Consider the following 576,716-nt stretch of genomic DNA (forward strand, 5'->3'; position numbering starts at 1 on the left):
AAGGACCAACATAACGGGGAGCCAGTTTATTGGAAGGCACATGAAGGTTCAAGTTGTGGGTGGACAGCCAAACTCTCTCACCAACCTGGTAGGAAAGCTTGGGCAGATGCCTACGATCAGCCTGGAACTTTTGCCGCTGGATAGAACGATGAAGGCAATCCTGAATCTGCACCCACGTGGAACGGAGTTGCCGGAGATGCTCCTCTAAAGCCGGAATACCCTGAGACATGAATGAATCAGGCAACAAGGATGGTTGAAATCCATAATTCGCCATGAACGGGGATAAATTGTTGGAAGCATTAATAGCACTATTATGAGCAAACGTTGCCCAAGGTAACAGTTCAGACCAATTATTGTGGTGATCTGAGACATAGCAATGGAGGAACTGTTTCAGAGCTTGATTAGACCGTTCAGCAGCCCCATTGGATTGAGGGTGATATGCTGAAGAGAAGGAAAGCTGGATCCCCATTTGAGCGCAAAAGGAACGCCAAAATCTGGAGACAAACTGGCTACCCCGGTCTGACACTATCTCCTTGGGTAACCCATGTAAATGGAAGATCTACCGGGCAAAAATTGAAGCAAGCTCCTGAGCCGTAGGCAACTTCTTCAAGGGAATACAATGGGACATTTTAGAAAAACGGTCAACCACCATAAGGATAACAGTATTGCCATTAGAAACAGGGAGCTCGACAATGAAGTCCATGGAAAGATGTGTCCAAGGACGCTCACCATTAGCAATAGGTTGAAGAAGACCCACAGGAAAACGTTGAGGAGTCTTATTCTGTGCACAAACTGAGCAGGAGGCAACATACGCAGCAACATCAGAACGAAGACCTGGCCACCAGAATTGTCGAGTGACAGACCAAATCATTTGGTTCTTGCCTGGGTGACCTGTGGCTTTAGGATAGTGGTAAGTGTGCAAAAGTTTAGTTTGAAGATTCTCAGGAACAAAACACTTACCACTAGGTTTCTCAGGAGGTGCATTGGTTTGTGCAGCCAGGATCTCCTCCCCAAGGGAGAAGTCAAATTAGTACGTATAGTAGCCAAAATATGGTCAGGAGGTATAACTGGAGTGGGTACAGACTCCTCCTTGGACAGAGGTGAAAATTGTTGAGAGAGGGCATCAGCCCTAACATTCTTACTACCAGGCAGGTAGGAGACCACATAATTAAACTGAGACAAAAATAGCGCCCATCTGGCCTGTCGGGCAACAAACGTTTTGCTTCAGATAGATAAGTTAAATTCTTGTGGTCAGTAAAAATGATCACTGGCATGCTAGTACCCTCAAGAAGATGCCTCCATTCCTTAAGTGCCAAAATTATGGCCAGTAATTCCCCGTCGCCAATTTCATAATTGCACTCTGCTGAAGACAATTTCTTAGAGAAGAAACCACATGGATGCAAGGAACCGTCAGGCATAGGATGTTGAGACAAGAGGGCACCTACTCCAGTCTCAGATGCATCAACCTCAAGAATGAAAGGCAGGACAGGGTTTGGATGAGCCAGACTGGAGTGGCAGCAAAGGCAGTCTTAAGACTATCAAAGGCCTTAATGGCAGTAGGTGACCAATGGAGTGGATCATTCTCTTTATGGGTCATGTCTGTGATAGGTTTGACCAAGGAAGAAAAGTTTTTAATAAACTTTCTATAGTAATTTGCGAACCCCTAAAAACGTTGAATAGACCGAAGACCAACTGGGCGAGGCCACTGCAGAACTGCAGTTAACTTGTCAGGATCCATGGAGAACCCTGCAACGGAGATAACATAACCTAGGAAGGTTACCTGAGTCTGATGGAACTCGCATTTCTCGAGTTTACAAAACAGGCTGTTCTCACGTAGTCTCTGAAGAACCCATGTAACATCAGAACGATGAGCCTCAAGTGTGGGTGAGTGTATGAGGATGTCGTCTAAGTACACCCCAACACACTGTTGCAACATATCTCTTGGACATCATTAATAAATTCCTGGAAAACAGTAGGAGCATTACATAGGCCAAAGGGCATTTCAAGATACTCAAAATGACCGCTCCTGGTGTTAAATGCTGTTTTCCATTCATGGTCCTCCTTGATCCTAACGCTCCTCTCAAATCAAGTTTAGTAAACACCGTAGCTCCCTTGAGGCGGTCAAAGAGTTCCGTAATGAGCGGAATAGGGTAAGCATTCTTAATAGTAAGACGATTAAGACCCCTATAATCGATGCATGGTCTTAACTCGCCACCCTTTTTCTTCACAAAGAAGAAGCCAGCCCGTGCAGGAGAGAAGGATTTGTGGATGATCCCCCACGACAAATCATCGGAAACATACTCCTCCATAGCACAATTCTCCGCAACAGATAGAGGGTAAACCCGTCCCCGAGAAGGAATGGCTCCAGGTTGCAGGTCTATGGCACAATCATAGGACCAGTGAGGAGGCAACATACAGGCACGCACCTTGTCAAAAACATCTAGGAACTCTCGGTACTCCTCTGGCAAATGAGATACCGAAGAAGTGCACAAGACTTTAACTGGTTTCCGAAAACAAGTGGAAATACATTGTGGAGACAAGACAAAATTTCGGATCTGCGCCAGTCGAGACTGGGATTGTGCTTTTGGAGTCAGGGATAACCCAGAACAACCAGAAAATGCGGAGAGTTTATCACCTTGAACTGGAGGGTTTCAAAATGGAGAGCCCCGACAGCCATGGATAACAGAGCAGTTTCGTGAGTAACGAGTGTGGGCTGAAGGGGCCTGCCATTAATGGCCTCAATAGCAAGCGGAATGGACCGAGGCAAAACAGGAATGAAGTTCTTTGATACAAAATCACTGTCAATGAAATAGCCCCCACACTGGAGTCAACAAAAGCTTGGGTGACTATGGAGGTGTCCACCCAGGAAAGGACAACCGTGACCAAAGGTTTCTCCTTTATTGGTTCCGGGGACGAGGATAAACCACCCAAGGTCTGCCCCCAACAGGACCTTAGGTGTTAGCGTTTCCCGGCCGTGTAGGACAAGATTTCAAAAGGTGGCCCTGTAACCCACAATAGAGGCAGAGCCCCTACCTCCTCCTAAAGGCCCTCTCCACCAGGGAGAGACACGTGAATCCCAACTGCATCAGCTCAGCAGTAACTGGTGACTCAGAACCAGGAGGCATGGGAGGAGAGGGAGGCATGGGTAAGAATGAACACGTAGGAGACAACAGAAAAGGAGGCTTCAGCAAGTGTTCCTTGAAAGAGGGCCTCTCTCTGAGTTTGATGTCAATTAGGAACAAAAAAGACACCAATGCCTCGAGATCCTCTGGCAAATCTCTGGCAGCAACTTCATCTTTAATCGCATCAGAGAGCCTATGAATGATGGCAGCAACAAGGGCTTCATTGTTCCAACCTACCTCTGCAGCAAGCGTATGGAACTCAATGGCATACTGAGCAACAGATCTTGTACCTTGCTGAATGGACATGAGTCGTTTAGCAACAGAGGAGGAGCAAGCCGGAACATCAAATACCCTTCGAAAGGAGGCCACAAATTCAGGGTATTTTAAAATCACAGGTTTATTAGTCTCCCACAAGGGATTAGTACAGGCAAGAGCTGTGTCAGAGAGTAACAAGATGAGAAATCCCACCTTAGCTCTGTCAGAGGAAAACACCTGAGGTAACATCTCAAAGTAAATGCCCACCTGGTTCAAAAACCCTCTGCACTGATTAGGATTGCCTCCATATCGCTGAGGTAGAGGTGCAGAACCAGACATTCTCATGGTAGGACTAGATGCAGCAGCGGAAACAGGACCAGCCATAACTTGCGGGACACTTTGGTCCAAATGTGCAGTGCGAGTCAGCAGGGTTTGCAGGGCTAGTGCAAATTGATCCAAGCAGTGATCCTGTTCATCCATTCTGAAAATTATGGCAGGTAAAGGTGGATTATTAGCACCACCAGGATTCATGGCCCTTGCGTAATGTCAGGATGCCAGGAATCAGACTGAGACGAGAAGTGCAAAAATAATCACACCTTTATTATTAGAAAAAATAATAAAAATTCCACAAGTCAAATAACAAGCCAGGAATCAAAACCAGAGCTGGTAGTCAGACGAGCTGAGTCAGGAGCCAAAGCAAGCAGGTAGGAGAGCCGAAATCAGGAACAAGGAGAACAGCAGAGTCAGGAACAAGCCAGGGATCAGGAACCAGGAAGGACATCAGACAGCCAGGTAATACACAAGAGCTCTCACAAACAGGTCTGAGACAACACAAGGGCAAAGCATACTGAACTGAGGCCCTTTAAATATTAAGGATGACATCACAATTCTGAGACTGCATCCTGTCTCACACGGATGATGTACACCCATCTGGCCATAAAAGGAAGTGCAGGAAATGAGCAGCATTACACAGTATGCACCAGACTCAGCAAGAGAGGTGAGTAAAATGGCTGCCAGCAGCACAAACAAAGCAGGTGGTTGTTTTTTTTAATTATTATCTTTTTTTTTTTAGGGGACACTGCCGCACTAGGGCAGCCAGGTGCAGCAGCACATGCCAGTGATGCCACAATTTTCAGTTTGTTGTTGTCACTTTATTTAATGACTAGTAGTCTCTGGACGGCAGGTGCTGTCTGCTGCGCTGCCGGCTGCCTGCCCCGGTCGGAACTTTACATTTTGGCGCACACTGATCTCTTCTCCCTCCTCCTCCCTCCCTCCTGACTGGCTGCACGCACATGTATCTCAACAATTGTCTCATGACTGCACGTGCGGTGCAGCAGTCAGTAGCAGGAGTCTGTTGACCGAGTCTGGAGAGTGGCACCTGTGGGAACGTCTGAGACCTGTCCTGGGTCCAGTAGGAGTCCCTCCCAGGCTAGCGTGGCAGGCTAGCACAGCAGCAGTGTCACAGCCAGTGACAGACTACTGAGGAGAACGTAGTAGAACTGTGGAAATCTGTTCAATCTGAGGTGAGCACCGACACTGTAAGCTTAAACTGCTCAGACTGAGGGAGGGGGGACCACAGCACAGGGGCATGGTGAGCAGTGTGAGCTCCTCAGAGTCAGACTGAGGGGGGGGTGCGGGGGGGCATGGTCACTCACGGTGAGCTCACTCAGCTCAGACAGAGTCACTGTGACTGTCAGACTGAAGGGGGGCTGGGGGCCGCGGGGTTACGCGGTCGGTGAAGCAAAGTTGGTGTGGTGAATCGGAATGGGGTGGGGGCAGTCACTGTGTGAGACTGTGACTCTATATGTCCTTATGTGTTTATATGTTACAGCACTAATGTAATGATATAAATTTAAGATATTGTACCTTTTGTAATACTGTTTCCAATCTTATAGTCATCATTGTTTTTATGAATTTGTTAAATTACCAGTGTTATCAGAGCATATAAATTGCAATACATTCCAGTGACACATTCTCTATTTCAGATGCTGAGGGATACACATTATTACAGCACTGAGGTGGTTTGTTAATGACACTTCACGTGTGTTGTAAAACTGATGACAGCTTACTTTGTGATATTATGTCACGTGTCTCTGGTATTTAAGGGCTGAGATTACACAGTGACTAACAAATCTTGAAACAGAGGAAGTCAATGGAATATTATATAGATCTCTGATGTAGGCATGAAGCAAAAAAAAAAAAAAAAAAGTGTATCCTAGCAATAGAAGTAGCAGTCAAGACAGTTTCTTCAGTACTGGAAAATGTTCAGGTTTCTATACATGAGCAAATGCACAAAGGAACAGTCTACAAGTTTTGTATGAGTCAGGACTGCTGTAAGGATAAATCTGTATAGCATACACCTATGCACTAATTTCATTTGTATACACTGCCATTCATAAGAACAACTATATGTATCCCCTCCAAAATATAATTATACTACTGTATATACACTGGTACTGATACTAGTTGTGTGGGAAGATAATATGAATGTTGGCATTTTTTAATTATAGAATAGTAATATAAGCTTAGTGATAGTTTAACTGCCAAAGCTTTTTTACATATATGCAAGCAATTAAGATGTTTTTTTTTTAATATCTAATACAAGTTCAAAGTAATTATTATTTATATATGAGTGAGATTAGTCAAAGAATCAAATTTATGTTACCACGGTATATACTCATTTTTATAAGTGCCTGGTTATCATCCTGTATTGTTGTACATATTATCATGGTTTTAACCATTAAACAAGGACTTTAGTCTTTATTTAAATTATGTTTTACTTTCCTATCTATACCATTAAGGATAATGTAAAGGAATTAGCGTGATTTCTATGGTATACTAACTATACTATGGTATACTAACAGTGCCAAATTTTACTCATGGTCTGAAAGGGTATATATATTCTATATATGAAAGTTAAACGTTTATATGGATTAACTTGAACAGATATATTGTTACCACTAATTAGAAAAGGAAACAAAGTAATTATTGCTACAAACTCTTGCAACTCTGTCCTCTCAAGAAAGGCAACTATGTGCCTATATGTAAGAGAGCAGTGTGGAAAATTCAATATAATAGTGAAAAGTCCAACTGGACATTGAATCCCTTCGGTGCTATTGTGTCTAGTCTAAAGATCCATATTGCTTCTTGTTTTAGTAGTTACAGATTTCTATCCCCTCCTCTTCTGGGTGGTGGTATCCTGTCAATTAGCATTGTTCTAATCATGGATTGAAAGGAAAAAAAGTGCCTCTGGACTTGTTGGTTTGCACATCCATCTTTTAGGGCTGCTCGTATTTCACTGTTGTGGTTAGCTAGTCTTTGTCTAAAAGTTGTATTAGAAGTGGATTTCATTCTTATCATATTTCAATTTGAATTTTACATAGGATTCTCTTTTGTTAAGTTGGTTAGCCCACATTTGTAATTCTGTTTCTGTCCGCCCCACTACCAACTGGTCATCAATGTACCTGCGGTACATTAAAATATGGGGAATAGTAACAGCGAAAAATTAAATTTTTCATCAAACCATGACATTAAGAGGCTGGTGTAGGATGTGGCCATATTTGTCCCCTTGCTGTACCTACAAGTTGAAGATAAAATGTTTTCTCAAAGCAGAAATAGCTGTGTATAAGGCAGGTAAATAGTAAATCCAAAGAACTCAACACGGGGGCCCATTTATTCAGGATCATTAGACAAAAAGTGTTGCACAGCCTCTACACCAATGTCATGAGGGATGATGTTGTAGAGGCTCTTGTATAGAAAAAAAAAGGAAATTATAGGTGCTAGAGGATGTGTGAACCCAGCTTAACTAGTGAATTCCTCTTCAAAAAAACAAATGTAGAAACAGCAGATATCAAAAGTAAGTTAAGCACTAAAAGCAAGGGTATAAGTGTATAAAGATATATAGTGTATTGTGTCCAACACTAAAATAATCTCCAAAAATAAAAGATTAATTATCTAGTGATGTTAAATGGATTGATATATTCAATATATAAAGGTAAACTGAGGCATATGAAATGTATCAATGGATAGTTCCAATGTAGCAATTTATTTAAAATACTGTATCAAGATTTGTTACAAGCTAGACGATATCAAATTCTAAAATAATACAACATTTAAAATAAAGGGACGTCTCCCTTAAACAGTAGCAGTTTCACATATATAAATGAACAATAAAAATGAAAATGAAAACTAAAGACATTCACTACTTGCGATTGTAGAAAGTGTTTTAATCTCCAAATAATAAGTAGAGTTTTTTGCTTGCCAATGGCAAGTATAGAAGAAGCAAATGAGCTAATTTAATAGCAGGCCGTGATCACCAAATGTGTATAGCTTGGCGTTACCGACTGGTAGTGAATGCGCCTTTTTGTACAGCTCTTACGTGACCCCTCTGACGTCCCGTTCTGTGGTGATGTTTGATGTTCTCGTAACAACCCCTATTCCTTAGTATGGAAGGAAGTCTTGGGGGATATTGAAAGAATCTTTGCGGTAACAATAATTGACTGATGATATTTCTTTTGTGGTTATTAATAAGTGGTGCAGACCAACAGGATCTATACAGACTTTGTAAGCCTTACTTGTGGACTTTGCGGTTGCTATATGGCGACTGGTGATGCTGGATGATGTTAGTTCTTAGGGTTCTGGTTGCCAGAAGCAACAGGTGGATCCTTCAAGTCTCTGACTTTGCGGTCGCTCGTAACAACTGGAGGATCTATGAATGCTTGAATAAATCTTTGCGGTCGCTAATTGCAACTAGACAATCCTTTGTTGAAAGACTTGGCGGTCGCTAACAGCGACTAGGAATTTCTTAGTGATGATTAGCTGTGTGGTTGCTAGTAGCGACTGGGAGATTCTGTGTTGATATGTTGGTGCCAGCAGGCACAGCAAAAAATAAAGGTTGGTGCCAGCAGGCACAGCAAATAATGATAACTGTTCAAATTAAAGTCCTTCAGAACATGATAATGTTATCAAATAACATCAAAGGTAGGATAAAATAGCAGAAAGCACAGTGTCAAGTCAACGCGTTTCGCCCTTAGGCTTTATCAAGACATGTTAGTCTGTGCTGCTATAAGAATATTTAAATGCCTCCAGTAAATATGATTGGCTATCTTAAACAATCAATTAAAGGTGGAGTACACGGATAAGGTGTTGAAATATTTAAGGTGGAATTCCTTCATTAATTAACACATAGTTCCATAATAGGAAGAAATAAACTGTTTATTCAATATTGGAGATGGTTGTGAACTAAAGTATCGTTTATATTCCCAGAAATATCTATAATATACAGTGATCCCATAACAAAGTCAAAAAAGATGTTGCAAAAAAATCTTATTGAGAACAAGAGATGTGCATATTTTATGAGTGGTACATAATCTAGAGCATGTCGTGACAGCGTGGCAAAGAGGATGTATAATGCATAGACTCTAAAAGGATGATTACATATGTGGGTAGGGACATTTAGTAAAATAAATTGGAAATATGTATGTAAAAATGTATGTAAAAGAAGGGGGTTATGAAAAACATGCCAATAATCTGTTTTACCTATAGAAAAGGGGAAATGTCTAACTCGGAATTCAACCCTGTTGGGTGTAAGGTATCCATATTGTAAATCATTTTAGCTTCTAGTTTCAGGAGTTGCTTTTCCAGGTTACCCCCCCTCCAATTTGATTTTACTTTGGCTAAGCCCCAAAATCTGAAATGCTTGAGATTATTCTGATGACTCTCTCTAAAATGTGAGTAAAGATGTGTGTCAAGGTTCCCTCTATCTATACATGAAAGGTGTTCCCTGATACTCTCACGGAGGGTCCTGGTGGTTTCCCCTATGTAATATTTTTTACAAGAACACTCAGTGATATAGACCACCCCTTTGTCTTGGCACCTTATAGTTTCTCCAATTTTAAACTCGAAGTTATTCACCTCAATTTCTTTCAATTTAGAGCTATGTTTACATGAGCGGCATCCAAAATATGGGAAAAAAACAGATAGTTTATTTCCTTCCAAACTTGCCTCATAGCAATTTCTTTTTATGGGTTTTAATTCACTCTGTGATAGAATACTTTTCAAGTTTTTTGCTCTTCTATAGATTATTTTAGGATATGCAGATACTTTATCTCCTATTATTGGATCCGCTTGTACTAAGTGCCAATGTTTTGTTAAAATTTTTTTGATTAGATTATTATTACAATTATAGTCTGTAATAAATGATACTTCTATGGTGTCTGATTTATCTTTATAATGTGTGGCACGTTTGTCAGTATTATTATATGTCAAAAGGTTCTTTCTATCTATTTTGTCTACCTCTTCCTTTGCTAGATTCGTAATTCTTTCGGCATAACCTCTTTCTCTAAATTTGTTCTCTAGGATTGATATTTGTTTTTCACAGTCTGTGTGTCTAGAGCAATTTCTTTTAATTCTTAAATATTGCCCTTTGAGAATATTGTTCTTCCACCTCTCCAGGTGGCAGCTTTTATAATGTACAAAATTGTTAGCATCTACCTTCTTAAAATGTGTTGAAGTAATGATTTGATCATCTATCACTTCAATTTCTAGATCAACGAAGATTTATTTTTACTATATGTGTATGTGAAATTAATGTTCCTATCATTCCTATTCATGTCATCACACAATTCTTTTAACTCCGATTCCTCCCCTTTCCACACAAATATAACATCATCTATAGATCTTTTATACAGTACAATATTTGCACCCAGCCTATGCTGAGGGAAGAAAGATTCTCCCCAATCTCCCATGAAGAGATTCGCATAGCTGGGTGCAAATCTTGTACCCATAGCTGTCCCAGTCTTTTGTAGATAAATCTTTCCGGCAAATGAAAAATAATTTTGGTTTAAAATGAATTCAATACCCTCTAATATGAAGTATTTCTGTTCTTTCAACAAGGTTACATCTTTTTCTAGATAAGTTCTGACAGATTGAATACCAAATTTGTGGTTTATGATGGTGTATAAAGAAGTGACATCACAGGTTACTAGAGTGTAGTTATGTTCCCATTTCATATCATGCGGTATCTCTTAATTAGGAAGGGAATTTCTTTACATAAACTTGAAGGAATTCGTCTAAGTATTGGGACAAATTAGAAGTTAATGAGTCTATCCCCGCAGAACGTGACGTCAGAGGGGTCACGTAAGAGCCATACAAAAAGGCGCATTCACTACCAGTCGGTAACGCCAAGCTATACACATTTGGTGAACATGGCCTGCTATTAAATTAGCTCATTTGCTTCTTCTATACTTGCCATTGGCAAGCAAAAAACTCTACTTATTATTTGGAGATCAAAACACTTTCTACAATCGCAAGTAGTGAATGTCTTTAGTTTTCATTTTCATTTTTATTGTTCATTTATATATGTGAAACTGCTACTGTTTAAGGGAGACGTCCCTTTATTTTAAATGTTGTATTATGTTAGAATTTTATATCGTCTAGCTTGTAACAAATCTTGATACAGTATTTTAAATAAATTGCTACATTGGAACTATCCATTGATACATTTCATATGCCTCAGTTTACCTTTATATATTGAATATATCAATCCATTTAACATCACTAGATAATTAATCTTTTATTTTTGGAGATTGCATTCACGATATTTACTTAAATTATTTTAGTGTTGGACACAATACACTATATATCTTTATACACTTATACCCTTGCTTTTAGCACTTAGTTTACTTTTGATATCTGCTGTTGTAGAGGCTCTTAACATCCAGTGTAACAAGTAAACAATGTGTTGGACAGATGGTATTGTCCAATAATTTAATCAATTCACTAGAATCTAATAGGAATGCTCTTTTTTCACTGTTTCTTGTAGGAATAAATCCAGATTTAGAGCTAAATTTTGATAAAGAGATCATATGATGAGAGAGAGAGAGAGAGAGAGAGAGAGAGAGAGATGTGAGCTAGCTGGTGAGTGCTGGGTGTTTCTATGTGTTGTATTACTTTTTATTTGTAATCTCCCTTGTTTCTTGCACCCATTCCGGACTGGGGTTAACTGCCTGTGGCTCTGGTGATATCACAGCTTTTTTGGAGTGCTATTTAGCACCCAGGGCTGGATGTTACTGAGTCACAGGATGTGTACCTGATCCGGTCTTGGAGTGCAGTTCCCTTCCATGTTTTGTATTTTCTATGGGTGATTACAGCCACCTGTGCACCCCTTCTTTGTTCTCAGTTTGTTTGGCTTTGCGAGCTCGCATGATGGTGTGCCTGTGTTAGGGACTCAGGCGGGGGAAAGGACCTTGACGTGGTGCCTGAGCTTTCCCATTTGGCCAGATGCGGTGACTAACCTTTCCAGTTGTGATTTTATCTTAGCTGTGAGCTAGCTGGTGAGTGGGTGTTTGTATGTGTTATATATATATATATATATATATATATATATATATATATATATATATATATATATATACATACATATATATATATATATATATTTTAAAATACAAAGACAATATTTCCCTATGTACAGAACAGGTACATTGATGACCTGTTGGTAGTGGGGCGGACAGAAACAGAATTACAAATGTGGGCTAATTAACTTAACCAAAGAGAATCCTATGTAAAATTAAAATTGGAATATGATAAGAACTAAATCCACTTCCAATACAACTTTTAGACAAAGACAAGCTAACCACAACAGTGCAATACAAGCATCCCTAAAAGATGGATGTGCAGACCAACCAGTCACAAGGCACTTTTTTTTCCTTTCAATCCATGATTAGAACAATGCTAATTGACAGGATCCCAACACCCAGAAGAGGAGGGGATAGAAATCTGGAACTACTGAAACAAGAAGCAATGTGGATCTATAGACTAGACACAATAGCACCAAAGGGATTCAATGTCCATTTAGACGTTTCACTATTCTATATATATATATATAAACATATACAGGCAGCACTCAGTTTACGCCTGGGTTAGGTTCCAGAAGGAATGGTTGTAAATTGAAACCATTGTAAATTGAAACCCAGTTTATAATGTAAGTCAATGGGAAGTGAGGCAGATAGGTTCCAGGCCCCTCTCAAAATTGTCATAAGTAAGACCTAATACATTATTTTAAAAGCTTTGAAATGAAGACTTCAAATGCTAAACAGCATTATAAAACTAATAAAATAATCACACAACACAGAATATATAATTAAACTAAGTTAAATGAACAAAAACATTTCCTAAACAGCATTATAAACCTAATAAAATAAGCACACAGCACAGACTTCACTTGCATTTTTCTGCAAACAGTTCTTTCTATGCATTCCAATCTGGACTGATTTATAGACAGGAAGATCTTGTTCCGTTGAAATCTGCTCGATATCTCAGGTCTGGTTAAACTTATTAATTTCAGCTTGCTTGGCTTTGCTGCAACACAAGTGGACAGCTCCACCTACTGGCTATTTTAATAAATGAACTGCTTCTCAATGCTTTTTAATAGCAGTCACATGACTGGAAAAAAAGGTTGTTATTCTGAAACGGTGTAAATTGAACCGTTGTCAAACAAGGGCCACCTGTGTGTGTATATATATATATATATATATATATATATATATATATATATATATATAAAACAAAAGGTAGGTACAGCACTATGAAACCAGCATAGATCCAGATAATATGCTGAGTGCACGGGAATAGGAGGGGTCCTGCAACCCCTGGAATACAAATATAACAATGAAGTTTTCCCAGCACTGTTTCTTTAGGATAACATTCCTTTATTGCAGAGACAAAAGATAAAACAAACAGCTACGTTTTGGGCCTACATATCCCTTATTCATGCTGTAGAATACAGGTAACAACCTTAATTTATAGGACCTGTGGTGAACTGTTTAACCCTTACTTGTCACATATACACCATCTTCTCTAAGGTGTGCTGCCATCTAGTGGATGAAAAGAAAATAGGTTCTCCACCTGTAGACTACAATAAAATGCTTTGATACCTATCCTGAATTCACAAACTCTTAATGATAAGGTATCTAGCTGAGAGATCAAATAACAAATATATAAAAAATCATTACAAAAACACATGTAAATCACAATCATTGTTTAAACCTATGGGATGCAGAGTACCCAGGTGATGTACCCACTATACCTCTTTTTTTTTCAATAGAAGTTTCCTACTACCTCCTCTCCTTAGTTTTGGAATATGGTCTATCACTTGGAACCTCAATTGGCTGACTGTATGTCCTGCCATGGTAAAATGGGCTGACACTGGCAATGTCATAAATTTATTTTTTGGGCTTTTCTTATGTGTATTTAAATAAGTAATTCCTCTAAAAAAAATTCTCCCTACATCTGCACGTACCAATGTATCCTTGATGTTTTTAACCCTTTTGAATGACTGGCATTTGTGGCATTTGAAATTCAGTGACATTGGGCAGTCATTTACTGGGACAATACCAATGTTTTTTAAAGACTCATGTAATTGTGTCACTATATTCATTAAATTCTGTGCAAAAAAAGAATCTATTCTTATTAATTTCCTCATTTAATATTGGTACATTTCTACTAAAGGATTCTTGCTCAAGGGTAAATTTCAAACTGTTAGTTGCAATATTTAAATCCTCAACTTATTTTTGAAGAGACTCCAATGAGCCCCCCCACACTCCAAACACATCATCAATATAGAGCAGCCATATCTTACAGTTCTCTTGATATAGAACATGTGTGTATACATACTTTTTCTCAAACTAGCTCACAAAAATGTTGACGTATGAGGGGGCTACATTGGACCCCATGGCCGTGCCCTTTTTTTGCAAGTAAAATGTGTCCTAAAATATAAAGTAATTAATACAATAACCAAAAGGTCTTCTACCAGTTTAGATTGGGTTGGAGATAATATAGCCTCCTGTTTAATTTACTCCAAGGTTGACAGTATGCTAGCTTCATGGGGGATAGCCTAATATAGACTGACTATGTCAAGGCTAAATAGGATATCAGTATCTTTACATGGCATCCCACAGACTTTTTCTTAAAAGTCGCCAGTGTCTTTCAAAAAGGATAATTCTTTAGAGGCCAGGGGATGCCTCCAGGATCACAGCACTGGCTAAAGTCTCAGGGAATTCTTGAGAGGTACCTCAGGTACTAATGAGTCTAGAATCTGGGAGAGAGCAAAGAAAAAACTCTTATCTTATGAGCTGCACATCTCCACATTAGCTGAATATTTTTGTGTAAGGAGAATACCAAGAGGTCTACGTATTAAACTCAGACCCACAATAATGAGCACTAATGAAAAATACAAAAAGCACTTTTAGTGCATATTAAACAAGTGCTCCTTTGATATAATTGTTTGGACAGTTGAGTGTTTACAGGAAGACATATAGAAGCAGAAGACCTTGAGAGAGTGTGAGGAATCACTCAATACACATTTTTCAGCAGAAGAGCTGCAAAATATTAAAGCTGACATGAATATCTTGATGAAGGATTACCAGAAGGAGTTAAAAGATATCAACGGCAGAAATTCAGTCGTGATGAAGAGGATTATCAATGGCAGAGTATACCAGTGGTCACATGAGGAAAAAGTATGTATACACACATGTTCTATAGCAAAAGAACTGTAAGCTGTGCTATATCGATGATGTGTTTGGAGTGTGGGGGGGCTCATTGGAGTCTCTTCAAAAATATTTTGAGGATTTAAATATTGCAAGTAGCAGTTTGAAATTTACCCTTGAGTATTCAACAGTGAATTTTCTTGACACTACTGTGTACAAGCAAAATCATAAATTAATAACAGATATTTATGGTAAACCGACTAATCTGTTGCATTTCAAAAGCTTTCATCCCCAAAGGGTATTTAATGCTATTTCAAAGAGTCAGTTCTGTAGGACCATACACAATGTAAAAGATAAAGATCTTCAGGGAATAAGATTGGATCAAGTGGTAAAAAAAATTCTGGATAGGGGTTTACCCAAAGGAGATAATCACGCAGTGCAATCAAGAATCCCTTAGTAGAAATGCACCAATAGTAAATGAGGACATGAATAAGAATAGATTATTGTTTGCACAAAATTTAATGAATATAGTGACAGAATTACATCAGTCCTTAAACATTGGTATCTTCTCAGTAAATCACTGCCTAATGTCACTGAATTTCAATTGCCACCTATTCAGTCATTGAAAAGGGTTAAAAACATCAAGGATACATTGGTACGTGCAGATGTAGGGAGTAATAAATTTAGAGGTAATACATATTTAACTACACCTAAGAAAGGCACATACCCATGCCTAGGCTGTGCACAATGTAATTCAATGATTAAAGGGAAGTACATTGCTCAAATCAATGACAACATAAAAAGATAGATTAAGGGATTCTTTACATGTGATACGGAATATGTAGTATGCCTCCTTTAATGCCCATGTGGGCGTGGCTATGTGGGGGAATCTATCCTCCCTGTCAAGGACAGAATTAGTGCACACAAATCCAGTATCAGGAATAAAGATATGACATTGCCAGTGTCAGCTCATTTTACCATGGCAGGACATACAGTCAGCCAATTGAGGTTCAGAGTGATAGACCATATTCCAAAACTAAGGAGAGGAGGTAATAGGGAACAACTATTTAAACAAAGAGAGGTATGGTGGGTACATCACCTGAGTTCTCTGCATCCCATAGGTTTAAACAAGGATTATGATTTACCTTTCTTTTTGTAATGATTTTTTATATATTTGTGATTTATTCTCTCAGCTCTAACAATGGACTGACTCTCCCACTCACAAAGATGGTCACTACCTTGATCTGATTTTCAGTTACCAATGCACTATCTCAAACTTCACAAACTTTCCTTTTCCTCTTTCTGACCACCACCTCCTCACTTGTACCATCACCTCCCTCCCTACAACTCTCCCTCCTTCTACCCCTCACACTAAACTTCACAGAAGAATCAAGTCATTAGATCAGCAACAGCTCGCTAGCTCTCTTGAACCTCTTCTCTCTTCCATCCCCTCTTTTTCCTGTCCTGATGAATACATATGCCACTATAACTCCACCTGTTCTGGTACTGCTGAGTGACACTGGAGGAAATCTACGGAGTTCTGATGACTTTCTTCACTATAAGTTCATCTTGAACTCTTACTATTCTGCCCTTAATCTATATAAGCAACACTACTTCTCCACTCTTATCTCTACTCTTTCTTCAAACCCAAAACGTCTGTTCTCCACATTCAATACTTTTCTCCGCCCACCCCCACCTCTCACCACAACTTTTCTCTCAGCCCATGATTTTGCCAGCTACTTCAACAACAAAATCGACTCCATCAGAAATTAAGTCAGCTCTCAACATACTACCGGTCTCCCACCCCCTCAAAAGTTTACAATCATCCAAAACCAAAATAGCCATAAATTTAGCTATTTTGCCCCTGTTACAGAGGAAGAAGTTTCTGCCCTTATACTATCCTCTCACCTCACTACCTGTCCCCTCGACCCCATCCCCTCACAACTACTCCCCTCTCTCTCTTCTACACTTACCCCTCTACTCACACACATCTTCAACCTCTTCCTCAGCACTGGTATAGTTTCCACATCTCTTAAGCATGCATTAGTCACACCTATCCTCAAAAAACCTTCTCTTGATCCGACCTCCCCATCCAACTACCGCCCTATTTCCCTAGTACCTCTTGCCTCAAAGCTTCTTGAAAAGCTAGTATATGCACGTCTATCCCATTTCCTTATACTAAACTCCCTCCTTGACCCACTGCAATCTGGATTTTGCCCCCTTCACTCAACAGAGACAGCAATTGTTAAGTTTACCAACGACCTACTTACAGCAAAATCAAATGGCCACTTCTCTATACTTATCCTACTTGATCTGTCTGTAGCCTTTGATACTGTCGACCACCCTCTTTTGCTCTATATCCTCCAATCCTTCGGCATCTGTGACACAGCTCTCTCTTGGTTCTCTTCCTATCTGTCTAACCGTACCTTTAGTGTAGCCTTCTCTGGAGCATCCTCTGCCCCGTTACCTCTTTCTGTTGGGGTACCGCAAGGCTGTGTCCTCGGTCCCCTTCTTTTCTCAATCTACACGTCCTCACTAGGTTCCTTAATAAAGTCCCATGGGTTTCATTATCATTTGTATGCCGACGATACCCAAATCTACCTCTCTGCACCAGTACTACCTCCTTCCTTGCTAACCCGTGTCACTAACTGTCTCTCTCATATCTCATCTTGGATGTCCTCTCATTACCTCAAGCTAAATCACTCCAAAACTGAGCTCCTTATTTTCCCCCCTTCTTCCAAAATCTCCACTCCCCCATGTCTCTATAACTGTTGATAACTCCATCATTACTCCAACATCACATGCCCGATGTCTTGGGGTCAGACTAGACTCAGATCTTTCTTTCGCTCCTCACATTTAGTCCTTGGCTAAAGCCTGCCGCGTTCACTTTAAAAATATTGCTAAAATTAGACATTTCCTTACGCAAGACACAACAAAGATTTTAATCCACTGTCTCATCCTTTCCTGCCTCGACTACTGAAACTCTATCCTCTCTGGTCTCCCTAGCTGCCGCCTAGCTCCTTTACAATCCATAATGAATGCCTCTGCCAGGCTCATCTTCTTTGCACATCGCTCTTCATCTGCCGAACCTCTCTGCCAATCTCTTCACTGGCTTCCTCTTGCCTCCAGGATTAAAGACAAAATTCTCACTCTTACACACAAAGCCCTCAATTGCACTGCTCCGCCTTACATCTCAGACCTTGTCTCCAGATACTCTCCCTCCCGTCCCCTTCGCTCATGATCTCCTACTTTTCTCCTCTCTTGTTACCTCCTCACATCCCCGTCTTCAAGATTTCTCCAGATTGTCTCCCATCTTATGGAACTCTCTGCCTTGCTCCATAAGAATCTCCCCTAGTTTTAAAAGCTTCAAGTGCTCCCTGAAGACTCTACTATTCAGGGACGCTTACAACCTACACTAACCATCCTATCTCCACTGTTATCCCCTAAAACCCCATAGCATGTAAGCCTATGAGCCCAGCTGTTTGTAGTTCATCTTCATAAGAGCCGACTACAACAGCCAACTCTAGGCAGGACCCTCTCTCCCCATTTGATACCTGTAATCGCTTTTTATATACCACATATGTTCATAGCCCTGCAGAACCTGTTGGCGCTCTACAAATACCTGATAATAATAATAATAATAATAATAATAATAATACTAATAATAATAAATACCTTATCATTAAGAGATTGTGAATTCAGGATAGGTATCAAAGCATTGTTTTTAAACACATTTTATAGTAATCTACATGTGGAGAACCTATTTTCTTTTCATCTACTAGATGGCAGCACACCTTAGAGAAGATGATGTATATGTGACAAGTAAGGGTTAAACAGTTCACCACATGTGCTATAAATTAAGGTTGTTACCTGTATTCTACAGCATGAATAAGTGCTATGTAGGCCCAACACGTAGCTGTTTGTTTTATCTTTTGTCTCTGCAATAAAGGAATGTTATCCTAAAGAAACAGTGCTGGGAAAATGTCTTTGTTTTTATATATATATATGTATGCATATGAATGTTAAATCCCTTTTTTTTCTTACAATGTTTATTAGACAGTGTTATTATAAGTTTAAGTGTACTTGGTAATATATTTTTTATGTCTTTTGTGACACTTTTTATTTTCACCAAACAGTTAACCACAGCTCTGAATCGCATAAATCACAATTGCCCTAGCGCAATCACGATTGCGCTCAACTTGTAATATCAGCAAAATTTAAATGGTGCTCAAACGATCACAAAAACCCTCCCGCAATTCTTTGTGCACCACTTGTAATCAGTAGCAGCTGATGCCTTAGAAGTGAATATAAGACTGCACAGCTTGATAATTTAAATAATTTTTTTTTTTTTTCAAGTCATGCTCTATATGAATCATGAAAGTTTAATTTTGACTTTATTGTCTATTTAACCCTTTCATGACCATTTGGTGTTATTATATTATCATGTCCAATACAATTACTTGCATTCTGATCTTAATATTTGTTAAATGACTTCATAATTTAAAAGTGTGGTGTGTCATCTATTTTAATATATTAGTTAAACTAGGAAATTAATGGATTTGTCAAAATGTGCAAATAGCACCCCCCAAATAAAGTAAAAAATGTATACAATGAGTGGATGTACAAATAGGCTTTTTTAAAATATAAAGGGCCAGATTACAAGTGGAGCACTAAATATCACTTTTTGTTAAAGCAATATTTACGATCCACTGAGTAATAGCACAGCATTCTAATGTGTGTTGGTATTACAAGTTGAAAGCAATGCTAACGTGAGCTTGCATTTGCATTGCCGGGAAGCATTGAACTCATGAGAGCGCACTTCCATAGGCTTAAGTGGGAGCTTGGTTTTAATGCCATGAGACACAGTACGAGAACCTCGTGCAACGATGACAGCACATTGTAAATATCCCTTAAAAACTGCTTGGTGCAGTTATTTTATTAAAAAAAAAAATTCTACAATTTGTATTTTTTAATAAAATACACACCACTGTATTTTGGGGGCATTTGCGGCACAATTATAAAATTAACTAAAGATCTGATCTCTGGTTAATTTTATAAGCGCTAATTGCTACCACGTGCTCGTAGTAGCAATAACACACGCCCGCAAATGGGCATATTTGTCCATTTGCGGATGCATGAAAAATTAGTGCTCCACTTGTAATCTAGCCTAAAATTGTGAGAAAAATGGTGTAATGTGTTTTCTAACCACCTTATACAATGAAAACAACTACAAAAACAATAATAATGAATACAAAAAAAATTGTTAGTCACTGTGCACTTTTAGAAAGGATACATAAATCTATCCCCTAGTTGGGATATCTTCATTCAATCCTATAAGGTAAATAAAGGTATTGCCCTCAGAGAAGAAGATATAAAACACCAATAGTGAAGTTCTGCATAAATGGTTAAAGTAGAAAGATCAATTGAGTACTCAGATATTATTGATCTATAACTTAGCTCTTAATGTTAGCATATAACCCTCCTGCCCCTCTATCTTGTGGCAAATAGCAAAGAAGCAGATGGATGTTCTGTAATAATATTTATTAAAAAAAAATTAAAAGAAGCAACAAAATAAAAGGGTATAATGAAGACAAAGGGGTCGAATTATCAAGCTCCGAATGGAGCTTAATGCCCCTGTTTCCATGCAAGCCTTCAAGCTTGCTGGAAACAACAGTTACTTGTCCACCTGCTCTGAGACTGTGGACATCAATCTGCCCAATCCTATACGATTAGGCTGATTGACACCCCCTGCTAGCGGCCAATTGGCTGCAAATCTTCAGGGGGCAGCATTGCAAAAGCAGTTCACCAGAACTGCCTGTGTAATAATAAATGCCGACAGCGTATGCTATCTGCATTTTATCGATGTGCGGCGGACAGGATACGCTACATTGTATTATGTCCATCCACACTGTAATAAATTGGCCCCTAAGTGTCTGGAAATGCTATAAGTAACAGTAGAGGAAAATGCCAAACATTTACTTTTCCACTCCACGTGTTGCCGCATTTGTAACACTCTCAAAGTCCCACCCAGGTTGTGATGTAATGTCCAATAGTATCCTACGTACATTTCATCATTGTAGCTTTTTCAAAGAAAATCATCAGGCCCTATGGCTGAATAATAGTTATAGACAGTTACACAGTAAGAGAATATACCTGGGAATGATGCACAGCAGAACATTTACAACAATAAAGCGCATAGCAAGGCATACCTTTTAGCGTTATCCACTTCAGAAGAGAATAATCAGAAGTCAAATCAGGAAGGCCAGGTCATACATAGTATATGCAGAGGTACCAAATCAGAAACAGAAGCACAATCAGGAAGAGGTGAATGCCAAACCAACACTGGATGCAAGGTACCAAGGAGAAAGCCAAAAAGGTAATTATTATACAAGGCATGAGGTCATCGAAATTGGAAATTATTCATAAGGTACCATATCCAGAGCCAAAGAGTAATCAGGAACAAATCAGGAAGCCAGGATACAGCACAAAACAATAACATGCCATTAGGAAACTTATCCAAACAAATGGAAACAGAAAATAATGCAGATGCAAATATATATCATTAATAGCACAACCGTCACAGCCATGTATAATTAATGTGATGTGAAAACTTATGCACATGTGAAAACAAATAAAAGTATGACATTTATGAAAGTAACTCAATATGAGGAAATATCTGATATCCAGAAAATCCTTATGAGCCTAGGCATTAAAACCCACCTACAATAGTAGCACCAAAATAGTTTCTGCTACATTTTGAGGATATGGCAGCACCTGTATTACTGGCCTTCAGTGAAACTTCCTCTGAAATAATCACAGAGTGCCTCTCAGTTACTGACATTGCACTTGTTTCATTTCAACAATTTACACAAAAATTAGAGATAATACATCATATACTTCATCAATCATGGAAATCCACTCTATACTGCACTTACAGCATCATCTTTTCTTGCTGGTGGTTTTAAGCCATGGCAGAACAGTCTACTCATCTGGACTCATTTGAAGAGATGCCCTAATACTAACTGTTATGGTATGGCAAAATGTATTTATATATATGTTTTCAATTAAAATGCTGTTTGTTGATTGAGTCTGATTTTTTTTTAAAGTACTTAAGAAAGAGGTTGGAATATTACTTGGTTTATTTAATATCAAGGGAATGATCTCTGACATCCTTGCAAACCGATTTTCCTCAATTGCATCTTTTTGCTTTCACGTATTTTATTAATTTGAATCTATTAAATTAGGAGGAAAGACAGATGAAAAGTGGGCAAACGGAATAATGTCTCATATGGTCAAACCTTCGGAATGTAGTAAATTGATACTGCAGAAAAAATCATTTATTTTTTATGAATTTATTATTACATTTATTTTTAACTTAATCTTCAACTTTTTTTGGCACTGCGATATGCAGACCTGGTTATCAGTAAGGTTCTTTCAGAATGGTAACTGATATTTCACTGCATGGTTGCTTCCAAAGTACTCCATAATTTATGCTTCTTCTCTGTGGATGAGCATTGCTATATAAATGAAAATAATTACTATTGATTTTGTAAAGATTTTTCATGCTTCACCTCTGTTTCATATTTTGAGACAGTGTTCTTTGCAACAATAACTAATTTACAGGTAATAAATAACTTTTTGTTATATCACTAAGGTCTAATATTTTAATAGCATAACTAAACTAAAACATACTTTAATTGCATTCATTAGAATGTTTATTAATTTTCCCTTTAAAACAATAAACATAAAATTCATGTCTATGTATATTTGTCTTTATTAAAAATATTTTGCTTTGTTATTCAAATGTGCGTGTCCCTTAAATTCTAGTTCAAGCAGATATTTCTGCTTAGATAGGCTTTCTGGCACTACAGGCACACTTGTATGTGGATTTATTGGAACCACATTAAAACATGGCACATTAGACTGCACAGTAACAGGAGTTATGTCATACTTCTACAGTACTTCCTCTAAACTCAGTTGCAACAATTACCATTCAGCTAGATTACGAGTTTTGAATGCTATAGGGAAATTAACGACCGCAACATTTTCAGCATTATTTCACCTCCCTATAGTGCTGCTATTACAAGTTTTAAAAAAGCAGACTTGTGCTGGTGATATGGTTGCGTTGAGCTCCATACCGCACCGAAAACGCGCTGCTTTGATGTGCTTGTGCACGATTTCCCCATAGACATCAATGGGGAGAGCCGGCAAAAAAAAGCCTAACACCTGCAATCGCAGAAACAAATGCTCTGGTTTTATTTTTATTTCAAAGGTAAGTTTGACTTTATTTTAACTAGGTAGCTAGTAAAAAGTTAATAACTATTTACTAACTAGTCTACCTAGTTAAAATAAATACAAACTTAGCTGTGAAATAAAAATAAAACCTAAGATAGCTACAGTATAACTATTAGTTATATTGTAGCTAGCTTAGGTTTTTTTTTTACAGGTAAGTTTGTATTTAGTTTTAAATAGGAATTATTTAGTTAATAAATGTAAGGTTTATTTAGATTTATTTTAATTATATTTAAGTTAGGGGGTGTTAGGCTTAGGGTTAGATTTAGGGTTAGGGTTACGTTAGGGTTAGGATTAGGGGTTAATATATTTATGTAGAGTTAGTGATGTGGGAGGTCAGAGGTTTAGGGGTTAATAATTTATTTTAGTATACTTCATTGCGGGGAGCTTGCGGTTTAGTGGTTAATAGGTTTATTATAGCGGCGGTGTGGGCGCACAGCAGATTAGGGGTTAATAATCTTTAAATAATGTTTGCAATGTGGGAGGGTGGTGGTTTAGGGGTTAATAGGTTTATTATAGTGGCGATGATGATGGGGAGCGGCATTATAGGGGTTAATTTTTTTTAGCGGTGGCGATGCCCGGAGCGGCAGATTAGGGGTTAATAATTTTATTTTAGTGTTTATGTTGCGGGAGGGCCTCAGTTTAGGGGTTAATAGGTAGTTTATGGGTGTTAGTGCACTTTTAACACTTTAGTTATGAGTTTTATGGTGCAGCTTTGTAACTTAAAACTCATAACTACTAACTTTAGATGGCGGTATGGATCTTGTCAGTATAGGCTGTACTGCTCACTTTTTGGCCTCCCAGGCAAACTCGTAATACCGGCGACTTTTTTTAAAAAGCGGTACTGACGTTGCGTGATGGCCAAAAAGGTGTGCGGCACACCTATACCTACAAGACTTGTAATAGCGGCATTAGGGAAAAAGCAGCGTTATGAAGTATAACAATGCTTTTTCACTCATAACGCAAAACTCGTAATCTAACTGACAGTAATTTGTATTAAAATTACTTTAGGGAAATCACAACACAGCCAATATGACATATATTTGCCCCCCAAAAACTAAGCAACATGATGTAAACCTGCTCCCAATAGTAAGGTCTTTTGATAAAAACTTTTAACTATAAATATATATTGGACATGTGAATTCAGAAACAGACAAATGCAAAAAAAATCACCATTAAAGTGACATGAAACCCAAAAAAATATTTTTTTCATGATTCAGATAGATCACCCAATTTTTTTTTTTTGAATAATATTTTTTTATTGAGGTAACAAAAAATTACATCCAGAGATACAGTAAATATGTCGAAATATATATCTTAGTTTGAAAGATACATCTTTACAATTTTCTTAAAGAGAATAAGTTTGGTCCAAACTTCAAAATAATGAAATTACAATGGTAGATGTCTTATCTACAAGATGCATATAGATATATATAGGCTTTAAGCATACAGAGTAACAAGATCACCATAGAGTCGCATTAGGGACCTGTGTGTAAAAGATGTGGAAAACTGGGACATATAATAACACAACCTCTTTTTATAACCTTTGACTAAATGAAAATAATGATGAGCCCCCATTTACTATAGAATTCTTATAACAGCTTGTCTGTTTTAACTCAGTTAAGGTAAAATGGGGGTTAATATAACGGTTTCATTTGGGGGGAGGGAATTTCAGCGGGCCAGAGCCGCTCTAAGTGGGGAAGGTGGAGGGGGGGGGCGGAGCCCGTTAGAATAATGGTCTGGTGGAGCTTTGGAGTCTCTAGGGTTAGCGTCCTGAAGAAATTACATATAGGGGGATGAGTTAATGTAAATTGTATATTACATAGTGTGGCTGCTCAAACAAATATATAACCAATAATGTCTATATAAATAGAGAGGTGTGGGAAACGTGTTACACATTGTGAATATCTAAGCATATACTATCTTGACTTTATTAAGGATATATGGAGAATAGGGCAATATGTACTCCAAATCTATGATATAGTGTGCAAACTTCACTGAGCATTGCCATTACAGCCAATAACCAAGACACAAAGAGACCCACAATGCACAAAATATAGGATAACAATTCTAATAACATATAGAATATAAAAAGTATCTATATTTATGAATAGCACAATGTGATTTCTAAAGTTCGGACATACCCAGAGCACAGTAAGATATAGATAAAGAGCAAAAACACACCCTTATAACAACTTGCAAGTCACCACCTAATAGCATTGTATATTATTATCTCAGAACATTTAGATAGCTACGGGTGAACACAGCACTTGTTAATAACCGAGCAATAGGGTCTGTGTATATGTTCAGGCGAAGCTATAGTAGGTAACCTCAAGATAGCCTATCTCTGCAGGACAATCAATACATAATATGCTAAATCTCTTGTAGGGCAATATTAAGGGCTTGAATTAAATTTGTTGTCAAATATAAGTTGTTTGGATTACCTAGGAAGTGTCTAGCCAAATATAATAAAACCATATTTAGAGTTCAGAGTACATTATTGTGTCAACATTTCTGCAGTAAGGCGTGACCTACCAGTATAATATATAGTGTAGAGACTAGAAATCACACGTATAAAATTTTACAAACAGCTAAAGCTGTAACATATACTGGATTACTAAAAATAAGGTAAACCATAAAACATATTATCATTGCATATCCATGGGACCAACATATTCATTCTAGGTATAGAACTCTAACTAACTTGAGGAACACAAGCAATACCAGTAATCTGGCTGGTAGTTAATCTGCATTTAGGTGGGGTAGTTGTCAGTGTCTAGCTTGACAGTGGAGGCTAATAATTAGAGTAAGACATGCTCAGCTGCCTCAGGGATTGCTTGACTAATAATAAGGGATGGTATAATATAACTCCCCTGACTACTGACTACTCACTATATAGTGAAACAATAATATAAATATCAAATATATACAACTTGGAATAAAATTAATATCATTCTAAAATATATATCTAAGAGCAGAACATCTAGAAAACAAAATGTGTGGAATGTCCCTAGCATATCTAACTGAGAGTTAAGCCATACATAGAATAGATATCTGACTCCAATATAGGCTTGTTAATAAGATCGGATATTGTAGGGAATATATGTAGAGAGTCTGCAGATAGACCTTCTGTGTGCTTATTGTTAGTAGTTAGCTAGATATGCTGTACTCGTATAGTTGCCCTTTCTAAGTGAGATATTCAGGGATATTTCAGAATAGCCAAACATCACAACCGGAGCTTAGGGAACATCACATAAGGCAGTACAAGCACGACAACACTAACGTTATATTGTGGGGATATGGTAACCAGAAAGTCAACAAAAGGTATGTAAAGTTTTTCCCCACATTCAAGCAGTGTAGTACAATGGAACTTAAATATATATACTTGAGATAGGGATCAACCGGAGCTAGCAAAGGTATTCATCGTGTTTGGTTTATCCTAAGCTATTAGACCCTATCTACGTGTCCCATATCCCACATGGACAGAGTTCACTGTTCTACCCCACACCTTGGCGGATCCGTCTTGTATACTGCGTAATAGTCGGGAGGTACAAAGCCCCCGCCAGCAGAGTGGACATTGATCTCATCTCATATGGCAGCTGGACGTCTAACATCATGTCATATGTGCAAATAAGGAGACTGTAGCCAGTTGCGCTGTGAGTATAAACCCAGGTGTCTGAGATGACAAGTGGTAGGTACAGCCATTTAGAAAATATCTTTAACCGGGATTCTGCATCCGGTGGTCCCATAGACGGGGGCTGCGGGCTTAAGGGAGAGCTGCTGGTAAACTCAGAATCAACCTTGTTCATGAGGGCATGGATTGAGGTTTTCAAGTCACCTGTCCGGTGCATTTCCTCGCTCTGCATCTGGGGTGCCTCAGGCTTAACTGTGCTGTGTGGCCCAGACAGGGACCAATCTGTCGCTGCAGGGATGTGAGCTACGGCTGTCGTGCTGTCAGGAAGAAACGGGTCGCTGCAGGTCAACAACATGTCTCCCATGACTTTGGCGCAGATGCTCGGCTGGAAGGGTGGGTAAGGCATCGTAATCATACCATCCTGAGGTAACTCGATCTGCCTGCCTTCAGGCCTGGTGTCATGTAGAGCGTTACTAGGTAGACCTCTCATCACTGATCGCAGCGTGGTAGAGATATCAGAAAAGCAGCTTTCCATCTGCCGTTCCAGGTCACGCAGCAGGGTATGCAAAAGTACATCATCCTCCATTTTACGAGGAGCTTCAGATTACAACTAGAGCAGTCAAAAGAGATAGTATGCCCAGGCAACGTCCTCCGATAAAAATAGGGATGCACCTAATTAGACACATAAACCAGCTTAGGCAGAATATCCGTCACTTAAGGGCTGATTAATAGCAATCCATATATATAATTAAGTCAATCTTTGAATAGAATATAAGCTTTTTTTTCCCGGTTTGGGCCTAGGAGCTCAATCAATGTACGTCTGCTTACTCCAGCCATTGGCTCCGCCCACTAGATCACCCAATTTTAAACAACTTTCCAATTTACTTCTATTATCTAATGTGCTGCAATTGTTTGGTATCCTTTAATGCAGCAAAGTACTACTGGGAGTTAGCTATAAGCCAATGAAAATATGCATATGCTTGCAGCCACCAATCAGCAGCTTCTGAGCCTACCTATGTATACAAAGAGCATAGCAAGAGAATTAAGCAAATTAGATAATAGTAATAAATTGGAAAGTTATTTAAAATAGCATGCACTATCTGAATCATGAAAGATTAAAAAAAAAATTCCTGTCCCTTTAAGTAATAAAAAAAAATGCATGAGGATACAACCAATAATCTAAAAGCTTTTCCACAAAAGGGGAAGTCTTTTCTACAATCGGCTAATTTATTTTTACATGACACTAAAGTAAAAATTAAACTTTGATTCAGACAGGACATGCAATTTTAAATGCATACAATTTTTTTTTTTTTTCTATTTTCTGTTATCTAATTTGTTTTCACTTGGTAACCTTTAAGCAGTAATGCACTTGGTAACCTAGGAGCAGTAATGCACTGTGAGCTAGCTAGAGACAAAATAAGTAAATTAGAAAGTTATTTAAAACCTTATGCAATATCTGAACCAAGAAAGAAAAAATGTTTGATTTCCATTTAATAGCGATTCAGCAATGTCTTTGTCAATTGATTGATTCTTCTGTCAGTCAGTAAGTATGTAAGCTTTACCTTTATTCTTGACATTCCTCACCCTATTAAAAAAACAAACAAAAAAATGATTTTGAGCACCTATCCAGCTGCTGTTCCCCATAAAGAAAAGGTGTTAACAAATTTCAATTAATGAAAAAATAATGCTGTCAAAATCCAAATTAACTGAACGACCCATGAAGCTATCTTGGACAAAACAAAAGAAAATTACAAAATGATGGTAATGTAGCATGTGGCAATAATCCCAATAAAAATGTATTTGATTTGTTAGATATTTAAAGGGACATGAAACCCAAATTTTTTCTTTCATGATTTAGAAAGAGCATACAATTATAAACAACTTTCTAATTTACTTCTATTATCTATTTTGCTTCATTCTCTTGATATTCTTTGCTGAAAAGCATATCTAGATATACTTAGTAGCTGCTGATTGGTAGCTGCACATAGATGCCTCCTGTGATTGGTTCACCGTGTGCATTGCTATTTCTTCATTAAAGTATATCTAAAGAATGAAGCAAATTAGGTAATAGAAGTAAATTGGAATGTTGTTTAAAATTAAATTCTTTACCTTAATCATGAAAGAAAATGTTTGGGTATAGTGTCCCTTTAAGGTCCTTTAACCTGATTTGGTTTAAAATCAACTTTTTTTTGTGTAATTGAGAAGAGTAAAAATGTAATTATAAAGTCATAAACCATTATATAAGATCTTTTTAAAACATAATTTATTGATGTACCTCGGTGGGTATCTCTGATTTTGGTTGTCTTGTGACACCAACCTTCCCATCCTCTGGTTCCAGCCAACTATCAATGGAATTATTCTTAGCCATCCTTAATAAAAGATGATAGAATAATATACTGAGCAATATTAAACACTGCTAACATTATAACCACCAGTAAATTTGTAAAAGTGCAGAGAATGATGCAAAGTACTATGTACACACACAATCACAAACTACTTGTACATTTATGAGATTAAATTAATTACTACAGAGTACTTTTTTTTATCTGGATGGATGTCATAGAGTCAGTTCAATACTCCACCATCCAATACTCTATGGAGTATTAGAACAAGAAATAAATCTCAGGTCAGCCTAGCCCAGCACATTCAAGGTGAATTGAGTCAATTGAGAGCAATTGAAGGGAATTTGAAACCCACATTTTTTTATATTATGATTCACAAAGAGCATGCGATTTTAAACAACTTTCCAATTTAAAATGTTGTTCTTTTGTTATCCTTAGTTAAACAGCATATCTAGGTAGGAGCAGCAAAGCATTAATTAATTAATGGGAACTAGCTACTTATTGGTGGCTGCAGATAAAAAAATGTCATTCACCAGATATGCTCAGCTGGCTCACAGTAATGCACCCTCAACAAAGAATACCAAGAGTATGTAGCACAATTGATAATAGAAGGAAAGAGTCTGGACACTTTCTCACCCTCTTAGCCTTTCAAGTAAGACTAAGATCTCTCAACTTAGTCTAATTAATTTTTATTTAGGAACTTCAGGAGTGTGAAAGGCGCTGGGAAGCTGAGGGTTAATATAGATGAGTCAAAATGACTGTTAATAAAAAGTATCTGTGACTGTTCATGAATTTAGGTAAATTAAAGATTTGTTGTTTAACAAGGTTTAAGTATGGGTGAATTATATCACATATGAAGTAGAAACAGTTATTCATATAGCAAATTCCGTTAGGATAATCAACCCAACAACTAGGTAAAATAAACAAATGAGATTTAATAAAAAAGATTTTTTGCATATAAAAGATACAGTAAAATACGGTTGTGGCCACAACTACAATAAAAAATGATAGTTCGAAGACAGTATCAGAAATATACACAGTGAATGTGTTGTCTGTTAAAATATTCCTTATAGGCTTTAGACTGACATATCGTTTAGAATTTATGATTTTAAACACTTAATAGTGAAAATAAACATTAGTAGCTAAGGGATTTTGCAATCAATAGTGAACTATAGTACTTGGTAGTGAAGATATTAGAAAGTCTTATGAACAGTAATCATAAATTAATTTCTTGGTAATTCCGGTGGTGTTAGTGCTTAGTATCAATGTTCCAAACACTCCTATGCTTATAGCACAAGAGGTTACAGGTGATGTGAGAACAAATTAGCAATTCTTCAGTGTCAGGTTTTTTCTTAAGTGATGCAATTTTTGTATCCAAAATAAATAGTGACTTTTCTCAATACAATTGTTACTTATATCCAAGTGTAACTTTTTTTCTAATGTGCAGTGTTGCTCCGGTTGTATAATATATGCAGCTGTGTGTTACGTGGGAGACGATAGTTGGTTCAGAGTTAGTTGTTAATAGCGTCTCAATCATATCGAGCAACTCAAGGCAAACTTAAACTAAAACACTTCAAAAGGCTCCAAACAATCCACAGTAAAATATCTTGATAAAGGCACCAAGTGTGCTGAAACGCGTAGAAGTATCTGTGGATCTGTTGTTGTTTGCAACTCACTCATCCCAAGATAGTTGCTAGCTGCCAACTACAGGAGGAATATCACGCAGCATAGTACCTTACGAAACCAGCGGAGAATCAACAGGGCTACATCCGACAGTGAAGCGGCTGCGAGTACTTCCGCCGTGCAGGGACAACGCCGGCCAGGGAGCGCAGCCAGGTAAGTCTGTCTCAAGCCATATCCATTACACTTCGTTCATAAGGATAATAACATCTACAGAAACATACCGATAGACAATCGGACTTGAAACACTGTGAATATTAACAACTAACTCTGAACCAACTATCGTCTCCCACGTAACACACAGCTGCATATATTATACAACCGGAGCAACACTGCACATTAGAAAAAAAGTTACACTTGGATATAAGTAACAATTGTATTGAGAAAAGTCACTATTTATTTTGGATACAAAAATTGCATCACTTAAGAAAAAACCTGACACTGAAGAATTGCTAATTTGTTCTCACATCACCTGTAACCTCTTGTGCTATAAGCATAGGAGTGTTTGGAACATTGATACTAAGCACTAACACCACCGGAATTACCAAGAAATTAATTTATGATTACTGTTCATAAGACTTTCTAATATCTTCACTACCAAGTACTATACTTCACTATTGATTGCAAAATCCCTTAGCTACTAATGTTTATTTTCACTATTAAGTGTTTAAAATCATAAATTCTAAACGATATGTCAGCCTATAAGGAATATTTTAACAGACAACACATTCACTGTGTATATTTCTGATACTGTCTTCGAACTATCATTTTTTATTGTAGTTGTGGCCACAACCGTATTTTACTGTATCTTTTATATGCAAAAAATCTTTTTATTAAATCTCATTTGTTTATTTTACCTAGTTGTTGGGTTGATTATCCTAACGGAATTTGCTATATGAATAACTGTTTCTACTTCATATGTGATATAATTCACCCATACTTAAACCTTGTTAAACAACAAATCTTTAATTTACCTAAATTCACGAACAGTCACAGATACTTTTTATTAACAGTCATTTTGACTCATCTATATTAACCCTCAGCTTCCCAGCGCCTTTCACACTCCTGAAGTTCCTAAATAACAATTGATAATAGAAGTATATTGAAATGTTGTTTAAAATGATATTCTTTGGATTCTCTGTGGAGTTCCGGGGGAGGAGCCCAGGTGTGAGGACACACGATGCACCTGTGCTGATTTATCCACCCTGCAAGCTCTTGGCGAGTTACTCTCGCCTAAAACCACTAACCCTGGGCGGCTTGTCTAGCGTGAAAACACACCGCTACTGGAACTCTGCTTGTGCCAAGACATTGCACTATAGCTGCACGTTGCAGCAAATGGAAGCTCCCTTTGTGGCACTAAGTACTTCTTCTAAAGTGACTAAGTAGTCTGACAAACAAATCACTGGAAAGGATCAAAAGTGCCTGTGTACATTTTAATGTATTATAATAAGCTCCCTCACTACTTGCTTGTTATTACCGCCGCTGAGAGACACTTTGCTCCTGACTACCAGGCTCAGTCCTTTTGCACAGACTGAGCCGTTCTCTGGGATTTCTCATAGGTGGATGCAGGTGACCTGGATCGAAGCGGGCGGAGGCTGCTGAAATTTTGCGGGACCGGGCGCTCTTACCTGATAGTGTCCCTGACTCGACTTTACCGCTTCCCGGTTCCTCCTTCCTCATCGTCTTCAGGTGAAGCCCGGGCTGTGCGTTCCCTGGAGGGCTTTGTCTCCACTTCGGTTCCCTCAGCCTGCTTTTTTGAGAAGGGGAGAGCCTATTGATTCTTAGTGCCTGGCAGGCTGTACTTCCCGTCCTTCCTGGTGACCCCTCCCACCGATGCTGCGAGAGGGGTAAGGACTGTTGCTGCCTGCCTGGGCCTCGCTGTGCTTGATGGACGCTCCCCACAATACATTTCACAGAGAGCCTCAGATACCACATCAGCGTGATCATTACCGGTGTTTCGCTGCTTAAAGGACGTTCCCCCCTCCACCGGTGCTGCGCAGGGGGGACAGCTCAATGAGGAAGATCCTGATTTCACCACCACCTATCCAATGCTCAGAGATGGAATCGGTAAAGTAGCTAACTAACCTGCTGCTATTTTTTTTTTTTTTTACTGTTGCCTAAATCTATTGGACACTTTGATCTACCAATATATGGACAAATATCTATTGTGCACAATATCTCTATATAAAAATGGACGTTTTTTCTTTTTTTTCTTTATCTCCTATACTGCTTATACTACTATAAGTTTAAAAGTATTCTTTAAAGCAATTCTAAGTCTGGTAAATACAGAAGGAATGTATAAAATATGAAAGAAACATATTTATAACTATCTCCCACATATTGTTTTATTTTTTGTTGTATTTCTGGAATACAAACTCATGTCTTATCTCACATAGTATAGAGATTATAAAAGGTCTCCAGTACAACCAGGGTTAACTATAAAGGCAAGATACATCTAGCTGTATAAATTGGTTTTGTTTTTGTTTTTTTTGTTTTTTTTGTTCTTTGTTTTTTGTTTTGTTTTCTTCCCCTTAACACACTATTGTCCCAGTGTAACTGGGTAAAAAGTCATGTACCTGCCTGCATGAATAAAATTTAAGTTACTAGGAGGGGAAATAAGAGGTAGAAAGCACAAAGCTAAACCATTTAGAATCAAAGTCTCAAACTAATGCAAGTCATGATATTTATAGAATAACAAATCCTAGGATTGCATTTTGTATTCTTGCAAGGGCAAAGGAAAAATTTCTTCCAATAAGGTGGTTTCAGCCATACTATCAAAAGCATTAATTGTATAAATATTTTTTCCCTTGATTCCTTTTTTCACATGCTAGAGTAAACCCTGATACTAATTGAAGTTATAATTTCCAGGACTGTATTTTGTAGCTCTTAAGGATAAAGAGATAGGTTTTCAAGAAAATCGCTTCAGTGTTATTTCTGAAGCTATTAATGTTGCAAATAATCAAAGATTGTTGAAATAATAGCCCTGTCTACATAAATAATGCTGGAAAGAAATACATTTTGAATATACCATTTTTTATTACAGACAGTGGCTTCTGGTCATCTTTCACTCTTGAAAGGGTCATTAAGATTTAATTTAGCTAAAGAGGTATAGGTTGCAAAGAAAGGATAAAGAATATACAACAGCGGTAATTGCAGATACTGATTCTTACCCCATACTGTTTTCTTCTTTCCCTCCCGCCCATACACTAATTCACCTTCACTTGACTGCAGACGCTTCACACCCCACACACTTCTACACACCACACCTTCCCTCCCTATCCCCCACACAATAGGAGAAAAAGGGAAGAAAAGGGAACTTTTCCTTTTTTGTTTTTTCCTTCTTTGCTCTTCCTTCCTCACTCACTGCCATATTCTACACTGTTTTAGAATTACAATCACATGGATAAATTTTTACATCCTCACTCTAAAAACACACCTCCCCCAATGGCGGCCAAACCAAGAGACAAACGGAACAAGGCTATTGTAGACCCCCCCGCTGAATCACTATCACATATAAGCAACACTCAAACACTACCTGAATCTATAGATATCCAGTCCTTAGTTCTCAGAATATTGGAAGCTCTCTCACCTAAATTTGAAATGTTAAGAAATGAGATTAAATCAGACATAACACATCTAACAGCAGAAGTCAGACAATTCGCAAGCAGGCTTACAGAGGCAGAACAAAGGATATCTGACCTTGAGGACAATATGATAGAATACAATTTCAAAACTGAAACCTCAAGTAACACCCTCTTAAAATTACAAAATAAAATTGAAGACCTAGAGAATCGGGCACGCAGGAACAATCTCAGAATAATAGGTGTCCCTGAGAACAGACAATATGAAGACCTATTTAAATTACTTACGGTAACAATCCCACAGCTCTTAAAGATCTCAGAGAACTTTCCTAAAACATTTATTGAAAGAGTACATAGAATTGGCCCTGCTCATCCTTCTAAAAATACTAGACCCAGGCCAATCATTGTCAAATTCTTAAACTACCAAGATAAGCTTACATTCTTACAATCTTATCATAAATGTCAGCCCGTATTCCTAGCGGAAGTTAAAATCCTGTTATTTCAGGATTACTCAATTGAGACAGTTAAAAGACGGGAAATTACCCCAATGTGCACAAAGTTCATTCAACAGGGAATAAGGGCTAACATCTTGTACCCTGCTAAACTTAAGGTATATGTAGAAAACCAATCAATTGTATTTGATACTCCAGCTGAAGATGGAAAATTCTACGCTGAAAAATTTGCCACAGATCAATAGATCATAACATATAGAGATGCCACAGTGAATTTGATTATTGTTTAACCATAAGTATGGATCCTTCCAAGAAGGGTAATGAGAGACTAGAAGGTTCCAGTTCTCTCAAACACGATCCCTCCCTCCCTCTAATCACCCTTTTTTTTTTTTTTTTCTTTTCTTTTAACAAATAATGAACATGCCTAGTAGAGTTAAGGTCACTTCATGGAATATAGACGGCCGCACCCCCCCCATTAAAAGGAAAACCATATTAACCTACTTGAAGAGAATTAATACCTCCATTGCATTCTTGCAAGAAACACATTTGAAAACTGAAGAGGTTCTCAAGCTCAAATCTACATGGGTTCAAGAGGTTTTTTTCTCTCCAAGTATCAGGAGGAAGGGGGGGGGTCGCTATCCTAGTAAGTAAAAATATTAAGTATCAGGTAATACAAACAGAAAATGATTCCAAAGGGAGATTCATAATTTTAAAAATTAGAATTGATAACACGCTATACACACTCTGTAACATTTATGCCCCAAACATTTTTAATTTACCCTTTTGGGAAGTATTACAAGCTAGGCTCATGACGTGTGCGGAGGGATACCTGATAATGGGCGGAGACTTCAACATGACCCCCAAATGTCCGCTGGATAACTAAGACAGGACCGCGCGTTGAAAAAAACTAAAAGAGATAAATTAGAATCAAAACTTTTCTCTAGATTAATGCTAAACTTAAAAGTCCGTGATATATGGAGACTTCAAAATCCTAATTCCTGTGAGTACACGTGCCTCTCAAAAGCGCATAAGTCTCTCTCAAGGATAGATCTCCTCCTACTGGATGAGAGATTATGTAAGTCACAGGTGCGGGCCCAAATACTTCCCATAGTTATCTCTGATCATGCTCCAATTTGTTTAGATCTTCAACCATATAATCGTGGGCAAACAAATACACGATTCTTTTTCCCAACATTTCTTGCCGCAGATCTTAAATTTAAAAATTGGCTAGTAGCTAAATTTAAAGATTACGCTTTTTTGAACCGTGACTACATCTCACAGCCTCTACTATTTTGGGAGTCGGCTAAGGCAGTACTAAGAGGAGAGATTATAGCATATAATGTAAATAGAACTAAAAAATTTAAGCAAAGAGAGGGAGACTTGGCACAAGCAGTTTCTAATGCATATAATCTCCACTTAATTTTAAATTCTCCACAGAGCTGGGCTAAATATATCTCAGCTTTACAAAATAGAGACTCCTTCTTGCTTTACAAAACAACGCAGAACGATGCTAGGATCCAGTCAAAATTATATCGATTTGGGAACAAAATGGGAAAAATATTAGCAAAACTTCTTAAAATCAAAAGGGGACCTCAATCGATAGATTATATAAATACGGGAGCTCAGATAGTCAGCACGACTGAAGAACTTCTACAACTATTTGCTAACTATTACTCTGAATTATACTCTTTTAGAAAGTCCAATATACAGGCACGTGATAAATTTTGGAATGAAATTACTTTTCCCACTTTACATCCTGAAAACCTACAGGACTTATATGCCCCAATTACTGAAATAGAAGTATCTAAAGCAATTTTAAAATTGCCTCACAATAAAGCCCCAGGCCCAGATGCATTACCAAATGAATTTTACCAAGCTTTAAACATCACCATCACACCATATCTAACCACTTTATTAAATTCTTTATACATAAAAGGAGAGGACCCAACTCGTGATTTTTCTGCGTCTTACACTACCCTAATACTGAAACCAGGGAAGGACCCAACAAAAGAGGAATCATATAGACCCATCGCATTACTCAATACCGACTATAAAATCTTAACTTCAATATTAGCACACAGACTCCAAACTATACTGCCTCCTATTATCCACACAGACCAAGCTGGGTTCATACAGAACAGAAATTCTGCTTCAAAAATTCGTGAACTCTTCCTTCTTATTGATTATTTCAGAGAGCTGGGATCTCGAGGGGAGGGGGGAGGAGAGGACGCCCCTGATAAGGCTATAATATCAATAGATGCCCAAAAAGCCTTTGACTCAGTCCACCATGATCACCTCATCTACACCTTAAATAACTTTGGACTGAAAGAAAACTTTAGTAAGTTCGTTAGTAATCTATATCAAAATGCTACTACAAAGATAATGGTCAACGGCAATATGTCACAGGACATAGAATTACAATGTGGTACTAGACAGGGTTGTCCTCTCTCCCCCCTCCTCTTCGATCTTGCCATAGAGCCTTTTGCCATTTATATAAGACATCAAATTAATGGGATGGGGGTAGGCAGGAAGGAGTCTAAATTGCTTTATATGCGGATGATGTTCTCATTTATATGACTAATACAAAATTAAATATACCTAAACTTTTAAATATAGTACAACAGTTTGGGTCCTTTTCAGGGTATCAGGTCAATAATACAAAATCCGAATTATTCTGGATTACCCAGACAAAAGATTCATTGGTAAAAATTCCTTTTCATATAGCTCACAATTCTTTCCGCTATTTGGGAATTAACATTTCTCATAATTTAGATACCTGGTATTCGCTTAATTTCACTCCAATAATAAATAAAATTAAAGAATCTCTTAAAAATTGGCAAAATTTCCCATTATCCTTATCAGGACGAATAGCTGCCTATAAAATGATGCTCTTACCCAAACTTCTATACATGATACAGAATATCCCTCTTTTTATCAAGCGGAAAGATATTGATCTTCTTAATTCCACTCTTAGATCATTTATATGGCAAAATAGAAAACCCAGGGTCTCTCTTCAAAAATTATCTCTCCCACTGAAATACGGGGGTCTTGCGCGCCCAGATATACGAGCATACAATCAAGCTTTCCTAGCTCGCACAGTTATTGACTGGGTACATTAAAAAAATTATGTAACAGATAATGATCTGGAAAAAAATATAACCTATCCTCTAAACTTAACAGCACCGATACATAATGACCCCAATCAGATTCCGAACCAAATCAAGAAGTTAAAATCTATTTATAATCCTATTCTGGCATGGAAAAAGATTTGTGCTCTATTGGAGGTAAAGCATCATGTTTCCCGGTATATTCCATTTCTGGGTAACCCTCAGTTTGGAGACTGAATACAGGAAGGAATATTCAGGAAATGGAAAATAATAGGCCTCAGCAATATATATCAGATTCTTGATTTTGAAAGAAGATGTGTCAAATCATTTGAAACTTTGAGATTAGAATTTAATATACCATACAAAAAATTTTTTGCTTATCTTCAGGCAAGACACTATGCTTTAGAACTCATTCACAAATATGGATGGAACTGGTCTCTGGAATGTCTTGGAAACTGGCTTGCTGTTGCCAAACTGGGACGTATGTCAATTGCATTTGGATACCACCTGTTGGTATCAGTAAAGGGAGCAAAAAATGTTGAGGCAACTCAGAATAAGTGGAGTGCACTGATCAAACAACCTTTAGATCCTCCATTGCTCCAACTATCAATACAAGAAACTGCCCGTGCCACTCTCTCCGCTTCTTGGAGGGAATCTCATCTGAAACTGTTATACATGACCTACTTTACTCCTGAAAAAGGATATAGATGTGGGAGTAGTGGTTTTAATTCTTGCCCAAAATGCTCATTCCCGATGGCAGACCTCCAGCACATGTTATGGGCCTGCCCAAAAATCAGGAACTTTTGTTTAAAGATTCAATTTTGGCTGAATAAAATAATAGCCCCTTCTCGAATAACATTATCACTAAAAATAATAGTTTTTCTGTTTCATCTAAATGAAGAAAACATTAAGAAAATTATTAACATGACTATCTTGGCAGCAAGACATCTCCTTTTTAGTAAATGGAAACAGACAACAATCCCTAGCATAACAGAAACTAAAAACTATCTAAAAAAGCAATATATATTGGAACAAATAGATACAGACCCAAATAATGATCGAGAGATCAGAAAATTATTCTTGAAATGGTCATTGTTCATTAAAGATTTACCATCCAGTGAAGTTGACTTCTTGATCTATCCCTTTAGGAATTCAGAACTAGTTACTCTAGGCATGTGGTAGTAATAATTAAATATTTCCTTTTTTTTTTTTTTTTTTTCCTCCTTTCAAGATATTAGAGGGTTAGGGTGAAGGATCAGAGGGGGGGGGGGGAATGGAGGGAGGTGGAGGGAAACTAGAAAAGAATCCTAATTCAGAATACGTAAAGTATGTTTTTTCACTGTTATTTTTTTTTTCTCTGTTACGTGTTAAGAATCAAATATGCTGAGAATGTACAGCTTAAATTACCTGATTTGTTATGTATTTCTAAACTTCTCACAATATTTGTATATATTTTAAAGTATTTTTTGTTGAATGAAATTGTATTCTGAAAGGGATTTAAATAAAATACTTAAAAAAAAAAAATGATATTCTTTGTTTGAATCATGAAATAAAAATGTTGGGTTTCATGTCCCTTTAAAGGCATAGAAATGTACAAAATGTAATATCCTGGTTAACCTAATAATTGCTCTATGTGTTAGAATTCCATTTTAGAGTTGTATATAAAGCAAGGAAACCCTTTTCAATGAACAATTATCTACTTTTGCACATTCTTCAAAGACTGGAGAAGATTTTCTTATGGATTATTATAGACACCCTGGGTATTTTTATTTCATAAAGGATTAACATATGTGATCATTTATTTATGAAATTCCTGATAATGCAGAAGAGTTATTTAAAAAAGATGGAATGAATGGATAAAATATGAGGTCTAAAAGGTTTCCACAATGATGGATTGTAATGAATTGTAGTTACACACTGTTAAGAATCTGATATCTTTTCAAATTCTAAAGTGATCCCACAAGTATTGAAAATTCTGTTTGACAGATTGTGAAGGCACAAAATTGTAAAATGTTTTTAAACACACAAAAATCATTTCATTTGGAATCTTGGTCAATGTCTCATGTTGGAGTATGATTATATTTTTCTACAGTGATCATTTGTATTGTGTAAATTTATATTAAATTTTTAAATTGTTTACATACTTTTTCAAATATGATTTTCATATACTGTATGTTGTTACGGATTTGAAAATGATATCTGACTTGGCTCCAATTTCAACACTTTGGTATAAAGTGGATTGGATGTTTGTCCCAGAATTTTCAAATATGAAGCCACTATGGATTGAATAAGACCAATTTTATTGCAGTATCCCAATCCTTCAGAAAAAAAGTTTCTCAGCACCTTTAACGTGACTTTTTGGACTTCATTTATTATACAGTCTTGACTTCTTAAAAACGCTTATTGGGTTGGTTTCAGCAGCATATCTTGGCTATATGCATACCATTTTTTCCAAGGTCAAGTATTGTATGTTTTATAATTTAATAAAAAGTAGAAAATATTGCTCAAAAACACTTTTAAACTAGGCAACTTGGATTCAAATTAAATATGTTAATTTTATTTATATATGTTTGCAAATCCGATAAGCTTAAAGTAAATCAAAAGACTATATTTTACACAAATATCATGAATTGATATTATTTGTTAAAGGGAACTCCCAGCAGAGTTTAAATTAACTTCATTACATTTGTAGTAGCAAAAATGGTTCTAGTAAAAGCTTTTGTGGTTTCAGTAAGAGGTTAATGGTGCATCAGCATGAAGCATATACAATGCCTTCTGCAGCACCATGTTTAACAGTGTGTCTGACCAGAGAGATACCAGTGGTTTGCATAATGTAAAGGGAGTAGTTTCTGATGTAATACAAGGCACCACCGACTCTATCAGCTGATACACAGTGCACAGTAAAAGCTTTCAATGAACACAGTGATATAGTTTAAGAGAATCATTTCTGCTTTTGCATGTATACTTCAAAAATGCTTCTCTTCCAAACTGAAATGCACCAATGTTCATTTGAGTTTTGACTGGAATGGCCCTTTAAAGAAAAAAAAGGTTGTCAATGAAATCTGCCATTAGTATCTACCTGTGTGTCTAAAGCAAGGCAAATAGTTTCATATACTTACTGTATGTCTATCAGAGCTTCATTTTACAGATCTTTGTTTTCTATGTGAGCCCATAATTGTGGCGTAGACTTCATTTAGCATAAAAAATATTAAGATTATCTTTTAAATTGATATAATATTACTACAATGTCATTCTGGTCATACAGAGAACAAATACAGTCTTACAATCTTGTAAATTATGAGACAAAATGTAAAGATCAACACATAATTTTAAGAAGTTGAGGGCAGAAATGGCTGTGATCCTGTCCATCTAGCATCCTCTGGTTGAAGTTAAGGTTGCACAAGAATATACACTCATGTGATTGGCTGTTAATTAATCATTGGTTAATTTTATCTACCACCACTGAGTTGCTTCTTAACTTTCAGTTGCAGTTCCATAGAATTTATCTATCAACCATATCTGCTTTGTAACAGTTTTCTAATTATCATGAGGTGCTCTATTAAAATCAATATAGATACCCATTTTATGTGATTAATCATTTTCTTGTTTTGTATATATCTTCAAAATGACTAGTATAGCCTCTATACTTATTTACATAGAGCATTGATACCTAAGTCTATACATCATTTTGATTAAAAAACTAACGCCTAGATTACGAGTTTTGCATTAGAGGCTGTGTGGTGCTAACGAGCAGTTTATGCTCACTGCTCACTTACAGAAAGCGCTGGTATTATGGGTTTTTACAAACCTGGCGTTAACCGCAAAAAAGTGATCATAGAGCATCACATCTCAACTCAATACCAGCGCTGCTTATGTTAGCGGTGTGCTGGCTGAACGTGCTCGTGCACAATTTCCCCATAGGATTCAATGGGGGAGAGCCGGCTGATAAAAAACCTAACACCTGCAAAAAAGCAGTGTTTAGATCCTAACGCAGCCCCATTGATTCCTATGGGGAAAATACATTTATGTCTACACCTAACACCCTAACATGAACCCCTAGTCTAAACACCCCTAATCTTACACTTATTAACCCCTAATCTGCCGCCCCCAACATCGCCAACACCTACATTATATTGATTAACCCCTAATCTGCCATCCCTAACATCGCCGACACCTACCTACATTTATTAACCCCTAATCTGCCGCCCCCATTGTCACCGCCACTATATTAAAGCTATTAACCCCTAAAACTAAGTCTAACCCTAACATCCCCCTAACTTAAATATAATTTAAATAAATCTAAATAAAATAACTATCATTAACTAAATTATTCCTATTTAAAACTAAATACTTACCTATAAAATAAAGCCTAAGATAGCTACAATATAACTAATAGTTACATAGCTAGCTTAGGGTTTATTTTTATTTTATAGGCAAGCTTGTATTTATTTTAACTAGGTAGAATAGTTATTAAATAGTTATTAACTATTTAATAACTACCTAGCTAAAATAAAGACAAAAGTACCTGTGAAATAAAACCTAACCTAAGTTACAATTACACCTAACACTACACTATAATTAAATTAATTCCCTAAATTAAATAAAATGATCTAAAGTACAAAAAACAAAACACTAAATTACAGAAAATAATAATAAATTACAAGATTTTTAAACTAATTACACCTAATCTAATCCCCCTAACAAAATAAAAAAGCACCCCCAAAATAAAAAAAGCCCTACCCTACACTAAATTACAAATAGCCCTTAAAAGGGCCTTTTGCGGGGCATTGCCCCAAAGTAATCAGCTCTTTTACCTGTAAAAAAATTACAAATCCCCCCAACATTAAAACCCACCACCCACACAACCAACCCTACTCTAAAACCCACCCAATCCCCCCTTAAAAAACCTAACACTAATCCCTTGAAGATCACCTTACCGGGAGACTTCTTCATCCAACCGGGCAGAAGTGGTCCTCCAGATGGGCAGAAGTCTTCATCCAAGCCGGGCAGAAGTGGTCCTCCAGACGGGCAGAAGTCTTCATCCAGATGGCATCTTCTATCTTCATTCAACGCAGAGCATCCGACGCAGAGCATCCTCTTCTTCCGACGGCTACAACTGAATGAAGGTTGCTTTAAATGACGTCATCCAAGATGGCGTCCCTTCAATTACAATTGGCTGGTAGAATTCTATCAGCCAATCGGAATTAAGGTAGAAAAAATCCATGCAATCAGCCAATAGGATTGAGCTTGCATTCTATTGGCTGATTAAAACAGCCAAAATAATGCCAGCTCAAACCTATTGGCTGATAAGATCAGCCAATAGGATTAAACTTCAATCCTATTGGCTGATCCAATCAGCCAATAGGATTTTTTCTACCTTTATTCCGATTGACTGATAGAATTCTATCAGCCAATCTGAATTGAAGGGACACCATCTTGGATGACGTCACTTAAAGGTATATATGTTATATCACAGAATACACACAAACAGTGTACAGCTCTACAGTATCACAGGTGCAGGTGGTGAGAGGGACTGTCAACCTCAATAATATGTAGAAAAATTAGAAAATCCACAGCACCACTGTAAGTTTTCAATGCTTTATTGGAACATCTTTATCCCATGCAGGTACAAAGTAAGTAAGCAGCAACGTTTCGGGATGTTATCCCTTAATCATGCTAATGAGCCTCATCTGTTGAGGTACATTTATAGGCTTACATATTAACCCCATGTATAATGTTACAAAGTGAATTCTATCACTTAACACCACCACCTAGTGGTTACAAAAATTATTACAATGTTAAACACATAAGCAAAGTTAAAAACAATATACAATATACCTATTCATATGTTGTTAAAATACATATAATTTTTACCAATACTTGATTTTTACAATGTAATTCATTATCTATGGACTATTGCAATTTTTTATAATACATAAGTATATTTTACAGGAACACTTTAAAGTCCAGCTCTCTATTTATACCTTTAGGAATAAGAGCATCCAATTTATGTATCCAGTATGACTCCTTTTGTTTTAATATGGTTTCCCTATTGCCCCCTCTTCTTAAATTATCCACTCCATCAATTATTTGCCACCTTAACTGACTTATATTGTGGCCTGCACTCAAGAAGTGACATGATACAGGGGCTTCTTGGTCCCCACATCTGATATTGGATCTGTGTTGACTCATCCTATCTCGTACCCTTCTGGTGGTCTCACCGATATAGATTTTGGAACACGGGCATTTAATGAGGTATACGACATAGGATGAGTCACACGTATAGAAATTCTTAATGCTAAATTTTTTCCCTGTTTGGGGGTGTTGAAATTCTGTCCCTTTAATGACTGCACTACAGCTTGCACAGCCCAAACATGGAAAGGTTCCATAACTCTTTTTAGTTATGTATTTCTGTTTATTCCTAGATCCTAAATCATTTCTAACTAGAATATCTCCCAGGTTTTGGACCCTGCGGTATGCCATCATTGGTGGGTTTTTAAAGGATACAACATCCATATTACAATCTTTCAAAATATGCCAGTGTCTGGATATAATGTTTCTAATTTCTCTATTGATGGGGTTAAACTGTGTAACACACACTACCCTCTCGTCATTCTCTTTCTTAGAAACACTAATTCCTTTCTCTTCTGGCTCCTGAACACTTTTAATCTCACTCTCAATCAATTTCACAGGGTATCCCCTTTGTATGAATTTATCCCCCATTTCTTGTAGTCTATTTTTGACTAGTGATTCTTCATTAACTATCCTTTTCACTCTTTTAAATTAACTACGTGGTAGGGAATTTTTTAAGGGTTCATTATGAAAGCTCTCATACCTTAGTAAAATATTTCTGTCTGTTTCCTTTCAATGTAAATCAATCTTAAAATTACAAGTTTCCTTATCAATATGTATTACTGTGTCCAAGAATACCACCTTTTCTTCACTGAAGGTCAATGTGAATTTTAAGTTATTAACAGCCAAATTTAATTCATCAACAAATGCCAATAGGGTACCAACGTCCCCCCACCACACGCCAAATATATCATCTATGAAGCGCCACCATGACGCTCCATGCTTAAGGAACAACTCATTTTCATATACAAATTTTTCTTCAACACTATTCATGAATATATTGGCGTATGCTGGGGCGACGTTGGACCCCATGGCTGTGCCTCTTATTTGGAGAAACCAATCGTCTTGAAATAGGAAATAGTTGTTATATAATACCATTCTTAACAAACTCTCAAAGAACAGTATTTGAGCCTCATTATATAATGTAGAATTTCTAAGTGCCAAAATGCATGCACCTATGCCACTTTCATGATTAATTACCGTATATAGACTACTTACATCAAGTGTATACAAAATACATTTTGCTTTACCCAATGGTAAAACTTTTAATTTTTCAATGAAATCATTTGTATCTTTAATGTATGATGTTATTTTCTGTACCTCTGGCTGCAAAATTCTATCCAGATAAGTAGCATATTAGTAAAGACTGACTCTATTCCTGCCACAATTGGCCGCCCAGGGGGTTGTGATAGATTTTTATGTACTTTTGGGACTGTATAAAAGATTGGCGTTTTAGGCCAATCCACATATAGATAATCACTTAATTTTTTATCTATAATGCCAATCTTAGATGCCCAGTTTAACACTCTTTTTATTTCTGCCTGTATTTTAATCACTGGGTTACTCTGTAATGGCTTATAAGTATTAGCATCTCCCAATTGTTGTTTAATTTCTGTGACATAATAGTTGGTATCTAAAACTACGGTGGCTCCCCCCTTGTCGGCTCTCCTTATCAATATATCTTTTTCTTTAAGTGTATCTATGGCTTTTTTCTGTAATGCTGTTAAATTAGGTTTATATCTCTTGGTTTTTTTTTTTAATTAATGCTGTTGTAATTAGCCTTTAATTTCATCACATCACATTTAACCAATTCAATGTAAGTTTCCACACTATTATTACCCTGGGTTGGTATGTAAGTACTTTTCTTATATAAACCAGTAGATTTTAAAGTTAGCATATTCCCTCTAGGTGTAACAGTGTTATTAATCATTCGTGGACTCTCATTAAACATGCCTTTTTATCTTAGTGTCCGAAAAAATCTGTATAGGTCTTTCTCTAATTCAAAAAAATTAATGTCTTTTACCGGACAAAATGACAATCCTTTCTCTAATGTCTCGTACTCACTATCTTGTAGAGTCTTACTTGAGATATTAATCACTGTGGGCTCTTCTTTTTCGCCTTGTTGGCTTTCCTCCTCGGCTGGTATCTGCGGTCTTTCTCCATGCCGCTTGTGTTTGCGGCCGCCTCTGTGGCGCTTCCTGATGACGTCAGCGATTTGTCGCTCGACTCTAAAAAACTTTGCCCATCCGACGATTCAGTGCTGCTGGCTCTGTTTCCACCATCTTTGAACTTCTCTTTGCCTTGGTTTCTATTGGCCCTCTGTGTTTTACCGGCCCCCCTTCTCCTCCAATGTGTAGGCTCACATCTCCATCTGTAGACATGCCCCTGGAGGTAATCCATTTCGTCTCGCTGGAATTTTAACCTCTTCTGTTACTGCAGCTCTTTCTTCAAGGTATTAATTTTATCATCAACCTCCTTTATTTTTTTATCAAAATCATCCAATGCCAGCATTTGTTGTAAGTCCTCTTTTTTCTTGTCTACTTCCAGCTGTTGTTTATCAATCTCTTGTTGCAATGACTCCACTGTTAGCACAATAATATCGTAAGAACATTTATTTAATATTGCCTCAAACTTCTCGCAATATTGTGGATTGTCCTTAAGTAGAGTAGGTTGTGTAGACATGCGTAATCCTCTTGGGATCCTTTTCACCCTAAAGTATTCAGCAAGGGTAATCGCATGTAGTTCCCATATCATATTTTTTCTTTTAACCTCTCATATTCTTGTCCGCTTTTTTCTTTTGGGGCTTCTTTGAGAAAATCCCTAGACCCACGAATGAGAGTGGTAATCCTGGCCGCATCAACGTCTGAATAGGTAAAGGTCTTTGTGCCATCCACTTTGGGTATTGCATCCATAATATCCGGACACAACAATTACCTGGAGCAGGTAAACACCATAGACACAGAAATTAAACAACAATTGGGAGATGCTAATACTTATAAGCCATTACAGAGTAACCCAGTGATTAAAATACAGGCAGAAATAAAAAGAGTGTTAAACTGGGCATCTAAGATTGGCATTATAGATAAAAAATTAAGTGATTATCTATATGTGGATTGGCCTAAAACGCCAATCTTTTATACAGTCCCAAAAGTACATAAAAATCTATCACAACCCCCTGAGCGGCCAATTGTGGCAGGAATAGAGTCAGTCTTTACTAATATAGCTACTTATCTGGATAGAATTTTGCAGCCAGAGGTACAGAAAATAACATCATACATTAAAGATACAAATGATTTCATTGAAAAATTAAAAGGTTTACCATTGGGTAAAGCAAAATGTATTTTGTATACACTTGATGTAAGTAGTCTATATAAAGTAATTAATCATGAAAGTGGCATAGGTGCATGCATTTTGGCACTTAGAAATTCTACATTATATAATGAGGCTCAAATACTGTTCTTTGAGAGTTTGTTAAGAATGGTATTATATAACAACTATTTCCTATTTCAAGACGATTGGTTTCTCCAAATAAGAGGCACAGCCATGGGGTCCAACGTCGCCCCAGCATACGCCAATATATTCATGAATAGTGTTGAAGAAAAATTTGTATATGAAAATGAGTTGTTCCTTAAGCATGGAGCGTCATGGTGGCGCTTCATAGATGATATATTTGGCGTGTGGTGGGGGGACGTTGGTACCCTATTGGCATTTGTTGATGAATTAAATTTGGCTGTTAATAACTTAAAATTCACATTGACCTTCAGTGAAGAAAAGGTGGTATTCTTGGACACAGTAATACATATTGATAAGGAAACTTGAAATTTTAAGATTGATTTACATTGAAAGGAAACAGACAGAAATACTTTACTATGGTATGAGAGCTTTCATAATGAACCCTTAAAAAATTCCCTACCACATAGTCAATTTAAAAAGAGTGAAAAGGATAGTTAATGAAGAATCACTAGTCAAAAATAGACTACAAGAAATGGGGGATAAATTCATACAAAGGGGATACCCTGTGAAATTGATTGAGAGTGAGATTAAAAGGGTTCAGGAGCCAGAAGAGAAAGGAATTAGTGTTTCTAAGAAAGAGAATGACGAGAGGGTAGTGTGTGTTACACAGTTTAACCCCATCAATAGAGAAATTAGAAACATTATATCCAGACACTGGCATATTTTGAAAAATTGTAATATGGATGTTGTATCCTTTAAAAACCCACCAATGATGGCATACCGCAGGGTCCAAAACCTGGGAGATATTCTAGTAAGAAATTATTTAGGATCTAGGAAGAAACAGAAATACATAACTAAAAAGAGTTATGGAACCTTTCCATGTTTGGGCTGTGCAAGCTGTAGTGCAGTCATTAAAGGGACAGAATTTCAACACCCCCAAACAGGGAAAGAATTTAGCATTAAGAATTTCTATACGTGTGACTCATCCTATGTCGTATACCTCATTAAATGCCCGTGTTCCAAAATCTATATCGGTGAGACCACCAGAAGGGTACGAGATAGGATGAGTCAACACAGATCCAATATCAGATGTGGGGACCAAGAAGCCCTGTATCATGTCACTTCTTGAGTGCAGGCCACAATATAAGTCAGTTAAGGTGGCAAATAATTGATGGAGTGGATAATTTAAGAAGAGGGGGCAATAGGGAAACCATATTAAAACAAAAGGAGTCATACTGGATACATAAATTGGATGCTCTAATTCCTAAAGGTATTAATAGAGAGCTGGACTTTAAAGTGTTCCTGTAAAATATACTTATGCATTATAAAAAATTGCAATAGTCCATAGATAATGAATTACATTGTAAAAATCAAGTATTGGTAAAAATTATATGTATTTTAACAACATATGAATAGGTATATTGTATATTGTTTTTAACTTTGCTTATGTGTTTAACATTGTAATAATTTTTGTAACCACTAGGTGGTGGTGTTAAGTGATAGAATTCACTTTGTTACATTATACATGGGGTTAATATGTAAGCCTATAAATGTACCTCAACAGATGAGGCTCATTAGCATGATTAAGGGATAACATCCCGAAACGTTGCTGCTTACTTACTTTGTACCTGCATGGGATAAAGATGTTCCAATAAAGCATTGAAAACTTACAGTGGTGCTGTAGATTTTCTAATTTTTCTATATATGTTATATGTGTGAGTGAGTAGAGTGCTGGAAATATAAGATTCCAAACACCTCACTTAGAGAAAAGATCCTTCTATCTTTCCAAATTAGTAATGAATAATGAGTGAGTAGTGAGGGTGCTAAAGAAAGCTAAAGGAGTCTTAAACTAGATGCAATTGTGAAAAATGTTATGATATATCAAAAATGTGAGACTCAGATGGTTTTAATTACCTCAAAGGTACAAATAAAGTACTGACCTGTACTAGGTATACTGTGTACAAATATACTACTTATATAATAAAGTATGAGACCAATAGTCTATGGATAATATAACTGAGGGTTTTTAATTAAGAAACTTTCCTCAAATGTAAATAAAATGCATTTACTACTCAAATTTCAGCAAGTTTTATGTCTCAAACCAATGACCAAGGATTATTCAGTTAAAAAACAGCAAAGTGCTAACAAATAAAGTCCAACTACTATATCTAAACATTCGCTACATGTGAGATTTGTTATACAACATGTGATATTATACTAATAATTTTTAATGTATAGTGAGTATTTGATTAGACAGACGAGATAAATAGTGTACAAACCTAAATGAATGAATATAGTATGTGACCAGACCCTTAATGGATCAGAATATTAGAGTAAATACTGAAATCAATAAATTTAAATAAATGTGGTAAAGACAAGTGAAATAAATCATACATACAATTTATTATAACTAAACCCTCAAAAGGTTAAAAAGATATACATGGATAAAAAGATTTTGTAACTTCTACATAGACTAGGGGACGTCTCCCCAAATTAAATCAACACTTGATAAGGCTAAAATTTAAAATATTATTGCAGATAGCTATCTTAAGCAATCTAAGTTAGGCCAATAAATTGTTGGTTAAACACAGAGCATTATATGTTACGTGTCTATGGGATATCGTATTAATCTCCACATATGAGAATATCGAAATAAAGAAAGTTCAGTCCGTATTATTTACAGATTCTTTGTATGTTCAGGAAAATAAAGTCTCTTGGTGCGAGAAAGAGACTTTTAGTATGAGTTACCTTGTCTTCTTTTTGTAACTGTTACACTTGTGGCTTACTTGTTGCGATGGTGAATCAGCACTGCCGCATGTGTCTTGGCGTCTGACGTCACAGTCCTGTGTCTGTAATCAGGTCCGGGAAATTACCGTATTGATGTTCATGGTTCCTTATTTGAGAAACATTGCATCCAAAAATTCCTGCACTTAGTGCTATGCACGCAGGGAACACAACTTGATAAAGCTCTGTATAGAGCGAAACGCGTTGATCTGTGTGATCTACAAATTTGATCTTTGTGATCTATCTGCAAACTCTAAAGTGTATAATCATTATCTTTTATAGTCTGGAACAAAGATTGAGGCTGAGTAACCCGGGTTATTTTTTAATCTTCATTTGTCATCCTACTGCCACTGCATAACTTTGTTTCCCAAGTTGTGTTCCCTGCGTGCATAGCACTAAGTGCAGGAACTTTTGGATGCACTGTGTCTCAAATAAGGAACCGGAAAATCAATATTATAATTTCCCAGACCTAATTACAGACACAGGACTGTAAGGTCAGATGCCAAGACACATGCGGCAGTGCTGATTCACCATCGCAACAAGTAAGCCACAAGTGTAACAGTTACAAAAAGAAGACAAGGTAACTCATACTAAAAGTCTCTTTCTCGCACCAAAGAGACTTCATGTTCCTGAACATGCAAAGAATCTGTAAATAATACGGACTGAACTTTCTTTATTTCGAGATTAATGGAGATTAATACATGGAGATTAATACGATATCCCATAGACACGTAACATATAATGCTCTGTGTTTAACCAACAATTTATTGGCCAAACTTATGCCTAGAATTAGAGTTCTGCGTTAGCCGTCCAAATCAGTGTTAATGGGTCCTAACGTTGGTTTTGGCCGCCCGCTGGAATTTAGAGTCAGTCAGGAAAGGGTCTAACACTCACTTTCCAGTCGCGACTTTTCCATACCGCAGATCCCCTTACGTCAATTGCGTATCCTATCTTTTCAATGGGATCTTTCTAATAGTGGTATTTAGAGTCTTGGCCAATCAGATTGAGCTCGCATTCTATTGGCTGATCGGAACAGCCAATAGAATGCGAGCTCAATCTGATTGGCTGATTGGATCAGCCAATCGGATTGAACTTGATTCTGATTGGCTGATTCCATCAGCCAATCAGAAAATTCCTACCTTAATTCCGATTGGCTGATAGAATCCTATCAGCCAATCGGAATTCGAGGGACGCCATCTTGGATGACGTCCCTTAAAGGAACAGTCATTCGTCGTTCAGTCGTCGGTCCGGATGGATGTTCCGCGCTGGAGGTCTTCAGGATCCTGCCGCTTCGCTCCGGATGGAAGAAGATCGAAGATGCCGCTTGGAGAAGATGTTTGCCGGTCCGGATGTCCTCTTCTTGCCGGATAGGAGGAAGACTTTGGAGCCTCTTCTGGACCGGATTATGGATCGCCAACCCCCGCTTGGGTTGGATGAAGATCTTGGAGCCAGGACGGATCGGTGATACCTGGATGGTGAAGACAAGGTAGGAAGATCTTCAGGGGCTTAGTGTTAGGTTTATTTAAGGGGGGTTTGGGTTAGATTAGGGGTATGTGGGTGGTGGGTTGTAATGTTGGGGGGGGGGTATTGTATGTTTTTTTTAACAGGCAAAAGAGCTGAAATTCTTGGGGCATGCCCCGCAAAGGGCCCTGTTCAGGGCTGGTAAGGTAAAAGAGCTTGTAACTTTTTTAATTTAGAATAGGGTAGGGAATTTTTTATTTTGGGGGGCTTTGTTATTTTATTAGGGGGCTTAGAGTAGGTGTAATTAGTTTAAAATTGTTGTAATATTTTTCTTATGTTTGTAAATATTTTTTTATTTTCTGTAACTTAGTTCTTTTTTATTTTTTGTACTTTAGCTAGTTTATTTAATTGTATTTATTTGTAGGAATTGTGTTTAATTAATTTATTGATAGTGTAGTGTTAGGTTAATTGTAGGTAATTGTAGGTAGTTTATTTAATTATTTTATTGATAGGGTAGTGTTAGGTATAATTATAACTTAGGTTAGGATTTATTTTACAGGTAAATTTGTTATTATTTTAACTAGGTAACTATTAAATAGTTCTTAACTATTTAATAGCTATTGTACCTGGTTAAAATAATTACAAAGTTGCCTGTAAAATAAATATTAATCCTAAAATAGCTATAATATAATTATAATTTATATTGTAGCTATATTAGGATTTATTTTACAGGTAAGTATTTAGCTTTAAATAGGAATAAGTTATTTAATAAGAGTTAATTTATTTCGTTAGATAAATATTATATTTAACTTAGGTGGGTGTTAGTGTTAGGGTTAGACTTAGCTTTAGGGGTTAATCCATTTATTAGAATAGCGGTGAGCTCCGATCGGAAGATTAGGGGTTAATAATTGAAGTTAGGTGTCGGCGATGTTAGGGAGGGCAGATTAGGGGTTAATACTATTTATGATAGGGTTAGTGAGGCGGATTAGGGGTTAATAACTTTATTATAGTAGCGCTCAGGTCCGCTCGGCAGATTAGGGGTTAATAAGTGTAGGCAGGTGTCGGCGACGTTGTGGGGGGCAGGTTAGGGGTTAATAAATATAATATAGGGGTCGGCGATGTTAGGGCAGCAGATTAGGGGTACATAGGGATAACGTAGGTGGCGGCGGTTTACGGAGCGGCAGATTAGGGGTTTAAAAAAATATGCAGGTGTCAGCGATAGCGGGGGGCGGCAGATTAGGGGTTAATAAGTGTAAGGTTAGGGGTGTTTAGACTCGGGGTACATGTTAGAGTGTTAGGTGCAGACGTAGGAAGTGTTTCCCCATAGCAAACAATGGGGCTGCGTTAGGAGCTGAACGCTGCTTTTTTGCAGGTGTTAGGTTTTTTTTCAGCTCAAACAGCCCCATTGTTTCCTATGGGGGAATCGTGCACGAGCACGTTTTTGAGGCCGGCCGCGTCCGTAAGCAACTCTGGTATCGAGAGTTGCTTTTGCGGTAAAAATGCTCTACGCTCCTTTTTTGGAGCCTAACGCAGCATTTGTTTGAACTCTCGATACCAGAGTTAATTTTATGGTGCGGCCAGAAAAAAGCCCGCGGAGCGTTAACAGCCCTTTTACCGCCGAACTCCAAATCTAGGCCTTAGTTTGTTTTCTAACTTTTAAAAATTGTATTTAAAAAGTCTGTTTTTGTATTTGACTACCCATACCCAGTACTTGCACTCCCAGCAGTACAATATGCATGAGCCGGCCCCCACAATGATGTCACTGGTAGTGTGTGGGTTCAGCAGCATGAACGATTCACTGATGGAGATCGGACATTACTGTGACTGACAAACTAATGGAATGTGGGAGTAAAAAATCACCTCTGTGTAAGCACTATGCAGCCCCTCCCAGCACGTAATCCCCTCCTGCTCCTGTGCTACACTGCCTGTGCGCTCATCCAATTCACTTAGAAAAAAAACAGCTGGCCTGTGATGGTGGAGTTAGAGCTGGTACAGTGCCTGTAAACACTTATGGAGGGATAACATACAGCACGGACAGAAGCACCCAAGCATAGTGATCAGGGCAGAGGGAGGTGTAAAGGATCCATCTGAGCCATTAAAAAAACACTTTTATTACAGGCTGCTAGATGTTTGTAATTAGAAATCTGACCCCTCAGATTAGAAACAACCTAAACTCAGCCACAACAGAGCACCCTCAATTGTATATGTTACAATATGTTGAACTTTTTGCTTTCATGATTTTATATAATTGAGGGTGCTCTGTTTCCTTTTAATATGTTGGAATAAAGTGTGTAATGCTTTTTATCACCCCTGCATAGCTGCTCCTTTGTCTGTAGTGTAAGGAACATTTGGTGTATTACAGATTTGTACCATGATTGCTAACAAAACTATTCTGACCAGTGACTCATTTGCATTGCTATTATTGATTGGCCAGGGGGCGTGTAAAAACTATTAGCTGACCAGCTGTTTCACTAGGGCATTCCAGGAGTGTGAATATCTATGGCTTAGGAGGAATAATTAAAGAAAAAAAACAAAATGTTTTTATTTAAATATATTTATGTTGTTAGAACAATTTTAGTTACTATAACATTATTATTGGCAATACATATTTCCCTCTCCTGAGTGTACTGGTCCTTTAACTACTGTGCTCTAAAGTACACTAACACCCATAAACTACCTATGTACCCCTAAACCGAGGCCCCCCCACTTCGCCGCCACTCTAATAAAAACTTTTAACCCCTAATCTGCCGACCGCACACCGCCGCAACCTACATTATCCCTATGTACCCCTAATCTGCTGCCCCAAACATCGCCGACACCTACATTATATTTATTAACCCCTAATCTGACCCCCCCAATGTCGCTGCTACCTAACTACACTTATTAACCCCTAATCTGCCGACCGGACCTCGCTGCTACTCTAATAAATGTATTAACCCCTAAAGCTAAGTCTAACACCCCCCCTAAATTAAATTTAATTTAAATCTAACGAAATAAAATAAATCTTATTAAATAAATTAATCCTATTTAAAGCTAAATACTTACCTGTAAAATAAACCCTAATATAGCTACAATATAATGAATAATTATATTGTAGCTATTTTAGCATTTATATTTATTTTACAGGCAACTTTGTATTTATTTTAACTAGGTACAATAGCTATTAAATAGTTAATAACTATTTAATAGCTACATAGTTAAAATAAGTACAAAATTACCTGTAAAATAAATCCTAACCTAAGTTACAATTAATAGAAAGTCAGTGTTATCCAGCAAGCACGCCAATGGTATAAGCTCCAGGGAGTAACTACCAAGCTCCCATATATCAATGAGAAAAGTAAAGAATTGAAGCTCACCAATATGCCAAAAAGTGATTCACTTTATTGTAGAGACAGCAGGGTACAAATACCACGACGTTTTGGGGCAGTATGCCCCTTAATCATGTGATAACAACCTATACAGGTACACCTGTTTAAATAGCTTACCTGGGATTAACCCTTACAATCTTTCTAACAATACAAAAATAGAGGGACAATGCCATCTAGCGGCCCCCTAGGTGTATGATCTCCTAGAAAACAGTAAATACAAAATAAAAACAAACAGCTATAAAGGCATGATTACAGATTCTAGTAATGTCAAAATTTTTAATTCAAAAGTTTAACCTATCAAATTATCCACAATATAGTTATATACAACTGTAGAAAATGACAAAATAGATTTTTCATTGTGCACAGACATAATAGAGAAACAGATCAATAGAAAACTGACCAATCTATCTCTCTATTAAGCCCCTTCGGTTCCAAGGTGTCAAGGTGAAAAATCCAGAAGGACTCTCGTTGCTTGAGCAAAACTTCCCTGTTTCCACCCCTTCTAGGGACTTTCACCTGTTCAATCACCTGGAACCGAAGTTGGCTTATTTGATGGCCTGCTGCCAAAAAATGATAGGCCACTGGGGCTGACACTTTACCACACCTGATATTGCTCTTGTGCTCAGTTATTCTATCACATACCCTCCTAGTTGACTCGCCAATATAGGCCTTCCCACATGGACACTTGATCATGTATATGACATAACTACTGTTGCAAGTGAAAAAATCCCTATAATATAATTTATGCCCACTATGTGGATGTGCAAAATAGGGACTAAGTTACAATTAAACCTAACACTACACTATCAATAAATTAATTAACTAAACTATCTACAATTATCTACAATTAAATCAACTGAACTAAATTACAAAAAAAACAAACACTAAATTACAAAAAATAAAAAAGATTACAAGAATTTTAAACTAATTACACCTACTCTAAGCCCCCTAAAAAAATAACAAAGCCCCCCCAAAATAAAAAAAATGCCCTACCCTATTCTAAAATAAAAAGTTAACAGCTCTATTACCTTACCAACCCTTAAAAGGGCCTTTTGCGGGGCATGCCCCAAAGAAAACAGCTCTTTTGCATTTTAAAAAAACATACAATAACCCCCCCCCCAAAATTACAACCCACCACCCACATACCCCTAATCTAACCCAAACACCCCTTAAAAAACCAAACACTAAGCCCCTGAAAATCTCCCTACCTTATCTTCACCACGCCAGGTATCACCGATCCATCCAGAAGAGGGTCCGAAGTCTTTATCCTATCCAGCAAGAAGAGGTCCTGAAGAGGGTCTGAAGTCTTCATCCTATCCGGCAAGAAGAGGACATCCGGACCGGTAGACATGTTCATCCAGGCGGCGTCTTCTCTCTTCATCCATCCGGCGCGGAGCAGGACCATCTTGAAGCAGCCGACGCGGATCCATCCTCTTCTTCCGGCGACTCCCGACGAATGAAGATTGCTTTAAGTGATGTCATCCAAGATGGCGTCCCTTGAATTCCTATTGGCTGATAGGATTCTATCAGCCAATTGGAATTAAGGTAGGAAAAATCTGATTGGCTGATTGAATCAGCCAATCAGATTCAAGTTCAATCCGATTGGCTGATTGAGTTTCCGAAGTCTTCATCCTATCCGGCAAGAAGAGGTCCAGAAGAGGGTCCGAAGTCTTCATCCTATCCGGCAAGAAGAGGACATCCGGACCGGTAGACATGTTCATCCAGGCGGCGTCTTCTATCTTCATCCATCCACCGCGGAGCGGGACCATCTTGAAGCAGCTGACGCGGATCCATCCTCTTCTTCCGCAAAGAGGATGGATCCGCATCGGCTGCTTTAAGATGGTCCCGCTCCCGGCCGGATGGATGAAGGTAGAAGACGCCACCTGGATGAACATGTCTACCGGTCCGGATGTCCTCTTCTTGCCGGATAGGATGAAGACTTCGGACCCTCTTCTGGACCTCTTCTTGCCGGATAGGAAGAAGACTTCAGAAACTCTTCTGGACGGATCGGTGATACCCGGCGTGGTGAAGATAAGGTAGGGAGATCTTCAGGGGCTTAGTGTTATGTTTTTTAAGGGGTGTTTGGGTTAGATTAGGGGTATGTGGGTGGTGGGTTGTAATGTTGGGGGGGAGTATTGTATGTTTTTTTTAAATGCAAAAAAGCTGTTTTCTTTGGGGCATGCCCCGCAAAAGGCCCTTTTAAGGGCTGGTAAGGTAATAGAGCTGTTAACTTTTTCTTTTAGAATAGGGTAGGGCATTTTTTTTATTTTGGGGGGCTTTGTTATTTTTAGGGGGCTTAGAGTAGGTGTGATTAGTTTAAAATTCTTGTAATCTTTTATTATTTTTTGTAATTTAGTGTATTTTTTTGTAATTTAGTTTAGTTCATTTAATTGTAGATAATTGTAGATAGTTTAGTTAATTAATTTATTGATAGTGTAGTGTTAGGTTTAATTGTAACTTAGGTTAGGATTTATTTTACAGGTAATTTTGTACTTATTTTAACTAGGTAGCTATTAAATAGTTATTAACTATTTAATAGCTATTGTACCTAGTTAAAATAAATACAAAGTTGCCTGTAAAATAAATATAAATGCTAAAATAGATACAATATAATTATTCGTTATATTGTAGCTATATTAGGGTTTATTTTACAGGTAAGTATTTAGCTTTAAATAGGATTAATTTATTTAATAAGATTTATTTTATTTTGTTAGGCGGGAGTGAGGCGGTTTAGGGGTTAATACATTTATTATAGGTCCGGTCGGCAGATTAGTGGTTAATAAGTGTAGTTAGGTAGTGGCGACATTGGAGGGGGCAGATTAGGGGTTAATAAAAATAATATAGGGGTCGGCGATGTTAGGGGCAACAGATTAGGGGTACGTAGCTATAATGTAGGTTGCGGCGGTGTACAGAGCGGCAGATTGGGGTTAATAATAAAATGCAGGGGTCAGTGATAGCGGGGGCAGCAGATTAGTGGTTAATAAGTTTAAGATTAGGGGTGTTTAGACTCAAAACTCAAACTGCCCCATTGTTTCCTATGGGGATATCATGCACGAGCACGTTTTTGAAGCTGGCCGCGTCCGTAAGCAACGCTGGTATTTAGAGTTGAAGTGGCGGTAAATTATGCTATACGCTCCCTTTTTGGAGCCTAACGCAGCCCTTCAGACAACGCTAAATACCAGCGTTATTTAAAAGGTGCGGGGGAAAAAAGACACGCTTAGCTAATGCACTCCTTCTAATGCAAAACTCTAAATCTAGGTGTTAGATTGCTTAAGATAGCTATCGCTAATAATATTTTACATTTTAGCCTTATCAAGTGTTGATTTAATTTGGGGAGATGTCCCCTAATCTTTGTAGAACTTATGAAATCTTTTTATCCATGTATATCTTTTTAACTTTTTGAGGGTTTAGTTATAATGAATTGTATGTATGATTTATTTCACTTGTCTTTACCACATTAATTTAAAATGATTGATTTCAGTATTTACTCTAATATTCCGATCCATTAAGGGTTTGTTCACATACTATATTCATTAATTTAGGTTTGTACACTATTTATCTTGTCTGTCTAATCAAATACTCACAATATACATTAAAAATTCTTAGTATAATATCACATGTTGTTTAACAAATCTCACATGTAGCAAATGTTTAGATATAGTAGTTGGACTATATTTGTTAGCATTTTGGACTTTTTTAACTAAATACTCCTTGGTCATTGGTTTGAGACATATAACTGGCTCAAATTTGAGTAGTAAGTGCATTTTATTTCCATTTGAGGACAATTTCTTAATTAAATACCCTCAGTTATATTATCCATAGACTATTGGTCTCATGCTTTATTATATAAGTAGTATATTTGTACACGGTATACCTAGTACAGGTCAGTACTTTATTTGTACCTTTGAGGTAATTAATACTACCTGGGTCTCACATTTTTGTGAGATATATCATAACATTTTTCACAATTGCATCTAGTTTAAGACTCTTTTAGCTTTCTTTAGCGCTCTCACTACTCACTCATTATTCGTCACTTAAAGGTACCTTCATTCAGTCGTAGCCGTCGGAAGAAGAGGATGCTCCACGTCGGATGTCTTGAAGAAGGACCCGCTCCGCGCCGGATGGATGAAGATAGAAGATGCCGTCTGGATGAAGACTTCTGCCCGTCTGGAGGACCACTTCTGCCCAGTTGGATGAAGACGTCTCCCGGTAAGGGGATCTTCAAGTGGTTAGTGTTTGTTTTTTTTAAGGGGTTATTGGGTGGGTTTTAGAGTAGGGTTGGTTGTGTGGGTGGTGGGTTTTAATGTTGGGGGAGATTTGTAATTTTTTTAAAAGGTGAAAGAGCTGATTATTTTGTGGCAATGCCCTGCAAAAGGCCCTTTTAAAGGCTATTTGTAATTTAGTGTAGGGTAGGGCTTTTTTTTTATTTTGGGGGGGCTTTATTATTTTTTAGGGGGATTAGATTAGGTGTAATTAGTTTCAAAATCTTGTGATTTGTTTATTATTTTCTGTAATTTAGTGGGGTTTATTTTTTACTTTAGATAATTTTATTTAATTTAGGTAATTAATTTAATTATAGTGTAGTGTTAGGTGTAATTGTAACTTAGGTTAGGTTTTATTTTACAGGTACTTTTGTCTTTATTTTAGCTAGGTAGTTATTAAATAGTTAATAACTATTTAATAACTATTCTACCTAGTTAAAATAAATACAAACTTGCCTGTTAAATTAAAAATAAACCCTAAGCTAGCCACAATGTAACTATTAGTTATATTGTAGCTATCTTAGGGTTTATTTTATAGGTAAGTATTTAGTTTTAAATAGGAATAATTTAGTTAATGATAGTTATTTTATTTAGATTTATTTAAATTATATTTAAACTAGGGTGGGTTATGGTTAGGGTTAGACTTAGATTTAGGTCTTAATAACTTTAATATAGTGGCGGCGATGTTAGGGCAGCAGATTAGGGGTTAATAAATGTAGGTAGGTGTTGGCGATGTTAGGGATGGCAGATTAAGGGTTAGTAATATTTAACTAATGTTTGCGAGGCGGGATAGCGGCGGTTTAGGGGTTAATATATTTATTATAGTGGCGGCGATGTCCGGTTTGGCAGATTAGGGGTTAAAAATTGTATTTTAGTGTTTGCGATGTAGGAGGGCCTCGGTTTAGGGCAGGGATAGGCACAGACAATGACTGTGGCGGACATTTTCCAAAGTACAGACCTTAGTGAAGTACACCAAGGTACATTTGAAATTAAAAACATTAATTTATAGTGCTTGGTGTTATTATACTGATGCAGACACCATTAACCCTATAACCAGCCCTCCTCTGGCTACACCCATGTGCCAGTGTCACTACTGTGTCATTATATAGTGCTGGGTGTTAATATATAGATGCAGATACCACTGATCCTATAACCATTCCTCCTCTGGCTATACCCATTAGCCAGTGTCACTACTGTGTCATATAGTGCTGGGTGTTATTATACTAATGCAGATAACACTGACCCTATAACCAGCCCTCCTCTGGCTATACCCATAAGCCAGTGTCACTAATGTGTCATTATATAGTGCTGGGTGTTATTATACTGATGCAGATACCACTGATCCTATAACCAGTCCTCCTCTGGCTATACCCATGTGCCAGTGTCACTACTGTGTCATTATATAGTGCTGGGTGTTATACTGATGCAGATTCTAGTGATTCTATAACCAGCCCTCCTCTGGCTATACCAATGTGCCAGTGTCACTACTGTGTTATTATATAGCGCTGGGTGTTATTATACTGATGCAGATACCACTGACCCTATAACCACCCCTTGTCTGGCTATAGGCATGTGTCAGTGTCACTACGTGTCTTTGTATAGAGCTGGGTGTTATACAGATGCAGATACACATCCAGTATTTCACTCAGGCTTTATTTATTCCATTACTTATCACCCAATATTGCTATCAGTCTCTTGACAAGCCACTAACTTTATTCACACTACATGTTTTTTTATTCCTATTATTTAATCAGAAAGAAACGATATACTAAGGTTGTGGTGGACACTGCAAGGGCTAGTCACGGACACCAGTGTCTGTGTACGGACACCTTGCCTATCCCTGGTTTATGGGTTAATAGGTAGTTTATGGGTGTTAGTGTACTTTTTAGCACTTTAGTTAAGAGTTTTATGCTACGGCATTCTAGTGTAAAACTCTTAACTACTGACTTTAAAATGCGGTACCAGGCTTGACAAGAGAGGGTCTACCGCTCATTATTTGGCAGACTTGCAATACCGGTGCTATGCAAGTCCCATTGAATAAAGAGGATACGCAATTGACGTAAGTGGATTTGCGGTATTTCCAAGTCTGGCCAAAAAAGTGAGCGGTACACCTGTACCTGCAAGACTCATAATACCAGCGGGCGTTAAAAAGCAGCATTGGGACCGGCCAACGCTGCTTTTTAAGCCAAACGCACAACTCGTAATCTAGCCGAAAAAAAAATTATTATCCCATTACTATTTAGTATTACTATAATGCAACTTGGACTACAAAAACATATTTTCTTATTGGCCGTAATGTGAAATTGAATTATATTGAAAGAACAGGAAACAGCTGGATGCAAGTGCAAACTGTGTTCTGCACTTCACATCTATACTTATTTACATAATGGGTACAACAACATTAAAACATGCTAATAGAAATCATGGGAGTTGATTAGGTAAAGAAAAAAAAGAAATAATTCAAAATGTGGAATATTTTACTGCACAAGTTTAGCTCTATATTTCACTCAATACTTTGTTAAAGTTTTGATATATTTCAGTTATTTTTACATGGAAACAAATTATCAGGCAATACAAAATAAATGAAACACTATGTTAAGATTCTGTAATTGACTCTCCATGACTGAAATGACTCATTATGCACATCAGGAAACAGGATATTTCTAACCAGCTCAGATGATCTAACAAAGCAACTTTCCAAATGGTGTTCAAGCTGAGACTTTTTTCCTGATTTGAAATAAGAGAAAATAAAGGAAAATCAGCATAATTTAAAGATGGTTTTGTTACTTATGTGCACATTCAGCTATTGAGCTAAACTTATTTCCCGCAAAAAAAATGTGTACACAGTACTATGGCTCCTATAAAGTTTTATATATATAACACTCATTTGGATATTTATGTTAAAACCTTATACTCTAGCCATTTGTATGAAGCTGTATAATAGTACATTTTTATTTAAATTTATTTTAAGCTTTAAGGTTCTGGCCTCTGTTTTTAATAACACATGTTAAAAAAATATATTCAATGTATTTACCAAAAATAATTTATTTAATTTTCCATTAATTTATAATCACATCAGAGCTGATAATCTCTTTTTCAGGAAAACACAGAAAATATGGGTCCCGTGGTTGGTTCTCAGTTTGTTCGAAAGCAGGCATTGTGGCTGCTGGTTAGGGACCCAGGAGGGAGAGATGTTGACGTGGTCCTGGACTTAAACCGTTTGGAACCAGATCCAACTAACTCTTCCATTTTTACTTTAAATATTACAGTGTGTTATCTAGAGAGTTCCAGGTTTTTGTGTGTTGTGTTGATAATTTTGTTTTGTAATTTGCCATATGTGCTTGACACCCATGCCCATGCCAGTTGGGGTTAACTGTCTGAGTTGCTGGACACTCTACAGCTTTCTGGCCTGTAGGTTTTACAGTGACTTAGAATATGTAATAAGTCCGGTCTGAGGGGGCAGTCCATTTCTGTGTAAAAAATAAATAAATATATATATATATATATATATATATATATATATATATATATATATATATATATATATATACATATATATATATAGGTGTGTGTGTGTGTACATCAAATATGATTGGCACCTATGTGATACATTAAAATTAAAATATACAAAATCTAGGACTCACTCCACTTAAAGAAGCAGAAGATAAAGTAAATATATCACAATGTAAATCATTGACATTTTCAATAAGGCTTTTAGCTCTCCTGTTAAGTTTTAAAAAATATATGAAATTATAGTGGTGAAAGAAATATTCCTACATCCTTTTTCCACCTTGGGAAATTATCTGAAAGTCTGTTGACTATTTATTTAGAAGGTTGAAAAACAGATTCTTTTTTGTCTGTAGTAGATGGCTTTTATGCTGTTTGAAAAAATACTCAGTATGAGAGGTATTTTAAAAATAAAGTATTTGTTAAAAGTAGAATTAGTTTTGAAAGTAATCAATTCTAATTAACAAATCTCCCTAATTTATATTATTTGATTTGGTAGTATATAAAAAAATATATGGCAGCTTGAATGATTTCTTTATTTCTTCTTTTTCTAACCCATTCCAAAATATTAGAAGAACAACCATTTACATTTGTAAAACAGCCCAAGTTATATTTACATATAAGATGTAACAGGATCATATAGTTAAAGACAAAAAAGAGAAACTTATGAAATTATGTACACAAATGAAATACAGACATCAGAATGTTGACACTAAGGACACTAACGGCAAACTTAATTATTTAGATAGAGCATGCAATTAAAACAAAAACAAGGAATGATGCATCCGCACAACAAGAGGTATCAGAAGGGCTGATTAAAAGAAAATCTTTATTGTCAATCAATTAAAATCATGGTACAAGGCAGGCAAACACCCTGACTAGTTCCGTGCTCCCTTGAGCACTTAATCATAGGATATGTTTGCTGGGCACAGACTCCTTATTTAAAGGGACAGAACACCCAATGATTGATTAATTAAAAAGACAGTACAAAAGTACTTAAAAAATATACATACAAAGAAGTTCTTAATTACATTCACAATGTTAATAAGAAAAACTGCACAATAGAAAACATAATGATCATAACACAATTGCTTATGTGGTAAGTGGTGTGATTAATATAGTATAAAACAACAATTTCTAATATCCAACCCTCTATTATATTGGTATAACCAATGATATTAAAAGAGGTACATATATACCATTATACACATCCATGTGCAAAATGTATATGCACAAGTTACATCCCATTTAGAAATGTTACAACATGAGAGGACAATTAATTGGATATAAACATACCACGAAACATACAGATATAATGCATAATTAACACATCACCGTGTGTGTCCAAATGGAGACTACCTATGGTAAATGCTGAATAAGGGACAGACATCAACAGACAGTTAATATATTGAAAAAGATGTAATCACAAAAGATAACTCCCCTATTCAATAAAATAGCTCATATCCCACTCACGGTTCAAACCTTGGGGGGTGACAGTCCTTAATCTATATATTCAATATAGTTCTTGTTTGAATAACAACTTATGTCTGTCATCCCCCCTGGCTGGAAACATCACTCGATCAATGACCTGGACTTTCAGATTAAATACATTTTTTATATAGGTTGAATTAAAGTACCTAGCTATTGCAGACTCTTTGATATACTCTCTATTGTCCCTAATGTGTTCCCTGACCCTGGATCTCAATTCTCAGGTAGTTTGGCCCGTATATATTTTTTTTTTAATAATAATTTTTATTGAGGTTGAAGTCACAATACAACACTACTGTGATACATCAAGTTATACATGAATACATCAAGATATGCACATTATTAAACACATAAAGTCTTTTCTGTTTCATCACAGAATTGTCCAACGACATAGGAAATAAACTTAACCTCTCTTTTTCAGTTTTAGAACAGGATGAAATGTAAAAGTACTGACATATGAAAATGGACATATATACAGTCGAAATTATTGAGCACTTTGCTAAAATTGTTTTCTATCATTAAACTTAATAATCTATGCGTCATCATGCAAAATATCTCTTATTCTCCATGCTTTCTTTTTGAACTGTACACACTCTGGGTGGCCAGTGCCTCACCTATGGGTCCACAAAACCAATAACATTTGAAATATACATCTACATAGTTGTACATATCTAGAAAGACCAGCCTCAGAGAAAAAAAAAAAAAGAGAGAAGGGAGGGGGGATGGGGATTTGGGTGAATAAGGGGGGAGGTAGGGGGAGGTGTTAGATGGCACATGGGGCCTGCAGTTACTGCTCCCATTAACTACTCAACATCAGGGTCAGTTCAAATGCCTCCACATTTCTCAGATTCCCGAGTGTAGAAAGATTTATTATGTTGGGTAAAAATCGGACCTTCCATTATCTCCAGATATGACATGGTTTTGACTACTTCTCCCCAAGTAGGTGGTGTTTGCTGTTTCCAAAGTCTCGCTATAGCTAATTTGGCTGAGATGAGTATATAGATGGAGAGTAAGGCCTCTGGAGCCGTGGTTGTGTCTATGTTTAAGTGAAATAGAGCTGTGTGCGGGGAGTTTCTTAGGTCGGGGAGCAGGTTTCTACATTTGTGTGAAACCTCTTGCCAGAAAGGAGCCAATTTCGGGCATTCCCACCAAATGTGGGCTGGCGAACCCACCATCCCACACTGCCTCCAACACAGTGGGGAGTTAATCTGAGAAATTTTGTATAGTCTGAGTGGAGTAAGATGCCACTGCGTACAGACTTTGAGATATAGCTCTAGTAGGGTGACACAATGGAGTGCCTGTTTGGTTAGGGTTACCGCTTGGGCCCAATCGTCTTGCTCGGTTCGGATGTGAAAGGCTTTTTCCCAAGCCAATGTGTATGCTGACCTATAGTAAAGGGGGGGATTCATTAGGTCTTTGTAGGACACCGATAGCGACCTAGGTATCTTCACACTACTGCTCCATCTTTTTTCCCACATAGTGGGCTCTCTGGGGGGATGGTGTAAGAACCCCCAGGATTTTAGTAGGCTTTTAAGCCTCCAGAACTCGAATAGAAGTAGCTGGGGCGGGTTGTAAGTATTGGTAAATTGTGTAGTCGAGAGAAATTGGCCGTTGAGAAACAGATCCACAATACTTCGAATTCCGTGCTCCTGCCACAGAAGGGGATGAGAATCTTTAAGGGCCGCTAGCAGGCCCATAAGAGAATGAGCGGGGGAGGGGTGCGGAGCTATCTGAGGCAACGAGCGCAATCTGTCCCAAAGCCGAAGGGCATGAGAGATTATTGTATTCTGTATTTTGTAGAATGACCTAATATGTTTAGGTAACCAAATGAGGTCACGTAAGGTAAGAGGACTAGGGAGCATTGCTTGTTCTAGCATTTGCCATTTGCTTTTACCATCTGTGATCTTCCATGCCAAGACGTGAGAAAGCCTGGAGGCTTCATGATAGTGGGTTATATTAGGGGCGCCCGCGCCCCCACATAAGAGCGGTTGTTGGAGTACTCTAATAGCCACCCTAGGGTGTTTATTTTTCCAGATGTACTTATTGCAGATTTGCTGAAATTTGCTGATCAAAGACTTGGGAACAGGGATAGGGAGTGAACGGAATAGGTATGTGAGCTTAGGGAGTAGTAGCATCTTGAATGCAGCAATTCGCCCTAACCAAGAGATGCATGGAACACTCCACTTATCAGTACTAGACTGGAACTGCTGAAGGAGAGGGGAGAAATTAGACTCCACTATAGTGGGGATGCTCCAAGAGAGATAGACTCCAAGATGCTTGATCCTTTGCTGTGACCAATTGAATGGGTACCGATGTTGGAGTTCTGTTAGTTCGACTCCTGAAACGTTAATGGTATAAGCCTCCGTCTTATTGATGTTGAGCTTGTAATAGCTAATCTGACCAAACGTGTCTAGCAGCTTAAAAAGAGCAAGGAGGGAATGCAGGGGATCACTCAGAAAAACAGTTAAGTCGTCCGCGAATAGGGCGGTTTTTTGTAGGGTACCCTCTAATTCTACCACCCGAATGTCAGGACAACCCCTGATTGCCTCAGCCAGGGGTTCCATAACCAAGACGAAGAGCAGCGGAGAGAGGGGACACCCTTGGCGCGTCCCATTTGTGATCGGGAAGGTCGGGGAGCGGAATCCCAGACCTCTAACCGAGGCCGAGGGGGCCGCGTACAGGGCTTTGACACAGGAGCAAAATCCCGGAGGGAAGCCGAACTTGCCAAGGACCTCAAATAGGTCCGTCCAGTTGACCCTATCAAAAGCCTTTTCGGCGTCTAAGGCTAGGGTCGTACATGAGAGGTTGCGCTTTTTGGCTTCAAAGTATATATTGAGGATCCGGCGTGTATTATCTGGTCCTTCCCGGCCTGGGGTGAAGCCTACCTGGTCGCCGTCCAACAGCGACGAGAGAACTTTGTTTAATCTATAGGACAGAAGTTTCGCCAGCAACTTCACATCAACATTGATCAGTGAAATGGGGCGGAAGTGTTCACACACGTTAGGGGTTTTACCCGGTTTCGGGATGGTCACTATGGTCGCCTCCAAGAGTTCAGTTGGTAGGGAGCCGGATTGTCTAGCAAGTGAACAAACCCTATTAAGAAGCGGTGATAGCTGGAGCCTGAACGTTTTATAGAACAGAGTTCCAAAACCGTCAGGACCTGGGGCTTTGTGGGATTTTAAGGATTTGATGGCATGTAGGACTTCTTTGATATCGAATGGAGCATCAAGCAGATCTCTCTGGTCTTCTGTCAGGGCCGGCAAAGAGAGGGTGTCTAGGAAGTTCTGAATGTGCTGTGTGGTCGGGGCGTGAAGGGTGGGGGAGCTCGCCAAGTTATATAATGCAGAGTAATAAGAAGCAAAGGCTTTTCCTATGTCCGCTGGAAGCCGGATGGTTCCCTGGGATGTTTTGATATATGGGATACGGGCTTCTGCAGTTCTTTGCTTAAGCTTGTTGGCCAGTAGCCTATCCGCTTTGTTTCCCTTGGCGTAAAATGTCTGTTTGAACTTCTGAACTTGAGTTGGTTGTCTTTCTAATTCTAGGGCAGCAATTTTTGTCTTAATGGTTTCAATTTGGGTGAGAACTTGCGGGTCTAGTGATGCTACATGTAATGTGGTCAGATTCCTCAAGTAGACATGTAGTTGGGCGAGCGAACTGCTCAGCCGCTTCTTGTGTTCCACGGTTAGTTTAATGAATACACCTCTAAGGAAGGCATTGAGGGTGCTCCACAGACAAAAGTCACTAACTGCACCATTGTCATTTATATTTAGAAATTCGGTAATCTCTTTCCGGATCAGTGCAGCCTGGTCCGGGTTGGAAAGGAGATGCTCCGGAAGCGTCCAGGAGGATCTAAAGGGTGTGCTGTTGGGGGTTTTTAGGATAAGCTGGACCGAGGAATGGTCAGACCATGTACACTCAGGCATAAGCACCGATTGGACCAAGTCTAGGAGTCTTGGCTCACAAAAAAGGTAATCAATTCTGGTGTAGGTATTGTGTACTTTAGAGTAATAGGAGTAGTCTCTCGAGGAGGGATGGTGGGAACGCCAGATGTCAATACATTGTGTTGGGCCAATAGGTTATTGAAATGTTTTGCAGTTCTAATGGCTTGTTTGTCGCAGGGTTTAAGCTTAGGAGAACGCCTATCTAGTGTTGTGTCTAGTAGCATATTGAAATCTCCTGCCAGTAGTAGATTTTGAGTTTTATGGGAGGTCAGCAGTCTTAAAAACTTCCTAAATGCTCGAATTTGTCCCGAGTTTGGGCCATAGTAGTTGGCTAGAGTATATGGAGTGTTATCTAGTTTGCAAGTCAGTATCAGGAATCTACCCTTTGGGTCTTTAAAAGTATCAATTTTCTCAAAGAGAATAGACTTATGTACCAGGATGGCTACCCCTCTCGATTTCCCTGAGAATGAGGCAGTCTCCACTACTGGGTATTGTTTACATTGGAAGGGTATAGGGGTTCCATCTGCCCAGTGAGTCTCCTGGAGAAAGGCTATTTTAGTCTTAGTACTAGTTAAGTAACTAACTAATCTGCTTCTCTTGCTAGGGGCATTAAGCCCCCTAGTATTGAGTGAGGTGCAGGTGAGGGCCATGTTGAAGCAGTAGTAAGAAGAGGTGAGAGAAAGAGTAGAGAGAGGGGAAAGAAAAGAAAAAAAAAAAGCAGGAGAGAAGGGAAGATGCGCTAAGAGGCTAGAAGGAGAAAGAAATGAGAAAGAAAGGCAAAATCTAAAAAAAAACAAAGGAGGCTGGTTATTCTTAAGCTTCTAATAGAGTACAAAAAGATGTAAAACTTGTTGAAATTTATGGCAGTACAGGTAAATTGTAAGATGGGTGTTGTGGTATGGGTAAGAGAAACCGCATTAATCGTCTTCCCTGATAAGGGAAGCACATTCAAATGGGGGGGACAGGGGGGCTTGGATTTGTGGAGGGGGGGGGAGGTTGTTAGTAACTTTTGGAAATTTCACTATTAGCAGCGGGCCAAATATTGGGGGGAGACCGGCCGCTCTAGGACTTGTTAACAAATCGTTAGGGGGTGGTTAGGGGGTGGTGGGAGTCAAATAATAGAATAACCGCCTTGTAGCCTGTCAAATGAGAGGGATGTATGGCAGTTAAAGTTACATGACAGTGACAAAAGAAAACTTTCAATGAACATGCAGAAAAAAAACAGAAAAAAAAAAACAATAATTCTATATTAAAAAGTTTCCAAAACATCAAACAGCTTGTAACTACAATATGATAACTAACAGACGGGCATGCATCTCAGTGAAGACCACACAAAATAAATTAAGTTGTTGAGGCAATGTTGCTCTGATACAGGTACTGAACTCAGCTGATGGTTTATTCAGGGTATGTGGCCTAGTGGACTTGCTAATGTGTTTTTGTAATGAGCAGCTGCAATTTTAGAAATGTGGTAGGGTACTATGGTGTGCGTGATGGAGTGTTCTATTAGCAACTATGCGTTCGGAGCTCAGCGTGAATAGGTTTGCCTTAGGGGTTCATTAAGTGTTGTGTTCGCAGGAATTAATTTTGTAATGTGTCCACCACGGTTACGGTGGATATGCGTACAGGAAATGTGCTACAGCTGGGCCCTCACCGAGCACATGATACTTAAAGTATAACGCCACCCTAATTGGTGGTGGTAAATGTTGTGTATTAGGTCTGTGAATGTGTAGCTGTAATTCGTGAAAAAGATCAAGCATAAAATTACCCTAGAACACAACATTAATAGCTATTTAGCAATAAAAAAGTGTCTACCTACAAATGCAAACAGTGGTCACAATGCTATGGGAGTATTGCAAAGGAACAAAACAAAAGAGAGGATACTTATCATCCAGAGTTCATCGAGATCAGCATGCCAGCTGCAGGAGTCCAAAGGTGCAGGATCACCTGCCTTCAATATACTCTAAAAAGGGAAAAAGAACTAACTTCATATAAACAATGTCCAGGGAGAACAAGCTGCATCCCAGGGTTTGAGATGCAATCCTCGGGATACTGGTGATCCAGATCTATGTCTCTGTGGAAGGATCGGCCAGTCCCGACCTTCACGATGCTTCAGCTGGTCGAACCTTCGGGTAGAAGGGGTGTTCCAGTCTCCAGCCCTGGAGACATTCGGTCCGCTTCGCTGTTCCTCAGGATTGGAGGAAGCCTCCCATTCTGCAGCTGTGGCTCTCAGTTGAGTTTGGCTAGTCAGCGGTTTTTCCCTTTGAGAGGGGTACAAGTTCCATAGCTTAAGCAATTCGTACCCTCTGTTAGGGGTCTGTATGGTAAACATCTGGTTGTTCCGAAAGATAAGTAGTTTTATGGGGTAGCCCCACCTGTACCTGATCTCGTTTTTCCTCAGAATGGATGTGACTTCCGTGAATGTTTTCCTCTTTTGTAATGTCCTTGCAGAAAGGTCAGGAAAGATCTGTAATTTTTTTAATTTGTCTGGGAGGGAAGGTTTCTGGAAATGAGCCCTTTGGATTCTCTCTTTGTACGTGAAGTAGTGCAGTCTGACTATTGTGTCTCTAGGTTGGTCGTCTGGAAGACCTTTGGGCTTAAGAGAGCGGTGTGCACGGTCCATCAGGGCTTCAGCCTCTGTAGCTGGGGGCGCCAATACTAGAAACAGTTCTTTTAGGTATGTTTGTAGATCGGTCGTGGAGATAGACTCAGGGATACCTCGGATCCTTAGGTTGTTCCTCCGAGATCTATCTTCCAAGTCCGCTATCTTATCATCAACAACATCTAGGTAGTCCGCAAGACGTTGCGTGTAGGATTGTAGGTTAGAATGCTCCACAGCGGCATCCTCCTGCCTTCTCTCCAGAGAGTCGATTCTTTCATTTGTTGATTAGATCTCTTTTTTGAGCTCAGCGGTAGAGGCCGCCATTTGGGCTGTGAATGAAGCATGATGTTTGTCCAGTAGGGACTTGAGGGAGTCCATGATGAATGAGGGAGTAACTGCTTCAGATGGGGCTTGTTGGATGTTCTGGATAGCCGCCAATGTGAGATCCGAGGTGTCAGATCCAGGGGAGTCCGGGGGTTCTATATCACTCTGTGATAGTCCTCCTGGAGGTCCAAAGTGATCCATCACAGTTTTTTTGGGTAAAAATGTCTGCTTATTCTTTTTCCCTCTGGCTGACTGCGACATATTTGGGGAGAAATAGGTTGGACCCACTGTAGAGGGAGTCTTTTCTAGGCTGGAAATCAGGTATGGCAGGGTGGTCCCACTCAGAGATAGGGAGGTGTCACTGTGTGGGAGACAGGCTTAAATGGCCTAGTTGTGTTTATGCCATGTTAGGCTAAAATATGTTCTAGAAGAAATGAGAATGTCTCTGGAATCAAATAGTCTTGGTGTGTTAGGAGTGGAGTTAGGGCACCCCCCCCAGGGAAATTGCCACCTCTGGGCCAGGCCGGAAAAGGGGTGAGGATATGACCTACTGCGGTAGCATGCAGCAGGAAAGGGGACGGGAGAGTGCACCTCAGTTGTGAGACAAGGGCAAGGTGTACAGCTGCTCTTGAGATTCTAAAGATAGTGCAACACAGTCAAATTTTGTAATAGAACAGGACCTTGTGTGCTGCTGCAGGGGTTACATAGGATATCCACAACAGGCCCAAAAATGTAGTATCAGTGCTGGTTTAGGTGCTTATAGGATGTTGGGAGTTGGCAGCTTGTTTAGCCCTAAGGTCTCAGCCCTCTTTGGGAAAGCTGCTGCTGTTTAAGAGGCTAAAAGTAGTTGCTGCTTAGTGAGTTTACAGGCCCCTGTGTAAGGTTTAAGTCCCACGTGGCTGTTCTCTAATGAATGGGCGACTAGCAGGCTGGTTGTAATATTTTCTGTTTTAGTAATTAGGAGCCCACACACAAGTAAAGCCCTTTATGTTGCTTGTGCTATGGTTTCTGTTGGCCCCCTGAATAATAGTTAGAATGTGTCCACACTGGTAGGTAGCTGTGCTGTGCTTATGTGGAGCTAAAGATGGCGTTTTTCGCGCCACTAGATGGGAAGAAGGGTGCCGTTATTAAATGGCCCCCAGCCAATAAATTTATGCCGGCTAACCCGGTAAGTCCCTGGGCTCCCTTACTTCAGTGTACTACAGGACAGTGATATCCCCTGCAGACCAGGCTGCCATTACTTATGGGGAGATGATCTACTTACAGCTGTGTGGAAACTGCTCAGTCACGGAGCCTTGTGTGGTGCCGCATCCAAGGCGGCCTCTTAGGATGTTGCGGAGAGGTATGCTTCAGTGCGGGGTAGAGACTCCCCAGAGCCAGCGCACAATTTCAGCTTCACTGCCGCAGAAGGTAGATTGGTGCGGGTAATCCCGCTGTGACCCGGCACTTTTTTTATTCAGGAGCGGGGGGGCTCCTCAAACCCCCGGCGCTGCTGTGTCTGGCACTCCTGTCGCTGTGGATGTGTTGCTCGGTTGAGCCTCCAGCTCCTGTAATATTGTTGATGTCAGTGCAGGGTTCAAGGTAGGTGGCCTGGGGTAGAATAAGTCCTCAGTAGGCAGATGCGGTTGTGCTTATACTGTGTCTCACTCCGGTGCCGTGCAGACCTCTCTAATCTTAGTTTCTGTGCACCCGCTGGAGATGTGGGGTGACACTTGGGAAGAAATAGTTCATTTTCAGGGGAGTATATCAAATAAACTTAGTTATCCCACTAGCTATTGCTGGGAGCCCTAGCTAAATGCGACCGGCCAAGATGGTAGTTGGCTCCGCCCTGCCAGTATATTTTTTAAGTACTGCTTCTTTCCTTGTTTTTGATATTTGTTCTATGGCTATTTTGGCCATTTTACAGACTGCACTCCCGCAGCTGATCTTCTTTGGACTAGTCCACCTCCGCTCCAACAGTGACATCATAGCCTATTCCTGGATCTGCAGCAGCATGAATGGTATGTTCTTGGAGTCGCTTTGTTGCCAGCCAGCTCGATCCAATGCTAAGGAACGGAAAAACTCATTAAAAAGTAAGACTGTTTTCAATAATATATGACCTGCTTGCAATGTATCATGGATATATGCATCTATTACTTGGAAAACTATGTGCTCGATTTATGAGTTGTTCTTTTGCCTAATTTAACTTATACACATCGGAAACTATCATTGCTATGGTGGTTTGTTTGTATGCAGTCAGATCTGAGTCTGCTTTGAGCGGAGGGGTGATACGGTAATTAACAGTGGTCATTGTTTGGGAAAGAGGCATCAGTTGTTTGTTTATACACCATTAACGGTACTCTCCTAAATTGCAATCACAGGAGAAATTTTGGTGTTTATATGTGTATCATATATATGGGCTGTATTTTCTAATTAGGTACGTTTGTGGCTATTACATTACATTCACAACGGAAGAAGAAAATGTGAGTCTCAATAGATCCATTTTTAATATGGAGAATAGAAAGAGCTTTTTTGAAAAAATCTTCACTATAGGTGATACTCCAGGAGGGACCAATAATACTCTTAAAAAAAAATTTTATTGGAAAAATTATTGCTTAATGACCTTCGGCTCATATGGGATGTGGTATCATTTGACCACTATATTAATGCTAAAAAATCCCACTGATGAGTGGAATGAGGCTCTTACCATTTGCTCCCTAAAATTAATGGATATTGCCGAGTAAAAATATCAAGAGAGACAAGTTGAAAGACCAAATGATTTCTGTCAAAACAGACTTGAATGCATTTAAATCAGATGAGACGTACAAAGTATTTAAAACTGTGTTAAAAAGTAAAATAAAAAAATCTGATAATGAGTTGGCTACTAGGAAAGGTACTAAGTTTAGCAGGGACCTTGAGGACTTTGCAAATAATAAGGTCTACAATTGGTCAAAATTTCAGAATAAACCAAGAAGAAGATATTTCCAAAAAGGTTCAGGATATAATAATAAGAACACATCCTCTAATAAACAGGATCACACGAATAAGGATACGATGAAGAATCCAATCTATCTGATGGCAGTGTGGCCTTCGCACCCCTTTCTGTTTCCATTTCCTCTTCATCTCCGCTTTCCTCTTCTTCTCTTTCTTCTTACTCTTCTTCGTCATAGCAGGTATCAGATGATGTTAACAAAGATGAAGAAGAAATGGTTGTCCGTACTAAAGTTAAAGAGCAATCTGCAGTCCCTTTAGAAAAAAGACAAGAAGAGTTGGGAGAAGAACAAAGAAAATCGTGGAGAAGGAAAAAAGCAAACAAGAAGGACTAACTGTTTTATACCTTTTTGATACTACTTTAACAGCTGAACAGATGTCTTTGTTGACTAAGGGACTTGGTTTTGCACCCACTAATACTTTTTCAGCATTCAAGACACTCTTGGATGTAAATAAATTTATTAGGAAGTTAACTTTGAAAAGTTTTTTTTCAGTGCAGGATCAGAGTTCATTTGTAGAAAATATACAGAACCCTAGTATTTGTGATAGAATTGTTACAGAAAATATCAAACGTACTGATTTGCAAATGGATTTAAGAGATAATATTACCTTAGAAAATCTTAGAGGTATGGAATGTGATTTTGGTCTACAGGATAGGGCTATTGAAACATTCTTTTATCCAATTCAATTTAGAGGGCCAGCATTAAATTTGTACCTGAAGAGAATGGCGAGATAAATCTTGGCTTTAGGGGACACTACAAAATGTAAGAAGAAAACATTTAATTTGACACATAAAGAGAATAACAAGAATGTTGTTATTAGGAATTCTGATAAGGGTGGAAATGTGGTCGTCCTTAATAAGGATGACTATGTTTTGGAGAGTATAAGACAACTGAGTGATTGCAACACTTACGGAAAATTGAGTTATAATCCTACATTCTTGTTTAAATATAAACTTCAGAAAATACCTGAACAAACTGTTGTGATTGGATTTCTCACCAGGGACCAGGTTGAGTCATTGGTTCCCTAGAACCCTTGGATTCCAATATTTCATTACTTACCAAAAACTCATAAAAACCTGACCCAACCTCCAGGACGTCCCATCATCTCTGGGATTGGGTCATTGTTTGAACCTACATTAGAGTGGATTGACTCAATTTTGCAACCCCTGGTGAGAGGTCTGAAAAGTTATTTGAGGGACTCTACTCATCTTCTACAATTAATTGAAAATTTTAGGGGGGAGCCAGAGTTTAGATGGGTAGTGGTGGACGCCACTGCACTTTAATCTTGTATACCCCACAATTTTGGTATTCAAGCTATGAAATATTTTTTTGATTTGTATACTAGGTTCTCAAATGAAACTAAGTTGGTACTATGTGTAATTATTGAATTTTTATTAAAACATAATTTTTTTATGTTCAATAAGGAATTTTACCTACAGACTTGCAGTAGGCAATGGGGGCAAAATCTATATGTAGGATGGTGGGAGAACCTGCATCTATATACAGAGCAGAATCCCTTTAAAGAACAGATTATGTTTTATATGCAATTAATCGACAATTTGATTTTTGTTGTAAGGGAGCCTTTTTATCATAGCAGTTTTCTAGGATATCTTAGTCTAAATGAACTTAAAGGACCAGTCAACACAGTAGATTTGCATAATCAACAAATGCAAGATAACAAGACAATGCAATAGCACTTAGTCTGAACTTCAAATGAATAGTAGATTTTTTTCTGTCAATTTTAAAAGTTATGTATTTTTCCACTCCTCCTGTACCATGTGACAGCCATCAGCCATTCACAAATGCATACACACTTATTCTTGCACATGCTCAGTAGGAGCTGGTGACTCAAAAGGTTTAAATATAAAAAGACTGTGCACATTTTGTTAATAGAAGTAAATTGGAAAGTTGTTTAAAGTGGAATGCTCTATCTGAATAATAAAAGTTTAAATTTGATTGAGTGTCCCTTTAATCTTAAATTTTTAAGTGAAACCTATGGTACTATAGCACATTTTCTTTATCTGGCCCTAAAAGGGGATGTTGATAAGGGTATTGTCATAAGTGACACGTTTCGTAAGCTGACAGCTGGGATTACCATTTTACATGCTAAGTCATGTCACCCATCGCACATCGATTCCCAGGGGTGAGCGTATGTGCTTACATAGGAAGAGCAAACAATCCAAAGTCCAGCACCCTTAAATGCTCAATGCACGCTGCAGGGTTCCTGCAAACCCCAAAATAGATACAAACAGAGAAAGCAGCAGCATAGGTATTTTACCAATTTTATTCTGGCACAAAGTCCACAACGTTTCGGGTGTTACCCCTTAATCATGTGAATACATAATGGCACTTGAATCTGTCCTTATATACCTATACACAGGTGTAATCAAACAGTAATTGACAACTTGTTAGTAAATTTACAACTTCTCAATAATGTTACACCCTCTAGTGGTTATTTCATGTCATTACAACATTAAATGTACACATTTTCATTATCCTTCAACAAGTGGTATAAAAAGAACAAAGTGCACAAAAAATCACTTAAAAACAGATTAAAAATCATGGAAGGCAGATATTATCACGAATCACATCAAACTTAAAGGTGTACTATCTATTAAGGGGTAACACCCGAAACGTTGTGGACTTTGTCTGTGCCAGAATAAAATTGGTAAAATACCTATGCTGCTGCTTTCTCTGTTTGTATCTATTTTGGGGTTTGCAGGAACCCTGCAGCGTGCATTGAGCATTTAAGGGTGCTGGACTTTGGATTGTTTGCTGTTTACTACCTGCTTTGTCCTTTGCACCTTATTTGCCATGGAAGGAAATATTCCTGATCAAGATGCCAATGTATTTGGCTACAGTGAAATGGAGGCAGCCAGGATCACGACTCTGGTGAAGGGCTCAAGAGACTTTTTAAAAACTACCCCGGCAGAGATTTCCGGTAAAGAATTCACTAATTTGTCAAAAAAACATCTAGCTTATGAGCTACACTCTACAACCTTAGCTGAATATCACAGGGTGAAAAGAATACCCAGAGGGTTGAGGATGACAGCACGTCCAACTTTGATGTTGACAAATAAGGACTATTGCGAGAAGTTCGAACGTATATTAAATAAGTGTTCGCTTGATTTAATAACACTTACTGTGGAATGCCTGCAAAAAGAAATGGAGGAGCAAGAAAATACTCTAAATGAGATGGAGAATAACTTGCGGGCTACATTACCAGTAGATGGAGCTGCCAAAGTTTTCACAGATACCAAGACGGTCGTGGACGAGTTACACAAGCAGCTGGAACAACGCAAGCGCAGTAAGTTCATGCGAGACACTGAAGACTACCAGACAGGTCACGTGTATCGATGGACACGTGACCCGACAGCAAGAGACCGGAGAGAGGGGAGAGGCTCTTGGCGCAGACAAGCGCGTAGAAGTAACACCAAAACCAGCAAGGAGAGCGGTTCCTCTTCCGGGTCATCAGAAAGACCGCCGGGGGACTCAGACAGCGATGCCGCCGTGGCGGCATCAAACATCGCCAGAGCAAACAAAGGAAACAAAGGAAAAATGGGGGTACGCCAGATTCGCCAGACCAGATCCAAGGTAAAGAACTAACCTCTCTGGTGGTGAATACCTCATCTACTACTCTTGATAAAGATGAACTGTTAGTTCTGGAAAAAGGACTCTCTTATGTACCCAAAAAAGAGTGTGATTTCTTTATGTTGTATCAAGATCTGCATAGATTATTTTGTACACTAAAATTAAAAGCATTTTTTGAAAATTACAATGAGAATGTTGGTACAGGTGAATATGATCGACTTAATGTTAAGTATTTGGGTCTTAGGAGTAAAAGTTCCTTTAATCCACCTACACAGAACCACAGTATTGAAACTTTTTCTAAATTTGTAATTCACGATATTGAGGCTTTAAGAGAATCTAGGAAGTGTCACACTGACAGACAAGGTAATAATAATTTTTCTAAATCAGAGTATGCAGCTGTGGGGTCTTTAAAGGATAAGAAAGATATAATTTTGAGACAAGCCGATAAAGGCGGTGCGACTGTAATATTAGATAAGAAATATTATATTGAAGAGATTTTGTTACAACTTAGTGACCAAGATGTTTATGGCAAATTAGATAGGGATCCCATATTTAAAATTAAGAAAGAAATATCTCATGTGGTAATGAAGGCAGTGAAAAATGGTTTGATAGATAATAAAACTATGGAATACCTTTGTGTAGATGAACATATTACACCCATTTTTTATACCTTACCAAAGGTCCATAAGAATGATAGGAGGCCACCTGGTAGACCAATTGTGACCAGTACTAATTCTATCTTTTCCAATATTGCAATATATCTTGATAAGATACTAAGACCTTTTGTCATAACTTCAGAATCTTATATTAGAGACACTGATGATTTTTTGGTTAAATTGGAAAATCTACAATTAGAGGATAATAAATATATCTTGTATTCTCTTGATGTGGTAAGTCTATATACTTCCATCACCCATTCTAGCGGAATGGGGGCAATTTGTAATGTTTTGAAGTCTAGTGGTAATTACTCTGACCAACAATGTGAATTTCTTATGGAATTATTAGATATAGTACTCAGATGCAATTATTTTTTGTTTCAAGATCAATTCTTTATTCAGAAACAGGGTACTGCCATGGGTTCCAATGTCGCCCCCAATTACGCCAACATATATATGAATATGTATGAAGAACATTTTGTTTATGAAAATTTAGCCTTTCAACAATATGGCGCCACCTGGTGGCGCTATATTGATGACATCTTTGGGGTGTGGAGGGGCGACATTGGAACCCTGCTCAATTTTGTTAATGACCTTAACAGCTGCTCTAGATACATAAAATTCACCCTAACTTGGAGTGAGGAGTGTATAGAATTCCTTGATACCTCTATCTATAGGGAAAATAATTCTTTGAAGGCTGACATATATAAGAAAAAGATTGATCGCAATAATTTGTTGCAATATGAGAGTGCCCATCCACCGGCACTGTAGAATTCTCTTCCCTATAGCCAATTCCTACGTGTTAAGAAAATCGTTTCTGATCCTGATTTGTCTAGCCAAAGACTCAAGGAAATGGGTCAGTTATTCAGAGAACGGGGCTATCCTGATACTGTTATTAAATCCAATTTGGAGAAGGTAGATGTTAGGACGAGATATGACATCCTTCATCACAAAAGTGCCAATAAGGATAAGAATAAGGGTGACAGAATTACTTTTGTCACCGAATACAATAAACATAGTAATAAAGTTGTTAGTATCCTTAGGAAACATTGGCATATTTTGTTTGAGTGTAATCCTGACATAAAGGCCTTTAAATAATTTTTTATGCCTGCATTCAGACGGGCACCCTCCCTTAGAGACAAGCTTATTAGCAGTGATGTTGGCACTGCTAAATCAGGGGGCACCAGATATATTACTAGGGCCAATAAGGGTTGTTATCCCTGTCTGGGTTGCTTTAGCTGTAGTAATATGAGTAAAGGAGCTGTCTTTTTTCACCCACATACCGGAAAAAAATTTGACATAAATTGCTTTTGCACTTGCAATAGTGAATATATAATCTATTTGATTAAATGCCCATGTGGGCTCCTTTATGTGGGTGAGACGACACGTAAAGCCCGTGAACGAATGAATGAACACAAATCTAGTATCAGGAGGGGGGATTTAGAGGCCCCAGTTGCCCATCATTTTATTAAGGCTAAACATAACATTTCTCAACTTAGGTTTCAGATCATAGAACAAGTGCATAGACCTAGGAGAGGAGGTAATAGGGAAAAATTATTAAAGAAAAGAGAGGCTTTTTGGATCTTTAAGTTGGGGACTTTGCTGCCAAAAGGGATGAATAGAGATCTAGATTGGACACTTTTTTATTAAGAAACTTTTTAGGATTTGCTAGATTCTGTTAAATAGATAGTGCACCTTTAAGTTTGATGTGATTCGTGATAATATCTGCCTTCCATGATTTTTAATCTGTTTTTAAGTGATTTTTTGTGCACTTTGTTCTTTTTATACCACTTGTTGAAGGATAATGAAAATGTGTAAATTTAATGTTGTAATGACATGAAATAACCACTAGAGGGTGTAACATTATTGAGAAGTTGTAAATTTACTAACAAGTTGTCAATTACTGTTTGATTACACCTGTGTATAGGTATATAAGGACATATTCAAGTGCCATTATGTATTCACATGATTAAGGGGTAACACCCGAAACGTTGTGGACTTTGTCTGTGCCAGAATAAAATTGGTAAAATACCTATGCTGCTGCTTTCTCTGTTTGTACTTACATAGGAAGACTAACTTGAGTGAATTGTTTGAACAGCACGCTAAAGCACGTATAGAACTATTAAAATTAAGAGGTTATGATGATGTGATATCCCTTTAAGTCAGACTCCACCTTCTTGCATCACAACACTAAACCTATCATTGCCTGATTATTGAAGTTTATGACACTGCTGTGGATCTATGAACCTATTCTCAAGCCTTATTGCTTGGCCAGAATCCACTAAGTAATTGTGCTCTTACTTGACACTTATTATCTTTAATATCCTATTTGTGAATATATTCTCTAAGTCTCTATGTTGCCTTTTGACCGCAACTTATAATTATCTCCACCTGCTGAATCTCTCTCCTTTCTGGAACCTGACCTGCTACTGGGAACTTTCACAGTTCATTGAACTTCTATGCAGGATTACAAACTTTCCGATCTTCTTACTCTCAGAACCTCGCTGCTGCTTCACCACACACACCTATTCATCTGGAATTGTTCATTATGTAAAAGTAACATTCGTTGTTCCTCTGAACCGCAAGTATTGTAATCACAAAGCCGTTACTGAGTTGCTGTTCTATTTTCCACACACTGTGTTCTATGCTTATGTTCTCTGTGATTTGGTATATGAATGCTGAGTCTTTACTTACCTCTCTCACTGGGCATCAGTTTGGCCTATTGCATGATACTTTGCAGACGCTAACAGATTTACAGCTGTTATATACTTACCATCTGATATTAAACTATAACCATGTTTACTACTACAAGTTTACATTGAATGATATAGATTAAGCATTGCGGTCACTAATATGTATAACTCTTATAAATCTGCTTTAATGATATACTACAAGATTTATTACCCTTTTATCTAGCAATATATGTTATAGCAACAAAACTTATATTTTAACCAAATATATTTAATGAATCCTAACATAATAATCAGGCCAACATTATTCTGAAAACTGAGTGAAATCCATCCAAACAAATGTAATAATCAGTTTGCCTCACTCAATCAGAAAATTGATTATTTAGCGTGTGGCTTAACTGAAGTACAAGATGATAATTCAGTATTAAAGAGTATGTTAAAAGATGGAATGACTCAAAAGCAAACAGAAGCATCTGAGCCACACATAAACCTGCCTACCCCTTTTTCAGGTAAACATACAGAATTTAGGGAATTCAAAAATGCTTGCAATTATGAGGATACAAATAAACAGATTAATGCTGAAACAAAACTGCGATCTTTAAAACAAGGTAAGAGAACAGTGGAAGAGTATGTAACCGAGTTCCAGATGTGGGCAAGTGATTCACTATGGAATCAGATATCTTTAAGAAATCAGTTTCGACTTGGACTTTCAGAAATTTTAAAAGATGAGATTTCACGTATAGAGATGCCAGAGACACTTGAAGGGCTAATTTGCCAAAGTATTACTTTAGACAGACGTTTGAGAGAAAGAAGGGCAGAGAAATGTACTTCTGATTTAAACACAAAATGCATCTATCCTCTAACCACAAATACAGATAAACTTTCCACAAACCCCACTCCTATGGAGATAGGCTCAATTAAAGGACCACTTTACCAAAAAGAAAAGGCACAAAGTAGATTGGCAAACTTGTGCCTATATTGTGCAAATAAAGACCATCTAGTTTATGCCTGCCCATCTCTTGCAAGACAGAAAAAGGGTAAGGAAAAGTTTATTAACAGTATAAACCCCACTAAACAACAAACTCACTTATCTATACCTTTTACATTACAGTGGGATCAACAACTTATTCAGACTGAAGCCATAATAGAGTATGGAGCATGCGGATTGCTTATAAATTCTGAATTTGTTAAAACAAATAATATACCTACTGTCACAAAACAAACACCAATTTTTGTAAAATTTATTGATGGAACTTTCATACAAAAGGGATCCATAACAAATCACACCATAGCTATGTTACTGTCAACAACTGAAGGACACATAGAGTACATAACTTTTGACATTATTCCATATCTAATCATACCATTATTCTAGGGTTTCCCTGGTTACAAAAACACAACCCATAGATTGACTGGACATACTGTAAAACATTGTTTCAATCTGACTACTGTCAAAAAACTTGTTTCCCACATGTATCACTGTCCAGTCTTGAGGTTGTTGTACCAAAGGTGTATCAGGATCTTTCTGACATATTTGATTTGAAAGAAGCAGAAACTTTACCTCCTCACAGGTCATTTGATTGCCCCATTGACGTCATCCCTGGGTCACAAATACCCCATGGTAAAATGTATCCTTTATCTCAGAATGAATTAACTCATTTATGTCAATATCTTGACGAGAACCTAAAAAAAGGTTTTATATCATCTTCTACTTCTCCAGGTGGAGCCGGTATATTTTTTTTAAGAACAAAGATGATACCTTAAGAACCATTACAGATTATAGAGCCCTCAATGCTGTCACCATTAAAAACCGTTACCCTTAACCACTTAAACCTGAGTTACTCGAACGACTAACAAATGCTACCATTTACACCAAATTAGATTTAATGGGGGCTTACAACTTAATACGTATTAAAAAAGGTGACAAATCGAAAACAGAATTTCGTACTAGATATGGTCTCTATCAGTATAATGTAATGCCATTTGGGCTATGTAATGCCCCAGCCACATTTCAACACTTCATAAATGAAATATTCAGAGATTTAACTGATTTTGCGTAATTATATATCTAGACGATATTCTCATATATTCAAAAAATCTCCATGAACATGAAAAACATGTACGTTGGGTGCTTACATGCATACGAGAACATAATTTTTTGCAAAATTACAGAGGTGTCAATTTCATGTAAATAAAATTAAGTTCTTGTGTTATATCATATCACCCAACCACATCCAAATGGACCCAGAAAAGGTAGCTATAATTACAAATTGGTCTCAACCCACTACTGTGAAAGCTCTGCAGATGTTTTTGGGGTTCTTCAATTTTTATAGAAAATGTATCTCCAATTTCTCAACAATAACAAAACCTTTAACCAAGCTCACTAAAAAGCATCAACAATTTTTATGGATGGATGAAGCACAATAAGCTTTTTACTTTTTTTTAAAAAAAAAAAAAAAAAAAGTTTTACCACCGCTCCCATTCTAATACTCCCAAATCATAAAACTCAATTTGTTTTAGAAGTTGACGCATCAAACTCAGGAATTGGAGCTGTTTTGTCACAATGTAATGAACAAATATTCAAACTTCATCCTATATCCTTCTATTCATGTGCACTTTTACCAGCTGACTGTAACTACTCAATTGGAGATAAAGAACTCTTGGCCATTAAATGTTCACTAGAAAATTGGAGATATTTACTAGAAGGAACAACTCAACCTTTTCTGATATATACAGATCATAAAAATCTATAATATTTGAAAACTAACAAAACTTTGTCTTCACGACAAGTGAGATGTACCCTGTTCATGGATAGATTTAATTTTCGCATCACTTATAGACCTGGTAACAAAAATTGTAAGGCAGATGCCCTATCCAGAATACATGATTTCACCCCACCTAAAGATTCTCTAACTCAAATAATTCCACCAGAATAATTCTTGACAAAATTTACCTCTTTAGAAAATGAGATTTTAGAAACACTGGAATCTAACCCAGAAGTCCCAGAGAACTGTGAACTAGAACCAAACTCTGGGTTGTATTATCATAAAGGTAAAATGTACATACCAACAAAACTCAGAGAAACCATTAATTCTCATTTTCATAATAACCTCATGGCTGGACGCCCTGGTGTTAAAAAGACCATATATTTGATCAGAAGGTACTTTTGGTGGCCACAATTGAACACTTCCATATATAAATATGTCACTACCTGTGAGGGTCTACACTAGAAATAAAATGGATCATAGAAAACCCATTGGATACTTAACTTCCATCCCAATCCCTGATATACCTTGGTCAACAATCTCTATGGATTTCATAGTTGAACTACCAAAGTCACAACAATATGACACAATTTTAGTAGTGGTAGATCACCTCACTAAACTAGCTCACTTTATTCCATTAAAATGTTTACCTACAGCTAAAACAACAGCAACTGTTTTTATAGACTCTATAGTTAAACTACATGGACTTCCTACAACTATAATCACTGAGTGGAGAACACAATTCACCTTATCTTTCTGGAAATCACTTCGTAAAATATTAAAGATCGACTCAAGGCTATCCATAACATTCCATCCACAAACCAGTGGTTTGACTGAAAGGATAAACCAAATATTAGAACAGTACTTAAGATGTTACGTAACTCATCTTCAGGATGATTGGTTATCATTATTATCAATGGCAGAGTTTTCATACAATAACTCTATATCCTCTTCATAAAAATGACACCTTTCTTTGCTACTTATGGATATCCTCCATCAACTATAACAATAAGCAACACTACTGTCAATTCTCCAGCAGCCATCACTTATTCCACATCTTTGCAAGATTGTTTACAAATCCTAAAAACATATCTCTTAGAAGCCAAGACAAGACAAAAATACTGTTATGATTCACATCATAGACCAAGTCCGGAATACCAGATTGGAGATTTAGTTTGGCAATCCACCAAACACCTGAAATTACAAACACCTTGTAAAAATTTATCTAATCAGTTAATCGGACCCTTCCCTGTCAAAAGAATCATAAACTCTAATGCAATAACTCTCAAGCTACCAGACCATTACAGGATATATCCAACTTTTCATGTATCCCTTCTCAAGCCCTACTCCTCAGGAAATCATTCTGTAACAGTAACATTCGTTGTTCCTCTGAATCGCAAGTATTGTAACCACAAAGCCGCTACTGAGTTGCTGTTGTATTTTCCACACACTGTGTTGTATGCTTACGTTCTCTGTTATTTGTTATATGAACACTGAGTCTTTACTTACCTCTCTCACTGGGCATCAGTTTGGCCTATTGCTTGATACTTTGCAGACACTAACAGATATACAGCTGCTATATACTTACCATCTGATATTAAACTATAACCATGTTTATTACTATAAGTTTACATTGGATGATATAGATTAAGCATTGTGGTCACTAATACTTATAACTCTTATAAATCTGCTTTAATGATATACTACCAGATTTATTACCATTTTATCTGGCAATATATATTATAGCAACAAAACTTATATATTAACCAAATATATTTAATGAATCCTAACAGATGAGCAACAGCTTAACCGTACATTTAATGAAGTAAAAAGAAAGCCCCAATCAGAGTTAATTTGAGGATCAAATAGAAAAAATATCCAATAGTCCAGGATGCTGTGGTCTTTTCAACATAATTTTCAAGTCAGTTTTATCAAGTATGCTCTATCTTGAAAAACAATTTACATATGCTTGAGGAGGATACTACTCTAAAATTTTATATTTATGCTTGTAAATTTGTGCCTAGAAGACCCTCTAAATTATCCTCTAGATTATCTCCCAGTCTAGTTTTTTCGGATAATGGGGATAGAAGTAATTGGATTAAGAAGAAAGGGACCTATAGGTGTGGACATAGTCCTTGTGTTAGTTGTGGAGTTCTACATGTAGGAAATGGCTTTAAGAGCACTGTTACAGGTGAAGAATTCTATGCTAATTGTAGAACTACATTTGTAGTCTACCTGCTAGAGTGCAAGCTCTGTTCCTTACAATATGCTGGCCAAACAACCAGAGAATTGAGATCCAGGGTCAGGGAACACATTAGGGACAATAGAGAATATATCAAAGAGTCTGCAATAGCTAGGCAGTTTAATTCAACCTATATAAAAAATGTATTTAATCTGAAAGTCCAGGTCATTGATAGAGTGATGTTTCCAGCCAGGGGGGATGACAGACATAAGTTGTTATTCAAACAAGAACTATATTGGATATATAGATTAAGGACTGTCATCCGCCAAGGTTTGAACCATGAGTGAGATATGAGCTATTTTATTGAATAGGGGAGTTATCTTTTGTGATTACATCTTTTTCAATACATTAACTGTCTGTTGATGTTTGTTGTCAGTATTTTCCATAGGTAGTCTGCATTTGGACACACACAGTGATGTGTTAATTATGTATTATATCTGTATGTTTCGTGGTATGTTTATATCCAATTAATTGTCCTCTCATGTTGTAACATTTCTTAATGGGATGTAACTTGTGCATATACATTTTGCACATGGATGTGTATAATGGTTTATATGTACTTCTTTTAATATCTTTGGTTATACCAACATAATAGAGGGTTGGATATTAGAATTTTTTGTTTTATACTATATTAATCACACCTCTTACCACGTAAGCAATTTTGTTATGATCATTATGTTTTCTATTGTGCAGTTTTTCTTATTAACATTGTGAATGTAATTAAGAACTTCTTTGTATGTATATTTTTTAAGTACTTTTGTACTGTCTTTTAAATTAATCAATCATTGGGTGTTCTGTCCCTTTAAATAAGGAGTCTGTGCCCAGCAAACATATCCTATGATTAAGTGCTCAAGGGAGCACGGAACTAGTCAGGGTGTTTGCCTGCCTTGTACCATGATTTTAATTGATTGACAATAAAGATTTTCTTTTAATCAGCCCTTCTGATACCTCTTGGTTGGTTGGTGTTCTCTCCCTTTAAATAGGGAGTCTGCACCCAGCAAACATAGCCTATGATTAAGTACTCAAGGGAGAAAGAAACTAGTCAGGGTGTTTGCCTGCCTTGTACCATGATAAAATAAAGATTTTCTTTTAATCAGCCCTTCTCATGCCTCTTTCCTTGTTTTTGATATTTGTTCTATGGCTATTTTGGCCATTTTACAGCCTGCACCCCTGCAGCTGATTTCTTTGGACTAGTCCACCGCTGCTCCAAAAGTGATGTCATAGTCTCTTCCTGGATCTGCAGCAGCATGGATGGTGTGTTCATGCAATTAAAACACTTTACCAATTTACTTCCATTATAAAATTGTGCACAGTCTTTTTATTAGCATACACAGAAAAAATGGGGCACCCAAAATCCCGCCCCCCCAAAAAAAACTCCACAAGCAGGTATGTAAATATATAAAAGTAAAACATGTTAAAGAAAATATCAAAGTATCATTAATATATATCCAGAAATAATAGTGCTCGACTGTCCGTCCTCAACTGAGGCAGCTCCTTGTATAAGGTCTTGGTCCACCTTCAAATCAGGATTCTAAATAACAAAAGAGAACAAGGGCTCGCACAGACTGACCTAAGAAAGAAAGGTATCCATGAAATGATGGTACTCACAAAATATTACACTCTCAATTTCTACTGACACAGGCTTGAACCTCCCAGTCATCCAAAAGACTGAATGTGTATATACTCACATCAACGTGCATCAAATCTTCAGAAAATGATCAATCAAAACAGCAAGTGTACTGGCAATAAACTTTTAATAAAAAACATTAAAAAAAGGCAACATGTTTCACAGCCATCCAGAACGGTTTCATCAGGCATCATAGATGTGTAAATAAATCTCAGATAAGAAATGCCATAAGTCTGATTCTGAGATTTATTTACACTTCTATGCTTTGGGGCCTATTTATCAAAGCATTAACTATGTTGCATTTGCCGGCGTCAATAACTTTGCGAGACATTGCTGCCATGGATCTGAATACGATCTCCTTATTTATCAAAAAACCTGTCATAAACACACACGTCAAGTACAGTGCAAAGAGCATTGGACTGGTGTTAACTAGCATTCATTGATGTCGGGGTTATTCGGGTTTTGGCCAACTTTATTTATACATTTTTATTACTGTCCATAAACAAGCACATTTCTCTAAAGCTAATCTTTTATTTTTAATACTAGTCCTAAAGCCATTTTTTGCAGTACATCAATCCCACCCCTTGCTCTCTCTCCCTCTCTTTTGCTCTCTCCCTCCCCCTCTCTTTTGCTCTCTCTCTCCCCTCTCTTTTGCTCTCTCTCCCCCTCTCTTTTGGGCTCTCTCACTCCACCTCTCTTTTGCTCTCTCTCCCCCCTCTCTTTTGCTCTCTCTCTCCCCCCTCTCTTTTGCTTTCTCTCTCCCCCCTCTCTTTTGCTCTCTCTCTCCCCCCGCTCTTTTGCTCTCTCTCCCCTCTCTTTTGCTCTTTCCCCTCTCTTTTGCTCCCTCTCCCCCCTCTCTTTTGCTCTCTCTCCCCTCTATTTTGCGCTCTCTCCCCCTCTCTTTTGTGCTCTCTCTCTCCCCTCTCTTTTGCGCTCTCTCTCCCCCTCTCTTTTGCACTCTCTCCCCCCTCTCTTTTTGCTCTCTCTCCCCCTCTCTTTTGTGCTCTCTCTCCCCCTCTCTTTTGCACTCTCTCTCCCCCTCTCTCTTGTGCTCTCTTTCCTACTCTCTTTTGCGCTCTCTCGCCCCACCTCTCTTTTGCACTCTCTCGCTCCACCTTTCTTTTGCTCTCTCTACCCCCTCTCTTTCGCTCTCTCCCCCCTCTCTTTTGCGCTCTCTCTCCCCCTCTATTTTGCTCTCTCTCTCCCCTCTCTTTTGCTCTCTCTCTCCCCCCTCTCTTTTGTTCTTTCTCCCCTCTCTTTTGCTCTCTCCCCCTCTCTTTTTCACTCTCTCTCTCTCCTCTCTCTTTTACACTCTCTCCCCCTCTCTTTTGCCCTCTCTCTCTCCCCCTCTCTTTTGTGCTCTCTCTCTCTCCCCTCTCTCTTTTGTGCTCTCTCCCCCCTCTCTTTTGCGCTCTCTCTCTCCCCCTGTCTTCTATGCTCTCTCCCCCTCTCTTTTTTGCTCTCTCTCTCCCCCTCTCTTTTGCACTCTCTCCTCCCTCTTTTTTGCACTCTCCCCCCCTCTCTTTTGCGCTCTAACTCTCCCCCTCTCTTTTGCGCTCTCTCTCCTCCTCTCTTTTGTGCTCTCTTCCCCTCTCTTTTGCTCTGTCTCTCGCCCCTCTCTTTAGCTCTCTCTCCCCCCTCTCTCTCCCCTCTCCCCCCTCTTTTGCTCTCTCTCCTCCTCTCTATTGCTCTCTCTCCCCCTTTCTATTGCTCTCTCTCCCCACTCTCTCCCCCCTCTCTCTCCCCCTATCTCTCTCCCCCTCTCTTCTTTTGCTCTCTCTCTTCCCCTTTCTTTTGCTCTCTCTCCCCCTCTTATTTTCTCTCTCCCCCTCTTTTTTGCTCTCTCTTTCTCCCTCTCTCTTCCCTCTATTTTGCTCTCTCCCCCTCTTTTTTGCTCTTTCCCCTCTCTTTTGCTCTCTCTTACCCTCTCTTTAGCTCTTTGCCATCTCTTTTGCTCTCTCCCCCTCTCTTTCTATCTCCTTCCCCTCTCTCTCTCTCCCATGCGACCGCACCCTGCCCTGACCCCACCACACCCGCCACACCCCTGCTCACACCAGGACACACCAACTCACACCCTGACCACACCCGACCACGCCCACTTCCGGCCACCATCACCGTGCCGCAACAGATCAGGTAGACTCTAAGGCCAGGTGTGTTTGTCCTTCTGCTGTCTCTACTGCGCATGACAGCTGCGGACAAACACACTTGGCCTTTTATATTATAGGATGTTAATGTCCAAGAAATTGATTATTTTATACCTCAACAATCAATATCTCATAGAAAGTTGATGTGTTATATGATACTTTCACAGAAATTAATGTGTATTTGTATTTCTAGGAGTCATATTTTTCATTTATTTTTTAAATTATTATTAATGCTAGAATTTGTACATATTGCACATACTTGTGTATATATATTTACAGGGAGTGCAGAATTATTAGGCAAATGAGTATTTTGACCACATCATCCTCTTTATGCATCATCATCCTCTTTATGCATGTTGTCTTACTCCAAGCTGTATAGGCTTGAAAGCCTACTACCAATTAAGCATATTAGGTGATGTGCATCTCTGTAATGAGAAGGGGTGTGGTCTAATGACATCAACACCCTATATCAGGTGTGCATAATTATTAGGCAACTTCCTTTCCTTTGGCAAAATGGGTCAAAAGGAGGACTTGAAAGGCTCAGAAAAGTAAAAAATAGTGAGATATCTTGCAGAGGGATGCAGCACTTAAAATTGCAAAGCTTCTGAAGCGTGATCATCGAACAATCAAGCGTTTCATTCAAAATAGTCAACAGGGTCGCAAGAAGCGTGTGGAAAAACCAAGGCGCAAAATAACTGCCCATGAACTGAGAAAAGTCAAGCGTGCAGCTGCCAAGATGCCACTTGCCACCAGTTTGGCCATATTTAAGAGCTGCAACATCACTGGAGTGCCCAAAAGCACAAGGTGTGCAATACTCAGAGACATGGCCAAGGTAAGAAAGGCTGAAAGACGACCACCACTGAACAAGACACACAAGCTGAAACATCAAGACTGGGCGAAGAAATATCTCAAGACTGATTTTTCTAAGGTTTTATGGACTGATGAAATGAGAGTGAGTCTTGATGGGCCAGATGGATGGGCCCGTGGCTGGATTGGTAAAGGGCAGAGAGCTCCAGTCTGACTCAGACGCCTAGCAAGGTGGAGGTGGAGTACTGGTTTGGGCTGGTATCATCAAAGATGAGCTTGTGGGGTCTTTTCGGGTTGAGGATGGAGTCAAGCTCAACTCCCAGTCCTACTGCCAGTTTCTGGAAGAAACCTTCTTCAAGCAGTGGTACAGGAAGAAGTCTGCATCCTTCAAGAAAAACATGATTTTCATGCAGGACAATGCTCCATCACACGCGTCCAAGTACTCCACAGCGTGGCTGGCAAGAAAGGGTATAAAAGAAGAAAATCTAATGACATGGCCTCCTTGTTCACCTGATCTGAACCCCATTGAGAACCTGTGGTCCATCATCAAATGTGAGATTTACAAGGAGGGAAAACAGTACACCTCTCTGAACAGTGTCTGGGAGGCTGTGGTTGCTGCTGCACGCAATGCTGATGGTGAACAGATCAAAACACTGACAGAATCCATGGATGGCAGGCTTTTGAGTGTCCTTGCAAAGAAAGGTGGCTATATTGGTCACTGATTTGTTTTTGTTTTGTTTTCGAATGTCAGAAATGTATATTTGTGAATGTTGAGATGTTATATTGGTTTCACTGGTAAAAATAAATAATTGAAATGGGTATATATTTGTTTTTTGTTAAGTTGCCTAATAATTATGCACAGTAATAGTCACCTGAACACACAGATATCCCCCTAAAATAGCTATAACTAAAAACAAACTAAAAACTACTTCCAAAACTATTCAGCTTTGATATTAATGAGTTTTTTGGGTTCATTGAGAACATGGTTGTTGTTCAATAATAAAATTAATCCTCAAAAATACAACTTGCCTAATAATTCTGCACTCCCTGTCTATCTATATATATACATGATTTTAAAGTTGTGCATTTTTTTTTGGCTTCATATTGTTTGGAAGCTTTGTTGGAAAACACACTCAGTCATAGACATCCACACAGACACTCGGCACTTGTTTACATTGACCTGACAAGTAATGAGGTAGACTACAGTTTTGTCAAAAAAAGGAGATTTACAAGACAAAATATGGAGTTCTGATTAACTTTTTGTCAAGGAAGATGTCAACTATATGATGATAACAGCATGCAGAGACTGAAAGGAAGGGCCCTGAACTGCCTAAACAATAATTTAAAGGGAAAGTCAACACCTGAATTTGTGTTGTTTAAATAGAAAGATAATCCCTTTATTACCCATTCCCCAGTTTTGCATAACGAACACAGTTATAATAATACACATTTTACCTCTGTAATAACCTTGTATCTAAGCTTTTGCTGATTTCCCCCTTATTTCAGTTCTTTTGATAGACTTGTATTATAGCCAATTAGTGCTTACTCCTAGGTCACTTCACATGCATGTGCTCAAAGTTATCTTTATGAAAAACATTAACTAATGCCCTATAGTGGTCAAAATGCATTAAGATTAGAGGCAGTCTTCAAGGTCTAAAAAAAAGCATATGAACCTCCTAGGTTTTGCTTTCAACTAAGAATACCAACAGAACAAAGCAAAATTAGTGATAAAATTAAATTGTGAAGTTGTTTAACATTGCGTGCCCTATTTAAATCATGAAAGTTTCTTTTGGATTTGACTGTCCCTTTAATTGGTGGATTGGTGACTTCTGAAAAGGTCTCATTAATCTCAAAGTCTGTAGAAAGATGTGAATAATCAGTAGTAAGGTCAAAATGTCCTAAAAAGGAACAGACAATAGAAAAACACACTCAAACTCAAACTTGCACATATACCCAAGGAAACACCCACAGTGACAGCCTCAGAAAACACACAAAGACATACACACTCACAGACACCCACATAAAATGCACAAATACATACACACACAGAGACATCTACAGAAAACACACAAAGGCATACACACAGAGACACCCAGATAAAACACACAAAGTCATACATACACACACACCTTCACTAAGACATCACAAACTAAGACACACACAAACTCTCGCACATAGACACCCAAAGAAAATGCACAAAGACACACACACATACACACACACACACAAACACCCTCACAGAAACACCCACAGAAAACACACAGACATATGCACTCTCACAGAGACATCCATAGAAAATACACAGACTTATGCATACACCATCACAGAGACACCCACAGAAGACATACAGACATATGCACACACCCTCACAGAGACACCAACAAAAAACACATACATACACACACACCCTCACAGAGACACCCACAGAAAATACACAGACATATGCACACACCCTCACAGAGACACCCACAGAAAATACACAGACATATTCACACACTATCATAGAGACACCTACAGAAGACACACAGACATATGTACACACCCTCACAGAGAAACCCACAGAAAACACATAGACAAATGCACACACCCTCACAGAGACATCCACAGAAAACACAGACATAAATACACATAGACCCTCAATGAGACATCCACAGAAAACACACAAAGACATTGGCACACACCCTCACAGAGGCATCCACAGAAAATACACAAAGACATTCATACGCACACACACCCTCACAGAGACACCCACAGAAAATGCACATACACACCCTCACAGAGACACCCACAGAAAATGCACAAAGACATACACACACACCCTCACAGAGACATCCACAGAAAACACACAAAGACATACGCACACACCCTCACAGACACACCCACAGAAAATGCACAAATACATATGCACACACTCAGAGAGACATCCACAGAAAAAAAATATATACACACTCATAGAGACACCAACAAAAGCACAAAGATAATAAACACAGACACCCACAGAAACCTTACAGGAGCTAAAATTTCTGCACATTGCCATCCCCTAAATCAACAGTGTGTGACATGCATGATACAGAAAAATAGCAGACATTAAGAGATCACTGTTTAAAGAATCATATATGTAAATGTGCAAACAAAAATACTTCTGTAAATTCAAAAGTGTACATTAATGATCTGTCAGAATGGGTAAATGAAGAAAAGTACTTTTGAAAGGTATAAGACATATGTTTGTTTCCCCCCATTATCCCCAACCAAGAGCACCACTTCAAATCTGGTGTACAACACCTACAGAAAACACACAGACATATGTACACACCCTCACAGAGAAACCCACAGAAAACACATAGCCAATCAGAATATTCCAACCTTAATTCCGATTTGCTGATAGAATCCTATCAGCCAATTGGAATTCGAGGGACGCCATCTTGGATGACGTCATTTAAAGGAACCGTCATTCATCGTTCAGTCGTCGGCCAGGATGGATGTTCCGCGTCGGAGGTCTTCAGGATGCTGCCGCCCCCTCCAGATGGATGTCGATAGAAGATGCCGCCTGGATGAAGACTTCAATCGGATGGAAGACCTCTTCTGCCCGCTTGGATGAAGACTTCAATCGGATGGAAGACCTCTTCTGCCCCGCTTGGATGAAGACTTCTACCGGATCATGGACATCTTCAGCCCCCCGCTTGGGCTTGGATCAGGACATCGGAGGAGCTCTTCAGGACGGATCGGTGAACCTGGTATGGTGAAGATAAGGTAGGAAGATCTTCAGGGGCTTAGTGTTAGGTTTATTTAAGGGGGGTTTGGGTTAGATTAGGGGTATGTGGGTGGTGGGTTGTAATGTTGGGGGGGGGTATTGTATGTTTTTTTTACAGGCAAAAGAGCTGAACTTCTTGGGGCATGCCCAGCAAAGGGCCCTGTTCAGGGCTGGTAAGGTAAAAGAGCTTTTAACTTTAGTAATTTAGAATAGGGTAGGGCATTTTTTATTTTGGGGGGCTTTGTTGTTTTATTAGGGGGCTTAGAGTAGGTGTAATTAGTTTAAAATTGTTGTAATATTTTTCTTATGTTTGTAGATATTTTTTTATTTTTTGTAACTTAGTTCTTTTTTATTTTTTGTACTTTAGTTAGTTTATTTCATTGTAGTTGTATTTAATTAATTTATTGATAGTGTAGTGTTAGGTTTAATTGTAGGTAATTGTAGGTATTTTATTTAATTAATTTATTGATAGTGTAGTGTTAGGTTTAATTGTAACTTAGGTTAGGATTTATTTTACAGGTAATGTTGTAATTATTTTAACTAGGTAACTATTAAATAGTTCTTAACTATTTAATAGCTATTGTACATGGTTAAAATAATTACAAAGTTGCCTGTAAAATAAATATTAATCCTAAAATAGCTACAATGTAATTATAATTTATATTGTAGTTATATTAGGATTTATTTTACAGGTAAGTATTTAGCTTTAAATAGGAATAATTTATTTAATAAGAGTTAATTAATTTCGTTAGATTAAAATTATATTTAATTTAGGGGGCTGTTAGTGTTAGGGTTAGACTTAGCTTTAGGGGTTAATACATTTATTAGAATAGCGGTGAGCTCCGGTCGGCAGATTAGGGGTTAATAATTGAAGTTAGGTGTCGGCGATGTTAGGGAGGGCAGATTAGGGGTTAATACTATTTATTATAGGGTTAGTGAGGCGGATTAGGGGTTAATAACTTTATTATAGTAGCGCTCAGGTCCTCTCGGCAGATTAGGGGTTAATAAGTGTAGGCAGGTGGAGGCGACGTTGTGGGGGGCAGATTAGGGGTTAATAAATATAATATAGGAGTCGGCGATGTTAGGGCAGCAGATTGGGGTACATAGGGATAATGTAAGTAGCGGCGGTTTACGGAGCGGCAGATTAGGGGTTAATAATAATATGCAGGGGTCAGCGATAGCGGGGGCGGCAGATTAGGGGTTAATAAGTGTAAGGTTAGGGGTGTTTAGACTCGGGGTACATGTTAGAGTGTTAGGTGCAGACGTAGGAAGTGTTTCCGCATAGCAAACAATGGGGCTGCGTTAGGAGCTGAACGCGGCTTTTTTGCAGGTGTTAGTTTTTTTTTTCAGCTCAAACAGCCTTATTGTTTTCTATGGGGGAATCGTGCACGAGCACGTTTTTGAGGCTGGCCGCTTGCGTAAGCAACTCTGGTATTGAGAGTTGAAGCTGCGTTAAAAATGCTCTACGCTCCTTTTTTGGAGCCTAACGCAGCCTTTATGTGGACTCTCAATACCAGAGTTATTTTTATGGTGCGGCCAGAAAAAAGCCGGCGTTAGCTACGTGGGTCCTTACCGACAAAACTCTAAATCTAGCCGTTAGTGTACACAAAAGCACACTAGTGTTTGCTTAATAGTTCCTTGTATCTAAGTGGTGATCATGCATATACTGGTAGTTGCACCCTTTTAATTAGTTGTCTCATATGAAATATTTGCCTTGGTATATACTTAAGAAAAAGAGTGGAGGGGAGCAGGCTGACCTTTCTGACAAACATGGGCATTCAAGACGTCCTAATAAGAAAGTAACGCCTAGATTTAGAGTTTTGCGGCCAAAGGTGTGCGTTAGCTACGCGTGTTTTTTTTTCCCCCCGCACCTTTTAAACAACGCTGGTATTTAGAGTTCTCAGAAGGGCTGCGTTAGGCTCCAAAAAGGGAGCGTACAGGCATATTTACCGCCACTGCAACTCTAAATACCAGCGTTGCTTACGGACGCAGCCAGCATCAAAAATGTGCTCGTGCATGATTCCCCCATAGGAAACAATGGGGCAGTTTGAGCTGAAAAAAAAACCTAACACCTGCAAAAAAGCAGCGTTCAGCTCCTAACGCAGCCCCATTGCTTCCTAAGTCTGCACCTAACACCCTAACATGTACCCCGAGTCTAAACACCCCTAACCTTACACTTATTAAACCCTAATCTGACGACCCTCTATAGCTGACCCCTGCATATTATTTTTAACCCTAATCTGCCGCTCCGTACACCGCCGCAACCTACGTTATCCCTATGTACCCCTAATCTGTTGCCCCTAACACCGCCGACCCCAATATTATATTTATTAACCCCTAATCTGCTTCCCCCAATGTCGCCGCTACCTACCTACAATTATTAACCCCTAATCTGCCGACTGGACCTCACCGCTACTATAATAAATGTATTAACCCCTAATCCGCCTCACTCCCACCTTAAAAACCCTATAATAAATAGTATTAACCCCTAATCTGCCCTCCCAAACATCGCCGACACCTAACTTCAAGTATTAACCCCTAATCTGCCGACCGGACCTTGCCGCTACTCTAATAAATGTATTAACCCCTAAAGCTAAATCTAACCCTAACCCTAACACCCCCCTAAGTTAAATATAATTTATATCTAACGAAATAAAATAAATCTTATTAAATAAATTATTCCTATTTAAAGCTAAATACTTACCTGTAAAATAAAGCCTAATATAGCAACAATATAAATAATAATTATATTGTAGCTATTTTAGGATTAATATTTATTTTACAGGCAACTTTGTATTTATTTTAACCAGGTACAATAGCTATTAAATAGTTAATAAGTATTTAATAGTTACCTAGTTAAAATAATTACAAAATTACCTGTAAAATAAATCCTAACCTAAGTTACAATTAAACCTAACACTACACTCTCAATAAATTAATTAAATAAACTATCTACAATTATCTACAATTAAATCAACTAAACTAAATTACAAAAAACAAACAAACACTAAATTACAAAAACAAACAAACACTAAATTACAAAAAATAAAAAAAGATTACAATAATTTTAAGCTAATTACACCTACTCTAAGCTCCCTAAAAAAGCCCCCCAAAATAAAAAAATGCCCTACCCTATTCTAAAATAAATATTTTACAGCTCTATTAACTTACCAGCCCTTAAAAGGGCCTTTTGCGGGGCATGCCCCAAAGAATTCTGCTCTTTTGCCTGTAAAAAAATACAATACCCCCCAACATTACAACCCACCACCCACATACCCCTAATCTAACCCAAACCCCCCTTAAAAAACCTAACACTAAGCTCCTGAAGATCTTCCTACCTTATCTTCACCACGCCGGGTATCACTGATCCATCTAGAAGAGGGTCCGAAGTCTTTATCCTATCCGGCAAGAAGAGGTCCAGAAGAGGGTCTGAAGTCTTCATCCTATCCGGCAAGAAGAGGGCATCCGGACCGGTAGACATCTTCATTCAGGCGGCATCTTCTATCTTGACCATCTTGAAGCAGCCGACGTGGATCTATCCTCTTCTAACGACGTCCTAAGTCCGAATTAAGGTTCCTTTAAATGACATCATCCAAGATGGCGTCCCATTCTATTGGCTAATCGGAACATCCAAAAGAATGCAAGCTCAATCTGATTGGCTGATTGGATCAGCCAATAGTATTGAACTTGAATCTGATTGGCTGATTCAATCAGCCAATCAGATTTTTCCTACCTTAATTCCGATTGGCTGATAGAATCCTATAAGCCAATCGGAATTTGAGGGACGCCATCTTGGATGACGTCATTTAAAGGAACCTTCATTCGGACTTAGGACGTTGTTAGAAGAGGATGGATCCGCGTCGGCTGCTTCAAGATGGTCCCGCTCCATGCCGGATGGAAGAAGATAAAAGATGCCACCTGGATGAAGATTTCTACCGGTCCGGATGCCCTCTTCTTACCGGATAGGATGAAGACTTCAGACCCTCTTCTAGACCTCTTCTTGCCGGATAGGATGAAGACTTCAGACCCTCTTCTGGACGGATCGGTGATACCCGGCGTGGTGAAGATAAGGTAGGAAGATCTTCAGGGGCTTAGTGTTTTTTTAAGGGGGGTTTGGGTTAGATTAGGGGTATGTGGGTGGTGGGTTTTAATGTTGGGGGGTATTGTATGCTTTTTTACAGGCAAAAGAGCAGAATTCTTTGGGGCATGCCCCGCAAAAGGCTTTTTTAAGGGCTGGTAAGGTAAAAGAGCTGTAAAATATTTATTTTAGAATAGGGTAGGGCATTTTTTTATTTTGGGGGGCTTTGTTATTTTTTTAGGGGGCTTAGAGTAGGTGTAATTAGTTTAAAAAAATTTAATCTATTAAATAGTTATTAAGTATTTAATAGCTATTGTACCTGGTTAAAATAAATACAAAGTTGCCTGTAAAATAAATATTAATCCTAAAATAGCTACAATATAATTATTTTTTATATTATAGCTATATAAGGGTTTATTTTACAGGTAAGTATTTAGCTTTAAATAGGAATAATTTATTTAATAAGATTTATTTTATCTCGTTAGATTTAAATTATATTTAACTTAGGAGGGTGTTAGGGTTAGACTTAGCTTTAGGGTTTAATACATTTATTAGAGTAGCGGCAAGGTCCGGTCAGCAGATTAGGGGTTAATACTTGAAGTTAGGTGTCAGCGATGTTAGGGAGGGCAGATTAGGGGTTAATACTATTTATTATAGGGTTTTTGAGGCGGGAGTGAGGCGGATTAGGGGTTAATACATTTATTATAGTTGCGGTGAGGTCCGGTTGGCAGATTAGGGGTTAATAATTGTAGGTAGGTAGCGGTGACGTTGGGGGGGGCAGATTAGGGGGTAATAAATATTATGTAGGGGTCGGGGATGTTCGGGGCAGCAGATTAGCGGTACATAGGGAAAATGTAGGTTGCGGCGGCGTGCGGTCGGCAGATTAGGGGTTAAAAAATTTTAATAGAGTGGCGGTGATGTGGGGGGCCTTGGTATAGGGGTGCATAGGTAGTTTATGGGTGTTAGTGTACTTTAGAGCACAGTAGTTAAGAGTTTTATGAACCGGCGTTAGCCCAGAAAGCTCTTAACTCCTGGCTTTTTTCTGCAGTTGGAGTCTTGTCTTAACGCTCACTTCAGCCAAGACTCTAAATACCGGTTTTAGAAAGATCCCATTGAAAAGATAGGATACGCAATTGACGTAAGGGGATCTGCGGTATGGAAAAGTCGCGGCTGGAATGTGAGCGTTAGACCCTTTCCTGACTGACTCTAAATACCAGCGGGCGGCCAAAACCAGCGTTAGGACCCCTTAACGCTGGTTTTGATGGCTAACTCAGAACTCTAATTCTAGGCATAAGATAATTATTTTAGGAAATCACCTTGATATCAATTTAGCTATTTAAATTCAAATGTATTTTTCTGTAGTTTTTTTTTTTTTTTTTAAACTTGTTTATAGTTTTTGGATGATTTGAATTATAAAATGTTATTACCAAATTAGAAAGAAGTAAATGAAGTAGCAGTGTCCTTTATATACATGTGTGTCACCTGTTTAGTGTGTGGCCTTGAAATGGAATAAAATGCCAATGACACATTCTCAATTGTTTTTATATATTTAAATGTATTTAATTCTATTTATCTACAATAAAACCTACAGTTGACCTTAAATTATTCCAGCAACCATATCCCTGAATTCTGTTTCTAGACAGAAATGTATCAAAACCATTTTTAAATGGAACTAAGGTATTGGCATTACCTGCCTAGGTCTAGATTACAAGCGGCGCTCTAATGTATCACACTCCCGTAAATGGCAAATTCGCCCATGTAGTTTATTATTTTACCTACTAAAATGGCAACTTGATCTCATACACCCTGCTTGATCAGCATCCCTTTTAAGAAGCTCTGGACCAGGGCTTCATTCTGGTCCGTCGCTCAGTTCCAGGACCCCAGTATGGCAGACAAGGTTTTGCCGGCCCTCCGTGTCTATCACATCACCTATAAATGTCCCTGTGATATTTAAATGATTTAAAGTATCGTAGATATCTTTGATTTATTGTTGCTTGTTTTTTTATTATTTAAAACATACATTTATAATTGAAAATATGTTTATTTTTAAAATAATTGAAAGCAATATTAAATACCTTTTACTCTATAGATATATACAATACTTTAAACATTGACCCCTAAACTGCAATAAACTAATACCAACTGTAAAAGCTAAGGCCCTACACCTAAATATTTAATATTTAAAACAATGCATTGTTATGTAGAATGCATATTTCTTCAATATTTGCATATAAAGTAAAATGTAATTAATGTTGCTTGTTGTGTTTATCATTTGTTATTAATGACAGTATAATTAAAATTATTGTTCTACCTAACTGCATGCCTGTTTTTAAAAAAATATTTTTATGCTACTGACTACTATAACAAATATATATTAACATATATATCTATGTTATCACTAATACACACAACAAGCTAATATAAATGCATTTTAATTTAAAGGAAATACTTCAAATATTATGCAATAAACATGACAATGCATACCATTTTAAATATTGAAAATCAATACAAGACAGACTATATTATATCTACAAGGTTTCAAATAAAATGCATGGCCATGTATAATGCATATTAGTTTAAGAATTGGATATAATTTAAAATATAGATATTCTTGCTTGCTGTTATTATTTTAAATATAAATATATTGTAAAAATATATATTTATGTTATAAAAGACAGTTGCATTATAATTATAGTATTACATAACTGCATACCTGTTATGTGATAATGCAATTGTAATACTAATGTCTTTTGTAACATAAATATAAATTTGAAAAATATAAATTTATGTTTGCAATAATAAACACAATGGAAAGTAAATACATTCTAATTTATATACATTACTTAAAAGAATATGCATCATACATGAGAATCCATAATATTTTAAACACTGTAGCTAAATGCTAAAATACACTATTAACCCCTAAGCTTGCCTAAACAAATCACCTAATCAACCCCCATACAGTTATGGTTGTGGTTAGGTAATTATGGCCTACTAAATGCTGAACATCAATAATAACCTAATCAACAGCAATACAGGTATGTGGGGTGGTTAGGTGATTAAGGCCTACTAAATGCTAAACAACAATTATCACCTAATCAACCCCTATACAGATATGAGAGGTGGTTAGTGATTAAGGCCTACTAAATGATAAACAACAATAATCACCTAATAAACCCCCATACATGTATGGAGGCTGGTTAGGTGATTAAGGCCTAAACTGCCACCTGCCAAAGCAAACTAACCCTACACTACCCCCTCCCCTTCTAAACTAAACCTCCTAAGTTACACGAAAATAAAATAAAATGAAGTTACAAAAAAAATAAAATCTAAATTACAAAAATAATAAACTACAGTATCCAAAATAAAAAAGACACCCTTATACCTAACACTAATCTACATGCCCCCATAAAAAGCCACCCAAAAAAAAACTAACACTAAAAATAAATTACAATAGCCCTTAAAAGGGGCTTGTGTAGGGCATTGCCCTAAAGTCAATACAGCTCTTTTAGAAAATAAAATTACAAGTAATCTCCCACCGCCAAAATAATAAAGTCTAACTAAAAAACGTATCCTAAAAATTAACATTTACAATTAAAAAAACACCCTAAAAAAGCCCTAACTAAACCCAAAGTTTTTACTCACGATGCAAAAATCCAGCTCCTCTTGATACAACATTGGACCAAGGCACCGCTGGGAATCCATCTTCTCAGCAGGGGAGGCGGACCTCTTCCACCTCTACTTTACATCTTCTTTCTTCTAGTCTTCAGTATTCAGCTCTCTTCCTAGAGCCCTCAACTTCATGTGGTTGCTGCCACACACTGAATTTCAGGATGCACAGCACCCCTTATATAGTTGTACTGTTTCATCCATATTGGCTGTTTTCTAATCAACCAATCCATATCAGCCAAAAGCATGAAATTATTTTATTTTAAATTACAATCATCCAACAGAAAATAAATTATTATGTGGCAGTATAGGGGTTAACAGGATAGGTACTTGCGTTGGGCATGGTGGTATAGGGGTTAACAGGATAGGTATTTGCGTTGGGCATGTGGCAGTTTACATATTTATTAGTGTAGTGTTAGTTTGCATTTATGGGGTACTTTGGTTTAGGGGTTTTAGGATTAGTAGTTAGGCAAAGCAGTTATATTCCAAGGAATTGTTTACTTCGTGTTATCTATTGACAGCATCGCCAACCAATGGCATGTATTGTAAATGCCTCTCAGTGATGCCACCTATTAGCAGCTATGTTGGGAGCTTGGACTATTTTGACATTCTCGCTGGACATAGTAGCGGATGCCTTTGAATATTTTGCCAACTAGCAGCACTTTCGAGCATGAGTGTGTGTAAGAGAGAGAGTGCGTGAGTTAGAGAATCAGAGTGTGTGAAAGAGAAAGTGTGTGTGAGAGAGTTTGTTTGAGAGAAAAAAAGAAAAAAGTAGCAGGAGCACCTTGGTTAAAGGTAAAATTCAAATGCTTTATTAATAAATATACAGGGTGTCCTCACCCAGAGGGTAAAATACAGTGTTGTATCAAATGAAAAATAGGCTGACCGGTTTCGGCTACTGCCTTACTCCTAGTCTGCTTAAAACAAAATGTTAATTTGCAAACTTAAAAACCTTCATCTGATTGCCCATTGAGTAGTGGGATACACACTCCTCCCTCCACTAAACCAATCGTGCTGTCCAGTTGCACATAGTCTTAAATGTCAAACAGCTGAATTACTGCCATGTCATCACAACTTTATTATTATGAATATTTTAAATATTTTGAACATCTATGATCAATTCTTTGGACCTAGAATCTAAACTCTAAATACTGCCCCAAAAGCTCATCAGCTCTGAAAGGCTATCCTATTCTGACTTCTCTGTGTTCACATAGCTAAACAGCTAATTTTCAACACTCCTGTGTAACTCTCAAAGGCTTACATGTACTGCTTACAATTAAGCTATACTGTTAACACAGTATCGAAAGTAATTGAAGACTCCTGAATTTCTGATGTGAAACTAATGCCCACAGTGTTATAATTAAAAATGTCCACAAAAGCCTCCAAATCACTCATTGAACCTCTCCAATTGAACAGGAGGTCATCGATAAATCGCCTGTACCACACTATTTCCTGTCTGAAGGGGTTCTGATCTCCAAAGACATGGGAGAGCTCCCACCAACCCTTAACAGAATGCTCTCTTAAATTGATGAGATTGATTTGTGAATTTAAACTAAAAGCACTGGAGGATATAGCCATCAAAATTAAGGAGATACAGGATGAGTTGAACAAAAGAAGCGAAGAACCGAATTACTTGAAGTTTGATGCTACTCTGCAAAATGTGTTAGCAGAAGCAAAAACGCTACTATTGGAGGCTAAAAGCACCAAATATTTAAGAGATCAACAGGACTATGATCTATAATGTGGGCATTAGTTTTACATCAGAAATTCAGGAGTCTTCGATAAAAATTTTTGGACATCACATTGATTGCTACTGCAGGTCATAAGATAATTACGGAAACCTATCGCAAACCCATTTCAAGGAATTCACTACTGCACGCCTCAAATTACCATCCGAGGAGAGTGTTCGGGGGGGTTGCGAGGGGACAGTTTATTCGTCTAAAGAGAAATTGTACCAGTATAGATACTTATGAGAAACAAGCAGACAAACTATCCAATAGGCTGACAGAAAGAGAATATAAAAAGTCCACTATTGCTAAGTCAAGGGACTCTGTTACCAAGGTGCCCAGAGAGAGCCTCTTTACTCAAGGCCACAAGAGAGGGGAGATAAACACTGTTAATAAGGTTACATTCATAACAGAGTACTCCCAACAGATTTGTCAGATAATAAGAAATCACTTTCAACTTCTATTACCTGATGATGATCTGAGAGAAACAGTGATGGGGGGGAGTCCGTTTTACTTACAAGAGAAATAGGACCATAGGGAACAGAGTAGCCCCCACAAGATTAAGGAAGGAACAGACCGTAAATTCCTCATGGTTGAGATTGAATGGCACGTATCGGTGCCACCATCAGGCTTGTAAAGCTTGTGAGAGGGTGACAATAGGTAGTTCTTTTCACTCCATGGTCATGGGGGAGATTTTCCAAAAAAGTCTTTGTTTGAACTGCAGATCCAATTTTGTAGTGTACTTGATTTCTTGCACACATTGTGCCCTTCAGTATTAAGGTCTTACGACTAGGGAAGTGAGGGTGAGAATTAAGGAACACCTGTCTGACATCAGAGTGGGCATCCTAACTACCCCTCTCATTAATCATTTTTCTATCCTTCATCAGAAGGACATGAGATTTTTCATGTGGACAACAATAGAGAGGGTACTCCCACAGACAAGAGGAGAGGACAGGACACCCAAACTTGGCGAAAGGGAGGCCTTCTGGAGCTTTAGGCTGAGGACCAGAGTTCCAGAAGGTCTCAATTCAGAATTTGACCTCATCAAAGTTTGGTAAATCTTCCTTAACTGCAACTGAAAGTGTCATTTGCCCAGAATAAACAATTTATATACACTTATTCAAGCCCTTGTACACTAGTATGAGTTGGTGATGGCTTTATTTAGCACATTTGTGGCTGGTAGTGTCTAAGGTCCAGATTAAACAGAATAACCCACAGACGAAGTCTACCACAATAATCGTATACACATAATAGTAGATAGATTTCCCTTATATGCAACTATAACACACATTTAGAGACTGACTTATGACTGCATTATTACTGCATTTTTTGCATAGACTTCAACCTGATCGATATTGGCTTTTAGATTATGGCCCGACTATGCTTAGCAAATAGTGTCTGCTGTGTATTGTGGGCCATCGTATAGTTTCAATATTCTGTCTGAATCTAGATACTCTAGAGAACATAGTGGAGATATTATGGGGTGGAAACCATATTCATATTGAATCCAAGGTAGATCACAGTTCACATATTTTGTAAAGAGAAATCAATGAGTTACTAATGACTCCTTTGTTGCCATGAAGTCCTGATTGGTCTGCTCTGAGGGGTGTGTAATAAAATAAAATGAAACTAATAGGTGAGTTAGTAAAGACTTCCTAGCGATTAGGTCAGTTTATGTAAAATTGTAAGTACATGCTAGATCACAAACCGTGTTTAAAAGGCAGCATATGTAAGCTTTAGAGAGATAGGATAGGAATGTTGACAATGTTGACAGCTAGCAGAAAGTTACGGGAATCACAAGAGTTCAGAATTGGGTAGTCTTTTGTGATCTGATGTACCTTAGTGCATTAAGTAGTGTTTAACACTTAAAACTCAAATTGTAATCTTCAGGCATATGTATTCATCCTATATGTTCACAACACGCATAATTACAAAAATCAGCGAGTCACCTAGGAAACCTCTGCTTGTCATAAAGACCTGATTTGTCCACTCTGATGTTGGAAAAAAGGCATGTGAGTGTAGTATAAACAAATGGGTGTGTTAGACAAGGCATCATGGCGACCGGGTAAGCTGACGTTATTCTGTATATACAAGCTAGAACATAGACCTGGATCAAAGGTGTTAACAGTATAGCTTAATTGTAAGCAGTACATGTAAGCCTTTGAGGGTTACACAGGTGTGTTGACAATTAGCTGTTTAGCTATGTGAACACAGAGAAGTCAGAATAGGACAGCCTTTCAGAGCCGATGAGCTTTTGGGGCAGTATTCAGAGTTTAGATTCTAGGTCCAAAGAATTGATCATAGATGTTCAAAATATTTTAAATACTCATAATAATAAAGTTGTGATGACATGGCAGTAATTCAGCTGTTTGACATTTAAGACTATGTGCAACTGGACAGCCTGATTGGTTTAGTGGAGGGAGGAGGGTGTATCCCACTACTCAATGTTAAATCAGATGAAGGTTTTTAAGTTTGCAAATTAACATTTTTTTTTAAGCAGGCTAGGAGTAAGGCAGTAGCCAAAACCAGTTAGCCTATTATTCATTTGATACAACACTGTATTTTACCCTCTGGGCGAGGACACCCTGTATATTTACTAATAAAGCATTTGAATTTTACCTTTAAACAAGGTGCTCCTGCTACTTTTTTCTTTGTTTATTTGAATTATTACTGGCCAGCAGTGAACACTTGGTAAAGGGTACAGCTGCGGAGGAGGGGCTGCATTATACGGATGACTGATCCTTAAAGGGACATAATACTCATATGCTAAATCACTTGAAACTGATGCAGTATAACTGTAAAAAGCTGACAGGAAAATATCAACTGAGCATCTCTATGTAAAAAAGGAAGATATTTTACCTCACAATTTCCTCAACTCAGCAGAGTAAGTTCTGTGTAAAAAGTTATGCTCAGCTGCTCCCAGCTGCAGGTAAAAATAAAAAAAAAAAATGAAGAAATGAACAGCAGCCAATCAGCATCAGCAGTGCTGAGGTCATGAACTCTTACTGTGATCTCATGAGATTTGACTTAACTCTCATGAGATTTCATAGTAAGCTTCCTTTACCTGATTGGTGAAATAATATGAGAGTTCACAAGGCTCATCCTTTCAGCTGTCCCAGGACAGACACACTAAAATGCTGCTTAGAAATCCTTTACAATGGGAGGTGGCTACTGAGGAACTTTTGAGGTAAAATATCTTTATTTTTTACATAGAGATGTTCAGGTAATATTTTCTAGTCAGCTTTTTACAGCTATGCTGCATCAGTTTCAAGTGTTTAAACATTTGGGTATTATGGCCCTTTAAATGTATGGGAAAGTGAGGATGCTATAAAGCCCTGAAACAAAGAAGTGAAGTGATCGATAAAGACCGGATCCAGCATTTCAGGCACTCCTGCAAGAAGTTAGCATACCTGTAAGAGGTCTACTCTGCACTGAGAGAGTGAATAGAGGATGCGGAAGGGTCGTCTTTAAAAATACAAGCATACAACCTTGAATGGTGAGTCACTTTGTATCTCTTTGTAACATTTCTAATTGAGTGTTAACAATATCCCTATTATATATAACAAAGGGAGGGCAGGGGACTCTCCCTGAATTTTTACTGGACATTATATCAGATATCTGGCTCCTTTGGGGACCACTTGGAGATTAAATTGTGCATACACCCAACACCTTCCCTAACTGTTGTTTGAGAGAGTCAGTGAGAGTGAAAGAGATAGAGATAGAGAGAGAGAGAGAGAGAGAGAGAGAGAGAGAAAGGGAGAAAGCGTGAGGAGTATGTGTATTAGAGAGAGTTTGTGAAAAAGAAAAGTGCAAGTTAGAGAGATAGTTTAAGTGTGTGTGTGTGAGTGAGAGAGAGAGAGAGAGAGAGAGAGAGAGAGAGAGAATGAGAATAAGTGAGAGAGTGAGTGGGTATGATAGAAAGTGTGTGTGTGTGTGAGTGTGTTTAAACGCATGTATGAGAGTTTGTGAATGCGTTTGTGTATGTGAGAGTGTGTATTTTTGTGTGTGATTGTTTGTGTGTGGGTGGGTGTGTAGGTGTGTGTGTGAGAGAGAGAGAGTGTGTGTGTATATGTGTGAGTGAGAATAAGAGCGAGTGTGTATGTAAATTTGTGAGATTGTGTGTGAGTGAGAGAAAGTAAGAGTATGCAAGAGATTGAGGCCTAGTTATCAACGTGTCTACTTACCTGCCTTCGCCGGCCCAATACCCCCGCCTAAGCTCGCCTACCATCGCCGCCGCGGACCTGAAAAATCTCACCAAAGTTATCAAAAAAGCTGTCAAAAAGCCGTGCACCAAGTACGGGTCGATGAGCAGCGGACTGTGATAGTTATCACTCATATGATCTCGCTGCTCTTCGGCTCTTACAGCTTTATTGACACACTAACTATACTGTTCTACCCCCTATACCGGCACCCCCGGAGCCCCCAACTACTAAATAAAGTTATTAACCCCTAAACCGCCGCTCCTAGACCCCGCCACAACTCTTATAAATGTATTAACCCCTAAACCGCCGCTCCCAGAGCCCACCGCCACTCTAATAAACTGATTAACCCATAAACCAACGCTCCTGGACCCCGCCGCAACCTACATAATACCTATTAACCCCTATCCTGCCCCCCTATACCACCGCCACCTATAATAAATTTATTAACCCCTATCCTGCCGATCCCGTACCCCGTCGCAACTAAATAAATTGTTTAACCCCTAAACCGCCGCTCCTGGACCCCGCCACCACCTATAATAAACGTATTAACCCCGAATCTGCCCCCCCTACACCATCGCCACCTATAATAAATTTATTAACCCTTATTCTGCCCCCCTACACCGCCGCAACTATAATAAAATTATTTACCCCTAAACCTAAGTCTAACTCTAACCCCCCCTACCTTAAAAATTAATTAAATACATCTAAATCTTATAATTCTTATTAACTAAATTAATCCTATTTAAAACTAAATACTTACCTTTAAAATAAACCCTAATATAGCTACAATATAAATATTAATTATATAGTAGCTATTTTAGGATTTATTTTTATTTTACAGGCAAATTTCAATTTATTTTAAATAGGTACAATAGCTATTAAATAGTTATTAACTATTTAATAGCTACCTAGTTAAAATAAAGAGAAATTTACCTGTAAAATAAATCCTAACCTAAGTTACAATTACACTTAACACTACACTATCATTAAATAAATTATTCCTATTTAAAACTAAATAATTACCTGTAAAATAAACCCTAAGATAGCTACAATGTAATTAATAATTACATTGTAGCTATCTTAGGATTTATATTTATTTTACAGGTAACTTTGTATTTAATTTAGCTAGTTAGAATAGTTATTAAATAGTTATGAACTATTTAATAACTACCTAGCTAAAAGAAATACAAAATTACCTGTAAAATAAATCCTAAGCTAAGTTAAAATTAAACCTAACACTACACTATCATTAAATTAATAAAATAAATTACCTACAAATAACTACAATTAAATACAATTAAATAAACTAACTAAAGTACAAAAAATAAAAAACATAAGTTACAAAAAATAAAAAAAATAAGTTTCAAACATTTAAAAAATATTACAGCAATTTTAAGCTACTTACACCTAATCTAACCCCCCTAATAAAATAACAAAGCCCCCCAAAATAAAATAATGCCCTACCCTATTCTACATTAAAAAGTTACAGCTCTATTACCTTACCAGCCCTTAAAAGGGCATTTTGCGGGGCATGCCCCAAAGAATTCTGCTCTTTTGCCTGTAAAAAGAAAATACAACCCCCCCAACATTAAAACCCACCACCCACATACTCCTAATCTAACCCAAACCCCCCTTAAATAAACCTAACACTACCCTCCTGAAGATCATCCTACCTTTAGCCGTCTTCAGCCAGCCGACCACCGATGGAACAGAAGAGGAGATCCGCAGCGGTCGAAGTCTTCATCCAAGGGGCGCTGAAGAAGTCTTCCATCCGATCGAAGTAATCATCCAAGGGGCGCTGAAGAAGTCTTCCATCCGACTGAAGTCATCATCCAAGGGGCGCTGAAGAAGTCTTCCATCCGATTGAAGTCATCATCCAGGCGGCGTCTTCAATCTTCATCCATCCGGAGTGGAGCCATCTTCAGATGAGCCAACGCGGAGCCATCTTCTTCCACCGATTACTGAACGACGAATGACGGTTCCTTTAAGTGATGTCATCCAAGATGGTGTCCCTCGAATTCCGATTGGCTGATAGGATTCTATCAGCCAATCAGAATTAAGGTAGGAAAAATCTGATTGGCTGATTAAATCAGCCAATCAGATTGAAGTTCAATCGGATTGGCTGATCCAATCAGCCAATCAGATTGATCTTGCATTCTATTGGCTGTTCCGATCAGCCAATAGAATGCGAGCTCAATCTGATTGGCTGATTGTATCAGCCAATCCGATTGTACTTCAATCTGATTGGCTGATTTAATTAGCCAATCAGATATTTCCTACCTTAATTCCGATTGGCTGATAGAATCGTATCAGCCAATCGGAATTCGAGGGACACCATCTTGGATGACATCACTTAAAGAAACCATCATTTGTCGTTCAGTCGTCGGTGGAAGAAGATGGCTCCGCTTCGGCTCGTCTGAAGATGGCTCTGCTCCGCTCCATATGGATGAAGATTGAAGACGCCGACTGGATGATGACTTCAATCGGATGGAAGACTTCTTCAGCGCCCCTTGGATGATGACTTCAGTCGGATGGAAGACTTTTTCAGTGCCCCTTGGATGATGACTTCAATCGGATGGAAGACTTCTTCAGCGCCCCTTGGATGAAGACTTCGGCTGCTGCGGATCTCCTCTTCTGTTCCATCAGTGGTCGGCTGGCTGAAGACGGCTAAAGGTAGGATGATCTTCAGGAGGGTAGTGTTAGGTTTATTTAAGGGGGGTTTGGGTTAGATTAGGGGTATGTGGGTGGTGGGTTATAATGTTGGGGGGGGGGTTGTATTTTTTTTTTACAGGCAAAAGAGCTGAATTCTTTGGGGCATGCCCCACAAAAGGCCCATTTAAGGGCTGGTAAGGTAACTTTTTAATGTAGAATAGGGTAGGGCATTTTTTTTATTTTGGGGGGCTTTGTTATTTTATTAGGGGGCTTTGATTAGGTGTAAGTAGCTTAAAATTGTAATATTTTTTAAATGTTTGTAACTTATTTTTTGTACTTTAGTTAGTTTAATTGTATTTAATTGTAGTTATTTGTAGGTAATTTATTTTATTAATTTAATGATAGTGTAGTGTTAGGTTTAATTGTAACTTAGCTTAGGATTTATTTTACAGGTAATTTTGTATTTCATTTAGCTAGGTAGTTATTAAATAGTTAATAACTATTTAATAACTATTCTAACTAGCTAAAATAAATACAAAGTTACCTGTCAAATAAATATAAATCCTAAAATAGCTACAATGTAATTATTAATTACATTGTAGCTATCTTAGGGTTTGTTTTACAGGTAAGTATTTAGTTTTAAATAGGAATAATTTATTTAATGATAGTGTAATTGTAACTTAGGTTATTTTTTATTTTACAGGTAAATGTCTCTTTATTTTAACTAGGTAGCTATTAAATAGTTAATAACTATTTAATATCTATTGTACCTATTTAAAATAAATTGAAATTTGCCTGTAAAATAAAAATAAATCCTAAAATAGCTACAATATAATTATTATTTATATTGTAGCTATATTAGGGTTTATTTTAAAGGTAAGTATTTAGTTTTAAATAGGATTAATTTAGTTAATAAGAGTTATCATATTTAGATGCATTTAATTAATATTTAAGTTAGGGGGGTGTTAGAGTTAGGGTTAGACCAAGGTTTAGGGGTTAATAATTTTATTATAGTTGCGGTGGTGTGGGGGGGCAGGATAGGAGTTAATAAATTTATTATAGGTGGCGACGGTGTAGGGGGGGCAGATTAGGGGTTAATACGTTTAATATAGGTGGCGGCGGGGTCCAGGAGTGGCGGTTTAGGGGTTTATCAGTTTATTAGAGTGGTGGTGGGCTCCAGGAGTGGTGGTTTAGGGGTTAACATATTTATTATTGTGGCGGCGTTGTCCGGGAGTGGCGGTTTAGGGGTTAACATATTTATTATAGTGGCGGCGGGGTCTGGAAGCGGTGGTTTAGGGGTTAATCAGTTTATTAGAGTGGCGGTGGGCTCCGGGAGCGGCGGTTTAGGGGTTAACATATTTATTATAGTGGCGGCGGGGTCCGGGAGCAGCGGTTTAGGGGTTAATCAGTTTATTAGAGTGGCGGTGGGCTCTGGGAATGGCAGTTTAAGGGGTAATACATTTATTTAGTTGTGGCGGTGTAGGGGGGGACAGATTAGGGGTGTTTAGACTCTGGGTACATGTTAGGGTGTTAGGTGTAGACATCTCCCATAGGAATCAATGGGATATCTGGCAGCAGCGAACATGAACTTTCGCTATGGTCAGACTCCCATTGATTCCTATGGGATCCGCCGCCTCCAGGGCGGCGGATTGAAAACCAGGTACGCTGGGCCGGAAAAGTGCCGAGCGTACCTGCTAGTTTTTTGATAACTAGCAAAAGTAGTCAGATTGTGCAGGACTTGTGTGCGGAACATCTGTAGTGACGTAAGAATCAATCTGTGTCGGACTGAGTCCGGCGGATCGAAGCTTAGGTCACTAAATTCTACTTTTGCCGGTGTGTAGGGCTTGATAACTTTGGCGAATCAGCCTCACCGCAAATACGCTGCGGAATTCCAGCGTATTTGAGGTTGACGGCTTGATAACTAGAGGCCTTGGTGACTGTGTGTGTGTAAGAAAGAGAGTGTGTGCATGTGTGTGAAAGTGTGTGTGAATATCTACATGCAAGTTTGTGTATGTGTTTTATTACCCTTACAACATTTGTAAGTCTGACTACACTTAATAAAATGTGCACTCATTTGGCAAATAATTGCAGAGGTAAAAAGTTTTGCACAGAATGATAAAAAAAAGCATTTTGTGTGAAACACATTTACTTAGTAAATGACACTGGCTGATCATGTATATTTCTTCAGGAGCTTGTTTGGAGAACTACCTAATAGTTCTGAACTTTTTTTCTTGACATTTAAAAAAGCTTATGTTGTTTTGTTTTGCACTTTGGTTGGCCTTTTTAGATTTATTGTTTCTTAGCTGGTCCCAGGCTGCAGTAGTTATAAATAAAAAAAAATCTCAGAGAAAAAATGCCAGAAACCAAGGAAAAAGAAACCTGCGACAAAGAGATGATGCTGTAAAGGAAAAAGGTTTTTAGGGAAACATTTCACAGAAAAACTAGAAAATAGAAGAGTGTAGAAAGAACCAGGCCGATTAAAACACAGGGATGTCTATAGCTACAGTGGAAATTACAAAATGAAATGAGATTGGTAGATGAGAGTGAGTACAGAAGATGCTTAACTGAATTGTATTATTTTATCTAATAAAAAGAAAACTATGCAACGGGTATCCATATTGAGAAAGGTACTTTGCCTTACTATTGAACATAAAAAGATTTTACTTTTTTTTATATATTGCAATCTATTTTTTGTAAAGTTGTGTTTAAAAAAAAAATGACTAGTAACTAGAGATCTTACTGTTTTAGTGCCAGGGTAATAGGAGACAATGGTTAAGATTAAAGGGACATTAAACCCCATTTTTTTCTTTCATGATTTAGAAATAGCGTGTCATTTTAAACAACTTTCTAATTTACTTCTATTATCTAATTTGCTTCATTCTCTTGCTATTCTTTGCTGAAAAACATATCTAGATAGGCTCAGAAGTTGCTGATTGGTGGCTGCACATATATGCATCATGTGATTGGCTCACCCAGGTGCATTGCTATTTCTTCAACAAAGGATATCTAAAATATGAAGCAATTTAGATAATAGAAGTAAATTGGATTGTTGTTTTAAATTGTATTCTCTCTCTGAATAATGAAAGAATAAAATTGGGTTTAATGTCCCTTTAAGTCAAAATATATTGCTAATGTCAACTGTCCTTGGATAGACAAATTCGTGAAAGTTGTGATTGATAACTTATTAGCTATGCCTGAGTCTACCTATTGCAATAGAACATTAAAGGGACAGTCAAGTCCAAAAAAAACTTTCATGATTTAAATAGGGTATGCAATTTTTTTTTTTTTATACATTTTTTATTGAGGTTATTGCAAATAAAATACACCGAAAATATAATTCTTCATATTCAGATGTCAGGACAGAAAATTATAAACAGCCAAATAAAAAAAAAAGAAGAACAAGCTCACATATAACATAGTCACACTGGAAATAGATCAATAGAGCCTATAAAGACAAAACCTCATTTTAAAGGGGAAGGGGGATATATCCGTTACCTCTAGAAATAAACATAGATAAACAGAATTAGGAGTTTAACCAGTAAGCGATATGGGGCACGATCCGATATAGATCGTAGTTTGCGGCGCAAGCGAGGGAACCCGCGTCGCCCGCAATTTCAGCTCGCAACTTGAGCTATCCCATATACGGCGCCGTCAGATGCTAACGTGCAGTAAGTCGGATAAACCAACGATGTCCAGAAATCTGCGCAAGTAAAAATTTCTGGCGTCGCCAATGACTTGCGGAATGTTAGAAACTGCCGGCGCCTACAAAACCTGACTAAAGTCTAAATCACCCGCACTGTCTAACACGCCTCCATAACATAGTCCGACACGTCTAACCCTCTATCCGCTATCCCCCCTCACTATCCTAACAATAAAATATGTATTAACCCCTAAACCGCCGCTCCCGGAGCCCGCCGCTACCTAATAAAGTTATTAACCCCTAAACCGCCGCCAGCTATATTAAATCTATAACCCCCTAAAGTGAGCCCCTAACACCGCCGCCATCTACCTTACCTACCCCCTAAAGTGAGCCCCTACCCCGCCGCTATCTATTTTAAAATTATTAACCCCTAATATAATCCCCCTACCCCGCTGCCATCTATATTAAATTATTTAATCCCTAAAATACTAAACTATCCCTACCACTAAACCTAAGTCTAACCCTACAAATAGCCCTGAAAAGGGCTTTTTGCGTGGCATTGCCCCAAAGTAACAGCTCTTTTGCCAGCCCTTAAAAGGGCTTTTTGCGGGGCATGCCCCAAAGAATTCAGCTCTTTTGCCAGCCCTTAAAAGGGCTTTTGGCGGGGCTTTGTCACAAAGTAAACTGCTCTTTTGCCTACAATCTACATCCCCCTACACCGCGGCCACCTATAATAAATGTATTAACCCCTAATCTAATCCCCCTACACCGCCGCCAGCTATATTAACTATATTAACCCTAATTGTATTAGGGTTAATATAGTTAATATAGTTATTATATTATATATATTAACTATATTAACCCTAATTATATTAGGGTTAATATAGTTAATATCATTATTATATATATATATATACATATATATATATATATATATATATATATATATATATATATATATATATATATATATATATATATATATATATATATATATATATATATATATATATATATATATATATATGTTAAGTATAATAACCCTATCTAACTCTAACATCCTAACTAAACTCTTATTAAAATAAATCTAATATTAATATTATTAATTAAAATAATCCTATTTAAATCTAAATACTTACCTATAAAATAAACCCTAAGATAGCTACAATATAATTAATAATTACACTGTAGCTATGTTAGGGTTTATATTTATTTTACAGGTAAATTGTTAATTATTTTAACTAGGTATAATAGCTATTAAATAGTTATTACCTATTTAACAGCTACCTAGTTAAAATAATTACCCAATTACCTGTAAAATAAATCCTAACCTAAGTTATAAATACACCTACACTATCAATAAATTAAATAAACTACAAATATCTATCTAAAAATACAATTAAATAAACTAAACTAAATTACAAAAAAAAACAAACACTAAATTACAAAAAATAAAAAAAAAGGATTACAAGATTTTTAAGCTAATTACACCTATTCTGAGCCCCCTAATAAAATAATAAACCCCCAAAATAAAAAAAATTCCCTACCCTATTCTAAATTAAAAATAGTTCAAAGCTCTTTTACCTTACCAGCCCTTAAAAGGGTCTTTTGTGGGGGCATGCCCCAAAGAAAACTGCTCTTTTGCCTGAAAAAAAGCACAATACCACCCCCCAACATTACAACCCACCACCCAATACCCCTAATCTAACCCAAACCCCCCTTAAATAAACCTAACACTACCCCCCTGAAGATCTCCCTACCTTGTATTCACCCCGCCGGGCAGAACTCTTCATCCGATCTGGGCGATGTCTTTCTCCAAGTGGCAGCAAAGTCTTCTTCCATCGGGCAGCATCTTCCATTAAGCGGCATCTTCAATCTTCATTTTTCGCTCCTCCAACGAGGAGCATCCATCCCGGCCGACGACTGAACGACGAATGAGGTACCTTTAAATGACGTCATCCAAGATGGCGTCCGTCGAATTCTGATTGGCTGATAGGATTCTATCAGCCAATCGGAATTAAGGTAGAAAAATCTGATTGGCTGATTGAATCAGCCAATCAGATTCAAGTTCAATCTGATTGGCTGATTGGTTCAGCCAATTGGATTGAACTTTAATCCATCCTATCAGCCAATTGGAATTCGAAGGATGCCATCTTGGATGACGTCATTTAAAGGTACCGCATTCGTCGTTCAGTCGTCAGCCGGGATGGATGCTCCGTGTTGGAGGAGCGAACAATGAAGATTGAAGATGCCGCTTAATGGAAGATGCTACCCGATGGAAGAAGACTTTGCTGCCGCTTGGAGAAAGACATCACCGGGATGAAGAATTCTTCTTTGCAGCTTGATTGGACATCGCCTGGATCAGATGAAGAGTTCTGCCCGGCGGGATGAATACAAGGTAGGGAGATCTTCAGAGGGGTAGTGTTAGGTTTATTTAAGATTTAAGGGGGGTTTGGGTTAGATTAGGGGTATGTGGGTGGTGGGTTGTAATGTTGGGGGGTGGTATTGTGTTTTATTTTCAGGCAGAAGAGCAGTTTTCTTTGGGGCATGCCCCCACAAAAGGTCCTTTTAAGGGCTGGTAAGGTAAAAGAGCTTTGAACTATTTTTAATTTAGAATAGGGTAGGGAATTTTTTTTTATTTTGGGGGTTTATTATTTTATTAGGGGGCTTAGAATAGGTGTAATTAGCTTAAAAATCTTGTAATCTTTTTTTTATTTTTTGTAATTTAGTGTTTGTTTTTTTTGTAATTTAGTTTAGCTTATTTAATTGTATTTTTAGATAGATATTTGTAGTTTATTTAATTTATTGATAGTGTAGGTGTATTTGTAACTTAGGTTAGGATTTATTTTACAGGTAATTGGGTAATTATTTTAACTATGTAGCTATTAAATAGGTAATAACTATTTAATAGCTATAATACCTAGTTAAAATAATTAACAATTTACCTGTAAAATAAATATAAACCCTAACATAGCTACAATGTAATTATTAATTATATTGCAGCTATCTTAGGGTTTATTTTATAGGTAAGTATTTAGATTTCAATAGGAATATTTTAGTTTATAATATAAATTAGATTTATTTAATAAGAATTTAGTTAGGGGTGTTAGGGTTAGATAGAGTTAATATAGTTAATATAAATACTATAGTAACTATATTAACTATATTAACCCTAATATAATTAGGGTTAATATAGTTAATATATATAATGTAATAACTATATTAACTATAATATACTTAGGGTTAATATAGATAATATAGCTGGCGGCGGGGTAGGTAGATTAAATTAGGGGTTAATAATTTTAATATAGATGGCGGCGGTGTAAGAGGCTTATATTAGAGGTTAATACCATTAATATAGGTGCAGTGGTGTAGGGAGGGCAGGTTATAGGGCAAAAGAGCTGCTAACTTTGGGGCAAAGCCCCGCAAAAGGCCCTTTTAAGAGCTGGTAATAGAGTTCATTACTTTATGGATATTAAATTGGGGTTAATAATATTAATAAAGCTGGCGGCGGTGTAAGGGGTCAGATTAGGGGATAGATCAGTTAGATGGTGGCGGTTTTAGGGGCTCACAGTAGGGGGTTAGTTTATGTAGATGGTGGCGCTTTAGGGGTTAAATACTTTATTAGGGTTTGAGGCGGGGGATCGCGGTTGACAGGTAGATAGACATTGCGCATGCATTAGGTGTTAGGTTTTACAGGGAGTGCAGAATTATTAGGCAAGTTGTATTTTTGAGGATTAATTTTATTATTGAACAACAACCATGTTCTCAATGAACCCAAAAACTCATTAATATCAAAGCTGAATAGTTTTGGAAGTAGTTTTTAGTTTGTTTTTAGTTATAGCTATTTTAGGGGGATATCTGTGTGTGCAAGTAACTATTACTGTGCATAATTATTAGGCAACTTAACAAAAAACAAATATATACCCATTTAAATTATTTATTTTTACCAGTGAAACCAATATAACATCTCAACATTCACAAATAAACATTTCTGACATTCAAAAACAAAACAAAAACAAATCAGTGACCAATATAGCCACCTTTCTTTGCACGGACACTCAAAAGCCTGCCATCCATGGATTATGTCAGTGTTTTGATCTGTTCACCATCAACATTGCGTGCAGCAGCAACCACAGCCTCCCAGACACTGTTCAGAGAGGTGTACTGTTTTCCCTCCTTGTAAATCTCACATTTGATGATGGACCACAGGTTCTCAATGGGGTTCAGATCAGGTGAACAAGGAGGCCATGTCATTAGATTTTCTTCTTTTATACCCTTTCTTGCCAGCCACGCTGTGGAGTACTTGGACGTGTGTGATGGAGCATTGTCCTGCATGAAAATCATGTTTTTCTTGAAGGATGCAGACTTCTTCCTGTACCACTGCTTGAAGAAGGTGTCTTCCAGAAACTGGCAGTAGGACTGGGAGTTGAGCTTGACTCCATCCTCAACCCGAAAAGGCCCCACAAGCTCATCTTTGATGATATCTGCCCAAACCAGTACTCCACCTCCACCTTGCTGGCGTCTGAGTCGGACTGGAGCTCTCTGCCCTTTACCAATCCAGCCACGGGCCCATCCATCTGGCCCATCAAGACTCACTCTCATTTCATCAGTCCATAAAACCTTAGAAAAATCAGTCTTGAGATATTTCTTGGCCCAGTCTTGACGTTTCAGCTTGTGTGTCTTGTTCAGTGGTGGTTGTCTTTCAGCCTTTCTTACCTTGCCCATGTCTCTGAGTATTGCACACCTTGTGCTTTTGGGCACTCCAGTGATGTTGCAGCTCTGAAATATGGCCAAACTGGTGGCAAGTGGCATCTTGGCAGCTGCACGCTTGACTTTTCTCAGTTCATGGGCAGTTATTTTGCGCCTTGGTTTTTCCACACGCTTCTTGCGACCCTGTTGACTATTTTGAATGAAACGCTTGATTGTTCGATGATCACGTTTCAGAATCTTTGCAATTTTAAGAGTGCTGCATCCCTCTGCAAGATATCTCACTATTTTTGACTTTTCTGAGCCTGTCAAGTCCTTCTTTTGACCCATTTTGCCAAAGGAAAGGAAGTTGCCTAATAATTATGCACACCTGATATAGGGTGTTGATGTCATTAGACCACACCCCTTCTCATTACAGAGATGCACATCACCTAATATGCTTAATTGGTAGTAGGCTTTCGAGCCTATACAGCTTGGAGTAAGACAACATGCATAAAGAGGATGATGTGGTCAAAATACTAATTTGCCTAATAATTCTGCACTCCCTGCATTTAGCAGATCGCGGTTGACAGTTAGATAGACATTGCGCATGCGTTAGGTGTTAGGTTTTATTTAGCAGATTGTGGTTGACAGGTAGATAGACATTGCGCATGCGTTAGGTGTTAGGTTTATTTAGCAGCCAGTTTAGGGAGTTACGGGGCTCCAATACTCAGCGTAAGGCTTCTTACGGCTGCTTTTTGTGGCGAGGTGAAAATGGAGTAAGATTTCTCAATTTTCACCACGTAAGTCCTTACGCTGTATATTGGATACCAAACTGCGCAGGTTTGGTATACCTGCCTATGGCCCAAAAAACTACTGGCGATGGCAGAAATATACGCGCGTAACTTCTAGGTTATGCCGTATATAGGATACCAAACCCGCGCAAATATTGGCGTCGCCAGCTTTTGCGGGCGACGATTTTTATCGGATCGACCCCATGATGGGGGGGTGGGAACAGAGCATAATGCAAAAGATTTGTGGCATGCTTACTCCTCAGCACCTACAAGAGAAGTCGTTCTAACTAACTGTGGCTTACCAGCGTATAAAAATATATAGGAATTTTACAACCTCGTCAATATATGGCTCTCTAGAACATATACACTGGTATACCATATATATTTCAGGAAATGATAATATTGAGCTATCAGGCTTCTACTTGAACTGTGGAGGGAGTCCATTATTAGTGAGAATAACATAATTAATTGTAGGATGCTAAGCAGACTATGACCGCCTGCAATACTTTACTAAAATGTAAGGGAACTTCTACTCGTACCTTCACCAGCATTTAAATTCTATATGGTCTGCTTATGTACTTAGAAAATAAAATGTGATACATAGACTACACAATATAAACAATGTAAACCGCGAATCACATTTAGTCTTGAAAATATCGCTCACAAGAGAAAACTAGCTTGAGGTAGCAATGAGACTAGTGGGGTGTGAGTTAATTTAATAGGTGAATTATGCCAAGTACAACTACTATAAAAAAGAGCAGGGGCTACTGGAGCATATGGGCAGTATACGCTTTTTAATAACTTGGATTTCTCCTAACTTGAAGCCCAACCAAAGTAAAAAGATCCCCATAATGAAAACAGTAATGTTTTCCTCTTATATCGAGTACTCATGCGGTGATCTTTTCCATGTAGTAGGCTAGTGAGCTCTAAATATATATGGGGAATTCAGGAAAATGCAAATTAGGTAATTGGATATTGGTGAGAACCTTATAGTGTCATCTTATATGTGAAGTGGCACCTATATACAAAAATCACAGCTAGTCTGTAAAGTAGAGCACTATTATTATGTAAAGATGGTAGGAGAGTCAGTTATCTAGAATAAAAGCACTTTCAGATATGGTTGTCTCATGCGGCAACTACAAGTATAATCCTTGACTTAGCTAAAGAATCACACTGCCCCGGTCGCTGACAGTGTAGTGGAGAGCAGATATAAATTATAAAAGTCAAGGTTTGACTAGATCAACTTGTCTTTGACCCTTAAGAATAGCTTAAATTTGTTAAAGATGATAATACCATCAAATTGATAGCTCACGTTAACAAAGGTTAAACAGATAGCATCCTCTCTGCATATTGTCACTTTAACTAGAGTGTACTTTCTCCTAATATCTGCATATTAAAACATACTTCACTAATCAAAGTTTTCCCAAAGCCTCTTATACAAAATAAAGCAACTCCTATAGTACATAGTGTAGAAATAATATGGTAGTGGAGGGCCCTCTAGTGGGCCTGTAACAAAATTAAGGGTTTACCAACTTGAAGTCTGGAGTAATGCTAAATGTGTTGTTACAATGTTGCAAGTGGGAAGGAGGTGTCTGTTTTCTTACCTTTATAGGGTCCTGCAACAGTGAGATCAGCCTCTTTCGGTTTCCAGACTTCAAGGAGAAGGTTTCTGAAGTTGTCTGAAGGTTCTTGAAGTAAAACATGGAGAGATCCAGGAGAAAATCTGTGCCTCCCAAGCGTTACAGGGAGGTGGTGGAGATGGCTGCAAGAAAGAAAGGACCTGCAAGGCACAGACAGGAGCCGGAGTCAGAAGATGTGGTACCCCCCACACCCCAAAAATCCCCACCTGCTAGGAGTTTTAATAAGGGAAAGGGCAAGGCAGGGGGTAGCTCACGGCCTAAAGGCGCCGGAGGGAAGGCCCAGACCAGTGGGGTAAATAGGGTAGCCCCCAATCAAGGCCCGCAGGCAAGCGGGGAGGTGTCAGCGGTGGGGGGAACAGAGTGTGGCCAGGGGAACTTGCCTGGTCCGGTTGCCCCAGCGGATGCTGGGGCCGGCCTGGCCGGGCAGTTTGCGGCCTTGCCGCCGGCGGCCTTAGCGGCAGTTTTGGCCTTGGCCCAGTCCTTTGTCGGGGGGTTGCCCCATGGGGACCAGGGCCTTGGCGTGGCTGTCGCTGGGGCTGGCGGTGGTACAGGAGCAGGCCCACAGCACAGCCACATGGCAGAGTGCGCAGCGGAGTCTGGCCCTCCGATTGGCGGTTCCCGCGAGATCTCCTCCGAGAGTTCTGAGGAGGAGGAGGATCGCGGTCGCCATTCGGAGGGAGGACGCGGCAGAGTGAGGAGTGCCTCGCGTGACCGGAGCCCCGAAGGTAACTTGGGGGGACTCCGGTTAGCGAGCGGGGTATCAGGAGGACAGGCAGGGAGCAGCGGGGCCCACTTACCTGGCATGGGTATGGCTGGGGGTCCGGGTGCTGGTAGGAGAGCATGTGGCGCAGTTGGGTCCCACGTGGGTATGCATGTTGATGGCGCGCATGCGCGCATGGCGGTTGACCGCGGTCCTCAGAGGGGCTCATCTGGTGTGTCAGGCGGAGCGGTGTGTTCAGTTGGGAGGCCTACAGTGCGGCCTAGCACGAGTGATCAGGCCGTGGCTACGGATAGAGGCAGTGACGGGCAGAGGCCCGTGGTTGTGGTGAATGAGAGGGGTGCATCGGTACGGAGTACAGGTATAGGGGCCACATTGGGACAAGTTTGCATGAGGGGTGGCATGAACCTGAGGTATGCAGGTGCGGATGCAATATCAGAGGCCGAAGGGCCTGAGGGGTCATATGGTAGATTGGAGACTGGACGGAGATATGAACCACACATGGGGTGGGGACATGCGGGGATAACGCATGCCTATGAGGGAGTTTCTCAGTTTAGGGCTGGGGGATTTGTGAGACCGTGTGAGGCGACAAATGATACGCAGTATGAGAGGGCGCAGATGCATAGAGGGGGCCAGTCTCATGGTGGTGTGGATGAGGATATGATCAGGAGAGCTGTTGAGGCAGCGTTGCATGCGAGAGATGCTGCGAGGCCCCTGCCTGGGTTTAGTGGTCACGCCCGGGAGGGGGCGGCGCAGGAGGTGATTATCAGGGATGCTGTGGCTAATGTTCTGGGTATGTCAGCTGGGGGGAGACAGGGGCAGGGGAGAGAGGGTGTTTCAACTGTTGCCCCTCTCACAGACCGGAGTACCCCCCAAGTTGTTTTGTCTCAACAGGTTCCATCAAGCACAGCAGAGATGGCAGCGAGCTCGAGCAGCGCCCTGGCAGTAGCAGGTACTAGTGGCGTCCAGAGCGCTGCGAGTCCAGCGACTCCTTCGCAAGCAGGGATACCAGGCGAGGGTGAGTGCCACGCACCAGACATCATACACACTGACACGGGGTCTTCCACAAGTGGGTCAGGATCCGATAGCGGGGAGGATCTTGGTTTAGTGGGGAAGGGTCAGCGCAGGATGTTTAGGTGGATAAAGAAGATGGCGTCTGCTAGAGCGAAGGACAAGGCGGGCGCTACGTCCCAGACACTTGAGCTACAGGGAACGCAAGCTTTAGGGGGCGCTGTTACGCCAGTGGGACCAGTGCCTCGCAAAGTGGCTGCACAGGGTGACACTTACCCGTGTTTGGTCCACTCGCTATATGGCCATTTGAAAGCGAAGGTCGTTAAAAAGATTCAAGAGGGAAAATACGTTAATGTATTCGAGCTCTCTCTGGATGCGTTTAGAGCCAAAGAAAGGGCGGCGGATGGCTCGGGCCCAAAGAAAGTACGTAGGCCGGAGACGTACGAGGAATGGCTTAAATGCTTCCGTGTACTGGCTGCGTGCTATGTCGACAGGTGGCCGTTGCAGGGGCATAACCTGTTTAAGTACCAAGATACCATAGAGGATATCCGTACGAGATTCAAGGAAGGCGCATGGCGTGAATACGACATGGCCTTTAGGAGAAAGATGGTAGGTAACCCTCTGCTGCATTTTGGAACACAGGATATGCACTTGTGGTCCAAATTAGGATTGGAGGGCAGTTCTCCCTCCCCAGTGGCGTCACGTCAAGCACCGCCGCGCCTAGGGGCGCGGCTGGGCAGGAAAGGGAGGGAGTGCTGGAAATACCAGGATAAGCAGTGTGACAGGGGGAGCAGCTGCTCCTTTCGTCACATCTGCAAGTTCTGTGCAGGGCCTCACCCAGGCGCCGATTGTGGAAAACGAAAGGACCAGGGACAGCCCAGAATTACGCCTAAGGCGGGAGTTGCAGTCAAGGGCACCAACTCCGCTTAGGTTGCGGGCCATGCTGATATGGCTGGCGAACTACCCCGACACAGGGGCAGCTGAGCTGCTGAGGTCGGGGTTGGAAGGGGGTTTCCGGATACCGGTCATGGGTCGTGTTGCGGGTTCTTCAGTGCACAGGAACTTGAAAACGGCCTATGAATTCCCGCACGTAGTTAGGGAAAAGTTGGCAAAGGAGGTGGCGCTGGGCAGGGTGTCGGGGCCATTCTCCACATGCCCGATGGCGGATCTGGTGATCTCCCCATTGGGTGTGGTACCCAAGAAAGAGGAAGGGAAGTTCAGGTTGATACATCACCTTTCTTTCCCAAAAGGGGCGTCAGTCAACGACGCTATTGACCCAGAGTTGAGTTCGGTGCACTATCAATCGTTCGATCGTGCGCTGGACGTGGTCATTGCATGCGGTCCGGGGGCATTGCTGGCGAAGCTAGACATTGAGTCGGCTTTCCGCCTGCTGCCACGGCACCCTTCGGCTTTCAGACTAATGGGCATGAAGTTCGAAGGGGAATATTATGTGGACAGGTGTTTGCCGATGGGCTGCTCATTGTCCTGTTCCCTGTTTGAGTGTTTTAGTTCTTTCCTGCATTGGGTAGTGTACAAGGCGTCAAGTGGGGGAGCGGTGGCCCACTACTTGGACGATTTCTTGTTGGTAGGGAGATCTGGTTCCACGGAGTGTGAACAGCTCATGGAGGTTATGCAGGATATGATGTCGCGTTTTGGAGTGCCGCTCGCGGACGACAAAACGCAGGGGCCGTGTACATGTCTCACATTTCTAGGTATCGAAATAGATACAGTGCAGGCGGAATGTAGGCTGCCCATGGACAAGGTTGTCCGGATGCTTGGTGCGGTCCGAAGGATTAGAGGGTCGAGCAAGGTTGCGATAAAAGAGGTGCAGGCGCTGCTGGGCCTCCTGAATTTTGCGGGTAGGGTCATCCCGATGGGAAGAGCTTTTAACCGTCGATTGGAGGGACTTTTGAAGGGCCCTACCGGTCTAGCAAAATGGACGAGCATTACGGCGGATGTGAGGGAGGACCTGGAGATATGGGAAAAATTCCTAATGAATTTTAATGGTGTGTGCCTATGGAGGGGTAGGAAAGTACCCAACAAGGCAATAAACTTGTACACGGATGCAGCGGGGGGGGTTTCGGGTACGGAGCGTACCTGGACGGAGAATGGAGTGCGGCTCCATGGCCGAGGGGCTGGATAGATGCAGGTTTCACCAAAAACTTGACGCTGTTGGAACTATTCCCGATAGTGGTTGCTGTGGAGATTTGGGGGGATAGACTGGCTAATAAATCGGTGGTGTTCTGGACGGACAACATGAGTGTGGTGTACGCCATTAACAGGCTGTCCGCGTCATCGCCAGCGGTTGTGTGTGGCTTGCGTCACCTGGTGTTGCGATGCCTGCAGTTCAATATACATTTTACCGCCAAACACGTCCCGGGAGTGCAGAACATTATTGCAGATGCACTCTCTCGATTTAAATGGGAGCAGTTTAGGGCAGCGGCACCCATGGCGGCAGAGGAGGGGTTAACATGCCCATCTTCTCTTTGGCAGCTGGTGAAGGTTGGATGAGCATCCTAGCTTTGGTGAAGGCATCCTTGGCGCCAAGGACATGGTCAACATATAAGAGTCACTGGGACTGCTGGGAGGCGTTCTGTCAACGCGGAGGTGTACAGGTACAAAGGGCTTCTAGGGTGCTGGTGTTGGAATGGTTGGCTTTACTACGGAAAGAAGGGGTCAGTAAGGCCGGCGCGAGTAGTAGGCTATCGGCTCTGGCCTTCTTTAACAAGGCGCTTGGCTTTGAGGACCACTCCGGAACCTTCCTAGTAAGGAAGGTGTTGAAGGGGTGGGGCAGGTTGGCCCCCCGTCAGAAAGATCGGAGGGAGCCCATTACACGGGAGAGATTGAAGGCGTTAGCGAATGGTGTTGCAAAGGTTTGCACATCCAAGTATGAGCAGCTTCTTTTCCGAACGGCATTTGCATTGGCGTTTGCGGGAGCCCTCAGGGTGGGGGAGCTTGTGGCGTCTGCAAAGGAGAAAGGTCGAGGAGGAGTGCAGTTGGAGCATGTCCGTTTGACGGACGAGGGGATCCTGTTGTTCGTACCCAGGTCCAAGACGGACCAGGAGGGGGTGGGGGCATGGCTGCCCCTTGAACGTCAAGAGTTTGAGGATTGCTGCCCAGTGGCATGCTTGGAGCAATACCTGAAGGTGAGGCCGGCGGGAGGGCAACTGCTCCTGATACATGAGGACGGTTTGGCCCTCTCGGTTTTTCAATTCCGCCAGGTATTGGCGAAGACGGCAAAGGAGGCCGGGTTGGATCCGTGCAGGATCGCCCCGCACTCGTTTAGAATAGGCGCGGCGACCAGCGCAGCGCAAAAGGGAGTTACGGTGGCGGAGATTAAGCGCTTGGGTAGATGGAAGTCGTCCCAGTACAAGACTTATATTAGACCAGATAAAGGACACTGCTAGAGCACAGACATGTGGGGGGGTCCATACTTCCAAAGGGGGGTTTTGTTGGGGGGGACCCAGGTTGTGCAAGGGCGGTTTTTTCATGGTGGTGTTCTCTGTTTTATCAGGTGTTGTGAATGCGAAAGCACCTCCGGTTCGTGTATGGATGGTAGGCCATTCATACATCCACTGGGCTCATCTCAGGGCGTTGCGATCGCCGGAAGGTCAGCAACTTGGATTCCCAACGTCCAAGGCAAGCTTTCGGTGGTTAGGGCGCAGGGGACTGTCGTGGGCTGATTTGCCTGCACTTTTACAGGAGGCACACAAAAGGTGGGGGCGGCCTAATGTTTTAGTGCTGCACCTCGGGGGAAATGACTTGGGGGCAATGCCCGCGCTGGATTTGATCAGAAGAATGACAGCGGATGTGCAATGGATGCACACTTGGTTGCAGGGTGTGACTTTGGGGTGGTCAAATGTAGTTGCTCGACTGCAATGGCGGCACATTGTCACACAGAGGGCTGCATATAATGTGCGCAAAAAGGTGAATAGGGAGATGGGAAGAGCGGTCACGGGCATTGGGGGTTTCGTGGTCAGGCACGAAAGCATAACGGCCGACAAAAGGGACCTATTTAGGCCTGATGGAGTCCACCTTACGGACGTAGGGTTGGATATGTTCCTAAGGGACATCAGGGGAGCCTTGTTGGGGATTATTCATTAAAGTTTGGGTTAAATTGTTGTATCTGCAATCTGTTGAAATCGTTATGTTGTTATGGTTATGTTAGTTAAAGTGTGGTTTATTACTGGGTTCCTGTTGGTTGGTTTGGCGGCAAGAGTTCGCCTGGCTCTTGTGGCGGGTGGTCAATGCCCTGGGGAGCGGGCACAAGGAGAGAAGAGTGACGGTCCTGGGAAAAGGGAGGGGTTATGCCTGCCAGGCGCCGGCCTGGGGGTCCTCTCCCTCGCAATTGGACCGAAGACCTCTGAACATCACAGCTCTCTCTGAGTGCCATGGGGCGTGACAGCCGGGTGTCACGCTGCAGGTATCGAAAGGGGCCTTGACCATCTGCTAATAGGGGCTAGGTTAGGGTGAGATGCCGCCAAAGTTGAGGATTACGAACTTGTTGCCAAGTTTCGTTGATAGGTTGATCAAGTGCCTAAGGGTAATTGGAATGACTCTTAGGCACAAGTTAAAGCGTTTATTTAATAAACGTGAACCGTGACCGGTTCTTTCTCCCAAACAAATGGTGTTGTGTCTTATTTACTAGATAAGGTATTAGACAGTAAGAAGGACGGAATAGATGGTTTAAACCTTATGGTAGTGGAGGGCCCTCTAGTGGGCCTGTAACAAAATTAAGGGTTTACCAACTTGAAGTCTGGAGTAATGCTAAATGTGTTGTTACAATGTTGCAAGTGGGAAGGAGGTGTCTGTTTTCTTACCTTTATAGGGTCCTGCAACAGTGAGATCAGCCTCTTTCGGTTTCCAGACTTTAAGGAGAAGGTTTCCCCGCCCACCCGTCCCTGGAAGATGAGATTGGCGGCTACGATGCGGCTGTTAGGGTGAGTTGGCTCGGCAGGGGTGGGTTTAATTGAGCTAGCCTTCAGTAAGACCGAGCCTTTAATGTAGCTAGCCACCCCTGACGTTGAGTTGTACGATTCGGCTGGCAGGGGGTGCCTTACTGGGCTGGTTGGATATGCCTCAGCAGGCGGGTGGTCAATGCCCTGGGGAGCGGGCACAAGGAGAGAAGAGTGACGGTCCTGGGAAAAGGGAGGGGTTATGCCTGCCAGGCGCCAGCCTGGGGGTCCTCTCCCTCGCAATTGGACCGAAGACCTCTGAACATCACAGCTCTCTCTGAGTGCCATGGGGCGTGACCGCCGGGTGTCACGCTGCAGGTATCGAAAGGGGCCTTGACCATCTGCTAATAGGGGCTAGGTTAGGGTGAGATGCCGCCAACGTTGAGGATTACGAACTTGTTGCCAAGTTTCGTTGATAGGTTGATCAAGTGCCTAAGGGTAATTGGAATGACTCTTAGGCACAAGTTAAAGCGTTTATTTAATAAACGTGAACCGTGACCGGTTCTTTCTCCCAAACAAATGGTGTTGTGTCTTATTTACTAGATAAGGTATTAGACAGTAAGAAGGACGGAATAGATGGTTTAAACCTTAACATAATGTGTAAAACAGCACTATTGCCCCTCTAGCAGGGGTATAAGATGAGTGTGATAGCATCGCCTAAGTAACAGCAAAGCTCTAATAAAGAAACAGGCACGCAGGGTCTGCATATTCAATAACCTAAACATACAAACAAATCTTAACCAATTCCACATCACATAGCAATATACCTCTATCAAGAGTAGAATGATATAAATACAGTATCCTAGGGTATACATTACAAACTTAACTGATAGGATAAACACTGTGATAAAATATACATATAAAGTGACCCAAAAACTTGCACAGAACAAACACTAGTACATGTATTATGCAAGAAATCCGTGAGGCTAGATATATGACTAGATCAACAAATAAACCTTATAATTATACACTGAATTGTGTGACTATGGTATAGTTCAGAATCACACAATCAAGCACAGATAGGAAGTTACAGGGGTATCTATCCGATCCCAGCCACATACCAAGTAAGGCTGGATTTCAACTGTGTTAAACTGTCCTGTTCTAAGTCCCAAATAATGGAGCCAGTATGTGTCCTGATAGAAATTGTCTCTCTCACCCTGCTATGGTATACCTCGTCCGGTGGGCTTTTGTTGCTACGGTGTAATTTCCACATATAGACATCTGTATTCTGTGGCTGTAGGGAGTCTCTGGGTCAACTGTCCGCCTTCTCAGGGAACCCCATTAAGCTAGTTAGGTCCGCCAAAGTTACACAGGGCCAGATATCTTTTCCTTCTCTGGGCGGCTGCATGGAAATAAGAGGGCTGCTTTCCCTTGTCTAGCTGGATCAATCTGCGTCGGTAATAATGACCACTTGTGCCACTCCATTGCAAACTTCATTGGGCCTTTAGGTGCAGCTCCCGGTCCAATAACAAACGTAGGCATCATGATGGCACATCTAGGGGTGAATAGAGTCTCTGCTATGGTAGCCTGATAGAATGGGTCCAGCTGACAAGCCATATTCTGATATTGGTCACCTCTTGATACGTCACCACAGATCCCTGTAGCCTGTCTCCGAAAAATAGGTAGCACTTTGCTTATCATCACCGGGCTGTATGTGGCTGTTCCATAGTAACCATGTCGTTATGAGGACCATCTTCTGATTCACAGTAATCCTTAACGGCTTCCTGTCGTCGATCGCCATCTTGAAATCCACGTGGTGTATGTAAGGTTTTGAAACTGTGTGTAGCTATTGTTTTAAGCTCAGATATAAAGTCTTCAAATAGGTCGTTTATCACATCTTCTAGCGCATGCATTTTAAAATAGGACTCCTTGCTGTATATGTAGCTGAATTAAATCCGGTTGTCTGTATCTAAGTATATGCGATCCAAACAGTGATCTCAGAGTTAACTGAACATCAAAGGCTAACAACACCCTCTGGGAAGGTTTTTCTGTGATCCTCTAAAGCAATACAAATGCCAACTTGAGTTTTGTAGATATCTAATAAAAACTGCAGAATATTGATAGAATCTATATGATAATCAGGAGCTTCCCTAACATGCATCCTATTGGTTCAGCTCTTCGCTCCACCCCCCCCACCCCCCAGGGAATGTAATTTTAAACAACTTTCCAATTTACTTTTATCATCAATTTTGCTTTGTTCTTTTCATATTCTTAGTTGAAAGCTAATTCTAGGAGATTCATATACTAATTTCTTAGACTTTGAAGACTGCCTCTAATTTGAATGCATTTTGACCACTAGAGGGCATTAGTTCAAGTGTTTCATATAGATAACATTAAGCTCATGCATGTGAAGTTACCCTGGAGTGAGCACTGATTGGCTAAAATGCAAGTCTGTCAAAAGAACTGAAATAAGGGGGCAGTTTGCAGAGGCTTAGATACAAGGTAATCACAGAGGTAAAAAAGTGTATTTCTATAACAGTGTTGGTTATGCAAAACTGGGGAATGGGTAATAAAGGGATTATCTTTCTTTTTAAACAACAAAAATTCTGGTGTTGACTGTCCCTTTAAGAGAGAAAAGTTAATTTAGAACGATTAAGGTATAAAAAGATGTGTTGATTAAACTACCAAGGTGAGAAATGTAGTTATTTAGCTGTTATAAATAACATAGTAACATAGTAGATAAGGTTTAAAAAAGACTGAAGTCCATCGAGTTCAACCTATACAAATCTAAAATACTTACAAAAAGCTCCAGTTAAGCTTAAATAACCCCATTTAAAATGTAACCCATTTAATACTAGCAATCATATCCATTAATTTTGTTTATATACAGAAATTTATCCAGACTATTTTTAAATGTATCTATGGTATTGGCATTCACTACCTCCTTTGGTAATGAGTTCCACAATTGTATTGCTCTTACAGTGAAAAAAACGTTTCCGTTGCAGGAGATTAAATCTCCTTTCCTCCAACCTTAAATTATGACCTCTTGTCAGAAACAATTTTCTTGGAATAAAAAAAGCTTCTGCCATCTCTGTATATGGGCCTTGAATATATTTATATAAAGTAATCATGTCACCTCTCAAACGCCTTTTTTCTAAAGAAAACAGATCCAGTTTGGCTAGCCTCTCCTCATAGGTTAATTTCTCCAACCCCCTTATTAGCTTTGTGGCCCTTCTCTGAACTTTTTCTAGTTCTGCAATATCTTTTTTAGCAATCGGTCCCCAGAACTGCACTCCAAACTCAAGGTGAGGTCTTACCAGGGGTTTATATAATGACCGAATTATGCTTTCCTCCCTTGAATCAATGCCTCTTTTAATACATGCTAGTATCTTATTAGCCTTTGAAGCCGCTGCCCTGCATTGTGCACCCATCTTTAGCTTGTTATCTATTACTACTCCCAAATCCCTTTCCTCCTGTGTTTGGCTAAGTCTTGTCCCATTTAAAAAAATATGTAGCCTGCTTATTTTTACTTCCAAAATGTAGAACCTTTCATTTTTCCGTATTAAATCTCATTTTCCAATCACTTGCCCATAGTTCTAATTTTAGCAAATCCCTTTGTAAAGAAAGTTCATCCTGCTCTGACCTAATGACCTTACTTAACTTAGTATCATCTGCAAAAATAGAGATGTCGCTATTTAATCCTTGCTCCAAGTCATTTATAAAAATATTAAAAAGAACAGGGCCCAGTACTGATCCCTGGGGGACGCCACTGATTACCTTTGTCCAATCTGTGTATGTTCTATTTACTACTACTCGTTGCTCCCTATCTTTTATCCAGTTATTTATCCATGAGCTAACATTTTCAGCTATTCCCAGTCCCTTAATTTTGTGCATTAATCTCTCATGTGGCACTGTCTGTATCAAATGCCTTTGCAAAATCTAAGTATATCACATCAACTGATTCCCCTTTATCTATATATTTACTTACTTCCTCGTAGAATCTAATTAGAATAGTTTGACATGATCTATTTCTCCTAAAGCCATACTGATAAGAACTCAAAATCTTGTTAACACTAATATGCTCATCAATATAATCCCTTATAATCCCTTCAAATATCTTCCCCACTATTGATGTCAGACTAACTGGTCTATAGCTTCCTGGATCATCCCTGCTTCCCTTTTTGAAGAGTGGCACCACATCAGCTTTACGCCAATCCTGGGGTACCATGCCTGAGGATAATGAGTCTTGAAAAATTAAGAGTAAAGGTTTGTCTATAACAGTGCTAAGTTCCCTTAACACCCTTGGGTGTATTCCATCTGGGCCTTTAATATTTTCCAGTTTTTTTCCTGATATCCTCTAAACAAAACCCAGTTAGTGGTATGGACTGGCATGTTCTATTCTGTTCCAAAGTATCATTCAATGGTTCCTCTCTTGTGTATACTGAAGAAAAAAACTGTTTTAGTACCTCAGCCTTCTCCCTGTCATTATTTATCATGCTACCCTCCACGCATTTTAATGTACCTATATTATCCTTCTTAGATTTTTTGCTATTTATGTACTTATAGAACCTTTTAGGGTTAGACTTAGAATCCTTGGCAATTAATTTTTCATTTTCAATGTTGGCTAATTTGATTGATTTTTTGCATGCTTTGTTACGTTCCTTATAAATATTGTATGTTGCGTTTGTACTATTTTCTTTTAATAATTTAAATGCCCTATGTTTTTTCCTAATTTCTATTAACACATTTTTATTTAGCCATAACGGCTTTGTTTTTTTATTTTTATTTTTATAACCATATGGTATGTGTTTATCCTCTGTATTTTTATTAGAAAATACATTATCCCAATTTATATTATTTAATGATTTCCTTAAATCGTTGAATTTCGCTTTCTTGAAATTAAAAGTCTTACGGCTAGATTTAGAGTTTGGCGGCCAAAGGGGTGCATTAGCTACGCATGCTTTTTTTCTCCCGCACCTTTTAAATACCGCTGGTATTTAGAGTTCACAGAAGGGCTGGGTTTTCAGTGCGTTAGGCTCCAAAAAGGGAGCGTAGAGCATAATTTAACGCCACTGCAACTCTAGATAAGGGCGGTGCTTACGGACGCGGCCAGCTTCAAAAACGTGCTCGTGCACGATATCCCCATAGAAAACAATGGGTCAGTTTGAGCTGAAAAAAAACCTAACACCTGCAAAAAAGCAGCGTTCAGCTCCTAACGCAGCCCCATTGTTTCCTATGGGGAAACACTTCCTACGTTTGCACCTAAAACTCTAACATGTACCCCGAGACTAAACACCCCTAATCTTACACTTATTAACCCCTAATCTGCCGCTCCCGCTATCGCTGACACCTGTATATTTTTTTTAACCCCTAATCTGCCGCTCCGTATACCGCCGCTACCTACATTATCCCTATGTACCCCTAATCTGCTGCCCCTAACACCGCCAACCCCTATATTATATTTATTAACCCCTAATCTGCCCCCACATCGTCGCCGCCAGCTACCTACAATAATTAACCCCTAATCTGCCGATCGGAGCTCACCACTCCTATAATAAATGTATTAACCCCTAAAGCTAAGTCTAAGTCTAACCCTAACACTAACACCCCCCTAAGTTAAATATATTTTTTATCTAACGAAATAAATTAACTCTTATTAAATAAAGTATTCCTATTTAAATCTAAATACTTACCTGTAAAATAAACCCTAATATAGCTACAATATAAATTATAATTATATTATAACTATTTTAGGATTAAGATTTATTTTACAGGCAACTTTGTATTTATTTTAACCAGGTACAATAGCTATTAAATAGTTTAGAACTATTTATTAGCTACCTAGTTAAAATAATTACAAAATTACCTGTAAAATAAATCCTAACCTAAGTTACAATTAAACCTAACACTACACTATCAATAAATAAATTAAATAAACTACCTACAATTATCTACAATTAAACCTAAAACTACACTATCAATAAATTAATTAAATACAATACCTACAAATAAATAAACTAACTAAAGTACAAAAAATAAAAAAGAACTAAGTTACAAATAATAAAAAAATATTTACAAATTTAAGAAAAATATTACAACAATTTTAAACTAATTACACCTACTCTAAGCCCCCTAATAAAATAACAAAGACCCCCAAAATAAAAAAATGCCCTACCCTATTCTAAATTACAAAAGTTCAAAGCTCTTTTACCTTACCAGCCCTTAAATGGGCCCTTTGTGGGGCATGCCCCAAAGAATTCAGCTCTTTTGCCTGTAAAAAAAAACATACAATACCCCCCCCCACATTACAACCCACCACCCACATACCCCTAATATAACCCAAACCCCCCTTAAATAAACCTAACACTAAGCCCCTGAAGATCTTCCTACCTTGTCTTCACCATGCCAGGTATCACCGATCGTTCCAGACTCCAAAATCTTCATCAAAGCCCAAGCGGGGGCTGGCGATCCATAATCCGGCGGCTGAAGAGGTCCAGAAGAGGCTCCAAAGTCTTCATTCTATCCAGGAAGAAGAGGCGATCCTGACCGGCAACCATATTGATCCAAGCGGCATCTTCTATCTTCATCCGATGACGACCAGCTCCATCTTGAAGACCTCCACCGCGGACCCATCTTCTTCTTCCGACGACTTCCCGACGAATGACGGTTCCTTTAAGGGATGTCATCCAAGATGGCGTCCCTCAAATTCCGATTGGCTGATAGGATTCTATCAGCCAATCGGAATTAAGGTAGGAAAATTCTGATTGGCTGATGGAATCAGCCAATCAGAATCAAGTTCAATCCGATTGGCTGATTCAATCAGCCAATCAGATTGAGCTCGCATTCTATTGGCTGTTCCGATCAACCAATAGAATGCAAGCTCAATCTGATTGGCTGATCGGATCAGCCAATCGGATTGAACTTGATTCTGATTGGCTGATTCCATCAGCCAATCAGAATTTTCCTACCTTAATTCCGATTGGCTGATAGAATCCTATCAGCCAATCGGAATTCGGGGGACGCCATCTTGGATGACATTCCTTAAAGGAACCGTCATTCGTCGGGAAGTCGTCGGAAGAAGAAGATGGGTCCGCGGTGGAGGTCTTCAAGATGGAGCCGGTCGTCATCGGATGAAGATAGAAGATCCCGCTTGGATCAAGATGGTTGCCGGTCCGGATCGCCTCTTCTTCCCGGATAGGATGAAGACTTTGGAGCCTCTTCTGGACCTCTTCAGCCACTGGATTATGGATCGCCAGCCCCCGCTTGGGCTTGGATGAAGATTTTGGAGCCTGGAACGATCGGTGATACCTGGCATGGTGAAGACAAGGTAGGAAGATCTTCAGGGGCTTAGTGTTAGGTTTATTTAAGGGGGGTTCGGGTTAGATTAGGGGTATGTGGGTGGTGGGTTGTAATGTTGGGGGGGTATTGTATGTGTTTTTTTTACAGGCAAAAGAGCTGAATTCTTTGGGGCATGCCCCGCAAAGGGCCCTTTTAAGGGCTGGTAAGGTAAAAGAGCTTTGAACTTTTGTAATTTAGAATAGGGTAGGGCATTTTTTTATTTTGGGGGTCTTTGTTATTTTATTAGGGGGCTTAGAGTAGGTGTATTTAGTTTGAAATTGTTTATTTTTTGGAACTTAGTTCTTTTTTATTTTTTGTACTTTAGTTAGTTTATTTAATTGTATTTATTTGTAGGAATTTTATTTAATATATTTATTGATAGTGTAGTGTTTAATTGTAGATAATTGTAGGTATTTTATTTAAATAATTTATTGATAGTGTAGTGTTAGGTTTAATTGTAACTTAGGTTAGGATTTATTTTACAGGTAATTTTGTAATTATTTTAACTATTTTAGCTATTAAATAGTTCTTAACTATTTAATAGCTATTGTACCTGGTTAAAATAATTACAAAGTTGCCTGTAAAATAAATATAAATCCTAAAATAGCTATAATATAATTTATATTGTAGCTATATTAGGTTTATTTTACAGGTAAGTATTTAGCTTTAAATAGGAATAATTTATTTAATAAGAGTTAATTTATTTTGTTAGATTTATTACAGTAGCGGCGAGATTCGGTCGGCAGATTAGGGGTTAATAATTGAAGTTAGGTGTCGGCAATGTTAGGGAGGGCAGATTAGGGGTTAATACTATTTATTATAGGGTTATTGAGGCGGGAGTGAGGCGGATTAGGGGTTAATAACTTTATTATAGTAGCGGTGTGGTCCGCTCAGCAGATTAGGGGTTAATAAGTGTAGGCAGGTGGAGGCGATGTTGAGGGGGGCAGATTAGGGGTTAATAAATATAATATATGGGTCGGCGGTGTTAGGCGCAGCAGATTAGGGGTACATAGCTATAATGTAGGTGGCAGCGGTGTACGGAGCGGCAGATTAGGGGTTAATAATAATATGCAGGGGTCAGCGATAGCGGGGGCAGCAGATTAGGGGTTAATAAATATAATATAGGGGTCGGCGGTGTTAGGGGCAGCAGATTAGGGGTTCATAGGGATAATGTAGGTGGCAGCGGTGTGCGGTCGTCAGATTAGGGGTTAAAACTTTTTAATAGAGTGGCGGCGATGTGGGGGGACCTCGGTTTAGGGGTACATAGGTAGTTTATGGGTGTTAGTGTACTTTAGAGCACAGTAGTTAAGAGCTTTATGAACCGGCGTTAGCCCAGAAAGCTCTTAACTACTGACTTTTTTCTGCGGCTGGAGTTTTGTCATTAGAGTTCTAACGTTCACTTCAGCCACGACTCTAAATACCGGCGTTAGGCAGATCCCATTGAAAAGATAGGATACGCAATTGACGTAAGTGGATCTGCGGTATGGAAAAGTTGCGGCTGGAAAGTGAGCGTTAGACCCTTTAATGACGGACTCTAAATACCAGCGGTAGCCCAAAACCAGCATTAGGATCCTCTAACGCTGGTTTTGACGGCTACCGCCAAACTCTAAATCTAGACCTTTAAAACACTGCATATGAAAAGAGATGTCAAATGTGACCATGTTATGATCACTGTTACCCAAATGTTCTTTAACTTCTATGTTTGATATTATATCTGTATTGTTTGATAGCACTAAATCCAATATAGCTTTACTCCTAGTTGGCTCCTCTATTAATTGTAACAAGAAGTTATCCCTGAGAACATTCACAAATCTATCCCCCTTAGCTGAATTACTAGTTTCATTGGCCCAGTTTATATCAGGGTAGTTAAAATCTCCTATAATTACAGCACTGTTATTAGCAGCCTTACCTTTTTGGATAAGTAATTGAGTTTCCTCCGGGTCACTAATGTTGGCTTGTAGCATGTTCCTAGCAATATTTTTTTTAGGATTCCCCCCCCCACTCTTTATTTCAACCCACAGGGTCTCTACATTGTCACTTGTATCATAAATATCTTCCCTTATTGTAGGTTTAAGGTTAAGTTTAATATACATGCAGATTCCTCCACCCCTTTTATTATTCCTGTCCCTCCTAAATAATGTATACCCCTCTAAGTTAACTGCCCAGTCATGTGAATCATCCCACCAAGTTTCAGTTATGCTGATAACATCATAGTCCTCTTCTGCAACTAAGAGCGTCAGCTCCCCCATTTTACCTGTCATGCTTCTTGCATTTGTTGTCATACATTTCATTTTCATGTGCTTTATGCTGCTACTTGGTGTACTTTCCTCTATACTTTCTGATGTGACATTTCTAAAGTCATCCCTTCCTTGAGATATTAAGGGAGTGATATATTCACAGACTGATCTCTCTGTTCTATTGTGTTCTAACTGACCCTGCCCCCCTTTGCCTAGTTTAAAAGGTTCTCTAAACGTGCTAACATCCTTTCCCCCAACACACCAGAACCCATGTCATTCAGGTGCAATCCATCCTTACTGTACAAATTGTACCCTAGACATGTCTAGAGATCTAAAGGATAAAATTAGTAAATTAAACATAAAACATCTTGGGCCAGATTACGAGTAGAGCGCAAAACGTTTGCACGCAAGGGATAAGAGTTTTATTGCGAGTATTTGCGCTCATAGGGATTATCGCTCGTATTATGAGTTGAAAGTAAAAGCTATCCATTCAGCGCAATCACGATTTAAACTACAATGATTACCATGACTTCAGAGCTCTGATTAACTGTTTCGCAAAACTAAAAAAGTGTAACAAAACACATCAAAAATGCATTACAAAGTGTTATAATAACACCATCTAATAAAAACTTATTTTAAAAAAAAGATTGCACACAAAAGTTATAAAGGCTCAAAGAAATGAAATCATGTGTTAGAAAAAAAAGGCAGGCAAATATCTTTAACATAGAGATACATACATATACATGTGTAAAGATGGATATGTATACAGTATATGTATATATATATATATATATATATATATATAGATAGATATAGATATATATATATATATATATATATATAGATATAGATATATATATATATATATATATATATCTGTATATGTATACATTTATATTTATATATGTATATATGTATTTACAGGCATATATACACATAGATATTTATACATATATAGTCATATATTTGCAGTTAAGTAAATGAAAACAGGTAAAAGCATATGTATGCAATATTCATTGTTAATAAAGGTTTTACTATGTGTTTGCTGTAAATATTCCACATTGAAATGCTCTGCACATAAGGGAATATGTTCTAAGTATTTCTAAATAGATACAAAATAAACGTTCAACTCCCTAAGAAGAGGAGAGCCGCAACCAACAACCCACCCCCTCACAGGGCAGTTCAGTATAACCTTGTCTGGCACAAACCTAAAAGGAATATAATAAGTAAAATCAGGCGTACACTACAATATACAACAATATATGCTTTAATATTGCTAATTACACTATGCTAGCAGCAATCAAAATCAACATAAAGTCCACAAGACAGCACTTAATGGGTACTCTTAAATTCTCAGGGAGTTCCCTGTTAGTAACACTCCAGAACCCAAATGATTAATTCACTTTTTCCTGGGACACAATACCAACTTCAGCTTTAACAATCCATTATGTAGAAAACCCTAGCGATCTTCAATGGACACCCCCACGGCTGCAATTCACACGACCAAAGTCAGGATGGGTTAACAGTACACTGTGTTGTTAATAGTCCATATTTAGGTTGAACTGTTTACTGTCCGTAAAAAGCAGCGCCTCTCTCAGCGTGGTTAGTAAAGCAGTACTGTCTGTTTATCTTACCCTCCTTTTGAGTGTCGTTATCATGCTTGATATCCTTCACAGACTTACGTGGGCTCCTTGCTGCCACATAGATCTGCAGGTTAGTATATTCATCCTCCGTTGTAGGAAAAAGCTTGCTAAGGTATTGCAGTGTGTCCTATGGACTAATTGAGTAGCTGTCTGCTACGTGCGTCTCACACCCAAACACAGCACAGGGCTTTAGATGATGTAATAGTCAGTTATCACTATTTAAAGGGGAAAAACTCTCCTCCTTAGACTATAGGGTGAAATGGAAACTTTTATTCATTATTGAGAGTGTTGGTGGCTAAAATTGTGGCTACGTGTATTGATCCTAAAGATATTTATAGAATCGACAATATTTATGTTAATAGTGAAACAGAATATCTAATGTATTTAATATATATTTGAAATAATCCTTAAACATTTTCATTAAAACACAATAAAACATTAAACTCAAAATAGCATTTTATTTAATCAAGACACTTCTAGTGGAATCATACAATTTATCCCAGAAACTCATTCATACTTTTAGGTTTAAGGGATCCCAGATTGAAAATCCATTTACATTCCTTTTGCAGGAGGATTTTATCCAGGTTGCCTTTTCTATCTCCTGTATCTACTTATTCAAGGCCCCTAAATTGTAACTACTCCTCATTACTATCATTTTTTTAAAAATAAATGCCTGGCTACAGTGCTGTACTTAAAGCATTTATTTTGTATGTCCCTTGTATGATCTTTTATTTGTTCCTTAAGCTCACAATAGGTTTTTCCTACATAGAAACTGGAGCAATTACATTGAAGCATATATGCCACTCCTTCCGTTCTACAAGTTTTATGACCTTTGACTTTATGCTGTTTACCTTCTTTGTCATAAAAGTACTACCTCTTAGCATATTTTCACAAACAGAGCACTTGCTGCACCTGATATTGCCCTCTTGCTTTTTATATTTTGATAACTACATTCTTGATCCTTAGACTACTCACTAGTCTGTCTTTGAGATTTCTAGCTGTTGTAATAGGTCTTTTCCCCACATTTTTTGCTATACGTGGATCTAAAGTGAAAACATGCCAATGTTTGTTTAAAATTGAAATTAGCTTGTACCATTGGTAATTGTAAATACTAATAAATCTAATTATTCTCTGATTCATCTAATTTTGGTTTATATAATAAACTGTCCCTATTGCCCTACAATAAGCTTTTTTTAGGGATTTTTGTGGGTAGCTACTCTCCAGAAATCTCTCTTGCAGCTCTTTAGTTTCCTTTTTAAATTTATTTTTGTCTGTGCAATTTTTACGGTGCCTTAGATACTGGCCCTTAGGTATATTTTTAATTAAACTTGGAACATGGTGGCTTTCTGCATGTAACAAAGTATTTCCTGCAGTGCTTTTTCTAAAGGTCTCTGTCATTATTTCTGTGCCTATATTTGCTATTTTCAAACCCAGGAATGATACTTCATTATTGCTTTATGAGTAGGTAAATTTTAAATTAAATTTATTTTGATTTAGTCTTATCATTAAGGTTTCTAATTCTTCCTGACTACCCTTCCAGAACATTACAACATTATCAATAAATCTAAGCCATAATCCAATATGGCATTGATCCTCATTTGACGCATCTAGAACTTGTTCTGTCTCCCATTCTCCAAGGTATAGGTAGGCATATGTTGGGGCACAACACGTGCCCATTGCTGTTCCTCTGATTTGCTCATAATACTTTTTGTGGAACACAAAGTATTTATGATTAAGAACAAATCTCAGAAGGTTTGTTACAAATTTAGTATGTTTGTCATATTGTGTTCCTCTTTCACTGAGATATTTGTTGAAAATCATAATTCCTGTTTCGTTCGGGATCAAGGAATTTATCATTTGGATTCTGGAGTGTTACTGACAGGGAGCTCCCTGAGAATTTAAGGGTACCATTTAAGTGCTGTCTTGTGGACTTAATGTTGATTTTGATTGCTGGTGGCAAAGTGTAATTAGCAATATTAAACATATATTGTTGCATATCATAGTGTTCACCTGATTTTACTAATTATATTTCCTTTTAGGTTTGTGCCAGACAAGGGTATACTGAACTGCCCTGTGAGGGGGTGGGTTGTTGGTTGTGGCTCTTCTCTTTTTAGGGAGTTCTATCTTTTTCTTATATATATATACATATATATTTGTATGGGAAGTAGAATGCAAATGTAACTAGTACAGCTGCAAGCTTCCTGGTGATGGGTGTGCAAAACTTCAGTGCAATCTATAATACAATATTAAATACACAATACTTGTATTAATTCTGAGAGATAAAGTTAATACAAAATTAGGATAATATCTGTCCTCAATATGGATTACGAAATTTCACATATGAATAAATACATACATAAATGTGTACTTGTGAGTGTGTTTTTTCAATCAGTACAATCTACTTTAATATAGAGACTTGTATGAAATCCGAAGATATATCAGAGATTAACAAAAGAGGCTAGTGCTCATATCAAAACACATTTAAATTCATATGTGTATACTTTGGGTGGGAAAAACAAATAATTGGCTGCTATGAATGAACCTTCCAGTAGGCGGAAGAACCCTTTCCAGGTAATCCCTTAAAATAAAATGAGTAAAAAGAAGAGTGCTGGAAGGAATTCAGCACCAGTTAGTGTGCCCACCAAAAATATATTTAGTCAAATTGTGAGTTTTCTAATCAAATAAAAACCTCACAATAATAATAGCAATGGTCTTAAATTACAAGATAACAGTGCTAATAGCTATACTACTTTTTATTTTTTTCAAATAAGAACATAAAACAAAAAATGGTGATAGTTCCAAACTGCAGAAAAGTAATGCTGGTGACAGCAGTAATAATCCAAAATTGCGAGATGAGATGCTTAGTCTTTAACAGTTCAAGGGTTTCAAAACAGTTGATATCCACTAAGGCTTATATATACTACTTACAAGACACCCCCCCAATCATATGAGGTAAGTGTGAGACGTAATCAGGTCGATGCCCAACAGATGCTGTAAATGCTGAATGGTTTAGTTTTGGTACCAAGCTCTGCCCCTGTTGTCTCCAAACCGATATTCACCCAACTTCAATAAGACAGTTGTCTCCAGACAAAAGGAAAGGTTGGCGCACAAATAATCTCCCCAGTAAATTGCTCAATATCATGCAAAAGAGAGAGAATGACAGGACATATTGTAATATTGTTTTTATTTCTAGGAGTACATATAAAAATATGTCAGCCAAATTCAAACTTACATTGATAAACCTCAATTATAATGAGGTAACTTTAAAACATTTAATCAAATGTCAAATAATGGGAAAGTGATCCTATTCCTCCTATGTATATCAAGGAACGTTACCAAAGTGGTTGCACCGGCCGGTTGCAACTTAATTCCAAAGTATAGTCTCAGGGTTTGAGAGTCAAGTCCGACAGAAAAAAGAGAGCTCAGTATATGAGCCCCTTACACATATACTAGTATTGGTATCAGCACCGATACCAAGTATTTGCATGAGCACTTGTACTCATGCAAATGCACCAATACTTAAACCGATACCTCCACTTCCTACCCATACACCATCTTGTGGCGTTTTTCAAACTGCATGTTCCCATTTAATTTTAAGCTGGAGTGAAGACTTAACTAAAAATTGTTCACTTCTGTACTGCCAATACAAATTGCTGTTATTTGTATTATTGTACATTTGAAAGCAGTGCTCCAAAAGCTGCTACTATTCAGCTGGAAGCCTCTCTGGGAGAGATCACTGTACCTCATTCAGACAAACCTCCGAAGTACTGGGCAGTTAATAAACTGAGATTTCCAGCTCTAGCTAAAATGGCCCAAAACTATCTTTCTGCCCCATGCAGTACTGTGAAAGTGTAAGACTGTTCAGCTTAGCGTTGAACGTCCTTACTGATAAAAGAAACAGACATATAGCTGAACATGCAGAGATGTTTCTATTCCTTAATAAGAACTTGCCACTGTTATACTGCTTGTTCTCATCTTGAACAATTGTGCTCAAAACATACTGTACTCTGAGGAACATCCTTAACCAGGGCTGGACTGGGAATAAAAAGCAGCCCTGTAAAACTATGGAGACTAGCCCTATTTTCTGTTGAGTCAGTAGAATGCAAATGCCCCATTTTCCTCAAAGGGGATTACTGGGACACTCCTTCCCCAATGTTGTTTTCAGAATTAAATTATATTACTTTGTATGAAATACAAATGTCAGATTGCATCCAGTAATCACCCCTTTAAATTGTAGCTTTCCAGCCCCAACTGCTGCAGCTGTTATTTATTGTTGTTATTATTAATATATTTTATTGTAATATTTTAATTTTGAAACATGTTATGTGAACTTTGTGACAACAATCAAATAAAACTATTTAATTATTTCAAAATGTCTTTTGAGTTACAGTTCATAATTACAGGTGGCCCGCGTTTTGCTCCGGTTCAATTTGCGCCGGTTCAGAATAACACTCTTTTTTTCAGTCATGTGACTGCCATTGAAAAGCACTGAGAAGCAGTGCATTAATTAAAATAAGGGCAGGCCAGTAGGTGGAGATTTCAGCTTGTGTTGCAGCAAAGATATGCAAGCCAAGCAGGCTGAAATTAATCGGTGTAACCAGACCTGAGCTATCGAGCAGCTTTCAAAGGAACAAGATATAGCAGCAACTTCCCTTTTATCTTCCTGCCCAGCTGCTTGAAGGTCAGGGTGCCTATAAATCAGTCCAGAATGGAATGCATAGAATAGCTACAGAACCGATATTATCTAACATGCTAACAATGCAGAGAACTGTTTGCAGAAAAATGCAAGTAAAAAAATATTTGTGTTCATTAAACTTTTGCGGATACATTTTGTTTTGTATGATTACTTTATTAGGTTTATAATGCTGTTTAGTGAATGTTTTTGTTCATTAAACCTAGTTTGATGATATATTATGTGTTGTGTGATTATTTTATTAGGTTTATAATGCTGTTTAGCATTTAAAGTCTTAATTTCAAAGCTTTACAAATAATGTATTAGGTGTTACTTATGTCAATTTTGAGAGAGGCCTGGAACCTAACTCTCTCAGTTCCCATTGACTTACATTATAAACTGGGTTTCAATTTACAATGGTTTCTATTTACAACCATTCCTTCTGGACCCCGGTGTAAACTGAGGGCTTCCTGTATAAAGAAGCTATCTTAAATCATTAGTCTGTGTTGTGCTTGGCAAACTGTCATATGACATTTAAAAAAGTATCAGTAATTGGTATTGGTGGTAGTAGATAGTATTGTAGATAGTATACATGGTGCAGAATGATGTAAGGGAATATCAGCCATGTAGTTTATGTTATAAGGAGGCACAATTGCCGTATCCTATGTCTAGTATATTGGGGATAATTAATAGTCAGTGATAGAATTATAATATTAGCTAAATACACGTAATTCATGTCATAAGGAGGTGTAAGTGCTGCATCCAATGTTTAGTATAATGGGGAGAAATTTATTGTATTGACTATTACGTATATATATATTTTTTACTATGTATTCTGTACCGTAATATTGTATTATTTTGATATTGTGCACTTGGTACTATATTGATGTACTGAGATGATATTTGTTTATAAGCTACTGATCCATTGTATTATTATGTAAACTACTATTCTAGGTTGGAATTGTTATATGGCCAATGAAATTCTCTCTAATAAGGGCATTTTTATTTTTGGCTCTCTGATTGGGTAGAGGGAGGTTTAAAGAGCAAGAGGTTTTAATGTTTCTTACAGCCTGATGAAATGACTCTGTGTAGCCGAGAAATGCGTTGCTGTGTTTTAACTCGTTTTTAAATAAAACTTGTCCCAGTTTTTGCACCCTTGCTCTGTGTAATTAGCCGATACTGGTGTTGTTGAGCTGTTTGAGCACTTATATCTCCACAAGTAGCTGCAGAGCTTCTCACACACACACACCCCTATTTTGTTCTGCCGATTGGTGCTACCATCTAAAGGCGTTGGGAGATTGCTGCTGTCTGATTGGCCAGACGTGCCCACGTGATCGGACGTTGCACATTTCCTGTTGAGTCTGTCGGGCAACTAAGAGGTCCCGGCCTGCTGTTAATGGCACTACGAGTGCCTCTTCTCATGTGAGTTGCCAATTGTCTGTTGTTCCTGTCCCATTTACCTGACGATAGTGCTCAATGTGGCGCCTCTTTTTCTGTTTCTACAGAATCTCTATATAGAAAACCCACAGACAGTAATGGCTATCTGAACACACGCAGTGGCCATCACCCTAAATGGGTACAGAACATACCCTTTGGACAGTTCCAGTGATTAAAAAGAAATGGCTCTGATAAAATGTTTAATGGGGAAGCTACTGTACTCAAGGAAAAATTAATGGGTCAAGGGCTACAAAAGATAAAAAAAAATCAGATAGCCTATGAGAAAGTTAACAAAATGAATAAAAAAGATCTCTTATAAATCATCGCTACATATAATGAGGGAGCATTAGATATAAAAAAAAAGATCCTAGAGAAACACTGGCATATATTACAACAGGATGCCCTTCTAAAGGAAATAACAGGAACAAAACCACAAATTATATATAGAGAAAAGAAAAATATGAAATCTATACTCACTTCTAGCAAACTGAAAACAAAAAAAAACATAATAGAATACAGGGCAACTGGCTGGACAAAACATCTAAAGGTTTTTTCAAGTGCAATAGATTAAACTTTATAGCATGTGCACATCACTACAATAAGAATAAAACCACCAAACATGTAATCTCCAACTCTAACAATAACAAATATGAAATAGAAATACTAGTAAATTGCAAGACAGATCATGTAGTCTACCTACTAGAGTGTGATTGCAAATTACAATACACAGGATGTACGATTAGACCTTTCAAAGAAAGACTCTTAGAACACATAAAACATATTGCAAATGGGGAAAATAAACATAGTCTATCGGACCATTTCAGATGCCATCACTGACAAGACCCTAGTGGTCTAAAGGGAACAATCCTAGAACAGGTAAAAGACCCTCCAGAAGGAATAAGTAGGGAAGTTTTCCTAAGAAGAAGGGAAACCTTCTGGATACATAAAATGAGAACAATGTGTCCTAAAGGTTTAATTAAAGATAAAGACCTAGCAGCATATCTGACCAGCTAACACATACATTTGCTCAAGACAAATTAATCAAACAGAGAAAGTAGAGCAATATGAAATACAAATATGGAATACTGGAATAGAAACATTATAACAGCCCTTCTTACATATGGACATATCATATAAGTGTCTACAAATACACCCCTCTCCCTTTCTCTTCTCCATTTTCTTTCATAATATCTGATGTTGGAATAAAAAACCATTGAACATAGTTTGTAACACGTATTTTATTTTTTTCTATGAAATAATGAGACCAACCCTGATGTTGGACCCTCTTTTATCCATGTTGTTAATGTTAAATTTGTGTACCTTCCTAAATACATTTACCTATACAGCTTGAAAAATGTACATCACATTATAGAACATAGCTTGTAACATGTATTTGATTGACCTATAGGAAAAAATAATACTCAATGAGAAAGGACCCTCTTCTTTCTATATATATTTTTTAACATACAAATTGCACAATATACTATAAATATATTGAGTCAGCCTGCACTATGTATACCATAAATAAGTTTAGGAATAGGTGAATGATAATATGTGTACTAAACAAAACGGACCCTCTTTTATCTATGTGCTTAAATTCAATGTTTTTATTATAGAAGGTGTACAAATTACTCGTCTATTATTAAATACTTACGGCTAGATTTAGAGTTTTGTCGGTAACGACCCGCGTAGCTAACGCTGGCTTTTTTCTGGCCACACCTTTTAAATAACTCTGGTATTGAGAGTTCACAGAATGGCTGCGTTAGGCTCCAAAAAGGGAGCGTACAGGCATATTTAACGCCACTGCAACTCTCAATACCAGAGTTGCTTACGGACGTGGCCAGCTTCAAAAATGTGCTCGTGCACGATTCCCCCATAGAAAACAATGGGGCTGTTTGAGCTGAAAAAAAACACCTGCAAAAAAGCCGCGTTCAGCTCCTAACGCAGCCCCATTGTTTCCTATGGGGAAACACTTCCTACGCCTGCACCTAACACTCTAACATGTACCCCGAGTCTAAGCACCCCTAACCTTACACTTATTAACCCCTATTCTGCCGCCCCCGCTATCGTGACCCCTGCATATTATTATTAACCTAATCTGCCGCTCCGTAAACCACGCTACTTACATTATCCCTATGTACCCCTAATCTGCTGCCCCTAACACCGCCGACCCCTATATTATATTTATTAACCCCTAATCTGCCCCCCACAACGTCGCCTCCACCTGCCTACACTTATTAACCCCTAATCTGCCGAGCGGACCGCACAGCTATTATAATAAAGTTATTAACCCCTAATCCGCCTCACTAACCCTATAATAAATAGTATTGACCCCTAATCTGCCCTCCCTAACATCGCCGACACCTAACTTCAAACATTAACCCCTAATCTGCTGACTGGAGCTCACCGCTATTCTAATAAATGTATTAACCCCTAAAGCTAAGTCTAACCCTAACACTAACACCCCCCTAAGTTAAATATAATTTAAATCTAATGAAATTAATTAACTCTTATTAAATAAATTATTCCTATTTAAAGCTAAATACTTACCTGTAAAATAAATCCTAATATAGCTACAATATAAATTCTATTTATATTATAGCTATTTTAGGATTTATATTTATTTTACAGGTAACTTAGTATTTATTTTAACCAGGTACATTAGCTATTAAATAGTTAAGAACTATTTAATAGCTAAAATAGTTAAAATAATTACGAAATTACCTGTAAAATAAATCCTAACCTAAGTTACAATTAAACCTAACACTACACTATCAATAAATTAATTAAATAAAATACCTACAATTACCTACAATTAAACCTAACACTACACTATCAATAAATTAATTAAATACAATATCTACAAATAAATACACTAACTAAAGTACAAAAAATAAAAAAATATTTACAAACATCAGAAAAATATTACAACAATTTTAAACTAATTACACCTACTCTAAGCCCCCTAATAAAATAACAAAGACCCCCAAAATAAAAAAATGCCCTACCCTATTCTAAATTACTAAAGTTCAAAGCTCTTTTACCTTACCAGCCCTGAACAGGGCCCTTTGCGGGGCATGCCCCAAACAATTCAGCTCTTTTGCCTGTAAAAAAAACACATACAATACCTCCCCCCAACATTACAACCCACCACCCACATACCCCTAATCTAACCCAAACCCCCCTTAAATAAACCTAACACTAAGCCCCTGAAGATCTTCCTACCTTATCTTCACCATACCAGGTTCACCGATCGATCCAGAAGAGCTCCTCCAATGTCTTGATCCAAGCCCAAGCGGGGGGCTGAAGATGTCCATGATCCGGCTGAAGTCTTCATCCAAGCGGGAGCTGAAGAGGTCCATGATCCGGCTGAAGTCTTCTATCAATTTAAACTTCAATCTTCTTTCTTCCGGATCCATCTTGCAGACCTCCGACGCGGAACATCCTGCTGGCCCGACGGACTACCGATGAATGAAGGCTCCTTTAAGGGACGTCATCCAAGATGGCGTCCCTCGAATTCCGATTGGCTGATAGGATTCTATCAGCCAATCGGAATTAAGGTAGGAATATTCTGATTGGCTGATGGAATCAGCCAATCAGAATCAAGTTCAATCCGATTGGCTGATCCGATCAGCCAATCAGATTGAGCTCGCATTCTATTGGCTGTTCCGATCAGCCAATAGAATGCGAGCTCAATCTAAAACGATACAATGTAAAATAAAGGGACGTCTCCCTTAAACAATGTATAAATACTTATAAAATAAGCATAAAAGAACGATAAGAAAAGTACTTGCGCTTTATCGAAAGTGTAACGATGTCCCAAGAAATTAGCTTGCCAAGTGGCAAAAAAGTAACTGTTAGGTTGCAGGCCTCAATTGCCCGGTTTGTGCGGTTGGCGTTACTGGTTGAAAGAAAAGAGCGCCTTTTTATGTAGAGGTGACGTGACGTCACATTTTTATGATAGCAGGTGATGTTACTGTGGCAACCCCTATTCCTAAATCTGTAAGGAAGTCCTGGGCGATTTTAAGACAATCTTTGCGGTCACGAAAATTGACTAATAAAAGATTTCTTTGTGCTTCAAGTAAGCAGGTTTTTTTGTAGACTTCTTGAGCCTTACTTTAGACTTTGCGGTCGTTATATAGTGACTAGTAGTGCCGAATAGAGTTGGTTCTCCAGACTTTATTTATCAGAGATAGCAGGTGGATCTCTCAAGTGGATAGCTTGGTTGTCGTTAGTAACGACTAAAAGGATCTTGAGATGTGGAAGTTGGTCTTTGCGGTCGCTAGCAGCGACTGGGTTATCCTTTGTTGAAGGACTTGGCGGTCGCAAACAGCGACTAGAAAAGCATATGGATCCTTCAAGTTGAAGATTAGGTGGTCGTTAGTAATGACTAGAGGATCTTAAGATGTGTAAGATGGTCTTTGCGGTCGCTAGTAGCGACTGGGTTATCCTTTGTTGAAGAACTTGGCGGTCGCAAGTAGTGACTAAGAAATTCTTTGAAGATGGTCAGTTGTGTGGTCGCTAGTAGCGACTAGGAGTTTCTTTGTATATAAGTTGGTGCCAGACGGCACAGCAGTTGGTAGAGTTTGTTGTCAGTTGGTGCCAGCATGCACATAAAAATTCAAATAGAAAGTTGTTTGAAGCATAAAATTGTTATCAAATAACAACAATGATAGAATAAAATAAATAGCAGAAAGCACAGTGTCAGGTCAACGCGTTTCACCCTTAGGCTTTATCAACCGCACAAACTGGGCAATTAAGGCCTGCAACCTAACAGTTACTTTTTTGCGACTTGGGGAGCCTCCACCACCTCCACATGGGGGATCACAGTCTAGAGGCTGTCAATGTCCATGGTGACCAAAATGTCATCCTGCTGTAAATTGGTAAAGCCTGCAAGTATCCTAAGTAGGCTAGGTGAATCTTGTAAGTATGCCCTAGAATTCTTGACGATAGCCTGCAAAAAGGAATCGATATAGATGGCAAGGTTAGTAAGAACAGAGCCCCGGGCAGAAACTATAGGTCTGCCCGGGGGGTTCACGAGTGTTTTATGAACCTTCGGTAGGAGATATAGTACAGGGACTTTTGGGTGGTCGGTTATCAGGAAAGTTAGTTCCTTTTCATTGATAAAGCCTGCTTCCAAACCCCCCTTAAATAAACCTAACACTAAGCCCCTGAAGATCTTCCTACCTTATCTTCACCATACCAGGTTCACCGATCGATCCAGAAGAGCTCCTCCAATGTCTTGATCCAAGCCCAAGCGGGGGGCTGAAGATGTCCATGATCCGGCTGAAGTCTTCATCCAAGTGGGAGCTGAAGAGGTCCATGATCCGGCTGAAGTCTTCTATCAATTTAAACTTCAATCTTCTTTCTTCCGGATCCATCTTGCAGACCTCCGACGCGGAACATCCTGCTGGCCCGACGGACTACCGATGAATGAAGGCTCCTTTAAGGGACGTCATCCAAGATGGCGTCCCTCGAATTCCGATTGGCTGATAGGATTCTATCAGCCAATCGGAATTAAGGTAGGAATATTCTTATTGGCTGATGGAATCAGCCAATCAGAATCAAGTTCAATCCAATTGGCTGATCCGATCAGCCAACCAGATTGAGCTCGCATTCTATTGGCTGTTCCGATCAGCCAATAGAATGCGAGCTCAATCTAAAACGATACAATGTAAAATAAAGGGACGTCTCCCTTAAACAATGTATAAATACATATAAAATAAGCATAAAAGAACGATAAGAAAAGTACTTGCGCTTTATCGAAAGTGTAACGATGTCCCAAGAAATTAGCTTGCCAAGTGGCAAAAAAGTAACTGTTAGGTTGCAGGCCTCAATTGCCCGGTTTGTGCGGTTGGCGTTACTGGTTGAAAGAAAAGAGCGCCTTTTTATGTAGAGGTGACGTGACGTCACATTTTTATGATAGCAGGTGATGTTACTGTGGCAACCCCTCTTCCTAAATCTGTAAGGAAGTCCTGGGGGATTTTAAGACAATCTTTGCGGTCACGAAAATTGACTAATAAAAGATTTCTTTGTGCTTCAAGTAAGCAGGTTTTTTTGTAGACTTCTTGAGCCTTACTTTAGACTTTGCGGTCGTTATATAGTGACTAGTAGTGCCGAATAGAGTTGGTTCTCCAGACTTTATTTATCAGAGATAGCAGGTGGATCTCTCAAGTGGATAGCTTGGTTGTCGTTAGTAACGACTAAAAGGATCTTGAGATGTGGAAGTTGGTCTTTGCGGTCGCTAGCAGCGACTGGGTTATCCTTTGTTGAAGGACTTGGCGGTCGCAAACAGCGACTAGAAAAGCATATGGATCCTTCAAGTTGAAGATTAGGTGGTCGTTAGTAATGACTAGAGGATCTTAAGATGTGTAAGATGGTCTTTGCGGTCGCTAGTAGCGACTGGGTTATCCTTTGTTGAAGTCAGTTGGTGCCAGCATGCACATAAAAATTCAAATAGAAAGTTGTTTGAAGCATAAAATTGTTATCAAATAACAACAATGATAGAATAAAATAAATAGCAGAAAGCACAGTGTCAGGTCAACGCGTTTCACTCTTAGGCTTTATCAACCGCACAAACCGGGCAATTAAGGCCTGCAACCTAACAGTTACTTTTTTGCGACTTGGGGAGCCTCCACCACCTCCACATGGGGGATCACAGTCTAGAGGCTGTCAATGTCCATGGTGACCAAAATGTCATCCTGCTGTAAATTGGTAAAGCCTGCAAGTATCCTAAGTAGGCTAGGTGAATCTTGTAAGTATGCCCTAGAATTCTTGACGATAGCCTGCAAAAAGGAATCGATATAGATGGCAAGGTTAGTAAGAACAGAGCCCCGGGCAGAAACTATAGGTCTGCCCGGGGGGTTCACGAGTGTTTTATGAACCTTCGGTAGGAGATATAGTACAGGGACTTTTGGGTGGTCGGTTATCAGGAAAGTTAGTTCCTTTTCATTGATAAAGCCTGCTTCCAAACCCCCCTTAAATAAACCTAACACTAAGCCCCTGAAGATCTTCCTACCTTATCTTCACCATACCAGGTTCACCGATCGATCCAGAAGAGCTCCTCCAATGTCTTGATCCAAGCCCAAGCGGGGGGCTGAAGATGTCCATGATCCGGCTGAAGTCTTCATCCAAGCGGGAGCTGAAGAGGTCCATGATCCGGCTGAAGTCTTCTATCAATTTAAACTTCAATCTTCTTTCTTCCGGATCCATCTTGCAGACCTCCGACGCGGAACATCCTGCTGGCCCGACGGACTACCGATGAATGAAGGCTCCTTTAAGGGACGTCATCCAAGATGGCATCCCTCGAATTCCGATTGGCTGATAGGATTCTATCAGCCAATCGGAATTAAGGTAGGAATATTCTGATTGGCTGATGGAATCAGCCAATCAGAATCAAGTTCAATCCAATTGGCTGATCCGATCAGCCAATCAGATTGAGCTCGCATTCTATTGGCTGTTCCGATCAGCCAATAGAATGCGAGCTCAATCTAAAACGATACAATGTAAAATAAAGGGACGTCTCCCTTAAACAATGTATAAATACATATAAAATAAGCATAAAAGAACGATAAGAAAAGTACTTGCGCTTTATCGAAAGTGTAACGATGTCCCAAGAAATTAGCTTGCCAAGTGGCAAAAAAGTAACTGTTAGGTTGCAGGCCTCAATTGCCCGGTTTGTGCGGTTGGCGTTACTGGTTGAAAGAAAAGAGCGCCTTTTTATGTAGAGGTGACGTGACGTCACATTTTTATGATAGCAGGTGATGTTACCGTGGCAACCCCTATTCCTAAATCTGTAAGGAAGTCCTGGGGGATTTTAAGACAATCTTTGCGGTCACGAAAATTGACTAATAAAAGATTTCTTTGTGCTTCAAGTAAGCAGGTTTTTTTGTAGACTTCTTGAGCCTTACTTTAGACTTTGCGGTCGTTATATAGTGACTAGTAGTGCCGAATAGAGTTGGTTCTCCAGACTTTATTTATCAGAGATAGCAGGTGGATCTCTCAAGTGGATAGCTTGGTTGTCGTTAGTAACGACTAAAAGGATCTTGAGATGTGGAAGTTGGTCTTTGCGGTCGCTAGCAGCGACTGGGTTATCCTTTGTTGAAGGACTTGGCGGTCGCAAACAGCGACTAGAAAAGCATATGGATCCTTCAAGTTGAAGATTAGGTGGTCGTTAGTAATGACTAGAGGATCTTAAGATGTGTAAGATGGTCTTTGCGGTCGCTAGTAGCGACTGGGTTATCCTTTGTTGAAGAACTTGGCGGTCGCAAGTAGTGACTAAGAAATTCTTTGAAGATGGTCAGTTGTGTGGTCGCTAGTAGCGACTAGGAGTTTCTTTGTAGATAAGTTGGTGCCAGACGGCACAGCAGTTGGTAGAGTTTGTTGTCAGTTGGTGCCAGCATGCACATAAAAATTCAAATAGAAAGTCGTTTGAAGCATAAAATTGTTATCAAATAACAACAATGATAGAATAAAATAAATAGCAGAAAGCACAGTGTCAGGTCAACGCGTTTCACTCTTAGGCTTTATCAACCGCACAAACCGGGCAATTAAGGCCTGCAACCTAACAGTTACTTTTTTGCGACTTGGGGAGCCTCCACCACCTCCACATGGGGGATCACAGTCTAGAGGCTGTCAATGTCCATGGTGACCAAAATGTCATCCTGCTGTAAATTGGTAAAGCCTGCAAGTATCCTAAGTAGGCTAGGTGAATCTTGTAAGTATGCCCTAGAATTCTTGACGATAGCCTGCAAAAAGGAATCGATATAGATGGCAAGGTTAGTAAGAACAGAGCCCCAGGCAGAAACTATAGGTCTGCCCGGGGGGTTCACGAGTGTTTTATGAACCTTCGGTAGGAGATATAGTACAGGGACTTTTGGGTGGTCGGTTATCAGGAAAGTTAGTTCCTTTTCATTGATAAAGCCTTCTTCCAAACTGCATTGTAGAAAGGCGTCAATAGCTGCCTTATATATATGAGTTGGATTACCTCTCAGTTTTACATATGTATTCAAATCAGCTAATTGCCGCAAGGCCTCTTGTCTGTAGTCTATGTAATCAAGTACAACGATAGATCCACCCTTGTCAGCAGGGCGGACAATGATTGATCTATCACTGCCTAGCTCAGTGAGTGCTTTTCTTTCAGGCGCACTAAGATTAGGGTAAGATGTTATATTAGAAGCCTCATTAGGTGGTTCGAAAGTGGATTTCTTTTTAAATGGTTCAGGTGAATAAACCTGCTCCCTAAAATGATCCCTTAATTTCAATTGCCGCTGAAATCTGTGGATATCCACTATTCTCTCAAAAGTGTCTACATGTGGGGTCGGGACAAATGATAAGCCATGATTAAGTAAAGCTATTTCAGCTTCACTTAGTGGTCTGCTACTGAGATTAAATACTATAGGCTAGATTTAGAGTTTGGCGTTAGCCGTCAAAACCAGCGTTAGGGACTCCTAACGCTGGTTTTGGGCTACCACTGGTATTTAGAGTCAGTCAGGAAAGGGTCTAACGCTCACTTTGAAGCCGCAACTTTTCCATACCGCAGATCCCCCTACGCCATTTGCATATCCTATCTTTTCAATTGGATCTTCCTAATGCCGGTATTTAGAGTCGTGGCTGAAGTGAGCGTTAGAAATCTAACAACAAGACTCCAGCCGCATATAAAAACAAGGAGTTAAGAGCTTTCTGGGCTAACGCCGGTTCATAAAGCTCTTAACTACTGTGCTCTAAAGTACACTAACACCCATAAACTACCTATGTACCCCTAAACCGAGGTACCCCCATATTGCTGTCACTCTATTTAATTTTTTAACCCCTAATCAGCCGACTGCACACCGCCGCAACCTACGTTATCCATATGTACCCCTAATCTGCTGACCCTAACACCGCCGACCCCTGTATTATATTTATTAACCCCTAATCTGCCGCCCCCAACGTCGCCGCCACCTACCTACAATTATTAACCCCTAATCTGCCGACCGGACCTCACCGCTACTATAATAAAGTTATTAACCCCTAATCCGCCTCACTCCACCTCAATAACCCTATAATAAATAGTATTAACCCCTAATCTGCCCTCCCTAACATCACCAACACCTAATTTCAAGTATTAACCCCTAATCTGCCGACCGGACCTCGCCACTACTCTAATAAATGTATTAACCCCTAAAGCTAAGTCTAACCCTAACACTAACAACCCCTAAGTTAAATATAATTTTTATCTAACTAAATAAATTAACTCTTATTAAATAAATTAATCCTATTTAAAGCTAAATACTTACCTGTAAAATAAACCCTAATATAGCTACAATATAAATAATAATTATATTGTAGCTATTTTAGGATTTATATTTATTTTACAGGCAACTTTGTATTTATTTTAACCAGGTACAATAACTATTAAATAGTTAATAACTATTTAATAGCTACCTAGTTAAAATAATTACAAAATTACCTGTAAAATAAATCCTAACCTAAGTTATAATTAAACCTAACACTACCCTATCAATAAATTAATTAACTAAACTATCTACAATTATCTACAATTAAACCTAACACTACACTATCAATAAATTAATTAAATAAAATACCTAGAAATAAATACAATTAAATAAACTAACTGAAGTACAAAAAATAAAAAAGGACTAAGTTACAAAAAATAAAAAAATATTTACAAACATTAGAACAATATTACAACAATTTTAAGCTAATTACACCTACTCTAAGCCCCTTAATAAAATAACAAAGCCCCCCAAAATAAAAAAATGCCCTACCCTATTCTAAAATAAAAATAGAAAAGCTCTTTTACCTTACCAGCCCTTAAAAGGGCCTTTTGCGGGGCATGCCCCAAAGAATTCTGCTCTTTTGCCTGAAAAAAAAACATACAATACCCCCCCAACATTACAACCCACCACCCAAATACCCCTAATCTAACCCAAGCCCCCCTTAAATAAACCTAACACTAAGCCCCTGAAGATCTCCCTACCTTGAGTCGTGTTCACCCAGCCAGGCACCGATGGACCAAACGAAGACATCCGGAACGGCAGAAGTCTTCATCCTATACGGGCAGAAGAGGACATCTGGACCAGTAGACATCTTCATCCAAGCAGCATCTTCTATCTTCATCCATCCGGAGCGGAGCCATCTTCTTCCCAGCCAACGCAGATCCATCCTCTTCTACCGACGCCTACTCACCGAATGACGGTTCCTTTAAATGACGTCATCCAAGATGGCGTCCCTCGAATTCCGATTGGCTGATAGGATTCTATCAGCCAATCGGAATTAAGGTAGGAAAATTCTGATTGGCTGATGGAATCAGCCAATCAGATTCAAGTTCAATCCGATTGGCTGATCCAATCAGCCAATCAGATTGAACTTGCATTTTATTGGCTGATCGGAACAGCCAATAGAATGTGAGCTCAATCTGATTGGCTGATTCCATCAGCCAATCAGAATTTTCCTACCTTAATTCCAATTGGCTGATAGAATCCTATCATCCTGATAGGATGAAGACTTCAGCCCAATGATGGACCTCTTCAGCCCGATGATGGACCTCTTCAGCCCGATGATGGATCTCTTCAGCCCCCACTTGGGCTTGGATGAAGACTTCGGAGGCTCTTCTGCACCCATCGGTGATACCCGGCGTGGTGAGGGTAAGGTAGGGAGATCTTCAGGGGCTTAGTGTTCGGTTTATTTAAGGGGGGGGTTGGGTTAGATTAGGGGTATGTGGGTGGTGGGTTGTAATGTTGGGGGGGTATTGTATGTTTTTTTTAACAGGCAAAAGAGCAGAATTCTTTGGGGCATGCCCCTCAAAAGGCCCTTTTAAGGGCTGGTAAGGTAAAAGAGCTTTTCTATTTTTTTTTAGAATAGGGTAGGCAATTATTTTATTTTGGGGGCTTTGTTATTTTATTAGGGGGCTTCGAGTAGGTGTGATTAGCTTAAAATTGTTGTAATATTTTTCTAATGTTTGTAAATTATTTTTTTATTTTTTGTAACAGTTCTTTTTTATTTTTTGTACTTTAGTTAGTTTACTTAATTTTATTTATTTGTAGGTATTTTATGTAATTAATGTATTGATAGTGTAGTATTAGGTTTAATTGTAGATAATTGTAGGTATTTTATTTAATTAATGTATTGATAGTGTAGTGTTAGGGTTAATTGTAACTTAGGTTAGGATTTATTTTACAGGTAATTTTGTAATTATTTTAACTAGGTAACTATTAAATAGTTATTAACTATTTGATAGCTATTGTACCTGTTTAAAATAAATACAAAGTTGCCTGTAAAATAAATATTAATCCTAAAATAGCTACAATATAATTAAAATTTATATTGTAGCTATATTAGGGTTTATTTTACAGGTAAGTATTTAGCTTTAAATAAGAATAATTTATTTAATAAGAGTTAATTTATTTCGTTAGATTTAAATTATATTTAACTTAGGGGGGTGTTAGTGTTAGGGTTAGACTTAGCTTTAGGGGTTAATACATTTATCAGAGTAGCGGTGAGGTCCGGTCGGCAGATTAGGGCTTAATAATTATAGGTAGGTGGAGGTGACGTTAAGGGGGGCAGATTAGGGGTTAATAAATATAATATAGGGATCGGCGGTGTTAGGGGCAGCAGATTAGGGGTACATAGGGATAACGTAGGTGGTGGCGGTGTACGGAGCGGCAGATTAGGGGTTAATAATAATAATATGCAGGGGTCAGCGATAGCGGGGGCGGCAGATTAAGGGTTAATACGTGTAAGGTTAGTGGTGTTTAGACTTGGGGTACATGTTAGGGTGTTAGGTGCAGACATAGGAAGTGTTTCCCCATAGGAAACAATGGGGCTGCGTTAGGAGCTGAACGCTGCTTTTTTGCAGGTGTTAGGTTTTTTTTTCAGCTCAAACTGCCCCATTGTTTCCTATGGGGATATCGTGCACGAGCACGTTTTTGAAGCTGGCTGCGTCCGTAAGCACCGCTGGTATTGAGAGTTGCAGTGGTGGTAAATTATGCTATATGCTCCCTTTTTGGAGCCTAACGCAGCCCTTCTGTGAACTCTAAATACCAGCGATATTTAAAAGGTGCGGGGGGAAAAAAACAGCGTTAGCTACGCGGGTCGTTACAGACAAAACTCTAAATCTAGCCGTATGTTTGTTTCTTCTTTGTTTGTTTCTGACTTGGGTTTATAGCCTCCCCTCCGTGTCTTGCATCTCTTTGGCCTTTTTTGGCAATATTCTGGATTGGGGGCTTCATGGTGGACCTTGTGCTTACCCCTAAAAAAGGTTGTGATTGTTGGATATTCTCACTTGGCACTGTATCATCTTGAGTTTGTTTTTTGGGGTGTGGAGCTGCACTCTGTTTGTTTGTTTGTTATGACATTGACAAAGGCACAATGTAGTGCAGAAACGTTTGTCTTTTAAACTTTTGAAATAAATTTATATGTTTTAAGATAAAGCCCAGTGAGTGCCTGCTTTTTGGAAGCACATATATATATATATATATATATATATATATATATATATATATATATATATATATATATATATATATATATATATATATATATATATATATATATATATATATATATTGACAGACATATATACACATATAAACACATAAATATATATGTACACATATTAAGACTAATATATATATAACTGCATTATAGCCCATAAAACACATATATGAAATATTCATATTTAATAAATATTTTAACTATGTATTTACTGTAAATATTTCTCATTTGCTAATGCGATTATGCAATGGAGATTAATTGTGTAGGGGAAGTAAAATAATAGAATAAAGATAAACAAAGGAAATAAGGATCAGAAAAAGTTCTCAAATTAGGAATCAAAAAACCCTCCCACTGAGATTCATAAGTGGCAGCACAAACAACCACAAAATAGAAATCATTAAAGGGACACTGAACCCAATTTTTTTTCTTTTGTGATTCAGATAGAGCATGCAAATTTAAGCAACTTTCTAATTTACTGCTATTATCAAAAGTTCTTCATTCTCTTGGTATCTTTATTTAAAAAGCAAGAATGTAAGTTTAGATGCCAGTCCATTTTTGGTGAACAACCTGGGTTGTTCTTGCTGATTGGTGAATAAATTCAACCACTAATAAACAAGTGTTGTCCAGGGTCTGCACCAAAAATTGGCTGGCTCCTTAGCTTAGATGCCTTCTTTTTCAAATAAAGATAGCAAGAGAACAAAGAAAAATTGATAAACGGAGTAAATTGGAAAGTTGATTAAAATTGCATGCTCTTTCTGGTTTACAAAATAAAAAAATGTGGGTTCAGTGTCCCTTTAACCATTGATTTTTGGTCAAAAAAAATTTGTGATGGGTAACCCAGGCAAAACATAAAGCAACAAATTATTAGTACTGCAACATCTTCAGCCAATAGTCTGAATAAAATGTTTAGCATGAAAAATCCTTAATTTAATCTATATCTGTCTGTCAGTCTGTCTAAAGTATATTTTATAAAATGTTGTTTATTCAATGCATGCTTGCAGTGGTCATCAAAGGCAAATACATTTATAAAGTCACAGAAGAAGAAGGATGTTGTAATTGCAGTGATCAATGGAGCATTAAATGAGTTGAAATATATCTGTTTGCTCTTTAGGACTGAAAGGAAAGTTCATATGGCTGTATCTACATATATCTGGCAATTAGATTAATGAGGTTATTAGTTTAGAACTTTAATGAAGAATGTCCACTGAATCTGAGATTGTGCTGATCTGTGATTAAGAGGTAAGAATTTACTCTTAAATTACTGGCCAGCATTTAATAAACACAGCAAGTAAAATGTATCTGCATTAGCCGAATCTGTGTGTTCTTCTCTCTAGCTGTATTAAGTTGGTGAACTATACAAAACCTATCAATTAGTAAAAACCTTCTTTTTTAAACTTTGGAACACAATGTAGAATCAAAATGTTAATGCATATTTGATGATTCAGTTATTTGAAGTTATGTTCAGCATAATAACATTAGACATGTGCAATTAGTTTCGGACGAATTTTGGCCGATTTGGATATTTGAATGAATCCGAATTTCCGAAACTACACCATAACTAAAATCCCGAAAAAATTCCAAAAATTAATAAATCAGTTTCCAAATATTCAGTTCTATTCTTTATTCATATTAGGAATTTTTAATTGTTCTAATCTAAACCGCAGTTCCCCGACATCGCTGACACTAACTAAATCACTAAATAAAGCTATTAACCCCTAAACTGTCGTTCCCCGACATCACCGACACTAACTAAACCTATTAACCCCTAAACCGCAGTTCCCCGACATCGCCAACACTAACTAAACTTATTAACCCCTAAACCGCCATTCTCAAACATCGCCAACACAAACTAAACCTATAAACCCCTAAACCGCCATTTCCAAACATCGCCAACACGAACTAAACCTATTAACCCCTAAACCACCATTCTCAAACAACGCCAACACTAACTAAACCTATTAACCCGTAAAACCACAGTTCCCCGACATTGCAGACACTAACTAAACTTATTAACCCCTAAACCACAGTTCCCCGACATTGCTGACACTAACTAATCCTATTAACCCCTAAACCGCCATACACCCACATCGCCAACACTAACTAAAACACTAAATAAACCAATTAACCTCTAAACCACCGCCCCCCACATCGGCAACACTAACTAAACCCATTAAACCCTAAACCGCTGCCCAGCACTTCGCAACAACCTAAATTAAACTATATTAACCCCTAAACCAAACACCCCCTAAATGTAACATAATTAAAATAGACCTAAATTAAAGTTACAATTATTAACTAACTACCTATTTCAAAATAAATGCAAACTTACCTGTGAAGTAAAAATAAAACCTAAGCTAGCTACAATATAACTATTAACTAACTACCTAGTTAAAATAAATACAAACTTACCTGTGAAATAAAAATAAAACCTAAGCTTAAACTAAAAAAACTAACATTACTATAAATAAAATACCTAACATTACTAAAAATAAAAAAACCTAAGACTACTTAAAAAATAAAACTTTAATTACAAAAAATAATAAACACTAAAATTACAAAAAATAAAAAAAAGAAATTATCCAAAACATTCAGTTCTTTTACTGCCCTTAAAAGGGCCTTCAGCTCTTTTTCGGCCCATTAAAATAAAAAAAGCCTTAATTTAAAAAACACAAAAAACAAAAAAACACTGCAATAAAACAAAAACAAAAAATACCTAACACTATCCCCAAAATCGGTACTCACAGTTGCTGAAGTCCAGCGAAAGATCTTCATCCCAGCGGTGAAGCATCTTCATCCAGGCGGCTCCATCTGTATCCATTGTGGGACCGGCATCTTCTATCTTCATCCCAGCGGAGGCAGAGTGGTCGGTGGATGAGCAGAGGTGGAGGTCCAGGTGGAGTTCCATTGGTCGGATGTGGAGGTCCTCTTCATGTGATCGATTTAAGCAGCTCTCATTCCTTTAATTCCTTTTGGCTGATTTTAATTTTTCAGCCAATAGGAGTGCAACGATACCCCAATATAAAAAGGGGTACCTTGTATTCAATCTTCAGTGGGCGGCGGTAATGCTTTCTCCTGAAGTTAACCAGGTTTCTTCTCGTGCAGGATGGTGTTAATAATTGAAAAAACACATCAATAGAAGCAGAGAATAGTGTAATACAGTTTATTTGGATTAAAACACAGTAATTAAAAAGATGTTGCACTCACATATTATACCCTCAAACATATGAGGTAAGTTCTTGGCTTAGAAAAATAACTTTCTCCTGAAAGTCCTTTGATTATTAGTCCGTTAGTAGAAAGTAATAAAAGTCTGATGTATATAGATAAAAAGTACACCTAGCACTGAAAAGTGCTATGGTGCTAGTTAATTTGTTCCCTTATGCGTTTCAAAGGAGTATTGTTATGTGCTTCTTCCTCAGAAGGTTCTAAATTGTACTTGCCGAAGTTCTGGTATAAGAGGGAGGTGGTGGCACGCCAAATATATGGAGTGATGTTCCGGAGTGTGCATACATCTAGGATATCTCTATCCAACTAGGGCCTATCTTAGGCCTAGAATTATAGTTTAGCGGTAGCCGTGAAAACCAGCGTTAGAGGCTCCTAACGCTGGTTTTAGGCTACCGCCGGTATTTGGAGTCAGTCAGGAAAGGGTCTAACGCTCACTTTCCAGCCGCGACTTTTCCATACCGCAGATCCCCTTACGTCATTTGCGTATCCTATCTTTTCAATGGGATCTTTCTAACTCCAGTATTTAGAGTCATGGCTGAAGTGAGCGTTAGAAATCTAACGACAATCAGCCGCAGAAAAAAGTCAGTAGTTAAGAGCTTTCTGGGCTAACGCCGGTTTATAAAGCTCTTAACTACTGTGCTCTAAAGTACACTAACACCCATAAACTACCTATGTACCCCTAAACCGAGGTCCCCCCACATCGCCGCCACTCGATTAAATTTTTTAACCCCTAATCTGCCGACCGCCACCTACGTTATCCTTATGTACCCCTAATCTGCTGCCCCTAACACCGCCGACCCCTGTATTATATTTATTAACCCCTAACCTGCCCCCCACAACGTCGCCGCCAGCTACCTACAATAATTAACCCCTAATCTGCCGACCCCAAAGCACCGCTACTTACGTTATCCTTATGTACCCCTAATCTGATGCCCGTAACACCGCCGACCCCTATATTATATTTATTAACCCCTAATCTGCTCCCCACAAAATCGCCTCCACCTGCCTACACTTATTAACCCTTAATCTGCCGAGCGGACCGCACTGCTATTATAATAAAGTTATTAACCCCTAATCCGCCTCACTAACCCTATAATAAATAGTATTAACCCCTAATCTGCCCTCCCTAACATCGCTGACACCTAACTTCAAACATTAACCCCTAATCTGCCGACTGGAGCTCACCGCTATTCTAATAAATGTATTAACCCCTAAAGCTAAGTCTAACCCTAACACTAACACCCCCCTAAGTTAAATATAATTTAAATCTAACGAAATAAATAAACTCTTATTAAATAAATTATTCCTATTTAAAGTTAAATACTTACCTGTAAAATAAATCCTAATATAGCTACAATATAAATTATATTTATATTATAGCTATTTTAGGATTTATATTTATTTTACAGGTAACTTTGTATTTATTTTAACCAGGTACAATAGCTATTAAATAGTTAAAATAATTACAAAATTACCTGTAAAATAAATCCTAACCTAAGTTACAATTAAACCTAACACTACACTATCAATAAATTAATTAAATAAAATACCTACAATTACCTATAATTAAACCTAACACTACACTATCAATAAATTAATTAAATACAATATCTACAAATAAATACAATGAAATGAACTAACTAAAGTACAAAAAATAAAAAAGAACTAAGTTACAAAAAATAAAAAAATATTTACAAACATCAGAAAAATATTACAACAATTTTAAACTAATTACACCTACTCTAATCCCCCTAATAAAATAACAAAGTCCCCCAAAATAAAAAAATGCCCTACCCTATTCTAAAATTAAAATAGAAAAGCTATTTTACCTTACCAGCCCTGAACAGGGCCCTTTGCGGGGCATGCCCCAAATAATTCAGCTCTTTTGCCTGTAAAAAAAAACACATACAATACCCCCCCCCCCAACATTTTTTTTATAGACAGAATTGAAGAAAGGATGGTATACACTAATATAAACTATAAAAAATACTTTTTAACATGGTACCACTATATAGATGATTTATTTATAATTTGGACAGGCCCCTTAGAGCTATTAGAGAAATTCAGATTGGAAATTGAGACAGATGTACCCTTTATAAAATTTACAATTAAAAATTATGTGTATCAGATTGAATTTTTTGATGCATTGATATACAAAGAAGAAGGTATGCTCAAAAGTGACCTCTACACAAAAACAACAGATAGAAACACACTTCTTCACAGAAAAAAAATTCAGCCCCCCTAATGTATTTAAGTCAGTTCCAAAATCACAGCTCCTCAGGGTTGATAATATTGTAACAGACCCTGTAAAGAAGGAATTAAGATGAAATGAAATGCAACAAAAGTTTGAGGAACGTAGTTATAGTGAAACAAAATTAACAGGTATCAGATCCAATATGCATGTTAAAAAAGCAACAGCCACAGAAAAGAAATTGACGTTTGTAAGTACCTACAATACTTTAAGTAATAAAATTTACAAAGTACTTAAGCAAAATTGGCATATTTTGAAAGATTCCTGCCCAGATATTGAAGAGTTTAAACAACTGCTTAGAGCAGCATATCGCAGGGGACACACTAGTGGCAAGAGAATAGTTGAGGTACTCTCAAAGAAAAAAGATACACCATATTTTGGTAAACCAAAACATGTCACATACCCATGTTTGGGATGTGTACAATGTAATAGTGTGATAAAGGGAGGAGAGATTTCACATCCCTTCAAAGGTTTCAAATACAAATTAAAAGGTTTCTATACATGTGACTCCTCCTATGTGGTCTATGCCCTTAAATGCCCATGTGGGCTATTATACATTGGTGAGACTACCCAAAGGGTGGGGGACCACATAGGACAACATAAGTCAACTATAAGAGACCCAAAATTAAGAGATTTACCTGTCCCATTCCACTTTAACGAAATGGGCCACCATGTAAGTCAATTAAGATTTATGGTCTTAGACCAGGCTAAACATAAAGCTAGAGGAGGTGACAGACAAAAAGACTTGTTGTATAAAGAGGCTAGGTGGATCTGGAAAATTGATTCTTTGTATCCAAAGGGTATGAAAAGGTAGTTTGATCTAAACCCATTAATTTAGTATGTTTTTTGCTTTTTTGCTTTTTTCTGTGTTTCTTCTGTGCTCCCTACCTTAGAATGTTTATAGGATTTGTGTACAGAGTTTAGATGCAATGAAAAAAGGCATGTGGTTAAGAAAGGATTAACAGTGTAACTAGGTTGGGTTAAACTGTGATATGTGTATAACCACTCCCACTTTGTCAAATGTGAATTGTGATTGGTCAGCCTATCATTGGAGATGGGTTCAAATGTTCACTGTGTGTAGTTTGTATTTAGCTTGACTAAGGGGCAGGTGCCCTGAAACGTTGCTTATCAATAAACCTTTTTTCACTTCTGAAACTGAGTGTGCAGCCTTTCATATGTTTTACACATATAAGATATCAACAAGTTCCAATAAGCAGAGAAAGAGGAGATTGTCAGGAGTGGAGATAATACTAGACCAGGTGAATGAGGATGAGTGGCCTGTTTAGTGGGTGAGAGGGTTTGGGCAGCTTGGAGAGTAGTTGCATTTTTCATATAAAGGCTGATCCTGTTTTTTTCGATATTGAACAAGAATTTTAGAAAGACTAGAATTGAGGCCATAGTTAGAAATGGCCAAAATAAAGTGGAGTGTGACCCTTACATCTATATGAGCTTGCTGGACATCTTATTCCCAAACTATGGGTATTAATATGTAGTTGCTCCCACCCTATAACACTACTTTTCTGGAATAGCTTTCTACAAGATTTTGGAGTGTGCCTGTGGGGATTTGTGCCCTATTATTTTATCCACAATTCTCAGTCTAGGGTCTGTTAATTGGTGAGTACCCAGTAAAATGTGTTAAGATTGTGCTCAAGAGGAGAAGATAAAAACTGCTTGTGAAAATTATTTTCTTAATTTAGATATCGTATGCCACAATTATCTTGTAACCTCAGACAACATTATATTTGGGCAACCTGGCAGATTAAACTATACCCATAACTTTCAAATATTAGTGGAAGTGGCTAAAGCCTGCCGCTTACACCTTAAAAACATCTCTAAAATTAGACACTTCCTTACACAAGACACAACTAAGATTTTAATCCACTTTCTCATTCTTTCCCACCTTGATTACTGCAACTCTGTCCTCTCTGGTTCCCCACCTGCTGCCTAGCTCCTTTACAATCCATAATGAATGCCTCTGCCAGACTCATCTTCCTTACACGTCGCTCTTCATCTGCTGTATCTCTCTGCCAATCCCTTCACTGGCTTCCTCTTGCCTCTAGGATCAAACACAAAATTCTCACTGACATACAAAGCCCTCAACTGCACTGCTCCCTCCTATATCTCAGACCTTGTCTCCAGATACTCTCCCATCCCCTACGCTTTGCTCATGACCTCCTACTCTCCTCCTCTCTTGTTACCTCATAACACTCCCGTTTACAGGACTTCTCCAGACTGGCTCCCATCTTGTGGGACATTCTGCCTCCCTCCACAAGACTCTCCCCTAGCTTTGAAAGCTTCAAGCGCTCCCTAAAGACTCTACTGTTCAGGGATGCATACAACCTTTGCTAACCTTACTTTATACCAGTTCCTCTCCTCCATTGCTATCCCCTAAACCCGCTTAGCATGTAAGCCTAAGAGTCCAGCTGTTTGTAGATCACCTTCTTAGGAGCTGACTACAACAGTGCAACTCTTGGCAGGGCCCTCTACCCATTTGATCCCTATAATTATTTTGTTGTACTCTGCACTTGTTTATAGCGCTGCAGAATCTGTTGGCACTCTACAAATAACTGATAATAATAATAATAATAATAATAATAATAATAATAATAAAAAATGTATTTATTAATTATTAAAAGCAAGTATAACAATAAACAGGATACCTCAAGATTCAGGAAGTATCCGGTAGCAATTTTCATCTAAGATCATACAGAATTTATATTCATATCAGACCAGTCAGCTTGCTCTGTACCATAAATGCAAATGGATAAATCTATACTTCAGTTTCCTCATAAGGCTCTTATCACTTTACCTGACATATAGATAGTTCTATTTTAAGTTTACTTCTGTGTAGTTCAATAGCATGATATAATTATTATGTATTATTATTATTATTGGTTATTTGTAGAGCGTCAACAGATTCTGCAGCACTATAAACATAGGCATTATACAAGGTAGCATTTATAGGGATCAAATGGGTAGAGGGCCATTCCAAGAGTCGCACTGTTGTACTCGGCTCTTATGAAGGTGATCTGCAAACAGTTGGGGTCTTAGGCTTACATGCTATGGGGGTTTGTGACGGATAGCAATGGAGGAGAGGAACTGGTATAAGGCAATAATAGATATAATAGAAATATAAAAGTGTAACTAATCAATCACAGGTTAAAAAATACAATGTGCAATGTGACATAAAAAATAAATAAAAAATAAACATAAAGTGGTATATATTCATGTTCTGTACACTGGTTTGATTTCTATTCTGTACTTTTGCTATACTTTTCTCATGGTACTTCACAATTGTTTATATTGTTTTTTGTGCACACACATTATTTAATGGAAAAATGTATTACTCAGGTGAAACAAAGTTCACCGATATTACCTGCAAAAGTAAAAGATAAGAAAATCAGGGTAACCAATGTAAGCTTAGAATATATTTCTGAACCTGTAGCCCCTATAGTGGACACTCAGGGGCCAATTTATCAATGTTTGCCCAACATGATACGCTGTAGCGTATCATGTCTGACAGACATTGCTGAATGCTGACAGCATACACTGTTGGCATTTAACATTGCACAAGCAGTTCATCAGAACTGCTTGTGCAATCCCGCCCCCTGCAGATTCGCGGCCAATCGACCGCTAGCAGGGGGTGTCAATCAGCCCGATCATATAGGATCAGGTGAATTGCAGACCACAGCCTTAGAGCCAGCAGACCAGTTATGGAGTTATGGAGGCTCGCGCGGAAACATAATTTGGCCCCTCAATCTCTAGTGTCTCAATTGGAAGATCTTTTATCCCCACAGTTTGATATGACCAAAAAAGAACTTTCTAGTATTTCCTTAGAAATTGCCTCTTTATCTACTGAGGTAAGACAATATGCAAATAGAATTACAGAGGCCGAAAAAAGGATCTCAGACCTTGAAGATCTAGTTAACTCAAGAAAATGTACTTCAAAAACAGGAATCTAAAATCTGTACTAGGCAGACCCATCTAGATGGTCTGCATGGTACAGATTTTGGATTTCTCTAGGCGTAATAACATCAGAATAGTTGGTCTCCCAGAAAATATAGTATGAGGATCTGTTGAAACTTACTTCTATCTCTCTACCACAAGCTTTAGGTTTTCCCCCACAGTTTCTTCCCTTAGCAGTGGAAAGGGCTCATAGGGTCGGCCCAAGGAAATCTAACCCAAATGGTGCAGTGAGAAGCAGAATGTGCATTTTTAAATTACTCAAATTTCAGGGCAAGGTAGAATTATTAAAAATATATAAAAAACATGACCCTTTCATTTTTGAAAATAACAAGTTATTTTTATTATTCCAAGACTTTTCAAGTGATACATCTGCAAAGAGAAAACAGAAGGCCCTTTTTTGTACTCAATTGATTAATAAAGGGCTAAAAGCTTATATGATATATTCTGCAAACATTGTAGTGGAAGTCAATGATAATAGGCTATTATTGAATAGTGTTACGGAGGCTCAAGAGTTTATCTCCGCTAAGTAGACCACTGTTACTGTAATACTCTGTTTAGGATGCTGAAAGATCTTGTGAATGTATTCTTGTTTTATGACATTTTTATTGTCCTGTCTATCTTGCTTCAGTGAGGGAAAAATTATTTGATCCCCTGCTGATTTTGTGGGTTTGTCAGCTGACAAAGAAATGATCAGTCTATGATTTTAATGGTAGGTTTATTTGAATAATGCGAGACAGAATAACAAAAATATCCAGAAAAACGCATTTCAAAAAAGTTATAAATTGATTTGCATTTAAATAAGTGAAATAGGTATTTGACCCCTTTGCAAAACATGACTTAGTTCTTGGTGGCATAACCCTTGTTGGCAATCACAGAGGTCAGACGTTTCTTGTAGTTGACCACCAGGTTTGTACACATCTCAGGAGAGATTTTGGACCCTCTCCAAGTCATTAAGGTTTTGAGGCTGACGTTTGACAACTTGAACCTTCAGCTCCCTCCAGAGATTTTCTATGGGTTTGGAGACTCTTAAAAAGTGAGAACAATATACAATTGAAACATAATCAATTCATCATAGAATGTATAGATTTTATACTTAGCAATAATGTATTTGCATTTAATGGTAACATCTATCTTCAAGTTCAAGGTACAACGATGGGCACGAGGTTTGCTCCTAGCTATGCCAACCTGTTTATGGGTAAATGGGAACATCTTTTTATCCAGGGGCATGCGCTGGGAGCAAACCTTGTGCTATTCAAAAGATACATAGATGACAACTTAATTGTGTGGAAAGGTAGTGAGGAAAGCCTAACTTCCTTTTTTGAAGATATGAATCAAAACGATTTGAATTTAAAATTTACATATAAATTTAGCAAACAAGTGATCACTTTTCTCGAATTAGACATATATGTAGAAAATGGAGGATTATCCACAAAAAATCATTTTAAATCTATAGATGCAAATAATTATATTCCCACACATAGCTGTCACCTAAAACTATGGATTGACAATATCCCCAAGGGACAATTCCTCCGAATAAGGAATCCAGAAATGTTAGAGAACACCATCACAGAGGTAAGAAATGTAGATAGGCAAAATATACTTTCTAAAAAATCCAAAGTCAATATCCACACTAATGACAAATTACAACTGTCACCATAAATACCTAACTAAGATAATCAACAAATAGTGATGTCACGAACATAAAATTTTCAGTTCGCAAATGGCGAACGCGAACTTCCGCAAATGTTCGCGAACGGGCGAACCGGGCGAACCGTCATTGACTTGAATAGGCAGGCGAACTTTAAAACCCACAGGGACTCTTTCTGGCCACAATAGTGATGGAAAAGTTGTTTCAAGGGGACTAATACCTGGACTGTGGCATGCCGGAGGGGGATCCATGGCAAAACTCCCATGGAAAATTACATAGTTGATGCAGAGTCTGGTTTTAATCCATAAAGGGCATAAATCACCTAACATTCCTAAATTATTTGGAATAACGTGCTTTAAAACATCAGGTATGATGTTTTATTGATCAAGTAGTGTAAGGGTTACGCCCGCTTCACAGTGACAAACCAAACTCCCCGTTTAACGCACCGCAAACAACCGCAAACAGTCCATTTGCACAACCGCAAACTCTCCATTTGCACAAGGTTAGATACCAAGCTAGCCATGTCCCATTCCTTGTCCTCACTGATGTCATTGAAGGTCTCTTCCTCCACCCAGCCACGTACAACACCAAGGGTACCCGAAAGGTGACAACAAGCCCCCTGGGACGCCTGCTGTGTTTGGTCTTCCACCTCCTCAAAGCCACCTTCCTCCTCTGACTACTCTTCTTCAGACTCCTCTCTTTGCTGTAGCAGTGGCCAGAAAAATTGATGTTTGTTTCCCAGGCAGAAAGTGCCCTAAAACATTGCGGCTTGAACCCTAGTTGGTGGCAGATAAGTCACGCAAGTCATCCGGCATTCAGAGATCAAATACAGGAGTGTGTGGACCATTTTTATCCCAAGGCAGCTCATCTCATCAGGCCTTTTTTAGTCGAATGTTTCGCCCACTATCAGTCCCTTCAGGATCCATCCCTCATTCATCTTAATAAAGGTGAGGTAATCTAGACTTTTTTGACCTAGGCGACTTCTCTTCTCAGTGACAATACCTTCTGCTGCACTGAAGGTCCTTTCTGACAGGACACTTGAAGCGGGGCAGGCCAGAAGTTCTAGAGAAAATTGGGATAGCTCAGGCCACAGGTCAAGCCTGCACACCCAGTAGTCAAGGAGTTCATCGCTACTCTGAGTGTCGATATCTGCAGTTAAGGCGAGGTAGCCTGCTACCTGTCGGTCGAGTCGTTCTCTGAGGGTGGACCCCGAAGGGCTGTGGCGATGCATAGGACTAAAAAAGCTCCGCATGTCCTCCATCAACAACATGTCTGTAAAGTGTCCTGTCCTTGCCGGCGTGGTCGTGGGAGGAGGAGGATTACTTTTACCTCTTCCCCTGTTAGATTCCCGTTGTGCTGTGACATCACCCTTATACGCTGTGTAAAGCATACTTTTTAATTTATATTGGAACTGCTGCATCCTTTACAACTTGCGGTAATTTGGTAACATTTCAGGCACTTTATGCTTATACCGGGGGTCTAGTAGCGTGGACACCCAGTACAGGTAGTTCTGCTTCAGCCTTCTTATACAAGGGTCCCTCAACAGGCACGACAGCTTGAAAGACCCCATTTGCACAAGGTTGGATGCCGAGCTACTCATGTCCCGTTCCTCGTCCTCAGTGATCTCACTGAAGGTATCTTCTTCCCCCCAGCCACGTACAACACCACGGGTACCAGATAGGTGACAACAAGCACCCTGGGATGCCTGTTGTGGTTGGTCTTCCTCCTCCTCCTCCTCCTCCTCAAAGCCACATTCCTCATCTGACTCCTCTTCCTCAAAATCCTCTTCCAGCGTTGCTGCAGGTCCAGCAAGCAATGCTGATAAGGCTGTTTCTGGTGGTGATGGTGACCACAACTCTTCCTCTTCCTCTTCACGCTCATCTACGTCCTGATCCAGCACTCAGGGCACGCTCTAGGAAGAAAACAAATGGTATGATGCCTTCGGTGCGACTGACTAGGTTTGTCACCTCCTCAAAAGGACACAAGAGCCTACAGGCATTGCGCATGAGCATCCAGTAACATGGCAAAAAAATTCCCAGCTCCGCAGAGGCTGTCCTAGCACCCCGGTCATATAAATAGTCGTTAACGGCTTTTTCTTGTTGGAGCAGGTGGTCGAACATTAGGAGTGTTGAATTCCAACGTGTCGGGCTGTCGCAAATCAAGCGCCTCACTGGCATGTTGTTTCGCTGCTGGATATCTGAAAAGTGCGCCATGGCCGTGTAGGAATGCCTGAAATGGCCACACACCTTCCTGGCCTGCTTCAGGACGTCCTGTAAGCCTGGGTACTTATGCACAAAGCATTGTACGATCAGATTACACACATGTGCCATGCACGGCACATGTGTCAACTTGCCCAAATTCAATGCCGCCAACAAATTTCTTCCGTTGTCACAAACCACTTTGCCGATATCCAGTTGGTGCGGACTCAGCCACTGATCCACCTGTGCGTTCAGGGCAGACAGGAGTGCTGGTCCGGTGTGACTTTCTGCTTTCAGGCAAGTCAACCCCAAGATGGCGTGACACTGCTGTATCCGGGATGTGGAATAGTACCTGGGGAGCTGGGAGGGTGCCGTTGATGTGGAGCAAGAGGCAGCAGCAGAAGAGGACTCAGCCGAGGAGGTTATGGAAGAGGATGGAGTAGTAGGAGTAGAAGAGGTGGCAGCAGGCCTGCCTGCAAGTCGTGGCGGTGTCACCAACTCCTCTGCAGAGCCACGCATTCCATGCTTGGCAGCCGTCAGCAGGTTTACCCAATGCGCAGTGTAGGTGATATACCTGCCCTGACCATGCTTTGCAGACCAGGTATCAGTGGTCAGATGGACCCTTGCCCCAACACTGTGTGCCAGACATGCCATTACTTCCTTTTGCACAATCGAATACAGGTTGGGGATTGCCTTTTGTGCAAAGAAATTTTGGCTGGGTACCTTCCACTGTTGTGTCCCAATAGCTACAAATTTTTTTTGAACGTCTCAGACTCCACCAGCTTGTATGGTAAAAGCTGGTGGGCTAAGAGTTCAGACAAGCCAGCTGTCAGATGCTGGGCAAGGGGGTGACTTTGTGACATTGGCTTCTTACGCTCAAACATGTCCATGACAGACACCTGACTGTGGGCAGATGAGCATGAACTGCTCAAGGCGAGAGACGGAGTGGTGTATGGTTGAGAGGGGGCAAGGAGGACAGCAGTGGTTGACGTGGCTGAAGATGCTGGACCAGGAGGAGGATGGCGGCTTTGAGTTTGTGTGCTGCTTGTACTCGTGTTGATCCCATAGGCGTTTGTGATGTGCGATCATGTGCCTTCGCAAAGCAGTTATACCTAGGTGGGTGTTGGACTTCCCACAACTCAGTTTCTTTTGGCACAGGTTGCAAATGGCATCGCTGTTGTCAGAGGCAGACGCACACAAAAAAATGGCACACTGCTGAGCTCTGCAATGACGGCATTCTGGTGGTGGCAACAGCATGCGTTGATTGGCGTGCTCTCTGGCTGACCCCGGGTGCCAATGCATGCTGTCTGACTGTGCCACTAGCTCCTTGAAATGACCTCCCCCTGCTTCCAACTCGTCTCCTCCTCCTCTCTGTCTCCCCATCTGAACTTTCCCCCTGTTCTTCATCTCTTCTAGCGGGCACCTACGTGACATCCATGGACGCATCGTCATCATCAACCGCTTCACTTGAATCAGACAACTCAGCAAAGGAAGCAGCAGTGGGTACAACATCATTATCATCACACCGTACGTCCATGTGTGTAATGCTGCCTGACTGAGACATATCCCTGTTATCTACATCCTCTGGCGATAATGGTTGCGCATCACTTATTTCTTCCAACTGATGTGTAAATAACTCATCTGACAGATCGAGTAAAGCGGCTGTGGTGCTAGTGTTGGTGGTGGAGGCAGGCGGGCAAGTGGTAACTTGAGAGGCTAAGCTGGAGGAGGATGGTGCGTCAAGGTTCCGAGCGGAAGCTGTAGAAGATTGGGTGTCCTGTGTTAGCCAGTCAACTATGTCCTCAGAGTCAGAACTTTTTCGAGCTCAGGGTACGTGGCCTCTGAACACTGGGCATTATTCTAGGGCCAAAGGGAATCACAGCACCACTACCACGATGGCCCCTGCTGGGTGGCCTGCCTCTACCTGTCATTTATTTCTCGATTAGTGGTACTATGCATGCAAGCTACTGTGACAACAGATATGAGTGGCACTGTGCACTGGCAGAAGTTGGCAGAGTAGACGCTGTAGGCCTTTCACACACACTTGCAGACAACTAGCTGCTATTCAATCTATTACAGTCAAAATTGTATATTTTTTTAAAATGTACACTACTGTTACACCAAATATGAGTTGCACTGGTGTGACACTGTGCCCTGGAAGGCCCTGAAACGCACACGTGCGAAGGAAACTGACTGCTATTTTTTAACAGTCAAAAAATTGTTTGTTTTTTTAAATGTACACTACTGTTACACCAGATATGAGTTGCACTGGTGTGACACTGTGCCCTGGTAGGCACTGAAACGCACACGTGTGAAGGAAACTGACTGCTATTATTTCACAGTCAAAAAAGTGTTGTTTTTTTTAAATGTACACTACTGTTACAACAGATATGAGTGGTGGCACTGGGGTGACACTGTGCCCTGGCAGGCACTGAAATGCACACGTGTGAAGGAAACTGACTGCTATTATTTCACAGTCAAAAAAGTGTTGTTTTTTTTAAATGTACACTACTGTTACAACAGATATGAGTGGTGGCACTGGGGTGACACTGTGCCCTAGCAGGCACTGAAACGCACACGTGTGAAGGAAACTGACTGCTATTATTTCACAGTCAAAAAAGTGTTGTTTTTTTAAATGTACACTACTGTTACAACAGATATAAGTGGTGGCACTGGGGTGACACTGTGCCCTGGCAGGCACTGAAACGCACACGTGTGAAGGAAACTGACTGCTATTATTTCACAGTCAAAAAAGTGTTGTTTTTTTTTAAATGTACACTACTGTTACACCAGATATGAGTGGTGGCACTGGGGTGACACTGTGCCCTGGCAGGCACTGAAATGCACACGTGTGAAGGAAACTGACTGCTATTATTTCACAGTCAAAAAAGTGTTGTTTTTTTTAAAATGTACACTACTGTTACACCAGATATGAGTTGCACTGGTGTGACACTGTGCCCTGGCAGGCACTGAAACGCACACGTGTGAAGGAAACTGACTGCTATTATTTCACAGTCAAAAAAGTGTTGTTTTTTTTAAATGTACACTACTGTTACAACAGATATGAGTGGTGGCACTGGGGTGACACTGTGCCCTGGCAGGCACTGAGACGCACACGTGTGAAGGAAACTGACTGCTATATTTCACAGTCAAAAAAGTGTTGTTTTTTTAAAATGTACACTACTGTTACAACAGATATGAGTGGTGGCACTGGGGTGACACTGTGCCCTGGCAGGCACTGAAACGCACACGTGTGAAGGAAACTGACTGCTATTATTTCACAGTCAAAAAAGTGTTGTTTTTTTTAAATGTACACTACTGTTACAACAGATATGCGTGGTGGCACTGGGGTGACACTGTGCACTGGCAGGCACTGAAACGCACACGTGTGAAGGAAACTGACTGCTATTATTTCACAGTCAAAAAAGTGTTGTTTTTTTAAAATGTACACTACTGTTACAACAGATATGAATGGTGGCACTGGGGTGACACTGTGCCCTAGCAGGCACTGAAACCCACATGTGTGAAGAAAACTGACTGCTATTATTTCACAGTCAAAAAAGTGTTTGTTTTAAATGTACACTACTGTTACAACAGATATGAGTGGTGGCACTGGGGTGACACTGTGCCCTGGCAGGCACTGAAACGCACACGTGTGAAGGAAACTGACTGCTATTATTTCACAGTCAAAAATGTGTTGTTTTTTTTAAATGTACACTACTGTTACAACAGATATGAGTGGTGGCACTGGGCAATTGGGCACAGTATAAGCTGTGAGCCTGACACACATGCTGGCAGGCAGGCAACTGCAATTAGATTACACAGGGAAAAAAAAAAGCAGACTGATGTTCTAGCCTTAAAAAGGGCTTTTTGGGGTGCTGTCCTTACAGCAGAGATCAGATGAGTCCTTCAAGACTGTAGTGGACACTGAATACACTAGCCTAGCTATCGATTTCCCTATTAAATCAGCAGCAGCTACACTGTCCCTCCTCTCACTAAGAATGCAGCTTCCGAATGAATCTAAAATGGATGCTGTCCAGGAGGTGGGAGGGTCTGGGAGGGAGGGTCTGCTGCTGATTGGCTGGAATGTGTCTGCTGACTGTGAGGTACAGGGTCAAAGTTTACTCATTGATGACGAATAGGGGGCAGACCGAACATCGCATATGTTTGGCCGACGCGGCGAACGCGAACAAGCTATGTTCGCCGGGGAAATATTCGCAACATCACTATCAACAAACATTGGCACTTAATTAAATCTGATCCAATCATAGGTGATATAATTTCTGAACATCCTAAAATCATTTTCAGAAAAGCTACGAACATTAGAAAAATACTTGCACCGAGTGATTTTACAAAGAAAACACAACAACTGAAAAGACAAATTGAGAGGTTACTATCCTTGCTATAGTTGTACAGCATGCAAACACAGCACTAAGTGTAAGGAATACACATCCACCAACACAAGCAAAAAATATACCATTAAAGATACCATTAGATGCTGCGATAAAGGTATCATATACCTTATACAATGTTCCTGCGGGAAACAGTACTTGGGGGAAACCTCAAGAATTTTACGTATCAGGATTAGGGAACACCTAAACCTTATCAAGAAGGGAGATCAAGAAACCAGACTATACGAACATTTTAGAATAATACACCAGAATAACACCAAAGATTTCAAATATTGGGGCATTTGTGAAATTAAGAAACCCTGGCGAGGAGGAGATTATGATCGTCTTCTTCTGCTAAAAGAAGCAGAACTCATTTATGAGTTAAATACACTTTACCCACTAGGTTTAAATTCCGAGTTAGACCTAAATCCGTTTATTCTAGATAGCTAACTCATGTGTCATAAGTATATATATTTTTCCTGATGATCATATATTTGAATTTTAGCTATTTGGGATCATAGATTAATTTGTATCAGACTTTAACTATGAGTTTAACTATCTTCAAAAAATTATCATCTTTCTATTTCATAGATATGTTTAGTATTATTCCTCATATAAGTTGAGTATATAATAGAGGTCACATATTGGACTCTAGTAACTATGAATCGTAGTTAGAATCCTATCTAGATCGCCTATTATACTTTGACTATGAGTTTAATAAATTATTTCTATTTGTTCTTTAACCATAATATCCAATGCATTTTTTCACAATTTATATACATATCTGTCTATTTATAAATATACAGCTTAAAACACATAAGAGAGTATACAATAATGTAAAGACATTAGGGGTTAATATCGATTTAACAACTGAGTATAGTTGTCTAATTTTTTATCCTTAATTCATTTTCAGCTCATATTTTTTATCTCAGTTTTCATTTTATGTATTTATTTATAATTCTGGGATCGTGTATAACTATTTAATAATTAGTGGCTCACTTAAATATATTAGCTTATATATATTGCAAGATCTAAATCTATACACTCCTTCATGGCCAATTGGTGTATGTATATATTTCCACCTTAAACAGAATCCACCTTAAGAGAGAAACTTAGGAAAGAGGCTGCCCACTTTGACCAATTACAGACTTTTTAAGCATATATATAGGATCAAATTAAACTACTCAAACCATCTTGATAAAGCCATTGTGAATGGCGAAATGCGTTGATGGTGATATATGGATGGCATATTGATGGCATAATATACTTATCTTAAGACGGATTAAAAGGATTACAAAGGATTCACAGAGGAACTACTTTACTACTCTAAACACTCTGCACAGAGTTATTTACAAGCAACGGATCTTCATTCTGGGACTCTCTACGGAACGTGTGACGTCACCAGCTACACGGAGCTGCACAGACACCTGTGTCTCACCGGGAGAGGACGCATCAAGCTCTGAAGAGCAGGTAGGCACTTAGAGGTGTAACAGCCCTGCAGCTGGGTAGACGTACACGCTTTACATATGCCATTTCAAGTAACTTATATGTTCTTTCAGTGAAATATGTCAGTATTGGAACTTTAACTATATATATCTGGAACTTTATCTATTTGTTTTCTGGCCAAGGGGAGTTCTTCTACCGCATACAAGTTAGATATCACACAAATTCATTGAAATCTTAAAGAGACAGCTAATTGCGCTATCTTTATACAACACATTGCCTCAGTTTGTTTCTCTCAGGTTCATAAGAACTTTTCATTTGGTCCAATAGAGGCAATAGTGTCTGTCATATAAACGCCAAGATAAAGTCGTGTTTTAAGAGCCACCTATCTTTTATTATAGGATCTATGTAATAGTGTCTGTCATATAAACACCAAGATAAAGTCTTGTTTTAAGAGCCACCTATCTTTTATTATAGGATCTATGTAGAATTTACTATAATATTTTTATTGAAGTTATTTTACTCTTTTATTTATTTCTTATGACTGGTCATACTGTGTATATATATTGAGTTTCAAAATATAGTATTTTTTATCATATGTATGAAATACATTTTTCTTGTACTTTTTAAATTGTTGGATATTCAATTATTGCATCACATAGTGATATTAACTGGATTTACTTTTTCTCAGTAACCGTTTATAGGTTTTATCCACTTTTATCCCCACTGCTGCGCACTTACACACTTTTATCTCTTTATTTCACTGACTTATTTGTCTGTTATATGGGAGCAGACTAGTGTTTGTGCAGGGGTAATTGATTTGCGCACCAATATACTTTGTTTTTTGGAGACTGGCTAGGCCACTCCAGGACCTTAATGTGCTTCTTCTTGAGCCACTGCTTTGTTGCCTTGGCCGCGTGTTTTGGGTCATTGTCATGCTGAAATACCCATCCACAACCCATTTTCAATGCCCTGGCTGAGGGAAGGAGGTTCTCACCCAAGATTTGACAGTACATGTCTTGAAAAAGGCTGCACAGTCAAAACGCGTAGATACCGGAATATGCTACATCGATCGATTTAGAACACAGAGAAGCGCTTTTGTCCATCCACCTAAGCAAGTCCACAAGCATCAAGGTTTGGAAATTTTGCCTTCACCTACCAGGCCTTCATCAGCAATAGCGGCATTTATTTAACCGCGATTTAGCCTAAAGCAGAATATTCGATTGGTCACTGACCGAGAGGAAGAAAAGTGTAAAACACACAGCGGCATAAACTCCCGCACTATCTCTGCATCCAGCGAGGACAAGATCGGTCACTGACCAAAAGAAGAAAAGGAGGATATGCGAAGGCACTAACATCACACTGTCTTCTCATCAAGGAGCAAGTCCCCAAACAAGAGAAAGGCGAAAAGTGTTTTTCTAGCGGCGTATATTTAACCGCATAAGAATCTGAAGCATCAAGACTCACTAACCCAGGGAACTCCAGGTGAAACGGAGTAACAAAGTCCGGTCACTGACCGACAGGTAACATCCAAGGATAGCGGCATATATTTAATTCAAGAATTCAGATGACTCCCATAAAGGTAACTGTTTCTTAGAAATCTTGACATACCCGATATAACCGCTCAGTAACCACGGTTAAAACTCTGGATAAAACTCTGGCTCTTTGTAAAACCGCATAAGGTGTACATAGAATTTCATATAGAATTTCAGTAAGATATACATATGTATAAGGTTAATTCGCCAATATATATGTAACGGAATACCGGAATACACAGCAAGTAAATTGTGGTATTGTCATATTTATATTTGTATATTTTAAAGTTTAATATATTTTATATGTTTTAACCATTGGCCATAGTGTACTGACACCGGTGTCATTTTTATATACAGTGTATATTAACATTTACTTACTCAAAATAAAATACTTATATTAATACTGATAATACTGTTTTGTATATATGGAATGAAATATCCAAAGGCAAACACAATAATCGATTTATAATATAAACACACGGGAAATAGCATTTTGCGCCACCCAACACCTAAATATCTCACCCAAGATTTGACAGTACATGGCTCCGACCATCGTCCCTTTGATGCAGTGAAGTTGTCCTCTCTCCTTAGCAGAAAAACACCCCCAAAGCATAATGTTTCCGCCTCCATGTTTGATGGTGGGGATGGTATTCTTAGGGTCACAGGCAGCATTCCTCCTCCTCCAAACATGGCAAGTTGAATTGATGCCAAAGATATTGGTCTTATCTGACCACAACACTTTCACCCAGTTCTCCTCTGAATCATTCAGATGTTCATTGGTAATCTTCAGACAGGCCTGTACTTGTGCTTTCTTGAGCAGGGCACTTCATATGTAGTGAGTTACCAATTGTTTTCTTGGTGACTATGGTCCCAGCTGCCTTGAGATCATTGACAAGATCCTCCCGTGTAGTTCTGGGCTGATTCCTCACCATTCTCATGATAATTGAAACTCCACAAGGTGAGATCTTGCATGGAGCCCTAGACCTAGGGAGAGTGACAGTTATTTTGTGTTTCTTCCATTTGAAAATAATCACACCAACTGTTGTCACCTTCTCACCAAGCTGCTTTACGATGGTCTTGTAGCCCATTCCAGCCTTGTGTAGGTCTACAATCTTGTCCATGACATCCTTGGAAAGCTTTTTGGTCTTGGCCAAATGCAAATCAATTTATAACTTTTTTCAAATGGATTTTTCTGGCTTTTTTTGTTGTTGTTCTGTCTCTCACTGTTCAGATAAACCTACCATTAAAATTATAGACTGATCATTTCTTTGTCAGTGGGCAAACATACAAACTCAGCAGGGGATCAAATAATTGTTCCCCTCACTGTATACAGTAAGAAGTTATGTAAAAAATGATCTGCATTTTAAGGATCCCACTAAGGTAATGGACCCCTTTGATTTCTGTTTAGTTTTTTTTTTTAGGTTTACCCCCCCCCCTTTTTTTTCTCTCTCCCTTTCCATACCTCTCACAAACTGCACACAAGTGCAGTGTTTTTTAGTATAGTGTGATGGCCTGTTTGACTGGAAAGCCTAATATCCTCTCCTGTAATGTAGAGGGTATAACCTCCCCAAGAAAGCGCAAATTAATAATTAAACATTTAGCTAAATTTAAAGGGAAAGTATATTATAAATTGTTTTTCCCTTAATGTGTTTCCAATTACCTTTTTTTTACCAGCTGCAGAGTATAAAATGTATGAGATTTGCTTTTTTAAGGCTTATTTGTGTATATGAATTAGCTGATTTTGTGTTTTGAAGCCACAACCTAATAAAATGGGTTGAGCTTGTAGGTATAATCAGATCTCATTACTTTATCACATTGTGTAAATATACCTGCTTCTTTATCTTATATCTGTCCATAAACCAATCACCAATACTTGGAGAGAACAATGGAAAATTAACATTTTATTACCTTATCTCTTGTATAACCCACTGTGAGTGAAATTTCTTCTACTGGCTGTGTTAACACAGCTTGGCCTCGTGGCCAAAAAAAATCAGGATAGGTGGGGATACCACAGGCAAACTAAACAAATTCAAATGCCAATATAAGGTTAATGGAAATATTTGGAAACAATTTAATACACTCCAGCAGGTAAAGTGGATCATTGGGAACAAATTAAAGGGGAGAACATTTTCGAGTAAGCTGTCCCTTTAATCATGATGTGGTATTTTTGCAAGACACACTGTAGGGAAATAGAATTATCTAAATTAAGGGTTAAATGTTTAGGTGAGGTTTTGGCTGTTCAATGTACTAATAGGAAATCTGGAGTAGCCATAATATTACATAAAAAATTAGATTACAATATTATTAATGTTGAGTTTGATCCAGAGGCTAGCTACATTATTCTGCAAATTCAAATCAATAACATTAAATTTATATTGTGTAATATATATGGTCTGAATGCTTTTTTTCCCCCAATGTTCTGGGAAAGTATTAAAGCCAAATTATTTCCCTTCACTAGTGAGAACCTCTTCGAGGGCGGTGATTTTAATACATCCCTTTGGCCAGAGCTAGATAGAGACTCCAAATTTTTTTTATAGATTATAATAAAATTGCAAAGTTCTTTAAAAAATTCTGTCACAAACTTAAGCTGGTGGATATATGGAGAATAAAGAACCCTGAAAGCCAGATTTATTCCTGCAAGCAAGATTTATTCCTGCGAGTCCAAGTCACATAAAACCTTTTCCAGAATTGATCTATTGTTGGTGTCAGAATCTGTGTCTATTTTGAAAACAGAAGCGGAAAAAAGTGACATATTGATTTCAGACCACGTGATTGTCTCTTTATCATTTTCATCATTAGCCAGACCCAAAGATAAAAACCACACGTTCTACTTTTCATGCTTCCTGGCAAATAATCCTAGATTCACTCTTTGGTTAAAACAGAGATGGAAGGATTATGCAACACTTAATATTGCTCATTTTAATAAAATAGAGACTTTTTGGGAAGCTTCTAAAGTGGTTTTACGGGGTGAAATAAAATCTTATTTTTATACTTGGAATTAGAAAATTATGGCGTCTGAATTACAATTAGCTAATCAGGTTAGGAAGGCTTACAAAAGATACTTTAATGATCCTTTGGGATTTAATTGTAACAAATATTCTGCAGCAAAAAGCGAGCGTGAGGTATTTTTAAAACCAAACGGCTAGATCACGAGTTTTGTCGGTAAGGCTGTGCGGTGCTAATGAGCCTTTTTTTTCTTACCGCTCCGTTAAGCCAACGCTGGTATTACGAGTTTTCTGCAAGCCGGCGTTAGCCTCAGAAAAGTGATCGTAGAGCAAAATTTTGCTCCACATCTCACCTCAATACCAGCGCTGCTTACATTAGCGGTGTGCTGGCTGAACGTGCTCGTGCATGATTTCCCCATAGTATTCAATGGGGGAGAGCCGGCCGGAAAAAAAACTAACACCTGCAAAAAAGCAGTTTTCAGCTCCTAACGCAGCCCCGTTGTTTCCTATGGGGAAATTAATTTTATATCTGCACCTAACAACCTAACATGAACCCTGAGTCTAAACACCCCTAATCTTACACTTATTAACCCCTAATCTGCCGCCCCCGACATTGCCGACACCTGCATTATACTATTAACCCCTAATCTGTCACTCCGGACTCCGCCGCCACCTATATTATACTAATGAACCCCTAATCTGCTGCCCCCAACATCGCCGAACCCTACATTATATTTATTAACCCCTAATCTGCTGCCCCCAACGTCGCCGCAACTATATTAAATTAATTAACCTCTAATCTGCCGCCGCCAACGTCGCCGCCACTATAATAAATTTATTAACCCCTAAACCTAAGTCTAACCCTAACACGCCCCTAATTTAAATATAATTTAAATACATCTAAATAAAATAACTACAATTAAATAAATTATTCCTATTTAAAACTAAATACTTACCGATAAAATAAACCCTAAAATAGCTACAATATAACTAATAGTTACATTGTAGCTAGCTTAGGATTTATTTTTATTTTACAAGCAACTTTGTATTTATTTTAACTTGGTACAATAGTTATTAAATAGTTATTAACTATTTAATAACTACCTAACTAAAATAAGTACAAAATTACCTGTAAAATAAATCCTAACCTAAGTTACAATTACACCTAACACTACTCTATAAATAAATAAATTAACTAAATTAAATAAAGCTAATTACAATTAAATGAAATAAACTAAATTACAAAAAACCCCCACTAAATTACAGAAAATAAAAAAGAATTACAAGAATTATAAACTAATTACACCTAATCTAATCCCCCTAATAAAATAAAAAAGCACCCCCAAGTAATAAAATTCCCTACCTTATACTAAATTACAAATATCCCTTAAAAGGGTCTTTTGCGGGGCATTGCCCCAAAGTAATCAGCTCTTTTACCTGTAAAAAAAAAATACAATACCCCCCCCAACATTTCAAACCAACACCCACATACCCCTACTCTAAAACCCACCCAATCCCCCTTAAAAAAAACTAACACTAACCCCCTGAAGATCACCCTATCTTGAGCCGTCTTCACCCAGCCGGGCATAAGTGGACCTCCAGACCGTCAGAAGTCTTCATCCGATTGGTGCAGAAGAAGACATCCAGACCGGCAGAAGACTTCATCCAGGCGGCATCTTCTATCTTCATCCTTCCGGAGCGGAGCCATCTTCTATCCAGCCGTCGTGGAGCCATCCTCTTCAATCGAAGTCCTAACGAAGAATGAAGGTTCCTTTAAATGACGTCATCCAAGATGACATCCCTCGAATTCTGATTGGCTGATAGGATTCTATCAGCCAATCGGAATTAAGGTAGGAAAAATTCTGATTGGTTGATTTAATCAGCCAATCGGATTGAAGTTAAAGCCGATTGGCTGATTGGATCAGCCAATAGAATTGACCTTGCATTCTATTGGCTGATCTAATCTTCAATCCGATTGGCTGATAGCATCAGCCAATCGGATTTCCAACCTTAATTCCGATTGGCTGATAGAATCCTATGGATGACGTCATTTAAAGGAACCTTCATTCTTCCTTAGGACTTCGATTGAAGAGGATGGGATAGAAGATGGCTCCGCTCCGGAAGGATGAAGATAGAAGATGCTGCCTGGATGAAGCCTTCTGCCTGTCTAGATGTCCTCTTCTGCCCCGATCAGATGAAGACTTCTGCCGGTCTGGAGGTCCACTTGTGCCCGGCTGGGTGAAGATGGCTCAAGGTAGGGTGATCTTCAGGGGGTTAGTGTTATGTTTTTTAAGGGGGGATTGGATGGGTTTTAGAGTAGGGGTATGTGAGTGGTGGGTTGTAATGTTGGGGGGGTATTGTATTATTTTTTTTACAGGTAAAAGAGCTGATTACTTTGGGGCAATGCCCCGCAAAAGGCCCTTTTAAGGGCTATTTGTAATTTAGTATAGGGTAGGGAATTTTATTATTTTGGGGGGCTTTTTTATTTTATTAGGGGGATTAGATTAGGTGTAATTAGTTTAAAATTCTTGTAATTCTTTTTTATTTTCTGCAATTTAGTGTTTTTTTTTCTCGTTATTTAGTTTATTTCATTTAATTGTAATTAGTTTAATTTAATTTAGTTAATTTATTTATTTATTTATAGAGTAGTGTTAGGTATATTTGTTACTTAGGTTAGAATTTATTTTACAGGTAATTTTGTAATTTTTTTAGCTAGGTAGTTATTAAATAGTTAATAACTATTTAATAATTATTGTACCTAGTTAAAATAAATACAAAGTTGACTGTAAAATAAATATAAATCCTAAAATAGCTATAATGTAACTATTAGTTATATTGTAGCTATTTTAGGGTTTATTTTATCGGTAAGTATTTAGTTTTAAATAGGAATAATTTATTTAATTGTAGTAAATTTATTTTGTTTAATTTAAATTCTATTTAAGTTAGGGGGGGTTATACTTAGGTTTAGGGGTTAATAAATTTATTATAGTAGCGGTGACGTTGGGGTCAGCAGATTAGGGGTTAATAAATGTAGATAGGTGTCGGCGATGTTAGGGACGGCAGATTAGGGGTTAATAAAATTTAACTAGTGTTTGCGAGGCGGGAGTGCGGTGGTTTAGGGGTTAATACGTTTATTAAAGTGGCGGCTATGTCCGGTCGACAGATTAGGGGTTAATAAGTGTAGTTAGGTTGCTGCGACATTGGGGGTGGCAGATTAGGGGTCAATAAATATAATGTAGGTGTTGGCGATGTTAGGGGCAGCAGATTAGGGGTTCATAAGTATAATGTAGGTGGCGGCGATGTCCGGTCGGCAGATTAGGGGTTAAAAAATGTTATTATAGTGTTTGCGATGTGGGGGGCCTCGATTTAGGGGTTAATAGGTAGTTTATGGGTGTTAGTGTACTTTTTAGCACTTTAGTTAAAAGCTTTATGTTCCGGCGTTAGCCCATAAAACTCTTAACTACTGACTTTTAAATGCGGTAGGAGTCTTGACAGGAGAGGGTCTACCGCTCACTTCTTCCAAGACTTGTAATACCGGCGTTAGGCAAGTCCTATTAAAAAGATAGGATACGCAATTGACGTAAGGGGATTTGCGGTAGTCTTGAGTCACGGAAGAAAAGTGAGCGGTAGACCCTTTCCTGCCTGACTCGTAATAAGCAGGGTTGGGACCTCTCAACGCTGCTTTTTAAGGCTAGCGCCAATCTCGTGATCTAGCCGAAAGTCTTTAAGAGAGCAATTAAAACTCAGTATGCACTTTAGAGGTTTTCATAGGTGCTCTGCTAAATATCTTGCCAATCTAATAAAAACAGAAAGTGTAAAAATGTAAAAATTATATTCCTGCCATTATATTTGACAATAATAGATACACTGATTCTAAAGGTATTAGCAGAGCATTTTTTCTGTTTTATCAAAAGCTCTATGCAGTAGCTGATATTAATTAGGCTAATCAAGATATTTTCTGGTCTAAAAGTGAGTGTCCCTAAGATTCCAGAGGCAGATATTTTTGCTTTGAACTCTCCAATCTCTGTTGAGGAGATATCCAAAGCTATAGATAAGGCAAAATTAAATAAAGCAGCTGGTCCAGATTTTCTTCCAGCAGAATACTATAAAATCTTGTCAGAAGAGATTAAGAGAATGTTAGAAAGTCTTTTTAATAATTCCTTTTATCTCTTACAACCCAATTTCAAGTTATTTCTCTGCTGCTAATATTTCTCTGATTCTTAAGAAAGCTAAGGACCCTGAGGAATTGGCTTCATATAGACCTATATTAGTCCTTAACACTGATTACAAAATGTTGACATCTATAATTGCTTCTAGACTTAAACCCTGTTTAGAGAAAATTATTCACCTCGAACAGTCGGGTTTTATGGCCTCCAGGAATTCTTCAAAGAATTTATGCAAAGTTATGACTTTTTTAAACTATGCTTGGAATCTTGAGAATTTTAAAAGGAAGTTTGATTTTCAAAAGGCTTCATTACTTACAATGGAAGTGGAAAAAGCCTTTGATTTAATCACTTGGTAATCACTTGGTAACACCTGCTTAAAACTCTTTCCCCCCTTTTGTTTAACATTGCCCTGGAACCACTAGCCATATGGTTAAGAGATAATTTAACAGGGATCCCTATGGGTACTTATAAATTAAGGATTCTTCTACATGCAGATGATCTATTACTCTTCTTGGATAACACACCTCATACAATTCCTTTAATTTTTTAGCTCTTTTCCATATTTAGTTCTTTTTCAGGATATACATCAATTTTGACAAAAGTGAACTTTTATGGGTTATTAAGTCGAGGGTCAGCTATCATCATCATGTTGACTATTTTAGGTATCTAGGTATATATTTCCATACAAATCCTAAAAAATGGTACAAACTAAATTATCAATCTCTTCTTCAGAAGATTAAAATAGATTTATACATTTGGACATCTTTTACTTATCTATTTCTGCCAGGTTAATTTATTAAAAACAATTATTTTCCCTAACTTATTATATCCTCTGCAAAATTTACCTTAGTTTATTTCAAATTTGGACATATGCAAATTGCACTCCTGGCTGTCTAATTTTATATGGCAATGCAAGAAGCCACGTATCTCATTAAATAGATTAATGCAAAAATGCCATACAGCTGGACTTGCTCTTCCGAGTCTTAGATTATATAACATTGCTACTCTGGTCAAATTTTCAATAGATTGGATTGCAGATTCCAAATTTTTCCTCTATTGATTTAGAAAACCACATCATCTCTCCATTCTCATTAAAGGCCATTATTCACTGTTCACTCAAAAATCTACCTGCTAATATAAATTCTTTGATATCTATCAGAAATGTAATTATAGTGTGGCACAAGTTTTAGCTCTCTGTTAGAAGTTGAACCGGGTTTTTTTAGAATTCTTACCTATAATTGGCAATCCGGACTTTATACCCGGAATTTATCAGAAAGTTTTTAGATTATGGACCGAGAAAGGTCTTCATTATGTTAATCAAATAATTTCAGAAAATCAATATATTTTGCCATCGGATTCACTTTTCCAACAGTTCAATCTCCCAGAGATAATCTGTTCGCTTATTTTCAATTACTCCATTATGTCAATAGTCAGTGCTGGGATTTTGGCTTATTAGTTGCCTGGTCTTATATCAATATGTGAATCCAAAACGTTTTAGCCGGTAATACTTCAATTTGCCTCATGTATGATATTATGTTGGCTAAACACAGCATAGTATACGCTAACAAACTTTGTAATTCTTGGGCAGCTCTTTTGCCTTCTTGAGCGCTGGAAAAAAATCAGACAGAGCTTTGTAGCTCTTGACAAATGCAAGATCTTGATTGGCTGGAAGGAATCACACTTGAAGCTTAATTATAATTATTATTTAACTCCAGTGAAAATATCACACTTCTATCCTGCCCAACCTGTTGCTTGCCCACAATGTGCATTCTCCAAAGCAGATCTACTTCTTATGTTTTGGTTTTGCCCTAAAATTTATCAATTTTGGCAGAAAATTTTGTTTTGGTTTAATAAATTATACAAGGTTTTGGTCCATTGGAGATCTTTTTTTTATATACACCAAATCATAGAATCTCCCCATATACAAATGATTTGAACACCATCATCCTGACTGCTAGACATCTCATAGTAAAAAATTGGAAGGCTTAATCTGCCTCAGGCTTACCTCTCTTCTTTAGGGAAGTCCAGTCCCAAATTTTGTTTGAATCTTTCCATACACAGCTAGCAGCAGAAAATGGTATCAAAAAGTTTATCAGTGGATGGTTGCCTATAATTAAATCTTATCTGTTCCTGACGCAAAAATTTATATTATCTTCCTTCTTGAGTTTGATTACTTTTACTGAACTCGCCTTAGCAGATCTATTTTATCCCCTTTGGGTATCCTGTTTCAGAGAGATTTGTTGAGTACCGATGACAGAGTATTGTACACCAGATCAGAAAGAGTAGATTATGATAGTTTTTACTCTGGAACAGATAGGGAAAGTAAACAGAGGTACAGTTTTGTTCTGGTTGGGACAAGGGGAGGGGAGAAAGATGGAGAAAGAGACATGTTTTTTTATTTTATTTTTTTATCTTTTTGTTTATTGTTTTTTTTTTGTTTCTGTTTTTCCCCCGTTTTTAGTTAAATCTAACAGACCACAACAACAATCAGAAATTTTGATTGTGTTTTTCTAGTTGCCACAAAAATGACTCCTAGTATTGCTTAATTTAGCCTTATTGTTTTCAGTATTTGTATGCTAACATTTCTTTGTACAAAAAGATACAATATACAGTGCTAGATGGAAAATAACACTTAAATGTAACAACAAGAACTGATACTCTTCTTTTAGATAAGACCACAGCCTTCTTACAGTCTCTCCCTGTGACTGTTTTATACAAGTGGAAAAATGGCAAATAGATGGCGCTGGTCTGTACAGTGATGTTTCTCTATATGGCGAAGAGAAAAAGGGCTTGAGGTGTGTGTAGGATCCAATTAATATAAGTGCAGTATACTCACTCCATACATACATACTTATGGAGTGAGTATACTGCACTTATATTAATTGACCAGCGCCATCTATTTGCCATTTTTTCAACATTTCTTTGTGCTGTTCATATTTCTATGTACTTTGTTTCTTTTTTTATGGATTTATCATTTGTCAGACCCTTGTGGTTTTTCTTCCAATAAAAAGATTCAATTAAAAAAAAAGGAAAAGTGTCACCGCCATTTTGGTAGTTCTTTTAGCGGCATCCATTTTTGTAGTTCTACTATTTAGACGGACGCCGTACTTGTAGTCCATTTCTCACACATTATATGTCAGAAATAGGTAAGGGGCATAACATAATATAGTATATGTAAATTGTTCTTACAAAAGATTCACATTTATATTATCCATATGTATACTTTTCTATTTCTTAATCTGAATATACCTATCCAAACATGGGAGTATATTGTAATCAAAACTACATTGTTAATATATGTTTGTAGGATAAATAAAATAGTGCAAATTATTAATTATTCACAAATGCATTACTAAAATTCATTACTAAATAATTGAAGGACAAGAACAATTTACTCTAACTCGTGTTTACAATTCATGAAGTTTTACAGGAAATGACAAACTTCAAAATCTTTATTCAATCCTTCCGGTACAAGGCTATCCAACTCAAAGATTACATGATATAATAAGTTTCCATAGACTACATGTCTAATTATTGGGGTTTTTTTGGCATTGGCAACTGTTCTATATACCTATGTATATGAAAGTCCTTGATGGAGACTAAACTCATTACTGTCTAAATCCTAACTAAAACTATCCTAATATTAAATTTATATATAGTATAACTCCACATGCCTATTCAGCCAAAAGAGCATTTGTGAGGCTAAACACTGAAGTTGGACAAGAAGTTCTGGCTTGGAATCACTGTTCCAATTAATCTCAAAGGTGGTTGTCGGGTGTTAGCCATTCATGTTCCTCCACACCAAACTAATCAAACCATGTCTTAGTGGACCTCAATCTGTGCCCTGGGGCACAGTCATGTTGGAACAGGAAAAGACTTTCACCAAATGTTGCCACAAAGTTGGAAGCACCCAAAATGTAACATGTAGCATTAACATGATCATTCACAATATCAGAGAGACTGAAAAAACGTGATCCTGTTTAAGCACTCAAGTAGGGCCCTTACATGTTTATTATCACTGGAATATTTAACATAATGAGAAAATTAAAACATGACGTACCGTATATATTAATAAAGGTCACAGTATAAACTTTAACTTAGCCAGTAATTAAATATAAACAGCTTGTAGATTAAGTATAGAAATTCACTTATGTTAGGTAAAATAACCAACTAACCGAGTACTAATATTATTATCAATTATATGTATAACAGTTAGTATATGTGTTATACTTTACTAAATAATTGAAGGACAGGAACAATTTACACTATCTCATGTCTCATTTACAACAATTCATGTAGTTTTACAGGAAATGACAAATTTCAAAATCTTTATTCAATCCTTTCAGTACAAGGCTATCCAACTCAAAGATTACATGATATAATAGGAAGAAAAAAAAATCTAAGTTTCCATATACTACATGTCTAATTATTGTTTTTTGGGCATTGGCAACTGTTCTATATACCTATGTATATAAAAGTCATTGAACGAGACTAAACTCATTACAGTCTAAATCCTAACTAATACTATCCTAATATTAAATTTATATATAGTATAACTCCACATGCCTATTCAGCCAAAAGAGCATTTTTTAGGCTAACATTGATGTTGGACAAGTTCTGGCTTGGAATCTCTGTTCCAATTAATTTCAAAGGTGGTTGTGGGGTTGAGATAAGGACTCTGGGGGGTAGTTATCAAGCCGTCAACATCAAATACGCTGCGTATTCCGCAGCGTATTTGTGGCGAGGCTGATACGCCTTAGTTATCAAAGGCTCGAGACCGGCAAAAGTAGAATTTTGTGACGTCAGCTTCGATCCGCCGAACTCAGTCCGACACAGATCGATTCTTACGTCACTCCAGATGTTCCGCACACAAGTGCGGCACATTCTCACTACTTTTGCTAGCTATCAAAAAACTAGCAGGTACGCTCGGCACTTTTACGGCCCAGCGTACCTGGTTTTCAAAGCGCCAGCCTGGAGGCGGCGGATCCCATAGGAATCAATGGGAGTCTGACCATAGCGAAAGTACAAGTTCGCTGCTGACAGACATCCCATTGATTTCTATGGGAGCTGTCTACACCTAACACCCTAACATGTACCCCGAGTCTAAACACCACTAATCTGACCCCCCCTACACCGCAGCAACTAAATAAAGTTATTACCCCCTAAACCGCCGCTCCCGGAGCCCACCGCAAGCTACTCTATACATATTAACCCCTAAACCGCCGCTCCCGGAGCCCACCGCAACTATAATAAATGTATTAACCCCTAACCCGCCGCTCCCTGAACCCGCCGCAACCTATATTAAATGTATTAACCCCTATCCTGCCCCCCCTACACCGTCGCCACCTATAATACATTTATTAACCCCTAATCTGCCCCCCCTACACCGTCGCCACCTATAATAAATTTATTAACCCCTATCCTGCCCCCCACTACGCCGCCGCCACTGTAATAAAATGATTAACCCCTAAACCTAACCCTAACACTAACGCCCCCTAACTTAAATATTAATTAAATAAATCTAAATAAATTAACTCTTATTAACTAAATGAATCCTATTTAAAACTAAATACTTACCTTTAAAATAAACCCTAATATAGCTACAATATAAATAATAATTATATTCTAGCTATCTTAGGATTTTTTTTTATTTTACAGGTACCTTTCAATTTATTTTAACCATGTACAATAGCTATTAAATAGTTATTAACTATTTAATAGCTTACCTAGCTAAAATAAAGAGAAATGTACCTGTGAAATAAATCCTAACCTAAGTTACAATTACACCTAACACTACACTATACTTTAATAAATTATTCCTATTTAAAAATAAATACTTACCTGTAAAATAAACCCTAAGATAGCTACAATGTAATTAATAATTATATTATAGCTATCTTAGGATTTATATTTATTTTACAAGTAACTTTGTATTTATTTTAGCTAGTTAGAATAGTTATTAAATAGTTATTAACTATTTAATAACTACCTAGCTAAAAGAAATACAAAATTACCTGTAAAATAAATCCTAACTTAAGTTACAATTAAACCTAATACTACACTATCATTAAATTAACTAAATAAACTACCTACAAAGAACTACAATGAAATACAATTACATAAACTAACTAAAGTACAAAAAATAAAAAAAGCTAAGTTACAAAAAATAAAAAATTAAGTTACAAACATGTTAAAAATATTACAACAATTTTAAGCTACTTACACCTAATCTAAGTCCCCTAATAAAATAACAAACCCCCCCAAAATAAAAAAAATCCCTACCCTATTCTAAATTACATAAATTTCAAAGCTCTTTTACCTTACCAGCCCTTAAAAGGGTCATTTGTGGGGGCATGCCCCAAAAAGTTCAGCTCTTTTGCCTGTAAAATAAAAATACAACCCCCCCCCAACATTAAAACCCACCACCCACATACCCCTAATCTAACCCAAACCCCCCTTACAAAAACCTAACACTAATCCCCTGAAGATCATCCTACCTTGAGTCGTCTTCACTCAGCCGAGCCACCGATGGAACTGAAGAGGACATCCGGAGCGGAAGAAGTTAATCCTCCAAGCGGCGCTGAAGAAGTCTTCGATCCGGACGATGTCATCTTCAAAGAGGCGCTGAAGAGGTCTTCTATCCGGGCGAAGTCATCTTCCAAGCCGGGTCTTCAATCTTCCTTCCGCCGACGCGGAACCACCTTCTTCACCGACGGACTACGACGAATGACGGCTCCTTTAAGGGACGTCATCCAAGATGGCGTCCCCTCAATTCCGATTGGCTGATAGGATTCTATCAGCCAATCGGAATTAAGGTAGGAAAATCTGATTGGCTGATGGAATCAGCCAATCAGATTGAGCTCGCATTCTATTGGCTGTTCCGATCAGCCAATAGAATGCGAGCTCAATCTGATTGGCTGATTGGATCAGCCAATCGGATTGAACTTGAATCTGATTGGCTGATTCCATCAGCCAATCAGATTTTCCTACCTTAATTCCGATTGGCTGATAGAATCCTATCAGCCAATCGGAATTGAGGGGACGCCATCTTGGATGACGTCCCTTAAAGGAGCCGTCATTCGTCGTAGTCCGTCGGTGAAGAAGGTGGTTCCGCGTCGGCGGAAGGAAGATTGAAGACCCGGCTTGGAAGATGACTTCGCCCGGATAGAAGACCTCTTCAGCGCCTCTTTGAAGATGACATCGTCCGGATCGAAGACTTCTTCAGCGCCGCTTGGAGGATTAACTTCTTCCGCTCCGGATATCCTCTTCAGTTCCATCGGTGGCTCGGCTGAGTGAAGACGACTCAAGGTAGGATGATCTTCAGGGGATTAGTGTTAGGTTTTTGTAAGGGGGGTTTGGGTTAGATTAGGGGTATGTGGGTGGTGGGTTTTAATGTTGGGGGGGGGTTGTATTTTTATTTTACAGGCAAAAGAGCTGAACTTTTTGGGGCATGCCCCCACAAATGGCCCTTTTAAGGGCTGGTAAGGTAAAAGAGCTTTGAAATTTATGTAATTTAGAATAGGGTAGGGATTTTTTTTATTTTGGGGGGGTTTGTTATTTTATTAGGGGGCTTAGATTAGGTGTAAGTAGCTTAAAATTGTTGTAATATTTTTAACATGTTTGTAACTTAATTTTTTATTTTTTGTAACTTAGCTTTTTTTATTTTTTGTACTTTAGTTAGTTTATGTAATTGTATTTCATTGTAGTTCTTTGTAGGTAGTTTATTTAGTTAATTTAATGATAGTGTAGTATTAGGTTTAATTGTAACTTAAGTTAGGATTTATTTTACAGGTAATTTTGTATTTCTTTTAGCTAGGTAGTTATTAAATAGTTAATAACTATTTAATAACTATTCTAACTAGCTAAAATAAATACAAAGTTACCTGTAAAATAAATATAAATCCTAAAATAGCTATAATATAATTATTAATTACATTGTAGCTATCTTAGGGTTTATTTTACAGGTAAGTATTTATTTTTAAATAGGAATAATTTATTAAAGTATAGTGTAGTGTTAGGTGTAATTGTAACTTAGGTTAGGATTTATTTCACAGGTACATTTCTCTTTATTTTAGCTAGGTAAGCTATTAAATAGTTAATAAATATTTAATAGCTATTGTACATGGTTAAAATAAATTGAAAGGTACCTGTAAAATAAAAATAAATCCTAAGATAGCTAGAATATAATTATTATTTATATTGTAGCTATATTAGGGTTTATTTTAAAGGTAAGTATTTAGTTTTAAATAGGATTCATTTAGTTAATAAGAGTTAATTTATTTAGATTTATTTAATTAATATTTAAGTTAGGGGGGCGTTATGGTTAGGGTTAGACTTAGGTTTAGGGGTTAATCATTTTATTACAGTGGCGGCGGCGTAGTGGGGGGCAGGATAGGGGTTAATAAATTTATTATAGGTTGTGGCGGGTTCATGGAGCGGCGGTTTAGGGGTTAAACTATTTATTTAGTTGCGGAGAGGTGCGGGATCAGCAGGATAGGGGTTAATAATTTTATAATAGAGGGCGACGGTATAGGGGGGCAGGATAGGGGTTACTAGGTATAATGTAGGTGGCAGCGGTGTCCGGGAGCGGCGGTTTAGGGGTTAATACATTTATAAGACTTGAGGCGGGGTCTAGGAGCGGCGGTTTAGGGGTTAATACATTTATAAGACTTGCGGCGGGGTCTAGGAGCGGCGGTTTAGGGGTTAATACATTTATAAGACTTGCGGCGGGGTCTAGGAGCGGCGGTTTAGGGGTTAGTAACTTTATTTAGTTGCGGGGGCCTCCGGGGGCGCCGGTATAGGGGGTAGAACAGTGTAGTTTAGTGTGAGTGCTTAGTGACAGGCTAGCAATAAAGCTGGGAAAAAGCCGAAGGGCAGCGAGATCGGATGAGTGATAACTGTCACAGTCCGCTGCTCATCGCCCCGCGGCTTTTTGACAGCTTTATTTGATAACTTAGGCGAACGTATTCAAGGTCCGCGGCGGCGAAGGTAGGCGAGCTTAGGCGGACGTATTGGGCCGGCGAAGCCAGAAAAGTAGACGGCTTGATAAGTAGCCCCCTCTGTGTTGGACATTCATGTCCCTCCACACCAAACTTATCAAACCATGTCTTCATGGACCTCACTCTGTTCACAGAGGCACAGTCATGTTGGAACAGGAAAATACTTTCACCAAACTGTTACCACAAAGTTGGAAGCACCCAATATGTAACATGTAACAATAACATGACCATTCATAATATCAGAGAGACTGAAAAAGTTGATATTGTTTAAGCACTCAAGTAGGACCCTTATTATAACTGGGGTATTTGACATCATGAGAGAATTAAAACTTGAAGTACCATATATATTAATAGAAGTCACAGGATAAACTTTAACTGAGCCAGTAATTAAATATAATCAGCTTGTTGATTAAATATAGAAATTCACTTATGTTAGGTAAAATAACCAACTAACCGAGTACTAATATTACTATTAATTATAGGTATAACAGTTAGTATGTGTGTTACAACTGCTCAATCCAAGCTCTGGTTATTAACCCATGTGATCTGAGTGGATTATAATAGCTGTGGTTTGGATGGCAAGAATTTAATGTTGTGGGTCCTTAATGAACACCAAATAGATGACCCTTAGTATATTCTACCTATAATGTCAGTTAGGCTTTACCGTCAAACAATAACACTATTGGTAATTAATAAGGGTTTAGTAATGGAATTACAAAAATTACTTGCTATTATGGCTGTTATATGATCAATTATATCAGATCACTATAAATTGAATTCAACCATAAATTCACATGCACCCATCAGGTATATCCATATGTAAGTAACAATGAAAAACAATACTATTTATCTATTTGTAGCCATTGGTTTTAACAGGCTAAAAGGGCATGTGCCTAATATTGTAATACACTGTTACCAACTATTTGCCACATTGAAGTTTCACTAGAAAACACATAATAATTCCTAGTACGTATGCGTTGCTCTAAGATTGAGAAGATATATATATATATATATATATATATATATATATATATATATATATTAACATACGTATTATAAGATAAGAATTAGAGATCGTCCTATTGGCATTACTCGTTATTGTTATACTGTATAGCTGTAACACAATAGTTCTTAAGTATTAATCAAATAGAGGACACCACAATCAAATCTTAAGTTGCCTTATATTCACTGGAGTATACTCAGTGTTATATCAATTGAGACCACATTTAGTTAAGTATTAGTAAATTACTACTGCAAGTCTTAAAAACCACGATTAAAGAGCTCCCATAAGCTCTCTCCGCTCCCTTGATTACATGACCTTTCAATAAAACTAAGGAGTCAAGCCCAAACCCCTAAAAGACAACCTCAGACCATTATCCCTCCTTTACCAAACTTTACATTAGTCACTATGAATTTCAGTAGGTAGCGTTCTCATAGTATCCGCCACACCCAGATTCTTCCATCAGGCTGCCAGATAGTGAAACATGATTAATCACTCCAGAGAAAATGTTTCCACTGCTCCAGAGTCCAATAGCAGCATGCTTTTACACCACTTCATTCAATCATGGGCAACCATAGGCATCCATGAGGGAACAAAAGGGGGCATCTGCAACCCCCTTGATTTTCCTCCCCATCTGGTGTACAAACTGCAGAAAAAAAGGCAATTCCTTTTATTTCCCCAAATGTTTTTCTGTTTTAGAGGAAGAAGCACAGTATGCTGGAAGTTACAAAGACATTTATTTATTTACACCCAAAAGTGTATTAAAGTTTAGAATATAGTGACTCCAAAATGTATAGTGTCTATATACGTATATACATATATGTAGTTTTTGTGTGTGTATATATATATATATATATATATATATATATATATATATATATATATATATATATATATATATATATATATATATATATATATATATACAAATATATATATATATATATATATATATATATATATATATATATATATATATATATACACACACATACAGACATACAACCATACAGAAAGGGAAGCGCTCTCTCAGGAAAAAAACACTAGCTCAATAACTTGTTAGCTTGCTCTCTTTCTGTATATATGTATACGGGAGTTAAAAAATTTGCCCAACAAATTTCTTAGTTGCCAACATTTTCAACTCTAAATTTTCAAGGTGTCATGCGTAAACTTGTAATATGCAGTTATACACTTTTATTACACATTTGTATTGAATAAAAAACACTTTGTATAAAGTTATAAATGTATTAATAATATAAACGTATCTTACCTAAAAAGATCACTTTCTTCTTCAGATGCCATCAAGATGAGGCAGGGATAGACAGGCACACAGTCAGTCGGGGACAGACACACACAGCTCTCACACACACAGCCCATGAAGAGAAGATAGATGGGTCCCTTTAAAATCCACTTTTTACTTGAGTAAGGACAAAGAGCTGTCCACAGCACCAAATATTAAAAAAAAAAATCTTTATTCAGGAATCAGACATAAAAACCCACAGTTTCAGGATTTGCCCTTCATCATGCATTGTTTATAATTACACAAACTTTATAGCTTTCCATAGAAAATCTCCCTGGTGCCCAATTCCTCTTAATTTAGAGGGCTCCATAAGAGCTTTTCCGAATAGGAAAAAAAACTGATATTTGGTATTATAAAATTCTACCTAGACTTGTTAACAAGGCTCTTATTGTGAGTGTGAATTTTGCCTAATTAAAGGGTATTTTTAAAGAATGGTAAAAACACTACACTTAGGGGGGCGGAGCCAACAGCCGGGGAAGTCAGACGTGCATCTGCTGAGCTCCTAGGCCTATAATGGGGAAAAATATATATTTTCTTAGCAAAGATTGAGCTAACTATATCTACAGGCAACTACTAATAAGTCCTCAAGCAAGGGATATGATACTGGACTCAGATTATGTCTATAATTCGGTGATTCACAACTTTTGATTGGGGAAGCTATTTGGGCCTGTTCTCCACGCTATTGACTCTAGTCGTAACCTGAGGCTTCCTGCAAAATGGAGGATAGTCATGAGCTTTTGTACTCCATGCTACAAGACCTAGATAGGCAGATGACCTGCTGCTTTTTTGATATATCTGACACACTACGATCAGTGCTGAGGGGACCACCCAGAAGCGTCCTAACTGACAAGAGACCTGAAGACGCACTGACAGTGATACTGCCTGAGTGTCCGACTGTGAAGCCTCATTCATCTCCTCAGTTGTGCATCCACACCAAGGATATGATGGACCCGCTCCTATATGACCACACTACAGTGGTAGCGAAAATCCCTTCTGCCGCGGATGGGTCCTTGCCTGAACAGCACAGCGCAGCTCAGCTAGAGACGCCCCAGATGCAGACAAAAGGAACGCACCGGACAAGTCTCCTGGCAGCCACAGCCCGCACTCTCACTAACAAGATGGAGAATGTTTTTGCCAGCAGCTCTCCCTTGAACCGGATGACCCTGTCAGTTGGGGCATTAGACCAAAAGATACAGATGCAGATGCGCCCTAAGCAGCAGCCCCTATCGCTACACTATGGGAGCCACGCATACTCTACCAGACAGGGATGCGCTGGTATTCGTTCCGGAATCGGATAAGCTGTGCTATTGAAAGATCCTGATCTGGTCGAGTGAGCTGACCCACGGTCGAATGATTAACCCTTGTGGGAGTTATGATTGGGGCCTGGTATCACCAATCCTCGGACTGCTCGGCTGATCATGCCTATACTTGGCTAGGCTACACTAATAGATCATCTCTGGACTTACTGTGTATCTTCCTCTCTGGAGTGTGCTACTGATACCGTAGCCCCGGGACACTACTGCGATATGCCATTAGCTCTCAGGATCATAGTTTACTGGACAGAGAGGGCTGTAGGATGAAAACTCATTGACTGGTAGCTAAGCACATGTAAATATTAACCCATTTCTTTGCTGGACTGCAATTCCCAACTACTACTGGGAAGGACTAGCTAATTACTCTCAACTAATATTATGCTCCATCATTGTATTGTGTCTTACTGCATAATCTGCTCCATTATCCTATGCAGCAGACTCAATTAGATATTCTATCTTACCTTTTGTGTGGGTGGTTTGTACTGCAAGCTATACATAGCTCAATACATATAGCTAGCCTTCCCTGTGTGCTTCTCTCCTAGCAGATTTGTGTCCTCTGGGCTTACTAGAACTAAGTTACCCTGCCTGCGGCTGATTACCTTAAAATGGGAGATTTATTAAAGCATAAATATATGCATGTATCTCACTATGAAACGCACTCATCCTTTCCAGACCCTTACTTTCATTAAAGTAATCTCAATCCATAATACCACTTATTTGGTATATTTGTACTATATAATTATACCTAAGTAAAGTATAGTTAGCTATGTTTATCCACATTACGGTCATTCCGCATATCACGAGATATATGTATTTTCATTTTATGACCTATTTGTTCCTCAGGCCGTGGCCCCAGAGAGACCTTTGATTTACTAGTTCCCTATTTAGCCTTTATAGTGCTATATCCAAGTTGCTCTTTCTATCACTGGGTATTTTAGTCTTTCTGGTTTAATACCAGAAAGACTTATTAGTTACATATATGGGCACACTACGGTCTAATGTTGTTTACTTTCCACATAGTATGTTCTTCTGATCTTACTTTACCAACTGAGGCATCAGAATGCACGGCAACTACTGAAGATCACAACCGTATCTAGATAGTACATGGCCTCTTACAGACCCGTCTAGCAAGGAAAGGCATATAATTTTTCTTACAAATGTGTGTTGATATAATGATATGTAATTATGTCTTTCACCTGCGTGTTTGCATTCTATATTCTCTATAGATATTATTGGTAATATATTGATTTATAATAGAATCTCTGACTGTTAAGCCTTAGTGAGGCAGACATATAGGGTTTACTACTAACATGAGTTAGTTACTGCTCATGTATTGTACTATTAACACATGCTACTTGAACCAGTAAGCAGTTACATACCTCTTTGTCCCTTAGGATTGATGTAGGGGTTAAACTAGATTCATAACCTGTCCATTTACGCATCCTTGACCCCAAATACCTATGTCTCCTTAAGTTAGCTAAGACACACAAATCTTATTCTAAGTTTAAGTCTCTCCCAGATTCCCTTCCTAAGCTTACACTTTTCTCTAAAAATGTTATTTCTTTATGTGCCAACTCTGCCACGCTGAGAGAATTTATATGATGTTTACTTACTTAGTGGCTCTCTTAAAACTGAGCTATGCCTATCTTCCTGAGACACTTATAACTAACCCAAAATATATTTGAGCCTCCTTACTCAGGGCCAAAATCCTACCAAGGTTATCCCAGTTTATGCTATAGCTCTATTATGTGCACTTACTAACATCTTAAAAGGAGGGATTATAAGGCTAACACTGTTGCTATTTTGTACATGCCTTCCTAAAATGTTTGTTAATTATTAATTAAGATATGTATTCGTTAAATCTATATGCATAGTTAGCCTAGCTTTATGCAGTGCTTATAATCTAGTTTACTGAGACTATTACTACACACCCATATAGCAGTGGTGTCACAAACGTTAGTATCTCTAGCAGTCATTTGCCTGAACCTTAATCCTAACATGGGTTATTTGTACATACAACGGTTTTTTATCTTAGTTTTTCTTCCCAATTTTATAGAATAACGCTCAACTAGTGTTTTTTAAATACATATTCTCAAAAGAAGTAAGCTCACTGGCAAGGATAATTGCCCCTACCAAGTACCCTAAAATACTTTTATATATCTTTAGCTCCGCCCTCCACCCTTTCCCCCCTATATATAGCGGTGCTTACCCGCTGAATTTTCCCCCCTCCCCTTCTCTATATATACGCACTTACGCGATGTTTGAAGCTCCTAAAGAGCTGGACATCTGGCCATCAGATATTCTGTGTCTTCTATACATTTGGCCCATGGGGCCTTAACTTACATTTCTAACTGGTCAGTCATTCATGACATATTATTGAAAAACTGAGGTTTCATTAGCCCTCCACCAATATGTTATAATGTTACCGAAATACTTTGGTCAATTTTGTATGTGTTTCGTTCTTTTTTCGGAATGGTGTATTATGTTTTATGTTTGTTATGCAAAAACCTCAATAAAAAATTATTAAAAAAAAAAAAAAACACTACACTTAGGTCTTCTATGTTATGTGTTTCAGAACTTATGGATTTACTACCTATGAACAACAGAGCTTTGTTCTAGCTAAAAACCACTTTATATGAATCTGCATTTTTTTATTAGTGACATTGTATTATACTTCTCTGTGAACAATAGTGTTTTAATATGTAAACTTTGTCTAATGAATGATAATGCCATCACTTTAAAACTGCTGCAAGGGTAATTAACCTACTGCAGAGGGACAATGTCTCCCTACCAGCCATAGCACCCAAGTATTTAAGGATACCACTTCACTTTTCTTCTTCACTGAAAACATAACTAAATCACCTGCCTGAATTTCCCTGATTGATTGAGAATTTATTAAATAAAAGAAAACTCAGAAGTTTACATAAAAAAAGAATCCTTTTATTCTGTCATATGTAATCTGTGATATTTTGTTATGCAGAGCGTTGTCAAAAGTATTAACATGTTCCTAAATATTTTCAAATTGGCACTTTTTATTATTCTTTAATATAAGCTGCAAAATAGTTGGAACTCTCAAATAATAACTCATAACTTGATTGCTGCTAACTACCTTGAAAAGATTAATGATGTTCGTTTTGTCCATTTTTGCTAAAATCATGCTCGATATGGCTAATTATACTGTGCCCTTCATTGTGCTTCGTTGTTATCTCTTTTCTAATGATTTATTTCAGTATCTTACCTGGAACAGGCAGTGAACTTGTTAACCTCAATTTTTTATCTCTACCTTATATTTTCTATTTTTTTTATTTTTATTGAAACTTTCAGAAAGTTTCTCTCAAATTAATTATAATATTTCAGCATGTTTGAATAATATATATATATATATATATATATATATATATATATATATATATATGTATATATGTGTGTGTATGGATATATATATATATATATATATATATATATATATAATTTTATATTTTTTTTATGTATATGACAGGATGTTTTGTATGTTATAGTTTAGCAATATAAATTAGATTAAAGGTCCATTATAGAAACCCAAAAAAGACATGCTTTAATTCGTTAGAACACAACATTTTAAGTCTAGCAACTAGCTGTGCTAATTGGATCAGCGGCAGTTTATGCTCATACCTGCATTGTTTTCAGGGACCTGAGTGGTACTTCTACTATGTGTTTAACCTATTTTCAGGGTTAAAATAGAGGGTAACTAATCTTAAAATTACATAAATGTCATTAGAGCATGTCATTTTTCAACTATAATGGCCCATATTAAGCAGCATATTATGTGAATCATGATAACACCTAAAATGTTTTCAATCTTTTCTAAATATAGTAAGTTTTGTTTGTAATAAAGTGAATACTATGTGATTCTTGCACCTGCTTTTTGCTTCAGGATTTACTGGCACTCACATTTGGTTAAAACATTTTCCTAAAGTGGTCTTCAGTCTGAATTTTAAGCGGTTTATGAAGCACGTAGTCATCAATCATAATGGCAGCATTTATTGTATTTTAGTTTAGTCATTTTAAGCTAAGTCACAGAGTTTTGTATTGTGAAATGCATTTAAATTTCAAATACGTCAATGGTTATGAAAAAAAAGATTTTTACATAAACATAACTTTTCTTATATAACAGAAACTGTAGGATAACATATTCTTTGAGACTTTGTAATAATATATTCTCTTATAAGATAGAGGTGACACTGAAGACTAATACAGTATATAGAAATATTGTATAACCAAGAATCAGTAGTATTGGAGATGTAATCAAAATATGATGCCCTTTTCAATTTTAAATCTCATTGAACTCTCTAGCCGGGTTCATATAATAGTATTTAATCTGACTAAGAAAACATTTACATAATCTGGCAAACCACAAGACATTTATTGCTCCTATTCAGCTCTATGAAAGTAAAACCCACGGCTAGATTACGAGTTGTGCGTTATGCGTGAAAAAGCCTCCTAACACTGTTTTTTCCCTACCGCTGGTATTACGAGTTTACGTAACGCCACAAAAATATCCATCTCCACTCAAATCAATAATGTAAACTCAGACCCAGTTGTTAATCATATACCGCTAACAAAAACATCCACAAATCACTTCAAAAACATTACACAAAGTACAAACACTACAAAATATTTCTTTTTTAGATTTTACATTTTCATGTCAAAATAGAACGGATCAAAGTTACGAGATCTCAGGTGTTTGAAAAAAAAAGCCACACAAATCCATTTTACATTGACTTACATAGACAGGCGGGAACATACACTCATATAGCTACATCTAACTACAAATATTATCACATACATACACTAGATATGTGCGATTCGTTTCGGATCGATTCGGAAATTCGTCCGAATTCTGTAAATTCAGAGATTCGGATCGATTCAAATTTCCGAATTGAAATAGTGCCGAATCTACAGAATAAATCCGAATTAGTTCGGATTTATTCGGTAGATTCGGATGGCCATGGATTACACTAGTATTGTGCAGTATATTAGGTTATATCACTTTGCTATGGGTTACACCTAATATACAGTACATAATACTAGTCTATTACACAGCATATCCCACCTAACACATACCAAAATTATGAATTTCCAAACCAAACCGAATCAAACCGAATCCAGCTGAATTTATTCGAATCCGAAACGAATGCGAAATGAATTCATTCTAATTTTTCCGAATTCGAATCGATCCGAACCAAAATTAAAAAAAATCTGAATCGATCTAAACCGAAACAAATTTTTCGATCATGCACAAGTCTAACATACACTAATCGATACATACAAACAATATACAGCACATTACCTACACAAAACAGATTTTTATTAGGAAATAAACACGATTTAGCTACTTTTTCACACAAGAACATGACGTCACTCACTTTACGCTCAAAACAAGTGTTGGATTTTATTTCTCAACAAATCTTTCTCCTCCATTGACTTCTATGGGGAAGACGTGCTCGTGCACGCAACAGGCAGATTTACCTAACATGCACAAAATGCGTAGACTTGTAATACCAGTGTTACAATTGTGGTAATAACTCATTCTTTCTTGCGTTAGTCCCGCTATGACAAATAGATCAAGAAATTACTATTTCCCTATTGAGTTATGGCTTTTACTTGTGTGAACATCACTACAACATCAAATTGATATAGAAAATTACATTACATCAACTAGAAATCACCATCACCAATACGAAATCATTTTGAAAAATGACATCATATTTAAACGGACAGAAAAATAATTTTTACATTTCATTATTCCCAAACAGTAGACAATTGTAAACACGTCTCATTTACCTCTGTTATAGCATTTCATTTATTTAACTCATATGCTTGGATGAACAGCATATCTACATAGGCTCAACACATGATCATTGATGGATGCACATAAATTACTTTTGTCATTAACTCATACATGTGCATTGATATTCAGGCAAAAAAACACATAAACAATGAACACATTTACATCATACAACTAAATTGGAAGGTTGCTTAACATTGGATTCTCGCTCGGAATCACCAAACATAAATTATGGATTTAGTGTCCCTTTAACACGATTCACTCATAATATACCATTAGGAATTACGTACAATAAGAACAGATCATTAGAAAATATTAGAGCTGTTACTTTTTTGGAAGGAACAACAATGCTATACTGCTTTATATAAGTCAGCATATGTGGGAGAGAATCACTATACATACGTAGATGTACATAACACATATTACACAAAGCACACATTTATATTTTAATCAGCACACAATAGCAATGTTGTAAAATACAACAAGAGAATGAAGATTTGCAAACTAGACAGGCAGGTTGCTAATATGATGACGTTATTATAAGCTTCAACCATACAGATTACAGCTTTTGGACTGTACCGACCCTTTCAGAAGTTTTTCACTCAATACTACATATACGTAAACGAGAGTTTGGAAGATCTTCATTATTATAGCGATTTCAATGGGACGTGTACAATATAGACATTTCCCAAATCATTTATATTTACAATATTATAGATGTCAGCCGGAAGATCTTCATTATTATTACGATTTCAATGGGACGCATAAAATATTGACATCTTGCAAATCACTTATATATAGAATATTACAGTTACTTTATCATTTTTAAACAATATTGCAGCAACATTGATTGATCTGATTCTATGCCATTTCTATGCACATTATACACAAGTATGCATTTTCATTCATGTTAGCGTGGACGTGCGCTTTTTACTATAAGATCGCGTTTAATAAGTATTTATTACGCATATGAACAAACATCATGAAGATGCACTGTCTATGTTACATTTTACACTTTCACATTGTGAATCATTGGGGGAAACAAAATTTCAGCAAACACCTAAAAAAAATGCCCACTTTGAAAGCATTCGCGCTGCTCACATGCAATCAAGTGGATACAATCAGCAATCATTACGAACACGCTACAATGGGACTAATTGCACTATAAATCCCCCAAACAACATGGCCAAAGCGTCCCCTGTGATCAACATTGTATCAAATCGCTTTTGTGTTTTTGCATACCATGTTACTCCTTGTGTGTTTGCTCTGCTGTTTGGCTTTGTGCTGCTTAGCTTGGCAAATATCCGCAGTTAGTTGCTGCTGGTGCTGTTGCACGAGTGGTGTTCAATAGAATCAGGTGGGCTTGGCGTCTTCAAGAGAGACAAATGGCTTGTCTGGTTAGAGGTCCTCCTGTTCACAGGGTGAGGCCCACTTGGATAACATGAGTGACTTTGAGGTTTATGACAAGTATAGGCTCAATTGCGAACAGCTCATTAGCCTTTACGATGTTCTTAAACCTCATATGGAGCCACGTAGATGTATGCAAACTGCAATCGCTGGCATGACCAAGATGCTAAGTTGCATACACGTCCTGGCCTCCGGAAGTTTTCAATCAAGAGAGGGGTACATGCATGGGCTGTCTCAGTGTACCTTCTCTGTGGTTTTTGACTACTTTCTGGATGCCATGGTAAGAGTCAGTAAGGGTTACGTAGATATTCCCTCAAAATGATGGTGATTAGAGCCTGAAGAGGGAATTCTTTGCAATAGCTCGAATTCCCAATGTCTTGGGAGCAATAGATTGCACCCACATTGTGCTGCGTACTTGAGAAGATGACCTGCCCTTTCAAAATTGCAAACATTTCCATAGTCTCAACGTGCATTTTGTTTGCGACACACAGATGTGGATTATGCAGGGGTGTGAATTTCGGCGGGGCTTGTCATGATGCCCGCATCCTCAGACAGTGGTCCCTGTGGCGGCAGTTTGAGGGTAGACAGTTTCCCCATGGGTGGCTCGTTGTGCACAACGTGGTTAATTAGTTAGACAATTGCCACTGTAATCTTCAAAAACAGTTGTGTTTGTGTAATGTGCAAAATGTGCAGCTCTAGGATGTGCTTTAACCATGTAATTATATCTTTCAGCAAATGTCTAGTTTTAGCTCCAAACAGATATGTAGCATGTCCTAGCTTAAATGTGCAGCTATAGGATGCAATTTAACCATTTATTTCGCTTTCAGCAAATGTCTCGTTTATGCAAAATATGCATATGTAGCATGTCCTAGCTTAAATGAGCAGATATAGAATGTGCTTTAACCATGTAATTGTCTCTTTCAGCAAATGTCTAGTTTTAGCTCCAAACAGATATGTAGCATGTCCTAGCTTAAATGGGCAGCTATAGGATGCAATGTAACCATTTCTTTCTCTTTCAGCAAATGTCTCGTTTATGCGTAATACAAATATGCAGCATGTCCTAGTTTAAATGGGCAGATTTAGAATGCGCTTTAACCATGTAATTGTCTCTTTCAGAAAATGTCTAGTTTTAGCTCCAAACAGATATGTAGCATGTCCTAGCTTAAATGAGCAGCTCTAGGATGCGCTTCAACCATCTAATTGTCTTTTAGCAAATGTCTATTTTAGGGGATTTCCGTGTACACAAATTAATTGTATTTTAATATAATAATTTTAACTATATTTATAATATTTGACATTTTGTTATGTTCATTATTTATAGGTGATTCAGGTTACATTAGCCGGCCTTGGCTCATTACACCTATACATAACCCCACGGACGAGGCCCAGGAGCGCTAGTCAAAAATGCAGTTACAATGCCTAGACAGGTCTGGAGGAGTCCTCTAATACAGCCCTAGTAAGTTGGCGAAGATCGTTATAGCCTGCAGCATCCTGCATAACAATGGTCAGAGGACTGGGATGCTGCAGGCCATTCAGGGACGAGGGGCTCAATGTCAGAGCAAACATCATCAACCGCCACTTCAGATGGTAAATACTAGAAGTTATATAGGAGCATTGCAAATATGTGTGAATTTTAGGGAAATGAGAAGTAGAGAATTGTGCAAACATGTTAGGATTGTTAAAAAAATGATTAAAAATGATGATTCTGGTATTGGCTCCTGTAATGACTTTTCCACCTGGTTTTCAAAGACAACATCAGATGGTAAGTATAAACAATGTATGGACTGTGGGTGGGGGGAATTTTGCACAATCAGCCATCATATGGCATAAATTTTAAAATGTAGTATTTAGTTTACACATTACTAGCTTTTTGGATAGTCAAAAAGGGATACTCTAGAAATACTATATGCTTCCAAGTCATATTCCAAGTCATACATCAGAGGTTAGGTCTGCACAATGTATGACTCAGCTTCACACTTGATTGATAGAACATAACACAAGATGCTACACATGCTTAGTAAGCTAGTGATCTAAATAGTTTCAGAAATGGGGGGGGGATGCAGAACTAAGTCACACGCTTTTATTATTTGATTTACACTTTTTCTTCCATTAGGGAGATGACTTCATCTAAAGACTGAAAGTGAAGAATTCAAGACTGAAAGTGAAGAATTCAAGACTGAAAGTGAAGAATCCCAGACTGAAAGTGAATAATACCAATGTGATCATGTCTGTGGCATTGTCTTTCAACTGTGCTGACTTTGAAAACCATACAAAGACACGTTCACATGGTAAGTGGCAACAATTCTATGGAACAAGACTGGGGATGCATCCTATTGGAGACACGTAGGTTTAATTTTTATATTTGTTTTTTAGATGGTATTTCACAATCCTCTATTTTGAAAATGATGAATAGGACACCTAATGAAGATAAACTGATATTTTGAAGAGAATTGCCTTTCAAAGACCATACATCCAGGTTAGTTTGCACAATGCATGCTATTTAAGAATCATAGGAGGAAGAATGTTCCAAGAATTAGGAATATATACATGTCCTATATTAGAATATGTTTATTTTAGATAATTACCCCTATTTTGTGCTAGAGAGGACTCAGATTCTGACCAATCAGACAAAGGGATACATTTTATAGTTGATATTTAGGTATATTATTTGAAGGCAATCAAAGAAGTAGGATAGGATCCAGCTTTATGCAAATAAAATCCATCTTTATTGGCAAAGTTAAAACGCCAAGAGTGGCTCAGCGAACAGCATACATTGATAGTAAGCAAAAACCAGTGTGTGAGCGTGACACCACGGCTTACATGTTTCGGCGCTCAGCCGTAATCATAGCCATAGGTGTCATGCAGGTGAATGCAGGTTTAAAAAACTGTGTTACAATTGTGATTGGTTAAAAACAATAGATACAAAACACGCCCACACCAGGTAAAGGGTAATTTGATTAACCCTTAGTATCCAAACTACGCTACAGCAAGAGTACACACACTACAGTATATATAAGATAAGATAATTCCTTAGAGATATGAACAAATTTCTAAAATAGAAGACTACTAAGACTAATTTGAGAACATTGAGGAAAAATTGCCCTAACTTTCACAAATTATTTCTGCGCTAAATATCATTATAGTTAGCAAGCACTAAAGCATCATATGTATATTTGCAGAATTCTCAAATGGCATAGTTTAAACTTGGGTTGAGTAATAATAATATCAGTTAACTGAAATAGGTTCTCTTACAGTATTATCTCTCCATGGTATGTACCCCATAAAGGATGTAGTTATGTGCGCGCATGTATAAATATACATACACTAATACAAGCGATATACGTATATATGTTCATACAGCTTGCGGGGCAGGCTTAGAGTGTAACCCTCAATACGTATGGAAGGATTGTTCAGAGTGATATTTAGAGTGCGAAACACATCTAAAATACATCTAGAAGTGCCGAAAAAATGGGACAAAGGGATGGAATATAACAGAATAACAATACCCTTAGGTGAATAATATGTATATATGTATATGAAGTGGTTTGAATATGAATGTTAATATTGATATTTTGAAGTTATTTTGAAGTTATTCCCAGAAGTTGATCAAATGATATCTTGAGTTTAAACCCAATGGTAATCTGGTTTTTAGGGTGTATATCCAATATACTTCCCTTTTGGCAAGTATGTTATCCAGATTACCACCTCTCTTGGGCACTTTAGCTTGTTCTATTGCTGCCCATTTAAATGAGTTTAGGCTACTATGATGTTTTGTGGCAAAATGTTGCACAAGTGGTGTGCTAGATGTACCCTTTGTAATAGTCGAAAAGTGTTCTCTAATACGGGAATTTATATCCCTAGAGGTTAACCCTATGTATTGAATATTACATAGGGTACATGTAATGATATATATAACGTTAGTGCTTTGACAATTTAAGCAAGATTTAATGGGATATGTCTGTCCTGTTATTGCTGAAGTGAATTCTTTAATAACCCATGCAAAATCACATGGTTTGCATTTCTTATGGCCACACTTAAACATGCCCAGATGATGTAACCATGAGCTAGTATGACTTGGAATCTGTTTTAGTTCTGTGGGAGACAAAATGGAAGCCAAAGTAGGGCTCTTCTTGTAAGAACACCTAACACTGTAAAACAAGGTGTTAGGTGTTCTTACAAGAAGAGCCCTACTTTGGCTTCCATTTTGTCTCCCACAGAACTAAAACAGATTCCAAGTCATACTAGCTCATGGTTACATCATCTGGGCATGTTTAAGTGTGGCCATAAGAAATGCAAACCATGTGATTTTGCATGGGTTATTAAAGAATTCACTTCAGCAATAACAGGACAGACATATCCCATTAAATCTTGCTTAAATTGTCAAAGCACTAACGTTATATATATCATTACATGTACCCTATGTAATATTCAATACATAGGGTTAACCTCTAGGGATATAAATTCCCGTATTAGAGAACACTTTTCGACTATTACAAAGGGTACATCTAGCACACCACTTGTGCAACATTTTGCCACAAAACATCATAGTAGCCTAAACTCATTTAAATGGGCAGCAATAGAACAAGCTAAAGTGCCCAAGAGAGGTGGTAATCTGGATAACATACTTGCCAAAAGGGAAGTATATTGGATATACACCCTAAAAACCAGATTACCATTGGGTTTAAACTCAAGATATGATTTGATCAACTTCTGGGAATAACTTCAAAATAACTTCAAAATATCAATATTAACATTCATATTCAAACCACTTCATATACATATATACATATTATTCACCTAAGGGTATTGTTATTCTGTTATATTCCATCCCTTTGTCCCATTTTTTCGGCACTTCTAGATGTATTTTAGATGTGTTTCGCACTCTAAATATCACTCTGAACAATCCTTCCATACGTATTGAGGGTTACACTCTAAGCCTGCCCCGCAAGCTGTATGAACATATATACGTATATCGCTTGTATTAGTGTATGTATATTTATACATGCGCGCACATAACTACATCCTTTATGGGGTACATACCATGGAGAGATAATACTGTAAGAGAACCTATTTCAGTTAACTGATATTATTATTACTCAACCCAAGTTTAAACTATGCCATTTGAGAATTCTGCAAATATACATATGATGCTTTAGTGCTTGCTAACTATAATGATATTTAGCGCAGAAATAATTTGTGAAAGTTAGGGCAATTTTTCCTCAATGTTCTCAAATTAGTCTTAGTAGTCTTCTATTTTAGAAATTTGTTCATATCTCTAAGGAATTATCTTATCTTATATATACTGTAGTGTGTGTACTCTTGCTGTAGCGTAGTTTGGATACTAAGGGTTAATCAAATTACCCTTTACCTGGTGTGGGCGTGTTTTGTATCTATTGTTTTTAACCAATCACAATTGTAACACAGTTTTTTAAACCTGCATTCACCTGCATGACACCTATGGCTATGATTACGGCTGAGCGCCGAAACATGTAAGCCGTGGTGTCACGCTCACACACTGGTTTTTGCTTACTATCAATGTATGCTGTTCGCTGAGCCACTCTTGGCGTTTTAACTTTGCCAATAAAGATGGATTTTATTTGCATAAAGCTGGATCCTATCCTACTTCTTTGATTGCCTTTATCGCACCAGCTTGGATCAGCTCAAAGCCCTTACATACGAAGCATACTGTTGTAAAATCCGGGTGAAGCAAGAGCACCGCCCCCCTTACAGGAGATCCTGCAACGTCACAAACAGACATCGCAGCGCACCTGTGTTTAGCCTGAAGCGCCGCTGGAGTTTCTCACATCACGCCGGCTGGTTTGGAGCAGACAGCCCACCGAATCGATTTCGGTTTGACCGCGGAGGTCCCCCGGCATCCTTGAGTTCCTGTCTGAGGTATTACACGGCATACACAGATTCCGGGGGAGGTTAGGCTCCTTAAGGGTAAGTCCCGGACACAACAGTATTCACCTGTATGCACCTTGCACTTGCACCTATATATTGCATATTAGAAGAGGATTTCCCACATTTTTCCTATATTATTTTAATATTTGGGTATTACTGGCGATACCTTGGGAAACTTTTCGCTGTTATTTATTATTATAAGGGCTTCTACATCTCTATTTTGAGTATCCATTTTGGCAACGAATATTTAACCATTATAACAATGGAAGAAACAGCACCACCACAATACTTTTCTCTGAGACCCGCTACAGCACGGAGTAACTTTTCAACAGAATGTGAAAAAATATTTTCAGAGGACAAGGGGACACTTTCACTTAGCACTTTATTTGATGCAGTGGAGACTTTGTTATTCAAAGAGACCAAAGCACAATGGGACATTTGGACATTTCAATCCTATCTTAAAGCACAAATGATCCCAAGAGGACTAAGGATTTTTAAATTTCCTACCTTTGATGTTGATACAACGGACACTGAGTTTGTTGATAAATGGAATGCAGCACTATCTGAATGTTCATGTCAATTAATGCTGTTGTTAATCCAATATAGAACCCAGCAACTTAATCTAATTAAGCAAGAGATAGACACTATTCAGATAGAGTTAAATAACCGTAGTGCTGACCCTAATTTTGCAAAATTTGATAAAATACTACAAGAGTCTTTGGCCCGTGGCAAGCAAGTCATAATGGAAAATAAACACATCAAGTTTATTCGGGATAAAACCGATTATCAGAAAAATTCAGTATATATTTGGAACAAAAAACAACGTTCCAACTATAGAAGGAGCTTGCCACAGAACAAACATAACAAACATAGGGGCAATCGTAGACATAGAAGGGGTAACCAAAAACAGGTCAGCTTTTCTGACAGTGATACAGACAGATCGTCTGATGAATACACATCAGGTGGTGAAATGGACATAGAGACACAGATCAACACTATCTCTAATTCACAACAAGGCATTCTAAAGCCTCCTATTACCCCTAACATTTCTAATATTTCTAATACTTCTAATACTTCCGTTGTACCTAACACTATAGGCACTAATTCTGCACCTAGAGTAGTGAAACCTAAAGATAAAAACACTGTCTCCAAATATACTGCTACCAATAGACTAGATGAACGAGTTAGTACATTTGCAGTAGATACAGGAACACAGGAAATGTCATTATTGAATCAGGTTTTTCCTATGGACCCCCAGAAAGAGGGTATAGGGGGGATGCAGGCCAACAACCAAGAGAGATATCCAGTAAGGGGAAACCGCACACTGACCAAATACAAATGAACAGTGTAGTTAATTTATCTTCAGCTACACTCACTCAAGATCAAATAGATGTACTATCTTTAGGCTTAGGGTTTGCACCCACTACTAACTTTGATATATTCCAGACACTCATTGATATCAACAAATTCGTCAGAAATATCACATTAAAAAAATATTTTGCAGATACTGTTCAGGAGACACTCATTTTAGAACCAGATAGCTTCTGTACCACACCTACCACAGGCATAAATACCTTTTCAGAAACATGTGATCTCATATCCCTACAAAATTTAGCAATTGAGAGCAACACAATATCAGGAACACTCAATAGGGCACACTCATTTAGAAATAAATCTACTTTTTATCCAATACAAAACAGAGGACCTATAATTGAAACTTTCCATGCACGAGTAGAATCTGATTTGCATAAACTAAAAGAGACCACTGAACGAACAACTAAAAATCTTACTAAAAAACAGACAGAAGCACTCAAGTCTTTACAGCAAAGATCTGACTTAGTAATCCGCCCATCAGATAAGGGGGGTACCGTTGTGGTACTTGATAGGCAGGACTACATATCAGAGGCACACAGACAACTCAACATCCCTACTGACTACTCGATTCTTCCCAGAAATCCAACAAATGAGTATAAGAAGCTTCTTTTTGATATACTAGATGATGGCATTGAACATGGTTTCTTAGATGAAAACACAGCTGACTACCTTTATGTAAAATACCCAAGAATCCCAGTTTTCCATATGTTCCCTAAGGTTCACAAATCCCTTCATAACGTACAAGGCCGCCCTATAGTTAGCGGTATAGATTCTATCTTTGAAAGATTGTCCCAGTGGCTGGATGCTATTTTGCAGCCATTAGTCCACCTACTACCTTCATATACGAGGGATTCAAAACACATACTAAATCTTCTAACTAACATAAAATGGCAAACGAACTACCATTGGCTCTCAGTTGATGTAGTCTCACTTTACTCTAGGATCCCACATAATAAGGGTATTGAAGCAGTAAAATATTATTTGGCAACACATACGGAATATACATCAGATTTTCAAAAATATATTCTAAGAATTCTGGAGTTCCTATTGACTCACAACTTTTTTACTTTTGAAGGCAAATACTATGTACAAAAATGTGGCACAGCCATGGGGGCGAAATACGCCCCCTCTTATGCCAATTTATTTCTTGGCAAATGGGAGCTAGAAAACATCTTTGACCACAGCAACACATTCAGGTCCCACATTTGTTTCTTTAAACGCTATATTGACGACCTACTTCTTATATGGTCAGGTCCCCCTGCAGACATTAAGAATTTCATTGACATGATAAACAAAAATAATTTAAACTTGAGCTTTACATACACCACTGACAGCCATTTCATTAATTATCTAGACTTGTGCCTTACAGGTGACAGAAGTGGCAACATTGTATCAAAAGTATACCGTAAACCTATCTCGGGCAACACCCTCCTGCATGCCTCTAGTTGCCACCCTAAAAATACCTCATATGCTGTTGCCAAAGGCCAGTTTACCCGGCTTAAAAGAAATTGTAGCAAGAATGAGGACTATGTGCAGGAGGCTGTTTGTCTAGAGAAGAGACTAAAAGAGAGGAAATATACCCGTAGCCATATTAGACAGGCTAGATTAGCTGTTGACCAACTGGACAGAGACCAACTTTTGGTAGATAAACCTGCTAATACACATAGGGATTTTTCAGGTGTTCATTTTGTAACAACTTTTAGCACACAATATTCCCAAATCTGCGACATAGTCAGGAAACATTTCCCGCTATTAGCAGCTGACGAGAAGTTGGTTGAAACTGTAAAACAAGGTGTTAGGTGTTCTTACAAGAAGAGCCCTACTTTGGCTTCCATTTTGTCTCCCACAGAACTAAAACAGATTCCAAGTCATACTAGCTCATGGTTACATCATCTGGGCATGTTTAAGTGTGGCCATAAGAAATGCAAACCATGTGATTTTGCATGGGTTATTAAAGAATTCACTTCAGCAATAACAGGACAGACATATCCCATTAAATCTTGCTTAAATTGTCAAAGCACTAACGTTATATATATCATTACATGTACCCTATGTAATATTCAATACATAGGGTTAACCTCTAGGGATATAAATTCCCGTATTAGAGAACACTTTTCGACTATTACAAAGGGTACATCTAGCACACCACTTGTGCAACATTTTGCCACAAAACATCATAGTAGCCTAAACTCATTTAAATGGGCAGCAATAGAACAAGCTAAAGTGCCCAAGAGAGGTGGTAATCTGGATAACATACTTGCCAAAAGGGAAGTATATTGGATATACACCCTAAAAACCAGATTACCATTGGGTTTAAACTCAAGATATGATTTGATCAACTTCTGGGAATAACTTCAAAATAACTTCAAAATATCAATATTAACATTCATATTCAAACCACTTCATATACATATATACATATTATTCACCTAAGGGTATTGTTATTCTGTTATATTCCATCCCTTTGTCCCATTTTTTCGGCACTTCTAGATGTATTTTAGATGTGTTTCGCACTCTAAATATCACTCTGAACAATCCTTCCATACGTATTGAGGGTTACACTCTAAGCCTGCCCCGCAAGCTGTATGAACATATATACGTATATCGCTTGTATTAGTGTATGTATATTTATACATGCGCGCACATAACTACATCCTTTATGGGGTACATACCATGGAGAGATAATACTGTAAGAGAACCTATTTCAGTTAACTGATATTATTATTACTCAACCCAAGTTTAAACTATGCCATTTGAGAATTCTGCAAATATACATATGATGCTTTAGTGCTTGCTAACTATAATGATATTTAGCGCAGAAATAATTTGTGAAAGTTAGGGCAATTTTTCCTCAATGTTCTCAAATTAGTCTTAGTAGTCTTCTATTTTAGAAATTTGTTCATATCTCTAAGGAATTATCTTATCTTATATATACTGTAGTGTGTGTACTCTTGCTGTAGCGTAGTTTGGATACTAAGGGTTAATCAAATTACCCTTTACCTGGTGTGGGCGTGTTTTGTATCTATTGTTTTTAACCAATCACAATTGTAACACAGTTTTTTAAACCTGCATTCACCTGCATGACACCTATGGCTATGATTACGGCTGAGCGCCGAAACATGTAAGCCGTGGTGTCACGCTCACACACTGGTTTTTGCTTACTATCAATGTATGCTGTTCGCTGAGCCACTCTTGGCGTTTTAACTTTGCCAATAAAGATGGATTTTATTTGCATAAAGCTGGATCCTATCCTACTTCTTTGATTGCCTTTATCGCACCAGCTTGGATCAGCTCAAAGCCCTTACATACCAAGCATACTGTTGTAAAATCCGGGTGAAGCAAGAGCACCGCCCCCCTTACAGGAGATCCTGCAACGTCACAAACAGACATCGCAGCGCACCTGTGTTTAGCCTGAAGCGCTGCTGGAGTTTCTCACATCACGCCGGCTGGTTTGGAGCAGACAGCCCACCGAATCGATTTCGGTTTGACCGCGGAGGTCCCCCGGCATCCTTGAGTTCCTGTCTGAGGTATTACACGGCATACACAGATTCCGGGGGCGGTTAGGCTCCTTAAGGGTAAGTCCCGGACACAACAGTATTCACCTGTATGCACCTTGCACTTGCACCTATATATTGCATATTAGAAGAGGATTTCCCACATTTTTCCTATATTATTTTATTATTTGAAGGGACATGAAATATTACATTCAATTATGTTCCTCATACAATCAAATTTAAAAATATTTTCAAAATTTGATATGCATTATTTTGTCTAATTTTAAATGCTTATGTGTAATTCAACTATTGATTAGATAATTTAATGGTATTCATTTAAACTTATAGATAGATATAGATTTCCAGTCTTAACCTGTTTTTAATATCAAGACAAAAAATTACATGTTAGAGCATAGACACCAGATGATTTTACAATTAGTAGACTTAATGAATATTTTAAGACGTGTTCATTAAATAACCTAAATGACTAATGTTTTTAATATTTCTTTTCTTTCTTTTTCAGATTTTCATTTGTGATGAATTCCAAAATTATCTTTTTGTTGTAAATAAATTTATTTACAGAATATATATTCTTTTTTTTTTTTTATTTAAAAATACATATTATTTGAGACATATCTCTATCGCAGTAAGATAAGAAGAAATATATCCATCTAATATTGTGACATGTAAACAAAATATTAGTCCCATGACTGTTAGAATCATCTATTTTACAAGCGAAGGCCTGATATCAAATATACAAATTTTGTTTAATGTATTGAATGAAAAATATCAACACAGCTTATTCAGATAATGTTAAAGTCAAGTATCTTACAAAATCTAAGATGGATTTAAATACATCTATGCTTTAATTGTGTGATTTATAGATGTTAAAATCAGAAAATGTTTCTGACAAGGATATGTAGTATAAATTATACATATCAACTTTGTTCATTTCACTTTTAAGGAATGAAAGTGTTTAACTTACATTAAAGTGACAGTGTAGTTTAATGTTAGATTTACATTATAATCTCTCTAATCTTTCTTATGTATCCAAAAACATTCTTACACTAAATATAGGTTATTCTGCTTTAATTATTTGTAAGGTAATTTGTTTGAAATTATCTTAAAATAAACCGTAAGTTAAATTCACATTTAAGCCAAGCTAGTTATTATATGCCATATTTATTACTTACCAGCTCTAGTGGAGTCATTTGAATGGTCAGTTAACTATAGATATATCAAAAGATAAATTCTAGCAATTATACTCTTTACCTGTTGGATAGATATCACATATCTATAGTTATTTCTACAATGTTAACTCCACATATTCCTAATGGTTTTGTCCTTAAAGGGACATTAAAACCATAATGTTATTTCATGATTCAGAGAGATAATACATTTTTTTGTTTAAAACAACATTTAAATTTACTTCTATTATGTAATTAGATTAATTCTTTAGATATCCTTTGTTAAAGAAATAGCAATGCACATGAGTTAGACAATGACACAATGCATCTATGTGCAGCCACCAATCAGCAGCAACAGAGACTATATAGATATGCTTTTCAGGAAAGAATATCAAGAGATAAAAGCTAATGAGATAATAGAAATAACTTAGAGGTTTTTTTTTAACATTGTATTATCCATGTAAATCAGGAAAGAACATATAGTTTAATGTCCCTTTAAGGTAAAGCTGTATAAATACAGCCATTCGAAGAAATTTTATTCACAGCGGGGCAAACAATACAGAGGGTAATATAAATATGCTTTATTGTCATGTTATCCTAAGTTTAAGAAATGGAGATGCATAGCACTGGCCAACGCCGTCAAGGACTTCTATGCGCAGCTGTTTGGGAACAAGAAGAAGTCGACAAAGCTGAGTATTAAGAAGGCCCTCTGGCCTTCACCAATGATGTTAATTTGGTGTGTGGCATCTAGAGGACAACAGATTAAATCATGCGGAGGTTCTGGGATATGAGGTTGCGGCTAAGCAATAAAGTCGCCCTCATAAGGGAGTGGGTAAAAGCCCGTCAGAGGGATAGAAAGCAGGTTCCACCCCCACAGAAACTGTACCTGCAACCTTATGAGGTGACTTTATGTGCCCTCCTCAATCTCCAGGTCCCAAGCAGATTTAGATCCTCTCGCTCCTTGACTTCTTCTTCTTCCCTCCCAGCTGCTGGATCGGAAAGTCCTGACCCAGAGGACAGTGCAGCTGCTTCTATGTCCGGTGTCCTGGGAGATGAAAGTCTAGAGGCTGAACCAGGTAAATATCAGACTTCATATAATATATTAATATTTGAGTATATATTTAAGCAATATGTATATAGTCATATATTCAACCTATATACATCTCACAACACATGCTACATATGATGTTTAGATATCTGAATTTAGAATAGTCACACATGAAATAAGAATGATGTTGCTTGTGCTCTCCAGAATATGCATCACAGAGCTAAAATGAAATTGCGCATCCGTGAAATCCCTATCATCCACCATTTCATACATTGACTATCGAATCATACCCCAGTTGTAAATATTAATTGGTATCATTCAATATTAACAAATTTACAATTTTAATCTCGTAATACACCCAACTGCAAATATATTTTAAGTCTTTAGAAATGATACTCATCACACTACTATATCCAAATCAACTCCGAATTACGGATGCGCAATTCCGCTTTGAATCATTGCGCAATTATCCCGAAAGATAGAATTGGGCACACACGTGAACATGTGTTTGCTGTAACAGTGGCATTGCTTGAGACAGGTTGGTGAAATCACGGATGCACAATTCCGCTTTGAATCATTGCGCAATGATCCCAAAAGATAGAATTGCGCACACACGTAAACATGTGTTTGCTGTAACAGTGGCATTGCTTGAGACATGTTGGTCAAATCACGGATGCGCAATTCCACTTTGAATCATTGTGCAATGATCCCGAAAGATAGAATTGCGCATACACGTGAACATGTGTTTGCTGTAACAGTGGCATTGCTTGAGACATGTTGGTCAAATATATACGTTAATTAGTATATATGTGAAGAATACAGTATCCTTATTTACAATCTTCTACATTATAAAAGATAGACTAGTAAGATCAAAATAAAAATTGAACAATCTCTATCAATTGATGACACAAAATGACAACATTAAAGATTGAAAATAAGAATACATGATCACTTTATTTATACATTAATTTAGGAAACAATGAACTCACGTGAATACAAATATAATTTTACTTTGTCAATTAGAATAGAAACAGATTTTTTTGTGTCCATGGCCTGATTTGTATGAATGATATCCAATCCTGATTAAATATTTTACAGATATGGATGTTGTTGCTGGACCCTCAAGCCCGGTTTCGTCACGGGGTGGTATGTGTCATTTTACTTTACCTTTCTCTTCCAAACTTTGACATAACATTACATAATCCATTCACATTGATCACATTGATCACAAATCAGAGTTGGGATTCCATTGTAATACAAATCGCAAATTATGAGTATTTGAAGATATTCCTTCTATTCTTGATATCTTCATTTTAATGTAATCTTAGGGTCATGGCCATTTTGTATTCTGCCCCTGGGTAGTGCTTTACATGTTTTTGCTACATTTAGACAACACTAATAAATTGTTCCATATGTGCAGATTATAGAAATATACATCTCATATGCTTTGATATTTTCGTCTCATCATTAGAGGGACATGAAAACAAACATTTAACTTTTAGGATTTATACACAACATGTGATTATAAATAAAAATCCTATTTAAATGATATTATCTAAATTGATTTATTCTATTGTTATCCTTATTTGAAAAGAATATCTAGGTATGCTCAGGAGTAGGAATGCATTACTGGGAGTAACCTGCTGATTGGTTGTTGCACAAAATTCCCTCTTTTCATTGGTTCAACACGTCTTCAGATAACAGTAGGGCATAGTTGCTCCTTTAAAAAAAAATAGGAAAATAGAAGATATACATATATTTGAAAGCTTTTTTTAAATCACAGGCTGGACTTGAATCATTATAATTAATACAATTACACATTTTGGATTTTCATGTCCCTTTAAGAAAGAAGGATAATTAAAGATTCTTGATGATATACTGAAATGATATATTGGATTGTAATTGCATGCTCCATCCCATTCATTACATCAACTTATGGACTAGACAATTCATTAACAGTGACATTGTCAAATAAAGATATTTTAATATTTAATATTAAAGGGACACTGAACACAAAATTTGTCTTTTTTGATTCAGGTAGAGTATGCAATATTAATAAACTTTCTCATTTACTCCTATAATCAAATTGTCTTCATTCTATTGGTATCTTTATTTGAAATGCAAGAATGTAACTTTATATGCTGGCCCATTTTTGGTGAACAACCTGTGTTGTCCTTGCTGATTGGTGGATACATTCACCCACCAATAAACAAATGCTTTCCATGGTTCTGAACCCAAAAATAGCTTAGCTGCCTTAGTTTTCAAAGATAGAAAGCAAGAGAAAGCGGACAAATTGATAATATTAGTAATTTTGAAAGTTGCTTAAAATTGCATACTCTCTGAATCACAAAATCAAAAACTTGTGTTTAGTGTCCCTTTTAAAAAAAAAAAAAATCTTCATTAATCCTTACCCTGTTTTGATAAAACTATATTGATATCTAAATCACATCTTTCACTCTTGGACTACCTTTATATATATAAGCATATTCTAACAGCACCATGATGACGTAGTTTGAGAAATATCTTATGTTTTGCATTGTGATCAATATGTATTGTGTCCGAAAACAGATTACTGTACATTGCACAAATGGATCTATGTGCCACATAGATTAGGTTCTATTTTTAACCAGTTGTTATTCAAAGTGTTGTGTGTGTCATTTTTAAAACAGGGATCAATAGTTATATTTATATATGCCATAAATTTCTATGAGAAGATTTGGCTGTCTAATATAGTAACAAATCCAACATATGTGAAATACATCATTTTCTTTACAATCACCTTGATGAACTAATAAATTTATTGTTCATATTAGTGCTCTAATATTCAAATTTAGAAGTATATTATATGGAATATTTGCGACTACTGTGATTTAGTGACGTCCAAACTGTGTTCACTAAGATATTTTAATATCATTAATAGATGTAGTTGTTGTGACGAGCCCAGAGGGATCCATCAGCAATAGTGACCTGCTTTTGCAGGCTTCTGGTAAGTCCATTGACTCATTCATATGTCATTAAAGGTGTATTTTTCATAAATATTATGATCATGATTCTGATGAAGCATTCCATTAGAATTGAAAGGATCATATACTCCTCTGATGATATATATATATTCTTTTTATTCTTTTAAGATTAATATCTCAAAGCTTCTTAGTCTACACCTTTGTGCTTCAGAACATGGCTAGCACATGTTTATATTTAGTAAATATTTAGACAATAATCATCAAGTGATACACACATGATAACATTTAAATGTTCCATGTACTCAGCTATTGGGAATATTTTTAAAATACAGACACTAAAATAAAATGATTAATTATCGATAATTCTAAATCTTATTTCATTTGCATGCTCCATCAAAATGATGTGATTCCTAACTTTGGTTTCCTAAGGACAAATGACATTCAAAATATGGTCATTAGACCTTTAGGGAGGAACCATTTTGCCCTGTAATCATACTTCAGCTGAGTACTTTCACTTTCCCGTGGATGTGCAATGGCTTGTCAATGAGTAGGTTTCCCTTTCTAATTTTAGCTTAGTTAACATTCTGTAAATTAGGTAGCGCATGGTGCCATACGTCATACCTTATAATCCTGACATCTAAGTGAGGTAGGATAGTTGGGGGTAGTGGTATACGTAGTTGGGTAAACTATCGAAAAAGTCGGTCACCCACCTCTCTCAAAGGGAAGAGGAGGGGATATTAGGGGGAGAGGTAGAGATGGTAAACGGGGAAGGGAAGGAGGGGAGGCGTAGGGGCAGAGAAGAGCACCTCAAGTCACACATAGTGAGGTGCATCTTCTAGGGGAGGGAGGGGCGAGACGGTCAAGAGGAGGACTCCTATTTTAGAGAGAGTAGAGCATTATGCATTTGGTTTCAGGTAGGACTCCAATGGTTCCCATATTAGGGAGAAGAGATCTGATTGTTTCCTTGTTCTAAAGACATAGTCCTCCATTACTTTGAGATATTGCAAGTAGTCAAGAACTGCCTGCCATCTCGGAGGTTGCTGGTTTTTCCAATTTCTAGCAATCAACATCTTGACTGATGTCAACAGGTAGATTAGGAGGTATCTCTTTTACTTTGGAAGCTTTTTTACTCCAAGATGTAAAAGGGCAAGGCCCGGAGTATCCGGGGCCGGGAGCACCAAGGCCGTACAGGCCGTGCCAACCCTCACCCAGAGCTTCCGAAGCTTGTCACACGACCACCACATGTGAAGTGGGGACCCTATCTCTCCACAATCCCTCCAGCACAGGGGTGAGTGCTCAGGGTAGAGAGTCCGAAGCTTGGTTGGCACTAAGTGCCATCTGGTGAGGATCTTAAAATAAAGTTCATACATTGTGATGCAATGGAGCGGAGCTTTAGTCAGTTGTATTGCCTTAGACCACTCAAGTGGCGCAAAGGTCAGTCCTAACTAAGTCTCCCAGGAAGCCATATGTCTGGTTTTCACCAAAGTGGGAGGCCCCAGGAGGGCTCCATAATGGGTGGTGAGGGGTTTGAACAACTGTAAGTTCGCTCCCCATCTAATCTCCCAAATTGTGAGTCTCCTGATCCGGTCAACTAGGAATCCCCATGTTTTCATCATAGACCTGAGTCTCGTAAAGTCAAACTCCAGAGGACGGGGAATCCTGTATTTAGCAATCATATCCCGGGACGAAAGAAGGTTCTCGTCTGAGAAGAAATCACCCAGTGTGGAGATCTCAAGGGGCAAGGCGAGTATTGGGAAGACTCTGCAAGAGTGACATAACCGGTTGGATAGGAGAGGGATGCGGGGCGATCAACTGGTGGTGTCTGAGGCGGAAACAGGCCAATTTACAGCCCTTGACTAGAGAGTTGGAAATCAAAATCTGTGTGGCCAGATGCGGAGGGACCCATAGCAAGTCCAAGAGGTCAACATAGGCAGGGAGGGAAGCTTGTTCTAGTTCCCTCCATCTCGTTGGGGGCAAGTTAGCACCCCATGCAGAGACGTGCGAGAGCATCGCTGCTTGGTGGTACAATTGGATGGAAGGTAGCCCCAAGCCTCCCCGATCTATCGGGGCCTGGAGTGTGGCCGCTGCCACTCTCGGACGCTTATTATCCCAGACATAGGAATTGAATGCGGTTTGAAAGCCACGCAAAGTCGTTTCCGGCACAGGGATGGGGATACATCTCATAATATAGGTTACCTTAGGGAGAATCATCATCTTCAAGGCGGCAATTCTGTCCATCCAAGAGATTTCTTCGTATTTTTTGGAACTCAATCTCACCTCAACATCCCGCAGCAGGACTGCGTAGTTTTTCTGTAAGACTATATTCTTGTTGTGAGACAAGAAGACCCCTAAGTGTCTAATCCCATCTGTCGACCATTTGAAAGAGTAGAGTCGCTGTAAGCGTCTTTGTTCAGGTAGTGCAATATGGATCATATATGCCTCTGTTTTGGATACATGGATCTTATAATTAGAAATACTGCTGAAAAACTCAAAAATCTCGAAGAGATGGGGAAGTGATTCCGCTGGGTCAGTGAGGAAGAGAGTAAGATCGTCAGCGAAGATTATAATAATATTTTATTCAGCAACAGGTACAATAAAATGTAGTCCAACTTGTACAATCACAGAAGAAAAACAAACATACTAATCAGTTATATGGTTATATAGTCAAAGAGAGTCTGTACAGCTGGGTATGTGTTTCAGCAGGCGTGTCCCATCTCTGGGACACCTCACAGTCTTAATACCTGTTAAGCCATTTTTTAAATTTTTCATACAAATTTCTTGAGAAGTAAGGTACCCTAGGCTAAACCTGAATCCTAGGGTAGGGCTTTTATCTATTTTCTCCATAATAATAAACTCAAACAAAACCTCAAAACAAACTTTGATATGTGTTCCAGAAATACTAAATATTTAGCTTTTACAGTATCTCCATTCTCTCCTCTCCCCCCATGCATCTCTTTTCCTACCAGACCTGCCATTCGCCCCTAAGGTTCGCTTCAAGCATATAGATGGTATTTTTGAAAGGGTGTAGTATCTGTTTTTGAGTCAGAAGGTCTAAGGACTTTATAAGTGGTCTCCATTTTATGATAAAGTGTGCTACTCTTATCTGAACGTCATATAAAGTGTCCTACTGCTCATATAATAGCGTTTTCAGTAGCAATTGTTTTAAAAGACTAATAGACAGAGCCTCACTATGGAGCCACTTTCGAAAAATACACTTCCTTGCCAGCAATATAACATTAATAAGAAATTTCCTATCTTGTTTTGAGGCCGGTAATTGATGCAAGAATAAAGCTTGCAAGGGCGTGAGTGCGATCAGGGCATTCATAACTTTGGAGAGCCAGAAAGAGACTTGATTCCAGAATTTGCGAACCTTAGGGCAGTACCATATATAATGCAAGAAGTTAGGGTTTGGATAGGAGCATTTACCACATACATTTGAAAAGTGAGTTTTCCACTTACTCAGTCTTCTGGGTGTGATATAGTCTTGGTATAACACCCGTATTTGTGATTCTCTAAGGTCGGCCGCTAAAGTCGCAGTCCATGTAAAAGTGAGGCTGTCAAGTATGGTTTTTCAAGAGGGTAGGTTAGGCAGTGTTTTATGCCAAGTGCTGAGGAGGTGCGTCAACATGGCAGGGGCCCTGACGTTTATTAATTCTTGGTATATTGGTGAAATGGCAAAGTTGTGTGCCTGAAACTGTGCAATGGTGCGAGTCTGGGGTGATGGTGCCCAAAATTTTTTACAGCTCTGTAGAACATGGTTTATGTAGTGTCGTGCTTGAAAATAATCAAATCTATGGGTATATGGGATTAAGAATTTCCTGCATATAGCGTCATAGGGTAGAACAGATTTAGTCGCATGGTCTAGTAATTTATCTACATTATCTATACCCCGACTTCTCCAGGTGTGAAAGACAGGATATAATATACCAGGTTGGAATCTCGGGTTTCCTGTGATAGGGAGGTATCTCGTGTGAGTAGGGTCCCAGGTCAATGTCTTAATCATAGCCCTCCATCCCAGAAGCACATCGCGGAACATGGGATGATGCTGTACTGTCTGGGGTAATTCAGATAGGGTAGCATGTGGCAGGAAGGCAGGTGACACCTGGGGCAATGAACCTTCTTCCAATTGAGTGTTAGAGAAGTGCTGTGTGTGTAGTGTCCAATCTAATGCTAGCTTTGCTAAGGAGGCCCAGTTATAGTATAAGAAGTTCGGTAAGCCTAGTCCACCTTTTGAATAGGGAAGATATAATTTGTGAATTCCTATACGTGGCTTTCAGCCTTTCCATAGAAAATTTCGGACTATAGTGTTTAAGTAGACCAGATCTTTCCATCTCAGTAGTAAGGGGAGCATTTGTAAGGGGTATAGGAGTTTGGGAAGAGTCATCATCTTGATGACATGGACTCTGCCCAATAGGGAGAGTGGCAGGTTCTGCCAAACACCTAATTCTTGCTTGGGAAAAGTTGTGAGAGTACCATTGTTGCGGGTTCACTGAGATGTGTATTCCCAAATAGGTTAAGTGTGAGGCTACCGACTGAAAGGGGTATAAATCTGTTCGGGCATTAGATGAACGGTGTAGTCATAAAATTTCCGATTTTTAAATATTAATTTTATATCCCGAGAATTGTCAGAATAGCCCTATCGTGTCTAAAATAACTGGAACATGTGTTTGGGGATCTGATATGAAGAGCAGCATGTCATCCGCATATAGGGCAATCTGTAGTCTGTGGGAATTAACACATATTCCCGGAAAAGTATCTCTAAGCCGAGCTGCCAACGGCTCTAATGCCAAATTAAAAAGGAGAGGGGAGAGAGGGCATCCCTGACGGGTTCCTCTGTGCAGGGGAATTGGGGGGGAGTTTATCAGATTTTTTATCACCAAGTACGCCATCGGGTTCGAATAGATGGTTTTAAGGAAGGCGGTGAAGCGACCCAAGATGCCAAAGGTTTCCATGGAGCGGAATAGATGGGTCCACTCCACTCTATCGAAGGCCTTCTCTGCATCCAAGGATAGCAGGAAGGCCTCCAGAAGAGACGAAAGGGTTCCCTCCCGTTTGGCCAGCCAGTGGTGCGCTACTGTGTGGAGGACTTTCCGAATGTTCGTGACAGAGGAGCACTGGGGAGTAAAACCTGTCTAATCTGAATGTAATACATGGGGGAGTATATTCTTTAGACAATTGGCCAACAACTTGGTCAATAACTTGTAGTCAACGTTCAAAAGGGAAATCGGTCTATAAGACGCCGGGTTAGTGGGATCTTTCCCTGTTTTGTATATCACTGTAATATTGTCCGCTGATAAACTAGCCGGCGGAATACTTTGGCCTGAAAAATAATGGGTAAACAGATTGGTGAGTACCGGAGCCATTTGTTCCGATAGCATCCTATAAAACTCAGTTGGAAGCCCATCAGGGCCGGGTGTTTTCCCCAAAGCGAGAGATTTAATAGTATGAGTGACTTCTTCTGAAGTGATCGGGGCATTCAGAGCATCTAATTGATCCTCTGTTATTTTGGGAAGAACTAGTCCCTCCCAAAATTTGTGTTGTGCTCTTCGCAAGGGAGCTGTGATTGATACAGGTTAGTGTAGTATTTTGTGAATTCTGAAATTATGGTGGCTCTATCGCTAGTTAGGTGTCCCTGGCTTTCTATCACTGGTATTCCCTTGTTTGTCTGCTTAATTTTAATCAGTGAGGCTAAGAATCTACCAGATCTGTTCCAATGTCTCAGAAAAAATCCCTGATTTCTGTTTTCTCTGCGAATGGTGTTTTGCAATAAAAAGGTATCCCTCTCCTTCTTTGCCGCAAAGTAAGCAGATCTGGTCTGAGCAGAAGAAGTTTTGCAATAGTTAGTATATGTAGTAGTTAGTGCAGCATTGTAATGTTCATCTGTGCTAGTCTGAAGTCTTTTCTGTTTAGTTAAGTAAGCAATTATGTCGCCTCTAAGCACAGCCTTGGCCGTTTCCCAAAAAAGGGGTGGAGTTTGTAACTGCGTTCTGTTGTTAGCTAGGTAGTCGTCCCATTGTCTCGTTAGATACATGATAAAGTCAGGAGATTTCATGAGATGGGTTGGAAACCTAAATACTCTTTTATTTGCAGGGTATTGGTGTTAAGGACAGGTAAATAGGGGCATGGTCAGAAATAGTGATGTTGGTGATTTTAGTTTCCGTAATCAGGAATTCTAGTGAGGTGGAGGTAAGGAAGATATCAATTCGGGAGAGAGAATTGTGTGCCCGAGAGGCACAAGTATAGTCCCTGCCTGCAGGGTTATGTTGTCTCCATATGTCTTGTACCCCTAGTCAGCTATATAGGGCGTTAAAGATTTTAGTTGGATGTACCGTCATTTCCCTTTTTTTCTGGGGTGGTCTAGAACTTGTCGGGTCCCAAAATCTGTCCAGGACCGGGATTGGTGTTAGGTTAAAGTCGCCCGCTATAATGAGTTTGGTGTCCAGGTGTTGGGCCAGTAAGGAGGTCAGCGACCTCCAAAATGCAGGTGCTCTATTGTTAGGGCCATAGATATTACACAAGGTGTACCAGTCACTCTGCCATTGTATTTTAGCAATAAGGAACCTACCCTCAGGGTCTGCTATCACATCCCCTAGTCTATAATCTAGGCCTTGACGTATTAAGAGGGCCACTCCTCTACTGGAGCTGTTATGGGGGGCACTAAGGACCTCTGAAACCCATCTAGTTTTGAGTTTATCATGCTCTGAAGCAGTCAGGTGTGTCTCTTGTAGGAGCATTATGTGAGCCTGCGACTTTTTGAGGTGGGATAATACAGTTTTTCTCTTGATGGGGGAGTTAATCCCCCCCACATTCCATGAGATTATTTTCATAGTCATTTAAACAGCAACAAAATTAGGCATCATTAATTTCCAAGTCTGGCTGTGATAACACCAAAATAAAGCCTGGGAGGGAAGTAAATTTGGTGTATAATTTGTTTGCTCTCCAAATTATTTAAACAAAGGCTTATTAGCTTCCTACGGGACAGCCCTATAAATACCATTATAAGAGAGAAAGGGGGGGGGAGATGTCTCCAATGTTGTTCTAAACTTTTGTGAAATCCTAAGCACAGGATACATAACATCAACATATACATCCAATACCACAGAGAAATAGCATAGTTGCAAATAACATATTAGGACATTAGCATTCTGGAACATAGCATTAGTGTGTCTAGTTCTCAAGACATTCTCTTGAAATGTGAAACGTGGGACATATAACATCCATATGTTCATCAAACTCAACAAAAACATAACATATTTACATACAACAAACAGGACATACACATTCCTGAATATTATCATACGATACCTATCCATCTAAATATCTTCTTGAGTCCATCTAGTAAAGTCTGAAGCAAAGGGTCAGTCTCTCAACTGCACAGTCTTTCGAATGGTTGAAGAGTTAGTGGCTGAGTCCTCCAGGTCAACCAGGAGAATCCCTTCTCGCTGGAGAGGGGCGGGCAGGTGTGTCCCTTTCTTGGTCCAGAAAATCCTGGGCTTCCCTGGGTGAGTCAAAAAATGTAAAGCCTTTTGGGGTGCGAAGCTTTAGGTGTGCCGGGAAAAGAAGGATAGCTTGGTACTTTTCTTTATGTAGGACGCTACATATCGGGACAAAGTCTTTCCTCTTTTTTGCAACCTCTGAGGAGTAATCCTGAAAAATGTATATTCTTTTTTCATCGTATAGCAGCATTTCCACTTTTCTATATGCTTTAAGGAGTTGGATTTTAGACTGGAAGTTGAGATATTTAATCATCACTCCCCGAGGGGGAGAGTTTTTCCCATCCAGGGAAGGTCTGTCGCCTCCGATGTGGTGAGCTCTTTCTACTTTCATCGAAATATACTCCGCAGGAACACCTAGGAGGTTAGGGAGAGAATGCTCGGCAAAATAAAGTAGCTCTGATGGCTGGACCGAATCTGGCAGTCCCACCAGGCGGGGATTGTTCCTGCGTGAGCGATTCTCCAGATCATCTAATTTTTGGTGTAGGTATTCGTTTTGTCGTAGAAGTGTTTTAACTTGGATGGAGGAAGTATGGTGACCATCTTCCAGATCAGATATTCTCTGCTCTGCCCCCGTTGATCTGGAGTTGAACTGCTTGACTTCTGACGTCAAGTTATCCATACCCTTTTGCAGGCTATCTAGCTTGGACAGCAGGAGAGGGTTTAATTGCTGCCCTCCTGAGCCAGGGTCCTCAGCATCCTGGGCAGCCGTGGATTTTGTGGGAGAGGCCTGTTGCTGGGTGTCTGGGGGCTGCTTGTGTCTTTTTTCTTGTTGAGATTTGTTTCTGCCTGACATTTTAGGAGCGGCTAGGAATTTGTCCATATAGATGGATGATTCAGTCTAAGAGGGGCTCGTGTGTTTGCAGGTAGCAACGTATCTCTCCTTGGGGAAAATGCCACCACTGGGCTCTGATGGAAAAAGGAGGGAGGTTATGACCCGCCCCAATCTACGGAGCGGGAAAGGAGAAGGAGAGATACTGTCTCTGAGCTATGTGAACTCCCAGCTCCTTATATCAGAGTCCCCAAAATGTCAGCAGATAGCAGATATAGGGCTATGCTGCAAGTGATGTTTGGTTACTAGGTTGAATGCACAGTATTAGATATATGTCTGCACTATTGTCTGCTCCTCTAAGTGGTTTTTAACATATGTCAGAGTTGTCTATCCAAGCACAGCAGTCTATTGCGGTTACAGTTCAATGAGTGGAGCTTAGCCCCCTTATTATTTGGCAATGTTAGGTGTAGCACGTTCAGGAGCCGCCATAAGTACAAAGGATGTGATCCTCAAGCTATGTAATAAAATCCCCTGTAGTAGCATGAACATTACTGCCTTTTATTGCAAAGAGAAAAAGTTATTCCAAAGTCAGAGCCCTCAGAGATGTAGCTAGGGGGCATATGCGTGGCGTTATCAATCTGCAGGTCTTATGAAGAGCAGGGAGTTTAAAGTGTTAACCAGCTATATATTTGTGCGGTACTGTACTTTACCCTTATTTCTTGTGTCGATGAGGGGTCTTTCGCCTGGGTAACTGTGTCTTTCAAGCACAAATTTTGTCACGCTGCCCGGGCTTCTCAATTATTAGTCCCAGCTCTTGTTATGTGGTGGTTCTTAGAGGATACCTTCGGAGCGGAGCCCCGACCCTTCGGAGTCCTCCCAGAAGCTCGGCCGTCGTTAGCTGCTTGTTAAGTCGGCCTATTCTTTAAACTGGACACAGCTTCAGCGGACAGCCTGTCGTGCTATTGTGGGCCGCAGTATGCAGCCTGTTGAGGTTAGAGGCGATCGCAGACTCCACGAGGGTGGACAAGATGGCGATCCGTCTGCACAGTTTTTCCGGTGGTGAGGTCTGAAGTTATTGCACCTCACAAACTATATCATCTGTGATGCACGATGTCTCCGGGCTAAGCTGGCTATTGCTATAGCCAAGGAAAAGCTTGGGAGCCAGTGTGGAGGTCAAAATATTCATTTTGTGCAGGACAATACACGGAGCTCGTTGCAAACACATCCACATTGTAGCTCCACCCACCGGAAGTCTCCTGGTTCCGTATCTATTTAATGCAACATTGATGTGTGTCCTTGAGCACCAGTAACATATGTTAGAATATTTGATTTTAACATGTACACAACGTATTATGTTTTACAGTTATTGCTGGAACAACATTTGAGATGGAGGAGGAAGTGTCTCCCTCCGAGTCTGATGGTATGTTAAATATATATAACATGTATCTAACATGTATTATTGTTTACAAATCATATTCTTGACAAAAAAGAAAGCCTACAGCTTTGTCCATTTAAAATATATTGTTCAATTATTTTTGTAATACCCTCCTGCCCCCCTTTATATATCATGCAACATGAACATATGTCTTTAATATTGACTTAAATGTATCTATGATTTGTAAATAATGGCAGACATCATTATGTCACATGCATATTTCATGCAAACCCTCAATAAGCATCTTCTGATTGTACAGACAGTCATTTTTCTTCATCTGAGTGCCTAGATGCAGGCCATATCATTATGTCATCATTGTTTTGAACTTCAAAAACACTTCTAAGTATACATCAAACATAATCATATTGAAATTAATTCATTTAATTTTTTTAATAAAAAGTTATGTGTAGACTGTCCATTTCAATCAAACAACAATATTCCAGAGAAATAAAGCATGCATTTCAGAATGTGTCTATTAATATTGGGATGACATACATTTAATCCTAATATTAAATATATATTAAAATCCAAAATTAAATTTTAGATCAGATATAGAAGATTATATTCCTAATATTTAATATGAACTGTATTATCTACTGTGTATATATTCAGAATAGTAATTTTTGATTAAATCAAGCTTCAAATTAGTAAATTTAAGTTTACAAAGGCAATCACTGAAATAGATATGTAAATCAGGGTTTACCTGGTTTCCAAGGCTATGTGTAGTGGCCATTTAAATTAGATCATATTACACACTCCCATAATTATTCAATTGTTGTATTTTCAAAAACAAACCCACGGGCATGTGTCGAAAAGAACCCTATTGCATTTCAATCTCAAATGCATACAGGCATCCAAAAATATTGTCCAAAAGATAAATATATTATCAAATCATAAATATTAGCACATAATGTTGACTTGGAAAAATCTGATTACTAATGTATGTATGAAATGTTAAGTTAAAAATAACAGTGAACATTCAGATTTTAAAGGATCAATTGAATCTTCTTCTTAATTATATTTGAGTCAAATCAATCAATAACTGAAAACATAGTCATTATTGTGACTTTGTATAAATATTTTAGGAGAACAATAATCCTGACTAAATAATTTTGATTAGTGATTTTTTGCAAGATCATAATATATTTTCATATCATATATGTATATATATTTGTGTTCTATATTTCAGATGGACCTTCCACTTATGGGCATCAAACTTCCGCTCCTCCCCAGCCAGAAGCCTCTCCCGCCCCTCCCCAGCCAGAACACACTCCCGGCCCTTTCAACCCCTGCCCAGTCCCTCCCAAAAAATGTGCCCTTGCCCCCCCTCGCCGCTCTCCTCATTTTGCCACCCCTCAATCTCCCCTGGAGCGGCAGACCAATACCCCACTAATAATTATATTGTAGCTATTTTAGGATTTATATTTATTTTACAGGCAACTTGTATTTATTTTAACCAGGTAAAATAGCTATTAAATAATTAATAACTATTTAATAGCTACCTATTTAACCCCTTAAGGACCAGCGACGTACCCTGTATGTCACTGGCCTTTTTTTGGGACTTGATTGTTTTATAGCGCGGTCTTGCCACCAGCGTTGAGACTGCTCTATTCCAGAAAGCCTGCTGGAGGGAGGGCATTAATAGTGTGTTCTTGCTAGACTTGTGCTATTATGTCCTGAAAAAACCCTTAACGACCAGTGACATACAGGGTACATTGTGATCATTAAGGGGTTAAAATAATTACAAAATTACCTGTAAAATAAATCCAACACAAACAGAAGGCTTCTGGGAAACCAGGAGAAGACCTTCCAAGAGGGCGTTAGAAATAGATGAGGGACAAGAGGGGGACGTAGAATACAGTCAGCCAAACAGAAAGAGGTTGAACTAATAAGACTGAAGAAGGAAATAATTAACCTTTCAGATGTTGATTTGAGTAATGATGACATCAGACTATTAAGTAAGGGTCTGAATTTTGCGCCTAAGTCAAAGCCTAACAAATTCGAAGTCTATATGGATATACAAAAGTTTGTGCGTAAGTTAACCTTGAAAAGGTACTTTTTGAAAGATAAAGCAAATCAAGACCAAATTAATAAGATATATTTAGAACGTAAAGATCTGGAAACACTGAGAATTTTAAAGGATCTCGAACATACCCCTCATTCTAATGATGTAGATCTAGGGCCAGAGACTGAAATTGAGAGTCTAGATCTTTCTGGATTATCTGAATATGAAGAAGCAAGGCCAATATGCCATACGAATTTCAAAGGTAAATCATTATTCTACCCGGTGAATACACAAGGTGATCAACTGCCAGTTTTTAATAAATTGGTTTGTGATGAATTGAATGCCGAACTCTCTAAATGTAAAGTTAATAAGTTCAATGATAATCTTAATTGGAAAGAGAGGAAGGCTCTTGAATCATTGAAAACCAATAGGGATATAGTCCTGAGATCAGCTGATAAGGGGGGCGGATTGGTCATCCAGAATAGAGTTGAGTATGTTGCTGAAGCACATAGGCTTTTAGGGGATCCTCTTGTATATAAGAGATTGGATAGAGACCCTACTATCGAATTTCAGAAAGAGTTAAATTGTTTGGTTATGAAAGCTAAAGATAAAGAGGTTCTCAATAGCGATGAGGTTAACTACATTATACAAAGAACTCCAAAGGTGCCCACGTTTTATCACTTACCAAAAGTGCATAAATGTTTAATTAACCCCCCAGGGAGGCCCATCATCTCTCGGATTGGGTCCATTTGTTGTAATCTATCTAACTATGTCGACCATTATCTACAACCACTTGTAAAGAAAACAAAGGCCTATTTAAAAGACACTAGTGAAGTTATTAGCATCTTTGAAGGGATAGAATGGGAGGATGATTACTGGTGGGCTACTTTTGATGTGTCATCATTATACACCAATATTACACATGAGAAAGGTGTTCTATCCATTAAACAGGCATTTATGTATTATGATATTCTGGATGTACATTTACAGTTTATTTTGGATTCTATTATGTTTATTCTTTCTCACAATTATTTTGAGTTTGAAAATACATTTTATTTACAGCTCAAAGGGACGGCAATGGGGACAACCTTTGCCCCCTCTTATGCCAACATTTTTATGGATAATTTTGAGAAAGATTGCATATGGAATAACAACCCCTTTAGCAGTAATATCATTAAGTATTACAGATATATAGATGACGTTATTATATTATGGAAAGGCACATCAGTATCTCTAGCACAGTTTACAGAGTATATAAATAGGAATGCCTTTGATCTGGAATTTACAGGTACCAGCTCTCAGGAGAAGATTATCTTCCTAGATATTTGCCTCATGAAGAATCCCTTAGATAACAAGGTGATAGTTAAAAATCAGAGGAAAAATGTGGACAGGAACAGCTTTGTGGATGCTAAGAGTGGCCATTTAAGGAACTGGAAGGCTAACATTCCTGTAAGCCAGTACACTAGAATTAGAAGAAATTGTACATTGCTAAGTGATTTTGAACAAGAGGCTAAAGAACTAGATAATAAATTTTTATATAAGGGATATGATACTGGTCTTCTTATTACAGCTAAACAAAGAGCTAGGGAGATGGATAGAGTAAAACTTATTAGAAATAAGAATACTCCAAAGCCCAATAAGTCTGGGGACAATGAAGTACGTTTTATTACTACTTATAATGAGGGAGCCCGAGTGGTTAAGAAAGTAATGAGGAAACATTGGGGTATTTTAAAATCTGACCCCATTTTGGGTGAGTTGATAGGAGATAAACCACTCATTACCTTTAGAAAAAATAGGAACTTAAAGAATCATTTGGCACCCAGCAAGTTAAAAAAGTTAGAGGCTGGGCCAAGGAAGATAAATGAGAAGGGAGGTACACTTCATAATTGGTTATCCCTACCTATGGGCACATATAAACGTAATAAAGGGAAATGCAATATGTGCTCACATGTAAAAAGAGGCAATGAGTTTGTAAATTCTGAAGGGACAAAACATTTTGAGATCAGATATAGATGTAACTGTGAGACCACATACACTGTATATTTATTGAGGTGTAAATGTGAGTTGCTCTACGTAGGGCGCACTAAAAGAAAGACAAGAACCAGGTTTAATGAACATCTATATAATATAAAGAATGGTCTTAATAAACATAGTGTTCCAAATCATTTTTCATTGTCCATGGGAGTGATCCTAGGGGCCTTGAGATACAGATTATTGACTGGATACCCCCTGATAATAAAAATAGACTGAGAGCATTGAGACAAAGAGAAACAGAATGGATATACAAACTGAAAACCTTGGATCCATATGGATTAAATATTGACTTGGATGTTCAGGCCTTTTTGTGATCTCTTTGTCATGATGCATCTTGTCCTAATGGTCTATCTTATTTTATCCTATTTTACTCTGTTCTGTCATATTATCCCTGCATGTTGATTAATTATGGGTCTTTTTGTTTTATCTCGTTTCAGGACATCACTTTTGAAATACATGTGTTTACCTGTATGTGTATATGTGTATGCACGTGTGTGTATATATATGTATGCATATATGTGCAGTATTATATTATTATATATTGGTATATGTGTTATTTTGAATAGTGTATGCACATGTGTGTGTGTATGTATGTATATACGTGGGTATCCAAATAGACTTTTTGTGGATATTATATACAGCAAATTTCATTGAGTCCTTTTTTATTCTTTTTTATATAATTGAATTATTGTACTATTTTAACTATTGCTATTAATTTTTAGGATGAGATTATTTTTAACAAATATGAATTTATTTAATTCAGATGTATAGATATCACTATAGTGTATAGATATTATTCCAGTGTTTGTATATATGTATTATCATATTGTATATGTTTATTATTCATTGTTTTTAACATGATGTATTTCATTATGTATCATTATGTAATTTTATTATGCACTTCACTAGTTATTTTATTATTATAATTTTATATTTTGAACATGATTGCTATGTCGATTTTATATTTTGAACATGATGGTTATGTCACTTGAATCAAATTAGTTTCTTTATTAATACCATGAGTTTGCAACACGGTATATATTTATAATGTATGTAAGTCCAATTGTATAGACCGTATGTGTCTCACTAACATAATGTTTGTTGTGATATGGGTGTGTAAGGATAATTAGCCCGGCATTGGTTAATATATAGACCAATAAGATTTTACCATCTGCTAGAAATAATGACACACACTCCTTCTGAACATCCTGCTCTTGAAAAAGCCCGGGCGTACTCCGGGGGAAACGCGTTGAGCTATACCGGTTAAGTCTGCTGTCAGAGAAGGTGCCCTGCTGCTGGAGGCTGAATTCGGGAGGAGAACATCCCCTGTCAGAACTATCGGTCAGCTGTGGTGACCCGGATTGGCGGACTAAGACCTCATATGTTCACAACATAATTTGTGAAATGTCTGAATGCACTTACTGTTTGTAAGTAGTACTTGTATTGTACTGTTATACGTGTTAAATAAAACTGCCTTGAATCGTGTCCCTTTGCGCTGCTCTCTTTTACTCAGATCGATAAAATAAATTCTAACCTAAGTTACAATTAAACCTAACACTACACTATCAATAAATTAATTAAATAAACTACCTACAATTATCTACAATTAAATCAACTAAACTAAATTACCAAAAAAAAAAAAACACTAAATTACAAAAAAAAAAGATTACAAGAGTTTTAAACTAATTACACCTACTCTAAGCCCCCTAAAAAAATAACAAAGCCCCCCAAAATAAAAAATGCCCTACCCTATTCTAAAATAAAAAGTTAACAGCTCTTTTACCTTACCAGCCCTTAAAAGGGCCTTCTGCAGGGCATGCCCCAAAGTCATCAGCTCTTTTGCATTTAAAAAAAACATACAATACCCCCCAACATTACAACCCACCACCCACATACCCCTAATCTAACCCAAACCCCCCTTAAAAAAACCTAACACTAAGCCGCTGAAGATCTCCATACCTTATCTTCACCACGCCAGGTATCACCGATCCATCCAGAAGAGGCTCCGAAGTCTTCATCCTATCCGGCAAGAAGAGGTCCAGAAGAGGCTCTGAAGTCTTCATCCTATCCAGCAAGAAGAGGACATCCAGACCGGTAGACATCTTCATCCAGACGGCGTCTTCTATCTTCATCCATCCGGCGTGGAGCGGGACCATCTTGAAGCAGCCGACGCGGATTCATCCTCTTCTTCCGGCGACTCCCGACGAATGAAGGTTCCTTTAAGTGACGTCATCCAAGATGGCGTCCCTCGAATTCCGATTGGCTAATAGGATTCTATCAGCCAATCAGATTCAAGTTCAATCGGATTGGCTGATCCAATCAGCCAATCAGATTGAGCTCGCATTCTATTGGCTGATCGGAACAGCCAATAGAATGCAAGCTCAATCTGATTGGCTGATTGGATCAGCCAATCGGATTGAACTTGAATCTGATTGGCTGATTCAATCAGCCAATCAGATTTTTCCGATTGGCTGATAGAATTAAGTGATGACGTGACTTAAAGGAACCTTCATTCGTCGGGAGTCGCCGGAAGAAGAGGATGGATCCGCGTTGGCTGCTTCAAGATGGTCCTGCTCCGTGCCGGATGGATGAAGATAGAAGACGCCGCCTGGAGAAGATGTCTACCGGTCCGGATGTCGTCTTCTTGCTGGATAGGATGAAGACTTCGGAGCCTCTTCTGGACCTCTTCTTGCCGGATAGGATGAAGACTTCGGAGCCTCTTCTGGACGGATCGGTGATACCCGGCGTGGAGAAGATAAGGTAGGGAGATCTTCAGGGGCTTAGTGTTAGGTTTTTTTAAGGGGGGTTTGGGTTAGATTAGGGGTATGTGGGTTGTAATGTTGGGGGGGTATTGTATGTGTTTTTAAAATGCAAAAGAGCTGTTTACTTATGGGCATGCCACGCAAAAGACCCTTTTAAGAGCTGGTAAGGTAAAAGAGCTGTTAACTTTTTATTTTAGAATAGGGTAGGGCATTTTTTTTATTTTGGGGGGCTTTGTTATTTTTTTAGGGGGCTTAGAGTAGGTGTAATTAGTTTAAAATTCTTGCAATCTTTTTTTATTTTTTGTAATTTAGTGTTTGTTTTTGTAATTTAGTTTAGTTGATTTAATTGTAGATACTTGTAGGTAGTTTATTTAATTTATTTATTGATAGTGTAGTGTTAGATTTAATTGTAACTTAGGTTAGGATTTATTTTACGGGTAATTTTGTAATTATTTTAAATAGGTAGCTATTAAATAGTTATTAACTATTTAATAGCTATTTTACCTGGTTAAAATAAATACAAAGTTGCCTGTAAAATAAATATAAATCCTAAAATAGCTACAATATAATTATTAGTTATATTGTAGCTATATTAGGGTTTATTTTACAGGTAAGTATTTAGCTTTAAATAGGATTAATTTATTTAATAAGATTTATTTTATTTCGTTAGATTTAAATTATATTTAACTTAGGAGGGTGTTAGGGTTAGGGTTAGACTTAGGGGTTAATACATTTATTATAGTGGCGGCGAGGTCCAATCGGCAGATTAGGGGTTAATAAGTGTAGGTAGGTAGCGGCGACATTGGGGGGGGGGCAGATTAGGGGTTAATAAATATTATGTAGGTGTCAGCGATGTTAGGGACAGCAGATTGAGGTACATAGGGATAATGTAGGTTGCGGCGGTGTGCGGTCGGCAGATTAGTTATAGTGGCGGCGATGTGGGGGGACCTCGGTTTAGGGTTACATAGGTAGTTTATGGGTGTTAGTGTACTTTAGAGCACAGTAGTTAAGAGCTTTATGAACCGGCGTTAGCTCATAAAGCTCTTAACTCCTGAATTTTTTCTGCGGGCGGAGTTTTGTTGTTAGAGTTCTAACGCTCACTTCAGCCAAGACTCTAAATACCAGTTTTAGGAAGATCCCATTGAAAAGATAGGATACGCAATTGGCATAAGGGGATCTGCGGTATGGAAAGTTGCGGCTGGAAACTGAGCGTTAGACCCTTTCCTGACTGACTCTAAATACCAGCGGGTGGCCAAAACCAGCGTTAGGACCCCTTAACACTGGTTTGGATGGCTAACGCAGAACTCTAAATCTAGCCGATAGTGTTGTTTCTCTGAAGAACATATTTAATGTGTCAATCTTATATCTAGCATAATGTCTCTTTGCTCTCTTTTTATTATGTTCTGGAATTTTTTAAAAAATGTTTTTGTTTAGGTTGCGACTCAGCATGGTTAACGCTAGAGGCTCTAGCTCACATAGAGCAGACCTTTCTGGGTCACACTCAGTTGCTGGGAAGGAACCACGACACCATGCGTCTCTAGCTGTGTCTCCTTCGCTTGTTTATAGAATGCACAATGCATGAAGACGCAGCTGGAAATGCCCAGGATGATGAGGGTGATGAGGATGTCACATAAGTGGAGGATCCTGAGATGTTTGTTATTTGTTGCCATTTGGCCAATTTCATTTTGTTGTTGTGCCAGTTGCACTCTTTCACCTTGTCTGATGGCTCCAATGGGGCTATGTTGGCCCTTGTCAACTCCCTCCAAGGACTGTGATTCACTCTTTCACCTTGTCAAATTGCTCCAATGGGGCTGTGTTGGCCCTTGTCAACTCCCTCCAAGGACAGTGATGCACTCTTTCACCTTGTCAGATTGCTCCAATGGGGCTGTGTTGGCCTTTGTTGGCCCTTGTCAACTCCCTCCAAAGACTGTGATGCACTCTTTCAGCTTGTCAGATGGCTCCAATGGGGCTGTGTTGGCCCTTGTCAACTCCCTCCAAGGACTGTAATGCACTCTTTCACCTTGTCAGATGGCTCCAATGGAGCTGTGTTGGCCTTTGTTGGCCCTTGTCAACTCCCTCCAAAGACTGTGATGCACTCTTTCAGCTTGTCAGATGGCTCCAATGGGGCTGTGTTGTTGTGCCAGTTGCACTCTTTCACCTTGTCTGATGGCTCCAATGGGGCTATGTTGGCCCTTGTCAACTCCATCCAAGGACTGTGATTCACTCTTTCACCTTGTCAAATTGCTCCAATGGGGCTGTGTTGGCCCTTGTCAACTCCCTCCAAGGACTGTGATGCACTCTTTCACCTTGTCAGATGGCTCCAATGGAGCTGTGTTGGCCTTTGTTGGCCCTTGTCAACTCCCTCCAAAGACTGTGATGCACTCTTTCAGCTTGTCAGATGGCTCCAATGGGGCTGTGTTGGCCCTTGTCAACTCCCTCCAAGGACTGTAATGCACTCTTTCACCTTATCAGATGGCTCCAATGGGGCTGTGTTGGCCTTTTTTGGCCCTTGTCAACTCCCTCCAAGGACTGTGATGCACTCTTTCACCTTGTCAGATGGCTCCAATGGGGCTGTGTTGGCCCTTGTCAACTCCCTCCAAGGACTGTGATGCACCCTTTTACCTTGTCTGATGGCTCCAATGGGGCTGTGTTGGCCCTTGTCAACTCCCTCCAAAGACTGTGATGCACTCTTTCATCTTGTCAGATGGCTCCAATGGGGCTGATTTATCAATATGAGTTTTTGTAACGTTATCTTATTTCTTTATGTTTTATGACATCATAATAAATTAAATGTCATTAATATATTATTTGTCCTCTTTATTCATGTCATTTATTAAAATCTTTATTTTAGGTGGTTAATCCTTAATGGGACGTGACACCAAAAAATGGTATTTCATGATTCAGATATATAATACAATTTCCAGAAATGTTATATTTACATCTCTTATTTAATTTGCTTCATTTTCTTGATATACTTTGCAGAAAACTTTACCTTTGCAAGATCATGAGTAGCAGAGAACTGAGATTCTAGATGTTGATTGTTGTTTGTATATTTGTATGTATATATATCCATGTGTTCATTTCTGAACTATTCGTGAATTGATGCATCTTTAACAAATGATCCCAAGATTATTAAACTGAGATAATCAATGTTAATTATGAATTTGATGGAAATAGTATCCTTTCTGTGAATCCTGAACTTAATTGTTTGTATTTCATGTCCCTTTAAGTGATGCTGACCACAATTCTTAAGGAATGGATATTCATTTCTAATGTATTTTTGTCCTTTTTTTACATCAAAATAGACATATTATGTTTAAAACAGACTATTATTTGAATGTTGACAGCACATGTATTCCAAATTCACTTATATCTTATTGTAGTAGTCTAACAAAAGAAATCACTGTGTGTAATGTGCATATTTTAGCTGATTAATATCTTTCTCTTATTATTGTTTCTGTTTAATGATCCAACGATATATTGCAATAGATAGGCTGATCATATTTCAACTTGAATAAGTGACACATCTGATAAATACATGTCATTTTTCTTATTCCAAATAAATCTTTAAACATATCTGAAAACATCCCTGACATATGTATTTCTCATGTGTCCCTTTTTAAAGCGTAAAGATGGACACCATAGCTATAGGTAACATATAATGTGTAAACAATCCCGATTTTCATAATGTATCTCGTAGCATTATTTCTAATTTAAAGGGACATAAAACACAATAATCTATTTTATCATTTATGTATAACATACGATTTTTAAATAATTTTCTTTCCATAAATTCTCAAATTTGCTTCAGTCTCTTTGTATCATTTGTTTAAGGAGCAGCAGGGCACTACTGGTTTCTAAATGAACACATAGGTGAACCAATGACAATCTGTATATATATGTAGCCACCAATCAGCAGTTAGAACATCATATTTTTCTGCTCTTGAGATTACCTCTAAACACATTTCATCAAAAGATTAAACTACAATTTGAAAATCAAGTTCAAATTGCAATGTCGTACATAATCGTGTAACATAAAATGCTTGCTAAATAGTTAATAATCCTCCGATTCTAATGAAATATATCCTTATTACCAACAATGGATTATATTTCATATATCACAGTATTACGTTATCTAGCGTGACATTCATAGATAACAATATAGCACATACTAGTTATTAAAATATAAATATGTTTCTTATTGACATGCCAAGCTGTAAAATGAGTTATTGGACTGGATGCCGTTTTCACGTGATCTCGGATGCGCCTTTGATTGGATGGCATTTTTACGCGATCTCAGCTGCGCCATGTTGCTTAAGACGTCACATGCCAAGCTGTAAAATGAGTTCTTGGATTGGATGCAGTTTTTACGCGATCTTGGATGCGCCTTTGATTGGATGCCGTTTTTACGCAATCTCGGATGCGCCATGTTGCTTAAGACGTCACATGCCAAGCTGTAAAATGAGTTCTTAGATTGGATGCCGTTTTTACGCGATCTCGGATGCACCTTTGATTGGATGCCGTTTTTACGCGATCTCAGATGCGCCATGTTGCTTAAGACGTCACATGCCAAGCTGTAAAATGAATTCTTGGATTGGATGCCATTTTACGCGATCTCGGATGCGCTTTTGTTTGGATGATGTTTTTACGTGATCTCGGATGCGCCTTTGATTGGATGACGTTTTAACTCGATCTCGGATGCGCAATGTTTTGCACGTAACCCACGTTTGTGAATGAGAAGACCAGTTTAAAACCATGACGAGTATGGATTGTGTCAATCATGTACATTGTTGAACCATAGCTGATAAAGAACACCAAAATCTCTTTTGATGGCTGTCTCGTTGAATAAACGAATAAAGGCTATATGTTTTCATGCATAATATATTTTGAGGCAAGTGCAAATCCATAAATATACTCCATCTTGTTTAATATGTTTGTTAACAATATTTTCCTTTTTATAAATAATTACTGTGTTGTGTTGAATTTTCTACATATCTAATTCCTAAAGATGAGCTTTTGTATTTGAATCAAGTAATCAATATGCATTGACCTTTATCATAGGATAAATATATGAGATGTCTACTTATTCTAGATGTTATGTCCCGGTCTTTTTTCTTAAAGGGACATTATACACTAATTTTTTCTTAGCATATATGTTTTGTAGATGATCTATTTATATAGGCCATAATTTATTTTTTAATGTATAGTTTTGATTATTTTTAAATACCATTGCTGTGATTTTCTGACTCCTAACCAAGCCCCAAAGTTTGATGTGAGTACCATTAGCTACCGTCTCCTGCTTGCTCCTGTTTGTGTAAAGGGCCTTTTCATATGCAAAAGAAGGGGGAGTGGGGAGTGTCTTATTTCCCACTTGCAATGGGCTTTCCAGCTAACTTTTCAACATAGCTAAACTGAGAGTTACTAAGTAACGCCTAAATTTAGAGTTCTGCGGCCAAAGGGGTGCGTAGCTAACGCTGGCTTTTTTCTGGCCGCACCTTTTAAATACCGCTGGTATTGAGAGTTCACAGAATGGCTGCGTTAGGCTCCAAAAAAGGAGCGTAGAGCATATTTAACGCAACTTCAACTCTCGATACCAGTGGTGCTTACGGACACGGCCAGCTTCAAAAACGTGCTCGTGCACGAATCCCCCATAGAAAACAATGGGGCTGTTTGAGCTGGAAAAAAACCTAACACCTGCAAAAAAGCCGCGTTCAGCTCCTAACGCAGCCCCATTGTTTGCTATGGGGAAACACTTCCTACGTCTGCACCTAACACTCTAACATGTACCCCGAGTCTAAACACCCCTAACCTTACACTTATTAACCCCTATTCTGCCGCCCCCGCTATCGCTGACCCCTGCATATTATTATTAACCCCTAATCTGCCACTCTGTAAACCGCCACTACTTACATTATCCCTATGTACCCCTAATCTGCTGCCCCTAACACCGCCGACCCCTATATTATATTTATTAACCCCTAATCTGCCCCCCACAATGTCGCCTACACTTATTAACCCCTAATCTGCCGAGCGGACCACACCGCTATTATAATAAAGTTATTAACCCCTAATCCGCCTCACTCCCGCCTCAATAACCCTATAATAAATAGTATTAACCCCTAATCTGCCCTCCCTAACATCGCCGACACCTAACTTCAAACATTAACCCCTAATCTGCCGACTGGAGCTCACCGCTATTCTAATAAATGTATTAACCGCTAAAGCTAAGTCTAACCCTAACACTAACACCCCCCTAAGTTAAATATAATTTAAATCTAACAAAATAAATTAACTCTTATTAAATAAATTATTCCTATTTAAAGCTAAATACTTACCTGTAAAATAAATCCTAATATAGCTACAATATAAATTATTATTATATTATAGCTATTTTAGGATTTATATTTATTTTACAGGTAACTTTGTATTTATTTTAACCAGGTACAATAGCTATTAAATAGTTAAGAACTATTTCATAGCTAAAATAGTTAAAATAATTACAAAATTACCTGTAAAATAAATCCTAACCTAAGTTACAATTAAACCTAACACTACACTATCAATAAATTAATTAAATACAATACCTACAAATAAATACATTTAAATAAACTAACTAAAGTACAAAAAATAAAAAAGAACTAAGTTACAAAAATAATAAAATATTTACAAACATTAGAAAAATATTACAACAATTTTAAACTAATAACACCTACTCTAAGCCCCCTAATAAAATAACAAAGACCACCAAAATAAAAAAATGCCTTACCCTATTCTAAATTACAAAAGTTCAAAGCTCTTTTACCTTACCAGCCCTGAACAGGGCCCTTTGCAGGGCATGCCCCAAAGAATTCAGCTCTTTTGCCTGTAAATAAAAACATACAATACCCCCCCCAACATTAAAACCCACCACCCACATACCCCTAATCTAACCCAAACCCCCCTTAAATAAACCTAACACTAAGCCCCTGAAGATCTTCCTAACTTATCTTCACCTCACCGGGTATCACCGATCGGTCCTGGCTCCAAAATCTTCATCCAAGCCCAAGCGGGGGCTAGACATCCATCATCCGACGGCTGAAGAAGTCCAGAAGAGGGTCCAAAGTCTTCATCCTATCCGGGAAGAATAGTAGATCCGGACCGGCAACCATCTTCTTCCAAGCGGCATCTTCTATCTTCATCCGATGAGGACCGGCTCCATCTTGAAGACCTCCACCGCGGACCCATCTTCTTCTTCTGACGATTTCCCGACAAATGACGGTTCCTTTAAGGGACGTCATCCAAGATGGCGTCCCTCGAATTCCGATTGGCTGATAGGATTCTATCAGCCAATCGGAATTAAGGTAGGAAAATTCTGATTGGCTGATGGAATCAGCCAATCAGAATCAAGTTCAATCCGATTGGCTGATCCGATCAGCCAATCAGATTGAGCTCGCATTCTATTGGCTGATCGAAACAGCCAATAGAATGCGGCTCAATCTGATTGGCTGATTGAATTTTCCTATCTTAATTCCGATTGGCTGATCCTATCAGCCAATCGGAATTCGAGGGACGCCATCTTGGATGACATCCCTTAAAGGAACCGTCATTCATCGGGAAGTCGTTGGAAGAAGAAGATGGGTCCGCGGTGGAGGTCTTCAAGATGGAGCCGGTCCTCATCGGATGAAGATAGAAGATGCCGCTTGGAAGAAGACGGTTGCCGGTCCGGATCTACTCTTCTTCCCGGATAGGATGAAGACTTTGGACCCTCTTCTGGACTTCTTCAGCCGTCGGATGATGGATGCCTAGCCCCCGCTTGGGCTTGGATGAAGATTTTGGAGCCAGGACCGATCGGTGATACCCGGAGAGGTGAAGATAAGGTAGGAAGATCTTCAGGGGCTTAGTGTTAGGTTTATTTAAGGGGGGTTTGGGTTAGATTATTAGTATGTGGGTGGTGGGTTTTGTATGTTTTTATTTACAGGCAAAAGAGCTGAATTCTTTGGGGCATGCCCCGCAAAGGGCCCTGTTCAGGGCTGGTAAGGTAAAAGAGCTTTGATCTTTTGTAATTTAGAATAGGGTAGGGAATTTTTTTATTTTGGGGGTCTTTGTTATTTTATTAGGGGGCTTAGAGTTGGTGTAATTAGTTTAAAATTTTTGTAATATTTTTCTAATGTTTGTAAATATTTTTTTATTTTTTGTAACTTAGTTCTTTTTTATTTTTTGTACTTTAGTTAGTTTATTTAAATGAATTTATTTGTAGGTATTGTATTTAATTAATTTATTGATAGTGTAGTGTTAGGTTTAATTGTAGATAATTGTAGATATTTTATTTAATTAATTTATTGATAGTGTAGTGTTAGGTTTATTTGTAACTTAGGTTAGGATTTATTTTACAGGTAATTTTGTAATTATTTTAACTATTTTAGCTATTAAATAGTTATTAACTATTTAATAGCTATTGTACCTGGTTAAAATAAATACAAAGTTACCTGTAAAATAAATATAAATCCTAAAATAGCTATAATATAATTATAATTTATAATGTAGCTATATTAGGATTTATTTTACAGGTAAGTATTTAGCTTTAAATAGGAATAATTTATTTAATAAGAGTTAATTTATTTCGTTAGATTTAAATTATATTTAATTTAGGGTTAGGGTTAGACTTAGCTTTAGGGGTTAATCCATTTATTACAGTAGCGGCGAGATTAGGTCGGCAGATTAGGGGTTTATTTTTTGTACTTTAGTTAGTTTATTTAAATGAATTTATTTGTAGGTATTGTATTTAATTAATTTATTGATAGTGTAGTGTTAGGTTTAATTGTAGATAATTGTAGATATTTTATTTAATTAATTTATTGATAGTGTAGTGTTAGGTTTATTTGTAACTTAGGTTAGGATTTATTTTACAGGTAATTTTGTAATTATTTTAACTATTTTAGCTATTAAATAGTTATTAACTATTTAATAGCTATTGTACCTGGTTAAAATAAATACAAAGTTACCTGTAAAATAAATATAAATCCTAAAATAGCTATAATATAATTATAATTTATATTGTAGCTATATTAGGATTTATTTTACAGGTAAGTATTTAGCTTTAAATAGGAATAATTTATTTAATAAGAGTTAATTTATTTCGTTAGATTTAAATTATATTTAACTTAGGGTTAGGGTTAGACTTAGCTTTAGGGGTTAATCCATTTATTACAGTAGCGGCGAGATTAGGTCGGCAGATTAGGGGTTAATAATTGAAGTTAAGTGTCGGTGATGTTAGGGAGGGCAGATTAGGGGTTAATACTATTTATTATAGGGTTATAGAGGCATGGGGTGAGGCGGATTAGGGGTTAATAACTTTATTATAGTAGCGGTACGGTCCGCTCGGCAGATTAGGGGTTAATAAGTGTGGGCAGGTGGAGGCGACGTTGAGGGGGGCAGATTAGGGGTTAATAAATATAATATAGGGGTCGGCGGTGTTAGGGGCAGCAGATTAGGGGTACATAGGGATAATGTAGGTAGCGGCGGTTTACGGAGCGGCAGATTAGGGGTTAATTATTGTAGGTAGCTGGCGGTGACGTTGTGGGGGCAGGTTAGGGGTTAATAAATATAATATAGGGGTCGGCGGCGTTAGGAGCAGCAGATTAGGGGTACATAAGTATAACGTAGGTGGCGGTCGGCAGATTAGGGGTTAAAAAAATTTAATCGAGTGGCGGCGATGTGGGGGGACCTCGGTTTAGGGGTGCATAGGTAGTTTATGGGTGTTAGTGTACTTTAGAGCACAGTAGTTAAGAGCTTTATAAACCGGCGTTAGCCCAGAAAGCTCTTAACTACTGACTTTTTTCTGCGGCTGGAGTTTTGTCGTTAGATTTCTAACGCTCACTTCAGCCACGACTCTAAATACCGGAGTTAGAAAGATCCCATTGAAAAGATAGGATACGCAATTGACGTAAGGGGATCTGCGGTATGGAAAAGTCGCTGCTGGAAAGTGATCGTTAGACCCTTTAATGACTGACTCCAAATACCAGAGGGCGGTAAAAACCAGCGTTAGGAGCCTCTAACGCTGGTTTTGACGGCTACCGCCCAACTCTAAATCTAGGCCTTAGTCTTTAAACCATTTTATCATGGATTTTTATATCAGTATCTGGGCATCTTGTTCTTTATAGTAGTGTCTATTACATGCAGTTCTAAGAAAATGAGTGTATACTGTCCCTTTAATGTAAATACTCAGTATTGTGTTATGTATGACTTCCACATTGTTAATCTCCACTTAGTGATGTCATGAATAGTTCGCCCGGCGAATAGTTCCCAGTGAACATAGCTTGTTCGCGTTCGCTGAGGCGGGCGAACATATGAGATGTTCGATCCGCCCCCTATTCGTCATCATTGAGTCAAACTTTGACCCTGTACCTCACAGTCAGCAGACACATGCCAGCCAATCAGCAGCAGACCCTCCCTCCCAGACCCTCCTACCTCCTGGACAGCATCCATTTTAGATTCATTCGGAAGCTGCATTCTTAGTGAGAGGAGGGACAGTGTAGCTGCTGCTGATTTAATAGGGACATCGATAGCTAGGTGTTCACTACAGTCCTGAAGGACTCATCTGATCTCTGCTGTATGGACAGCACCCCAAAAAGCCCTTTTTAGGGCTAGAACATCAGTCTGCTTTTTTTTTTTTCCTGTGTAACCTAATTGCAGTTGCCTGCCTGCCAGCGTGTGTGTCAGGCTCACAGCGTATACTGTGCCCACTTGCCCAGTGCCACCACTCATATCTAGTGTAACAGTAGTGTAGATTTTAAAAAAACAACACTTTTTTGACTGTGTTAAATAATAGCAGTCAGTTTCCTTCACACGTGTGCATTTCAGTGCCTGCCTGCCAGGGCACAGTGTCACTACAGTACAACTCATATCTGGTGTAACAATAGTGTACATTTAAAAAAAGCAACAGTTTTTTGACTGTGTTAAATAATAGCAGTCAGTTTCCTTCACACATGTGCGTTTCAGTGCCTGCCTTCCAGGGCACAGTGTCACCACAGTGCAACTCATATCTGGTGTAACAGTAGTGTACATTTAAAAAAAAACAACACTTTTTTGACTGTGTTAAATAATAGCAGTCAGTTTCCTTCACATGTGTGCGTTTCAGTGCCTGCCTGCCAGGGCACAGTGTCACCCCAGTGCAACTCATATCTGGTGTAACAGTAGTGTACATTTAAAAAAAACAACACTTTTTTGACTGTGTTAAATAATAGCAGTAAGTTTCCTTCACACGTGTGCGTTTCTGTGCCTGCCAGGGCACAGTGTCACCCCAGTGCAACTCATATCTGGTGTAACAGTAGTGTACATTTAAAAAAAAAAAAAAACACTTTTTTGACTGTGTTAAATAATAGCAGTCAGTTTCCTTCACATGTGTGCGTTTCAGTGCCTGCCAGGGCACAGTGTCACACCAGTGCAACTCATATCTGTTGTAACAGTAGTGTACATTTAAAAAAAAAAAACACTTTTATGACTGTGAAATAATAGCAGTCAGTTTCCTTCACACGTGTGTGTGTTTCAGTGCCTGCCAGGGCACAGTGTCACACCAGTGCAACTCATATCTGGTGTAACAGTTGTGTACATTTAAAAAAATCAACACTGATAGGGGACGTAACAGGGATTAAACTGATAAGAATAGTGCTACTTAACACACCACTCCAATCTGGTGGCACATTAGATTGCACGCGCAGTGCCCCAAATTTGAAGTAGGAGGACCGACCAAGCATCTTTTTCCATCTCCCGGTTCCTAAAATCGATGCCATATACACGTCCCCTGATAGGGGACGTAACAGGGATTAAACTGATAAGAATAGTACTACTTAACACACCACTCCTATCTGGTGGCACATAGATTGCACGCGCAGTGCCCCAAATTTGAAGTAGGAGGAACGACCAAGCATATTTTTCCATCTCCCGGTTCCTAAAATCGATGCCATATACACGTCCCCTGATAGGGGACGTAACAGGGATTAAACTGATTTGAATAGTACTACTTAACACACCTTATAATAATGCAGAGAGAGGCAATGCAGAGAGAGGAGTCTGAAGAAGAGAAGTCAGAGGAGGAAGGAGGCTTTGAGGAGGTGGAAGACCAAACACAGCATTCGTCCCAGGGGGCTTGTTGTCACCTTTCGGGGACCCTTGGTGTTGTACGTGGCTGGGTGGAGGAAGAGACTTTCAATGACATCAGTGAGGACAAGGAATGGGACATGGCTAGTTTGGTATCCAACCTTGTGCAAATGGGGAGTTTGCGGTTTTTCAAATGGACTGTTTGCGGTTGTTTGCAGTGCGTTAAACGGGGAGTTTGGTCTGTCACTGTGAAGCGGGCGTAACCCTTAGACTACCTGATCGATACAACATCATACCTTATGTTTTAAAGCACGTTATTCCAAACAATTTAGGAATGTTAGGATTAAAACCAGACTCTGCATCAACTATGTAATTTTCCATGGGAGTTTTGCCATGGATCCCCCTCCGGCATGCCACAGTCCAGGTTTTAGTCCCCTTGAAACAACGTTTCCATCACTATTGTGGCCAGAAAGAGTCCCTGTGGGTTTTAAAATTCGCCTGCCTATTGAAGTCTATGGCGGTTCGCCCATTCGCGAACAGTTGTGGAAGTTCGTGTTCGCAATTCGCGAACCCAAAATTTTAGGTTCGCGACATCACTTCCAAATATATTACTGTGAGCATATATTTCTAATGTAACTCTTTAAAGGACATGCAACCAGATTCCTTCTAAATGAAATGTCTTTCTTAAATAATTCAAACACTATAATGTATTTTTAAGAAAATAGACTTTATTTAACACGTCAATAGAAATATGGCATACAGGCTAAGTATCCTATTCAAATATTTTCTATATACCAACAATCCCTAAGGATTAGTATATGTTAGCATATTTTCTTATTTAAAGGGACAGTCAAGTCAAGCAAAACAGTAATGATTTTAATCTCAAACGTTTATCATCAATTTATATTAGTTCTCTTGGTGTTCTTAGTTGATAGCTAGGAGGTTCATCTGCTCATTTCTTAGAGCTTGAAGAGTGCATTTAATCTGAATGCGTTTTGACCACTAAAGGGCATTATTTTTTGTGTTTCATATAGAAAACATTGAGCTTATGCAGTATAGTTACCCTGGATTGATCAGTGATTGGCTGAAATGCCGGTCTGTCAAAAGAACAGAAATAAGTGGTCATTTTTCAGAGGCATAGATACAAAGTTAATCACAGAAGTAAAACGTGTATTTCTCTAAGTCTTGATTTTCCAAACTTGATAATGCTTAATAAAGTGTTTTATTTCTAACCAACAATAATTAATGTTATGACTGTCCCTTTAAGCTGTGTTGTTGGCATCAAAACAGTGATATGCCATCATGTTTAATTGTAATGGTCATTTTGTTTGAGATTAGGGAAACAGTTTGGACATCACATCACAGAAACCAATCAATGTAATCAACAAGGATAGGTATGTGATGATGTGGTCCCCACACACTTGTAAAACACACTCTGCAAACAATCTGCCACCATGGACCCGGTCCCATAGAAGCAGATTATATACAGAGTGTGCTCCACAAGGTTAAGAAGACCACATCATTACATACCTATCCATTACACATTAAATAAATAAAAATATATACAAAAAACTTACTTCCTCTTCCTTCCCCTCTTCCCATGAGACTGAGGCTCTGGGGGGGGCAACTGCCCCCTCCGACGAGTTCTCATCAGAGATGATTGGGGGAGAGGGGAAGGAGGAGTACTAGGATCACTTGGCTGAGGAGGAGATTAAGGATAAGATGGAGGAGGGCCAGGAGCAGATGACCCAGCAGCAGATGGCCCAGGATCAGATGGCTCAGCAGCTGATGGTGCATTATGCGCCTCCCGGAGGACCTGCAATATATCTTTCAGAGTAGGCAAGATCTCTCTTTGGTCTTGGCGAAGCTCTCTTTGGTCTTGTCGAATATTATTAATTGCTTCCATCAGCTGGATTCTTCTTTCCGCCTGTTCCCTCCGGGAGGCACGCATCTCTTCAAGAAAATCTCTTAATGTCTGCAGCTCTGCTATCTCCTCCTGAGTAGCTGCTGGTGCACGGTGGGCTGCTGGTGCACGGCGGGCTGTTGGTGCAGGAGGGGCTGCTGCAGGGACCTCTTCTGCAGCGGGGTCTTTTTCAGAGGATGAGGATAGAGGGATGTCTTCCATGTCTCCCTGAGGTGGCGAGTCATCTGCACCACTTTCATACTTGGGTGAAGGAGGAGCGTGTTGGTTCTGTGCTGCCTCCTCCCCGGGCTCAGACTCTGTATATTGTAAAAAGAAAGAAATCAAGATATTAGCACAGTTCCAAATAAAGATGTAAATGCTTTTGCTTACAATAGAATTACAAAGGCAGCCTCATTAATACACTTTCAAATACAACAATCAATACGATTTCCGCATTTTCCAAACCATGTTTCTGATATCTATATGGTCAATCTAAATGCACACCTAATCTATAGACTAGATACTAATGTAATGGCTTTTCGTGAAATGCAACTTTCGCAAGGTAATTGTGAATGTGTTTACGTAATAATGTCTAAAAAAGCGTAATTGTGTTAATGATATCCTTAAATACATTATTTATTTTTCATGTAAAGAGATTATTAAATGAGCTTACTGGAAGATGAGAGTGGCAGGTTTCCGGTACCGACTCCTCCGATACCGACTATGGCCACCTCGAAGCTGGGACACAACATTTCCTCCCATCGGGAATATTCCACGATCATTTCAGGACCGCCACCCGTCCCTGTTAGATATTGGTTCTCCATCAAGAGCTTTCTTTTGAGTTCCATTTTGCAGTCCCGGTAGCGATGCTGTATAGACTTGACATCCCTGTTATAGACCCCCCACTGCATTAACGGCATCCCTGATCTCCAGCCATAGCTTCCACTTCTCCTTAGGGGTGGCCTTCTGAGCCTGCAGCCTCCTAGCCCTCTCCATATAAGCCTCTATGAGGGCCTCCTTCTCATCCATGGTATACCTCTCCTCTTTCTGCCTGGGCTTCCCCTGTGATGTGAGCCTCTGTTTCCCGGACTCTGAAGCTCTATACTGCACGCCACTGGGCCCAGCCACTTGTTCATCTTGAACAAAGTGGCCGGGTCCACCCACCGCTTCCTTCCCCCCTTCCTCTCCCCTTTCCTGTCCCCCTTCCTATCCTGTTCCTCTTCCTCTCCCTCTCCCCCTCTCCTGACTAACCTCCTGCCTGACCTCCTCTACAACCTCTTCTCTAAGATGCTCCCTAATCAGCTCTAACAGTTCAGGGCTAATCTGCCCCCTATCCCCCCTTCCCGACATACTCAAACAAAAAGTGAATGTGCCCAAATGAAAGGGGGGCAAAATAAATAACACAATTTAAAAAGTGTTCAACGTGTGAAAGGGATATAAATAAAAGAGGGTAAGGGGTATTAAACAGACAAAAATGTAGAAAAAGACTAAAATGAGGATATGTAAACAAAATCTAACTATGGGATGGGTATGGGCTTACAGGGAATGGGTTATGGGCTTACAGGGAATGGGGTATGGGATGAAAGGGAATGGGGTATGGGATGAAAGGGAATGGGGTATAGAGTGAAGTATGAGAGGGGATGGGGTATGGGGTGTATGTAGTGTTATTGATAAGTGTATGTATGTATTGAATGTGTTTGCGTGTAAATGTATTAATATAAGTATTCAGAAAACCCACTCGCACACTCACCCAAACAAACTCTCACTCACTAATGCACTCACACTACCACTAACTCTCACACTAACACTAATTCACTATCTCACACTAACATTAACTCACTATCTCACACTAACACTAACTAACTCTCACACTACACTAACTCTAACACTAACTCACTATCTCACACTACCACTAACTAGCTCTCACAATAACACTAACTCACTCTCTCACACTAATACTAACTCTCACAATAACAGTAACGCACTAAATCTTTCTCCTCTCTAATCTCACAAAATCAGCCAGCAACACATTTAAAGAAGCCATGCTTGTAGCGTGCTTATACAGTATACCCTATGTAAATGTTTAATGATTTATCGGTTTGCAAAGTAAAGTATGTTCAGGTGTGCTTTGTTTGTAATTATTATGTGTGCAATGTGTATTAGTTGTGTGAATTTGCGCATGCACATATTGAGTTAGTATTTGTGGAATGTGTATAATGCGATGCTGTCATAGTGATCGTTTTGCATAATATTGTCCAAAAGTATTATCTGTAAATGTAAATACATATTTGTGATGGTGTCGTATTTGTGAAGTGTTGTAAATGTTTCTTTGTACTAATGTTCCATAATCTGGAATGTGAATGTTTTGTTTGTGTATGAGTGTGCAAATCTTTTTTCGTGTTGTTTTGTTCCGTGTTGCAAGATTGTAAGGTATTTATGTCAGTAGATCTAGAAGGTGAAAACAAAAAGAAGGCGCTTTCTTTTTGTCTTCATCTTCTAGCTCTACTGACTCACCATCGGCCTCAAGAAAAGCAGCCCACATTTGAATTGTTTTTTTATCACAGCGGACTTGCTCGCTCCTCCATGAACTTTTTTATCTTTCACAGTGAACTTTATTTTATTTTATATATTGTACATCTTTTATATATTCACATTGATTATCACTTGCAAGTGCTATAACATTTATATATTTTCTATAGTTTCCACCATTTTTCCAGTGTCATAATTTTTATTTCTTACACTGTTTTTCACCATTGTTGTTTTTTATATTACCTCTAGGAGGTTATCATATATATTTTTATTTTATATCGATATTCATATTGTCATATGTTACGTCTATATTGATATTACATATATTCATATATGAAAAAAACTCTTCGTAAGCAACTAGTTGCGCACCTATTCCTCCCCCCGCAGCGCACCCTATACCTATGCTCATTGCATAGTTTTTAAATCGTAAGGTATTTATGCATTCCTCGTTTAGTGTAAATGTTGTGCATTCTTTTTCTTTTCCCATTGTGAATGTTCAATGCTTATGTGCTATGTTGCGTGATTGTTGTTTGTACATTTGAGCTGTGTTTTTGTTGTGCATTATGTGGTATACGTAATATGACAGAGCAGTGCATATTTCTCACAAGTTCGAGTGTTAGCTGAAAAATCCGTGCTTCTTTCATTTATCATTGATCTCTATGGGAGAATGTTTAACGCTGCCGTGAATATGCGTAAAAAATAAACGCGGTATTCGTGTTACCGCGACGCGTTATGAGGTTGTTTTGAGACTCGTAATACCTACCTTATAAAAAGATACGCAATGGAAATAACGTACAAGTAACTACTGCATCTCTTATAACGCACAACTCGTAATCTAGCTGACAGTTTTTACAGAGTTAACACTGAGCTCATTATTGGCATTGGCTTGAGGTACTGAGTCAATAATGGGGGTCAGCTTTATGTCTTACTCACCTAGGTGTAAAGTGTTAAAATGCTATTATACAACTAGAAATACATGCTATAATATAAAAACATATTGAATACACTAATATGAATAAATAATTGCAAGGTACCTATAAATATGAACAAATAACACATTACACATTGCAAGTGACATCATCAAGTGCTTTACTGAACACTTCAGAAATAAGAGTCCCCCTCCCCCTTACATTAAATTGCTGCTTTAGCCTTTGCTGGTAATAGGCAGCTTTTACAATATTATATGCAGCAATTACATTAAATCACAGGTGGGTCTATCAATCCTAGTGCCCTGTATGCACTTAACCTGTAACCTTTAAAATCATTAGATGAAGCTGCTCACAATACTAAATATAGGAAAGGAAGGGAGATAGTATAGGGATGTGCTTATCAGAATTCCATAAGTAAAAATGTCTGTGAACAAGCTTCCATTGCTGTTGGTAGTATTTATTTGCCCAACAATATTAATTAATTAATTAATTAATTAAAATAATAATAATAATAATAATAATAATAATATGGACTTGGAAAAATAAAGATTATGATAAAAAACATTGATTTTGCAGAAGTGATTTTTATTTTTGTGGATTTGTTTAAATGGTGAAGCAGAGCCTTTGCTGCAAATATCGATGCACTTCCACTGTTATAAACACAGCTGCCATTTAGTGCTCAGGACATTATTGTGTTTATTAATCAGTTTTCAGTTCACAAGTAATTACAGTTCAGAATTAAATAATGATTTAAGAAGATATTTTGGAATTAATTATTATTATTTTTTTCTTCATTTCTAGTGTTTAGTCATCATTAAAGGGACATGTAAAACAAAAATATTCTTTCATGATTCAGATAGAGAATGCAATTTCAAACAACTTTCTGATTCACTTCTATGATCTAATTTATTTATTACTCTTGGTATCCTTTGTTGAAGAATCAGCAATGCACTACTGGAAGCTATCTAAAAACATTGGGTGATCTAATAACACAAGGCACATCTAGGTATCCATTTTAACACAGGATATCAAGAGAACAAAACAATTGAGATAATAGAAGTGAATTGGAATGGTGTATGACATCACATGCTCTATCTGAATCATGGGTTTATGTCTTATTAATCTTTGACTCACCGATCATTTCTGTGTAACAATTTCAGATGATTTATGAATGTATTCCCAATGATGAGGGCAATGAAAAGCTAATAAAGGTTATAGGTATTGAGATGTTGTACACTGTTTTGTTCTAAGATGATTATTTTTAACTACAGGAAAATGGCATTGTCTGAACCACAGAGTAACACATCTGTGTTCTATTAAAGGATTACTTTCTGTTATAATTTTTAAGCCAAACAACTAACATATTAAAGTTAATAAACATTAATTAAAACCTACTGACCTATATTTTCTCCAAAACGAAGTTTCATAACGTTCTAAAAGTTATATCTTTTATTCGCCGATGATGTCACGTTATCCTGCCCACTATTTTCAGCACTAAGTGTTCAAAATACTTAAACCAATAACTTTGTGTTTAAAGCGCCATTTTGAAACCTAGGTATTGTAAACGGATTGGTACAGAGCAAAGGATACCCACGGAGTGGGTTTGGAAAACAATTAAATTTGCAGACAAGATTTCTGATATACGGTAGAGATATGTTAATGAAATGATATTGATAAAAAGCGTATTTGGGGTAGTTAGTTAGTAACAGGCATAGAAAATATTTACTTACAGTGGCCCTTTAAGAATCCTCTTAGATTCTGGTCTGCTAGGAGATCATGGAGACTTTTGAAGAACAATCTTCTTTTTGGCTAGATTACAAGTGGTGCACTAACTGTAGCACAAGAGCAATATGGGGAATTTCACAGCTCTTTGTGCACAGCGGAAGTAGCACTTTTGAAAGTAAACACGTTCAATTGAGTGCAATCAACTTTAACGCACGTTAGGTTAGCTCAACATTTGAGCTCTGGTTAACTGTTACACGAGACAAAAAAGTTGCACAAAAACATCAAAAATACATTTAACAGCTCAGTTACACTCATATTAACACTGTCTGATAAAAAAAAAATATTTTAAGAAATATTGTATTAACCCCTTAATGACCACAGCACTTTTCCATTTTCTGTCCGTTTGGGACCAAGGCTATTTTTTACATTTCTGCGGTGTTTGTGTTTAGCTGTAATTTTCCTCTTACTCATTTACTGTACCCACACATATTATATACCGCTTGTCTCGCCATTAAATGGACTTTCTAAAGATACCATTATTTTCATCATATCTTATAATTTACTATAAAAATTTACTATAAAAGTTTTTCTAACTTTGACCCCCAAAATATGTTACACATCTACAACCACCAAAAAACACCCATGCTAAATAGTTACTAAATTTTGTCCTGAGTTTAGAAATACCCAATGTTAACATGTTCTTTGCTTTTGTTTTTGCAAGTTATAGGGCAATAAATACAAGTAGCACTTTGCTATTTCCAAACCATTTTTTTTTTCAAAATTAGCGCTAGTTACATTGGGACACTGATATCTTTCAGGAATCCCTGATTATCCCTTGACATGTATATAATTTTTTTTTAGAAGACATCCCAAAGTATTGATCTAGGCCCATTTTGGTATATTTCATGCCACCATTTCACCGCAAATTGAGATCAAATAAAAAAAATTGTTCACTTTTTCACAATTTTTTTCACAAACTTTAGTTTTCTCACTGAAATTATTTGCAAACAACTTGTGCAATTATGGCACAAATGGTTGTAAAAGCTTCTCTGGGATCCCCTTTGCTCAGAAATAGCAAACATATATGGCTTTGGCATTGCTTTTTGGTAATTAGAAGGCCACTAAATGTCACTGCGCACCACAAGTGTATTATGCCCAGCAGTGGAGGGGTTAATTAGGGAGCATGTAGGGAGCTTCCAAGGTTAATTTTAGCTTTAGTTTAGTGTATTAGACAACCCCAAGAATTGATCTAGGCCCATCTTGGTATATTTCATGCCACCATTTCACCGCCAAATGTGATCAAAAAAAAAAATTGTTCACTTTTTCACAATTTTAGGCTCCTCACTGAAATTATTTACAAACAGCCTGTGCAAATATGGCACAAATGGTTGTAAATGCTTCTCTGGGATCCCCTTTGTTCAGAAATAGCAGACATACATGGCTTTGGCATTGCTTTTTGGTAATTAGAAGGCCACTAAATGCCGCTGTGCATCACATGTGTATTATGGCTAGCAGTGAAGGGGTTAATTAGGTAGCTTGTAGGGAGCTTGCAGGGTTAATTTTAGCTTTAGTGTAGAGATCAGCCTCCCATCTGACACATCAGACCCCCTGATCCCTCCCAAACAGCGCTCTTCCCTCCCCCACCCCACAATTGTCACCGCCATCTTAAGTACTGGCAGAAAGTCTGCCAGTACTAAAAAAAAGGTATCTTTTAAAAAAATATATAATTTTTTAGCATATTTACATATGCTGATGTGTAGGATCCCCCCTTAGCCCCAACCTCCCTGATCCCCCCAAACAGCTCTCTAACCCTCCCTTTATACCTTACTGGGAGCTGTCTGCCAGTACCCAGTTTCCCCAACAAAATGCTTTTTTTCCCCTTTTTCTTTTTTTTCTGTAGTGTAGCTTCCCCCCCAAAGAACAACCCCCTCCATCTCCCAGATCCCTTAGATTTTAAAAAATATATATATTTTAACCCCCTTTTTCTATTTAATTTTTTACATTTTTTCTGTAGTGTAGCCTTTCCCACCCGCTTCCACCCCATGCACGTGCCCCTCCTGTGCACGCGCGCGCATCCATGAGTGCCCCCCGGCGATCCCGCCCATGATCCCGCCCCCCTCCACTCCATACAGCCCATCGATGGCCGCCACCCGCCTCCCAGACTGGCTCCCACCCACCAACGATACCGGCCGTCGATGTCCGGTGCAGAGAGGGCCACAGAGTGGCTCTCTCTGCATTGGATGGCCAAGGGGGGTTATTGCAGGATGCCTCGATATCGAGGCATCACTGCAATAACCGGAAAGCGTCTGGAAGCGATCAGGATCGCTTCCACCGCTTTCCAAGACCAAGGATGTACGCCATACGTCCTCGGTCATTAACTGTATTTTTTTTGAGGACGTATGGCGTACATCCTTGGTCGTTACTGGGTTAAAGAGATATAAGGGCTCAAAAATATGAGGTTTCAGATGTTTAAATATATATATGCCTCCACATCTGTAATTTTTTATCTATAGAGTGACTGTGAATGTTTGTGTACTATGTTATAGAGGTGTCCTTACCCTACTAAGTAATGTATGCTTTTGGTTTTTAGATTGAGTGAATACAACCATGGATCCAAGGCTAAAACAAAGAGCTGTCATTGAATTTCGGACGAAAGAGGGTTGCGTATATAAGGTAATCCATAATCAGCTGAAGAAGTGTTATGGAGATGCTGTAGTGTCATTGCGTGCAGAAGTTTCAAGAAAGAGAAACTGAAATTGCAGATAAGCCAAGGAGTGGCCGTCCATCAACATCAGTGATCAATGAGAACCAACAACGTGCTGATGAGTTGATTCTGAGTTTTTGGAAGGACGTCCCACAATCAACAGCAAAACCTAAGTTACTACACTTAAGAAGCTGACGGAGGCAATTTGGAAGAAGGTGCAACATCAAGACATTAATTCCATACATCTCCATCACGATAATGCAAGACAACACGTCACTGTTCACAACCCAGGTGATTGCCAAAATGGGGTGGTCCATGATACCTCATCCAGTGCAAAGTCCTGATTTGGCACCTTCAGACTTCTACCTGTTTGGCTATATGAAGGACAGGCTATGTGGTTTCAGTAGCTTAAAAAATGACAAAACATGTTTATATAATATTCATATTTAATAAAGTGTTTAACTGTGAATGTACTGTAAATAGATATTTCTAAATATATTTGTATTTATCTAAACCTATATATATAATTATATATATGTAGGTATATATATATATATATATATATATATATATATATATATATATATATATATATATATATATATATATATATATAGATATTTATATATATATATATATATATATATATAAATATATATTACCAAAATATTATCATATAAATATAGAAATATTTATTTAAGAATAAATAGAACATACTCTTCTATGTGAAGAACATTAGAATGTGAAATATTCATAATTCATATTGGGTGTAGCACTTAAGAATAAATAAGGTCGGGTTAGCGTGTGAGTATTGGTATTTTTTATATATTTGAAGTTTGCGCGCTCCTTAGAAGTCTGAAGAAGAATATATTAACACAGTCACAATATTTTTTCTCCTCTTGCACTAACTTTTTACTTTCAACTAATAATACAAGCACAACCTGAAAAAGTATCTAGCGATGTTACCGTTCAAGTAGGAGCACTAAATAATGCTCCACTCATGATCTAACCCCTAGTTGTAGCTTACGTGAAAGTAATTTTGAGAACATAATTTGTTCATAAATTTCTACACACATTGGGTGAGATTATGAGTACTAGAAGTAAACTTCTTGCATACGTTGTGTTGCGCTCTTATACTGAGTTGAAAGTTAAAAGTTAGCGCGAGAGCAAAAGCCCCAAAAGTTAGCGCAATTAGAATATTGTGCGCTCTTTAAAGTATTCCCCATAGCAGTGTTAATTTCGTCGACTAAAACTAGACTAAAACGAGGCTAAAACTAAAACAATTATGATGACTAAAATACAACTAAAACTAAAATGACATTTTAGTCAAAAGACTATGGGGTCGATTTATCAATGTCTGGTGGACATGATCCGCTGTCCGTCAGACATCGCTGAATGTCAAGAGCATACACTATCGGCATTTAACATTGCACAAGCACATATGGTGTACTGCTTCTGCAATGCCGCCCCCTGCAGACATACACGATCGGGTGGATTGCTGTTTGCTGCCTCAGAGGAGGCGTATGAGTTAAGGAGCAGCAGTCTTAAGACTGCTGCTTCTTAACCCCTGTTTCCGGCAAGCCCTAAGGCTTGCACAGAAACAGATGCATGGGGCAAATTGACTGTTTGATAAATCGGCCCCTATGACTAAAACTAAATCAAAATGACATTTTAGTCAAAAGACTATTACTAAAACTGAATCAAAATTTGCAGTCAAAATTAACACTTTAGGTGTTATAATCAATCCATATCTAATTACTTAGTTTTACTGAATGTTAAAATAAATAAAGACAAGTTATATACAACAACAGTTAAATCTGTATTGCATGTTCAAACCTTAATACCATAAATAAAACAGGTTAATAAACCTTTACTTGAGGTGTATATAATGAGATTGAAAGTTCTAGAGAAATATTTAGTAATAATGCTTATTATGCATTACAGTTTAACTAAAACCAATTCGATTTTAGTCAACTAAAATTTACTTGAGATTTAGTCGACTAAAATATGACTTAAAGGGACAGTCTACACCAGAATTTTTATTGTCTTAAAAGATAGATAATCCCTTTATTACCCATTCCCAGTTTTGCATAACCAACACAGTTATAATAATATACTTTTAACCTCTGTGATTATCTTGTATCTAAGCCTCTGCAAACTGCCCCTTTTTTCAGTTCTTTTGACAGACTTGCAGTCTAGCCAATCAGTGCCTGCTCCCAGATAACTTCTCGTGCACGAGCACAGTGTTATCTATATGAAATACGTGAACTAACACCCTCTAGTGGTGAAAAACTGTTAAAATGCAATCTGAAAGAGGTGGGCTTCAAGGTCTAAGAAATTAGCATATGAACCTCCTAGGTTAAGCTTTCAACTAAGAATACCAAGAGAACAAAGCAAAATTGGTGATAAAAGTAAATCTAAAAATTGTTTAAAATGACATGCTCTATCTGAATCATGAAAGTTTATTTTGGCCTAGACTGTCCCTTTAAATAAAAAAATGCATTTTAGTCAAAAGACTATGACTAAAACTAAATAAAAATTTTCTGTCAAAATTAACACAGCACCATAGAAGTCAATGGAGCACAAAAAGTGGAAAACACCCTACTCGTGTGCTAATCTGAACTCATGTACTCAAGAGAGCTAACCTGAACACATATTCTCAAGTGCACTAACCCGAATGCATAATCCCTCAAGTGCACTAACCCAACAAGAAATATGAATATTTCACATTCCAATGTTCTTCAAAAAGAAGAATATGTTCTAAGTATTCATAAATACATTTTTCTACATATATCTAATGGGATTTTGGTACAATATATATCTATACCTATATATAGATGATTATATAAAGGTTAAGATATATACAGATATATATATATATATATATATATATATATATATATATATATATATATATATATATATATAGGAATATCTATATTTAAAAATACATAGGGGCCGATTTATCAAGCTGCTCCCTAACTTGTCCATAACTTGTCCACCTGCTCTGAGGCTGCGGACATCAATAAGCCTGATAATATATAAGATCGGGCTTATTGACACCCCACGCTAGTGGTCGATTTGGTCGCAAATCTGCAGGGGGCGGCATTGCACAAGCAGTTTACAAGAACTGCTTGTGTAATAATAAATGTCGGTATGCTGTCGGCACTTATCGATGTGCGGTGGACATGATAAGCTACATTGTATCATGTCCATCCACACTTTAAAAAATCGGCCCCATAGAATATATTCTGCTATGTGCAAAACATTTGAATGTAAAATATTTACAGAAAAATACACAGTATAACACTTTATTAAATATGAATACTGCAGAAATATGATGTTTCATGTTTTTATCTACTTAACTGCAAAGCGCTTTAAAGCATTTTTATTTGATGGTGTTATTATGAGTGTAACTATACTTTGTAATGTATTTTTTTCTATACTTTGTAATGTATGTGTTGTGTGCAACTTTTGTGAAGTTGTGGCAATCATGTTTCCGAAAATTGTGATTGCGCTCAAGCAATCGTATTTACTTTCAACTCATAATACCAGTGCAATTTAACCTGCTCGCAAATGATATCACTTGTACACAAACGTTCCATGCACTCCATTCGTAATCTGGCCCATAGTGTAGCTGCACATTGTTTAGATCATTAATATAAAATATAAGACCTGCATATATGACCTGAGTGTCTTCAAAGTGCTTCACTGTCATTTTAACACATAATTCAATCTATTCATGTATTTCATAATAGTAAACATGCAACAATATTTCTTGCACCATTCTGATGAACTGTAGTGTCACATTGAAATAATATGAGGGATACAAGTGGTCTTAAGGATGCTCCTTACCCACCATGCAATTGTATATTAGCTGTACTGTATTAGTGTGTAATGGTGTTGTATATCCTTAACATATTCTTTTTAAACATGATTTAGTTTAATTTGTGAATTATTGCTTAAATAAAAGGGAACTTAGCCTGTCTGGTGTTATTTTTGTCTACTTGGATCTTGATCATTATAAACATTGTTAAAAATAATGGTTGATAATTATGTTGTTGTAACTCTATCCAGTGGCGGCTGGAAACTTTTGAAGATGGGGAGCACTAGCCCCACCCCCTCAGATGGCTCCGCCCATTTTAATGTGTGTGTGTGTATGTATATATATATATATATATATATATATATAAATATATATATATACACACACAGTATATATATATATATATATATATATATATATATATATATATATATATATATATATATATACATATAATATATATATATATATGTATATATATATATATATATATATATATATATACATACATATAATATATACATATATATATATATACATATAATATATATATATATATATATACACACATATAATATATATATATGTATATATTATATATATATTTATATATATATACATATAATATATATATTATATATATATATATATATATATATATATATATATATATATATATATATATATATATATACATATAATATATATATATATATATATATATATATATATATATATATATATATATATATATATATATATATATACAGGTATATATATATACACACACACACACATATATATATATATATACACGCACACACACATATACATACACACAAATACATATACACTGTTACACACACAAATACATACATGCACACACAGGTATATACATACATACACATACAGTACATACACATATTTTATATACATAAAATAAATGCACACACACATATACATATATGCACACACAGACATATACATACACTACACATACACATATAAAATACATACACACAATTTAAATTTATATTTTTTTTTCTTTAGAAGGGAGCACATTTTAATTTTATCTGACCTTTTAGCTTTTATATAAATTGAATGCAGTAAGTTCCAGTTAAACTAACCACTACCTCACACTTCTCCCCTTTCCCCACTCTTTCATGATAACAGTGATCTACAGACAAAAGCAGGAAAAGTTTGCTGGAGACACATGAGACTGACTGATACTGTGTTATATGACCATGCAGTAGGGAAAGAACTCAAAGAAGCACTAAAACAAGCAGCAAAAAAAACGGAGCATTTTTCAAAGTAATAAACTTACATACTTGTTGGCTGTCTCCTCCATGCTGAAAGCCCATACCTCACTTAAAAACGGCCATGTTAGCTTCCCTGCTCTGAGTCTGTCTGAACGGCCCAAAAACACTTCAGGGGGTGAGGGGGAGGAGCCTCATGGGGGCCATCACATGCAGAGTGCCAGCGTATCACAGAAGCTGGGGGAGGACACAGAGCACAGGCTGAACCCAGTCGCACATTTCAGCCTGTGCGATTATGCCTCTATAGGCATGAGGCTGGGGAGGAGCTTTGCCTGCACAGTGAATACATTGAGATCACTGTGCAGGTATATAGGGCTCCTTACCGCACGTGCGAGTGGGGGGTGGAGAGTGGAGTCAATACTATGACTCAGCCTCTCAGGCAGCAGCAGGCAGTGCTACGAGTGCCGTGGTGGTGTGGTGTAGTCCACCCGGTCCTAGCTCCTGCCTGCTCCTGCCTGTATCATTGTAAATTGCAATATAATACTGTATTCTGTATGCATATACATAGCATGCCATACTGCATAGTGACACAGACAGCAGGACAGCACACATCTTGGGGGAAATAATAAATTATTAATAATATAAAACAATTTAAATAAAAAATGTATATAACATTTTTAATATTTTTTATTTTTTTCTAATTTTTTATTTTTTATTTTTGGCTCATTTTTTTTCTCCCTCCTCTGCCCCCTGGGGGTTCACGTGCAACAGTGCACAAATGGAGGAGCCTCCACTGACTCTATGCTAACTCACTATGGGCCAAATGATTGAAAACTCTACTCAGATGAGATTATTTAAAATGATCCTTAAACACTGCACAATAATATTCTAGAAAGGATATTTTTGCTGTACTTTCCTGCATTTTTGGATGTCAAGGAAGGACAAGCCCAGAACAATATTGAACTGCATGGCTTAAACATGTTACTCTTTGTGCTTTGAATTTTATATTACTTTATATTTTTGTCCTTTAAGTTGTATTGCACTTAAGATTAGTACTTTCTAGTCTGTATTTTAATTCACTCAGATTCTGTATACAGCAGTGCATTTAGGGTTGGAATTTTACAAATACTGATTATGCTTTGAAAGTTTATGTGTAACTTTAAGAAATTAGGATCATACTTTGTATATTTCTGTGAATATTTTACAAATTGCATTACACTTTGTATTTGTTTAATTTAAAATAAAACTGGCAGGTTCAGAAAGTCTGAGGGGCAGGGGGTATCCTTAGTCTGAGCAGGGAATTTCCCAGGGCGTGTCAATCTCTCTCACAATTCTTATGATATAAAACAATATAAATAAAAAATGTATATAACATTTTTAATATTTTTTATTTTTTTCTAATTTTTTTTTTTTATTTTTGACTCATTTTTTTTCTCCCTCCTCTGCCCCCTGGGGGTTCACGTGCAACAGTGCACAAATGGAGGAGCCTCCACTGACTCTATGCTAACTCACTATGGGCCAAATGATTGAAAACTCTACTCAGATGAGATTATTTAAAATGATCCTTAAACACTGCACAATAATATTCTAGAAAGGATATTTTTGCTGTACTTTCCTGCATTTTTGGATGTCAAGGAAGGACAAGCCCAGAACAATATTGAACTGCATGGCTTAAACATGTTGTTACTCTTTGTGCTTTGTATTTTATATTACTTTATATTTTTGTCCTTTAAGTTGTATTGCACTTAAGATTAGTACTTTCTAGTCTGTATTTTAATTCACTCAGATTCTGTATACAGCAGTGCATTTAGGGTTGGAATTTTACAAATACTGATTATGCTTTGAAAGTTTATGTGTAACTTTAAGAAATTAGGATCATACTTTGTATATTTCTGTGAATATTTTACAAATTGCATTTCACTTTGTATTTGTTTAATTTAAAATAAAACTGGCAGGTTCAGAAAGTCTGAGGGGCAGGGGGTATCCTTAGTCTGAGCAGGGAATTTCCCAGGGCGTGTCAATCTCTCTCACAATTCTTATGATATTCTTGTAGCATTTTACACCTGCAAGTCTCACCAATATATCTTGCCAGCTGTATGCAGGTGAAGTTCACAAGACACTTATTTAACTGTCAGAAAAGTCATGTGTATTAAAGTAGAGGCAATTAAAATTAAAATTGTGGTGAACTTCAAATATAATGTGTATTTGCTACAAACTGAGATGTTATATCAGTTGCCGGTGCTCCTCTGTTAACTCCATTCTCCCCTGTGAGATTCTCTATCTTAGAGAGCTTCATTACTTTTAATGGGCCTGATGATCCAAAGCGCTCTACTGTGGCATGATTGTCTACCCATCCATTCCAGTGTTTTTAGTTCCCCACTGGGAACTTATTACATGTCCTCCTTAAAGGGATACTAAACCCACATTTTTTCTTTCATGACTCAGATAGAGCATGCGATTTTAAGCAACTTTCTTCTAATTTATTCCTATTATCAATTTTTCATGTTCTCTTGCTATCTTTATTTGAAAAGGCAGGAATGAACGTTTTGGAGCCTGACTATTTTTTGTTCTGTACCCTGGATAGGGCTTGCTGATTGGTGCCTGCATTTAGCCATCCATACAGCAAGCGCAACCCAGGTTCTCAACCTAAAAATGGGCCGGCTCCAAAGATTTTATTTCTGCTTTTTCAAATAAAGATAACAAGAGAACAAAGAAAAAATGATAATAGAAGTAAATTTGAAAGCTGCTTAAAATTGCATGCTCTATCCGAATCATGAAAGAAAAAATAAATTGAGTTCAGTATCCCTTTAAAGGAACATGAAAACTATTTTTTTTCTTTCATGATTCAGGGAGCGTAGGATATGTTAATAGTTTATTTATTTAGTTCTATTATGAAATTTTCTTTGTTCTCTTGGAATTATTATTATACCTTTATTTATAAAGCGCAACATATTCCACAATGCTGTCCATGAGTACTAATCATACAGTCAAACAATGATACAATACTTGTAAAAGACAAGACAAAATGTAACAAAATAATACTGGAGGAATTGAGGTTCCTATTACCATGGTATCTTTCAATCTAGAAGGGCAGGTGGGTGGGAAACAGGAGGTGAGGACTGCAAGGATTTGAATTATGTTAATATAGAGTTAGATGAGGGCAATTATTAGTTAAGTGGAATTCCTTTTTTTCTAAGCTGAGCGGTAGGCTTCCCTGAACAAAACTGTATTTAGGGAATCTTTTTTTTTTTTAAAGCAGGGATGTAAACTCAGGAGCGTACATTTGTCTGGAGTACTATATAGCAACAATTTATTCATTCACAAGAGCTCTACATGGCAGCATTATTTCCTGCCATGTAGTGCTCCAGACACCTACCTAAAGGTTCAACAAAGATACCATGGGAACGAAGAAAGTTTAAAAAAACCAACCTTTTTTTAAATTGTCTTGCTCTGTCTGAATCAAAAAATACATTTTGGGGTTTCATACCCCTTTATATATACTCTATGTATACAGTTGTAATCAAAATGATTCAACCCCCATTGCAAATCAGGTTTATTATCAAACTTTACAGATTTTCAGATGTTTGCAATGAACAAATCAAACACAAGCAATTGAAATAGCTCAACACAACGAATGTGTCAAGTGGTTAACCCAAATTCAACTGAAAAAGCACATTTTAATGAATTCTGCAGTCTCAAAATTATTCAACTACTTTATGGCAAGCATCTTTAGTATTTAGTAGTGCACCATTTTGCTGTTATGACCTGCTGCAAATGAGAAGCATGAACAGACAACAGCTCCTGGCAGCATTCCTGAGGAATTTTAGCCCATTCCTCATAAGCAATAGCCTCCAGTTCAGTAATATTCTTGGGTTTGCGTGCTGCAACCGCCGTCTTCAAATCCCACCAGAAATTTTCTATGGGGTTCAAGTCAGGTGACTGTAATAGCCACTGTAGAATCTTCCAGGACTTCTTCAGCAATCAAGCCTTGCTGGAATTTGAGGTATGCTTGGAATCATTGTTCTGTTGAAAGATCTAATAATGCCCAAGCTTCAGATTCTTCACAGATGGCATTACATTTTCTCTTAGGATTTCCTGATACTTCAATGAAGTCTACCACACGCTGCAGGTTTCCCGTGCCAAAGGATGCAAAGAAGCCCAAGAGCATCACCGAGCCACCACCATTCTTAACTGTAGGCAGATTCTTCTTTTCAGCGTATGCTTCATTCTTCTTCATCCAGACAGACCGCTGATCCATCTGGCCAAAAATTTCCAGTTTTATTTCATCACTCCACAGAACAGAATCCCAAAACTTCTGTAGCTTATTTATATGATTTTGAGCATATTGCAGCTGACTTTTCTTGTGCTTTTGGGTCAGTAGTAGTGTACATCTTGAGGTTCTGGCATGGAAACCTTCTGCGTTTAGTACGCACTTTACTGTGCAAACTGAATCCTCAGTGCCTGTTGCCACCAAGTCTTCTGCAGGCCTTTTTCAGTCATTTGAGGGTTTTTCTAGACCTACTTTCTCAGACATTTGGCTGTAGCTGTTGATTGCTTCTTTTTATACCCCGTCAAGGTAGTGTAACCTCTGTTACTTTAAGTTTGAACTTGAAAACTATGCTACCAATGTTTTTTCTAGAAACATTCAATGCCTTTGCTATCTTTTTGTATAATCTTCCTTGTTTGTGAAGGGCAATGATCTCTTCTCTTAACTTTTTGGACCATTTTTTTTACTTAGCCAGTTCAAGTATTTCATGTGTTCTAGCTCAAGCATACCTGGTGCAACTAATAAAGCCCTTGATTAGTTGCATCCAGTGTGCTTGAGACAACACCTGTTTTGCATATATGTTCTGTTGTGGAAGACTCTATTCAGGGGGTTGAACAATTTTGAGACTGCAGAATTAATTAAAAGTTGCATTTTCAGTTGAATTTGGAGAAACCACTTGAAGCATTTGTTGTATTGAGATATTTAAATTACTTTTATTTGATTTGTTCATTGCAAACAGCTGAAAGTCTGTAAATTTTGACAATAAATCTGATTTGCAATGGGGGTTGAATCATTTTGATTATAACTGTATACTCCTGAGTGCAAGCTATGTTACATTTATTTTAATTTAGGTTTAGAAAATATGAAAGAGCTAGCGTTCAATGTTTTATCTGTTTCTGTTTTTTCCTTCTCTTCTCATTTCTTTTCTTTTCTTTTTTCCTTTCCTTTCTACTTCTCCTCTCACTGGGCATATAGTATATTTACTTTTTAAATGGTAAAGATAATGTTATTATGTTTTCTGTTGTTCTTATATTAGTTACAATTATGCATTTTTTGCATTTAGACAATATATGTTTGCAAATATACACCTAGATTACGAGTTTTGTGCTATAGAGGGCTCTAAACGAACACAGCAAAAGTTGCGTTATTTCACCCTCCATAGCGCTGCCATTACAAGTTTTGAAAAAGTTGCCTTGTGCGTGCGATATGGTTGTGGTGAGCTCTATACTGCACAAAATCCAAGCACTGCTTTGGCGTGCTCGTGCACGCTTTCCCCATAGACATCAATGGGGAGAAAAAGTTAGAAAAAAAAACCCCATTGATGTCTAAGGGGGAAAAAAAGCTACGTTTAAACCTAACACCCTAACATAAACCCCGTGTCTAAACACCCCTAATCTTCTGTCCCCGAAATCGCCGACACGAATTTGCTGTTCCCGATATCGCTGCCACCTAAATAAATGTATTAACCACTAATCTGCCGCTCCTGATATCGCCGCAACTTTAATAAAGTTATTAATCCCTATTCCCCTGTACCCCAACATCACCCACACTACAATAAAGATATTAACCCCTATTCCGCCACCCCCCCAACATTGCTGCCTCTAAATAAAGTTATTAAACCAGAGGTTTAACTAGAAACCACAGGGCCCAGGTGCAAGAATCTAAGAAGGGCCCCCCACCCCCCAAAAAAGTGAATTTGATACATATCTTTTTTTTTTTTACATTTAACACAGAAAAAAATGTGAATCAGATTACATGTCTACAAAAGGAGGTACCCTGTGCCCACAGTGTGTGAGATGGTCTGACCACCCATTACTGTATATAGTGAACCTGTTTTACCCTCCAGTAATGTATATAGTGAGTCAGTGACACAGTCTGTAATCTGCCGGTGAGTTGGCTGGCCTGACCCTACCCACCCTAGAACTTTTTAAAGTGACCACAGTAGTCTGTGACATGGTCCAGCCCCCCCATACTGTATATAGTGGTACTGTATAGACTGACACTATTTACCCCCCGCCCCCCATGCTGTAGTAACAAGGTCTGTAATTTGCTGGTTCTACTAACATACACACACACACACATACATGCATAAATACACACACAGTCACATACATACATACACACATACACACACATAAACACCACTAATCTAAAAAAAACCACCCAAAAGTTTAAAAAACCTAACACTAACCCCCAACGATCCACTTACAGTTTCTGAAGTCCGGACATCCAGGCGGCAAAGGTCTTCACCCATCCAGGCGGCATCTTTTATCTTCATACAGGCAGCATCTTCTATCTTCATCCCGGCGGCGTGGAGTGGGTCCATCCTGAAGTCATCTGGCACAGAGCATCCTCTTCATAGTGTCACCGTCGTATACTGAATCTTCAATTCAAAATGGCATTCCTTGCATTCCTATTGGCTGATTTGATTTTTTAAATTAAAATCAGCCAATAGAATGAGAGCTACTGAAATCCTATTGGCTGTTCAAATCTGGGTTTTTTTTAGATTAGGCTTTGGGCTTTTTTTAAAAGAGCTGAATGTTTAGTGTTGGGGGGTCTTTGTATTTTTTTCAGGGATAAGAGCTGATTTCTTTAGGGCAATGTCCTACAAAAGGCCCTTTTAAGGGCTATTGGTAGTTCATTGTAGGCTAGAGGGTTTTTTTTGGGGGGGAGGCTTTTTTATTTTTATAAGGCTATTAGATTAGGTGTAATTGTTTTTATTTTGGATCATTTTGTTTGTTATTTTTCGTAATTTAGTGTTGGTTATTTTTTGAACTTTAGTATTTTTTTATATTTTGTAAATTAGTATTTTTTTTATTTTTTGTAATTGTAGATTTTTTTTTTAGTAGTGTTAGGTTTTTTTAATGTGTAATTTTATTTATTTAATTGAGAGTTATTTTAATTTTAGTATACAGTAATAGTAATGTTAGTTTAATATATAGTTTAAACTTACTTTTTTTTAAATTTCACAGGTAAGTTTTTATGTATTTTAAGATAGGGATCTTGTCATTTTAATTTAAAGTTGTTTGCGATGTAGAGGGCTGTCGGTTTAGGGGTTAATAGGTTTATGTAGAGACAGTTATGTGGGAGGCTAGAGGTTTAGGGGTTAATAACTTTATTTAGTGGCAGCGATGTTGGGGAGTGGCAGAATAGGGGATAATATCTTTATTATAGTGTGGGCGATGTTGGCGTGCGGGGGAATAGGGGTTAATAACTTTATTATAGTGTGGGCAATGTTGGGGTGAGGGGAATAGGGGTTAATATCTTTATTATAGTGGCACCAATGTTGGGGAGTGGCGTGATAGGGGTTAATACATTTTATTAGTGCTGAAATGGCCATTTTTTCAGCGTTAAAACACAAACACAAAACTTGTAATCTAGGTGAATGTTAATAATTTATTAAAGTTCAAGTTAGTTTAAATTGAATACATTAAGATTTAAAAAAAAATCAAATTCTTAAAATTCCTGATTGCATTAACCACTTTATCTGAAATGTATTCACATTGAAAACCAGTGAAGCAGCCCATCTTTAAAACAGCGCACTAATAGCAATTTTTAAATGGTTCAACAATAAATCACAGTGTCCTGCTGATGATCCCTATCTCTTTAGAAAGATTCTATTTTATGCCCACACAGTTTCAATTAATTAACATGAAAGGAACTAAAAAGAATACAAAATGTAAAATAGTTATCAACTCTGTACTCATAGGAGTTATACTTTAAAAAAAAAATGAAAGACATGTCTGTCCCATAGGATTATAAAATGATATAAAGTTTTATACTCACGTATTGCTTCAAAACATCAGAGAAATGATAATTCAATAAGTCCACACTATAATTATTGTGAAGCCCACAATATTGTGTGAGAAATAAATAGTGCAGAATGATCCAGCTGTTTACAAAAACACTTCTTTGAAGTGCTAAGAACAATCTGAGGTACGAAAAGAAGAAAGAAGTGAGTGAAGTTTTATTTTTCTATGCACAAATATTTAGTCAAATGTTTTAAATGCAATACTCTCAGGTTTAGACATCAATGCATAAATAATGCAAACAGCTTTTACTTAAAGGGGCATCAAAGTCAAAATTAAACTTATAGGGGCCGAATTATCAAGCTAAGTCTAAAGACCGCTGCTCCATAACTTGTCCGCATGCTCTGAGGCAGGGGACAGAAATCAACCCGATCGAATACGATCAAGTTGATTGACCCCCCCGTTTTCATGTTTTAACGCTGAAAAAAAATGGCAATTTCAGCACTGCTTCTGTAATGATAAATGCAGACAGCATACTTTCATTGCTATTATCAACATTCCTATTTTCTCGTGGAGTCCTATATTGAAAAACATTGGTACATATTATCATCAGCAACAATACACTGCTAGGAGCTATCTGGTTATTGTAGCCTACACACATTTTTCTTTTGTAAATGGCTACTAGATATGATCAGCTAGCTCCCAGTATTACATTGCTGCTATTTATCTGACTTTAACTATGTGTTTAATTCCTTTTCAGGAGTTAAACATATAATTATATGCAAGGAACTAATACAATTTCTAATATATTAGAACATTCTTATTTTGCTCTTTTGAGTACATTTAAAACCTACTGAAAAAACAAATAGTCTGAACAGAGAATTACAAAAATCTATTTCTCTGTAAAGGAACATACATATGTAAAAAAAACTGCTCTAACATGTAAGTGAGTATTTTATCATTGTTCTATTGCTTGCATACAACTATGTGTTTAATCCCTAGCATTCTAGCATTCTAGCAGAAGTACAAAACAATCTCTAAAATGTCTTCATGTAGAGGTTAGCAAAAAGTTTGTTTTCTATTTTCTAACCTTATTTAAAAATTCCCCCTTATGATCTGCCACTAAATCTAACTCCCCTACATGACACCCAACTGTAAACCTTCCAAATTAAGCAAAATAAAATAAACTGTATATTGTAAAAAGAAAAGAGCATTCAGTCTTCAACCTCTTATGACTGGCAGCAAAAAGGCCTCATTATCTTTATCCTCACATAATTGTGGTTCCTCAAGGGATTTCTCATCTCTTTAGAAACAATTGTCTAATTGGTCAATCAGGTTAACAAGCTAGAATTGTGGATGACGTGTCTAACTATACAAATTGAGCTTAACCACTTTAACTAATTCCTTTTTTATCCTACATGTTTTGTCTATTTAAAGGGACAGTCTACAATATAATTGTTATTGTTTTAAAGATAGACAATCTCTTTATTAACCATTTCCCCAGTTTTGCATAACCAACACTGTTATATTAATATACGTTTTACCTATGTGGTTACCTTGCATCTAAGCAATTTCTCACAGCCCCCTGATCACATTAACTTTTATTTATTATCTATTGACTTGCATTTACTACTGTGTTGTGCAAAATCTTAAATAATTCCTCAGACGTGAACACAATGTTATCTATACGGCCCATGAGCTCGCAGTCTCCTGTTGTGAAAAGCAAATAAAAAAGCATGTGATAAGAGGCTGTCTGTAGTGGCTTAGAAACAGGCAGACATTTAGAGGGTTAAATGTTATAAAGTATATTAATCTAGCAATGTTGGTTGTGCAAAGCTGGGGAATGGGTAAAAAAGACTTAATCTATCATTTTAAACAATAACAATTTTAGTGTAGACTGTCCCTTAAACAGCTAAAATCAGCAGTACAACTGTTTTTAACAGTCATCATTAAAAAAAGGTGAGCATGAGATTTTGTTTTATCGATAGTTCTTTAGACAGTCTTCTTACTTTACTAAGCTAAAAAATAAAGCATATTTGTTTTGATGGAATATACAAGTTTTATAAATTTAATGTTTTTACTATTGACTGCTAAAACAAATTTGGCTATATTAGACTGATATTTACAACACATCGTGAGAATTCTGCTATCAAAAGCTGTAAAAGAAATGGTTCAAACATGTTATAGAAACAGATTTAGACGGCTTATTGTGTTTTTGTGCTATTAAAAAAAAGTAAAGTTTTAATATTACAGTTTTGCACATACGCATGTTTAAATACAAATGTTTTCTGTTCACTTATATAGAAATTATCTTTTTGGTAAATCGTTGTATTTTCATTTTTGAACATGGGCAGTAGATGTTGGATGCCTTTGCTTCATGTCTGCATGGAACTTTTTTTATATTTCTACAGATCATCTGTATAATAGAATGAAATTAAACCTCATATAAGATGTTTTCTTCTGCAGCCCCCTGCTATGCCTGTAAAAAGTTTAAGTGAGAACTTGAATAAAAAAAGATACTTGTCACTGCAGAGCCTATTTGTCTAAATAACACCTCAAAACAAATGCATGACATCTAAAGCCCACTATTCTATTTATTTTTTCATATGAGACTCTGAAACAGAACAATTGCACACCCCATCATGGACCAGATTACAAGTGATCCACTATTTAGCACCATAAGTACATTTAACGCACGTGAGTTAGTGCACATACTACAAGATAAAAGTAAAATGTTTGAGCACAAGCAAATGCTAATGCAAGCTAACTTGAGGACTTCAGATATAACTTGCGTGCAAACCAGACACCTTGTTAGACCAACTGCGCTAACCTGAAGGTAGCTATGAATATTTTACCTTCTCATAGAATATTTATATTTATTTTTAAATAGTTGTTTCTACATATATCTAAATTTAAAAAAAAATATATATATATATATATATATTTATATATATTTCTCTCTCTATATATATGTATTAAAATGTTTAAAAAATGGTATTTCATTATCTCAGGTATTTTAGTGGAAAGGGCTCCAAAGTATATACATATACTGTATTACTATGTATATATATACATACATACACATATTTAGACATGTATATGTATGTATATACACATTATAGCCATTTGCATTCCAATACCTTGTCATATACTATGTACCTTTTAACCTTTATAATTATTTATTTTAAGATTTATATGGATATTTTTATTAGATAGTGTATACTGTATATGAGTATTACACTTTCTTTTTAATGTATTTATGTTGTGTTTGGTGCATTTTTTAATTTAGCGCTAACCTTTTATGCGAGGACTGCAGTTGCGCTAACCAGACAAGCGCAAATTTAGTTTGAGCTTGTGTAGTCGCATTTACTTTCAATTTGTAATATGAGAGCACCACTTGTAATCTAGCCCTATGTAATCTAGATGTCTTAGATGTTTAAATGTCTTGTTTTATATAACTGTACACAATGTAAGCTATATATTCAACTGGGATTTAAAACTGACTGCATGACCCTACATCTTCCTTCATACCAGTTATATATAAAAGATCTCATATGATGTATGTTAGTTATATTCTTAAGAGATTAGATGCATGGTCGCAGAAAACTCCTTCATGTTAGATTTATCTCACATTAGTTGTGTTGCCTTCACAGTTACCCCAGCTCTGTGCCCAAATTAGTCCTAAAGTCAGATGCATGGCACAAAACATGTGGATTACACATTTTAGGTATGAGAAAGAGACTATCCTCAGTAACAGCAGCTAAACTGTTTTTTTAAATTTACAAGAACATTGTTTTTTAAACTTGTGAGCAGCATCTGAGGGATCACAGAGTATTAGTTCTTAAATAGGCAATGTGCACTGCATACAACTAGTCTCATGATCCCAAAATAAATAAACATGCACTGCAAAAGGTTAATTATGAGTAGTTAAAAAAAAAATCTTTGCAATATAGATTCATTATTTAAAGCTCCATTTCCTGTAATGTAGGTGAAAATCGTTGGTTTTCCAATTTAAGCACAAACTACAGTTTGCAGAAACCTAGCCTTGCTACATTTCACAGTCATTGCTTGTGTGAAAGTTTACAGATGTACCTATTTTTATTAAGCAGAGGAGATAAGATAAGAATTTGACTTATAAAAAGACAGTAGCTAGCCATATCTAAACCATTAACAAGTTTGGATTGGCTACTCTATATATGGAGGCCTATGTATCAAAGGTCTTGCGGACCTGATTCGACAGTGAGGATCAGGTCCGCAAGACCTCACTGAATGCGGAGAGCGCCGCTCTCACCACCACCTTTTTGGTAAACTTTCAATATAATACGCTCTCCGTATTCAGCATTGCACCAGCAGCTCACAAGAGCTGCTGGTGCAACGCCGCCCCCTGCAGACTCGTGGCCAATCGGCCGCCAGCAGGGAGGTGTCAATAACTGCTGTTTCTGGCGAGTCTGAAGACTCGCCAGAAACACGGGCCCACAAGCTCCATACGGAGCTTGATAAATGGGCCTCATGGAGTGGTGGTGGTGTTGATATGAGGGAGCTTAGCCTTTGGAAAATGATTACAGCAAAGTTTTACATCATTTCATTAGTTAAACTTTGTGTTTTATTTCTTAAAAAATCGAATTACCGGCCCTAGTGTAATAACCTTTATATCTGAAAATATATTGCTAGAATTAGTTTATAATCACAACTGCAATCCCAGTCTCCAGAAGTCATATAGTGAAGCTCTGATTGTGAACATGGGTTTTAAACTCACTTTTTAAATCAATTTATTCTGTCTTAAAAGGACAGTCTAGTGAAAATTAAACTTTTATATCTTAGATAGGGCATGCAATTTTAAACAACTTCCCAATTTATTTTTAATATCAAATTTTTGCTTTGTTGTCCTGGTATTTTTTGTTGAGCACTAAACCTAGGTAAGATCATATGCTAATCTGTAAGCCCTTGAATGCCACCTCTTATCTCAGTGCATTTGGACAGGGTTTTGTTTTACAGATAGACAGTACTAGTTCATGTGTGACATATAGATAACACTGTGCTCACTCCTGTGGAGTTATTTATGAGTCAGCACTGATTGTCTAAAATAAGTCTGTCAAAATAACAAAGATAAGGGGGCAGTCTGCAGAGGCTTAAATACAAGGTAGTCAGAGAGGTAAAAAGTGTATTAATATAACAGTAGGAAATGGGTAATAAAGGAATTATCTATCTTTTTAAACAATACAAATTCTGGAGTAGACTGTCCCTTTAATATGTTGAAATTAGACACACACACACACTTACAAACTCATACATACAAACACACACACACCTGCTTTTAAACCTAAATTATCTAGACCTTCCACAACTTCTATAACCTCTGATCCTAATATCTTTTTTTTTGGAAACCATTAGTAATGCTTCTATTTAATCACTCACCTCACAAAAAAACCAATAAACTTAAATGTATCCTATGACCAATTAAACTATTATCTAGTGCCTAACACATAACATCCATACATTACTTAAAGGGACAGTCTAGGCCAAAATAAACTTTCATGATTCAGATAGAGCATGCAATTTTAAACAATTTTCCAATTTACTTTAATCACCAATTTTGCTTTGTTCTCTTGGTATTCTTAGTTGAAAGCTTAACCTAGGAGGTTCATATGCTAATTTCTTAGACCTTGAAGCCCACCTCTTTCAGATTGCATTTTAACAGTTTTTCACCACTAGAGGGTGTTAGTTCACGTATTTCATTTAGATAACACTGTGCTCGTGCACATGAAGTTATCTGAGAGCAGGCATTGATTGGCTAGACTGCAAGTCTGTCAAAATAACTGAAAAAAGGGTCAGTTTGCAGAGGCTTAGATACAAGTTACTTACAGAGGTTAAAAGTATATTATTATAACTGTGTTGGCTATGTAAAACTGGGAAATGGGTAATAAAAGGATTATCTATCTTTTAAAACAATAAAAATTCTGGTGTAGACTGTCCCTTTAAAGGGATACTAAATACAATTTTTTTTCTTTAATGATTCAGATAGAGCATGCAATTTTAAACAACTTTCTAATTTACTCCTACTATCAATTTTTTCTTCATTCTCTTTCTATCTTTATTTAAAAAGCAAGAATTGAAAGCTTAGGAGCCAGTCCATTTGTGGATAGTGTGGCAGTGACTTCATGAAGTGTCCGTCGGGATGGAAGATCAGAAGATAAAAAGAAAAGAAGACGCCATGGATGAAGAGGAGCACTGCCTGAGTTTGTCACATAGGAGCCGGATTCAAGTTGGGTGAGTAGAAACTTTAGGGTTAGCTTTTTTTTAGTAGGATTTTTTTTTTAGAATATGATTTTTTTTTATATATTCCAGGCAATATCACTTTAGGGTGATGCCTGCCAAATGCCCTTCTCAAGTCAATGAATTTTCAGGATAGGGTTTTCTCTATGGTTATTTATTTTATATTAGGGGTTTTTTTTTATAAGGTAAAATAACTGTCCTACAATTTTTTTTTATAAGGTAAAAAATCTGCCCTACAAAATGTCCTTTTCAGGGCAATTTTAGAGTAGATTTTAGTGTTTAGTATAGGGCTTTTTACTTTTGGTTTGGGCTTATTTTTAGTAAGATTTTTTATTGATGTTGTGCAAGGATACATCTTTAGGTATGTGTTTAATAGCAGATACAGTGTATACATCAAAAGTGGTTTAGTTATTACATACAAGTGCAAATCAATAGATTACAATGATATTTAGAAGGCAAACCAACACATCACTCATAGTATTAGTTCTACTGAACATTAGTAATGGAACCTCATGTTTTGTTTTTAAAAAATATATGTGCCTAGAGAACTTCAAAGGGCCACTTATGGACCCATATAAACTTAATTAAAGCAGAAGTTTTGAAGTGTTTCCACCCAGCACAGACAGTGCATTCAACAAAACAAAATGGAGGTTTATGTGTAGGAAAACTTCAAATAATATATCCTAACTATATCAAAACCTCTAAACCTACACTAGCTGCCTTACACTGGAAAATCTCACCACTGAAAAAGGTGGCAAGACAAATATGGCAGAAACCCTATAAAACATATTAATATGCATTATACAGGAAAATACATATCATTTAAACATAGTGCTCCTCTAAACTATTAACCCCTTATGTACCCTCCCCTCCAGCACTTTCCTAACTCTGCTACACTATTAACTCCTTAATCTGCATAACCTATTAACCTAATAACCCCCTAACCTATTAACGCCTAATCCTCCAATACTGTATCACAAGAAACCCTAAACTATTTAACCCCTAAATCAACACAACCCCCATTACAAGAAACCCCCTAACCTATTAACCCCTAAACTGCCATAACACCCCACTGCAAATTACCCCTACACTACTTAACTCCCTAACAGCAAACCCCCCTGATCCCTAACCTTACACCCCCTAAGTTACAAAAGAAACAAAAAAAAAACACTAAAATTACAACAACAAAAAAACTTTAAAAAAAAAAATGCCAACAATAAAAAACTTCAAACAGTTAGGCTTATACTAAAACTAAAGTCACATTAAAAAAAGACAATGACAAAGTTAAAAGCCCTATACTAACACTAAAACCTACTCTAAAAATTGCCCTGAAGAGCATTCTTGAATGACTACAGATTTTGGAAGACTTAAAGGGACATGAAACCCAATTTTTTTCTTTCGTGATTTAGAAAGAGCATGCCATTTTAAACAACTTTCTAATTTACTTCTAATATCTAATTTGCTTCATTCTCTTGATATCACTTGCTGAAAAGCATATCTAGATATGCTCAAAAGCTGCTGGTTGGTTGCTACACATAGACGCCTTGTGTGATTGGCTCACACATGTGCATTGCTATTTTTTCAACAAAGGATATCTAAAGAATTGAGCAAATTAGATAATAGAAGTAAATTGGAAAGTTGTTTAAAATTGCATGCCCTATCTGAATCATGAAAGTTTGATTTTGACTAGATTGTTCCTTTAACATCCAAATAACCAAGGCCGGATTGGCCTACCAGGATACCAGGAGATTTCCCGGTGGGCTGCAGCAGCGGGGGCTGGAAAGCTGCAATTTAAAGGGGTGAATAACAGATGCAATTCGGTTGTAAGGTGCCTATATAACAACTATCTGGCACTTTTATTTAATACAAACCAATATATTTAAAAAAACAAATTGGGGGATGGAGTATCCTAGTAATCTCCTTTGAGAAAAATGGGGCTTGCAAATTCTACTGGCTCAACGAAAAATAGGGCTGGTCTCCAAGTTTTCCAGGGCTGCTTTTTATTCCCAGTCCTGCCCTGCAAATAACTCTAATCAATTCTCTGTTAGCATGAGGTAGACGTTTCATATCATCTATGAGGATGTCATATGTGGGGAAAAAAATACTTTATTACATTAGTATGGTCTTGTACCTCTATTATTTTCACATGATTCAATCAATGAATAAAAACCCTGTCACATAATATTCAATAAGCTCTAGGTCTCATCTAAAGACTACATTTTTCTGGGCCCTAGCTTAGTTCAAGATAAGAGAAAGATATAACCCAATATTTCTCCTCTCACTTTAATATATTCTTTTTCATTCTTTTACTCAGCCTCTTTCACTGTCTTGCTTGCCCAGTCTATCTCACAGATGAAACCTTTTCTCTTTTTTACACTCTTCATTATGTATAGCCCATAAGTATCCACATTCCTACCTATCTGACATTTTTGTTGTTGATGGCTGAAAAGTATGATTAGTTATATTTTTTTATTGCAAACTTAGACCTAGATTAAAAGTTGCGCGGTATGGCTTTTCTGCAAGTGATATGGTCTTAGCGTGCGCAATAATCATACTGCCGATATTACAAGTCTTTAAATATTGTGCATGTGTACGCGGAATCGCCTTTAACACAGCAATCCTTACCATGGTCGAAGAGCTGTAGTTAACGGTTTTCTACCACTAAAAATTTGCACAAATCACAACAGAAATACCTTGTAAAGTACACTTACACCCATAAACTACACTATTAACCCCTAAACCGCCATTCCCCCACATTGTAAACACAAAATAAAGCTATTAACCCCTAAATCGCCATCCCTCCACAACACAAAGTATCTAAATAAACTATTAACCCCTAAACCACCACGCCCCCTTAACGCAAAGTATCTAAATAAACTATTAAGCCCTAAACCAACATCCCCCCACATCGCAAACACTAAATAAAAATATTAACCCCTAAACCGCAATCCCCCGACATTGCAAACATTAAGTGAAACTATTAACCCCTAAACCGTTATCCTCCCACATCGCAAACACTAAATTAAACTATTAACCCCTAAACTGCCATCCCCCCACAATGCAAAGTATTAAACTAATAACTAAAACTCCTAACCTAAGACCCCCTAACTGAACCCCAATTAAAATATAAATAAATAAAAATATACTAACTACCTTAAAAAAATAAAAAAAAATTACCTATAAAAGAAAATAAAAACCTTAGCTTAAACTAAAAAAAACAACTAACATTACTTAAAAAATTTTTTTACAAAAAATAAAAAAAACTACATTACAATTTTTTTTAACCCATTACAAAAATAAAAAAAAAACTTGCCATTACATTTAATTGCAAAAAAACTATTTTAGTTTCCTAAGCATACCATCCTAAACTGACTTTACAAGTGTGCAAAGAGTAATAGTTCAGCTCAGATTGCAATCATTTGTACGGAATGTGCTAAAATAGGTATAGAGAAAACGAGTGTAATTTTCCAGAGAGTTTATAAATTAAACATAGGTCACAGTATCTCATAAACTATATATAGCAAAGTAACCATAGACAGAAAATTAAAATGGAATATGACAGTCAAAATACATAAATGTTTGGGATTGTTGAAATTTTAAGAAATTGCGTATTGGATTTGACATGAAAATTGACAATATTAGACTTGAGTTATTGTCAATGTTTCAATGTAGCCTACATTACAGAACTTGCAATTTTATGTGATCTTCTCAGACTAGTAGTCATTTATCAGCAATATGATACTAACTTTAAGAGTTTTTTATGGTTAAATATAAATGTTAGAAAATGTTATCACAGCATATTTCCTGCCTTTTCCCAACTTTGATTTAATATAAATGGAACAAAATATTTTTGTATGAACCAAGTATGATGCTCAAGATATATAACGGCATCTGGCACTTATGTTTTTTACAATCAAATGTAACTAAGCTCAGTGAATTCACAATATTATAATTGCAAAGGTGATAGCAGCTGATTTAATTACTTATAATAACCAATCCCAATCTGTCCGAGGTCAAAGAGTATTTTTTCTTTACTTTTAAGTCTCTATTATTTAGTGTGTTGAACAAAAGTAATCCCACTGCAGTTTTCTTTTTGCAATGTTCAAGACCCTTGTACTATTTACTAATCATGCAGTACAGTTTTCAGAATTTGAGTGACACACACAATGTACACATACACCCCCACCCACACACACACACATATACACATACACCCCCCCCACACACATGTACACGTACACCCTCACCCACACACATGTACACATACACCCCCACCCACACACACATGTACACATACACCCCCATCCACACACACAAACATGTACACATACACCCCCACCCACACACACATGTACACATACACCCCCCACACACATGTACACATACACACCCATCCACACACACACATGTACACATACACACCCCACACACACACACACACACATGTACACATACACCCCCACCCACACACACACATGTACACATACACCCACACACACATGTACACATACACACCCATCCACACACACATGTACACATACACCCCCCCACACACACACACATGTACACATACACCCCCCCACACACACACATGTACACATACACCCCCACCCACACACACATGTACACATACACCCCCCCACACACACACATGTACACATACACCCACACCCACAGACACACATGTACACATACACCCCATTCACACACCAATGTACACATACACCCCCACCCACACACACATGTACACATACACACCCACCCACACATGTACACATACACCCACACACACATGTAAACATACACCCAATCCATACACACATGTACACATACACCCCCACCCACACACACATGTACCCATACACCCCATCCACACACACATGTACACATACACCCCCACCCACACACATATGTACACATACTCCCCCAACCACACACACATGTACACATACACCCCCACACACATGTACACATACACAACCACACACATGTACACATACACCCCCCCACACACACATGTACACATACACCCCATCCACATCCACATGTACACATACACCCCCACCCAAACACACATGTACACATACACCCTCACCCACACACACATGTACACATACACCTCATACACAACCACACACACATGTACACATACACCCACACACACATGTAATCATACACCCCCACCCACACACATACATGTACACATACACATACACCCCCCCACACAAACATGTACACATACACCCAATCCACACACACATGTACACATACAGCCAATCCACACACACATTTACACATACACCCCCTACACACACATGTACACATAAACCCCATCCACACACACATGTGCACATACACCCCATCCGCAAACACATGTACACATACACCCCACACACACACACACATGTACACATACACCCCATCCACACACACATGTACACATACACCCCCACCCACACACACATGTACACATACACCCCATCCACACACACACATGTACACATACACCCCATCCACACACACAGGTACGCATACACCCCCCCACACACACACATACACATACACCCCATCCACACACACACATGTACACATACACCCCCCCACATACACACACATGTACACATACACCCCCACACACACATACACCCCATCCACACACACATGTACACATACACCCCCCACACACACATGTACGCATACACCCCCATCCACACACACATGTACACATTCACCCCATCCACACACACATGTACACATACATCCCCCCACACACACATGTACACATACACCCAATCCACAAACACATGTACACATACACCCCCACCCACACACACATGTACACATACACCCCATCCACACACATGTACACATACACCCCATCCATCCACACACACACATGTACACATACACCCCCCACACACACACATGTACACACACATGTACACATACACCCCCCCCACACACATGTATGCATACACCCTCATCCACACACACACATGTACACATACACCCCCCACACACACATGTACGCATACACCCCCATCCACACACTCATGTACACATACACCCACACACACATGTACACATACACCCCACCCACACACACACATGTACACATCCACCCCATCCACACACACAGGTACATATACACCCCCCCCACACACACACACATACCCATACACCCCATCCACACACACATGTACACATACACCCCCCCACATACACACACATGTACACATACACCCCCCACACACATGTACACATACACCCCATCCACACTCACATGTACACATACACCCCTACACACACATATAAACATACACCCCACCCACACACACATGTACACCTACACCCCCACCCACACACACAATGTCAGTTACAGGATAACAACTTTCAATTTCATCTTTTATGTTTAGAGTCAGAGTTTTTGCATCAAGTACACTATACAGATCCTGTTAGCAAGTTAGTGCAGCTTTTAGAGTGATCATACAATTATATTTTTAATCAATAGATATGCATTACCATGGCTTTTAATAAAACATGTAACACATTTACAAATGTGTGGGCCTCATACACATGCACATGCTGTCTTAGTAAACATAATGCAATATAATCAGCACTAATAACACTTGTTATAAGGTATAGTGCACTTAGTCTCATCTCAAAAAAGTTTTAAGAATAAAGATGGTAAAGGAAGACCAGCTGCTCTTGCCTTGTATATTAATTTTGTGACAAAATCTAATTAGTGTTTCAGGATTTATTAGCTGTTCCTTATAGCCATTATCTGTGACTGGCTCAAACCCAGTAATGAGCTTCTGATCCGAGTAATTATGTTCTATTTTAATAACTACTGTAAGTAAATATAAACCACATCACCATCTTATTAAACCTTAACCACAACCTCCCTATCACATTAAACCATAGCAAAACACATTCCTTATGAAATAACTGAATCCCTACCCTCTCACAGTAATAAGCCCTCAATGCAACTGTCCCAACCATACTAAACAATCCTGATGCCACTCAAAACCATGTCCATTATGTTACTAGGTTCCACTATCCTATTCCAACTCAAATAACCCCCCTAATGCACACCCTATGGGACCATTCACATGACTCCCAAATGAACCCAACTTTTAAACACTGGAGGGCATACTAGGCCCCAACATCCCTAATACTAGATCATGTCCTAAAAGGAAAACCTTAAAATAAAATGTCCTTCTATATAGCATAGCTAATTTTCACTCCTTTCTTCCCCCAGCAGCAGTTTTTATAACAATCCCTTTCCTCACCATCAGGCAGGTACTATACTTTTATTAATCCATTATAAAATAGATATCTGTGTTAATTAAAGCAGCATATAATGTATGCTTGTTCTTTTTCATTTCAAGATAAAACATTGAAACAACACCAAAGACTTTAAGTTTTGGGGTATATGCAAAATTAAAAAAACATTGGCGGGGAGGAGACTTCGATCAATTACTGTTAAGAAGAGAGGCAGAATATACCCACAAGGTCTAAACTCAGAATTAGATCTTACACCTTTTGTCTTGTATTAATCCAGGATCATTGGCCAACAATATTGTCAACAGTATTTGTAGAAATTAATTTATATATATGATTGTGAGAGATTATGTCGATATCGATTTAACACTGACATGGTGTCAAATTTTTGACATGTCCCTACAAACAGATATATACTATATGATATATACATATTCTGGGATTAAATGCCCAATATTATGTCTCCTTTATAGAGTTTCATAAAGAATTATATTTGTATGCTTATTTAAAAATAACTATCTCCCAAAACTTTTATATATATTTTTCTATATACAATTGTGAGTGATTATGTCAATATTAATATTGATTCAACACAGATTAAGGTGTTTCATTTTTGACATGGCATACAAATAAATATGCAAGGAATATTCCCTTAAATTTTCACCTAAAATGACCACTTTCTTGAATGCTTTCAAAACATTTCTAGTTTCTTCCTGAAAGTGTTGCTAATGTGTTCTAAATGTTTTTTAAATGTTTTCTATATGTAATATCTATATACTCTAAATCAAAAGTTAAAGTTAAAGAGATTATTAAAATGTATACTTTAAACAGTCGAATAATCCACCTTTATAATAATTAAAAAATGTCCACCTTTATTAAGCCACAAAGCCATTTGGCCAGCCAATCACCTATCAGGTAAAGGTATATAAAGATACCAAAAACAGCTTCAAACCATCTTGATAAAGCCGTGTGAAACAGTGAAACGCGTTGATGGTATAAGTAAAGATTGCTATGATTGAAGTTACACTTTCCAGTTAAAGGATTAAAACGGATTAAAAAGGGATTATGTTTTTCAAAAAGGATTCCACAATAACTCTGCGCAGAGTAAGGATATAGGAACCGCAACAGTACTACTTCCCATAGACGAGTATGTGGAGAGTGACGTTACCCAGAGAACCAACTATACGGAGCTGCACAGACACCTGTGCTCTGCTAACGACAACAAAAATTATGGTAGGCACACTGAAGTGTACAGCCCGTTGTCGTGTGGTATTAATCTAAGGATTACACTTTGCACAAAGTCGCCCATAATCTGTTATATATAACAAGTAAAGTAACTATAGAATTGTATAAAAGAGTCTGTGAATAACAAACCAGCAGGAGCGAGTCAGCAGGAACCTTCTGTCCACAACAGTGTTTGGACTATATTTAACAAATCCACAATAAGGATAATCAAGAGTTCAGTTATATCAAAGACTGTTTACATATCCCTTTTATGAAAGAGACCTTTTAATAAACATCAAAGCGCTGTAATTGCAATATCTGTGACACACAAGGAATTGCAAATACTAGGAATGCATAGATAATCTTGCTTACTTATAAAAGGTGGATAACGATAATAATGTATACATACTGTATATGACCGGTCATACATGGAGTTTTAGATATTAATTGTATGTTGTATTTTATTTAGATTTGTGGATATTGCAAACTTTTTTTATCTTCTTTTAGCTATTTGCATAGCATACATAAATAAATATTGATTTTTATAGTATACACCCTCTGATTATGTATTATTCGAGTATTATGTAAACATATATCCCCTGAGCCCTTGGATACCAATATTATGAAATATAGGAGTCATTGAATGCATATATTTATTGGTATTATTTTAAATACTCATTGGTCTGAGAAATACTCATTAGTCTATACCCCTTAGCTTTGTAGCATACACTTGCATCCTACCTTGTGCAATTTTCTCTGATTTGTGGCTGATCTAAGGATTAAAGACTATACAGCAAGTCAATGAAGAAAATCGAGTTTGAAGGCCATACTAATGAGTCACAAGAAATTGCAGCTGTACTTCAGTGATATCAGAGCAAAATAATGTCTAGCATGACTTTGAGAATTTTAGTATACTTTTTTTCAGACAGATTTTGATCCTGATAAAGTTGCATTTATTAGAATCAGGTTTTCTAGGTTTTAATGATCTTGATGCATATAGTTGATATAGGATCGCAATTTAATGGAGAATATAATTCACCAATATTATAGCATACCTATATTTTTATAAGTGCATATTTATTTCAAGGTAAATCAAGCTATTTATAGTTTCCCAGCAGCTATAAAGATAATTTATGAAAGAATAGGCGCAATTTCATGGCCACTCCTCTTTTAATATTTTCTAGGACCCATTGTCTTCCATGCACATCCCTGCCTCCAATTAATGTATCCTTTATTATTTATTACTTTACCTCTATTTGCCTTGCACCGTATAGTTTAAATTAATGCTTCAATGTTTTAGTATGTTTTTGTCTCTAAATAAAATGTAGAATTTTATTTGTGCTTCACTTATTTTTTTTTGCAAAGCTTGGGATTTTAACATATTTACCATATTGTGAATGCAGTACATTTCAAACCTGGTAAGAACCATTAAGCATTATACTTTATGTATTGCAAAAAAAATATAATAAGCTATAGCAAAAACTACACTAGTATTTTCATTTTTGCGCTAGTCAGGTTGCGCAAAAAGTCGAAATTCGAAAATCATGATTGTGTTTACATATTTCCCCATAGAATTCAATAGACAAAAAAAAGTTAAAAAAAAAATACCTAACATCGCACTCTCTTATGTTACACTTACATTCTTGCATTTCAAATAAAGCTACCAAGAAAATGAAGAAAATTTGAAAATAGGAGTAAATTAGAAAGTTGCTTAAAATATATTGCTCTATCTGAATCATGAAAGAAAATGAATTGGGTTCAGTGTCCCTTTAAATATGAATATTGCATAAATATGCTTTTACATACTTAAAGGGACAGTCTACACCAGAAATGTTATTGTTTTAAAATATAGAAAATCCCTTTATTACCTATTGCCCAGTTTTGCATAATAATATTTTACCTTTGTGATTACTTTGTATCTAAGCCTCTGCAAACTGAACCCTTATTTCAGATCTTTTGACAGACTTGCATTTTAGCCAATCAGTGCCCTGCCCACTCCTAGGTAACTCCACGAACGTAAGCACAATGTTAACTATATGACACACATGAACTAACGCCCTTTAGTGGTGAAACAATGTCAAAATACATACAAATATGAGGTGTCTATCAATGTCTAAGAAATTAGCATATGAGCATTTTGGAGTAGACTGTCCCTTTAACAGGAAAAGGCTCCAATGCACTTATATGTATGCCTATAAATGTATACATATAGAATAATGTTTTTATATGTGTATATATGTCTGTAAATTTCTAACACCAGAGATGTAATATCTTTGAGCCCTTATAACTTTTGTGTGCAATATTTTTTTAAATAATTTTTATTAGATCGTGTTATTATAAGTCTGTTTACTTTGTAATGTATTTTTGATGTGTTTTTTGACACTTTTTATTTTGAGAAAACAATTAACTACAGCTCTGAGATCCCGGTAAGGGACTCCATTACATATTCAGCGTCGCCCACAAAAGCCAGCGATGCCGTTTTTTGCGCGGGTTTGGTATCCTATATACAGCGCTGCATATAAATGCGGCACGTATATTTCACCCGTCACCCGCAATTTTTACTCCCATAGGCTAACATGGGAACGCGTCGTAAATCGGTATCCAATATCCAGCGCAAGGACTTACGTGACGAAAATGGAGAAATCTTACTCCATTTTTACCTCTCCATAAAAGGCAGCCATAGCAAGCATTGCACTGAGCATGGGAGCACCGTAACTCCCAAAAATGCCTGCGAAAATAAACTAACACCTAACGCATGTGCAATGTCTATCTACCTGTCAACCGCAAACCCCCACCACAATAACTAATTAGCGGCTAGATTACAAGTTTTGCGGTATGAGTAAAAAAGCAGCGTTAAGGCTCATAACGCTGCTTTTTTACTACTGCTGCTATTACGAGTCTTGTAGGTACAGCTGGGACCGCACACTTTTTTGGCCATCCCGCAAATTATCTTACGCAATTTTTGTAAAGTCTTTTTTCAATGGGACTTCCATTGCGCCAATATTACAAGCTTTTTTTTTAAGGCCAAAAAGTGAGCGGTACAGCCTATCCCGCAAGATTCGTATCGCATTCTAAAGTCAGTAGTTATGAGTTTTACACTACAAAACTGTAGCATAAAACTCATAACCAAAGTGCTAAAAAGTACACTAACACCAATAAAATACCTATTAACCCCTAAACCGAAGCCCTCCCGCATCACAATCACTAAAATGAAATTATTAACCCCTAATCTGCCGCTCCCAACATCGCCGCCACTATAATAAACATATTAACCCCTAAAACACTGCACTCCTGCCTCGCAAAAACTATTTAAATATTATTAACCCCTAATCTGCTGCCCTAACATCGCCACCACCTACCTACATGTATTAGCCCCTAATCTGCCATCCCTAACGTTGCCGCCACTATATTAAATTTATTAACCCCTAAACCTAAGTCTAACCCTAACCCTAACACCCCCTAACTTAAATATAATTAAAATAAATCTAACTAAAAATTCCTATCATTAACTAAATAATTCCTATTTAAAACTAAATACTTACCTATAAAATAAACCATAAGGTAGCTACAATATAAGTAATACAGGGAGTGCAGAATTATTAGGCAAGTTGTATTTTTGAGGATTAATTTTATTATTGAACAACAACCATGTTCTCAATGAACCCAAAAAACTCATTAATATCAAAGCTGAATAGTTTTGGAAGTAGTTTTTAGTTTGTTTTTAGTTATAGCTATTTTAGGGGGATATCTGTGTGTGCAGGTGACTATTACTGTGCATAATTATTAGGCAACTTAACAAAAAACAAATATATACCCATTTCAATTATTTATTTTTACCAGTGAAACCAATATAACATCTCAACATTCACAAATATACATTTCTGACATTCAAAAACAAAACAAAAACAAATCAGTGACCAATATAGCCACCTTTCTTTGCAAGGACACTCAAAAGCCTGCCATCCATGGATTCTGTCAGTGTTTTGATCTGTTCACCATCAACATTGCGTGCAGCAGCAACCACAGCCTCCCAGACACTGTTCAGAGAGGTGTACTGTTTTCCCTCCTTGTAAATCTCACATTTGATGATGGACCACAGGTTCTCAATGGGGTTCAGATCAGGTGAACAAGGAGGCCATGTCATTAGATTCTCTTCTTTTATACCCTTTCTTGCCAGCCACGCTGTGGAGTACTTGGGCGCGTGTGATGGAGCATTGTCCTGCATGAAAAACATGTTTTTCTTGAAGGATGCAGACTTCTTCCTGTACCACTGCTTGAAGAAGGTGTCTTCCAAAAACTGGCAGTAGGACTGGGAGTTGAGCTTGACTCCATCCTCAACCCGAAAAGGCCCCACAAGCTCATCTTTGATGATACCAGCCCAAACCAGTACTCCACCTCCACCTTGCTGGCGTCTGAGTCGGACTGGAGCTCTCTGCCCTTTACCAATCCAGCAACAGGCCCATCCATCTGGCCCATCAAGACTCACTCTCATTTCATCAGTCCATAAAACCTTAGAAAAATCAGTCTTGAGATATTTCTTGGCCCAGTCTTGACATTTCAGCTTGTGTGTCTTGTTCAGTGGTGGTCGTCTTTCAGCCTTTCTTACCTTGGCCATGTCTCTGAGTATTGCACACCTTGTGCTTTTGGGCACTCCAGTTATGTTGCAGCTCTGAAATATGGCCAAACTGGTGGCAAGTGGCATCTTGGCATCTGCACGCTTGACTTTTCTCAGTTCATGGGCAGTTATTTTGCGCCTTGGTTTTTCCCCACACTTCTTGCGACCCTGTTGACTACTTTGAATGAAACGCTTGATTGTTCGATGATCACGCTTCAGAAGCTTTGCAATTTTAAGAGTGCTGCATCCCTCTGCAAGATATCTAACTATTTTTGACTTTTCTGAGCCTGTCAAGTCCTTCTTTTGACCCATTTTGCCAAAGGAAAGGAAGTTGCCTAATAATTATGCACACCTGATATAGGGTGTTGATGTCATTAGACCACACCCCTTCTCATTACAGAGATGCACATCACCTAATATGCTTAATTGGTAGTAGGCTTTCAAGCCTATACAGCTTGGAGTAAGACAACATGCATAAAGAGGATGATGTGGTCAAAATACTAATTTGCCTAATAATTCTGCACTCCCTGTAGTTACATTGTATCTAGCTTAGGGTTTATTTTTATTTTACAGCCAAGTTTGTATTTATTTTAGCTAGGTAGAATAGTTACTAAATAGTTATTAACTATTTACTAACTACCTAGCTAAAATAAATACAAATTTACCTGTAAAATAAAACCTAACCTGAGTTACACTAACACCTAGCCTTACACTACAATTAAATAAATTACCTAAATTAAATACAATTAACTAAATTAAATACAAATACCTAAATTACAAAACCCCCCCACTAAATTACACAAATAAAAAACAAATGACAAGATATTTAAACTAATTACACCTAATCTAATAGCCCTATCAAAATAAAAAAAAAACCTAGCCTAAACTAAACTACCAATAGCCCTTAAAAAGGCCTTTTGTGGGGCATTGCACCAAATAAATCAGCTCTTTTACCTGTAAAAAAAATACGAACAACTCCCCAATAGTAAAACCCACCGCCCACACAACTAACCCCCCAAATAAAACCCTAACTAAAAAAACCTAAGCTCCCCATTGCCCTGAAAAGGGCATTTGGATAGGCATTGCCCTTAAAAGGGCATTTAGCTCTATTGCTGCCCAAACCCTAACCTAAAAATAAAACCCACCAAGAAACCCATAAAAAAAACCTAACACTAACCCCTGAAGATCCACTTACAGTTTTGAAGAGCCGACATCGATCCTCAACGAAGCCGGGAGAAATCCTAAACGAAGCGACAAGAAGTCCTCAACAAAGCCGGGAGAAGTCTTCATCCAAGCCGGGAGAAGTGGTCCTTGAGACGGGCAGATGTCTTCATCCAGACGGCATCTTCTATCTTCATCCAGATGGCATCTTCTATCTTCATCCATCCGGCGCGGAGCGGGTCCATCTTCAAGTCATCTGGCACGGAGCATCCTCTTCTTCTGACGACTACCCAACGAATAAAGGCTCCTTTAAGTGACGTCATCCAAGATGGCGTCCCTTAGATTCCGATTGGCTGATAGAATTCTATCAGCCAATCGAAATTAAGGTTGAAAAATTATTGGTTGATGCAATCAGCCAGTAGGATTGAGCTTGCATTCTATTGGCTGTTTCCACTCAGTGAACCTAGAAAGACATTTCACTGCACATATATAACTTTTCCCCTTGTGAACTGCCCCCTCACTCTCTGCAGCACATTTATACTTTGTACATTTTCCTTCACTTCCTATATATGTGCTGTGCCAAGCTATTTTCTGTGGCGTTTCTGGTGCTCAGGCTTTATTTAAGAGGTGCAGAGACTACACATAAATATAACATACAGTATATGCACACTTGCAAACAAATACATATAATAATATACCAGGATACTACTTTTTTCTTTTACAAATTATTTTATTAAACCAGTTCACAGGACATAAGAGAAAAAAAAATACATACATTTCATGTCCAAAAAACAGATGACAAATTATGATATTGTCAGTATATGGTTGGGTTATAAAACAATATATGTAATAATTATTCTTTAAAATATACCCCCAATAAAAATGCATATACTATGACAATAAAATTAAAAGTTGCCTTATTCACAATAGCCTCCCAAATCAGAGTTGCATTTAAAATATCACAATGAGACTAAGATATAAGCCACTAACATTCAGACTGGTACAATTTTAACAGTGTTTAGTTAAACAATAGGACAATATACACTCTAATTGAAATACCAGAGAGTTGTATATATTATTTGTGTAAACAACCAATTCCTATGCCAATTTCTCTAAGCTGAAATAAATTCTTATGGCTAGATTTAGAGTTTGGCGGTAGCCGTCAAAACCAGCGTTAGAGGCTCCTAACGCTGGTTTTGGGCTACCGCTGGTATTTAGAGTCTTGTAGGTAAGGGTCTAACGCTCCCTTTGCAGCCACGACTTTTCCATACCGCAGATCCCACTACGCCATTTGCGTATCCTATCTTTTCAATGGGATCTTTCTAATGCCGGTATTTAGAGTCTTGGCTGAAGTGAGCGTTAGAAATCTAACGACAAGACTCCAGCCGCAGAAAAAAGTCAGTAGTTAAGAGCTTTCTGGGCTAACGCGGGTTTATAAAGCTCTTAACTACTGTGCTCTAAAGTACACTAACACCCATAAACTACCTATGTACCCCTAAACCGAGGTCCCCCCACATCGCCGCCACTCTATTAAATTTTTTTAACCCCTAATCTGCCGCCCCCAACGTCGCCGCCACCTACCTAAAATTATTAACCCCTAATCTGCCGACCACACACCGCCGCCACCTACGTTATCCCTATGTACCCCTAATCTGCTGCCCCTAATACCGCCGACCCCTATATTATATTTATTAACCCCTAATCTGCCGTCCCCGCTATCGCTGACCCCTGCATATTATTATTAACCCCTAATCTGCCGCTCCGTACACCGCTGCAACCTACGTTATCCCTATGTACCCCTAATCTGCTGCCCCTAACACCGCCGACCCCTATATTATATTTATTAACCCCTAATCTGCCGCCCCCAATGTCGCCTCCACCTACCTACAATAATTAACCCCTAATCTGCCGACCGGATCTCACCGCTACTCTAATAAATGTATTAACCCCTAAAGCTAAGTCTAACCCTAACACTAATACCCCCCTAAGTTAAATATAATTTAAATCTAATGAAATAAATTAACTCTTATTAAATAAATTATTCCTATTTAAATCTAAATACTTACTGTATTTACTTACCGTAAAATAAACCCTAATATAGCTACAATATAAATTATAATTATATTGTAGCTATTTTAGGATTAATATTTATTTTACAGGCCACTTTGTAATTATATTTACTAGGTACAATAGCTATTAAATAGTTAATAACTATTTAATAGCTACCTAGTTAAAATAATTACAAAATTACCTGTAAAATAAATCCTAACCTAAGTTACAATTAAACCTAACACTACACTATCAATAAATTAATTAAATGCAATACCTACAATTAAATACAATTAAATAAACTAACTAAAGTACAAAAAATAAAAAAGAACTAAGTTACAAAAAATAAAAAAATATTTACAAACATTAGAAAAATATTACAACAATTTTAAACTAATTACACCTACTCTAAGCCCCCTAATAAAATAACAAAGCCCCCCAAAATAAAAAAAATGCCCTACCCTATTCTAAGCTCTTTTACCTTACCAGCCCTTAAAAGGGCCATTTGCGGGGCATGCCCCAAAGAATTCAGCTCTTTTGCCTGTAAAAAAAAAACATACAATACCCCCCAACATTACAACCCACCACCCACATACCCCTAATCTAACCCAAACCCCCCTTAAATAAACCTAACACTAAGCCCCTGAAGATCTTCCTACCTTATCTTCACCACACCGGGTATCAGTGATCTGTCCAGGCTCCGATGTCTTGATCCAAGCCCAAGCGGGGGGCTGAAGACATCCATCCTCTGGCTGAAGTCTTGATCCAAGCGGGCAGAAGAGGACATCCGGACCGGCAAACATCTTCATCCAAGCCGCATCTTCTATGTTCTTCCATCTGATGACACCCGGCTGCTCTTCAAGACCTCCACCACGGATCCATCCTCTTCTTCCAACGACTAGACGATGAATGAAGGTTCCTTTAAGGGACGTCATCCAAGATGGCGTCCCTCGAATTCCGATTGGCTGAAAGGATTATATCAGCCAATCGGAATTAAGGTAGGGAAATTCTGATTGGCTGATGGAATCAGCCAATCAGATTCAAGTTCAATCCGATTGGCTGATCCGATCAATCAGCCAATTCCAATCGGAATTCGAGGGATGCCATCTTGGATGACGTCCCTTAAAGGAACCTTCATTCGTCGTCTAGTCGTCGGAAGAGGAGGATGGATCCGCGGTGGAGGTCTTGAAGATCAGCCGGTCGTCATCGCATGGAAGAACATAAAAGATGCGGCTTGGATGAAGATGTTTGCCGGTCCGGATGTCCTCTTCTGCCCGCTTGAATCAAGACTTCAGCCGGAGGATGGATGTCTTCAGCCCCCTGCTTGGGCTTGGATCAAGACATTGGAGGCTCTTCTGGATCGATCGGTGAACCCGGCATGGTGAAGACAAGGTAGGGAGATCTTCAGGGGCTTAGTGTTAGGTTTATTTAAGGGTTTTTTTTGTTAGATTAGGGGTATGTGGGTGGTGGGTTGTAATGTTGGGGGGGTATTGTATGTTTTTTTTACAGGCAAAAGAGCTGAATTCTTTGGGGCATGCCCTGCAAAGGGCCCTTTTCAGGACTGGTAAGGTAAAAGAGCTTTTCTATTTTAATTTTAGAATAGGGTAAGGCATTTTTTTTATTTTGGGGGTCTTTGTTATTTTATTAGGGGGCTTAGAGTAAGTGTAATTAGTTTAAAATTGTTGTAATATTTTTCTAATGTTTGTAAATATTTTTTATTTTTTGTAACTTAGTTCTTTTTTATTTTTTGTACTTTAGTAAGTTTATTTAATTGTATTTATTTGTAGGTATTGTATTTAATTAATTTATTGATAGTGTAGTGTTAGGTTTAATTGTAGATAATTGTAGGTAGTTTATTTAATTTATTTATTGATAGTGTAGTGTTAGGTTTAATTGTAACTTAGGTTAGGATTTATTTTACAGGTAATTTTGTAATTATTTTAACTAGGTAGCTATTAAATAGTTATTAACTATTTAATAGCTATTGTACCTGGTTAAAATAATTACAAAGTTGCCTGTAAAATAAATATTAATCCTAAAATAGCTACAATATAATTATAATTTATATTGTAGCTATATTAGGGTTTATTTTACAGGTAAGTATTTAGATTTAAATAGGAATAATTTAATTAATAAGAGTTAATTTATTTTGTTAGATTTAAATTATATTTAATTTAGGGGGATGTTAGTGTTAGGGTTAGACTTAGCTTTAGGGGTTAATACATTTATTAGAGTAGCGGTGAGATCCGGTCGGCAGATTAGGGGTTAATTATTGTAGGTAGGTGGAGGCGACGTTGGGGCGGCAGATTAGGGGTTAATAAATATAATATAGGGGTCGGCGGTGTTAGGGGCAGCAGATTAGGGGTACATAGGTATAATGTAGGTTGCGGCGGTGTACGGAGTGGCAGATTAGGGGTTAATAATAATATGCAGGGGTCAGCGATAGCGGGGGTGGCAGATTAGAGGTTAATAAGTGTAAGGTTAGGGGTGTTTAGACTCGGGGTCCATGTTAGGTTGTTAGGTGCAGACTTAGGAAGTGTTTCCCCATAGGAAACAATGGGGCTGCGTTAGGAGCTTAACGCTGCTTTTTTGCAGGTGTTAGGTTTTTTTTCAGCTCAAACTGCCCCATTGTTTTCTATGGGGGAATCGTGCACAAGCACATTTTTGAAGCTGGCCGCGTTCATAAGCACCGCTGGTATCAAGAGTTGCAGTGGCGGTAAATATGCTCTATGCTCCCTTTTTTGGAGCCTAACGCAGCCTTTCTGTGAACTCTAAATACCAGCGGTATTTAAAAGGTGCGGGGAAAAAAAGCATGCATAGCTAACGCACCCCTTTGGCCGCAGAACTCTAAATCTAGCCGTTAGTTATCTACAATTAAGACCAATTCTGAGTTATAAATCTATATTTGCAAAGATAAACTACTTAGCATTAAGGATATATGTTTTAAAATACACAGGCTATGAATACAAGGTTAAAATACAATTTATTCCTTTAAGTCTGCTACCTACAGCAACAATGGATGTTTGTTTTAAATATTTAGCATACAAAAAGGCAAGCTTAACACTATACAGGACTACGAATATAATTCTAAAATATAAATAATGCTCTTTAAGTTTATCAGTTGTAATTTAAAGGGTCAGTAAACCTTAAAATTAATTTCTCCAACATAGGTGTGTCCGGTCCACGGCGTCATCCTTACTTGTGGGATATTCTCTTCCCCAACAGGAAATGGCAAAGAGCCCAGCAAAGCTGGTCACATGATCCCTCCTAGGCTCCGCCTTCCCCAGTCATTCTCTTTGCCGTTGTACAGGCAACATCTCCACGGAGATGGCTTAGAGTTTTTTAGTGTTTAACTGTAGTTTTTATTATTCAATCAAGAGTTTGTTATTTTAAAATAGTGCTGGTATGTACTATTTACTCTGAAACAGAAAAGAGATGAAGATTTCTGTTTGTAAGAGGAAAATGATTTTAGCAACCGTTACTAAAATCGATGGCTGTTTCCACACAGGACTGTTGAGAGGAATTAACTTCAGTTGGGGGAACAGTGAGCAGACTTTTGCTGCTTGAGGTATGACACATTCTAACAAGACGATGTAATGCTGGAAGCTGTCATTTTCCCTATGGGATCCGGTAAGCCATTTTTATTACAGAAAGAAAAAAAGGGCTTCACAAGGGCTTTTTAAGACTGTAGACATTTTCTGGGCTAAATCGATTTATATATAAACATATTTTATACTCCATAGCCTTGAGGAATTATTTTAATCTTGGGAATTATGTAAAATAACCGGCAGGCACTGTATTGGACACCTTATTCTCTAGGGGCTTTCCCTAATCACAGGCAGAGTCTCATTTTCGCGCCTCTATTGCGCACTTGTTTTTGAGAAGCATGACATGCAGATGCATGTGTGAGGAGCTCTGATACATAGAAAAGACTTTCTGAAGGCGTCATTTGGTATCGTATTCCCCTTTGGGCTTGGTTGGGTCTCAGCAAAGCAGATACCAGGGACTGTAAAGGGGTTAAATATAAAAACGGCTCCGGTTCCGTTATTTTAAGGGTTAAAGCTTCCAAATTTGGTGTGCAATACTTTTAAGGCTTTAAGACACTGTGGTGAAATTTTGGTGAATTTTGAACAATTCCTTCATACTTTTTCGCAATTGCAGTAATAAAGTGTGTTCAGTTTAAAATTTAAAGTGACAGTAACGGTTTATTTTAAAACGTTTTTTGTACTTTGTTATCAAGTTTTTGCCTGTTTAACATGTCTGAACTACCAGATAGACTGTGTTCTGAATGTGGGGAAGCCAAGGTTCCTTCTCATTTAAATAGATGTGATTTATGTGACACAAAATTTAGAGAAAATGATGCCCAAGATGATTCCTCAAGTGAGGGGAGTAAGCATGGTACTGCATCATCCCCTCCTTCGTCTACACCAGTCTTGCCCACACAGGAGGCCCCTAGTACATCTAGCGCGCCAATACTCCTTACTATGCAACAATTAACGGCTGTAATGGATAATTCTATCAAAAACATTTTAGCCAAAAATGCCCACTTATCAGCGAAAGCGCGACTGCTCTGTTTTAGAAAATACTGAAGAGCATGAGGACGCTGATGATATTGGTTCTGAAGGGCCCCTACACCAGTCTGAGGGGGCCAGGGAGGTTTTGTCTGAGGGAGAAATTTCAGATTCAGGGAAAATTTCTCAACAAGCTGAACCTGATGTGATTACATTTAAATTTAAATTGGAACATCTCCGCGCTCTGCTTAAGGAGGTGTTATCCACTCTGGATGATTGTGAGAATTTGGTCATTCCAGAGAAACTATGTAAAATGGACAAGTTCCTACAGGTCCTGGGGCCCCCCGAAGCTTTTCCTATACCCAAGCGGGTGGCGGACATTGTAAATAAAGAATGGGAAAGGCCCGGTATACCTTTCGTCCTTCCCCCCATATTTAAAAAATTGTTTCCTATGGTCGACCCCAGAAAGGACTTATGGCAGACAGTCCCCAAGGTCGAGGGGGCGGTTTCTACTCTAAACAAACGCACCACTATACCCATAGAAGATAGTTGTGCTTTCAAAGATCCTATGGATAAAAAATTAGAAGGTTTGCTTAAAAAGATGTTTGTTCAGCAAGGTTACCTTCTACAACCAATTTCATGCATTGTTCCTGTCACTACAGCAGCGTGTTTCTGGTTCGATGAGCTAGAAAAGGCGCTCAATAATAATTCTTCTTCTTATGAGGAGATTATGGACAGAATTCATGCTCTCAAATTGGCTAATTCTTTCACCCTAGACGCCACTTTGCAATTGGCTAGGTTAGCGGCGAAAAATTCTGGTTTTGCTATTGTGGCGCGCAGAGCGCTTTGGTTAAAATCTTGGTCAGCGGATGCGTCTTCCAAGAACAAATTGCTTAACATTCCTTTCAAGGGGAAAACGCTGTTTGGCCCTGACTTGAAAGAGATTATCTCTGATATCACTGGGGGCAAGGGCCACGCCCTTCCTCAGGATGGGTCTTTCAAGGCCAAAAATAAACCTAATTTTCGTCCCTTTCGCAGAAACGGACCAGCCCCAAGTGCTACGTCCTCTAAGCAAGAGGGTAATACTTCTCAAGCCAAGCCAGCCTGGAGACCAATGCAAGGCTGGAACAAAGGAAAGCAGGCCAAGAAACCTGCCACTGCTACCAAGACAGCATGAGATGTTGGCCCCCGATCCGGGACCGGATCTGGTGGGGGGCAGACTCTCTCTCTTCGCTCAGGCTTGGGCAAGAGATGTTCTGGATCCTTGGGCACTAGAAATAGTCTCCCAAGTTTATCTTCTGGAATTCAAGGGGCTTCCCCCAAGGGGGAGGTTCCACAGGTCTCAATTGTCTTCAGACCACATAAAAAGACAGGCATTCTTACATTGTGTAGAAGACCTGTTAAAAATGGGAGTGATTCATCCTGTTCCTTTAGGAGAACAAGGGATGGGGTTCTACTCCAATCTGTTCGTAGTTCCCAAAAAAGAGGGAACATTCAGACCAATCTTAGATCTCAAGATCCTAAACAAGTTTCTCAAGGTTCCATCGTTCAAAATGGAAACCATTCGAACAATTCTTCCTTCCATCCAGGAAGGTCAATTCATGACCACGGTGGATTTAAAGGATGCGTATCTACATATTCCTATCCACAAGGAACATCATCGGTTCCTAAGGTTCGCATTCCTGGACAAGCATTACCAGTTTGTGGCACTTCCGTTCGGATTAGCCACTGCTCCAAGGATTTTCACAAAGGTACTAGGGTCCCTTCTAGCTGTGCTAAGACCAAGGGGCATTGCAGTAGTACCTTACTTGGACGACATTCTGATTCAAGCGTCGTCCCTTCCTCAAGCAAAGGCTCACACGGACATTGTCCTGGCCTTTCTCAGATCTCACGGGTGGAAAGTGAACGTAGAAAAAAGTTCTCTATCTCCGTCAACAAGGGTTCCCTTCTTGGGAACAATAATAGACTCCTTAGAAATGAGGATTTTTCTGACAGAGGCCAGAAAATCAAAACTTCTAAACTCTTGTCAAATACTTCATTCTGTTCCTCTTCCTTCCATAGCGCAGTGCATGGAAGTAATAGGTTTGATGGTAGCGGCAATGGACATAGTTCCTTTTGCGCGAATTCATCTAAGACCATTACAACTGTGCATGCTCAGTCAGTGGAATGGGGACTATACAGACTTGTCTCCGACGATACAAGTAGATCAGAGGACCAGAGATTCACTCCGTTGGTGGCTGTCCCTGGACAACCTGTCACAGGGGATTAGCTTCCGCAGACCAGAGTGGGTCATTGTCACGACCGACGCCAGTCTGGTGGGCTGGGGCGCGGTCTGGGGACCCTTGAAAGCTCAGGGTCTTTGGTCTCGGGAAGAATCTCTTCTCCCGATAAATATTCTGGAACTGAGAGCGATATTCAATGCTCTCAAGGCTTGGCCTCAGCTAGCAAGGGCCAAGTTCATACGGTTTCAATCAGACAACATGACGACTGTTGCGTACATCAACCATCAGGGGGGAACAAGGAGTTCCCTGGCGATGGAAGAAGTGACCAAAATCATTCAATGGGCGGAGACTCACTCCTGCCACTTGTCTGCAATCCACATCCCAGGAGTGGAAAATTGGGAAGCGGATTTTCTGAGTCGTCAGACATTTCATCCGGGGGAGTGGGAACTCCATCCGGAAATCTTTGCCCAAATTACTCAATTGTGGGGCATTCCAGACATGGATCTGATGGCCTCTCGTCAGAACTTCAAGGTTCCTTGCTACGGGTCCAGATCCAGGGATCCCAAGGCGACTCTAGTAGATGCACTAGTAGCACCTTGGACCTTCAAACTAGCTTATGTATTCCCGCCGTTTCCTCTCATCCCCAGGCTGGTAGCCAGGATCAATCAGGAGAGGGCATCGGTGATCTTGATAGCTCCTGCGTGGCCACGCAGGACTTGGTATGCAGACCTGGTGAATATGTCATCGGCTCCACCATGGAAGCTACCTTTGAGACGAGACCTTCTTGTTCAAGGTCCGTTCGAACATCCGAATCTGGTCTCACTCCAACTGACTGCTTGGAGATTGAACGCTTGATCTTATCAAAGCGAGGGTTCTCAGATTCTGTCATTGATACTCTTGTTCAGGCCAGAAAGCCTGTAACTAGAAAAATTTACCACAAAATATGGAAAAAATATATCTGTTGGTGTGAATCTAAAGGATTCCCTTGGGACAAGGTAAAAATTCCTAAGATTCTATCCTTTCTTCAAGAAGGTTTGGAGAAAGGATTATCTGCAAGTTCCTTGAAGGGACAGATTTCTGCCTTGTCTGTGTTACTTCACAAAAAGCTGGCAGCTGTGCCAGATGTTCAAGCCTTTGTTCAGGCTCTGGTTAGAATCAAGCCTGTTTACAAACCTTTGACTCCTCCTTGGAGTCTCAATTTAGTTCTTTCAGTTCTTCAGGGGGTTCCGTTTGAACCCTTACATTCCGTTGATATTAAGTTATTATCTTGGAAAGTTTTGTTTTTGGTTGCAATTTCTTCTGCTAGAAGAGTTTCAGAATTATCTGCTCTGCAGTGTTCTCCTCCTTATCTGGTGTTCCATGCAGATAAGGTGGTTTTACGTACTAAACCTGGTTTTCTTCCGAAAGTTGTTTCTAACAAAAACATTAACCAGGAGATAGTCGTGCCTTCTTTGTGTCCGAATCCAGTTTCAAAGAAGGAACGTTTGTTGCACAATTTGGATGTTGTTCGTGCTCTAAAATTCTATTTAGATGCTACAAAGGATTTTAGACAAACATCTTCCTTGTTTGTTGTTTATTCTGGTAAAAGGAGAGGTCAAAAAGCAACTTCTACCTCTCTCTCTTTTTGGATTAAAAGCATCATCAGATTGGCTTATGAGACTGCCGGACGGCAGCCTCCTGAAAGAATCACAGCTCATTCCACTAGGGCTGTGGCTTCCACATGGGCCTTCAAGAACGAGGCTTCTGTTGATCAGATATGTAAGGCAGCGACTTGGTCTTCACTGCACACTTTTACTAAATTTTACAAGTTTGATACTTTTGCTTCTTCTGAGGCTATTTTTGGGAGAAAGGTTTTGCAAGCCGTGGTGCCTTCCATCTAGGTGACCTGATTTGCTCCCTCCCTTCATCCGTGTCCTAAAGCTTTGGTATTGGTTCCCACAAGTAAGGATGACGCCGTGGACCGGACACACCAATGTTGGAGAAAACAGAATTTATGTTTAACTGATAAATTACTTTCTCCAACGGTGTGTCCGGTCCACGGCCCGCCCTGGTTTTTTAATCAGGTCTGATAATTTATTTTCTTTAACTACAGTCACCACGGTATCATATGGTTTCTCCTATGCAAATATTCCTCCTTTACGTCGGTCGAATGACTGGGGAAGGCGGAGCCTAGGAGGGATCATGTGACCAGCTTTGCTGGGCTCTTTGCCATTTCCTGTTGGGGAAGAGAATATCCCACAAGTAAGGATGACGCCGTGGACCGGACACACCGTTGGAGAAAGTAATTTATCAGGTAAACATAAATTCTGTTATTATATAATTCTGCACATAGTGCAGAATTATATAACATTATATTAGCCAATCATTATTTATCATAATATTGCCTTTTTATTTTTAGCAAAAACGGCTGTTTTTCAGACCCGCTCTCTGGGCTCTGCTGAGCGGGTCTGTTTTTTTCCTCAGCGCATCGGGCCAGCTGTATAGTCACAGCCCGACCCGACCGCGCCATAAGACTAAGTGCAGCTCGCTCCCGCTCTGTCTGACAGCAGGATCGAGTTGCACTTAGTCTTATGGCGCGGTTGGGCCGGGCTGTGACTATACAGCTGGCCCGATGTGCTGAGGAAAAAAAAACAGACCCACTCAGCAGAACCCAGAGAGCGGGTCTGTAAAACAGCGGTTTTTGCTAAAAATAAAAAGGCAATATTATGTTAAATAATGGTTGGCTAATATAATGTTATATAATTCTGCACTATGTGCAGTATTATATAACATTAATTTTAAGGTTTACTGTCCCTTTAACTGCAGTGATTATGCATATATTTTGTTTTTAAACATTTACCTGTAATTAGCAACCTTTTATACTTTACCAAATACTTTTGATTTAAATATCAAAATTTAGAACAATCATACATCACCAAAAATGACCATATCGATAAGTCAGTTTCCAAAAACTTCTTGTTTCATCTCAGAAGACAAATTCAGGTATACCTCACTTTACAGTGCTTCACTTTACAGCGATTCACTAATGCAGCGCTTTGTGGAGCTGAAGTTCAACCTCCAAGGATTTTGAAACAGTGCTGTAATTATTGTGAGACTGTGAGAAAAGTGACCGGCACCATTTTGTTATGCACAGTTCACTTTATTTACAGCATTACAGTGCAATCGGTGTCTCAGTGTTATAATCTGGCAAATTTTACTACAGTAATTGTCACTATTTTACAGGTACAGTATTTATTAAATACTAATTAAATACTTGCTGTGCTAGTGTTAAACTAAACGTAGCACTATTGCACCCATAATATAAGTTAGTTCAAACATGTTTTCAATATTTTAAACATTGAAAAGAAAGCTAAAACTGCCTTGTTTCACTTTAAGACGGTTTTCACTTTACAGCGGGGCTCCGGTCCCTTACCCGCTGTATGAGTGGGGAATACCTGTAAGTATATTTTGCAATCAATGAGAAAAGGTAGCCAGCTTTGCTTAGAATAACTGTATTTCAAACGCCCAGCAAAAATTTATCAGTAAAGGTCAGCAGCATGTGTCCTTTTCCCTCTCTTGCATTAGCTTATATATGTTTTCAATCATTTATGAAACAATATGGGCGGCCCTACAGAAACTGATCATCTCATTGGTCACCTGGGAAGCATCTCTCTGATTGGCCCTAGGCTATGCATGGTAACTATGGAAACACATCTTTTAACAATCAAATCTTTTGACTGTTATGCTGGAGTTTGGCCATCGGGGGCAGCATGCCAAACAAACAGTTTCATTTAATCATTTTTGCTTTATTTGAAATATTTCCCTATATAATGATTATTTAATCAAATAATATAACATTGCATTAATCACTTAATTATAGATGGGGTAGTATCTTATCATTTTTCTGATTACCCCAATACCAAACACATTATGTTTTAACATTATATTATATCAAGGTAATTTATACTGCTAACTGATTAGCTTAAAATCCATTTAAAAATAGCATTTGGTTATTTCTTCCTATTTTATTCATATAAAACCACAGCATATTTCACATTCAGTATACTTCTTCCTGAATATATAAATTGATGCCCATGTCCAATTGTTGTCTGCAACCAAAGAAATAATTTTTAGAATGCTCATTTTAAATCCTAAAACATTCTAAAACATTTTGAAATTTTAGCTCTCAGGCCTCCATGTTTAATATATGCCTGAATATACTGTACATATGTGTATCCCATACACACACACATATATATATACACATACATATTCATACAAAATACAGCAGGTTAAACATTGTTATATTTTTTTTTTAAAACATGCAGGCTGTATTAAAAATTTGAATTTAAAATAGCTTCATTGTAATATGTGTTTTTGCTGGTGTTTTTGTTGGTCTGCACAGATGTTGATTTAATACAACAGGGGCAATTTAGCACCTATGTGTAAAAGACTGTTTCCTTTGAAATTGTCTTTTCAGCTGAGAACTGTTTTTTCCTGAGTCTAATCAAGTTTCAAAAGGGCTGTTTGTGATTATACAATTGCATAATTTAGCATATTGAGTGTTTAGGAAAGGTTCCGACTGGATCTTGATGTAATTTAGCAATGTCTCCAATGTCTGAATTAAGAACTTGTAATACACAGTGTAAATGACCATCTCTTTGATCACCAAATGATTTAGGGCCATAAGAAAAGTTCAATCACCATCTGATAGGGACTTCAGCTTCACACCCCAGCAAGAAACTGTTCCTTTTAAAGTGACCTCTCCAAAGATAACCCTGAAAGCAATTTCTTTTGATGAAATGGGAACAAAGGGGTTTTCTTTATACAGCCAAACATCATCTGGCATAGAGGACTGCATTCCACAGTGAACAGAACTGTGGCAAATAGTCTCATATACAACCAATCATGTGGTCTCAAGAAATATATAGATGAAAATTATATATATATATATATATATATATATATATATAAATATATATATATATATATATATATATATAAAATTTTCATTTATAATATTCATATACCCTGACATAAATCCCCCTTCCAATTTTAAATAGATGTAGGACACATGTATTTGAACTGGCTTAAAGTCAGTGGTACTTGGTGAGGGTATTGACCCTACGCATCATAGACAGTCTTCTATGGAGAGAGTCCATCATTTTTAAGCTTTCATGCTTATCAGCTAGGCATCTTTAAACTACAGTATGTCTTTAGTGTATTTGGGGATATGACACTTCATTCTCCCTCTATGACTTGTAGGATGGCACGCTCGCAACTGATTGATATGGACCCATTTATTCATGAAACTATCATTTTTGGGAAACTTATTTTATAGGCCACTGGTGATATTTTGTCAGTAATGACAAAAGAACCTTTCCATGATGGAAGAAATTTCTTCTCCTTAACCTGATATCTTCCAATGTTATAAAGATAAACTTTATCATTTAGTTCATATTCCTTTTTGGACGTTTTGAGATCATAATAGGTTTTAGTGGCAGTTGCAGCTTTCTCTAAGTTCCTTTGAGCAAATGCAAAGGCATATTGCAGGTGCTTTCCTTAGGTTCTCCACATATTGATGTGTATTTGCTGTGTTTATCAAGTTCTGGTCTGATGTACGGTACAGTAGATGTTGAGGTAGAACCATTCTTCTACCAGTCATCAGTTCAAAAGGTGACATCTTGGTAGCACTACTTGGAGTTGCTCTTAATGCCATCAGGACTAGAGGTAGTTTTACATCCCAGTCTTTACCCGTTTCATTCACAAACTTTTTGAGGATTTTCACAATGGATTGGTTGTATTGCTCTACACCACCACTTGACGCAGCTCTATATGCAATATGGAGCTTTCTTTTTACCCCTAGTATTTACCACAATTTTGGTCATCACTTCGCTAGTGAAGTGGGTTCCCCGATCTGATTCAATTCTTTGGGGCAAACCAAATCTGGAAAACACGTGGTTAATGAGCAAAGCTGCACATGTTTCAGCACTATTGTTAGGTGAACTGATGCACTCTATCCATTTAGTGAACAGGCATGTCACTGTTAACATGTATTTGTTACCTCTTGATGACCTAGTTACTGGACCAATAAAATAAATTTGTATATCTGACCATGGCATTACCATTCCCCATTTCTGCAATGGCGTTCTGTGCGTTGGCACAGTGGGTTGGAATTGTGGACAGATTAGACAACCTTGACAGTAGGTTTGAACATCTTTCAACATGTGTGGCCAAAAGGCATAATCAGGCAATATTTCATACGCGAGTTTGGCACCACGATGACCATATGTGGGAGCATCATGGGCATGTTGAAGCATTAGACCTCTGAACTTGGTGGGAACTACCCATTGCTGGATGCCAGTTTTGGAGGTTCTAATTAACAAACCATCCTGTAACTTGAATTGTGATCTGGACTTCATTAAGATTCTAAGATCTTCTTTGCCAATACAATCATCTTTTGATTAGATGCCTACAATGGGGTCTTCTTTTTGACTAGTGATCAGGTCCTCACTAGGAGAATTCTTACTCTATTGCAGCAAGTTAGGCTCACTCTGTTGTTTAGACTGGTTTCTGGTAATGGCTTCTACTTGAATTGCATCCATTAAGTGGTCGATATTAAGGAGTTCTCCAGTTATGGCTCCTTGTTTGGCTAATGAATCCGCAAGATGATTGCCTTCCTTATCAGGACCTAGAACCCTGGAGTGACCATTGGTCTTTTTCCAGTGTATGGTTAAATCATTTGATACCACCAGATTATCAATTTCGCAGAACAACTTGCCATGCTTGACTGGTTTGTTGTTACTTTTCTGCATGCCATTTATTTTCCAAGTTGGCAGATATTCAACAAAACTGTTGCGCATATAATTTGAGTCAGTAATGATCACAAATTCATGAATATTCTGTTCAATAGCCATTTCAATGGTTTTTAGAACAACAGTGAGTTCTGCAACTTGACTGGATTTTGGTCCAATGTTGAAACCTATAGATATATTTTGGAATCCATTTGCCCAAGTTATACCAATGCCAGCGACTAATCTGCACTCATTATTAATAGTGGCATGGTAAAAACAACCATCAGCATATACCCAAGGTAATGTTTGACAATGGTCCTCACTGTACATTTTATATGGGGAAAGCAATTGTTCCTCCAGGAAATCATGTTATGGTAATTCTTCCCCAGGATCTTTAGCAGTACAGTCGTGGAGCTCAGAAAGCCCCTGTGTGACTGGATTCTTTTTTATTCTGTTTGTAGCGAATTTCTAAAGGCCAGCCTTGTAAGGAAAGAGTCCATGCTGTTATGCGGCTATTAGACAAATTCTCATCTTATTCTCTCACTTTGCAAATATAGCAAAGGCTGGTGGGCTGTTTCTACAATAATTTTCTCGCCCTGTATGTAGCTGCAGGAATTTTGTAGAGCCCATACAGTAGAAAAGAGATTTTTTTCGCAATCGCTAAATTTTATTTCTACTGGGGATAGAGTTTTGCTCGCATAAGCAATGACTATGCTTAAATTATCATGCTTTTGTTATAAAGCAGCACTCATGCTTATATCTCTGTAACCTGTCTCTAAGAAGAAAGGTTTACCACCTTCAGCGTACACTAAGCAAGGTGCTTGAGTGAGTTTTTTCTTCAGCTCCTTAATGGCGGTCTCTTGAGACTCACTCCAGTGCCATTTCACATCCTTCTTTAGAAGAAGTAGCAGTGGTTTAGCTAATTCTGCATTATTATCAATGAATTTGCAAGAATAATTTGTCATACCCAGGAATGATCTCAATTCCTTTAAGTTAGTTGGGTTTTTAGAATTTACTATAGCTTCCACCTTTTTCTTCTGAGGATTTAGCCCTTCAGAAGTAACTTCATGTCCCAAAAAGTTTACACGAGTGCAGCACCATTGAGCTTTTTGTAGGGACAATTTGACACCTGCCCTTTTAAGTTGGATAAGGACATGTTTAAGCTCTGCAATGTGTTTTTCAAAGTCTGTGCTTTTGATTAAAACATCATCAACATAAGATAAGGTCCCCCTTTCCAGTATATCAGGCATAGCCTTATGCATGAATACAGCAAATTCTTGTCCAGAATTTATGTATCCAAAAGGAAGTCTCTGAAATGCATACTGGACCTTTTGGAATGAGAATGCCAGCTAATACTGGTCCTCCTCATGTACCTTTATGGTCCAATATCCCTGTGCGCAATCAATGTCAATGAATATTTTGGATCCCTGCATTTGTGCTAGGCACTGGTCAATATATGGCACAGGCCAGCCAGACATGTACACTCGTTTGTTTAGCACACAAAAACCATTGTCCATTGGGCTTAAGAACATCTAGAATAGGATTATTATAAGAGCTGTGCACCTGTCTGATAATATCCCTTTCTTCCAAGTTTCTTATGATTTCTGCAAGAGAATCATATGAGGCTAAATGAAGTCTGTATTGTTTAACAAAGACAGGTGGCGCATTGGGATCTGTTTGTATTCTTGCACTGTGGAAGTCTGTAGTCCCACAGTCATAAGAATCCCTAGCAAACATATCCTTGTACTCCATCAGGAGTTCTTGCAGCTGTTGGTGTTCATCATCGCTGGAACAGCCATTAGCTAAAGATATTTGCTCTTCCAATATTTGCTGAAATCCTGGAAAGATTTCAGGCTGTCCTATTTCATAGGCTTCCTCCAATCTAGAGTTGAGATCCCCTTGATTATAATTTACATTGCCCCCATAACTCTGGGTATTGGGGTATTCTTGCTGTTTGATCGGCTGATCAAATACCAGAGAGGCTTCTTCAATTTTATAGATGCCTTCCTCTGAGCTGAAGAGATAAATAGACTGAATAGAAAATAGACCCTCTGGTATAGAGGCAAAGGATTGATCTATTAATTGTACTTCAGTTAAGTATCCTTCAGGTATTAGCCCAATTACATTATTCTGGAATCCAAAAGTGTAATAACTCGATTCCAGCGCATATCCTATGGTAGTTCCCTTGGATAAGGTTATATCCTGTGGGGTCATGTTATGTACAATAACATGTATTGGAATAGTTCCAATATTTAAAAAAGAAGTATAGGTCATTGTGATACCCAGATTTTGTATTCTATGGGAGAGGCAAGTGTTTCAGAAGTTTTGAATTTCTGACCTCTCTTTACCTGTAATGGTAAAAGGAATTTATCAGCCCCAGCGGGAATTATAACATCGTTAGACACCTGCATATTCACAGCATATGGCAATTGCTGGTTTGATTTCAGGGCTGCACTTTCATCCTGAAATACCTCAGGGTCCCCCTTTAACCTGCTCCAGGGGCAAGAGTTAATCAAATCTATTTGTATGGCATATCTATGTAAGAGATCATTGCCAATGTATATTTGATTATGGGGAGTGTTTAAAACTAAAAACAGGTGCTTCGCTGATTTATTACCTATAGAAACAGATAATAAATATTTAGCTGTGATATTATAGCTTTCAAACCTGTCATCCAGGCCGTGGACACAGTGGTCTTGGGGAGAAAGATATTGAATCACTTTAGGTTCAGCTATCTGCGCTAACAAGCCTTCACTTATATAGCTAGCTTCCTGTTTTAAGTTAAATTTGGCATACTTTGTTGTACCAAGGTCATGCACTTGTATAGGGATAAATAGATCCTCTTTAACTCTCTCAATTCATGCAAGGTATTGAGCATGGTCTCCTCTTTTAGGGGTTTTAGCACCCCCCCTCCCCTTGTGGAGAGATATGGTTAATACATCGCCGTCTAAGAAAATATTCGCTATCTTTCCAGGCGAAATTTTAAAAGTTTTACCATCAGAGCCACTTAAAGGAGTCTGATCATCTATTTGTAGGATAGTGATTTCAGGTACAGAATTATTCCTGAAATGAATCTCCACAGCATCTGGCTTCTCTTCCACCATGTGACAGTTATGTTGGGGGCGAGATATACCAGATTTCTCATAATTAATAGGCCTTTTGACTTGTAACCAAATTACATTATTTATGCAATCAATTATGGTGCTTAATTGCTTCAGGAGATCACTACCAATAATTAAACGATCAGTTGGCAGATCCACTATAATGACAGGGTGTCTTATGACCCTGTTCCCTAGCTTAAATTTTAACCAAGCCGTACCATAGACTTTTAGAGAGTCGCCCCCAACACCTATTAGTGAACCATCAAATTCTTTTATTTTAGGTTTGTGGGGCATTAGCTTATGTAGCTGTGTGTAGTACTTGTGGGATAAAATAGTTGCCTGAGACCCAGTGTCAATTAATCCCATGTTAGGGTTGGAGACTGAATCCTGCAGCTTAGCTGATACATAATATCTCCCTGCAGTTTCTATCATTTCACACATAAAATTGGCATGATTATACACCTGTGGGCTTCGCCACCTGTTACCTGAATCCGCCGTGTTACCTGATGCAGAGGAAACTTCATACCTACCGGTCTCCTCTATGACAGGGTTGACTGGGTTCTTGTGTACTGCATCTGTGGAAATAAGGTTAAGAGAATGCTGCAAAGGAAGAGATTTGTTAATGTTTTCTGGCCGAGGTTGCTCGTCATCACAGCTAATTTGTCTGTTTCCGGCCTGTAGGGAGAGAATATGATTAGTACCATTATTGACATTTATCATTTTATTTTGAATATCTCTCCCCTCCCTTTCAGATGATACTGCAGTATTTATGACTGTGCCCGTGGCCCACCTCTGGCCACTGGCTGTACCCCTAAGAAAGGATTGTTAGGTTGCTGAGCCATAAACGCTTGACTCATATTAGCGACTTGTTCGCTCAACCGAATTAGCTTGGTACTAAGCTGATCTACTTGATCGTACAAGTTACCTCTACCCCTGGGTCTATCCCTTGATGCCCCATAGTAGTGATTCCTGGGCCCTTGGGTCCCCTCAGAATCAGGGTTATTATTTATATCCTTGTGTGGTTGCCCCTGGGGTTCAACTTGTTCAGCATTAGTATTTTGGGGAGCACTATTTACTCTGGGTGTCTGGTTACCCTGAGAGTATTTTCGCCACTTATTGTATCTACCTTTGTGGGGATATTAATCATCTTGTGGGTATTCTTCTCTTTGGGAGTAATTATTTACATGGGTATGTCCTCCATTTTGGGTATAGCCTCTTTGCGCCTCAGCCCTTGATGGGGGAGGGGTAGAGTGAAACCTTTGTGGGGATGGCCCGTTTCCACGGGCTACCTCTGCATAGTTTTCTTTTTAGACTCCAAATTTAGGGGGCTAGGTGACACTCTAGTTTCAGCCACTACTTTAGGATTGGGCTTTCTTTCCCTTTTATCCCCCTGTTCACCGGACTGCTGAATAGAGTGTAACTTTGTACTCTCTTTGATCAGCCATTCCAATGAGCAGTTCTCTTCAAAATCTCTAGCTAAATTAATTTTGATGGGTGCGGGCAGTGCTTCAAAAAATAAATTCACAAATTCTGAGCATTCAAATATGGGATTATCTTCAGCCATACTGTATGCACTTTTCAGTATAGAAAGGAACTCTATGGGGCTTTGATTTGCACTGCATTTTAAACCATATACAGCTATTTTCGCTGCAGTTTTAGTGCGATGTTGCCCGAATTGTTTTCTGCACTGTCGCTTTGTCTCATCCCAGGAATGAATATTCATATCCTTTAGTGAAGCAAAAAAATTGTGATATTTATCTTCAAATACCCAGGGTAGAAATTCAAGTTTTAACTGCTCACTTGTAACATTCATTATAGATAAAGCATTTTCAAAGGCCTCTAAGTGGTCAATTATGGAAGTGGTCACCCCTTTGGAAAATGGGCATACTGCATTCTTTAGGAATTTAATTATTGTAGGGGTGTCGTACACTTTATTTAGTACATTACTGGATTTGATTGGGAACTTATTGTTTGAGTTAGAGTGCCTTTTATCTGTCCTATCTTTACTATGCTGAAATCTCACCCGTGTATTTTTATATAGGCTGTCTGAGAAGCTAGCCCCCCCTTCTGACAAGCTATAGTAACTGACCTCTTCCTCTGAGGGGTAATAATCATCTTGTCCTCCAGAGTTAGGTAATTGCCTAGGGGAAACAGTTATCTCTGGGCCTGAATTAGGGCTATAATTTGGGTACTTTTGTCCATCCTCCCGCCTGGTATCTTAAAACTCATTTCTGACCCAGTCCTTAATTGAGTTAATCATTTCAGCATTAGCGCTATTACTTAAAGGTTCCTTATTACTGCTGATTTGTCTTTTTAATTCATTTATTTCTTGTTCATATCCTTTTTCAGCCTCACGATATATAGCTTTTAATTTTTTATTTTTATTTTGGCATTTTTCATATTCTTCTTCTAAAGCTTTAAATTTAGCCACTAATTTCTGATTATATTTATTTAAGTCAGAAACCTTTTTATTAGCTTCTAGAACCTCTACCTTTCCGTGAATAAAGGATTCTTCAAATTCTCGTAATGAATCATTTTCTTCCCTTAGCCATCCTAATTGTCTGTATTGTCCTACCATTTGGCTAGACATCTCACAGCTCAAATGCATTAGGATCGGCCAAGTTTTGAAAATTAATTCATCATGCCCTCTAAGTTCTGTGCATTTATTAAGTTGCAGTAAAATTTGGTATAATTCACCATCTTCAACACACATATCTTTAACTAAATCTTTGGCCTTAGCTTTACATCCCTTAATATACATATGGACATCAGCTCTCATTTCAAGTCTAGTTATGAGGTGGTTCATGGCTTTGAATTTGAGAGTTTTTGCCTGAACCATTTCATGAACAGAGGATCTTGTGGAGGGTACAATAGTTATTTTAGTGTTTTACTTAATAAGATAAAAACGCTAATACAATTTTGACCAATAAGAGAGAAGGAAAAAAATTGTATTTAAAAAAATATATTAATTTTGAAATATGAAAAATTAATATTTAATAATTTTTCAAAACAAATAAATTATATTTTCAAAATATTAATATCAATTCTGAAACATGAAAAATGTATATTTCATCAATTTTTCAAAATTAATTTTTTAATAATATTTGAAGATATTAATATTAACTCTGAAATATTTAATCCCAATAACAAAAAAATTAATAATAATAATATTATTTTTTTTCGATTAATTTTTTTTTCAATAATAATTTCTATTTATTACAAATATATTATATCAATGTGATAAATATTAATATCTCATGCAATGCCTCCAAATAATATGTCAGTATATGGCTGGGTTATAACACAATATTTTTTTAATAATTATTCTTTAAAATATACCCCCAATAAAAATGCATATACTAAGACAATAAAATTAATATAAATTCCTGAATTATTTTTATTAGTTAATATTTATAGACACACTGAAGTATATTTGTAGGAACCAGAGTATGAGTCAATACTATACACATTTAAAACTATTAAAATATGCTATGCAAAGTTCATAAAAGTTGCCTTATTCACAATAGCCTCCCAAATCAGAGTTGCATTTAAAATATCACAATGAGACTAAGATATAAGCCACTAACATTCAGACTGGTACAATTTTAAAAGTGTTTAGTTAAACAATATGACAATATACACTCTAATTGAAATACCAGAGAGTTGTATATATTATTTGTGTAAACAACCAATTCCTATGTCAATTTCTCTAAGCTGAAATAAATTCTTAGTTATCTACAATTAAGACCAATTTTGAGTTATAAATCTATATTTGCAAAGGTAAACTACTTAGCATTAAGGATATATGTTTTAAAATACACAGACTATGAATACAAGGTTAAAATACAATTTATCCCTTTAAGTCTACTACCTACAGCAACAATGGATGTTGACTATGAATATAATTCTAAAATATAAATAATGCTCTTTAAGTCTATCAGTTGTAATTTAACTGCAGTGACTATGCATATATTTAGTTTGACATTTACCTGTAATTACCAACCTTTTATACTTTACCAAATACTTTTGATTTAAATATCAAAATTTAGAACAATCATACATTACCAAAAATGACCAAATCGATAAGTCAGTTTCCAAAAACTTCTTGTTTCATCTCAGAAGACAAATAAGTATATTTTACAATCAATGAGAAGAGGTAGCCAGCTTTGCTTAGAATAACTGTATTTCAAACACCCAGCAATCAGTTATCAGTAAAGGTCAGCAGCATGTGTCCTTTTCCCTCTCTTGCATTAGCTTATATATGTTTTCAATCATTTATGAAACAATAATGGTGGCCCTACGGAAACTGATCATCTCATTGGTCACTTGGGAAGCATCTCTCTAATTGGCCCTAGGCGATGCATGGTTACTATGGAAACGCATCTTTTAACAGTCAAATCTTTTGACTGTTATACTGGATTTTGGCCATCGGGGGCAACATGACAAGCAAACAGTTTCATTTTATTATTTTTGCTATATTTTAAATATCTCCCTAAATAATGATTATTTAAACAATACTATAACATTGCATTAATCACTTACAAGATTAATTATAGATAGGGTAGTATCTTATCATTTTTTGATTACCCCAATACCAAACATATTATGTTTTTAACATTATATTATATCAAGGTAATTTATACTGCTAACTGATTAGCTTAAAATCCATTTAAAAATAGCATTTGGTTATTTCTTCCTATTTTATTCATATAAAACCACAGCATATTTCACATTCAGTGTACTTCTTCCTGAATATATAAATGGATGCCCATGTCCAATCGTTGTCTGCAAACAAAGAAATAATTGTTAGAATGCACATTTTAATTCCTAAAACATTCTAAAACATTTTGAAATTTTAGCTCTCAGGTCTCCATGTTTATTATGTGTCTGAATATACTGTACATATGTGTATCCCATGCACACACACACACACACACACACACACATATATATATATATATATATATATATATATATATATATATATATATATATATATATATATATACACATACATATTCATACAAAATACAGCAGGTTAAACATTGCTATATATTTTTTTAAATCATGCAGGCTGTATTAAAAATTGAATTTAAATAATTGAATTTAAAATAGCTTCATTGTAATATGTGTTTTTGCTGGTGTTGGTCAGCACAGATGTTGATTTAATACAACAGGGGCAATTTAGCACCTATGTGTATAAGACTGTTTCCTTTGAAATTGTCTGTTCAGCTGAGAACTGGTTTTTCCTGAGTCTAATCAAGTTTCAAAAGGGCTGTTTGTGATTATACAATTGCATAATTTAGCATATTGAGTGTTTAGGAAATGTTCCTGCTTGATCTTTATGTAATTTAGCAATGTCTCCCATGTCTGAATTAAGAACTTGTAATACACAGTATAAATGACCATCTCTTTGATCATCAAATGTTTTAGGGCCATAAGAAAAGTTCAATCACTATCTGATAGGGACTTCAGCTTCACACCCCAGAAAGAAAACGGTCCTTTTAAAGTGACCACTCCAAAGATACCCCTGAAAGCAATTTCTTTTGAGGAAATGGGAACAAAGGGGTTTTGTTTATACAGCCAAACATCATCTGGCATAGAGGACTGCATTCCACAATGAACAGAACTGTGGCAAATAGTCTCATACACAAACAATCATGTGGTTTCAACAACGATATATTAAAATTATATATATATATATATATATATATATATATATATATATATATATATATATATTTTTCATTTATAACATTCATATATCCTGACAATATGTAAATACAGAAACAATAAGTAAATACATAAACCACCAAAAAATAAGGGTAAACCATTTGAAAGGTTACCCTGATTTTAAAGTTTCCAACACAAGTACAGGGCAATTCCTGTATATATTATCCCAATATCTTTTGGTACTATCATGTCTGTGAACCATACACATTTTTTTTATCTCCCCAAAAACATACAAGCAAAAACAAACAAACAACATAACCATAAATAATAAATAAATCACTCCATCCCTCTATAACATTACTCGCTTTAACACAGTCTTCAAATTATTATGTTACTGATGAAGCTGGTATCCAGGAAAAAGGATATAAATGGTTTGGTGTTGAATAATGGAGATAATAACTTTTTTGAATCACCAATGTTTGAGCTCGGATCAGTGGTAAACATTCATCAAAAAATTCCTGAGTCTTATTATCATTTAATAAATTGATATTCTGAATTTTAAATGTAATATGTTGTAGAAGGGTACTTATAAAACTAGTAAAACTAGGTGGAGAATTATCCTTCCACTTCTTCAATATCATGTATCGCATTATCATTATCATTGTACAATAGGTATGGTAGTAGTTTGATCTAATAATTGCCGAATCCGTCAGAAAAAATATATCTACCATTAATTTTGAAATGATCCGAAAAAAGTTTGTTGTACCAAAAATTTAATATGAACCATAATTGTGATATCTTTGGACATTTCCAGAATATGTAGAATATCTGCTTCATCTAGATGGCATTTAGGACAGTACAAATCATTATTTGGAAAGAATTTTGACAATTTAGAGAGAGAGAAATAAACATTGTGAATCAGTTTGACATGTGATTCTTTCCAACCAATGGAAATTGTAAGTTTTTGCATTAACATAAAACTGTGTCTAATATTAATAGAGTCTACTGCTGGAAAATGCAATGCCCAGAAAGCTTGAATTTTATTTAAATATAACTGACCCTGTTTAGAAAGCAAAATATCATACAATAACGATATAGAAAATTTGCCTACAGCAACTTTCCTAATGGATAGATTGATCTCAAAGCATCGACACAGTAGTTACATTTTCCAACTCTTAGAATTAATAAAATGTTGTATCTGAAAATATGCAAACAAGTCATTCCTAGATATTTGGAACCTGTGAATAAGGTTATTAAAGGAAAGTAAGTGTCCGGTAGAAGAGAACAATTGATGCAAGTATATCAACCCCTTTTGGGGCCATGATTTAAAAACTGCTTGTTGGATTCCTGGTATAAATTCTAGATTCCCACATATTGGAAGAAGGGAAGAGCATTTAAAATCTATTCCCAGATTGAAGCAAATCTTCTGCCATGCAATGATAACATTCTTAAAAGTTATTAAATTTGTTAAAATACTAGGGAGATTCCCTATTCAACAATGCAAAATTGCCTTGAGAGAAAATGGTGAGATTATTTCTGTTTCAAGTTCATTAGAGGTGAATTTACTAAAAATTTTTAGCTAGTCCATAGCAGTCCTGTCTAACGTTACAAAATTATACAGTGTAATATCTGGAAATGCCAGCCCAGCATTGTCTTTTTTTTTAGTAAGTTTTGCTATTGATATGCAGGCTTTTTGCTTTTTCCATAAAAACTGTGAACAAATTGAGTAGAATGTATTTATCTGCTGTTTAACCCTTTGAGTGCTAAGCACTTTCCCACCTGGGTGCTAAGATTTTTTAAGGTTTTTTTTATGTTTTGAACACATTTATTTTTTTACTTTTTTTTTTTTTTTTTTTTTTTTAGACCCCCAAGACTTACACTGTTTGAAATGTTAGGCGATTACCTACAGGCTTCTAAGCAGCATGCCTCCTGCTCCTATACTTAACATTGTTAAGTATAAATAAAGTTGCGCAGTGACATCATCACGTTATTGCGCGTGACGTCACCACGCAAAACAGGAAGCCCCGGCATGATCGCCGGGGTAGGAGCTGGTGGGAGCCCCCAGATCTCCCTCAAGGTGGGATAGTACTAGTGACGGCTCTGAGCCGTCATTAGCACCAGAGTGGGAAACTCTGTGAAGGCTCAGAGCCGTCATTAGCACTCAAAAGGTTAAAAATAAAAAGTGGTAAATTCTGTAACAAATACAGAATTTGTGGAAATATAATTGTTTTAATCAAGGTTATTCTGGCGGACAGAGAAATGGGAAGATCCATCCCGTTTTTAAGATCTGAGATAGATTTACTAAAAACCTGTGGAAAATTAATCTCATACCAAAATGTTGGATTCTTATGAAGTTGGATCCCCAAATATTTTATGTAATCTGTTGTTTTAAAAGGATTATGTTAATAGCTATCTGGCTTCTTCATGATCCACATCAATTCACTTTTTCACAGATTGATCTTGTAGCCTGAAATCGAGCTGAAGATATTGAGCATGTCTAATAATAAAGGTGTAGATTTTTTTGATTTTTCCAAGAAGACCAGTAAATCATCAGCATACAATACTATTTTAATCTTCTCAGTGCCAAACTTCAGCCCTATCAATTCAGACTGAAGGCATATAGCGAGGGATTCAATAGATATATTGAACAATAACAGGGAAAGGGGACATCCTTGACGAGTCTCACAACCTAATAATATTCTATCTGAAGGGTTATCATTAATCAATAGATAGGAATAGGGATTTGTATATAGTTTCCAAATAAAACCTACAAAATTACCAATGAATCAAAACTGGGATAAAAAATCTAGCAGGTGATTCCAAGAAATGGAGTCAAAAGCTTTCTCTCCATCTAATGACAGCAGAGCCAGATCTGTGTCAAACATCTTCTTTTTTATAAGATTTTTTAAGTAATTGTCGAGGGATTGTATTCCAAAAATAATCCAAAATGACTTCCACTTTACGCAAGTTTAAAGACGTATTCCTTCCCTGTATGAAACCCATTTGATCAGGATGTATTATGTTATACAGTAATTTGTTTAACCTGTTCGCTAAAATAGCCATGAAGATTTTATAATCAGCGTTTAAAACAGAGATCGGCCTATAAGAAACTGGCTCTTCAGCATCCTTGCCTTTTTTATGAATAAGAGTAATATTAGCTGCGGAAAAGTAGCTTGATATTAGCATATTAGTAATATAATATGAATTAAAGAGTTTAGTAAGTATATACTTAATATCTTCAACTAAAATTTTATAAAACTCTGCCGGGAGCCCACCGCTTTATTCAGTTTAGATTCACCAATAGCCTCACATATCTCATCTACTGAGAATGGTTTATTGATTGATTCAAGATAATTTTCTGAAACCCTGGGAGGTGAAATTTTGGACCAAAAGTTTGTTCTATTAGATAGATCTTCATCAACTGTTTTATATAAATTTTGATCAAATTTAAAAAATGCCTCCCTGATATTTTTGCAATCAGTATATCTGTAACCTCCTTCCTTAATTACTGCTATATAGTTTTTACTTTTCCTATTCTTAGTTATTTTTGCTAGATATTTAGCTGAACAACCAATATAGCCCTTATATCGATTGTTGATTTTCTTAACTTCCTCTAAATACTTTTGCTTTAAAAATAACTCCCTTTCGGTTCTAGCATGGCAGTATTTATCCCAGTTAAACTTAGAGTTCTCTGATCTATATCGTAAAATGCATTCCTGAGTTGATTAGATAGCTGTAATTCTCTAGCTTGCTGTTTTCTTTTCCAGTTACACATATTGGCTTTTTTCTTTCCCCTCAAAACCGCTTCTGCCATACACTCTGTTATTATGATGGAAATCTTTCCATTGACTGGACAACAAAGTATTAAATTTAGTATTCTCTAGCATAAAACATGGAAATGTGAACAAATTATTTATGTGCTTTTCAGCTTTTATCAATTTAAATTTGATGGAAATTATTGCATGATTCGAGACCAATATATCATGAATTTTGGGTTCTGAATCTAATAAAATTAGCTGTTCTGAAATAAGAATATAATTAATTCTGAAGAATGAATGATAGGTCTTGGACACACATGTATATTCATAGCTTTCTGGGTTTTAAATTCTCCATATATCGTTAAGTTTTAAAGCTGTACAATTTTTTTAAAAATACTGAGCATTTTTTTCATCCTTAACCTTCTCTTTAGTTGAGGATCTGTCTAACTTAGGACATAATGTCATGTTGAAATCGCCAGCAAGAGTTAATCTTCCACTAGCAATTGAGTATAACTTACTTTTAATCGTGTCCCAGAACTGTGGAGAAAACACATTTGGCCCATATATATTACCCATAATATATTGTGTATCACCAATTGTTAGTGAACAAATATATACCTACTATTCAGATCACGCTCCACTTTTAATACTTGATATTCCTATTTTTTGTGTATTAAAATTGCAACACCAAAGCTCCTTTTAGTGGAGGGTGTGGCCAATACTTCCCCAACCCATTGAGTCTTTAACTTGCTTAACTCACTCTCCTTTAGATGCGTTTCCTGAATCATGGCAATGTCGGGGGCGTGTCTACCCAACTGTGCTATTATTTGCTTGCGTTTTATAGGGGAAGAAATTCCCCCGAACATTTCATGACAGGATATTCAACTGTGTACCCATTTAAAGATACTCTGTATACTTAAAGGAAACATAGAGAGATGGAGCAACAGAAAAATAAACAAAAAAACACCACACATTGCATAAAACAAAAACTCCTAACATACCCCTACTGAGCGAATATCCTATGTTGGCTGACCTTTGGTCACTCAGGTAACAAAAAAGTACAAATTTTATTAAGCCTATTATCCATAAGGGTGAACCTTGGTTCCTTAAAAAAAAATTATTTAAATAGCAGCCAGCAATTGCTGCGCTTCTTGGACATTATTTAATATGTTAATTTTTCCCTTAACTTCCACCCATAGTTTGGCTGGATATAACATTCTAACTTTTCGGTGAATTGAGAAAAATAGGGGGACATACTTTTGCTTTTTTTTGAGTTTCATTAGAGAAATCTTGGAACATCAGTATTTTATGATTATTTATAGTTAATGTACCAAGTTCCCTATAGAGTTTAAACATTTCTATCTTGTCTTGATAATTCAGGACTCTAGTGTTCTGTTAAACCCTGTATCCTCCGGTTTAGATCTAATAGTACCCACCCTATGAGCTCTCTATCTTTTTAACAGAAGATTTTCCTCAGGTATACTAAGAGCTTGTGGTACTATTAGTGAGGTAAATTTGATTAAATCTGAGTAATTTGTATTTTCTGGAAGGCCTACAATACGTACATTGTTACGTCAAGACCTATCCTCAAGGTCTTTGAGTCTAGTATTGATCGACTGAATATACCTTCCCTGTTCCTGGATTAAATTATTCTGGGTACTAACCTGATCCTCCAATTCCAAAATTCTGCTCTCTGCTTCTGTCACCCTTATCGAAATTGCCTAATTTTGTTGGATAATATGGATACTTCAGAGGTGATAGAACTCAGCTCTTTCTTAATTGCACCCAATTGGGAAGTAAAAAAGCAGAGAGCTGAAACATAAGGTGGGAGGAATCAGTGATCTGAAGCTGTATTTCAGAGGAGGATTCAATACTAAGATCGGCACTCTTGGGTTTCCTATCCTTACCTTTAACCGGCATTACGGGTGAACGTGTTTTCCCATGTGACATAAATTTATCCATATATTTATTTTATCCTTATACTTGTGTGATAGATTCTGAGTATCAGCTACCAGTTAAATTTTGTAAAGTTTAATAAGTGATAAATCCACTAAATAAAATAAATTAGAGGCTTAATCAGCCTTGACCACACAAAATTGTGTAGAAATAAAAAAAAAAAAAGTGGGAAAAAAAATAAAGTGTAGTAGTGATTTAGTGCTTTAAGAGCCCTAGATAGATTTGCAACCTATGAATTAACCCTTATAAATTAATATCCTTCCTCTCTTACTATTTACTTAGTTACTGGCCCTTTAAAGGGCAAAGTCAGCAAAAAGACAAGAATAATCCCCTGGGAGCCACTACCTTCAGACTGTTATAAGAATTATATATATAATTTCAATAAATCTCAGGGTGAATTCCTAAATAATAGAGGGAACCAAGACCCCTATGCAATTTACAAGGATCTTCTTATGAAAATGTGCAGATAGTCATATATAATTACCTTAACCCATAGAGTTTCAAATTTATATACAACTCAAGTTGTCATATCTGTAGTTCTATATGAACAGTAGTAACTATTTAGAAAGATAAACCAACATGCAACATGACATTTTTCAGGCAACCATTATGACTTTTGCAATTTTTGACTCTGCTCACAACTTAATTCTTCACAGATGGCATCATAATATGCCCCATTCAGGGTTTAACCGAAGATTTACACTAAATATGTTACACAACCAGGATACAATTTTTACTCCCAAACTCTAGTTGCACTGTATTTCAGACTTTTAAGTCTGCTCACTACTATTTCCTTATAGGATTTCTATTCAGCATATATCAAGATGTACCCAATACATACAATTTCTTAATAGACTCTGTATTTGCTTATAAAAAATAGAAATTCTGACTTCCGGTGGGTGGTGCAACTGGGTGGCAGCAAGAAGACAGAGCTCCTCAAAACGACTCTTAAAAATAACAAAAACTGGCTGCTACCGACCAATCCACACTACTTTTCTTGCTGAGCAGGCACCCTAACATATGCAGACACTTGCTGCAGCTGAAACCCCTACATCGCGCCCTTGCCCCTGAGAAGTGACTCAATTCCTGCCGGCATTCAATAAATTGGAACAGGATGTGCAGTCTTTACTGCACCAATTACAGCTACCGCCACGAACGTACCTGACATCATGGCGCCTGGACTACCTGTGGCCAGCTGCACCGGCTGCAAGAAGGCCTATATCTGAACAAAGTGCAGCCGCACCTGGGAGGCAAGCACTTGCTTCAGTTGGGGTTCCCCCAGATGTGATGAAGAACTATGCTCCCGACACTTATGATGCACTTCCCCCTAAACCTGCTTTAGTTAATCAGATTATGCCTCAAATATTGGGGATTCGGCTGACCTCCTACCAGATACAGGGAGCAGTGAAGTCTGCTCTGTTTGATCTGTTCTCACTCCGATCAACTTCAAGCATAGACACTGTCCTCTTGGCATCTGATCGACTATATGGAGAGAGGGGAGTTACAGCTGGACACATCGGTCGACCTGCTGGAAGAATTGCACTGACCTTAAACAAAGCCACATTCCTGAATACCCACAAACAAAAGAGAGGGATAGGTTAATTAATGTTTTGGACGCCTGCTGCAACATCAGTATTATTCCAGTGCAGGAATTTATTTTATTTTTATTTTTTCTCGACAGACAGCAGGTTTTTTCTTTGTACAACACTGACCCCCTGAGGTACAATTAGTTATCCATGTTGGAATAGGATAATCAGTAAAATTTATACCGGCTTATTAAGCAGCAATGGACTCCCAGTGTAATCCCCTGTAATACGCGATCAAAATGTATCAAAGTAATTGATCAGAACTCAGCCATGCATGGCTGCTGCACCACACTGTTTGTTGGTTATCTGGCCCTAGCCCTGTTGGCTACTTGTGGAATTGTGTTTTTATAGTATAGGAAATCTGTAGATACTCCTGTGTTAGCTTAACACATGTGTTACATAAACAGAGTATGTATATTTTCATATTAACAACTCATATGTTTGGCCTGAGGTTTCAATAGCTCCTGTTGTCTCCCTTGCTCTGGTCCACCCTGTATAGTTTTGTAATATTCAACCTCTGCAGTTTGGCTGAATGTTAAGATTAAAAGTACAAGTGCTAACAAACCCACTTTACTATAAATTTATGTTGTGACACTGAATATTTAGATAACAAATATTCTTTAGATGTTATCTTACAATTCAGTGTAATTTATATTAGTAGTTTTGATTTGGAAGATGAGTACTTAAATACCTCTTTAAAATACTCTATCTCAGGTAAATAAACTGATATACAAACATTAAAGAGTTAAGGAGGATGAGCAACCTATTTGTAGGCAAATATCATAGTATTAGCAGGGAACGGATATAAACTGCAAGAAATGTAGCCTAAGGTCTGGAGGTCATGAATACACAGGATTTGGATATTGACATAGAACATGCGCTAGTACATCACTACATTAGGCTGTTACTTTAGTAGTTAGAGATAGCATCAGACAATCCAATGTATAAACGAAGTTAGCGTAACAAATAGTATATACTCTTTAAGGCTTACTTGGTTGAAGGGAGAGAGGTCAGTGGCGTGGCTGCAGCTCCGGTGCTAACCTGCAGAGTGATTGAACATACAGAGCGTGTGAACGTCTCTGCTTGCAGCGTGTGATGTCAGAGACAGCAGCGTTAGTTGCAAGATATCCCGGAAGTGAGAATCTAAATTGTAACAGCAACAATAGTAAGTACATTTAAGAGAAAGTTTTTACCTCGGTCCTCCTGTGGAGTGAAGTAGGTATAATTCCTAGTTCCAATAAGTTAGTTGGTAAAGGCAGACAGAAATCCAGAGTTGCAGTCCAAATGAGTAGGAAATTCACCACAGCGATGGCATAACATATAAGTCCTTCTCAGAAAGCACTACTCAGAATAAATCTGTAAGCAAAAGAGGATTTGGTTAAAGTTAAATCCAATAGGCAAAGGAGATGGCTCAGAGATAGCTCCAGTAGTGGGAACAAAATACTAAGCAATGATTGCTAACAGATGGAATGGTTAAATAGGATCAGCTGGTCTGTCATTGGAGGAATGGTAATTAGAGGCAGGACCTACAGCTAAACCCTGACATGACTTCCTCCTCAAGCAAGCTGAACCTCAGCTTGAGGTCTGGGATGGTCCGGAAACTTTCGGTGAAACTGAGAAACCAAACGTGGCGCCCGAAGGTTGGAAGCAGGTTCCCAAGTGTCATCCTCTTCAGAGAAATTTTTCCATCTGACATGATATTGTAAAACCCCTTTAAAATGTCGTGAGTCGAGCAACTCTTGTACTTCGTAGAAATCTGAATCCTTAATAGATGGAGGAAGAGAAGAATTGGTCCGTGTAGGCGTGTAAGGTTTCAAAAGAGACACATGGAATGTAGGGTGCACTAGCATGCTGGGAGGTAATTCCAGAGTAACTGCATTGTCGTTAACTACTTTCTTAATGCGGAAAGGTCCACAAAATTTCTGGGTTAATTTCCTACTGGGTACTTGTAGTTTTTAGTAGCTAACCAAACTTGATCTCCAATTTGATATTGTGGCGGTACTCTCCTACGTAGATCATAGTAATGTTTTTGGGTAGTTTGTGCTTTCAAAATGTTTTCTTTTATGAACCTGAAATTATCCAGTAAGGTGTTATTCAGTTCATCAATCAAGGGTGACTCAGATGCTTCAGGTGACATCGTGGAAATGGTTGGGTGATAGCCATAGTTCGCGAAGAAAGGAGACAATTTTCTTGAGGAGTTGGTTAAGTTATTATAAGAAAATTCTGCAAAGGGAAGATAAGTGAACCATTGTTTTTGTTGATAAGAGCAGAAGCATCGCAAGTATTCATCCAGCCATTGATTGATCCTCTCCACTTGTCCATTAGCTTGTGGGTGAAATGAAGTCGTATATTGGTGAGAGATATTGAGAGATTTACATAAGTTTTTCCAAAAGTGTGAAGTGAACTGGGTTCCGTGGTCTGAAATTATAGTAGAAGGAACACCATGTAGTCGGAGAATTTGTTGAATAAAAAGGGTGGCAGTTTCAGCTGATGTTGGAAGTTTATGGAATGGTATGAAATGTGCCATTTTTGTAAAACTATCTACCACGACCATTATGGTTGTTTGATTGTTGGATACAGGTAGATCGACAATAAAGTCAATTCTGATTTGTTTCCAAGGTCTGTCAGACACTGGTATGGAAGTCAGAAGACCATAAGGCAGTTTCCTTTCGGTCTTGCAGGTTTGGCAAATGACACATCCCTTTATATAATCCGAGACAGAATCTTTGAGTTGTGGCCACCAATATGTCCTTTTAATGAGTTCCATAGTACGATTTTGTCCTGGGTGACCTGCAAGAGGTGGATCATGGTGTTGTTTAATAATTTGCATCTGTAGGATTTCAGGAACGTATATTTTACCGTCTTTGTAGAAAATGCCATCTTTTTCTTTTAATTCCATTAGTAGGTATTCAGGTATCGTTGTTGATTTGTTTTTAATTTCTATGAGGTTTTGTGAAGTAACCCCAATGAAACGTTCCTTCGGTATGATGGTTGTGGGGTTTTGAGTGATTTGAGGTGGGGAGAATTGGCGAGAAAGGGCATCTGCTTTTCCGTTTTTGTGTGCCGGTCGGTACACGATTTGAAAATCAAATCTAGAAAAATAGAGACTCCACCTAACCTGTCTAGCGGATAAAGTTTTATTATTTTGAAGATACTGCAGGTTCTTGTGGTCAGTAAAAATGATAAAGGGTGTCTTTGCTCCCTCAAGGAGGTGCCTCCAGAACTCCAAAGATCTTCGAATAGCCAGTAACTCCTTATCCCCAATTGAATAATTCCTTTCAGCAGATGACATAGTTTTTGAATTAAAGGATATTGGGTGTAAAGGTGTCTTTGGTCCATCCTGTTGTGAGAGAACTGCTCCAATAGCGTAATCTGATGAATCTACTTCTAAAATGAACTGTAATTCAATGTTAGGAAAAACGTAATATTGGGGCTTCAGTAAAAGCTTGTTTGAGGTAGTTAAAAACTTTTGAATGTGTATCGTTCCAAACATAGGGATGTGTGGAACCTGTCAGTTGAGTTAGTCGTCTGACAATGGAGGAGAATTTTTTTATAAATTTACGATAGTAATTTAAAAAACCTAAAAATCTTTGTAAAGATTTCCTGTCTTTTGGTTGTGGCCAGTCTTTAACTGACTCCACCTTTTCAGCTTGCATTTGAATGCCATTTGGTGAAATAATATAACCGAGAAACGAGACAGTGGTGTTGTGAAATGAGCATTTTTCCAGTTTAGCGTATAGTTTATGTATCTTTAGACAAGCTAACACCCAACGGACATGTTTTATATGTTCTGTTAAATTGTGAGAATATAGTAGTATATAATCTAAGTATACTACAATACATATATCCAACAAATCTCGAAAGATATCATTTATAAAGTGCTGGAAAGCTGCGGGGCATTACAAAGGCCAAATGGCATCACAAGGTATTCGTAAAGCCCATACCTAGTTCTAAATGCTGTGAGCCATTCGTCACCTTCCCTAATTCGAATGAGGTTGTAGGCCCCTCTTAAATCCAGCTTAGTAAATATAGTGGCATTAGATAATCTTTCGATCAATTCGGGAATTAAAGGGAGAGGGTATCGTTTTTTTACTGTCCGTTTGTTAAGTTCACGGTAATCTATTATAGGCCTTAAGGAGGAATCTTTGTTAGTAACAAAGAACATTCCGGCTGCAGTGGGAGAGGAAGATGGTCGAATAAAACCTTTCTTCAAATTATCTAGTAAATACTGTTTTAAGTGATTTAACTCAGGTTGATTTAATGGATATATATGCCCCACAGGTAACGTAGAACCTGGTATTAGTTCAATTGGGCAATCATATAGGCAGTGGGGTGGTAGTGAATCAGCTTCAGTTTTACTGAATACTTCTTTGAAATCTTTATAAGGTTCTGGAATATTTTGCTCCTCAGTTTGTGTTTGTAACACAACTGGGTGTGGAAAACAAGTTGAAGTACAATAGGAGGATTTAAAGTTTAGTGTGAAGTTTACCCAATCTATTTCAGGATTATGTAATTGCAACCAAAACAATCCTAATACTATTGGGAAATGTGGGGATGTTATGACGTCGAAAGCTACATACTCAGTATAACCTTCCCTTGTAGTGACCAGGAGGGGAATTGTTTTATGAGTAATGGGTCCATTGGATATTATGGAACCATCAATAACTTTCAGTGAAACAGGATTTTTTTTTAACACCAAAGGTATTTTATTTTGTTGTACAAGGGTTGTGTCTATGAAGTTGCCGAAAGCCCCAGAGTCTACTATTGCGTGTGTTGTTAATCTCTTAAGGTCCCACTGTAATAGAAGAGACAAATTACAGTAACACATAGGTTTTTCTGTACAAGCAGAATTATTAAGAAATGTGGACTTACTTTTCTTATTTTTCTTTAGAATCGGACATTCAGTAACTGGATGGTTTGGGTTAGCACAATACATGCAGAGTCGGTTTTTCCTCCTTCTTATTCGTTCATCCGGTGTGAGTGGTCCACAAATAACCCCAATCTCCATTGGTATTGGTTGTTCAGCCGATCCAGCTTTCACGTAGGAATGAGTAGATGTAGATCCTCTGGATGGACCCTTTGAGGCTGTTCGTTCTGCCTTCCTTTCTCTAAGCCTAAGATCTATCTGAGTAGCAACTTTCTATCTGAGTAGCAACAAGCCAAGTCTGAACTGGTTCCTAAGTGATACCAAACTCCATGCGGAATCTGAGGCATACAATTTGAAGTCGGTAATATATTCTTCGACGGATCTTTTCCCTTGTTTCAGACTCCTCATCTTTTGTTCAGCTGACAATTGAATATCTGAGTCTCGGTAGAGTTCATCCATTGCTGTAAAGAAATCAGTCAGGGAATGTAGTAGTGGATCATTAGTTTCGCATAAATGATCAGCCCAGATTCTAGGTTCAGACCTTAGGAAGGAAATGGTAGAAAGCACGCTAATCCTATCTGTAGAGTAGGTTTTAGGTTTAAGGTTGAATAGCAAATGACAGGCATTTTTTAACTGCCTAAACAACCTTCTATCGCCAGAAAAAAGTTCAGGTAGGCTTACCTGTGGTTCAGGATTGGTTGTTAGTTGTTCTTTTAATTCTTTTATTATTTCTCTCAAAACTTGATTCTCTACTTGCAAATCCAGTATTGCCTGTCCCATACGGTCTACCTTTTGGTTTAAATTATAAACAACTTGAGGCAAATCTACTTGGGGTAGTTCTGTGGGCTCCATGTTAGCAAACAAATCTTTTTAAGGCTTAGTATTATGTAATATTCAACCTCTGCAGTTTGGCTGAATGTTAAGATTAAAAGTATAAGTGCTAACAAACCCACTTTACTATAAATTTGTGTTGTGACACTGAATATTTAGATAACAAATATTCTTTAGATGTTATCTTACAATTCAGTGTAATTTATATTAGTAGTTTTTATATGGAATATGAGTACTTAAATACCTCTTTAAAATACTCTATCTCAGGTAAATAAACTGATATACAAACATTAAAGAGTTAAGGAGGATGAGCAACCTATTTGTAGGCAACTATCATAGTATTAGCAGGGAACGGATATAAACTGCAAGAAATGTAGCCTAAGGTCTGGAGGTCATGAATACACAGGATTTGGATATTGACATAGAACATGCGCTAGTACATCATTACATTAGACTGTTACTTTAGTAGTTAGAGATAGCATCAGACAATCCAATGTATAAACGAAGTTAGCGTAACAAATAGTATATACTCTTTAAGGCTTACTTGGTTGAAGGGAGAGAGGTCAGTGGCGTGGCTGCAGCTCCGGTGCTAACCAGCAGAGTGATTGAACATACAGAGCGTGTGAACATCTCTGCTTGCAGCGTGTGACGTCAGAGACAGCAGCGTTAGTTGCAAGATATCCGGGAAGTGAGAATCTAAATTGTAACAGCAACAATAGTAAGTACATTTAAGAGAAAGTTTTTACCTCGGTCCTCCTGTGGAGTGAAGTATGTATAATTCCTAGTTCCAATAAGTTAGTTGGTAAAGGCAGACAGAAATCCAGAGTTGCAGTCCAAATGAGTAGGAAATTCACCACAGTGATGGCATAACATATAAGTCCTTCTCAGAAAGCACTACTCAGAATAAATCTGTAAGCAAAAGATGATTTGTTTAAAGTTAAATCCAATAGGCAAAGGAGATGGCTCAGAGATAGCTCCAGTAGTGGGAACAAAATACTAAGCAATGATTGCTAATAGATGGAATGGTTAAATAGGATCAGCTGGTCTGTCATTGGAGGAATGGTAATTAGAGGCAGGACCTACAGCTAAACCCTGACAAGTTTTAATAGCGGAACTTTTACAGTAGTTTTAAGACTGCAAGACTATATATTACTGAAGTTCCCTTAGTAGTGGGAGTTCACAGATTTTACAAAATGTATTTCTTTTTTATTTATAGCTCCCTCTCCATCCTGAGACATGGGTGCATACCCAACTTGCTCTGTATAGAAACCTATGGCTAGATTACGAGTTGTGCGTTAAGGTAAAAAAGCAGCGTTAACAGGTCCTAACGCTGCTTTTCTATGCCCGCTGGTATTACGAGTCTTGCAGGTATAGGTGTACCGCACACTTTTTTGGCCTTACCGCAAACCTGAAAAGAGGAGGGTATTTCAATACTGGGATTGAAAAATTTACACTTGTTAGCACTCACATCTAAGAGAAGGTGGCATATTGATTAGAACATGTTATTCCAAAGGGATGGCAGTCTATGCCGTAACAATTAAAATATAACCTTTATTAGGAATTACATTAAAAATATGATCCACAAACAAACACAAAAGTTTATTATATAAGATATAATGTGACCGCACCACCCTTTCTAGAAAATATGCTCAGGCACGGGATAAAGTCCGGTCACAGACTATATAATAATAATAAAAATCATAAATCCCAGCCACTGAGTCTTAGAATCAAGAAGTTTTTTATTCTTCAACAAAAGATATGATCAAAGTGATCTTTCACACTATGCAATTATAACAAACATCGAGGAAACATCTGATATAGGTTCACTCAGATCCACACATACCCCATCCACCAAACACATCCGTGTCTAACCCTCAGCACAAATTATAAAACAAAAAACATCAGAAAATCAAAATAGTATCCAAAGTGAAAACTTCACTACCACTCCCAGGGCATCCCCAGGGAGTGAAACTCGACACCACCAACTAAGGACTGTATTAAAGTTAGAACCATTGAGAGTGTCCGCTAGATCCGTAACTCTATTTATATGAACCAAGAGTGTCTCGTAATGTTGCGGATACTCCTTAAACAAGAATGTCTCATTTATGTTACAAATATTCCAACTGTAACAATGCGTGATCACTTGAAAAACATAAGCAAATATCTTGTTGCCAATATACGAAGGCAGTCACAAGAAACATGACATGTTACAGTATTTGTAATCCATAATGGTTAATTCTGGTAACGACCTCAATGACAAATCTTGTAGTTATAAGAATGTTACGGTTCAAGTGTCCCTTTAACCTGACATGCTTCTGGCCATGTAATGTATAGTGGGGAGCTGCAAGCGTAATTTCGGCCCAAACACACACCCTCTTGAAACTTCACTCAAGGTATCCTACACTACATCATACGTGTAATTCCTTACTGAAGAGGATACAGTACATTCCACAGTTAACTTTTATCCAAGCTGCGAGTATCTCATACCCTCATGGCAGCTTGTGGCCTTTGATGTGTTGGAAACAGAGAAAGTGCATAAACAGCAGTGTTACCTCCTTCAGCGTATGTGTGCTTTTCTAGGTAATACCGTGAGGCTCTCTATCTTCAGTGTGGTTATTGGGACCCTCCAATATAGAATTCTAGTCTCACCTCACAATTTTCTATGGCTCAGACAGCAGGATAGACAGGTCTCTGCGGTGGCGTCTACTCGTTCCGACACGCGTTTCGGGACTCCGCCCCTTTGTCAAGGAATTTACAGGTAATGGTGGGGAGGTGCAATTTAAACAAAATCGTATGTATCCCTATTAGCCAATCTATTAGCCAAACTGTATCCTCTTCAGTAAGGAATTACACGTATGATGTAGTGTAGGATACCGTGAGTGAAGTTTCAAGAGGGTGTGTGTTTGGGCCGAAATTACGCTTGCAGCTCCCCACTATACATTACATGGCCAGAAGCATGTCAGGTTAAAGGGACACTTGAACCATAACATTCTTATAACTACAAGATTTGTCATTGAGGTCGTTACCAGAATTAACCATTATGGATTACAAATACTGTAACATGTCATGTTTCTTGTGACTGCCTTCGTATATTGGCAACAAGATATTTGCTTATGTTTTTCAAGTGATCACGCATTGTTACAGTTGGAATATTTGTAACATAAATGAGACATTCTTGTTTAAGGAGTATCCGCAACATTACGAGACACTCTTGGTTCATATAAATAGAGTTACGGATCTAGCGGACACTCTCAATGGTTCTAACTTTAATACAGTCCTTAGTTGGTGGTGTCGAGTTTCACTCCCTGGGGACGCCCTGGGAGTGGTAGTGAAGTTTTCACTTTGGATACTATTTTGATTTTCTGATGTTTTTTGTTTTATAATTTGTGCTGAGGGTTAGACACGGATGTGTTTGGTGGATGGGGTATGTGTGGATCTGAGTGAACCTATATCAGATGTTTCCTCGATGTTTGTTATAATTGCATAGTGTGAAAGATCACTTTGATCATATCTTTTGTTGAAGAATAAAAAACTTCTTGATTCTAAGACTCAGTGGCTGGGATTTATGATTTTTATGATTTTGATTTTTTTTTATTACAAAAGTTTATTAGTAAAAACACATAATGTTGGTGAGGATACTGTGTACTGAGTATTGATACTAAATATTGGGAATTGCACAGAGAGTTAGTTCTTAACTCAAGATGAAAGTATTCTTGGTTAAGGAGAAGTTCCCTATTGTAGAGAGTTTAGTGTACGGTATTTGTAATTATAAGTATAAGTGTGAGTACTTATTTCACTTAGATATTCAGTTTATCGTTATCGTAGTAATCATGCTTCTAGCAAGATGGTGTTCGTACTTCACATCTTATTATACTTTTACTATTATTAGTGATCCAGTGTTGTAATCATTGGATTTATATTCCTATTGACACTGCTATTAGTGCTGGCATAGAGTTGCTAGCTGAATTGTTGTAAATAATTTATTATAGCAGTTGTTTTTGGAATATTGTTTACTCTGGTCACAATAGAATATAGAACAAAATTACCACTTGTTTTGGCCCTTTAAGATATTTGAATAATATATCTCCCCCTTAGAGTTATATTTTATAGATTGGTTGATAGAATTCTATCAGCCAATCGGAATTAAGGTAGAAAAAATCCTATTGGCTGATGCAATCAGCCAATAGGATTGAACTTCAATCCTATTGGCTGATCCAATCAGCCAATAGGATTGAGCTTGCATTCTATTGGCTGATTGGAACAGCCAATAGAATGCCAGCTCAATCCTATTGGCTGATTGCATCAGCCAATAGGATTTTTTCTACCTTAATTCCGATTGGCTGATAGAATTATATCAGCCAATCGGAATTTAAGGGATGCCATCTTGGATGAAATCACTTAAAGTTAAATTCATTCCGAAGAAGCCGTCATTGGAAGAGGATGCTCCACACGGGATGTCTTGAAGATGGAGCCACTCTGTGTCGGAAGGATGAAGATAGAAGATGCAGTCTGGATGAAGACTTCTGCCTGTCTGGAGGACGACTTCTGCCCGTCTGGAGGACCACTTCTACCAGCTTTGTTGAGGACATCTTGCCGCTTGGATGAAGACTTCTCTCCGTAAGTGAATCTTCGGGGGTTAGTGTTAGGATTTTTAAGTGTGTATTGGGTGGGTTTATTTTTTAGGTTAGTTCTTTGGGCTGCAATAGAGCTAAATGCACTTTTAAGGGCAACGCCCATCCAAATGCCCTTTTCAGGGCAATGGGGAGCTTAGGTTTTTTTAGTTAGGTTTTTATTTGGTGGGTTTGTTATGTGGGTGGTGGGTTTTACTGTTGGGGGTTGTTTGTATTTTTTTTCACAGGTAAAAAAGCTGATTTCTTTGGGGCAATGCCCTGCAAAAGGTCCTTTTAAGGGCTATTGGTAGTTTAGTTTAGGCTAGGGTTTTTTTTTTATTTGGGGGGGGGGTTGATAGAGCTATTCGATTAGGAGTAATTAGTTTAAAGATCTTTTAATTTGTTTTTTATTTTCTGTAATTTAGTGTTTGTTTTTGTAATTTAGCTAATTTTATTTATTTTATTTTATTGTATTTAATGTAGGGAATTTATTTAATTGTAGTGTAGTGTTAGGTGTTAGTGTAACTTAGGTTAGGTTTTATTTTACAGGTCAATTTGTATTTATTTTAGCTAGGTAGTTAGTGAATAGTTAATAACGATTTAGTAACTATTCTACCTAGTTAAAATAAATACAAACTTGCCTGTAAAATAAAAAAAAAACCTAAGCTAGCGACAATGTAACTATTAGTTATATTGTAGCTAGCTTGCTGGTTTATTTTATAGGTAAGTATTTAGTTTTAAATAGGAATAATTTAGTTAATGATAGGAATTTGTATTTAAATTTATTTAAATTATATTTAAGTTAGGGGGTGTTAGGGTTAGGGTTAGACTTAAAATTTGGGGGTTAATATATATAATATAGTGGCAGTGATGTTGGGGGTGGCAGATTAGGGGTTAGTAAATGTAGGTAGGTTGCGACGACATTGGGGGCAGTAGATTAGGGGTTCATAAATTTAATGTATGTGGCAGCGATGTCCGGAGAGGCAGATTAGGGGTTAATAAGTATAATGTAGGTGTCGGTGATGTCAGAGGCGGCAGGTTAGGGGTTAATAAGTGTAAGATTAGGGTTGTTTAGACTCGGGGTTCATGTTAGGGGTGTTAGGTGTAAACATAAATTTAGTTTCCCCATAGGAATCAATGGGGCTGCGTTACTGAGTTTTACGCTGCTTTTTTGCAGGTGTTAGACTTTTTCTCAACTGGCTCTCCCCATTGATGTCTATGGGGAAATCGTGCGCGAGCATGTATAACCAGTTCACCGCTCACTTAAGCAGCACTGGTATTGGAGTGCAGTGTGGAGTTCAATTTTGCTCTACGCTCACTTCTTGCCTGTTAACATCGGGTTTGTAATAACCCCTAATACCAGCGCTGTAGGGAAGTGAGCGGTGAGAAAAAACTGCACGTTAGCACTGCACAGCTCATAACGCAAGACTAATAATCTAGGCGCTAGATTGCAGAGATTATTCTCTATATACTGCTATTCACTTAATTGTGTGTTTATTGTTTTACTATTTTGTTAATTTTGTTTTGCTAGTACTTATTCTCCTGAAGCAAGAGTAACTCTTTTTAAGCATCTAATGTAAGCAGTACTTTGACATGCCATGTGTTCTGCCACCTACTGTGATAGAAGGGGTTTGTTTGCTCACTACACTTACGGTTTTACCTCAGAGGCAACATTCACTTTACCTCCAAAGATAGAGCTTGCAAGTTATACCCCCACCGCCCCACTTAAATCTACTAGTATCTCCATCCTTACAGAGTCTTTATAAATTCATATTACTAGCTCTTAAAATAATCCAGTCCTATTTACTATATGACTGATATGGCACTGTTGCCTTTCCTATAAATTTCATTTCTAACCTCAACAAAACACCCCTTGATCTGTCACAGTGCACCTGGTCAGGAAAAAACCCTTACTGCATTACTCCCAAAACCAATGCCAAATCCACCACATTACAACCTGGAATACATGTATATGTTCAGTACCCCTATAGATCTCACCTTACCATCTTTAAACTGAGCATACTAATACCAGTCCTTATTCATAAATGACCATATTGGGTTGAGTTTTACCCACAAGAACTAGTCCTTAGACAATATTTTTGGCATAATATTTATATATTCTAGATTGTAAGTTCCCACGGGAATAGGGCCCTCAATCCCTCCTGTATGTGTTTGTAAATTTTGTCCTATATCTTACAAGTCTTGTATTGTTTTATTTAAATGAATTGTATCCATGGACAGCGCTGTAGAATATGTTGGCACTTAATAAATAAAGTATAATAATAATAATAATAATAATAAATAATATATGGGTCATGCAAGCACTTTTAGGATTGTTCTATCAGCCCGTGTATCTGTCTGTCCCAGTTTCCACTTTACAGACCATATTGTATTTCAATCTGACTAATACTCACACAGTATTGCAATTCACTGTAATCCTAAAACTCTAAATAAGTGGATGCTTTACACATTCGTTTCACAGTGGGACATATATATGTACTCTCAATAGGAGAAGGTACTAGTTTTGTTTTATTTTAGTTTATTATTGTTTAGTTGTGTTATGTATAAAAAAAATGTAAAAACCCCCAACATTGTGTACAAATACTCTACATATGGTAACCATTGAACCTGTAGTAGAAAGTTGAAGATTCTGCATCAGCATAACTCACCTAATGTTAATACTGATCCATTTGTGTATTATCTACCTTTAAGCATGTTATACAATGTTCTGCCCTGCGTGGCACAAAGACATGTAATATGTATGACTGTATACATTTTTGGATATAAATAAAAGTTTTAAAAAAAATATAGAGATTCTAAATCCATGGGGATGATCTATAATCAATTGTTCCCAGCTGACCGGAAGGAATATCTCTTTAGGGGGAATACCTGTATATATGTCCTAGTCCCTTAACCAGGATTCAGTTTATATTCCAAAGCTCTTTTTGCCTTGTAGTTGAAGCTTTTAAATCTGCTCACTGCCACTTCTTTATAGAATTACTGCTTGACATATACCAAGATATACCCGTTAAAGAAATCTCAAACTATAGCTATGTGCAAATATAGCAGACACATATTCCATCTACCATACAGGTATGAGATTGGCCACATCAAATCCAAAGAGATGACCCTTTTAGCCGGATTTACCCAGATATATCATAGCCAATCAGACAAAGTTCAGTTAATACTCCAAAGCAGCTCTGTTCCAAAAATGTTTGGGTCAGCTCATAACCAATCTCTTATGATGTTACTGCTCAGCATATACTAAGATGTACCCAAAACAGAGATTCCTAGCAAGTGCTATGTATTTAGATAGCAAACAGATACTGCAGGTATCATGATGATTATGAATTATTTACAATTAACAATGGAGGTAACTCTTTTAGCAGGAGCCACATATATATATATCATAATAAATCGACCAATATCCAATTTTTACTCCAGCTACTCACTGCAGCTTTATTATGGGGTTAATACCCAAGATATACCAAGATGTACCCAATACTGAGATTTACAGCAGAGAATGTGTATATATACGAAAAGCAAAATTCTCCAAGTACAGTTAGACGGTACTGAATTGCTCTCAGCTTGATTTATGTGGGACAGATTTCAGCCGTTATATTAGTTAACTTGTCCAGCAGGGATTCAGATTTTTCTGCACAGCTCTAATTGTCTTGTGAATAAAGCTTTTAAGTCTGCTCACAGCAAATTTCTTATGGGGTTGCTGCCCAGAATATACCAAGATGTACCCAATACAAAAGTGTTTCAACTGAAGCTGGATATGCATATAAAAAATAAATAAACCACATGTGGTGATGTAGTAGGTTATTCTCACCGAATGTTATAGGTAACAAGTTTTGAACATTATATCAAATAGGGTTAAGTTGTTTGTTTCAGCCTCAGCAGCAAGTGTGGGTAATAACAATGTCCCTTTTTTAATGTATTGACACTGTATCCTTTTTATCTTGTGACCGAGTGAGATTATAATCCACCAGGGGGGAGAGGGGGGGACTGGTCACTAATTGCTGCATTTCTGGTACCAGGGAGACAGCATGTTATACCTGGGAGGCCCCTGGGTAGTTTGGGCAAACCATGTGGCAGGGATTAAACCCACATTCTCTGGTATCCTATGCTGCTGCCTCCTAAGGCAGTCATCCACTTTGGCCCATCCTCCCGGTACACACATACACAGAAGCTCTTACCATCCTCTGTCTCCCAGGGTTCTGACAGGTTCTTCACCCCACTCCTCTCCCTTACCTCTTCGCTATGACGTGCGCCACTACGCCTGGATAGGCAATGGCTCAACTTCCTCCAACGAGCTGCTCACAGCTCAGTGCCTCCGGACCATGGATGTCACCCTGCGCCTCGAGGCTGATTGATAGGGGAATGCTGAAATCTGTGCAGTATCCTCCCTGCACGCGCAAGCAACACCACCTGCTCCTTGCTCCGCCCCAAACAGAAGTCTATCAATATACCACAATACTACTAGTCAGGAGGAAAAGTTTACTAGTAATCTATGAACTGCCCAGCTTCTTGGTCAAACATGTTCCATTAATACCTTCAGTGCATCCAAGAACAGCTGGAAGGGCATTGCTATTACAAAGAAAGTTTCCTACTCCTTTTATTTTTCTAAAATACAGCTTCTAAAAATATACTTAAATAATAGGATGTAAAAGATTGTTTGCAATGAGTTAAGAGTGGAGAGCAGGATTTATACTGAGTTAAAGGGATAGTCAAATCCATAAAAAAATGTTAATGATTCAAATAGGGCATGCAATTTTAAACAACTTTCCAATGTACTTTTATCACCAATTCTGCTTTGTTCTCTTGGAATTCTTAGTTGAAAGCTAAACTTGGATGTTCATATGCTAATTTCTTAGAGTTTTTCACCACTAGAGGGTGCTAGTTCATATGTTTCATATAGATAACATTGAGCTCATGCACGTGAAGTTACCTAGGAGTGAGCACTGTTTGGCTAAAATGCAAGTCTGTCAAAATAAATGAAATAAAGGGGCAATTTGCAGAGGCTTAGATACAAGGTATTCACAAAGGTAAAATGTGTATTATTATAACTGTGTTGGTTATGCAAAACTGGGGAATGGATGATAAAGGGAATATCTATCTTTTTAAACAACAAACATTCTGGTCTTGACTGTCCCTTTAACCCCTTAATGACCGCAGCACTTTTCCATTTTCTGTCCGTTTGGGACCAAGGCTATTTTTACATTTCTGCTGTGTTTGTGTTTAGCTGTAATTTTCCTCTTATTCATTTACTGTACCCACACATATTATATACAGTTTTTCTCGCCATTAAATGGACTTTCTAAAGATACCATTATTTTCATCATATCTTATAATTTACTATTAAAAATTTTATAAAATATGAGGAAAAAATTGAAAAAAACACACTTTTTCTAACTTTGACCCTCAAAATCTCCTACACTTCAACAACTACCAAAAAACTCCCATGCTAAATAGTTTCTAAATTTTGTCCTGAGTTTAGAAATACTCAATGTTTACATGTTCTTTGCTTTTTTTGCAAGTTATAGGGCAATAAGTACAAGTAGCACTTTGCTATTTCCAATTTTTAAAAAAAAAAAATTAGCGATAGTTACATTGGAACACTGATATCTGTCAGGAATCCCTGATTAACCCTTCACATATATATATTTTTTAAAAGAACACAACCTAAGGTATTAAACATGGGGTATTTTGACTCTTTCCATGCAACTATTTTACCACCAATCTATACCAAAGTTTGAAAAAAAAAAAAAAGTGGTGATTTTTTGACAAAATAGCAATTCAAGAATACATTTACTGAGAACGTTAAGGGTTACTGCCAAATAACACCCCAATATGTCTTCAGCAGCATCTCCTGAGTACAGTGATACCACCCATGTATAGGTCTGTTGGGTTCTCTGGGGGCTAAAAGGCCTTATTTTTAGGGGGCGCATTCCAGTTTTTTAACTTGGAATTTTCACATCTGTCATCATGCACCCATGTCCTATTTGGGACATTTCTGAAGCCGGACAATGCAAATTACCCCCATCAAACCATATATTTTTAAAAAGTAGACACCCTAGGGTATTTCAAATGCTGGTATTTTAACACTTTGCATGCACTAATTCAACCACCAGTCTTTGTCAAACTTTTGGGTAGTCATTTTGGTGTGTTATTTTTCACACACATTGTACTTTAGGCATGGATTCTCAGTTCCTGTTATATGTTACTGACCAAAAACACCTCAATATGTGTTCAACAACAAATTCTGAGTACAGTGATACCACCCATGTATAGGTGTGTCGGGTTCTCTGGGGGCTAAAAGGCCTTAATTTTAGGGGGCGCATTCCAGTTTTTCAACTTGGAATTTTCACATCTGTCATCATGCACCCATGTCCAATTTGGGACATTTCTGAAGCCGGGCAATGTAAATTACCCCCATCAAACCATATATTTTTGAAAAGTAGACACCCTAGGGTATTTCAAATGCTGGTATTTTAACACTTTCCATGCACTAATTTAACCACTAGTCTTTGTCAAACTTTTAGGTAGTCATTTTTTTGCATTATTTTTCACACACATTGTACTTTAGGCATGGATTCTCAGTTCCTGTTATATGTTACTGACCAAAAACACCTCAATATGTGTTCAACAACAAATTCTGAGTACAGTGATACCACCCATGTATAGGTGTGTTGGGTTCTCTGGGGGCTAAAAGGCCTTATTTTTAGGGAGCGCATTCCAGTTTTTCAACTTGGAATTTTCATATCTGTCATCATGCACCCATGTCCTATTTGGGACATTTCTGAAGCCGGGCAATGTAAATTACCCCCATCAAACAATATATTTTTGAAAAGTAGACACCCTAGGGTATTTCAAATGCTGGTATTTTAACAATTTCCATGCACTAATTCAACCACTAGTCTTTGTCAAACTTTTAGGTAGTCATTTTTTTGCATTATTTTTCACACACATTGTACTTTAGGCATATATTCTCAGTCCCTGTTATGTGTTACTGCCAAAAAAACCTCAATATGTATTCAACAACATCTCCTGAGTACAGTGATACCACCCATGTATAGGTGTGTTGGGTTCTCTGGGGGCTAAAAGGCCTTATTTTTAGGGGGCGCATTCCAGTTTTTCAACTTGGAATTTTCATATCTGTCATCATACACCCATGTCCTATTTGGGACATTTCTGAAGCCGGGCAATGTAAATTACCCTCATCAAACCATATATTTTTGAAAAGTAGACACCCTAGGGTATTTAAAATGCTGTCATTTTAACACTTTCCATGCACTATTTCAACCACTAGTCTTTGTCAAACTTTTGGGCAGTCATTTTCTTTTGTGTTATTTTTCACACACATTGTACTTTAGGCATATATTCTCAGTCCCTGTTATGTGTTACTGCCAGAAAACACCTCAATATGTATTCAACAACATCTCCTGAGCACAGTGATACCACCCATGTATAGGTGTGTTGGGTTCTCTGGGGGCTAAAAGGCCTTAATTTTAGGGGGCGCATTCCAGTTTTTCAACTTGGAATTTTCATATCTGTCATCATGCACCCATGTCCTATTTGGGGCATTTCTGAGGCCGGGCAATGTAAATTACCCCCATCAAACCATATATTTTTGAAAAGTAGACACCCTAGGGTATTTCAAATGCTGGTATTTTAACACTTTCCATGCACTAATTCAACCACTAGTCTTTGTCAAACTTTTAGGTAGTCATTTTTTTGCATTATTTTTCACACACATAGTACTTTAGGCATATATTCTCAGTCCCTGTTATGTGTTACTGCCAAAAAAAACCTCAATATGTATTCAACAAATCTCCTGAGTACAGTGATACCACCCATGTATTGGTGTGTTGGGTTCTCTGGGGGCTAAAAGGCCTTATTTTTAGGGGGCGCAATCCAGTTTTTCAACTTGGAATTTTCATATCTGTCATCATGCACCCATGTCCTATTTGGGACATTTCTGAGGCCGGGCAATGTAAATTACCCCCATCAAACCATATATTTTTGAAAAGTAGGCACCGTAGGGTATTTCAAATGCTGGTATTTTAACACTTTCCATGCACTAATTCAACCACTAGTCTTTGTCAAACTTTTAGGTAGTCATTTTTTTGCATTATTTTTCACACACATTGTACTTTAGGCATATATTCTCAGTCCCTGTTATGTGTTACTGCCAAAAAAAAAACTCAATATGTATTCAACAACATCTCGTGAGTACAGTGATACCACCCATGTATAGGTGTGTTGGGTTCTCTAGGGGCTAAAAGGCCTTAATTTTAGGGGGCGCATTCCAGTTTTTCAACTTGGAATTTTCACATCCCATGCACCCATGTCCTATGTAGGACATTTCTGAAGCCGGCCAATGTAATTTACACCCATCAAACCATATATTTTTGAAAAGTAGACACCCTAGGGTATTTCAAATGCTGGTATTTTAACACTTTCCATGCACTAATTCAACCACCAGTCTTTGTCAAACTATTGGGCAGTCATTTTTTGTGTGTTATTTTTCACACACATTGTACTTTAGACATGAATTCTCAGCTCCTGTTATGTGTTACTGCCAAAGAAGACCCCAATATGTGTTCACCAACATCTCCTGAGTACAGTGATACCACCTATGCATAAGTTTCTTGGCTTGTTCGGGGGGTGTAATGCCAAATGTCCAACATGCGTTTGTGATTTGTTTTTCACATTTAACATATTTTCTTTGCCTATTGTCTTTTTGGGGGTATTTTAACATACCCCAATTTATTTGTTTCCATGAATGTGCATATTTTTGAAATGTTGACACCCCAAGGTATTGTATATGGTGTGCTTTGATGCATTTGAAGTAACTGTTTTAGCCAAAAAAATTGGAGAAAGTGTATGGTGGCATTTTTTCAATTTTCATTTTTACACACACATTGCTTTTTGACTATGATTTAGGAGAGACTGTTGTAAGTTAGTGCAAAAAAATACTTCAGGTTGTTTTCTGCTAGGCACCCTGAGTACACCTATGCCCCCCATGTATAGGTTTGCCAGGATTTTGGGAAGGTTATGTTACAATTTTATGACTTGTGATTTTAGTTATTAAGTGAGAGTATTTCTTCTGATAGGCCTATCTTTAGTTTGGGGCCTATTGTAAACCCCACTTTTATTTATTGCCATGAATGTGCATATTTTTGAAATGTTGACACCCCAAGGTATTGTATATGGTGTGTTTTGATGCCTTTGAAGCAACCGTTTTAGCCAAAAAAATTGGAGAAAGTGTATGGTGGCAATTTTTCAATTTTCATTTTTACACACACATTGCTTTTTGACTATGATTTAGGAGAGACTGTTGTAAGTTAGTGCAAAAAAAATACTACAGGTTGTTTTCTGCAAGGCACCTTGAGAACATCTATGTCCCCCATGCATAGGTTTGACAGGGGTTTTTGTAAAAAAAAAAAAAAAAAAAAAGAACAGCCCCATTTTAGAAAAAAAAATATATTAGTGAAATGTAAAAATCTGGCACATTAAAAGTAAAAAAATAACAACAAAAAATGTAACAGTAAACATAACAAAAAAAAATAACAGCAAATGTATTTATTTTTTAAAAATTGACCATTGTATGGTACCACTTGAAGCAGTCCCCAATGCAGAGTCCAGGCTGTCCAGGGCAATCAGGACAGTGATATACAGTGTCCCTTCTCTGCCCCCTCTTGGTACAGACTCTGCATTTTTTTTGTGGTCTCTGCTTTGCGGCAGTAGGGGGGATTTTAAAAATAAAATGAGTAGCCCCAAGTCTGCTCTCTCCCATCACCGCCCAGGAAGCAGGTGCATCATGGTACAAAATCCCCTAAATGATCTGGAGCTGAAATTGTAAAAAAGTCTGTTTCATTCCGGGGTTTGCTTTTTTGAACAACAAAAAAGCGTTGTGGGTTGCAATCTGCATTAGGTAAATTTCAACCTTTTTGTACCAGGCCCTTGTCTTCCGCATAATTAGGTAGGGCTGCAGCAGCTGATCTGCCAGATCAACCCCACCCATATGCTGGTTATAAGACTTGATGCACACTGGCTTCCTTATGATCTCAGCTCTGCCACATACAGAGACCGCCACCGTCCTCTCTGTGTGGATGGTGGTAAGAAGGTATACATCCTTCTTGTCTCTGTACTTAAGTGCCAACAGCTCCTCTTGGCGCAGAGCTGAGGTCTCCCCCCTTTGTAGCCGGGTGCGTACAAGTTGTCCTGGGAAACCTGTGCGGTTCTTTTTAATAGTACCGCAAGCTACTGTATCAAAGCAATACAGTAGCTTGAACAAAAGGACACTTGTATAAAAATTGTCTAAGTACAAGTGATACCCTTTGTTCATTAGGGGTAATATCAGGTCCCAGACAATCTTGCCAGTGGTTCCCATATGTTCTGGGCAACCTGGAGGGTCAAGGTGGCTATCCTTTCCCTCATACACCCGGAAGGCCTGAGTATACCCAGTCTCGCTCTCACAGAGCTTATACACCTTTACCCCATACCTGGAGCGCTTGGAAGGAATATACTGCTTGAATCCCAGCCTTCCCTTATACTTCATCAGGGATTCATCAACGCATATATTCCTTCCAGGTGTATAAGCCTCTGCAAACCTGGCAGAAAAGTGGGTTATCAGGGGGCGGATTTTATACAGCCTGTCAAATTGGGGATGCTCCCTAGGGGGGCACAGGCTGTTGTCGCTGAAGTGCATGAAATGAAGAATCATTTCATACCTCTGCCTCAACATACTCTGGGAGAAAATGGGGGTAGAGCAGATGGGGTTACTGCTCCAGTTGGAGCGAACGGAGGGTTTCTTTATGATGCCCATCAGCATAGTCAATGCCCAGAATTTTTTAAATTCTGGCACATTGATGGGGGCCCATTGCTGCTTTGCCAAATATGTTTCAGGCTTTGCAGCACGGTACTGATGGGCATATAAATTAGTTTGGGCGACAATGTTCCCCAATACATCATCACCCAGAAACACCTCCAGAAACTGTTGGGGGCTAAAACCTGCCACATCTATATTTATGCCAGCATTTGCTGTGAAGGGTGGGATATCTGGCCTCTGGAGATGAGGCGTTACCCACTCTTCAGTGGCAATGGCAGCAACACGCCTCCTTCTAGCAGGGGGGCTGGCAGGGGGGCTAGCAGGGGGGCTGGCAGGGGGGCTAGCAGCCACAGATACATCACTATCAGTTGAGACTGCATCTAATGATGTATCTGAGCATATGGCAGGGTCAAAATTGGGGTCTGAGTCAGACATAGAGGCATCTGACTCTGACGCAAGGATGGCATATGCCTCCTCAGCACTATATGTTTTCTTTGACATTATTGTATCTGTCACAGAAAACCAAAATTAATTAATTAACTAAATGGCCTTTGGGTTTTTTAAAAAAAAGTACAGCTATGCTAATGCCAGTGATTTATAGCGATCACTGGCAAGCTAGGGGTTAAATACTCTTTAAATTAAATTAAATTAACTAAATGGCTCTGAAAGGAGCCTTTGGGTTTTTAAAAAATTACAACAACAAAAATTAACCCCTAAAAAATGCACAGACAGCAAAAAAGTACAGCTATGCTAATGCCAGTGATTTATAGCGATCACTGGCAAGCTAGGGGTTAAATACTCTTTAAATTAAATTAAATTAGCTAAATGGCTCTGAAAGGAGCCTTTGGGTTTTTAAAAAATTACAACAACAAAAATTAAGCCCTAAAAAAATGCACAGACAGCAAAAAAGTACAGCTATGCTAATGCCAGTGATTTATAGTGATCACTGGCAAGCTAGGGGTTAAATACTCTTTAAATTAAATTAAATTAGCTAAATAACTCTGAAAGGAGCCTTTGGGTTTTTAAAAAATTACAACAACAAAAATTAACCCCTAAAAAAATGCACAGACAGCAAAAAAGTACAGCTATGCTAATGCCAGTGATTTATAGCGATCACTGGCAAGCTAGGGGTTAAATACTATTTAAATTAAATTAAATTAGCTAAATGGCTCTGAAAGGAGCGTTTGGGTTTTTAAAAAATTACAACAACAAAAATTAACCCCTAAAAAATGCACAGACAGCAAAAAGTACAGCTATGCTAATGCCAGTGATGTATAGCGATCACTGGCAAGCTAGGGGTTAAATAGTCTTTAAATTAAATTAAATTAGCTAAATGGCTCTGAAAGGAGCCTTTGGGTTTTTAAAAAAAAATACAACAACAAAAATTAACCCCTAAAAAAATGCACAGACAGCAAAAAAAAGTGCAGCTGTGCTACTGCCAGTGATTTATAGTGATCACTGGCAAGCTAGGGGTTAATGGCTCTGAAAAGAGCCTTTGGATTTTAAATTTTTTAACAAATAAAAGAAATAAATCTCTCTCTGCTAAAATACAGGTCTCTCTCTCTCTCCAACAAAATAGCAAGTGAGGAGAGGGAGGGAGATCCACACTGATCAGAGTCAATATTTACAAATATTGACCTGATCAGACAAATGGGAGATTTTATTATTATTTTTTTTTTTTTGTGGGAAGGCTCAGATTGGGTGACCCTAGCTTGCCCCTATGATGAGGCAGGCTAGGGACACCCCCATAGGCCCCATGATGCACTGGGCATCGCCATTTTGGAAGCCTCATGGGGGAGGGGGGGGCTATATGTGGGGGCTTTTTTATTTTATTAGCGGTTTTTTTTTCCCCATTTTTTATTTAATTTATACACTAACTAAGTGCCTCGACCCACCGAGGCACTTAGCACACTAGCAGAGCATCGGAAGCGTGTCCGATCGCTTCCGATGCTCTGCTGCACTGCCGGGCTCCACGTGGAGCAAAACCGGAAGTGATCACTCAAGGGGGAGTGATCAATCCGGTCCCGGCACTCCGGAACAGCACTGCAGGGATGCCTAGACATCGAGGCATCTCTGCGTTACTGTAATAGTGTCTGGAAGCGATCTTGATCGCTTCCAGCACTCACTTTAGCCAAGGACGTGCAGAGTACGTCGTCAGGCGTTAACTGCCTTTTTTTTTCAGACGTACCCTGCACGTCCTCGGTCACTAAGGGGTTAAAGGCAAAGCCATAAATTAACCTATTGTTGATTAAAGTAAATTATTAATACTATTGTATAATGACTTTAACTTTCAGCAGTTTATTAACATAATACTCCTAGAAGTCAATTAATTTACTTCTGTTATAAAAATTTATTTGTTCTCTTGGTATTATTTATTGAAGAGTAAAACTAGGTAGGCTCATAAGAGTCACGTGTCTTTTGCACTCTATGGCAGCATTGTTTTGCAACATTATTTGTAGATTTATTACACAATGTTTCAAAACACTGCTGCATAGAGTACTAAAGACACGTGCACACTACTGAGCTCTTATGAGCCTACCTAGTTTTACTCTTCAATAAAAGATACCAAGAGAGAAATGCAAATTTGATAACAGAAGTAAATTGGAAATTTGTTTAAAATTGCATGCTCTATCCAAATAATGAAAGTTGTATTTTGATGTTACTGTCCCTTTAACCCCTTAACAACTGAGGACGTGCCAGGAACATACTACAAAAAAAGGCCCTTAATGACCAAGGACGTTCCTGGCACGTCCTCTGGTCTTTCAGGCGGTGGAATCGATCCTGATTGCTTCCAGACGCTTTTATGGTATTGCAGTGATGCTTCGATATTGAGGCATCCTGCAATAGCATTTTTTTACAAACCGATCCAGAGAGAGCCACTCTGGTGCCCTCTCTGTACCGGTAGCAATGGTGCCGATCGGATCATCGTTGGTGGGTGGGAGCATTAGCAGGGAGGCGGGTGGACGGCCCATCGCTACCCGGCATATGGTTCCTCTATGTACAATGTGCACGCCGGGTCCCGGAAGCGTGTAGGGGGGGCTCGTGGGGCATGCGCACGCGCAGCAACCAATGTCACCAATTGAAATGAATAGGAAGGAGGGAGGGAGAGGGAGGGGGAAAATAAAGATCGTAGGATCTGGGAGGGGGAGAGGGAGGGGAGTTTTGAGGGGTCTGCTACACTACATAAAAATTATGTTTATTTAAAAAAAAAAAAAAATTTGGAGGAGGGAAAAATGGGTACTGGCAGACAGCTGCCAGTACCCAAGATGGCGGCAAATAGGTAGCAGGGGATGGTTAGAGAGCTGTTTGGGGGAGATCATGGAGGTTAGGGGCTAAGGGTGGTCCATCAGAGCTACATAATTATTCATTTAAAAAAAGAAAAATAAGCCTTTTATTTTAGTACTGGCAGACTTTCTGCCAGTATTCAAGATGGCGGGGACAATTGTGGGGTGGGGAAGAGAGCGGTTTGGTATGGATCAGGGGGAGGGATGTGTCAGGTGGGAGGCTGATCTCTACACTAAAACTACAATTAACCCTGCAAGCTCCCTACAAGCTACCTAATTAACCCCTTAACTGCTGGGCATAATACACATGTTGGTGCGCAGCAGCATTTAGCGGCCTTTTAATTACCAAAAAGCAACACCAAAGCCATATAAGTCTGCTATTTCTTTTTTTTCTTTTTTTAAATATCTTTTTTTTCAGGGTTAAAGATGTATACATGTAAAATCATATTCAGAAAACAAATTGGACACATATCAGTCTCATTAACAATAAGATGAAGAAAGTACTAACATTATGACTGACCTAGAGAATATATATAATCTGCAATCTAGACAGTTACTCAAGCATGCGCACAGATTGAAACATATTCGAACCCTGATTTTGTCTCCTCCTTAAACACAGGCAAGGTCACTTTTGGACCTCCATTGTAATCAATATTATAGTAAGGGAGATTATCTTAAGATAGGTCACTTTTGGACCTTAAGTGATGAAACAAATGAATGTATTGGGAGCCAATTTACCAACTAAATATGGAGATTATGTAGGGAAATGTGTTGGGGGACAGTACGTATAGTCAGATCTCCAATTGAATTAAGCTAGGAAGAGTATATCCAAATCTTGGGAGGATCAACAGTAATATATCAGGAGTATCAATAAGAACAGGTCAACTAGTACTATAAGAGAGGACACATTATAATCAAAAGGAGTATTATGTAGCTTGAAACATACATCTGAGGAGAGCTAACATGCAATAAGCTGTAACAATAAAGTGTGCAAACAAGTTTTTGTAAACTATGCCACCCGTACATGAACATATCTCAAAATAGAAACTGAACTTTGTGTCTAATATCAGGGGTAGCTGACTTAGTTTTACACTACTACAGTATGATATAAAAGTAATAACCTTCTCATGTTCAGTAGGCTATATTTAGTAATTAATATCTTCTTTGCCTCTGTGAACTGGGTCTCCAAAGTTTTATAAATCGAAATTAAATCTATGGGCTTAAATATTGAGTGCCTTTTATATTAACCCCTATGCCTCGGCCGCTGGCCACACAGCACAAACTCAGTGAGCAAGCTGGGGAGTATGGGTAATGTTAAGGACTAGGTTTAGCGCCCCCTAAGGAGAAAAACAAGACATGCTATAAAACAATGGTAGGAACTAGAAAGTATGTAAAACTGTGCCGGCATATTCATATAACCCTTGAACAGATTTTTATAAAGCTATTCTGCCCCACAAGGTATGTTACTACTAGCTTGAAACATACATCTGAGGAGAGCTAACATGCAATAAGATGTAACAATAAAGTGTGCAAACAAGTTTTTGTAAACTATGCCACCCGTACATGAACATATCTCAAAATATAAACTGAACTTTGTGTCTAATATCAGGGGTAGCTGACTTAGTTTTACACTACTCCAGTATGATATAAAAGTAATAACCTTCTCATGTTCAGTAGGCTATATTTAGTAATTAATATCTTCTTTGGGGCAGTGCCTCTGTGAACTGGGTCTCCAAAGTTTTATAAATCGAAATTAAATCTATGGGCTTAAATATTGAGTGCCTTTTATATTAACCCCCATGCCTTGGCTGCTGGCCACACAGCACAAACTCAGTGAGCAAGCTGGGGAGTATGGGTAAGGTTAAGTACTAGGTTTAGCGCCCCCTAAGGAGAAAAACAAGACATGCTATAAAACAATGGTAGGAACTAGAAAGTAAGCAAAACTGTGCCGGCATATTCATATAACCCTTGAACAGATTTTTATAAAGCTATTCTGCCCCACAAGGGGCACGATCCGATATAGATCGCAGTTTGCGGCGCAAGCGAGGGAACCCACGTCGCCCGCAGTTTCAGCTCGCAACTCGAGCCATCCAATATGCGGCGCCGTCACTTGCTAAAGTGGCGCAAGTCTCACAAACCAGCGATGTCCAGAAATCTGCGTAAGTACAGATTTTTGGAGTCGCCAGTGACTTGCGCCACGTTATAAACTGCCGGCGCCTATAAAACCTGACTAAAGTCTAAATCACCCGCACTGTCTAACACGCCTCCCTAACATAGCCCGACACGTCTAACCCTCTATCCGCTATCCCCCCTCACTATCCTAACAATAAAAAAGCTATTAACCCCTAAACCGCCGCTCCCGTACCCCGCCGCAACCTAATAAAGTTATTAACCCCTAAACCGTCGCTCCCGTACCCCGCCGCCAGCTATATTATATCTATAACCCCCTAAAGTGAGCCCCTAACACCGCCGCCATCTATATTAAAATTATTAACCCCTAATGTAAGCCCCTAACACCGCCGCCATCTCTATTAAAATGATTAACCCCTAATTTAATCTACCTACCCCGCCGCCAGCTATATTATCTATATTAACCCTAAGTATATTATAGTTAATATAGGTATTACATTATATATATTAACTATATTAACCCTAATTATATTATGGTTAATATAGTTAATATAGTTACTATAGTATTTATATTAACTATATTAACTCTATCTAACCCTAACACCCCTAACTAAATTTATATTAAATTAATCTAATTCATTTATAAACTAAAATATTCCTATTTAAATCTAAATACTTACCTATAAAATAAACCCTAAGATAGCTACAATATAATTAATAATTACATTGTAGCTATGTTAGGGTTAATATTTATTTTACAGGTAAATTGTTAATTATTTTAACTAGGTATAATAGCTATTAAATAGTTATTAACTATTTAATATCTACCTAGTTAAAATAATTACCCAATTACCTGTAAAATAAATCCTAACCTAAGTTACAAATACACCTACACTATCAATAAATTAAATAAACTACAAACATCTATCTAAAAATACAATTAAATTAACTAAACTAAATTACAAAAAAAAAAACACTAAATTACAAAAAATAAAAAAAGATTACAAGATTTTTTAGCTAATTACACCTATTCTAAGCCCCCTAATAAAATAATAAACCCCCAAAATAAAAAAAAATTCCCTGCCCTATTCTAAATTAAAAAAAGTTCAAAGCTCTTTACCTTACCAGCCCTTAAAAGGGCCTTTTGTGGGGCATGCCCCAAAGAATTCAGCTCTTTTGCATACAAATACAATACCCCCCCCCCATTACAACCCACCACCCACATACCCCTATTCTAAAACCACCCAAACCCCCCTTAAAAAAGCCTAACACTACCCCCCTGAAGATCTCCCTACCTTGTCTTCACCACACCGGGCCGAACTCCTGATCCGATCCGGGCGATGTCTTCCTCCAAGCGGCAAAGAAGAATTCTTTCTCCGGCGATGTCTTCCTCCAAGCGGCAAAGAAGAATTCTTCCTCCGGCGACGTCTTCCTCCAAGCAGCAGCAAAGTCTTCATTCTTCCGGCATCTTCAATCTTCTTTCTTTGCTCCGCCGCCGCCGAGCATCCATCCCGGCCGACGACTGAACGACGAATGAGGTACCTTTAAATGACGTCATCCAAGATGGCGTCCGCCGAATTCCGATTGGCTGATAGGATTCTATCAGCCAATCGGAATTAAGTTAGAAAAATCTGATTGGCTGATTGAATCAGCCAATCAGATTCAAGTTCAATCCGATTGGCTGATCCAATCAGCCAATCAGATTGAGCTTGCATTCTATTGGCTGTTCCTAGCTATCTTAGGGTTTATTTTATAGGTAAGTATTTAGATTTAAATAAGAATATTTTAGTTTATAAATGAATTAGATTAATTTAATATAAATTTAGTTAGGGGTGTTAGGGTTAGATAGAGTTAATATAGTTAATATAAATACTATAGTAACTATATTAACTATATTAACCCTAATATAATTAGGGTTAATATATTTAATATATATAATGTAATACCTATATTAACTATAATATACTTAGGGTTAATATAGATAATATAGCTGACGGCGGGGTAGGTAGATTAAATTAGGGGTTAATCATTTTAATAGAGATGGCGGCGGTGTAAGGGGCTTACATTAGGGGTTAATAATATTAATATAGCTGGCGGCGGTATGGGGGATTAGATTAGGGGTTAATAATTTTTATATAGGTGGCGGCGGTGTAAGGGGTCAGATTAGGGGATAGATAAGGTAGATGACAGCGGTGTAAGGGGTTCTAATTAGGGGATAGATAAGGTATATGGCGGCGGTTTTAGGGGCTCACAGTAGGGGGTTAGTTTATGTAGATGGCGGCGGGGTCCGGGAGCGGCGGTTTAGGGGTTAATAACTTTATTAGGGATTTCGGGGGGGGGATCACGGTTGACAGGTAGATAGACATTGCGCATGCGTTAGGTTTATTTTAGAAGATCGCGGTTGACAGGGAGATAGACTGCGCATGCGTTAGGTGTTTGGTTTATTTTAGCAGCCAGTTTAGGGAGTTACGGGGCTCCAATAGTCAGCGTAAGGCTTCTTACGGCTGCTTTTTGTGGCGAGGTGAAAATGGAGTAAGTTTTCTCCATTTTCGCCACGTAAGTCCTTACGCTGCATATTGGATACCAAACTGCGCTGGTTTGGTATACCTGCCTATAGCCCAAAAAACTACCGGCGACGGCAGAAATATACGCGCGTAACTTCTAGGTTACGCCGTATATGTGATACCAAACCAGCGTAAATATTGGCGTCGCCGGCTTTTGCGGGCGACGATTTTTATCGGATCGACCCCAAGGTATGTTACTACTACATTTTCATTTCCGACCATGGATCAAAGCTTAATATGGCTATGTCTCTGTCATGCCGGGCAGAGCCTCTCCCCTGGGTCAAAAAGTATCCGCTTCCGTGCATAGTTTATTATGGGAGACATTAGGCAGAGTAATCCCCCGGTTGTCTTGGTACAATCCCCTGGGGCAAAATCCGGTGTCCATCTGACTAACATGGAGCCCCCAAAGTTATGCATGAGGGATCTCTTACCATTCGTTAAGTATCTCTTTGCTGTATCAAACGGAACAGGGTTCCCCCCGCTCAGATCAGGGTTTGCATCTCCCATAAAAGACTCAACCCGTTCCCTTGGTCCCTCTGTTCTCGTCGCTTTAGTGTCCGAAGGAGTGCACAATACTTCTGTCAGAGCCACCGTGAACTTTGCTTCTGTCTCGGGTGCTGGCCAGCTCTGCCGATGGTTAGGTGTTATCATTTGGCTGCTTGTCGGGTCATCCTGTGCAGAATGCCTCCCTTGACGGTTGTCCCTGATAGGTGAGAGATCCGCATAGCAGGGACTATCAGTTGGGTAGTAGTTGGTAGGAGATGTTGAGTCGGGCAAGCCAGCACTTAGGGCTACAGGATCACAGTTGTCATCGCTCATAGAGACTATTGTAGCTGCTGGGCTGAAGAGAATTCTGCACAATTCTTCTTCTAGGCTCCGGAAGTGTTCTTTCAGAAGCTGCGTCACTGTGTGTTCCCACTTGTCCAGGGCCTCCATTTGTGGAATAATGTTAGCACAGTGCTCTCCAGCACACGAAAGTCCTAAAGATGTTTGGCAAATTGGCTCCCTTCTGCAATATAGTGGGCAGTCTATGAAGACTGCTATACCCCGATTACGGGGGGGGGAGTCGGGGTCTTGTGTAGAGGCCGCCGCCTGAGATCTCAACGGACCAGATCTGGGTCCCAAAGTTCATTAGCTCTGCAGTTTCAAGGTAGTAGTATGCAGTGTTCTTATAGCTAGTCAAAGACGAGTTATTTACCTATGTGAGGTGCAGAATTACTGCTTAAATCGGCGGATTGAGCAGTTTACTCTAGGAGCCCCAGATATTGCAACCATTCATGGCCGCCGCCTAGCCATGCCCCAAGTCTGCTATTTCTGAACAAAGGGGATCCCAGAGAAGCATTTACTTCCATTTGTGCCATAATTGCACAAGCTGTTTGTAAATAATTTCAGTGAGAAACCTAAAGTTTGTGAAAAAGTTTGTAAAAAACTGAACAATTTTTTTTATTTGATCGCATTTGGCGGTGAAATGGTGGCATGAAATATACCAAAAGGGGCCTAGATCCATACTTTGGGTTGTCTACTACACTATACTAAAGCTAAAATTAACCCTACAAGCTCCCTACAAGCTCCATAATTAACCCCTTCTCTGCTGGGCATAATACACGTGTGGTGCGCAGTGGAATTTAGCGACCTTCTAATTACCAAACAGCAACACCAAAGCCATATATGTCTGCTATTTCTGAACAAAGGGGGTCGCAGAGAAGAATTTACAACCATTTGTGCCATAATTGCACAAGCTGTTTGTAAATAATATCAGTGAGAAACCTTAAATTGTGAAAAATTTAACATTTTCTTTTTATTTGGTCGCATTTGACGGTGAAATGGTGGCATGAAATATACCAAAATGGGCCTAGATCAATACTTGGGGGTGTCTACTACAATACACTAAAGCTAAAATTAACCCTACCCGCTCCCTACAAGCTCCCTAATTAACCCCTTCACTGCTGGACATAATACACGTGTGGTGCACAGCAGTATTTAGCGGCCTTCTAATTACCAAAAAGCAACACCAAAGCCATATAAGTCTGCTATTTGTGAACAAAGGGGATCCCAGAGAAGCATTTACTACCATTTGTGCCATACTTGCACAAGCTATTTGTAAATAATGTCAGTGAGAAACCTAAAGTTTGTGAAAAATTTTGTGAAAAAGTGAACGTTTTTTTTATTTGATCACATTTGGCGGTGAAATGGTGGCATGAAATATACCAAAATTTTTAATGGTCAATTCTTAAAAAGCTTTAACAGGATTCAATAGAAAAGTCTGACATGTTTCGGCCAATGGCCTTAATCTTAGACAGTGATTCTATGTAGAAAAACGCCAACATTTAAAAGCAGTACTTGAACCCTATTGGTTGCTTGAAAAATAGTAATCAATCAGTAACAATTGTGATTACATACATGAATGCAGAGGATACAAACAGAAACAAAATGATAAATTAATTAATTCATCTTAGGTACAGTATAACTTATTTCTGGCACATAGATAATATGAATTAAATTAGTTTAAAAACCTGTTTGCAGAGATCTCTATACCTTTAGTATACAATTATTAATATAATTGAAATATATAACTTCATAAAAAGAGGAAGAAGAAAGAGAAACCAAATAATCAGAGGGACTACAAACTGAACTTTTTATACATCATTTTGGTTACATTTCTTTCCATTATCTTGACCGTATTTAACATGTTGTTTTTTGCTTTTGCTTTCTCCTTTTGGTTTTTTTTCTTTTTGGATTGCTTCATTACTCACTCTCTTAAATTGCATATATATTTCTCTAGTCATTGTTTGATTGCATTCAGTATAGTGACCTCCTATTGTGACTATCTATTGCCACAGTGCTTATCTATGACTGAAGCACTAATTTATATGTATATATACGTTTAATATGCCACACTTATGAAGGATTTATTAATTAATTTTTCTTTATCTTTTATTTATCTGCATATAAACGGATATTAATGATGCTTTTTTCAGACTCCAGAATCCAGTTAACAACACTGTGAATATCTAACACAAGGCTCTGTCAAACCTTATATTTATATGTAACAGTATATTTACCAAATAAGACCTAATAGAGGTACATTGTTAATCTCATGTTAATTTCATTTCACCTCCTTACCATTTCTGTGTGTTTAACACATATAAGGCCATGTCTCATTTTTACATAGTATTAAGACCATCCCTCATTACATAATGGTCTAGTTCTCTTACGCTCTTTTCACTTACCTAATTAACTCTTTAAAAAAGTGGATGGAAAAGGTGATTTATTTATTTCCATCATTAATAGATTTAAGAAAGGCTTTCCCCCTCCTTTTTTGCACATATAAGCAATAGGCTTTATTCTCTAAGATATAATATCTAGGTACACCTAGGAGCTTTTTGGTGTTCTATTACTGTTTTATCTTATTCCATATATTCTTTTCTTTTGATACTATTGATATTCAAATGAAGATAATTCTATACAAAATGACCTGCCTTTTCCTTGCATACTTGAGTATGCAAGTATGAATATATCTATGATGTTAAGACAAAAAACAAAAACAGAGTCGCCACATGTGTAGGTTAAAAAAGATAAATGAATCCAAAAAGCAGCAGATTAAGGGTACTCACAAAATTGGCGGCACTCTATTGTGCCAACAGGAGCAGGCTGGTATTCTACAGCGAACCAGCTGGCTGTATGGAAGATCCCCACCGGATGTGTGCAGTGTTGGAATTTTGCTGCCTGCAGGGCTTCTGAATACTACCCAATGGCAATCCTTCCCTTCGACTGGAACTGCAGGTGGAATGGAGAAATGGGCTGGAATGCCCTAAGGTTACCCCTTTGCTGTGCTGAAGTTCTGAAGTTTTTGACCTACACATGTGGCGCCTCTGTTTTTTTTTTTTTGTCTTAACATCATAGAAGTACATCATCCCCTTGGGTGATGACAGAGAGCGGCCTATCAAGTTCTGGGACGTCTGAGGATACCTGTTGGACTTAACAGATCTGGCTTGTTTAATCTATCTATTTTATCATTTTATTTTGTATCATTTTATTTTGTATTGTTCTTATTTTGCACATACAGGGAGTTTTATACATCACATTGTGTTCATGTATTTATATTTTTAGCGCCTCTTATAGAAGCCCAGTGATTCATATCTCGGCTGCTTCTTCATTTGTTTAAGTATGAATATATTCCAGTGCAGATTGCTATAAGTGTTGATATTTCTGGCTCAGGGATCATTTGCATATTAACACCCCTTTTTCTAAGGCTACTTGGTGTATGTCTATCTACACAGATTGTTTCTTACTTTAGTATTGATATTCATTACATTATCTCTTGAATAGAGTTCCCATTCTGTTTATTGGGTTTAATTATTACTTATAATGGATGCTGACAATATGCTGCAGGTGGGGCAGCAATTTTATTCAATGAAAACCATAGCTGATTTAGATCAGCTAGAACAAGATTTTGAGAACATCTTTAATGAAACTTTTAGCACTAATTCACTTAGTGATAATTTTCAAACAATGGAGAATCTGATGAAAAAGGAATTGAGACTCAAATGGGACAAATGGACCCTAGATAGATATATAAGATTACAGATGGTACCTAGAGGTCTACGAATAAAAAAGTTCCCAACTTTTTCATCAGATGATCCTGAGTTCATAAAAAGATGGAATTACTCTTTGTCTGACTGCTCTTTTAAATTAATGACTCTGATTATAGAGTATAAAGATACACAACTAAGAGAAGTGAGGGAACAAATTATAATCTTACAAAGAGAATTAGATCTCAATACACTTGAGAAAAACTATAAGGAATTAGATAACATTCTTACTAACAGTATAGCACAACTCAAAAAAGACTTGATTCAATCTAAGCATGAAAAATTCTTACGAGATCAATCTGACTACAGTCAAGATAGAGTATACATCTGGCAAAGACAACATAGAAATAGATCTAGGGATCGCAGACACAAATGGAAAAACAACAAAACAACAAAAAACACAGACACTTGGAGTGGGACAGGTACTGATACAGATGAGGCCAATAATTCTGATCAATGCACTCAAGACAATGGAGTGGAAGGAGAGGGTCGCCTGCAGGATTGGAGGCCCCAGATGCTGACGAGGCCAGCGGGGTCAGAGGAGCAGATTAATGTGTAGGGGACCGCGACGAAAGGAAGAGTGGCAGACGTCATCGCCAGTCGGACGGAGAGAGGAGCAGGGCAGACTCAGAAGGTGCAGAGGCCACAGACAGTTAGAGCGGCAGAGGAGGGTAAGTTACTGGGGTGGGGGAGCAGTAGTGTGGCGGTAGGTATAAGGGGTTATAATTGCGGCAGTGTGTGGGGGGTAACTGAGGGATCAGGTCAGAGAATGGAGTTGGGAGCTGGTAGGGGGAGGAGCCTCGGGGGCCGATGCCTGATAAGGGAAGTTGAAAGGGCCTGAGGGGAAGGCACGGAGCAGTGACAAAGAGCAAAATAAGGGGCTGTGCGGGGATAAGCACAAGGGGCATAAGGGCCAGTAATAATTTTAAAAAAAAGAGGCCGGAGAGGTCAGGGGGAGGCCAAGTAGGGCTGATGCTTCTGAGACAGGTTAACAAGTGGGCTGTGAACAGCCAAGGGGTGCCCCACCTGCAGGGGGCAATAAAAAGGTAGATTAGGCTACCAGGAAGGGATATATATATAAAAAGGGGTGGTTTTCTAGTGGGCGGAGGCTGCAGGGCGGATTAAAGCAATAGAGAGATAATGGTTTTAAAAAAAAGGAAAAAAAAAGGAAGGGGTACAAATGTTGGCAATTGTAGGAGAGGCTAGGTGGGGAAGCCTCACTCATGTTAGCTCCCCTAATGTCCACATTATTATGATCAGTGGAGTAGAAGGTTCGGACCCAAATAGTGGGACATAAAACCTGATACATTTATTTATGATGCAGATAGAGTACCCCCCCTTTCTCCCCTTTTCTCATCCCCCCCTACCTCTTGTCTCTCCCCCCCTCTTGGTATATAAGAGGCTGGTTTGGTTTGAGTATTAACATGTGGTGCTGTCTTGACCGCCGCCCCACCCCCCTGTTCTCATAACAGGACCTAAGGAGGTGGACAGGAACAAAGACGGTGAGCCTGCGGAGCAGGGGACGCCTCAGAGGGAACCCGATTTCAATGATATGGAAATGGATATGATCTTTCTGGGGGACTCGTATAACGAGTTTGAGGAAGAGCAGTGAGATGGCATAGAGGAGTCTGGAGCAATGACGGCGGACCAGGTAGGAGACATGAGGGTGTTAACTCATTTGTAGCAAATTATGTCAACTGGTTCCGCAGGGGGGAGAGCAATAGGAGGGGTCCTAGTCAAGAAGGGGTGAAAGAGCAATGGGCAGTAGACAGTGGGGGCAGGACAAGCACGGGATGGTCTGGTGGGACCAGCATTCAAAATGTTGTCTTCACACGTAGGAGCGGTGCACGGCTGCAAGTATGGTAGCCAGAAAGGTGACGGGACTGGAGCAGACAGACGGCAGGGCAGGTCCCGTTCCCCAGTGGCTGACAGAAGGCGGAGGTTGTCACATGTTTCCCCAATGTGGGGCTGGTTGGAGAGGTCACCCAGGAGAGGTAGCAACCTGAACAGAGAGAGGGCGAGGAACAGAGCGCGCTCCACGGGGCGACAAGGGGAGGAAGTGGGAAGAAGAGAGAGGCGGTCAGAGGAGAGGATAAGGAGACCGGAGGCAGCTGGGAGTAGAAGTCAAGCAGTCAGCGGCATGGGACAAGCCACGGCACCTAACCGCACAGGTGAGGTATCAGCAGGGACTTCTGCAAATACACATATTTCAAGTGGGGCTGCAAATGAAGGTGTGTCAATGTTGTTGAAAGGTTTGAAGGAATTTGTGGCTCAGGTAGAGAAACAGTGTGGGGAAGGAGGCAGTGTAGCGGGGGTGTGGGCACAAAAGGTGCAAGGGTCTGCAGGGGGCATGACAGCGAATGCTGCAGGGGATCTTTTAAGGTAGCGGAAGTTGCACTGAGTAGGTCATGTTTATGTACGATTGGGCCCCTGGGCATACACTTGACGCAAGAAATTAAAGAAAAGATTTGGAAGCGGGAATTCCTGGAGATCTTTTTGTTACTCCCGTTCGAGCAGTTTGTGGAGATCAAGGAGGATCCAAAAGGAGAGCAGGGAAAGAAGGAAGAGGAGGAGCAGAAGAAAAGATACAGAAAGCTTCTGAAAACCTTTGGGAACTGGTCGAGGGCATTTTGTATTTTAGCAAGTGTGACGGTGGAGAAGTTCCCGGAGCAAGGCTCTGCATTGTTTTGCTAATTTGATGAAATCTCGGCAGCATATCGAACCTATGGAGGGATGGTGTGGTGGCGATACGATGAACAGTTTTGCCAGAGGATTGCGGGGCGTCCAGATATGAAGTGGGACGATCGTGACATGGGGATCTGGTTGGAGATGATGACACCACTCCGTGTGGGGGCAGTCCTTTCGAGGGCCGGGGGGAATGAGTACAGGGGGAGTTGGATCAACAGCAGCAGTGGCACTTAGGAAAGGTTTGTTCTACCAGTTCAATGATGGGCAGTGCAGATTCGGGGGATCGTGTAAGAACAAGCACAAATGTTCAGGTTGTGGGGGAACCCACGCGTTCTCAAATGCTTTAAGAGAGGGAGATTGACGGCTAACCCGGGAGACATGGGTTTACAGGACTTGGACCCCGGTGAGAGTCGAAAGGATGGTGCCTTGGTTAATGCGGTACGCTAGGGGAAAAAGGGGGAGGCTGGATTCCGAGCTGCTGCTGACGGGTTTTAGTTAATTTTTTTTTTATTCCGTTTGGATTCCAGCTGGGGTGGTCACCCGAAGAAATCAGCATTCGATGGCTAGGTTTCAGAGGCATGAGGTGGGACCAGTTGCTAGCTAAAGTAATAGAATACGCAAGGCTTTTCTGGCCGTCCGGTATACTGTTAATTCATGTTGGGGGGAATGATTTGGGTTTTATCTCACAGAAGGAGCTGGTGGATGGAATGAAGAAGGATGTTAGGAGGTTGTTGGAGCTGTTCCCTAGGTTGGTGATATTGTGGTCCAAAATTGAGCCGCGCCTGACTTGGAGGGAGGCGTGGGATGTTAAAAAGCTGGATACCTCTCAAAGGAAAGTTAACAGGATGATGAGTGGTTTTGTTAGAAAAATGGGTGGGCTGTCATTACGACATGTCGAGTTTGAAGGGGATTTGGGCAAATATTTTTTCCTTCGAGATGGTGTACATCTAAATGAGGTGGGACTGCATTTGTTCAATTTTAACATGAAGGAAGGGGTTTCAAAGGCCTTGGGGTTGGTTGGCGGGGCATGGCAGTAGGCCCTTGCCTGTGGCGGAGTGCTTGCCTTGTGGAATAGCAGTTATGGATACCTCCTGGATTGGCAGGAGAGAGGTAGGTGAGTAATGATTAATAATAATGGAGAATATGTGACTGCTATGGGCAAGCTTGGGTTTAAGTGTTTTGAGTTATTTATAACTTGTTATATGTGTTTTATAAATAAAAAGCTGCGGCCTTTCTACCCCATTTCTGGTGTTGTGTTTTTTTATTACATTTGACCCCTGCCTAGGTAGACATTATAGGTGAAGGATGGGGGATAGGAGGGGCTGACAGACAGGTATATAAGGTAGTGGAGTGCCCAAAAAGAGTGCCAAAAATAAGTTGCAAGGTCCGTGGGGGAAGAAGCTCCCTCCCTCCCTTAGGTAGAAGAAAGACATGTCGCAGCAGGTTGGCGGAGTGCTTGCCTGGTGGAATAGCAGTTATGTACCTCCTAGATTGGCAGGAGAGAGGTTGGTGAGGAATGATTTGGATAATGGAGAATCTGTGACTGCTAAGGGCAAGCTAGGTTGGGTTTAAGTGTTTTGAGTTATTTATAACTTGTTATATGTGTTTTATAAATAAAAAGCTGCAGCCTTTGTACCCCATTTCTGGTGTTGTGTTTTTTCATTACAGGTAAATGCCTAGTGGAAGGGACAAGAAAATTGTTGGATTTTATATCCCTTTGAAAGGATATTACAAACCTCTTGTTTTTGAAAAAATTGTATGGCCTCATTCTCTTTAGAAGTAAAAAAGGTCTAGGTTTTTAAAAATGCCGTAAATTATTAGAACCAGCAATCACTTTTTTAGAGAAAACCACGCTTATAGAATATACTTCCTGGCCTCTCTAGGAAGTGTGAGACGAGTACAATTTTTAAACAAAAGCAAGAGGTGATAAATCTCCGTTCAGGAGAGAAGCCTTTTAATTAAAGCATTTTTTATGACACAGAACTCTAAGTATGATATTTGATTAGAATGTTTTACTCATGAACTGTCAGAGATTCCTTCATGCAATAAACATCAGTGGGTATGTAAGCTACCACCTAACAGGCCTCACAAAAACAGCATTCAATTTATTAAGAAGGCTGGCTGGGAGCACCCAATGTTCAGCAAGCTGCTCCTCTACAAAATAATGGTGTTTTGTGAATAAAATATAGAGGGCAGTCAGATAGTTATTACATGGCAGAAATTAACAATACTAAAAATTCAGTTTGAAGTGAAAACAGATTAAAATAATATGCTTTCAGCAGATTTTAACTTGTGTTCATTTCAGTTTTATATACATTTTTTAACCAATTTACAACAGTTTGTTTTGTAATTTAAATGAACTATGCCAGCATAGCAATTGTAAAGTTGATCACAAATGCTGAACACATAAGAACTTACTGAAAACTTCATAAGATGCCAAATGAACTGCTTTATTCAGCCCACTTGCTGATATTCAGTGATTCATTCTACTCAGCACACTAAATATACATTTTATCAATTGTATTTGTAAAAATAGTATATGTAAAAAATAAGCAGCATATTGTGATCTAAATGTGTCTAGCAACACAGAAAAACAAAAATTACAACTGCAACACTTAGGAAATGAGATTGTTAAACAGACTATGTACAGTTGTAAAGTGTTTTATTAGGCATTGTAGGCTCTCTGGATAGAACAAGGGAGTTGCTGGTGGTGGGTGTTCCCCGGGCATTCTAGGCAATTGGCAGGAGATTATTACTTAAACCTCATTCAAGCTTTTAGAATTCATATAAACTCTACTTGAAGTATCTGGTCTAACAGTCAAGACTTCTGACAAAGTTCTCTCATTTTTATTTCTTTCATTTTTTTTATAAAAACTATTTCCACGTTTTCTTTGTTGTGTGTATGTTGGAGTGACATTTTTTTTTAATTTTTCTTTTGTATGTTGTGTTGCTTTTTTGTAATGCCAGTATGTTTCACAGTCTAACTATTTCTATGCAGTGAGGCTTGAATAGTTATGAGATCTCACAACTCAAAGACGTGACAAGTGGTGGTACAAAAATCTTTATGAATTTCTCAATTGTTGAGTTGCCACATTGAAGCAAGTTTTTTTTTTTTTTTTTTGGCAAGTTAATAGCTTCAGGAATATATTTAAGTGAAAATAGGCATATCTCACTCTTTAAATAACTCTACAAAAGGCTTTGAGGCAGCTTGGGGTATAAGACAGCTTTATTGAATCTATGCCATCCTTAACATGAATTCTATAATTCTGTTTTTATGTGACATAACAGTGCAAGAATTAAAATCACTAGTAATTAGTATAATTTAAAAATGAATAGTATAATTCCTCATATGACTGAAAAAGAAAGTAAAAAGTTACATCTCATTGTCAGAGCATAAAGAGACACTTTTTTTCTTTTTCTTAGACACTAATTACGCCTGCTAGCGAACGTTGGCACCTGTGAAAGATAATCAGCTGGAACATTGGTCCCTTATTCTATGATTTTAATTTGCTTAATTGCTTTTACCACATCAAAAATCTTTTATATCATTTAATGAAATGTTATAATGTTCAAAACTGCAGGTAAGTTAAAGTTGCAAATTGATTTTGTAGAAAATATAAAAGAATGATCTTTAGCTAAACATAAACGGACATGTGTTACTAGTTTATTATTATATCATGCAAAAAGTAAGAATAACACCTGCATAACAGTGATCAGAGTGCATTTTGGAAAGGAATGTTTGTCTTTGGCAAATCAGATGGAGTCTATAAGCAAAGAAGATGTAATTAAAGGAACACAAAGCAAACTTTGATAACTTTTTTTTCTGTAATGAACAAGCTGCATATAAAAGTGTTCCAAAAGCATTACACCTTCTTTCAATTGCTGTTATCACTGGACAAACTCCCCATCACCACTTACCTTATTTTGAGGAACTAATCTAGACTTGAATAGAGAAGGTGCCACAGTCATTCTGCTATCATATTATAAACAATTTTCCATTTTACTTCTATTATCTAATTTGCTTAATTCTCTTGGTATTTTTTGTTTAAGTAGCAGAAAAGCACCACTGGGAGCTAGTTAATACATGATTGGGTGAGACAATAACATAAGGCATGTATGTGCAGCAACTAATAAGCAGCTGCTTAGAATATCTAGGTATCCTATTCTATAAAGGATACCAAGAAGAAAAATACCAAATTAGATAATAGAAGTAAATTGGAAAGTTGTTTAAAATGGCACGCTTTGTCTGGATCATGAATGAAAATTGTTGGTTTCATGTCCCTTTAAGCTTTTGGCCCCACCTGTGGGTGGACAAGGTTCTCAGACAGTGAACCTGTCCTTTTGCATTTGCAGGGAGCAAGGCATCTTCTGCTGCCACAAGGAATCTCTACCCCTAGCTCTTATGTAACCAATTGCCAAAGTGTAGTGGTTGTCAATCATCTTGGACAGATCAGCCTGGGATGTTTCACGGCTATTATCTCAGAAGTGCTTGGAGAGGTTAAAAAGCAGAAATCTGGCTCCACATGGGCTCTGAAGCAGCATCCACTACTGGATCCCAATATGTATTTTTGTGAGAACTTACATTTTCAATTTATATATATTTTTATACCTTAAAAAAACAACATAAGCAAAAACAACTTATAAAATTGCAATCTTATAACACAAACTGCACACAAAAATCAGAAATTATATAGCCTACATTAAAATTGGAGCACAATTGTTTTCGTTGTATGTACTATTAATATCATGTGACCACACCGAGATTAGTACGCAATCTGGTATTACAAGTCCATGGTGAAACAGAATAACCAGAGAATGTTTAGTGATACATTTTGCTCATATTACAAGTTGTGGGTTATGTATAAATAGCGAGAATGGAGACCTGAAGTAAAATGTCATGGCTAGAATAAAATAATAAAAATAAAAGTATGTGAAACTTATTAAAATAAAATATATGTACATATATTGGGCAAATGGAAACTGCTTCCAGGTGGTAAATAGAACAAGCTACTGAGCTATTGTTTGTTCCTGAGAGAGTGCTTATCTTTCTATATGTATGTGTAACATTTTCTTATGAGTGAAGGACAATGCTATTTCATGTATTTCTTAATGCGCCTTCATCTTAAGCTCACTTTCAGGTTAGCATGCAAGTAAAAACCAGAGCAGAGTTTTGCAGCAAAACCTATAGAATCCTACAGGGAGAGGGACTTAGAGTGGCCGCACTATCCAACCTCCACATGTTCGGCTTTCTCTTGAGCCAACTTGTAATATGAGTTCAAGAATAGGAGCACTATTGATTTAACTTGATTGGTGTTAGTGCTAAATAACGCTACCATTTTTGCACTCCACTTGTAATCTAGGCAGGTAGATACTGGGCAAACTCAGGAAAAAGGGACACTCTGTTAAATATATAAATGGGAAAGGTAATTTAATTTATTAGTTAATTTAGTAGGTCCATGTATCATTTTACTAATATGATTGATTTCTTCTTTTTTTAGTTTTGATATTTAATTTATATTGAAAAAAATAAGATTTTTTGTACATATTTAAATCATATTAAATCTATTCAATTTAATAATATAAAATATCTTTAAATATAAAAAAAAGAATTCTCCTAATGCTCTACAAACAATTTAAGTTAAACTTTCCTTTAAAAAAAACAAAAAACAAAGTTGCATACTAAATTTAATTGTTTTGGATAATGAGTTGTTGCCAAAGTTGCATACAAAATATTTGTTACCAAAATTAAAAAAAAAAAAAAGTGTTTTGTACTCCTGATTGATTTAAATGCTTTGTAAAAGTACATTGTCTTATTTGTTCTGCTTAAAATATATCTTTTATACAACTTTCATTTGTTTGCTGCTGCTGCTGCTGCTATTAATAAAAAGCCATGAAATGGATGATTAACATGTCTAAAAAACACCTTAGTAAAGAAGTGTGAAATGATTTCATACTGAATTGTTTTTAAAGACCTTCATAATTAAATGTGTCAAATAATATCTTGGGTACTGAGACATTAACCCCTTAATGACCACAATGTACCCTGTATGTCACTGGTCGTTAAGGGGTTTTTCAGGACATAATAGCACAAGTCTAGCAAGAACACGCTATTAATACCCTCCCTCCAACAGGCTTTGTGGAATAGAGCAGTCTCAACGCTGGTGGCAAGACCGCGCTATAAAACAATCAAGTCCCAAAAAAAGGCCAGCGACATAGAGGGTACGTGGCTGGTCCTTAAGGGGTTAAATTATATAAATATATATATATATATATATATATATATACACTCTGGAAAGGTATTTGTACTCTGAAGTTCATTTTCATTATACATTATACAAAAACAGTTACATTTAGTACTAAAATATAATTTCTAGATCCAATATCATGTATTGCCCATAACTATTTTCCCTTGATGAAATAGTTTTTTCTTCTAAGAGAAGATTACATTTTTGAGACAAGCCGTTAAGTTAAACTTTTACTAATAAAAGCAATAAATGTATAAAGTCCCTGATTTATGTTCCTCTCTCTAAAGAACAGCATTATTTTGTTCTAACAGTAATAATGATCAAAGCTTATGTTAATGGTATATTAAAATGATTTATGCAATCTATTACCTCTGGCTCACCATTTTTTAAAAAGCCTTACAAACAGAAACAAATAAATAATTTAAATGTTTGTTATGCTACAATATTGAAGACATTGGGTTAGATTAGATGCTACCACAAATGATAGAAACAGGGTGTTTAGAGTGTAAAAAGCAATGTCACTATCAGTTTGTATCTTGCATGGGATTGAAATCTAGATAGCAATTAAGAAGCCTATATCATCTGTATGACAGTGTAAACTAATAGTCGCATCTATTAACTTGTATACTAGCCTAAAGGCAAAAATAAAGGTAGTATCTTCATCCTGTAATTGTTATTCTGAAATTGACACAATGAGGCCTAATTATCACTGTGCGAGCGAACATGATCCCATATTGCGGATCATGTCCGCAGTACATCGATAAATGCCGACAGCATACGCTCTCGCCATTTATCATTGCACCAGCAGTTCTGGTGAACTGCTGGTGCAATACCACCCCCTGCAGATTTGCGGCCAATCGGCCTCTAGGAGGGGTTGTCAATCAACCCAATCGTATTTCTGGGGATGTCTGTCTGAATGGTGATGCCTGAACGCAATCACATTTAACTCTCAAACTTTTTATGTGACCTGAAAGTTCACATAAAGAGTTTGGCTGGAGGAAACAGTTACTCTAAACTACTATAGTAACCCCAAACCAAAACAACCCCCACATCTTAAAATACCCTACTACACTATTAACCTCTAAACCGCAACACCTCCATCGCAAACTATTCTACTACATTCTTAACCCCTAAACCACCATAACCGACATGGCAAAGAACCCCACCACACTGTTAACACATAAACTGCTACACCCTCACATCATAAAATACCTCACTACACTATTAACCCCTAAACAGCCACAACCCCACATTGCAAAATACCCCACTACACTATTAACCCCTAAACTGCCACAATCCCCATAGCAAAATACCCTACTACATTATTAATACCTAAACTGTCCCAACCCCATCGCAAAATAGCCCTCTAAACTATTAACCACTTAACCACCACAATCCCATAGCAAAATACCCACTAACATTTAAATCACCTGACCAGCTAACCCTCCTGATCTAACACCTGTTAAGTTACCAAAAAAATCAACATTACTTGAAAAAAAACTAACATTTCCTAAAAAAAAAAAACAACTTAACAGTGTCTGAAATAAAACTAACATTACATGAAAAAACTACCATTACAGAAAATAAAAACCTACCATTACAGAAAAAAATAACAACAAAACAAAAATTAAACAAAAACAGTTATGCTTATTCTAAAACTAAAATCCTACATTAAAAAGCCTACCCTAAAATCAAAAACCCTAAAATAATACTAAATGAAACTATGGCAATTGCCCTTAGAAGGGCTTTTTGTAGGGAATCCCCCTAAAGTAATTTAGCTCTTTCTCACAAAAATAAATACTAGCAAATACTGCAATACAGGTAATCTCCCACCGCCAAAAAAAATGCTACCTAAAAAAATTCTACTCTACAAATTTCCCAGAAAAGGGCATTTGGTTGGTTATTGCCCTTAGAAGGGCATTTAGCTCTTTTGCTGCTCCCCCCCTAAAAAAAATCTAAAAAAACCCCCCACAAAAGCTAAGGTTACAACAGGACTTTCTCTGTGTGTTGTGATTATATATATATGTATATATATATATATATATATATATATATATATATATATATATATATATATATATATATATGTGTGTGTGTGTGTGTGTGTGTGTATATATATATATATATATATATATATAATAGGAGAAAAGACAGAAAGCTCTTAGGGTGAACCCTTTAAGCTAACCCTACAGCGCTCTTGAGGTTTAGAGACACGTATTTATAATTCTTAAATACCCTTATATATGTAATGAAATTCCTTTGAGGCTCCCACTATCAGCCTGTCCCAAAAAAAAAGGGTCGGAGCAGTTCCCAAGATCTCCCAAAGAAATATACAAACACAAGATGTATAGGGATGGCGCAGTGCGAGCAAAGTGATAAGAATAGTTGCCTACTTACAGGCTATAAACATGTAATTCAATATAAAAGAACCTATGTTCAAACAATAAATGCAACAGTAGTATTGTACATAGATATAAAAAGGTAGAAATGTAATAATATAGGACACAGTTAAGAAAATACACTCGGGTGTGACCTAAAAGTTCATAAGGTAATCAAACGATCCCTTATAATGTCCCAAAGTGACAGGTGTATGCAAGAATTCAGATATCAGTTTCTTCAAATCTTCTATATATCCCCTTAAGGGTGTGCACTTACATTAAAAACCCTCAATCAAATGAGGTAAGGATGATTCAGAAATGCTGGACTCGGATGTCCCCTCTAGGATATACCGTCACTGGTAGTTGAAACTTTCTTTTCGTGCTGTATAGGGTACTAGTGCCCTTCTTGGTATCCTGGTATATGGAAACTTTCGATTCTCAATCAAGAATAAAAGTTGTCAATAGGCAAATCATCCAAAAGATGCAAACCTCCGTCGCTGTCCGTGAATAACCAGATTGGATATTTGTTCTATGCAGAGTGTGGATTTCTAGCGTTTGTCAGTGAGGAATCCCATACAGTCTTTATAACCGTTTTCTTTAAGGTGCCAATGCAATTCCAAATCCTTTTATCTTTCACTCAGATGCTTTAGCACATCAGAACACTCCACTAGAAATCCACACTCTGCATAGAACAAATATCCAAGTTTCAACTACCAGTGACGGTATATCCTAGAGGGGACATCCGAGTCCAGCATTTCTGAATCATCCTTACCTCATTTGATTGAGGGTTTTTAATGTAAGTGCACACCCTTAAGGGGATATATAGAAGATTTGAAGAAGCTGATATCTGAATTCTTGCATACACCTGTCACTTTGGGACATTATAAGGGATCTTTTGATTACCTTATGAACTTTTAGGTCACACCCAAGTGTATTTTCTTAACTGTGTCCTATATTATTACATTTCTACCTTTTTATATCTATGTACAATACTACTGTTGCATTTATTGTTTGAACATAGGTTCTTTTATATTGAATTAAATGTTTATAGCCTGTAAGTAGGCAACTATTCTTATCACTTTGCTCGCACTGCGCCGTCCCTATACATCTTGTGTTTGTATATATATATATATATATATATATATATATATATATATATATATATATATATATATGTTCTCTGGCTCATTGTTTGTTTCTGTAAGTCCTGTTTTAGGCCTATTTGCCTTTTTGTAGATGTGATTTATTAGTCATTGGCAATTTTTTGTTAAAGGTATATCTGAGTTTAGGTTACCTCTGAGGTCTTAAAATTATTTGCAGGGTATGTTCTGCACCAGCCCCAGAGAATGTTTATGAATTTTACAATTTTATAGAGATTTGCAGTGTGGAAGAAAGACCTATTTGGTGAAATATGCTATTATTTTATGATGTATTGTCCTTTGACACTGATCCCCAGATGATATCTAATAGCATATAGACCTGACACAACTAAATTATTTTGTTGCTACCACCCTGACAGGCTATGATAGATATTTAGTTAGATTTATTTATAGAATACTAGAATTAAGATAGTTTAACTATGTTATATAAATAGTGGTCCTAGTGGTGCAGTAGCTAATTGTATTATAATCTGCCTATAAATTGGATATAGGTTAGAGGGTTTTTTTTTTTAATTTTTAAAATATTAATTGGAAAACCAAAAGATATATGTACATAAGACGAGGAGACGCAGCTCCAATGCAAAGATTTGACATTCATAAACATAACATAGAGTTGAATACATCTAAAGTGAAAATAAACATTTTGGGTTGTAATAGATTGTAGAGTATGAGTCTGACTTGTCAAGTCTTGATCCATGACCGACAAGTCTAAAGGTATGGGGGGAAGTGGGTCATAATGATTGAGAATCGAGAAAACCTTGATAAGGGTCAGGTAGAAGGAAAGAGGAAGGTGGGTGAAAAGGGAAAAGAATGGGGGGGAGTAGGGGGGTAGGCTAAGACAGAGAAGGAGAGGAAGGGTTGTCCTGGTAAGGCATCCAGAAAAACTAAAATGAGGGCGGACTAAAGGGAGACACAGTCGGGGGTCTATGTGTCCTGAGCGGTCGCATTAGGCTTCCAGTCTGTGTTGTAAGACTCCTTCCAGTCAGCCCAAATCAACTCAAATAGGTCAGATTTATTTAACTTGTAAAAAACATCCTTTTCCATTGTGTACATGTAGGCCATATTGTTGCGGATAGCCGCCCAACTTGGGGCTCTCTCCTTCTTCCAGGAGCATGCAATAGAGTATTTCACAGTCAAAAACAGGTAGATGCAAATATACGCATGGTTTTTAGGAAGTGAGTGTAAGTTTAGGTGAAGAAGGGCTGAGGCAGACAGCCTAGGAATCCTGATGCCCATATCCTGTAGCACTGAGAAGCACTTTTGCCAAAGAGGCTGAATCACGGGACATTCCCACCAAATGTATAGCGCATTACCCCTATGCCCACAATTTCGCCAACAATTGGGGGACGCATTTGGGAAAATTTTTGCTAACCTGGTAGGTACATAGTACCAATGAGATAGCAGCTTAAAATAGGTTTCGTATAACGTTGTACAATGGATAGCTTTCTAGGTCAAGGAGAAAGCCCGTTCCCACTCCTCGGGAGACATGCACCTACCTATTAGCGTCTCCCAACGGGACAGGTGGTTAGGGGTTTCTGGGTTCTGCGATCCGTGTAGTATCGTATAGTGGATAGATAAGGGCCTGCACAGTCGCTCTCCCCTGCACCATATGGACTCCCATAAGGTTATTGGGCGGTTCAGGCTGGGTTTAAAACCCCAACTGCAAAGAAAACTCTTGATCCTCTGGTATTCAAAGGGTAAATACGATGGGACCTGAACCTCTGCACTAATTTGAGATAGTTGTTTAAAAGAGTCACGTGGGGCCGTGGACCAAAGGTCCGATATACTATTGATACCTAATTGGGCCCATTTATTTGGATGAGAATCTTGTAAACCTGAGAGGAGGCCCGCCAAGGAGGTAACTGGAGAAGGATGTGGGGCAACGTGAGGATGGTGGCGTATTTTATCCCAAAAGCTGAGACATTCACATACAACAGGATTGGTTAAGGCCAACTCTCTACGACAATGTGGGGGGGTCCAGATTAGGTCCCGTAAGGTAATTTGGAAAGGCAATGAGGCCTGTTCTATGGATTTCCATTTGGCATCCGACGACCTAACCCCCCATTGGGAAACATGGGTTAGCATTGCTCCCTCGTAATATCGTGTCACTGACGGTGAAGCTATGCCCCCCATGGACTTAGGGAGCTGAAGCACTCTATGCGCGACTCTGGGAGGTTTATCCATCCAGATAAATTTAGTAAACCCGCTCTGGAATTGGAGAAGCAGGTGTCTCGGTAAGTTAATGGGAAGGCAGCGGAATAGGTACGTCAGCCTGGGAAGGAACGACATCTTCAATGCTGCAATCCTACCCAACCAGGAAACATGTTGGAGATTCCAGTCCTTCCTCAGGGAGCGGAGGGAGGTTAGGAGAGGAAGATAGTTATCTTTAATTCTTTGTGGGAGGCTATTAGAGATCCTAATACCCAGGTGATGAACAGAATGTTCAGTCCAATTGAATTTATAGGTATCAGTGAGGGGGGCTAATTGTGTACTGGTGAACCCTTGCGTGTATACTTGCGTTTTTGACAGGTTTAATTTGTAATAAGAATGGGCCCCGAACGTGGTGAGCAAATCAAGAAGTCTGGGGATCCCCCGCTCAGGATGGGACAGAAAAAGGGTAACATCGTCGGCAAAAAGTGCGATTTTGTGCAAGGTACCCCACAAAGTGACACCTTTCATTTGGGGGTCAGACCTAATCTGCTCAGCCAAAGGTTCTATTGAAAGAGCAAACAAGAGTGGTGAGAGGGGGCACCCCTGCCTGGTCCCATTGGTGATAGAGAAGAGAGAGGAGTGAAAGCCCAAGCGTCTCACAGAGGCGGTAGGAGAGGAGTAGAGAGCTTGAACGGCCGCTATGAAATCGGGAGGGAAATGGAATCTCTCAAGGACTGCCCAAAGGTATTGCCATCTGACCTGGTCAAAGGCCTTCTCAGCGTCGAGAGAGATGACCGCGAGTGGCCTCCTGAGTCGTGATGCGGAAGTGAGTATGTTAAGAAGACGCATCGTGTTGTCTGGACCCTCTCGGAGGGGGACAAATCCTACCTGATCCGGGTCAATAAGTGAAGGTAGAAGGTTGGAGAGACGATTGGCCAGAATCTTTGAGTAGAACTTAATGTCCGTGTTTATCAAAGAAATGGGCCTGTAACTCGCGCAGAGCGATGGGTCCTTGTCCGGCTTAAGGATGGTGATAATGTTAGCCTCAAGAAATTCACTCCCAAAGCTACCTTCCTTTCTAGCCAAGTTATAGAATTTTAGCAGTAACGGGGCAAGTTCCTGGGCATAGGTCTTATAGAAGTGGGCCGGGTAACCGTCCGGGCCAGGGGCCTTAAAAGACTTTGCGTTCTTAATAACTCTCAAGACCTCTGGAAGAGAGAAGGGGGAGCTCAAGACATCTCGTTGTTCTGGGGCCAGAGTGGGTAATGATAGAAAAAATGGATATATCAGAGCACACAATCGCCACAAATATAAGTGATGTATAAGTGAGTTGGCTGTGAGCGAGCCAAGTAAAATAAAATATAACTTTTAATATTACATATAAAATAAAATAAAGTTGGTGAAGAACATTCACACATGTACAGTGCAGGGTTAAAAACACTTAAAAATTGTGAACTGAATGCTGAGATGCCCAGGTAATAACCATTAATGTGGGTTTGAGAGAGAGAATTAAATTAAACAAATTAAATTAAAATCTAAATATATGCCACCAACATCAAAAGTACCCCAAATTGAGGTTTTCTTAAAAATGGTCATACATGACTTCCTTAAATTGCCTGATACCATAATCAGGAATATCAGTAAAAAAGAAGAGGAAGCACTTAAAATGATCAACTCGTGGGATGATGTAATCATCAAACCCTCAGACAAAGGGGGTAATATTGTCATTTGGGGAAAAGATGAATATGTTTATGAAGCTAATAAACAACTAAATGATCGCAAATGCTACAAACACCTGTTCTCCAACCCCACCTCCCAGTTCTTAACTAATTACTCTGATTTGATTAACAATGCCAAAAAAGACAATTTAATTAGTCCAAAAGAATGGTCTTTTCTACAAGTTAAGAATCCAAGAATAGCGACTATATACTTTCTACCCAAAATCCACAAAAATAAAGAAAAACCACCAGGTAGACCAATTGTCTCCAGTATAAATAGTCTGTGTGAACAGGGGAGCAAATTCCTTGACTTATACTTAAGAGAGATAGTATGGACATTACCATCCTATACCCGTGATACAATGGATATTTTGAGTAAAATAAACGACCTAACAATAGATGAAGATTCCCTCCTAATCACGTGTGATGTTGAATCATTGTATACCTCTATCAAACATGACTTTGGATTGAAAGCAGTAGAATTCTTCTTAAGCATGCAATCTAATGTTAAACTTGAAAGAAATAGATTTATAATTAAATTGTTGCAGTTTGTACTTACACACAACTATTTTGTTTTTAATGACCACTTCTACCTGCAAATTCAGGGCACCGCAATGGGGTCATCATGCGCACCTACATATGCAAATATCTACTTGGGGTGGTGGGAAAGAGAATTTGTTTTCAATGAAAGCATGTCCAAATATACTGACTATATAAATCTGTGGTGTCGGTATATAGACGATCTCTTCATAATATGGACAGGCAGTGCAGAAATATTTAAAGAATTCATATCTATTCTGAATCAAAATGATATGAATCTTAAGTTGACCTACTGTATAAGCGAGAGTAAAGTGGAATTTCTGGACCTCCATATTTATAAAGATGAGAACAATTGTCTTAAAACAGACCTTTTTAGAAAGGACACGGCTACTAATTCAATTCTACAATATGATAGCTGCCACACCAGTAGTACTAAGAATGCAATCCCAACAGGGGAGTTCTTAAGAATAAGAAGAAACTGCAGTGATTTTCAAATTTTTAATGAACGAGCAAAAGAATTGAAAATAAGATTAAAAAGCAGAGGGTATACTCGCAAAATAATCCGAAAAGCGTACCAAAGAGCAAAAAGAACACCTAGGGAGTCTTTGTTAATCCCTAAAAAGAAAAACAAAACAGTTGACAGGGAGGTCAGATTTGTAACTACTTACAATAATAATCATAATAGAATTACTGATATTCTAAATAAACATAGTGGTATTCTAAAATCTGACAGAGACTTATCAGCCTTTATAGGTGACAAAATAAAAACCAGCTGGAGGAGAGCGCCAACGATTGGCAACATGTTGGTTAAAAGTCATTTTACTAAGAGAAAATGCAGCAAATATGTATGTGGAACATACACCTGTGGCACATGCAGTTTTTGCAAATTCATATCTAATGAAAGAGAGTTCATCAGTCGTACTGGAGGTACAAAGCGGATGCTTGGATTTGCCAACTGTAAAACTAAAAATGTGGTTTATTGCTTACTGTGTAAATGTGGAAAGAGATATATTGGTATAACGACCCGAGAGTTACGCACACGACTGGGGGAACATGTGAATAGCATTAAGAACTGTATTAAAGATCAAGAGAAAGGCAAAATTCTCACCCCAGTAGCTAAGCATTATGCCAAGAATCATGGCACCAAACCAGACTTAAAGGTCTCAGTACTTCAGGTGATTAAACCAGGAATTAGAGCAGGAAATGTGGAGAGCATGCTGCTCCAGGCAGAATGCCGTTGGATATTCTGGTTAAATACTTTGGCACCAGTAGGTCTTAACGAACAAGATGGATATAATTCCTTTTTATAAGACCAGTATATCCATAAACACTTACCACAGATATCTGGTAAAATCTGACTTAAACAGGAGACTCAGGATGGGTGAGGGACTAAACAGTAAATTGGTAACCTAACATATGTTTAGTAAACATATATCAATGCCCCCCACCTAACATCTAACTAAATAAGTGTAATATACGGAATGATAAAACTGAACTACACTACAAATCTTCTATATATACTTAGTAAATCATTACGTTTTCTTTGATTATGGAATCAATAATTTACACATATAATTATTTTATTCCGTACTAACAAATGTGGTACCACAGCTCTATAGACATAATAGAGATATATGGCGATATAGGTTATATATGTTACATCTATCAAAGATGGCAAAAGAACAAAGCCTATTTTTATACCTCTCCTTCTTGCTAATTAACTTCTCCTCTCGATATTAATTAATTTCTTTGTCAATCCAACATAAGATGTCAGTAAGACTATACATTTATGGGATTAATACACGGTCATTTATTGATATCCCTACATTAATCCGTGTATAATTATGAAAAAGTCATGATACTTTGATAACATTATCTTCTGTTATCAACATAGTTAAATACTAATTGCTATTATAATGTATTGAAAATCTAAAATCTAATGATATTATGATAATATCCTACTGTTATCAAAAGTTATAACACATAAATATTAAAATATCATCATCATGCTTTAAGTGTACTATCGGTCTGCTCAACAATTTAAATAAGGTTTACAACATGTCAGCTCTTTCGTGACTTTTCTTTTAACGAAACACAATCGGACAGAATATATATGATAATGGATAGTACCGGAGCTCTGATGATCTTATCTCTTAAGCGAAACAGATATCTATTTATCATTATCTGATACTCTTTATCTTGTGGCTTGATCAACATTACAATTAATATGCAACATAATGATTATGGTCACTATATAGTATTCACTAACCACATATTACATTGGCGAAAGTGACAACTATCACAAACTTATTTAGATGCTTCGTTATACACAAGATGTTTACTTTTGAGGAGGTTATGTCCCGTGTTAAGCAGCTGATATACAATATAGCTGATGTGAGCCTAGATCAATGTTAGCAAGCTACCGATACACAAGTCCTGTCTTATAATAAGTGTTTACATAAGCGTTAACATTATACGCCTCCAAGTATACGTCATTACCCAAGAAGTCATGTGACATTAGACTACCCAATCGGATGGGTTACTAACGATTGGCTATTATCATAGGGGTGTGTACGATTACTCACCCCCTATTGGCTAACAGCACTACTTTAACAGTGAGTTCGGCGCGAGTCGGGTTAGCCTTTGACAAAGCCACGAGCGTGGCGAAATGCGCATCAGGCGCTCTCTATGAATGCTTAAACTATTTGCCTTATGTGGGTTACGTGGTAATTGGTACCTTAAAAGGAATGCAACTTATATGTAATCAAAGTGTATAATAGTCCGGTATTTGTTTTGGGCTCTTCTTATTATTAGTCCTATATCTTACATTTGATATTCGAGTATTGTTAACTACTACACTACCTGATACACTATTGTTTGGGACTCTGACAGGCTTAGGCACTGCTCCAGCATTGCACTAGATAGATATACTGTTGTGTGAGGTCAATCCTCTTTTATAGCTTAGTTTTTTGTGCAATCCGTGAGCATTTTGTGGTGCCTCCCTGCCAGATTCTCTCTCTCAAACCCACATTAATGGTTATTACCTGGGCATCTCAGCATTCAGTTCACAATTTTTAAGTGTTTTTAACCCTGCACTGTACATGTGTGAATGTTCTTCACCAACTTTATTTTATTTTATATGTAATATTAAAAGTTATATTTTATTTTACTTGGCTCGCTCACAGCCAACTCACTTATACATCACTTATATTTGTGGCGATTGTGTGCTCTGATATATCCATTTTTTCTTCACATTTGTCTATGTTTATGCTAGGATATAGAGCACCCCCCTGCCCATTTAATTAGCTTTGAGATTGATTCTCGTTACACAGGGTTGATACACTTCGCTTCCCTGTATGATACGTTATATAATTAAGTTGGGGACTCAAATTCAACTTTAATGTATATTTCTCTCCATATGCCTATATAACTATTAACGTCTATCAGCTGTTTAGGACAGCAATCTGAGAATAATTACTCTCCTTCTGTCTATGTACAGAACTTTTGGTGTAGCCAATCACAAGGTATAAAGAAAGAAACACGAAAATGACACATAACCTGTCACAAGACTTTAAAAACAGACAGGACCAAAGACTAAGGGACATAGATAAGACATTCGCACTAGCATGCGACACTGAAAACACTCTAGAAACCGAAATAGATAACTGGGAAGATGGCCTGAAATCTCTAAATTATCTAATCAGGAAACATACGCGCTCTTTTTGGAATAAGAGCGCGTATGATAAATACCTAGCAAAACACATTATCCCTAGAGGACTGAGAGTACGTCTGTTTCCTACTTTTTCTTTTCATATTGACACCTATAAAGACAGATGGGAACAAGCACTGATAAACTGCTCAGAAATATTGGTGGCGATTTTATCAGATTATGAGACAGAGGTCATGTCAGAGTTGGATAAAGAAATTAGTGATTATAATGTGAAGTTACAAAAATTTGAATCACTAGAAAAATTTAAACAAGCTTATAAAGAGATGAGAGAAGAACTAGATAAAAAAGAAAAAGACATTATACAGACCAAATGTTCCAAAATGAAAAGAGACATTAAAGATTTTGAAAAAGGAAAGATATTCACATGGGACGACAAACAGTCTAGACGAAGGCCACCAAATAGCTTACCCCCACCTAAGAACACACATCAATCGGACTGTGAGTCTTCGGCAGTAGAAGACAGTGACTCAGAAAGCAATGTTAACAGACCCAGCACTAGTAGTTTTTTAGGGAGAGACATAACACATCTCGACAAAGAAAAACGAGACCCACAAGAAGGGGGAAAGGAAAACAGAACCTTGCGAGACCGAACGAGGTGGGGTTACAGGACCGACAATGGGTACAGGAGGAGGGAGGATTGGGGGAAGCGACCAAGATGGTGAATGGTGATAATAATAAAAATGATAAACTGCAGGTTATTAATCTAACCAACAGAACTATTACTGAGACTCAACAACAAGTCCTATCTAGAGGTCTGTCCTTCTCCCCCTCCCCCCGTTTGAACAAATTTGAATTAATAAAAGATCTACATCTTTACTGTAGAAAACTTCTACTAAAGAAAATGTACAGTACCAATGATGACAATGACACAAGTGATCTCCAAACATTAGACATACTAATTGATTTATTAACCGAAAATGAAGAAAATGAGAAGGTAGAAGTGGAAGAATTTCTAGACAAACAAATTAAATTAAAATCTAAATATATGCCACCAACATCAAAAGTACCCCAAATTGAGGTTTTCTTAAAAATGGTCATACATGACTTCCTTAAATTGCCTGATACCATAATCAGGAATATCAGTAAAAAAGAAGAGGAAGCACTTAAAATGATCAACTCGTGGGATGATGTAATCATCAAACCCTCAGACAAAGGGGGTAATATTGTCATTTGGGGAAAAGATGAATATGTTTATGAAGCTAATAAACAACTAAATGATCGCAAATGCTACAAACACCTGTTCTCCAACCCCACCTCCCAGTTCTTAACTAATTACTCTGATTTGATTAACAATGCCAAAAAAGACAATTTAATTAGTCCAAAAGAATGGTCTTTTCTACAAGTTAAGAATCCAAGAATAGCGACTATATACTTTCTACCCAAAATCCACAAAAATAAAGAAAAACCACCAGGTAGACCAATTGTCTCCAGTATAAATAGTCTGTGTGAACAGGGGAGCAAATTCCTTGACTTATACTTAAGAGAGATAGTATGGACATTACCATCCTATACCCGTGATACAATGGATATTTTGAGTAAAATAAACGACCTAACAATAGATGAAGATTCCCTCCTAATCACGTGTGATGTTGAATCATTGTATACCTCTATCAAACATGACTTTGGATTGAAAGCAGTAGAATTCTTCTTAAGCATGCAATCTAATGTTAAACTTGAAAGAAATAGATTTATAATTAAATTGTTGCAGTTTGTACTTACACACAACTATTTTGTTTTTAATGACCACTTCTACCTGCAAATTCAGGGCACCGCAATGGGGTCATCATGCGCACCTACATATGCAAATATCTACTTGGGGTGGTGGGAAAGAGAATTTGTTTTCAATGAAAGCATGTCCAAATATACTGACTATATAAATCTGTGGTGTCGGTATATAGACGATCTCTTCATAATATGGACAGGCAGTGCAGAAATATTTAAAGAATTCATATCTATTCTGAATCAAAATGATATGAATCTTAAGTTGACCTACTGTATAAGCGAGAGTAAAGTGGAATTTCTGGACCTCCATATTTATAAAGATGAGAACAATTGTCTTAAAACAGACCTTTTTAGAAAGGACACGGCTACTAATTCAATTCTACAATATGATAGCTGCCACACCAGTAGTACTAAGAATGCAATCCCAACAGGGGAGTTCTTAAGAATAAGAAGAAACTGCAGTGATTTTCAAATTTTTAATGAACGAGCAAAAGAATTGAAAATAAGATTAAAAAGCAGAGGGTATACTCGCAAAATAATCCGAAAAGCGTACCAAAGAGCAAAAAGAACACCTAGGGAGTCTTTGTTAATCCCTAAAAAGAAAAACAAAACAGTTGACAGGGAGGTCAGATTTGTAACTACTTACAATAATAATCATAATAGAATTACTGATATTCTAAATAAACATAGTGGTATTCTAAAATCTGACAGAGACTTATCAGCCTTTATAGGTGACAAAATAAAAACCAGCTGGAGGAGAGCGCCAACGATTGGCAACATGTTGGTTAAAAGTCATTTTACTAAGAGAAAATGCAGCAAATATGTATGTGGAACATACACCTGTGGCACATGCAGTTTTTGCAAATTCATATCTAATGAAAGAGAGTTCATCAGTCGTACTGGAGGTACAAAGCGGATGCTTGGATTTGCCAACTGTAAAACTAAAAATGTGGTTTATTGCTTACTGTGTAAATGTGGAAAGAGATATATTGGTATAACGACCCGAGAGTTACGCACACGACTGGGGGAACATGTGAATAGCATTAAGAACTGTATTAAAGATCAAGAGAAAGGCAAAATTCTCACCCCAGTAGCTAAGCATTATGCCAAGAATCATGGCACCAAACCAGACTTAAAGGTCTCAGTACTTCAGGTGATTAAACCAGGAATTAGAGCAGGAAATGTGGAGAGCATGCTGCTCCAGGCAGAATGCCGTTGGATATTCTGGTTAAATACTTTGGCACCAGTAGGTCTTAACGAACAAGATGGATATAATTCCTTTTTATAAGACCAGTATATCCATAAACACTTACCACAGATATCTGGTAAAATCTGACTTAAACAGGAGACTCAGGATGGGTGAGGGACTAAACAGTAAATTGGTAACCTAACATATGTTTAGTAAACATATATCAATGCCCCCCACCTAACATCTAACTAAATAAGTGTAATATACGGAATGATAAAACTGAACTACACTACAAATCTTCTATATATACTTAGTAAATCATTACGTTTTCTTTGATTATGGAATCAATAATTTACACATATAATTATTTTATTCCGTACTAACAAATGTGGTACCACAGCTCTATAGACATAATAGAGATATATGGCGATATAGGTTATATATGTTACATCTATCAAAGATGGCAAAAGAACAAAGCCTATTTTTATACCTCTCCTTCTTGCTAATTAACTTCTCCTCTCGATATTAATTAATTTCTTTGTCAATCCAACATAAGATGTCAGTAAGACTATACATTTATGGGATTAATACACGGTCATTTATTGATATCCCTACATTAATCCGTGTATAATTATGAAAAAGTCATGATACTTTGATAACATTATCTTCTGTTATCAACATAGTTAAATACTAATTGCTATTATAATGTATTGAAAATCTAAAATCTAATGATATTATGATAATATCCTACTGTTATCAAAAGTTATAACACATAAATATTAAAATATCATCATCATGCTTTAAGTGTACTATCGGTCTGCTCAACAATTTAAATAAGGTTTACAACATGTCAGCTCTTTCGTGACTTTTCTTTTAACGAAACACAATCGGACAGAATATATATGATAATGGATAGTACCGGAGCTCTGATGATCTTATCTCTTAAGCGAAACAGATATCTATTTATCATTATCTGATACTCTTTATCTTGTGGCTTGATCAACATTACAATTAATATGCAACATAATGATTATGGTCACTATATAGTATTCACTAACCACATATTACATTGGCGAAAGTGACAACTATCACAAACTTATTTAGATGCTTCGTTATACACAAGATGTTTACTTTTGAGGAGGTTATGTCCCGTGTTAAGCAGCTGATATACAATATAGCTGATGTGAGCCTAGATCAATGTTAGCAAGCTACCGATACACAAGTCCTGTCTTATAATAAGTGTTTACATAAGCGTTAACATTATACGCCTCCAAGTATACGTCATTACCCAAGAAGTCATGTGACATTAGACTACCCAATCGGATGGGTTACTAACGATTGGCTATTATCATAGGGGTGTGTACGATTACTCACCCCCTATTGGCTAACAGCACTACTTTAACAGTGAGTTCGGCGCGAGTCGGGTTAGCCTTTGACAAAGCCACGAGCGTGGCGAAATGCGCATCAGGCGCTCTCTATGAATGCTTAAACTATTTGCCTTATGTGGGTTACGTGGTAATTGGTACCTTAAAAGGAATGCAACTTATATGTAATCAAAGTGTATAATAGTCCGGTATTTGTTTTGGGCTCTTCTTATTATTAGTCCTATATCTTACATTTGATATTCGAGTATTGTTAACTACTACACTACCTGATACACTATTGTTTGGGACTCTGACAGGCTTAGGCACTGCTCCAGCATTGCACTAGATAGATATACTGTTGTGTGAGGTCAATCCTCTTTTATAGCTTAGTTTTTTGTGCAATCCGTGAGCATTTTGTGGTGCCTCCCTGCCAGATTCTCTCTCTCAAACCCACATTAATGGTTATTACCTGGGCATCTCAGCATTCAGTTCACAATTTTTAAGTGTTTTTAACCCTGCACTGTACATGTGTGAATGTTCTTCACCAACTTTATTTTATTTTATATGTAATATTAAAAGTTATATTTTATTTTACTTGGCTCGCTCACAGCCAACTCACTTATACATCACTTATATTTGTGGCGATTGTGTGCTCTGATATATCCATTTTTTCTTCACATTTGTCTATGTTTATGCTAGGATATAGAGCACCCCCCTGCCCATTTAATTAGCTTTGAGATTGATTCTCGTTACACAGGGTTGATACACTTCGCTTCCCTGTATGATACGTTATATAATTAAGTTGGGGACTCAAATTCAACTTTAATGTATATTTCTCTCCATATGCCTATATAACTATGGGTAATGATAGAGTCTTAAGGTAAGTTTCCAATACCTCTTGAGAAGAGGTTCTAGGGGACTCAGCCGTGGCTATATTATAGAGCTTGGCATAGTAGTCGGCAAACGCCTCACCTATCTGGGACGGGATTTGGAGATGAGATCCCGATGATTGAATGGAATGGATCCTGGATGCCCCTATTCTTTTCCTAATTTTGTTTGCCAGCAGAGTATCAGCTCTATTACCTTTATAGTAAAATAAGTGTTTGAGCTTGGTGAGGTTAATTTGGGTTCTGCGCAGTTCGATCCTGGATATGTGGTCTTTAATCTCAATAATTTGAGAGGTAGTCTCTGCCGAAACTGTGACTCTATTGCACGCCTCTAGTTGTCTCAACTTAATATGAGCCTGTGAGAGAGTAAGGCCTGCCTGCTTTCTGAGATGCGATTGTTTAGTGATAAAAAGACCCCTAATTGTCGCTTTAGCTGCGCCCCATAATGTGTCGTTCCTAACTGAAAGATTATCATTAGTTTGAATAAAGTGGGTGATATCTCTACGGAGTTCCTCCCTAAAGGGTATGTCCTCTAGAATCTGGTGGGGCAGTCTCCAGTTAGGTCTAATATGAGTGGTGTTAGTGGAAATTATGTCAGCTTGAACTGAGTCGTGGTCAGACCAGGGGCAGAGGGAGATTTTGGCCCTCTTAACTAAGTCTAGAAAGTCAGCTGTAGAAAAGATGTAATCGAGCCTAGAGTATAATTTGTGAGGATGTGAGAAATGGGTGTAGTCGTGATCCATGGGGTGTAGGGCTCTCCATATGTCATATAAGCCCGAGGCAGTCATTGTTTGGCGGAAACAGTGAGAGAGTTGTTTAGCTAGAGAGGGTGCTGGGTCTGTGGACCTAGGTTTTCTATCCAGCGAGTGGTCCCAGACCATGTTAAAGTCCCCTGCTATGAGGACTCTCCCCTGTTGGACTTGAGAAAGGACATGCAGAATGTGTTTGAGGAAACGTGGCTGTTTGGAGTTTGGGAGATATACGGACACTAGGGTGTATGTGACATGATTTATTTTACAGATCAGGATAACATATCTTGCTTGGGGGTCCCTAATAACTTGTACCTGTTTAAAGGCCAGGCGCTTGTGCAACAATATCGCCACCCCTCTGGCTTTTTTAGTGTAAGAGGCAACTTCAATGTGGGTATAGGACTTAGAAATGAGCCTGAGGGGTTCCTTGTCGAGCCAGTGGGTCTCCTGGAGGAATACCACATCAGGGTTGTGATGGCTCAACGTCCTGAGAAGCAGGCTACGTTTGTGAGGCGAATTCAGACCTCGAACATTATGAGTCAGAAGCCTAATAGTGGACATAGTCAGTGGCAAGGATGGGAGTGTAGGACGTATTAAAGAATCTAAATTGTGTTGTGGGTCTAGTGGAGGGGGAAAGAAACAGCAAGAGAGGGGGAGGGCGGGAAAAGGAGAGCACCAGAGAGAGTGCTCAAAAGTGTGGTGGAATTAGTCCACCTCAAAGAGTCCTAAAGTGGACTTCTATATGGGGGCGGAGCAGTTGAGGAAATTACTCTTAGGTACACAATGTAGAGAGCATACCTAACAACAGCCCCGCTCTGCGGTAAGTGAATACTTAGATATAAATTAACACTGAAAAATGTACTAAGTAAACTGTTAGATAACAACAACATAATACTCAACAGAACATACTTAAGCAAAACATGTTCATCATGTGATGCAAACACAGAACAGTACAGTGAACCTGAGCAACAGTAAACCACCAGGAGGTTGAAAGTGAGAGGCAACATTTGTCCCAAATGATGGTTGAATGAGGCTAATCCCAAGAGTTAGGGGGTGCCTGTGAGCTGAGGAAGTTTTGCTCTTTTGGCTCTGCGTTCATTTACCGTCCACTCAGGAGCGGAAGCCCGCAGCTTAGGGTAAGGAGGATCCTGTTGAGGAGGAGGCTCAGGTCTGAGCCCCCAGTTAGTAAGGAGAGTTAGGCTTTGGGCTAGAGTTGTTGCTACAAAGGTTTGATTGTCTTTGGAGATAATAAGGCGAGTAGGGAAACCCCATCTATATTTGATGTTATTTTTTCTGAGAGTGGTGGTGACAGATTGATAGTGGCGTCTCTGTTGTAGAGTGTAAGCCGAGAGGTGAGGGAGAAGCTGTATGTCTTTAAATTTCTCGCTCAGAGGTGGTTTCTTGAAGGCTGCCTGCATCAGCCTATCCTTGTATATGAAGCTGTGAAAGCAAACTATCACATCTTGCGGTTTATCTTGTGCCACATTTCTAGCACGGAGTGCTCTGTGTGCCCATTCCATGGTGGCAGTCAAACCCTCTGGACTACCTATCAACTGGTGGAACAGTTCCTTAAAGAAGTCTTGTAGGTCGGATGGCGCAACTGTTTCCGGGATGCCTCGAAATCTGATATTATTGCGCCTGGATCTGTCCTCCACATCTGCCACTTTAAGTTCCAATTGAGAGATTTGGTCAGCCAGACATTCAGAGTAGACTAAGAGATTGGATTGATCCACCACCAAGTCATCTTGTTTCCTTTCTAGAGCATCTACTCTCTCCCCAACTTCTGAGATCTCTTTTTTAAGCTCCGCAGAGCTTCGCTGGATTTCCTGTGTGATGAATTTAGTCTGCGAGGCCAGCAGTTTCTTTAATGATTTCTCGGTGATGAAGTGTTGTGAGGCTGACGCAGATTGGATACTTGATTGGGACTCTTCGTCCTGTGAATCATGATCACTCAACTCTCCTTGTGGATCCATGACTGGGCTCTTGGGTCATTGTGAGAAGTGGTCATAGACTGTCTTCTTAGCTTTTGAAGCTGATTTAGGGGGCTTCCTACCCAAGTGTGGCATGTTGTTAGGGCTTTATGTAGTCGAAGTACTCTAATCCCAGTGAGCCTAGGATAGAGTTACATAAGGCTGTACTGTTCTGCTGCAAGGAAAATAGGTTAGTGTGTCATATCACAGAAAAAGTTATACATTACTCTAAGTTATGCAGAGCGGGGCTGAACGTCAAATAGAATATAAGGCTCACATGTTATAAACTAACACTTACATACAATAAGTCAATCCTGAACCCTCACCTCAGGGATGCTGGGGATACGACCCGAAGGAAGGGGACAGGAGATTGGATGTGACCCACACAGACAAGCCGAGTGGGAGCGGGGAGGTGAGGGAGAGGCAAACAAACAATGGCAAAAAGGTTAGATAAACAAACTAGCTATACGGTAAATACCAATCCAATAAAACTTCCCAGTAGGGCCCTCAAGATGTGACTCTGAAGCATGTAGTTACTTGGATATGGACTCTAGGGTGAGACTCTGTAGTGATCCAATACCTAGACACACTCTTACACTAAACTGTACTCTAGGGTATATGGTAGCAACTAACAGCGCTCTATAGCGTCCTAAATCCTAGGTGTGATCTTGAACTGAATTGTTCACGCAAGTGTATTTAGAGGAATGACCTGAAGGTGTAATGAGTACCAGAAGTTTGTGACAACTATGCGCAGGGCTAATATCAAGTGTGCACCTTAAAGCCCAGATGCGGGCAGTAAATACCAAAATGGGGTTATGTAAATCTGGGCTTTATTTTTGTGGTGGGGCCTTTTAATGTGTTATGCGTAAGTGTAAACTTGGCAAGACTTGTTTACCTGAGTGTGTGGCAAGGAGTGTGTATGGAATCTGATCAGGGCTGACAGTGTGGTCTATATCTATACAAAAATAAGGCAGGATATAAAAGCTCTAGCTTAATTCCACATCTGGAACCATATACCTTGCAACAATATCAGAAATGAGGCCAGTGTATCAGGGTTAGATTATGTCAGTAATAAAGTGATACTGATTTGCCAGTGTTATGAGATAGTGTGTTAGCCTAGTGTGAAGTGTGCACCATAGGGATATACCTGTAAAGAAGAAAAGGCAGGTTAAATCAATCACTCTACACCCTGTGCAAAAAGTTCAGGGACACCTGAGCTGACGCAGCAGCTATGACACTAATTAAATGTTCAGTCCCAGTAATGTCCATACAACTGTTATTCCATATAATGGTGAGGTGTGTCCCCAGAAGGAATATGCTGGGATTATGAAGGCATAATGTGCTGAATCACTAGGTTAGTAAGAGCAGGTGTTTCTTGTAAATATTTCAATATATTTTGTTATATAGGGGCCTGCCTTTTAGTGGGCGACCAAGGGTGATCAGAATAACTTTAGGATGATACCAGACCACCTTTATTGTAAGTCTTCAAGGCCAAAGCGTCTGTTCTAGCCCTATGGGCTTTGTGGAGCTGTAGGTGGGCCTGTAAAAGCCTGACTGGGTAAAACCTGGGGCTCTGCAGGCAAGATATTGATACGTAGCCCGTTTAATAATTATTCTCAGGAGAGGCAGGAGGAGGGTAATAGGGCTAAGTGGTCAGTTTATGTAACCCCCAGGCTGCAAGTGTTTAAGCTGGGGTTATCTCACTTGCCCCGGTCTGAAGAAGGATAGGTCCGGAGGCTGTCATCCCAGCTGCTGCTGTACTTGTAGGTATTCCTATGTCTCAGCAATCCAGGGACACAGCAGGAGTCGTCTGCCACAGGGCCGGAAGGTTGGTGACTGGTGTTAGCGCTGGGTAAGTGAGGCTCCGGGAGCCCTCTCAGGTAGGCCGCGCCACCACGGAGGGAGAAGGCTGAGGCTAAGATGGCGGATCTTCGCGCCCTAATCTATTTAGGCGCGCAAGGTCCCGGTTTGTCCGGGCAGCAGCGAGAGCCCACAAGATCTGGGCAGGCTATGTCACAAGTGAGGTGACTGATGGCAGGGCCGGGCGAGCGGTCCGCAGACGGGACAACCTTCCGGTGAGGCGGCGCGGAGAGCAGTGCGGCTCAGACTTCAGCCGCAGGTAATCCTAAGTAGCCGGTCCCTAGGTTGGTGAGGTGGTGGAGATCTTCTGCTCCGGAGCGGATCCCCAACCCTCCGGAGCAAGTAGGAAGCCCTATTTTAGGAGCAAGCGGCAGTAAGCGGCAGTAAGCGGCAGCAATGGGATACCTGGAGCGCCAAAAGTCCAAAGTTTCTCAATAGCCCCCTGGTTGCAAATAGGGGATAGTAAGCCGCCGTTATGGGTTTGCAAATGTCCAGAATACCCCCAAATGTAGGTAGAGATACCCTTTATTATGCACTTTTAGGGTATTAGCTGCCGGAGCTCTCCTCAAACACGTCTGCCTCAGTTGGCAGTTAGCTACGCCCCCCAGGTTAGAGTTTTAATGACACTGTAGTTCCAAAAGCTCTCTTTAGTATATATAGTAGCAGAAGAGGTTCAGTAATTTTATTGATGGGACGTTTATAGATGTCTATATTAATATATCTCCTTTATTCAAGTGGTATAGTTGTTATTTCAGCCCCTAGTTACTTTGAGATATAGCACAGTTAGCCTTCTGCTTTATCAATATATTTTCATAGGAGAGCAGGGGACTATTTGTGGTCTATATAGTAAATGCTCACTATATAAACTATCTGTATTAACAGTTTCCCTAATAGTATTATTGTTAATATTTTAGCAAATTGCAGAGATGTCCTTTGCTCTACTTAGGCAGGTAATAAATGTTAGAAAAACTGTTTTCTCATAAAGATGCATCATTGTCCATTTAAATAGTTTTTATTTCGCATGTTAGTGCTGTCAATACTATAGCATCCACTACTAATGCCCTGAAAGCCTTATATCTTAACGCTGCAATTTACCACGTTTTTATTGGTGTCAAGCTTGATATGGTTAGCTTCTGAGCTAATTACAGACCTTTGTTAGAAAATTATATAATAGTGAAATCTTGCACAATTTAAGCTAAACACTTTATATCTGACATACTTCTATATTTCTCATAATATATTGAAGCCTTCTTCTTTTCTTATAGTCAAGTTCCCCTCTAATTTCCCTACTTGATAAAAAAAAGGTGGTTGGTGGTCCCAGAGAGGCCACTCTTTAATGTGTGGATTATAGGTACCATTATTTTTATCTGTTGACCATAAGGGCTAATTTGATTTGTTTCCTGTTAAAAATAAATTGTAAAATCTGCTCTTTAACTATATTGTTCCCTAAGTAGTGATATATATTGACTCTATTTCACATTATGGTTCAATTATCTCTGAAAATTTTCAAATTTGAGGTTACCTTTTTTCCTCTCTTTCCTTAGTTTGGTACAGATGCTATCTGGAGTTCAGCTTTCATTTGATCTATTCAACTTCAAGTGGACATTGTTAACTTTCATATTACACTCTAGTGGGATTGTTTTTGCATAACTTGCATTTATATTTTCTTTTGTATAGTTAGTATTTCATTACCTCTTTGTTCTCCCAATCAATAGTTCTGTAAATGCTGACTGTTCTAACTGATATGTCTATATCGAACTGATCTTGTTAACCTAAAAAAAAGAAAAGTTCCAAATTAAACTGTGCATATTTAATATGATTTATTTGTGTGTAACTTACATACAAGTTTTATATTTTTGATAACATATGATTATTGGTGAACAGTTTTGTTACTATATTTGATGCCCCTTAACAATACTATGTTTTACTATGAATTGTTATATATTTGTTTTATATGATTTTTAAATTACAAATTTAATTGTGCACTTTTGTAATGTATGCATCTCCTAAGCATATGGAAATGCAGTATACGCCCCTTTGCGAGACACTCTGTTTTCACGGGGAAAAATTGTCTTTAAATAATTCCACCAGGGAAATAGAAGGACTGGTGAGCATTTTTAAATAATCTTGTCAGCCCAGAGGCCACTAAGTGCTTTTGCATTGTCTTTATTATGTATTTGTTGATTATGAAATTCTACTTTAATTAATGGTCCTCTAAGCATGAGAAAGAATTCAAACTTTAAACCTACTTGAAAAGTTTTAATTTGTACCCTCAAAATCAGTCAAAATATGTTTTCAACAGGTCCAAGGTGTTTTTGAAAAGTTCTAAAAAAACCTTTGGAAAGTCCCTTCAAAAGTAGTTTATTTTTTACTTTTGTATATATCAAGTTTTGCAAGGAGTCACCCTTGAGCTGATTTGTTTCATTTTGGAGTGGATACTATAAACCAACATTTTAAAGTAACACCCAACATTGTACCAATATTGTTTTCTTATTTCAAAATGGTTGTTCATTAAAAACAGTGTTTTATTTAAGAATACATGAAAGTGTACTCTTTAAACATTATTTTATGCAATTGCATTCCTCCAAACTGAGGACTAGAAGGAAGAGGATAACATATAATTAATACATTTTTTAGATCTGTATGCTTACTGCTGGTCAGTGTAAATACGCATACTATAAATGTAAAAATACTGTATTTACATTTTGATTATTTTTAATATTATTTCATATCTACCAAAATTGCCTATAGAGAACAAACATTAATCAGTCTGTTTAAACATTTAAAAATTATATTAAATTGCAATAAAAAAAAATCATAAAAAGAAAATAAAGCACTATGGCATCATTTTATATTTTATACATTTTCTCGATTATGTTCTGTAAAATATTCACAAAAAATATCATAAAAGATTTTCCCACTGTAGAACTTTATCATCAGCATATATATTGTGAATAAAACCTACTGAGATTTTAAGCCTTTTAATTTCTTTGTGACAAAAGGTAATTCCTCCTTTTTTGCTGAATTCCCACTTCCTATTAGACCTGTTAGTGGATTTATCTAACCACATTACTTTGTCAGCACTATTTGACTTAAGTTAAATATTTATTTTTTTAACTTGCTTGTTTGGAATTTTGAGAGAAGCTAATTGCTATCTCTTTTTTGGCCTGCCCATTAGCAGACATTGTTTAGATTCTTGTAAACATCTTAAATATTTTATTGATACTCCACAGAATAATAACTACACAGGTGTTCAACTGTCAATGTCTTTTCACTGGCACATGAGAAGTCTCAGATCCTGCACATAACACATTGCTTTTTATTTTAATTATACTGAATTGAAAGTGTATGCAGTTGGTGGTTTAACATACAGCATGCTATTTTCATACAAATTCAATACAAAGTCAAAATCAGTATATTTAATGCTTTGCTGAAATAAAATCACTGACATTCTATGTCACACACACACACACACACACACACACACACATATATATATATATATATATATATACAATTAGCACGTGTTCCAGCACTCCAGTTTCAACTAATAATGAAGCACCTGGGTGCAATCCTCAATGAATTGTAGATAAGAGCTAGGAAAGGGAGGGCACTCTCAGGATTTATATACATAAGTTAGTTTATTGTTTATAACAACAACGTTAGAAAGTCATAAGGATAGGTCGACGTTTCGGCTTACATAGAAGCCTTCATCAAGACAGATGAACAACTCACAACGGCGACTTGCAGCCGCACACAACACCAGTGTGAGTTGTTCATCTGTCTCGATGAAGGCTTCTATGTAAGCCGAAACTTCAACCAATCAAGTATGTGCAGTTTCTAATATAGTGGGTGATAAACCAACAAGAGGTATACTGAAGGAACATGTAAACTCAGGGGCTGTTCCTAAAAGGGGCAGGCGCCAGAGAAGAGGTAACAATCATTATCATATGACCACCAACCCCCAGGGCACTGATGATAGCTCTGACACTACACAGCAGGTTTTTCAGTGGGGCCCGAGATGACCCAGGGAAGGGGGACGGGGCAACAGACAGAAATCTGCCACTGGGGACTTCCAACAACAGAGATACCAATTGAGGGAGAACAGGGGAACTCCACGACACAGGTACCAATGACACAGACCCCAATGATGGATAATTCAGTTATAAATCTGTCTACCTATAATCTAACTCATCTCAAAAGGAAAGTACTGAGTTATGGGTTGGGATTTGTTCCCTCTAGGAATTTTGATTTGTTCCAGACAATTCTTGACGTTAACAGACTAGTGAGGGATCTAACCCTGAGAAAATTCTTTCCAGAAACTGAGACATATAGATCACCTTCTACTATTGATCTATCAGCAGTGAATTTAAGTTCTGATGCTGACAATATGTCTTTTGCTGATATTTGTGCACACACTAATTTGGAGGACTTATCAGGGAGTATAGATCATATACCTAAAGACATGATATGTCAACATAAATTAAAATCTGCATCAAATTTTTACCCCTTACATATTAGGGGTAAGAGTCTTGAGGTATTTCATAAAAGAGTTATGGAGGACCTCACTACCCTTTCCCAGACTAATATTAATCATAACTCAAATTTGACTAGAAAGGAAAGAGAGGCCATTACCAATCTACAGAACAACATCAACATTGTCATTCGACAATCTGATAAAGGCGGTAGTGTTGTCGTCATGGATAGGGATGCCTATGTAGCGGAAGCCCTGAGACAATTGGGTGACAACGAGGCCTACTCCATCCTACCCAGAGACCCCACTACCTCTTTTTGGCATATCTTGAGGGACCTCCTGGATGATGGATTGGAGATGGGCATCATCGACAGACATACTTTTGACTGCTTGTTAGTTGATAATCCGGTGATGCCTATCTTCCACCACTTCCCGAAGGTCTACAAGAGTCTCGAAAATGTCCAGGGACGACCCATTGTGGCAGGTATTGGCTCTCTAATGGAGCCACTGTCTAAATGGGTCGATAACATTTTGCAACCAGTGGTACACAGATTACCCAGCTACGTACGTGACACTGCTCATTCCCTATCTAAATTGGAACAGATTAGATGGGAGCCAAACTACAGCTGGATAACCATTGACGTGGTGGCTTTATACTCCAGTATTCCCCACGAATTTGGACTCCAGGCCGTAGAATTCTTTCTGGACATGTGCACTGACCTGGATTCTCAATACAAAGATTTTGTTTTGAGGGTTATCAGGTTTCTGCTTCAACATAATTTTTTTAAGTTTTCTGACACTTTCTACCTCCAGAGACGTGGAACCGCCATGGGGGCGAAATTCGCCCCCTCCTACGCCAACCTTTTTATGGGGTGGTGGGAGTGGTTCCACGTCTATGGGGGAGGAAATAGATTCACTGGGTCCATCAAAAAATATCTGAGATTCATAGATGACCTATTGATCATCTGGTCCTCAGGTGAGACACAAGTAAAGGAATTGGTGGACCAACTGAATTGTAATGAAGTGGGTCTGAAATTCACCTACCAGTGGCACCAAAGGACAATGACTTACTTGGATGTAACTCTGACGGGTGAACCTGACACCCATAAAATTACATCTTCACTCTATCGCAAGCCTATCTCCAGCAACACATTATTGCACGCTAATAGCAGTCACCCTAAACATGTCTTTAGAGGTATTGCTAAAGGCCCGTTTATGCGTATCAAACGCAATTGTTCCCTGGGAGGGGACTGCAATAGAGAAAGTGAGGACTTGGATAAGCGCCACGAGATAGGAACTATCCTGTTAAAGTTATCAGGAGAGCACGACATGAGGTTGACCGGATGGATCGGTCGGGGTTATTCCATAGGACTACTAGCCCAGCCAATTCAAAAACCAAGACATTTCAGACACGCAATGCTCCTACTCTTATTACAGCCTACTCTAATCAATACCATCAGGTCTGTAATATAATCAGGAAGAACATCCCAATTCTGCGGGGAGACAAATCCCTACGCAATGTTATTAAAGATGGCTGTAATTTTGTTTACAGGAGAAATCTGACCCTAGGAAATTTGATGTCCCCCAGTTTACTGAGGGAAGAACCAAGCAGGGGCTCTTGGTTACACTTCAAGGGCACTTTCCGGTGTGGAAAGAGGTCCTGTGGGTCCTGTGACCACATCAAAGTAGCCACCCACTTCACGTCAGCCTCTGGGGCGGAATCTTTTTAGACCAAGGGCTGCGTTAAATGTGGAAGTAAATTTGTGGTATATCTCATAGAGTGCACCCTGTGCCACAGGCAGTATGTGGGTAGAACCACCAGAGAGGTGGGGACATGCATTAAAGAGCATTTAGCCCACATCTCCCATGAAAGAGCAGTGTTTGCTCTTTCTAAACATTTTTTGGAGGTACATCAAGGTCAGGTTGGATCATTTAGGTGGCAGGCAATCAAGCAGATAGTCAGACCCCCTAGGGGAGGCGACAAATTTCGTATTTTGTGTCGACAGGAGGTCTATTGGATCCACAAACTCGGTTGCCTGCTACCAAGGGGATTCAACTCGGAATTTGACATTATTAATTACTGGCAACACTGATAGTATGTATGTAACATAGTGCATATCTCTTTTGGAATTCCCAAATGCTCCCCTCATTCCATTAATTTATATATACACTTCCTAATTGAAGATATACATATTTGGTTGGATTCTCCTGATACTATTCAGGTTATTTTTCAGGCCATTTATAAATCGTTTATTGTAGTCCCTAAACACTTAAATCCTAAGTATCTTTAACTTGTTAGTACATGTATTTTTTACAACTTACAAGTAATAACCAGGTATAACCACGATCATTATCTATATCCTAAATTTCAAGTCCTTATAATACAGTCTACAGTGTTTTTTACATAATTTATATGCATCAGCTAGACATAATGATGATTTCAGCAAGGGTGCCTTTTAGTTAATAAAGCACATGAGCACGCCTACGTATTAGTCAAGCTTTAATGTTCTCCTTTAACTTTTAACACATAATTTAAGGTATTCTTTTTTATCATATGTATTTTCTTTTCTGTTATCTTATGATCTGAATACACTTGATTTGCTGTTGCTTTTGTGTTAATTGGGGTTGTAACTATCTTGACTGTTATGTTATCGCTTTATGTAATTTGTTTATTCTCCTTTATGTCTAACAGAAGTCTGTGTATATACAATTCTACATATTTTCTTTAAAGGGTTAAACATTGGGAGTTTGTTTTCTTTTATCACCTCCTTGGGGAGGAGCTAAGAGTTTTAAATAGATTGCACCTGCATAGGTGCAACATGTCTATGACTACAGCCTATTTGGCTGAAACCGGTCAGACTTTTTCTAACTCCCACTGTTTACAGGAGTCTGCCTATTTTTGTATCGTTTTTAATTGGTCCTAATAAAGCACATTTTTTATTCTCTCATCACACTCTTGTCTGCTGGAACATTTTTGGATTCATTTGTTATAATTTTACTTGGAGTACTGGGACTCCAATCCTACCACATCATTTACAGCGACAAAGGACTGCCCAGCCGGGTGACGTCATGACCGGAGGAGGAGTTGAGCAGCGTGCCAGCGTGGAGACGAGCTGAGCAGAGTTGGAGCCAGGAATACAACACTACTACGGAGACTTAGACCGAGACGCGCAGGAGGATTTTCCAGACGGAGGTCACGCTAAGGGTAGTGAGTAATTACAGACTGCACTTTACCATGGCCTGGGGCTTATTTCTCATATAACAGGTTGTTCAACTATAAAGGAGCCTTGTTATTTTGTATGAGTATTACCCCTACCTAGTATCTGTACCCTACCCTAGCGTATTAACTGAATACATGCCTGCTTGCTACATTTACTTATCCATTGTTCAGGCTTGCCACTGCATCTGTAGCACTTACTAACAAGAGAGCGACTTGATTGATGTTTATGACCTATTTTGAAAGAGGATTATATGTTCCGCATTTTCTTAGCCTGAATGTATGTGCACTAGGTCACGTGGACTGATTGGTTTATTATATCGGAGTACCAATACAAGCATTTGATTATGCAGGACCTGGTTTTTCTGACAAATACAGCTTGATTAACCTCTAACTAGCCATCACATACTCTATTTGCTCCATTTTCTTGCTTGGCAGTGACAGCATAATACATGTTTTGGATTGTGATATAAGTACAATAGTGATATCATCCCTCAAACTAACTCTGCATGTTGCGATAGTAACAGCGGTCTCCATTCACGCTTGCTCATTCTGCAATTTCTGTCTGCATCATTTGTTTGTTCTCTGTTCTTTTATTTTCTTCCCTGGATTGATGCAACAATTGGTGTATATACACACATTTAGTGTTACTACATATACACTTCCTTCTTCTTCCGGAGTGACTAAGTCTAAGCCTTTTTTCTGTTGGATTTATTGGCAGCCCAGTATAAATATCAATATCTATATTATTGGATTTTGATTGATTGAGTGTTATGATCTTTATACATATATGGACAATATGGCAGTTAGTGATGTCCCGAACTGTTCGCCCGCGAACGGTTCACAGCGAACATAGCTTGTTCGCGTTCGCGTTTGTGGGCGAACACATGGCGATGTTCGATCCGCCCCTATGTGTCATCATTGTGGAAACTTTGACCCTTTATGTCACAGCCGCCTGACACATTAGAGCCAATCAACATCAGACACTCCCTCACAGACACTCCCAGCTACTCGGAATCCGCCATTTTAGACTCATAACGACCTTGCTTTTTTAATGAGAGGACGTGTTGTGTTTTTGCTCCTGACATTAATAGGAAAAACATAGCTAGGATAGTGTATTTACAGTCCAGAAGGACTCCACTCATCTCTGCTGCAAGCACAGCACCCCAAAAAGCCCTTTTTAGGGCTATATTTCGTGCCATTTTTTTTTTTTATTAGCATTTGCCTGGCTTTCAGCTGTGTGTTTAAGGCTCACAGCATATGCTGTGACTACTGCCACCACTGATATCTCCCTAACAACATTAGTTTAAATTTAACTAACCCAAAAATATAATTATTTTTCTAGTGTAATTTTTTTTCATTTTCTATCAGGCCAGTGTCACACAGCATATACTCTGGTTCATTGCTCTGTTCCAGCCAGCAGCCAGCAGTGTTAATATCCGTTTATAACATTATTTTTAATTTAAAAAAAAAACACAAAAAAATATTTTTCTAGTGTAATCTAATTACATTTACTATCATGCCTGTGTCTGTCAGGCTCACTCAGCATTAATATACCTCTTTTTTTTCAGTCTTTTGGTTAATTGGTCTGTGCCAGGCAGCCACCCAGCACTCATATGTATTTTTCTTTCACCTTAATTTTAATATTAAAAAAAAAAAAGTTTAAATTTGTTTGCTAGTGTAATCAAATCTAATTTTCTATCCGGCCTGTGTGTTTTGCTGACATAGAGAGCCTACTGTGTTTACTTGCTGCCCTCCCTAGTCTATGAGCCACGACTCATATGTGTTTAACCTTTTTTTAATTTCCCCACAAAAAAATAATTTCAATCATTTTTCTGGTATAATCTAATAGTATTTTCTATCAGGCGTGTGTGTATCCGACATACATAGCCTACTGTTTTTAATAGCTGCCCTTCCAAGGCTATCAGCCACGACTCATATGTATGTGCTTAACCTTTTTCTTAAAATTTCCAAAAAAAAGTCTTTAAATCATTATGCTAGTGTAATCTAATTGTATTTTCTATCAGGCCTGTGTCTAACTGTCTATCTGACTTACACAGCATACTGTTGTTATAATTGCTGCCCTACGTAGCAGCCAGCCAGTGCGACCACTCATAGAGTCATATGTGCATTGCACTTCTTAACATAATTTTAATATTAAAATCTAAAATGTTAAAATATTTTGCTAGTGTAATGTAACTTAATTTTCTATCAGTCCTGTGTTTTTGTCACTTACACAGCATACTGTGTTAAATTACTGCCCTACCTACCATCCACGACTCATATCTGCCAGCCTGTCTGCCAGGCCCAAGTAGCCAATTAGTGGCACCAATCACAATTCTTGTAACAGTAATAAAAAAAAAAAATCATAATTTTTTGGACTGCAAATATTCAGTCTCCTAGGGCCATTGAATTTCATTTACCTCCTGCCTGCCACTGCCAGACTTTTGTGCCAGGCCGTCTAGCCAACTATTTACACCAATCAGAATTGTTGTCACAGTCAGACAGTATAGTTATTAATTTAAATAAAAAACATTTTTAGTGTTGATCTTAACCCTCAGTTTGCTCGTGCCTTTGAATTGCACTTTTCTACAGCCTTCCAAGCCTGTGTGCCAGGCCTACTTCAAAAATATTTACACCAATCATATTTGTTGTGACAGTATTCTAATAATTAAAAATTAAAATTTTTGGTAATAGTTGCTGTGATTTGAATCGTCAGTTTGCTGGTGCCATTGAAACGCACTTTCCTCCTGCCTTGCAACCTGCTGTGAGCTATGCCCCTACCTAGCCAATTGTTGTCAGCAATCATATTTCTGTTAACAGTATTGCAAAAATTGTCAATCATCACTGTTTAGACTGTCAGTAATCAGTCTCCTAGTGTCCTTGAATTGCATCTCCCTCCTGCCTGCCATCCTTTTGTGCCAGGCCGTCTTGCCAACTATTTACACCAATCCTAATTTTTTGTCACAGTATAGTTACTAATTAAAATTAAAAAAATCTTTATTGTTGATGATCTTAACCCTCAGTTTGCTCGTGCCTTTGAATTGCACTTTTCTACAGCCTTCCAAGCCTGTGTGCCAGGCCTACTTAAAAAATATTTACACCAATCATATTTGTTGTGACAGTATTCTAATAATTAAAAATTAAAATTTTTGGTAATAGTTGCTGTGATTTGAAACCTGTTTGCTGGTGCCATTGAATAGCACTTTCCTCCTGCCTTGCAGCCTGCTGTGAGCCAGGCCCCCACCTAGCCAATTGTTGTCAGCAATCATATTTCTTTTAACAGTATTGCAAAAATTGTCAATCATCACTGTTTTGACTGTCATTAATCAGTCTCCTAGTGTCCTTGAATTGCATCTCCCTCCTGCCTGCCATCCTTTTGTGCCAGGCCGTCTTGCCAACTATTTACACCAATCCTAATTGTTGTCACAGTATAGTTACTAATTTAAATAAAAAAAATCTTGATGGTTGATCTTAATCCTCATTTTGCTTGTGCCATTGAATTGCACTTTTCTACTGCCTGCCAGCCTGTGTGCCAGGCCCAACTATCCAATTAGTGCTAACAATCATATTTCTTTTAACAGTATTGCAAAATTTGTCAATCAACACTGTTTTGCCTGTCAATCTGCAGTCTATTAGTGCCCTTGAATTGCATTTTCCTCCTGCCTGCCTGCCTGTGTGCCAGTCCCAACTAGCCAATTAGTGCCACCACTCATATTTATTGTAACAGGATTGGAATTTTTGTTAATCATAACTGTTTTGACTGTGATTCTTCAGTCTCCTAGTGCCATTGAATTGCAGTTTCCTTTCTCCCAGCGTGTGTGCCAGACAGGCTCATTTGCCAAATAGTGCCAAACAATCATATTTGTTGCCACAGTACTAGTAATATTTCAAAAAATTAACAATTTGTGATTTTTAAAACATCTGTCTTTTTTGTTGTTGTCAGTCTCACAGCGTATACTGTGCCCACTTTCACAGTGCCACCACTCAATTGGTGTAATAGTATTGTTAGTGTCCATTTAAAAAAAAATGACAGGCAGAGGCAGGCCACCCCGCAGGTTCCGTGGTCGTGGTCGTGGTGCTGTGATTCCTTTAGACCCTACAAATATGCACATTGTTCAGACGCCGGGTGCCAGGGGGGATGCAAAAACTTCTGAGGAGGACCTAGTTGAATGGCTAACACAGGAAACCCAATCTTCTTCAGCTTCCGCTGCTAGTCCTCCTAACCTTGACGCACCATCTAAGTCCAGCTGTGCTTTGGGCAGGTCTCGAGTGACCAGTGACACGCCGCCGCCTGTCGCCACCACCAACACTAGCACCACAGCCGCTTCACTTGATCTGTCACAGGAGTTATTGACACATCATTTTGAAGAAATGAGTGATGCGCAACCATTATTGACAGAGGATGTAGATAATAGTGATCAGTCTCAGTCAGGAAGCATTACCGACATGGAGGTACGGTGTGATGATGATGGTGATGTTGTACCCACTGCTGCTTCCTTTCTTGATGTTTCAGATACAAGTGAAGCGGTTGATGATGATGTGTCGGTGGATGTCACGTGGGTGCCTGCTAGAAGAGAAGAAGAAGAGGGGGAAAGTTCAGATGGGGAGACAGAGAGGAGGAGACGATTTGGAAGCACGGGGAGGTCGTCTCAAGGAGCTAGTGGCTCAGTCAGACAGCATGCATCGTCACCAGGGGTCAGCCAGACAGCCCGCCGATGCCCATCAACACATGCTGTTGCCACCACCAGAATGCCGTCATCGCAGAGCTCAGCAGTGTGGCATTTTTTTTGTGTGTCTGCCTCTGACAAAAGCGATGCCATTTGCAACCTGTGCCAAAAGAAACTGAGTCGTGGGAAGTCCAACAGCCACCTAGGTACAACTGCTTTGCGAAGGCACATGGTCTCCCATCACAAAGGCCGATGGGAAGAACACATGAGTAGAAGCAGCACATAAAGTGAAAGCCGCCCTCCTCCTCCTGCTCCAGCATCTTCAGCCACGTCAACCAGTGCTGTCCTCCTTGCCCCCTCTCAACCATCCTCCACTCAGTCTCTCTTACGTAGCAGTTCCTGGTCATCTGCCCACAGTCAGGTGTCTGTCAAGGACATGTTTGAGCGTAAGAAGCCAATTTCTCAAAGTCACCCCCTTGCCCAGCATCTGACAGCTGGCTTGTCTGAACTCTTAGCCCGCCAGCTTTTACCATACAAGCTGGTGGAGTCTGATGCTTTCAAAAAATTTGTATCTATTGGGACACCGCAGTGGAAGGTACCTGGCAGAAATTTCTTTTCACAAAAGGCAATCCCAAACCTGTACTCTGTTGTGAGAAAGGAAGTTATGGCATGTCTGGCACACAGCGTTGGGGCAAGGGTCCATATGACCACGGATAGCTGGTCTGCAAAGCATGGTCAGGGCAGGTATATCACCTACACTATGCATTGGGTAAACCTGCTGACTTCTGACAAGCATGGAATGCGTGGCTCTGCAGAAGAGTTGGTGACACCGCCACGACTTGCAGGCAGGCCTGCTGCTACCTCCTCTACTCCTCCTACTCCATCCTCTTCCATAACCTCTTCCTCGGCTGAGTCCTCTTCAACCTCTGCGTCTTGCTCCACATCTATGGCACCCCCCAGCTCCCCAGGTACTATGCTACATCCCGGGTACGGCAGTGTCACGCCGTCTTGGGGTTGACTTGCCTGAAAGCGGAGAGTCACACCGCACCAGCACTCCTGACCGCCCTGAACGCACAGGTGGATCAGTGGCTGACTCCGCACCAACTGGAGATTGGCAAGGTTGTTTCTGACAATGGAAGTAATTTGGTGGCGGCATTGAAATTGGGCAAGTTGACACATGTGCCGTGCATGGCACATGTGTGTAATCTGATTGTACAACGATTTGTCCATAAGCACCCAGGCTTACAGGACATCTTGAAGCAGGCCAGGAAGGTGTGTGGCCATTTCAGGCGTTCCTACACGGCCATGGAGCACTTGTCTGATATCCAGCGTCGAAACAACCTGCCAGTAAGGCACTTGATTTGCGACAGCCCGACACGGTGGAATTCAACACTCCTAATGTTTGACCGCCTGCTCCAACAAGAAAAAGCTGTTAATGAGTATTTGTATGACCGAGGTGCTAGGACAGCCTCTGGGGAGCTGGGGATATTTTTGCCAAATTACTGGACGCTCATGCGCAATGCCTGTAGGCTCATGTGTCCTTTTGAGGAGGTGACAAACCTTGTCAGTCACACCGAAGGCACCATCAGCGACATCATACCATTTGTTTTCTTCCTGGAGCGTGCCCTGCGAAGAGTGCTGGATCAGGCAGTAGATGAGCGTGAAGAGGAAGTGTTGTGGTGTCCATCACCCCCACAAACAGCCGAATCAGCATTGCTTGCTGGACCTGCGGCAACGCAGGAAGAGGATTGTGAGGAAGAGGAGTCAGAGGAGGAATGTGGCTTTGGGGAGGATGAGGAGGAGGAAGACCGAGCACAACAGTCATCCCAGGGTGCTAGTTGTTGTCACCTCTCTGGTACCCGTGGTGTTGTACGTGGCTGGGGGGAAGAAGATACCATCAGTGAGATCAGTGAGGAGGAGGAACGCGACATGATTAGCTCAGCATCCAACCTTGTTCAAATGGGTTCTTTCATGCTGTCGTGCCTGCTGAGGGACCCTCGTATAAAAAAGCTGAAGGAGAACGACCTGTACTGGGTGTCCACGCTCCTCGACCCCCGGTATAAGCATAAAGTGCCTGAAATGTTACCAAATTCCCGCAAGTTGGAAAGGATGGAGCATTTTCATAATAAATTAAAAACTATGCTTTATACAGCGTATAAGGGTGATGTCACAGCACCACGGGAATGTAACAGGGGAAGAGATGAAATTAATCCTCCTCCTCCCACGATCACGGCGGCAAGGACCGGGCACTTTCCTGACGTCTTGTTGATGGAGGACATGCGTACCTTTTTAACTCCCATGCACCATCAGAGCCTTTCAGGATCCAGCCTTAGAGAAAGACTCAACCGACAGGTAGCAGACTACCTAGCTTTAACTGCGGATCTCGACACTCTCAGGAGCGATGGACCCCTTGACTACTGGGTGTGCAGGCTGGACTTGTGGCCTGAGCTATCCCAATTTGCAATGGAACTTCTGGCCTGCCCCGCTTCAAGTGTCCTGTCCGAAAGGACTTTTAGTGCAGCAGGAGGTTTTGTCACTGAGAAGAGAAGTCGCCTAGGTCAAAAAAGCCTTGACTATCTCACTTTTATAAAAATGAATGAGGGCTGGATCCCGAAAGAACTGACATTGGGCGTTACATTTGAATAAAAAACTACTGATGATGATATGAGCTGCCTTGGGCTACAACTGGTACACAGGCTGGCCTTTTTTTTTTGGCTATAAAGACGGAGGACTTGCTTGACTTATCCGCCAACAACTATTGTTCAAGCCACAAGCTTTTAGGGCACTTTATAAATGTTTTACAAACATCGATTTTTCTGGCCGCTGCTACAGCAGTTGCTCCAACAATACCCCAATGTTTCAGTCATTTGTACATTCCTAATTTTTCTGGCCTCTGCTGCATCTCTGTGGGTACAAAACTCAAATAAAAAAAATAAGGCACATAACACTAGTGATTAAACTGTTACGAATTGTACAACTTTACACACCACTCATATCCGGTGGACCATTCAATTGAACGCAAAATGCAACAAATTTGAAAGAGTAGGACCGACCAAGCATCTTTATCCGTCTCTTGGTTGATCTAAATTATCTCCGTGTTCCATCTATGACATACCTGTACTCTATTGTGCAAAAGGGTGGCATATGTTTTGTTTCATGCTGTTGTGCCTGTTGCGGGTCGTGGCCCATGATATAAAAAGGCTGAAGGAGAACGACCTGTAGTAATGGTTGCCCCATCCAGTTTTTATAAAAATGTTCCTGGTTCCTCTCAATTATCTTTTGGTTTCTAAAATGGATGCCATACCTGTACTCGCTTGTGCAAAAGGATGGCATATGTGGTGGTGTTTCCTGCAGTTGTTTCTGTTGAGGGTGCTGGACCCTCTTATAAAAAAGCTGAAGGTGAACGACCTGGAGTGGGAGTCCAAGCATGGTTTTTGGTGCTATTTCACTTTTACAAACAATTATCTGTCGTTTTCACAAATCAATGCCGTACCATTGATCCTATGTTCCAAAGTATGCCATATGTTCTCTTTCCTGCTGGTATTTTGTTTGAGGGTCCTGGACACTCTTATAAAAAGGCCTAAGGTGAAAGAGGTGTACTGGGTGTCCACTCATTTTTATTTTCTATTTCTCATTTGACCAAAATTATCTCTGGTTTTGTAAAATCAATGCCGTACCTGTACTCTATTGTTCAAAAGGATGCCATACGTCCTCTTTCCTGCTGGTGTTTTTTTTTGAGTGTCCAGGACCATCTTATAAAAAGGCCTAAGGAGAAAGAGGTGTACAGGTTGGCCACTCATTGTTATTTTTCTATTGAACAATTGACCAAAATGATCTCTGTGTTTGTAAAATCAATGCTGTACCTGTACTCTATTGTTCAAAAGGATGCCATACGTCCTCTTTCCTGCTGTTTTTTTTTTTGAGGGTCCATGACCCTCTTATAAAAAGGCCTAAGGAGAAAGAGGTGTACTGGCTGTCCATCGAATCATTTTTTTTATTCAAATTTACATTTTAAAAAAAAATTCTATGGGTTTCTAAAATCTATGCCTTTCCTGTACTCTATTGTTCAAAAGTATGCCATATGTCCTCTTTCCTGCTGGTTTTTTGTTTGAGGGTCCTGGACCCTCTTATAAAAAGGCATTATGGATAAAGAATTGTACCTGGTGTCCATCCAATCATTTTTTTTTTATTCAAATTCAAGGTTGCAACAAATTATCCCCGGGTTTCTAAAATCAATGCCTTTCCTATAATCTTTTTTTTCACAAAGGATGCCATATGTCCTCTTTCCTACTGCTGGTTTTGTTGAGTGTCCTGGAGCCTCTGCTAAAAAGGCCGAAGGATAAAGAATTGTACTGGTTGTCTATTCAATGTTTTTTTAGATTTCACAGTTGTAACTTATTTTTTCTGTCTTTCAAAAATCAATGCCTTTCCTGTAATCTATTTTTCAAAAGGATGCCATATGTCCTCTTTCATGCTGTTCTTTCTGTTGAGGCTCCGGGACACTCTTTTAAAAAGGCCTAAGGATAAAGAAGTGTACTGGGTGTCCAATCAATGTTTTTTTTCTATTTCCCGGGTCATATAACTGATCTCTGTGTTTCTACAATCAATGCCTTTCCTGTAATCTAATTTTCAAAAGTATGCCATATTTCCTCTTTCCTGCTGGTGTTTTTTTGAGGGTCCAGGACCCTCTTATAAAAAGGCCTAAGGAGAAAGTGGTGTACTGGGTGTCCATCGAATCATTTTTTTTATTCAAATTTACATTTGCAAAAAATTATCTATGGGTTTCTAAAATCAATGCCTTTCCTGTACTCTTACTGTATTGTTAAAAAGTATGCCATATGTCCCCTTTCCTGCTGGTGTTTTGTTTGATGGTCCTGGACCCTCTTATAAAAAGGCCTAGGGAGAAAGAATTGTACTGGGTGTCCATCCAACCATTTTTTTTATTCAAATTCACGGTTGCAACAAATTATCCCCGGGTTTCTAAAATCAATGCCTTTCCTATAATCTTTTTTTCACAAAGGATGCCATATGTCCTCTTTCCAACTGCTGGTTTTGTTGAGTGTCCTGGAGCCTCTGCTAAAAAGGCCGAAGGATAAAGAAGTGTACTGGGTGTCTATTCAATGTTTTTTTAGATTTCACATGTGTATCTTATTTTTTCTGTCTTTCAAAAATCAATGCCTTTCCTGTAATCTATTTTTCAAAAGGATGCCATATGTCCTCTTTCATGCTGTTCTTTCTGTTGAGGCTCCGGGACACTCTTCTAAAAAGGCCTAAGGATAAATAAGTGTACTGGGTGTATAATCTATGTTTTTTTAGATTTCATGGTTGCAACTAATGATCTCTGTGTTTCTAAAATCAATGCCTTTCCTGTAATCTAATTTTCTAAAGTATGCCATATGTCCTCTTTCATGCTGCTGGTTTTGTGGAGGGTCCTGGAGCCTCTGCTAAAAAGGCCTAAGGATAAATAAGTGTACTTGGTGTGTAATCGAAGTTTTTTGTGATTTCACGGTTGCAACTAATGATCTCTGTGTTTCTAAAATCAATGCCTTTCCTATAATCATTTTTTTCAAAAGGATGCCATATGTCCTCTTTCCTGCTGCTTGTTTTGTGGAGGGTCCTGGAGCCTCTGCTAAAAAGGCCGAAGGATAAAGAAGTGTACTGGGTGTCTATTCAATGTTTTTTTAGATTTCACATGTGTATCGTATTTTTTCTGTCTTTCAAAAATCAATGCCTTTCCTGTAATCTATTTTTCAAAAGGATGTCATATGTCCTCTTTCATGCTGTTCTTTCTGTTGAGGCTCCGGGACACTCTTCTAAAAAGGCCTAAGGATAAATAAGTGTACTGGGTGTATAATCTATGTTTTTTTAGATTTCACGGTTGCAACTAATGATCTCTGTGTTTCTGAAATCAATGCCTTTCCTGTAATCTAATTTTCTAAAGTATGCCATATGTCCTCTTTCATGCTGCTGGTTTTGTGGAGGGTCCTGGAGCCTCTGCTAAAAAGGCCTAAGGATAAATAAGTGTACTTGGTGTGTAATCGAAGTTTTTTGTGATTTCACGGTTGCAACTAATGATCTCTGTGTTTCTAAAATCAATGCCTTTCCTATAATCATTTTTTTCAAAAGGATGCCATATGTCCTCTTTCCTGCTGCTGGTTTTGTGGAGGGTCCTGGAGCCTCTGCTAAAAAGGCCTAAGGATAAAGAAGTGTACTGGGTGTATAATCTATGTTTTTTTAGATTCCACGTTTGCAAAAAATTATCCACAGGTTTCTAAAATCAATGCCTTTCCAGTAATCTATTATTCACAAGGATGCCATATGTACTTTTTGATGCTGTTGTTTCAGTTGAGGCTCCGGGAGCCTCTTATTAAAAAGGCCTAATGAAAAATAAGTGTACTGGGTGTCTAATCAATGTTTTTTTCGATTTACCGTTTGCAACTAATGATCTCTGTGTTTCTGAAATCAATGCCTTTCCTATAATCATTTTTTCCAAAGGATGCCATATGTCCTCTTTCCTGCTGCTGGTTTTGTCGAGGGTCCTGGAGCCTCTGCTGCGCATAATAAAGAAAAAAAAAATAATTTAACTTGACATAATAACTGAAACATGACTTCAGGAGTCAGGTGTGGTCGTAGGTAGTGGTTGTTGTTAGCAGATTATTTTTATTGCAAATTGCAATTGCCACAGCGTGCATAAAATGTGCGTCACTAGTCCAAATTGTTATTTTTTTCATTCAGGATTAGTTTGGGGTACGGCGCAATATTGGAAACGCAAAAAACAGGTCTCCGTACCCGTTGATATAAGGGGTGACTACTACTGCTTTTACCAGGCTCCTCTTGGATAGCCCCAGAAAGTGTGACTATGAATCCCAAAAAGAAAATTAAATTAAGGTTGAAAACTAACTCCAAAGTAACTTGTAAGACCTGGAGCTCCTCAAACACACGTCCTACAGCTATAGGCTCCACAACCCACAAATCTTAACTTTTTCATGCCAATTGATATTGCCACAGCTGGAACAACAGTAAATAACATGTGCGTCACCACAGTCTCCGAAGCTGTTGTCGGATGTATACAAAAACACTGATAAAGTATTCCTTTAGGAGCGCAAAGAGATGGCTACCGGAACACCAGGAACTTCCCAAGAGTGGCTGTATTGTGTTTCTGGTGATGTTTGAGACATCTGGGTAGTCTCCATCTCTGTGCACCAAAGGACATGACGTCCTTGTCATCCATAAGCACATGAAATTGCTGGCATTTTTGTTGCTTCAAGAAGTTCATTTTTTGTGGTGATAGATAGTACTGAATTAAATAAACTTTGGTTTCCTACCATACTCAAGACAATCTTGTATTTCAAAATTCGTACTTGCTGTGGGAAACAGTGGCCTGTCCATACCAGGAAGATGATTTAGACAGAAGTAACGAGCTCTGCTTGCAGGTGACACATGTTTATCGTCAATCATCAAAGGGGTTGCGTGCAGAATATGGCTGATGGCCCCTTATTCACATGTTTGTCCAGAGACACAACATTTGCAAACAGCCAGAAGAAAGGTCGTTTCTCACCAGCCTAAGTTGAGCTTCATTTAACAAATGCTGATATTCAAAAAAATAGACAAACAGTGCCTTAAATAACACATTTGCGATATGGATTCACCAGAGCAAGGTCATTGCAAGTACTAAGTTCCCACGATAACAAAATTAAAATGCCACAACTATGCAATCTTCACCTTCAGATTATTATTGTCACACTCCATTGTACTCCTATGCCCAGCTCCCTGCTCTTGTTTTTGTTGAGGGTCCTGGAGCCTCTGCTGAAAAGTCCTATGGATAATAAAGAGTACTGGGTGTCTGTTCAATTTTTTTTTTATTTCCCGGTTGCAAGTAATTATCTCAGTGTTTCTAAAATCAATGCCTTTCCTGTAATCTATAATTCAAAAAGATTGACATATGTCCTCTTTCATGCTGTTGTTTCAGTTGCGGCTCCGGGACCCTCGTATTAACAAGGCCTGAGGATAAATAAGTGTAACCGGTGTCTAATGAATGTTTTTTTCTATTACACGGGTCATATAAATGATCTGTGGGTTTCTAAAATCAATGCCTTTCCTGTAATCTTTTATTCAAAAGTATGACATATCTCCTCTTTCATGCTGTTGTTTCGGTTGAGGCTCCGGGACCATCGTATTAAAAAGGCCTGAGCATAAATAAGTGTCACGGGTGTGTAATCAATTTTTTTTTTCTAATTTCACGGTTGCAAATAATGATCTGTGGGTTTCTAAAATCAATGCCTTTCCTGTAATCTTTTATTCAAAAGGATGACATATCTCCTCTTTCATGCTGTTGTTTCGGTTGAGGCTCCGGGACACTCGTATTAAAAAGGCCTGAGCATAAATAAGTGTCACGGCTGTCTAATCAATGTTTTTGTCTAATTTCAAGGTTGCAAATAATGATCTGTGGATTTCTAAAATCAATGCCTTTCCTGTAATCTTTTATTCAAAAGGATGACATATCTCCTCTTTCATGCTGTTGTTTCGGTTGAGGCTCCGGGACCCTCGTATTAAAAAGGCCTGAGCATAAATAAGTGTCACGGCTGTGTAATCAATTTTTTTTTCTAAATTCACGGTTGCAAATAATGATCTGTGGGTTTCTAAAATCAATGCCTTTCCTGTAATCTTTTATTCAAAAGGATGACATATCTCCTCTTTCATGCTGTTGTTTCGGTTGAGGCTCCGGGACCCTCGTATTAAAAAGGCCTGAGTATAAATAAGTGTGACGGGTGTGTAATCAATTTTTTTTTCTAAATTCATGGTTGCAAATAATGATCTGTGGCTTTCTAAAATCAATGCCTTTCCTGTAATCTTTTATTCAAAAGGATGACATATCTCCTCTTTCATGCTGTTGTTTCGGTTGAGGCTCCGGGACCCTCGTATTAAAAAGGCCTGAGCATAAATAAGAGTCACGGCTGTGTAATCAATTTTTTTTTCTAAATTCACAGTTGCAAATAATGATCTGTGGGTTTCTAAAATCAATGCCTTTCCTGTAATCTTTTATTCAAAAGGATGACATATCTCCTCTTTCATGCTGTTGTTTCGGTTGAGGCTCCGGGACCCTCGTATTAAAAAGGCCTGAGCATAAATAAGTGTCACGGCTGTCTAATCAATGTTTTTGTCTAATTTCACGGTTGCAAATAATGATCTGTGGGTTTCTAAAATCAATGCCTTTCCTGTAATCTTTTATTCAAAAGGATGACATATCTCCTCTTTCATGCTGTTGTTTCGGTTGAGGCTCTGGGACCCTCGTATTAAAAAAGGCCTGAGCATAAATAAGTGTCACGGCTGTGTAATCAATTTTTTTTTTCTAAATTCACAGTTGCAAATAATGATCTGTGGGTTTCTAAAATCAATGCCTTTCCTGTAATCTTTTATTCAAAAGGCTGACATATCTCCTCTTTCATGCTGTTGTTTCTGCTGAGGCTCCAGGACCCTCGTATTAAAAAGGCCTGAGCATAAATAAGTGTGACGGGTGTGTAATCAATTTTTTTTTCTAAATTCACGGTTGCAAATAATGATCTGTGGCTTTCTAAAATCAATGCCTTTCCTGTAATCTTTTATTCAAAAGGATGACATATCTCCTCTTTCATGCTGTTGTTTCGGTTGAGGCTCCGGGACACTCGTATTAAAAAGGCCTGAGCATAAATAAGTGTGACGGGTGTGTAATCAATTTTTTTTCTAAATTCACAGTTGCAAATAATGATCTGTGGGTTTCTAAAATCAATGCCTTTCCTGTAATCTTTTATTCAAAAGGATGACATATCTCCTCTTTCATGCTGTTGTTTCGGTTGAGGCTCCAGGACCCTCGTATTAAAAAGGCCTGAGCATAAATAAGTGTGACGGCTGTGTAATCAATTTTTTTTTCTAAATTCACGGTTGCAAATAATGATCTGTGGCATTCTAAAATCAATGCCTTTCCTGTAATCTTTTATTCAAAAGGATGACATATCTCCTCTTTCATGCTGTTGTTTCGGTTGAGGCTCCGGGACCCTCGTATTTAAAAGGCCTGAGCATAAATAAGTGTCACGGCTGTGTAATCAATTTTTTTTTCTAAATTCACAGTTGCAAATAATGATCTGTGGGTTTCTAAAATCAATGCCTTTCCTGTAATCTTTTATTCAAAAGGATGACATATCTCCTCTTTCATGCTGTTGTTTCGGTTGAGGCTCCAGGACCCTCGTATTAAAAAGGCCTGAGCATAAATAAGTGTGACGGGTGTGTAATCAATTTTTTTTTCTAAATTCACGGTTGCAAATAATGTTCTGTGGCTTTCTAAAATCAATGCCTTTCCTGTAATCTTTTATTCAAAAGGATGACATATCTCCTCTTTCATGCTGTTGTTTCGGTTGAGGCTCCGGGACCCTCGTATTAAAAAGGCCTGAGCATAAATAAGTGTCACGGCTGTGTAATCAATTTTTTTTTCTAAATTCACGGTTGCAAATAATGATCTGTGGGTTTCTAAAATCAATGCCTTTCCTGTAATCTTTTATTCAAAAGGATGACATATCTCCTCTTTCATGCTGTTGTTTCGGTTGAGGCTCCGGGACCCTCGTATTAAAAAGGCCTGAGCATAAATAAGTGTCACGGCTGTCTAATCAATGTTTTTGTCTAATTTCACGGTTGCAAATAATGATCTGTGGATTTCTAAAATCAATGCCTTTCCTGTAATCTTTTATTCAAAAGGATGACATATATCCTCTTTCATGCTGTTGTTTCGGTTGAGGCTCCGGGACCCTCGTATTAAAAAGGCCTGAGCATAAATAAGTGTCACGGCTGTGTAATCAATTTTTTTTTCTAAATTCACGGTTGCAAATAATGATCTGTGGGTTTCTAAAATCAATGCCTTTCCTGTAATCTTTTATTCAAAAGGATGACATATCTCCTCTTTCATGCTGTTGTTTCGGTTGAGGCTCCAGGACCCTCGTATTAAAAAGGCCTGAGCATAAATAAGTGTGACGGGTGTGTAATCAATTTTTTTTTCTAAATTCACGGTTGCAAATAATGATCTGTGGCTTTCTAAAATCAATGCCTTTCCTGTAATCTTTTATTCAAAAGGATGACATATCTCCTCTTTCATGCTGTTGTTTCAGTTGAGGCTCCGGGACCCTCGTATTAAAAAGGCCTGAGCATAAATAAGTGTCACGGCTGTGTAATCAATTTTTTTTTCTAAATTCATGGTTGCAAATAATGATCTGTGGGTTTCTAAAATCAATGCCTTTACTGTAATCTTTTATTCAAAAGGATGACAGTACTACCAAAATACAGCCAATGAAGGGCCTTAGGAAGACTGAGCCAAGGTTGGATTGTAGTATTTGGTTAGGCTAATCATGATGGCCATGTAGACCACCACCACCGAGAGTCCTGGAAGTAACAGGGATGATGAGATGAAAGAGCTAAGAATAGTAGAACTTGAAACAACAGAGTTAGCCATGGGTGTTAGTGCAAAACCGCTTGGCTTTTTTTTGGCTTTGGGTGCGGCTATTCATGCAGGCCATATAGAGCTGACAACGTTCAGTGTCGTATCAGCTATTAAACTAATAAGAACAGTACTACCAAAATACAGCCAATGAAGGGCCTTAGGAAGACTGGGCCAAGGTTGTATTGTAGTATTTCGTTAGGCTAATCATGATGGCCATGTAGACCACCACCACCGAGAGTCCTGGAAGTAACAGGGATGATGAGATGAAAGAGCTAAGAATAGTAGAACTTGAAACAACAGAGTTAGCCATGGGTGTTAGTGCAAAACCGCTTTGCTTTTTTTGGGCTTTGGGTGCGGCTATTCATGCAGGCCATATAGAGCTGACAACATTCGGTGTCGTATCAGCTATTAAACTAATAAGAACAGTACTACCAAAATACAGCCAATGAAGGGCCTTAGGAAGACTGAGCCAAGGTTGGATTGTAGTATTTGGTTAGGCTAATCATGATGGCCATGTAGACCACCATAGTAATAAGAACAGTACTACCAAAATACAGCCAATGAAGGGCCTTAGGAAGACTGAGCCAAGGTTGGATTGTAGTATTTGGTTAGGCTAATCATGATGGCCATGTAGACCACCACCACCGAGAGTCCTGGAAGTAACAGGGATGATGAGATGAAAGAGCTAAGAATAGTAGAACTTGAAACAACAGAGTTAGCCATGGGTGTTAGTGCAAAACCGCTTGGCTTTTTTTGGGCTTTGGGTGCGGCTATTCATGCAGGCCATATAGAGCTGACAACATTCGGTGTCGTATCAGCTATTAAACTAATAAGAACAGTACTACCAAAATACAGCCAATGAAGGGCCTTAGGAAGACACTCCAAGGTTGGATTGTAGTATTTGGTTAGGCTAATCATGATGGCCATGTAGACCACCACCACCGAGAGTCCTGGAAGTAACAGGGATGATGAGATGAAAGAGCTAAGAATAGTAGAACTTGAAACAACAGAGTTAGCCATGGGTGTTAGTGCAAAACCGCTTGGCTTTTTTTGGGCTTTGGGTGCGGCTATTCATGCAGGCCATATAGAGCTGACAACATTTGGTGTCGTATCAGCTATTAAACTAATAAGAACAGTACTACCAAAATACAGCCAATGAAGGGCCTTAGGAAGACTGGGCCAAGGTTGGATTGTAGTATTTGGTTAGGCTAATCATGATGGCCATGTAGACCACCACCACCGAGAGTCCTGGAAGTAACAGGGATGATGAGATGAAAGTGCTAAGAATAGTACTACTTGAAACAACAGAGTTAGCCATGGGTGTTAATCCAAGACCGCTTGGATTTATTTTTGTATTGGGTGCAGCTAATCATGCAGGCCATATAGAGCTGACAACATTCGGTGTTGTATCAGCTATAAAAATAATAAGAATATGAGAGTGAGCAAAGGTTGGATTGTAGTATTTTGTTCGGCTAATCATGATGGCCATGTAGACCGCCCGTAACAGGGATGAAAGTGCTAAGAATAGTACTAATTGAAACAACAGAGTTAGCCATGGATGTTAGTCTAAGAACACTCGGCTTTTTTTTGGGTTTGGGTTCAGCTAATCATGAAGGACAGATAGACCTGCCACCATTTGGTGTTGTAACAGGTATGAAAATGCAAAGAACAGTACTACATAACACAACCTACTTACCATGGGTCCCAGAACATATGTTTGGTTGTTATATTTTGTAAGGGTAATCATGCAGGCCATATAGACCTCCACCGATAGGGTGAGTATGAGTAACAGCTATTAAAATGCGAAGGACATTACTAATTAACACAACATAGTTACCATGGGTCGCAGACCAAGAGCAGATGTCTTATTATTATATTTTGTATGGGTAATCATCCAGGCCGTATAGACCTCACCAAATAGGGGGAGTTACAGAGATTAAAGTGCTAAGAATGGTAATACTTAAAACACAACTCGTTAAAATAGGTAGCAGACCACATGTCTTATTATTATAATTATTCAGGGTAATCTGGCAGGCCATATAGAACTCCCACGATAGGGGGGGGGGAACAGGGATTAAAGTGCTAAGAAAAGTACTAATTGACACAAGCTAGTTGGGTCCAAGAACGCATGTTTGATTATTAGAATTTATTAGGGTAATTATATATCTAACAAATATATCTATTTTTCTTCTATCGATTCTATCTAACTATCAATCTATGTATATCTATCTATCCTATCTATCACTATCAATCTATCTTCTGTCCGGGATGTTTTGAGACAGCCACTTTGGGAATGTTAGTTGACTTAGACCCATTATGGCTTAAAGGCAGACTCTGCATCAACTATGTAATTTTCCATGGGAGTTTTGCCAGGGATCCCCCTCCAGCATGCAACAGTCCAGGTGTTAGGACCCTGGCCAGAAAGAGTCCTTGTAGGCTTTTAAAGTTCGCCTGTCTATTGAATTCAATGGCGGTTCGCGCGGTTCGCGAAAATTTTAGGTTCGCGACATCACTAATGGCAGTCACAGACTCCTTTTATTCCCTTAAAGAATCTGATGATGAGGACTTAGACTTGTTGGAATTACAAGACGTATTTGATCGTGATACATCTAACACTAAACTAGGGGATAATTTTTATGACATGGAAACATTGAAATTAAAGGAACAAAGACTCAAATGGGACAAGTGGATCCTTTCTAAGTATATCAATATGCAAATGGTACCCAGGGGACTAAGGATCAATAAATTCCCTACCTATGACATTAAAGATGTGGATTTTATTGAACGCTGGAACCAGACTCTCACTGACTGCTCCTTAAAACTCATTGCCTTACTTATTGAATATAAGGACATGTTACTCAAAGAGGTTAAAAATAAGATAATTTTGCTTCAAGCAGATATGAATTTGTTTAAACAACATGAAGTTTACCCTCAATTTGATGAGACACTTAGGAAGGTGATTGAGGAGGCTAAAAAATTAATCATCCAGGTTAAACATACCAAGTTCCTTAGGGACCAGAAAGATTATTCAAAGGGCACAGTCTATATTTGGAAAAGTAAAGAGAGGAGTAAGATTTGGTCCCAGGCACAATATAATCAATTAGACCACCAGGCCATGGGTCAGGGGGGACATTTAGATTATCCACAACAACCTAAAATGAAGGTTACTAAGAAAGTTGCCTTTTCCGATTCAGAGCCGGAGTTAACAGACGAAGAGAGGTTTGCCTCTAGTTTTGAATTGGATGGTTACTCCGGCTCCGACGGGGATGAGGGAACTTCAACCAATCAAGCATGTGCAGTTTCTAATATAGTGGGTGATAAACCAACTAGAGGTATACTGAAGGAACATGTAAACTCAGGGGCTTTTCCTAAAAGGGGCAGGCGCCAGAGAAGAGGTAACAATCATTATCATATGACCACCAACCCCAAGGGCACTGATGATAGCTCTGACACTACACAGCAGGTTTTTCAGTGGGGCCCGAGACGACCCAGGGGAGGGGGACGGGGCAACAGACAGAAATCTACCACTGGGGACTTCCAACAACAGAGATACCAATTGAGGGAGAACAGGGGAACTCCACGACACAGGTACCAATGACACAGACTCCAATGACGGATAATTCAGTTATAAATCTGTCTACCTATAATCTAACTCATCTCGAAAGGAAAGTACTGAGTTATGGGTTGGGATTTGTTCCCTCTAGGAATTTTGATTTGTTCCAGACAATTCTGACGTTAACAGACTAGTGAGGGATCTAACCCTGAGAAAATTCTTTCCAGAAACTGAGACAGATAGATCACTTCTACTATTGATCTATCAGCAGTGAATTTAAGTTCTGATGCTGACAATATGTCTTTTGCTGATATTTGTGCACTCACTAATTTGGAGGATTTATCAGGGAGTATAGATCATATACCTAAAGACATGATATGTCAACATAAATTAAAATCTGCATCAAATTTTTACCCCTTACATATTAGGGGTAAGAGTTTTGAGGTATTTCATAAAAGAGTCATGGAGGACCTCACTACCCTTTCCCAGACTAATACTAATCATAACTAGTGATGTCCCGAACTGTTCGCCCGCGAACGGTTCACAGCGAACATAGCTTGTTCGCGTTCGCGTTTGTGGGCGAACACATGGCAATGTTCGATCCGCCCCTATGTGTCATCATTGAGGAAACTTTGACCCTTTATGTCACAGCCATCTGACACATTAGAGCCAATCAACATCAGACACTCCCTCACAGACCCTCCCAGCTACTCGGAATCCGCCATTTTAGACTCATAACGACCTTGCTTTCTTAATGAGAGGACGTGTTGTGTTTTTGCTCCTGACATTAATAGGAAAAACATAGTGTATTTAGTGTTCACTACAGTCCAGAAGGACTCCACTCATCTCTGCTGCAAGCACAGCACCCCAAAAAGCCCTTTTTAGGGCTATATTTTGTGCCATTTTTTTTTTTTTTTTCGTTTTTTTTTTTTATTAGCATTTGCCTGGCTTTCAGGCTGTGTGTTTAAGGCTCACAGCATATGCTGTGATTACTGCCACCACGTCTAGCCAACTATTTACACCAATCATAATTGTTGTCACAGACAGTAAAGTTACTAATTACAATTAAAAAAAATTTTGATTGTTGATCTTAATCCTCAGTTTGATCGTGCCATAGAATTGCACTTTTCTACTGCCTACTTGAAAAATATTTACACCAATCATATTTGTTGTCACAGTATTCTTAATAATTAAAAATTAAAATTTTTGGTAATAGTTGTTGTGAATCCTCAGTTTGCTGGTGCCATTGAATTGCACTTTCCTCCTGCCTTGCAGCCTGCTGTGTGCCAGGCCCACCTAGCCAATTATTGCCAGCAATCATATTTCTTTTAACAGTATTGTCAATAATCACTCTTTTGACTGTCAGTATTCAGTCTCCTAGTGTCCTTGAATTGCATTTACCTCCTGCCTGCCAGCCTTTTGTTCCAGGCCGTCTTGCCAACTATTTACACCAATCATAATTGTTGTCACAGTATAGTTACTAATTAAAATTAAAAAATTCTTGATTGTTGATCTTAATCCTCAGTTTGCTTGTGCCCTAGAATTGCACTTTTCTACTGCCTTCCAAGCCTGTGTGCCAGGCCTACTTGAAAAATATTTACACCAATCATATTTGTTGTCACAGTATTCTTAATAATTAAAAATGAGCTATGTTAACTATGTATCTATCTATCAAATCTATCTATCTCGTGGTTGTGCAAGTGGACTGTTTGCGGTTGATTGCGGTGCGTAACACTTGGAGTTTGCTCTGTCACTGTGATGCGGCCGTAACCCTTACACTACCTGATAGATACGACATCATAACTGATGTTTTAAAGCATGTTATTGCAAACATTTTGGGAATGTTAGTTGATTTAGGCACATTATGGCTTAAAAGCAGACTCTGCATAAACTATGTAATTTTCCATGGGAGTTTTGCCAGTGATCCCCCTCCAGCATGCGACAGTCCAGGTGTTAGTACCCTTGAAACAACTTCCATCACTATTGTGGCCAGAAAGAGTCCTTGTAGGTTTTAAAGTTCGCCTGCCTATTGAATTCAATGGCGGTTTGCCAGTTCGCAAACAATACCGGAAGTTCGAGTCCGCCGTTCGCAAACCGAAAATTTTAGGTTCGAGACATCACTAATCATAACTCAAATTTGACTAGAAAGGAAAGAGAGGCCATTACCAATCTACAGAACAACATCAACATTGTCTTTCGACAATCTGATAAAGGCGGTAGTGTTGTCGTCATGGATAGGGATGCCTATGTAGCGTAAGCCCTGAGACAATTGGGTGACAACGAGGCCTACTCCATCCTACCCAGAGACTCCACTACCTCTTTTGGGCATATCTTGAGGGACCTCCTGGATGATGGATTGGAGATGGGCATCATCGACAGACATACTTTTGACTGCTTGTTAGTTGATAATCCGGTGATGCCTATCTTCCACCACTTCCCGAAGGTCCACAAGAGTCTCGAAAATGTCCAGGGACGACCCATTGTGGCAGGTATTGGCTCTCTAATGGAGCCACTGTCTAAATGGGTCGATAACTTTTTGCAACCAGTGGTACACAGATTACCCAGCTACGTACGTGACACTGCTCATGCCCTATCTAAATTGGAACAGATTAGATGGGAGCCAAACTACAGCTGGATAACCATTGATGTGGTGGCTTTATACTCCAGTATTACCCACGAATTTGGACTCCAGGCCGTAGAATTCTTTCTGGACATGTGCACTGACCTGGATTCTCAATACAAAGATTTTGTTTTGAGGGTTATCAGGTTTCTGCTTCAACATAATTTTTTTAAGTTTTCTGACACTTTCTACCTCCAGAGACGTGGAACCGCCATGGGGGCGAAATTCGCCCCCTCCTACGCCAACCTTTTTTTTTTTTATTTATTATCTCTTTATTTTCCAATAGTGCAGTACATTATAAACATCATATACATCTTATTCAAACAATGACATACATCCAATTATTAAAAATTCTAAGATGACATTACAAGATGTAATTGAAATAGTATCAAAAAGGTAACCACAATACACTATTTCATGGTGTTCCCATATGAGGGTGCCTAAATGTCTACTAGTATAGATATAAATTACAAAAAGCAAAATAATACATTTTAACCAATTTCAACAAATTCAGGGGTGTGCAGTATAGATATTGCGCATTAACATCCACAAGACTATGCTCGTGGGGGAGGGGGATACCAATTGTCATGGGTCACATAGGGAAGTATAATTACCAATATTCTCCCCATTTCTAAGTCCCCAGGTGTAGGTCACTTAGTATCTAGAAAACCTGAGCAAACAAGGCCATATACAGTGACTTGAAACCAAATCCATTTTTTATATACTATGTATGAATTGCTCCCATAGGAACATCATGTCATAGAAAAAGTCCATTTGTCCCGTCTTGAAATAATGAAATCTCTCTAGGATCAGAATATTTGATACCTGGTCAACCCATTGACTGATAGTGGGTACCAATGGACTCTTCCAAAATGTAGGGATTAATCTTTTAGCCGTATTTATTAGAATTTGATATAAATGCCTTCTAATCTTACATGGGATTTCCGAAATATCATTAAATAAAACAATTTGAGGTGAAAGCTCCCATTGAATGCCTATAACACGGCAGGCGAGAGTGTGAACCTGCATCCAAAAGGGCTTAATCGTCTTGCACTCCCACCATATATGATACATGGTGCCTGTGTGCCCACACCCTCTCCAGCACTTATCGCTAGCATTTTTAAACATGTATTTTAGTCTGCTAGGGGTTAAGTACCACCTAGTGATAATCTTTAAGTTTGTTTCTAACCCCATGGCAGAATGAGCAGATTTAGACGTATATTTAAGCCAAAGGGACCATTGTCTAGCCGAGAAACTCAAGTTCATTTCTTTTTTCCCATTTACAAATATAGTTCGGCAGACCGGAGTAATGAGATTTAAGAAGGCATCGATACATCAAGGAGATGACCTTTTGTGGATGTGTAACTGAAGTGCAGAGAGATTCAAATGTTGTAAGGCGTCTCACCATGTCTTTATATGACTTGTGAGTAATTAAGAAGTGTCTCACCTGGTGATAGAACAACCAGGGATCAAACATTTTTAACCCCTTTTCCAATAAAATATCCCTAGTTGATAACTAGTTATTTGTCAGTATTGTATGTATTGGGATATGGTCCTGCAAAGAATGAGGAGTTGTTGTCATACCTATCAACTTTCCTGAGGTCGCTGGAAGTTCCCTATTTGGGCGTAAAATAGTTAATGGTGAGTATTTTGTGGTAATCAAACAAAATGTGTCCCTTATTAGTACCCAGTCAGACCACACCTCTTTTAAAATTGGATATGCATCCAGTAAGTCTTCTGAAGGTTTCTGTGGGGCCCAACAAATGCTACCTAGGTGTGAGGTTTCCAACAGTTGCGACTCTAGGCAGACACATCTTTTATAAGAATTGTCTCCTTGTCTACACCAATCTATTATATGATTAAGTGATATGGCTTGTTTGTATAAATAAATGTGGGGAACTCCTTAACCTCCTTCCTCTCTATGGATGTACATGGTGCCTTTTGCTATTCTCAGGGGCCTACGGTGCCAAATGTATGTATCTATAATAGATTGTAGTTTCCTAAGATACCCCCTAACTCCGGGAATTTGGAGGGCTTGCATTACATATAAAGCCTTTGGCAAAAGTGTCATCTTTGCAGCCGCAATTCTACCCAGCCAAGAAATGTTTTTTGGGAGCCAGGAAGATGTCAAATGAATAAATTCCTCCACTAGTCAGCCATAATTCAATTTACGTAGATTATCATGCTGAGGGGATAATAAAATTCCCAGGTATCTCAACCCTTTATTTTGTATTTTATAGGAGTACTTTTTTTAAGTACTGCAATGTCTCTTTTAGATAAATTTATTGGGAGTAATTCCGATTTACTATGATTAATCAAAAAATTGGAGACTTCACTGAATGCCCCTAATTCACGTTGGGCCATCAATAAGGATTGATCTGGTGCTGTTAGTGTCAATAAGACATCATCAGCAAACATTGCTAACTTATAAATTTCTTTGTTTACTGTAATACCTAATATCTCCGGGTTGTTATGGATTCTTTCAGCCAATGGCTCTAGGGATAAAACAAATAGTAAGGGAGATAAGGGGCAACCTTGGCGTGTACCATTCCAAATTTCAAATTGATCAGATAACGTCCCGTTAACCTTGATCTGGGCAGTCGGGTTAGAATAGAGGGCAAAGATTTTATTAATAAATAGACTTGGGAAACCAAATTTTTGAAGAGTTGCTTGCAAGAAAGTCCAATCTAGCCTATCAAATGCTTTTTCAGCATCTGTAGATAGGAGCACTGATTGAATGTTGGCTTTTTTGACATATTCCATAAGGTGTACAACCTTATATATATTATCTCTAGCTTCCCGCTGCGGGACGAAACCTACCTGGTCATAATGGACCAAACTAGGGAGGAATTTATTTATTCTCGCTGCTAAAATTTTTGCGTAGAGTTTTAGGTCGACATTCAGCAAGGAAATAGGCCGAAAATTTGCTGGGGAAGTTGGGGGTTTGCCTGGTTTAGGCATGACTGAAATATGTGCCTGCATCATCGTATCTGGAAAAGGTTCAGAGTTGGGGACATTATTAAATAGATTAAGAAGGTGTGGTATTAAATGGGACTGGAAGGTCTTATAATACCTATTTGTAAAGCCGTCCGGGCCTGGAGCTTTGTCTGGTTTCATATCTTTAATTGCATCTGAGATGTCTCTACTAGTGATAGGGGAATTTAAAAAGTTTCTGTCCTCAGGTTGTAGCCTGGGGAGTTTCATAGTCTCCAAATATTCATCACATAATATCTTGTGTGTGTCTATGTTCCTGTGAGGGAATAAATTATATAACTTGTGATAAAATGAATGAAAAACTTTCCCTATTGACCTTGTATCTTCTATGGCTTTCCCCTGACGTGAGTCTAAAGAATGAATGTATGTTTGTAGAGATTTCTTCTTTAAAGCACTGGCCAGTAATTTGCCTGATCTATTACCTTCCCCATATTATTTTTGTCTAACATTACAACTGGAACCGTTGAGATTCAATTTGCAAATATTGGGAGAGATTCTTACGCTTTTTTTCTAGGGAGTCCAGAAGGGAATGGTCTTTTGGGTTTAATTTTAAAAGGTAATCTGCCTCTGAGACTTCTTGTGCTAGTTTAGTATATTGCAATAAAGACTGTTTATGTTTGTGGGCCTTGATTTTAATAAACTCCCCCCTTATAAAAGCCTTATGCGCTTCCCAGATTGTGGAGTAACTATGTTCCGGAAAACTATTAAGGGAAAAGTACAGTTACATTTGCTTATTTATTTTTTCTAAGATTAGTGGGTCTGATAATAAGGAATCATCTAGTCGCCACATGAAAGATTTGATCGGGATAGAGGGCCACTGCAATATACATTCTACAGCTGAGTGGTCCGACCAAGATGTATGCTTTATATATACAGTGCGAACTAGTGAGAGCGCTAAATGGTCAACTAATATATAGTCAATCCTAGAGTGACTTTTTTGTGGATTGGAGAAGAAAGTATAGTCTTTAAAGTTTGGGTGGAGATATCTCCAAGTGTCATGGAGTGTTAGGGATTTCATCTCGCTCCATATTGAAGAGAGCAATTTGTAATTAATTTGGGCGTTTGGGTTTGAGCTATCCAATTCAGGATTTAGTGGGATATTTAGGTCTCCAGCTACCACCAAAGGTCCCTTTTGGATATCAATAATCTTGGTTGCTATTCGGGAAATAAATTTGTCCTGACTTGTATTTGGGGCATATAGGTTTACTATGGTGACCGGCTTACCAAACAATAAGCCCACCACTCCCAAATATCTACCCTCCTTGTCCTTATCTACATGCAATAGTTTAAACGATAAAGACTTATGGATAAGTATACTAGCTCCATTTGTTTTCTTTGCTATGTTTGTACTATGGTAGTGCTGAGGGTAATGGGACGAGAAATATTTAGGTATCGCAGTACCTTTAAAATGTGTCTCTTGAAGTAATAAGATGTGACCCCCTCTTTTCCTGAGATCCCTTATAGCTAGATTCTGTTTATTAGGACAATTTAGGCCCTTAACATTTTGTGTAATTTTTGCTCAGCTATTGGCATCTTTACCCTGATCCATTAATAACCATATTTTGCAGCATCCCCCTGAATAGAACACAATACAATAAAACAAGAACATTAAACACAGAAATACAAAAACACAACAGATGTAACAATTATATAAGAGGAACCGAATCCTCTTAAAATGGGAGAAAAAGTCTCCAAATGGGCTAGAAGATATATAATGAAATAGTGTAAAACACCACTCAGTCTATGTCCAGCATGGTAAAGTGAACTTTTAGCATATGTCCATCACAAGGTGTAATGTCCAAACACATCCCGGACAGTTTAAAGATGGGACTCAATTTACCCGGTCGTCCAGGCCAACTCCCTCCTCCCTCACACATAACATAGCATGGCAACAGTCTTCAAGTACGCCATTATAAAAGCAAGAGTACATAGCCTAAAACAAAGTTCACCTCCGGCATACCCGACACAAATAACCCTATGCCAGACAGCTGCTGGGGGATTATTTTCACTTAGCAAGACCTGTAAAGAAAAAGGGTTATCATGTTACCATTACCGTCCTAGGGCTATCAGCCTGGTGTACCAATGGTTCCAAGACCTTGCTTGGTCTTACGAATCTTCTTCACAGAGGCCTCTTGCCACTCTCCCCTCTTTGGGAGAGGTGGCAGATTAAGTGCTCCAGATGTTGTAGCTTGATTAGCATCTTCTTGTACCTCCGGTGGGTTGATCTCTAATTCTTTGCAGATACGGCCGATGTCTTCTTGAGAATGGCAAATCAACTTTCTACCTTTCCAGGAGATTTGAAGGTGAAATGGATGACCCCATCTATAGGGGATATTCAAGTGTCTCAATTTGGTCGTCAGTGGCCTGAGCTCTCTTCTTTTTAGCAAGGTTCTCTGTGTTAGATCTTCAAACACTTGAACAGGGTCATATTTAAATTTTATTGGATATTTTTGTCTTGCCTTCTTCATAATTTCTTCCTTCAGAGGATAATTACTGACCTTAACAATCACATCCCTGGGTGGCTGGTCTCCCAGTGTCTTAGCCCTCAAGGCTCGGTGAAAGCGATCCAAGGCAACTGTAGCATCATCTCCTGTATCCAATAAAAAAGTAAAAAGTTCTTGTATATAAGATTCCAAGTCTGCGGGTGGCACAGTTTCAGGGATCCCTCTGATCCTAATGTTACTCGGCGACCCCTATTCTCTAGGTCGTCAATTTTATTCTCCATCTGGGCTATAGTTGCATCTTGTTGAACTGTTTTGTCTCTGAGAAATGCAATATTGGAACAGGATATATCTGATTGACCCTCTAGCTTTTCAACTCTCTGGCCAATTTCTGTAATTTCTTTTTTCACCTCCGCAATCTCCTCACGTATACATTGTTTGACTTGACTAATTAGAGAAGAAAAGTCTTTCTTAGAGGGCAGAGAGTCCAATAATGCCTTGGGTATCGTTATAGCAGAGGTTTGAGTATCAGGCTCAGAATCAGAAGAAGATGAGGGAGACCTGGAACTTCTGCAGTGTGTTTAGATGGCGCTGTGGTTGGGGTCTCCAGAGTTTAAAAAAAATTATTCAATGAGGGACTGGGTCCTGTTTTCTTCGCTACCTTCTCAGGTTTATTCCCCTTCTTAGGTGACATAGTGAATGCTCTAGTCGCCTATACGGCGCTATAATTATTATATTAGGGAGTCACAGCAGCTACAACCGGGGAAAAACTTCTGGCAATCAAAGTATAAAGGGGACCCTTGTAAGCCCAGGTTCATGTATTAATATAATGTCCTTTGAGCTGACCACTCTCCTATAGAAAGAGAGATCATCTAGTGTTAAGAGGCACCTTTAAAATTATCCCCTTATCATATAGCACAGTCCATAACAATATACCAGGTGTTGAAATCACATTACATTCAGAAGTAGTTGATATCTCCTGCAGCTTCACTAACTATGGCGCTGAAAGTTTGTGCTGCGTGTATTGTAGTACAGGCACCATTTTAAAAACAGTGTCAGTATTATATACATCTTACCGCAGCAATCTTCTTCAGCTGGACAAGCGCTTTGGGTATACAAAGAGTCTTACTGTGTCGGGGGATTGCCGATACTGTCCAGTCCCAACTCTATACGGCTGCAGTGTTATTCAGGTACAGCTGTCCACGTGGAGCGCATCCCGGCACTTACGGCCACGGACAAATCCTGTCCGTATTTTCGCCGCACTAAAATTTGATCAGCCCCGTGTCCTCGCTGTGTTGCCCCATGACTATGCCTATGAAAGGGCAAGTATTTCAAGTTTTCGAGTGGTGTTTTCCTCACTTAGGCCCAACAGGGAGCTAGGAGCTCACATAAGTGCAGCCATCCTTCATGAGCGCTGGCTCAGCCCCCCCCCCCCGCTACGCCAACCTTTTTATGGGGTGGTGGGAGCGGTTCCACGTCTATGGGGGAGGAAATAGATTCACTGGGTCCATCAAAAAATATCTGAAGTTCATAGATGACCTATTGATCATCTGGTCCTCAGGTGAGACACAAGTAAAGGAATTGGTGGACCAACTGAATTGTAATGAAGTGGGTCTGAAATTCACCTACCAGTGGCACCAAAGGACAATGAATTACTTGGATGTAACTCTGACAGGTGAACCTGACACCCATAAAATTACATCTTCACTCTATCGCAAGCCTATCTCCGGCAACACATTATTGCATGCTAATAGCAGTCACCCTAAACATGTCTTTAGAGGTATTGCTAAAGGCCAGTTTATGCGTATCAAATGCAATTGTTCCCGGGGAGGGGACTGCGATAGAGAAAGTGAGGACTTGGATAAGCGCCTACGAGATAGGAACTATCCTGTTAAAGTTATCAAGAGAGCACGACATGAGGTTGACCGGATGGATCGGTCGGGGTTATTCCATAGGACTACTAGCCCAGCCAATACAAAAACCAAGACATTTCAGACACGCAATGCTCCTACTCTTATTACAGCCTACTCTAATCAATACCATCAGGTCTGTAATATAATCAGGAAGAACATCCCAATTCTGCGGGGAGACAAATCCCTACGCAATGTTATTAAAGATGGCTGTAATTTTGTTTACAGGAGAAATCTGACCCTAGGAAATTTGCTGTCCCCCAGTTTACTGAGGGAAGAACCAAGCAGGAGCTCTTGGTTACACTTCAAGGGCACTTTCCGGTGTTGAAAGAGGTCCTGTGGGTCCTGTGACCACATCAAAGTAGCCACCCACTTCACGTCAGCCTCTGGGGCGGAATCTTTTGAGACCAAGGGCTGCGTTAAATGTGGAAGTAAATTTGTGGTATATCTCATAGAGTGCACCCTGTGCCACAGGCAGTATGTGGGTAGAACCACCAGAGAGGTGGGAACACGCATTAAAGAGCATTTAGCCCACATCTCCCATGAAAGAGAAGTGTCTGCTCTTTCTAAACATTTTTTGGAGGTACATCAAGGTCAGGTTGGATCCTTTAGGTGGCAGGCAATCGAGCAGATAGTCTGACCCCCTAGGGGAGGCAACAAATTTTGTATTTTGTGTCGACAGGAGATCTATTGGATCCACAAACTCGGTTGCCTGCTACCAAGGGGATTCAACTCGGAATTTGACATTATTAATTACTGGCAACACTGATAGTATGTATGTAACATAGTGCATATCTCTTTTGGAATTCCCAGATGCTCCCCTCATTCCATTAATTTATATATACACTTCCTAATTGAAGAATTTTTTCTTTAAATTAGGTATGCACTTTGACTTTGTTCTCTAACTCGGTTTTTACTGAGTCTAGATACACATATTTGGTTGGATTCTCCTGATACTATTCAGGTTATTTTTCAGGCCATTTATAAATTGCTTATTGTAGTCCCTAAACACTTAAATCCTAAGTATCTTTAACTTGTTAGTACATGTATTTTTTACAACTTACAAGTAATAACCAGGTATAACCACGATCATTATCTATACCCTAAATTTCAAGTTCTTATAATACAGTCTACAGTTTTTTTTTACATAATTTATATGCATCAGCTAGACATAATGATGATTTCAGCAAAGGTGCCTTTTAGTTAATAAAGCACATGAGCACGCCTAAGTATTAGTCAAGCTTTAATTTTCTCCTTTAACTTTTAACACATAATTTAAGGTATTCTTTTTTATCATATGTATTTTCTTTTCTGTTATCTTATGATCTGAATACACTTGATTTGCTGTTGCTTTTGTGTTAATTGGGGTTGTAACTATCTTGACTGTTATGTTATCACTTTATGTAATTTGTTTATTCTCCTTTATGTCTAACAGAAGTCTGTGTATATACAATTCTACATATTTTCTTTAAAGGGTTAAACATTGGGAGTTTGTTTTCTTTTATCACCTCCTTGGGGAGGAGCTAAGAGTTTTAAATAGATTGCACCTGCATAAGTGCAACATGTCTATGACTACAGCCTATTTGGCTGAAACCGGTCAAACTTTTTCTAACTCCGACTGTTTACAGGAGTCTGCCTATTTGTGTATCGTTTTTAATTGGTCCTAATAAAGCACATTTTTTTTATTCTCTCATCACACTCTTGTCTGCTGGAACATTTTTGGATTCATTTGTTATAAAAAGAATAATTGTAGAGTATGATAAATAAATATCCCCTTGATCGTTTCTTGGGGTCAAATCAAAGCTGCCTTAGCTGGCTCTTTGCAAGGTTATTAAATTTAAGATATTTTCAAGGCATTAAACAAATCACTAGAAAACCTGGGTATCAATTGTTTGGAGATTTCAAACATTTTAATTTTAAAATAAGAGCCAATGTTATTAACTTGCTAATTGCACACATGTACTTCTGGCTAAATGAAAACCCCTGCACTGAAACAATTTAGGTATTCCACAAAGGTTTGTGGAACTTCTATAGAAAATATATTAAAGGGACATTAAACATTACATAAATGCTGGATAAAATGATGCATTCTAAGAAAATATTAGTCTGAGAATAATATGTAGATGTATTTTTTAAATTGTTTAAACTTATTTTATTGACAAAATAAGGGTAAAGGTATAGTGTCTATCAAATAATGAAAGCTGGCATGTTGTAACTTAGGTTACCTTCTCTGCTGTAGCCAATTAAGCACAGTTATAAATAGGTCGCTAGAGTGTGCAGCCAATGACTGTGTGGAATATAACAGTGTTATGCAGGAACTAAATAGCTCACAATTTCAGAATGGAATTACAGAAAAGGGGGACAAAATAAATAATTAAAGTATATTGCAGACTTTTTTATTTATATATGATTTATCATTTTAACCCTTTCAGTGCTAACGATGGCTCTGAGCAGTCACAGGTGCTAATGACGGCTCAGAGCCATCGCTAGCACTCTCTCAACTTGAGGGAGATCTGGGGGCTCCCACCTGCTCCTACCCCGGCGATCGGGCCGTATAGTGACTGGCATGGCTGGGGCTTCAGGTTATGCGTGGTGAAATCACGCGCAATGACGTGATGATGTCACAGCGCAACTTTATTTAAAAATAACAATGTTAAGTATAGGAAAAGGGGGCATGCTGCTTAGAAGCCTGTATCTCAGGCATGTACGTAGCTACTGATTCCTAAGACTCACCTTTTCAACAGTGTAAGTCTTGGGGATCAGGAAAATAAAATGATACTTTTTTTTTCAATAAATAAAAAATTAAAAAAAACTTTTAACCCCTTAACGTCCAAGGAAATACAGGGTACGTCCTACAAAAACTGTCAGTTAGTGACAGTTAGTACCCAGTATGTCCTTAGGGGTCTCAAGTGGTGGAAGCGATATTGATCGCTTCCAACTGCCTTCAAGGTGTTGCAGTGATGCTTCGGTATTAAGGCCTCACTCTAATACCTTTTTTTAGCCACCGATGCAGAGAGAGACACTCTGTGACCCTCTCTGCATCGGGCATTTATGGTGCCAATTGTTGGTGGGTGGAAGCAGCAGCAGGGAGGCGGGTGGGCGGCCCATCGATGTCCCGGGTTCCTGTTCCTGTGTTTGACATTTGTGCATCAGTCTGCAGAACTGGCTGCGGTGGGGGGTGGGGGGGCGTATGTGTACATGTGCACCAAATCTTAAGTTTTCATTTTTTTTTTAAATTCTGGACGGCAAAAATAGGGCTATCTAAGATGTTGGGCAAGGGATCTGGGAGGGGGAGGGAGGTAGGATATTGAGGGGGCAGCTTCACTACAGAAAATATCTTATTTTAATAAAAAAAATACACATTTTTGGGGGGGCAAACTTGGTACTGGCAGACAGCTGCCTGTACTGCCTGGTACTGGCAGCAAATAGGTAGAGGGGGAGGGTTAGAGAGCTGTATATGGGGGATCAGGGAGGTTGGGGACTAAGAGGGGATCCAACACTGCAGAATAAATTGGGAAAAAAATAATAAAAAAATAAATTAAAATGTTTTTTTTTTAGTACTGGCAGACTTTCTGCCAGTACTTAAGATGGTGGTGACAATTGTGAGGTGGGGAGGGAAGAGAGCTGTTTGAGGGGGGTCAGGGAGGGATGAGGGGGTGGGATGTGTCAGGTGGGAGGCTGATCTCTACACTAAAGCTAAAATTAACCCTATAAGCTACCTAATTAAAACTAGATACAGGGTCAGTGTAGACCGAGAGTAAGTTGAACCAGAATTGCCAACCCCCTAATTGCACTTCTCACAACAAGTGCAATTAGATTAGGGGATTTTTCTGCAAGGGGTGGAGGCGGCGCCAAAAGGCTATCTGGCAAATGTACTATTAAGTTTAAAAATAATAATTAAAAGTATAGTTCCAACAAGATTTCAAATTGTATGATATTAAACCGTTAAAACTAGCTCCTAGAAGTGCAAAGTTCTTAGGATTAATTTAAATAGAGTGGTATTGAAAAATAGATAATCAAAAATATTAGTTTAAAAAATTGTTATTAACAAATTAATAATAGAAAAAATGCAAGTTGCTGCTGGCTTTGACCATTCATAATTTTTTTTTATTAATACATATAAGTAAAAGACTCCCAAACATTTGTTTCATAATACTACTGTAAATCCCCCATTTAAAATTTAACTGACTAATATACTGAGACACCAGTGTCCAATCAATCTGAATTAAGCAGTTTAAACACAACCTAGTTTTTCTAAAAACAATGTGTTAAATAAATGTACTTTACAAACACATCAATTGTAGAGCAGATTATGTCTGATGACAAACAAAAATGAATAGCCTGTTAGATGACTTGATATATAAACAAGGAATAAATGTTGCTAAAGTAAATGCAAATTGTTTTAAAAAAGACCGGATTGAATATAAATACAAAAGCTTTCTTTGGGACTTCACAATAACTAGTATTCTTTGTGTATTAGAATTTTGATCAGAGTCTATATAGAACAATATTCTCACATTTGTATATGTGCTGGTGACTGGTAATATTCCGTATGTACTTGTGAGTCTCTTACGTGACAGCAAATGTAACTGGTGACTGTTGGTATTCCTTGTATACTTGTAAGTCTCTTGTGTAACAGCAAATCGAATTGTATGTGTTAGTTATTTGTCTTACTTCCCATTTCAAATATGATAGGTCTTGCGTTGCAATTCACTCACCCGGTCTTCCGGTAATGTAGGCGTGTACTCTTCAGCCTGCTCACCTGGGTTCCACCGGGTTCGTGCTGTATCACTCGTAGTGAGTTTGGGTAAGATCTCTTCCAAATCTCCTTAGTGTGCACACTAATGATCCTCTGTTGGTCTGTACTCCTACCGTCTACCCAAGATATTCAGTGGATTTCTGGCGTGACGGTCCTGGGAATAAACTTTCTGTATCTCCTCAAAGCCATATAGTGGTCAAATCTTCGCGTTTCAGCTCTCCAGGGAGCCTTTGTCAAGATGCCTACATCCAGCTGAGATTGTTTATTTAAAGGGTGTTTCATTAACCCTTTCCTTGTCTCCAAATTGGTCAAACTTTAAATAGTGTATGTATCGTATTGTATATCTGTCACTGTCCCACTTATAACATTCAACCGGTTCTTTAGTTTAAAAAAGGCATATGTTAGTTAAGATAAATAATAATTAAAAACACATTATATTATCTTATTCCTAATGGGCCTATCTTATTTTTCTACCATATCGTTAAAGGGATACTTGACATACCATTAATTACATCTTACTCAGCGCATCATAAACAATTTCAAAGAATTATTAAAAAACACTGGCACCTGCTACTGAAAGACCCGCTAATAGAGCCCAATATAGGAAGAAACCCCAGATTCATTTATAGAAAGGCAAATAATCTAAAATCATTACTATCCCCCAGTGAGTTTAATAATGGGGGTAAGATTTGCAATAAAGGATATAAAACAATAAAAGGAGAAAAAATTTAGTTTTTTTTTTCCATGTCATCAGGGCAAGTCCTGTAAACATAGCACAAAATTAAAACAGATAATGTCAGACAAGGAAGGGAGACTTATTAAAATAACAGACATTATAAGATGTACGGATATGAATATTATTTATATGTTACAGTGTAATTGCAATCTAAGATACTTTTGACAAACGGGACGGAAATTAAAAGACCTTATACGTGAGCACATCCTAGCTATAGAACACCAGAGAGAAGATACTATTTTGTATAAACACTTCAAAGAGGTCCATAATGGCAATACTGATGCTTTTAAATTTTGGGGAGTTAAAAAATTAGTACCAGATGGGAGAAGAGGAAACATAGGAAAGAAATTACTGAAACATGAAGCAGAGTTCATTTTTAATTTTGGAACACTTCACCCTAAGGGATTGAATAGCGAAATGGATCTGAATTCATCTATATAAATTATATAAGTTTACTTTTTTTACTAAAAACATAAGTCAATCACAACATAAACTTATATCCTAATGGTGGTAAAACTAAAGAATAGTGTAGTGGCTAAGAGCATCATATATGTGTAACGGTAAAAAAATATTACCTTGAAGTATATGAGTTCAACTATGGCCAACATTACTATAAATAGACAATTTACTATCTTATATTTATTATTTATTATTTTTTATATATATAAATAAATCAGCTGACTCCAATAATACACAAGAAAGGTACTTCAGATCTACATTTTAGAGACCACACAGTAGAATCATATTGGTAGATGCATAGAAAAACACATTAGCTTGAAATTGCCAAAAGCTATATACATATAGGTATGACGTGAATGAGGAAAGCATACCAGGAAGCTAGCATAATGGGTAAGGCTATGACCTCGCAAACCAAGGTACCAGGGTTCGAATACAAGGGAAAATAAAAGACAGACCATAATTTTTGAATCTGTTATATTAGGCTACAAATAAGCTAAGTACGCATATTATGACTATAGGACACAAGGAGACCTTGGTAGCATAGTGGCTAAGAAGTCAATCCTCCACTATAAAGGTTGAGAGTTCTAACCCAGCCTAGTTTGAGAAAAAAAATTTACATGCAAAATTTATTGAGTCTGAAATATGTTTCCCATATCCAACGCCGAGATCCATTAGTTATAACCCAATTCAGTTAATTTTTAATTGTTGAACTTTTTTACAAAACACTTTTTTATATTTCCAAATTTTGAAATGCAAAGTGCTGTAAGGCTTTAATGATATGGTAGAAAAATAAGATAGGCCCATTAGGAATAAGATAATATAATGTGTTTTTAATTATTAATTATTTTAACTAACATATGACTTTTTTAAACTAAAGAACCGGTTGAATGTTATAAGTGGGACAGTGACAGATATACAAACACCCTTTAAATAAACGATCTCAGCTGGATGTAGGCATCTTGACAAAGGCTCCCTGGAGAGCTGAAACGCGTAGATTTGACCACTATATGGCTTTGAGGAGACACAGAAAGTTTACTCCCAGGATCGTCACGCCAGAAATCCACTGAATATCTTGGGTAGACGGTAGGAGTACAGACCAACAGAGGATCATTAGTGTGCACACTAAGGAGATTTGGAAGAGATCTTACCCAAACTCACTACGAGTGATACAGCACGAACCCGGTGGAACCCAGGTGAGCAGGCTGAAGAGTACACGCCTACATTACCGGAAGACCGGGTGAGTGAATTACAACGCAAGACCTATCATATGTGAAATTGGAAGTAAGCCAAATAACAGGCAATTCGATTTGCTGTTACACAAGAGACTTACAAGTATACAAGGAATACCAACAGTCACCAGTTATATTTGCTGTCACGTAAGAGACTCACAAGTACATATGGAATATTACCAGTCACCAGCACATATACAAATGTGCGAATATTGTTCTATATAGACTCTGATCAAATTTCTAATACACAAAGAATACTAGTTATTGTGAAGTCCCAAAGAAAGCTTTTGTATTTATATTCAATCCGGTCTTTTTTAAAACAATTTGCATTTACTTTAGCAACATTTATTCCTTGTTTATATATCAAGTCATCTAACAGGCTATTAATTTTTGTTTGTCATCAGACATAATCTGCTCTACAATTGATGTGTTTTTAAAGTACATTTATTTAACACATTGTTTTTAGAAAAACTAGGTTGTGTTTAAACTGCTTAATTCAGAGTGATTGGACACTGGTGTCTCAGTATATTAGTCAGTTACATTTTAAATGGGGGATTTACAGTAGTATTATGAAACAAATGTTTGGGAGTCTTTTACTTATATGTATTAATAAACAAATTTTATGAATAGTCAAAGCCTGCAGCAACTTGCATTTTTTCTATTATTAATTTGTTAATAACAATTTTTTAAACTAATATTTTTGATTATCTATTTTTCAATACCACTCTATTTAAATTAATCCTAAGAAATTTGCACTACTAGGAACTAGTTTTAACGGTTTAATATCATACAATTTGAAATCTTGTTGGAACTATGCTTATAATTATTATTTTTAAACTTAATAGTACATTTGCCAGATAGCCTTTTGGCGCCGCCCTCCACCCTTTGCAGAAAAAAGCTACCTAATTAACCCCGTCACTGCTGGACATAATACAGGTGTGGTGCGCAGCAGCATTTTGGGGCCTTCTAATTACCAAAAAGCAATGCCAAAGCCACATATGTCTGCTATGTCTGAACTAAGGGGATCTCAGAGATGCTTTTACAATCATTTGTGCCATAATTGCACAAGCTGTTTGTAAATAATTTCAGTGAGAAACCTAAGATTGGTAAAAATTTAACAATTTTTTTTTTTTATTTGATCGCATTTGATGGTGAAATATAATGAAATATACCAAAATCAGCCTAGATCAATACTTTGGGTTGTCTACTACACTACAATAAAGCTAAAATTATCCCTACAAGCTCCCTACAAGCTCCCTAATTAACCCCTTCACTGCTGGGCATAATACACGTGTGGTGCGCAGTGGCATTTAGCGGCCTTCTAATTACCAAAAAGCAATGCCAAAGCCATATAAGTCTGCTACTTCTGAACAAAGGGCATCACAGAGAAGCATTTACAAACATTTGTGCCTTAATTGCACAAGCTGTTTGTAATTAATGTCAGTGAGAAACCTAAAGTTTGTGAAAAAATGTGTGAAAAAGTGAACAATTTTTTTTATTTGATCGCATTTGGTGGTGAAATGGTGGCATGAAATATACCAAAATGGGCCTAGATTAATACTTTGGGTTGTCTACTAAAAAAAATATGTACATGTCAAGGGATATTCACAGATTCCTGACAGATATCAGTGTTACAACAGAACTATCGCTAATTTTGAAAAAAAAATTGGTTTGGAAATAGCACTATTTGCTACTTGTATTTATTGCCCTATAACTTGAAAGAAAAAAAAAAGAACATTTAAACATTGTCTATTTCTAAAATCAGGACAATATTTAGAAACTATTTATTTTGGTTGTTTTTTGGTGGTTGTAGATATGCAACAGATTTTGGGAGTCAAAGTTAAAAAAAAGTGTGTGTTTTTTTCATCATATTTTATAATTTTTTTTATAGTAAATTATAAGATATGATGAAAATAATGGTATCTTTACAAAGTCCATTTAATGGCAAGAAAAACAGTATATAATGTGTCTGGGTACAGTAAATGAGTAAGAGTACAATTTCAGGTAAAAACACAAACACTGCAAAAATGTAAAAATAGCCCTGGTCCCAAACGGTCAGAAAATGAAAAAGTGCTGTGGTCCTTAAGGGGTTAAACAGCTTAGCATCCAGGTGGGAAAGTGCTTAGCACTCAATTATCATCTCAAAGTGTTTAATGTCCCTTTAATGAGAGAGAAAAAGCCTGTTTATTATTGGTTTCCATATGTTTAATTCTGTTTTTATCATGCATTAGAATACCATGAAATGGTAGCCAAAAACAGCATGTTTAACATGAAATATATACACAACAAACTAAAATTGATTGAATTATGGGTCCTTGTGTGCAGAAGGTATTTTCATGTTATTATGTTATGATTATGTGCATAGACTGCAAATACTAAGTAGGGCAAGTGATTTCTTTAACCCAGTGACCACTTGCACAAAAAAACAGCAGCAGCGTGATCGAGAGTGAAAATAGGTGTTTGGTTAATAGTATACAGCTCTTTACTCTCCCTACAGACACATTATTTGTTATTAAAGGTGATGTTTTTAAAAGACGTGGTAACACATACAGATGATTTTTATAGAAACAGTAAGCATCTGCTGTAGTTGATACAAGAGAGGACACAATTTAGATAGAAAAGAGAGAGACCATATCTACCAAAAGGCCATTTTATTCTGTTAAAAGCAAGTTATACCAACAATCATAAACGTTACCTGTGGAAAAAATAATTCTTTAGAATGGATTGACCTTTCTTAATAATTTACACAAAGAATTAGGAGGTTTCATTTACATAAGGCGGTTTTCAGAGAGGTGTTTAATACCTTTATACACATATGAATTCCCCTGTTAAAAAAAGAGGAGCCTCTTACCCTTCTATGTATCAGATGATTTCCATAGAAATGACCAAAAGGGCAAGTACCTACCAAATATAATATTGTTAGGTTTCTCTGGGCTATAAAACAGTCAAATGGGGCTTGAAAATGTATCAAAATGCATTTGCAGCTTCTGAGAACTTGCAAGAGGCTGATGCTTGCAAGAGTGAGTCTGAAATAACAAATTTGAGAGACTGACGCTGCTTCTTGTCCTAGGTGGCAGAGATAAATCACCCTAAACTCGTTGTTCAGGGTGATTGACAGGCCTTTCTCCCATGCAGTTGGCTGCCTAAGAGTAGGAAAAGGGATTGAACAAAAGCTCAATGCTAGGATCAGCTAGTAACCTGTCTCCACCTGTGTGTTTAATATATTGTCACCACTGTTTGATTCATTACACAGAGCCACCACTGATTTGATATGTTGTACAACCACCACTTTCCTACATTACATCTTGCAGAATTAACCATTATAGCTAGAATAGTTCTAATAAATCAGATTAACAGTCAGGAATTTGATGTGATAACGGAAATCTATTTTCTCTGGCATTATAGATAAAATAGTTGTCTATTGCTTAGCTGCTTAACACATCATTCGAACATTTTGGTAAAAAACATTAATGGCAGGGTATATAGTTTCTTCAGGGGGGTTGCAAAATGTGACTTTGCCTGTCTAGTCAAAAATCCTTGCACCAGCCCTGTATGTGACTCCATTAAACTGTGGACAGCCTTTAAAAAGCTGAATGGAAGAAGTAACAGCATCCTTGAAAAACCTTCAGATAGTCCGATACCACTAATAGACATTTTGACTTGAAGTATGGTGGGTGAAATAGAAAGTGGTGGAATATTCCATTATAAGTTAGATACATACATGGGGTATTCTATACCTGGAAATGTATATCTTTAAGTCCTTTTGAGTGGTTCATATGTGTTTTTACAATTTTAATGAATTTATATATTTTAATAAATATTTTTATTGATAGATAATAGCAGTTGTACTATTTTGGATTGCGCACAGAGGGCAGCATGTGAGCCTTTAAATCACATGAATTTCTGATTTCAAATGCTCCATCTTATGTGAGCAAGAATGTGACTGCATATTAATATTTCTTTAAAGGGACATAAAACCCAATTTTTTTCTTTCATATTTCAGACAGAACATACAACTTTCAAATTTACTTCTTTTATCAAACTTTCTTCGTTTTCTTGTTACCCTTTGATAAAAAGCAAGAAAGTAAGTTGAGGAGTTTGCATGTGAGCAATTTTGGAACAATGCTATACATTAGCAAGAGTTCTAGATGGTAGTGCTATAGATATGTGCACGCTACCTATTTAGATATCTCTTCAACAAAGTTAACATGCCAATTTGATAATAGAAGTAAATTGAGAACTTTTTAAAAATGGCATTCTCTATCTGAATCATGAATGAAAAAATGTTTCATGTCCCTTTAAGTGGTGACATATTACACAATTTACTTTTCCCTTTTATTCTTATGTGATCTACTTCATTGAAAATTTTTAATATATGAAGATATATATTCTACAATTGCATGGGATATTAATGAGAGACATATCCCTATTATTATTATTATTATTATTATTATTATTATTATTATCGGTTATATGTAGAGTGCCAACAGATTCTGCAGGGCTGTAAACATAGGGATCTAATGGGTAGGGCCCTGCCTAGAGTCGCACTGTTGTAGTCAGCTCTTGTGAAAGTGATCTGCAAGCAGTTGGGCTCTTAGGCTGACATTCTAAGGGGGTTCATGGCGGATAGCAATGAAGGAGAAGAACTGGTATTAGGAAAGATAAGAGTAGGTTGTATGCATCCCTGAACAGAAGAGTCTTTAGGGAGTGCTTAAAGCTTTCAAAACTAGGGGAGCGTCTTGTGGAGTGAGGCAGAGAGTTCCTTATTATATAATCTACAATTAATTTTATATATTAGTCATTTTTCCTTCAAACTTTTGTAACAATAAAGCAAACAACTCAATTCATTGTAGAGATTAGAAAGGAAAACTCACAACATTAATACAGCTGACTCTTTAAAAACTTTCTTTGTTTATGTCTTATCTAGTTCATCTACTTGAGCCGTCAATATAGCTAGTGTATCCTTTATTTAAATAAGGACTGCAGTATTCCTTCATCAGGAGAGATAGTATACTTTCCTTCTTAAAGGGACACTGAACCCACATTTTTTTCTTTCATGATTCAGATAGAGCATGCAATGTTAAGCAACTTTCTAATTTACTTCTATTATCAATTTTAATTAATTATCTTGATATCTTTACTTGAAAAAGAAGACATCTCAGCTAAGGAGCCAGCAAATGTTTGCTTCAGGACCACGGACAGCACTTGTTTATTGGTGCTGACCAATCAGCAAGGACAACCCAGGTTGTTCACAAAAAATGGGCCGGCATCTAAACTTACATTCTTGCTTTTCAAAAAGAGAATGAAGAAAATTTGATAATAGGAGTAAACTAGAAAGTTGCTTAAAAATGCATTCTCTATGTGAATCACGAAGAAAATTTTTGAGTACAGTGTCCCTTTAATTACCCTCCTGCCATAAAGAAATGCCAAAATAAGTCTTATTCTATTAGTTTAGTCTTATGATATTCTAAAGACACAAACATGTTCAACAGGTATATAACTGGAATGGCAATGAGTTAATTATCCACCATACTGTCAGAGGAACCGCAAAGGGTGTATTTGGACCCACCAAAAGTTGGGTAGTCGACGGAGGTTGCTTCTCTCCTTGATGTAATATTCAAGTACAATGGTTTTCTTCTCATGGTAACAAGTTCCTTTATTATATCGATGAGATATAAAGAAAAAAATGTATTAAAAAACACTTTTATAGTCATATAAATGACACACATTGGGCAAAATTACATATGCGCAGCTGCTGAAACCTGCGCCGCTCGTAATTTCACCTCGCACATTGGGGTATCACATATACGGCGCCGGCAGTTTATAAAGTGCCGTAAGTTGGATAAACTAGCAATGTCCAGAAATTAGCGAAAATACAAATTTCTGGAGTCGCCAGTGACTTACGGCACGTTAGAAACTGCCGGCGCCTAAGAAAAAGTCTAACCCGCCTCCCAAAAATAAACCCGACACGTAAAACCCCTATATCCACATCGGAACAAATACTAAAAGTATTAACCCCTAAAACCGACAACTCCCTACAACGCAATATGCCTAATTAAACTATTAACCCCTAATCCACCATTAACCCACATCCCGATCTACCTAGTAAAAGTATTAACCCCTAAATCCGCCAACCCCCAACATCGCAAACTACCTAATAAATGTTTTAACACCTAATCCGCCATTAACCCACATCACAGCCAATAGGATGAGAGCTACAGAAATCCTATTGGCTTTTTTTTTTTGGATTATGGTTTTAATGGGCAATCTTCAAAGAGCTTAATTCTCTTTTAAGGGCAATGCCCATACAAATGGTTTTATTAGGTTTATTGCGATGTGGGTTAATGGTGGATTAGGGGTTAATAGTTTATTAGGTTTATTGCAATGTGGGTAAATGGTGGATTAGGGGTTAATACTATTATTAGGTTTATTGTGTTGTGGGTTAATGGCAGATTAGGGGTTAATACATTTATTACGTTTATTGTGACTGTGGGGATTGGTGGATTATGGGTTAATATATTTTATTAGTTATTGCGGTGGGGGATTGCGGTAGACAGGCACATAGATATTGCACATGGGTTAGGTGTTAGTTATTTTCAGGAGGTAGATAGATATTGAGCATGCGTTAGGTGTTAGCTACTATTTTTCAGGGAGTTACAGTGCTCACATACTCAGCGCAAGCTTGCTGCACCTGCCCTATTTGTGGCAAGGTGAAAATGGAGTAAATATCTCATTTTCCGACAGGTAAGTTCTTGCGCAAAAATATGTGATACCGATTTGCAACGCGGGTTCTATGTTAGCTTTATGGGAGTAAAAATAGTGGCCAACGGGGTGAAAATATACGTGCCACATTTATATGCGGTGGTCCGTATATGTAATACCAAAACCGTTGTATAAAAACCAGCATCGCCAGCTTTTGCGGGCTACGCCACATATGTATTCTTGCCCATTGTGCTTAGTTTCACATTCACCAATAGAAATAGTTGTAGTACTTTTCATATATTTCATTTCTTTTAAAGTAATCTGTTAAGTTATATACAGTGCTTTATATTATACATTTGTTTGTTCTGTATTTATTGGGTCCTCAATAAAAATCTAATAATGTATGCACTTGGTTGCAGCTATTAGAAATCAAAATGAATCAAACGTATCACCCATACAATTAATCTAACCGTTTATGAATGACAGCTGATTTCCTGATTACATCTTTTTTACTATACATTTACTTAGTAATGACATACCTGGGCAGCTTCAATTCAATAGTAGGTGAAACCTGAAATAATATGTTTCACTATGAGGTAAATAAAACATTTCTGAGGTAAAAAACAATGATATGCTCAATTTCAGAAATAACAGCTTAAAAAATGTGTAGCAGTTGTTTAGATTAGAAATGACATATTTAGTTTGTAGCATGTTATTAAATCCAAATACCATGGTATATCATTATGAATAAAAATCAATTAGTAATCAATTTCAACAAAACGAGGCTTAAATGGACTTTTACCCCCCCCTACACCCGAATTTGTATTGTTTAAAAAAAGATAGATAATTCCTTTATTACCCATTCCCAGTTTTGCATAACCAACACTGTTATATTAATACACTTTTTACCTCTGTAATTACCCCTGGTTTCTAACCCTCTGCAGACTGCCCCCTTATCTCAGTTCAAAGTCTTACAATTTAGCATATGAGCCCTACCTAGGTTTAGCTTTCAACTAAGAATACCAAGAGAACAAAGCAAATTTGATGATAAAAGTAAGTTGGAAATGTTTTAAAATTGCATGCCTTATTGGAATCATGAAGTCTTAATTTTGTCTAGACTGTTCCTTTATATCCACAAGCAAAACACTTATACAACACACATCTTTTTATTAATATCTGTCATGCAAGAAATGTGAATGTTGCAGTCACTCATGTGGGAGAACAAGATGCATAAGGATATTTTAGCATGTTCATTTCGGTTCAATTTGGGCACCCCACTAAATGATAAAACATGCAAATGAGCAAAGCAGCCTTGAGCGCAATACTTCTTCTCTGGTATTGAGGGTTTTCATTCATTTATTTATTTGCTATAAACTATAAATGTTAGTTAATTGTACATTATAGACTTAACACAAACATATTCAAAACATATGCATGTATGCACTAATAGTTGATAGATAAAAACAGATTTCCATTGCACGTTCAACTTTAGAGAAGTGTGGCTAAGTTTGTGCCTTAACGTTCTTAAGCATGAAGGAGGTTAAATCAGTGGCGTATTTAGTTTTTGTGCTGCCCTAGGCATCAAGGGCACCCCCCCCCCAAAAAAAAAATAAGGTTTTAGGCCTTTTTTTACTCCTTAATATTTTTTTTTTTTTTTTTTTTGTTCAGTGTGTAAAATGGTTTTTGATTTTTATTTCATAACAATTCAAAAGAACATGGGCTAGCAAAACACTTGCATACAAGTGGGTGTTGCATGTAAAATGTTGTATAAATGAGTGCAACCTTCCCCTCAGTGCTTTATTGTTCCTTCTTACCTAGATCACAGTACCTTACCATATTCCAACCAACACTGTCCTTATGGTTATACTCTGGAAGACCTGCTGTGTACACTCTTCCTTTACCTGATATCCAGTGTATAAATGGCTTATGATTGACCTGTAGACCATATCAGTAATTTAAACTCAATGGTCCTGCTCTTGCCTGTACTTATTACTGTCTACTGGTTGTATCAACCCCTCTTTCAACTTACAATGTTTGGACTACTTGTTGTAATTCTAGATTAAGCCTTTGATCTCATATCCATCTCTTTTAACAACCTTTGTTAATTCTTGGGCCTTTTATCCTCCTGCTTGTTTGTATGTCCCATCCTGTAAGCCTATTTCTACTTGTATCCATTTCTGGCTCTCCTAAGCTGTCTATAAGTTCTTCTGGCTTTTTCTATCCCTATTACTGTCCTCTACTGAACAATATCAGTGAAAATCAGAATTTTTTAATGTGGAAAATATTTCAAGTTAAGCTTATAAAGACATACATGATCCATCATAAACTGTTCCTGGCTACCTGATAACCTAATGTATACCCCTTTATCTAATGATTTTATGAGTGAGATATTAAACTCCTGCATTTCAGTATTTTATGCATTTCCAGTAAGATTTAAACATTACCACCTGCATTTATCCCACAATATGTAAATTATACTTTTAAATATGAAATTTAACAAACCTGATTAAAGATATAAACTCAAAATTCAAAAAGTAGTTTCCCCATAAAGGACCAGATAGCGAGTGAATCATTAACAGTTACATGAGAGCAAAAAGTGGTTTATCATGGGTATTAGCGTGTATCAGACTTTTATACTTGTATTACAAGTTGAAAGTGAACGCGGCGCCACTTGAGTGCAATTTAAGTTAATGCATTATGAGTTTGTGTGAACCCAGAACTCTGGTTAACTGTTTCGCAAAACTAAAGTGTCACAAAAAACTTCAAAAATACATTACAAAGTACCAGTACCACTCATAACACCATCTAATAAAACTGATTAAAAACAAAATATTGCGAGTCCAGGTGTTCAGAAAAAAAAAAACAACAGGCAAAAACGCCTTTACCATGAGATGCATACAAATGTCTAAAAAATGTATATGCATGTGTATATATATATATATCATATATATATATATATTACTATATATATACTGTACTATGTGAGTACATATGTGTAGTACATATGTATTTATGTATGTATATGTGTATATATGTAACTATATGAATATCTATTTAGAAATACTTAGAACTGCATGTTGTAGAGTTCAGATCCTATGATCCCTGCACCAACTTTTTATGGTGAGTGATTACTGAGATATATATATATATATATTATATATATATATAATATATATATAATATATATATATGTGGGTCTTTAACTTGTCACGGCAAATAATTGAAGATAAGCGTAATGATAAGGCTTTTCAAGGGTATACTCCTGAACTGCAAAACTGCTAGCAAATTAGCACCTTAAAATGTCTATAAAACATTATTTTGTAAGCATTGATTAATTATTGATTTGTATTTGAAACATATAAAAATACTGTAAAGACTTTGCTTACTCAAAAGTATGAAATAATTGGTAATAAAAATTAAAAACCATCAGCAAATATACCATTATTATTACAGAAAATAAGCACCTTTTGTGGGTTTGCAATCTGAAAGACAAAAAAAATAATAAAATATTCTTATTTTGTTTTTTTTTTTACATTCAAACATGATCAATGTGAAGATATGTAACATAAAGGATTAAGAAAAAAACTATAACAACATTTAATAACGGTAAACAATTCTGCTCAACATAATGTCTGCTATGAATGCCAGATTCCAATATAAAGAGTTTTGGAACTTACAGTATGTCAATTTAGAAAGGCCAGAACACAGATAAATGAGACCTTTCATATTTTTCTTTCCAATATTATTTTCCTAGTTTTAGATTGCTGTAATTCCCTTGACGCTTCTTAAACTTCTCTTCCTGTGCATGGCTAATTAAAACAGAAAAGATGATGATTGAACTACACACACTTTGCTACATTCCTAAGAAAAGTAATTCATGAAGCTCTTCCTGTCATCTTAATAAAAAAAGGAGAAAAAAAAACACATCAAAAACCCTCTTCTTCCTAAGAACATATAGAAGTATATTTGTTATTCATATGCTAGGCGAGTAAGATAACAAGGATGATCCCTTCAAATAAACATATTCCTTTGATGTAAAAAGGCATAAACAGGAATATTTCTTCTTACAGTTATTATAGACAAAAAAATGTGTAACCTTGGTTCTACAGTAGGCTTGTTTTGTCACTAAATAGGCACAGAAGTTAATGCTTTTTATACTGTCTTCTTTCTTATTAGAAATTGCTTGTTCAGTGATTGCATTTTCTTTTTAAATACCAAGAAAATGAGTCATAGCCATAGACTTGATATTAAAGAGATATAACAGTTAATGCTATGCTAGGGTTTGAACAAAAACAGCATACTAATAAAGGCAGTGTTTGCCTTTTTTAGTGCCAGTCTCGAAGCTCACATGTTCGTGAAAACCTGTTTGAGAAGTACGTGTGATGTTCACTACATTATCAATCTAATACACCATCCTTAGGTTTGTTTATAAAGTTCCCCAGTTTCAATTTCATATGTTTGCTGATGACCTGTAAATCTAACTCTCTGCACCAACATATCCCCTTCCTTGCTAAATTGTGTCATTAATGTCTTTCTCATATATTTTATCCTGGATATACTCTCACTACCTTAAGCTAAATCTTTCCAAAACTGAGCTCTTTATTCCCACCCCCTTCTTCCACAATCTCCAACCCCCAATTTTCTATAACTGTTTGTAACAACCTTCATTACCCCAAACCCCTATGCCCAATGTCTTGAGGTTACACTTGACTCCAATCTTTCTTTCACTACTCACATCCAGTCTATGGCCAATTCCTGCTTTTTCCACCTTATAAAGCATCTCCAAAATTCACCACACTTTTTCACACAAGACAGAGCAAAGATTTTAATCCATTCTTACAAGCCTTGACTTATGCAACTCCATCCTATCTGGTATCCCTAGCTGCCCCTTTCTTACAGTCCCTTCACTGGCTTCCTCTAGTCTTTGACGTTAAACACAAAATCTTGGCTCTGACATTCAAGGCCCTCAATAAAACTACTCATCCCTATGTCTCAAACCTAGTCTGCAGGATACTCTCCCCCCAGACCCCTTTGCTCTGCTCATGACCTCCCGCTCTCCTCCTCACTTGTTACCTTCTCACATTCCCATCTATAGGACTTTTCCAGAATGGCCCCTATCTTGTGGAAACTCTCCTGCCTCACTCCACAAAGACTATCCCCCTAGTTTTCAAAGTTTCAAGACTCCTTAAAGACTCTACTGTTCCTAGTGATGATACAACTATACCCTAACCCTTCTCCTACCTCAGTTCCTCTTTTCCCTTGAACCCGCTTAGAATGTAAACCTATGAGTCAAGCTGTTTTGTAGATCACTTTCATAAAAACTAATTAAAAAAGTGCAACTCTTGGCAGAGCCCTCTACCCATGTGTCTCCTTATAAATACTTCCTTGCAAGTCATACCTATGTTAATATTACCTGTGAAATCTGTTGACTCTATATAAATAACTAATAATAATAATATAATAATAATAATAATACACATTTATGTTGCCTTTATTCACAGATATATTGATGCAGTTTGTTCACCTTGAGTAAAACAACACAGGACTGGTTGGTTTACATGTTTACAGTTTTTATACACAGTTTTAAAGTCACATGACAAATATAAAAAAAGGCTACATAAATATTAAAGAGCAATAGAGCCACTGCAAAATGTAAAGTTCCAACTATTTATTTTTATTATTACTATCAGTTATTTGAAGAGCGGCAACAGATTCCGCGCGCTATTAACAAAGGCGGAGTACAACAAACAATTATAGGGATTCAAATGGGTAGAGGGACCAGCCAAGAGTTGCAGTGTTGTAGGTCAGCTCTTGAGAAGGTGATCAACAAACAGCTGGACCTCAGGCTTACATGCTAAGGGGGTTCAGGGGTAGCAATGGAGGAGAGGAACTGGTATAAGAAAGGTCTAGGGTAGGTTGTATGCATCCCTGAAACAGTAGAGTCTTTAGGGAGCACTTGAAGCTTTTAAAACTAGAAGAGAGTCTTGTGGAGCGAGGCAAAGAGTTCCACAAGATGGCTAGCAGTTCTGGACAAGTCCTGTAAACAGGAGTGTGATGAGGTGACAAGAGAGGAGGAGAGTAGGAGGTCGTGAGCAGAGGCGATGGGGACGGGAGAGGAAGAGTATCTGGAGACAAGGGTCTGAGATATAGGGGGGAGCAGTGCAGGGTTGAGGGCTTTGTATGTCAGAATGAGAATTTTGTGTTTTGATCCTAGAGGCAAGAAGAAGCCAGTGAAGTGATTGCAGAGAGGTGCAAGTAGATGAAGAGCGACTGTGTAAGGAAGATGAGTCTCGGCAGAGGGCATACATTATGGATTGTAAAGGAGCTAGGTAGTAATCGAGGCGGGAGAGAATGAGAGAGTGGATTAAAATTTTAGTTGTGTCTTGTGTAAGGAAGTGTCTAATTTTAGAGATGGTTTTAAGGGTGGAAGCGGCAGGCTTTAGCCAGTGACTGAATGTGGAGGAGTGAAAGAAAGATCTGAGTCAAATGTGCGCAGAGACATCAGGCATGCGGGGGTAAGGGTAATGATGGAGTTGTCGGACACGGTTATCGAGAGATTGGGGGTGGAGAGTTTAGAAGAAGGGGGAAAAATAAGGAGCTCAGTTTTGGAGAGATTTAGCTTGAGGTAGTGACGAGGACATCCAGTTGGAGATGTGGAGAAAGACAGTTAGTGACTGGGTTAGCAAGGAAGGAGAAAGATCTGGTGCAGAGAAGTAGATTCTGGGTGTCATCGCATACAAATGATATTGTAAACTGATGGGACTTTATTAGGGAACCTACTGTGACGTGTAGATTGAGAAAGAGAAGGGGACTGAGGGCAGATCCTTGCGGTACTCCAACAGAAAGTGGTGACGGGGCAGAGGAGGCCCCAGAGAAGGCTAAACTAAAGGTACAGTTTGACAGGTACGGAAGAAGCCACAAGAGGGCTATGTCACATGTGCCAAAGGATTTTAGGGTTTGGAGCAAGAGAGGGTGGTCAACAGTGTCAAAGGCTGCGGACAGATCAAGGAGGATAAGCAGAGAGAAGTGGCCCTTTTGATTTTGCTGTAAGTAGGTAATTGGTAACCTTAACAATTGCTGTCTCTGTGGAGTGATGGGGACGAAATCCAGATTGCAATGGGTCAAGGAGGGAGTTTATTGTAAGGAAATGGGATAGGTGTGCATAAGCTAGTTTTTTTGAGAAGCTTTGATGCAAGAGGGAGGAGGGAAATAGGGCAGTAGTTGGATGGTGAGGTAGGATCAAGGGAAGGTTTTTTGTAGAGAATAGGTGTGACCAGTGCATGTTTCAGCGATGAGGGAAATATACCGGTGCTGAGGGAGAGGTTGAAAGTGTGTGTGATTATAGGGGTAAGGGTGGCAGAGAGGGAGGGGAGTAGCCTGTGAGGTGATAGGGTCAAGGGGACAGGTAGTGAGGTGAGAGCGCAGTACTAAGTGCTGAAAACTTCTCTTCCTCAGTAACAGGGGAGAATGAGCTAAGTTTAAGGTTATGTGGGTTCTGGTTTGATTGAGAGTATTTGAGGGGGTGAAAGAATAGAATTATGTTGAGAGCTGATTTCACTTCTGATTAAGTCAATTTTCGTTATTGAAGTGGTTGGCAAAGTCTTGAGCTGACAGAGAAGTTGTATTTGAGAGGTGGGGGAGGGCGGAGAAGAGCATTGAAAGTGGAGAAACAAACGTTTTCGGTTTGAAGAAAGATTAGAGATAAGAGTAGAGAAATAGTGTTGCTTATGGAAATTAAGGGCATAGTAGTAGGAGTTCAAGATAAATTTGTAATGTTGAAAATCAGCTGAACCTCCCTAGATTTTTCTCCAGTGCTGCTCAGCAGTATGGGAACATCTGCATAGGTATCGTGTAGAGGAGTATGCTAGGGCCTGAGGATGAGTGTATTGATTTCCGAGCTATGGTAAGAGGGGCGAGATTGTCAAGGCCGGATGTAAGGGTGGACTTATAGTGGCAGATGATTGGTCAGGGCATGAAAAGGAGGAAGAAGGATGAGACGGAGAGGTTTGAGGGAATTAGAAAGCTGTTGTTGATCTAATGACATAATGCTTCTGTGAAGTTTGGTGTGAGGAGCAGAAGGAGGGACAGTTGTAGGGAGGGATGACTATGTTGCAAGTAAGGAGATGGTGGTCACAAAGAGGAAAGGGGGAGTTTGTGAAGTTTGAGAGGTTGCATCGATAACTAAAGAACAGGTCAAGTGGACCGTAGTGGACCATCTTTGTGAGGTGGTAGAATAAGTCCATTGTGACAAACCGAAAGAGGAAGGAGAGTTGCAGAAGTTGTTTTGACAGAGGAGGCAGTGGGATTTTCAAGAGGGATGTTAAAGTCACCAAGAATGAGGGAAGGGGTGTCTGAGGAAAGGAAATAAGATAGCCACAGGGAGCAAGTGATCTAGAAATTGAGTTGAGGAGCCAGGAGGACGGTAATATGACTGCAACACGTATAGAAAGAGGAGAGAATAATCGAATCATGTGGGTTTCGAATGAGGAAAATTGTGAGGGAAGAGATGGGATGTATTTGTTGTAAAGGTGCAACGAGAGGAAAGTTAAAATACCTACACCACCTCCTTGTCTATTACCAGACCTAGGAGATGTGGCTGAAGTGGAGACCACCATGTGACAGAGCAGCAGTGGATGCTGTGTCTAGGGGAGAGAGCCAGGTTTCTGTTAGGGCCAGAAGGTTGAGGGAGTGGGAGATAAAGAGGTCATGTATAGAAGGTCATGTATCATGCAGTCACTAACATGAAGTGCATAGTACAACTGTCAAAGAGCTGTCAATATCACTGGTCTGCAAATGTGTACCGCTTCTGTGACAGAGTGCAAGAATACCTAAGCTCCATGACAGCAGAACCCAGTATGAAGATTTGAAGCTTGACCATCTGACACCAGTAATGGATTAAAAAGGTTACAACTTTGAAGATAGTTGCAGGCAATGTAGTTGTGTCCCTTTAAATGGGATACAAGTGAATTTACCTGTCAGAAACTAAGTATGCTTTCTGCACCTGAAGATATTTAAAGGGACAGTAAAGTCAAAATGAAACTTTCATGATTCCAAAAGAGCATGCAATTGTAAACAACTTTCCAAATTACTTTTATTATCAATTCTGCTTAGTTCTCCTGGCTATCTTTTGTTAAAGAGTAATCATAGCTGAGCTCAGGAGCATGCACGTGTCCCATAGCCATCAGGCAGTAATGCTTAAAAACAATGTTATATATAGTTACAGCTCTGCCTATCATAGAGTGTCTGTAGCATTATATGGCACGCTGTGTTTGCATCAAATGCTTATAGCAATGTTATCCCTATTTGCAAACACTGCAGCCAGATGGCTAAAGACAGTACACACTCCTAAGCTCACTATGATTACACTTTAACAAAGGATACCAAGAGAACTATGAAACATTTGCAGTAGAAGTAAATTGGAAAGTCTGTTTAAAATGTCATGCTCTATCCAATCCATATAAGTTCTAATTTTGATTTTACTTTGCCAATCTACCTAGAAAAATGCTTTGACTATAATTCCAAGGTAAGAATGATCAAAGTTCAAATGAGGTGCACAAACAGCCAGTGTGAATACAAGTATTCTTTTCTTATTTGCAAGTAAAATATTCACTCCCTTCAGGGATAACAGGATATACAAGTATAGTAGTGAGTGGAGGTAACTTCACTCTAGTGACTGTCTGTTGACATTGTTTCGGCGATGTCGCTACGATTACGGCTTCATCGCCGAAACATGTCAGCAGACAGTCATTAGAGTGAAGTTACCTCCACTCACTACTATACTTGTATATCCTGTATCCTGAAGGGAGCGAATATTTTACTTGCAAATAAAGAAAAGAATACTTGTATTCACAACTGGCTGTTTGTGCACCTATTTGAACTTTGATCATTCTTATCCTGCGGAACCGAGGTTGCACCAGTTTCAGTGTGTTACAATCTGCTATTCTCAAGCACACCGATCCTGGTTTTGGCTGTTGCCGGGACACGCATAGTACTATCGAGGAGAAAGAAGTTCCGTGGACCGGAAGTTTGCCCAGTGATGTCACACGCCATCGTAGGTGGATCGAGCAGAGGAGACCGGAGCGGTCAGTAAGAGCGTCAAGTGCCGGACCAGCTTCATGTGCACTGGTTTGCACATACGGAGGGTCGTTTTCCTGCTTTTCCACAGGTCAGGCTTAGTGATGCTGGACATTGCCAAACCAGGGAGAGGGGTGAGAGATCTACTCGCTATCTACAAGCACTTCACAGTTAACATAGGTGCCGACACACATTGGACTGTTTTTATAATTCCAAGGTGCCTGCAAAGCACCAAAAATACTATTTACTTTTACATCCCTTTAATAGTCAAACATAATTGCATTGATGGGACATTGAAGTATGTTTTATTTGTATCTAAGAAAGACAGTTTTAAATTAAACACATGAAAGTTTATCATCTATCTATCTATCGATCTATCTATCTATCATCTATCCACAGCTTATTGTCATTTTAGAACATTGCCAAGTTCCAAAATCAACTTCATAAAAAACATAGCACTGTACTCTGATGCTCTGTATTAATATTGCATCAAAATACTAATGATCTTCCACAGTAAAGTGCTCTGCATGCATTAAAACATATTCAGCCCTTTTTTGGTCCATCATTAAGAAGCATATTGCAATCTTGGGAAAATCCTTTTAGATTTCCTACATGTAGTTTCCTACATGCTTTTTTATGTGTACTTTGAGAGACCTCAAAGAGCAAACAGACAATAGGAAAGATTAACAATCTTTTTACCTTCATGTACTGTTTATGATACAGTGAGAGAGACCTGCATGCAGATAATAGGGGAAAGATTAATAATGTGCTTTAAATCTGTGACATATTATGAGCTGTTTTGACATGCTCCTGCACGCTTTCACCTTTTCATTCCTGCTATTGTGGAATGAAAAGCTCCGTACGCAGGCCCCATTGATGGTTACGAGAAAATAGTAACGTTTAAACCTAACACACTAACATAAACTCTAAGTCTAAACACCCCCTAATCTGCTGCCCCGACATCGCTGCCACCTACATAATGTTATTAACCCCTATTCTGCCACTCCCGATATCGCCCCCACTATACTAAATTTATTAACCCCTATTCCCTAACATCGCCCATACTATAATAATCTTTTAACCCCTATTCCGTCGCTCCCCAACATTGCCACCACTAAATAAAGCAAATTAACTCCTAACCTCTGACCTCTTACATCACTACCACTATATAAACCTATTAACCCCTAAACCCCCAGCCACCCACATTGCAACAACCTACATTAAACTATTAACCCCTAAAACATACCCTATACCTAACCCTAATCTTAAACCTAACCCTAAACCTAACACCCCCTAACTTTAACTTAATTAAAATAGAGCTAAAATTAAAGTTACAATGATTAACTAAATAATTCCTATTTAAAACTAAATACATACATACCTGTAAAATAAAATCTAAGGTAGCTACAATAGAACTATTAGTAAATTGTAGCTAACTTAGGCCTAGATTTAGAGTTGGGCGGTAGCTGTGAAACCAGCGTTAGAGGGTCCTAACGCTGGTTTTTACCGCCCGCTGGTATTTGGAGTCAGTCATTAAAGGGTCTAACGCTCACTTTTGCAGCCCGCGACTTTTCATACAGCAGATCCCCTAAGCCATTTGCGTATCCTATCTTTTCAATCGGGATCCTTTCTAACGCCAGTATTTAAAGTCTTGGCTGAAGTGAGCGTTAGAAATCTAACAACAAAACTCCAGCCGCAGAAAAAAAGTCAGTAGTTAAGAGCTTTCTGGGCTAACGCCAGGTTTATAAAGCTCTTAACTACTGTGCTCTAAAGTACACTAACACCCATAAATACCTATGTACCCCTAAACCGAGGTCCGCCCCACATCGCTGCCACTCTATTAAAATTTTTAACCCCTAATCTGCTGCTATGTACCACCGCGCCATCTCCGTTATCCCTATGTACCCCTAATCTGCATGCCCCTAACATCGCCCGAACCACTATGTTATATTTATTAACCCCCTAATCTGACGCCCCCCAACGTCGCGCCACCTACCTACACTTATTAACCCCTAATCTGCTGATCGAACTGCAACCACTACTATAATAAATGTATTTTAACCCCTAATCCGCCTCACTCCCGCCTCAATAACCCTATAATAAATAGTATTAACCCCTAATCTGCCCTCCCTAACATCGCCGACACCTAACTTCAAACATTAACCCCTAATCTGCCCGACCGGAGCTCACCGCTATTCTAATAAATTTTTTAACCCCCTAAAGCTAAGTCTAACCCTAACACTAACACCCCCCCTAAGTTAAATATAATTTTTATCTAACGAAATAAATTAACTCTTATTAAATAAATTAATCCTATTTAAAACTAAATACTTTCCCTGTAAAATAAACCCTAATATAGCTACAATATAAAATTATAATCATATTGTAGCTATTTTAGGATTAATATTTATTTTACAGGCAACTTTGTAATTATTTTAACCAGGTACAATAGCTATTAAATAGTTAATAACTATTTAATAGTTACCTAGTTAAAATAATTACAAAATTACCTGTAAAATAAATCCTAACCTAAGTTACAATTAAACCTAACACTACACTATCAATAAATTAATTAAATAAATGCCTACAATTATCTACAATTAACCTAACACTACACTATCAATAAATTAATTACATACAATACCTACAAATAACTACAATTAAATAAACTAACTAAAGTACAAAAATAAAAAAGAACTAAGTTACAAAAAATAAAAAAATATTTACAAACATTAGAAAAATATTACAACAATTTTAAACTAATTACACCTACTCTAAGCCCCCCTAATAAAATAACAAAGCCCCCCCCCCCAAAAAAAATGCCCAACCCTATTCTAAATTAAAAAAGTTCAAAGCTCTTTTACCTTACCAGCCCTGAAAAGGGCCATTTGCGGGGCATGCCCCAAATAATTCAGCTCTTTTGCCTGTAAAAAAAAAACATACAATACCCCCCCCCCCCCAACATTACAAACCCACCACCCACATAACCCTAATCTAACCCAAACCCCCCTTAAATAAACCTAACACTAAGCCCATGAAGATCTTCCTACCTTATCTTCACCATGCCAGGTTCACAGATCGCTCCAGGCTCCGAAATCTTCATCCAAGCCCAAGCGGGGGTTGGCGATCCATAATCCGACTGAAATCTATCAAGTGGCGGCTGAAGAGGTCCAGAAGAGGCTCCAAAGTCTTCATCCTATCGGAAAGAAGAGGAGATCCGGACCGGCAACCATCTTGATCCAAGCGGCATCTTCTATCTTCATCCGATGAGGAACGGCTCCATCTTGAAGACCTCCAGCGCAGATCAATCTTCTTCTTCCGATGTCCAACTGAAGAATGAAGGTTCCTTTAAGGGACGTCATTCAAGATGGCGTCCCTCGAATTCCGATTGGCTGATAGGATTCTATCAGCCAATCGGAATTAAGGTTAGGAATATTCTGATTGGCTGATGGAATCAGCCAATCAGAATCAAGTTCAATCCGAATTGGCTGATCCAATCAGCCAATCAGATTGAGCTCGCATTCTATTGGCTGATCAGAACAGCCCCCCCAACATTAAAACCCACCACCCACACACCCAACCCTACTCTAAAACCCACCAATCCCCCCTTAATAAACTTAACACAAACCCCTTGAAGATCACCCCTATCTTGAGATGTCTTCACCCAACCGGGCAGAAGTGGTCCTCCAGACGGCCAGAAGTCTTCATCCTATCCGGGCAGAAGAGGACCTCCAGACGGGCAGAAGTCTTCATCTAGGCGGCATCTTCTATCTTCATCCATCTGAAGCGGAGCGGGTCCATCTTCAAGACATCCGACGCGAAGTGTCCTCTTTATCCAACGGGCCCGACTAAATGATGGTACCTTTAAGTGATGTTATCCAAGATAGCATCCCTTCAATTTGGGTTAGTTTTTGGGTAGGTTTTAGATTAGGGTTGGGTGTGTGGGTGGTGGGTTTTTAATGTTGGGGGTATTGTATTTTTTTACAGGTAAAAGAGCTCATTACTTTGGGGCAATGCCCAGCAAAAGGCCCTTTTAAGGGCTATTTGTAATTTAGTATAGGGTAGGGATTTTTATTTTTTTGGGGGGGCTTTTTTATTTTATTAGGAGGATTAGATTAGGTGTAATAAGTTTAAAAAATGTGTAATTATTTTATTATTTTCTGTAATTTAGTGTTTTTTTCCGTAATTTAGATAATTGTATTTAATTGTATTTAATTGTAGTTAATTTAGGGAATTAATTTAATTATAGTGTAGTGTTAGGTGTAATTGTAACTTAGGTTAGGTTATATTTTACAGGTAAATTTGTAATTATTTTAACTAGGTAGCTATTAAATAGTTAAAATTATATTTAAGTTGGGGGGGTTAGGTTTAGGGTTAGACTTAGGTTTAGGGGTTAATATATTTATTATAGTGGCGGCGACGTTGGCGGCAGCAGATTAGGGGTTAATAAGTGTAGTTAGGTGGCGGCGGCGACATTGGGGGCGGCGCAGAGTAGGGGTTAATAAATAAAAAGTATGTGTCGGCGATGTTGGGGGCAGCAGGATTAGGGGTTCATAGGGATAATGTAGGTGGCGGCGGTGTCCGGAGCAGCAGATTAGTGGTTAATAATATAATGTAGGTGTCGGCGATGTTGGGGGCGGCAGATTAGGGGTTAATAAGTGTAAGATTAGGGGTGTTTAGACTCGGGGTTCATGTTAGGGTGTTAGGTGTAGACATAAAAAGTATTTTCCTATAGGAATGAATGGGGCTGAGTTAGGAGCTGAACACTGCTTTTTTGCAGCTGTTAAGTTTATTTTCAGCCGATTCTCCCCCATTGATTCCTATGGGGAAATCGTGTACGAGCACGTTTTGCCAGCTCACCACTACCGTAAGACAAAGCTGGTATTGAGGTGAGATGCTAACGCCGGGTTTAAAAATACCTGTAATACCACCATTGTTTGTAGGTGAGCGGTGAGGGAAAACTGCTTGTTAGCACCGCACCCCTTGTTACCACAAAACTCGTAATCTAGGCGTCTGTATCCTGATAAGCCAAATATATCTATCTGTGAGAAAAATATGAGTGCATACATTTGTATGTGTTTATACCAATCACATCAATTAGGTAACCTTTGGGTATATAGTGTTATAGTACATAGTATTCTGTTAAAGGCTTACACCTGAGTCCTTACCTATTTAAGGAAGTGATAGACCCCATGACGGTAACTATGACATACAGGTAACACCTGAAACGCACCAGTGACATCATCAACCGAAGGTTGTAGCCTCTAATACTTTTAACAAGGCAGTAGCTGTATAGTATGTCTCAAATCTGGTGTGTTCAACGTTTTTTAATACAACATTCAATAAAGATTCTCCTTTTATCATCGTCTGGAGCCGGTCTGGGTTTTTTCATGTTGTGGATGTGTGAAGCTTGTAGAATAATATACTTCGAATAACACAACGCTCTTTTGTAAACACAATGAATCAATTTTTCTCTAGTGCTGACCTTGTCTTTTTGATCTATTGTCAGACCTACTGAATAGAATTTGCTGACTTAAACGTTGTAAGTAAATGTTATCTACTTATATTGTAACTATATTTTAAAAAAAAACTTGTTTTTGTTAGCCTAGCCAATAATGAAATGTATTAGCCTAGATATGGAGATCAGGAATGCCCTGTCTCCTGTGTATAAATATCTGGGTGGAGACTGACCCCCTCAGAGAAAACTTGTTTTTCGCCATACTGCGGTGTGTGTCTTTAATAAACAAACCCTCTTTAACCTGTAGTGGTCTGAAGAATTATTCAGTCCAGGGTGAATATCACCCACACAAACAAACAAAAATATTTCCAGTAAGTAGAGATAAAACCGCAACTTCAGGTGTTGTACAAACAAATAAATTAGAGTTAAAATAGAGGCTTACAGTATCTACTCAGGCTATTTTATCCTAACACCATATAACAGAAGACTTGATAAACTTTGCAACAGGAATAACTTTTCATACAATTGCTGAATGCTGATCAGACAGTTAACTAGCCATGTACATTTCTCTTTGTTGCCAGTAGTAATGTTAGGTTTACCCCCTCCCTGTGATACATCACTCAAGGGATGTCCTCCTCTTGAACTGCTATAAAGAGTTTTGGACATATAACTACATGGGCCTTTTGTTTGTAATATCTTCAGGGAAAGTACATTGACACAGTGGCAGCATATCACCTTTTCTATTTTACAGTATAATTGATGGGCTCGTGGTTAATGTCAGCAACAAAAGCAAGGATTGTATAGATTTTGAATTTTTTAACTCTTTAGCAAGAAAATGCCTTTAGCTTGAAGATTATGCTACCTGAATTTATTTCACTTATGCCTATAGTCAATTTTGATTTGATGACTGTGACATACACTGTTTGTCATATAGTAATAACTACTTGATTAAAGTAAATAACCATTTGGTAAAAAGGAGGCTAGTGGTTCTATATGTGAAAGAAAACAAACAAGTTACATACAATTTAGAAATCAATCATAAAGCAACACAAATTTCTCCTGAATGTATGCCAATTTGGCAAATCTTCTGATGCACAAACTGTCAAATACAATATTGGACTAATGGACAAAGAATAAACCATTACTTAACTAAACTGATTCATCCGTTCATTAGTTCTATTTGGTGCCAAAAAAGTGGGCAAGAAGAGGCAGAAAAAAGGGGAAGGAGCTCTATTGTTTGTCTAATCAGCTCCCTTGTTTTTAATAACATAGAGGGGTCTGATTGTTCTATTAGCATCTTCAGTTTTGCTAGGACACTGTAATCAAGTTGCATTTTTGAAGACTACTTCCTTATCTGGTTTTGATGTCACATCATCTTTTCATAGAATCACTATTTTTGCATTATTTGATGACGTGTTTTTGGTTTCTTTTTACCATTAAACTCCTACATATTGGCCTTCATCTTTGCCCTAGTATATACTCTTGTCTCATGGGTGATTTTTGTTACTGATAGAATTTTTGGAATTTCATCTTTGCTTTCTTCCCGACTTCCTAGTTTGCCTAGTGACTCTGTGACTGATATGCTGTTACATGGGTTTTATTTTTGACCATTCTTCCACTGTGAGCTCCGGTATCTAACATATGCTTGTTGGCTCTACCTTGGCCTCTTCAAACAGAGTTTTGGTCATATCTTTGTATTCATCCTTTGATGAATGATTATTTATTTTAGCCACTACCCAACTACTGGGTCCTCACCTGTACAGAATTTATCAAGATCAACTATTGTCATTCATGTGTACATCAACCCTTGTCCTATTGTGCCATTGTTAATAATACTAATAATTGATATTAAGTATAGCCACTTTGAAACTAAATATTGATTTTAGCCATACAGGCTTGTCCAGTCAAGTCTTAATCTAGCATAGGGAAGTGGGATACTAGGGGAAACTTAGTCATTTTCAATCACTTTTAATAGAGCTATTGGAACATGCAGTTGTGTGACTTCTGTGCCTTTGTAAGGTATTCATGAATCAAATTCAATCAGCGAGTTATATGCTTATTAGCACTGAAAGTTGTTATTTTATTTGTTTCAACTCTATACTGTAAGGTATTTGTTAAAATTAGTTGTATATATTTGTTATTGGAAATAATGGTAACAAATCTGAATTAAATGCCCACATCAATAATATTTGCTTAAACATTTTTTGACTCTCCCCATTTCTAATTTAAAGGTACAGGTATAATGTGTTCTTACATGTTCTGTTTAACATTGATGTTGGTCAGTAGGAAGGTGTATCAGATGTCAACAACTTTAGAGGTAACCGTATATTTTATTAGGCATCTAATGAATGTAAAAAAAAAAAAGCAAGCCAATTAGATCTGCAGATAAATGGCACAAACCTTAAGACAAAATATTTTATAGCATATATACGGCTAAATTACGAGTTTTGCATTAGAGGCTATGCGATGCTAACGAGCAGTTTTCACTCATCACTCACTTACCAACAGCGCTGGTATCACAAGTTTTTATAACACCGTCGTTAAAAAGACAAGAACGTGAGCGTTGAGCAAAATTTTTGCTCATTACCGCACTCCAATACTAGCGCTGCTTAAGTCAGCGGTGAGCTGGTGCAACATGCTCGTAAACTAATTCCCCATACGAATCAATGGGGAGAGCCAGCTGAAAAAAAGTCTAACACCTGCAAAAAAGCAGCGTAAAACTCCTTAACGCAGCCCCATTGATTCCAATGGAGAAATAAAATTTATGACCCTAACATGAACCCCTAGTCTAAACACCCCTAATCTTACACTTATTAACCCTAATCTGCCACCCTCGACATCGCCGACACCTAAATTATAATTAATAACCCCTAATCTGCCACTCCGGACACCGCCGCCACCTACATTATACTTATGAACCCCTAATCTGCTGCCTCCAACATCGCCGAACCCTACATTATATTTATTAACCCCTACTCTGCCACCCCCAATGTTGCTGCCACCTACCTACACTTATTAACCCTAATCAGCCGCCCCCAACGTTGCTGTCACTATAATAAACATATTAACCCCCTAAACAGCCGTTCTCTCGCCTCACAAACATTAGTTAAATATTATTAACCCCTAATCTGCTGGTCCTAACATCGCCGCCACCCTACCTACATTTATTAACCCCTAATCTGCCGCCCCCCACGTCGCCGCCACTATATTAAAGTTATTAACCCACTAAACCTAAGTCTAACCCTAAACCTAACACCTCCTTCCTTAAAATATAATTTAAATTAATCGAAATAAATATTCCTTTCATTAACTAAATTATTCTTATTTAAAACTAAATACTTACCTGTAAAATAAACCCTAAGATAGTTACAATATAACTAATAGTTACATTGTAGCTAGCTTAGGGTTTATTTTTATTTTACAGCAAGTTTGTATTTATATTAACTAGGTAGAATAGTTATTAAATAGTTATTAACTATTTAATAACTACTTAGTTAAAATAAAGACAAATTTACCTGTAAAATAAAACCTAACCTAAGTTACACTAACACCTAACACCACACTATAATTAAATAAATTAACTAAATTCAATTAAATTAGCTAAAGTACAAAAAAACCCCCACTAAATTACAGAAAATAAACACATTACAGAAATGTAAACTAATTACATTTAATCGAATAGCCCTATTAAAATAAAAAAAGCCCCCCCCCAAAAGAAAAAAAACCCTAGGCTACATCTAAACTACCAATATCCCTTAAAAGGGTATTTTGTGGGTGCATTGCCCCCAAAGTAATAAGCTCTTTTAACCTGTAAAAAAAAATACAAACAACCCCCCCAACAGTAAAACCCACCACCATCACCAACCAACCCCCCAAATAAAATACTAGCTAAAAAAAACTAAGCTCCCTATTGCCCTGAAAAGGGAATTTGGATGGGCATTGCCCTTAAAAGGGGCATCAGCCAGTTGGATTTCTTCTACCTTAATTCCGATTGGATGATAGAATTCTATCAGCCAATCAGAATCTAAGGGACGCCATCTTGGATGAAGTAACTTAAAGGTACCTTCATTCTGTGTTAGTCGGCGGATGAAGAGGATGCTCTGCGTCGGATGTCTTGAAGATGGACCCGCTCCGCACAGCATGGGATGAAGATAGAAGATGCCATCTGGATGAAAACTTCTGCCCGTCTGGAGGACCACTTCTGCCCAGCTTGATGAAGACTTCTGCCCATCTGGAGGACCACTTCGCCTGGCTTGGATGAAGACGTCTCCCGGTAAGTAGATCTTCAGGGGGTTAGTGTTAGGTTTTTTTAAAGGTGTATTGGGTGGGTTTTATTTTTTAGGTTAGGGACTTTGGGCAGCAAAAGAGCTAACTGCCCTTTTTATGGGCAATTCCCATCCAAATGCCCTTCTCAGGGCAATGGGGAGCTTAGGTTTTTTTAGATAGGTTTTTATTTGGGGGGTTGGTTATGTGGGTGGTGGGTTTTACTGTTGGGGGGTTGTTTGTATTATTATTTTTTTTTACAGTTGAAAGAGCTAGTTACTTTGGAGCAATGCCTTGCAAAAGGCCCTTTTATGTGCTATTGGTAGTTTAGTTTAGGCTAGGGTTTTTTTTTTTATTTTGGGGGGACTTTTTTATTTTAATTGGGCTGTTAGATTAGGTATAATTAGTTTAAGTTTCTGTAATTTGCTTATTATTTTCTGTAATTTAGTGTTTTTTTGTACTTTAGCTAATTTAATTTAATTTAAGTTAGGTAATTGTATGTAATTTATTTAATTGTATTTAATTTAGTTAATTTATTTAATTGTAGTGTAGTGTTAGGTGTTAATTGTAACTTAGGTTAGGTTTTATTTTACAGGTACTTTTGTATTTATTTTAGCGAGGTAATTATTAAATAGTTAAAAACTATTTAGTAACTATTCTACCTAGTTAAAATAAATGCAAACTTGCCTGTAAAATAAAAATAAATCCTAAGCTAGCTACAATGACACTATTAGTTATATTGTAGCTATCTTAGATTTTATTTTACAGGTAAGTATTTAGTTTTAAATAGGAATAATTTAGTTAATGATAGGAATTTTTAGTTAGATTTCTTTTATTTATATTTAAGTTAGGGGGTGTTAGGGTTAGGGTTAGACTTAGATTTAGGGGTTAATAACTTTCATATAGTGGTGGCGACGCTGGAGGCGGGCAGATTAGGGGTTAATAAATGTAGGTAGGTGGCGGGGATGTTAGGGATGGCATATTACGGGTTAATAGGTAGTTTATGGGTGTTAGTGTACTTTTTAGCACTTTAGTTAAGAGTTTTATGCTACGGCGTTGTGTGTAAAATTCTTAACTACTGACTTTAAAATGCTGGGTACCAGTCTTGACAGGAGAGGGTGTACCGCTCACTTTTTGGCAGACTCGTAATACCGGCTCTATGCAAGTCCCATTGAAAAAAGAGGATAATCAATTTACGTAAGTGGATTTGCAGTATTTCCAAGTCTGGCCAAAAAAGTGAGCGGTACACCTGTACCTGCAAGACTCGTAATACCAGCGGGCTATAAAAAGCAGTGTAAGGACTGGCTAACGCTGCATTTTAAGCCTACTACAAAACTCGTATTCTAGCCGATAGTTATTTAAGAATGTCAATGTAATGTAGAAGAGATGGCACATTAAAAATAATAATAATTTCTTTTTAAAATATATTAGAGAAAAGGGGAAACAGTCATAAAAAAATAAATCATAAATATCTTATGTGACTTAATCTATGATTATATATATTTTTTATGCATGGCCATATTAGGCTCTGTGTGTTATTAGGATGCTTGGAACTATTCCATTGTGGAAAAAAAATCAAATCCATGTGATGATAACATTTTGTAGGGACATTTATCAGGAAAAACTATACCGTATGATTTTAATGTACTCTTTTAAAATGGGTAACTGGCTTTCAGATATAGGAGAACTGTCTGATGAGTTAGTTAGTATTTGCTATGTCCTGGTGTTGGGGCAGCACAAACTAGGTCTCACAATAGTATTGAAAAAGGGAAACAGACACATGAAAATGCAGTATATTAATAAGAGTATTTATTATAAACTTATTGCAATAACATAAATCAGTTATTAGATTATAAAGCAATGCATTAATTAAATAATAAACACATGACTTTTATCTTTGAGTTTTCAAATAAGCAATTAATATCAGTGTAAAATGGAACAGAGGCAGATGATCACAGCTACATTCAGAGTCATCATTCAGTGGAACACCACGTAGATTCCACAGGTTCTGGTCCTGCCCACTCCTCAGCAATTCTAATAGTGAAATTTACAGTTTAGAAGGCGCGTCTAATGTTATATGTTTCATATTATGTCATTTAGAAAATTTAGCAAAATAAAAATGTTTTAATAACAATGGAATATTCTCACACAGTTTGTTCCCAGGAGATCTCCGACAATAGGATCACAAGTTTTGAACTATGTTTATAAACAACAGCAAATGGGTAGTGAAATATTGCTCTCCAAAAAGGGCTTCTTTAGATGTGGCAGACATCCATGAATGGTATGTGACCATGTAACTGTAGGCAAATAATTTAAATCTACAACTGAAGGTAACAGATTCAATATGAATTTCAGAATGGCCTGTTGCTCTAAATATGTTGTATATCTGATTACATGTACTGTATGTAACAAACAATATACAGGGTGTACTAGCCGCAATCTAAAAGATAGAATAAGGGAACACTTATCTTCTATTAAAAAAGATGCCCCTAAAACCCCGGTAGCGAAGCATTTTGTAAACACACAGAAGGGAAAAAAGCTCTTAAATTCCAGGCAATAGATTATGTTCCATTCCAGTTAAGGGGAGGAGATAGATATAAGAGACTCCTTGAAAAAGAAGTACAATCTTTAAATTCAATCCAGTCCTTAGGTAACATTGTCTTAACCGACTGGATATGTATATATATATATATATATATATATATATATATAATATTTTTTTTGTATAAGCAGGTGTGACTAGTTTCATATACAGGGAGTGCAGAATTATTAGGCAAGTTGTATTTTTGAGGATTAATTTTATTATTGAACAACAACCATGTTCTCAATGAACCCAAAAAACTCATTAATATCAAAGCTGAATATTTTTGGAAGTAGTTTTTAGTTTGTTTTAGTTTTAGCTATTTTAGGGGGATATCTGTGTGTGCAGGTGACTATTACTGTGCATAATTATTAGGCAACTTAACAAAAAACAAATATATACCCATTTCAATTATTTATTTTTACCAGTGAAACCAATATAACATCTCAACATTCACAAATATACATTTCTGACATTCAAAAACAAAACAAAAACAAATCAGTGACCAATATAGCCACCTTTCTTTGCAAGGACACTCAAAAGCCTGCCATCCATGGATTCTGTCAGTGTTTTGATCTGTTCACCATCAACATTGCGTGCAGCAGCAACCACAGCCTTCCAGACACTGTTCAGAGAGGTGTACTGTTTTCCCTCCTTGTAAATCTCACATTTGATGATGGACCACAGGTTCTCAATGGGGTTCAGATCAGGTGATCAAGGAGGCCATGTCATTAGATTTTCTTCTTTTATACCCTTTCTTGCCAGCCACGCTGTGGAGTACTTGGACGCGTGTGATGGAGCATTGTCCTGCATGAAAATCATGTTTTTCTTGAAGGATGCAGACTTCTTCCTGTACCACTGCTTGAAGAAGGTGTCTTCCAGAAACTGGCAGTAGGACTGGGAGTTGAGCTTGACTCCATCCTCAACCCGAAAAGGCCCCACAAGCTCATCTTTGATGATACCAGCCCAAACCAGTACTCCACCTCCACCTTGCTGGCGTCTGAGTCGGACTGGAGCTCTCTGCCCTTTACCAATCCAGCCACGGGCCCATCCATCTGGCCCATCAAGACTCACTCTCATTTCATCAGTCCATAAAACCTTAGAAAAATCAGTCTTGAGATATTTCTTGGCCAGTCTTGACGTTTCAGCTTGTGTGTCTTGTTCAGTGGTGGTCGTCTTTCAGCCTTTCTTACCTTGGCCATGTCTCTGAGTATTGCACACCTTGTGCTTTTGGGCACTCCAGTGATGTTGCAGCTCTGAAATATGGCCAAACTGGTGGCAAGTGGCATCTTGGCAGCTGCACGCTTGACTTTTCTCAGTTCATGGGCAGTTATTTTGCGCCTTGATTTTTCCACACGCTTCTTGCGACCCTGTTGACTATTTTGAATAAAACGATTGATTGTTCGATGATCACGCTTCAGAAGCTTTGCAATTTTAAGAGTGCTGCATCCCTCAGCAAGATATCTCACTATTTTTTACTTTTCTGAGCCTGTCAAGTCCTTCTTTTGACCCATTTTTCCAAAGGAAAGGAAGTTGCCTAATAATTATGCACACCTGATATAGGGTGTTGATGTCATTAGACCACACCCCTTCTCATTACAGAGATGCACATCACCTAATATGCTTAATTGGTAGTAGGCTTTTGAGCCTATACAGCTTGGAGTAAGACAACATGCATAAAGAGGATGATGTGGTCAAAATACTCATTTGCCTAATAATTCTGCACTCCCTGTATATATATATATATATATATATATAAATCTGATAAAGAAAACAAATCAATGTATCACACCAGTCATGGCTTTCTGAATCCATTCGCCTCTCGCAAACTATTGTTCTTGTCTTTGATAACATATACTGATATATTGTATTTATCTTTGGGATCTTTCGATACAATGTCTAAATGATTTTATTTTTGTGTTTGTTACTAATATGTTCTTAATGTCCAATATGTTGCTGGTTAACCTACACAATACGGTGTTGTGGAGGCTGGTCCCTTCCTTGAAAGGTGATTGGTCAGTGGTCACAGCGGGGTGGTCCTGTTGTGTTTTAAAAGGTAGGAGCGGGCCTGATTCCACTACACTGTCTTTGAGAAAGCTCCATAATGCGTAAGATGACATAGGTTAAGTTCCCAGTTACCTACTCTGAACTCCTCTGAACTATGTAGGTTTTAAAGTCTCATAATATATTTTGAATTTTTATTCTTGAAATAGTGCTATCTGGTATTGTTGCCTTGAGCTTTTGAATCCTGCATATAGTTTTTTTGAATAACTTGTTTGTCTCATATTACACATGCTTTGGTTGACGTGTGTTTGCGGCTGGCGAAACACCAGCAGCCTTATCCTTAACTAAGCAGGTGGAAATATATTATTGTTCTACAGGAGTCTCAATCTTCCTTTTTTGTAGTTGTATAAAAAATATGGGATAAATAATAAATACACACATGCATATATACATGTACTACAAATCAAGCATTTGACACACACTCAAACACACACACACACACACAATACTGCGTTAATGTAAAGCACAAACCTTTTTTTATTACAGATATATTAATGGGCCCTTACACTCGTAAGAGCCCAGTGTATGAAGTCAGGGACGAAATATATTCTCGACTTGGGAACCTGTTTACCTGGCTTCATGGCAAATGGGTAGCAGACACTGTGCAAGTTAATTTCTCCATAGGGGTCAACTGTGACAATGTTTCAAGATCAAAAGCCCTTAATCATGTCTAAAAGGTATATACCTGAACATCACTTAAAGGGCCACTGTAAGTAAATATTTTCTATGCCTGTTACTAACTAACTACCCCAAATACGCTTTTTAGCAATAGCATTTCATTAACATATCTCTACCGTATATCAGAAATCTTGTCTGCAAATGTAATTGTTTTCCAAACCCACTCCATGGGTATCCTTTGCTCTGTACTAATCCGTTTACAATACCTAGGTTTCAAAATGGCGCTTTAAACACAAAGTTATTGGTTTAAGTATTTTGAACACTCAGTGCTGAAAATAGTGGGCAGGATAACCTGACATCATCAGCGAATAAAAGATATAACTTTTAGAACGTTATGAAACTTCGTTTTGGAGAAAATATAGGTCAGTAGGTTTTAATTAATGTTTATTAACTTTAATATGTTAGTTGTTTAGCTTAAAAATTATAACAGAAAGTAATCCTTTAACTAGTATTACATAACAATGCCACTTGGTGGCCACACTTAATGCATTCATTTTATTCCACATTTCAGTTTCTTTAGATATTCAAAAAAATATTGCTGCATAATGGTGAAAAAATAAAAAAACACATATTTTAAAAATAATATCCATCAATACAAAATTGCATACACCAAATTAGCCATACATAATTAAGTTAAACATAAATAATGGTAGTGGAAGGTCAAGAAATTAAAAGGGAATATATCATGCAAAATCTAAAATAAAAAGGAAAAATTCACCAAGGGACCAGAGAGTGAGTAAGAGTGGGCTCTGCTTCTTAAAAGAACAGAGACCAATTAAAGTCCCGACTCAGTTCCTTAGGTTGTAAGAACCCCAACTTATAGATCCAGTACACCTGCTCGGTTTTCTAACTAATTCACAGTATAGTGAGGTTAGTAGGAATATTACCAGTATTATTAACAAACATTGGCACATACTTTGAGACTATAATCTGAAAATTAAGGCCTTTGTTAACCCCCCTATAATGGCTTTTAAACATGACTGTAATTTAAGAGACTATTTAGTTAAAGAAGATATAGGGAGCAATAAGTTAATACAGGGAATAAATGGTCCAGCAGTAACTGGTGGTTTTCCCTATCTGGGCGGTGTCAAAAGGAACTCTGTTATAAAAGGTTTGTCTGTTTGCCTTCTCTCTGCAGGGGGGAAGTATACTATTAAGGATTACCTCACATCTGATGTGAGTTGTGTGGTAGAGCTAATTAAATGACCATGCTCTTTATTTAGTAGAAACGACAAGAAGGCTCAAAGAGAGGATAACGGAACATACTGTGAATCTAACATTAGAAGAAAGGATATGGAGGCACAAATTACTCATCATTTTGTTAAGTTTGGATAATTTTAGCCGACTTCTCTTCTCTGAAACCATAGAATTAGTTAGAAAACCAAAAAGGGATGGCAATATTTTTTTTAAAAAAAAACATGAGATGTACTGGATCTATAATTTTGGGTCTTTATAACCTAAGGGGCTGAATCGGGAACTTTGATTTGTCACTGTTCCTTTAAGAAAAAGGGCCCACTCTTACTCACACTCCGGTCCTTTGGTGAACTCAGTCCTTTTTATATTAGATTTGTTGTATGATATTTTCTTTTAATTTCTTGACCTTTCACTACCTATCATTATTCATTTTTATAGCTAATTTGGTGAATGCAATTTTGTATAGATTAATCTTGTTTTTAAAATATATTAAGCGGTCCACTGAGTAATATCAGGGCACGCTAATGTGCGCTGGTATTACGAGTATAGATTAATGTTAAAGCGAGCTCCCATAGGTTCCAATGGGAGTCCTGTTCTGATGCCATCAGAGATGGCATCAGAAAATCCCGCAGCAAAGAGGTAAGTAGCATAGCGATGGAAGCATATTATTAAACATAGATGTATATGACTAAATACACATATTAATACATATATATTTACTGGGAAAACACAGTTCCCATAGACTGCAATGTAAAGGCACTTTTCAGTGCCGTTTCTTTTCTAGCACCCCACTCCCACCAACTTTAGATCCTAAAAACTGCCTAGTGCAGTTGTTTTTTTTTCTAAAAAAAATTATAATGCCCTCTATTTGAGGGCATTTGGGGGCACTTTTAGAAAATTAACCAGAGATCAGATGTTTGGTTAATTTTCGGAGCGCTAATTGTAATGGCTGGTTAATTATCGCATTCACGCAAATGGGGACATTTGCGTGCAATAATTTAGCGCTCCACTTTTAATCTGGCCATTAATGTATTATGTATGGCCACCAGGTGGCATTGTTATGTGATACTATTTAAAGGGGCACTGAACCCAAAAATTTTCTTTCGTAATTCAGATAGAGCATGCAATGTTAAGCAACTTTCTAATTTACTCCTATTACTAATTTTTCTTCGTTCTCTTGCTATCTCTATTTGAAAAAGATGGAATCTAAGCTTTTTTTTTGGTTCAGGACTCTGGACAGGAGTTTTTTATTGGTGGATGAATGTATCCACCAATCAGCAAGGACAACCCAGGTTGTTCACCAAAAATGGGCTGGCATCTAAACTTACATTCTTGCATTTCAAATAAAGATACCAAGAGAATGAAGAAAATTTGATAATAAGAGTACATTAGAAAGTTGCTTAAAATTATATGCTCTATCTGAATCGCAAAAGAAAAAAAATTGGGTTTAGTGTCCCTTTAGGTGATTTTCATGTGTACACCTTTAAAACATGATTAATGGCTTTTGAGCTTGAAATATTGGGGCCGATTTATCAATGTCTGGCGGACAGGATACGCTCATTTTTACAAGTATGTAACAATGTCAGTTATCGTATCCCCCCTTGTACATGAACTGCAGAATAATCCTGTGCTATACAAATAAATGATGATAATAATACAAATGTCTTTTTTTTTTAAAAAAAAATGTGCTTTAAAGATTATTATCAGTTCAGCTTCTAAGTTATTTTTGTGCTTCTCTAACAAAAAAATGCTTGATTGTTATAGTATTTATTTTGTTTGTTATTTGATCCTGTTTTTCCAGCATCTTGCTCACAGAGCATCAATCAACAATCTCATAAGTAAGAGGCGGATGAGAACCTTTTTCAAATTGAAACTGGCAAAGACCATTCCAGATGATGAGTGGCTTTAGCACATCCTTTTTTGAGAAAGGTAAACTATGGCTAAAGCTATATATATATATATATATATATATATATATATATATATATATATATATATATATATATATATATATATATATATATATGGAATGCATTTTTTTGTTGTTTCTTGCACATCAGAATAGTAAATAAAATAAAGTAATTGGAAATTATTTTGTAAATGTATTTTTCTTAATTATTAAATGAGCAATCATTTACTGAGCTTTCTTTTTCAAGATTATACTGCCACCTAGTGAAACTACTTATCTACTGATGCACAGCAAACACTGCAATATCAATCAAACCTTACACTTTATCATTACATTTATTAATCAAAATGCTATGTAAAAAGGACTTACTTCTTAGTACTTTGAACATTTTGAAATACATCCAAAGTAATATATTTAATAAGGACTTAACAGTCAATAAAAACATTTGTTTTCATCCTGACACAAAAAAAAAAACACTCAATTTTCAAAGTGGATAAAATTGCAGATTGTTTTCTTAAATATTTGTTACAAAGTGGGAACATTTTTAACTCTTCAGTTATATATTTATCTTGTTTTTATTTTTACATTTGTAGAAACATACACATATTCTCACACACAGAGACTTATGCTTACATGCACACTTCCATAAGTGCCTTTAACTTAGTTTGAATTCCAAATGTTTAATTGTGAATAGAAAATATACTTTGCAATGTTTTTTTCCTTATTTATTTTGCTAAATTTTTCCTGTGAATGAATTCTGGAAAAAGTTTTTTTTTTCTAATTCTCTTGAGATGTTGTGCATACTACAGTAGTCAGAAGTTTATCCCTACTTGATTCGGTGCAGTAATTGTTTGATCATTATAGCAGCTTGTTTATATCTATCACGCAACAGCAGAAGATAGAAGATAAAGTTTACCCAAGAGGCTTTTCCAAGGGCATGTCCCTGGACTGCAAAACAATGCAAATTCCGCTAACAAATGTACAGTTTTTATTCAATATACATGCATATCAGTTTAAATATTGAATATCAATGCAAGGCCTTACTACATTATATCTACAATGTTTGAAATAAAATGTATGGTCATGTGTAATGCATATTAGTTTAAGTATTGGATACATAAATTAAAATGTACATATTCTTGTTTGATGAATTTATTATTTTAATTATAAATATATTTTAAATAGATATGTATGTTATTAAAGACAGTTGCATTATACTTATAGTATGACATAACTGCATGCCTGTTATGTAATTATACAAAACATTATAATTATAGTATTACACAACTGACTGCTTGTTATGTAATACTAATGCTTTTTGTAACATGAATATAAATTTTAATATATATATATATATATATATATATATATATATATATATATATATATATATATATATATATATTTAAAATAAAAAACAAGAAAAAAATAAATACATATTAATTTATATACAATAGTTAAAAGAATATGCATCATACATAAGAATGCATAATATTTAAACATTGTAGATAAATGCAATGTTAACCCCTAAGCTGCCCTAACCTTATCACCTAATCACCTAATCAACCCCCATACAGGTATGGGGGTTATTAGGAGATTAAGGTCTAATAAATGGCAATCATCAATAGTTACCTTATCAACTCCCATACAGGTATGAGGGTTGGCTAGGAGATTAAGGCCTAATAAATGGTGACCATCAATATTCAACTAATGAACCCCCATACAGTTACAGAGTGGTTAGGAGATTAAGGCCTACTTAAAACTAACTAACAATAATCACCTAAAAAGCAAAATGGTCTCTCGTGTGATCTAAATTCTAGCTCTGTGGACATTTAACCATCTTGTTTTTCTTATTTAACAGCTTAAATGTGCATAAGGACTCATTTTCATCATTGCCATGTGTATGCATGATAAGCCCTTCTTGTCATACAGGGGGATTGCTGATCAAAATCTGTACCCTAGTGCAGGAGACAGCAACATTGGTTCTCCAGATGTTTTGGAACTACATTTCCCATGATGCTAAGATATTCTTTAGGCTGTCTGAGCATCATGGGAAATGTAGTTCCGAAACATCAGGAGAACCAAGGTGGCTGACCCCTGGCCTAGTGAGCAGCACTCCCAGACTTCAAAGGAGTGCAGGTTACATAACCATAAACAAATATTTTGACATCACACAAGACCACACATTTGAAAACAAATTATCTGCTCATTCATTCAATAATGGTGGTCTTGGGAAGCAAAGTTTAAAACATATGTATACTGTTAAAACCAAAGCACAATGGATTTTGCTGGAGAGGGGGACTTTAGGGGCAAATTAAAAATTATCTGACATGTCTAGAGAACCCCAATTCTTTGAGAGTGAACAAGACCCTCTTTTAAAAAAATATGTTTTGCCTTTGTCATGTGATCACGGTAGTAGCTAACAATGATTAGCTGGCAAAAAACCTGCTTTAATGTTTGTACTTACTTAAGAGATCCCCTCTCTTAAAATCTAATTTATATTATTTCCTCTTAGCTAATTTTTGGCTACTCATAGTGAGATATTAGTGAAGTGATCACAATAGCAAAAGTGGTCACCTGGCTAAAAACTATATGTGGTTGGTATAAGTAATGTCCAGGGGAGCCACAATTTTAGCATCACAAGTCTAAGAGACTTTTATAAGTTTGAGTTAAGATGAAACTCACGTACTGCAATATGCAGCATATTTGTTCACTGTTCATATTTCAAACATTATATTTCCTTTTCAAACATGGTTATTTGTACTGCATTTAGAGTTCCATCTGCATCATTTCTACAAAAAAATGTCAGTGTGTTTATGTTTTGTTTTATAGTTTACAGGTATGTTCTCAGTTTGCTAGAGAGTGTGAAAGGTGAGACACTGTGTCCCAAAGGTTCCTTCTACAATTCCTTACCAAATACCGGTAATTCGTTTTTTTTGCAAAAGCCTATTTTACAATAAAATTGTGTTCTTTTTCAGCAACATAATCTATCCTATTATTATTATTATTATTATTATTATTATTATTATTATTATTATTGATATATATTTATTTGTACAGCACTGATAAAATCCATAGGCTGGTTTACAAAGAGAATTATGGAAAAACACTATCTGACTGCAGAGGAAGCAGCTGTCATCTTATGATGTCAGATATTGATACTGCTGAAGAAGAATCAGGCTGGGAGTTTCTACTGGAAGAGTCAATGTCAAGTAATAGCTGTAATGACAGAGACACTTCCAGTGAGGCAGAGGCACAAAGTGATGACCCACATAGTGGCAACACAGTGTTGAAAGTTGCCAGTTCCTCTAACAGAACTGTGGCCTCAAGTTCTGCAGTACTGCAAAGGCGTCTCTGCACTGGACCCACAGCATACTGTTCAATACTAAAATCTTTATATATATATGTATATATATATATATATATATATATATATATATATAGCCCAGTAATGCTTTTCACAGAGTAGAACTTTCCTGTAGTATATCAGTCTGATCCCGCTTATTATGCTCAGTCCAGCACCAAAATACCAGGCAATTCCTCTCTGAACAAGGACCACAGGAACTCCAGATGAAAGTTTCGGCCTTCATTGGGCCTCGTCAGTGAGGTATAGCAGTATTCCTCTAAGCACACTGAGCAAGGAGTCCATGTCTGGTTGCCCCACATCTGTGAAAAGCATTACTGGGCTAAAAAGAAGCTGCACCCAGGTGGTAAATCACCAGAGAACAGTCTACCAATGGTATTAAGCTGATTGTTCGCTCCTGTGTGCTTCTCTCTATATGTATTTAGTCTCCCTAAGGGAAAAAGGGGCAACTAGACGTGGACTCCTTGCTCAGTGTGCTTAGAGGAATATGGCTACACCTCACTAACGAGGCCCAATGAAACCCGAAACGATCATCTGGGGTTGCTGTGTTCCTTGTTCCGAGAATAATTGCTGGGTATTTCGGCGCTGGACTGACTGTAATAGGCGGGATCAGGCTGATATACTACAGGAAAGTTCTACTCTGTGAAAAGCATTACTGGGCTAAAAAGAAGCTGCACCCAGGTGGTAAATTGCCAGAGAACAGGCTAACAATGGTATTGAGACGGTTGTTCGCTCCTGTGAGTGTACTTCTTTCTGTATGTATATATATATATATATATATATATATTTACTTTTCATTCAATTCTTTTAACATTCTTTGATGCAGCCTTCTGACACATGAAATACAAATATAATAATGGTAATACGGAATGATCACAAATGAGCAAAACTGATTGGACTTTTTATGCAGCCTAAGATTGTAATTTTGTTATGATATTGTATGTTACATTTTTAATTATGAGCATTTGCTCATTGTAGCCTAGTTTAACTTTGTACACTGGCATTTTGACATTAAAGGGACATGAAACCCCAAAAATATGTTTCATGATTCAGAAAGAGCATACAATTTTAAACAACTTTCCAGTTTAGTGCTATTATTTAATTTGCTTGCTTCTCTTGTTATCCTTTTGCTGAAAGGTTTATCTAGGTAAGCTCAGGAGCAGCAAAGAACCTAGTGCATTGCTGCTCCTTCAACAAATGATACCAAGAGAATAAAGCAAATTTGATAATAGAAGGTAACTGGTACGTTTTTTAAAATTGTATGTTCTACCTAAATCATAAAAGAAAATGTTTGGGTTTCATGTCCCCTTAACAAATTTGGTTTTAAATCAATGTGTCCTCCGCTGGAGTGTAGATGGGGTTAGTGATCATCAGAAATATAGAGAGGCATATGATTAGTTTAACATTTCTGAATAAATATTTTTGCATGAGGGGTCTCATTCCTATCTAAGTAAATCAGAAAGGGGGTTACAGGCTTCATTCCATCTACAGTTTGCTTCTATAAATCTCTCTGTAGAGTAGGGAAGGTTATTTATCATTGTTATTATCTGCATCATAGAAGTACAAGAAACCACTTGTTTTAAATAATGCATTTCAAATGTGAAGTGGAAAAATATGGACTGTGTTGAAGCCCCCTCACTCAAAACTCCATGTTACAGCTGCAGGTGACTGAAGTTTACAGTGATCATTTTAGATAGGTATGTAACTCATCATTTAATTGGCCACTCTTTCAAAAAATGGTGTATTGTCCCTGTGAGATATTGCTTCCTTAATGTCTTTCCATTTACAAGGTTTCAACATATAGTAAAAAGGGATTTTGTTTAAAGACAAAAATTATTATTTATTTATTTGATGTCTTATGAAAACAATGCTTATAATAATTATTTTAACAATTGTTTGAATTGTATGTATTTACTCAAGTTTTTTTGAAAACCCCAACTAATAGGAAATGTCAATGCCTGTTATTTCAACTAAAATACATTATGTTGATGAGGGCGGAGCTAACCTAACAGTGTGGACCTGTCTGGTGGGAGCTCTCTGCCTAACTAAGATAAAAATAGCCAATTCTACTTATATTTAGTGATTTTTGGGCTACTATCTTACAGGGTGTATCCCTAGGGGAAACCTTGATCCTGCCTTGAGGTTAACAGGCTTTTGAGACACTTATTAGCCATAACGGATCCCGCTAGATCTGAGACCTCTTCCGCCTGAGATACCAAGATGCCCAGAGGAGACATTTCCTACGCGAGCTCCGGAGGGATGGGGATCCACTCTGAAGACACAGTGCAAGAGTCAGGAGACTATCTGGAGAAAAGTGGAGCTGTTCTGCCGTTGTGGGCTCCCCCTACCAGGCTGCGAGTACACCCGCCATTGCTGGGCTTGAGAAGCATCTGAGACCTTGTCCTACTGACACCCAGCTGCAAACTGAAGGGTTATACCCTTCCTCAGCTTCAGAGGGTCAGGGCTCCACTCTGGAGCCACAGCTCAAGTGCCTGATGACCGCTGAAGGAGAGTAGAGCAGTGTCGGAACTTGAGAGCCGAGTCAGACAAGCCGCGGGTGCGTCTGCACAAGGTGCGCAGGAGTCTGCAAAACAGAGATCCATTGAGTGATACTCAGTGTAGACCGCTGCAGTGTGGTGGCCGGGATCTCTATCAGTGAAGTTTTCCTGGATGAGGCCTCCCCACAAAAATTGCCGTGAAATACCTCCATCTTTTCCTCGAGTTGTTTGATGCCAGGTGAGGCCTACCATTATTCAGAGCGCCTGAGGACAAGACTCAATGTAGCCATCACAAGCTGGTAAGAGACTCACTACGTACCTACATTCTTCATACTCTAACCCTGTGAAGCCTCGATAGAGGTTCCTTCACAGCCCCTTGACAAATCCACTTGCCTTCCATGCCATTGCACCTGCATATTTAATATTTAAAACTAATCAAACCGGCATTTTATAGCCAGCTTAATTAACCCCTATACTATCTTACAGAATCCGGTTTGTGATACACCCTCAGTGGGACTATAACAGGCTTGAGGCACACAGTATCAGTTAGGACCTAAGCAGGCCCCCACGCATCAATCAAGACTAGTATTTGGGGCCTAGTTTGAGGGAAAGGTAGATCCCACACTGGCCAGGATAATTCAAGCACCCAAGCTGTGATAATTATGCATAAAGCACAGATATAACCTGTATAACCGGGAGACAAATAGATGTGCAATACTCCACGTGTAATAAGACCCAACTTGTACTGCTGCGCTGCCGAGGGACCTCAAGGGGATCTCATTCCAATAACTACCAGCTGAATCACTAAAGACCCCTCACTCAGGATATCATTTGTCATTTTAATTTGGGACTCTTGTGGAAACCCCATAAGTATCTGCCTTCTATTTGGGAGTCCAAAGGGTGAAGAATAGGGAAAACACCCATGCCTACTAATATACAGCTCCATACTAGTATTCCCCTAAGATACTGCTCTGGACACTCTGGGGGTTTAATTAGAGAACTGTATATCTCCTTTGATTGCTGCTCAGCTTCTGTATCTCTGTGGTCTTTACTCAGAGTGTAGTGTCATATCTGTGCTTTCATTTATTCTGTTTATATTGTTGCAGCAAGCTCTGTTCACCTAGTAATAGACCAGTACTAACCCATAAACCTATAGAAATATAGCCTTTCTGCATTCACTGCTGAATCAGTTTAATTATCTTTGGGGCCCTTGCCCAAAGTGGAGTGTTTATCTTTAACCCATACTGTTTCATTTAAATCTACTTATATACCTGTTTCACATTTTTACCTTTCTGCTGTGTATTCTGTTAACTTGGGGGCCCCCTTAAGCTGCCTGTCTGAGCTGGTCACTTCCCCTTCCCCTTTCCCCTTCCTTCAGGTTGTATCCCCATTTCTCTGAGGCGAGAGGGGGTCTCCTAGACCTTAGAGAGTGGTTGCTTTTGTTGCGCTGATATGTGATTAGACAAGCTGACCTTTGACTTGCGGGTCTGATTTCCACTATATCAGGCCACTCACTAAGACTATCCCTGCTGACCCCAAAGTAACTCTCAGTATTGAACACTGATTTATGTAAACCTCTTTTCTCTCTCTTTTTTCTTCTCTCTCTCCTCTCCTCTCCCCTTCCCGCCTAGCTTGTCTAGGTGAGTCGCTTCCCCTGTCATTGAGATGAGTCTAATGATGGTTTTAGTGATTCTGAGTCGGTTGGAGATGGCTGTCAGCCTGACACTTTGATGCCTGCCCACTCACAGCACTTCATCACTCTTAAAAAAATGTTCACTCGTCACACAAACTCTATCACTAAAGAAATCCAGAGAAGTCATGCCGAACTTTGCAAGGATTTTTCGGAGATTGGTGACAGGGTAGATCCCCTAGAGAGGAAACAAGTAGACATTGCTACAGACCAGACACATATCCTGGCATATTCTGAAGCATTATCTGAACAACTAAACCAACTTGAGTTCAACCTCACAGATGTTGAAGATCAAGTTTGAAGAAACAATGTCCACTTTAGAGGGGTTCCCAAAGATGTCTAGCCTGCTGACCTACAGCAATTGTTGGCAGATCTCTTCCATGAACTGCTGGGCCCAGTTGAAGGCATGACCTCCACAATGTAGAGAGCACATAGGGCTTTGCATCCAAGATCGGTCTCGCAAGAAAAACCGAGGGACGTGGTTGTCTGCTTCCACAGTTTACTGTATAAAGATAAACTTATGCAGGCTGATTTTTGAAAACCACAGTTGTCAGATAGATTCAAAGATGTCCAGCTACTACCTGATCTATCTGCACACTCCAATACAGACGGTATTTTCAGCCGGTCACACTGGCTCTTCGAAAAGCAGGCATTAAGTACAAGTGGGGGTACCCAACCAAGTTAATCATCAGTAAAGATAACCAAATGCACACAGTGTCTACGTTAAAACAAGGGTCTTCTCACCTCACACAATGGGGACTCTTGACTGAGGATTTACGTGGTCCTCCTTCTGCTCAGTCGAACCTGAGGGCAACCGCCCCAGAATGGTCTGCTAAGGATCAAAGGCCAAAGAGGCTGAAAACTCAGCAAACACAGGATCCTCCTCGCCCTCCTTGACTACCACCTTGAGCCTTGAGCATCGACATGGACTTTAATTGTCCCCCTCCATTAAACCCCGGAAACCTTACTACATTGGTGGCTAGCTCCTAAGTCTTAATTCTCAGTTCTGTATTCTTAAAATGTCGCTACCAAGAAGATGCTCCCATGCTTAGTCTCAATAGTGGGGATTTATCCTCACACTGTTCATTATTATGCTTGTTAAGTTGCGGAGCAGGGTTGGTGTATTTATGTATATATTAAGTTAAATTGAATCTCTTGATGGAGGGTAACTGTTGTTACTGTTTATGTTATTTAATGTTCATTGTTGGTCTCCCCACTGGTTGACTTATCCCACAACTTTTTCCCACAATGATGCCTCATTCACTGAGGAGTGGGGGCCAGCGACTCTCGGCCCCTATGCACTTTTTTCTGTACTTAGCTCCCCCCAACTACAGGGTAGCCCACCCCAGGGTTCCACCCAGGTGGACTATTTCCACCTCATATTATCAATACATTACTTCCACTTGAGTACTTGACACCCCTTCTCCTATATCCCTTCCTCTCTTGCCCTTCTCCCCCTATCTTGCACCTTCCACAGAGATTGGGTTAATATTGTTTCAGCCCACCCCCCCCTAACCCCAACCGGTGAGCTCAGGCCATAGTACAGCACCTACCAGGTTTAGAATCCTTACCCACAACACCAAGGGACTTAATTCCCCTTTTAAGCGAAGCCTACTAGCTCGCAACCTTAGGTTTCATAACCCTGACTTGGTGTTTTTGGCAATCAAATATCCCAAACAGATTCCACTCATGCACCTACTTGACCATTGAAGACTCCCCATTTACTAAAAAAGCTAGAGGAATGACCATACTGATACACAATAGGGTGGCTTTGGAGTGACTACAGGTAATCAAAGACCCTCAGGCCAGATATACTATCCTAGTTTGTAAGCTCGACCACGTACGTCATAACTTGGTCTCTGTATATTTACCCAATTCCCGACAACCTTCATGCCTCTGAAAAATCCTACAGTTAGTGGACTGACACAGACAGGGTAGAGTGCTTATAGCTGGAGATTTCAACATGACTTGGGATGCCAAAGTAGACCACAAAACTATAGCCCTGCGCAAGAAAAGCCCTCACGCTCACCTTCTTTCCACACACTTTAGAACCATTATGTCATAATTTGGATATTTTGACATCTGGAGGTCTCCACATACTAAGGATAGGGACTAGACTCATTACTCTCACTCCCATAAAACCTACTCCAGGTCAGATAATATCTTTTGCCTAGCGGAAAACCTAGACTCGCTTTCCAATTCTAACATCTCCCTCTGCTCCTGATTGGACCATGATTTAGTGATGGCAGACTTAAAACTCTCAGATGGCCCTCCAGTTAAACCCACATGGTGTTTACCACGCCATATCCTCTCAGATATCCCCTTTCGAGAGCAATTGAGGCGCGATATAACAGAACTTATTAGATTGAACGACAATGCTCAGATCACGGATGACATACTTCGGGGCACCATTAAAGCAGTAGTTAGGGGCTACATCATTCGTAGACAGGCCCAGGTATGAAAGCTCGCTGGACTAACACTTCGCCAGGCACACAACCGACTTCGAATCTTAGAGACTGCCAACCGCACTAACATCACAGACTAAACATCTGAGCAAATTTACACTATTCGGGCACACATACATCAACTTGAACTACGTTGCACCCAACATAACTAGCAAAGCTTAAACAATTATTTTACCATAAAGGAAACAGGGCTGATACAATGCTGGCTAACAAATTGCGACATAGGCATAGTCTATCTTGCATCCATCAACTACAGCACAATAACAAAATGATCAGGTTACCATCTTTATAAGGCGACTGCTTTGCAGAGTATTATTCTAAATAATATAATATTGAGGAGGAGGGAGACACCGGGCCTGCTCCGACACAGGTAGCTAAACGTTTCCTTGACTTGTTGAATCTCCCGACACTTACTCCCGAACAGCAGGATTCTCTCATCACCCCCTTCACCCAAACAGAACTCAAACAATCAAAAACCTAAAGCCCTTCAAGGCTCCTGGGCCAGATGGATTCCCTGCCCAATTTTATAAGACCTATATTCAGGAATCCCCCCCCCCCCTGCTCCTCAGGTTCTATGGCTTAGCTAGAAAAGAAGGGAGTTTTAGGAAAGAGTTCCTGGAAGCTTCCATAGTCACAATTCCTAAACCAAACAAGGACCCTTCCTTGTGCTCCAATTACAGGCCAATTTCCTTGATCAACACAGACATCAAGCTCCTAGCCAACTGGGTAAACTTTTACCTAGTTTAATTAACCCGGACCAAGTTGGTTTTGTCTATAATCATGAAGGCCCAGATAATACCAGGTGCCTCATTAATATCGCTTGTGAAATGACTAGAATGAATAAGCCCTTTTCGGTCATCTCCTTAGATGCCAAGAAGGCCTTTGACCGTGTCAGATGTATCTACCTCTGGGAGACTCTTAAGACTTTCAAGTTTTCTGCTGACACCTGTCATACTATTCAAGCTCTATATTCCAAACCGATTTTGAATGGCACCAGGCAGGGATGCCCATTATCCCCACTGTTGTTCATGCTAGTGGTGGAAACTTTGGCGGAACATATACGTTCAGACAGAGACATTGAGGGGATCACTCTTTCTGGAATGAGGCATAAAATCGCGTTGTTCGCTAATGACATTGCTATATTCTCAGCGAACCCTGCCTATTCTATACCTGCACTTTTGGATGTCCTGAGAACATTTGAGGATCTTTGCTTCTACAAGCTCAACATATCCAAAACTGAAGTTAATTGGTGGGGTTACCCACAAGATTACATCCTAAGTCTGAAGGATAGATTTAACTTTAAGTGGTTGAGCGATAAGGTCACCAATCTAGGGGTCGGGATAACTAATAGTGCAATGCAAATGATCAAAGACAATTACCTTCTACTTCTAGCTGAGCTGCAGCATATCAAACACAAGTGGGACTGTAAGTCTATCTTTTGACTGGGCCGCATAACCTCCCTTTTTGCCAAAAATCACATATTTATTTTTATGCATCCCCCTTAGAATCCCCACGCATCTTTTACTACAGTTTCAAAGCGAATTCACAAAATTCATTTGGCAAGGAAAGACCCCTAGGATTTCACATAAAACTATCCAGTTCCCCATACCGTGGGGAGGCCTGGCCCCCCCTTCCATTATAAAGTACTATGAAGGGGCTATGCTCACTCATATTTCCCAATGGGGTGTACTTCAGGCCCACGACAGGTGGAGAGATCTTAAACTCTGAGTATGACTTTATCAATCATTGGAATTGATCACGTCATCCCCCCCTCCTTCGGGTCCCTTTGAAGGCTTTTTCTAAAGTCATAAAGCCTTAGAGCTTTCAAAGGCCCTTGATATCCAGAGATCAATAAATAAATAATTGTCTCATGTAAGTTTCCAATTATATATTGGTCAATAGCACTTATGTGTGTAGATGACTAGTATATATATAAAAAGATTTTTTCATAACCTTGGTTATGGAGATAACACACTTAGAGTTCATACAAAAACATATAAGTTACACGTTATATGTTACATCTATTTGTTCTTCTACTTAATCCATTACAAGGTTTAATTTACTATTAAGCTCCTATAGTTTTTAGTATAAGAACTAGGTAAATCATTGCAGCCCCTTTAGAGATAAAATCTACATGAAAAGTTGTATGAAATTTGATATGAAATCTATATACAAAAAAGATCAGTCTTTCCTCCTTTAAAGCCCACCACATAACAGTGTACTCAGTGCACTTACTGTTTTGTATATGTTACTTAACTCTATTTTTTCCCATTTAAAACTTTAAAATGTAAAATTTAAAGTTTGAAATTTAAAATGTAAATTTTCCATTTTCAGTTTAATCCATCTCTAACAAAAGAAATATGAGATTGAGGCACAAAGTAAATGTTAGACATGTGTGAACTTAGGGCACTGTACAATTATATACTCTAAATTGCATGAATTGATGTGTGTATATATTCTATCCCATTGCTAAATAAGAGTACTATGTACTGCACCTTTAAAAACCCTAATTGATAACTGAGATTTCTACCAATCAAACCCTAGTATAGGGTTCTTAAGCAGGAGTGTCTGTATGTTGTTTTAGGACTATGAGTACGGCGCAAGCCGAAACATGTTAGTCTGTTCTTTTCTAATAGGGTATGTTCCCTCTGTATTTTAAATATTTCTAAATAAAGAGACTTTTTTTAATTGCAGCAACTGACATCTTGTATATTTTTGAGCTTTAATTTTTGCCCAAGTCAGTTGCTGCTTTTCTACCAGCTGCACTGCAGTCCGGACTTGCTAATAACCCTCTCTCTGGATGATATCCTTTTAACTTTGATTCCCGAGGATACAATATACGATATCAGGATAAAACTGTGGAAGTACCTATCTTGGTGCTATTTAACTACATAGGATTTTGCGGCAGAGAAGCTTGAAACAGCCCGTGGATTGACCAAAGTTCCACCAGACTCCAAGCCCAGTTGCCCAGGGTGTACCGTTAACAGACGGAATCCAGGAAGTGACGTCACGCCCCACGTGTGGCGATACGGAAGACGCTGAATCCGCATGGTGTGGACGGACGGGGGTCCGGAACAGCGCACAGCAAGCCAGCAAGACCTAGGACGATCCAGGTCAGAGGTACCGGGGCACAGAAGGGAGCGGAGGTATATGTATCCATATATATATGTATCTGCATGAACAGTAGACACTGGTTTGCTGATTGGGACTTTTCCATATCCGCTCAAAATCCTTTACATTATCGTTATAAGGATCACTAGCCACACATTGACACTCGGGAACAAGTCATATAGGGTTATCTGAATAGCGCAAAATATATATACATAAAAAGTCAAAATACTAACGGAGGGGCTTGATAACCTATTGTTTATTGTCCACAGAGAGAGGGGAGCACAGCATACTTTGCTTGTTATTACTGTCACTACCTAGAAACAAAAAATAAAAAGGAACTATAGCTCAAAGCTTGTTCGGACATTACTATATAGCAGTTATTTTGTTTTGTTTTGTTGCAACAAACCATTTCTTTTTTCTCATTTGTATTTTTGGGTGTTTGGGCAAAACCCCTGGTTTTTGTATTGCAACAATATGCAGCAAGATATGATTCAAGAGGGATCAACTGTGATCACCTATTATTCACTAAAAGAAGTAAATGAGAGGGACTTTGACAATGTGGAAATAGAGCATATATTCTCACATGATCGAAAAAGTTTTGATTTGCCTATGCTATTTGATGAGATGGAGCGCCTTTTGATCAAGGAAAAGAAAATTAAATGGGATATTTGGACTTTAGAAAAGTATCTAGCCCTTAACATGATACCAAGGGGCTTGCGAATCAGCAAATTTCCAACTTTTGAAACTGATGATCAAGAGTTTATTGATATGTGGAACCTTATTCTAAGTGACTGTTCTGGCCGACTAATGAAACTACTGATAAGTCATAAAACTGAAATGTTAAATGCAATCAGGGTTGATATTTGTGATGTACAAACACTTTTAAACAATTTCTGTGCCAGTATTGATTTTCCCAAATTTGATGCAGTGTTGCAAAAAACAATCAGAGAGGTTAAGGAGGAGATTGTTAGTATTAAACACAACAAATTTTTAAGGGATAAATCAGATTATGATAACAACAAAATCTATATTTGGAACAGAGGCCAAAGATTCCAATATAGGAGGAGTCAGAACAGGGGGCATAGGAGAGGAAGAGGTAGGAGACAGAGAGGTAGGGGTAACAAAAATGTTACTTTTTCAGATAGTGAGGCAGAGTCTGGGGATGATGGTGCATATTCAGCTGAGGAAGAAACCCTCCAGGATACGGTAAAAAGGAACACTAATTATAACAGATTTTCTGGACGGGGGAACATGCACACTAGAATGGATATGAGACAGGGTCCTAACAGGGTATATGCAGTCCAACACTCTGGTAAACCCAGCTTTCAACAACAAAATACACACCAACAGAGAAAATATCAACCATCTGTAAACCCTGTTCCATCTTATGAACAACAATCTATGAATGTATCAACAAGTAGAGATGAAGAGTTTTCACAGATGGAACAGGTTTTTCACATGGGTCAGCGGTCCAGGGGAGGTGGGACAGCAATCACACTACCCGAACAAGGAAGGTACCCAGTAAGACAAACCAGGATGCCATCAAAATACAAACCGTCATAAATCTATCTGATCACACCTTGACAAAAGAAGAGTACAGAGTGTTGAGTTTGGGCCTGGGCTTTGTGCCCACTGTAAGTTTTAATTTGTTCAATACAATGTTGGATCTTAACAAATTTGTGCGCAACCTAACACTCTGTAAACACTTCAGAAACAATGAATCAGAAATTCCTATAGAACAATCCCAGGGGCAAGTGAATTCTAATATCTACCAAGGGTTTCAATTCCAAGATACATGTGACCTCATAGCTCTGAGGGGGTTGGAACATGAGACAATAACTGATACCACTAATACACAAACCACATCGCATAAGAAATACAAAAATCCCTCTACTTTCTACCCCATCCAGAGCAGAGGAAATACCATAGAGACATTTTATAGAAGAGTTGAGGCTGACTTGAGAAAACTAAATCATGAGAAAAAAACAGTTAAAAACAATCTAAGTGTACTTGAAAAACAAGCCATGAGATCATTAAGTGACAATTTGAATATTGTCATAAAACAAGCGGATAAAGGGGGCTCTGTAGTTGTCATGAATAGGTCATACTATATAAGTGAGGCCTTGAGGCAACTGGAAGATGACAGCAGTTACATCAAACTGAGGGGAGACCCGACGAATGTGTTTCAGAGACAACTTATGCACCTTTTGGATAGTGCTGTGGAAGAGGGTTTTATTGACAATGACACCTGTCAATATTTGTATGTCAAACACCCGGTAATTCCAATTTTCCACCACCTTCCTAAGGTGCATAAAACAATTGAAAACGTGCAGGGAAGACCGATAGTGAGTGGAATAGGATCTATGCTAGAGCATCTTTCAGAGTGGTTGGATGACTTGCTACAACCTTTGGTCATAGCCCTCCCTAGTTATATTAGGGACACAAAACACATTCTGAATCTTATTGATCAAATCAGATGGACACAGAATTCTATATGGCTCACAGTGGATGTCACAGCATTGTATTCTTCAATCCCCCATCATTTAGGATTGAAGGCTATTGAATATTTTTTGATTAATGAGACAACTTACAGTGAGCCTTTTAGAGCTTTTGTGTTGGAGGTCACTGAATTTCTCCTCTCACACAATTATTTCCAATTTGAAGGTGACTACTATCTGCAGAAATGTGGGACTGCTATGGGCGCTAAGTTCGCCCCTACCTATGCCAACCTATATATGGGTTGGTGGGAGCGGTCCCACATTTATGCGGATAGTAACACCTTCTGTCCTGCCATTAGGATGTACTATCGTTTCATAGACGATTTGCTGTTTGTTTGGGACAGTGAGAGATACCCAGTAAATGAATTTGTTAAATATCTGGATCAGAATGATTTCAATCTGCGTTTCACACATGAAACAAACAAACAGAAAATTCATTTTTTGGATGTGGAGCTTAGGGGATGGCAATCAGGCGACATTACATCTGAAGTATACAGGAAGCCCATCTCAGGGAACAGTATATTACATGCCCAAAGTTGCCATCCTCGTCAGGTTCCATATTCTGTGGCTAAGGGACAATTTATTCGTCTTAAAAGGAACTGTACAAAAGTAAATGACTATGAACGCCATGCAGAAGCATTACAGGATAGATTGAAAGAAAGGGGATATAGTACCAAGGTGCTTAAGAAAGCTAGAAACGAAGTAGACAAACTAACAAGAGATTCCCTTTTGGTGGACCGCATAAAACCTAGTGGTCATCAAGAATGCAAATTGACATTTGTTACAGATTATTCTGAACAATACCACACCATTTGCAATATAATTCAAGGACATTTTAAACTATTGGCAGCTGATGATTGCCTAGCTGATGCAGTAAGAAAAGGCTGCAGGTTCTCGTATCGACGGAATAAATCTGTGGGTAGCATTCTATCTCCCTCACAACTTAAAAAACCGGCTCCAGCTATACAATCCTCCTGGCTTAGACATAGGGGCACATATAGATGTGGGAACAATCAATGCAAAGCATGTGAACATGTCCACATAGGCTCATCATTTCAATCCTGCACTACAGGGGAAAGTTTTGAAGTAGTGGCCTGCGTGAACTGTAGATCTACCTACTGCATCTATCTCTTGTGGTGCACGGTTTGTAACCTCCAATACATAGGTTTAACAACAAGAGAGGTACGCTCACGAATACGTGAGCATTTATCAACCATTAGAGTAGGTAAGAGTACCACCCCCGTAGTTAACCATTTTGTTAATACACACGATAAAGACTGCACAAGCCTCAGATGGATGGTAATTGAGAAAGTTCAGGCCCGAGGGAGGGGTGGAGATAAATTCCAAATTCTATCCAGACAGGAGATGTACTGGATATTCAGACTTCAGACCAAGGTTCCTTTTGGTCTGAACTCTGAGTATGACTTTATCAATCATTGGAATTGATCACGTCATCCCCCCCTCCTTCGGGTCCCTTTGAAGGCTTTTTCTAAAGTCATAAAGCCTTAGAGCTTTCAAAGGCCCTTGATATCCAGAGATCAATAAATAAATAATTGTCTCATGTAAGTTTCCAATTATATATTGGTCAATAGCACTTATGTGTGTAGATGACTAGTATATATATAAAAAGATTTTTTCATAACCTTGGTTATGGAGATAACACACTTAGAGTTCATACAAAAACATATAAGTTACACGTTATATGTTACATCTATTTGTTCTTCTACTTAATCCATTACAAGGTTTAATTTACTATTAAGCTCCTATAGTTTTTAGTATAAGAACTAGGTAAATCATTGCAGCCCCTTTAGAGATAAAATCTACATGAAAAGTTGTATGAAATTTGATATGAAATCTATATACAAAAAAGATCAGTCTTTCCTCTTTTAAAGCCCACCACATAACAGTGTACTCAGGGCACTTACTGTTTTGTATATGTTACTTAACTCTATTTTTTCCCATTTAAAACTTTAAAATGTAAAATTTAAAGTTTGAAATTTAAAATGTAAATTTTCCATTTTCAGTTTAATCCATCTCTAACAAAAGAAATATGAGATTGAGGCACAAAGTAAATGTTAGACATGTGTGAACTTAGGGCACTGTACAATTATATACTCTAAATTGCATGAATTGATGTGTGTATATATTCTATCCCATTGCTAAATAAGAGTACTATGTACTGCACCTTTAAAAACCCTAATTGATAACTGAGATTTCTACCAATCAAACCCTAGTATAGGGTTCTTAAGCAGGAGTGTCTGTATGTTGTTTTAGGACTATGAGTACGGCGCAAGCCGAAACATGTTAGTCTGTTCTTTTCTAATAGGGTATGTTCCCTCTGTATTTTAAATATTTCTAAATAAAGAGACTTTTTTTAATTGCAGCAACTGACATCTTGTATATTTTTGAGATCTTAAACAAGCCTCACTACCCTCTAACGTCCTACTTAGAGACCTGATCTGGACCCCCTCCCATAGTCGCAGAACCCTGGGTATTACCAATCTTGTAATTTTAGAATGTCTCTCTGTTTGGGACAGGCTTTGTTACTGCAGCCTGATAGCACCCCATCCTTCCCCTATTACTTCAATCACAGGCCTTTTTACGGGTCTCCTAGAGATCCACCCAAACACTTGGGCTCATTTGAGTGTCAAGCAAGTTTCTGACTTCTGGTCCACGGCCCATTATGATGGTTTTCTTGAATTAGACCAACTAGACCCACATGTTGTTTGCCCTGCATTTCTCCATTTTGAGCTTCTCAGAATCAAAAGCTTCCTCACCAGTTGGGGATTTCTTTCCAACCTTTCCCGTCCACTCACCCCATTGGAGTCCATCTGGAACAGGGGCCACAGACTAATTAAACCACTATCACTACACTACAATTTAATTGATGGAACCATACCACCAGAACTAGCGCCACACCTACTTAGATGGGAGACCCTCCTTCACACCCACATTCTACCAAACATTTGACAATGGGTCTTTACATCGACTAAGAAATCTTTACATTGTATAACAATGTTAGAAACATATTACAAGGTTGTATCCCACTGGTACCTAGTTCCCACACGTCTGTCAAAAATGTTTCCAGGGACTTCCCTGGTGTGCTGGAGTGACTGTGGCCTCCCCGGTGATATGATGCATATATGGTGGGAATGCCCAAAAATTAAGGCCCTGTGGAACCTGTGCTTCAGGACCATTTCTGCCCTCGGGATTAGAATACCTAGAGACCCAGCCATAGCTCTTCTCCATTTACATCTACACAACTTTTCAAAACACCATAATCTGATATGTCTCTATATTTCTCCTCCATCAAAACCAATATTGCCAGGTCTTCTCCATTTACATCTACACAACCTTTCAAAACACCATAATCTGATATGTCTCTATATTTCTCCTCCATCAAAACCAATATTGCCAGGTCTTGGAAAAAAGCACTACCTCCAAAATGGATGGAGATTACTAGCACCATGGCATATATCTACACTATGGAAAAAGATATCTATCATTCTCTAAATAAATCAGACCTCTTTAAATTGGCCTGGAATGATTGGAAAGATACACTGTGGCAACCGTCCTATACGATATAAGTTGCAATCCCTGTTATATAGTCAGGTAACCAACGGCTTCCGCCCTAATGCCCCTGTTGTATGGAATACAGGGTGACAACTACAACTTCCCTCCCTCATCTCATGTTCTTTTCCTTCCTTCCTCCCCCCCCCTTCTCCCTCCCCTCGGATGACTGTGACCTGAATGTAATGTATTGATTACACATATGTTTTTATAGACTGAGAAGTTCTCTGTTAAAGGGACACTGAACCCAATTTTTTTCTTTCGTGATTCAGATACAGCATGAAATTTTAAGCAACTTTCTAATTTACTCCTATTATCAAATTTTCTTCATTCTCTTGGAATCTTTATTTGAAATGCAAGAATGAAAGTTTAGATGCCGGCCCACTTTTGGTGAACAACCTGGGTTGTCCTTGCTGATTGGTGGATAAATTCATCCACCAATAAAAAGTGCTGTCCAGAGTTCTAAACCTAAAAAAAGCTTAGATGCCTTCTTTTTCAAATAATGATAACAAGAGAACTAAGAAAAATTGATAATAGGAGTAAATTAGAAAGTTGCTTAAAATTGCATGCTCTATCTGAATCACGAAAGAAAAATTTTGGGTTCAGTGTCCCTTTAAGTCTCCTTCCTTAATGGTGGAAGGACCTACATTTTCCACATTAATGTCATATCAATATGTGTAATTGGACAAACCTGTCTGAATTTCTTTTTTTTTTCTTTTTTAGTTTGTGACTTTTTGTGTAGGAGCCCTGTGAGGCTCCATTTATTATTTGTTACTTTTAAAATAAAATACATTATGTTTATTTGTTAATATTTTGTAATTATAGTGCCTAGAATATTTAACTACTTAACTTCATTAAGTTGTATTGGAACTGCAGTTAATCTTTTTTCTTTGAAGGGCCAGTTTATGCCAAGTTTCCACGTTAGACAATAAGTAAGAACCTCACTACAGCTGTGAACTCTCAGTCAATAAATAGACATGTTTTCTAGTGTGCTTCAAAGGAAAACATTTATTTTGCAATTATTTCCTTTCCTGGGATTGCAACAAGGACAGATGCACTGTAACAACATAATCATTTTACTGCTTGCTTAACATGCCTCAGAGCAAATTTTATATTGAAAATCCTGCTTTCTCATTTATTGCAATTACTGATATGCCTTATTACCACTATGCTTCAGATTGTTTTCTTAATTGCAACTAAACACAGTAGCCACCCTGTACATACTTTATTCTTTTTTTGTTTATGATTTACTTAAAATTATAAAGGGGGGGAATGAAAATATTACTATGATACATTTTGCTTAAAACAAACATTATGTTACACATTTATACAATCACAGAGATAAAATAGAATATGCATATATTATTACACAAACGATTTATTAATAAAATGAACAGACACAAAACTTTAAACATATACATCTGTGTGCATGTGCGTGCATTTGCCTAGAGATCTGCATAAGAAATTAGCGCTCATTCCAAACAATCAGAATTCCTTTGCAAATTCAATTGTGTTTTTTTTTCCTTATAAAGATAGCACTAACCTATCTTCATATATGTGGTCATTGCATAGATTTTGGGGGATTTTCAATTGAAACCCATTTGCCTACAATTTTCAAATGCATTTGTCCTATGTTAACAGCCCTATTTCACATATGGGTACAATTAAACATTGGTATTCCAATTAATAAGAGAAAAAACTTTGTAGCAACATTTTTGCACTTTTCAAATTCAGCAAATTGGACCCATATTTCCCTTGAATGCATTCATGAATGTTAAATATCTTGCCTATTCGCGGTTCAAATGTGAATAATTGTTAATCAAAACTTTAAACATGTAAACTAATTTTTGGGGATTAACACATTAAAAACAATAAAATTATTTGAAACTATATCAAATTATTAATTTAAAAGTGATGAATCAATATTAACCTTTTAACTTCTCTGCCATTTCAACCCCTGTGCTAACCTGTTTTTATGTTTTTAGATGCTGCTCACATTTAAACCTAAGCTATATTGTTACTGTATGTATTTATCATGAAAAGAAAGAACTGTAAAACCAAATGTGTGAAACAAATGCATATTTTCATTACAATTCTAATAAACAAAGTTTTTAACAATTGTGTGTTTTTCCCCTAAACTTTATAGTCAAAAGAAGAATGAGTTGTCCTAATTTAAAATAGGGCTTTTGCACATAGGGGCTCCCATGAACCTCTACACATGTACATTTATTCACATCAGGTAATCACCATTACCACAGCGATCACCTGTCTATTAAAACTTATATAGGAAATTTATTTTAAAGAGCTTGTGGGTTTAAAACTAGGATATTTGATGGCCTATTTAAACTGCTTTGAGACTCCCCAATTTAATGTATTAAAATTTTAATAAACAAGTTTTCAAACAATTGTGTGTGGGTTTATTTCTAGTGATGTCGCGAACTTAAAATTTCGGTTCGCAAACGGCGGACTCGAACTTCCCATATTGTTTGCGAACCAGCGAACCGCGCAAACCGCCATTGACTTCAATAGGCAGGCGAACTTTAAAACCTACAAGGACTCTTTCTGGCCACAATAGTGATGGAAAAGTTGTTTCAAGGGGACTAACACCGGGACTGTGGCATGCTGGAGGGGGATCCCTGGCAAAACTCCCATGGAAAATTACATAGTTGATGCAGAGTCTGCTTTTAACCCATAAAGGGCCCAAATCACCTAACATTCCCAAAGTGTTTGCAATAATATGCTTTAAAACATCAGTTATTATTTAAATTATAAAATTATTTAAAGTTTTTTTGGGGGAATTTAAAAAAAGGTTAAACACATATGAGTCGTGGCTGATAGACTAGGGAGGGCAGCAATTAAACACAGTATGCTCTGTAAGTCAGCAAAACACACAGGCCTGATAGAAAATGAAATTAGATTACACTAGCAAAATGATTTAAAAGTTATTTTTTTAAATTTAAAATAAGGTTAAGCAGATATGAGTGGTGGCTGTTGGCTGGCACAGAGCAATTAACCAAAAGACTGAAAAAAACTGAAGTATATGCTGTGTGAGCCTAACAGACACAGGCCTGATAGAAAATGAAATTAGATTACACTAGCAAAATGATTTAAAAGTTTTTTTTTTAATTTAAAATAATGTTATAAGCGGATATGAGTGGTGGCTGGCACAGAGCAATGAACCAGAGTATATGCTGTGTGACACAGGCCTGATAGAAAATGAAAATAAATTGCACTAGCAAAATAATTTCAAATTTTTGTTGGTTAAATTTAAACTAATGTTGTTAGGCAGATATCAGTGGTGGCACGAATCACAGCATATGCTGTGAGCCTCACACACAGGCTGAAAGCCAGGCAAATGCAAATAAAAATACAAAGAAAAAAAAAAAAACGACTGAAGTTATAGCCCTAAAAAGAGCTTTTTGGGGTGCTGTCCTTGCAGCAGAGATGAGATGAGTCCTTCAGGACTGTAGTGGACACTAAATACACTAGCCTAGCTATCTATTTCCCTATAATATCAGCAGAATCAACACAAAAGGTCCTCTCACTAAGAAAGCAACATCGTAATGAGTCTACAATGGCTGCTGCCAAGAAGCTGGGAGGGTCTGTGAGGGAGTGTCTGATGCTGATTGGCTCTAATGTGTCAGAAGGCTGTGACATACAGGGTCAAAGTTTCCTCAATGATGACACATAGGGAGCGGAACGAACATTGCATGTGTTTGCCCGCAGCGGCGAACGCAAACAAGCTAAGTTCGCCGTGAACTGTTCGCGGGCGAACAGTTCGGGACATCACTATTTATTTCCTAAACTCTATAGTCAAAAGAAAAATGAGTTATCCTAACAAACATTGGGGCCTTTGGGCACATGTCTTTATCTTTGATATGCACATATGGGCTCCCTATAGCAGTTACCTTTTAAACAGTGGGTCTTGAAAACTTCTATGGCTTAAGGTAGCTGAGATTTAGTGGTTTGAATATTTATCATCCAGCTCCCTAAAGCTTTGTAAAGCAGTCTGGCAGTTTTTGGTTTCCAGGGCTTTGTGACATCACCATGCTCATTCATTGTAGCATCACCAACTCTCCCAGAATTCCTGTGGCAATGCCAATATCTTCGGCCACCTCATAGTGCTACAGTTAAAAGGTAAATGATTAAATGAAAAAATTGCATTTCAATAATTATCAATATTAAATTGATCATTTATGTTAGCTTTGGTCATATATATTTTGCTTTTGTAAAGGTCTGTGATAGGTCTTCTAAGGACCATAAGAAAATCCTGGGATAACCCTGTTTATTTTAGTTTTTTTCATTTATAACTATGATTAAGAAAACTGTTTTTAAAAATACCCAAGTTGCTATATACTGTTTTTGAGTATGATTTCAACTTTATTGGAGGCACTGGAAAACTATTTTTTTTTTTGGCATAAAGGTGATATATACTATATTAGATGACAACTCATGGGCAGAACTCTTTAACCTTTATTGCTTGTGTGATTGCATTTTTGCTTATTTTACTCTGTAATTATACATCTGATGTCATATTTAAGTTTTCAGAAATGTTAAGGTCACGTCTGAACAAAGATAAATGTCTCCCACAAAATGTTAAAAATATAGTTCAAGGGCTCCATGTATGAAGCAACGAGAGCTGCTCCGGAGCCCTTGCGGGGCAGTTTCGCATATGCGAGCCTGATTCCCACAATTTAAGAAGCAGCGGTCATTAGACCGCTGCTTCTTACACCCTACGCCACCTCTGAGGTGGCGAGGGAAAATCACTGAGAGCGAGCCCCTTCAGTCACGTGAATGAAGTGGTGTGCTTTACACACTGCAATGAGTGTGTAATGATACATACGGGCCAGCAGATCAGCAGATCTGCTGCCCATATGTAGCAATGGCGGGCGACAGCTTTGCAAGTTAAGAGGCTGTCTGACCGCCTGTTAGTACATGGAGCCCCAAAAATTAATCAACGAAAATGTAGTCATCAGGTTAATTTATAACTGGCTTCAGTGTTTGGATGCTTCAATTGTTATACTTTTTTTTTTAAATGTATCCAGTGCTATATGAAGCAAAGAGACAATTAAAAAAGAGACATGGGGGATTTAAAAGAAAAATGAAGACCTAGTTTCCATTGCTGTTGTAAATTGTGTAACCTGGTGGTAACAACAAATCTCTCCATTAAAGTTGGTAGATATGGTTTATGCTATCACTAGGGATGGGCAAATGTGGTGAAAGTGTAATTCTTTTTGTAGAATGCATAGTCCTGTGGACATTCATTTTGGACAATCGAATGTTGATGAGAATTAAATTCCATTAAAATTCGGTAATCGAATGTTACTTTAATTTTCAAATGTTCATAATGAAATCGAATATCCACATTCGAAAATTTGAATGTAAAATTTGAATTAACAACTACTATTCCTATCTAACTAACCTATCTTCATGTACGTGGTCATAAGCAGGACACATTGCTCCATTTCAGTCAATTTACAGTTAATTCCCTTGAAAAGAACATTGCATAGATTTTGGGGTATTTTTAATTGAAACCCATTTACCTAGAGTTTCCAAATGCATTTGTGCTGTGTTAACAGCCCTATTTCATATATGGGTATAATTAAACATTGGTATTTCAATTAATAAGAGAAAAAACTTTGTAGCAACAATTTTGCACTTTTCAAATTCAGCAAACTGGGCCCATATTTTCCTTGAATGCATTAATGAATGTTAAATATCTTGCCTATTCGCAGTTCAAATGTGAATAATTGTTAATCAAAACTTTAAACATTTAAACACATTTTTGGGGATTAACACATTAAAAAAAAAAAAATATTTGAAACTATGTCAAATTATTAATTTAAAAGTGATGAATCAATATTAACCTTTTAACTTCTCTGCCATTTCAACCCCTGTGCTTATTATTATTATTGAGCTGTTTTGGTGTTTTTAGATGCTGCTCACTGTTAAACCTAAGCTATATTGTTACTGTATGTATTTATCATGAAATGAAAGAACTGTACAACCAAATGTGTGAAACAAATGCATATTTTCATTACAATTCTAATAAACAAAGTTTTTAACAATTCTGTGTTTTTTCCATAAACTTTATAGTCAAAAGAAGAATGAGTTGTCCTAATTTAAAATAGGGCTTTTGCACATAGGGGCTCCCATGAACCTATACACATGTACATTTATTCCCATCAGGTAATCACCATTACCACAGCGATCACCTGTCTATTGAAACTTATATAGGGAATTAATTTTAAAGAGTGTGTTAGTTTAAAACAAGGATTTTTGATGGCCTATTTTAACTGCTTTGAGACTCCCTCATTAAAAAATGTATTAACATTTTAATAAACAAGTTTGCAAACAATTGTGTGTGGGTTTATTTCCTAAACTCTATAGTCCAAAGAAAAATAGGTTATCCTCACAAACATTAGGGCCTTTGGGCACATGTCTTTATCTTTGATATGCACATAGGGGCTCCCCATAGCAGTTACCTTTAAAACAGTGGGTCTTGAAAACTTCAATGGCTTAAGGTAGCTGAGATTTAGTGGTTTGAATATTTAACATCCAGCTCCCTAAAGCTTTGTTAAGCAGTCTGGCAGTTTTTTGTTTCCAGGGCTTTGTGACATCACCATGCTCATTCATTGTAACATCACCAGCTCTCCCAGAATTTCTGTGGCAATGCCAATATCTTCGGCCACCTCATAGTGCTACAGTTAAAAGGTAAATGTTTAAATGAAAAAATTGCATTTCAATAATTATCAATATTAAATTGATAAATTATGTTAGCTTTGGTCATATATCTTTAGCTTTTGTTAAGGACTGTGATAGTTCTTCCAAGGACCATAAGAAAATCCTGGAATAACTCTGTTTATTTTAGTTTTTTTCATTTATAACTATGATTAAGAAAACTGTTTTTAAAAATACCCAAGTTGCTATATACTGTTTTTGAGTATGAATTTATCTTGATTGGAGGCACTAGAGGAAAACTCAATTTGATTTGCTATATGCTACTTTTTTTGGCATAAAGGTGATATATACGGCATTGAATGACAACTCATGGGCAGAACTCTTTACTCTTTATTGCTTGTGTGATTGCATTTCTGCTTATTTTACTCTGTAATTATACATCTGATGTCATATTTAAGTTTTCAGAAATGTTAAGGTCACTTCTGAACAAAGATAAATGTCTCCCACAAAATGTTAAAAATATAGTTCAAGGGCTCCATGTATGAAGCAGCGAGAGCTGCTCCGGAGCCCTTGCGGGGCAGTTTCGCATATGCGAGCCTGCTTGCCACAATTTAAGAAGCAGCGGTCATTAGACTGCTGCTTCTTACACCCTACGCCACCTCTGAGGTGGCGAGGGAAAATCACTGAGAGCGAGCCCCTTCAGTCACGCTTATGAAGTGGTGGGCTTTACACACTGTCTGCAATGAGTGTGTATTGATACATACGGGCCAGCAGATCAACAGATATGCTGCCCATATGTAGCAATGGCGGGCAACAGCTTTGCAAGTTAAGAGGCTGTCTGACCGCCTGTTAGTACATGGAGCCCCAAAAATTAATCAACGAAAATGTAGTCATCAGGTTAATTTTAACTGGCTTCAGCGTTTGAATGCTTCAAATGTTATACTTTTTTTTTAATGTGTCCAGTGCTATATGAAGCAAAGAGACAATTAAAAAAGAGACATGGGGGATTTAAAAGAAAAATGAAGACCTAGTTTCCATTGCTGTTGTAAATTGTGTAACCTGGTGGTAACAACAAGTCTCTCCATTAAAGTTGGTAGATATGGTTTATGCTATAACTAGGGATGGGCAAATGTGCTGAAAGTGTAATTCTTTTTGTAGAATGCATAGTCCTGTGGACATTCATTTTGGACAATCGAATGTTGATGAGAATTAAATTCCATTAAAATTCGGTAATCGAATGTTACTTTAATTTTCAAATGTTCATAATGAAATCGAATATCCACATTTGAAAATTTGAATGTAAAATTTAATTCAACAGCTACTATTCCTATCTAACTAACCTATCTTCATGTACGTGGTCATAAGCAGGACACATTGCTCCATTTCAGTCAATTTACAGTTAATTCCCTTGAAAAGAACATTGCATAGATTTTGGGGTATTTTTAATTGAAACCCATTTACCTAGAGTTTCCAAATGCATTTGTGCTGTGTTAACAGCCCTATTTCATATATGGGTATAATTAAACATTGGTATTTCAATTAATAAGAGAAAAAACTTTGTAGCAACAATTTTGCACTTTTCAAATTCAGCAAACTGGGCCCATATTTTCCTTGAATGCATTAATGAATGTAAAATATCTTGTCTATTCGCAGTTCAAATGTGAATAATTGTTAATCAAAACTTTAAACATTTAAACACATTTTTGGGGATTAACACATTAAAAAAAAAATTATTTGAAACTACGTCAAATTATTAATTTAAAAGTGATGAATCAATATTAACCTTTTAACTTCTCTGCCATTTCAACCCCTGTGCTTATTATTATTATTGAGCTGTTTTGGTGTTTTTAGATGCTGCTCACTGTTAAACCTAAGCTATATTGTTACTGTATGTATTTATCATGAAATGAAAGAACTGTACAACCAAATGTGTGAAACAAATGCATATTTTCATTACAATTCTAATAAACAAAGTTTTTAACAATTCTGTGTTTTTTCCATAAACTTTATAGTCAAAAGAAGAATGAGTTGTCCTAATTTAAAATAGGGCTTTTGCACATAGGGGCTCCCATGAACTTCTACACATGTACATTTATTCCCATCAGGTAATCACCATTACCACAGCGATCACCTGTCTATTAAAACTTATATAGGAAATTTATTTTAAAGAGTTTGTTAGTTTAAAACAAGGATTTTTGATGGCCTATTTTAACTGCTTTGAGACTCCCTCATTAAAAAATGTATTAACATTTTAATAAACAAGTTTGCAAACAATTATGTGTGGGTTTATTTCCTAAACTCTATAGTCCAAAGAAAAATAGGTTATCCTCACAAACATTAGGGCCTTTGGGCACATGTCTTTATCTTTGATATGCACATAGGGGCTCCCCATAGCAGTTACCTTTAAAACAGTGGGTCTTGAAAACTTCAATGGCTTAAGGTAGCTGAGATTTAGTGGTTTGAATATTTAACATCCAGCTCCCTAAAGCTTTGTTAAGCAGTCTGGCAGTTTTTGGTTTCCAGGGCTTTGTGACATCACCATGCTCATTCATTGTAACATCACCAGCTCTCCCAGAATTTCTGTGGCAATGCCAATATCTTCGGCCACCTCATAGTGCTACAGTTAAAAGGTAAATGTTTAAATGAAAAAATTGCATTTCAATAATTATCAATATTAAATTGATAAATTATGTTAGCTTTGGTCATATATCTTTAGCTTTTGTTAAGGACTGTGATAGTTCTTCCAAGGACCATAAGAAAATCCTGGAATAACTCTGTTTATTTTAGTTTTTTTCATTTATAACTATGATTAAGAAAACTGTTTTTAAAAATACCCAAGTTGCTATATACTGTTTTTGAGTATGAATTTATCTTGATTGGAGGCACTGGAGGAAAACTCAATTTGATTTGCTATATGCTACTTTTTTTGGCATAAAGGTGATATATACTGTATTGAATGACAACTCATGGGCATAACTCTTTACTCTTTATTGCTTGTGTGATTGCATTTCTGCTTATTTTACTCTGTAATTATACATCTGATGTCATATTTAAGTTTTCAGAAATGTTAAGGTCACTTCTGAACAAAGATAAATGTCTCCCACAAAATGTTAAAAATATAGTTCAAGGGCTCCATGTATGAAGCAGCGAGAGCTGCTCCGGAGCCCTTGCGGGGCAGTTTCGCATATGCGAGCCTGCTTGCCACAATTTAAGAAGCAGCGGTCATTAGACTGCTGCTTCTTACACCCTACGCCACCTCTGAGGTGGCGAGGGAAAAATCACTGAGAGCGAGCCCCTTCAGTCACGCTTATGAAGTGGTGGGCTTTACACACTGTCTGCAATGAGTGTGTATTGATACATACGGGCCAGCAGATCAACAGATATGCTGCCCATATGTAGCAATGGCGGGCAACAGCTTTGCAAGTTAAGAGGCTGTCTGACCGCCTGTTAGTACATGGAGCCCCAAAAATTAATCAACGAAAATGTAGTCATCAGGTTAATTTTAACTGGCTTCAGCGTTTGAATGCTTCAAATGTTATACTTTTTTTTTAATGTGTCCAGTGCTATATGAAGCAAAGAGACAATTAAAAAAGAGACATGGGGGATTTAAAAGAAAAATGAAGACCTAGTTTCCATTGCTGTTGTAAATTGTGTAACCTGGTGGTAACAACAAGTCTCTCCATTAAAGTTGGTAGATATGGTTTATGCTATAACTAGGGATGGGCAAATGTGCTGAAAGTGTAATTCTTTTTGTAGAATGCATAGTCCTGTGGACATTCATTTTGGACAATCGAATGTTGATGAGAATTAAATTCCATTAAAATTCGGTAATCGAATGTTACTTTAATTTTCAAATGTTCATAATGAAATCGAATATCCACATTTGAAAATTTGAATGTAAAATTTAATTTAACAGCTACTATTCCTATCTAACTAACCTATCTTCATGTACGTGGTCATAAGCAGGACACATTGCTCCATTTCAGTCAATTTACAGTTAATTCCCTTGAAAAGAACATTGCATAGATTTTGGGGTATTTTTAATTGAAACCCATTTACCTAGAGTTTCCAAATGCATTTGTGCTGTGTTAACAGCCCTATTTCATATATGGGTATAATTAAACATTGGTATTTCAATTAATAAGAGAAAAAACTTTGTAGCAACAATTTTGCACTTTTCAAATTCAGCAAACTGGGCCCATATTTTCCTTGAATGCATTAATGAATGTAAAATATCTTGTCTATTCGCAGTTCAAATGTGAATAATTGTTAATCAAAACTTTAAACATTTAAACACATTTTTGGGGATTAACACATTAAAAAAAAAATTATTTGAAACTACGTCAAATTATTAATTTAAAAGTGATGAATCAATATTAACCTTTTAACTTCTCTGCCATTTCAACCCCTGTGCTTATTATTATTATTGAGCTGTTTTGGTGTTTTTAGATGCTGCTCACTGTTAAACCTAAGCTATATTGTTACTGTATGTATTTATCATGAAATGAAAGAACTGTACAACCAAATGTGTGAAACAAATGCATATTTTCATTACAATTCTAATAAACAAAGTTTTTAACAATTCTGTGTTTTTTCCATAAACTTTATAGTCTAAAGAAGAATGAGTTGTCCTAATTTAAAATAGGGCTTTTGCACATAGGGGCTCCCATGAACCTCTACACATGTACATTTATTCCCATCAGGTAATCACCATTACCACAGCGATCACCTGTCTATTAAAACTTATATAGGAAATTTATTTTAAAGAGTTTGTTAGTTTAAAACAAGGATTTTTGATGGCCTATTTTAACTGCTTTGAGACTCCCTCATTTAAAAATGTATTAACATTTTAATAAACAAGTTTGCAAACAATTATGTGTGGGTTTATTTCCTAAACTCTATAGTCCAAAGAAAAATAGGTTATCCTCACAAACATTAGGGCCTTTGGGCACATGTCTTTATCTTTGATATGCACATAAGAGCTCCCTATAGCAGTTACCTTAAAAAACAGTGGGTCTTGAAAACTTCAATGGCTTAAGGTAGCTGAGATTTAGTGGTTTGGATATTTAACATCCAGCTCCCTAAAGCTTTGTTAAGCAGTCTGGCAGTTTTTGGTTTCCAGGGCTTTGTGACATCACCATGCTCATTCATTGTAACATCACCAGCTCTCCCAGAATTTCTGTGGCAATTCCAATATCTTCGGCCACCTCATAGTGCTACAGTTAAAAGGTAAATGTTTAAATGAAAAAATTGCATTTCAATAATTATCAATATTAAATTGATAATTTATGTTAGCTTTGCTCATATATCTTTTGCTTTTGTAAAGGACTGTGATAGTTCTTCCAAGGACCATAAAAAAATCCTGCAATAACCCTCTTTATTTTAGTTTTTTTCATTTATAACTATGATTAAGAAAACTGTTTTTAAAAATACCCAAGTTGCTATATACTGTTTTTGAGTATGAATTTATCTTGATTGGAGGCACTGGAGGGAAACTCAATTTGATTTGCTATATGCTACTTTTTTGGCATAAAGGTGATATATACGGCATTGAATGAAAACTCATGGGCAGAACTCTTTACTCTTTATTGCTTGTGTGATTGCATTTCTGCTTATTTTACTCTGTAATTATACATCTGATGTCATATTTAAGTTTTCAGAAATGTTAAGGTCACGTCTGAACAAAGATAAATGTCTCCCACAAAATGTTAAAAATATAGTTCAAGGGCTCCATGTATGAAGCAGCGAGATCTGCTCCGGAGTCCTTGCGGGGCAGTTTCACATATGCGAGCCTGCTTCCCACAATTGAAGAAGCAGCGGTCATTAGACCGCTGCTTCTTACACCCTACGCCACCTCTGAGGTGGCAAGGGAAAATCAATGGGAGCTCGCTCTATGTGATTGACATCCACTACAGTCACTCGATTGGTCGCATTAATGAAGGGGTGGGTATTACACACTGCAATGAGTGTGTAATGATAAATACGGGGCCAGCGGATCAACAGATCTGCTGCCTGTATATAGTGAAGGCGGGCGGACAGCTTTGCAAGTTAAGAGGCTGTCTGACCGCCTGTTAGTACATGGAGCCCCAAAAATTAATCAATGAAAATCTAGTCATCAGGTTAATTTATAACTGGCTTCAGTGTTTGTATGCTTCAAATGTTATAAAGTTATACAAATGTATATAAAATAGTTCATTGCACTTGCATTAAAACACAGTAGGCGGTAATAATAAATATTAAATCATTTAGTTGTTATGTTTAGTTGTTATGTTTAATTGTTATGTTTTTCATTTGTAAAGGCCACATATATTTAATTTAAGTCTGCAGAAAGTCTCATGATATTTGTTTAATGTCTATGTAATGTGTATGCTCTGTTATTAAAGTGATATAAAACCCAAAAATGTATCTTGTGATTCATACCGAGCATACAGTTTTAAAATAAGGTTCCATTTTACTTATATTATCAAATGCATGTTATTGACATTGCATTTTTTGTTAAAGAGATACCTAGGTCGTTGTCTGGGGCACTGCATGACAGGAAATAGTGCTACTATCTAGCACTCTTGCACATAGCAAACATTTTTGGATAACTGCATGTGCACACTCCTGAGCTTATGTCCCTGCTTTTCATTAAAATATATCAAGAGAACAAAGAAAACTTGATAATACAAGTTAATTAGAAAGTTTTTTTAGAATTTCATGCTCTATCTGAATCACCAAAACAAAAATATATTAAGTCTAAAAATAAAGTCTAAATAAAACAAACTGTTTTAGCTTGGTGGTAAGGTTTACTTAATAATCATATTACTATGCACTGTTTTAATTGTACTATTTTCTTTGTTTACTTTAATATATTTGTCTATGTTTAATGGAAAATGAATTAGTAATTAAAGAGCCATTAAAATGATAAAATTACATACTCTAATTTGTTAGAGCATGCAATTTTATCACTAGTGATGCTGCAACTCTGTGGGTTAGATAATAAATGCAATAAGCACTCAAGGTAAATCAAAAGCAGTGCCATCAGGCGCGTTATCATCTGGAGGTTGGCTATTGCGTCTGCGCTAACTCCCTTTTCCCATAAACTTCTATGGGGTGTGCTAAAAAAAGCATTTTCTTTTATCGCTGGTGCGCTGTACTAATTGTGCTAAAGGCGACGGTGCATTAGTAATACTTAAAATACCCATGTTCTTTACTTAGAAGAAAAGGATCTTTTTAATTTTAAATATACATTTATTTCAATATTAAACATATTTATTTTAAAAAATCTGTATATATGAGTGTAATACTTTATTTCTTTCATGTAATTGGCAAGAGTCCATGAGCTAGTGACATATGGGATATTAAATACTACCAGGAGGGGCAAAGTTTCCCAAACCTCAAAGTGCCTATAAATACACCCCTCACCACACCCACAATTCAGATTTACAAACTTTGCCTCCTATGAGGGTGGTGAAGTAAGTTTGTGCTAAGATTTCTACGTTGATATGCGCTTCTCAGCATTGTTGAAGCCCGAATGTCAGAGGGATGTAGAAAGTATCACCTATTGAATGCAGTGATTTTCCTAACGGAGGTCTATTTCATAGGTTCTCTGTTATCGGTCATAGAGATTCATCTCCTACCTCCCTTTTCAGATAGACGATATACTCTCATATACCATTACCTCTAATTGTAATCATTTCAGTACTGGTTTGGCTATCTGCTATATGTGAATGGGTGTCTTTGGGTAAGTATGTTTTTATTACTTAAGACACCTCAGCTATGGTTTGGCACTTTATGCATTTATATAAAGTTCTAAATATATGTATTGTACTTATATTTGCCATGAGTCAGGTTCATGTATTTCCTTCTGCAGACTGTCAGTTTCATATTTGGGGAAAATAAATTTTTTTTGAGAAATTTGTTTCTTACCTGGGGTTTAGTCTTTTTTTCAATTGACTACTTTCTTGCAAATTGTGGGCGGTATTAGGCTCGCGGGTGCGCCAAATTCTAGACTTTATTGCGTCATTCTTGGCGCAAGAGTTTTTTTGGCGCAAAAAATACGTCTATGACGCAACTTCGTAATTTCTGGCGTCACTAATGACGCAGAAGCCTTTCACACGGTTGCGTCATTAGTGACGTGAGTGTGTCATTTCCGGTTATTAAAAGTTTTCAGTTACGTTGTGCGTCATGCTTGGTGCCAAACTTTTTCATTATTTTAATACCCCATTGATGTTTGCCTCTTGCCTTTTTCTCTATCAGAGGGCTATGCTATTTGCATTTTTTCCCATTCCTGAAACTGTCATATAAGGAAATTGATAATTTTGCATTATATGTTGTTTTTTCTTTTATATTTTGCAAGATGTCTCAATCTGATCTTGCCTCAGAAGTTTCTGCTGTAACATTGCTGCCTGACATCGGTTCTACCAAAGCTAAGTGCATTTGTTGTAAGATTGTATAAATTATTTTGCAGAATGTCATTTGTGATAGTTGTCATGATAGTGTGTCCATCAGTAATAGTACATTGCCAGTTGCAGTTCCGTCAACTTCTAATGTACATGATATACCTATGAATTTTAAATAATTTGTTTCTGATTCTATCCAGAAGGCTTTGTCTGCATTTCCACCTTCTAATAAATGTAAAAGGTCTTTTAAAACTTCTCATTCAGTTGATGAAATTTCAAATGACCAACAACATAATAATTTATCCTCCTCTGATGAGGATCTATTTGATACAGAAGATCCTTCCTCAGACATTGACACTGACAAATCTACTTATTTATTTAAAATAGAGTATATGCGTTCTTTATTAAAAGAAGTGTTAATTACTTTGGATATTGAGGTAACCAGTCCTCTTGACGCTAAGTCTTATAAACGTTTAAATGCTGTTTTTAAACCTCTTGTGGCTCTTCCTATTCCTGAGGCTATTTATGTTATGATTTCTAAGGAATGGAATAAGCCAGGTACTTCTTTTATTCCTTCTTCAAGGTTTAAAAAATTGTATCATTTACCTGCAAATTCTATAGAGTTTTGGGAAAAAATCCCCAAAGTTGATGGGGCTATTTCTACTCTTGCTAAACGTACCACTATTCCTATGGAAGATAGTTCTTCCTTTAAGGATCCTTTAGATAGGAAGCTTGAATCTTATCTAAGGAAAGCCTATTTATATTCAGGTCATCTTCTCAGACCTGCAATTTCTTTGGCTGATGTTGCGGCTGCATCAACTTTCTGGTTGGAGAATTTAGTGCAACAAGAATTGGATTCTGACATATCTAGCATTATTCGCTTACTGCAATATGCTAATCATTTTATTTATGATGGCATTTTTGATATTATCAAAATTGATGTTAGATCCATGTCCTTAGCTATATTATCTAGAAGAGCTTTGTGGCTTAAATCTTGGAATGCTGATATGACATCTAAATCTAGACTACTATCTATTTCTTTCCAAGGTAATGATTTATTTGGTTCTCAGTTGGATTCTATTATTTCAACTGTTACTGGGGTAAGGGAGTTTATCTGCCTCAGGATAAAAAAACCTAAGGGTAAATCTAAGGCTTCTAACCGTTTTCGTTCCTTTCGTCAAAATAAGGAACAAAAACTCAATCCTTCCCCCAAGGAATCTGTTTCCAATTGGAAGCCTTCCTCAAATTGGAATAAATCCAAGCCAATTAAGAAACCAAAGTCAGCCCCTAAGTCCGCATGAAGGTGCGGCACTCATTCCAGCTCAGCTGGTAGGGGGCAGATTAAGGTTTTTTCAAGGATATTTGGATAAATTCTGTCCAAAATCAATGGATTCAGAGCATCGTCTCTAAAGGGTATTGAATAGGATTCAGAGTAAGACCTCCTGTGAGAAGATTTTTTCTCTCACGTATCCCAGAAAATCCAGTAAAAGTTCAGGCTTTCCTGAAGTGTGTTTCAGACCTGGAGTCTTCAGGGGTAATCATGCCAGTTCCTTTTCAGGAACAAAGTTTGGGGTTTTATTCAAATCTATTCATTGTCCCAAAGAAGGAAAATTTATTCAGACCAGTTCTGGATCTGAAAATTTTGAATCGTTATGTAAGAGTACCAACTTTCAAGATGGTGACTATAAGGACTATTCTGCCTATTGTTCAGCGAGGACATTATATGTCCACAATAGACTTGCAGGATGCATACCTTCATATTCCGATTCATCCAGAACATTATCAGTTCCTGAGAACTGATTTGTTGCTCTTCCATTTGGCCTAGCAACAGCTCCAAGAATCTTTTCAAAGGTTCAAAGGTTCTATTCCGATTCATCCAGAACATTATCAGTTCCTGAGAACTGATTTGTTGCTCTTCCATTTGGCCTAGCAACAGCTCCAAGAATCTTTTCAAAGGTTCTAGGTGCCCTACTCTCTGTAATCAGAGAACAGGGTATTGCGGTGTTTCCTTATTTGGATGATATCTTGGTATAAGCTCAGTCTTTACGTTCTGCAGAATCTCACACGAATCAACTAGTGTTGTTTCTTCAGAAACATGGTTGGAGGATCAATTTACCAAAAGGTTTCTTGATTCCTCAGACAAGGGTCACCTTTTTAGGCTTCCAGATAGATTCAGTGTCCATGACTCTGTCTCTAACAGACAAGAGACATTTAAAATTGGTTGCAGCCTGCCGGCACCTTCAGTCTCAGTCATTCCCTTCAGTGGCTATGTGCATGGAAGTTTTAGGTCTCATGACTGTAGCATGGGATGTGATACCCTTTGCTCGTTTTCACATGAGACCTCTACAGCTTTGTATGCTGAACCAATGGTGCAGGGATTATACAAAGATATCACAATTAATATCCTTAAATCCCAATGTACGACACTCTCTGACGTGGTGGATAGATCACCATCGTTTAGTTCAAGGGGCTTCTTTTGTTCAGCCAACCTGGACTGTGATCACAACAGATGCGAGTCTTTCAGGTTGAGGAGCTGTTTGGGAATCTCTGACAGCACAAGGGGTTTGGAAATCTCAAGAGGCGAGATTACCAATACATATTTTAGAACTCTGTGCAATTCTCAGAGCTCTTCAGTTTTGGCCTCTGTTAAAGAGAGAACCGTTCATTTATTTTCAGACAGACAATATCACAACAGTGGCATATGTCAATCATCAGGGTGGGACCCAAGCTATGAATGAAGTATCTCGGATACTTGCTTGGGCGGAATCCAGCTCCTGTCTAATCTCTGTGGTGCATATCCCAGGTGTAGACAATTGGGAAGCGGATTATATCAGCCATCCGACTTTACATCCAGGGGAGTGGTCTCTCCATCCAGATGTGTTTTCTCAGATTGTTCAGATGTGGGGTCTTCCAGAGATAGATCTCATGGCCTCTCATCTAAACAAGAAACTTCCCAGATACCTGTCCAGGTCCAGGGATGTTCAGGCGGAGACAGTGGATGTGCTGACACTTCCTTGGTGTTATCATTCTGCTTACATTTTCCCGCCTCTAGTTCTCCTTCCAAGAGTGATCTCCAAAATCATTATGGAACAATCGTTTGTGTTGCAGGTGGCTCCAGCATGGCCACACAGGTTTTGGTATGCGGATCTGGTTCGGATGTCCAGTTGCCAGCCTTGGTCACTTCCGTTAAGGCCGAACCTACTGTCTCAAGATCCGTTTTTCCATCAGGATCTCAAATCATTAAATTTGAAGGTATGGAAATTGAATGCTTAGTACTAAGTCATAGTGATTAATACTATGTTACAAGCTCGTAAATCTGTCTCTAGAAATATTTATTATAGAGTTTGGAAGACTTACATTTCATGGTGTTCTTCTCATAAATTCTCTTGGCATTCTTTTAGAATTCCTAGAATTTTACAGTTTCTTCAGGATGGTTTGGATAAGGGTTTGTCTGCAAGTTCATTGAAGGGACAAATCTCTGCTCTTTCTGTTTTATTTCACAGAAAGATTGCTATACTTCCTGATAGTCACTGTTTTGTACAGGCTTTAGTTCGTATTAAGCCTGTCATTAAATCAATTTCTCCTCCTTGGAGTCTTAATTTGGTATTGAAGGCTTTACAGGCTCCTCCATTTGAGCCTATGCATTCTTTGGACATTAAACTAGTTTCTTGGAAAGTGTTGCTCCTTTTGGCTATCTCTTCTGCTAGAAGAGTTTCTGAGCTATCTGCTCTTTCTTGCGAGTCTCCTTTTCTGATTTTTCATCAGGATAAGGCAGTTTTGCGGACTTCTTTTCAATTTTTACCTAAGGTTGTGAATTCTAACAACATTAGTAGAGAAATTGTTGTCCCTTCCTTGTGTCCTAATCCTAAGAATTCTTTGGAAAGATCTTTACATTCTTTGGATGTGGTAAGAGCTTTGAAATATTATGTGGAAGCTACTAAAGATTTCAGGAAGACTTCCAGTCTATTTGTTTTATTTTCTGATCATAGGAAAGGTCAGAAGGCTTCTGCTATTTCCTTGGCTTCTTGGTTAAAACTTTTGATTCATCAAGCTTATTTCGAGTCGGGTCAGGTCCCGCCTCAGAGAATTACAGCTCATTCTTCTAGATCAGTCTCCATTTTGTGGGCCTTTAAGAATGAAGCTTCAGTTGATCAGATTTGCAAAGCGGCAACTTGGTCCTCTTTGCATACATTTACTAAATTCTACCGTTTTGATGTATTTGCTTCTTCAGAAGCAGTTTTTGGTAGAAAAGTTCTTTAGGCAGCTGTTTCAGTTTGATTCTTCTGCTTTTGATTTAAGTTTTTATCTTTCATTTATGTGAATAAACTTTTTTTTTGGGTTGTGGATTAATTTTTTCAGTGGAAAATGGCTGTTTTTATTTTTATCCCTCCCTCTCTAGTGACTCTTGCGTGGAGTTCCACATCTTGGGTATTGCTATCCCATACGTCACTAGCTCATTAACTCTTGCCAATTACATGAAAGAAAACATAATTTATGTAAGAACTTACCTGATAAATTAATTTATTTCATATTGGCAAGAGTCCATGAGGCCCACCCTTTTTATGGTGGTTATGATTTATTGTATAAAGCACAATTATTTCCAAATTTCTTTTGTTGATGCTTTCTACTGCTTTCTTTATCACCACACTGCTTGGCTATTCATTAAACTGAATTGTGGGTGTGGTGAGGTGTGTATTTATAGGCATTTTGAGGTTTGGGAAACTTTGCCCCTCCTGGTAGGATTGTATATCCCATACGTCACTAGCTCATGGACTCTTGCCAATATAAAAGAAATGAATTTATCAGGTAAGTTCTTACTTAATATGTTTTACATGTGTTTTGTGGATTTTTTTTATATTAACCCTAACACTTTGATACAGTTCTCACATTGCGCTAATTCTTCTAGTGCATTTTTTGGCTTTCGCTCGAGTACAACCAATGACTTTCAACTTGTAATATGAGCAATATTTAGCGTGGCCTTGATCTCCATTGAAAGTATAGGAAGTGCTAAAGTGATGTCAGCCGTACTAAACCTTCTCTGATAAACCTGTTTTACTATGGACTTTTAATATCAATTTGCTTGCTACTTTGAGTGTGACCCAGCAATATTGATATTGGCCCACCACTTTCCCTCTGTGCCTGTGAGTTTAACCCCGGCAAAGGGCTCTGTGTGTTGTGAGTGGCACTTTACTTTTGTTTTTGACCACTTTGTAGAGGTTATACACATAGCATTACAGGGTTGCTAGTGATACAATGACATGATCTAATTAATTAAAGTATATCATTTTATGACTTTAGGGTTCCTTAATGTTAATTTAAAAAAATAAAGCACACATACCAGACTAATAAATATGTAATACATTTCTTACATTACAGGCTGTAATTCAGTTTTACATGGACATTAAATGATGGTTCTATTTAGCTAAGTCAGCTAATCATGGTTAAAAAAAAAAAATCACAAACTTTAATATTAAAGACTAGTTTTCTAATATATAGATTATATGAATGACACTAAATAGAGTTATGATAAACTAAAAACTATTTCAGGATGGCTTCCCAAACAGAGCAAGATATAAAAAACAAATGATAGAAGGAGTTATTTTCAGGACAAAGTTTCCAGTACATCAATGTATGTAAAGAAATATGAAACTCTGAATGTTTCTTTGCAGGAGGCACAGTAATGCAGCAGTGGGAGCTAGGTGAGCACATAGGGTGATTCAGTGACATAAGGAATATATGTGCAGCCACCATTCAGCAGCTATCTCCCAGTAGTGCATTACTGCTTTTGACTCTATCAAGTTAGGTTTTTCAACAAAGGATTCTAAAAGCACAAAGCAATATGCTACCATAATATAAACAAAATACCATAACAAAGGCTTTGTAATGTGAGTTTAAATTGTTTATGTATGAAATAATTTGTAAAATGTCTAATTATTTACTTAAGGGTAGCAGTACACAGTCATGCAATAAACAATACTAAAACCATTTTTGTGCATAGACTTGCGCTTGCAAAAATGCTTCTTGTAAAAGTTATTACCACTTTATTGCTAAGCTTACTGGCTTATATGTCTTTTGTTTGCAAGCACTCACATTCTATGATTGTAAATGTGCCTGGGCAACCCGTATTTTGGCATCACCATTATTTTGACTTATAGCCATATACTCTATAGGTCATGTAGACATGATTTTTTTTTAAAGCAATATTTTTTTGTGAGATTTGCAACCATGCCTTAACACTGAAGACTAAGCAGAAAAAAAACTTATAATGAAGAACCTTTTATCCTCAGTTCTACTAAGTCTTATTCTTTCCTTGCTTATATAAATTCTACCTAATAAAATACTAAAGTAAAAAGTTCATAATCCCCCACCAGAGTGCATTCCTATAAGCTCCAACTCCTATTCCCACCAATATTTACAATCATATAATGCATGTCAAACTTACCTACTGCAAAATTATTGCTATGTTCCATTGCCTGAACGTGCCATAAAACATGTTGAGATCTGTGCATATCATAAAAGGGCTAATTAAGTAAAAATACTTTGCATTAAAAAATTGAGGCTCTAGTTAGTCTAGTTAGTCAGAGCACCACCTTAATAGCTCTGGCATTATTTTCATCACTTTGCCACTACTCGCATATAATTTATTGCGAAGTGTTAGCATATGATCTATCATAATTCTTTTAGTGTATGCATACTTTGTGCGTGTATCTGTGCTCATGATGACGGTTTTCTTATTATTATTATTTAATACTGTGGATTTTTTGATACATACTTTTTGACATTTAATAAAATATTTGCTGTTGTTGATTTACTTTTTTAAGAGTGCTGTATTCCCTGTCTTTTTTTGGAATAACTATATTTGAAATGATTCTGCCTCTTCTCTTTATTTTTAATTGTAGTACTAGATGTTGGAACTAAGCCTGCAGTTACTGTGGTGCCAAAATGTATGGGGTAGGTGTTAAAAGACCTCTGCTGACACACGTGCTTGGTTATTCTTATGGATGTCCTGGCGTTATTGTCTCAGAACATGTTTTGACCCCTGCTTACATCTTTGTTTGTGATTCAAGCATGATTTCCATAAAAATTCTAGGCCATCTGGTTTTATCAATACTCATCAATAGCCCTACTTCTTACATAAGGAGTTTACAAATATATCCATCCCTTTGCTATTCACTGCAAGCTAAATTACAGATTCTTGAAGTGGGATCATTTGTCCAACTTCCTTGAGATTTTTTTCCCTCATACTTCACTATTCTGCTGCTATATTTTTTGGAGGTATTATTGACTGAACAGAAGGGAATCCACAGGCTCACTATTATTAACAATAACAATCAACCCATAAAATATTGCGTCTAATCTGTCTTGAAAACAATTGGATTATTGATAAATTTGAAGCTTCACTCAGCTTGAAAGTACAAAGTTACAAACTGTCTATGGCCTATTGGACGATTTCTTACGTGACCAGAAAGGTGTAAAAATTGTCATACAAGCAGCAATATAAGCAGCTCACATGTATAAGAATGAGTATTTTCCATTTTTACTGTAAGAAACAAGTTTATATGGCTGCCACCTCTTTCTCACTAATGCTAAATACATCCACCTGTAAAATGCTAGTTCATGTGTGCCATACTAATGTCCTTTTTTAACTGATACTAGATACATCCACCTGTACAATGCTAGTTCATGTGTGCCATACTAATGTCCTTGCAGTTGAATAAAATAAAAGATAAAGAAATGCAATATTGTCTATATCTTCATTCACTGCTGGCAAACAAATAATTGATTTTGAATTGTCCAGCTGCTTATTTATAATACTCAACCAGGCGTCAGTCTCATTCCCCCTATAGTTTTTTATTGTGTTCGCTACCTAAATGGTCATGAAGCAAAATACACAAAATTGAAGCAAAAGTTTGAGTGAACAGATTAGTTGTAATATTGATAATTTTCGTTATTAGCGTATTTGATGACGATCAATGGTTTATTTTGTGAAAAAAGGACTTGGATTGAGCAGTTGCAGAAAGGTACGCTCGCAATTGAAAAATAATGGATTTTAGCTTCGATCACGGCTTTGTACATATGATTTTTAATCCGCACACAGATTTTGACGCAAAATTACACACAAAGGGTAACTTCGATGCTTAGTACATGGAGCCCCATATCCTTATGTGTGAATGGTTTCTACACTGAATTGTTTGTTCAAGCAGTATTTATTTTATTTCTGTGCATTTAGCTGTGTTATCCTATTAGTTTTTGTATTTAATATTGAAATGCATGTTTCACGTTTGTTTCCAATTCATGGGTTTAATTTATTTAAATAATTAAAATGTGTTTATGGTGAAGATAAATACTAGCAAAAGTAGACTTAATTGAAATATGGAAACTTGTTGCTATATAAATCTTGAATGTGAGTTAACCAAATTTGTAGATTGGTTGCATGGTTGCTTGTATATTTTATGTTTGTATATGATTCCATATGTGTTGATTATAGTCTTATTTATTTACCATTATTCAAGTTTTAATTTATTTATTTATTCACAAAAGTGGCTACTGTTTTGAAATTGCAATTGTCCTATCTTTATTTGAATAATTCACATCAGCATGCAAATTCCTGGAGACTGGTGAGAACTTTCAATATGAGTTAAAAGCTAGAACATAGTACAATTTGCAGGATTATTATTATTTTATTTATTATTTTTACAAGTAAAGTGTACTGCATAGCACCAAAATACTTATAAAATGCTGTTTGTTTGTTTTTGCAGTAAACATAATTAAAAATATGATAAACCTATTATATGAACGGTACTTGCTTGATCATATAATCCTTCTTTAGCTGTCAGTTGCCTAGCAGATAAGGTCTTTTGGAGGGCAGATTGACTTTATGAGATTTCATTGACTATTTAGCATTATAAACAGTTTGACATTAATGAAGCTGCACATGCTGCCAAATATGACACCAAAGAATCTAGTTAACAAAGTCTCTAGGCTGGAAAATGAGGACATGCTAGTACTATAAAACCACAATTATCAAGTAAACAAATCTTGTTTATATGTGTTATATTGTCTGTTAAATTTGCTGTCGCTCCCTGTGATCTATTTTACAGTATGCAGACTTTGTTAATTAGCTGCTCATACATTATTTGTTAAGGGACAGAAAAATGTAATAGCCAGTTGTCAAAAATCAATCAACACTAACAATAATAAATCTTCTAGCTTATTTGAAAATTTTTCAATGTACATTAAACTGAAAATAAAATTCCAAATCAAATATGTAATTAGGAATATAAAAAAAGCTTTGTAGTGTATAAACATGACTTATTTTGCCCACTTATAACTCTTAAATCATTCTGATCCAATCCGATCTTGATCCTTAGGGCTGATTAGCTGCCCCTGAGCAGGGGGGTGGCATTGCACAAGTAAATAAGGGAAATAGTAATGTAATGTAGGGATTACCCTCCCACCTCCCTGATCCCTCCCGGTGAGGTCTGGCAGACATTATTCGCATTATGCATGTAACTGTACCTTAGTTTGAGAAAATATAATAGGACCATAAAAATGTAATATTGTCTAGAGTAAATAGAATGTAAATGTGAAAAAAGTGTAGCTTTTTCTGAGCAAAGATTTTTTTTTCAAATATCATCAGCTGTGATGTAATTCATACCATGGTTTATCTTTATTATAATTAATTTAAGGAGAGATTCAACTAATCAAAAACGCTGTGGAAATCACACAAATGTTGTTATATGTGAAAACATCCACCTGAAAGCTATGCAAAATCTTACTGCTGCTTATTAAAAAAAAAAAAAAAAAACTTGCGGCAACAAATACTTCTATTTGTGAGGAAATAAAGAAGGAAAATTACGCACCAGAACCTTAAAACGAACCCAACTAAGATCAGATATTCATATAATTAAGGATAGAAAATAGCTTTTAGATCCAGAAATCATTTTGCTTTTAGGCAGAACCTTTTTGTCATTTCTAGACTTCTTACTTACAATATTTAACCCAGAATATAACGTACATGGAATTTCATACTGTAGAACAATAACATTGATACAAAGAATGACCAGATAAAAGAGTCAACTCCAGTCTAGCTGATCATGTTTCTAAGCTGGCAATACACACTTTTTTTTTACATTGGAACTATTAAAATGCAAAATATAACACCATTTTCATATTTGAAAAAAAAATTCTTTAGAAAATTCACCCATATTATGTATAGACAGCATCCACTTTGGCAATCACAATCCACTTTACCACAAGTTATCGACTGAATATAAACAACAAAATGGACCCATCTAATTCATCTGCTAAAAGTGCTTGATAAATGCTCAAGATCCACAGTTTGATTAGATAAATATAAATGCTGATCTGCGAATGCTTGGAACCAAAGACCAAGATATCATTGCTCATGCACGGCCAGGGTGATAGCACATTTTTTGATGATCAAATCAGCTCAAATAACACACAATACTGAACACATCATCATCATCAATTAAATGTTGCAAAAAAAATTTAAAAATACAAATAACATATGTACAAGATAATAACAGTTGCAATCTGCAGACAGAGAGGAGTCTCTCAGGAGATGAGAGAATGCTGGACAAGCAGAATGAGGATGAGTGGTCTTGTCACGTTGGTGAAAGCAGCTGGGTCATAATCCTATAAAATAAAATCTCATTTACTACTTAGCACATATATCAAATGCTTTGCTACTATCCAACAATGCAAAAGACAGATTAAAACACTTTTGTGCTGGAAATCAAGACATATCGCTGTATTTTCACAGATGCTGAGAATGCCTTTGTAAGTTTTTAAGGATCATGCCCTTGTGCTTCACATTTGGTCATATAGCCCAAAGTTGTAATCAGGATCTTTACATTATGGTTAAAAACAGTAGCCAAAGTATCAGTAAATATATTGCTTTCAGAGAAGCCCTCTCTCTTTGCATTTGAAAATTGGACCAGGCATAGCCACCTCTAATTGTTGATATTTTTTGTCTTGACAGTGCATTCTATTGTGTTGCAGATTAAAGACAACCCACTGATTTATGGGGTACAAATAGATTCAGAAATATTTGTTGCTACCATATGCTAGAGATTATTATATATATTTTATATTTATAACCTATATATTATATTTTTAACCTTTTCCTATACTGAAATACCAATCCCATAAGTTTTAACAGAGTTCAAAACATGTGGCAAATGTGTTTATGCTCAAGATAAAAAATATGATACTAGCAAAAATAGACTTCATTTGGATATGGAAACTTGCTCTTGGATGTGAGTTAATTTACGGCTAGATTACGAGTTGTGCGTTAAGGTAAAAAAGCAGCGTTAACAGGTCCTAACGCTGCTTTTTTATGCCCGCTGGTATTACGAGTCTTGCAGGTATAGGTGTACCGCAAAATTTGTTGGCCTTACCGCAAACCGACTTACGTAAACTTCGTAAACCCTTTTTTCTATGGGATTTCCATAGCGCCGGTATTACGAGTCTGTCCTGGGTGGCCAAAAAGTGAGTGGTCCAGCCTCTACCGACAAGATCCGTAATGCATTCTAAAGTCAGTAGTTATGAGTTTTACATTACAATGCTGTAGCATAAAACTCATAATTAAAGTGCTAAAAAGTACACTAACACCCATAAACGACCTATTAATCCCTAAACCGAGGCCCTCCCACATCACAAACACTATAATAAAATTTGTAACCCCTAATCTGCCGCTACGGACATCGCCACCACTAGAATAAACATATTAACCCCTAAACCGCCACACTCCCGCCTTGCAAACACTAGTTAAATATTATTAACCCCTAATCTGCCGCCCCTAACATCGCCGCCACCTACATTATACTTATTAACCCCTAATCTTCCGTTCCGTACATAGCCGCAACCTACATTATATTTATTAAGCCCTAATCTGATGTCCCCAACCCTTTAAACTTAAGTATAACCCTAACCACCCCTAACTTAAATATAATTTAAATAAATCTAAATAAAATTCCTATCATTAACTAAATTAGTCCTATTTAAATCTAAATACTTACCTTTAAAATAAACCCTAAGCTAGCTACAATATAACTAATAGTTACATTGTAGCTAGCTTAGGGTTTATTTTATAGGTAAGTATTTAGTTTTAAATAGGAATAATTTAGTTAATGATATGAATTTTATTTAGATTTATTTAAATTATATTTAAGTTATGTGGTGTTAGGGTTAGACTTAGATTTAGGGGTTAATACATTTAATATAGTGGCGGCAACGTTGGGGGCTGCAGATTAGGGGTTAATAAGTGTAGGTAGGTTGCGGCAACATTGGGGGGGAGATTAGGGGTTAATAAAAATAATGTAGGTGTCGGCGATGTTGGGGGCAGCAGATTAGGGGTTAATAAGTATAATGTAGGTGGCGGCGGTGTCCGGAGAGGCAGATTAGGGGTTAATAAGGATAATGTAGGTGTCGGCGATGTCAGGAGCAGCAGATTAGGGGTTAATAAGTATAAGATTAGGGGTGTTTAGACTTGGGTTCATGTTAGGGTGTTAGGTGTAAATATAAAATGTATTTCCCCATAGTAATCAATGGGGCTGCGTTACTGAGTTTTACGTTGCTTTTTGGCAGATGTTAGACTTTTTCTCAGCCGGCTCTCCCCATTGATGTCTATGGGGAAATCATGCACAAGCACGTATGACCAGCTCAGCGCTGATTTAAACATTGCTGGTATTGGAGTGCGGTATGGATCTCAATTTTGCTCTATGCTCACTTCTTGCCTTTTAACGCCGGGTTTGTAAAAACCTGTAATACCAGTGCTGCAGGTAAATGAGCGGTGAGAAAAAACTGCTTGTTAGCACCACACAGCTCATAACAAAAAACTCGTAATCTGGCCGTTAATTTGTAGCTTGGTCTCACTGTTATTTGTATATTTTATGTTTGCATATAATTACATGTGTTGATTACAGTCTTATTTATTTACCATTATTAACGTTTTAATTATGCTGAAGTATATTGGTTTTGCTACAGTTTATGGGTATATTAAATTGTCCCAGGAAATGATGATAACATGTACCACCACAAGGAGTGTCCTTCTTGTGGCTCCTGGAGGAAGATGGGGATCCAGTTTATGAAATGCAGGATCAGCCAGCCATACTCTAGCTTGTACATAATGTGCCCCCTCTGACTCCAGAAAAGAACAATGCCCTGCTTACCCTGGAACAAGTTTGCACTTAGGCCCTCTTTCCTCAGCCCCTGGATGTCTCCCAACCCATGAGGTCTCCTAGCATTTACCACCAGCTCTACCACTACCCGCATCACCAGTGCTTTTTGCCCTACCTGTGCTCTACCCTGCATTACCTCCACAGGCTGCACCACAAGGGGAAGGGGCAGATGGAGACAGGATGAGGGCCTTTATGTCTGCTTTTGAATTGTACACCAAATAAACTCTCCAGTTATAGAGGCAGATGGTGAGAGAGATCCAAGAACTGCGCCATTAAGTAAGCCGATAGAACAGCCTGATGGATTAACTAGTGGTGTGCCTGCAACAACAGAGGGGCTCCAGCAACACAGAGTTCATGCTTCCCCCTCCTAAGCCAGTTGCTGTGGCCTTGCCCTCCTGCGCCTCCTGCCATTTTTTTTTTTGCCTCAGGAGCCAGCCTCATCCTCCTCCTTCTCCTAAATTCTGAGGTAATTGTTTGTTTTTTATTTTACATTTTTTCCTATCACTCATGCACCAATGATATATCTGGCTTCATTATTTGAATATATGCTAACATATTTCAGATTCACAACTAATATAAAGTACAATCATATATTTAAATAGGGTTTGATGGTAATGTATATCATATATGCTAGTACGGTAACAATCCAATGTATAACAGATATGGTCAATTTATTGCATCTCTCTCATCATCTGCCTCTGCACCTGGAGACTTTCTAGGGTGTACGATGTAAAAACATACATAAAGGCCCTCATCCATTCTCCATCTGCTCCTTCCCCTTGTGTTGCAGACTCATGATATCTATGAAAGTCTTATATATTTCATAACTATTTCCTTATATCTATTGTTTTCTATATGCAATGGCGCAAGAAAATGTTTTTGTTGTTATACGTTCAGATTATATTATAAAGTGTAACACTGTAAAATCCATGCAACTAACCATCATGGACTGAGTTTTTAATTGCTAAAAGTTCAACATCCTTGTATGGCTTTTGGACTGTGTTATGCCATACTTGGGATTCTGTCATGGACTGTGTCTTTTTTCACAAAGCAACTTTGTATGGAGCAAGGACTGTTTAATGGTATACATGTGCTACAATCATGGTGTGTGTCTTAAATTGCTCACAAAGCAACCTCCTTGTATGGAGCAGGGACTATTTAATGGCATACATGTGTTACAATCATGGACTGTGTCTTAAATTGCTCATGAAGCAACCTCCAGGTATGGCTTATGGACTGTGTTATTCCATATGTGGGATTCAATCATGGACTGTGAAACTTTTTGCTCAAAAACTACCTCAATGTATGGCTTATGGACTCTGTTATGTCATACACTACCACAAACACTTGCTCTCATGGAGTGTTTTTGTTTAAACACAATCAGCAGACAGAGATATCCAGCACCAGTGTATAAGTGTCCTGGGTGCAAGCTATATAGGGGTTCCACACCAAAAACCCCAATGGCAAACTGTCCAAAAAAGGATTATAGCAGCACTCTAGATATGGTCACAATATCTTGTAATTAATGCATCCAAAAAGATCAACAATGTTTTGGGCCTCAGCCCTTAATCATGCTGTGTTTATTTACAATCAGGCTATGAGGGACGGTTGGCTGATCCTGCAAAGAAAATTGACATATGTTATGTCAATTCGATAGTCCCATGCAACTTAAACCTGATGTGTATTAAATATTTATCCTTAGTACAATTTGATATAATGTGGTGCTGGTAGCATGTTTATGAATTGTAGTGATTTAAAAAAAATTAACCTATGGTCAAATAAATTGTATTATTTAAGGGTGGTGGTTACATATGCTAACTATGTAATATATGTACTACTATAATTATATATGTGGTGGTGATGTGCAAATATTATTTTTTTTTATTTTTTTTTCATGAGTGACAGGTTTTTTTCTTTTTCATTTTTTAAAGAAGACTCTTGCCCTCTCAGACTAAGTGCAATTGACTTGCTCTCATTATTAAAGAGACATTGTACCTTTCCATTTGTTACATGCACTGTGGATTTGTAATAAAAATACCTTACTGTCATGGAAGAATAGCATGACATTAAACCAAACTTAGATCTTATTTAATTAAGTTTCTTCTAAGAGGCAAATAATACTTGTATAGAAAGGTATAATTTGTGCATTAACATGTACTTGCTATATTTATTAATGAATATGAATATAATTTTGCCTGAGGTACTACATTATAAGGATACATTCTTTGCAATTATCCTAACATGTTAATAATTCATGTACCACAACCAATTATTCACCATAAATGTTTCTTTAATAATATTCATATTTCAGGAATTCTTAAAACAAATCATCTGACTATACATATTTGACTGGAATCTGGTGTTGTCATCTTCCTTATTAAAATGTGTTCTAAAAAGATTTGACATTAATTTTATATTGTCATCTTATTTAAATGTCTTAATTAAACAAGTTTACAGTATTTTGGTGTTGTGATATTCTTCATCTACATGTCTTAATAAAAATATTTTACATGATTGTTGTGTTTTATTTCAACATATATTTTATTTAATTTTCTCTACATATGTTACACATACATTTCAAACAATTATAGTCCTACTACTTTTCCTCCTTTGATTAAAGACATTTATTCTTTAACTAATGTTTCAAATATGTGATTGCCGGGTAAGTTATGACTTATGAGTTGAAAAAAAGGCTTGTATACAAGTAATGATTCATTTTTGCTCTTAACAAGTGTTCAATTAAATTTAAAAAAAAACACATCCATATATAGTTGTATATAAAGGTTGCAATTTTAATTAAATCAGAACATCTTAACAATTTTTAAATAAGATATCTGTTGAATAGTCTGTGTATTACCATAGATGGTTTTAATCAATGGTAAATACAATAATTGAATCATTAACTTTTAACAATTGTCTAATACTATATTTGGTTAGAAACTTCATATCCACCATACATGGCAGTGAACAATTGTTGAGATGTAATGATTCAGTCATTGAATTCCCCAATTATTTATCACCATATATGGTTTAAATACTATTGCTTGCAAACAATGTGTAAATGAACACTCATTAAGAGCATTAAGGGCTCATTACTTGTATACAAGCCTTATTTTAAAGTGATATCATCAAAATAATCATAAGAACATAAGTTACTAGTGGCCTCTGCAATGAAAAAGAAATACTCATTAACTAATAACACTATTAAATCCCTAAGTAGTTGTGTTTGAAAACTGTAACAGATGGTATGCACAGAATACATGTGTATGCCCCTGATACAGCTTTTATTATAGTAATTTCAAACAATACAAACTTTTTATTGCAAATAAATAGACCCTTGCAAAAGTTTAATATTTTGAACCATGTTTAAAGGGACAGTCAAGTCCAAAATAAACTTTCATGATTAAATTAGGGCATGTCATTTTAAACAACTTTCCAATTTACTTTTATCACCAATTTTGCTTTGTTTCTTGGTATTCTTAGTTGAAAGCTAAACCTAGGTATGCTCATATGCTAATTTTTTAGACCTTGAAGGCCGCCTGTAATCTGATTGAATTTAGATAATCCCTTTATTACCTATTCCCCAGTTTTGCATAACCAACACAGTTATAATAATACACATTTTACCTCTGTGAATATCTTGTATCTATGCATCTGCAAACTGCCCCCTTATTTCAGTTCTTTTGACAGACTTGCATTTTAGCTGACTCCTAGGTAACTCCACATGCGTGAGCTCACTGTTATCTATATGACACACATTATGCCCTCTAGTGGTGAAAGACTTTCAAAATGCATTTAGATAAGAGGCAGCCTTCAAGGTCAAAGAAATTAGCATATGAGTATACCTAGGTTTAGCTTTCAACTAAGAATACCAAGAGAACAAAGCAAAATTAGTGATAAAAGTAAATTGGAAAGTTGTTTAAAATTACATGTCCTAATGGAATCATGAAATTTTATTTTGGACTTGACTGTCCCTTTAAGAAAAAACATATTTTAATTATACTACATTTTGAAGGAAGATTTACTATAGCATATTGCTTGTTCATAATTATCTGTTGTGGTGTGTGTTCTTCCCACAGAAGATTAGGTGTAGAATTGTAGGGGTTCCAGGAGAATAAATCAAGGGCTAGATTATGAGTGGTGCGCTAACTGCTGTTCACAAGCTAAAAGGGGTATATTGCGGCCCTTTGTGCTCATTGGAAGTTCATGTCGGGTTAGTGAACTTGAGAAAAATCTGACGGGTTTGTGCGCAAGTTTTTACACTCCATTGAAGTCTAAGGGGAATAAGTTAACGTGGTCACAATATTCAAAGTTAAGCTTTTTACATGCGTCGGGGCAAGCACTTGTGCGAAAACTTTTTACTTTCATCTTGTAATATGCACGCTACCCTACGTGTGCAAAAGGCCTCCGGCTAGTTAAATATTGCTCTACTCAAAATCTAGCCCTAAATATGTTAATTATGGAAATACCCAAACAGAATTACGTCATAATGATGGTTTAAAAACTGCCATTGATATTTATTTTATTAAAAAATGCTACCCTATACATCTAAAGAGATTTAAATGATAATATTTTTACTGCCATCTGCATGATAAAAAAAAAATGAACTGGCAATAATCAGTGTTGAGTTCAAGCTTTGCTTTACTATGATCTCATGGTATTTCATTGAAATCTTACGAGATCTCATTTTAAACTTATTTAAACCAAGGAGGGAAATAAAGTGACTGTGTCTGCACATGCCAGATGCACACCCCATTGCAAGTTCTGAGACAAGCATCCTTATTGGTTGCTTATATGCCCTTTACAGCAGGATCTGGCTACTGAGTAATTTTTGTGGCAAAATATCTTATAATTTTTTAGAGATGTTTATGCAATATTTTCTAGTCAGCTTCTTGCATATATGCTCTATCACATTTAAAGGGGCACTGAACCCAATTTTTCTTTCCTTTGTTATTCAGTTAGAGCATACAATTTTTTTTTTTTAATTGTTTTATTTATAATCCAAGTCACTGTCCAAAAACAATATCAACCATTTTGAAAACATGGCATAATCAAAAGATACAATAAATTTGACAACATAGTACTATGTTCATTTATACATGTAGTTAAATTTAGGCTAATCATCACATTAATGAACACAAACATTTTATTTTCCTACAATGCTTGGAGTTTTTGATTTTCAGTATAACCCCCCCCCTTGTCCCCCCCCCCCCCCCCCCCATGCGAAGAGAAAACATAACAAACAAAAAAAAACAAAAAAAAAACAAACAAAAACAAACAAAAAAAAAAATTACCATCACTTTCTTCCTCCTGAAGCTTTACCAGTTCCCTAATAGAACAATTTCTGTATTTCTAAAGGGGAAGATTATATAATCTATTTCTGCAGCCGGAAAGATTTTTAAGAAGGCAGCCCATTTATCAAAGAACCTTTTAATGTCTTGTTCATTATTTATATCCGCGTTTCTCTGGTCTAAAATGCATTGTTTTTTCATGCAGTTTTTAATTTCAGTAATGCTTGGCATTGCATGACTTTTCCCCTTCTTACAGATTAAATACCTGGTAGCAAGAATAGCGGAGATTATTATTTTTTCATCAGTTTTCTTACCAGGCTCTTCCTTAAGGCAGAGTATTATCTGATATATTGTCAAAGAGACATAGCCTATCTTAAGCACCTTTTTTAGCCAGTATTCGAGCCTAGCCCAGAGATTTTTAATCTTTGGACAATACCAAAACATATGTATTAAATCAGCTGCCTGATACGAACATTTAGGACATTTATTAAACCCTACATTCACACATTTGAAACCTCTCTCGGGGGTAAAATATGCCCCATGAAGGAGCTTAACATGTGCCTCCCTCCAAGTTGCAGAGAGCGTTACTTGTGCAATTTTTTTAATTGACAATTGAATAGTTTTAGACTCAATATTACTCTGAGGGATTGCTGTATTCCAGTAGAGGGCAATCTTTGCCAGTACCGGTTCTCCTTTATTTGTACCCAGAAGGTGATAACATGGTGCAATTGACATATGACCATTTCTTGTTAGAGCAAGCCAATCATCGAGTTTACCTAGTCCCCATTCCCAACCAGCTTTCTTAACTAGGTCCTGTGCAAAATGCCTTAATTGCAAATACGCAAAGAAGTCTTTATTGGGCAAATCAAAATCTCTTTTTAATTCCTGGAATGTTTTGATATATTTTCTCTCTTTATCAATTATTTGGTATACCTTGGTTAACCCCCGATTATGCCATTTCCTAAAGACTTCGGAATGCAATCCTGATTGAAAAATAGGGTTACCTATTATAGGCAAAAGACAGGTAGCACTATTATTAATTGAAAGAAAGGTTACTATCTTGTGCCAAGCTTTAAGTGGGTTAAGAATTGTTTTAAATCGTTTAATTTCTGAGGGGATTTCTTTAGGTACTAAGTGTATTAATGCAGATAGAGAATATGGGTAGCAGACACTGGTCTCGAGATAATTATTCAAGACATAGTTATTAGATGAGATCCAGTCTGTTACGACACGAGCCAGAAAGGAGAGGTTATATAGCCTTATGTCTGGTAAGGCAAGACCACCATCCTTTCTTGGTATTGAAAGTTTCATAAGAGATATCTTTGACCTCTTATTCTGCCATAAGAACTGTATAAGTGAAGTATTGATTGAACGTATATCCTTACCTAATAGAATTATTGGTGTATTTTGAAGTATATATAAAAGTTTTGGAAGAAGAGCCATTTTAAAAAGGGCAATCCTTCCAGAAAGTGATATTGGGAGATTTTGCCATAACAAAAGCTTTTCTTTGATCATTTTTACTACTGGGGGTATATTCAATGTATAGAGATCTACGGACCTTGTCGGAATATGAATCCCTAGATATTTAAAAGAATCTTTTACTTGGCGAAAAGGAGTTTCTAATATTGAAGTTTTATTTTTCCTGAGCCACACTATCTCTGATTTTGTCATATTTACTTTGTATCCAGAGAATGTACCAAATTGTTCCAAGATCTGAAAAAGTTTTGGTAAGTTCAGTTTGGTGTTAGCCAAATAAAGCAGCAGATCATCAGCATACAGACCGATTTTTATTTCGCAGTTACGAATTTTTATACCATCCAAATGATGGCGTATTTTAATTGCTAGAGGTTCAATGGAAATATTAAATAAGAGCGGGGAAAGAGGACAGCCCTGCCTTGTTCCTCTACCTAACAAGATAGAGGGGGAAATGTTGTTATTCACTATCAATCTTGTAGATGGGGTGTTTATATAGATTTTCGATAAATTCAAGAAAATTACCTCTGATGCCAAATTGTCTTAACGATGTTTTGATATGTTCGTAAAATATTGAATCAAAGGCTTTTTCAGCATCTAAGGAAATAATAGCAAGGTCAGGTATGTCCTCCCCCCGCTAGTTAAATTAGATAGTACCTCAAAATATTCTGTCACCAATAGGGCTTCCCTAATTTTTGAGGCTGAGTTGCGGTTATTTAGAAAACCTGCTTGATCAGTATGTATAATTTCTGAGAGGGGTCTTTGAAGTCTAGATGCTAGAATTGCAGTAAGAATTTTGTAATCTGAATTTAACAGTGCAATTGGTCTGTAGGATTCCTTGTATTCAGGGTTTTTTCCGCCTTTTAATATCAAAGTTGTGTAAGAATTGGTAATGAAGAGGGGATCATTTTACCACTAATAAAGAAGCTGTTAAAGAGCGTGCAAAGATGTGGGGTGGCTTCACCAATCAGGATCTTATAGAATTCACTAGGCAAGCCATCTGGACCTGCTGCTTTATTTGAGGCAAGCTTGGATATTACTTTCTCTATTTCTTCTATGGAAATAGGGACATTGAGGCTATCAGCCATTTCTGATGTGACAGTAGGATACGTGATATCTCTCCAAAAGTCATCAGATGTATGCGTATCACTTGTTTTAAATGAATATAATTCCTGGTAATATTCATTAAATGCAGCTAGTATGTCTTCGGCTTTAGAAAGCTGAAGACCTTTATTATACAATTTGTCTATGATTGGTTGTTTTTTTTCTCATTTTTATTAATTTGGCCAGCATCTTACCTGATTTATTACCATATTTATATAGCTTAGCCTGCATTTTTAATTCCTTTTGAGTTTCTTGCAGTAAAACAAAAGTATCCCTTTCATTTTTTGCTTTAACGTATTTTGCCCAATTTAAGGGGGTTTTGTCAAGCAGATAATGATTATAAGTGTTAGTTAAACATTGGCATGATTCTCTTTCTCTAGATCAAATTTTCTTATGCAGGGCTGAGCTATATGAAATTATTTCGCCTCTCATTACTGCTTTTGCAGTGTCCCAAAATACTTCAGGGCGGTTTAAATAGTCTTTATTAAAATGTACAAATTCCTTATATCTATTTATAAGCCAGTTCTTGAATTTTACCTCAGTCGTCAGATAGTAGGGAAAAAAGAAACGTGTTGCAGCAGAATACAAATGTGAAAGCTGAAACTCAAGTACAATCGGTGCATGATCTGAAAGAAATATTGGTCCTATATCTGTTTTTACCCCTCTCATCACCATACGTTCATCAATTAGAAAAATGTCGATTCTGGAGAGCGTCTTATGCGCCTTGGAAAGACAGGTAAAATTTTGAGTAGAAGGATTTTGCTGTCTCCAGATATCCCGCAGTGCTAAGTTCTGCATTATTTTTTTAAACATCTTACCCTCTAGATTATCTTTTTTTTGTTTTAACTGTTTGACATTATGTCTTAGCCTATCGATCGGGCATTGTGGTGCCATATTGTAATCTCCTCCCATAATTAAAGAGCCTTCCGTGAAGGATAATAATTTGGTCTGCAAAGTGTTCCAAAATTTTGGATCAAATACATTAGGGCCGTATGTATTACATAATGTATACATCTTCTGGGCAATCTTTATTTTCAGTAGTACATATCTCCCCCCGATGTCAGCCTCAAAATGTGTGACTTCGGTATCAATTTTCTTTCCTATTAGAATTGCTACCCCCCTTTTCCTCTTAACACTAGGTGCAAAATAGATTTCTTTTACCCATGTTGATTTAAGTTTTAAAGATTCTTCAGCTGATAAATGGGTTTCTTGAATAAAACCTATGTCAGTCTGGATCTTTCGCAGGTGATTAAGGATTGCTTTTCTCTTTATAGGGGTAGATATACCACCTACATTCCAAGATACTATTTTACAATTTTTATTCAGCATATTCATTTATACATTAAGAAGGGAGAAAGAGAAGAGAGAAAGAGAAAAAAAAAATAAATAAAAATAAAATAAATAAAAAAAAAAAAAAAAAAAAAAAAAAATAATAATAATAAAATAAAATAATAATAATAATTTAAAATTAGACACCTAAATTTTCTCCGCACAGGTGGGGGTTGGGTCCTAGGACTCACGTCTAGAAGAGACACGGTCTTTCCCATAAGCAAAAACCTATAGCTTACACTCAGTCTAATAATCAGATATTCAATATTGCTGTTATTAAGCTTAGGAACCCAGTGTGTTATAGAAGCTCTCAGCCAGTTGAGCTTCTTCAAAGAAGTGTGTGACTTCCCCAACTTTAACCTTTAATTTTGTAGGGGTACATTATGGTTGCCTGGTACCCTTTTTGTATCAATTTGGAACAAATAGGAGCAAGCTCCCTTCTCCTTGCTGCAGTGTCAGCGGAGAAATCTTGAAACATAAGGATTGTAGCGTCTCCAGCCTTAACAGGCTGTTGTTTGCGATAATGCTGGAATAAGGTAAGTTTGTCTTGAAAATTTAATATTCTAGCGATAACAGGCCTAGGCCTAGTTCTATCTTTATTGCCTGAGCGAGGTAGACCAAGTCTGTGCGCTCTCTCCACTGGGATGGGATATAGGGTAGATGGCATCTTTAAAATTGTAGGCAAGGTTTCTGATATAAAATTAACAAGATTGTCATATTGTTGTTCTTCCGGAAGGCCTATAATTCTTATATTATTTCTTCTAGAACGATTTTCTAGATCTTCTAATCTGTTTTGAATTTTCTGTACGTTATTATTTATACCTTCTAGATTAGAACTATGCGTTATTGTTAGATCTTCCAGGTCCGAAACTCTTTGTTCGGCTTCCTGCAGCCTATTGGAGAATTGACGAACCTCTTGTGTCAGAGAAGAAAATCTTGTTTGATTTCAGCTCTAAGAGCCTCAAATTTAGGGAGAGAGCGCATCAGATATACTAGCGACTAAGCTGTGAATATTGGTTACTTCTTGTACAACTGGTACATTTAACATAGTTGGTTGCGCTTCTGTGGGAGGCTCCTGATTACCCTTCAATTTTCTGTCTCTCTGTCTTGCTGCCATGGCTGGAGAAATATTCCGGGGTGAGGTGTGAAGGAATTTATCCATGTGCCAGAAAAGAAAAGAGAATTAAAAAAAATTGAAGTGAGGCAATTTATCTAAGTGAAGATCAATACAGGGAGTGAACTTAATTTTAGAGTTAAGTTTGAGAAGGTGAAGCGTTCTCAAATAGACAAGTGAGGATAGGGATGTGCACTATTGTGACCAAGTGAGGGAAAAGAAAAGGGGAGAGAGAAAAAAAAAAAAAAAAAGGAAAGAAAGGAAAAATAATAAACTGTGAATTAAATCGTGTTATTTAGATCCAGCCAGGGATGCAGAGATCAGGGACGTTATTAATGTTAGGCAATTTTATGCCAATTTGTTAATTGTCTTACTGTTGCTAATCTTCAAAAGACACAATAAAGGAAATGGTATCTCTGAAGCAGCAACAGCAATTTCTTAATTAGATTTATATCCAAGAAAATATTATTCCAGCAATTATATACAGTATATTTTATAGGTAAGCAAACATATTCACAGTGACCTAGTTATATCCTGGTTCAGTCAGTTTCATTTGTATTTTATTTTCAGAGAAGTTAAAATATCTCTTCTTTAAAGAAAATTTATAAGGTAGTTTTAACTAATGATCTTTATATTTCTATATAAACTTTCTCCCTGTCCAATAGTAAGGGATAGTATTTTATTTTCAGGGAACGTAGGAGATTTATTCTTAGGAAAGAGTTATTAGATAATATAACTGAGGATCTTTTATCTCTATATAGCCCTTCCCTCCAAGCAGTAATAATGGGTAATATATCCTGAAAAAGGTTATAGTAAATTTCTCTGGTATTGAATTATTAATTCCTTATTCACACTCAATAACCTTTGATTTTTTTTTTCCTCCCCTTCTCCTCTCCCTTCTCTCTCCCCTGAGAATGTTTCACTTTTTAGAGGAGAAAGTACAATGTCTTTTTACATACTATGCACATTTTACACATTCTTAAGCATTAACATTTTTGCCTAGATTTGCTCAATACATTGATATGACAAAAATTGTAGTGACAAGTAATATAGTTAAATAAAATTAAATGTGCCAAACAAATCATATGCAGAAAAAAAGAATCATATAAGGAGCCAATGAAAAAAAAAAAAAAAAAAAAAAAAGTTCCTTTATATAGTAATAAAGTTCAGCCAGTTCTTGTATGTATGCAGCTCGTCACCTTACCTGGGTCATTCTATGCATCAGCGTTCAACTAATAGCCAGGTAGGTGGGCAGAAAGAGCCTTCAATATGAGAAAATGCCAAAATTGCTGATACCTATTAGAGGGGTTAATTATACAGCCATCTTCCATAGCATTTTTACCAGGATCCATACAGTGTTCCCCAGGACATGCAGCTCTGGTTGGTATCCCCAAAAAAAGGTGAAGAGAGAAAAACATGCTCCCAGATTGAGCACCTCCTAATTTAGCGCTTACCCACAGCGTCTCGAGGAACCAGAGCAGAGATATGCAGAGGCGCTGCACAGGGAGATCTCAGCGGCAACTGCCAGGCTAGCTACACACAGCCCCGACCTCCCACGCAGCACCGGTGGGGGAGGGGGGATTCTCCAGCAAGCTTTCAGTCCGGCACCGAGCAGAGCCCGCTTCGAGTACTTATCGCTCCCTGCTTGAAGATGCGGCTCCGCCACCACACTTCAGCTCAGTCTCACGGATGATTTCTGTCTCCCTCGCAACTTCGGTGGGGGAAGAGGAAGGTATGTGGGGGGTCCGCCGCGCTGCTGTGGGTACTCAGGGCAGGAGTCAGGAAAAAAACATCAGGTCCTTTGTTAGTGCAGCAGTGTTGATATATGTAAATAGCCTTATCCTCCCACGCAGCACCGGTGGGGGAGGAAAGGGTATGGAGAGAATCTGCTGTTATCCTGCAGGTAATTAGGGCCAGGTTCAAGGCAGTTTATCAGTATAGCAGAGAGAGTGTATAAAGATAGCCTCAACCTCCCACGCAGCACCGGTGGGGGAGGGAGGCACTCTGTTCCTCTTTGAAGTTATATCACAAGTTCTAATATATATAAAAAGAGGAAGCCCAAGGTATAGGCTTTTTTGCAAGCTGACTAATAATGTCAGCACAGTGGGATGTCTGTCCACTGTCTGGTTCCAGGAGCGTTGATACAGGCTATCCAAGAAGCTACCCAGGTCCCTGGGTTTGGCACGAGAAACTCCACCAGCAGCTGCAGGACTGGAAGGTAATCACACACAGGTGTGTGCAGTTAGCTCCTCCTCCGGAAACCCTAGAGCATACAATTTTAAGCAACTTTCTAATTTACTCCTATTATCAAATTGTAGTCATTCTCTTTGCATCTTTATTTGAAAAGGAAGAATGTAAGTTTATATGCCGGCCCATTTTTGGTGAACAACCTGGGTTGTTCTTGCTGATTGGTGGATAAATTCACCCACCAATAAACAAGTGCTGTCCAGGGTCATAACCAAAAAATAGCTTAGATGCCTTATTTTTTAAATAAAGATAGCAAGAGAACAAAGACAATTTGATAATAGGAGTAAAATTAGAAAGTTGCTTAAAATTGCATGTTCTATCTGAATCACAAAAGAAAAAATTTGGGTTCAGTGTCCCTTTAAGTGTTCAACATTTAGGTGCTTTGTTCCTTTAAGCAAAAACTGGGTTGTTCTCATGTAAACTCTCATTTCTGCTTATTTTTTTTTTTTTTAAACTATGTATTCATTCATATGAACAGTATAACCATTATATTAAGTAAATGTCCTCCACATCTAATTTTACTTCTCTCACAATGTCCAAATAGAAATATAAAATAGTTGAGATTTCATAGCTTGTGTGTTCATAGAAAAACAAGAATACAAGACTGGCTATTTCTTTCCAAACATCTGCATAATATTTAATTGGATTTCAAACACACAATAACCTTGGATTAGTATAAATATGTTAATGCTAATAGAGAAAAAAAAGAAACATTATGTTGATCCTTTTCTTACTTTCTTGGTACACAATGACTGTTTCACTTAATATCACAGAATACTAGGTTTTACTAAAATATGCAATTGTTACAGTCACTGCTGGTAGTTCACTTTCAGGCATGATAATACATTAAGTCTCAAACTCTCTGTGCACATATTCTTCATAGACTTTTTAAAACAACTGAGTAATTACCTCAAAGCTTCAATTATTTAAATCCTTTATATAGTATGCATTTTATGTGTTGTATTCTTGATTTAACTAATTAAGTTTAACTTATTTCATTGTCAAAACCACCTAGAGACATTGTAAACCTCTCAGTATGTTGCCAAGCTCAATTATGTTGTTGTTTTCCAATTCATTGTTTTCATATTTAAATATTACTATGCCAACTGGATTGATGTGGAAACAATACCAAAATATAATGCTATTTTTTCAGACTATATAGTTATAGATTTGCAGGTGATCTGTAGTTAGCAAAACAGTTTAATATCCATTGTGCAAAACTAATTTGTTGAAATGCAATGTGCAATTGATTGTGTTGGAAAATCTGCAGATATGAGGCTGTAGAACATTTCTTCTTATTTTAATTTAGTATAAATAGTAAGCAGAGACATAAAAAGTATTAATTGTACTTCATCTCATTATGAAAACATAGGAAATAGATTTTAATAATAAAGTAGCACTGAATTAGGGAATAGAGCGACTTTACTATTAATGAGTATCTTGAATTGCTATGTGGTTTCTTTCTCTATGCTATGCTTTCATATACTATACACTAGGGGTGATATTATAGATCAAAGTACAACAATGGAATTCAACCTCTAAACCTAGGGTTCCACATTCAAATTTTCACTTGCAATAGCAGTGGACATTTTTTAAGAATTATATTTATTAAATGCATACATACATATTTTCATTTTAAAATAACTTAAAACAATCAAATACAAACTAAAACCCAGGTTATTGTATGTTGAACCCTTATGGAGAGTAAGTACAGAAAATATTTTTTGCTGAAACAGAAGCAATCTTCTGAAGTTTTAGTTGTCCTAGTGTCTATAGTCTCAAGACAGTAAAGCTGTGCATGCAAAGTGGTCAGTAGCTTGTATTAGCCTTTGAGCAAGCACCTCTAACTTCAAGACCTCATGAACGAATTTTATTTTTAAATAAATCAGAGAACTTTCAAAGATGACCACCTTTAGATAGAAATCTCTATGCAGGAATTTGTTGTATCAATTTAAAAATTAGAGCGGGAAGAGTGTATGAGGGTAAGGTGTGAGTGTATGTGCTATGCAAGGGAGCTGAAGATGTATGAAAATGAATTGAAGTTTTAGTCAAGCAAAGAAAAAACAGTTAGGGGTGAGGCGTAGATTGACCTCTTAAAGAGAAATTCAGTTTATAGTTCATTAAAAAATAAATCTAGGCCACATTCCTTCAAAAGCACAATACACAGGAAAAGATGAGGATGATGGACAGAACAACTCCAGATCTAATATATCAAATATGTGACCTTTTAAATATAAAGATCCACATTTTAATAAGGGGCATCTTCCTAACACATCAGTAATGTAAGTCTAGGCCTAGTAGCAGACCATGGTTGTAAGGTATGATTTAGTATAATAAGTCAGAAGAACCCAAGATAAATAACTGGATGTGACCCACCAGCAGCTAATATATTGCTAAGGAGATTTTGTAGTTGGTAAGCATTCAGCACAGCTGGAAAGTGTGAAATGAATGGAGTTGTCGGCAAAAAGAAAATCCAAAAACTATGGAGGTTTTGTACTGAAAGAAGAATTATAGCAGGATCCTCCTACCAGGTTACTAATGATAAACCGAAGATGAAACCTAATCATCCATGGCACCCCCACCCTATTTTTTGTCTGAAAGGAATATCTTAGGTTGATACCACCAACCCAGCCAAAACAGAGATTATTGCAGAGAAGAATGCCATAGAGTGTTAAAAGTAGACATGTGCATTTGTTTTAATAAAACAACACACTGGTGGCACTCAAAAAATGGCAACAGTGCCTTTATTACAGAGCAACGTTTTGGGGCTCCTGCCCCTTTATCAAGCTAGTAGCTTGATAAAGGGGCAGGAGCCCCGAAACGTTTGCTCTGTAATAAAGGCACTGTTGTCATTTTTTGAGTGCCACCAGTGTGTTGTTTTAGTTATACTTGTCACTGGACTTTGGTTAGGGAAGTCCCCCTGGTGTGCACCCAACTCGAATCACTGGAAAAATTAAGGATTAAGTGAGTGCTGGTCCTGCTTGTCTAAAATATGTGCATTTGTTTTGTTATGAATGCACATTTGTTAATGAAACATAGATATTAATCTAATTTTCACAAAACAAATATCCAAACAAATGTAGCATGACATTTAAAGCACAGAAATGAAAATGACAAATTTGTCAGTGTTCATTTGTTTTCTTTGAAAAGTTAAAATACTTACCTTTAGCGTACTGGAGAGCCACGCTTATCTGGTACTCTTCTTCACAGACCCCCCAGCTATACTTATAGGAAGAGAAAGTCCTTTAGTGTTGGTCCTGGGAGCCACAGTGCTAAGTTTCCTATTAGCACTCCCTGTGGCTCTGTTAAGAAGGATTGGGATGAGCGTGACTCTCCATTGTACTAAAATTAAGTATTTTACTCTACATGTGACCCAGTAGCAAAGGAGCATGTACATTTGTTTAACGGAAATGAATGTAAATATTTTCTGAATGGCCGATAGGAAAAATGCACATGTCTAGTTAAAAGTAAATTTGAATAATTTTGTTGGACATTAACATAGTTTATGAGATAATATTTTTAAGTCCTGATTGACCCACTTTTAGGGTGGTATACAGAAGAGTATAAATTGTCCTAACTGTTTACACAAGACAGTCACAAATGTTGGCCTCAGTCAGAAGCTATTTTAGTTAGCATTCCATATAGTAGGATTATGTGAGGTACATACAAAATAGCCTTGCCCCCCCTCCGGCCCTATCTCCCTGGCAATGTAAGGACACCCTCCCTCATTTCCTCACAATGTGTTGCCTTGCCTAATAGAGTGGAGCGGCCACATCTGCTGCTGAGCTGCTTGAGCCTCTGTCATATCTTTCTATGTGCTCAAAAAGCAAGTTGGCCGCTCCACTCCTTCACCAGCTCTGGCTCAGCCTGCCCCCCCCAACGGCTCAGCCTCGCCCCCTCCGCCCCAATCTCCCCAGCAATGTAAAAACACCCTCCCTCACCTCTTCAGACTGTGTAATGTTGCCTTGCCTAATGGAGCAGAGTGTCTGCATCTGCAGCTGAGCTGCTTGAGCCTCTGTCATATCTTTTAAGTGCTCAAAAAGCAAGTTGGCCACTCCACTCCACCGGCTGCTCACACTCTGCTGAGTGCTGTGCACAGTGCTCTGTCTGTGCAGCTGCCAGCTGCTGGCCCACTGGGATTTTTCCCTGTATCCCGGCGGCCCAATCCGGCCATGTTCCAAATAGATAACAATGTGCTCTTGAAATGCAAGTCTGTCAAAATAACTAAAAAAGGGGGCAGTCTACAGATGCTTAGATACAAGGTAATCACAGAGTTAAACAAAATGTTAAAGTGACAGTTTAACAAAAAAAAAATAAGGGATATTTTAATAACGCTTTTTATGTAGATAAAGTTTGCAATTAATATGTATTAGCTATTTTACTGCTAAATGTGGTAACTGACTTGTTACAGGGCTAAAGCTTTCCTCACATTCCCTAACTAGTGGGCTTATGGCAGGAAGTCACCTGCTTTGTCGTGCTGGAGATGTAACTAGCCTAACTATGCACTGTGTACAAATGTAAAGCGTCGCAAATTCTCCCCAAAGCAGGCTAAAAATATCTGTTGTTTTTACCTTCTCTGCTTCACAAAAAAGTAGTATAATCTCACCCCCTTCCTCTCCGTTTACTTGGCCACTACTGAAAAACGGACATGAATCTCACACTCTCAGCTCTGTCAGTTTGAAATATGATTCTCACATCATTTTACAGAGCTGTGTGTGCTTATTCCTGTCCGGTGCCCTAAACGGTGAGCACGTTAAGGTAGGTATTCTAGCTAAAGGTGACATTTTCATAAGAACATATATACATAAACAGATACAAATATAAAATATAGATTTTTAAACAAATTTAATGTTGCTTTTTTAAATAGAAATATTGCAAATACCTTTGTTCTTCACTTAGAAGAAAATGTTATTTTATATATATATATATATATATATATATATATATATATATACATATATATATATATATATATATATATATATATATATATACAGTATACATATTATATACACACACACATATATATATATATATATATATATATATATATATACCAAAAACAACATTTTAAATTAGGGGGAGGTAAAAACAAAAGGTGAGTTTAAATCCTCCACTACGCACAAAACATAGAGAAAATAACTCATTGTGTAGTCCATTAACAAATCTAGACAGGCCAGTAGGCCTGTATTTCCCACAGAAAACCTCTGGAATACACTGTTTCCAACGCAGCAAGGAATTCTGGGTAAGATATGGCCTGTTTAGATTTGTTAATGAACTACACAATGAGTCTCTCTCTCTCTATCTCTCTCTCTCTCTCTCTCTCTCTCTCTCTCTCTCCTCTAATATTACGCAGATAATGACAGCAGATACAGCTCTGGAAAAAATTAAGAGACAAGAGAGAGAAATATCAGTTTATCTGGTTTTACTATCTATAGGTATGTGTTTGAAGTAAAATGAACATTTTTGTTTTGTTCTATAAACTACTGACAAAAAGTCTCCCAAATACCAAATAAAAAAAGTGTCATATAGAGCATATATTTGCAGAACAGTACATCTGGTCAAAATAGCAAAGAAGATGCAGTGTTTTCAGCCCTCAAATAATGCAAAGAACAAAAGTTCATATTCTTTTTAAAAAACACAATACTAATGTTTTAACTTGGACAATAGTTCAGAAAACAATATTTGGGGGAATAACCCTGATTTTCAAGCACAGCTTTCATGCGCATTGGCATGCTCTCCATTAGTTTTTCATATTGCTGTTGGGTGACTTTATGCCAATCCTGGCAACAAAAATTGAAGTATTAGTAGCTTAGCTTTGATGTGTTGCAACTATCCATCTTCCTCTTGATCATATTCCAGAGGTTTTCAAAGGGGTTCACATCTGGAGACTGGGCTGCTCATGACTGGGTCTTGATATGGTGGTCCTCCATCCATACCCTTCACAAAGATACATCTACTGAATTTTATCTTTGCTGAAGCACCCCCAGATCATCACCAATCCTTCATCACATTTCACAGTGGGTGTGAGACACTGTGGCTTGTAGGCCTATACAGGTCTCCATTTAACCATTAGATGACAATTTGTTGGCTAAATCTAAAAATTGGACTCATCAGAGAAGATGACCTGGAATAAGGGCAGATTTATTTTTGTGAGGGGCATGAATCAAGCCACACACAAAGTTATCCTGGAAGAAAACTTGATTCCATCTGCTCTGACAAAGTACCCCAACTCTGAGGATTGTTTTTTTCCAGCAGTATAATGTTCCATGCCACAAATCCAGATCAATCAATGTGTGGATAGAGGGCCATAAGATAAAGATTCTGTCATGGCCAGCCTAATCTCCAGACATGAATGTGATCAAGAGCAAGATGGATGGTCACAAGCTATCAATCAAAGCCTAGCTGCTTGAATTTTTTCACCAGGAGTGGCATAAAATGTGAAAGACTGGTGGAGAGCATGTTAAGACATATAAAAGCAGTGATTGAATATTAACTTGTTTTCTTTCGATTATTCATCTATTTATTATTTTGACCAGTTGTCCTTTTCTGCTCTAAATTAAAATGAGCAAGATTACAAGTTGTGTGGCATAGACGTAACGTACACACCATGCAAAATGGGGCTTGTACCGCCCCTTTCTTATGTCGGTCGGTATGGTGCAGTAAGCCGCATACCGCAACAAAAACAAAGTTTCGACTTGATGTGCTCGTGCACGTTTTCCCCAATAGAGATTAATGGAGAAAAAATGTAGGAAAAAAACACCTGCGATTGCGAAATGCGATCACATTAACGCATTCCCCATTGAAGTCTATGAATAAAGGATGTTTTGTAAAAACCTAACTCCTTAACATAAACCCCCTAGTCTAATAACCCCTAATCCGCCCTTCACCCACATCGCCAACACAAAATAAAGCTATTAACCCCTAATCCGCCATCCCCCCATGTTGCCAACACTAAATAAACCTATTAACCCCTAATCAGCCATCCTCCCATATCACTAACACCTAATCAACCTATTAACCCCTAAACTGACATCCCCCCACATCGCCAACACTAAATAAAGCTATTAACCTCTAAACCGCCGTCCCCCCACATTGACAACACTAAATAATGCTATTAACCCCTAAACTGCTGCCCCCCCCCCCCACATCACTACTCCATAAATAAACCTATTAACCTCTAAACCACCGTCCCCCCCACTTCACGACAAACTAAAATTAAATTATTAACCCCTAAACCTAACACCCACCTAACTTAAAGTTACAATATAACTACCTTGAAATAAACAAAAACTTACCTGTAAAATAAAAAAAAACCTAAGCTTAAAGGGACAGTACACTGTAAATTGTTTTTCCATAAATGTATTTTAAATGACTTGTTATACAAACTGCAGAGTATAAAATATTTGAGAAATTGCATTTTCAGGTTTATTTGTGTATCTGAAGTAGCTGGTTTTGTACTTTTAAACCACAGCCTATTACAATGGGTTGAGCTTCAGGTAATATCAGATCTCATTATGTTATCACTTTTATGTACACAGACTTGTTTCATTATCTTATATTTGTCTGGAACACCAAAGCTCAATACATAGAGAGAACAATAGAAAATGATCATTTTATTACTTAACTATCATGCCCCCCACTGAGGGTGTAACTTCTTCTGCTGGCTGTGTTTACTTAGGCTTGTCAATAGAATATACGCCAGTATCAAAACTTTCAGTATAGGTTGGGAAACCACAAGCTAAACCAGCTATTTCAAATGCTGAAATATGAGTAAAGGAGCTACTTGCAACCAATTTAATACACTCTAGCAGGTAAAAAGGATCATTGGGAAGAATTTAAAGGGGAGAAAGTTTTTGGGTGAACTGTCCCTTTAAACTATAAATAAATCTAACATTACTATTTTTAAAAAATAAAAGATACCAAAAATAAAAAAACATATATTACAAAAATATAAAAATCCTAACACTACGGAAAAAAATAACATTACAAAAAATAACAAACTCTAAAATTTTACACAAAATAACAAAATCTAACATTGCAGCCAGCAAGGGCCTAGCTCTGATAGCACAGCTACTAGATGATGGCCTTGGGGTGCGCACCTTCGAGAGTATAGCCACGCAGTACAATCTCTCGAACAAATCCTTTTATGCCTATCTCCAGATACATCACTTTATACAGGAAAAGTTACAATTGGGGCCCTGGCATGGGAAATATGATAGAGTTGCCGATTATATTAACCTATACAGTCAGGGGAATCATTCAATCTCACTACTTTATAAAATTTTGCTTGCAAAATAGGGCCAGTTAACTCTGGATCTATGTTTAGTATATTGGATCAAATACTTTGATGGGATGGATGTTGAAACAATTAGTAGAAGTATTAAGTGGGTGAACAATGCTCTCCTTCCCTCCTCCTGGAAAGAATCTCACATAAAACTTCTTAATAATGCGTATATTTCACCTAAAAGGCTTATATGCTGGTCTCCAGAAACGCAAGGCCAGTGTTATAAATGCCATTTTCCTGCAGCAGACTTACGCCACTGTTTTTGGTATTGTCCGAAAATAAATCAATTATGGTGTAAGGTAAATCATTGGTTAAATAAAAATACAAAGGAGAATCTAGTGCTTGACCCAAGGATCATAGTGTTTTTAGTATCGGATGTAGCATCTCATAATTTAGCTAACACTGTTATTCTTATAGTTCGGAACTTAATTCTGAAGGACTGGAAAAACAATAAACCCCTCTCTTTAGTATATTTTTAAATGCGGTTAAAACACAGATTATGTTTGAGCAATACAATATATGCAGTACATGTGATAAACAAATACAAAGCTTCTTTAACAAATGGCTAAAAATCATAAAGTCTTATCCTCTCTCAACACAATATATACTCACTAAATAATTCCATAAATCTACATACTTCGAAGGTTTAATCTTACGTGACATTTTTCCAGTAGCATGGTATTAATAAGGGGAGGGAGTGGGAGGAGATGGAGGAGTGGAGGGGACATCTTATTTCCCCCCTTTCCTTGTTTCCCTTTTTTTTTTTTTCCTCCTTTAATTAGGATTTTGATAGAGAAATGATATTAGTAATGTTTCTAAAAATCGAAAGATCTGTTCAGGCCCATTACTTCAGTTATTGTTAAGATATAACCAAGCGTGTCTCAGTAATTTCACACATTGCTTGGAAGCATACATCCTGTTTTCTTCATTTTTTTTTCGACCTTAAAGTAAGAGGTTTTATAATTTTGTTTAGTATTAGGGGTTAGTCTAGTTTGGAAAAAGCTAAAATAAGAGAGTTTGGGTATTAATCAAGCGAGAAAAGACTTGATGTCTGAGTGGGTTAAGCATAGTCTGTAACTAATTGTACTATCATGGATTTCATTGATTGACAACTTAATACCTGCTGTGAAGGTATAACGTATCACTATATTTAATTCTGAATTATATGTATTTAACTGTTAATATGTTGTAAACCTGAACTCTCTGTAATAAAAAAATATATATATAAAAAAAAAAACATTGCAGAAAATAAAGAACTCTAAAATTATACAAAATAAAAAAAGATTTTCCTAATCTAATACCCCATTTAAAATAAAAAGCCACCCCAAAATAACAAACCCCCCTAATCTATAAATAAACTAACGATAGAAATAAATAAACTAACAATAGAAATGTGGAGTGGCAATAATGTTCAATAGAAACCTGTCATATAAGATTAAAAACCAATTGCTGGATCCACTTGGGAGGTTTATGATTGTACAAGCTGAAATTAATAATAGGCTGTGGACATTTTGTAATATTTATGGTCCGATCGAAATTTATATAGAATTCTGGGAAAAAATTAAGAAAAAATGAATACAGTATATAGGGCAAAATATAGTTATGGCAGGGGACTTTAATGCTACGATGTGGCCAGAGATAGACAGGCTACGATCTAGAGCCATTAAGAGGCAAAGTTTTTACGCGATTTTGCTAAGGTATTAAAATTAAACGATATATGGTGCTTACAGCACCCAGATGAGCGTGAATTTTCATGTGAATCCAAATCATTTAAAAAAAATTCTAGGATAGACATGTTTTTGATAGACGAGAAATTATTGGTTATGGATATGATATCACATATATACGAGATAGTAATTTTAGATCACGTGATAATTAGCCTAAAAATAGAGGTTGGGACAGTAAAGGGTAACAACAGGAATTCATATACGCCTAGATTTAGAGTTCTGCATTAGCCATCAAAAGCAGCGTTAAGGGCTCCTAACGCTGCTTTTTACCGCCCGCTGGTATTTAGAGTCAGTCAGGAAAGGGTCTAACGCTAACTTTCCAGCAGCGACTTTTCCATACCGCAGATCCCCTTACGCCAATTGCGTATCCTATCTTTTCAATGGGATCTTCCTAACGCCAGTATTTAGAGTCTTGGCTGAAGTGAGCGTTAGAAGTCTAACGACAAGACTCCAGCCGCAGAAAAAAGTCAGGAGTTAAGAGCTTTATGGGCTAACGCCGGTTTATAAAGCTCTTAACTACTGTGCTCTAAAGTACACTAACACCCATAAACTACCTATGTACCCCTAAACTGAGCCCCCCCCCCCCACATCGCCACCACTCTAATAAAATTTTTTAACCCCTAATCTGCCGACCGGACACCCGCCGCCACCTACATTATCCCTATGTACCCCTAATCTGCTGCCCCTAACATTGCCGACACCTACATAATATTTATTAACCCCTAATCTGCCCCCCCAACGTCGCCGCTAGCTTACCTACACTTATTAACCCCTAATCTGCCGATCAGACCTCGTTGCCACTATAATAAATGTATTAACCCCTAATCTGCCTCAGTCACACCTCGCAAACCCTATAATAAATAGTATTAACCCATAATCTGCCCTCCCTAACATTGGCGATACCAAACTTCAAGTATTAACCCCTAATCTGCCGACCGGAACTCACTGCTACTATAATAAATGTATTAACCCCTAAAGCTAAGTCTAACCCTAACACCCCCTAAGTTAAATATAATTTAAATCTAACAAAATAAATTATTTCTTATTAAATAAATTAATCCTATTTAAAGCTAAATACTTACCTGTAAAATAAACCCTAATATAGCTACAATATAACGAATAATTACATTGTAGCTATTTTAGGATTTATATTTATTTTACAGGCAACTTTGTATTTAATTTAACTAGGTACAATAGCTATTAAATAGTTATTAACTATTTTATAGCTACCTAGTTAAAATAATTACAAAATTACCTGTAAAATAAATCCTAACCTAAGTTACAATTAAACCTAACACTACACTATCAATAAATTAATTAAATAAACTACCTACAATTACCTACAATTAAATCAACTAAACTAAATTACAAAAAAAAACAAACACTAAATTACAAAAAATAAAAAAGATTAGAAGAATTTTAAACTAATTACGCCTACTCTAAGCCCCCTAAAAAAATAACAAAGCCCCCCAAAATAAAAAAAATGCCCTACCCTATTCTAAAATAAAAAGTTAACAGCTCTATTACCTTACCAGCCCTTAAAAGGGCTTTTTGCGGGGCATGTCCCAAAGAAATCAGCTCTTTTGCCTGTATAAAAAACATACAATACCCCCCCAACATTACAACCTACCACCCACATACCCCTAATCTAACCCACCCAAACCCCCCTTAAAAAACCTAACACTAACCCCCTGAAGATATACCTACCTTGTATTCCACCCAGCCGGGTATCACCGATCCGTCCAGAAGAGGGTCCGAAGTCTTCATCCTATCCGGCAAGAAGAGGTCCTCCAGAGGGTCCAAAGTCTTCATCCAGGCGGCATCTTCTATCTTCTTCCATCCAGAGCGGAGCGGGTCCATCTTGAAGCAGCCGACGAGGAGCCATCCTTCCTCACTGACGGACTAACGACAAATGAAGATTCCTTTAAATTACGTCATCCAAGATGGCGTCCCTCGAATTCCAATTGGCTGATAGGATTCTATCAGCCAATCGGAATTTAGGTAGGAAAAATCTGATTGGCTGATTGAATCAGCCAATCAGATTGAAGTTCAATCCGATTGGCTGATTGGATCAGCCAATCAGATTGAGCTCCCATTCTATTGGCTGATCGGAACAGCCAATATAATGCGAGCTCAATACGATTGCCTATTGGATTGAACTTCAATCTGATTGGCTGATTCAAACAGTCAATCAGATTTTTCCTACCTAAATTCCGAGGAAGGATGGCTCCGCTTCGGCTGCTTCATTATGGACCCGCTCCGCTCCGGATGGAAGAAGATAGAAGATGCCGCCTGGATGAAGACTTTGGACCCTCTGGAGGACCTCTTCTTGCCGGATAGGATGAAGACTTCGGACCCTCTGGAGGACCTCTTCTTGCCGGATAGGATGAAGACTTCGGACCCTCTTCTGGACGGATCGGTGATACCTGGCTGGGTGAATACAAGGTAGGAAGATCTTCAGAGGCTTAGTGTTAGGTTTTTTAAGGGGGGGTTCGGGTGTGTTAGATTAGGGGTATGTGGGTGGTGGGTTGTAATGTTGGGGGGTATTGTACGAGTTTTTTTACAGGCAAAAGAGCTGATTTCTTTGGGGCATGCCCCGCAAAAAGCTATTTTAAGGGCTGGTAAGGTAATAGAGCTGTTAACTTTTTATTTTAAAATAGGGTAGGGCATTTTTTTATTTTAAGGGGCTTTGTTATATTTTTAGGGGGCTTAGAGTAGTTGTAATTAGTTTAAAATTCTTGTAATCTTTTTTTTATTTTTTGTAATTTAGTGTTTTTTTTTGTAATTTAGTTTAGTTGATTTAATTGTAGGTAATTGTAGGTAGTTTATTTAATTAATTTATTGATAGTGTAGTGTTAGGTTTAATTGTAACTTAGGTTAGGATTTATTTTACAGGTAATTTTGTAATTATTTTAACTAGGTAGCTATTAAATAGTTAATAACTATTTAATAGCTTTTGTACCTAGTTAAAATAAATACAAAGTTGCCTGTAAAATAAATATAAATCCTAAAATAGCTACAATATAATTATTTATTATATTGTAGCTATGTTAGGGTTTATTTTACAGGTAAGTATTTAGCTTTAAATAGGATTCATTTATTTAATAAGAGTTAATTTATTTAGTTAGATTTAAATTATATTTAACTTAGGGGGGTGTTAGGGTTAGGGTTAGACTTAGCTTTAGGGGTTAATACATTTATTATAGTAGCGGTGAGGTCTGGTCGGCAGATTAGGGGTTAATACTTGAAGTTAGGTGTCGGCGATGTTAGTGAGGGCACATTAGGGGTTAATAAAATTTATTATAGGGTTTGCAAGGCGGGAGTGAGGCGGTTTAGGGGTTAATACATTTATTATAGTGGTGGCGAGGTCCGGTCGCAACATTAGGGGTTAATAAGTGTAGGTAAGGTAGCAGCGACGTTGGGGGGGCAGATTAGGGGTTAATAAATATAATGTAGGTGTCAGCGACATTGGGGGCAGAAGATTAGGGGTTCATAGGGATAACGTAGGTTGCGGCGGTGTCCGGAGCGGCAGATTAGGGGTTAATAATATAATCGAGGTGTCAGCGATAGCGGGGGCGGCAGTTTAGGGGTTAATAAGTGTAAGGTTAGGGGTGTTTAGACTCGGGGTTCATGTTAGGGTGTTAGGTGCAGACTTAGAAAGTGTTTCCCCATAGGAAACAATGTGGCTTGCGTTAGGAGCTGAACCTTTTTTGTTAGGTTTTCTTTTCAGCTCAAACTACCCCATTGTTTCCTATGGGGGAATCGTGCACGAGCACGTTTTTTAAGATGGCCGCTACTGTAAGCAACGCTGGTATTGAGAGTTGAAGTGGCGGTAAATTATGCTCTACGCTCCCTTTTTGGAGTCTAACGCAGTCCTTCAGAGAACTCTAAATACCAGCATTATTTAAAAGGTGCGGGGGAAAAAAAACATGCGTAGCTAACGCACCCCTTTGGCTGCAAAACTCTAAATCTAGGTGATAGTTTCCCCAAGTTTATGTCACAAGATGAAAATTTCCAGAATTTTCTGGTGGAAAGGTGGAAAAAGTATTACAGGCAGAATAAACCAGAGGCAAGTAGTCCAGAAATATTCTGGGAAGCTGGGAAAGTGGTTCTATGGGGTGAGATAAAAAGATATATGATAAAAAGGAAGCAGAAATTCAAAGCTAGAGAGATTCAATTGGGGAACCAACTTAGAAATTCATATTGTAGGTAATTGCACTCTCCAAATTTAAACACATGGAAGAGTTATAAAACAACCAAACTAGAGATGGAGATTTTGAGAGAAAGTTGGGCTTGAGAAGATATGAAGATAAGAGCATATTGTCAGGGGTATCAGGGGATCTCTGGAAAATATCTTGCAAAAATAATAAAATTTCGGGAAAAAAAGAATCTAATCCCATCAATTAAAGAAGGCTCGAGAATATTTACAAAATCAGCTGAGATAAGACAAGCCTGTTTCAGGTACTATCAGAATCTGTACTCTAATGTGGGAATTGATGAGACTAAAAAGGGAGAATTTTTCGCAAATGATCAAGGTCCCGAAAATAGATAAGGATGATTTAACACAGATTAACTCATTGATAACAGAGGAGGGAGTTAAAATTATGATTGATAGAAGCAAAGTCAATAAAGCATTGGGGCCCGATGGTCTCCCGGCAGAATTTTATAAAACTATTAAAGAAGATATTGCGGGTATGCTGATAGAAGAGTTGGGATCATATAGACCAATTTCACTCCTGAATTTAGACTATAAAATACTAATGTCAATCATTGCAGACAGACTGACGTAAGGGCTCGGAAAGTTAATACACAATCATGATTTATCTCAGGTAGAAACCCCAGTACGAAATATGAGGAGGGCCTTAGTCATACTAGACCATTACTATAATAAATCCGAGAACTCGATCAAAAAAAGACAAGTGGACTTGGCTATGCTTACAATTGATGTGGAAAAGGCGTTTGATTCTATTATTTGGGATCACTTATTTACTTCACTCAAGGAATTCGGTTTTGAAGGTAACTGATATATGCTAGCCTGAGGTCCCAATTATTGGTAAATGGAGAATTAACACACTATATAACTTTACAGAGAGGGACAAGACAGGGATGTCCCTTATCACCGTTATTATTCGATTTGGCACTAGAACCGTTGGCCATTCTATTAAGACAGGAATTAGTGGGAGTGGAATTAGGGGGACATAATCTGCTTATCTCCCTATATGCCGATGTTATTATGTTATTTTTACAGAACACTAAATCAAGTTGCCCCAAAGGTTTGGAGATTATTAATAATTTTAGTCTTTTCTCAGGGTATAAAATTAATATAGGCAAAGAAAGTTATAAGCAGCACCTGTCCATCTAGCCATTCAAAGTAGTGCTCTCAGTCCATAAAGTTCAGCTCAAATACACATATAAATATGATATAAAAGACCCTTGAGAGGCATACATATGTGAAAAATGTCTGCACTTGATATACACTCACAAATGACTCCTTAAACGTAAATCCCTTTGCATAAAGTCCTCAGCATTCACTCCCTTGCGTGATTCTCAACGCTGACCAGAAGCACTGCATGAAATTGTCACAATATACAAACATAAGGAGATCAAATGTTCTCACCTACATACTCTGGGACAAAGATACGTGTTGGTCCTAAGGGGCTGTAAGGCTTACGTTCCCTGAATCCATCTTCTCCTGGTGTATTCAGCAAGAAGCCTAACGCCCCTCTTTCAGCACATCCTCCAACTGTATCGCGTGTGAGACTCACTTGTTCCTCCGCTGATCTCCAGTGACGTTGAACATGCAGAATGTACGTAGTGAGCGGTGGGCGGAGCCAGGAACCAGTGCGCTCCGTGAGTGAAAAACAACAAGAGCGGCCAGCCTCCGGGTCCCAAAGCCACCTCTGTATGTCCGTGCTCAATAGGAATCCTCAGTCAGTATAAAGTTTTACAGCAGTCTGGTGCTCTTGTTCTTTCTTTATAAAATTAATTACAAGAAGTCAGAGTTATTATGGATCAATAAAACGAGATTGAGTCATACACACCATGGATTTAGAGAATTTAAGGTTATAAATTATTTAGTAATTAAAATAAGCAAAAATCCTAGAGACTGGTATGGTCTGAATTATGCTGAGTTCGTCAACAACATAGAGGGAAGACTAGGCATGTGGAACATCCACTACTTATCGCTTTCCACTAAAATAGCATTGATTAAAACAATTGTATTCCAGAGTTTATTGTTTTTAATGCAATCTACCACTATGGATCACTAGACAAGATGTAGCTAGGTACAATAGAGTCTGTGCACTCTTTATTTGGGGTAAGAAGAGATCCAGACTAGCAATGGAAAAACTTACTCAAAGCAAAAGATATGGTGGTTTTGCTTTACTGGACATTATAAAATACAATGTTGTGGCTCTCACTAAATTTGGAATAGACTGGATAACGGAGGCTAACTATGTGACTTATTATGAATTAGAATCAGCATTGATAAAGCCCTTAGATTTGAAGGCAATATTACATCACCCGTATAGGAGCTTACCAAGTAATATTAGCAGTCTATTATCATTCTCTAATGTGGTGCGTGCATGACAAAAATTCTGAGGCTATGTCGGTCAAGATTTCCAATTAACACAATGGGGGGTAGTTATCAAGCCGTCAACTTTTCTGACTTCGCCGGCCCAATACGCCCGCCTAAGCTCGCCTACCTTCGCCCCCGCGGACCTGAAAAAAATTATTAAGTTATCAAAAAAAGCTGTCAAAAAGCCGCGGGGCGATGAGCAGCGGACTGTGAGAGTTATCACACATCCGATCTCGCTGCTCTTCGGCTGTTTTGACAGCTTTCTTGCTAGCCTGTCACTAAGCACTCACATTAAACTACACTGTTCTACCCCCTATACCGGCGCCCCCCGGAGCCCCCCCGCAAACTAAATAAAGTTACTAATCCCTAAACCGCCGCTCCTAGACCCCGCTGCAAGTCTTATAAATGTATTAACCCCTAAACCGCCGCTCCTAGACCCCGCCGCAAGTCTTATAAATGTATTAACCCCTAAACCGCCGCTCCCGGACACCGCTGCCACCTGCATTATACCTAGTAACCCCTATCCTGCCTCCCTATACCGTCGCCCTCTGTAATAAAATTATTAACCCCTATCCTGCTGATCCCGCACCTCGCCGCAAATAAATAAATAGTTTAACCCCTAAACCGCCGCCCTCTATAATAAAGTTATTAACCCCTATCCTGCTGATCCCGCACCTCGCCGCAAATAAATACATAGTTTAACCCCTAAACCGCCGCTCCCTGAACCCGCCGCAACCTATATTAAATTTATTAACCCCTATCCTGCCCCCCCTACACCGTCGCCACCTATAATAAATTTATTAACCCCTATCCTGCCCCCCACTACACCGCCGCCACTGTAATAAATTTATTAACCCCTAAACCTAAGTCTAACACTAACCCTAACACCCCCCTAACTTAAATATTAATTAAATAAATCTAAATCATATTTCTATTATTAACTAAATTAATCCTATTTAAAACTAAATACTTACCTTTAAAATAAACCCTAATATAGCTACAATATAAATAATAATTATATTGTAGCTATCTTAGGTTTTTTTTTTATTTTACAGGCAACTTTCAATTTATTTTAACTAGGTACAATAGCTATTAAATAGTTATTAACTATTTAATAGCTTACCTAGCTAAAATAAAGAGAAATGTACCTGTAAAATAAATCCTAACCTAAGTTATAATTACACCTAACACTACACTATACTTTAATAAATTATTCCTATTTAAAACTAAATACTTACCTGTAAAATAAATATAAATCCTACAATAGCTACAATGTAATTAATAATTACATTGTAGCTATTGTAGGATTTATATTTATTTTACAGGTAACTTTGTATTTATTTTAGCTAGTTAGAATAGTTATTAAATAGTTATTAACTATTTAATAACTACCTAGCTAAAAGAAATACAAAATTACCTGTAAAATAAATCCTAACCTAAGTTACAATTAAACCTAATACTACACTATCATTAAATTAATTAAATAAACTACCTACAAATAACTACAATTAAATACAATTACATAAACTAACTAAAGTACAAAAAATAAAAAAGCTAAGTTACAAAAAATAAAAAAATAAGTTACAAACATTTTAAAATATTACAACAATTTTAAGCTACTTACACCTAATCTAAGCCCCCTAATAAAATAACAAACCCCCCCCAAAATAAAAAAATGGACTACCCTATTCTAAATTAAATAAAGTTCAAAGCTCTTTTACCTTACCAGCCCTTAAAAGGGCCTTTTGTGGGGGCATGCCCCAAAGTTCAGCTCTTTTGCCTGTAAAAGAAAAATACAACCCCCCCAACATTAAAACCCACCACCCACATACCCCTAATCTAACCCAAACCCCCCTTAAAATAACCTAACACTAATCCCCTGAAGATCATCCTACCTTTAGTTGTCTTCACTCAGCCGAGCCACCGATGGAACTGAGAGGACATCCGGACCGGCAGAAGTTATCCTCGAAGGGGCGCTGAAGAAATCTTCCATCCGATGAAGTGATCCTCCAAGTGGCGCTGAAGAAATCTTCCATCCGGGCGAGGTCATCTTCCAAGAGGCGCTGAAGAAGTCTTCTATCCGGGCGAGGTCATCGTCAAAGCCGAGTCTTGAATCTTCATCCCGTCGACGCAGAACATCCTCCTTTCCCGACGAACTACCGACGAATGAAGGCTCCTTTAAGGGACGTCATCCAAGATGGCGTCCCTTAAAGGAGCCTTCATTCGTCGGTAGTTCGTCGGGAAAGGAGGATGTTCCGCGTCGGCGGGATGAAGATTCAAGACCCGGCTTCGACGATGACCTCGCCCGGATAGAAGACTTCTTCAGCGCCTCTTGGAAGATGACCTCGCCCGGATGGAAGATTTCTTCAGCGCCGCTTGGAGGATCACTTCATCGGATGGAAGATTCTTCAGCCCCCCCTTGGAGGATAACTTCTGCCGGTCCGGATGTCCTCTTCAGTTCCATCGGTGGCTCGGCTGAGTGAAGACAACTAAAGGTAGGATGATCTTCAGGGGATTAGTGTTAGGTTATTTTAAGGGGGGTTTGGGTTAGATTAGGGGTATGTGGGGTGGTGGGTTTTAATGTGGGGGGGTTGTATTTTTCTTTTACAGGCAAAAGAGCTGAACTTTGGGGCATGCCCCCACAAAAGGCCCTTTTAAGGGCTGGTAAGGTAAAAGAGCTTTGAACTTTATTTAATTTAGAATAGGGTAGGGCATTTTTTATTTTGGGGGGGTTTGTTATTTTATTAGGGGGCTTAGATTAGGTGTAAGTAGCTTAAAATTGTTGTAATATTTTTAAAATGTTTGTAACTTATTTTTTTATTTTTTGTAACTTAGCTTTTTTATTTTTTGTACTTTAGTTAGTTTATGTAATTGTATTTAATTGTAGTTATTTGTAGGTAGTTTATTTAATTAATTTAATGATAGTGTAGTATTAGGTTTAATTGTAACTTAGGTTAGGATTTATTTTACAGGTAATTTTGTATTTCTTTTAGCTAGGTAGTTATTAAATAGTTAATAACTATTTAATAACTATTCTAACTAGCTAAAATAAATACAAAGTTACCTGTAAAATAAATATTAATCCTACAATAGCTACAATGTAATTCTTAATTACATTGTAGTTATCTTAGGGTTTATTTTACAGGTAAGTATTTAGTTTTAAATAGGATTAATTTAGTTAATAATAGAAATATGATTTAGATTTATTTAATTAATATTTAAGTTAGGGGGGTGTTAGGGTTAGTGTTAGACTTAGGTTTAGGGGTTAATAATTTTATTACAGTGGCGGCAGTGTAGGGGGGGCAGGATAGGGGTTAATACATTTATTATAGGTGACGACGGTGTAGGGGGGCAGGATAGGGGTTAATAAATTTAATATAGGTTGCGGCGGGTTCAGGGAGCGGTGGTTTAGGGGTTAATACATTTATTATAGACGCGGTGGGCTCCGGGAGCGGCGGTTTAGGGGTTAATATGTATAGAGTAGCTTGCGGTGGGCTCCGGGAGCGGCGGTTTAGGGGTTAATATGTATAGAGTAGCTTGCGGTGGGCTCCGGGAGCGGCGGTTTAGGGGTTAATTTGTATAGAGTAGCTTGCGGTGGGCTCCGGGAGCGGCGGTTTAGGGGTTAATATGTATAGAGTAGCTTGCGGTGGGCTCCAGGAGCGGCGGTTTAGGGGGTAATAACTTTATTTAGTTGTGGCGGTGTAGGGGGGGCAGATTAAGGATGTTTAGACTCGGGGGTACATGTTAGGGTGTTAGGTGTAGACATCTCCCATAGGAATCAATGGGATGTCTGTCAGCAGCGAACTTGTACTTTCGCTATGATCAGACTCCCCATTGATTCCTATGGGATCCGCCGCCTCCAGGGGTGGCGGTTTGAAAACCAGGTACACTGGGCCGTAAAAGTGCCGAGCGTACCTGCTAGTTTTTTGATAACTAGCAAAAGTAGTGAGAATGTGCCATCTGGAGTGACGTAAGAATCGATCTGTGTCGACTGAGTCCGGGGGATCGAAGTTTACGTCACTAAATTCTACTTTTGCCGGTCTGGAGCCTTTGATAACTAAGGCGAATCAGCCTCGCCACAAATACGCTGCGGAATTCCATCTGCCCATCATTGGGACTCCGGATTTTATACCCAGAATGAATAACCTGGTCTTTAGAGCCTGGAAACAAAAAGGTATACACTATTTTTATCAGTTAATACAAGCAGAAGGGCAAATGGTGCCAAACATTTGAGGGATTGTCAAGACAATATCAGCTACCGACAAAAAATTTCTTTGATTATATACAGGCCAGGAGTTATCTACATAAACTATTACAAACGTATAGAATTACGTGGGATCCAGGAATTGATTCAGGAGTGAAATTATATGTAGCAGGTAAAGAGCGGATATATTACTGTATAAGACATTAAAAAATATTTCAGGGAAAGAACATATAATTAAAATTAGAGAGTTTGTGAGGAATTATGATAGTTCATTACAGGAGAAGAAGTTGCAAGGAGTCTAAGATTGGCAGAGGCAGCAACAAGATTGGTGCAGCTAGGAAAGAATCGCAGATTTAACTCTTGAATAATACTATTTAACTCCTATGAGTATAAGCAAATGGGTTCAGAATGGGCAAAAAGGGGAACTGTTTTAAGTGTAATAAAGATGGGGGCAGATTTAAGACACCATCTCTGAGAATGCCCAAAAGTTAGTCAATTCTGGGAGTAGAATCCAATATTGGGTGAAGATGTATATGTCAGTGGAGCATAATCTGCAGCCTGAGGCATATTTTTCTACTAAAAGAGTACGGACGTTAGAAAGGTGAGGGACAAACTAATCAACCTGGTCATTTTGGCAGCTTGACACCTGATATTCCTGAAAATGGATGATCCCCTGATGCCCCTACCATGTGCGAGTTTATTAATACTATAAAGACACAAATGATTATCAAAAGACCAGTATTTAGTATGAGCGCCTGAAAGGACAATAGATTATTATTTTGATAAATGGAAAAATGTAATCCTTTCATGGCCCTGTATGGCACAGACTCAATTTGTCACACCTTTGAAAAATAATGCAAATTTTATATTACTGGTGGCAGGGGAAATACTCCCCGCACATTGGCTTTGAGTCTCTTTGGCACAGCTATAGGGACAGACGGGATACTAGGTTTCGGGGGGGAGGGGGAGTTTTACCTTATTTAATTATTTATTTTTTCTCTTTCTTGTTTTGTTTTGTTTTGGTTTGGTTTGGTTTTGTAATAGAGAAGTAGCCAAAGTAGGTGCTAAGAATAGTATGTTTGGAAGCTGCGTCTTCCAAGAGCAGTATGTTGCTTATGACTATTTCTTCGTTGTTATATATATTTACCTGTTTATTTGCTTATTGTGGTGTGTGTGGATCAAATAAAAAGAATATATTTGAGAAAAAAAAAAACAATAGCCCTTTAAAAGGGCCTTTATGTACGTAATTGCCATAAAGTGATCAGCAAAACACACCCCACTCAACCTCCCAACATAAAAAAGACCTAACTTAAAAAAAACTAATCTAATCGCCCACAAAGGAGCATTTATATGGGCATTGCCTTTAAAAGGGCAACTAGCTCTTTTAGTGCCCATGAAAATAAAAAGCCCCCTAATCTCAAAACAAAAACCCACCCCCCAAAAAAATAAAAAATAAACCTAAACACTAACCCCAAATAGGTACTCACCATTCCTGAAGTCCAACAGTAGTAGGTCTTTTTCCAGGCGGCTCCATCTTTGTCCAGTGTGGGACCATCTTCAATCTTCATCCCGGTGTTGGGGAGTGGAGGTGGCACCGAGCAGAGGCCGGATTGGTGGCAACGTGGTCATCCAACGTGGGGGTTCCTCTTTAGATGATTGTGCCACCTCCCGCCTCGTCAGGATGAAGATAGAAGATAGTTCTGTGCTGGATGCAGATGCCATCTCCACTCTTCAGGAATGGTGAGTACCAATTTTAGGGTTAGTGATAGGATTTTTTTTTTAATTTTTGGTATTGCTTTTTTTTTATATAGATTTGTTTTTTTTATTTTAATGGGTTGTAAATACCCATAACAATGCCATTTTCAAGGCAATGGGCAGATTAGGTTTTTTGTTAGTTGGGATTTGCTTGTTTTGGGGGGTGTTGTCGGGTGGGGGTTGTAATGTTAGGGGGCTTTGTATTTTTTTGGGGGTAAAAGAGCTGTAAACTTTAGGGCAATGCCCTACAAATGGCACTTTAAGGGCTATTGGTATTTATTAGATTTTGGTTGGTTGACTTTTTAATTTTAAAATGAGGTATTAGATTAGGAATATCTTTTTTTATTTTGTATAATTTTGCTTGTTATTTTCTGTAATGTTAGATTTTGTTATTTTTGTAATGTTAGTGTTTGTTTGTTTCATAGTGCTAGGATTTTTTAATTTTGTAATTTAGGTTTCTTATTTATGATATCTTTTATTTTTTTTAAATAGTAATGTTAGAATTATTTATAGTTTAAGCTTAGTTATTTTTTTTTCACAGGTAAGTTTTTTATTTATTTGAAATAGTTATATTGTAACTTTCATTTAAGTTAGTGGGTGTTAGGTTTAGGGGTTAATAGTTTAATTTAGTTTGTTGCGATGTTGGGGGACAGTGTTTAGGGGGTTAATAGGTTGATTAGGTATTAGCAATGTAGGGGGATGGCGGATTAGGGGTTATTAGGTTGATTAGGTGTTATCGATGTGGGGGGGTGGCAGATTAGGGGTTAAATGGGTTTATATTTGTATTTGCAATGTGGGGGTGGGGGGGTTAGAGGTTAATAGTAGTTTATGGTGTAAGTATACTTTTGTAAACATTTTTTTTATGAGTTTTGTAAAACAATTTTGTTTTGAAAAAATCCATAACTACTGGTCTTTGATTGCTGAATGGATTGTTAGAAGATTCTTTTCTTTCTTCTAAGAGGGGAAAAGGGAGTAAGTGTGGCTGGCTAACCGCCCTCCAGATGTTAGCGCATATGTGTCTTACGATCTTGCGCTAACTTTTTACTTTCAGCTTGTGATAGGTGATGCAAGAATAGGAGAGCTATTGATTTATACTTGAGCATAGTTACGCGCTCATAGTTTCTAATATTTGTGCACTCTACTTGTAATCTAGGCCATAATAATTAAGTATTTAAATAAACAAAACACATTTTTTTCTCCTACTTTTCTTGCAATTATTGTAATTGTATTTTTTCCCCATTAATCCAGAGAACCTTGAATGCATCCTTCATTAGGAATAATGCTGCAGTTTACCTGGTCATGCTTCATAATGAACGGGGATTGATTAGATCTTTGCAAAGTATATAGGTAAACACCTAAAAGGCTTAAAATGGTGCTTTCCCGAACTCCAAACATTTCTAAACAAATTACAGTTTCAATTGCTTATGCAGCTTTAAAACATTTCTTTTAATCTGTCAAAATATAATTTTATGCAAATGTCACCAGTTCAGATTTATGGAAGTTTCCAATGTCTTCCTTTATGCAGCCTATTTGAAGTAAGTCTTAAAATGTTCAAAAAAAGTAAGATGAAAAATATTTATATTGTTCCTTAGCTATATACATATGTATATTTAAAGCAATCTATGCTACCTCTGGAGATACTGGATGTTACCCTGTTGTTTATCCAATAACATAAGTATAGAAAATAAAATACCCTTGACCATATACATGTTTATGTACAATTGTGATGAGTGCTACAAGGCTGTTTCTTGACAGCTGCCTTCACAACAAATATATATTTACAGAAAGTTATGCTAAAAATGACATTTTTTGACAGGTAATCTACATTCTTAAAAACATGCATATTTGTAGCGTATGAAGAATTTAATTGATATAATGTATAATTAACAATAATATACAAAATATGGCTTACTAAACCATACTGTATATCTAAAAAGAATGACCAAAATAACTAAATTTAAATTAAACGCCTAGATTTAGAGTTTGGCGGTAGCCGTCAAAACCAGCGTTAGAGGCTCCTAACGCTGGTTTTTACCGCCCGCTGGTATTTGGAGTCAGTCAGGAAAGGGTCTAACGCTCACTTTCCAGCCGCGACTTTTCCATACCGCAGATCCCCTTACATCAATTGCGTATCCTATCTTTTCAATGGGATCTTTCTAACGCGGGTATTTAGAGTCGTGGCTGAAGTGAGCATTAGAAAACTAACGACAAAACTCCAGCCGAAGCAAAAAGTCAGGAGTTAAGAGCTTTCTGGGCTAACGCCGGTTCATAAAGCTCTTAACTACTGTGCTCTAAAGTACACTAACACCCATAAACTACCTATGTACCCCTAAACCGAGGTCCCCCCACATCGCCGCCACTCTATTAAAATTTTTTAACCCCTAATCTGCCGACCGCACACCGCCGCCACCTACGATATCCCTATGTACCCCTAATCTGCTGCCCCTAACACCGCCGACCCCTATATTATATTTATTAACCCCTAATCTGCCGCCCCCAACGTCGCCTCCACCTACCTACAATTATTAACCCCTAATCTGCCGACCGTACCTCACCGCCACTATAATAAATGTATTAACCCCTAATCCGCCTCACTCCCGCCTCAATAACCCTATAATAAATAGTATTAACCCCTAATCTGCCCTCCCTAACATCGCCGACACCTAACTTCAAGTATTAACCCCTAATCTGCCGACCGGACCTCACCGCTACTCTAATAAATTTATTAACCCCTAAAGTTAAGTCTAACCCTAACCCTAACACCCCCCTAAGTTAAATATAATTTAAATCTAACAAAATAAATTAACTCTTATTAAATAAATTATTCCTATTTAAAGCTAAATACTTACCTGTAAAATAAACCCTAATATAGCTACAATATAAATTATAATTATATTGTAGCTATTTTAGGGTTTATATTTATTTTACAGGCAACTTTGTATTTATTTTAACCAGGTACAATAGCTATTAAATAGTTAATAACTATTTAATAGCTACCTGGTTAAAATAATTACAAAATTACCTGTAAAATAAATCCTAACCTAAGTTACAATTAAGCCTAACACTACACTATCAATAAATTAATTAAATAAAATACCTACAATTATCTACAATTAAACCTAACACTACACTATCAATAAATAAATTTAATAAAATATCTACAAATAAATACAATTAAATAAACTAACTAAAGTACAAAAAATAAAAAAAGCTAAGTTACAAAAAATAAAAAAATTAATTACAAACATAATAAAAATATTACAACAATTTTATGCTAATTACACCTACTTTAATCGGAATTAAGGTAGGGAAAATCTGATTGGCTGATTGAATCAGCCAATCAGATTGAGCTTGCATCCTATTGTCTGTTCTGATCAGCCAATAGAATGTGAGCTCAATCTGATTGGCTGATTGGATCAGCCAATCGGATTGAACATGAATCCTATCAGCCAATCGGAATTCGAGGGACGCCATCTTGGATGACGTCATTTAAAGGAACCTTCATTCAGACTTAGGACGTCGCAAGAAAAGGATGGATCCGCGCCGGAGGTCTTCAACATGGAGCCGCTTGTCACCGCTTGGAAGAAGATGGTTGCTGGTCTGGATCTACTCTTCTGCCCGGATAGCAGGAAGACTTTGGAGTATCTTCTGGATCTCTTCAGCCATCGCTTGATAGAAGACTTCAGCCGGATGATGGATCTCCAGCCCCCGCTTGGGCTTGGATGAAGATTTCGGAGCCTGGAGCGATCGGTGATACCTGCCATGGTTAAGACAAGGTAGGAAGATCTTTAGGGGCTTAGTGTTAGGTTTATTTAAGGGGGGTTTGGGTTAGATTAGGGGTATGTGGGTGGTGGGTTGTAATGTTGGGGGGGGGTATTGTATGTTTTTTTTTACAGGCAAAAGAGCTGAATTCTTTGGGGTATGCCCCGCAAAAGGCCCTTTTAAGGGCTGGTAAGGCAAAAGAGCTTTTCTATTTTAATTTTAGAATAGGGTAGGGCATTTTTTTATTTTGGGGGCTTTGTTATTTTATTAGGGGGCTTAGAGTAGGTGTAATTAGCTTAAAATTGTTGTAATATTTTTATTATGTTTGTAATTAATTTTTTTATTTTTTGTAACTTAGCTTTTTTTATTTTTGTACTTTAGTTAGTTTATTTAATTGTATTTATTTGTAGGTATTTTATTTCATTTATTTATTGATAGTGTAGTGTTAGGTTTAATTGTAGATAATTGTAGGTATTTTATTTAATTCATTTATTGCTAGTGTAGTGTTAGGTTTAATTGTAACTTAGGTTAGGATTTATTTTACAGGTAATTTTGTAATTATTTTAACTAGGTAGCTATTAAATAGTTCTTAACTATTTAATAGCTATTGTACCTGGTTAAAATAAATACAAAGTTGCCTGTAAAATAAATATAAATCCTAAAATAGCTACAATATAATTATTATTTATATTGTAGCTACATTAGGGTTTATTTTACAGGTAAGTATTTAGCTTTAAATAGGAATAATTTATTTAATAAGAGTTAATTTATTTTGTTAGATTTAAATTATATTTAACTTAGGGGGGTGTTAGGGTTAGGTTAGACTTAGCTTTAGGGGTTAAAAAATGTATTAGAGTAGCGGTGAGGTCCGGTCGGCAGATTAGGGGTTAATACTTGAAGTTAGGTGTCGACAATGTTAGGGAGGGCAGATTAGGGGTTAATACTATTTATTATAGGGTTAGCGAGGCGGATTAGGGGTTAATACATTTATTATAGTAGCGGTGAGGTCCGGTCGGCAGATTAGGGGTTAATAATTGTAGGTAGGTGGAGGCGACGTTGTGGGGGGCAGATTAGGGGTTAATAAATATAATATAGGGGTTGGCGGTGTTATGGGCAGCAGATTAGGGGTACATAGGGATAATGTAGGTTGCTGTGGTGTACGGAGCGGTAGATTAGGGGTTAATAATAATATGCAGGGGTCAGCGATAGCGGGGGCGGCAGATTAGAGGTTAATAAGTGTAAGGTTAGGGGTGTTTAGACTTGGGGTACATGTTAGGGTGTAAGGTGCAGACTTAGGAAGTGTTTCCCCATAGGAAACAATGGGGCTGCGTTAGGAGCTTAATGCTGCTTTTTTGCAGGTGTTAGGTTTTTTTTTCAGCTCAAACTGCCCCATTGTTTCCTATGGGGGAATCATGCACAAGCACGTTTTTTAAGCTGGCCGCGTCCGTAAGCAGCGCTGGTATCGAGAGTTACAGTGGCGGTAAATTATGCTCTACGCTCCTTTTTTGGAGCCTAATGCACTGAAAACGCAGCCATTCTGTGAACTCTAAATACCAGCAGTATTTAAAAGGTGCGGGGGAAAAAAAGCATGCATTAGCGACGCGGGTCGTTACCGACAAAACTCTAAATCTAGCCGATAATTAGCTATGAAAATGATTGTGTGGAATTCTATTAAAAATGTGTTAGGAACAAGTATCCACATTCTTTGCTCTTCAAAATAGAATTAACTTTTCTATCAATATTATTGTTTATATTGCTTTCACAGTGTACTGCTAAATTAAATCATAAAGCTTGTACCGAGTGCTAAAAATAAGACATTTTATTGAACAACACTAATAAAAGAATGGTCCTCAGTTTTACATTTATAATATAATATCTAATTGAATATTTTCTGTCTGTGAAACGTGTGTTTTATATTGTCTAGGCTGTTGTTATTTATCAAAAGTAATGACAAGAGTAATGATGAAATGTTAGCCAAGTCCAAAAGTAGAACCAAAACAATGCTGTTCAACAAATTGGTAAAAAAAAAAAAGCTTAAAGCAAAAATTTATTAGACAACAATAATGTAGCAATGAAGAAAAAAAAAAGATACTGTACTAATAAAAATATTGTATAGCTGCTGTCTGAAAACAAATATAATTATTTGGGTAACTATATAAAATGTGTAAATAAAAAAACAGTGCTACTTTACAACTATGTATCCAATCGTGTATTTATCTATGTTTAAAAGATTTAGTAAAAAGATATAAAATGAGAGATACCTTATGCTACCAAATATGCAAAGCAAAAATAATATTAACAAAGCAAAAGTATTGATTTCCCAGCACAAACTAAAAGCAAAAATACTTGTCTAGGAAGACACTCAGGGCTCGATGATATATTGTTCGCCAGCTCAAACCTTCTTTTTCTCGCTGACACTCGCAGGGCTGCCCCGTGCAATGATCGTAAAAAAGGGGCAGTCCCTGTGAGTTGCGAGATGGCTCCTATTAAAAGTAATGGAGCTCGCTGGATAGAGAAACTTTGCTCCTTAGTGTGAAGTTAGCAGAGAGCAGGGGGAGCACTTTAAAATTAAAATCCTGCAGCCAATATAACTCACATTACGCTGCTTTCTGCTTATAGCATCTTACATTCACCTATATGTTCGTATGCATTTATTTTTCTATTGAGGTTATAAGTGTTCGTATTGTTTTAAAAAAAGCTTGCCACCTTTTAGTTGGCGAGAAAAAACTGTGATATCTGCAGTGCGAAAATATTTATAGAATTACGCTGGGATTAGTGAGACATTGTCATATACGCCCATGGAACGCCTATGTTCAGCCCATTTTATGAAAAAACAACAATTACGCTTTTTGTATTTATAAATTCAAATTTCTGTGTGAGTTTTGCACATTCAGTGTACTACAATTACAATTTACGCTGTGAATATTTAATTTGATTTATTCCTGTGTAAATTAGATACTAATTTTACGTTTTTGTTAACATACGATTTTTGGTGAAGAATTTTGTTACGATTTTTGATGCACCTTAACAATATAATTTTTCCCTGCTTATTTTTGTGTGAATGATTCAAATATTTGTTTTGTATAATGTTTAAAATACGAATTTTGTTGTGCACATTTCATATGAAAATACAGTATACGCCCCTTAGCGAGACACCCTGTTTTCAGGGTAAAAAATGGCTTTAGATCATTCCACAATGGAAATAGAAGGACTGGCAAGCATTCTTTAATAATCTCGCCAGCCCAGAGAGCTTTCAATCATCGAGCCCTCAGAATTTCTCCAAACTCCTAATAATTGCATGGCCAGACACTTTTAATTGATCAAAAACTCATTATCCTCAGGCATAGAACCCCAGGTCTGTCTTAAATATGATGCAGTGCTACTTTTTAAAAAATGAAGCAGGACTGATTAAAGTGAAGGTAAGCTTTGATGAATGAAAGCCCGTTTTTTTAAAAATAGTATTAAAAACAGGGGCACTTTCATTCATCAAAGTTTACAAATCAGCCGTTTTGATTAAAAACTTACCTTTTTTCTTTTCACAGCCAGAGCAGCTTCCCCCTCCTGACGTGTGAAGAGAGGATTTCCAGGAGGGGGAAGCTGCTCTGGCAGTGAAAAGAAAAAAAAGGTAAGTTTTGATGAATGAAAGTGCCCCTGTTTTTAATAGTATTTTTAAAAAACAGGCTTCCGTTCACCAAAGTTTTCCTTCACTTTAAGGAAGCTATAAACCAGTAAGCTGGACATCGGTGGTGTTAAGATACAGTAAGGGTTTCTATATTCAAGAGTATATTCATGTTAACAAGATTAGAAGCTCAAATCAGCATGGTTTTATGAGAAGTAAATATTGTCAAACTAACCTAATTAGATTCTATAGGGTAAATTTATCAAATGCCGGGCGGACATGATTCGCTGCAGCGAATCATGTCCGCCCAACATTGCTAAATGCCGACAGCATATGCTGTCGGCATTTGACATTGCACAAACATTTCTGTTAAAATGCTTGTGCAATGCCGCCCTCTGCACATTCGCAGCCAATCGGCCGCAAGCAGGGGGTGTCAATCATCCCAATCAGATCGGGATGATTGGAGTCTGTCACCTGAAATATGTCGGACAAGTTAAGGAGCAGCAGTCTTGCAACCGCTGCTTCTTAGCTTAAGTTCTGGCAAGCCGGAAACTTCGGGGGTAGATTGCAGCATCCGCTGCTTGTTAAATCTACCCCTATGAGTAAATAAGTAAGACTATCTAAAAAGGTTAAAGATTACTGTGTAGCTGAACATGGCCTAGATAGCAAGGGGGTTTTTATCAATAGGGGTGTGCTATCAATATCACTAGAATTAGCATGCAACTTGTATTACAAGTCCATGGTAAAACTTAATAACCAGATCATTTTTAGTGCAGACGACATTCCTTTAATGCACTCTATACTTTTAATGGATATTGTGGCTGCAATAAACTTTGTTCATGTTGCAAGTTAGGTGTTGTGCTCTAGTGCAACACATAGTGCTAAAAAGTTAACGCAATTTGAAACCTAAAGTGTTAGGACAAGAATAAAGTATCAAAAACACATTAAGATTTTTTTTTTTTTTTATTTAAACAAAATATATGTATGTATACTGTGTATATATATATATATATATATATACACATACATTTAATAACCATAGCAAGCACTGTCACAACAAATAACAATATTTATTGTAACATTTCATGGTTCAAAACAACCCCTACGACCCAAAGCAAAATGATAAACAAGTGCAATATATTTCTTATGATAAATGTGAATATCACTCCCTCCCATGACAAGACATATCCCATGTGCAGTGCTGTTTAATCGGAAGTTAAACATCACATCCGGTAGCACTTAGTGATACACATTGTAACAAATTAAGAGGCGGACGGCTAATTGACATCACTTCAGGTTTTAGCAGTATCTCATAAGTTACCATAGTAACCAAAATAAAAAGAATAACATATATATGTACTTAGAAACATTATAATCTATACATATGAACAAAATATAGAACTATTGGCGATTTGATCATATACTGCAGAGCTCATCTAATCATTCACAGCAAATACACACATATTAAGAATTAATATGAGATTTAGAATATGTACATACTTACATAACATACTAGACCTAAAACATAAGCTAGAGGGATTAAAGTGGTAAATAAATTGTAGTGTAACAAAGGTCACTACAGGGAAGAGTAAAGGATCTTTTAAGTTCCTATCTAACTCTAACCATGAAAAAGGAACAGAGATAGATTAACCGATGGGTACATCACAACCATCCAATCCCTTTTAGACAAAAATTATTACAATCCAACTAGGACCACAATACAGATTCTATAAAACTTACTATATGGTCTAGATGTTAATCAAAGCATTTATTATCTGGCATAAAGATTAGTCCCTTAGGATGTAATGTTTCCAAATGCTAGATCTATTGTGCTTTCTGAAGCAATGATTTGTCCCTATTACCACCATGAGTGGATTTAGGGATATGATTAATCATAATTATCCTCAGTAAGGCCACAGTATGTCCCTGTTTGGCAAAATGACATCACAAGTGATGGTTTTGTGAATAGCACTTCTTTTATAGTCAACCATACATACATTTACATATTTAGACATGTGTATGAATGTATCTCTATGTTAAAGTCCTTTGATTGCCTTTTTTTTCTAAGACCTGAAAACTCATTTCTATGGATTTTTTAAAAAATAATTTTTATTTGATGCTGTTATTATGAGTTAACTGTACTTTTAAATGTTATTTTGGTGTATTTTGTGCAACATTTGTTTTGAGCATAACAGTTAACCAGAGCTCTGAGGTTGTGATATCCCAACATGCATTAAATTCAATTACACTCGAGCAAACGCATTTACTTTCAACTTATTCACTTCAAGTAGCTAGTAAATAGTTAATAATTATTTACTAACTAGTCTACCTTGTTAAAATAAATACAAATTTAGCTGTGAAATAAAAATAAAACCTAAGCTAGATACAATGTAACTATAAGTTATATTGTAGCTAGCTTAGGGTTTATTTTATAGGTAAGTAGTTTTAAATAGGAAATATTTAGGTATTAATTTAGATTTATTTTAATTATATTAAAGTTAGTGGGTGTTAGGTTTAGGGTTAGACTTAGGGTTAGGTTTAGGGGTTAATAACTTTAGTATAGTGGCAGCGACGTTAGGGGCGGCAGATTAGGGGTTAATAAGTGTAGGTAGGTGGCGGCGACATTGGGGCTGGCATATTAGGGGTTAATAAGTGTAAGTAGGTGTTGGCGTTGTCTGAGGCGCAGATTAGGGGTTAATAAATGTAATGTAGGTGGCGGCGATGTCAGGGGCGGCAAATTAGGGGTTAATAAGTGTAATGTAGGTGGCTGTGACATCGGGGGTGGAAGATTAGGGGTTAATAAGTGTAATGTATGTGTCGGCGATGTCAGGGGCAGCAGATTAGGGGTTAATAAGTGTAGGTAGGTAGTGACGACATTGGGGGCGGCAGATTAGGGGTTAATAAGTGTAATGTAGGTAGCGACTACATTGAGGGCAGCAGAATAAGGGTTAATAAGTGTAGGTAGGTGGCGGCGATGTTGGGGGCAGCAGATTAGGGGTTGATAAGTGTAATGTAGGTGGCGGCAATGTCGGGGGCGGCAGATTAGGGGTGTTTAGACTCAGGGTTTACGTTAGGGTGTTAGGTGTAACCATAAATTTTCTTTCCCCATAGGAATCAATAGGGCTAATTTACGGAGCTTTATGCTTCTTTATTGCAGGTGTTAGGCTTTTTTTTTAGCTGGCTCTACCCATTGATGTCTATGGGGAAATCGCGTACGAGCACGTAAAACCAGCTCAAAGCAGCGCTGGTATTGGAGTGCGGTATGGAGCTCAATTTTGCTCAATGCTCACTTATTGCCTGCTAAAGCCGGGTTTTTCCAAACCTGTAATAGCAGCGCCATAGGGAGGTGAGTGGTGGAAATAACTTGCAAGTTAGTACGGAGCTGCTCATAACACAAAACCCGTAATCTAGCCGTATGGTAGAAAGACAAAAGCAGTACACTCCTGTGGCCAGCATAGACACATATTTATCTCCAGCACAAGTGCAGATAAAAGCAGTTTGTATGAAAAAATCAGATAGAGAAATGTAGCTAGCTGCCAGCTCCTGAGCCTATATAGATATGCTTTTCAAAAAAGGATACCAAGAGAATTAACCCCTTAATGACCACAGCACTTTTCCATTTTCTGACCGTTTGGGACCAAGGCTATTTTTACATTTCTGCAGTGTTTGTGTTTAGCTGTAATTTTACTCTTACTCATTTACTGTATCCACACATATTATATACCGTTTTACTCACCATTAAATGGACTTTCTAAATATACCATTATTTTCATCATATCTTATAATTTACTATAAAAAAAAATATAAAATATGAGGAAAAAATGGAAAAAAACACACTTTTTCTAACTTTGACCCCCAAAATCTGTTATACATCTGCAACCACCAAAAAACACCCATGCTAAATAGTTTCCAAATTTTGTCCTGAGTTTAGAAATACCCAATGTTTACATGTTCTTTGCTTTTTTTGCAAGTTATAGGGCAATAAATACAAGAAGCACTTTGCTATTTCCAAACCACTTTTTTTCAAACTTAGCGCTAGTTACATTGGAACACTGATATCTTCCAGGAATCCCTGAAGACATCCCAAAGTATTGATCTAGGCCCATTTTGGTATATTTCATGCCACCATTTCACCACCAAATGCGATCAAATAAAAAAAATTGTTCACTTTTTCACACATTTTGTTACAAACTTTAGGTTTCTCACTGAATTTATTTACAAACAGCTTGTGCAATTATGGCAAAAATGGTTGTAAATGCTTCTCTGGAATCCCCTTTTTTCATAAATAGCAGACATATATGGATTTGGTGTTGCTTTTTGGTAATTAGAAGGCCGCTAAATGCCACTGCGCACCACATGTGTATTATGCCCAGCAATGAAGGGGTTAATTAGGGAGCATGTAGGGAGCTTGTAGGGTTAATTTTAGCTTTATTGTAGTGTAGTAGACAACCCTAAGTATTGATCTAGGCCCATTTTGGTATATTTCATGCCACCATTTCACCGCCAAATGCGATTAAATTAAAAAAAAAGTAAAATTTTTCACAATTTTAGGTTTCTCACTGAAATCATTTACAAACAGCTTGTGCAATTATGGCACAAATGGTTGTAAATGCTTCTCTGGGATCCCCTTTGTTGAGAAATAGCAGACATACATGGCTTTGGCGTTGCTTTTTGGTAATTAGAAGGCCGCTAAATGCCGCTGCGCATCACACGTGTATTATGGCTAGCAGTGAAGGGGTTAATTAGGTAGCATGTAGGGAGCTTGCAGGGTTAATTTTAGCTTTAGTGTAGAGATCAGCCTCCCACCTGACACATTACACCCCCTGATCCCTCCCAAACAGCTCTCTTCCCTCCCCCCCCCCACAATTGTCCCCGCCATGTTAAGTACTGGCAGAAAGTCGGCCAGTACTAAAAAAAAAAGCTATCCTTGATAAAAAAATTTTAAAAAAAGGCATATTTACATATGCTGCTCTGGAGGATCCCCCCTTAGCCCCCAACCTCCCTGATACCCCCCAAACAGCTCTTTACCCATCCCCCTCTAACTTATTAGTAGCCATCTTTGGTACTGGCAGCTGTCTGCCAGTACCCAGTTTATAGTAAAACATTTGTTTTTATTCTTTTTTTAAATATTTTTCTGTAGTGTAGCTTGCCCCCCCCAAAAGACCAACCCCCTCCCAGATCTCTTAGATTGACATAATTTAGATATATTTGGCCCTCACTGCCACTTTTCTCCCATCATTTTTCTGTAGTGTAGCGGTTCCCACCCGCGTGGTCCCGCGCGCGCCCCCGTTCCCGCCCACGATCCCGCCCCCCCACATCATATGGCCCATCGATGGCCGCCCACCCGCCTCCCAGACTGGCTCCCACCCACCAACGAAACCGGCAATCGATGTCCGGTGCAGAGAGGGCCAGAGTGGCTCTCTCTGCATCGGATGGCCAAGGGGGGTTATTGCAGGATGCCTCGATGTTGAGGCATCACTGCAATAACCGGAAAGCAGCTGGAAGCGAGCAGGATCGCTTCCAGCTGCTTTCCAGACGTCCTCAGGCGTTAAGTGTATTTTTTTTGAGGACGTATGGCGTACGTCCTTGGTCGTTAAGGGGTTAAGCAAATTAGATAAAATAAGTAAAAGGGAAAGTTGATTAAAAATGTATGCTCTGTCTAAATCAAGAAAGAAAAATGTTTAATGACAAGCATGTAATCTGGGCATGAAAATACTAATAATAACGAACTGTATGGCTTTATAAATATCATAAAGAGGATTATTCAAACTTTAAACTTATTTAATTCATTTGCTTTACAGTCATTTTCTGTCTGTATTCCTTTAACTTTTATAAAGACTTATATTACAAAACATCATACAAGTACGTAAATCATTGGTATGATTTGGAAGAAAGCTACTCTATGTTCCATAAGGGAATTCTCACAATCACTGAAAAGATGCTTTTTAAATGATTCATGTACAAAAGAAGCAAAAAAAACACAACAGATGGAATCCGCATTGAATAATGAACATACACATTCATTTTAAATCACTTGAATCATTTTTTTATGGTTGGATTGTGAATTATATTCCTTTTTTTTAAGTGTAATTACGACACACAACAGATGGTAAAAACTTAGCTATCCATCGATTAACTATCCAGTTCTAAAAAAAACAAACATAAGCCATCAAAACTCAACCTAAAGTAAAATGTTTCCAAAATTATTTAAGAATATAGCTTCATGCACACTAGAAAAAAAAAATAGAAAACAAACTGTATTTGAAAGTAAAATGATCTGTCAGGAAAATGTTGAGAAAAATAGAATTTAAGTCTAAGTGCTGTGGTTTAAAAGTTTTTTTGTTTTTTTTTTACTTGAAGAAAAAGTGATTCTTATTTAAATGATAAAAATCAGATTAGCCTTAGGCCAAATACAGTCATTTAGGGCACAAACAGGTCAAATTTTGGAATCTGTATAATTGCCTTTACTCAAATACATTAAAGGAATATGAAACCCAAAACTTTTTTTCATGATTCATATAAAGCATACAATTTACATCAACTTTGTACTTTATCAAATTTGCTTTATTTGCTATGGGGTCGATTTATCAAGCTGCTGCAGACAGGGGCGCACATTTGTGCCCCTGTCCGCCACAGCTCACCTCTCGCTGGCTGAATTCCGATTGAAAAAGCCCCAGGAGAGGGGTGAAATGCATTGATTGTGTTCTACTTTACTGTGTTTTATTAACTGGTGTAGCTGTGTTATATGCTATGTATTTTACCGGACATTTATTGCATTTTTTTGCAAAAACTTTTACATACATTTTGCCTATTATTGGCATATACTAAAATGACCTAGCCTACTACTAGCTCACTACTGAAGCATATATCTGGGAAATAATCCCTGAGCATTAGTTCGGTATCCCTTCTCAGACCGAGAAATAGCGGACGAAATAACAGAGGCACGATCTCAGCTGTCTGTCAGCTGACGAAAAACACCATGCGACTAACAGACGCAGCCGGAATAAGGTCTTAGAGGCTCCATTCATCTTTCATATACCATTAACCCTCAGCCTACCCCTTGACAACCCACCATTTGCCCAAACCTCTCCCTTATGGTGACACCTGAAATAATCACACTGACACTTTAGGGTAATAACATACCCTAAATCAAACTCAACAACCAAAATGCATCAGCATTTGCAACACCAGAACTTGTATCCCACGTGTCAGGGGGGCAAAACCACAAACCCCCCCTGTGGCAGAGCAGGAGGGGGAGGAGAGAACCTGCAGCATATACCAGCCATTAGCTAGACCACCGAATCACGACTTAGGCTGGGTATGCTACAGGATCCCCTCCACCCCTCGCATGCCCCGCCTACAGGCCAGATCCCAAATTCCCCGCCAACAAATAATACTCTTTCCACCAATCACCACTTAGCCGTTCCCGTGACCTTTCCTTACCTTTATCATATCCTCCAGCATCCCCCTGATGTCTTCCAGGAACTGGTCATTACCCGCCTCATTTAGGTGAACTGCCTCTTGCCTGAATTTCTCCTCCCTTTTCACTGCTATTAACGTATGCTCCAGTACTAGGCCTCCTATGCTCCTCACTGCTTTGGCCGCTACCAGATTAATCTTTCTCCTGGATCTATAGCCCGCCCTTTGTGTGTCCGTATTCCTCCAAAACAATGTTGATATGTTTGACCATACTATTCTTACTTCCCGCTATGCTATTGCCAGCCAACCCATTACTCCTTTTATTTTCTCCTCCAATTCTCTTAGTGGAAATGATCCAATATCGTTCCCACCCAAATGTATAATCAATACGTCCGGGCTCCCCCATCTTTGCCTTGCCTGCTGTATGGTGCCTACCAACTCTTCCCACTTCATTCCCTGCTTACATATCTATCTAACACTGGCCTCAGTGTGTTTAAAACCTAAGTGCACCCCTTTTGCCAATGATGCAGCCCTACCGTGTGCCCAGTATACGTATGAGTGTCCCACCACCCATATCCTCAAAGCTCCTCCTGCAACAAGAATGGAGAAAAAACATTTTCGTTTAGGTTGGTTCATTATTACAAGATAAAATTGTCCCTCTAAACGCAATTGTAGCCCCCATTCGGCCTGATGTAGGACTTGTATGCCACCAATTTCCACCTCCCCATCTTTTTAATCTGCTCGGACGAGCACCCGCTGCTCGCAGCACTAGTTGCTACCCCTATTCTAAATAAATGTGGGGCGTAGTATGCGTTTGTTCAACCTAGTTTCCTTACCACCCACTCTAGCACCTTCCAAAATTGAAAAATTGTGACTCTAGTTCCCTCCAAATGCCAAACAATATGCGGGCCCACTGCCCTCTCTGCTAACATATACTGTACTCCTTTACTGCTGCTACTGGGCAGGACACAGCTCCTGCTGCTCCCATTGACACCCATACCCCTTTACCAGCCGTATCTGTCTTTGATTTCCTGATCAAAACTAGCACTGCTCTCGTGCCCCATCTCACGTCAACTTGCCGGAGACCACTGTTTGAGTCTTTTTTATTCCTAGCCAACAATTCCCCTATTCTCAAAGCTCCGTGAAAAGCCAGTGAAAATGCCACCCTGAATACCAAGGCCTTGTCCTTATCACAACATACTTCTTTAAGTACAGCTATCATTTCCACAAGTCTATCATCCGTTATCGTACGCCCCATCCCCTTAATACCTTCTTCACCACAAATCTTCCAATCTCCAACTTTCTTTAAAATAACCTACCTACTGGTATCACTCTGCACGCAAAATTTAAGACCCCCAGCAGTCTCTGCATCTCCCCGAGTGTCACTTTATTTCTTTTCAACATTCTTTTAATCATCTGTTTCGCCTTATCAATGTTATCTGCAGGAAGTTCGCACTGGCCTGGCACTGAATCTATCATGATTCCCAGAAAAACAAGCCTTGTACCTGGACCTTCTGACTTTCTGCTGCTACTTGCACCCCCAACTTTCCAGATTATACATTTATCTGCTTCCTTCCTGCCCACAACCAGAAAATCATCTAAGTAGTGAGCCATACTCTCACATCCTGTCTTTTCTGTAAACAACAAATGTAAAAATGAACTAAACTTTTAAAAAAATTGAACAAGAAACTGAACACCCCATGGGCAAACACTTATCTATATAGTAACAACCATCAAACTTACAACCCATCAAATTAAAACTACCCGGATTCAAAGGTAACAATCTAAAAGCAGACTCCACATCAATCTTTGCCATCAATGCTCCTTTCCCTAGCCATTTTACTATATTCACCACAAAGGATTGATATTGCACTGAAGAATCCAACTTATCAATTGCACCATTCACTGAATCTCCCCTGGGGCTGTATCATCCTGTATTTTCCTTTCTCTTTTTTAGGTACTATCCCTAGGGGAAACACAATGAAATCCACACAAGGCTTCTTCTTAAATGGCCCTGCCATTCTACCCAGTTTAACGTCCTTCTCCAACTTCTCTGCCAACACCTCGGGAAATTCTGCTGCAGATTTCAGGTTTCTAGCCTGCATTGCCCCTTTAACCTCTGTTTTAACTGGAACAATAAAAACTTTGCGCAAACCCTTTGTTAATAAATTTCTTTCCTCTCTCGGTGGATTTGCCGCTAATTCCTTATTTATTCTATTGGTTCTCAGCTGTGTTTTGGCCATTTCTCGCCACTTTTGTCCTGTTACTGTTGCTCTTGTGCCCTCGAAAGGAAAATTTATTGCTGGCACCAACATTGCCCATTCTACAATCTATGCCTGGGTGAGCGCCCCTGCAGTATCTACATGCATGCTTGCATTTACATGCGTTCTCCCTATTGCATCTTTTGACGTTGAATGCCCAGTATTCTCTTACTTCTGTCCTAACTGATTTCGCTTGTCCCATTGTTTTACTACTCTGCGCGTCTGATTCCTTCATTAATCTTGTCCACATATCGAGTATTTTTACTCCAAATTCCTTTCCCACTTTACCTCCTAATTGTAAATTCCCCTTCCTGAATTCCCTATCGTAATCCTTCCAGGCGAAATCGCCTTATGTGGTATAGCATTCGGCTATTAAATGAATGTACCGCAGTACACCCTTTGCTTTATCAGGGTTAGCCGTTATAAAGCATTCTGCATAGATTACTATTCCCTTTACCCATTCTGGAAATGTTTGCCTTGCCTTCCTCCCCTTGCCTTCATCTCCCCTGGACTTAAATGCCAGTGCATCCCTAGTCATCTCAAAAACATCCACATATCTGCCCCTCTGCGCTTTCCTGACCACCTTTGCTTTCAAATGTGTGGGAAGGGGTAACATTTTGGTCCCTGATACTTCATCATCTAGATTCACCTCATTATCACTGCTATCTACAGCCTCTGCTACCTCTCGCCCCGCCCCCCTTTCCCTTGCTTTGCATATATCCTTCTCACAATTTTTAATATTTTCCTATGCCCGCTACCATTGTGCCTATCATCCTCGGAATCAAATTCGGTGGAACTCTCAGATGAATCTGATTCACTACTCACACAATAATAATTTTCTTACTGTGTTTCATCTGCTGCCTGGGAAACTTGTTCTGTCCTTCATTGCCCGCTGTTGCCACTCTCTGCAATGCTGCATTTTCTCCACCTTCCTCTTTGCCCTTTGCTCCTTTAGGCGCTGCTAGCCCTCTATCCCCCTTCTGAAAGATATCAACATTTGCATTAGTCTCATCCCCCTTTTATGGCTGTTATATCTCCCAGGTGCTGCTGCGGTCATTCACATTTGAACTCTTAACCTCTCTTCCCCCCTTCCCCTTTGTCCACCATTATATATGTATTGCCTTCTACATCCCTGATTGTCCTGGGGCGCTCTTACCTAACCCCCTCTTGCCTCACTCTTTTCTTGGGCCTTTCTACATCTGACTCCCTGCTATAAACCTCTAAATACCCTGGAGGCCCCCTGTACACTCCCCTTCTCTCCTTTATTTCCTCCCTCCCTACCCCTACTGTGCAAGCATGGCTTGGACCGCCGGATCCACAACTGGGCCCCCCTCCTTTGATTGAGCCCAGCCTGCTTGGGACCTTCCCCCCCTCTTATCTGCTATTGCCTCCTGTGGTATTGGGTCCCCCCTCCTGCTCCTACTAACATTATTCGGCAAGTGGGCCTGACTGCTCTTGGACGCTTACACTGCTTTTTGCGGAGTGACGTCATCCACGCGCTGATGCCCTTCTGGTGTGCGTGAACGCTGAAGATCTGCAGCCCGGGGAAGGGGGAAGGGTAACGATGTGGCTACGCCCAAAAACATGGAGGGCGCCCTCCTCATCTGAACCTATGCGACTCCTGCCCATGGACCTGATGCGCCTCCTGCTGCCTACTCTGCCCCTACTCACAGTACACTTGCTTGCAGCAGCACAGCCCTCCCTCCCTGCCAGGGATCTAACGCCATGCAGGGCAGTCTGTCTCCCTGGTGTAGGGGAATTACAGGGCTAGATGAGTTCTAGGAGTCACTAAAGAGCAAAAGCTCCTCCATACCTATGCTCAATGCATCCGACATGGCCCCTACATCCTCCTTCAGCACCCTATTCCAACTTACGGCTTCTTCTGCTAAACTCGCTCTCCCTGGGGTTGTTACCACCTCTACATGAACCAGAACCTCCAACTTCTGCCTCTGACTCTCCTTCTGCTTCTTTTCTAACAGTTTCAGCCTCTTCTGTTCCCTCATCGCTCTTGTCCTCCAGAGGGTCTCATCGTCGGTGAGGAAATGCTTGGGGATCTTCCTGCTTCTAGCCAACATCTTCAATCACCTTCTCTGCGACACAGCTCCAAACAGTATCTGAAACAAAAAAGGTTAGTAATGCTGTACTTCCTGTTTTCCTGACTATATATACCTCTTCCCCACCCCCTACCTGCTATCCCTGTAAGCCCTCCTCTGACTCTTATCTATCTCTCTCCCTATTCCCCCTCTAGCTTCCTACCCCCTTTCTCCTCCCCCACTATTCCAGTTAGGAGCCTATCCCTTATGCCGCTCCTGTCATAGCCATTCCTTCTGCTTATTTATGGAAGTGAGGAGCGTTTTCTAGCGCGTCTACAACTTTGAAACTTTGGCCGCAAGAAAGATCCAAGAAGGAGGTCCTGAGCTGCTGGAGCAGACGAAGAAAGAGGATTGAGAGATCTAAACCCTGGGAGTAGATCCTCCTTACCCGGAATAAGAAACTTCCATAACACCATTATAGCGCTACCATTCTATACATAGAGTGAGTAGCGATCAGGTACTTTCTGTTAATCTGGAAACATAATCACTACTAGCTATCCTGGTTCATTTGACATTTTTTATAAAATGATCATCTTCTTAGCCCATCTGGACGTCTAGAATTTAATTTATTTTATGTCTGTGCTGAGATTTTTAACATAGCTGCTCATATTTATATTCACATTGATTTTTTTGATTATACAGTATGATTGAATTTATGAGCATTTTAGTCCTGGTGTCTGATTTGTTTAAATATTTGTTTTTAACTTTACTAATCATATTGCAGGCCCCTATTTGGATTATAAATTAATTCCATTATAGGTTCCTATCGAGCTTGAAGTAAGACACATATTTGAGACATTATTTTCAATCGCATTTCATGTGCAATATTGCAATTATTAGCAGTATATATTAGACCATCATCCCATTGTGACCATTGATATATCACAGTAATTCAATTGTGATTATCCTATCCATTTTTGTTTTGTGGCTATCAGTCTAGATATCTATTTTAGCATCTCTGTATATATTATATGTGTAGTGTTTGCAGTATTATTTTGTATAAATTAAATATGTTACTATTGTAATCTGCTTGTTCAAGCTCATCTTTAGTTGCATTTTTATATACTTTATATTTAGTGCATTCACACTTTTTGCCACTGTCACAGACACTCTGATATTGCTCTCCTTTAGCCCTAGCGACAACGAATACCAAGAGAATGAATCAAATTAGACAATAAAAGTAAATTGGAAATATGTTTAAAAATGATCTTTCTGAATTGATGAAAGACAATTTTTGTGGTTTGTGCCCCCTTTATTAGTAAAAACATTAAAGAAAGAGGCATAGAAAAAAATCTGGTTAAAGAACGCAGGCATTTTTGTGGATTTACATTTTTATTCACATATTGATAAGTAAAGCTTCTGATTCTCATAGACAGTCACAGGACAGCAGTTATCTACAGGACATTTAAATATTTGCATCCCTGTATCTAAAACTAAAGGATCACATGTTATTAAAAGAAGAATTTAAAGTTATTATGGGTTAGATAGAGAATAGCATTAAAAAATACAATTGACTTCTATTTTGAAATTTACACTTTTTTCTTTGTAATCTTTGCTGAAACTTTTAATAAGAGCATCATCAGAAGTGAAAACATTATTTGAGTACTATTTGTAAAACATTGTTACAAACATTGCTGCACACAGAGCACATTCCTGAGCCTATGTTTTCATGGAAATAATCTAAGTAAAATAAATAATATAAAAAATCCTTTCCAGTTGACTTCCATTTTCAAATGTATTTTAACTGTGGACTTTTTGGCCTAGATTGCAAGTGATGTGATATTGATAGTTGGCTAGATTATGAGTGGAGTACAGAATAGTGCTTTTGCATGCACGATATTTGCGCTCCACTCAGTTATACCAGCGTTCACATTGCCTGGAAGCTTTGCGCTCACGAGAGTGTGCTTCCATAGGTTTCAATAGGAGCCTCATTCTGATTCCGTGAGACACAGCGAGAACCTAGCACAGCCTATGGGGCAAGTCGTGCAGCATTGGACCGCACATTAAAAATATATATGTATATACTGTGTATCAGTGACGTGCAGTGAGGTCAGAGGCTGGTGAGGCACTAGATATGATACGCCGGAGAAACACATGTACAGAGGGCCGCAAGTACCCCCAACAGGACAGGTTTGAATGATAGCTGAACCAGTGCACAGGTGACATAATCAGGTGATGGGTGAGAGCAAGTTAGTAACCACTGAGTTACTGATCAGCTGATTACTTCACCTGTGCACTGATTCAGCTATAATGAAAACCTGGCCTGTTGGGGGTACTTGAGGACCATTGTTGAGAAACACTGCACTAATGCACCAGCTCATCGAAAATGTATTGATTACCTGGAAAATAAAGCACACATACTCTGCTCACATACACACTCACACAATTCTGTGACACAGTGCCAGTTACTAAGCAATTAGAATGATACACAATCTCTTCTCTACTCACTACTGTATTGTAAAAATAGAAATAATTTACCATACAAGTTTTACACAAAGGACAACTTATCAATACTGCCAATACAGCTGCTGCAATATGGTGTTCAAGAAACGCACGTGCACATCCCACTTAGGTATGCTCTTCAACAAAGGACACCAAAGGATACCAAAAGAATGAAGTACATAATAATAAAAGTAAAATAGAAAGTTTATTTTTTTGTGCAATTTCTATCTGAATGATGGAAATGTAATTATGATTTCCATGTTCCTTTCAAAAACGAATTTGATTTGCTGACATGGGGCCAGTAACAGTTGATGCTAATTCTCAAAATATAAATAACTAGAAAAGTCTATTAAAATAGCATGCTCTACCCCAATCATGAAAGTTTAATTTTAAATGTCTCCCTTTGACTATGTGTTTAACCAGTTACTTTACAGTGGCATTATTTCTAAAAACATTTAACTGCAATAATTACATATATTTTTTAAAAGACTAATTTTCTCCTTTTATTAATATAAACTTGTATAAAAGCAGCACATATTAAAAACACAATGCAACAGCTTTCAATTGATTTGTGAATTACAAGTTAACAGCAGTCTTTAAATAAAAGGAGACACAGAGAAAAATAAAAATAGATACTGCATCCTCTGACTGAAGAGACATAACATATATGGAGTTTGTACCTAATTAAATCAAATAACCATGAAAAAGGGAGGCTTAGCAATATTCAATGTCAAAAACTTTAATTGAAATAATGTGGACACTGCACACTTAACTTCAAACTCTGGATTTTAAATTATGGATTTAAATTTGAATTGACCCTTTGACTTCCTGTCAGTATTGGGTTATGTTCACTTACTGCCCCCCCTTTTAATGAGCTGTATCTGAACACAATTTGTGAATCACAAGAGATGTAGAATACTACTTTACTCTTCTGCTTGGTGACATCTGTTCTTAGGTTACCTCAGCTTCCAGTTGCGTCACATAACCCTGCTCACTGCATCCTCCTTCTGATTAATCTATATATCCTTCACTTGCTAGGAAGCATCAAGAGGGGTGCCTCCTATGCTGCTAATATATTGACAGAACACAGGTGGCGCTGCAGCACAGCTTTTCCTTTGACCCATGTACTGCAATGGAGAGAAGCGTTCCTGTACCTGCATCTCCATAACATTACATGGGGGGAAAATATTTTTTGGGGGACTTTTTTTTGTTTTAATTAAAATTTAATTAAGCTTTGGCCACATATGGCAGGGTAGGCACTGCCTCCCCTGCCTCCTATGAGTGCACGTCCCTGCTGTGTATATATTTTACAAATTTTACTCTCAATTCATAATATATGAGTAAAAAATGGAAGTGCTATAAATTGTACTCTAACGATTTTAGCGCACCTTAGGGCTAACATTTTTACGCCGTTGAGAAACATGAAGTTCAAATTTGACGTTCATGTCCTTTTAACAATCTCTGATGGTCTCTTCTCCAACCTTGTGGACCTTTACCTATACCTCTGGCACCTGGCCAGCTAGAATGTTTCTTGTGTACATTTGATCTTTTGCTATTCTTAATGTTTTTTAGACCTTCTTATGGGTAAAAAGATTCACTAACAGTCTTCTCAATCTTCTAAAAGTGATAAAGTATGTCTAATTTCTTTATTATTCTGAGGACTAAAAATATTGAGGAATAAAAATATATATAAGAAAAGTGTCATTGAGGCTGTGTAATCTACATTTATAATGTTGAGATATTATGCACCTCCTTGAAATGGCCTGGTAGAGCAATATATATATGTTAAGGTTCAATTTAAATTTTCCACTTTAGCCCTGTAACAGAGAAAAATAAATAGCAAATGATACCTCCTTTTTACATTTTTGTTTGCTTGTCTTTATACAAGAGTCTGCTTCTGGCAACAATAAGCAGATGCCAGGCACTGGCAAAGACTAATGCAATAATGTCTTCTGTATCGGAACATATTAGCTTGATGTGATTTTATACATTCCAGACATCTCAACTAATGAGTTAACATAATATAATACTTTTAAAGAGTACAACAGCTCTAAAGAAAAAGTACAACATTGCCACAATATATTTAATAATCTTATTTAGATGAAGGTTTTTTTTTTTTTGGTTTTTTTATATGGATATGTCGGTATTCTTTTGTATTAAAGTAATATATTTCATACAAAATAATATTTTATTTTGGGCTAGATTACAAGTGGAGTGCTAATTTATGGCGCACCTGCAAATGAGTAAATAACCAAAAAAAAAAAATATCTAGCATTTTTTTTATTAAAAAAACTGCACTTAGCAGTTATAAGGGCTTAAAAGTGGTGGGTGTGTTAGAAAAAAATGGCACTAAAAAGTGCCTTTATAAAGTGGTCTATGGGAACTGTGTGTACCCAGTAAATATTTATGTATAAGCTCATATAAATATATTTATGTGTTAATATGTGTATATACACATATTAGCATATATATATATATATATATATATATATATATATATAATCATATACACATATATATTTACAATTTGCTGTCCATCACTGCATGACTTAACCCCTTTGCTGCGCTAGTTCTCATGCCGTGAGACACGCCATGAGAACGAGGCTCCCATTGGAGCCCTTGGAAGTATGCTCTATTGAGAGCATAGCTTCCTAGCAATTTCGGGCCACTTAACATACCAAATTGTGGGCCACTTAAAATACCAGCACACAACTGAGTGCTCTTATTACGAGTGGAACGCGAAAGA

This window comes from Bombina bombina, chromosome 3, assembly GCF_027579735.1.
Source record: "Bombina bombina isolate aBomBom1 chromosome 3, aBomBom1.pri, whole genome shotgun sequence".
NCBI lineage: Eukaryota > Metazoa > Chordata > Amphibia > Anura > Bombinatoridae > Bombina > Bombina bombina.